The sequence below is a fragment of the Triturus cristatus genome, chromosome 9 (genome assembly GCF_964204655.1).
Source record: "Triturus cristatus chromosome 9, aTriCri1.1, whole genome shotgun sequence".
Classification (NCBI taxonomy): Eukaryota; Metazoa; Chordata; class Amphibia; order Caudata; family Salamandridae; genus Triturus; species Triturus cristatus.
The window spans coordinates 1156667794-1157164034 of NC_140592.1; the positions used below are offsets into that span (position 1 = coordinate 1156667794).

The 496241-nt window shown below is 46.5% G+C and overlaps 1 protein-coding gene across 1 annotated transcript; it reads right to left on the bottom strand.

Annotated features, from left to right (window-relative positions):
* Positions 1–74733: 74733 nt before the first annotated feature.
* Positions 74734–356071, bottom strand: TTC9 (tetratricopeptide repeat domain 9). The gene is made up of 3 exons (XM_085627123.1): positions 355347–356071; positions 171114–171296; positions 74734–76007 (listed from the first exon to the last, which is right to left on the bottom strand). Exons 1-3 carry the CDS (start codon positions 355699–355701, stop codon positions 75928–75930), a joined length of 618 nt encoding a protein of 205 aa, XP_085483249.1. The 5' UTR covers positions 355702–356071; the 3' UTR covers positions 74734–75927.
* Between the last annotated feature and the right edge of the window lie 140170 nt (positions 356072–496241).

Genomic DNA, 496241 nt, shown 5'->3' on the forward strand with positions numbered 1-496241 from the left:
TGACTTTAAATGTATGTCTGGCAATCATGCTATTATGCCATACCAGGTAATTTCCACCAGTGTCCCCCGTCTGCAATGGCCCTTGAAAAATGTATATAACATCTTGATAAAATGTCAAGTATAATGTCTCTTTTGTTACTGGCAAGGCTAATGCTTTGAAACCTTATTTGACCCGGTGTCCATTGGAAAATATAGCTTCCAATTATTCGAATTATTAATGTTAATACCAATCTCCTTGGATCTTAGGAAACATATTTTGAATTCAGAGACCACAGAAAACTCCTCCAGAGTAGATATCAGTGCCGGTAGTGAGGTCTCAGGATAAGTTAGGAGAAACATTATGTCAGCTAACAACACAGCTTTGTGGTGCCTAGATCTTGTCGTTAGGCCCTGAGTATTGGGTGCTTAGTTATATATTTTGTGCTAGGGGCTCCGGAGATAATTGAAATAATCTTGTAGTTTGGCTAATTGATTTGTCTCTCACTAGAGCTTTAGTATACCAGACCATATACCATGAGGTCTATCTGTTCACATTTTCCTTGAAATAATTGTAAAGACATGTCTAATCGAGTTTGTGGGTTCTATCGGCTAGTTTATTAATCATTCATTGCCTAGGTATGAGTTTAGTGTTTGAGATGCAGGCATGGTACGAGCGGGTCTGGAAACGTATTCCAGTCTATACAATCCCAGAAAGGAATGGTGTAAAGATCAGAAAAAAGTAAATGCTTGTTTGGATCTTTACGCAAACAAATGATGGACAGAATGCTGAATAAATCATACATTCACCCCCAGTCAAGAGATCTGGATAAATTCATTGTTCTTTTGCTCAGCATGCCACCCCAGTTTAGACCCAGCCATATACAAATCAGTCTTGACCCTGTGCCTCATGGGAACAGTCCAGACCGAACTGCAAAGCCAGTAGCCAAGTTTTAGGGATGGCTCTGATATGAGATGGCAGACCATTCCAAAGTTTGGCTGTACCAAAAATGATGCTTCTGCCACAACAGTGCGCTTTGTTAATTTTTGGAACGGCTAAAATGTTGGCGTTAGTGGAGCATAGATCTCTATTGGGGATGTACAATTTAAAAGCCGATCTAAGAAATTCTGGTCCAATGTTGTGCAATCCTTTATGTGCAAGGCATATGGCTTTAAATTTTGCATAGCTGCGTATAGGCAGCCAGTGTCGCTTGCGTAGTCCTTGGGAAATAGAAGGATACTTAGGAAGCTTAAGGATAATTATAGCCGCAGCATTTTGAAGTAGCTGCAGCCGTATCATGTGTTTCGCTCGGATGTTTAGGTAGAGACTGTTGCAATAGTCCAATTTAGATAGGTCCATATTAAGGTTGTCATCAATAATGACTCCCAAGTTTTTAGCATTAGTGACAGGAAGGGGGGGTGGGGGTGTGTGGAAGATGCTCCGGCCACCAATTAAGGGAAAAAGCTGGAGAAGGCTTCCCGAAAACAATAATATCTGTTTTACCTGAATTGAGTTTCAGGCAGTGTCTAATCATCCAACTACTGACAGCCTCAATAAAATTCCGACATCTTTGAGGGTCTGATGCGTCATTGTTAGCTACCGAAATGATCAATTGGGTATCTTTAGCATATGACGTTACCTCCCAACTGAAACTTTTAATAAGTGGGGCCAATTTGGCCACATATACATTAAAAAGCGTGGGGCTCAAAGATGATCCTTGGGGGACTGCGCACGGTAAGGAGAAAGGGGTAGATTCATATTTCCCTAAAGATACCGATTGTATTCTATCTTTGAGGAAAGAGGGGAGCAAATCAAGAGCTATACCCTTCACCCAGATTTCTGCTAGGCAGTGGATGAGGGTTTTATGGTCTACCGTATCGAACGCAGCCAATAGGTCCAATAGGATCATTACTGCGGAGCCCCCTTCGCCACTGTGATCCTTACCTCTTCTGTTGCTTTGACCAGGGCAGTTTCCGTGCTGTGTCCTGGTCTAAAGACAAACTGGGTAGTGTCTAAATGATGATTATCCTGAATGTATTTAGATAATTCTATATTCATGACTTTTTCACAGATTTTTGCGGGTGGAGGCAGGCCGGGGAGTCGAGGAAAGTGGAATCCCCTACAGGGGAGTCACAGAAAGCAGAATCATCTATATGGGAGTCATAGAAAGTGGAACCACCCACACAGGAGGCACAGAAAATGGAATCACCTATGGGGGAGGCACAGAACGCAGAATCACCTATAGGGGAGTCAAAGAGCGCAGAATCACCTACAGGGGAGTCGAGGATAGGGGAATCTCCTTCAGTGGAGTCACAGAAAGTGAAGTCACCTATAGGAGAGTCAGAGACAGTGGAATCGCCTATAGGGGAGCCACAGAAAGTGGAGCCTTCTATAGGGGAATCACAGAAAGTGAAATCACCTACAAGGGAGTCACAAAAAGCAATATCATCTATAAAGAGTCACAGAAAGCGGAATCGCCTACAGGGGAGCAACAGAAAGCAGAATTACCTTCAGGGCAGTTGAGGAAAGAAGAATCACCTTCACTGGAGTCACAGAAAGTGAAGTCACTGACAGTGGAGTCACAGAAAGTTGAATCACGTACAGGGGAGTCACAGAAAGCGGAACCATCTATAGGGGAGTCACAGAAAGTGGGATCACCCAAAGGTGAGTCACAGAAAGGGGAATCACGGATAGGGGAGTCATAGAAAGCGGAACCACCTACAGGGGAGCCACAGAAAGCGGAATCACCTTCAGTGCAGTTGAGGAAAGAGGAATAACCTTCACTGGAGTCACAGAAAGTGAAGTCACCGACAGTGGAGTCACAGAAAGTTGAATCACGTACAGAGGAGTCACAGAAAGCGGAATCATCTACAGGGGAGTCACCGAAATCGGAATCACGTACAGGGGAGTCACAGCAAGTGGAATTTCCTACAGGGGAGTCACAGAAAGCAGAATCACCTACAGGGGAGTCACAGAAAGCGCAATCACCTACATGGGGTCACCTACAGGGGATTCACAAAACTGAAATGACCAGACAGCCATTTCATTAGTCAGGAGAGTCATGGACAGTAAAATCACCAGACATGGGAGTCACAGACAGAGGGATCATCAGGCAAGTGCCTCGGCAGACAAGGGGGTCATCTACGATTACAGATTGTGGAATCACAAGATGGCAGTTTCATCAACCAAGGGAGACACAAGCACTGCAAACACCAGTCAGGGGCATCACAGACATGGGAATCACAGACAGAGGGATCCCCAGATAGAGGTTTCCTCAGCCAGGTGAGTCATGGACAGTGCAAACACCAGACAGGGGAGTCACAGACAGTGGAGGGATTTGAAACAAAAAGTAGGAAACATGAGCTAGCTATGGGTGCTGCAGGAGGGGCTTACCAGACAAAGGGGCGCCAGAAAGAACAGGCTCACTTATCACTGTCATCACACAGAGGAGTTATCAGGTGAAGATATCACTGACAAGAGTCACTTGACAGGGAAGAAAAGACAAAAGACTTACTAGAAACGGTAGGCACTAGACAGGGAAAACCAATGCATAGGAGCAACATTGTGGAGGACAGACCCTGCCAGGGCACCACTACGCACACAAGCCACAGACTGGAACAATAATGAAGGGCAGAACCATAAAAAGGAATTAAAGCAGTGGCCTCAAGAGACATCCCCAGACTGGAGGGTCAGAGTCTGAAAATTATCATAGAAAGGAGCACAAATAGTGTCATCATCAGACATAGGAGTCTGTGACTTAGGAAGAGCTTTGTTTATTGTATTGTATTGTAGCATTTGTATAACGCTCACTACTCCTATATAGGGCTCTAAAATGCTTATCCACAAAGGTATCAAGCTACACCATACAAGGTGTCTCTTTGGAAGGGTGTTGTTTTTGTTTCCCGCCAATGGGGAAAGTTGTTATACGTTGTGTGGTGACCACCGAGGTGTGGTTATCTTGTTATGGGACACAGCGCCTGGTAATTTTATGGCTGAGCTTTTGTGAGAGACAGACATGTAATTATAATAAGGACTAACCAGCTACGCCTCAGGGCTGCAGGAGGCTGTGTATCTGTACACCAAAATGGAGCTAAACAGAGAAGGCCCAGTAATCCAGATGGCGACATGCTCCTGGCAGAGATGCTCAAATTAGTAAAAGGATACCAAAAGGGCAAGAATGGAAAGTGGTGACATAAGCCGTAACCATGCACCATTTTATAATTATTTTTCTTTAAAGGAGTGTGGCTGCCTACTCCTAAATAAATGCACCCTATGAAGGAGAAAGGAAGTGGAAGAGCTATCAAGGATGGTAACCTAGAGCATAAACTATACAAACTTTAAAAGACTAGGGCCCACTGTTCTCAAGGCCTGTATCGCCATTGAGTTATGCAAGGCAAGGCAACGCGAGCCCTTAAATCAGATTTACTATGCCAGGCAAAGGCACCTTGGATGGTTGTGCGTGGCATAGTAAATATGGAGGAAGGCAAGGCAGCGGAAGTTGCTGCCTTGCAGTACTTTGTGTTGGTAAGGTATTCCGTGGGTGGAGCGTGAGTGATACCATGCATCCACTTATGGTTTTCGGTGCATTCCCAGATTTACTAAGACTAGTAAACCTGGGAATGCATCGAAATACAATGTCTTCCCAGGTGAGGCATAATGAAGAGCAAATGTGTATTTCTCTTATAAATCTGGCCCTCAGATTCCACCTACTCCAGCCAGGACGAACCAAGCCAAGCTTTGGGCAGGGCTTCACATCCCAAGCCTTTCTTAAGGCTCTGAAAGCTGCCACAGACAGGTAGGCACCAGGGCATTATGAAAAGAAGTAGGGGGACTGACCAAGTAGGGCAGTATGCAAATGATATAGCGCTATAAAAGAAATAAAATAGTGCTATTTAAATTATTTGTGTAAATACTGGGACAGACCAACCCATCTGACATTCTTACAGTGAATTCATCTCTTATATACAGGGACAGATGTGAAGGACATCTAACCTGAGCTTCAATTGGAATTCCATAGAGCATATTATCAAGCCCATTATCGCCGTTTTAGCGGCAGTTTTATGCCCCGTTGTTCTTTCTAGCTTACACAAGGAGACATACTCCTGACCTTTTAGAATTTCCTCCAAGAACAACACCCTCTTTCATTATCAGTAGTCAATTGCATTTCAGGGTTAGAAATGAGATAATGTGGCGAAAGGCGGCTTACCATGCTTCCGTTCTTTCAGCTAGGACAGCAACAGGGAACCCGTCTGATCTCAGTTTGTTCAGTCCCAGCTCTGCTCTGACGTGAGCCTTGTTACATGTTTTTGTGAAGCCTCTGAGAGGTTACCTTGCTTCAGGTAGGAAGGGTGTGTGTTTCCTGTAAGAGTGCCTAGCGCGGGCTAGGCTAGGGAGTATTTATATTATGCAAGCTAGCATGGGCCCCGGTTCTCTTGGTCACCTTTGGCTTGGATTTCTTGCAGTCCATCATCTGCTGATGTCAGCATGGGAACTTTTGCCATTGTGTATATGAATTCTATACATCGCACTGTTCTGTGGGGCGTAGGGATCGACTATAGAAAGGACGTTAGATATTTAATGAAAGGCTTGTTGGAAAGCCTTCATACCTTCCGGCGCCCTTTGACCGGCTGGCTCCAGATGTGCAAGATGCGAGGACGAGAGGGTGTGGGAGGATCTGCGGCCCCAGCACAGAGATAAATTATGTAAGGGAAGGGGTGTGTGAGGAAAGACATCACGCTTTTATCAGACGTCATGTGAGCGCCACAACAAAGCTTGAAACAGACAGGCCCCAAGACCCGTTAAAAAAGCATGAAGGCAGGTTCCTGCAGCAGCGTTTCATCTCGGACTTGAAAGGAAAATGCCCAGCAGAGCTCCTGCGCGCATAACAGGGAAACAAGATGGCGGCCAGTAGGATCAAAGAAAAGCCCGGTAACTGAAAAGGACTGACTGGTGAGGGTACTGAGCGGTTTCTTACCTGGCCAGTGTATCTGAAAGCCTGGTACAGTCGGTGCACGGTTAGTCAGTGGTCAGACCAGTCCTGCCACGTGTCTGACTATGGGTTGGCCCTGCCAGCTTCTCAGAGGTTCCCGACCAGATCAAAACTTGTCTAATACAGACCTGCCAAGTGCCAACTAAAACAATTTTTTTTGTTTTCTTGTGCCAAGAAGTACCTAACAGGCACTTCTGTCTCCTTCCCACTCCCAAAACCCCTTCACCCCCCAAAAAAAATGTTGCTGAGGCTAGTGTCGATGTCCTGGGATGTTTTCACTCTCTTGGATTGTCATCAGCAGCTGGAACTCCACTGTTTACAGTGGGGTTCAGCTCATTTTCACTGCCACCAGTATCGGCTCCTCGCCGGGTGACCATGTGAAGACAGCCGCTATCCTGTGTCACACGGTGGCAGCGTGTCTGCTACATGGACAGAAATCATGCAGACCGGGTCTATGCATGAGGGTGGATTCGAGCCTGTCCTGGATCTTCAGCCAAGAGCACCAATCAGAATGGGACTTGAAGATCCATTGTTATGTCCATGGGCCCTGACGTCACAGACTGCTTATTGCAGTTGGTTGAAAACAACCAAAATTGTGTGAGTGCAAAAGAATATTTGCACAAAGCACGGATTTTCGGTATTAGTAAATCCACATATACAAATCCCAAATTGGTGTAAATAAGTGTCAAGTGTTGGGCACATCACAATGATTGTGTATCGCAGATTAACAAAGGGAGCACACTGAGGTATAGTCTTCTGCTTCGAACTTGAGGTTTACATACTAGAGACAGATATCAGCTGCAGACAAATTAAGTAGCTGAGCTATATTCCTCTGGCTGGGCCTGATACCAACGCATAGGTCTCCACAGCTTTCGGAGATCTGCGTGAGAGCATTCAGCTATGCCAGTGCTGCAAGCCGAGGCCATACAGTTTCAGTTTCAGTTTAAGTTTATTGTATAATTTGTTAAAATTATTACAAAACCCACATGTATAAATAAAAAAAAATATAAAAGTTGACTACCATTAAACATCTAGTCATTGTCACCAAGGCCCATAAAACTTATTAGATGCAATTGTAAAAAATTTGATTCAAGCATGGGACAATTTGTCTCTATAAAATCTAAGTTGTCTATTTCCACAGTTTATTTTCTTTATTGCTTTTTCTTGAGGGTTCCGATGTTACGATCTTCCTGCTCTTGCTGCTTCAAGCGAGTCCTTACTGCCCCCATAAATTTGGTTCCCCTGCATGCCAGGATTATGGAGGATCCTCCCAGCCAACTTGTAACTGCTTGTCTACAAGTGCGAATTTTTAGGACATTAAAACTTTGTTTTAAATACCGTCGTCTCAAATCTAATACAGCTGGGCATACACAAAAGATATGAGCTAGGGATTCGGATTTGTAGCCGCATAAACAACATTTTTCTGTTTGGTAGCTCTGTTTCCAGGAGTGGAGTAGGTCTTTTGACAGGTGATCACCCATCCGATAGTCCATGTAAAATTTCTTTAGGAACCCGCTGAAATGGGAAGATAGGTATGCTTGTGGTATTAATGATTTGTAAGATGCAATAACTGTCCACCCATGCCTACGTTTGGCCAATGAATTTTGATCTTCCAATAAGGATTTCATTTTGGCTGCCTTGTTGGTTAAGCTACTTAGCCCAGCTTTATCCATCCTTAATTCCCATGATGATTCTATGTCGAGTTCTATCAAGCAATTTTGCAAATGCTTTCCCCAGGCCCTCAGGATTTTGTTGTCCGCCTGATGCTTAATTTCTTCCCAGCATAGATGGTCCAGGGATTGCTGATTTGCGGAACGAAATTTATTACAAAGCTTCACAAAGCCGCTCATGCTCCGGAAGATTTGATTTTGCAGGCCAAATTCTTGCCGTATCTGTGATGGAGAGGAAGATTTTGGCAGATTAAAAACGGCTTTATAAATCTTGGTCTGCATTGCGTTTAATAAATCAGCCTCCTTGCCTTGCCAAGTGACCAGTCCGTAGGACAAGGTGGGCAAAATTTGCGCGGCCATGACCTTCAATAAATGATTGTGGTTGGGACAGTCCAGTTTGGATTTCAGTAGCCGATATGCAAAGATTAATGACTGAGCTTTTGCTTTTATTACTGCTTTTTGCTCTTTATGTTTCAGTCCTTGCTCTATTAAAGTACCCAGATATTTATATGAAGGTTGTTCTTCTACCGTTTCACCATTTGCCATCCATTTAAAGTTGAGTTTACTTGATTCCACTAGTCGGACAACCTTCGTTTTTCTTTTGTTTAGTTCCAGCTTTTCCTGTTTTAAATATTCCGCTAATTTGTTGATTGCTCTTTGTAGACCTATTGGTGATTTGCTCAGTACTACTATGTCATCCGCGTATTGTAAAAAGTTGATTGGGTTGTTGGCCAGTTACCAAAACTTTACTAACGTCCGAGAGAAGAAGGTTAAAGAGGCTTGGGGCCAACACGCAGCCTTGCTTTAAACCTTGATACGTCGGAATCTTTGAGGAAATACTGCCACCATTGCCTAGCTTAACCCTTACCCATGTGTTGTTATACAAGGTGACTATTGCAGTTAACATGGAATTCGGGAATCCCCAGGTTATCAACTTTGCCCATAGGCGCTCTCTGCATACCCAGTCGAATGCTGACCTTATATCAATGAAGCAGGCGTATAGTCTCGAACCCTCAGTTAGTGCTTTTTCCATTAAAAGTGACAGACAGGCCAGGTTTGTGATGGTGCCCATTCCTTGCCTGAACCCTGTTTGAAACTTGGGGATAACATTGGTATCTTCTATCCAATCTTGTAACTGAGTTAGGATGCAGGAGGCATAGAGCTTGGCTTCCACGTCTATTAGGGATATCAGCCTGTAGTTGGCGGGGTTGCGACGATCTCCCTGTTTGAAAATGGGGTGAATGATGTTCCCCTGCCAAGAGGCGGGGACTTTGTTTTGAGAATATATATAGTTGAATAGGGGAGTTAAGGACTCTGACCAGAAATCCGGATCCGTTTTAAAGAGCATATTTGGCAGCCCATTTGGGCCTGCAGCTCCTTCTGTCTTCAATCTTTTTATTATTCTACTCAGTTGTTTTTTAGAGGTTAGGGGAGTTTCCGTGATCACGTTTACTTCTTCCTGGTCCTCGTAGTCTTTATTCGCCTGAGTCTCTTTTTTTCTATTTTTCCCGCTTTCCAACTCACTCCCCTGTTGCATTTTGGTACTGCTTGACACTGTGTTTCCATACAGAGATTGCACATGATGGGACCAGCATTCCTCTCCTACCCCTGCTTCCTGATGAAGGCTTGCTCCTTTGTTTAGGTCGTTGATGATTCCCCAAAAATCCCTGCTATTTGGCCGTTTTCCTGCACTCAATAGCTTGTTCCAAATGGATTCCTTGTACGTTCTCTTTGCAACCCTTAACGACTTCCTATACATGCTTCTTGCTTCTTTTAGTTTGCAGTTGTTTGTACTGGTTCCCATTTTTTTTCCATAGGTGACTGCTCGGACCTCCCGTGCAACGCTTCTCTTTTTTTCTCTTAGGTCCTGGTTGAACCATGGCTCCTTCCTTGCCTTAATGCATCCCAAGTTCGCTGATGGTGCTGGGAATTTGTGCAAGCGTACCTGAATTAGTTGCTCCCAGTTCTTTATGCGATCTTCGTCGTGCTGGGTGCTTGAGTTGGACATATGTTGTTTTACTGTGACCAATATACTTTCCAGGCCACCCCCACGCCATTTTAACTTCTTTAAGTTGAACTTCTCGGCATGTTGTAGTAAGGACGGCAGAGTATACAATGCAGTGAGTGGAATATTCATTTTAGTTATTTGAGGGAAATGGTCACTTTCCAAACGCTTGACTATTTGGAATGATTCTATACTAGAAGATAGGACCTTACTTATTATTGTGTAATCAATTATTGAATGGACTTTACCGCTCAAGTAAGTAATGCCTGCCGGAATGTGACCCCTTGTTTTTCCGTTCAGTATTGATAAACCTAAATCTTCCAGGTCGCGTAGTATTTTTTTCATTTTTACTGCCTGATTTTTCCCTAAGAGATTGCTGTTAAAATCTCCTGAAATAAACATCGGGCATTGCGCATAGGATCTCTGTAATACTTTTATCAAAGATGATAAATTTGCATATTTCTCCTTCTGGGTTTTCCTCTCCGGGTGGATATAGGTGTTACACACCAATAGGTGCCATTTCTTATTTCCTGTGGGTGAATGAACGGTAATTTTAATCACTTGTACCCAAGAGAGACCCATATCCAGCTCTTCTGTTACCCAGTCATATTTTTGTGTTACGTATATTGACAGTCCGCCGCGTGGATGCCCAAAGGGTGATAATCTTTCTGCCAAAGTATGGTGTTCTTTGAACCCTACAATTGGCGAGGGGGAGAGTTTCCATGATTCCTGGATCAGGATTACGTCTTGTTGCTGGAAAAAGGTGAGAGTATCGTTTTCAAGGGCCATTTCATGAAAACCATGAACATTCCAGGAACAGAATGAAATCCTTTGCGGCATTAATTTCTTTGGAATTTGTTTTTGCCTTGGCAAACGGATTGAGTTAATATGCGCGGTGTTAGGAATTTTGATTATTCAGGATCCTAGGCAACCATGACCAGTCCGACTGAACTGCTGATTGTTGGCTGATACTTTGATTGCCTTCTAGTGATGTAACACTACGACCTGTTATAATAGTTGTTGGCGTTTGACCTCTGGCTCCACGTAGACAAGTAAATTGTCTTTCCTTCTCACATATTCCTTTTTTTGGGTTGTAAGGTTTTTCTAGTAAGGGGTAGGGGTATCTTGGACGCTTGTGCTGCAACAGGATTATACCCCATACACCAAACTGGGTTCTTGCAGAATAAATCTTGTCGGCCAGGTCCTTTGTAGCCCAAGTTGTTACGGTTTCCTCGATGTCCATGTTGTGGGCACTCGGTTGGAATTCCACGGATATTAGATCTTGGGTAGTGATCTCTTTGAGATCTGCTATTTCCTTAAACAGTTTTAGGAGGTTGCCTCGATTAAGGGTGTCTTGGAGCCCCTTTGTTGGAAAATCAGGCACAAATGTCACCTTGGATTCAAACGCCTCTGAATGGTCAGGAGAGTCTTTAGGATGTTTTAAAGAAGCTGATCTTTGGGGGAGGGCGTCATAAGTTGCCAGATTATTACCACTCCTTGGAGCTGATTGTTGCTCTTGTTCATCCGTCCTCTCCACAGAATTACCGTTGGTTGTTTGTGTTGATCCTTTCTTTAATACCCTTTTCGGAACACGGGGGGAAACCCCATGAGATAGTGTACATTTACGTTTGTTTCCCATAATGGTAACACTCAAGGGGTTTGGCCCGATATTGCTTCGTGGGATTATATCCTCCTCATGTATTACGGTTATTATATTCTCCGATTGTTTTGGGGCTTGCTGCACATTACTAGCTTCCTCTCCCTGTCGGGGATTCTCGCAGGTTGCGCTGGCTTTTCTCGTGTTGCCTACCAAATGCGATGAAGGTGTTGATTGGGAAGGACCTGCATGACCAGGCTCCATTTTGTGGTCATGTTTGACTTGTTGTTTTCCATGACACTTTTTCTTGGGAGCCGGGGGTGATGAACTCTGTTGGTTTCCATATATAGGGGAAGATTTCGATGTTATGCGTTCTTGTGAGGGCGGGCATGCGATTTCTCTAGAACCCTGCCAGCCTTCCCTTAATGAGTTTTCTACAACTCCCTTGGTTGATGGTGCCTGGGCTTCCTTTGTTTCGTCCGGAAATCTTCAACGTTTTTCCACCTTTGGGGTGACTAGTTTGAATATGGGAAAAAGGATTCCATCATCTGTTTGTTGCTTTTTGTTCTTTAATCTGGCCTTCCTTGCCTTTTTCCTTTCCTTCTTGGTTGGTTTTCTCGCAATGGGGCTTTTGTTTGTGAGCTGAATTATATCCCTCTCCTTATCTTCGCTTCCTGAAATTATACCTATTTTTTCTTGCCCTGGGGCTTCTGAAAGGTTGCTTTTAGAGTCACCTGACATGTCGTTGGTGTTTGGGGTTAACATAACTTGCTTGGCGTAGATTTCATTGCCTGGTTTGCTTGATCGAGTTAGTTTAACCTCCTCTAAGATGTCTTTTAGTGTGTCTGGGAGACTGGCTAGTTTTTCAATGATGCTCCCACAACCGCAACTGACTTGGAGTTTTTCGTTCGCAACACGGGACTCTGATTTCTCCCTGTTAATCAAATGGGAAGACAGTGTATCCAATTTCGAATTTATTCCAGAAATGTGGCCTGCTATTAGATTGATGAGGTCTATCTGAACCTCCAATTTGTCAGATTGATAGTTCAGCACTTTTATAGCTTGATCAAGGGTGCCTAGGAGGGTTTGGGCCCATAAACTCGAAGGATTCGACGGCTGATCTTTATACCAATTTTGCGTCTCGTCCGGCTCTGGGACTGGGTCGATCGTGCATACTGACGAGATTGTAATTGGAGCTGTTTGGCTGGGATGATTTTGAAGATTTTGTTCTCTTGGCATAATACCACTGTCATCCAGAGTTAGCCTTTTTTGCTTTTTGTTGCAGGGAGTCGAGATCACTATTCCTGGGCTTATCTGATTGTCATTATTGCCTGGATCTGAATTTGAAACTGGCTCTTGGCAGTCAATATTTTTTGATAATATTTCCATCAATTCCTCAAGTTGATAATCGGAAGTCAAAGCAAAAGAGTTATGCCAAGAGTTAGACTTTTTGGAAGACAAAGTTTGTAATTTGCTTGGCTTTGGGCTATCCTCCTTTGAGCTTTTGGATTCCCTTACAGGCATCAATTCTTTACTTTTCACTGCCAGTGATGGTAGTCTGCTCCGGTTTTCTTGATTTGCATTTACTGACAGATCTTCTATACATTCCTTTATTCCTGTGCTCTTTATTAGTTCCGTCACCTTTAAGGGCGATTTGTTATGATGCACTTGAACTGTCGCTATGGCCTGGTTTGGGTGGTGTGTAAAAGTTAGCTGAGGCTGAGGCTGCAAGGTTTGGGACCCCGTTGCACCGAAATTGTTGCTAATCCCACTCTTGGTACTGGGCGGAAACACCTTGTGTGGAATAATGGGGGTTGGTAATTTGCTAGCCTCAACTGTAGGTGTCGACGAATAAATTGCTGACAGCGGGTCCTTTAGGTAGAAAAATTTGTAAAGACCGGCCTTCCGCCTTGAGGTTGAAGATAGTTCTGGGGTAGGTGCTGAGACTAGTCTCTCTCTGGGGCACTCTTTGGTGCATGGTAAGTCATTCTGCGACAGAGAGTTAGGCTCCATCAGATCTTTTCTACAGTTTAGCTTTCTTTTTGTGTTTTTATTTTCCGTCGTTTGCCGTACTTTTCCTGATCTCATTCCCGGGTTAGGCGGGAGAATCCCCTAGTTGCCTCTACTGCACCCCGCAACTAGAATGTAGGATACGGGCTGATTAATCAGGCCGCAGGTGCTGCCCACGTGACTCCTGGTGACTCCGAATGTCCTCGAGTACCTGAGGGGGGCTATACACTGCTGCCCAAACGCTGTTATCCAACCAGCCTGCTCTGTTTACATTCCCTCCTGACCCCCTGCCAGTTTCCACCTGTGCCACCTGAACTGCCCTAACGTCACCTTGGCAGAGTGACAGCACAAGGCACGGGGCACAAGGCAAGGTAAGGCACAAGGCAGGTGGGGTGGGAGTTTCTTTAGCGGAGAGCAGGTGGGGAGATGCGTGAGCCTTCTTGTCTCAGGGGACGATGACATTTGGGACTACTCTCCTCGGTGTTTTTTTATTTTTTTCCTCCTTAAACCCCTTGCTCAGTACTGTAGAACGCGCAATCAGCGGCCTTCCGTCCCGCGACCGTGACCCCCGCAGCAGCAACGGCAACGGCAACCACCGCTACCAGGCGTGGTGCTGCGGTGCTGCTCCCCCGAACTGGGGGACGAGAAGCAACAGAAGCAACAGGGGCGGCCGTGCAGGTGCAATACGATCCAATACGAGGTCCAGGTCCAGCTCACCTCGGTTCTATCGTAGCTCCGCCGCTCTTCCGCTCTTCCGATCTCTACACTGCTCCGGGGTCGATACCGGTCGATGTTATACAATCTCTGTCTCTGACCCCGTCTTTTGCCCGTCTTTTGCCTCCGCCTCCGCCTCCGCCTCTGCTGGGAACCGCCAAAACTGAGCACTGCTGTTCTCCGGGCCGTCCATACATGAGGCCCTAAGTGCAGACCTACCACAACAAAACATTGGCGGACTAAGCCCCTTAAAATGCCTCTTGCCATTTGTTGCTCACTTTAGGGCCTGTTGCTCTTTTACATTTAACCTGTTCTTCACCTATTACAGAAGTATGGGCCATATGTATCATTCCAAATTACGATCGCAGATGCCGAAATTTGCAGAATTTCAGCGTTTGCGATCGCAATTGGGCTCAGTGGTATGTATTAAAGATTCCTTATTTTGCGATTGCATTTAAGGAATCGCAAATTGCGATTCCTTAAATGCAATGGAAGAAGCACAGAAAAAGTGCAATTTGGCCTTAAGGAATCGCAAATTACCACCACTTTCAAGTTGGTGGTAATTTGCGATTTCTCTGAAAAATTCACTTTTTTGCATTTTTCAAAGTGCAATGTGGTGCACATACATGCCCTTAGGGCATGTATATGTGCCACATGTGCACACATGCACATTTCAGGGGTGCAACAGGGTGTCCTTTTGACACCCTGGCACCCTTGAAATTGCATTCTCAATTTGCAATTCTCTAATTGAGAATTGCAAATTAAGAATGTCTTCCCATTCATTCCTATGGGCCTCTAGGGAATTAATGGGGAGGTATTCCTTAATTGCGAATCGTAATTTGCAATTCGCAATTAAGGAATATGTAGGATTCACAAAATTATTTGCAAATCCTACATACATAGCGTTTTGCGATTCTCAAATAGCGATTTACAAAAAATCGCTAATTGAGAGTCGTAAAACAACATTGTGATACATATGGCCCGATGTTCCACATTTATTTTGCACTGAGCACTGCACTGTCCATACTTATTAAATTGACCAAATCTTTTTTCTTGGTTTGTGCCATCTTTCTGTAAGAGACATTAAGTGTGCTTATACAGCAGATAATTGTGAACATTTGAACACCACAACTGATTTGAAAGTATATGCACCAAGTCAAACCATTGTTTCTCACACATTATAGTGGCCATTTTTTGGAAACACTCCAGCTCTCCCTGACAAAGTCATGGCTCGATCTTGGCATAATAGATATTGTCAGCAAACCTTCTGCTACCTGTAGCATATTGGTGTCACATTATTGACGTACTGGCCATTTTTGGAAATATTCTGTCTACCTCTACAATAACAGTGGTATGAGCTCGAAACAGGTGCTGGTTGTTGCTGGCGCAATGATTGTGAAAATACCTGTTGTTAGATTGACATCCATGATTTTTGGTGAAGGTGATAAATGAACACAAAGCAGAATCTGTCCATGGATGAATGCAAATTCCAGGTGAACATAACTAGCATTTCAGGAGAGCTGTTTGCTTGAGGGAAGAGAGGCTAGTGCTTGTTTGTCACAACTACAGGCCATGAATGTAACTGTACAAAACCTTTATTTTCAAAAACTGGTGAGCTGATGTTTCAGAAAAATTATTGCTTTCCAGCATTATACTTAAACTTAATATTCGAGGGATAATTCATGCAATGTTTTTGATACTTGTTGCTGAATTTGACAATGTGGTGCCAGAGGACACTTACTGCTATGGACACTTTCATGGATTGGTTGAAGGCATTTCATCACCTATCCTGGAAAATGTTTCGATGATATCACTACTGCTTTCTGGGGCTTGAGCATGTAACACTAGTGTTGTTTTGGGATCCAGTGATATTTATGTGAATGTGCAGTAGCATTGCTGTCTACACCATGAGATTGTGAGTTTTGTGTACCTCTTTATATTTCCACGCTGTCCATTCCAAATAGAATCTATCATAACATATGACTGGGAATCTATTTGTAATGGGAAGGGAGAAAAAATGAAATGAAGAAAGATACTACATCCATTTTGATAAAGAAAATAGGGCATGGGAAATTGCATGATAAGATGTTTTAATTTCCTATACTATATATATAGCACAGAAATCCATTTTAGGAAAATCGTGCTGAAAAACACCTTTTTTGCAACCATATTTTGAATAATTGTCTTGTGGTGAGTTAGCCCCAGTAATCATGGTGAGGAGAAGGGTTGCTTGGCACTCTTCAAAATTATCGGCATATGTCATTATCACCTCTTTAGAATCTCTGGCATTTTAGTGTACTTATGTGAAAATTGTGTTATAAAATTCGCTATTTGGCCCTGCTTGTTTCTAATTTTCCAGAGGAGCAGCCCCCTTCCTTTAGAACCTCCCAACGAAAAAGAGTTGGGCTTGTTAGATACGCTGGCACCATGCTTGAGACGTGTATTTACACCCCTCTTTAAAAGGTCACCCAACTCCACTGGAGCGAATTAGCATATTTCCAGATTTGTGAATCATATCCACTGTCCTCAGAGTACTCCAACAGGACTAAGGCTCTGGACACTGGTGTGATAGGTCCAGAGCTTGTTTGCTGTGGTTCTGTTTTCAAAGCCTCCGCAGGCACAGGATGGATTATACCTGGGTGATCATTGAGTTCCTTCTGTAGCCAATGTTTTCATAAATGGAATCCTCAATGTCTCTGAAAACTGTCCAGGTGAGTTGGAACATGAAGGTTTTGTTCACAAGCAGACGGACTATGCACCAGCCTGCTCATCATGCTGATTCCCACCAGAATCTGCCGTGATTCTCTCTCCTCCAGTGGCAGCTGGTCACATTTGAAAGTGGTGCGACGCAAAAGTTGGGGATGAGTGTTGTGTCGCAAGCGAAGAAAGTTTGAAACATTTTGAAAAAAAGAATGCGCAAATTGTGCATTTTTAAGCAAACTTGAGAAAGCAAGAAGGTGAATAAAGCAACTTCATATCTATTAACACAGTATGCAGAACACCTGGCTATGCACAGAGAAGATAAAAACTGTATAGTAGTAGTAAGCTCTCAATAAAACGAAGCAGGACAGAAACATCCTCTCTACTTAAATGAAAACAACATAAATCAAAGCATTACAGAAGACACTCACCCTCTCCTTGGCATATGAAAACAAAATTTTTCGATGAGTCTCTGAGCTGAAAGTAAACCGTTTGGTGAGATAGCAGTGCCGCATTTTGTAACTTGTGTTAAATACTATCCCACAACCCGCAACCATAGTTAAACTCTGTTCCACCACAGTCTTCAACTCATTATTTTAACCTATATTTTTATGAATGTTTTTTGCACTGTCTCTGAAAAACTGCTGCCTTTTGGCTGGGACATACAAGTTGATGCAAACAAAAAAAAACCTGACAGTGGCAGGCTATGTGAGGAAAGATGGTATTAGAAGGCTCGGCTGAGCTCCGAACGAAAGCAGAAGAAACATCCGCTCTCCTTGGCATTTTTAGGTCGAGCCTATACACTGCTTGCGCTGTTAGGCGATCTGTTGTATCTGTTTTGTGGAGTCGGACTCCTCCCATGCTTTGGATTGGCTTTTTTTATGTCATTTAAAAGTTGTAGCCTCCAATTGGCTAATGGTTGGTGCGTGTCCCAGCTTTTTTTTAAAAGTTGACTCCCCTGGAGTATTGCCGGGGAACGAGCAGCGACCTGCATGCAATCCCTGCCTTTCCATTTCCAGCGCAGTGCATGTCTTCGGCATTACTGTCATGTAGCATGCACTTTACAGTGCCCCTGGGGCATTAGCAGGGACCGACTAGAGTATTCCAGTATTAGCACACACTCTATGGTTTCCCAGGGCACAAGCAGGCATCCACTCCGATGTGCCTTTCTTGTTGTGGGTGTGGCGGCCACGTTCAGTCTCCATAAACTCTGAGGTTCTGCCCTCAGCGAGCTCATCTTTGTTTTAGCTCCGTGCATCTTTCGAACCCCTCGCTCCCAGCCATGCCCATGGACTTCTTGACCTGGAACGGGTCGCTCCGCCTCACAAACGTAGACGAGAAACCCAAACACCCGCTGTTCATGCACCGTATGGGCAAAGATTTGACCACCACACAGGTAATATATGTTGGATTACTACTATAGAGAAACCCACGCCCCCTCTCACATGACAACCTCTCCTCAAATAGTGGTTGTGGTGCTCCCCAGGAGTAACTTTCCATCTTGCTTTTCTTTCTGCAGTCTTCTTCTTGGAGAACGTGGCCAGATATGTATAGGAGTGCTTCCTAGCTACGTCAGGGAATGAAGCGTTATATATACATGATTTAATACCAGAGAGATAGTCCCTTTCACGCACCCATTAAGTGCCTTCGTACTTCATTTCCACAGAGCAGCGTCAGCCCAGGGCGCTGGTCTCTATGGTCGTTTTTTGTCAGCTCGGGAGAGGGTGAAGCATCCTTCTCTCGTGGCCGTGGCTGCAGGGAAGAGTGGCTGGCTTGATCTGAAAGCTCAGAAGGCCGTCGGTCAGAAACCCCACAAGAGGAATGCCAGTGACATTAGCTGTAATGCGGGCCTAATCCATTGATTGCGGTGCCACATCAAGGGCCACCGGAATTAAGCAGCAAAAAAGGACAAAGTTATGCAGCAGGGTTGACTAAATTATGCATTAACAAAGGCAAATCATGGTACATAATGCGGCACATTCGGCTGTTGTATCATTTTGTTGTTTCAACACACATTAAGGCTGCCAGGACAAAGATTTCACATTATTATTATCAGTCTGACACCAAAATACCGCAGTCGGGAAACGAAAGGTGACAAGTTAACATTTCCAACGGGGCTGCCACTGCGGAGCTTCTATGTGGTGCTTTTTTAATAACTTTTGATCAATTTGAGCAAAAACCACTTTTTTTAATGAAATCTACAAATTATAAAGGCTTTGTTGGAATCAGTCGAAAGTGTGATGAATCCACAATTACACAGAAAGCGCTGAAGCCACAGAATCACATGGGAGCATATTATCAAGGACGGCGTTAAAATTATCGCCAGTTTAGCGGCTGCTAAAGCGGCGATAATGGGCTTGATAGAAAGAGAATTCCCATAGAAGCCCATAAAAGAAGGAAGGTGCACTCTGTCACGAGTAATGCAAAGACCAACACCTGTAGTAGAAAAAGTTTCTTCTTTATTCGTAGTCTTGTTTAAAAGACAGGCACACAGCCAACGCGTTTCGTTCCCCTGTGCCTTGGGAACTTCGTCAGGGCTCACTACAAGTTACTAGAGTATTCACTAGCACATCAAATGGCAATGACCGATCAGAGTGTAACCATATAAGCACGACATCAGTGCGTACAGTTCTTAATATACATCCAGTGGAACTCCCGTATTCTATTGCTTAAATATAGCAGGAATCAAGTAACGAGAAAGTCCTCATGGCATATCTAAATTCGGCAGTCTGTATGCAACACAGTTCGATAGCTGTTTGATCCTCCACCACACCACACCAGAACATGGGCTTCTATGGGAATTCACAAGGGCATATTATCAAGCCCACTATCGCCGCTTTAGCTAAACCGGCGATAATTTTTAACGCCGTCCTTGATAATATGCCCCATAGTTCCAGTGGCACTAACAATTGCGAATACACTGCAAGATCCTTGCATCATTAGAGAAGCGAACACATGAATGTTTATTTCCCTACACAATTAAAGTTGCTTTTGTTTTCCAAATATGTGTTTAGTCTACTTTGTTTTGATTAAAAAAACTGTGGTGTAGACTTTTTTCCACCACAGTGGATGATTTAATTTTTCTGTGCAGCAGAAGACATCATTACTACGTTACTTTCTGTCACTGTTTTCTAAGTTTAATAGCTGAAGTGTAACACTTGGCAGCTGCCACCCTTTCCCCCTTCTTGCTGTTTTCTGACATGTTTCAAGTGGAAAAGAGGCACGTGATACTTTGTTACTATATCCTGAACACAGATCCCCATTTATCCACATAGTTACAAAGTATCTGTGCCTCATTTTTACTTGAAATGTGTCAGAGAATAACAAGTAGAGAGCAAGATGGCAGCTGACATGTGTTAACCATTCCAGCTGGTGAAGTTGGAAGAAAAGTGGCTGAGGTTACCTCCAGTGATACTCAAAGTACGGCCTGGGGGCTGTTTGTGCCCCTCCTAACCCTCACATGCTCCCTCTGCTAATCAACCGCACTGGGCTGCTCTTTAGTTAAGCGAGCACTAACTTTCAGAAAGATGTTAAATAAAGAGGCAAGTGCTTGTTTACAAGATAACTGACGGAAAAGAAGCAAATCAGGTATCAAGCACCACTGATTAAAGGAACCCTCAGTTTTTAGGTCGAGCCTGGGCAGCTCATGCGCTGCTCTGCAAGGCATGCTGTATTCAGGTTGTGACTTGAAGCTCCGCCCACTCTCCACCCATCTTTTCAATTGGCTCCTGCTATTGTCCTTTCGAAATGGTTGCTTCTGATTCGTTAATAGGCTTGCATGTCCCGCCTTAGTAACTCCTTGTCTGCATTTGTAACCTCCCATGAGGACTGGACTTTTCACTTGTGTTGTTACTCAGTCTGTTTTAGCTACAGCCTGTATTATTTTCTTTAATGTCTTTAATCTAGCTGCTTTTGCTTGCACCACAGTCTCTCTCTAACCCACCCTGTTTTCATAACAGCGCGGCGCCTGATCATGGACGCTGCACTTTATCTTTCAAAAATGTTACCTGCACAGCGCAGCACTTCTGCACGCGCTATGCTGCTTAACAAATGCTTTTATTTTTAAAAGCGCCCATACTGTGCTTTTACTTTAATGGCGGTGGCACTTTTCTTTACACGAGCCGCGTCTTAAAGAAAGGGGCGTGGCCGACATTAAAGTGAAAGCGCGGCATGGGGCACTTTTACAAAAAAAACTCAATTTGTTTGTCAACTTAAACAAATGCATTTGTTTTGTAAAAGCACCCCATACCACACTTTCACTTTAATTGTGGCCGCACACCTTTATTTACATAAGCCGCATCTAAAGAAAGGGGCGTGGCTGCCATTAAAGTCAAAGCGCAGCATGGGATGCTTTACCCCCAAAAACATTTGTTTGTCAACTTAAACAAATGCTTTCACTTTAATGGCGGCCATGCACCTTTCTTTAGACGTGGGTCGTCTAAAGAAAGGGATGTGGCCGCCATTAAAGTGAAAGCGCGGCATAGGGCGCTTTTATAAACGAGCATTTGGAATGCAATAGGCCTCACATTTGCCAGAGTTTAAGCTATTGGCATTGTAAATGACAATAACTTTTATTTATGTTTTAAAAACCAAATCATAAATAATAGGCATTGTCATTTACAATGCCAATAGCTCAAACTCGTGTAAATGCGAGACGCATTTCATTGCAAATGCTTGTTTAAAATGAAAACAATATTTTTCAACGAGGACGAGTCTCTGAGTCTGAGCTGAAAGTAAACGTAAACCTCTTTATGAGAGAAAGCAGTGTGCCAACCCGGCCGTGCCGCCATTTTGTAATTGGCGTAACTTCTACTGAATCAGTAAGTAATGCGTGTATATTTGATTTAAACAGGGGTACGGCACCGGGAAAGCTTCAGTGATGTCACACAATCTACAGTTCAGTTTAGCTGCAGCACGTTGCCACAATGTCTATCACAATTAACATTATGAGCCTTAATTGGCACACTTATGTCACAAAGTGATTCAACATTAAAGGAAAGGTTTGGATTATACCTGTGCGAACGTGGCAGTCAGTCTATCAATCAGACATTAAAAGAAAGTATAAAATTATCAATCAGTCATCAATGAATGCGTTAAAGCCTGGATGCCACAGGTGGTGAAGTTTAAGGGATAATTCCAGGTCATGGGCACAACATTCTAAAAGAATGGGAGCAGCCTTTGTACTTAATATAAGAAGGCCACATGTGTCTATGAATCTTAAAAACATTTAAATGGCTATACAGTGGCATAGCAAGGGGGGGCGGTCCGCCTCAAGCAGCACGAGATTTGGGGGTGGCGGCCTCCCCCACCCACTCTTACCTGTGGCCGTTGCAGCAAATGCAGGATTGCCAGCAACTCCCCGCTCCTACCTGCAGCCGTTGCAAGGGATCGCCAGCATCCCGGCTCTTACATGGGACCGTCACGGGACAGGGGCCCCCATGGGCGGCCAAAGGTCTAGCTGCGCCACTGCTATGCAAGAGTATTAAACTGAAAATACTGTGGGGGGAGGGGTGTTATTTTGCTTTATTTGTGTGTTCTACACAGAAAACAGTTCATATGCAGACGTGTGAAATTCACAGAAAGTGAACTAATGGTATTAGCAGATTTACCCAAGTAGGTTGTAAATATTCACAGGTCCGTTTGGGATATGGATTGATTCCCACCACGACTTGTATGAGGATTCAGGTGCCGACATACACTTCGCTTTCCAAAAATCAAACAATATTGTTTAGCGAACTGGTGATAGCAGCCAACCTGCTAAAAAAGCGACTGTTCATGCCAGGGGGAACAGCATAACGTGAACTGGCTTTGAATTCAGGGACTGAACTGAACCCGCAGGTCCTCATCGACAGAAACAAAACTTATAAATCATAAGACTGCAGATTATTTAGAACTTGAAGTCTGTCTTCTCCAAACAGAAAGGTACATTAAATCAGTCTTCAACTCGTTTTACCATGGCATGGTATCTCCGACTCTGAGTACCTTAGTGCTGCTGCCTTTCCCTTTCAGCTGAAAACTTGATCAGTAAGGAATTTCCGAACTTGGAAAAAACTTGTCTCTACCACTCCCTTGTGCGCAATGCTGTTACTGTCACTGCACACAAAGAGAGCAAGGGATCAAAATGGCCAATCACTGCATAGCTTCATAATAAGGGCATGCAGTGATTGGCCATGTTCGTGGACCTGAGTCTCCCCAAGGCGACGCTGCCTCATATACAAGAACACCCAAGCATAGGTCTACCTGCATGTCCTCCTTAGCCAATCCAGATGTTGCTCCCTTGCTGTTATGTCACCACAACAGGATGAGAGCAGCTCCAGGATTGGCTTGGGCAGCCAAACCCAGTGCTCATTAGGAGTCCGATGGGCTGCGGCTTGTGATCCCCTGGCTCACTAACTGCATGATGGAGAGAGGTCTCTAGTGTCGGGGTGGACAGAGAAAGGCAGTTGTCCAACTCGGCATGCACATTCTTGAAGAGTGGGTGTCATCGACCCAGGTGAGTGTGAGCCTGCATGTATAATGTCTAGTGTCTGCTTCCAACAATTTTTAGACCTACCCCCGCACAGTAAGCCCTCCTCACTCATGGTGCAAGAACTAAGCAACCCGGCCTGCAAAAAAGCACTGGCACAGCTGGAGAAAAAAAGTCTTTATCTCTTTTACATGGAATAAGGGGACTGGGGGGCACAAATATGAGGGGGCAGCATTCTGATGCCCTTATAGAGGAGCCGCTTCTTCTGTCTTCTTAATGGGGGCTATCCGGTGAATGATGTCACAATACATCACAAATCCCAAACTGACATCACCCAACAAACAATATTCCAAAATGCCATTCATTGTGATTGTTAGTGATGCAGGACTGGGCTGACTGATTTTTGTCCTGGATACCAAATGGCCCCTTTAGTGTATAGTAAAGTAACCCAAGCCTAATGAGATTGTAAACAACTAGTGTGCACACATCTATACTGGCAAAGGGTTGTGTGATGACACTTAATATCCTTATAATACATGGAATTCTGCCATTCCTGTATAAAAACAGGTATCCAATGTTGCTTTTTTTTCCTTCTGCTCTATTGTTCTAGATCAAGCTTCTCCAACAAGTAGCTTGTGTGCTACTGGTAGCTCTCCAGGTACCTACAAGTAGCTCTCCTGTGTGTAGCCCAGAGTACTAAATTAGAAGCTTTCGCTAGGTTGAATTAATATCTGTATAATGAAATTCAAAAGAGTGTATTTGAGATCCAAATGTGGATATTTTCAGGACTCATAAGTTCATGATTTGAGAAATATTATAAATTTTATGAAATAAATTTAAAGCTGATATTTGAGTGAAATACCATGCAGCATCAAGAAGACTTCTGATGCATATTATTAGCTTGGTACTAGGTGTATTACAGCTATGGCTGGTATGCATTACCCATGTAGGGGAAACAGCCTTTACTCCGGGGGCTGAGCCACGTGTACCGTTTCCCCGCAAGCTTAACCACGCTTGCTTTAACCACGCATATGCCTTAACTCACATATGCGTGGTTAGAGCAATGCGCGGTCTAGCTGTCAGGATGGGCGGGGAGACTGACAGGACGCATTGGAAAAGGAAACGTCGGAACAGGAAGCTCCGGGTGCGGACAGCTAAGTGGGGCTGGGGACGGGTCAGTTTTAAAGGAATGGGGTCAGTTGCAAGGGCTCAGGGTAGGGGAGGGGGGGGTTGAGATAATTTTTGGAAGGGATTTAGGGCTCAGGAGGGTGGTGGGGGGGTTGGTGCAATTTTTTGAAGGGTTTTAGGGCTCAAAACGAGAGAGGGGGCCGGGATAATATTTGGAAGGATTTTAAGGCTTAGGGCAGGGTCATTTTAAGTCCTGGGGCTGGGTTTGGGGGGGGGGGGTTTAGAGGTGAGGCCCCCACAACGCTAAGGATGCCTGGCCTCCACCTTGGGGGTGCCCAGGAGTGGACGCCTCACAGGGAAAGCCAGGATGGGTTCCACAGCGGTATACGTACAAGCGCCTTGAGACCCTTGTGGGTGAGTAGTGCGCTATACAAGTATCAAATTTACAATTTAGGTTTTAGGGCTCAGGGTGAGGGGGAAGGGTTTTAGCCTTTAGGTCGAGGGAGTAGTTTGGGGTAATTTGTGGAAGGTTTTTTGGGCTCAAGGCGGGGGTTAGGGGTAATTTTAAGCACTGGGGCTGGGTTTGCGGGTGTTTAGGGGTAAGGGTAGGTTTTAGGGCTTAGGGTGAGGGGGGTCGGTGTTAGGGTGAAGGGTTTTAGCCCACAGGGGGGGAGGGGGAGGGGTACTTAGGTTTTAGGCCTCAGGGAAGGAGGATGGGGGAGATAGAATGTTAGGGCTTAGTGGGGAAGGGGTGGGCGAGGTAGTGGCAAATGTAGCCACGTATATCCCCTTACCAATCATGCCTTTACCACAACATTGCATGGTAAAGGCATGCGTGGTTAAGCAGTGCGAGGTTAAGACGCATTTGTGGTTTGGGATGCGTTGTAGAGGCATGCGTGGTTTAGCCAATCGTGCCCCTGTCATACAACCCCCATGTAGAGAGAGGCATTCCAAATTGATGAAGCATTTTTTTACATTAAGATGGCAACTCAGTGTGTGGCACCATGGTGATCACTACTGGTAATCTTCCATGGGTTGGTAGCTAATGTAAACTTGTCTGATATGCTCACTATTACAATTGTAATAACAGTAGCCCGGGATGATATTCTTTGAACATAAGTAGATCTTATTACAGAAAGGTAGGAGACCCTGTTCTAGATGAACAGTGACAAGCAGAAAGAAGATATTTATGGAAACATGTTAATTTTTTTCACTCTTTAGGTAATTATAGAAAAGTAATAATCTTTCGGCAACTTTCTAGTCATTCGTGTTACTGAGTTTTTTCTAAACTGCCTTCTATTAAACTGATTCTAATAACTTTTTGCAGCAAATATCTAATAGCTTTTTTAATGTGTTAAATTGTGCACTACTGATTCTATTATTAGACTTAATGTTTGCAAACATGCTCTCTCTTTCATATGAAAGAGCTATGCACCAAGGATTTAAGTGATTTCTGGGGAAGGTGATGGTGTGACCATGTATTATATGGGATAAAGTACCCCTGCCATACATGGTAAGAATATTTCATGTACCCTTGGAATTCCATAACCTTTTAAAGGTTCCTCATTCCTCTATATGGCCACTAAAGGTCATGTTCCTTTATATGGTCATAGAACTCTTCGGTGACTTGGAATATTCTTATAATGTATGGCAGAGGGTACTTTATCCCATATATAATCTTCCAACAGGGTAGTATTACTCTAGGTATATTAAGTGAGGAAGGAAAAAACTATGGGGTTCTCCCATTATGTAGCATCTGAGTTGGGGCATATATATTAAGAAGCACAGGATTTCCCCAATCGCCTATTAAACATTTATCTTTCTTAATGAATGGGTGGTCTATGGACCTGTTTCTAACGTCACTGCTTTGTACTTGCAGAATTATTCAGACAGTGCAGGTTCTTAAACATTCACATCACAAAATGCCATTTTGGTGCCATCATGAGAATGTTAGAACCAGGTTCGTACGACAGACATTCTTTTAGAAAGGTAAACAACGATTGCGTAAATCCTGTGAGTCATAATATTAATTGATGGAAAAGTTGACTGGAAATATGCTTGAAATGGGCTGAGTATTAGAATAGTTACACATTGTCACAAAGGTTAAACTCAAAAATATTTTGAAATACTTGCATTAAGGTATCAATGCATCTCTGCTGATGTTAAAGGGGTCAGCCACGGTGGAGTAAAACGGTTCTCTTGATCCAGTCATGCATCACTGGCAGCCACCAACAGCATTCTAGAATATTACTTTGTTTGATGATGTCAGCTGGGCTTTTGAGATCTATTGTGACGTCATTCACTGGATGGCCCCTTCAAAGGAAAGGAGTTTTATGAGTGACTTACTACCTTGCACCACTGACCAATCCTCACCATACTTTCTCAAAAATGTTTCTGCTTAACTATTATTTTGCTAACAACTTTGGTGCAGGTTGGTTCTACGGGGCGAAGTTTGGGGCGTACTTAGACACTAACTATTGGAGTTGCTTAGTTTAGCCTACTACTAAAACACTGAACAAAAGCATACAACTAAATCTTTATGAAATGCCAATACATTTTGTGTGCTTGTCTGTTCATTATGACATGAGTTACTTTCCCACGATGTCTCTAAGGACTTATAGTGCCTCGGAATGTGCACATAATGACATAACATGCAACCTCCACAGCTCCGGAAAGTCTTGATTGCCTTCAAATAAAAGGTATTTATTTAGTTCGAATAATGGGTGTCCAGTTATTTGCTGATTTGATGTTAAAAAGTGACAATGTAAAATTTTAGATACCTGCGATTTAGGTGATGATCTATTCTTGTCTCCCTAACAATAATAACAAAAATAACAACCACAAGACACCCTTTTGTCCTCACCGCCTCAGACCCTCCCTCCCCCAGTTTTGCCAACTGATAATGAAGTCCCTCAACCCCAGTCTCCCACTCACCCTCCCTCTCTAGCGACCGCCCCTCCTCCCGACTTCTCAACAGCATACACAGTCACCCTTACTCACTCTCTCCCTAATGATGTACCTCCGCCTACCACTAATCCCTCCCCTTTCCCCACCACTTCCTCCCAACTCCCACTCCCTGAACTCCCTACGGTTCATCTGCCGACACCAATATCATCCTCTCTAAATTGCCTTCCTCCCCATAACCAATTTGCTTCCTCTCCTCACACGCCTCTCACCTCCTTTCCATCTCAGAACATATATCCTGATTCTAGGAATGCCCTCTGCGTCCCCACTGCCATCCCTTCGTCCATCAACCTGATCACTCCCCTCCCCACCTCCTGGCCTCCCTCCTCACCCACTCTCCAGACCGCTTTCCATGGCGAACACGGAACATCCTCTTTTCCCTCCCGACCTCTCACCCACCACCCCTTTCACTCTCATAACCCAGACACTATCTAACATTGAACGCTATCTCTTAACCATGTTGGCGGAACTCACTGGACTCAGAAAAGACCTCAACGCCCTCTCCTCCAGGAGCTTCCTTAATCGCACTAATTTCCCTGGCCCTGACTTACAAAGCACCTCTAACCCTCAACATTTGAACAATACCCCCGCTGCAACTGTACTCATAGGCCCCCCGTCCCTCGAGTCATCCCTCCCCCACTGATCTCCTTGACCTATGTAACCCTTACCTCCCCAACCCCCCTAATATTGACCCTCCCGTCCCCTAATCAAGCATTCCAGTGATCCTGGGGACTAGCAGAATTCCATCCTCCCCCATATCAACAAGACCACTACCACAACGTACTGCTATCCAATCATGCTGTCACCCCATAAACTACCCTTAACCCCTAGCCTGCATGCTGGTTAACTGCCGATTGGCCGTCTGACATGCGACTGAAATTGCTGAAACTATCCTTAGCAAAGCCATTCACATTGCCTTCCTTACTGAAACTTGGCTCAAGGACCACTCTACTTCTATCCTTGACCTTCTCTCCCCTCCTGGTTATTCCACCCTCAGAAAAGATAAACCTGACAGAATAGGAGGTGGTCTAGCTATAATCTTTAAAAATGAACTACAACTCTCTCTTGTTAAGAACTCTGACCATACCACCTTCGAATACCTTGGAGCGGAACTTAAATACAAGGGTTCTCCCCCAATTCGTCCTCATAATATCGACCACCCCCCTGGTGACCCTCTCCCCTTCGCAGAGGAACTATCCGACCTTCTCACCCAATCTTCTCTTTCCAACTCAAAAAACCTCTTCCTTGGTGACTTCAACCTCCACTGGAATGATACTAAGGACCCCACAGTTAACCTCCTCACTAACCTTCTTGAGATTAGAGACCTTAAACAACTTTGTCATTCCCCAACTCACACCAAAGGGGCCACTCTTGACGCCATCATCTCAAACAACAATCTGGCCACCTTATCCAACACCATCCCCATCGACTGGTCTGACCACCACCTCATTCTCTACCACGGCCACACACCCCTCCTCAAAAACCATTAAACACAAGAAACTGACCAGAAACTTTCATCTTAACTCCCCTGGTGAACTGGAGACTAAACTTCAAGCTCAACTGCTGCTCAATCCTTCCTCCTAAAATGCTAACGACCTCACCGAACATTTTAATAAATCGGTTAAAGAGGTCCTTGACCAAATTGCCCCACCCAAGCTAAAAACTCAAAGAAGCATCCCTTCCAAATCCTGGTTCAACCCAGATCTCAACAACGAAAGCTGCTCTCTTAGATTGATTGAAAGAACATAGAGGCAATACCCTTCCCCCTCCAATCTAGCCCTCCTCAGATCCGCTAGGTCCAACTACAAGAAACACATCCTTAACGAAAAGGCTTCTTTCTTCCGTGCCCAACTTGATCAGACCAAAAATAGACCCAGAGAACTGTTCAGCATCGTCAAAAACCAAACATCCACTGCCCCCCAAAGTTGAAGGTCTCAATTGAGAAATGCGAAGAAATTGCAAACTTCTTCTCCGAAAAAATCGCCACAATTGATCAATCCTTCCTCTTAACTCCCCTCTCACCCAACCCTCTATTTTCCATTAACATTTCTCCTGAATCTCCTCACATCTCCCTCCTGAACCTAACCCCAAGAACCGTCAGCAAAAAAATAATGCCTCCTGGCATAATTTCCACCACGTTTCTGAACTTGAAGTCTATAACATCATCACTAAACTAAAACCATCCTCCCACACCAAAGACCCCCTCCCTTCTCACCTGATCAAAGATCTTAAACATTTCATTGCTCCATACTGGACCACTATTATCAACTCCTCTTTGGCCACGGGGTGTGTCACTGTCTCCCTCAAACTCAGACAAATCACTCCCATTCTCAAAAATCCCAAGGCCGATCCTAATGTCCCAAATAATCTCCGCCCTTACTCTAACCTCCCTCTGCGCTCCAAAGCCATTGAAAAATGCGCCCTTCTCCAATTGGATAATCATATCAACTCTTTCAATCTTCTGGAATCACTGCAATTTGGCTTCAGAAAAGGCTGCCGTACAGAAACCGCCATGATTTTCATAGTTGACGACATCCATCACTCCCTCGACAAGGGTGAATCTTGTCTACTCATTGTCCTCGACCTCTCTGCTGCATTTGATACTGTTAACTACTATACCTAACTTAACACTCTTAAAGATCGCTTTGGCCTCAATGGTCTTGTCCTCAAATGGCTCACCTCCTTTTTCAAACACAGAACTCAGCAAATTAATCTTGGACTGCCTTTCTAACCCCACACCTGTTTCCCTTGGTGTTCTCCGAGATTCTATACTCTCGCCCTCTCTCTTCAACCTCTTCATGGAACCCCTCTCCCTCATTCTTAAAAAAGCAGGAATCAATTACCACCTCTATGCCGACGACACACAACTTTACTATAAGATTAAATACTGCTCTGATGTTCTGCACCTCAACAATACACTGACTAAGATCTAAACATGGTTTCACCATAATCATCTCAAACTCAACCCTAAAAAACCCAAAATCATCCTCTTCTCTCCCAAAAATAACCCGCTCCCCATCCAGGACTGAATCCATGACCTTAATGCTCTCAACTGCCTGCTCACCATATCCAACTCAGTTAAATCATTAGGCATCATCATGGACAATAGCCTTACTCTTACTTCCCACATAAAAAATTCACTCTCCGCAATCTCAATAAAATGAAACCCTTCGTTCCTGCTGATGACTTCAAATCAGTGGTCCAAGCACTGGTCCTGTCGAGAATCGACTATGGTAACACTATCCTCGCTGAAACACCTAAAGCCCACTTGGCACCACTCAAAACTGTGCTTAACCTAGCTGCTAGGCTTATCTCTTTCTGCAAACGCTTTGACCACATCTCCCCTACCCTCAAAGCCCTCAATTGGCTGCCCGTCGAAGGCATGCATTACACATAAGGCCCTGCATCAAAACACCCCGCCATACCTCTCTAATAAATTTCACAAAGCTGGCTGTTCCCGACCAACGAGAAGTACCAATGCCCTCATTCTAATTCCGCCCCTGGTACATAAGAAACGCACTCAATCTTACTCCTTCTCCGGTAACGGTCCTAGCATCTGGAATAGCCTCCCAAAAGACCTGCGTTGTAACCCCTCTTACCTCAGCTTAAAAAAGGAACTAAAACTGCATCTCCTCATCAAATATTGGGGTCCTTAATCCTTATCTTGTCCACTGACACTCTCTCAACTTCCCCCCTGTCAGGTTCTCCTCTTCTGACCTCATGTCTTACTCCTTCCCATTCCCCCTCCCTACTTTTCTACCTCTTGCTACTCGCTCTCCTCCCCCACTTATTCCGCTCCCTTCCTTCCTGGACCTTATCCCTACCATCCCCATCCACATTCTCTCACCTCCTAAACTTCTTCCCCTTCCCTTTTATTTTCTCTACCCTCCCACATTAATTATTCACTGATCGAACAAGCTCATGTTAATAGCCCCTGGAGTAATCTTTTTGTTGGTTCTAATGGTTCTGATTGCTTTTGCATTCTACAACTGTTATATTTCCGTTCCGCCTCAAGCTCCTGTAAAGCTCTCTGATACCCCTGGGTCTAGTCAGCGCTGTATAAAACCTGTTAAATAAATAATAATAATAAAATGCATGGCACAACGGAAAGGCCTGTTTTTTAAAAAAAACATCACTAGTAAAACCGCTGCATCAGTGAATTCTTTTTGAAATGTAGCATTTTTATTGCAAGCATATGGCAAACATGTTTAAGTAAAGGCATGGTCTCTTTTTTTCTTTTTATGACACATGCTTGCAACAAAAAAAAAAAAAATAACCATCACATTAGTCTGAGAAAGCTAGATATATTGGCTTTGCCAATGCTTGTTTAACAGTAAAATGAAGGAAAATTGTTAAATTGAAGGCAAATTGAAGATCCTGTTAGCAATAAAAATACTTCTAGCACAATCGTTTTTCTTTTTACTTTTTGGCATGATGTTGCACAAACGCCACTAGGCCAACACATTGGAGTGGATGTGAGATGGACACTTCAGCAGAAAGTACATGCGTCCATTACATTTTACGGTGTCCTCGCAGTAAATTCTGACCGGGCGAACACAACGTTCTTTGCTCCAGACCTCCACAGGAACTGGAAGCTGTGAGAGCAGCTCCTTGATTGGAGGGAGTGGCCTCACTCTGCGCTCCACAGCGCCCTGGAGGCCTGCACTCAGCTATCTTCAGACACCTGCGTTAGAGATGTTTAAAGTGCGCATGTGTGGCTGCCGTCTCAAGATGGCCGGCCAAAAAACGACATGCGCTCTTTAAACATAAGTGCATAGGCAGCCACCCTCCTCCCTGCTGCTGTCACTCAGCAGCGACCCCGCCCCAGTCCTGATGCTTGGCTCGGGCAGGGATGAAAAATAAAATGGTAATAAATTGCCATTTTATTTTTCAGTGGGTTTTGGGGGGATTTTAAGTGGGACGGCGCTCCTCCGCTCCAACCGAGGAGCCAGCTCTGGTGGTCTAGTAGGCCACCTTCTGCTATCAGCAGGATGGATGCACCTTTCAGTGTGCACACCCGTCTTCACCGGAAGTAAAGAGCCATGATTCTTCTGCACTAATGTGCCTTCATGCTGGACTTCAGCAAAACGTTTTGTAATGTTTTCCCATTACTATGTGGGATAAGGGTGGCTTTTTAATGGGGAGTTAGGCTTATTTTTCAAAATTATTTGCTACTACTCTAAACGGCCCTGGTAGTTGCCCTTGCCCAGCTTCAGAGTCAGCAAACATGCCTTCTTTGTGGATGTTGCTAACAATACCGATCCTTTTGAAAACCATTCAGCGCTATTAGCGGATGTCACAAAGCCCACTTGGGTAACCTGGGTCATGCAGTCACCCCTTCTAATTTCCTTTCATGAAATGTTTTTTTCACAACATGCAAAATCGTACTGGGAAAGGAATTGTGGCTACAAAATACAGTACACCTACACTATAGAGTCAGAGCCCGCTGTCTGATGTCTGTGGTTGGTATTGGTTAATTAATGTGATCATCAAGGAGGAGACGGGTTCCGGTCGCATTTTTAATCAGATCTACGTCCAGATGTTGTACTTTATGCTGCAAAACCTCACTTAGCACACTGTACCAATAGACTTGGCCTCCTGGACTGGGCTTCTGAGCCGCAAAAAGTGGAGGGACAGCCGGTGCAATGTTGCAGGTTCAGAATGGAGCCTAGACTTCGATGGGTCTAGTACGGGAGTCTTGAGTTGCATAGGCCTAATTTTGAGTTTCATAGGTCTATTAGAGAGCCTGGAGTTGGACGAGTCTAGTATGGAAGCCTGGAGTTGTATGGGTCTATTGCAGAAGCCTGGAGTTGGTCGGTCCAGCATAGGAGCCCAGTGTTGGATGGGTCTAGTATAGGAGCCTGACTGTGGATGGGTCTAGTATGGGAACCTTTAGTTGGATGGGCCTAGGATGGAAGCCTGGAGTTGGACTGGTCGAGTATAGGAGCCCGGACTTTGACGAGTGTAGTATGGGAACCTTAAGTTTCACAGTTCCAGTATAGAAGACTGGAATTAAAGGAGCCTGAAGGGGAAGGAGGTGGACCCGTCCACATACATGAAATATCCATTTCAACTGCATCCATTTGATAGTAGCGATAGCTGAGGCTTGGCAGGGCAGCTGTACTTCACGTGGAGCATATGCATGCTTGAAGGGCTTCAGTACCCCCGCCCACCCATGTGTACCAAGTGAAGGTACTGGGTGTGGCGAGGCACAACTGTGTTCTACTGCACAGCTGCTCAAAAGCCATCCAGTGCTCGCGGTAAGAGAGTATGACAACGGGCACCCGAAGGGATGTTCTAAGTATGGGCTTACGTCTCGGCTATAATTGGTAACATTAGAGGCAAGCGAAGACCACAGAGCGCCATTTTTACTTGCCAGAACCTGCCACTTAAGTATTCAATTAACATCACCGTTGAAATGTTATTTCCAGAAATAAGGGACTCATTAATGAATGATTCGGTAAAGTATTTTTGCCACTCTGAAGGTGGCTATGCTATTGCTGCTAAACGACCATCACCTATTCTTGCCCAAGTGCTCAGATCTATGAGGGTTGTGGGTTGAGGCTATAACAGACCCACAAAAGCATCTTAAATGTGCGCCCTCTCTTCTGAGATTTCATATTTCCATCTTACCAGTCGCCCTTTTGGCCCTTCTGACTGGGGTTCATACAGCTGGAACAGTGTAAGAAATGGGTAAGCAAACCACTGTGCCACTGGATTCAAGCTACACTGGCTGATGAGGGGTGAAACCCCAAAATAGGTCCTAGGATGCTTGTTTCTGGTCCAGGGAGGACCTGGCTTGGTAGTTCGGGCTGGAATGTTCCCATGAGGCACAAGGTCAAGGCTGATTTGCATATGGCCAGGTCTAAACTAGGGTGGCATGGTGAGCAAAAGAATGATGGATTTAACCCAGATCTCTTGACTGTGTGTGAATGTTTTGATTTGTTCTGCATTCCGTCCATCAATTGTGTGTCTTTTGCTTAGATGTAATATTGGCAAAAGAAGGCGTAGTCTGTCGCATGCTGAAAATTCAACAATGTTGCACTTATATCCCTGATAAAAGTAAGGATTTGCAGGGGTATATAAGTAACAAAACTAACTTGAGCAATGATTTAACAGAACTAAAAGCTGATGGCGCATGGAAGAAAATTGGGAGAGGATTGGATTGCAGCACTGGGGAATAGCTTGGTTGGGAAACTACTAAGCCGATTAATAGCTATTTCAATTGGCGTATTAATATTAGTACTGATATACAGACGCTGTAAATGCAAAGCAGAAAAAAGAGAAAGTAAAGGTCGAAAGAGGAAAAGGACTGAAATAGAATTAGAAGAGAAGAAAAGTACTTATTGCGATGTTGTACTGGACGTGGATGGTGTTAGACCAAAACAAATGAAGATGAGTGAAATCTATCGCGCAAGACAACTTAGTGCGGCCCTCTATCGAGCAGAGATTTGGGACTTGGACCAAACTAAGAGTCTGAAGAAAATAGAGAATAGGTTCATATGTTCAATACTTATGCTGCCCCAAAGTGCTCCACTTACACCAATGCGCTTATACCCATGCTTAAATAATGTAATAAAAGTTGTGACCCTTAAACCATTGATTTACTGGATAATGGCTTGGACAATTAAATCCCTGATTCCCTTTAGACAAGCATTTACAGTCGTGAAAGCCTTGGATAACTCTGGGTCAATACCTTCACTTAAACACATCAAGGCTTGAATGTACATGTGAGGCCTACACAGCCTGGGATAACCCAGAACTGATAACTAAGAAAATGCTAGGCTTTTAAGCGTAACTTTGAATTTAAACTGTTTTTGGATCAAAAAACGACCACATCATGCTAGATCCATCTTCTTAAAGTTCAGATATGGGATCATACCTGTGAATAAATACAGGGAGCAGGTGGAGAGGGTGTTCTGTCTTACCTACCAGCCCTGAGTCTGAAGAGCATTTACTGTGTTTCTGTCCATCCTACCATAAACTGAGAGAGACTTGGATAATTCCTATTTGCCACATTTTGTCTATAGAACACCTCACGGATGCCTCTCTTATATATAGATCTGAAAACATTGAGTGGGTTGTCTTCTCTGTGTCTAGATATTTAATGCATCCTTGGGGAGTAAGATGCTGAAATTGTTTTGTATGTTGGGTTTTTTCTTTAAATCTGCTGTGCGAGATCGTAGTTCTATGATGTCTTAAAATTATTTTAACATATATTGTCATGTTTTAACCTTTTAAGTATTGCTTGATCTGTTTTTATAGATTATATTTTTGATGTAATATTGTATGTGCTTTTATGGTTGTTATTATACTTCCAAATAAAGCTATTTATTGATTTGATTTGAGTAAGATGCAACATTTTAAAAATATGATCAGTATTTTCTTTTTTAGTATAGAAGATGAAATGAACTCATGTATTATTATAATCATAATGCCATTTTAAAGGAAGGATAAATTATGTATTTTATTTTTATTCTAAAGTAAGATGTATGTAATTGTGATTTTATGTGTATATTTTATGGGGTATTACCCAAGAAATAAAAAAGTAAAAAAAACAAATACTGCTTCTGATGCAATGTGTGATGTTTAAAAATCAATGTAGGTTTTGTAGGTTTGTTGGCAATTCTCTTTCTGATCAGGGAACCAGCTTTGACTCAACAAATTCAATCCACAGCTCCCCCAAAAGCAGCAGGAGGGCCCTATTGTCTAAATCCATACTCTTGTCAAGAGGGTTCAGTGCCTGCTGCAGCTCTGACTGATTCTACCCCAGGCCTCCTCGGAGGCAGGCCAGACTCTCACGTTTCTCAGGATAGGGTGATCCAGATTTATTTTTTGGGAGTTTTATATACTGTAAACTTGGCTCAAGGGCATTGTAGCGGTTTACAATACCACCAGAATGTTACAAAAGGACAGATTCATGTTGGTTTGGTGGGGGATTAAGTGAGTTGGACAGAATCACAGGATATTGAGCTGACGCGGGGATTTAAACTTGGTTCCCCAGGTCCAAAGTTGGCAGTTCTGGCTGTAATGCCACACGTTCTCCGATAAAGCTAAACATCATATTCCTACAGAAAAATCACTTTCACAAAACATCTTTCTTTAATACTATATAATACGCTAATTTAATATTATGACCTTCAAACTTGGGGTACTATAGAGAACGTATTAGTACATTTATTACAATTTTTATTGAATATCTATTTTGAGTACATATATCTCCAAAAAGTGTCCTGCATTTACTATATGCACCTGTATTCTTTGACAACAGAACTGCATGTCTGCCAAGCTCCTTGCTTTTAGATGCCTGCAGATGGTCAGGTGCTAGGCACCCATAAGCTCCTATTCACTGTAAGGTCCTTGTTTTCTGCTCAGTATATAGCCTATAGCTGCTGATGTACTTTGAGTGGATGATCCCTGATAAGCACGGCCACGTACCCGCACCAGCCGTCTAGTACATGCATGCTTACTGGTAGGTGATAACATGCTCTGAAGTGCCCACTCACTGGTATGTGTGTCTGACCCAGTGCAGTGTTCCACCACATGTTGCATGTTGTGGAACACTGCACAGAGTGAGAGGCTGCAAACGTCATAAGGGCAGGTAGAGGACATGTGGCTGGGAATGTACAGTGCGGTGACCAGGTGAAGAAGTTACAACAATGCAAGGGCTGTGTACTGCAGAGTGCACCCTGACCAGCTCAGTGGCAAGATGCCCATGGCTACCACAAAGACTTGCCTATGGACTAGTCATGACTTTTGAGGCAAATGACATGCAGGGGAAAGGCCAATGTGCCCCTCCCCAATGGACATTGCTTGCTTATATCATTTAGTACTGTAGATTTCTAATTATTTTTAGGCACTGTACTTGACGAGTATCACTATTACACTGGATTGAAACATAATTCCTCCACAGTAGTGCAAACTGTGTAATATTGTGTTCACTAATCTCAAAGAAACACCTGCAGTGGCAGGTGAGAAGCTAATAGGACTCCTGAGCGTTCATGTATCGGTGGATACTGTGGACAAGGTGGATATTTGTGTGGTGGTGTGGCTATTTATGGCTCCTCCACATTCCGTCACCCATCTGCATTCGCAGTCCCAAACACATTCTCCCACCAATTCACTCTCACTCAGTCAGTACTTGCCCACAATCACCCACATCCACACACCCTCTAACTCAAAACCTTCTTTCCCTGACTGCCTCAACTCCAGACAGTCTCACCCATAACATTGCAAGCACTTTCACTAATAAAAAGCCAGACCTCTTGGCTTTGCAATGTTCAGGTTAGTTTGTGATTATGAACCTACTTAATATGAGATAGCGGTGAGCAATCACCATGTGAGTTCATTTCCATTATAGCATCTATTGTGGGTGAGGATTACGGAGCAGTGGGCTGTTAGTTAATATAGGGCTGGAGCCATGTTAAATGTGGAGGGGTGTTCAGATTCCAGTCTGGAAGCTCGGTCGGCCCCCTGTCCGGCTCCCTTTAATTAAAGTGTTGTGCACTGTCTGCTAGTCTGCCCCTGGAATGCAACTGAAGTCTGGTCAGCATATGAGCTGTTTCGCATGCCCTCCTTTTTAGGTCTAGCTCGAAACACCTTTAGCTCTCTACTACTAGCAATACTCTGAGAGGCAAGCTGCTCAGCTCTCCTTAAGGCCCTGTCTGTTTGAAGTATCTTTCATATTTTAATTTTATGGCAAGGCACGGCGGCCAATATTATGTTGTTGTCCTCACACACAGCAGCAGCTATGTCTTCAATAAAATCACGAGTGTCTGCCCATTCAAACAGTGGTAAATCTGCCTTCACCCACATTCATAAGCCTGGGTTGATTTTGATTGTCGTTCGTAACATACGGCATTTCACTATAGCGTCAACATATGAACATGTCATAGTGCAACATTCGGAGGAGTCTGAATAGTCAGAAACAAGTTCAAGTCCTTCGTTGGCTGCATGTGCGTTCCAGGGGCGCAACGGAGGCCCCCTGCAGCCTTTGTTGTGCAGGGGGACCTCCAGGTCTTCTTGTTTTGTAGGGGGGCCCCTCACCCTCTAAGCCATGCTATTGGCTGCCTTGCAGAATGCCTGCAATGGTATGAGATAAGAAACAGTTAAAGGCTCGGGAAAGCCACTCTGCTTCACCTAGCAGGCCCCTGCAGTGTAGGGGGGCCCAACCGCATTGGTCTTGGGCCCTTTGAGTCCAAGACCAATGCATATCTGTGCGATCTGTGAGACGCCGGGTCCCTAACCACTTTCCGCAGGGAGGGTCCATCATTTTGTGTTATGCCACTGGTGCGTTCCTAAGTCATGAAGCAAATTGGTCAGTTGATTTTTGGTGGGGCAGATCCAATACTCTCCCGCCTTGAATGATCTGGGATCAGTTGCTATTGAACCCTTGGTATCCGTGTTCAAGAAAGAGCACTAAAAATATATTAATCTATGAAGCAAACCCTCCAGGGATCGATTTGCAACAAAAATACAAATTACTCAATTGGAAGTTTTGTAAAAAGTCCACACATTTCTCCAAAGATCCTGCCAAATTCAAATACAATGACACTCTTGGTTTTTGGGCCAAGCACAGACAGCTAAATAAAAAAAGGGCCACCAGGCAGGTGCGGCGTTTATTTACTGATGACGACTTCTGCTGTGTCAAATCCACCCAGAGCCATCTCACCGTTGGAGATCTGCAGAGCCCATGAGGACAAACGAGAAAAGAAGGAAGAGAGGAGACTGTGGCTGCTTGGACATGGACACCCAAGAGTAGATAAGTTTTGTCCAGGCCCAGCTCCTAGGTCTTGCACTTTCTCTGCATCCCTTGTCCCAGTGACTCCTCCGCGCTCTCTTCTCTCAGTAGTTGCCCATCTCTGGTCTGAAAATGGGGTGCCCTAGGGATGGGGGACTGCTGAGGGAAAGGGTTTTTAAAAATACTGGAATTTGGGTCAACTGTCCATATGGCAGGCCCTGGGTGCATAAAAAAAAATCAGACTTTGGTTCCGCGGCCCATGAGGCATGGCATAGGGTGGCTCGGGCGGGGGGTGGGGGCGTGGAGTAGGCGGTGCAATAATAAACAAAACAAAAATGTGAGCCCACTACCTGTGAGACAAGTGGCGGGCCAGAGGAGCAGTTTTAAAATCAGAATTTGGGCTGTCGTCCATGGAACATGCAGTGATCATTGGGCCATAAATGAATGGAGAATCCGGGCCCAAAACTCACAGCACATGTGGTCGGCCATGGGGGGGGGCCTATCAAAAATAATTATGTTGCCCACCGCCTGTGACCCTGTGGGGTATGCAGTGGGCCTTGAGGGGCAATACAAAAAATTGCAATGGAGGCCCACCACCCATGGGACATATTGGGCCAACAGCCACCTGTCACACCCACCCCCAAAGGCACATGAGGAAGGGCCCAAGTCCAACACTACTCTCTCCCACCACGAATCAGCCCCCAGTGACCCCTGTCGCACCCCAGATACCAGCAGCCCCTTTAATTGATTAGACCACCGCCAGACCCCTATGAACCCCATCTCCACCCAAAGTACCAGTGCCCCTTCACCTCAGCACCCTAAAGTAGTTCCCAGTTACCCCACACAAAGCACCAGAGCCCTTTACGTCCTACAACTACCCAAAAGTAAGTTGAGCCTTACTCCAAGCCCAGAACGTCCTCAACCCCTAAAAACCCACCCAAAAGTAAGTAGAGCCCACAGCAAGCCCCCAGTCATCCCAACTTTACTCAAAGTAGCAGAGCACCTTCCACCCCACAACAACTTAAAAGTAAGTTGGGCCTAACCCTAGTTACACCTTCCCCACCCAATGCATCAGTGCCCCCTCTACCACATCACCACCCAAAACGTTGGTTAGGCCTTTAGCAGGCCCCCAGTCACTCTTCTCCTACCCAAATCACTAGTTCCCGTTCCAGTCCCTGACCACCCAATCGTTAGTTGAATCTGCAGTGATGGCCCAATCACTCCCCCACCTAAACCCTAATAACTTCTCCAAACCACCACCGCCCAAAAGTAAATGGGCCCTCAGTGGGCCCTTAGTCACCCCTTTCCTTCCACACCCTAAGGACCAGTGACTCCTCCAACCCATGACCACCTAAAAGTAAGTTGGGCCCGCAGCAGGACCCCATTCACTACTCCCTCACCCAAGGCACCAGTGTCCCTACCCTAATGTTTTGGCGATGCATGGCAGAGAATGGGGCTGTGGGGGCAGTGTTCTTTGAGGTACTGTACCAGGTAAGTAGGAACTATATGAAGAAGGGTTTGGGATTGGAGGCATTGTTTGGTGGGAAGGTATCAGCTCTGTGGTTGTATCATGGCAGGACCACAGGGTGAAGGCAGAGTAGCGGGAAAGGGGGCAGTATAGTGCAACATTTTGGGAATAGCGTGGTAGGCTAGGGGAGGATGTTTTGGGGAAGGGTGGCATGGTAGGGCAAAGTGTGTTGGGGAAATGCCTGCTCATTGATTATTGAGTACCAGCGCAAGGTATGGATGTGGGGGGTAAATTGGCAGGGAAGGGAGTAGTGTTTTAGGTGAAGTGGACAGTGTAGGGTGATAAGGCCACCCTATCCCAACCATACTCGCTGGCTCCCCAGCCTGACAAACAAAATTCCCCCAGAGGCTTAAATGGGGTCACTCACTTTTCAAACCTATATCAACTTCCAAGAAAAGGCTTCATTCTTCATTTCTCTTGATGGTTAGGCCCTCTTAAATGCCTGAATTCATCCAGATTTTTAAGTCAACTGGTTGACATGTATGCACACCCAAAACACCTGTGCCTCACCTACAAGTTAATTGGTTTGTGATCCCACAGGGCAAGCGGTGGACCCTCACTTACCTCTCCCCTCTCAAAGAAGGATATGCCCACGGGACGCAATGTGGGCCCCAAGTCACTCCTTCCCCACCCAAAGGACCACTGCTCCCTCTCTAATGTTTTGATGGCGGGGTTGCAGGGAAAAGTGGTAGGTGGGCCTTGTTTTTGAAAGAAGGGTGGTACGGTAGGACTCAGTGTCTTTGACAAAAAGACAGTGGTTTAGATATAGTGTATCAGGCAAGAGTGTAGAGGCTAGGGTTTTGGTGAGGGTGGCAGGGTTGGAAGCAGTATTTTCAGGGAAGGGGCAGTGTTTCAGGGAAGGGTTGCAGTGTTTTGGTGGAAGAGTGGCAGGGAAAGGGGCTAATGTGTCCTAACTTTTCTGTTCTTTTATAGAGTTCCAGAGGGAATAATCTGTTGGTTCTGGAGCTATTGGGTCCTCTGGTAACTAAACAGTGCTCTTGGTGCTGGACTGACAACAGCTCAGGTCATTCTGGGGTTATGTACAGTTTAGGGGAGATGGTGCATATACCAAGACCCAGAACGTTATTTGGTCTAGTTCCAGATTAAGTGTCACTTCAAGAGTAGCCTAGATGCCCCCATCCAAAGTTTGGGCTGTTGCAATCCTGGACCTCCCTAGCAAGGGTTAAAAGAGGCCCCTTCAATAGGTCCAATCCAACTTCAACTCGTGTTCTAGCGTTCCATTTTTCTTTTTCTTTTCATTTCAAAATAGTTTCCACATTTTGGGTTCTTAACTGAATCAACATTTTATTTAATACTTTGCCAAAATGCATTTCAAGGAGAAATGCTAAATGTTTCTTTTTGGTCCTGTCATGATTTTGGATCCAGGCATTCATGTTTCATCCTTTTACTATTTAAGCTGCATTCCCATAATTTAAGATTGTAAGGTTTCTTTTTTTCCTTCTCAGTTGACTGTTCTGTATTTAGCATGTTGCAGACAGTTCCATATTTTGAATTCTTCGAAGCCAACAGTGTCCTTTGACATTTTATTTCAGTTTTTCTGTCCTTTTATTTGGAGGTTACTTTGGGTCAGACTTTGATTTATGTTAATTTGGATAATGCTTAAACATTTTTACTCTAACGGTTTCACCCCAATCACGTTGGGTTAATTTGGAGCACACTTTACATTTTTAACTCATGTTTCTTTTAAATGTTGTTACCTGACCTTATTCACGCATACCCCCTCCCCCCTCCCCATGGGGTATGTGAATTAACACTGATTATAATATTTATAGACCAGCCTAACAACAGTGCACCAACTGTCTACACAGGGCTAACATTTGCCTAGAGAACCTGACAAATGCACTACCTGACTGCAACAGGTTTGTGTGTATTGCAGTTTTTAAACTCCACTTGTGCTGATTTGTTTTTAAAAGGTTTGAGAAATAGCTTTCTTTACAGTTTACTGTTCCCGTTTTTAAGCTGTATTTGCAACTCCGTCTGAAAAGACTTCATTTTCTATTGAGATTTTCTTAGAAACTGTGTCATCTGTTGAGTTTGTACCCTGAGAGGTCGGAATATCTAGTTATTGTGTCCATCAGGGCATCAATTGATGTCTTCGGTTGTTCAGTTACGATTAGTATGCCGTCTGCGTATGCGGCTAACTTTATTTGGGCGCAATTGATATCCACTCCCTTGATATTGTCGTTTGATTTGATGTCTCTGATAAGGGGTTCCAATGCTAATAAAAATAGGGATGGAGATAATGGACATCCCTGTCTAGTTCCTTCCTGTAAGGTGAAGGGCTCGGAGAGTGAGCCATTCACGACAATGCGGGCTGATGGTTTTGCATAAAGGGCTATAACCATACGTATATATTCCTCCCATAGGTTAAACGACTGCAGGCAGCGTTCTAAGAAGCCCCTGGAAACCCTGTCAAAGGCCTTCTCGGCGTCTAGGGTGATAGCTACTATGGGACCAGCCCTACTGCGGGCATGCTCTATGATGTGGCACAGAAGATGGGTGTTATCATTAGACATACGCGTGCGAAGGAAACCTACCTGGGAATTGCTTATCAGTTTTGGGAGGGCAGAGTTGAGTCTGACCTCTAGGATCTTCGCGTATATTTTGCAGTCTACGTTAATCAGTGAGATAGTTCTATAATTTTTCTGTGAAATTTGGTCCTTCCCTTCCTTCGGGATGACTATAATGTTTGCTTCCGACATGGTGTGTGGTGTGGTCCCTTTAGATGCCGTGTGAATAAAAACTTGTTTCATGGTTGGTTTTAGCTGGTCTAAGAAGGTTTTGTAGAACGAGGCTTTAAACCCATCTGGGCCGGGGGCTTTGTTATCCTTTAGGGATCTGACTGCCATTTCGATCTATGTGTAGCTACTTTCCTTTCCTAGCCTGGTTTTCTCTTCTGCGTTTAATTGCGGAAGGTCGAGTTTTTCTAGGTATTTAGTACAGTCTTCTAGGTTTAGGGCCTGGTCATTTTTATAGAGTTCCTGATAGAATTCTTTGAAGGTCCTAATGTTTGGTATGGGTTTTATTGTTAGAGTCTTTGATGGATGAGATGACAAACTGGTTTTGTTTGTGCTTAAGATAGGAAGCAAGCAATTTCCCTGCTTTGTTAGCTTCACATAAGTTAAGAGCTTTATATCTATTAATCCATAACCCTGCCCTCTCACTTGGGGGCATATTATCAAGGACGGCATTAAAAATTATTGCCGATAATGTGCTTAATAATATGCCCTGGAGAATTCCAATGGAAGTCCATGTTCCGGTGTGAACATGGGCTTCTATTGGAATTCTCCAGGGCATATAATCAAGCCCATTATCACCGCTTTAGCTGCAGTTTTCTGCCCCTAAACCGGCGATAATTTTAACGCCGTCCTTGATAATATGCCCCTTATTATTTTGTTGTATTTATATTACTTGTGTGTTAGAGCAGCAAGGAGCTTGCTATTGTGTGGGGAGGTTGCGTGGGACTGCTCTATCCATTTGATCTCCTGTTCTAGCAGAGTTAACCTCAGGTTGGCACTCTTGTTGATTTTTGCCTTTATACCAATTATTGTAACCCTGACAGTAGCTTTTAGTGCATCCCAGAGTGTGTTAGTGCTAGTCTCCGGAGTGTTGTTGTAGTTAAGGTAGTCTGTTATAGCATCTACGATCTTTTTTTTGTCCGCCGGGTCTGAAAGTACATCACTGTTAAAGCGCCATCTCTTCGGCACTGCCTCATTGTGACATCTGGCCAGTTTTAGGCTAATACACGACACTAACCTTGGGGCTATGTCTGTGTGTTCAATTAATCGTGTATGGGAGCCAGATATGAGGATATAGTCTATCCTGGTTTATGAGTTATGGGGTTAGAGTAAAAGGTGTAGTCACTAGTGTCTGGGTGTTGTAGACGCCACGCATCCTTAAGGTTAAATTTGGAACATATGTTTTGTAAAACAGTATGTGAGCTCGTGGGGTGGTATTGGCAGGTGAATTGTCCATCTGTTATGTGATCTAAAGGGATGTTGAAGTCCCATGCTGCGACCATGAGGTCGTTTTGGGGGAAACCTTCCAGCATGTTGGACACCTCGGACCAAAAAGCTGGGTCATCCGTGTTGGGGCCGTATATGTTGGCTACGTGGATTAGCTCTTCCCCCCTTCTCAGGTGTGTGACCAGGAGCCTGCAGTCGTTATCCTGAGTCTGTGATTCTAGTGAGATGTTGGATCTTTTCGATATTAGGGTAATTACCCCTGTTTCTTTTTAATGGCAGGTGAGTACGCCAATTGTGAGATCCACACAACAGCAAGGAACTCTTCAACATCGTTAAAGAGCTCTCCAACCCCAGCGCCGGAAACAACGACATCACCCCTTCGCAAGACCTCTGCAACTCCCTCGCCTCCTACTTCCACAACAAGATCGCGGACATACACAACAGCTTCAGCACTCAACCGACGCACGCCACAACCGAACAACCGCCCCCCACCACCACCCTCCGCGCCTGGACCCCGATCAGCACCGAAGACACCGTCCGCACGATGAACTCCATCCACTCCGGATCTCCTACCGACCCCTGCCCTCACCACGTCTTCAACAAGGCCGACGCTGTCATCGCACCCCACCTGCGGGACATCATCAACACCTCCTTCAACACCGCTACCTTCCCGGAGAGCTGGAAGCACGCCAAACTCAGCGCTCTACTAAAGAAGCCATCAGCCGACCCCACCGACCTCAAGAACTACCGCCCCATCTCGCTGCTCCCTTTTCCTGCAAAAGTCATCGAGAAGACCGTCAACAAGCAGCTGGCCACCTTCCTCGAGACGAACGGTTCCCTCGACCTCTCGCAGTCTGGCTTCCGGGCCAACCACAGCACCGAGACCGCCCTGATCGCAGCCACCGATGACATCCGAGCACTGCTTGACAACGGAGAAACAGAAGCCCTCATCCTCCTAGACCTCTCCGCGGCCTTCGACACTGTCTGCCACCGTACACTAGTGCAGCGACTCAGCAACGTCGGAATCCAGGAGAAGGCACTGGAGTGGATCATCTCCTTCCTCGCCGGAAGGACACAGAGAGTCCGCCTCCCCCCGTTCAGATCTGAAGCCACCAAAGTCATCTGCGGCGTTCCTCAAGGCTCCTCGCTCAGTCCAACCCTCTTCAACGACTACATGAGCCCCCTCGCAGACATCGCACGCCAGCACAACCTCAACATCATCTCCTACGCCGACGACACCCAGCTGATTCTCTCCCTCACCAACGACCCCGCCACCGCCAGAGCCAACCTTCACGAAGGGATGAAAGAGGTAGCCGAATGGATGAAGAACAGCCGCCTGAAACTGAACTCGGACAAGACGGAAGTCCTCATCCTGGGATCCTCACCCTCCGCCTGGGACGACTCCTGGTGGCCCCCCGCCCTAGGCAGCGCACCCAAACCAACAGACCACGCACGCAACCTGGGCTTCATCCTGGACTCCTCCCTCTCCATGACCAGACAAGTCAACGCTGTCTCCTCGTCGTGCTTCAACATCCTGCGCATGCTACGTAAGATCTTCCGGTGGATCCCCACCGAGACCAGGAAGACGGTCACCCAGGCCCTCGTCACCAGCCGTCTGGACTACGGCAACTCCCTCTACGCCGGAACCACCGCCAAACTCCAGAAGAGACTCCAGCGAATCCAGAACGCCTCAGCACGACTCATCCTGGACATCCCCCGTCGCAGCCACATCTCCGGACACCTGAGAGACCTGCACTGGCTCCCGGTCAACAAGAGAATCACCTTCTGACTCCTCACCCACGCACACAAAGCCCTACACAACCAAGGCCCAGGATACCTCAACAGCCGCCTCAACTTCTACGCTCCCAAACGCCAGCTTCGATCGACCGGCCACGCCCCCGCCGCCGTCCCCCGCATCCGAAGAGCCACCACAGGGGGACGGTCCTTCTCCTACCTCGCCGCCAAGACATGGAACTCCCTCCCGACCCACCTCCGCCTGACCCAGGACCACCTCGCCTTCAGGAAGCAACTCAAGACCTGGCTGTTCGAGCAGTAGCGGACCCCCCTCCCCCAGCGCCTTGAGACCCTCTGGGTGAGTAGTGCGCTATATAAATGCTTTGATTGATTGATTGATTTACCTCTAATGAGTTTGGCATCGTCCCCAGACAACTTAGTTTCCTGCAGTAGGATATTATCTCCTTTAGTTTTGGCTAGGTATTCTAGAATTTTTCGGCGCTAGATTGGGTGGTTAAGACCTTTAATGTTTAGGGACACTATGTTGAGGTCAGTTGCCAGGGTGAGTGTGTTATTGCGGGCCATCAGGTGGGGTGGTGTATGGTGGATATTTCGGTTCTATACCTTAGGGGGACGGAAGTCGTTGCCTGGGCCCGGGAGGACCAGGAGGGGATAAAAAGCCGCCCCCCTCCAACTATGCAAAGATCGAATACATCTTCCGTGTGCCTCGAATACAGTCTAAGCAGCTTTTAAGGGTACATTTGTGTGCCATATCTCACTTGCCGTGCATACAATAAGAAGTGCCCCCCACCATTTTTAGAAGAGAAAGAGAGGGAAAAGAGAAAGGAAACCAGAAGACAGAGAAAACTATTACTAAGAAGCCCCAAGGTGGGTGACCCGTCCCTACAGGTAACATTCTACAACCTCTCGGTTACCTCCCCCCCACACCCACCCCTGCAAACCTCGTATGTAGGAGGTGCGACGGCAGGGTTCATCTTCCCGTCTCTCTGAGATCAATTGTTGAGATAGATCTGTAACATTGAGTCTCCCTATGGGTACATTTGGTGTAGTCAGCTGCGAGGCGCTGGGGGTGAAGTAGACCCTCTGAACATGACTGTATACTGATTTTGTTTCAAACATTGCGTCCCCAGCAGAGTCACATTGTGGAGTGGTAAAAGGATACAAGTGTTAGACCATTGTCCATAGTGGGTTTGTTGTCTACCCTTGTTGTGAGGTTTTTTGGGCATGAGTCTAAAGTTATTTGACACTTTCTTACGCCATTACGTTGTCCGTAGACAATGTCCCCTTGTAACATGATTAAAGGATACGAATATAGGCCTTAGGAATTTCACTTGTCGTGCTGCCAGCATCCTAGGGTGAGTGTTATATTGAGGTAGATAATGAGGTATATGATGAGGTAGATAGATATTGAGGTAGGTATTGGTTAAAGTCCTTGTTAGTTGCAGTTGTTTTTTCTTGGTTATAAGAGATCTCAGCCTGCCCCAGGAGGTACCAGCTTCCCCCCTCAACCCCTGTCAGGGTCGGGAGAGGATCTTCTCTTGATAGAGGCAGTTAGGGCATTCTCAATGTCTTGAACTATTAGGCCATCCAGAAACGTCGCTAGGTCTTTGGGATCATTGAAGTAGTGCTGTCTACTGCCATTGGTTACCCTGAATTTGGTGGGGCCCCCGAAGGAGAACAGCATGTTCTTGCTTCTGAGTTTGTCACGTAGAGCAAGGAATCCCTTCCTGGTGTCCACCGTGGGCTTGGAGTAGTCCTGTGTGAAGATGATCTTATGTCCGTTCCAGATAATCTGGTGGTTTTTCCGTGCATGGTTAAGGATAGCTTCCGTGTATTGGGATCTCAGTGGTTTGCAGATAATTGGTCGGGCATTTTGTCTTGCCATGGGTTTAAAAGTGGGTATTCTGTGCGCTCGATCCATTTCAAACTGGCGGTCAAATTTTACATTGGTGATTCTTGGAATCCAGTCCTCAAGGAAGGCCAGGCAAGAGCCCCACTGGATCTTCCGCGCCCTCTGGGACCCCCAGTATTCGGATGTTCCCACTCCGGTTTCGGTCCTCCAACTCCGCTGTTTGTCTTTGTAGTATTGAGGTGAGTTTTGTTAAGGCCTTCACCTCTTGGTTTGCGTTGTCCTCTATGTTGCTGATTCTTTGCTCGTCCGCTGTTAGCCTGTTATTCACCATGTTTAGGTCAGCTCTGATGGCCGCTATTTCAAGCTGGATCGCATCCGTGGTGTGCTTTGTGGATTTAGCCAAGTCGTGGACATCTACTAGCTTTTTTAGTATCATGTTCAGGGTGCTATTGATGTCCGGCTTCAGTTTGAACGGGGAGTCTGAGGTAACTGGTTCCCCCTTACTCTTTTTAGGTCTCGCCTAGCGAACGTAACACATGTGCTGCTTCGCCTTGGCGAGACTATTGTTGTCGGTTTGGTGCACTAAGGGAAACAAAACATGTGCGCGCCCGGATAGCCGATGTGCACTCGCACACCGTCTCTTTTCTGGCACACGCGCACCGCACAGCATCTCTTTTGCTTGCGGGCTTGTTCTTTCTTCCCCCCTCATGCATCCTTTCAAATGGCCTTGCCTGTACCCTGTCCTCACAAAAGAATCTGGTTACAAATATTAAACACTTCTTAATAATGTCGCCAGGCCGTGAAACAGAACTTGTTTCGTATGGCTTCCTGACTCTCAATAAACATCCCCGTTAATGGCCGGCTTTAAACAAGCATCCAGTGATGGGGGCAGGACAAAAGCTCGCCTTTGTCGCAGCCTTGATTTATCCATTGCTGCTAAGGCGTGAATGAAATGTCAGCATTCATGGCTGCTCTCCCCTCATTAGCGCTTTGATACCTTTCAGACGCTGCAGGTCCAGCCATTGACGAGTGGGCCGCCAGTGAATGCGCTCAATGAGAAGCAATGGATGGAAAACCCACAACAAGAAAGGTTTTCGGGAGCTTCTGCGCTGTCAATTTGATAAATATAATGTGTCACCAATGGCAGCGCTTGAATTGCTGCGCGCCCACACAGAACTCGCGGGACAACAGCTGGCGCTACTTGCTTGCGGAGCGAAGCGCTTTTACTTTAATAGTGGCTGCCAGTAGCGAAGTACCTGCAGGGTGATTTTTTTTACTTTAATTCAAAGTGCGGTGCCCGCTTCAGGGACACCGCGCTCTGTTTATTATTATTATTTTTTTTTAACTTTAAGCCTAGCACCTAGCTGCTGCACGATTTCCTCCCCACCCACCCCAGGGTGGGCGGCCTCCTGCTCCGGAGTGCAGAGATCGCCCGCAGGCATCGCAGCTGACAGGAACTGCAATCCACCCAACCGGCCCCAGAAGGATGCAAGGCTGAGGCATGCAGACTGGACCTTGAACCGCCATCCACGGACACAAGCGACTCCCTGAATCCTCTCCCTATGCGGGTTGGCACCAGAACAGCTTTTATACAGTGTGTGTGCTTTCGCGGCGCTGTAAGAACATGATGAATTTCAGTAGGGGAGTCATCGCGCAGGAGCAGCGTGTGCCAGCGATTACATTCCTCTATCTCCTTGTTGGCACTTTTTTCTATAGTGCCGTTTATAAACTGGATGGCCTTTAGCTGCTTTTACGAAATGTCGGTGCGTAGCCGTCGCTCGTGAAAAGTGCAGAATTGAAGTCAAGCGGACCTGAAATACCTTACAGGGTGCCGGGATTTCACACTTTCCCGGATTCCCGCTCCTCACACTGCCCTCTGGTAAGAACGTCAATTATTATCTGTACGTTTTGAGTGCCCAGCATTGCCACGCCTACCCTGTGCAACCCCCCCATCCACCATTCCTCCATACGTTGTTCCACTCCTGCCGGCCGATGAATCTAGGGGGATGCTGAGGGGGGGGGGGGTGAAGGAGGGCGCATTGCTGTGTTTCTGGCTTCCAGCTGCTATATGGCCTAGTCTTGGCCCCTGTGCAATGCTCGGGAGAGTGAAGCTGCATCGGCTTGTGCAGTCCCCGCGCTTGGCAGGTACACAATCCCGGGCATCTGATAATGCATCTGTACCGAAGCCTTGCACCCCCTCGCCGAGTTCACGTCAGCTCTGAGCAGAAGGACTTGATCTTGAAAACCCCAAGCTTAATGGAAACTTCAAATGCACCTAGGCCAAGCCTCGGGTGCAGCCGCACCCATCCGCTCTGCGGACCTGCACATACTCTCTTCCCAACTGTACCAGCTTCCCACGCTCCGCTCCATGCCCTGTCACCTCTGAAGGCGACCGTCCACTCTGCACCACCACCGCCAGCAACCATCGGCCCTCCCCGTATTTTCCACTGCAATAACACCCCTTCACCCCTCACCTGACAGCACCCGACCCCCTGCCCATGTGTCCCAAGCACTCGTAGGAATTGCAACCAATCCAACCGACCTCAGAAGGATGAAAGTGTAAGGGCATAAATACTGGGCCTCAAATCACCATCCAAGGACTCCAGCAGCTCCCTGAATCCTCTCCCTATGCGTGAGCCCCCACCCACCTGTTTGCAATGCAATAGGTCTCGCATTTACACAAGTTTAAGCTATTGGAATTGTAAATGACACTGCTTTTTATATATGTTTTAAAAACCAAAACATAAATAAATTGCATTGTCATTTATAATACCAATAGCTCAAATTTAAGTAAATGTGAGACCTATTGTATTGCAAATGCTTTTTTAGGTGTTGCTGTAGCCTAGATTCTCTGTCCACCATGTTTGCTTCACGTGGAGTACCTTGGTGTTTCCCCTCCTTTTCCTTCGGTGTTCTTTGCTGCGCCTGGCTCCTGGTTCCTCCCTATATCTCCTGCTGCTATACACCTGGTGGTAGTTTCCCGATGGTCAACGTGGCCACCTCGTGGCTCTCTTACACTTGGTTCGCTCCCGGTGGGCTTCTAGTGGGCTCGTTTGGCAGCTACCCCCTTTGGTGCTATCGTTCTTGCGTGGTGGAGGTGTCCTGGTACCCCGGTGTGTTAGGAGTCACCTCAATCAATCAATCAATCAAAGACATTTATAGAGCGCACTACTTACCCGTAGGGTCTCAAGGCGCTGGGGGGAGGGGGGTGCCGCTACTGCTCGAACAGCCAGGTCTTCAGCTTCTTCCTGAAGGAGAGGTGGTCTTGGGTCAGGCGCAGGTTGGTCGGGAGGGAGTTCCAGGTCTTGGCGGCCAGGTAGGAGAAGGACCTTCCTCCTGTGGTCGCTCTTCGTATGCGGGGGACGGCGGCGAGGGCGTGGTTGGCTGATCGAAGGTGGCGTTTGGGAGCGTAGAAGTTGATTCGGTTGTTGAGGTAGCTCGGGCCTTGGTCGTGTAGGGCTTTGTGTGCGTGGGTGAGGAGGCGGAAGGTGATTCTTTTGTTGACGGGGAGCCAGTGTAGGTCTCTCAGATGTCCGGAGATGTGGCTGGTTCGTGGGATGTCGAGGATGAGTCTGGCTGAGGCGTTCTGGATCCGCTGGAGTCTCTTCTGGAGCTTGGCGGTGGTACCGGCGTAGAGGGCGTTGCCGTAGTCCAGTCGACTTGTGACGAGGGCCTGGGTGACGGTCTTCCTGGTCTCGGTGGGGATCCACCAGAAGATCTTCCGTAGCATGCGTAGGATGTTGAAGCACTCCGAGGAGACGTTGTTGACTTGCCTGGTCATGGAGAGGGAGGAGTCCAGGATGAAGCCTAGGTTGCGTGCGTGGTCTGTCGGTTTGGGTGCGGTGCCCAGGGCGGGAGGCCACCAGGAGTCGTCCCAGGCGGATGGTGAAGAGCCCAGGATGAGGACCTCCGTCTTGTCTGAGTTCAGTTTCAGGCGGCTGGTCGTCATCCACTCTGCTACCTCTTTCATCCCTTCGTGCAGGTTGGCTCTGGCGGCGGCGGGGTCGTTGGTCAGGGAGAGGATCAGCTGGGTGTCGTCGGCGTAGGAGATTATGCTGAGGTTGTGTTGGCGTGCGATAGCCGCGAGGGGGCTCATGTAGACGTTGAAGAGGGTGGGGCTCAGCGAGGATCCTTGCGGGACGCCACAGATGACTTCGGTGGCCTCTGACTTGTACGGTGGTAGGCGGACTCTCTGAGTTCTTCCGTCGAGGAAGGAGACGATCCATTCCAGTGCCTTCTCCTGGATTCCGACGTTGCTGAGGTGCTGTACTAGGGTGCGGTGGCAGACAGTGTCGAATGCCGCGGAGAGGTCTAGAAGGATGAGGGCCGCTGTTTCTCCGTTGTCCATCAGGGCTTGGATGTCATCGGTGGCGGCGATGAGGGCGGTCTCGGTGCTGTGGTTGGCTCGGAAGCCAGACTGTGAGGGGTCGAGGGATCCATTCGTCTCAAGGAAGGCGGCCAGCTGCTTGTTGGCGGTCTTCTCAATGACTTTGGCTGGAAACGGGAGGAGCGAGATGGGGCGGTAATTCTTGAGTTCGGTGGGGTCCGCTGTGGGTTTCTTGAGTAGAGCGCTGAGTTCGGCGTGCTTCCAGCTCTCAGGGAAGGTGGCGGTGTCGAAGGATGTGTTGATGATGTCTCGCAGGTGGGGTGCGATGACAGCGTCGGCCTTGTTGAAGACGTGGTGAGGGCAGGGGTCGGTCGGCGATCCGGAGTGGATGGAGTTCATCGTGCGGATGGTGTCTTCGGTGCTGATTGGAGTCCAGGCGTGGAGGGTGGAGGTGGGGGGTGGTTGTTCGGTCGTGGTGTGCGTTGGTTGGTTGGTGAAGCTGTTGTGTATGTCCGTGATCTTGTTGTGGAAGTATGAGGCGAGGGAGTTGCAGAGGTCTTGCGATGGGGTGATGTCGTTGCTTCCTGCGCTGGGGTTGGAAAGCTCTTTCACGATGTTGAAGAGTTCCTTGCAGTTGTGTGCGTTGTTGTCCAGCCGGTCCTTGAATGCAGTTCTCTTGGCGGCGCGGATCATCTGATGGTGCTTTCGGGTGGCATGCTTGAAGGTGGTCCTGTTGTCCGGTGTTGGTTCTCTTCTCCAGACTTTCTCGAGGGCTCGGCAGTTCTTCTTGGAGCTCTTGAGTTCGTCGGTGAACCATGGGGCTTTCTTGCTGCCGGGTCTGCTGGGCGGGGTCCTCAGTGGGGCGAGTTCGTCCGCGCAGTTGCTGATCCACTTCGTGAGGTTGTCGGCGGCCTGGCTGGGGTTCGCTGAGCTCGGCTGCCCTTTTGTTCCCAAGCAACGTGCGGCAGGTACACTATACTCAGCGCTAGTATGTGCAGTGTTTAGCAAACAGTACTCACTTGGGTTGACACCCTCGGTGCTAGGTCGTCAGTGTGCCTGTGTTTGAAAGGTCATTACTGCGTTCCCTTTAACCGAGAGCTTTTGCGGGCCAGGTAGGATGAAGGCAGGATCAACTGTCCGTGTACGGAGCCCCCCCTCAGCGCCAGAACCTCTTCTACACTCTTCAGTGCTATTGCGGTGCGTGTTAGTTTAGCAACAGCCCCCTGGTTTCCTTGGCTTTTCCGGCATGAGGCATGAGGGTAGCCACTCTTACTCGCTGTTGTTGACTAACCAGGGTCCACGCGATTCGGCGCGACCGCTCGCTGCTGAGACTGAGCGGGGGAGAGAAGTCTAGTGACTAGATCAGTGATTAGTCCAGTGATTAGAGAGAATGTTGGTAGCTCGCTCCCTTCAGGAGGTGTATAGTTGGTGTTTCCCCCCCCCCCTTATTTTTAGCTTGGTGTTGCGTACCCCTTAGCTTCCGGTTTCAGGAGCGCCTTATGTAGACCGGCCTTTTGTCTCTACTGCTGTGTGGCGGGCACCATTTTGAGGGTTCCGTGCAGTGCTGAGCATCAGTTTCGCTTTCGGTTCTGGCTACCCTTCCGCTGAAAACTTTTGAGCCCCGGTCTGAACTCGATTTTCGTTCCCCCGCTTGTCGGCCTCTGATATATTGTGTGCTATGGCATCCCACTGTCTCCAGCAGCTCACGCGACCACCGACAGCACCTAGTAGCAGCGTGGCTGCGCAAGGATCAAGAGTTCTACCGCTGCCATTTTCACCGTTGCATGCACCCTGAATCTAGGCTGGGATAGCTGGGCACGCACTGTGGCACACACGGTGGCTCCACGGCTCTGTCACTGATGCTTCACCCTCACACTGCTGCCTCCCCGTAAGATAGGTCTCAGCACCCTCCTCACCGCCTTCACTTGCATGCACGTTCTTCTGCCGAGAGCAAGCCAGGGAGAGGGATATAGTGTACCTTCTGGCAACAGTTCGTGACCCACATCATGCTTTTTGGCAGCTGGTCGAGGTTGAGTTTACTGACGCATACTCTGGTTTCTCTTTGGATTCGGTTTCGGATCGGCTCTGTAATCACTGGATCGCCATTTTGTGCTCGCGTCTCACTTTTACTCTCCAGGCTTTTTCAACGATTTACACCCCCTCTCGGGCTCTGGTGATCACTCTGATGGCACCTTCATTGGCAGTGGCCCTTCCGTATACGTGTCTATTCCGCTTGCATACCCTTCGGGATTGGTGTTCTTCTCCTCCGATCTGACAGAGCGACGTACTCAGGCAGCCATTAGCTCTGCCGTCCAAGCCACAGGTACAAACTCAACAGAGAGAAATCAGAAATTAAGCCATTAAACATCCACTATACGAGGGAGATCCTGGGAGGATCCAGACTAGCATGGCAAACAGACTACATAAAATTCCTAGGTATCGAATTCGGTAGCAACATGATAGACACCCTGCACCAGAACAAGAAAACATTATTAGGGAAAATAAAGAAGTTTTAGGAATCGTGGTCACCAAAATTCATTACGTGGTGAGGCAGAATCAAGACTGTCAAAATTATGATCACCCCAATGGTCAACTATCTCACAAGCATGCGCCCACTCCTCCTAACTGACGACTTCCACCGCAAACTTGATATCCTCATCTCTAAATTCCTTTGGCGCGGAAAAAAAGCAAGGATCAGTATCAAGAAATTAAGACTAGATAGAACAATGGGAGGGGTGAACTTAGCTGACTTCAGGCTATATCAGCTGGCTTTCCTGGCAAAACAAGGCTCATACTGGATAACACCACCTACCGGATACACCCCGGCCTGGCTAGAGGTGGAGAGGGCAATCCTCAACAAGCTAAGCCCCCTCGCACTGCTAACAACAAATAGACTATACCCACAGCCTTCCAAATCCATTTTTAAAAACACAAAGGGCGCACTGCTTATGGTTGACAAAAAACTGGAAAACAGTATTAAAGGGTCTAGTTTGGGTCTAGTTTAGAATCCCACTGGGCCAATAGCAAGATTAAATACAAAGGCAAAAGACTAATCCTAGACACATGGATCAAGAAGGGAATCCTCTTCCCCTATCAACTAGGAAACACCACATACCCACTCACATTTTCAGACCTCCAAGTGAAGTATAACCTAGCTGACATTAAATTCTACAACTTCCTAAAAATGAGAGCGCCAATCACAAAATCAAAAATATCTACCGTCCAACCTTTAATCTCCCTAATTGTGCCGAACATTAACAAACTGGGGCACCAGGTTTCGCAGATATATAAACTTCTCCTCCCAAAATCTTCCAAACTTAATGACAAAGCCATAGCCTACTGGGGACAATTGCCTCCAGAGTCACCAAATGAGCAGGGATGGCCCTTACTATGGAGATCCGTCTTGCGTAACAAGATCACCCCAGTACTCTCCCAAACCAAATATTGGTTACTACACAAGGCATTCTGGACCCCTGCCCGCTTATTTGCACTAGGGCTCCGAAACAATGAAACATGCTGGAACTTCAATCAGGAGACGGGGGACTTAGCTCACCTTATCTTTCAGTCTACACTACTAAAAGCATTTTGGGACAACATCTTCACCTTCATAATGGGGGGTTTTAAAAGCAAAGTGGACAGAAATTCCTTTAATTTGCCCACGGCCAGTATAAGCACAAAATGGGGAAATTAATCTGACAGAGACCTTTTTGACCTGTTAATAACCTCGGCAGTGAAAATGGTTCTTGCCAACTGGAAAGACACAAGCAAGACGTCATACAAGAGCTGGCTAAACTGGATCATCCATCTCAGAGGGGCTGACAACATAGTTTTACAAAGCTCCCCATGGAAACCGACAGCAAGGACATTATGGAACTCTTTACACTCGTTTCTGGACTCCTATGAGCCTCCATAAATAAAAGAGCTCAGCAAGGAAACATACCCGGGGGCTTTGTTATCGTGCATTCTGTATAACTGTATTCAAGAGATATGTTTCATCGGCACAATCAATGGCTTGTCATGTTTGTATAGTCGCCAATTTCGCCCACCCTTGTGCTATCATGTGAATAGATATGCAATTCAATGCTACAGCTCATCTAACCGTGGTTCCTCCATCTATTCTCTTTTCTCTTTCCTTTCCCCTTTCCTTTGCCTGTCCTGTTTTTGAGCTATGAATGGTCGCCAGGTTAGGCCTGGGTTATCCATTAAGGCGTGCCACCCTCACGCTATGCTAGCACATGAAAAATTTTGCCTTGGATACCCGTGCGTACCCTGATAAACGCTTTCTGTATACCTTGTGAAAACCAATAAAGTATTTTGAGAAAAAAAAAAGAAACTGTGTCATCAATTATTTTAGTTACAAGTACTTTAGCGCTGACTTTGGTGTATTTTTAACACTTTTTTCTTGCTAGCATTTTTTCCTCTTTTGGAGTGTTGGAAGTAACAGTCAATATATATTGTGGAATAGTCCTGTGACAGAACGCCACAATCCCACGGGGGCGTAAACTTGCATAGAGGGGTCATATATGCCACTTAACTGCAATGGACTGCTTTCCTGGATTTAAACTCCCTGACCACCATACCACTTCGAATGGTTTCAGGCTGGTATCTTCTGTTTTTAAACTACATTTGCTTAATTCCAATTAAAAACACTTCTATTTTTAATTGCAACTTTGTTTCAAGCCTTTTTGTTTATTTTCAAGTTCTTTAGATAAACCTTTGTGCGTTTTGAAATCGAGCTTTCTCTGAATATATTTTGACTTAGTTTTTTGTCGGCAATTGCAATGACTTTTTATCTTTTCTGACCCTGTGAAATAATACATTATATTCGGTGGCTGGCCCAGTGACAGTCCACCACACCTCCACAGAGGGCTCAAGCTTGGCAAGAGGGATCTGACAAGTGTGCCACCTGGAGTATCTTGTACATGTTTAGCTTCATGTAGAGCTGGAATTGTCATGACTTTGGAAGGTTGGTGTGAAGAGAAAAGGTGGATTTCAGATCAGGGCTGGATGTGTTGCACGTGGGATGCTGAGAGGTGGCTGAGGCGTTATAATAGAACTCAAATTAGATATTTGTACCATAAATGGAGTCGTTCCTCCTCCTTTTCTGCTGATGGACTTTGCACACCACCTCACTGAGGAACCCCAAGAGTCCCAGGGAGCAGCCAGTCTCCACACTGAAGCAAGATGAGGAAGTTCTTGCACTCAAATGATTAAAGATATTTGGAGTACAAATCCTGGAGTCTTTTATTCTCCTTCCCTGCTCTGGACTTTCCATACTGGCAGGGAACGAATCTATGGTTGGTTCCCACTGTTCAGCACTGGATTGCAGATAAAGAGGGAAAAAAGGGGTATCGTGATTTGTATTTTGCTGTGTTGGGGTGTAAAAGAACTTGACACATCGGTCTGGCACATACATCTTCATTGGTTGTGGTCTTAGATATTAAGTTTCATCAGCTGCTATGTTTCTTGGGGCATTTCTTGACAACTGTAGCCAATGCTTGAAGAAGTGTTCTGCCTTACCCTGGGCTGACTCTGCTTGAGAAGGTGTTATGTCTTATTGCGTGCTCCAGTGGGCCTCTCCGCTGCCTCGTCTCATGCCTGCTGGATCTCCCTGAACTTCACATCATGCTCTGCCTGCTTCTCAAGTTCAAGAACCGATGGACCTGTGAGTGTCCTTCACAGAACATATGGCCTCCTCCCTGCAGCACTACTTCCTGGGTGTCATCGGGTCTTCTTCTGGGTGATGTCCAACTGTTCAGCGGTGGAGTTTGACAAAGTGAATAGCTGACGTCATTAAAACCAGCTCTGTGATATAAAAAAAAAGTAGGGGAAAAGCTATTTAAGTTTATTGTACTGTGTGCTGGCTTTACCATCCTAAAATTACACTCTTGGTACTTATACCCGCTAAAAAATGATAATATGTTTTTGAAACACCATCATTGGATATTGGCACCTTTGCGTTTTGTGACTGCTTCTGACATAAGGAATGTTTCTAGAATTTTGCAGAGTTGGTGTTTACCGGGTGCTTCTTTGAATACAGGTGTCCAAGAGGTTATGTTGCTTGGGTACTTCGTCGAGTGTTTGTGTTGATCACCTACATGCAACTGTTCTTCATTGCACTATTGTTTTTAGATCAGTTTTCATTGTTACTTATCACTAACTTCATTATACAAAATGTCACTGCTCCTCCTTTCTTCCTGCCTTCCCAAGATGAACCTGGTATTAGCTGGGCAAAGTGGAAGAACGTTTTTGGGCACAAGGCAAAAGCTTATGGCACTTAGTTAAGTGCAGAGAGGAAAACTATGGGGCATATTTATAAGAAATGAACGCCGCCATAGTGTCAACGCTACGGCAGCTTTTTTATCGCCTTATCTACAAGTTGCCGCTAACTGCAGTTAGTGGCACTTATCCAGCATAAACGTGAATTTTCAAGATCGCCACTTCTGTTAGCTGGACTTAGCGAAAATGAGATGCAAGTTCCTGTGAAAAAACTGCAGCTAACCACACTTTGCAATATTGACAATTAAATTCCCGTACGTCGATAACCCCCCATAAATGCTGCTAAGTCCAGTTAGAGGCAGATTTTTAAGGCCAAAAAATAGCTGGTCTTAAAATTGGTGCAAACTCTTGGGTCCACATATAAGATGTTTGGGTGCTGGACAGCGCTGTAATAAATATTGCTGCGCTGCCCAGTGCCCAAACAAAAGGTCAGGAATGCGCACTATCATCAATAATATAGGGCGCATTCCTGGACCTCATTCATGAAAAGTGAATTTAAGAATTTAACTTTGAAGTAAGATATATTCTCTTCTATGCCAGGTTTGTTGAGTCTAGATGGAACACAGCAAGTCTCCCGCTGATTCCCTTGAAAATCTGCAGAGGATTCTGAACAATGAAATTAAATGAGGATTTATTGAGCGCGATAGCTACCCTGAGGCGTCCTAGCGCTAGCGGACAGGCGTGTGACGGGAAATTAAGAGATTAATCAGATTTTTTAAAAAGCAGGGTTTTTAACTGTTTACGAAAGGGGAGCAAATTGGGCTCGGTTCTCAGATGAAGGGGCAGGGCGTTCCATAATTTGGCCGAATTATAGGAGAATAATCGACCTCCACATCTGACTCTTATGATCCTGGGGATAGTGACGAGGAAAGAGGAAGTTGATCTGAGGTGTCTGTTTGGTATATAGGGAGTGGCCAGTGGATGATTTATAAGGGCGCCGGTTTTCCAGAAGGCTCGATGGATGATGCATAAGCTCTTAAATTCAATTCTTTGCCTCACTGGAAGCCAGTGGAGATTTTTCAGTCCGGGTTTAATTGAAAGTCGGCGAGGGGTCTGGAGGAGAGTACGGGCTGCGCAGTTTTGGATGACCTGGAGTTTGTGTAAGGTGGCCTGAGGGGCTCCCAGGTAGAGGGCATTCCCAAAATCGAGGCGCGACAAAATCAGACCTTGGATCATGGTCTGTCTTCCCTGGAAGGGTAGAAGAGGGAGGATTTTTCGAATGAGCCTGAGCAGGCCAAAACACGTAGCTGAGAGTTTGGCTGCTTGGCAGCTAAAGTTAAGAGATTTGTCAGCCAAATGCCTAGGCTTTTGATGGAATCCTTGTTTGTGGGGGCGGTTCCAAGGCAGGTGGGCCATAGGTGATCGATGGTAGGACTGGGGGGGTTACCTAGGAGCATTAGCTCGGTCTTGTCTCCGTTCAATTTGAGACAAGATGATGTCATCCATAAATGCACTGCTTCCAGACATTCCCTCATATGATTGGGAGTGGTTTGTGGCTGGTTGAGGGCTACTACTAGCTCAGTGTTGTCTGCATATGTGATTATTTTTATTCCAAAGGGACGCACAATCTCAGCTAGGGGGCTCATGTACACGTTGAAGAGTGTAGGGCTCAAAGAGGAGCCCTGTGGCACTCCACACCCGAGGGGCTTGCTAGGGGAAATGGTTTCACCCTCAAAGACCCTAAATGAACGGCCTGACAAGAAGGATTTGAGCCCGGCCAAGGCATTCTCGGAGATTCCTAGGCTCGCGAGTCTTTGCAGTAAGATGGTGTGATTTACAGTGTCAAAGGCGGCACTTAGGTCAAGGAGGATGATGGCTGCAGATCCTCCTTGGTCCATGATCTTCCTTGCCTCTTCTGTAACTGCAATGAGGGCGGTCTGGGTCCCATACATGGGACGGAATCCCGTCTGGGAGGGATCGAGTAAATGGTTGTTTTCTAGGAATTCAACCAGAGCGCTGTTGACGTGTTTATCAAGGATCTTGCTTAGCCATGGTAGTAAGGAGATTGGCCGGTAGTTCACTGGGTTATCTGGGTCCAGGTTGGATTTTTTAAGAAGAGCTTTCACCATGGCCTGCTTCCAGGGGGGTGGAACAGTCCCGGTGGTCAGTGAGGTATTAAGCAGGTTGAGGGTGTTGGGTAGAATGTGATTGATTACTGTCAGCAAGTTGCATGGGGGTGCTGGGTCGTTGGGGGAGCCGGATTTCACCTGACGCATGATAGTTTCAAGCGAGGTGGGGTCAAGAGGTGGAAGGTTCCTGAGAGTTACTGGGGTACAACATTTCGGCTCACCCTGCTTGGTGGGTGGAATGGGGAGTTGGATGTGGGGAAAGGAGGTGTAGATGGTTTGTATCTTTTGGAAAAAGAAGTCAGCCAGGTTGTTACAGCGGGCTTGTGTATTAAGGGGGTTGGGGGGTTTGTCTGGCAGCTTAAGAAGGGTTTTCGCGATTTTATATAGTTCCTTAGGTTTAGAGGCGGCTGTATTGATTTTGTTTTCAAAGAAGGTTGCCTGTGCGATGTGGATTTCGTTTTTGTATGTTTTTATTGCGGCTCTGTAAGCTGTTTTCGCGGAGGAAGCGTAATCCATTCGCCACTTCCTTTCAAGTTTTTTACAGAGGCGTTTCTTTTCCCGTAAGTCGGGGGAGTACCAGGGGGCCGTTCGAGTGTTACGTTTAGACTCCGTGCATTTTAAGGGGAGCACGGCATCGAGTGAGTTCGAGATCCATTTACTATAGTTTTCATTGGCTAGAGTGGGGTCGGGTGTGTTAGGTGGTGTGTAGGTCTCGAGACTTGTTACCCAATCAGATTGGGAGAGTTTTGACCAGTTGCGTTTCGTGTGGGTAACTGTAGTGGGGGAAGAGTGGGGGGGAGAAGGGAATGAGAAAATGATCTGTCCAGGGCAAAGGGAGAGGGGGATCTACTGAGAGCTCTGTACAATTGCTGAAAATGGGATGCAAAAGATGCCCTTTGGTGTAGGTGGGTTTTTGCACTAGCTGCTTGAGCTGGAGCGCAGAGAGGCTAGTAAACAGTTCTAGAGCGATGTGATCGATAACATCGTCAAGATGGATGTTTAGATCTCCGAGGAGGGTGAAGTTGGATGTATTACAGGCTAGGTTAGCTAAGGTGTAAGGCTGGGAGTGGAGAAATTGACCCACGGGCCCAGGGGGTTGGTAGATAAGTATCCCCGTGAACGTGCTTGTTGGTGAGAAGTCTATGGAAAAGGAGAGGCTTTCGCAGTCAGGTATAGGGTTGGGTAAACTACGGCACCCAAAGGAGTCTTTATAGATGACTGCTAGGCCACCACCTCTTCCTGAAATACGGTCTTCACGTAAGATTTGATAACCTTGGGGTACAGCCTGGATAAGGTCAGGTTCAGAATCGGAGTGAAGCCAAGTCTCGGTTAAGAACCGAATATCTGGTTGGAGTTCTTCTAGAAGCATGGATGTCTCTAAAGTGTGTTTGGGGAGTGACCTGCAGTTAAGGAGGAACATGTTCCGCCGTAAGGTTTTAATAGGTGGATCAGAGAGAGGTAAAAATCCACAGTGTGGGCAGACTGTGTATTTACATGCCGGGTTCCAGGTAGAGAGGAGTCCCGGTACTCTTAGTTTCAGTAGAGTGTTGCGGCTGTAGCTTCTGGTGTGGGTGGGTATCCGGGCAGGGGTTAGCGCCCCAAGCCCCGAACGGCCGCGGACGGGCGCAGACGGGCTTGCCTTTGGCGCGCCTTTGGCGCGCCATCGGCGCGCCCGCTGCGCGCGTCCACTGCGCGTGGTGTATGGCATACAGCTTTTATGCAAGTGAGTGTCAGGAGACTGGATATGACGTTGCGCCCTCCTCCCCTCTAGCCCGGATGTAGTTATAACCACGCCTCCCTCCACATCAATCGGGATGAATTCCCGTGGTGGACCGGGAAGAATGCGGGTGTCGGATGTCCAAGGGTGCAGGGTGCAGGAGTGCGGGTAGGTGGCTCAGTGGAATTCACAACAAATTTTAACAGTTCAGTTTTAAAATTAGTTCGGCGATTTTAAAAACTAGCAACATATGGCGAATGCACAGAGAAGAGTACCGTGAATACTGCTGTGTTAGGATTCTGTCACAGCGCGCGTCCGCTGCGTGTGGTGTATGGCATACAGCTTTTATGCAAGTGAGTGTCAGGAGACCGGATATGACGTTGCGCCCTCCTCCCCTCTAGCCCGGATGTAGTTATGACCGCGCCTCCCTCCACATCAATCGGGATGAATTCCCGTGGTGGACCGGGGAGAATGCGGGTGTCGGGTGTCCTAGGGTGCAGGAGTGCGGGTAGGTGGCTCAGTGGAATTCACAACAAATTTTAACAGTTCATGACAAAAAGAACTTTAATAAACTTCAATTGGATATCCTTGCAGACAAACAGCAAAATATTTTAGGATTGATAGACCTATTCCAGAGTCAGTCACCAGTAACCATGAAGGTGAATGATTATCTGGACGACCTCCATATGAACGTAGCACATAATTCCGTATTCACTCTGGAGTCACTGCGGCCATTCCTTGACAGTACTGCGGGGGCGAAATTGAATCTTGCTCAGATAAAACATATAATGGCGCACGTCAATGAAACATTTCTGAATACCCTTGAATATGTGGACAAGTACATGGGTTCATAGATGTCAGCTGTGTATAAAGACTGTGTAAATAGTTCTGCAGATGCTGAAAGGAGCAAAAGCAACTATACGATTATTTCATCCAGTAGACATTGTGCCCTTCATGAGCAATCCATCTGTGCATTATTGTTTTTACACTACAATCAGCAGGAGGATGTTGAAGTAGATTTCAGGTGCTTAGAATAATTTGATCAAAACAGACAAAATGAACACCTGGCTGCAAACATGCTTTAAATAATATATTGGCATAGTTTTTAATGTTTTGATAGACCTTACAAAAATATATTCCCTGTGTTTGATAGTATGATAAATGAAAATACTTTAGTAAAATAAAGTGCTGCTAAAATGCCACAAATGTCATTTTTGTGCCACTAAAGGTCTAATTTGGTGCTGCAAAATGTGATAATCTATGCTACAATATTCTGAGGGTTCTATTAAGGCTGAATGTGCAATGTCTGCTCAGATTGACAGTGCCCATTTAGGTGGATATAAACCATCACTACATCCTGTTGCAAAAGTGGGAAAGCACCCATCTCTTAACATTGACATGAGGGGCAGTATCACATTTGGGGCCCGATTCACAAAGGGGTGGTGAGGGTAGTGAGTGTGGAGTCTCTGCACTTGGGGCGGAATCTCCACTGCACATATTACAATATAATACAATTAATAACATAGCAAGCTACCCACTCTGCTCCAGCTCCTCTGTCCAACTCCTGTGACTCCTGTCTATGTGTTACCACACGTTGGGCTGGTTACTCTTTTTCCAACCTTACACTTGTGCTTACTGTGTTTAATTCAGCTTTGGGTGTAGTTTAGGGCCAAGTAACTCAATATATATTTACCAGTTCAGACAGTGAATGGATTCTATGTGAATGCATATATTCATCCATCCATGTTCCCACTCACTCACCCATCCATCCATCCACACATTCAGCTCAGCCATCCGTTTGTACCCTAACTTTCCCAAGTTAAAAGTGATGCACTGGTGGCCCAAGGGACTTGTAAATAAGCCCAATAGTCACTTGCCCACTCCACCCTCCACATACTGTTACTCACACCCACCTTTTCACAGTCATTTTTCTCATTCACGCACAGAGCCATCTAGTGTTCCACTCACATAAACTCGCCAGCCAATGAAAAATCATTTTCATTTTAAAAAACAAACATTGGCAATACCAATTGGTACACCTTGGAAAGCTGGTGCCATGGTTAATAAAAAAAAAATTGGCGGCATGTAGCACAAAATTAAAAACGCTGCCACTTAATGTGATTGCCAAAATATTGCAATACAAATATTACATTTAGAAAAACATTCATTCGTGTGGTTGTTTTACTAGTGTTATTTTTGTATAATGCTTTCAGTATTGTTATTGGTGAATGAGGCAAGAATAAGTCACCACCTACAGAAGCACTCAAATAACAGGCAGTCAAACCACAAAGTCACCCTATAACACCAAGTTTGCAAACGGCATGGAAAATACATAACCATCCAAATGGACTCAAAACGTGCAAATTAAATAAATAGCCAGTATTAAGATGTAAGATAACAGAAAAACAGCACACTTTGAAACAGTTTTGTCACAGAAGAGCAAGGAGCTATTTTTTGGCGAATGTGAAAAATCCACACAAACATTGTGCAATCATACATGGTGAGGGGACCCAGTGGGTAAAGAGGCTGACCCATTGCTTCAGGCAGGGTGCTGTGGTGGGCAGGAGCAAAATGTGAATGAGAATTGAACAAGACAATGGACGAAGCCCGCCGACCAAAAGCCCATGTGTAAAACATACAGTGTATGAATTTTTACAAAACCAAAGACAGCTTAAGTTGCCTCACAAGCAGGCCTAAAAAAAGCCTCATCTTTTGGATTTGTCCATGTTTTGTCATTCACACTGTTCTTTTGGTCAGGGCAGTGTGCACACGAGCAATTTAAGACTTTGTCTGAATAATTGTAATTGTATCTATATAGCGCTTCCTGCCCCTGACGAGGCGTCAAAGCGCTTTTCGATGAGAAGCACGCTATTCCAGAACCCAAAAGGAATTAGCGGTGGGTTAGTACAAGGAAATAGGGAAATATGTTAATTTGAGTGGTGGACACGTGGGTGTGTTAGTTGGATCGAATAGGATAATGGAGGGATAGAAGGGGGCAGTAACCTGTATATTTACTTCAGCAATTGTGTAAGGATATATAAAAAAAAAACATGCACGCAGAAGTGAGAGAACACACAGAGCACACCATTTATTTCATTTTGTATATTTCTCAAGACTACAGTCTTGGGAGATAAAAAGAAACATCAGGAGTCAGCTTGTGGTGAGGTAACAAAATAATTTTATTCAATTTGAAGCTGGTGCCATTTCACAATCCTGCTGAAAGCAGACCGGACTGACTCCTCACACTAAACAGCATCTCCAGAGGGCGCCTTCAGATGCTTCTGCAAGTCAAGGGAACCCAGGAAGGCAGCCACCATGGGTAGTGGTACAAGGCTAAAAACGTACACACAATTTTGGTGAAAACCTGAAAATGTGTTCGCACAGCACAAGCGTATCACCCCCACACAGCAAATGCAGGGTGGAAAATGTCACCCGCACATCTCATGACTTTAATGACCACCCAAACAGAGCTGCAATACTTTAACCCCTTGTGTGCGCCCTGTGTGTGGCTGTGTCTATAGGCTGAACAACAGGAAGGGGCTACCTTAAATAAATAGGTGAAGGTATAGATGAGTGCCAGCGTGTAATGGGAAATAACCCCCACCAGTGATGGTTCAGCCGCCGAGCTCGCAACCACGCAACGTAGGCTAGACATGACATACACCCTAAGTTTGTAACTTTCAACACACGTGTTACAGGTAAGAATTCACAGGACGCCATCTTTGAAATTTGAGTGCTTTTTCCTTTCTTGAGAAATGCAGAAATAAAATGCACCTTCATAAGAAGCAGAAACGTGGACTTCTTTCAGGGGGGGAATGGGTAGCAACTTGAATTCAAACTGTGGGCAAAAAGAGCGTGGGGGCTTCTACTGAGGTATAATACTGTGGGGTCTACACCTGGCAACGAACATAGACAATAGTAAGGAGCTGGTGGGTACAGGATACCAGCAGCCATCTTACCTGAGAGTGTCCGTCTGTGGATGTGCACAGTTGTGGAGTACCTGGGGCGATGGGTCTATGGACCAGTGTGGTGCATGTATGCCCATTGTCGGAGGTGTGGTGGAAGCATGCACCTGACTCTGTGCCTGGTAGTAAGAAGACACACTGATACTAACTAATACACTGGATTCAGTGCAATTTGCCCTACATCATGCAGGCCTCTTTGTTGATCACTTCATGACCTTGATGGAGTCTAGCTGGATTTCATTTCTGCTGCAATTAACTCAAATGGTGAAGGCTACTGAAAAACTTGAGGGGTTGTATTTGAAAAGTGAAAGAGACCTTTATGGGTCGACCCTCCTCAGAGCTTTATAGTCCGCCTATTCCTTCTGACACAGGTGAATGTCCTATTACCTACCGGTAATCTTCATTACTCCGGATCCCGTAGTCCTCGACACCTTCATTACAAATGAGATTTACTATCTCACCGACAGAAAAAAAGGAAGAAGGAATGCTGGACCTACCCTCTCCCTCCCACTGGGAGTACATAAGGTGTACCGGTCCCAGCATTCCTCCTGAAATACCAAGCCACAATGAAGGCCGGCAGACAGGGAGGGAGGGAGGGAAGTCATGAAGGTGTCGAGGACTACGGGACCCGGAGTAATGAAGATTACTGGTAAGTAATAGGACATTACCCCCAGGTCTCTACGTCCTCGACACCTTCATTACTAATGAGAAATACCAAAGCAGACACCGGCATTCATTCCAGAAAACACAACAAACCGCCAGGACAGCAAAACAAACCCAGAGATTTATTGGAGACAAAAAAGAAAAAAACATCAGGAGCGAACAGAGCTCAACACCCCCAACGCAAAGCTTCCATCATCCTCCAACAGATTGAGAAGCCGATAATGCCTGATGAAAGTATCAGAAGAGGCCCAGGTGGCAGCTCTACAATTTTCAGAGAGAGGAACACCCAGAACCTCCGCCCAAGAGGCAGCCACCCCCCTTGTAGAACGACCCTGAACCCTCAAAGGAGGAGGTGACCCAGACAGAGAGTAGGCCAAGGAAATGACTTGCTTCAGCCAACGCCCGATCGACACAGAAGAAGCCTAACCCCCACGTGAAGCAGCCCCAAAGGAGACAAAACGGGAGTCCCACTTGCGAAACACCGCCGTGCGAACAAGATAAACATGCAAAGCCCGGCACACATCCAACAAGGACCACCAGGGACCACCAGGACAATCCAAAACAGAGCCCAAGGCAGGCAAGACCAACGCCTGGCACCCGTGAAATTGTGAAGAAACCTACGGCACAAAAGAAGAATCAAGGCGAAGCACCACCCCACTCTCCGGGAAGGACAAGAAAGGTTCACGCGCCACCAAGGCCCCCAACTCCGCAAGATGACGAGCAGAGGTGACGGCCACCAGAAAAACTACTCTGAGAGTAAGAAACTACAAATCCACCGCAGCTAAAGGCTCAAAAGGCGGACCGATCAAAACCCGAAGAACTAAGGGCAAATCCCACAGGGGAAAGGAAGGGCGAGGCACAGGACGAGAAATAGAAAAACTGTGTAGCAGACGAGAAACCAAGTCCTCAACATCCGAATGAGTCCCCCACGGGGAACGAAACGCCCTAACCGCGGCCCACTGGGCACGTAGAGTGGACACAGCCAAACCCTTCTCGAAACCCTCCCACAAAAACCGAAGCACAACCTGCAAGGAACAGCACAAAGGGGACAGGCACAACGCTGAACAACCACGACCGAAATAACCCCAATGCCAATCATAAGATTTGAGGGTAGAAGGCCGCCGGGAACGCTGAAGGGCCACCGCTAAATGTTCCGGGAAAACCGCGCCTCCTCCAACCCTGCCTCTCAACCTCCACACCGACAGCCACAACCGGAGAAGAGACAGGAACGGGGAAGACCTCAGAGGAGATGGGGACAGGGGAAGAAACCAGGGACCCCTCACCGGCAAATGACAAACCGTCAGAAACCAGGACCTCCGAGGACAAAACGGCAGGACCACCACCACCTCCCGATCCTCCTGACACAAACGGGCCAGAAATCGGGGAACCAGAGCCAGAGGAGGAAAGGCATAGAGGAGACGGGATGGCCAAGGAATCGACAGGGCGTCCACCCCCCAGCAACCCTCCTACAGAAACCGGGAGCAGAAGCGAGGAAGCTGTGCATTGTGCCGGGAGGCAAAGAGGTCCAGAAAGGGAAGCCCAAACCTCCCGCACACAAGCCGAAATGCAACCGGGGTGAGAGACAATTCCAGAGAATCCAGAAAGCAACGACTCAGGACATCCGTCACACAGTTGTCCGCTCCCCAAAATGAACCACCGTCAGAGACAGCAGATGGCCCTCCGCCCAACAAAACAGGGGAACAACCACCGCATGCAAAGAGGCCTAACGAACCCCTCCTTGATGATCGAGATAAGCCACCGTCACCAAAATTGTCGGACCGAACCAACACGTTCCGACCGAGCAACAGACCCCGAAAACCCTTTGCAGCCCGGGACACAGCCGTCAGCTCTCACCAGTTGGACGACCGGCGGCTCTCCAGGAGGGACCAACGACCCTGAAGGGAGCGAGACCCCATGGCTGCACCCCACCCCAAGGAGCTGGCATCCGTCGTCAAGACTAGAGAAGGGGAAGACTGCAGAGGCAGACCCAGCGACAGAGGGCCCCTCACCAACCACCACAGAAGAACCGGGAAGACCACAGGAGACACCAGAAGAACTCCCAAATCGCGGGACAGGGGATTCCAGAGAGACAGGAGGTACACCCAAAGGGGACGCAGATGAAAACGCACCCAGGCCACCGTTAAAACAGTCGCCGCCATCAGACCCATAAGACGCAACCAAAGGCGCACCGGAAAGGCACCCCCCACCCTGAAACGCCGAGCAAGGGACACCAATGTCACAACCCGAGGTTCGGGGAGGAACACCCGGTTCAGATCCGAACGGAAGCAGGCCCCAATGAAAACCATGTCCTGAGACGGCGTCAGCTGACACTTGGGGAAGGTGATCAGGAAACCATGGGCCCACAACGCCGAACACACCACCTTCCGGGCCTCCAACAACAGGACCCGAGAGGGAGCATGGACCAACCAGTCGTCCAAGTACGGGTACACCATCACCCCTCGGAAATGAAGCCACACGACCAAAGGAGCCACCACCTTCGTAAAGACTCTCGCCGCCGACCGAAGACCGGAAGGCAACACCATGAACTGACAATGACGCCCCAGAACACAAAACCGCAGAAACCGGCGGGACCGCGGATGGATCGGAACATGGTAATAAGCATCCTGAAGATCCAGGATACACATGAAGTGACCCGGAAGCACCAAAGGAATCACCCTTTGCAAAGTCTCCATGCGAAAAGGAACCCTGGTCACCCACTTGTTCAACACCCTCAGGTCCAAAACCAAGAGGAAAACCCCCGTATTTTTGGGAACCAGAAAGATCAGGGAATAAAAGCCCTCCTTCATCGCCAAAGTAGGAACCTCCTGAACGGCACCCTTCAGAAGAAGATCCACAATCCCCTGAGAGAGATGAGCCCGCTTCAAACGGCATGAAGGCCAGGGAGTCGGCTGAACCCCGGATTTTGGAGGAGGAACCGAAAACTTCAGAGTATAACCCAGGCAAATGATCTCCAACACCCAGGCGTCGGAACAAGACTGAACCCAGGCCATCAGGAAGAAGCGCAGCCGCCCTCCAACCAACAACCCGGGAACCACCGCCAAAGAGACAGGAACGCGGCTTGGCAAGCGGAGGGTACTTAGCCTTATGATCCCGACCCCGGCCAGAAGCAAACCTTCCCCGGCCTCTCACAAACTGTCCACGAGAGGCAGGACGAAAGAAAGACTTGGATGTAGAAGGGACAGGAGCAGAAGAGGAGACCTAAAACGAAGAAGAATGCGTCTTTTCCTTAAACAGTTTATGCAACTTGGCCTCCAATTCCCCCCCAAACAACATAGTACCCTGGAAAAGCAAACGCAAAGCGCACGCCTCCTGTGCAGAATCAGTCAGGGGAAGGAGACCTGGAAGCAGCACACGAAGAAGAAGAAGAAGAGGAAGACCTCTCCCGATGATGCCTCTTCCTCGAATGTTTCCCCATGGCAGCAGATACAAGAAGCACAGCTAAAAACAAAGAAACCCCACAGCACAAAACCGCCATGCGGTACTCACCCCACCGGCCCGCTCATAACGAGCAGCCCACAGCCGGGAACATCGAGGCGCCAGACTCCCGTCCCGCCGTCAAAACCGGAAGGGGAAGGAAGCTGCAGCCAATCCGGGAGCAGCAAACCGGCCGCGCCCCCTAACAAGCCCGGCAGGCCGGAGGGGCGGCCATCGGGCCAGAGGAAAGCCAACGCGGTATCACCACCGCCGCACGGCAGAAACAACCAAGGAGAAGCCCGCGCCACTCCCCCCAAGCCCGGCAGGGAGGGAGAGGCCTCTGTCGAAGGACCGACCAGCAGCCTCCGCGAAAGTAACCAGCAAAAGGCAGGAGCGCCCCTGCTCCTGCCACGTCCATACCACTGTCAGTATGACAGAAAAAAAGAACAGGAGGAATGCTGGGACCGGTACGCCTTATGTACTCCCAGTGGGAGGGGGAGGGTAGGTCCAGCATTCCTTTGTCCTTTTCGGTGAAATAGTAAATCTCATTTGTAATGAAGGTGTCGAGGACGTAGGGACCTGGGGGTAATGGCAGGTTCGGAGATGTCACAGGTAATTTCTTGTTCTGGGTCACAATAAATGAGTTGTTTTGTGTATCTGCTGCTACAAGTCATTCAGGCTCTGTGTGCATTGCTTCTTGCAGGGTGATCAGCCCAGGATACTGGCCAGTCAGTTTCCCATCTTTTTCTAGGCCCCAGAGTGCTAGATCATGTGGTCCATCACTTACTATGTGTCCAAAACCCTTATATCTACTAAGTCAAGGAATTGACACAAAGCCCCCAAAGGTAGAGATTTAGGTAAATAAACTCCAAAATGCATAATTTAACTTATGCAGGAGTGGTGGTTACTACCCTTTGGATATTTACGCACAATCCTGTATTACTCAAACATAAATTACACATATTGTAATGTACAGGTCTATGCATGTGGTACTCATGTACATGGCTGATGTGCAACTATTTTTCTAGCTCTCGCCGAATATATAATGTTTACACTAGGGCTGCTTCTGATTAATACAGTTTTGGTATTTTGCCTATATTTCGGGTATCTTTATCCCATGCACCAAAATTGTGTCTACTGTACAATGCACAACTATCTGTGAACTTACTAAGAACGCCTGTTTTACACACTTTCTGCATCACATATGCCAGGGCCATTTCTGCTCAGATAAGTATAAAAAACTCATACTTGAATGCTTGGCCATATCAAAATAGTTACTGCTTTGTGGGTGGTAAGCTAATATGCATGTATTTTCTCTCAGGTCACACCATTTCGATCCCCATGGGGACACCCACTTCGAATTTAACCTATAATATGCACATCGTAGGCATGACTTGTGTATGTACAACACATAATTTCTACTTATGAATCTCATATAGTACATGTTTAATGACTCTTTCTAGGCACAAGTCTGCCTTAAGTCTTGAGAAAGATTTCGTGAATTCACTTCAGTGTTTTTACTCTTTTTCCACCCAGTGCTTCTGGGCGGTAACACTGACCCAAGGTGTTTTCTCAAATGGTATGGTCTTTGACATTGCATATATAAAATACTGATTACCTATATTTAATTTCTAGGCACCCACAAGAACACTGATCTAATCAACAGGAGTTAATGACACACCGCAAAGCACTTCTTAGGTCATCATCTAAGGGTGACACACAGTGTGCGTCTAAACTCTGGAGCAATGGTAAGAGTTGTCTCAGCATTTATATAGTTTAAGAATCCAAAGCAAGCTAAACACAGTACTAAAAAATAGCCCTCAAGAGTGGCGGAATTCCACCTAGAGCGATAAGTATGGGTGAAATTCCACCGCCCGCAATTACCCAAAATTGTTAAACTCCAGACCGGATAATTCTGTGTCCAGAAACACCAGATCTGTTTTCACTGCTACAGGGAGAGTGGCTACTGGCAGCACAAGCAATCTAGCCAACCCCTTACCACACCACCTACCGCAGCACGGGGGGCAGACAATGTTCCTCTGGGTAGGCTGAAGCCTGTCCTAACACCACATGTCTCAACCACAAGCTCACAGACTGTCCCACAGACACTTTCTGCCTGCTTTGAGCAAAGGTATTACCCATTCTTGTGATTGCGTGGATAAATTCCCCACTCCAAATCCTGCAATCCTTTTATGAATAAATTTCTAGCTCAGGCAAACCTTGCTAAGAGGTTCAGGGTTTTCTTTCAATCACCCTTACTATAGTCATTGACAATCAAAAACGTAGGAGACTCCACATCTGTAGTATTCATTGATGAAATTATTGACTATGATGCTATGGTAGTTTATAATTAACTGTAACGGGTATGCCCAGACGTGGGTCCGGTGCTCATCATGCCAATGGAACCAAGCTATCCTGGCTGAAGAGGGGTAAAACCCCGAAACTGGTCCTAGGATGATTGTTTCCGGTCCAGGGAGGGCCTGGCTTGGCAGTTCGGGCTGCACTGTTCCCATGAGGCACAGGGTCAAGACTGATTTGCATATCGCCAGGTCTAAACTGGGGTGGCATGGTGAGCAAAAGAATGATGGATTTAACCTAGACCTCTTGACTGGGGTTGAATGTTTTGATTTGTTCTGCATTCCGTCCATCAATTTTGTGTCTTTTGCTTTCTCGCCCTGAGTGCGCCAGGTATGCCCAGACGTGGGTCCTGGCCTCACTGTGCCACTGGAATCAGCTATCCTGGCTGAAGAGGGGTGAAACCCTGAAACCGGTCCTAGGATGCTTGTTTCCAGTCCAGGGAGGACCTGGCTTGGCAGTTCGGGCTGGACTGTTCCCATGAGGCACCGGGTCAAGACTGATTTGCATATGGCTGGGTTCAAACTGGAACAGCATGGTGAGCAAAAAACGATGGGTTTAGGCCCAGATCTCTGTACTGGGGTGAATGTTTGACATTGCTCTGCATTCTGTCCATCAACTGTTGTTTTTGCAAGAGCGGATCTACTACAAAAAGAAAATGACACTGCCTAAGATACTACCTAATGCTGGAAATTCTCTGCCCTTATTTTACACCGAATACGTTTGCCATTTACAGAAATATTACCAAACAATTTTATGAGAGCCTTTAGACTGTAAAATTTATATCTTGGTGAAAGCAGGCGCAAATCTTGTAAAAGGTCTACTTCATATATGAAGCATGTGCATTTCTTAAAAAATATCTCACTTTCCCGCTACAAAATTTGAAAAACCTGCAAAGAAAAGCTGCTCCTTGATTAAAGCAACTCCAATGTTCATATGATTGTGTTTCCTATTAATGGGATAAGAGCTGTTCAGCAAAATAACATAAAAAGTGATTTTAGATCTTCAGCAAAAGCCTTCCTGGAATTAACATATGAGCACTGTATATGAATGTTGGGATCCAATCTATAAAAATGTTTCTAACATTTTTTATATATGAATTAAAATGCGATTGTGGCCAAGCATATTTAGGATTGGTGTATCCAAATGACAATAACAAAATTATGTTTTTTGCCGGACTTTGGATAGCAACATTATTTGCATCTTACTTTTCAGAATAGCTTCCACTAAAGTAAATATTTTGAATATTGGTATTTGAGCCATACATTATTGACTTATACCGAATTGTACAAATATAATATAGTACAGAATCTCTTCTTCAAAAACATCAAGCTACTTTGTACTGAATAGAAGGTCCATAGTTAGAAAAAAGATGGAGGTCTTCTCTTTATGGGGTGCTAGAGAAAGTCTTTCTTCTGTGTCTACCATGGGGCATGTCAAGAACAAAGCCAAATTTCTTAACTAATGAAAGCTTTGGCTATCTCATTCACACACGATTTTGAACAAAAGTGCACCTTAGTTTTCTTTCACTCTTAAAAAACTGTTGTTCCCTTAATTTTCCCTTTGGGAAAACCAGCTTTAAATGATTCTGAAACACATGATATATTGGTACTTTCTGCAACAAAATAGCCTTAGGTAATACGATCTATAAATAAGGGGGAGGGGGGGGGGGTGCTAGAACAACAAAAGTTGTGCTCTCTCAGTCCCTATTTAGGAAAAAGTTAGAATAAAAAAATTACCTTTGAAAATGGACCTGGGACCTTGACTCGTGTAAAACATCCAAACATAGAAATTTCTACTTGTGCTCAAAATTGAAAAAGGCATCTTAAAACAAGCAGTGTAAATGACATACAGAATCCACTATTTATAGAGATTTTTTGACATCCACAATCCATGCTGCTTCTTTAAAGAGCAAAACATATAATCTTAAATGATTTAATTTGAAGATTAAGATTTGCAAGAGAGTCAGCATTTACCACTCACTCTGGCTTTTTTGTCCAACTAGAAATTATAAGAAAACAAAACAATTGAACTTGTACATATCGGTCACAAGCTTGTTATTTTATGCAGAAGCCTACGGCATTTGTGTCACCTGGTTCAATTATTTACTTTCTGCATTTCATGTTTCCACCAATGTTGCAGCCCGCACAACTTCACAAGCAAGACTTCTGTCTGAATGACTTGTGATCAGAACTGGTGGTTTGAGGCAATCCAAGCTATTCTCAAGGATATACCTGCATTTGTTGAGTGAAGAAGGGTAATACGAATGGGAGTGGGCGGTAGTAGGGGCATGGCATCACATACTTTATCAAACAACCAGTACAAGTTTAGAACAGGCACAGGTATCGCAGAAGGCAAAAAAGCTTGGCAGTGTGCCAAACATTCTAGTAAAGCTGAAGGTATCATTCTTTCAACAGTTCAACATGTACAAATAGTAAACTCCAAGACAAATACATAATCCCAGGTTCTAGTTACTACCTTCCTTCTCCATCAATAAATAGCCACGGTAGCTCTTCTTACTATTTAAATTTATCTAAAACTATAAACCCTCATCTATAGCGATGTCCAGTGACTACACAATTTATATATTACACAACATCTCAAATGATCCTCTGAAGACACAGGAAGTAGAAATAAAAATTCTGCTAATAAGGCAGCTGTTCCAGATGTGTCCGACACGTTGAGATCTCCTTTAACTCTTGTGAGAAGAACAGTCTGTTTGGCGAGTACAAATGCAATTAAGCCTCCAAAGATCTCTTCTCCACACCACACTGGAGCAAGCAGTCAGCCAATGGCACCTTACGCCAGCATCACAGATCTTCGGTCGCGACGCCTCCTTTCATGGGGTGGTGGAGTCCATCAGTGAGTTTGGTGCTCATATGTTAAAGAAAAAAGGGCAAGGTTCTCTTTGTGCAGGCAAAGCAGCCAGATTGGATCTAAGGTTGTCATGTGAGGTGGATCTGAGACACCCTGGAAAGATCCACCCGATCTAGGCGTCCATACATGAAAGTGTTGTCAGTGCAAATCTGTGCCCTTTCAAGAGGCCTCCTTCTCTCTCTGGGCACACCGACTGAGCTTCATCTCTGCCAACTGGATATACCGGATAACATTGGTATCTACAGGGAAACAAAAAGTGCAAATATTACTAACCATGACACTGCGACAACCTAATTCTCATTTAGAAAAAGATGCTTAACATAGGTTTGGTTCAGTTAGCATAAGAAAAGTGCTTGATTATCATTGAAATCATTGAAAATGAGTTGCAGCTATGGGGCCCTATTATGTAAAGGGCGCATTTTCCCTGTTTGCGCCCGGTGCGACTTAAAACAGGAGCACAGGGCCCAACAGAGAAAGTGCACCCTATTACATGGAATGTGCTGCCCCAAGGACAGCCGCGAACTCGCGCTGCCCCCGGGGCAGCACATTCATGTAAAAAACGAAGCAGCTGCTTTGAAGCCGCTCCGTGTTTTCACAGTGCAGGTGGCAACCCGCCAGCACTTTTAAAGGGGGATAACGATCCCCTTACCGGCAGGTGCAGTCAGTGACTGCACCCGCCTGCAAGGGGATGTCTGAGGAGTCGATAGGACCCTCTTTCCCCCCTCCTGAGGGATGTTCTAAGGGGCACACTGACAGTGTGCCAACTTTCAGGTGGCGCACTATCAGTACACCTTCTGACAGCTTCTTTGCCTCTGCGCTCCCATCTGGAATACGGGGCGGGCACAGAAGCAGAGGGATTCCCTCATTTGCATGGGGCACAACCCGTATAAATGAGGGAACGCCCCCTGAAGATCGCGCTGACGCTTTATGTACACCAGGGGCCACACAAGCATCTGTGGTCCTTTCTGTAATACCAAAGTGCCCCAGGGGTGCGGAAAGTGGGTGCAAACGCCTGTTGAGCCCCGGGGGGCACCTTGTGTTATACGGCTCCTCGTGTCTGTCCCTGCATATTTGAAAGTAACATTTTTCTAGGTTCCTCAGCTGACGGATTGTGTTTTGCGTGAACAAACAAGAATGAGGAGTATACCCAGCAGACAGAACCCAGTCTTCGTGATAGTTGGAAAAAAGAGCACAGGAAAGGGGAAATCTCCTTTCTTAAAAAGACCCCTCACTCACCAACCTAGTTGGTGACATGCTTCATCATTGGGGTCCCACCCGAATAGCCGAATACTATCCGGGTGTGCTGCGACACCTTATTACAGTGGAGCTGGTTATTTTGTTGTGAAGGTGAGTGAAAAGGTGTTAATTAAAAATTGGCCAGATTTAACCCACTAAAAATATTTATTCTGGGGCAACTGGACAATATTAAAAGAGTTGTTAAGATGCCGTACTTGGTTAGATTGACCTTCGGTATCCTCCAGTGAACAAAAAGTGCAAAAAAGAGTGCAGAAAAAACGGTCTACATGTTTCAACCATCAGTTGTTATTACCAGGTTTTCGTCAGGACCAGTGAACGTGAACCGGGAGGTATACACTCGCTAAGGTGTACCCTGCCCTTGGTCACTATGGCCTAACCATGTACTCACGGTTATGTATCCTTTCGTCCCATTGGTTGAAAGGGAAATATCTGTGAAGATAAACACAAGATCACAGACAAGTAATTCAAGTCGCTACAATGAGTTCTCTCTGTGGGATAAGTGCTCTTATATTTCCCAACACATAATGTGCATAGCGTGAGATTACCAGACAGCTCAGAGTGTGCCTCCTCGACTTTGAGGCAGTGAACTGTAGTACTCACGCACACAAATCAGCGACAGATTAGGCCACTAGGACATAGAACATACCCACTAATCATAATCATTATAGAGTGGGTGTCTGCGCACTCCATGTGAAATGAGGAGTGCAAGTGCACCGGTGCAAACACTGGACCCTGGGAGATTATACCGAGGCCCATAGTTAAGTCAACCCCACATACATCACTCATTAGTGGTGGGTATTACACGCTCTCATTCAAATCTGTGAGTGCGCTACTTGACAACATTCATGTCAAAACCGCAAGCGTATTATGTGCAGGAAGAATCGCAAGTGTGTCGTGGGCATAAAATTCGGATTCATGGGAAGGAGAAGAAAGCTTACTAAAAACGCGATGTTAGCGTGCCTCATGGGAGTCGGGGTCATGGTGTTTGGCTCTTTACATGATCTAAACAAAAGTGGGCAAGAAAGAGTCAAATCATCCCTACGAGTATGATTTCAAAAGGAGGGAAGACGGGGACTCCCGCATCTAGCCCGGGTACTTACTATGTGGAGCTGATCACCGACTGCTGCGCCTATCAACAGGACCTGCCGCCACTCCCTGCAGGATCAGTGCCTCGGAGCCGCTGTGCCGGGTAAGTGCAGCCTGCTTCCGGGTTGAGTGATCAGGGGGCGTGGCTAAGCGGTCATGAGACCTGCGTCAACACGTCCGGGAGTTAGTGCGCTGGTATGGCTCGACAACCGGACAATAAAGTTACTAATGTTGAATATGAAACCAATATTGGAGAGCTCCTTAAAGGGCATGGTTTAAACCAAATTGGAAGTAACAAAAGTTGCAGACTCACACAAAATAGGGCATTCAAGTGTAAGAAATGTCTTGGACCGCATGAAAAGGAAAGTGGCTATACTTGTGATCATGGTGTAAACCCGAACAGGCAATCCATCACGCTCACATAGTCACAATACAAACAACCTTATTAAAATTAATGCTTGGCAAGATGTATTTACTCAGGAATATTCCATGTACAACCCCACTAAGGGTCATGTGTAGACAGTTCACTGCCTCAAAGTCGTGGAGGCACACTCTGAGTTGTCTGGTAATCTCACGCTATGCACATTATGTGTTGGGAAATATAAGAGCACTTATCCCACAGAGAGAACTCATTGTAGCGACTTGAATTACTTGTCTGTGATCTTGTGTTTATCTTCACAGATATTTCCCTTTCAACCAATGGGACGAAAGGATACCTAACCGTGAGTACATGGTTAGGCCATAGTGACCAAGCGCAGGGTACACCTTAGCGAGTGTATACCTCCCGGGTCACGTTCACTGGTCCTGACGAAAACCTGGTAATAACAACTGATGGTTGAAACATGTAGACCGTTTTTTCTGCACACTTTTTTGCACTTTTTGTTCACTGGAGGATACCGAAGGTCAATCTAACCAAGTACGGCATCTTAACAACTCTTTTAATATTGTCCAGTTGCCCCAGAATAAATATTTTTAGTGGGTTAAATCTGGCCAATTTTTAATTAACACCTTTTCACTCACCTTCACAACAAAATAATCAGCTCCACTGTAATCAGGTGTCGCAGCACACCCGGATAGCATTCGGCTATTCGGGTGGGACCCCAATGATGAAGCATGTCACCAACTAGGTTGGTGAGTGAGGGGTCTTTTTAAGAAAGGAGATTTGCCCTTTCTTGTGCTCTTTTTTCCAAATACCACGAAGACAGGGTTCTGTCTGCTGGGTATACATCTTTTCTTGTTTGTTCATATGATTTAAAGGGGACTAGGAGTATCCCCTTCTGAATTGCGAAAATTCCCTTTCTCTCTTTTGTGTTTTGGATTGTGTTTTGCAACATTAGAAGTTCATGAGCTAAACGTCCTTGCTATGTCGATGTTTTTTTGACAGTGCAGAAGCACCCCAACGTACTTTCTTATTTTTGCATTAATAAAACGTTCAGTTTCTTCTGTGGAATAACCCATATGGTTTACAGCCAGTGAAAACAATGTGCAAGGATGTTTTGTTTGGAAGCTAAAAGATTGATTTGTTTACAGTGCAAATAACATTTTAATGCTGCCTTTTACGTAATCGTAATGTTGTGCCATGAAAGTTGTGTGTTTTCATTGTATAGAAGTTTATACAAGACTTGCATTTTGAGGCAGAGTCAACCCTCTGCTTCCTTTTCCAGGCACTGGGATCACTTAAGGCGATGCCCATTTTTTCTCTAAAGCTTATGAGATGCTGAGGGTTAGTAAGACATGCTTTCTTAGGCTTTATTTTTGCATTGCACATTTGAAAAGTGCTGCTTTTGTACTTAGAGGAAGTATGGTCTTCAGTATTGGAGCTTGCTATTATTAATTGATTATTTGACAAATATGCAGTGATAACTTAGGTGCACATGCATCAAGCAAACCAAAAGCGATTCCTTAATAGCGAGAAATAAGGAATCGTCATTAAGGAATCGCTTTTGGGTATGCATCAACAGATTCGGTAATTATTAGCGATTCCTTAAAAATCGCTAATTTTACCGATTATACAATAGCGGGGCATGCAAACTCCGAATAGCTATTAGCGAGTTCGGTAATTCCGAATTAGCAAATAGCGAATTCGGTATTAGCGAAATCGCAAATGACCGCGTCGCACCGGGAACGTGCAGATGACATCACCAACCAGGAAATACAGCAGCCCCACCCTCATTGCATCGACAGAGGAGCAAACAGGAGCACTGACTGCAGACTGCCTGTGCAGACTGAAGCCACACCGACTGTTCCATCTGCTAAAAAACACCATCCATGGAGAAGGAAGCCCCATCCAGCGCTGAGGCTGCGCGCAAGCGCAAGTTCTCCGACAGGGAGCTGGAGCACCTAATTGAGGGAGTCTCGAGCAAGCACGATCGCCTCTTCGGCAAGCTGTCCCTCAAGGTGCCTGAGGCGGAGAAGCGCCGCATATGGCTGCGCATCCGCGAGAGGGTGAATGCAGTTGGTGTGACGCCCCGCAGCATCGACGACCTAAAAAAAAGGTGGTACGACCTGCGGAAGCGCGCCAAGGAGAGGATAGCAGAGAGGCTCCGGGACGCAAGCAGAACGGGAGGCGGCCCTTCCACGGTCCAGGCTAACACTGCCCTGGAGGAGCTGGTGGAAGGTACAATTGAGCGGGAAGCCGTCGTGGGAGTGACCCAGATGGACACGTCCGGCGCAGCCACAAGTGCCCAAGGTAAGATGCATGCCTGTTGCCATACCCAGCATAGCGTAAATCCCATTCCAGGCCCCCAGCAGGATCTGAGTGTGCATGCAGCTTTGCAACACACAGCTTTACTCCTAACACTAGTGCATCATGGGAGTTGTAGTCTACTCAGGCAAGTGTGCATGTACAGGGGTAAATGCAATAACCATTCACCAGATCAGTAGAAGCTGGGTATAGACAGTATGTATAGTGGATCACAGAGGGACATGTATGTGTGCAACACTACGTAGGTCTAACTTTTCCACTAACCATGCACTGTTTCACACACAGATGCATCACCTGGGGATTCAGATGACAGCGGCCGGCTGATAATCTCCGAAACACCGGTTGAATCAGACCTTGAGACAGCGCAGGATGCCCTCACATCACCTACACCTGCCACCCCACCAGCACCACCAGCACCAGCAACAACAGCACCAGCAACAACAGCACCAGCAACACCAGCACCACCAGCACCAGCCACACCAGCTGCTGCCACGACAGCCACCAAAGCGCCGCGGCGCAGGTCCCAGGTTGCGCCCTTGGCGGAGATGGAAACACCCACCACACAAACGGGACACGGTCAGCGCGCTATCACACCACCTGATGCACCACCTGTCCGCGCCAGGCTAACACAGCGGCGCAGGTCTCGCCAACGTTCGGTCTCCTCAGGCAACCTTGATCTCCAACACACTCCTGGCATTGAGGAGAGGATGCTGTCTGTCCAGCGCGTGCAGAGCCGCCACATGGCAACCATCAGCACCAACATCGTGCACCTTGTTCGTGAAATGCGAGCCATGACTGCCGCAGTAACGGCCATGGGCACGGCGGTCAGGGACATGAGCACTGTGGTGGCAGAGGGCAATGCTCTCCTCAGGGAAGATGTACAAGAGCTCACCAGTGCCATGAGTGCCAGAAGAGGAGGTACCGACAGCAATTGTTGCATTCCGCTGCCGCTACTAAGGCTATCACGCGCCACAGCAACAGTACCGCAGTGTTGGCACGCCGCACTGTGTCCTTGCAGGTCGACCTTGGGCACTTCGGCGGGGATGTGGCAAAGGCACTGGGGCAGTTGACCACTGCTGTGGAACACATCCAGAGCAGCACATGCAGTGCTGCAGCTTTGGGGGGGGATGACGCTAGTGAGGCTGCCTCGAGTGTGAGCAGTGTGTCTGTGGCAGAGGGCAGCACCAGGCGCCGCAGTTCGCGGGCATCCACGGGGACAGGCCGTGGTGAGGCTTTGGAGACACCTGAGCGGAGGCTTGGGGTACGTGGGAAGCGCCACTAGACAGTTGGACATGCATACAGGACCATGGTGGGGCAACCATGGACATCCACTTATTGAGTATGCACAGGCGTGACTTTAAGGCACCTTTTATTTTACTTTATGCAATTGGAGCATGATTTACATAGCTAGTTTTGTTGCACAAACCTCAGTGCTACTGTGCATTAAACAGTTGCACCCCAAACTAACTTGTAATGTCTCATTCACACATGTTTCAAAAATGATTTTGCATGATGTATGTCCGCCTCCTATGGCCCTCTGCTGTGTTAGGGACGTGTGCCTGTCGTTGTTGGGCGGGTGGTTGGTCATCCCGGTGGTCGTCATCCCTGTCCACCTCTATGGGTATCCCCCTTCTGGTCGCTATGTTGTGCAGCATTGCACATACAGCAATTATCCGGCAGCATGTTTCAGGTTTGTAAAGCAAGGTGCCGCCAGTCTTGTGTAGGATTCTGAAGCGACTCTTCAGAATCCCAAATGTCCTCTCTATGACATTCCTAGTGCTGATGTGTGCAGCGTTGTAGCGATGTTCCTGCGGGGTTGCTGGATTGATGTATGGGGTGAGTATGTATTCACGCAGGGCGTAAGCACTGTCACCTAGAAGATAGAAGCATAGACTTAGCATTGGTGATGTACATACATGTGTGGTGTTGGTGTGGGGAAGCGTATTTTTACGTACCTAGCAGGAGTCCCTCTCCAAATTCTCCGTTGATTAGTCGCCTGTGCATTCCACTGTGGCGGAAGATGTAGGAGTCATGTGTGCTCCCTGGGAATTGTGCCACTAGGTCCGTTATGATGTTATTGGCATCGCACACAACCTGCACGTTGATTGAGTGGTATGACTTGCGGTTCCGGAATATGTACTCATTTGCTGCGGGTGGACATATGGGGATATGCGTGCAGTCGATGCATCCAATCACATGTGGGAATTGTGCCACCTGGTAGAATGCCTGTTTGGTGCGGTCCAACTGCTGTGGGGTTGTGGGGAAGCTGATGTGGGTGTGTAGCATTGTCAGCATGGCATCTAGGAATTTCTTGAAGAAGCGTGACAGTGCGCTTTGCGATACGCCTCCGGCCACCGCAATTACCCCCTGGAAACTCCCTGAGGCCAGTAGGTGCAGGCTGCATAGGACCTGAACGTGCGCAGGGATTGCATTGGTCCGGTGTGTCTGGTGCTGCAGTAATGGTTCCAGGTCTGCAATCAGGCGCATGATCATTGCACGATTGAGGCGATACTTCTCGTACACCTCGTCCTCATTCTGCCCGAGCAAGGTTATGCGCAGTCTGAAAACTCGCTCCTGGACCCTTCTCCTGCGCTGTCCTTCTGCATTGATACGCATCCTCCTTGCAAGCACGTAGAGGGCAGCCATTTTGTGGGAGCCAACAGGGTCTCCTGGGCCACATTTAAGGGTTTTGTGATTGCCTCAATCATTTGCACATGTTGAAATTTTTTTTTTAGCATTTGCGGTTATTTTTTTTAACTTTACCTCCAGGTTTGTGGCGCGCTTCCGGAGGTCGTACCACCTTTTTTTTAGGTCGTCGATGCTGCGGGGCGTCACACCAACTGCATTCACCCTCTCGCGGATGCGCAGCCATATGCGGCGCTTCTCCGCCTCAGGCACCTTGAGGGACAGCTTGCCGAAGAGGCGATCGTGCTTGCTCGAGACTCCCTCAATTAGGTGCTCCAGCTCCCTGTCGGAGAACTTGCGCTTGCGCTTGCGCGCAGCCTCAGCGCTGGATGGGGCTTCCTTCTCCATGGATGGTGTTTTTTAGCAGATGGAACAGTCGGTGTGGCTTCAGTCTGCACAGGCAGTCTGCAGTCAGTGCTCCTGTTTGCTCCTCTGTCGATGCAATGAGGGTGGGGCTGCTGTATTTCCTGGTTGGTGATGTCATCTGCACGTTCCCGGTGCGACGCGGTCATTTGCGATTTCGCTAATACCGAATTCGCTATTTGCTAATTCGGAATTACTGAACTCGCTAATAGCTATTCGGAGTTTGCATGCCCCGCTATTGTATAATCGGTAAAATTTGCGATTTTTAAGGAATCGCTAATAATTACCGAATCTGTTGATGCATACCCAAAAGCGATTCCTTAATGACGATTCCTTATTTCTCGCTATTAAGGAATCGCTTTTGGTTTGCTTGATGCATGTGCACCTAAGTTATCACTGCATATTTGTCAAATAATCAATTAATAATAGCAAGCTCCAATACTGAAGACCATGCTTCCTCTAAGTACAAAAGCAGCACTTTTCAAATGTGCAATGCAAAATGCAAAAATAAAGCCTAAGAAAGCATGTCTTACTAACCCTCACCATCTCATAAGCTTTCGAGAAAAAATGGGCATCGCCTTAAGTGATCCCAGTGCCTGGAAAAGGAAGCAGAGGGTTGACTCTGCCTCAAAATGCAAGTCTTGTATAAACTTCTATACAATGAAAACACACAACTTTCATGGCACAACATTACGATTACGTAAAAGGCAGCATTAAAATGTTATTTGCACTGTAAACAAATCAATCTTTTAGCTTCCAAACAAAACATCCTTGCACATTGTTTTCACTGGCTGTCTCGCTATTAAGGAATCGCTTTTGGTTTGCTTGATGCATGTGCACCTTAGCTCTTGCAAAATAGCGATTTTTGGGATTTTCGTTATTAGCGACTGTTGTTGCATTGGGGTGCGATTCGTTATTTGCTATTGGCACTTTCCGGGAGCTAATAGTGATTTCGGTAACTGCTAAATCGGTATTTAGCGATTCGGTAATTTTGCATTTTGGTTATTAGCGAATCGGTATTTTGGCGGATTTATTTTTTGCGATTCGTTATTTGCTCACGTTTTGGGTTCATGCATTTGAAGTGGGTATTTTTTAATCGGTAACGGGTGATTTTTGCGATTCGGTATTTTACCGACTGGATTTTGGCTTGATGCATGAGGCTGTTAATTTCTTACCAGCACATTGGCACTTTTGCATTTATTGATGAATTTACTTTAGATCCTAACTAAGCTTTTGCTTTCGGTAATCAGAACATTGTTATTTGAACACATTCACAACACTGAGATTAGTTGTACCAGCTTTCTCTAATGGTCACAGTTGAATATTTTAGCTCAAGATTCTCCCTTTCCTGCAAATTAACCCTCCTGAATGTTAATTGATAAAGAGCGTCAACAACACTAATAGTCCGACACATAAAAAGATACAGCTCAGAATCATATCAAAGTCTGAATTGGTTTGCAAGTGTCATTAATACCAGTATCATTAAAAATATTATTATGAACATTACAATGATTATATTAATTAATAAGCTGCGATAAATACTGATACAAATATTGGACTGCATATCCTCTGAAGGATGGCATAAAAAACTGGTTTTCTATAGCCACTAGGATTACAAAAGAAACAGCAGTTGGTTTATTGCATTTTGTAAATTAATAAAATTGAAGTAGCTAATCAAAAAGACCCACATTTTTACTGAATATTATAAATACTAAATTATAGGTATATCATATATAATATTACAGGTATAGATACCTTTTCAAGGTACAATGCATTCAAAATTGGAAAAATACTGCCTTAAATAAGTTTCATGAAATTAAGAGGAAAAATAGGAAACTGGAAGAGAAAAGAGAGAGAGAATAAAACAGACATGTCGGTGAAAAATAAAGAAAGAAGACATTACGAAAAATGAGACATAAAGAAACCAGAATGAAAGAGAGAAATATAGCAGCACTTTTTCTTGATTTGATACACATAATTATTACAACACCATCGTTCATCTGAAAACCGCATTCAGAGACCGCCCCCTAATACTGTGGCTTCATTTATTCACGGCAACTGCTATGTCCATGTTGCAACCATTTTGGACCTCTTTATTCCATAAATTAACAAATGTATTAATGGGTTTTAAATGTATTTGTTATTCTCATTATCTGATATTAAGCAATTCCAAAAATTCTGAATTAAAACACTTAAGCAAATCTGTTGTTTGCTAAATTAAATATGAAGGTTACTCTTAAAATTGGGTATAACTTAATATTCTTACTTTTAATTCCTAGGTCTATGTATGCTCCTGTTATCAATCACATTTTTTAACAACAAGATATCCTCTGTAGAATCAAGTTATATCAAAAAGAAGAATTTAATAAAGAAGTAACTCGCCAATACTGACCCTTTATGTCGAGAAATCTATTTGCACGCACTGTAATTATAAACAATTTTTACAAATACCAAAAGTATGAGACAGTTTACCCCATAGCTAAATCTAGCCCATAACAATAACCGTAACACCAATATTAAATATTAAATGTAAACTCTATCCTAATATTAACTGTTCACAAAGTCTTATGGGTATCCTCACCTAGATCCCGATTTTACCCTTGACCCGATCAACAACAAATACCCATTATAATAATAAAGAAAAAGATATCTGCTTACCACGTTACTTATTCTATACCATTACCACTAAAAATAAAGAAAATATATCTGGCAAACTTGCATAGCTGAGTATTAGTTTCTTAATTATTGTATTGTACTGTAATTGCATCTATATAGCGCTTACTACCCCTGATGAAGTGTTGAAGGGCTCTACATCGGGCAGTACACTGCTCCAGAACCCAAGATTAGTGGTTAGTCCAGCATTATTGGTTGCTTTTAATTATTTGTATTAGTCTTGTGTACTCAAGTAAGTCATTCCATGCAGTCATTGAAGTTTCTTTATGGTTGACCAAGTTAAAAGGGGTTAGTTGTGATCATTAGTGGTGCGTATGTGAGCTCATGCACATTGTGGTGGGAGAAATAGATGAGTTAGAGAAGATTAGGTATTGTTAGGTTGCATAGGTATATAGGTATGACTTTCAGAGGATGGAGGAGAGATTGTAATCTTGTACATGAGTTGCGGCCAAGTTGCAGAAATGCAATAATAGAGAATAAGGCAAACATGCATTTGTCAGAGTAGATTGTGCTCAGTGAGAGGAGGAATGCAGAGGATGAAAGGGAAAGAGCGGGACATTTGAAAAAGAAAAACAGGAGAGGCAACAATCAGAAGTTTTGATTAAAGGTCAGTTTTTCTTGGAGGATTTAAGGAATGTAGAGAATATTTTTGAGGTGACGTGAAGTTTGAGGATGCAAGAATGTAGATCGAAACAACATTGTTTACTTGTGAAGATTGTGCTATATTAGATACTTTTGATAGGCACTAGAAACAGGTAAACATTCTGTCCACTGCTAGGCTAGTGCCAGGCCACTGATACAGCCAGGTCAGTGGATAGTGAAAGTCAGCTCAAGTGACTAATAATGACAAATAATGGCTAGATATGTATGTAGATAAATATCAAGAGCTTTAGGCAGCACTCAGGCGAAGCAGTAAGTTCAAGGTCATAGCAGTGTGAGAACATACATGGTCATCTAATGTACACATTGAAAAGGAAACTCAGCAGAAGCTGCAGCGGATGTCTCCTGGGTTCATCCTCAGGATTGGCTGACAGTATCAATTACAAGAAGAGTGGGATCCATTTGAATGACTCAGCCTTAGTACAAGGTGGGAGGTGAGGACCGCTTCCCGGACAGTGGACTTGTATTGTCTGCATTCCATTGGCTGGACAGTGGGAGATGCAAACACTGGTGTGAGTGTGGGGATGGCGAAAGGGCTCCCATTACAAATTCAATGAAGACTTTTTTGCAATGGCTGCTTATTCGACTTCCTACAGCACTATATAGGAGTGAGGAGGGGTGGGGTCGCAGGGTGAAAGGCCACTTTAGGTGAGCCAAGCCTTTTGTCTACCATGATCACATGTCAGTGCAGAACCCTTACACTTGTGCCTCCGTGGAGGGTGCTCCAGGCTGGAGACTGCCCTGCTGTGAGAGATATCACTGCACAAGGGCTGTGTCTGGAGAGCAGCCTGAAAAAGACATTTGAAGGGAGGAGCATCGCAAACGGGTTCTGAAGCGTGAGGCACTGCTTGATCTGCAGTTTGGGCCAAGTTGAAATTCCCATTTTAAACTGAATGAATCATTTTATGCTGAAATACAAGAAAACTGACACTGTGAAGTAATGCTTTTTTCTTACAAAAACAGGCATACAAATGCAGACAAACATAAGCAGACACACAAAAGACTCTGATATGTTAAAAGCCATGTTATGCTCTTCACAATGGCTTTTTTAATTGCCACTGCCAGGTGACTGCCATGATTCCTGTGTTTGTGCAAATGCAGAGGATATTGTGAATGTGGTTGACAGCAGAGGGCCTGAATGGACCCCAGAGCTGCCCAGGTTTCAGATTGCTATGTGTGACATTTTCATGTTTTCATTGTAATTATGAGTGACATTTCAACGACTATGAGTGACACTTTCCTGCGAGCAAAATTAAGCAATGAAGACGAGGGAATCATATAAATATCAGAAAAGGCACTCCTTCGGGTTTAGCTGCTAATGTTTCAGATTGCTAATGTGTGACATTTTCATAGATTCAGTGGATTTACGAGATTCAGGCAACAAGTAGATGTGTAACACTTAGAGTGGCACTTTCTTGCAACCAAAATCATGGAATGAAGTCAATGGAAATAGACAAATATCAGAAATCACACTCATTTGAGCAACAGGGAAGTCAAACTCTGCAGCAGGTGCTTTTGAAGCTATTATTATTATTATTTAAAAAATCAGCACCCTCCACCCTGTGGGAGCCGGCCTTGTGGCGTGGTCCTGGTTCCCCGCGCTAAGCCGCACGAGGTCCCATGCACCTCGGGGCTCCTCCATTTTGGATTATACGTCACTCCACGTGACCACCTGCGTGACCCCGCTTCACCCGGCCTCTGTCCCAGCGAGGCCTGACATCAAGGCGCCAACCCCTGGCCTGGGGGATACTACGGGAACCCTTCCCACCCCCGGCGGAGGGCAGTATTGATGGGACCCCCAACCGTCCTTCCACACCTAGGTGCGATCGCCCCACAGCTCTCTGGGGCCTGGCGCCTCTCCTGCTGGGCGTCTGGCCGCTCCCTACGCGGCCTCTCCGCCCCCTCCGGGCGCAAGGGTCCGGACATCAAAGGGCTCCCGTCCTATATCTGGGGCGACCCGACGACAGGACAGCAGTTGTATCCTGGAGTCAAGAGCCCTGCTGATCGGATCGCGGCTGACCCTACGGAAGAAGACTCACCTTGAACCCACCCTCTGAGCCCTGCTGACGACGTCGCGGCTCCACCGTGCTTAAAGACCTTCACGAACCTTTGGAGCCCTGCTGACGCTGTCGCGGCCCGACCTTGTTGAACATTACCATCAGAGCCCAGCTGACCTCGTCGCGGCTCGACCGAAGCGGACCTACCACCGGAGCCCTGCTGACTGTGTCGCGGCTCAACCTAAGCGGAACTGCCACCCGAGCCCTGCAGACGCCGTCGCGGCTCCCCACGTCCGAGCCGCTCTGAGACCAGCACTCAAGGTCTGGCGCAGAGCCCTCCCGTACCTGGTTGGTACTAAGACTGTCCCGCTACCCTATCCCTCTAACAGACATTGAGACTCTTATAGGATCCCTCGATCCCACTGTAAATATTGAACGTACTACTGCTGATAAAGATCCAAGTCACGTAACTGATATTGAGTCCTGTGTGGTGGTGTTACTGGGCCTAGTACGATCCTAGGAGAAAGACCTCCCCGAGGGGGCTTCTCAGCGGCGCTCGGCTGTAACTTTGCGGTAGGAAGGTGCCCCGGAATAGTCCCTCCGACTACCCGGTGGTCCTCCCTCCAACACACCCCAACCTCAGCTTCAGGTGCGGCCAAACCACACGTAACAAAGGAATCTCTGTGACAAAAACAGCAACTCACTGAGCTATCCACATACAATACAGTACAATAAAATATGCTTTTTTGAAGGAGGCATATTAACCCTCTACCCTACCTAATGATGAGAGTGAAAACTGCCAGTAGAGAAAATTCTGACCTCTCTACAGCGGGAACAATAATCACATTACTTATCTCTGACTTGGCAAGTCTAACTGTGCTGAGAAATAAAGGGTGCTGCTTCGTAGTGCACTGGCGAGCAGGGATGTTAAACACTTTGCGCTACTAATAAATCAGCAGAACTGCTAGTTTAGACAGAACATAGTGCATTTTCAGCACAGACAGACAACTCTAGTGTGCCCATTTGCAAGGCTCTCTGCCGTGCTGGAGCCCCCTAATCAGTTCCGTAACAAACATTTCAAATGTCAGCAGCAGGAAATTATTAAATTAATATCTGACTTATCTGAATCTCTTTACAGCTGTCAGAACGATCCACCGAGGGGCTGCTGGCTGGCACCGCGGGGCTCTCTAGCCTGTCTCTTCTTCAGAGTCAGACAGCGAGCCCTGCTGCAGTGTCTCATCAAGAAAGCCTATGTACAGACAGGGTCATTGAGGCTTTTTTAACGTTAGGAAGGTAGGTGCCAGTGCAGAAAGCAGTTGGATTAGCGCTCCAGGGGCCTCTTCGATCGCATTGTCTGGGCATTACCCTCTGATCGAGAGAAAGTACGGAAAGTGTGAGAATCCGCCGCCCTTGCCCCTGATAACATTTATATGATTAAAATATTACCCTGCACTGACTTTTCACTACCTGAAGTGGTGCGCTTTGAAAATCACATGCGCACACTAGCAGGTAAAATGAATTTCGACCCTGCTCTGTCAAGCACAGGGTGCCGGTGAGCACCGCACGTTATTCAAATGAGCCCTGCTGAATGGCTCAGCAGGGGCTCAGATCGGGGCTACAGAGGCGGCGCCTTGGCTGCCAGACAGTTCCACTCCTGCTCATTAGCACTCTCAGCCAGTGAGCCTACCTCTCATGAGTACCGGTACTCTCCTGGGCAGTAGAGAAGTGCCGGTACTCAGAGTGATAAATCTAAGAAGTGCCGGTACTCAGTACCGGTGAGTACCGGCCCATTTAAAGCACTGGCTTTAAGTGAATACGACACGTACAAAAAGACGAACTGCACCGGAATGTCAATTTAGGCGACTTTGAGCAGCACGAAGACAACCAAGGCACTGCAGCAGTGAGCACCTTTGAATTTGAAAACATAAGCAGAAACTATTTAAGGTAACAAAAGGAACAACAACAGGGTTTGGTGCAGTGCTTTAAATGGGCCGGTACTCACCGGTACTGAGTACCGGCACTTCTCAGTTTTCTCCCCTAGAGTACCGGCACTTCTCCTTGTGTCAAGAGAGTACCGGTAATCCTAGAGGCAAGCTGGGGTCGGGCTCTGGGGTATGGGATTCCATGCAGCGCAGGTGCTGCTGAATACCTTCAGGGGGAGCGTGTCTGAGGCGCTCTGACAGTCAACAGTGAGTGTATCCAGCGCTAGGTTGCTGCTGCTTTACACTATTTACTGACAGAGTGACAGGAGTAAGGAAATGTGGTGTCATGGACAGCGCTCCCCACATTGGAACTTTTGCGTTGTCAGTTGAGTGTAAGGCTGCAGCGCTGGAATACACTGTCAGAGCGCACAAGGCCTGTGGCCAGCTCATGTGTACAGTGCGCAATTAGTACTTATTTGCAGTTATATATAGCGCACACTTGGCAGGAGGGTATTAAAGCACTTTAAATGAGTAGTGCAAGTTCTGCACGAAAGCATACTTTATTTTGTTTTTATGGCACAGAGAGCTGAAATCCCAGCTTCTGCTCAACATCCTGTTATTCTGGGTGATCTCCCAGTACCATAAAAACAAAAGAAGATGTTTTCATGTAGAACTTCAGCTTCTCAAGTGAAAAGCTTTAATGCCCTCTGGACAAGTTCTCCCAATATAAAACTGCAAAAAACACCAATTACGACGTGCACATATGAAGTAGACCTAAGGACATGGGCTTTTGCATAGAATAAGAAAATGCCACCATTGTCAAATACCTTCCTCGAAGCCACGCCCCCAGACACGCCCCTACGAGGTCCTCAAGACCCATCCCAATAAATTAGGTGAGTACCGGCACTTTTCTTTTTCCATTTAAAGCACTGGTTTAGTGTCTGTTGATACTATAAAGCGCTGTTAAATGGCTCATTCGGTATAAAGCACCCCAGCATGGGAGTCCGCAGTGGTGTGGTTGGGGGGGGCAAAGGGAGGGGTTCCTGGATTTTTCACCAGCCCTTTAATGAGTATGCCCCTGCTCTTTGACATCATGTCAAAAAGTGTAGGAGGATGGAAGACTTTAAAATGATGCCTCTGCCCCCACCTGAAAACAATTCTGCGGACGCCCATGCACCCCAGTACACTTACAGAAGCTACTGCTAACTATGCAACGACCATGTTGCAGAACTCATCTCAGCTGGACACCCCTAATTAATCTAAAAAGCAACCAGGTCCAAACACTGATTAACAAGCGATACACACTGAAATGACTGATAATAAAACATGATAAATAAACAAAGAGTGAACTTGATGGTTTTGGGTGCAAAACACTGACACATGTCACACCGATTCGGTATTTAGAGGGGACGACCCAAACACGTCGCTTCCAAACACCGAATCGTTATGAGTCGTGATCTCAGTTTCGGAGTTGGTAAGCGTTTACCCACTTGTAAAATGGGAATTGTATATTTAAACATGCATTTCTGCAGTCACAAACACCGAATCCGAGTGTTTGTGACCATAAAACCTCTTTGCACATCCAGCCCAAAATCCCATGTTTCTAACACAACAGTAATAGAAGTAATATACATAAATGTGGCAGGAAAATGAATATTAGAAATATTTATGAAAACATTGTGGCCAGCTACACATAGGGTGTGCACTTTCTACTTTTTTCTCAGAATTGGCTCCTTTTTTAATAGTAAGTGCGATCGCAATAAACATAATGTTGATGCTGAAGAAATGAAGTTAACTTCAGTACACCAAAGAAGGCGTACCTGGTGGGAGTCTCTTTAGATTGAAGAAATGGGTTAATGTTCAACCCTCAAAGACAAGCCACTGAGATGATGAGCATCCAGGGGTTGCTGACCTGAGAGACATTGTCCTGTGGAACACACAAACTATATGGTTCCACTGATCTACTGAAGAATAACAACACAATGAAGCTACTCTTGAGTGCCCTCTCCCCTCCCCTGGGGAATCATTAGACAAAAAAGGTATAAAGGAATACTAGAATTAGGGTGGGGGGTCAGAGATAGGGACGAGTACTGAAGTGCCTGGGTGAAGAGTTTTCACTTTTCAGCCAACTGCAGATCCAACAGCCTTGTAAGATATGCGGGGAAGATGGCATGGCTTGGATTAATGGAAGTTAGTTAGATACCATAGCAAAGCTGTTAGAAATTGAGGTTTCTGGTTGGAAGAGTATACACCCTGTCCAAGCAGGAGCCACAATCTTAGTCAGGGTAAGTCAGATACACAACCTAAATTAACCTGTGCTTATACTCTGGTATCTTGGAGTAGCCAGGCTTAATTTAACCTCTTCGCCGCGGCACGAATTCCGCCGCGGCGCTGGGGGGGGTTCAGTGTCAGCGCGGCGCCGCCATGCTCGTGACGGAACCACTCCGTCATGAGCCACGGGCGCGCTGTGCTCATGACGGAGTGGTTCCGTCACGACTCCGCCCACTCGCATTGATCGCCCGCACAGGCGGGGAATCAGTGCCGCGTGGGCGGAGCGGCCGCCAACGGCCGCAGCATGACGGAACCACTCCGTCATGAGCACACGGCACCCGTGACTCATGACGGAGTGGTTCCGTCATGAGCACGGAACGGGTTAAGGAGCAATGTGCAAAGTATTTGTGCAACAGTTGAATTACAGTAACACAGTGAAAACACCACAAGAAAACTCCATGCCAGTTTAGATGAACAGAGAATATTCATCTGAGTAAAACAAGACCAAAACGATAAAAATCCAATAAGTAGAACTTGAGATATGATTTTCTAAAGAATAAACTGCAAGATAGTGCTTAAAAGTCAAAAGCGCTTAGGGGTAAATCCAAAGTTTCAGGCCGACCACGAATGAGGGCACGCCAGCTACAGGTCCCACGTAGGACCCGCTGTAAAAGTACCTTGGATGGAGCCAGCGTCGGCGTTGAAGACTTGATGCGTCGGTTCTGATTCATGTGGTCGGGTCAATGGGTCGAAGTCAGGCTTCGTAGTGGGGTCCCATGTCGTCGTCGAACTCCTTACGATGCAGGAGCTGCGCCGTCGTCCAGCCTCGCAGTCAGGACCTCGGATCAGCACTGCTTCCTTGTCGAGCCTTACAGTCGGGTCCCGCATCGTCGTCGAGCCACGCAGGGATGGCCTCGGATCAGCACTGCTTCAGGGTCGAACGGCACTGCGTCGGTTCCGATTAGTGCAAAGTCCTCACTGTAAGAATTTAGCAGTAAACCAGCTGCGGAACCCACTTTCAAGGCCTGGACTGAATTATCACCTCTTGGAAGGGCAGGACTCACAGTTGGCAGAGTCCAGCATCTAGAGCAAAGTGGAAGGACGTTTTTAATGGCCCTGAGACTTCAAGAACAGGGGGCAAGCCAGCAAGCCCTTGGAGAATCTTGGGTTCAAGGATGTGGGGAGTAGATTCAGTCCTTCTCATTCCCAGGCAAGAAGTAGTAGGCAGAAGGCCAACACAGAAGAGCCGGTAGCAAAGTGGCAGTCCCTCCTACAGCACAGCAGCTCTGCTTCCAGTAAGAATGCCCTTGGTTCCCATAGAGTTCTGATTTGGTGGTGTCAGGGGTCCAGTACTCATACTCAAATGTGACTTTGAAGTGGGTGAGACATCAAAGTGTCCTTTGAAGATCACAAGGTCCCTGCCTCTCCTGCCCTGGCTCCAGACACATTACAGTGGATTTGTGTGGGGACAGGCACAGCTCTATTTAGGTGCAAGTGTCAGCTCCTCCCTCCCAATTTACCTCAGGAAGGCCCATCAGCCTGGTGATGGGCCATCAGGATGCAAATGTCAAACCCCTTCTCCCTTTGTGTGAGTGTCTAGAGGGAATACACAAAGCCCAGCTGTCACCCAACCCAGACGTGTATTCAGAGACAGGCAGAGGTGCAGAATGGTTAAAGTGAGAAAATGCCAACTTTCTAAAAGTGGCACTTTCAGACGTACAATTTAAAATTCAACTGCAAAATAAGTTGTGATTTTTAAGTTGAGTCCTGAGACACCAAACTCCAAATCTCTACATTTTCCGAATTGGAATTTACATTTAAAATATGTTTTAAGGAAATCCCAGTGTTAATCTATGGAAGAGATAGGCCTAGCAATAGTAAAAAATGAATTTAGCAGTTTTTAAATACCAGGAAATGTAAAACTTAAAAGTACACGTCCTACCTTTTAAATACACTGTACCCTGCTCATAATGCTGCTGAGGGCCTACCTTAGGGGCAACTTATATGTAATAAAAGGGAAGGTTTGGGCCTGGCAAGTAGGTTACCTTGCCTGGTCGAAATGGCAGTTTAAACTGCATGCACAGGCTCTGCAATGGCAGGCCTGAGCCATGTTTATTGAAGCTACTCAGTGGCTACATGGATACATGGCTACTGAAGTGGGTGGTACAATCAGTGCTGCAGGCCCACTAGTAGCATTTAACGTATGGACCCTGGGCACACATAGTGCACTTTACTAGGGACTTATAAGTAAATCAAATATGCCAGTTGTGGATAAGCCACTGTTAGCATGCTTTGAGAATAAAGCGTATGCACTTTAGCACTGGTTAGCAGTGGTAAAGTGCCCCGTAATACTAGACCAAACCAAACAAAAATGAGGGCAGAAAAAGAGGAAGGCAAAAAGTTTGGGGTAACCCTGCAGAAACGGCCATTTCCAACACAAGCCAAATAATATGAATGAAAGGATATGTGCAAATTAGGAAGGCATTTAGATAAACAGAGTAGGGTTGCGCTATTAAATATGTTTAGAGCCTTTCTAGCAATTGCACTGATTTTTTAAATTGACTGCTGACATTTTTAGAATAATTATCATTATTCGGTTGCACATGATTTGTAGCCGAATAATGCATAATAAATAACCACATGTAGTAAAATACCAACTATTGCATGTTTGTACTGTTTCCCGGAACCAGGATGGGGCTCTGTATCCACTATCCCCCCCCTGCAAATAAGAGATCCTCTGACAGGGTTGCCTGACTCCTAACATTCCCTATCTAAAAGAGCATAACTTGTTAGACAGGAGAGTGAGGGGCACCTGCCAGTTCTCCTTCTCTCCAAAGAGGGTGTGATGCATACCTTTCCCCTTGGGGCTTTGGAGATATGCCGGATGTGGTTCCCTAAAAGGTGGGGAACACAACAAAAATTCAGTAAGAACTTCTTCACTGTCAGACTGCTGTGAGGTGGCTAGCAGTGGCGGCTGGTGGCATTTGAAAGTGGTAGGGTGTAAAATTTGTGTGGGAGTGCACCGCAGCGAGCGAGTCTGAACAACCTAAGGGGGGTTCGGGGTGGTTCATCCTCCCCCCCGCCCCCCGAGACATTTAAAAAAAAAATAGTGAGCAAACTGGAACATCTTAAGGAATGTGGGGACCCTGGGCCGATCATATTTAGGGGGCCTCCAACCCGGTTAGGAACAGCTTTGAGTATATGGTCGGGAAGTAATTTGAACATAAAAACGCATATGATCAGTTTCCTGTGGGACCTGTCCCATTTAAAGTGCTTCAGCCCACATGGCTTGAGTGCGCTTGGGAAAATGATGCAATGTTGCCCATGGCTCAGAATTGCTTGACAGGCTTGTGACATGACTCTTTTCCCAAAGGCAAACTCCCAAAGCGCGGCTCTCATTTTGAAGAAAACTAGTTTTCTCCCAGCACCTGGGAAACTTTTTCCAACCCCCTTTGCCTCCCCTCGCCCCAGCTGGCATAAACATGGCGGGCACGGCATTCAATGACCTGCTTTTAAATAGGGAATAAGAATATGTATTTCTGAGTTTTGCGTCGATAAATATGTTTTCCCTCGTGAAACGGTTTGGAACATACCGGCACATGCAGATTTTTAATAAGCAAAACACTAACATGTGTCCTAATTTCACTGGTAAAAACTCATAATATGTGCTATGTATCACACTTTATACATTCAGAACCCGGGGTCACTTTTTGCAGTCTGTATAAGTGAAGGAGTCGAGTAATTTGGCGTCCTTAAACTGCTCCTCTCTTAAAAAGAGTACTGTGCTGCACATTAGGAGCGTGGGAGACCTCAAACACGCAAGGGTCCACCCTTCAGAACGCTCGAAGCTCATCTTCTAAAAAAATGAAACCAAGTGGTCTAAGGCGAGCACTCCAGAAACATTGAGGTCTCAGTTAGTCCAGTTGTTTGTTACCCCCTCTCTAAATGCTGGGAGCAGGGGTTTGAAAAATTGGGATAGGAGTGGGCCCTCGGCGTGCCTGAGCAGATCCCTACCCTCCCCGTCGTCACAGAACAGGACTCCCTCAGTAGTCGATACTATTGTAAAAATGCACACATTCAAGTCCTGCACAATACTTACTGTGTGGACTTCTTCTGCTGACTGAGCTCTAAGGGGTTGTATTCTGCTGGTTCCGAAGGGTGCTTTCTCTCACGCGCTCGTTTTTCTGAAGAGGGTCTGTGTTTCCACCTTTTCCTGAGAGAATGTAAGGCTGCCCGGGGGGGGGGGTGTTGCGCAGTGCCCCCCCCCCTAAGAGGGCGGCGCCTTAGTGCCACAGGAAGGCACAGGGGTGGGAGGTCTAGTCCCTGGGTTACACCAGGGGAGACCCCAGCAGATGGCTGGGGGCTGGCATGTATGCTCCGCCCACCCCTCACGGGGCGGGGGTGTGTGAAGCAAGTGGACTGGGGGTCCACGGATGGGAGGGGTGGCCCCTCCCAATAGTTGGTATACACCATCTGGCGTTGCCATAGTGACTCTAGGCTTATCAGACGGGCAGGCGGCATAGGGGCTGGCCTGCCCTGGGATCGCCCGTAAGATAACCCACCATGTTTGCATATTGTTTATGCTAATAAACCTGCAGTAATATTTCTCCACTTACAATAGTGTTGTGTGGTTTATTTATGTACTTATGTGTTTTGTGACAACTGTTGCCGATATTGGCACTAAGGTGCTTTACCGTCGGCCTGTCCGGGTCTGCTCTTTCCTGCCTCCTCAGCAGTGAGCCTTCATGTCTGTGTGCGCCCCTAGCTTGAATCTGAGTCCCGACACTCACCCCTCCTCCTTATTGTGTCTCACTGGAAGGACATTCAAGAAGTGTTTGTTTCTTCACAGCACACGTGTAAAATTCATCTCAGTTTAACGCTTTTATAGCGCTGCTGCGCCATGAGGCGCTGGAGAACCACGTGGGTAAACACAATAAACATATGATACAGTGATACAGACATTCCATTGTGGAATAAATGAATAGCATGGTGAATTCATAGCAGCAGTTAACTACATAGTCCAGGCGTGAGTAACTCATCTTGGTAATGGTGCTTTGCATTCTGGGACTTGAAGTCCAGATTAAACATTGGTACAAATAGGACTGCGCGGCCCAGAAAGCCAAGCCAAAACAAAAAATCTGCACCGGATGTACTACTGTGCGTTGCGTGTGAAAGAATGGCAGGTAGGTCCTCCGACACAAATCGAGCAATAAGTAAGTGAACCAGAACCAATGTGCGCGAGTGCATTCAAAGATGGTGAAAAAACAAGATTCGATATTTTAAGGGAAGGCGGGCCCCTTTATTCAACCGCGTATTTCCCAGTGTGCCGGGGGCCGGTTTTAAAAGCCTAGGGCCGCACCTGGGGCCTCTGTTCATCCAGCCCCCAAACATAGACTGAAGCAGACACTGATTGGAAGGCTTCAAGAGAGGATAGAAATAACGCGTTCAGAGTGGGAGAAAAGAGGAGTAAACGCGAAGGGAGTGTGGTTGGTTTTGTTTGGCGGGGCTGCTTTTCGTTCCCCAGTCTGGCCCTCGGCCTCCGGGCCCCTACCCGAAAACTGACCCCGTGCGCACTATTTCGTGGACGAAGTGTAGGAAGACTAATTTCAAACGAGTCCGGATTTCTCCTATCTTTTTTTGGATAACTCTAGTTTGGTGCCTTCTCCTGTTTATTTTTCCGCGTTTCCCAACCTCTATTTCTCCACACCTTCGGAGGAGCTGTTTTTGAGGATGTCTGTGCGTCTCTGCTCGGGAATTTACCTTTGATTTTTAGTAGCACCACAGTGCAGACTCCCATTTATAATAAACAAGTGAAAAGATGCTAATTGTATTTATATAGTGCTTACTAACCAGTAAGAAGCCATCTTTTACGTGCTAGACAGCGGCGGCTGGCATGCTCGACGGGGTGGTCGCGGCCCGCGGGTGGGCAATAAAACACAATTAATTAAAAATAAAAGAAAACGTACCTGAGTGCCGCCGGGATACCGCACTGCCTCCGTTCGGCCTCTACTGGTGGGTCCGTGTGTTCCTGCTGCAGGAAGCAGCCAGCAGGCAGCTTCCCTCCACTACATAACGCAAGGGAAGCCAATCAGAACGCTGGTAGGCGCAGCAGACTAGCGCCCCAGCCGGGACATTTTCTCTGCATAGAGAAAGACGGAGAGTGGGCGGTCCTGCTCGAGGGCCGGGGGGAGTGGCTTACCCACTGTTGTGGGTACTGACTGTTTGGTCGGCTCAGGGACGACCAAAGAGTCAGTACCCACAACAGTGGGTAAGCCACTCCCCCTGGCCCTCGAGCAGGACCGCCCACCCCCTCCGCCCCAACCAGGCACAGAGGCACTTCTGCTTTCTCGCAATGCGAGAAGGCAGAAACATAAATGGTAGTTTATACCATTTATGAGTGAATGAGTGAAACTTTATTTGCATAATTAATTAAAATGATTATAAAGTTCACATGGTAAATACAATTACAATGAATAAAACTTTTTTTTTTTTTTCGTTTTTTTCATTTAAAAAGAATTAGTACTGGGAATAAATACTCTTTACTTTCAGAAGATGTACTTATACTGTCCAGAGGTTAAGAAAGGATTTTCATAGCTTCTTCGAGGAATTTGACTCCACGGCAAGCTAAGATTATGGAGGAGCCACTGAACCAACATGTGACTGCCTGTCTGCAAGATCGAATGTTTAGCACGTTAAAAATAGGTTTCAATAAAAGTCGTCTCTGGTTTATCAGGGCCGGGCATATACAGAAAAGATGAACCAGGGTTTCTGTATGGTACCCGCAAAGGCGGCATTGTTTCGTCTGATGCGGCGGTTTCCAAGATGGTAATAGATCTTTTGAGACATGCATCCCCATCCGATAAGCTGTAAATACATTTTTAAGGTGTGCATTAAAGTGGGATGCTGGGTAGGGCAATGGTTTTGAAGATGTAAAAGAGTTTATGATGGTCCAACCATGCCGACGTTTTACCAATGTCTCTTTATCCTCCATAAACGATTTCCTTTTTGCCGCCGCATTGGCTAGTTTACTTAACGTAGCCTTATCTGACCCCGATTTCCAGACTGATTCCAACTCCAGCATTTCCACACATTGTTTCAGGTATTGTCCCCAAATATTCGGTTTTTCAGATTCCCCACGTAGTTTTATTTCCTCCCAGCTTAGCCAATCCAGTGTTTCTGAGTGAGCAGATCGAAGTCTATGGCAAAGTTTCACAAAACTGCTCATACTCCGATATTTCTGGTTTTGCAGACCAAATTCAAGCCTGACTTGTGCGGCTGATGCAGATTTTGGCAGATTGAAGACCGCTATATTTTGGTCTGTAAGATGTTTAGAAGATCCGCCTCCTTCCCACACCATGTTACCAAGCCGTAGGATAGAGTCGGCATTATCTGAGCTGCCATCACTTTTAATTGGTGGCTATAATTGGGACAGTCCATTTGACCTTTAATGGATCGATGGGCAAAAATAAGGGATTGTGCCTTTGTTTTTAATGCTGTTTTATGGTCCTTGTGAAGACCTCCTTTTGTAATTATTAGACCCAAATATTTATAATTCTCTTGTTCTTTTATTGTTATCCCTTGTGCCGTCCATTTGTATTTTAATTTCTTCGGATCAACCAACCGGACCACTTTTGTTTTTTCTTTGTTTAATTCCAAACTTTCCTTTTCCAAGTATGATGTTAATTTGTTTATGGCTCTTTGTAAACCGATTGGGGTTTTACTCAACAACACTATGTCATCAGCATATTGTATGTAGTAGATTGGGTTGTTAACCAAGTGGGGGGATGGCTATCTGCTGAATCGATCGCCATTGTAAGATCAGCAAGAAAGAGATTGAAAAGGGTGGGGGCTAAAACACAGCCTTGTTTTGGACCTTGGTGCGTTGGGATATTCCCTGTTGTACTACCTCCATTTCCCAATTTCACCTTTGTCCAAGTGTTTTGGTATAAGGCTTGGATGGCTATTAAAAGCTGGTGTGGCAGCCCCCAACTCTCCAACTTACTCCATAAGCGCTCTCTATTTACTCGGTCGAAGGCAGACTTGATATCAATAAAACAAGCGTACAGTCGAGTACCTTTTCCTACGGCTTCATCTATTAGGATTGACAAACAGGTTAGGTTGGTTATTGTTCCCATTCCTTGCCTAAATCCAGTTTGGAATTTTGGCATGATCTTTTTTTTCTAAGATCCAAGCTTGTAGTTCTGCTAAGATGCAAGAGGCATATAGTTTAGCCTCTACATCTATTAGAGATATCAGTCTATAGTTTGAGGGGTTTCGATGGTCACCGCTCTTAAAGATGGGATGGATGATACTCCCTTTCCAGGAGGCGGGTAACTCTGCGTGTTTGTATATTTGGTTAAACAGTGGTGTTAGAGTCTCCGACCACAGGTCCGGGTCGTGCTTAAAAATTGCGTTTGGCAGCCCGTTGGGTCCTGCTGCCCCCTCTGTCTTTAGTCTTGAGATTATCATCCTTAGTTCGTTTTTGCTGGTTAAACCATCTGATTCTGTTAACCCGTTCTCCATGTGTTCCTGCGCGAATTCCCCTATTTTGTTTTTATTCTCTCCTTTTAATTTCTCCATGTGGGCCTTCTCTACCCCGGAGCTATTGTTGTGACCTGCCTCCGTTTTGCTATATAGAGTTTGCACATGTCTGATCCAGATGTCTGCTCCAACCCCGGCTTCCTGCTGAAGTTTAAACCCTTGATTAAGATCGTTTATGATGCCCCAAAAAATCGGTTGTTCGGATTTTTTCCCGAAATTAGCAACTTATGCCAGATGGATTCTTTCTATGAGTACTTTGCAGCACTCAGTGCCTTCCTGTATGTACTCCTTACTTTCCTCAATTTAGATGTATTTATCGTTAGACCTGATTTTTTTTGACATGCCAGGGCCCGGACCTCCTTAGCCACTTTTCTTTTTTTTGTTCTAAGATCCATATTAAACCACGGCTCCTTTTTGGTGTAAACATTTCTTTGGTTCCCTGAACTTGCTGGGAACTTATGGTGCAAAACCTGAATCGTTTGCTCCCAGTTGGATACTCTGTCCTCCTCCTTTTGGGATCCAAAGTCAGCCATCTGTGCTTTAACTGAGGCCATGATTTTGCCCAGACCCTCCCCACGCCATTTTAGTTTATTCAGGTTAAACTTTGATGCGTGTTGCAATTAAGAGGTCATTGTTGGAGCCATACTTGGTGCAGAATTCAAACTTATAATTTGGGGGAGATGGTCACTTTCCGCTCGGTGTTCTATACCAAATGCTTTAATACTAGGAATTAACTCATCACTTGTTATGGTGTAATCAATTATTGATTGAGCCCTGCCGCATAAATATGTGGCGGCAGCCGGCGTGTCCTCCTTAAAATTCCCGTTTAGAATTGACAAACCATGGTCTTTAAGGCTTGCTGCTAACTGTTTTCCTCCACTGTTTACTTTTATCTTCACCCTCGCCTTGTTTTGGTCAATAAGGACGGTGTTGAAGTCACCGGAGATGACCAATGGATATTGTGAGTGAGTCCTTTGCAGGAACTTGATAAGTGATAACAAGGTCACGTGTTTTTCTTTTTGTGAATGTCTGTCGGGATGGATATAGACATTAAGAATTATCAATTTCCAAGGTTCCATACCCGGTGACTGGTTCCCAGTATTTCTGATCACTTGGACCCACTTCAGCCCCACGTCTATCTCCTCAGATGCCCAGTTGAACTTAAGGGTTACGTATGTCGAAAGACCACCACGAGGGTGGCCATACGTTGAGACTCTATCTGCGTATATTTGATCTTCTTGGAAGCCTGGTATTGATGTTGATACTAATTTCCAGGACTCCTGAATCAAAATGATGTCCGGTCGTTGAAAAAAGGCTTGGGTTTCATGGTCATAGGCCATTTCTCGAAAGCCATGGACATTCCACGAACAGATTAAGACTATGGGCTTCTTTATTACTTTCTGGCGGGGCAACGGAATCCGTGAAGTCTCCGTAGAATTCGAAAAGGGGTTAGGTAGCTTTATTACTCAAGACAGCAGGAATCCAGGACCAATCCAATCTGTCTTTGTGGAGGCGATCAATTGCTTGTGCCTGACGGGCTGCACTAGAGGACTCTGGCGTAAAGGCCCTTGCGCCTCGTAGACAAGTGGACATTTGGCCTTTGCTCTCTTGCCCCTTTGTTTGATCCCTTGTGCTAGATTGTAATGGATATGGGTATCTCGGGCGCTTGTGGCGCATTATAGAAATTCCCCATGTTTCCAATTGAGGTCTTGCAAGATAAATCCTGTCTACCAAGTCTTTTGAGGCCCAGGTTGTAACTGTTTCTTCTATATCCATTTTGTTTGCGTTTTGCTAGAATTCCACAGAATAGAGATCCTGGGAGGTAATACCTTTTAGATCCGATACTTCTTTAAACAAAGTTAACAGGTTACCTCGGTTCAGGATATCCTGGATGGCCCTTGTCGGGTAATCAGGAATAAATGTTAATTTTTGCTCGTATAAATCTGAGTAATTCCTTCCCTCCTTGAATTTTGTGTCTGTTTTGCCAGGAAAAAGGTTACAACCTTGTAACCTAGTGCTGACGGACTTGATCAGTAGTTGTTCTTGCTCATTCTGTTCAGATATTAATGCTTGATTCTGTATAAGGGCTGTATTTTTTGTCTTCAGTCGGGGCGTACTTTGTTCCCTTTGTGAAAAAGAGCATTTACGTTCTTTTTCCAGGATAGTAATCCGCAGGGGGGTCAGCACTGCGTTGTTTGTGACTGCTACTGCTGCGCCACGTTGTTTGTGTATATCCCTTTCAGGAATTGTAAATAATTGTTGCTCATTAGAGTTTTCTATTGCTGGATTTGGAACTTCTTTGTGGATGTTTTTTGTAGCCAAGCTGTTTGTTGCCGGGGTTCGTATCATACTATGCTCTTCATAATCTCTATGTTCACCCCCTTGAGATTGTTTTGCTTCTTTACGTCCCCTCACTTGTACTAAAGAGTGGTGGTTTGTTCTTGTGATTTCTCTGCAGTCATCGTCCGTTGGCAGGTGTAGGCTTTGGTCGGCTCCTGATCTAGGGCATTCTCCCCTTCGTGTGAGTACTGGTTTTAGTTTGTCAGTTGGGTCTGCTAAAAGACCCTCACCACCTGTTGACCCGTTCAAAAGGCTAAAATTATTTCCAGGATGGAGTTTGTTTTTAAATATAGGGAAGATTTTCTCAGGAGCCCCATTAGGTTGTTTCTTCTTCTTAAGCCTTGCCTTTCTCGCTCTTTTCCTTTCTCTCTTTGTTAATTTTTTTCTTGGAGTTAGCTTGGATGATAGATTGAGATTTTTCATTGGCCGAGACAATTTCACCTAGACAGCTTTCCTTTGCTGATTGGTCTAGATCATCTGTTGTTTGTTTACTTATTGAGGCCTTACTCTTGAGTATTTGTGATTTTTCCGGAGAAAGGGTTATTTCTAGCACCTGTCTGTTAGCGCGTGAAAGTTTAACCTCCCCTAGGATGTCCATCAAGATGGCCGGAAGGCTTGTTAGTTTTTCTATTATGCTTCCACAACCACAGTTTTGTATTTGATCACTCCTTCCTGTGGTCAGATCTGGTATCCCCTGAGTTGTAAGGAGCGTGAAAATGGAGTCCAATTTTGGGTTTATACCTGAAATGTGCCCAGCCATTAATGTAATAAGGTCAATCTGGACTTCCATCTTGTTGGATTGGTAATTCAGCACCCTTATTGCTTGCTCTAGGGTGCTTAACAAGGATTGGGTCCATGATGTTGAAGGCTCATGTTTTTCTATATTACTCAGGTCCTTTAGTTCTAAGTCCGACATATTCCCTGATGAAATTGTAATTGGCAATGGAAGACTCGGGAGTTGCTGAATGACCTGCGAAGTTATGCGATCATTTGTGCCTGCTTTTTGTTGGTCTCTACTTGGGTCGAGGCCTCGAGGGGTTGAAGCCAGCATGCCCGGACTCAAGTGCTGATCGCCGAGATCGGGTTTTACTCGTGAAGCTCTCTTGAGTGTCGATGTATTTTGTAATTCTCTCGGAGAGTTCCTCAAATCGAGAGTCGTTTGATAAGAAAAGGGGGTTTAACCATGAGTCCGCTTTTGGCCCTAAAAGGATGGATTGATTTTTGTGGCCTGAGTTTCCCTCATGGACACCCGTATTTCCTTTAATGTGGTCACCAACGTTAACATTGTCGTCGATTTTCACGGCTATGACCTCACTTTTTCTTTGTGTCGGCCTTGGGGCTTTACGAGGCAATTATCCGCAGTGACCCTTACAGCGCTGCTTCCATTAATTTCTTTTGTGGCAGCTGAGATGTTGGGACAATGCACTTGTGCGGTGATCAACCCATGTTTGCCTTGAAGGGAACGCATAGGAATGGTTGGAGAAAGCAGTGGGGCAACGCCCCCATGCCCCAATGGGGGAGCCGCCACTGCTGGCTAGTGAGATAATGTTGGAGTGATCTGCATTTCTGTATTTACAGCTTAAAACAGGCCCTCAATACTCCTGGCAATTTTAACTTTTGTCAACTGGAATTGGTGTCTGGATGAGTAATGCTATACGCAAACTTATTAGTTTGGGTCCATTAGTTTTCTAAATAGGTATTTTCAAACTATGAACGCAACCCACAATGTGGTGGAATTTTCATTGGTGGTTGATGGTCAGTTCATTGTGATGGATCTCGGGAAGATGCCTGACACGTGGTTTGTATTATACATGTTCATGTTTCAAAGCAAACTCAGGAATTATGTGAATATGTACACAGTCTTGCACGAATCCATTGAAAATTTGAACACAACTTGTGTTGACTTATTTTAGTGACCAGTTAGCTCAATTGAAGTTCAATTTCTTTTAGAGAGGAAAAATGAAGCGAACTGGCTATTGTGATCTGGCATTATGTAAACTCAAGTACCTTAAATTCTCTCATACAGGCAGGTAAATATAACCCTATAATGCACAAGAACAGGGAATTCACATAGCTTATCTTTTGGTCTCTAGAAGGTTGAGGAAAAAGACATAACTTCATAAGCTCCATAAGTAAAAAAAAAACAAATTTTAAAAACCTTACTTGAACGCCGTCAACGCCGGTGTCACCTGCCGCATCACGCTCTTCTTTCTTCTGGGCACAGGCTCTCAGACTGCACTGCGGCCAATTCTGATGTTGCATAAAAGCAGCGTCAGGATTTGCCTAGGCGCTGGCAACTTGCACTCCCAGGGAGACTGGAAGTCTGTGCCTGGGGCTGGAGGGATCTTTACTGTGCATGAAGGGTTTGGCCAGCCTGAGACGGCCGGCCAATCCCTCATGCGCAGTGAAGAGAGTGCACTACCACGCCCCCACCAGCAGTCTCATCCCCTGGACCCGCCCCAAGACTCGTCAGAGCTCTGGGGGCGGGTCCAGGGGATTAAACCCGCCCCAAGACTAGTCAGAGCTCTGGGGGCGGGTCCAGGGGATTAAACCCGCCCCAAGACTCGTCAGAGCTCTGGGGGCGGGTCCAGGGGATTAAACCCGCCCTAAGACTCGTCAGAGCTCTGGGGACGGGTCCAGGGGATTAAACCCGCCCTAAAACTCGTCAGAGCTCTGGGGGCTGGTCCAGGGGATTAAACCCGCCCCAAGACTTGTCAGAGCTCTGGGGGCGGGTGCAGGGGATTAAAATAAAATGATAATAAAACGTGTTTGTCATCGTTTTATTTGAGGGTGGTGGCAGGGGGAGCGCCTCTGCTCTAATGGAGGGGCCGCCGCTGGTTAAGTACATGGATAGCAGTGTGTGTGTGTGTGTGTGTTTCTGTGTGTGTCCCTGTGTTTTCTCACGTTTCCGTGACTCATCAATATGCAGTGCCTGTTATCATAAAATGGTTGGGCCCCCCTGCACAATGTGAAGAGGGTCCCTTGTGACGCCCATACTGTAGTATTCTTGTAGATACTAAAGACACGGACACAGCGTCTAGTTGGTCAGCTTCTTTTATTAGCTCCTTCCTCATACAGGGCTAATGGCTAACTGCCGTCCCTAGCCCTCGGCTCCTCCCTTTCGCCCGCCCTGGTCTCCCCACTCAGGCCGGTCCTAGTGCCGAACATGTTGCCGTCATTACATCTCCCCCCTCTGTAAATAAAAAAACATAATATGACCAGCACAGCAGCTGTCTCTTCAAAGTTCCTCAATGAGACGAGACGGTTTTCTGATGATCCGTCTGGGGCGTGCTTGGTGTTCAGGGTTGTCACTCTCGCTCTCGTCGGCCATTTCCATCAATGCCTGACTATGGTGCGGCAGTGTTTCTGGTTCTCTCTTCTCTATTTTTGGGTCAGTCAGTAGTTCCTTAATTGTGGGTCCGCACTTCTTAAAGTACGTCACGTTCCTGGTGAGTCTTTTTCCCTCAGTCTCTGCAGTAATCATGGTTCCTTTTTGTTGTATCACCTTCAGCGGAACTTCATGGTATTTGCTGTCCGTCTTCCGGTGTTGTTCTTGTCGGGCCAGCACCCAGTCTCCTTCTTGTATTTGAGGGGGCGTGGCACGTCGCCGTCCATCTGCATAGTCCTTCATCTTCTCTTTCTTTATCTTGTCTCTGGCTGCCATCTCCTCATGGTCAGAGTCGGAAAGCTGTTCGTCCGCTGCCATCGTCATCATCGGTAGCCTGGTGCGCACTGGGCGTCCCAGCATGAGAGTGGCCGGACATTTGCCTGTGGTGGAGTGAGGCGTGTTTCGGTATGCTCGCAGTACCTCGTTGAGTGCCGTCTGAACGCTCTTTCCGGTGAGTTCTGCTTGCTGAATGGCTTTCTTTATTGTAGCCATGAAGCGTTCAACCATTCCGTTGGCCTGCGGCCACAATGGTGTAATCTTGCGGTGCTTGAAGTTAAGGTGTTGAGCAAAATCAGCAAAGTCGTGGCTGTTGAATGGAGGCCCGTTATCTGACTTCACCACGAGGGGAATGCCCCATGCGGCAAAGATTTCCTCCAGTATGGGTATGGTACTCGATGCTTTCGTTGACGAGCACAGTTGCGCGATGGGGAATCTGGAGTACTCGTCCATGATGACTAGGACATATTGGCCTGATTTTATGGGCCCAAAGAAATCAATGGCAGTGTGTTGCCAGACACCCTCCGGTAGTGGAGACATTTGTAGCGGTGCAGGGGGGTCCGAACGGCTCACCAGTTGACACTGCGGGCAGTCGTTCAGAGTTGTCTCTACCATCATGTCTAGTGTCGGAAACCAGACTCTCTCACGGAGTGCTCTTTTTGTGGCTACGATGCCCCGGTGCCCTTCATGCGCTAAGTTGATGACTCCTTGTCTCAGTTGTCGTGGTATCACTATTCTGGTGTCTCTTAACACAAGGCCGTTTGTTGCTATTGACAGTTCGTCGTGGACATGTTTGAATGCCGCCATTTCTCGGTCGTTTTGTTCATTGTCTTGCGTGTGTCTCCAGCTGTTTGTTTGAATCCGACGTTTCACCTCTTGTAAGGTGTCATCTGTTTGTGTCGCTTCACAAATGGCTTCCAGTGGAACGGCAGGAGGTCTCGCTTGGTCTACTACGAAGTGGATGTATTCATCCGCAATTGATTGTTCTGATCCGTTTGATCTGATGGGGTGCCGGGACATGTAGTCTGCTGGGTTTGCAGCTTTTCCAGGTTTGTGGATGATGGTGTAGGTGTATTCCTGGAGTCGGAGGCCCCATCGCTCTATTCTTGGTGGCATTTTTGCTCGTGGGTTACCAAAAATCGTGGTCAGTGCTTGATGGTCAGTCACTAGTGTAAAGTGTTTCCCAAATATGAAAATATGAAAATGTTCACAGGCCCAGACGACAGCCAGGCTTTCTTTCTCTGGCTGTGAATATGCTCTCTCCGTGTCTGTTAAACTTCTGCTGGCATATGCCACTATGTGTCGCTGATCTTCTTCTCTCTCATATTGTGCTAGGATGGCTCCTAGTCCTACGGGGCTGGCGTCCACTGTTATTTCTGTTTTCTTTTTTGGATTGAAGTATGCCAAGTTTTTGGCCGACTCAACCGTTCTTTTGATTTCTCGGAACGCCCCTTCGCATTGGGTGGACCATTGGAAATGTTGCCCTTGCTTGGTGAGCATCCTCAGCGGGTAGCTTAGCGTGGCGTAGTCGGGTATGTACCTGGAGCAGTAGCTGGCCATGCCTAGGAACGATCGTACGTCTCCCACGTCCTCCGGGCTCGGTGCGTCGTTTAATGCTGCTACCTTTTCTGGGTCTGGTTTCATGCCACTTCCGGAGAATATGTGGCCGAAGAACTTCAGCGTTGGTTTGTGGAATTCACACTTGTCTCTGTTGAGTGTGAGATTGGCGTCCATGAGTGCATGGCAGACCTGATCTAGCGCTTTGTCGTGTTCTTGAGTCGTTGCGCCATATACGAGGATGTCATCACTGTAGTTTAGGACATGTGGAATGTGATGTATTGTTCTCCTGATTGCCTCTTGGAATATTTCCGCTGCTGATGATACTCCGAAGCTCAGTCTTTTGTACCTGAATAGTCCGAGGTGTGTCGAGAATGTCGTGATATATCTTGACCTTTCATGCAGTTCTAGCTGGTGGTACCCTTTGTTGAGGTCTAGTTTTGAAAATGTCTTGGCTCCGTTAAGGGACGTGATCATGTCGCTGATGTGAGGGCCTGGGTGTCTCTCTCTTTCTATCGCCATGTTAGGCGCTCTCATATCCACACATAGTCGTACTCTGTTAGTCTCCCCTTTCTTCGGGACTACCACTACCGGGGAGACCCATGGCGTTGGTCCCTCTGTTCTTTCTATGATCTCTGCTTCCAGTAGATCCTGCAGCTCCTTCTCCACCGCTTCTTGCAGGTGGAACGGTATTTTCCGGTGATGCTGTGCTACCGGTGTGACTTGTTCGTTTATGTGTAGTCTTATTTGGCAGCCTTTCATCTTTCCCAAGCCTTGAAATAGCTTGGGGAATTTTTGGATGATAGTTGGTTTGTCAGCTACTCGGTATAGGATGTCAACCAGTTTCAGTCTTTCTGCAGTGGCCAGGCTCAGGAGGCAGTCGGCCTCAGGCCCCTCGATGACATGGATATAGGCTGATATTGTGCGATCTTGGTACGACAGTTCTGTTGCAAATTTCCCAAGACACGTTAGTGGCTTTTTGGACATCCACGTGTATACTCGTACATGTGCGTTATCCAGCTTGGGAGGTGACCTCATTCGTTGGTATTCTGTCACGGGCAAGTAATTTAGTGAGGCCCCACTGTCTAGCACGAACTTTGTGGGGTGGGTACCAATTCTGATGTCCAATCTCGGGTACTCTTTCAGCCGATCAGGGTCGGCTACACAATAAACATATTCCTTTCTGTCTTGAGCGATGGGTGATGTGGATCGTGATTCTCTTGATGATGACCGTCGAGATTGGTATGTCCTGCAAGAGTGGCAGCTGGATTGTGACGACCCAGTCGATGAGTCTCGTCTATCCTGGACTGCTCTGACATGGTGACGACGGCTTGATGGCTGATGTTGCAGGTGTCTTCCTTGTTGATCACCTTTAGGTATCGCCCCGCACATGCTTTCAAAATGGTTGTCTCTGCCACACTTTCGGCATTGTTGCCCCAGTGCCGGGCACGCGTCGGCATGTGGGAAGTCGTATCCGCATCGGTAGCATTTGAGTTGTCTCTCCGATCGTTCCCTGGTGTGAGTTCTGCCTTTGTGTCCTTTGTTTGACTGGTGGTGATGTTTCTTGGATCGCATTTGTGGTGGTGATCTTCCATGCATTTGCCGAGACTGTATCCTGAATGCTTGTTCCCGTCTTTCACCTTTCCCGGCTTCTATTTTCTTCGCATGTTCATCGGCTTGTTCATCTATTCTCGTCATTTCTACTACCTCTTCCAGCGAGTAGCTTCTCTTGAGCAATTTGCGTCTCAGTGGTTCAGAGAGGCAGCCTTCTATGACCCTCAGCCGAAGGGCGTCTTCAGTTGAAAACTTGTCAAAGTCACAATATCTTGCCAGTCGTCTCAGACGTGTGACGAACGTCTCCATTTGTTCACCTTTCTCTTGCGCGGCCAGATTGAATGTGTACCGCTCGTAGTCCACGTTCCTTTTGTGTAGGAACTTGCCATTTAGTGCTTCGCGAACTTTGTCATAGGTACCAGATGACTCGGCGGGCAGTTCTTTTATAATTCGGCCCACTTCCTTGCCAATCAAGTTCTTGAGGGCAAACAGTTGTTCATCAAGGTCCGTCACTTTGGACGCTTTCATGAAGTCCTCGAAATCTTCTATCCATTCTTGCCATCGCGGGCCCATGCCCCCACCTGATTCAAGAACGAGTGGCTCGGGGCGGCGCAGGAATGAGGCTCCAAACATACTTGCGGGAGCTGGGTCGGGCATTGTTCAACTGTTATTGCTGATTGAACTTAGTTTGTTATCCTTTATACTCGCTAGTGCTTGTTTCTTGGTTTCGTTGCACTCGCCAGTGCTTGTTTGTTACTTCTGTTGTATTTACCAATGCTTGTTTGTTACTTCCATTGCCTTTGTCAATGCTTGTTTGTTTGTTTTGTTGCACTCACCCGTGCTTGTTTGTTATTTCTGTTGCATTTACCAATGTTTGTTGCTTCTGTTGCATTTACTAATGCTTGTTTGGTACTTGTTTGTCTTTACCAATGCTTGTTTGTATCTTCTATTGCATGTATCAATGCTTGTTTGTTGCTTCTATTGTATTTGCTAATGCTTGTTTGTTGCTTTCGTTTCATTTACCAGTGTTTGTTTGCATTTTGATTCATCCGCCTGACTTAAAGATGGCCGCCGGTGGTTCTTAACAAGGGATCGGGCAAATCTCGTGCCTGATTTCAAGATGGCCGCCGCGAGAATCTCGTGTACAGCGAGATTTTGGCTTTTCAGATGACCGGAGACCCGCGCTCGTTCACGCTTGATTTTACTCAATATCACTCACCGGGGCTCCGCTTCTGGACACCGCTACCATGCCTGGTAGGGTTATTTTCTTTATTTCTGGGCACTGTTCACTGTTGCCGCCGGGGTGGGCTCCCGGTAGGCTCTTTCAATATCACCTGTGGTTCTCGGTCAGTCGCCGCCGGGGTGGGCTCCCGGTAGGCTCGTTCCGTCTCGCGCTCCAACCCCACACGCAGGGTGAGCAGTTCTCGGTCAGTCGCCGCCGGGGTGGGCTCCCGGTAGGCTCGTTCCGTCTCGCGCTCCAGCCTCCACACGTGGGGCGAGCTCCTGCTTTGTTGCCGCCGGGGTGGACTCCCGGTGGGCACTTCTGTCGTCGCGCTGTTCCTCGCTTCACGCACACGTGGAAGCTCCTTCGTCGCCAGTTGTAGTATTCTTGTAGATACTAAAGACACGGACACAGCGTCTAGTTGGTCAGCTTCTTTTATTAGCTCCTTCCTCATACAGGGCTAATGGCTAACTGCCGTCCCTAGCCCTCGGCTCCTCCCTTTCGCCCGCCCTGGTCTCCCCACTCAGGCCGGTCCTAGTGCCGAACATGTTGCCGTCATTACACATACCTCACAGATATTCATTTCTCTGGGCGGAACGGGGTCCCTCCGAAGGGTTTACGGGGGCCTGAAGTGTTGGAGGCCCCATGCGCAGCAGCAGTTCAGCTGCAGGGACTTATGTTACGCCCCCATCGATGTGCAGTTTCAATCCTCCTACTCCACTGTGAGAAGGCCCGGTGAGTCGCTCTGAATGCGGAAAGCTTTCAGCGTCAGCAACGTTGCAAGTGAAGTTGACAGGTTTTGCCCCGAGAGTTAGAAAGCTCTCTCTGCCTGCGCTCTTTTGGAAAGAAGTGTCAAACTGTGTTTACTCGTCTGCCTGTTTTTGAACCAGGAGAGGAAGGAAAGAAATACACTGTGCAGTAAAACCTAGCATTTAATGCAGTGTGTGTTTTCCATTCCATACAAGGGTCCATCGTGTTAATGAGTTCATTAGGGTGACGTCAGTGCTCTGCAGCTCCTCAGACTCAGCTTCTCCTTGTGAGTTTGAACATTTCACAAAGCAGCTGCTAAGAGGACCATGTGACTGTGCACAGAGTCATGGTGCGGTCTGTGATGACACAATTTGTGTCTGTCGTGGCAAACAACAGTGAAGGAGAGGATATAACAGCGGGCAGGCAACTCGTCCAAGAAATAGGGTTTCAGGTGCGAGTCTTTTCAGGTGCTTAGCAAAGATTGTACAGCTTAAATAAAGACTTTAAAAAATAAAAGGTGTTTGAGATGTATGCATGAAAATGTGCTGAACAACAGAATGGAAGGTTTATCTGAGATGACAGAGACTGTGTTTCTTGCCCGGGAAGGCTGGGGCGAGGGGGGCACGGGTGAGTTCTCTTGTGAGGCTGTGATCAGCAGTATGCTGAATAAGTCCCTGGTGGACTTTGCATCGACTATTGCTGCGATACTTGGAGGTGGATACAAAGACCTCTGATGTGGTCGAGATCACCTGATCTAGACTGCGTAAAGTACAAAGGGCAGTGCAGGTAAACACATTGAGATTCTGAGGAATGTTCGGATGACTCTGTAGGTCAAAGGTCATTCCACCTTTGCTAAAGTTTAAGCTGTGCAACATTCAAAATAACACGTATTGTCTTCAGTAACAGATAGTCATCTGTGTGAGACTCTGTGGCTGTATGAAGAGTCATCCCCCAGTTTGGCTCGAGAGGTATAACAATGAATACAGGTCAAGCAGGAGGCTGGTTACAGTGCACATTGCTTGAGGAAAGGTATTTTTACAGAATTTGAAAAGGCATGTTTGAGGGGTAGGAGGGAACAGAAACCACCCAAATCTTGGCTGTGGCTTTCTCCCATCATGCTTGTTGAAAAGCACAATGATGAATTAAGCCTGTGCACACACTTAAGCTACTTTGGTTGTAGTTTCATATTTTTGAACTTTAGTTGTAGTTTCATATGTGTGACACTTATTCCCAGGGTTGTTTGCCATCCTTTTGCGCTCCTTGAATAATCTGCAACAGCTTTATATTTTTTTTATTGCAGTTTAGTTTATTGGAACAATGGTCCTTATAAACAACCTACACTATACACAGTTCATCATACAAATAGAGTTCAGCTGTTAATCTTGAAGTAACAAAGCGACTCTTACATATCGTCACACAGCTGACACTACAGCAGAAGATATGAGTATGGATAATATTACAAGAACCTCTAAACCCCTTCTTGTTTAGCTGTCAACCAATTTTCGGTGCAGCTGTAACTGTCTCATTACCTCATGAAAGAGGCAGGTTAATAGCAAGACAATCAGACGCCTTTAAACTGCAGGAGCAGCAGTTAAAGCCATTGCTGATTTCTGTTCAGAAGGTTCAGCAGCATATAATGGCCAAACCAACTCTCAATTTCAAAAGGGCAGAATCAGTGACACATTTTAGAAGAGCTGACATGCCCGGCTTTGTCTCTACTGTGCAGAGAATATGAGTTGACTTTCCCCCTTTACATATTGGGCTTCTTTTTTAACAATCAAACACAGAAAGTTGTTTAGTTGTTGGATCAATTTCAAGAAACACGTTCATCCCTTCAATATTGTACGTTCATCCCTTCAGAGTTGTCAGAAAACCAGTATTTCATAAATAGCCAATGTGGTTTTTTAGGGATGCTATAAGCCAAAGACGAGAGACTGTCCAAGACCTTGCGCATACAAGGTACTTAAATGTAATCATCTGGACTTGTAGGGAAATTCATCCACCTGAATGAGCTCCCTAGGTTCTTTGCCTTTATGTGACTGGAATGGCTACCATATTTTGCCTCTGGTCACTGGGAGGCTGCTGAGCACTTCCCAATTTATGTGGTCTGCCTTAAAAATGATAATAAATGGTTAATCCAATTGGCATCTGACTCTATGATGTAGTCACACTAACATGGTGCATAAAGTGCGCTGGTGCCCTAAGAATCAAATGTCTAATGTGGGCAGTAGTGTCACTGGGGCCAAGCTATACCTGGCTGATGAACCCTAATTAGGGGGGAAACAATCCTGGGCTGCTTGTGTTCTGGTTCAGGCAGGACCTGTTCCCATTGGAGCAGGGTGAAGACTGATTTGCATATAGCTGGGTCCAGACTGAGGTGGTTTAGTGTCCAAATAACAATGGATTGAGATGCAGCCCGAGTAATTACCAGTGGCTGAGACTAACTCAAGTTTTTCATCCATCACTTTGTTGTATACTTTAGTGCATTTTCAAAACAACCAGCAGCCCAGTGTTTACTGGAACTTGTGTTAAAGCAGTAGCTGAAGTGAGTGATTTATCCTACAAAACTGCTGGGTGAGCCCTAGCAGTTTGGAAGCTTTAGGCGGGAAAGGAGGTGTAAATCCAGCACTTGAAGAAAATAGGGACTTTGAAATGTGTGACCTGTGGAGGAACGGGTCATGGTGCCTAGGCTATCCAAGAAGGAAGTTTTAGCAGGGTCTCAACCAGAAGATATCCAGCCTTTAACAGCCTGACTGGCTATGGTTCGCAGCCTCATACGTCTGAGCTCCAAAAAACGTCTGAAGATACAACTCAAAAGTGGGTAAAGGCGGCAAGGCGATTCCCATGATAAAGAACTTCATAGGCATGGATGTCAAGTTTGTCTCACTCAGAGATTTTAGCTGCCAAAACGCACAACTTACAGGGGGTGGGGGGGGGGGGCAATTCGAAGTGTTTGCCTGCCTGGAACCATTGTCTGCCACAGTGTCTTGAATTACCCCAATAGAATATTTTATTTTGAATTTCATCAGAAGTTAAAACTCTTGAAAAGGGGTAGACCATTGGGTTTCATGCAACCAATGTTCCATTGTAGATGGCCTAAAAATGCATCTAGGTCGTGGGTCTAACACATTTAAATAATAATATAGATGCTCTGTATGTATTTTCATGTTGGTTTTTGACATTGAACCATGATTAATTCATATCTCAGGCTCCATTTATCTGCATTTTGTTCTTTTGGCCTTATTTTACTCATTTAATATGTTTTCTTTTTACTAAATTAGTTTGGGAAGTTTGCCAGTTAGTTTTTGTTTTGTGTCCACTTAAATACTTGACACATATTGTCTAATGAAAAGCCTGTTACTTTATGGCACAGATACCCTGGGTAAGCCAGGGCTTTCTCACTGAAAATGCATTTATTTAACAAAGAACTGTATTCCTAACTTTATAGGAGTTCTTATCTTGCCCTTCATAAATTAATAATCAAGGCTCTCAAGAGCCTCTAAAAACCGTAAAAGAAACTTTACTGTGAAGGTCGAGACAGAACACTTCCTTCATAATGGTAGGGGGATGGAATAGCATTTGAAACTTTCGTTCTGCTTGGCGTGGCATTTCAATTTTGCAGAATGCCTTCTGGGCTAGAATCATCTTCTTCAAGTGGGGGTGTAGCATTTCAAGGCGACATGTTTTTTTTGTAGCAGATGTTCAAGGACACAGTTAGCCAGTGGTTGAGATTCTAACTAAACATATGATGCTGCATAACATATACTGTGGTTTCTTGAGGCAGAAGGTGCAATATAATATACAATGTCCTGGTTTAGTGTCTGACTGTTTCGCTACAGCAAGATCCTAATTAAATTAAAAAAGTGTGAATGCCATTTTATATTAATGTGCAATTTTGCAACAAAACCAAGTATGAAAACATGTTATTAGCAAGATTTGGATTTTGCATGGTCTGGCAAAAAGATAAAAGTGCTTGGAAACTTTGAAAATAGACATTGTTGATGTGTCTGCTTTGCTCCTATAGGTGAAAGCCCATATTGTGCTACAGTGGATGTTCACGCTAACAGCGCGGGGTGTTATTCTGGACCATTCTGATTTACAATGAGGCGTTTCCTACTGAGGTAGTTTCATGCCCCAGTGGTCTATTGACCACCACTTGCCTTTGAAACAAAAATAGATGCTTGCATGCACAAGGGCAGCACAGCATTTAAAATATTTTTGTGGCACTCACTATCTATTATTCATATAGTCTATGCACTATAGGTTTAATGTTGCCTTTTATGGCCACAATAAAACCTACACTTTTTGGATCTCAATTCTAGATTGAAATAGTCCGGGAGAAAAGACTTCTTCTCCTGGATACCTCTACGTGAGTACGGCGAAGGCAAAGTTCAACCTAAAGACAATGAGGAGTCTGTGCTCTGTGCCCTGACTCTGTTTGGCATATTATGGTACCTGCTAGAGATGGAAGCATTGATGAGGTTTCTGTGTTAGGAATGTTGATGTGAGTCATCATTAAAAGATGTCTGAAGAAGCATTGTTTGCTGATGGATCTGCAACCGTCTACAAAGCTGACCCCGAGCGGTCTACTGAGAAGTATTCCACATGCCACATACGCCTCATCTGGTGTGTGCAGCATCGCTAGATACTGCCCAGTAAGGCCATGCAGGTATGACACATATAAAGGTTGTTTGAGTTTAATGACTGGTGGGCATGGACTCAGGTGTAGATGATCCATACTGAATGATTTCTTCTAATCATAAGCATTTGCAGGCGAGGGAACATCATTTAAATAATCTGGACCGTCTCTGTGCACCAAGTTAGTAAGTTATGGTGGACTTCTAAGACCTGTTAGGTTCATTTTCATAAGTACATTCAAAGCAAGCATACACATGTGCATTATTTGCTTACTATTCCAAGAGGCTGGGGACAATAAGGTTTGTTTTGGTGGCGTTGTATATTTTTGAGAACTAAGTGGGAGAGGAAGTTAGGGGACAACACATTCAGCTTGGAGAGTCTGGCTGGATTACTGAAGATGTGTACGTCATGGTTAACTTACACATTTTCGGATCACTGCACTTGTGTTCATATAACTCGGGTGCTTATTCAGAACTTGGTAGGCAGGGTCCTCAATCCCAAATGTGACTGATGTCCCGTCTGTCGTGTTACAAGTGCATTATAGTCAATGGTACTTTAAATATGGCAGATGAGGCTTCTGCATATTCTGACAGAGTACCGCGCCTGCCAAACTTTAATTAAGGCTCTAAATGAGCCAAAACATTCAAGGATTACATGTGTATTAAATTAGCGCGACGCGTTATTAATTATCCTTAATAATCTTCATGTAACCTCCGTATAGAACAGACCTGTTACAAACATTCCATATTTCATGTATTTCGTTGGCCATCAGAGATGTTGATTGTTTCAGCCTGGTCGGATGGCGTGAGGAGGCTGCCACCTTGCAGATGATGCGACAGGTCTTTAATTTGCAAGGATCCCCTCCCTTCGGCGTCAGCTGCAAGCCCTGTTTCTGCCTGTACCTGCAGAGTCAAGCACGTCGTCCCTGCAGGGTTCAGGCACTGCGACCTCCGTGCTTCCAAACTAGTTCCCTGGGAAAGAAATTTGTGCCCGCAGCACCTTGAGGCATTACGCAAGTTTACACGCAAAGCACAATACCATATATTTGGCCGGTTGCACCTGGGCCTGCACCTCAGGCTCTCTGGCCCTCCATTGATCTAGACCAGAAAAGTTCAGTAATTACTAGCCTTTTCTCACTTTACTGCTCCTCCTGAGACTAAAGAAAATCAACAGCCCCAAGGCTCATCTTATTCTGAACCTTCCCATGACTACCGTGTATTCTAGATTCTGACCAACCTACCTCAAGTTCTCTTAACAATTCATTTAACTAATGTCATGTGTCCTAACAATAACTAATTTAATTAATACCAATTGCATTAGTATGGATGATATTTTTCCATGTAAAATTATAGCTCAGCATTAGGACCTCATCCTCACTAATACTGATGCCCCACCTATTCTTTGAGTTTTCCCATCATGTAAAACCCTAGTCAGGTGTTTCCTTCTGTATTGATGTCTATCTCACGATCATATCATGGTTGTCTACCTATGACAAAATAGTTCTGTGTCCTACTCTGGTTTTCTGTTAGTAGTGATACCTCTCTGGTTTGTATATCATTATGATCGATTTCCTGATGTCTGGATCCCATTGATCTGTGTTCAATGAATGTGTCGATTTGGAAGATATTCTCCTCAAATCCAACAAATCATCAGTCTCATTGTGACTAAAAGGCAAAAAATTGAATGATGCCTATGAGGGTATGACATCATGCATATATATAAACCCAGAAAAGGTGACTGGAGACAAATACCATAGCATAAAGTCGTAAAGCTGGGTTTAATGTGCGAGCGCATGCAGAGTAAGCACATTAAATCAGCAGAAGGGGTCAGAGAAGGCCATAGCAGTTGTGAAGTAGTCCCAAGCAGTAGAGTGGAGTCAGAAGGACGCATACAAACAGCCAATAGCATTTGGCGAGTGATGAATAATCCAGTGGACTGAGGTAAGAAGTGGTCGAGAAATTTTCAAGTCAATGGCTGAAAGAGGATGGTCGAAGAAAGCCAATGGTTGCAAAAAGAGGACCAAAAGTCCACTCCACGAACATTGTAAACAATAGGTCAATGGCAGGTTTGCTGTCAAATACAGGCACTAATAATTACTTTATAACACTGACCTCCTCTTCTACAATTGCTTCAGATCATATGGCTCAACATCTTTTAAAATGTCTTGTCATAGCAGAAAATCTTAAAATATCTTACAGTAGGAAACCTTACAGAAGTGCTTTTGAAAATCTAAAATCAGAGCTACATCCCAGTCAAAACGATAACGAGATGATTATGGTACGGAGACCCAGCCACCTATATGCAGCTGCAAATGTACATTATGTAGTAACAAGATAAACAAAACATAATTGAGAAAGAAAGTAATCCAAAACAAATTGCTGCCTTCTAGGGTGTCTAGTACTGTATGGAATATATTCACAGTAAAAAGATTGGGATCTGTGGGGTCGCTGCCTGGGTTGTAAGGATCCCCACTGGGAAGGGGGTTGGGTGTCTGGATCCAGAGTGGAAGGAGCGGGGATTAATTAACGTCCGGGAGGGATCTCATTCCGTCCTCGCTATCCCCTTTCACTCTCCAGAGAGATTGTACCAGACGTAGTGAAGATAACCTGCAGGACGGTCTGGGTCAGAGGCTCGTCCACCCCATTTGCTAACATCCCTGGACTGCAGCCCCTATAGCCCCATAGGTTATCAAATGAATGGTGGTGGGGGGATTCAAATTCATCTAGTAGAGTCTGGAAGGGTCTAAGTGTGTCGTTCTCAAAGAGATTGCCAAGAGTTCAGAGACTGGCCCCAACCCAATCTTGCATTCCTTACCTTAAAGGAAGAGGAGAGGGTCCCCTCGTTCTCCGAAAAAAGTTTATGGGATAATGAGTGCCAATGACTTACGAAATACAGGGACCCTGATCACGAGTGGGCTGGTAAATTCCAACCCGTGCGTAAACCACGGCTTACGCACTGGTTGGAATTATGAATTTGGCAGTATTTAACACATCCGATAATTATCAAATGCATTAAAAACCTCATCTGTCATTACATTTTAGCAGGTTAAACCTGGTGAAATTTGAAAGAGGACATTGTAAGTTATTTACCGTACCATGCGAATTGTGGTGTGTTAAACACCAAAATCCACATGTTATTCCCCGCAAACTCATGCTAGGTGATATTTGTTGCAGACGATGAATAATTTACTGTGTGGTATCCTTATTTATCATATGCGATAACACCTTCAGCTTCTAAGCCTTGTTCTTCACAAACCAGCTCAGTGAAGCAAACAACACTTAAGAAAGTATATGAGATATTCCTAACCTCAACATCCAAATCAAATGCTAATGACTGGTGTTCACAGTTGGCTGTATGTTCCCAAAAGATACTAGGAATCAGAGAACAAATATAGTCAAAACCCCAAACTGTTTCCCTTCAGACTCCTAGCCATTTCCACCCTGTAGATGCTGATAATATAGAATGTGTCGCTGCCCACACCAAACCATCAAATAATGCTTAAGACCTTCTAGCCCAAGCCGCTTGGAGCTAAAGCCTCATCACAGGTAAAATCCCACCTCAGTGAATGCATCCAAATGATTAAAATCAGGACACCCTCTGCAATCTCTACCTGCTCCCTTTAGTTTCCCACAAAACTCGATATTTGACCCAAATATATTCAACCTCTACCACTTACATTTCTCATTATTTCACCAAACATGTCATACCACCAGTGTACAGAGGATGCACAAATTCATCTACATCAGCAGCTGACTTCAAACATCTTCCTGACACTGAATGCCCCAAATGAAACTCAAGCTAAACCCCACAAAGATGTAGCTCCTCCAAAATCCCTCTGACCTTCAAAGTTGGACTCACTTTCAATATAGTTACCAATAGTAAGTCGTTTGCAATTTCACAATAAAAATTGTAACACAGACTTTGATATAAGATCCATAACAACATTTGCCAAGCACCAACTACACATTATCAGATATGTCAAACACTTCATTTCAAAAGAAGGCTTCAAAGAAGCTGTGCAATCACTAGTAGTATCACGTTTGGAATATAGGTGCACCCTTCTCATCTCGGCACCGGCACCTAATTGTCAACACCAAACTTAGAACAGTCTACCACATGGTCATCTAAATTAGAGATGAGCAGAACAAGGGTTGTTTAGGAATACAATATCCCTTAAAAATACTAATACCTGCCTCCCGAGCCATTCCTTTAGCTTTGGGGACCTGGAATAGTCTGAACTATCGCATTTACATGCGAGAGAGATGGTTAGTAATTGTTTTGGCAGCGATGACAAGGGCGATGGATGGTGCAAGCTGCAGTGGCCTCCTGGTCAGAGCCCTGGCACTTAATATTTTACAAATTAAGCACTGGTTCCAACCAGACGCTTGCTCCACTAATAGGCATACTACATGCTCCTGCTGACTGATATCAAACACAAAGAGGAATAGACATATCACCCTATTCCTAAAGAGAATTCACTGACTACCCTTACCTTCAAAACAGCTGGCATTAATTACAAGAATTTGACAACAATCCACAACAAGGATTTACTAAATTAACAATCTCTGGGACTGAGAATAATAGGAGAGCCAGATCAACCCTTCAATTAGAAACTCTCTGCATCAAAGAACAACCTACTCTTTCTTGCTTATTCTCCAGCTACGTTCCTAAGATCTGGAGTGAGCTGTCCACAGACGTCAGGCTAGCACAAATGCTAGGGATACAGGGAATTTTACCTTTTCTGCTTTGTCTGCTGTGGATGCTTTGAAATGTTGTCTCACTGGCACAAGCGCATGTTGGTGTGTGGCGGCCTTCTCTGCTGTGCTTTGGGCTTGGAGTCATAGCCGGCTGCTTGACGGAAGCCGTGATACGCGAAGGGTTTTCTGCATTGCAGGCATGGAGTCTGATAGTGTGCTGGTCGACTAGATTACATTTTGGATTGAACAAAATCTAGGCCACAATTTTCTTTGGATAATGATTTATTTTATTTTAGAAATTTAGGGTCCCAGCCCAAGGTGGCTAAAATAGTTCCAGGTAATGGAATGACTTTCTACAATGTAAGCAGGCCCGAAGTGGAGTTGAGTGCATCACAACATTGTTTCCCGCTTGTTGATGTTGTTTGGATTTTTTCTTCTCCATTCACTTCCGATTCGGTTTGCCTGAATTGACTTTTGGCTGATATTAATGTTTTTTTATCTGATTATTTCAGATTTGTTTTCTCTGAGGACTGGATAATTCGAGTACATCTTTGAGAGTCTCATAATCTCCAATGCTCCATCAACCAGGACTTGGGACAATATTTTTAGAGCCACAGCCTTACCTGGAAGTCAAACAAAGATATTCTATTTCAGTTGCAAGATGACCAGTGCTTGATAATGTTTCTACCTTATCCTATAACATCTCAGTTCGCATTAACTATGCCGTTTATATCTTGAACAATACTGGTACTAGCATGTGTTTACTTGTAGGTATGATGTTTCTTGTACCTGCTGTAATGCACCTATACTCTGCCTCAAAGCATGTAACTATTGACTGTATCTACCCTCTCTATATAATGTCTGTCTTCTTTACTGCATGTCAAGCGCTTTGATGTCCTATAGCACAGAGTGCTCGGTAGAGAAAACAGTGAATAAAATTAATAAACAACTGAAAAGGCTTGAGAGTGGTGTGGACCAAATGTCCGGCTCTTAACCAGTATATAGAGAGGGTAGATACAGTTAATAGCTACATGCATTGAGGCAGAGTATAGGTGCATTACAGCAGGTACAAGTTGCTAAATGTCTGGCTCTTGTCCGGTTCGGCTGGTTTGGGCTAAATGTCTGGCGCTTGCTTGGTTCTACAAGTTTGGGCTAAAGGCCTGGCTCTTGCCCAATTCTACTGGTTCGGGCTAAATGTCTGGCTCTTGCCCGGTTATACAGGTTCGGGCTAAATGTCTGGCTCTTGCCTGGTTCTACTCTTACCTGGTTCTACTGGTTTGGGCTAAATGCCTGGCTCTTGTCGGGTTCTACTGGTTCGGGCTAAATGTCGGGCTCTTGCCCGGTTCTACTCTTGCCCAGTTCTACTAGTTTGGGCTAAATGTCTGGCTGTTGCCCGATTCTACTAGTTCGGGCTAAATGTCTGGCTCTTGTCGGGTTCTACTGGTTCGGGCTAAATGTCTTCCTCTTGCCCGTATCTACTCTTGCACGGTTCTACTGGTTCGGGCTAAATGTCTGATTCTTGACTGGTTCTACTGGTTCGGGGTAAATGTCTGGCTCTTGCCCAGTTCTACTGGTTCGGGATAAATGTCTGGCTCTTGTCCGGTTCTACTGGTTCTAATGGTCTGGGCCAAATGTTTGGCTCTTGCCCAGTTCCACTGGTTCAGGCTAAATGCCGGGCTCTTGTCCGGTTCCACTGGTTTGGGCTAAATGTCTGGCTCTTGCCCGGTTCTACTCTTGCCCAGTTCTACTAGTTCGGGCTAAATGTCTGGCTCTTGCCTGGTTCTACTGGTTTGAGCTAAATGTCTGATTCTTGCCTGGTTCTAGTGGTTCGGGCTAAATGTCTGGCACTTGCCCAGTTCTACTGGTTCGGGATAAATGTCTGGCTCTTGTCCGGTTCTACTGGATAGGGCTAAATATCTGGCTCTTGCCTGGTTCTACTGGTCCAGGCTAAAGGCCTGGCTCTTGTCCGGTTCTACTGGTTCAGGCTAAATGTCGGGCTCTTGCCTGGTTCTACTGGTCTGGGCTAAATGTCTGGCTCTTGCCAATTTCTACTGGTTCGGGATAAATGTCTGGCTCTTGTCCGGTTCTACTGGTTCTAATGGATTGGGCTAAATGTCTGGCTCTTGCCCGGTTCTTCTCTTGCCCAGTTCTACTTGTTTGGGCTAAATGTCTGGCTCTAGCCCGGTTCTACTCTTACCTGGTTCTACTGGTTCGGGCTAAATGCCTGGCTCTTGTCCGGTTCTACTGGTTTGGGCTAAATGTCTGGCTCTTGTTGGGTTCTACTGGTTCGGGTTAAATGTCGGGCTCTTGCCCGGTTCTACTCTTGCCCAGTTCTACTAGTTTGGGCTAAATGTCTGGTTGTTGCCCGGTTCTACTGGTTCAGGCTAAATGTCTGGCTATTGCCCGATTCTACTAGTTCGGGCTAAATGTCTGGCTCTTGTCCGGTTCTACTTGTTCGGGCTAAATGTCTGGCTCTTGCCCGGATCTACTCTTGCACGGTTCTACTGGTTCGGGCTAAATGTCTGATTCTTGACTGGTTCTACTGGTTCGGGGTAAATGTCTGGCTCTTGCCCAGTTCTACTGGTTCGGGATAAATGTCTGGCTCTTGTCCGGTTCTACTGGTTCTAATGGTCTGGGCTAAATGTTTGGCTCTTGCCCAGTTCCACTGGTTCAGGCTAAATGCCGGGCTCTTGTCCGGTTCCACTGGTTTGGGCTAAATGTCTGGCTCTTGCCCGGTTCTACTCTTGCCCAGTTCTACTAGTTCGGGCTAAATGTCTGGCTCTTGCCCGGTTCTACTGGTTTGAGCTAGATGTCTGATTCTTGCCTGGTTCTAGTGGTTCGGGCTAAATGTCTGGCACTTGCCTGGTTCTACTGGTCCAGGCTAAAGGCCTGGCTCTTGTCCGGTTCTACTGGTTCAGGCTAAATGTCGGGCTCTTGCCTGGTTCTACTGGTCTGGGCTAAATGTCTGGCTCTTGCCCAGTTCTACTGGTTCGGGATAAATGTCTGGCTCTTGTCCGGTTCTACTGGTTCTAATGGTATGGGCTAAATGTTTGTCTCTTGCCCGTTTCCACTGGTTCAGGCTAAATGCCTGGCTCTTGCCCAATTCCAATGGATTGGGCTAAATGTCTGGCTCTTGCCCGGTTCTTCTCTTGCCCAGTTCTACTTGTTTGGGCTAAATGTCTGGCTCTAGCCCGGTTCTACTCTTACCTGGTTCTACTGGTTTGGGCTAAATGCCTGGCTCTTGTCCGGTTCTACTGGTTTGGGCTAAATGTCTGGCTCTTGCCAGATTCTACTGGTCTGGGCTAAATGTCTGGCTCTTGCTCGGTTCTACTCTCGCCCAGTTTTACTGGTTTGGGCTAAATGTCTGGCTCTTGCCCGGTTCTACTGGTTCAGGCTAAATGTTGGCTCTTGCCTGATTCTACTAGTTTGGGCTAAATGTCTGACTCTTGCCCGGTTCTACTCTTGCAGAGCTCTACTGGTTCAGGCTAAATGTCTGATTCTTGCCTGGTTCTACTGGTTCGGACTAAATGTCTGGCTCTTGCCCGGTTCACTGGTTCGGGATAAATGTCTGGCTCTTGTCTGGTTTTACTGGATTGGGCTAAATGTCTGGCTCTTGCCTAGTTCTACTGGCCCAGGCTAATTGCCTGGCTCTCTTCCGGTTCTACTGGTTCGGGCTAAATGTTGGGCTCCCGCCTGGTTCTACTCGTCTGGGCTAAATGTTTGGCTCTTGCCCGGTTCCACTGGTCCAGGCTAAATGCCTGGCTCTTGCCCGATTCCACTGGTTTGTGCTAAATGTCTGGCTCTAGCCCGGTTCTACTCTTGCCCGGTTCTACTGGTTTGGGCTGAATGTTTGGCTCTTGCCCGATTCTACTGGTTCAGGCTACATGTTGGCTCTTGCCTGAGTCTACTAGTTCGGGCTAAATGTCTGGCTCTTGCCCGGTTCTACTGGTCCGGGCTCAATGTCTGGCTCTTGCCCGGTTCTACACTTACCCGGTTCTACTTGTTTGGGCTAAAAGCCTGGCTCTTGTCCGGTTCTACTGGTTCGGGCTAAAGGTTGGGCTCTTGCCTGGTTCTACTGGTGTGGGCTAAATGTCTGGCTCTTGCCCGGTTCTACTCTTGCCCATTTTTTCGGGTTTGGGCTAAATGTCTGGCTCTTGCCCGGTTCTACTGGTTCAGGTTAAATGTTGGCTCTTGCCTGATTCTACTAGTTTGGGCTAAATGTCTGACTCTTGCCCGGTTCTACTGGTTCGGGCTAAATGTCTGGCTCTTGCCCGGTTCTGCTCGTGCACGGTTCTACTGGTTTGGGCTAAATGTCTGATTCTTGCCTGGTTCTACTAGTTCGGGCTAAATGTCCGGCTCGTGCCTGGTTCTACTGGTCTGGGGTAAATGTCTGGCTGTTGCCCGGTTCTACACTTACCCGGTTCTTCTTGTTCGGGCTAAAAGCCTGGCTCTTGTCCGGTTCTACTGGTTCGGGCTAAAGGTTGGGCTCTTGCCTGGTTCTACTGGTCTGGGCTAAATGTCTGGCTCTTGCCCAGTTCTACTCTTGCCCAGTTCTACTGGTTTGGGCTAAATGTCTGGCTCTTGCCCGGTTCTACTGGTTCAGGCTAAATGTTGGCTCTTGCCTGATTCTACTAGTTCGGGCTAAATGTCCGGCTCTTGCCTGGTTCTACTGGTTTGGGCTAAATGTCTGGCTCTTGCCCGGTTCTACTGGTTCAGGCTAAATGTTGGCTCTTGCCTGATTCTACTAGTTCGGGCTAAATGTCTGGCTCTTGCCTGGTTCTACTGGTTCGAACTAAATGTCTGGCTCTTGCCCGGTTCTACTCTTGCACGGTTCTACTAGTTCGGGCTAAATGTCTGGCTCTTGCCCGGTTCTACTGGTTCGGGCTAAATGTCTGGCTCTTGCCCGGTTCTACTGGTACGGGTTAAATGTCTGGCTCTTGCCCGGTTCTAGAGTCAAGAGTTGAGCCGACTATTGTACACGCTGCCACTTTCACTCCCTAATACTGGTTATGAAAGACAAAAATGCTACTAAATTAACGGTAGCAGGCACTTGTTATGCACTGATATAATCTAGAAGTGTGCTCATCTGCTTGAATATGTTAGAGTTTAAACTGAATTTCAAACGCAGAACATCAAGTCAAAATCTGACCACAATGTGCAGGGAGCTGAGATTCACAGGTTTCCCACTGAACGACTGTTTCCTGAGAGCAAGCTCTGTGATAGCTGTGTGAAATCTTTGATTTGCTAATCAATTTAATTGGATTCATGGCGGCGCTGTGGTCCTTCTAAAATAATTTCATTCTGTAGTCACTGGAAGCCCGTGATGATAAAAAAAACAAGAGTGCCCTGGCATTCTTTAAACTTAACTTTCTACTAGGCAGAACAGCTCACATCCAGTTTAGGTGTGGCCTAGAGATAGCTTTAGCTTTCTTCAGCCTCTTGTTTCCCCAAAATATTACAATAAAGTACATACATGCATATATTTATACATATTGGGGCTTTCGTGAGCTCTCTTCATACAAAGTTCTGTTCAAGCGTCATTCACAATTTACTCCAGGGCACCACAGCATACAGCATGGGACAATGGGTCAGCCCACCCCACTGTGAGTGACGGCATTATATACATGATCACGTGTGCACTGCCCCTGAAAAACAGTGCACCTCAGTGTCAGGACTGGTGTGCCTGGGCTGCTGCTGGCCATCTCCTTCATATATATATCTTTTTTTTTCACAGGCTTCATTTTATTTTTGAATATTGTATATGTTGGAAAAAATAATAACGATAATACAAAAAAACAATCCACGCTTTCCAAGCCAAGATCTATTGGCTTTGCCAATGCTTGTTGGTCCATGCAGTTAGCTGCATTTCATTATGTGTTCCAGTCATTTGATTTTGATTCCCCCTTTTGATGCTAAACACTATTGGTTTTTTTTTCCAGAAAGGCTTCTTATGCACTGTCAGACTGACACCACTTGTGCCCAACTTCATTGGGCCCGGGCAGTGGCGCAACGAAAGTTGAGGGGGCCCCCCTGCAAAGTACACGGAGGGGGCCCCCTCCCCGGGCCACCACCTACCACTTTTGCAGAGGAGGTCCCCTGGAGCTTGAGGGCCCACCCTGCACCGAGGGGGCTGCGGGGGCTTATCTTACGCCACTGTGAAGATGCCAGACATGCCTCTTATTTCAGTTATGGACCTATCTCATTAGAAAAACAAAAGACCTACAACTTCGGGCCATAAGACATTCACTTTAACACCAGGTAAAAAAAAGAACAAATTCATTTTGCACTGACATAGCAACAATAATTAGCCCATAGTAAGATTATTCTATTTTGGCCACAGCCCAAAAATAGAAAAACTTTCTCATATGCCCCGGCAGTGAGATCTGTGGGACTAGCAGGTTTCTGTGCCCGGGGAGGTCTGTGGGGACTGGCAGGTTTCTTTGCCTGGGGAGGTCTTTGGGACTGGCAGGTTTCTGTGCCCAGAGAGGTCTGTGAGACTGGCATGTTTCTGTGCCCGGGGAGGTTTGTGGGACTGGCAGGTATCTGTGCCCAGAGAGGTCTGTGGGACTGGCAGGTTTCTGTGCCCGGGGAGATTTGTGGGACTGGCAGGTATCTGTGCCCAGAGAGGTCTGTGGGACTGGCAGGTTTCTGTGCCCAGAGAGGTCTGTGGGACTGGCAGGTTTCTCTGCCTGGGGAGGTCTGTGGGTCTAGCAGGTTTCTCTGCCTGGGGATGTCTGTGGGGCTGGCAGGTTTCTGTGCTTGGGGAGGTCTGTGGGGCTGGCAGGTTTCTGTGCCCGGGGAGGTCTGTGGGGCTGGCAGGTTTCTGTGCTTGGGGAGGTCTGTGGGACTGGCAGGATTCTGTGCCTGGGGAGGTCTGTGTGGCTGGCAGGTTTCTCTGCCTGTGGAGGTCTGTGGGACTGGCAGGTTACTCTGCCTGGGGAGGTCTGTGGGGCTGGCAAGATTCTGTGCTTGGGGAGGTCTGTGGGGCTGGCAGGTTTCTCTGCCTGGAGTGGTCTGTGGAGATGGCAGATTCTGTGCCTGTGGAGGTCTGTGGGACTGGCAGGTTTCTGTGCTCGGGGAGGTCTCTGGGGCTGGCAGGTTTCTGTGCCCGGGGAGGTCTGTGCCGCCCGGGTGCAAAAAAGAGATCACTATCAAAACAAACTAAAAAGGTATTATGGAGCCAAGGCTTGAACTCTCTCCAGGAAAGGTCCAAACTCTATGCCCTGAGGTGAAATTTGCAGAGAGGGTACTTGGTGATAATCTTATAATCTCTTGGCACGGTAAGGTTAGCTCTAGACTGACAGCATACGACACAGGAAGCACAAGCGGTAGTCAAGTGGGTAGGTTACAGTACTCGGATACAAATCAAGAAAATATAGACTTACAATAAAAAGTTGTCAATTACCGTCCCATACATTTTCCCAAACTTAAAGACATAATGATAATGGCTGAATGAGCATAAAAGGACATGATGGGTTAGTCAGGGGTTGGAAAATGTGGTATATGTATATTTTTTTAAACATGTTTTTATTAGCAGTTGGTTCAAAATTAAGGTACCTGGAAATAGCATGGGCTTCATGGAGCCACGCAGGGTGACCAAAAGGGAGAATGGCGGGCTCCGAATTGAACCCAGTTTGGTTAAGTGAAACCATGGGCATGGTGAGTCTGTTTTCACGTAGGACCCATTGAAGAAGTACAAGAGGCGTTTTGACAGGAAGCATGGTGTCAAACAGAATGGAATGGATGGGCGGTAGGTGAAATGGTGTATGCAAAGAAACCTGTTTGGTCTCCTAAAGGTGAGATGAAGTTCATGGAACCCAAGCAAATTATTGAGGGCAGAAAGAACGGGGATGTTTTGAAAGGGGTAGAGGTGTGGATCATGTCAAGGTTATCGAAAAGCAATGGTAATGGCGACCCGGATGGGAGGAGTGGAATAGGTAGCCAGGTACATGGCGATCGTCATTCGTCTGGTAATGATGGTGCTAGCTATTTGGAAGGTAGCACATGGAAGGCGGCACTCTTAGACTCAGGAAACTACCAGTTTATTTTTTTAGATTGTATTGTGGAATCGTTCTTGTTCCTTGGGGTTCTCCACTCCTTAGAAGAACTCCACATTAGCTATAAATGTACGGTATCTTTTGTACTTTCAATTCAATTCCGTTCGTTTTGCGTGCTTATGTCTTATTTATTTTCCTTTAGTTATTTAGTCACTCTTCTATATTCTATTATTTGAGAAATGTTCCCTGCATTTTTCATCCTTGTTCCCTTCCTCTGATTTACAATTGTTATATGTTGCATTACTGGAGGGGAACATGTGTTGTAACTTACAACCTGTAACTTTAATCCTATAGAGTTCTGGGGGCATCATATGGAACTGTATGGTGTGCTAGGGGGAAACAACCTTTACAACGCAATCATTACATCGCACTACCTTTACAACGCAGTCATTACAATGCATGTCACTACAACGCATGTCATTACAGTGCATGTCACTACAACGCATGCCATTACAACGCAATATAAGGTAAGTAATGGGGGGATAGTAATTTTTACCCCTCCCCTATCCAACACTTACCCTACTGTTGCACTCACTGGAGTGGGAATAGTAATGTTGAACCCTACACTATCCAACACGTTCCCTACTGTTGCACTCACTGTAGTGGGAATAGTAATTTTAACCCCTACACTATCCAACACTTACCCTACTGTTGCCCTAAAAGTAATATGCGTTGTAACGGTTTGCGTTGTAATGGTATGCGGTGTAATGGAATGTGTTGTAAATGTAGTTTCTAAAAATGCGTTGTGATGGCATGCAATTTAAAATCATGCGCTGTAATGGATGATGCAATGTAAAAACTGCATTGTAAAGGCATGCGTTGTGAATGTTTGCATTGTATCGTCATACATTCGTGCTAGGCAGCCACTGAGCAGTTGTATTGTGGCTGGCTCAGAGGTGGCTGGGTTACCTGCCGCACCAGGAGCAGCATCCGCACTGCTCAGCCCACCCTCTCCCTCTGACATTCTTACCAACCAAGCACTTAATAACATTCCAACACATCACACACACAACTGGTTGAGCAGCAGGGATCTGGGAAACAGTGGAGAGGATGCATTGTAACAACACAGGTTACATCTCTTCACCTCTAGAAAACAATTGAAGATAGAAATAAATGTTCAATCAGTCATAACTCTTAAATCACCAAATACAAAAGGACGTAAGATTGGGAGAGGTGGGGGGAGGAGTTGGCCTAATGGCTAGGGTGGTCAACCTCAAATCTGGGGAACTGGGTTCGAGCCTTGGCATTGATGCTGAACATCCTGTGATTCTGGGCAAATCATTTAATCTCCCCGTGCCTAACAAAAATGAATGTGTCCTCATGTAATACAACTGGTGCTATGTAAAGCGATCTGATGCCTGCTACCTTTGGGTCAAGTTTGCGCTATATCAAACTCCGTAAAACAAAAAAGATGAAAATAAACAATCAATCCATCCTATAAATATTCAAACTCATAAATCATCAACACAGGTAAATACAATTTGAACAAATGAGGGAGAGGTAAATACACTGCAGGACCAGGGACTACTCACAGCCCTCTACTGCACACACCTTTGCAAACATACTGTATTAATGGCAGGACCAGGCAACTACTGATGCCCTCTACTGCACACACTAAATCCTTAACCCCTTAGGAAGGACTCAACTAACTTAGGGTACAACACACATGCCCCCAACACCATCCCTTCAACCCGTGAGGGAGGACAATCTCAAATTATAGACTGCCTGACATTAACCCCCTACTGCATACAACTCAAAACATATCACCCCTCCTTCTGCATACCACAACAGGACACGGGGTACATAGCCAATTCACCCCCCTTCTTCATACAACAACAGGAACAGGAGTACATTGCCACTTCACTCCCCTTCTGCATACAACAACAGGACCAGGTGTGACTACTAAAAACACAGACTGAATCATATCCACTTCACCCCCTTCTGCTTACCACAACAGGACTAGGGGTAAGTACTAAAAACAGAGACTCAATCATATCAACTTCACCCTTCTTCTGCATACCACAACAGACCAGGAGTAAGTACTCAACTGCAACAAATACAATAATACACCATGCTGCAAACAACAATACTCTCTGCCGCAATTTCAACATGGCATTCACCAAAAATAGTAACAACTCAAGGAACAATACTCTCTGCTTAAATTTCATCACAAAATCCACCCCTCTGGTGGGCAACCTCTCACCCAAACAAATTGCCACAGTAATCTTTTTTTACATGTAAATGGATGTTATGTTAAACACGTCTTGATACTGACATAGCGTCCGGATTCCATTCTGCAGTGTGGTTTGGGTTCAAATCACGATGCTGCACGCCACATTGAAGTATTTCCAAAAGTCATTGAGAAATTACTTCCACCACTTTGCGTCCACCGCTTTGCTGTTCCATGTTAAAACTAGTGCCATTCCCATGTAAGAACTAGAGCACTAAACCCTGTGCTCTCGGGTCATTCACCTGTCAACTCCTTGACCACATAGTTTTCAGGGAATGCGGCTCATTCACTGCACGTTGCGTCACATTTCCAATCGGGGGCCAAGCATTTACAATACCAATGCTCAGGCCACGCACCAACTATGCAACACCACTTGGTGTTCCTCAGCGCTACCTGGTGCAGCATGATATTGTAACTGTTTTCCATGCATATATCACAGAGAAACCAGCCAGCACAAGCAGTCAGCATTCTAGCCTCCTCCCAGCGCGTTCTCTCTTCCTGTTACATGATGACGTGGCAGGAAGAAGTCAGGAAACCAAAGCGTCAGTGAAATTCGGTCGCACGAGCCGAGGCACGCACCGGTGAGGCGGATAATTTACAAAAGGCAGCACTCAATCTTTAGACGCTTGTGCTATACTCCGCTAGAAAAGGGGAAAGGCACAAATTCTGCAGAAACCGGGGACAGAAGTTTACTTGTTTACACTGCCTGCTGTGCTGCCTCGCCCCATTGAAGAAGCACAGCAGGATTTACTGAGGTGTGAACCAGGGCTGCAGAGCCCGTACATCAAGGCAGAGCCCACCATCAGACGGACCCAGGAGCTCTACAGAGAAAGGCAGTTGCCAGTAGGTAGTTATACTTAGGACCTAGTTTCCATAGGAAAGGTATTTTTGGACTTGCCTATATCTTTGGCACCGTTTGATGAATCTTCACAAAAGTTTCCCAAAAAGTGTCAAGTTGGGTCTTGATGTGCATGGAAATTTGGAAAGTTTCGGGGCGATACGTCAAGCGGGACCGAGAAAAAGGGAGTGTAAAAAAAAGTGTGTTTCCCATGTTAATTCCCATATGGATTTTGAACATGACTACAGTCCAAACTGGTGGACAGAATTACACCAAATTTGGCAGAAAGCTAGCTCTTGATCCAGAAAGAGTGCGACACGGCTCCTCCGCGCTGAAATCGTATTGGCTGACAACAGTTCAATCAGGAAGTGTTGGCAGCCATCTTGGGATTCAGCAGAAGCCGAGTCCCAAAAATAAGTTAGAAAAAAAGAAAAGGGGGCAGGGTAGGAATAGCCTGATCCCCTAGCTATGGTTCAATCCATTTTTGTAAGCTGTTGCCTTGAAATCGTGACGTAGTGGCTAATCTGTGGGAAAAATAAAAAAAAACAATAAAGCGCAGTCTCCCGTGCTTGTTTACTGTATATCCTCAGGGTGGACTGGGTCCCGGGGCATCAAAAAAAAAAAAAAAAAAAAAGGAGGGGCGCATGCGGCCTCCCCTCCTCCTTTTGTTGATTTGAGCCACGGGGACCACCACCTCCCTGTGGCTTTTTTTGTTATTATGGGAGGGGGGCCGCACGTACCCCCTTCCATTGGGCTGATTGAGTCCCAGGGACCACCACCTACCCATGGCTAAAATTAGGGCTTTAAAAGTGGGGACCCTGGGACCACCACCTTCCCAGGGCTAAAGTGGGAGGAGCGCCACGCAACTCCTCTCCCGGGCCATATACGGCCCCAGGCACCACCACCTCCCCAGGGCAGGTCCATGCAAAGTAAAGGAGATGGGCCACGCGGCCCTGCTCCTGGATCCAATTATGGCCCAGGAGACTGCCAGCTGCCAGGGACAGCTCCTGCTATCTCCTGAGGTGCTCACCCATAGAAGATAGCTGTTTGCTGTTGCTTGGCGGGACCTGTGACAGTTCCACCAACTGATAGCAAATACTAACTCCGCTCCCGGCAAGTGGGAGCTGTCAAACTGCTCCTGCTTGCTGGGAACAAAGTTTTTATCTGTTTCCCTGCTCGCTATCATGCGGTCAGGGAAACAAATGAAACAATTGCTCCTGCATGGAAGATGCTGCAAACGTAGCAGCTCCATGTGTGCAGGAGTAATGCTGGCTCCCTCAGAAGGCGGGGAGCCTGCTAGGACCATGGGGTCTTGAGTCTCCCCGTGCAGTCCCCAACGTACACACTGAGTGCCCTGGGTGGGGCCAGGGCATCCAGGGAGACATGGCCGGTCCTGGGAGGATGGGGTCCTGTGGTATGATGCTATGTAGAATTAGAATGTAGAATTTGAAATGTATGATGAGAACATTCTCTTCTTGAGGTTCTGGCAGGGACCGGTACGTCAGTTGCTGTCAGGACATCAGGAGAGTGGGTTTTGCTGCGTTGTGGGTGGTACATGATGGAATAAATCATTGATTCCTTTACTACTTCATCTGTGGCTGTGTGAGTGTCTGTATGGGTGAGTGACCGGTTGTGTGAGTAGCTGTATGGTGAGTGAGTGGGTGTGTGAGTTGCTCTATGGATGAGTGAGTGGTTGGGTGAGTATTTGTATGGATCTGTGAATGGGGACGTGAGTGGTTGTGTTGGTGTATGAGAGGCTGTATTGGGGTGTGGCTCTCTGGATGATGTCATCAGTGATGTCACTGACCATGTCATTAGTGATGGAATATATGAGGTCATAAGCAGTGCATTGTGGTGGCGTAAGTAATAGTTAGCTCAGGTAACTATAACTGCTGAATTTCAATGGTTTTGTATGAGTGAGATCTGTGCCTTACTATAACGTCCCTGTAACCTATGGGTTTTTTCCAGTGAATTCCTATGGTTTCTATAATTCTATTTCCTAACTATAACATCCCTGTAACATTTGGCTTTTTCAGTGAAAACATATACATATTATATATTTCAGCGCCAGGGACCCCATCCCCAGGGCCTGGCCACTAGTCCTTTGTGCCCCCAGGGCACCCAGTTTACATTGGGACCACAAGGGGACTCTCAAGGCCCCTGCGGTCCCTTCCGGCTCGCCGCCTCCTGCGGGAGCCAGCATTGCTTTCAGACACAGGGATCTGCTGAACATGCAGCTCCCTGTGTCTGAAAGCAATTCGTCAGTTTCCTTGCTTGCTTGACAGCAGGCAGAGTAACAGACTAATGCGCCGCTTTCAGCAAGCAAGAGCAATTTCACAGCCTTTGCTTGCTGGAAGCGGAGTGTTTGCTGTGGCTTGGTGGGAGCGGGCAAACAGCTATGTCCCGTGAGTGGGCACCCTGGGACATAGCAGGAGCCGACCCTGGGGGTGGTAGTCCTCGGGGACATTTATGGCTCCAGGAGGGGAGCTGCGCGGCCCCCCTCATGTCATTTAGCAGGGGCTGCCCGGGGCTGAGAACTTTTAAAGTTACTTTGGCCCCAGGTAGGTGGTGGTCCCAGGGGCCCAGGGTGGGGTCCATATGCCCCCCATTACATTTAATATAGCCCCGGTGAGCACAGGTCAGTGGGGGTCCACATGGCCCCCTCAATTCATTTTTGCTATGTGGCCCGGGAGGTGGTGGTCCCAGGGGTCAGGGGGGTCCGATCAGCCTCCACTTTCATTTTCACATAAGCCCCAAGGAGGTGGTTGTCCCCAGGGCATTTATAAACCCTGGGGGGGCGTGCGCCCCCCCTCATTCAATTGCCCACAAGGGGCGTATTACAAAAGACCCACGTGTAAGACTGCCCATCTTCACAGGTGATCCTTGAATATACGCCGGTAAACATGTCCGGGGCAGTCGGTGACTTGTCCAAAAGGAGAGGCAACACTCCCAGACATGTGATTAGCTTCCGCCTCTTCCAGAGGCAGGTCTGTGGGGATTCATCTGCTAGGAGCAAATATGATTTACCGTGTGCTGTCCTTGGTAATGGGCTTGAGTGCTCACTTAACGCCGCATATTCCTGTCGATGAAACCCTGTGAAACCCTGTAAAGTGGATCCGAGCCACAAGGAAAATGGGCTGCGAAGGAAAGGTAGTAGCCTACGTGAAAGATTAGGTTCTCAATAGCTTCATGGGGCAGTCACAAGTCTTATGGAAATGTGCATGAACTTCTGCCGTTATTACCCAGACACAAATTATAAGGCATAACCCGATTAACATACGCTTTGTCACTTTTCAAACTCTTATACACATTCACATTTTTCCAGGTTTTTCATAGGACGTTTGCAATGGGAAAACAACTCAGGAGTGTGGTAAATCCGATGCAGGGGAAAACTCTCATTTCTATTAAGACCCTTGGGGAATGGCGTTACGTTTGTATAACCTGTTTCTCACAATCTGACCTTACTGAAGGAAAATTATGGACTCCAAAAACATAGAAATATGCGATCTACCCCACTCCCCCCCTTTTTTTTCCCTTTTCCCCTCCTCTTGCCTCTTCTCCCCCCATTACCCCTGCAATGTCTTCCCTGGAGAGTGCAAAGGTTTCTGGGCTGCATCTGCAGGCCATATAGTGTTAATAAAGGTTTAACTGTTGGGAAACTTAAACCCAAACACTTGAATTGTGCCTCAGCTGATGATCACCAGATGTAACCTCTCTGGCATGCTGTCAAATATAAGGAGTGTCTGGACATGTTCACAGCGACTCCGGTTTCAATAAATCCACTGTCACGATAATGAGATGTTCTTGATGTTTGTCTGTGTTTAAAAATCTAATAAAACCACAAAACAAGTATGCCATCTACAAACTACAGAATGCAATAGTACTTTAGAGCACAATACCTGGTCTGATGTGTTTATGCCCTTACGGGTTTCTTAACAACCCTTCTTACAGCTAGTAGACTTGGAACTCGTTACATCGACCTTGGAAGGATGAAGAGCTGCGTAGAGTTGCAGGGATTCAAATCTCTGTCTTGGAGGTCACAGAGAGATATTGGCAGCATATGAACTAGTGCAATGGCCAGATCATTGAGTCCGGTATTGAGCATTATTCATTCTTGAGCAAATCATGGCACCGTGTGCTAATGTGATAGTAACAATACCACTCGCTTGTGAACAGGTGCCACATCACAGAAACGTTGCACTGGTAAAAAATTCACTTTTTATGTTGTTAGTGCACAAATAATAGAAGAAAGGGAATTTGGCTCGGTATGAGACGTGGACCATTCGGAGTTAATATAATTTTTTTCCATGTTTCAATAATATGTAACTGAGAAAGTCCAGTTTCTCCATTTTTAGGTCTCGCCTACTGTCGGCTAACCGTCTCATGTTGAAATACATTTTGCATCTAATACATTAGGGCAAGCCCACTTCAAACCACTGGCTTTCTGTGTTCTTCCTCTTCTAGACAATAGCTTGAGACATTGTCATTCACATCTTAAATGAGTTCACAGGCAATTGGCCCTGCGATCTGTTTCTATTGGCTGCTTACGTGTCCTTCCACTTCCAATGGAGTAGTTGGATTCTAGAGCTTAAGGGACTATTTTGTCTCCTGCCTCTACCTAAAGAGATATCTTGCCATTGCTCTCTGTCCTTCTCACCCCCCTGCTCCCTCACTTCCCATTCTCAGGCTCCCTCCAATCATCCCGCCGTCTCCCATTCTCTTCCGCCCCTACTGTATTGCTTTTTTCAATTCATTGTTTACTTTTTTGTGCAGGACTGGCATCTGCTAAGTACTGCCTGGCCGCTTGCTTCAATGACTTTGCACTGCACCCATGGCAGACTTTATTACTCAATTTACCATTCAAAACTATCCTTTAATCATTGTTTACACTGGCATTGGGCATTGTTTACTATACATTTTTTGTTTGAAAATGGTTGGCCATCCCGGAAGTGTAAATTAATAATAATAATAATAAAATAGAGTATAACAAAAAACACATTCCAATATGGCCACCAGTGTGTCAGTACACATGCATAAATGGACATCTTGGAATGCTTTTCTAGGAGAAAAACCCAGTCCAAGATTGCCGCCATGTATGTGCATGCATACACAAGAGTGGTCACATACTGATTGCCATTTTTTAATTTTTTTCGTTATCATTTATTTTTTATTGATCATTCAAAGATGGCTAATGACTATTTTCAGTTACAAAAGTAACAATAAGCAATGTACAAGGCCTAAGCAAACAAGCATTTACAAAGCCAGTACCTCTACCCTTGGCTGCTAACAGTGAAACTAACCGGCTTTCCTAATGCTTGTTTTTAAATTGTGAAAGATAGGACATAGCTTCAGAAAATCAGTTGGTCCAACTTTTATTGTTTATTTAGAAAATTTAGATCAAATCAGTTGGCTACTTTTTTATGTTTATGGTGTTCTGAGATTTATTTCTTTAAGTAGTTATTACACAGGTATAATGACTTATGAGCAAAAAATGTATTTATACGTTTAGTGATTGCTCTCCAACCCATTTGCGTGATTTTCTTCTGTGGTGCAAAAATCTTTATGAAATCACCGGTAGCAGAATTTGCTTCCATCATTCTGTGTTAGACAAACAAAGAAATTGTATAAAACAGTAGTTCTTAACCTGGGTCTGGGGACCCCTGGGGGTCCACGACAACTACTCAGGGACTGCTAAGAAAATTAAATAATGTTAACAGATAAATTAAAGTGTATATAAATACAGAAGTACACTTTAAAAATGGAAAATCTTAAAATGTTCTGGATATGTGAAGAAATTTGAAGATGGAGGTTAAAATTAAGTTGGTGTCCTCAGATTGACTTGTGGGAGCAGTACAAATGCATCAAACAGAATATAATATGGATGATGTGTGGCCTCAATTGACTTGAGAAAGCTCCAACCTTCCCATTAAAATTTGAATTTTGATTTTCTTTAATGCGTGTTTGTGAATTTAATGAAATATTTCATCATATGTGTATTTGTTTGATGAATACTGGTTTCTGTATTTTTGCGCATTGTTTTGCAGGCCACATCATCAAAATTACTTAGGCCGGGGTCCGGATTCCCATAATGATTAGGAGGGGAGGGTCCACAGATTCCAGTAATGATTAAATAGGGCTTCACAGAAGTCAAAAGGTTAAGAACCACTGGTGTAAAATGTACCCTGTTTTTTGCACTGTGCTAATTTTCTGTAATATGATCCGGGCCACAGTGTGGGGAGTATTTGGGGCACTGAATATGGTTGTTTTAATTTGCCATCTTTGTGAATCCCAGACCAACCCAACTTTTGATAACTAGAATGGGTTCCAAGCTACAAACAAAGGGAAAAACTTCTCCAACAACTAATGTCCTGAGGAGAATATTTTTTATTAGGCTGAATACCTAATATTTGGCCAAATATTCAGCTGAAAAAAGAGCAGATGAGTTGTTTTGATGGTGTAGCTTGACAGCGCAGCTGTCGCCAGACAATTAGGTGAACTCCACTAGACAGGGGCTTTGGCTCCGCCCACATGTAGGAAGCAAAGAGTACATGTTTTGATTGGGCAGAAGTTGTGTGCTTCCACAACATAGTACTTACCCTCCACATAGCTGTGATCATTTTGTTTATTGATCGAGCTGCCTGAGCTTGAACTTTAGGAGTCACACACATGACAATGTAATGCTATGAAAGGGTCTTAGATAACTAGATATTTTATGGTATTTTTCTCTGGCAGGAGCACAGATGGGCGAAATAGCAGACATTAGCCTTCAAGGATGTTTGGGCATGGCTTGAAAGTCCAACTACCATCTTTAACCTACATCAAAATTATTCTACACTTCTTTGCTACCGCATATACATACCCATTCCCATGCCATTTTCTTGTAATGCTTCATATTACCATACAACATTCCTTTAAAGCCAGACCTATTGGCATTGCCAATGCCTGCTTTCCACAATTAAACAGCCAAACTTGGCAAAGACAATTCATATATGTAATGCAATCAAAGTTAGTAAAGTATGTTGCAATGCTCGTTTTATGCCGCTTGCATCAAACCCCTTATATGATGTAGTTAAGTCACTGACAACAAAAACAGCATAACATTTGAATACCAATTTCTGAGGCACAGGGATGTATTGTCTGACTAGCCATTTAACAAGTGGCGGTATTAATGTTTTTGCCTGGTAAAGACAAAAGTAGTTGGCAAAGGTTGAGCATCAGAATTTTGGCAAAGACTGTAGATTGGAATTTTGGCCTTACTTCGGATAAATATAATTAAAAAGCCGACCCTTGGTGCAGTCTATCTAACAGGAATGACTTCATGGTTTAACATAAAAAAATAGTCTTTTTAACAAATTCCAAAATTGAAGAAAAAAATACATACTTATTCCTACAAAGATGTTCAATACATATTTTTTTGTATGTGCATTATAGGTCAGCCCACTGTAGGTGTTCAAAGAAACACACATGTGCCATTAATTGGCTACTAAGGCACCCAACAGCCCTCGTTCCCACCACTTACCTTTAACATATATATCTCTGCCGGACAAGGTGTACACCTACCATCACAGAAGATGCTACAATAATTTGATTAAAATCTCCAGTCCCATTCATCCAACACCAAGGACAATAAGCTACAACTCATTGAAGTTGCCGCATTCTCTAAACAAAAGAACATATCTACACATCTGCTATCGCTACTGAAGGCACATCTTCTAAGCCAGATGCAACTCCTGTGTGCGACGGAAAACACAGAACCATTTGTAAAGCCACCACAGAACTAACACGAGGGCTCCAATGCCTGACCACTGGCAGAATGGGACTTTACACATCAGTGGCATAACAAAACTTGAAGGGTCCACCCTGCAAGGTCTATGGAGGACCACCCCCCTACGGACTCAACCAGGAGCCCTAAGGCCAGGGTACTGTACCGAGGGGGCCCCCTGGGTTTGGGACGCCCCCCCCCCCCGCCGCACCACGGGGCCTGTGGGGGCCTCTGTTATGCCACTGATACACATGCTCAGAACATAACTTTGTATTTTCCTTGTAGTTTATTTTATTAATGGATGGGGGGAGCCTCACTATTAGAATTAAATTGGGCCTATTCACAAACTGCGTTTTTTAGTATGTTTAGTAGGACTACTCACGTACTACAAAAAGCTGTTCACATTACCTATGTGTGGAGGTTAATGCCTCCGCCTCTCCTGTCCTTCATATGTAGAGATCTCTTACTTGACTGTGGAGATCTCCGCACCCATATGCCTATGTTTTAGTAGCTAGTGTGGTGTGGGGGTGGGGGAGTCATTGGAAAATGGGGAATTCTTACTACAAAAAGGGAGGGGGGTTAGGAAGGGGTAAGGAGAGGTTAATGATGGGGTTTATGGAGAGAGACAAACACGCACTCACAAAAGCCTAAACCCAATATTATTTACAAACTGTACCCTCTATAGTTAACTCAGACAAAAAGGACCCAAAACCATCATACGTTTTCTTCTGCTCAGACTTGAGTAAGTAGAGCACCACATAGCGGTGTAACTACCACTGGTGAAGAAGGTGCAGTGCCACCAGGGCCCAGATGATCCCTACACCGATAAATTATATATTTTACTACCCCGAACAACATTCAAATGAGCCATTTCCTTGCTTGCACCAGGGCCCATGGCATCCGTGCTCTGCTACTGGCACCACACATTGCAAACCACTAATACTGCAATATATGTGTTATTTTAAGATTTTGTTTTTACAACATGTCTTTTTCAGACTTTTTTTTATCTTTTATTGCATGCACACTAAGCAGCAAGGGGAAGCTAGAGGACTGGGAGTTGGAATCCTTGCTGAGTCACGTTTACTGGATTAAGGCTGGATGAGAGTCATTAAAGCGGATAATGTCAAAACATCTCATTACGTAAATACAGTGATTGCTTTGAGAGTTAGAAGGCTATAAAATGCATTATCTTTTTTATTATTATATTTAACATCTTCCTAATGGACTGCCATAATTATTAGGAGTGCCTGTGACGATGATGTTTACATGTCCTATCAAAGAGTCTGTTAGAAACAGATGTCCTCATGCAGGTCAAGGGAGAGATCTAATTCAGCTTCTCTGCTAAAGAACATCTTGCCTCAAGACAGAGATACATCGAAAGACATTTCAAATGTACACAGTAACTAGGAAAAGGTGTTTAGAAACTGAGAAGGACTGAAGATTTTATGATGCACCCTCTCATCAGCGATAAAGGGCTACTGTGCCATTCAGTGGTTCCGGTAACTTGTTATACATACCAAAAATGGAGGGCATGCTACAGACTAGCCCTCACCCACAGAAGATGAAATGCAAAAGGACACCTACACTTTCAATGGCAAATGTTAGTTTCCCTCAAGGTTTCATTGTTATTTTATTCTTTTACGGGGCAGTGCTTAAGTTGAGCCAGTGGTTTTTGATACTTGGCACAGGCACTTAATTGTCAACACTGACACTTATGACAGTCTGCCACATGGTAGCGCTGCTTGTCTAATGTAAAGATGAGCAAAACAACCCTTTCTTTATTAATTCAGTATGGCTTAAAAATGGCTAATACATTCCTTCCTAGCCAATTGTATAGCTTTGGGGGACTTGAATCGTCTGAATTGTCTGCAATGGTTGGTGCAAGCTGCAGTGGCCTCCTGACGAGGGCTCAGGCACATATTTGTTCACAAATGATGCACTGTATGGCGACAAAGACCCGTTCACATTAAAAAGGCACTCCACTTAGAACAGCAAATGGGTGGGTGAGGACAGTCCCAGGTTTAAAGATCTGCCATGGATAAAGCCATCAAATGATTTGGTAAACACAGCTGAAAACAGATTGCCATCCCACCCAAGATCCACATACTAAATTTCTCCAGTTTTAATGATCCTTTAAAAAGTGGCAATTTGGAAGACAAGCTGAAATTAATTTTAAACTACTTCGATTAACATTTAGCATTAGCTCATTGAATCACAGTGTAGGTAACTCAGGGCTCTGGGTTTTGATATATTAAGGAAAGCGCGTTAGGCCTTGGAAGGGATTTGAAAAGCGCCATATAAATAAACAATACAATACAAGTTCTTTTAAAAATTGAAAGAGCACTAAATGACTCTAGAAACCTAAGGAAAGTGGCGGCATATGTAACTAAGTCTGCCTAATGAGGAAGGGAAACCAGAGAAAGTGCATCATGTGGAATAAGACATTCTGAGGAGTGTGAAAAGGAACTCAAGATGGTGGGATGCGCTTAGCTTGAATTATTTGTTTCTATTTGATATTGCAGTTCATAAAACGCCTTTGCTCCTTGTGGGGTGGGACACTCACACCGTAGCTGTTGAGCATATAGGAGAGTCATGTGAGCCTTTCGGATAAAGATTACATTTTGCTCAATAACATGACCTATTACGACCAAGTGACAAGTTGTTGGCAGCCACCTTAGTAGAATCAGGGTGCAGTGGCTCCCTATCATGCAGGTGTCCCATGGCCACTGCACCAGCTGCACCTTGGATAGCCACACCGCTGAAGAAGGATACAATAGGTCTCTGGTGACAGAGTTGGCTACTGTACCAGCTGCACTTTGGATAGCTACACCCCTGAAGAAGGCTACAATAGGTGTCTGGTGACAGAGAAGGGACCAGGAGAGCCTGTATAGAATGGGCAGGGCACTGCAAAGGGGGCGTCAGGGAGGTGTAACAAGACGTCTGAAAAGGAGACAGACTGCAGCTCCGAACTGTTTTGCAATATCTACAGCTCAATGTCCCCTTCCAGATCGAGGTACCCGAAACCTAGGCCCAAATTCTCCACCAACTGGTTCAAGAGAGAGATGACCAAAATGGAACAAGCAAATGAAAACCTGGAGCTTTGCTGGCACAAAATGCACTCCAAGGTAAGATGTACAGCAAGATACACTGGAGGGACCAACAGGCTTACCTCGCCAAACACACCAAAGAGGCATCACATAAAATAGAAGCGATCTTTTAAGGTGACCAGGAAATGACCATCACAGAACCCTTGAAGTATACACCAACCAACACCAGAAAGATTAAGAGGACTTTCAAGTGTTCTTCAAAACAAAAATAATGAAGATCTTGGATTATCTTTAAAGCAACCTGGACTCAACAACATACCGTACCACAATACCTTCCCTCTCTTGACATCTGCCACTTCAAACCTGCAAAGGTGGACCAGGAGTCGACTCTAACCTACCAAGAATTCCCATTGCAGCCAAGGCCTTTACTCTATTTAAAGTATTTCTCCCTTGCCTTTACTATGTCTGTGGTGCGAGGTACTGCTGTACCTGGCCCCACTAACATATTGCTACCTTTTAAATAAGTGATTATTGTTTCCCTGCAGAAGAACTATACAACGAACTCACAAGATATTAACTGATTTTCAATCTACTGTATCCATTAAAATCTTGGTAAACTGATGAGAAGTCTACTGCTGGAATATGTTGAGAAAACACTGTTTCTACACACACTAAATTTGGGCTTCAGACCAGCGGAAGAAAGAAGAGGCTCTTGAAAACATCAGAGAAGATCTCATTATCACCCAAGACTGAGGATAATAAGCCATCCTGACACTATTCAATCTCTTAGAAACCTCTTACATCATGGACCAGGCTAGTCTACTGAAAGTACAAATCATGAAATGGACTGATGTTTGAAGTGAAAAAACTCCTTCCTACCTGTTAATAGCAAGCAAATCCCCATCATTTCCACAGAATCGACCACACAAACAGTGCCATGTGGGGCACCAGAGGACGCGGCGTCTCACCGCTGCAGTTCAATAAGTATAAGTGTATGTGCACCACTGGCTGTACAAGAGCCTCTTCCAGATGTATGCTGATGATATGGATTCACATCCATTTAAAAATGTAGGACAGCAACATAAACATTGGTGACATTCTAATTCATGTAGATTTGGATGAAAACAAAACCTCTGACTGAATGGAGTAAACAGCGAGATTGGAGAAAGTGGATCTATAAACGCAGCTGTTTGGTGCTCTACTTAAATATATCATTACAAGAAAACAATGGTTCTGTCGGGTATGAGCAAAACAATTACTTTGTTATACAAATGAATCAAGAAAAAAATAAGGAATCAATCAAGAGTTGACCACAAAAATTGTGACGTACAAATGACACACACAATGTAAGAGTGCAAATCGCGGTAAAACCAAATTTGAAGGGTGTAATGTTATTCTTTATATATAAATTACATCATTTATATAAACACCCATAACACTTGTAAGGCGAGGTTAACAAAGTAATAAACTGTAAGGTGAATTAGTGAGTCAGTGTTGGACAGGCCACACGAAGGGCTTGCTCCCTCCCCGCATGACAGGGCCCAAGCCCCGGCCCCCCAGGCGCGACCCACGAGAATCACCCGCATCCCGTCTCCCGATGGAACTCCTGCCCTCGGACCTCCATGTATCACGGGCCCAAGCCACCACCGGCTCCCTCGGCCGGGTCAAGCCGCCATCTTGGGCCCTGCGCCACGAGGCCGCGTGGCCTCCCCCCGACCCTAACCCTGGGCCTGGCCGGCCCCGACATCCCGGCACCACCATCCACCCAGGAGGTGAGCGGACCACTTGGCAGGTCAATGGGAGGACGAAGCGCCAAGGACTCTCCCCCGCCAGGTGACGATCGCCTCCAGCTCCCCCAGGCACCGGCTCCACCCCCCGCTGGGTGTCTGGACACCTTCATCCCGGGCCCTCCGACCTCCAAGTGCGAGGGTCCGGACATCAAAGGGCACCTGCCCTATAACTGGAGCAGCTGCGGAGCAGGAAGGCAGTTGTATCCTGGAGTCGAGAGACACCGAGAGAACTCAGCCTTGACGGACTACTGGCGCTGCCGTAGCCCTATCTTGTGAACTATCGACCTGCCTGCTGGCGCTGCCGCGGCCTTCTGCAACATCCATCCTCGTCGGGACCTGCTGGCGCTGCCACGGCCCGTTGTAACGACCATCTTCACCGGGACCTGCTGGCGCTGCCGCGGACCGTACATCGACCATCTTCACTGGGACCTGCTGGCGCTGCCGCGGCCCGTACCAGCTAGACCACCTAAGCTCGAGGATTGTGAGCTATCCACCATACCACCTCAACTACCAGACTGGTAACCAGACTGTCCCGCTACCCCCTTTTCCCATCTTGAGAGACTTGAATCGAGGGGACCCCTGAGTCCAGACCTCCTTGTACCTTTTCATCGTACCTTAAGAAGTGCTTATAAAGAACGCTAACTCATCTCCTTGTGTGGTATCTGTCTGTGGGGGGGAAGTTATTTGTCTGTACGATCGCTGGAGACGGCTCTCCCCGAGACCTCTCCCCTTGTCCTCGGCCGACCCTCCCGGTCCGTCTAACATTGGTGGCCAGCGGCGCGATCCGAATCAACGCGTAATCGTACAGAGAGTAGCTCACCCCACGACAAAACCACGATGTCAGCTAAAGATAGCGGTGCCACTGAGAAGTTCCAAATAGAAAAGTTGGAAGAGTATAACCACCGCGAACTTAAACAATTCTGCATGGAACTAGGCATTGCTACCACCGGCCTGAGTACCAAAGATGATTTGAAGCGCGCCCTTGAGTCGTGGGCAGAAACTGGGATCACCGGATCCTCCGACCAAAACAGTGTCGCACCAGAGGGGAACGCCACGGCTCCCGAGGAGCGGGGAACGGGCCTCTCGCAGGAGGAGATCCAGGAAAGAGAAAGGACCAGATTACACGAGTTGGAAATGGCACGACTCAAGATGGACGGTGAACTAAAGTTAGCCGAGCAGAAACTAAATCTAGAGCATCTGCGGCTCCGAGAGGAGCGAGAAGAAAAACAGAGACAGAGAGAGCTTGAGGAAAAAAGAATAACACTCGAACACGAACGCAAACTGGCGGAAATAGAACTTCGGAAACAGAATAAAGAAATGGGGGTGCCTGAGCGACCGCACACCCCAGGGGCAGCCGAGAAAAAAGTCCACATCCCCAAGGATGTTGTCCGAGAGTATGTCCGAGAAGACGACATACAGCAGTGGTTCAAAGCCTACGAGATCGCCATGACCTCCCTCCGGATCGACCGGAGTGATTGGGGAGCTGGACTATGGGGGAGGTTCGTCAACGAAGGTCGCGATGCCCTGTTGCAGCTCCCAGATCACCAAATGTCGTCCTACGACCACATGAAGGCTGCCCTCCTCACCCGCTACGGCCTCACACCCGAGATGTACCGCCAGAGGTTCAGAGATTGCACCCGGATCCCGGGTACAACTTGGGTGGAGTACGTAAACTATTTCAGCCGAGCCTTCGAGGGTTGGATCAAGGGGTGCCATGTAACGACCTACGAACAACTCTTTAACCTCATGGTATGGGAACACCTGTCGAACAACTGCTTCGTCGAGCTCAGGCAGCACCTCCTCGACAGTAAATTGACCGACCCCCGGCAGCTCGCCGCTGAAGCTGACCGATGGGAGAGCACCCGAGTGGGCCGGAGAGGACCGCACGAGCAGAACCGAAGCAACCAAGGCCAGCACCGTCCTCGGGGAGGAGGAGGAGGCCAGGGGCGAGGGAGAGACACCCTCCCGGCAACACCCGTGGCCAGCACCCCGCCCCCGGCCGGCCGGGGAAACCCCCCGATGCGTCCAGGGTTCCGAGCCAATGTCACGTGCCACCGATGCCAGCGAGTCGGCCATTACGCCAATGACCCGAGCTGCCCGCAGAACCAAACACCCAAGCCCCGCCAGGTAGCTGCCGCCGCCCTGGGGGAAGAACGACTGTCAGAGGAACAGGAAGAGTATGAGCCGGCCCAGCAAGAGTGGGAACCGGCCGCCATGGTTCTAGCGTGCCTAGGGGGAAAAGACATAGTCCCGCGGGCTCCCCTACCCGCCAACACCAGGAAATACGGTCAGTGGGTGACCATTAATGGGCATCGGGCCGAGGCCTTACGTGACACAGGCGCCAGTGTGACGGCCGTCCGCTGTCACCTGGTGAAACCCGAGCAGATCCTGCCGAACATTCTTTGCCCCGTCCGCTCAGCCGACAATTCCGAAAGTCTGTGTCAAATGGCCTGCGTCCCCTTCGAATGGGGAGGGGTCTCCGGCCTGTTGAAAGTGACGGTCCGGGATGATGCCCCCGTGGACTGCCTCCTGGGGAATGATCTTGAGAGTTCCCCGTGGGCCACCGTCGAGAGAAGAGAGCACCTGGGGATGCTGGGCCTCCCGGACTGGGCCTGCGTAACCACCCGGTCCATGGCAGCCCGTGCCGTTCCCCGACCAGAAGAACCGGAATGGCCAGCACCTCCGCCCCCGGTCGCCCCAGTAGAAGACAACGATGAGGCCAACCCCCCGGAGCCAACGACCGAAGGCGACGCGCAACTCCAGGACGTCCCCGGCCTGGCTCAGTGGCGTCAAGAAGGGGGGCCCACCCAAGAACAGTTCCGCCAGGAGCAAAAGACCTGCCCCTCCCTCGAGGGACTCCACCAACAAGCCAGCGCCCAGAGCGCAGGGGACTCCACCGGAACTCACTGGGTCTACTGGGAGAACGACCTGCTATACAGTGAACAGAGGATCGCAGAGCTAGGGGCCGGTCGAGTACTGGTGGTACCTCTCCGCTTCAGAGACTTCCTGCTCAATCTGGCCCACGATGTCCCCCTGGCTGGACACCTGGGCCAAGACAAAACTTACAGTCGCCTAGTGACCCACTTTTTCTGGCCGAAGATGCGGAACGACGTCCTGAACCACTGCCGGTCCTGCCCCACGTGCCAGGCCAGCGGGAAGAGTGGCCGTAAGCTGAAGGCCCCTCTACAACCCTTCCCGGTGGTCACCACCCCGTTCGAGAGGGTAGGAATAGACATTGTGGGGCCCCTGGACCCCCGCACGGCACAAGGACATAGGTTCATCCTGGTACTGGTGGATCACGCCACCCGCTACCCCGAGGCGGTGCCTCTACGAACGGTAACAGCTCCGGTGGTTGGCCGGGCCCTAATGGGGATCTTCTCCCGGGTGGGCTTCCCCCGAGAAGTCGTCAGCGACCGAGGCACGAACTTCATCTCCAAATACATGAAGTCCCTCTGGCAACAGTGTGGGGTCACCTACCGATTCACGACCCCCTATCACCCCCAAGGGAACGGACTAGTGGAGCGATTCAACCGCACTCTCAAGGGGATGATTGGGGGATTGGAAGAGCCCCTCCGTCGCCAGTGGGATGTACTACTCCCGTGCCTCCTCTTCGCCTACCGAGAAGTTCCCCAGAAGTCCCTCGGTTTTAGCCCTTTCGAACTCCTGTACGGGCACCCTGTGCGAGGGCCCCTCAGCCTAGTCAAAGAAGGTTGGGAGATAGCCCCCCTACAGACCCCTCCAGACGTCTTCAAGTACCTCCTGGCCCTACGTAATCAGACCCGGCGCTTCAGGGAGATGGCCAAGGCGAACCTCGAGGCCAGCCAGGAAGACATGAAGAGATGGTATGATCACAATGCCTCCTCCGTCGAGTTCGAACCTGGACAACAAGTGTGGGTGATGTCCCCCACCGAACCATGTGCCTTACAAGATAAGTGGACGGGGCCCTTCAAGGTGGTCGAGCGCAAAAGCCCCGTCACTTACCTCATCGACATGGGGACCACCCGGAACCCCCTTCGGGTCCTCCACACCAACAGACTCAAACCACACTTTGTGCGCTCAGAACTCAGCCTCCTGATGGCTACAGACAGTGGAGCAGAGGAGGACTCCGAACCCCTCCCGGATCTCCTGAAGACTCAGGAGAACGACGGTTCCGTGGACGGGGTCCGGCTCTCCGATACCCTCACCCCAAAGCAACGCCAGGGCTGCCGGGACCTCCTGCTGCGGTTCGCTTCACTGTTCTCCCTCACTCCCGGGGTCACCCCTTGGTGCTTGCACGACGTGGACACCGGGGACAGTCCCCCTGTCCGGCACCGGGCCTACCGCGTACCAGATCGGGTACGGGCCTGCATACAAGAGGAAGTGGCCAAAATGCTCACGATCGGGGTCATCGAGCCCTCGGACAGTCCCTGGGCCAGTCCAGTTGTATTGGTCCCCAAAGCCGCTGCCCCCGGCACCACACCGGAACTGAGATTCTGCGTCGACTACCGGGGCTTGAACGCTGTCACCCGAACCGACGCTCATCCTATCCCCAGAGCGGATGAATTGATCGACCGGCTGGGGGCCGCCCGCTACCTCAGTATCTTCGACCTAACAGCGGGCTACTGGCAGATCGGTCTCACACCCCGGGCCCAAGAACGATCCGCCTTCTCTACCCCCGATGGCCACTACCACTTCAAGGTCATGCCCTTTGGCATGAAGAACGCCCCCGCTACATTTCAACGTCTTGTGAACCAGGTCTTGGCGGGGCTCGAAGAGTTCAGCGCTGCCTACCTGGACGATATCGCTGTATACAGCCGCCACTGGTCCGACCACCTCCTCCACCTCCAGGAGGTCCTACAGGCCCTCCAGCGGGCCGGCCTCACGATTAAGGCCGGCAAATGCCAAATTGGTCAAGGGTCCGTGACCTACCTGGGGCACCAGGTGGGGAGCGGGCTGGTGGCCCCACTGCAACTGAAGATTGCTGCCATCCAATCCTGGCAGCCCCCCGTCACTCAGACCGAAGTCCGAGCCTTCTTGGGGCTCACCGGCTACTACCGGCGGTTCGTGAGGGACTACGGCAGCATTGTGGGGCCCCTCACGGGTCTCACGTCCAAGAACCAACCAAAGCGGATTACCTGGACCCCCGATTGTCAAGCGGCCTTCGAAAAGCTGAAGGCCGCCCTGTGCACCGCCCCTGTGCTCCAGGCCCCCGATTACAGTCGGGAATTCGTAGTACAGACAGACGCCTCCGACCACGGCATCGGAGCGGTTCTTTCCCAAGTGAACCCCGAGGGTCATGACCAGCCGGTGGCCTTCATCAGCCGACGTCTCCTGGCCCGAGAACAGCGCTGGAGCACCATCGAGAGGGAGGCCTTCGCAGTGGTGTGGGCCCTCAAAAAGCTCCGGCCCTATCTCTTCGGTACCCACTTCCGGGTACAAACCGACCATAGACCCCTGCAGTGGCTGATGCAGATGCGGGGGGAAAACCCAAAACTATTGCGCTGGTCCATCTCCCTGCAGGGAATGGACTTCACCGTGGAGCACCGACCGGGCCAAGACCACGCCAACGCAGATGGCCTGTCCCGCTTCTTCCGCCTCGACGAGGAGAGTCCCCAAGGAGATGGGTGACTCTCCCCGCCTTCAGCTGGGGGGGACGCATGTTGGACAGGCCACACAAAGGGCTTGCTCCCTCCCCGCATGACAGGGCCCAAGCCCCGGCCCCCCAGGCGCGACCCACGAGAATCACCCGCATCCCGTCTCCCGACGGAACTCCTGCCCTCGGACCTCCATGTATCACGGGCCCAAGCCACCACCGGCTCCCTCGGCCGGGTCAAGCCGCCATCTTGGGCCCTGCGCCACGAGGCCGCGTGGCCTCCCCCCGACCCTAACCCTGGGCCTGGCCGGCCCCGACATCCCGGCACCACCATCCACCCAGGAGGTGAGCGGACCACTTGGCAGGTCAATGGGAGGACGAAGCGCCAAGGACTCTCCCCCGCCAGGTGACGATCGCCTCCAGCTCCCCCAGGCACCGGCTCCACCCCCCGCTGGGTGTCTGGACACCTTCATCCCGGGCCCTCCGACCTCCAAGTGCGAGGGTCCGGACATCAAAGGGCACCTGCCCTATAACTGGAGCAGCTGCGGAGCAGGAAGGCAGTTGTATCCTGGAGTCGAGAGACACCGAGAGAACTCAGCCTTGACGGACTACTGGCGCTGCCGTAGCCCTATCTTGTGAACTATCGACCTGCCTGCTGGCGCTGCCGCGGCCTTCTGCAACATCCATCCTCGTCGGGACCTGCTGGCGCTGCCGCGGCCCGTTGTAACGACCATCTTCACCGGGACCTGCTGGCGCTGCCGCGGACCGTACATCGACCATCTTCACTGGGACCTGCTGGCGCTGCCGCGGCCCGTACCAGCTAGACCACCTAAGCTCGAGGATTGTGAGCTATCCACCATACCACCTCAACTACCAGACTGGTAACCAGACTGTCCCGCTACCCCCTTTTCCCATCTTGAGAGACTTGAATCGAGGGGACCCCTGAGTCCAGACCTCCTTGTACCTTTTCATCGTACCTTAAGAAGTGCTTATAAAGAACGCTAACTCATCTCCTTGTGTGGTATCTGTCTGTGGGGGGGAAGTTATTTGTCTGTACGATCGCTGGAGACGGCTCTCCCCGGAGACCTCTCCCCTTGTCCTCGGCCGACCCTCCCGGTCCGTCTAACAGTCAGTGACAAGGTGACATAAGTGACAGAATTGTGCATAGTATATACAGTGATCGAATACAGAAAAACTTTTTATGTACACAATATACAAGAAGAGGGCCAGTATCGAGAAAAATCACAATGACACCGTTTCACGAATAAATCAAAATATGTATAGAAACAGGTCTTGAACTGGTCCTAGCAATTATCGTCGACGTTTCAACCCAGTGTAAGCGACATTAAATCGTCATGTAGGGTCTTCATCAGGACATTAAAATAAACGATGGCAACCTAGCCTATGGTCTAGGATGGCCTAGCGATCCCGACTCACGCTGCAGTACCTCCTTTCCTCCGACTAAGAAAGGAGGTACTGCAGCGTGAGTCGGGATCGCTGGGCATTGACTTCCAGTTTAAATACTCGTACAAAATTCACTTCGGATTGGATCCGACGCTATTCTTTCACCGGACTCGGCCTTCCTTACAGGAAAACGCCGTTTGAGAGACCCCATTGGATGAGGCGCTCTGTCCTTCTACACTTGAACGTTTGATTGCTAGGCCATCCTAGACCATAGGCTAGGTTGCCATCGTATATTTTAATGTCCTGATGAAGACCCTACATGACGATTTAATGTCGCTTACACTGGGTTGAAACGTCGACGATAATTGCTAGGACCAGTTCAAGACCTGTTTCTATACATATTTTGATTTATTCGTGAAACGGTGTCATTGTGATTTTTCTCGATACTGGCCCTCTTCTTGTATATTGTGTACATAAAAAGTTTTTCTGTATTCGATCACTGTATATACTATGCACAATTCTGTCACTTATGTCACCTTGTCACTGACTCACTGATTCACCTTACAGTTTATTACTTTGGTAACCTCGCCTTACAAGTGTTATGGGTGTTTATATAAATGATGTAATTTATATATAAAGAACAACATTACACCCTTCAAATTTGGTTTTACCGCGATTTGCACTCTTACATTGTGTGTGTCATTTGTACGTCACAATTTTTGTGGTCAACTCTTGATTGATTCCTTATTTTTTTCTTGATTCATTTGTATAACAAAGTAATTGTTTTGCTCATACCCGACAGAACCATTGTTTTCTTGTAATAATCATACCCAGGTTCTGAGGGACACAGGGTCACCCCATTGTTTAGACTACTTAAATATATCAGTGTCAAGATTCACAAATATGCTGATGGGGCACAACTGTACTTGAAAGTCTCCTCTGCTTCAGACATCCAACGTCTCAAACACTGCTTGCATATCATCCAGGCCAGTATATCAAGCACAACCTGAAGCTCAACCCAACCAAGACAGAATTCCTGTTATTTGCCTTGTACTCTCGCACATGCATGATCATAATGGCGCACTCCATGGCCTCCCAGACTGGCACCCCTTGAGGCATCCTACATGCTGCAGCAATGCTCATCCAGGGCCTGAAGAAATATGGTCTCATCACCCCCATCCTGATAGAATTCCATTGGTATACTTGCTACCCCGCCCCACCTTCAAACTGGCTGCGTCATTTACAAAGCTATCACAACCAGCAGCCCCACTTATCTTGCAGAAAATCCCACTGCCTTTCTTGCGTCTCCGCACCCCCACAGTGAGAACACCATCAGAATGTAGACTAAGAAATGCAAATAAGAAGAAAAACAAGACAGCAGGTCTTTTCCATCTATGCATCCAGGGTCTGGAACAACATCGCGGTATCCACCAGGACCCCTCCAATGCTGCTCCAACTTAGGAAAGAGTTGAAGATGCACCTCTTTAAAGAACACAACCTCAGAATGTATTAACTATCCATAACTTGTGTGCAATGCTCCGCTGCCTTTTGGCTAGGTTAGCGTTATAGAAATACCATGTACCTACATAGATACAAATGGAGGACTGTCACTGATACCCATGCTTTCCAATGGCCTATGAGTCTGTGACCCCACCAGCAACATCACAGAAAGCATGACATCTAGGAGAGACAGTGCGATCATTTACACTTGCCTTTAACCTTGCAGTCAAGGGAATAAAGCAAACACTGCTCATGGCCATGAAAATCCGTCCACTTCTTCAATCAGCCATTAGGCACATTGGATAAAGACCCTTGTGACAATTTAACTTGACTATTGTGATATATTTTGCAGTGGGATCCCAAAAAAGATTGCCAGCAATTTGCAAGGAGTGCAGAACAAGCCTGCCAGAATGTGCCTCAACCCATAGCAATGCAGTAATGAGAAAGCGTAGCCTTCTGGCACTATGCTGGAGAGGGCACGGATAACATCCGATGGCCTTCTGGAACAAAGGCCCTGGCTACATGCAAAATATGCACCCTACTTTACTGCTGCACGCAGCCTACATTCGACCAACTCCAGTATGATTCACCATAGGCCTTTAAGCAACAGAATTACCCCAAGAGTCCAGGGGATCCAAATTAAATGGCTTAAACCAAAGGGCTGAACCAGACCATGTGCATTTCAGGATAATCCTAACAACAGAGTTGATCCAGTCGTCATGTAAGTGAAGACGGCTAACAGCGGAATTTACTGAGATACATTCAAACGGGTTCAACTCCTCAAATCCATTTTTTATTTTGAATCTTTTTTATTAAAGTTTTCAATACCTGTTTTGCACAGAACATATCAATGAAGTGACATGGTGCCATTTGCACACATATACAACTTAGTTGAGTGGCTTAACACAGTGCTTGACACATTGCTTAAAATGGAGGCGCACTGCACAGATCTAAACGTGCATCAACATACATGTCATAGCCAGCACTTACACCATCCAAAACGAAAAGGATGTATAGGGCGGTCAAAGCTGGACAATGGAGGGGTCAACAGCAGTTATGTCCGTATAGAATCAGGCATTTCTATTATTGCGTAATATAATAACATAAAGAAGAAAGGAAACAGACCTGATTCCCGTTCACCCACCTACCCTACCTTCTACCACTTACAAGCAGTTGGACACATGATTATGCAGGAAAACATGCAGCTCATTGGGCCTGTTGTGGGGCGAACTAAGGGAGGCAGGTTGCCATGTGAGTACTCTGCTGTTAGGTGCCTTCATAAAGCTCTGCTGTGCCGTCGCCCCCACTGTGATCTCTGGGGAGCCATGGTCTGGAGGTGTCTCATTTTGAAAATCGTTCAGGATTGTATCCCAGTTGGCAGCAACGGGATACTTACGCAGTCCTAAATTATCCTCCCTGTGGAGTGCAGTGCTTTCCGCTTGTGCCCATATAATGAGAGATCGTCTCCAAGTCACCAATGATGGGGAATCAGGTGATTTCCAAAGCCTTGTGATGAGGCGTTTACTCGTCAGCATACCCAAGTCAAGAAATTGGGAGGTGACCCTATGCTTTTTGGCTCTATGGTGAAGGCCTAGTATACAAATCTCCCATGTGTGTAATGCAGGGCACCTTGTGCAGGGGGACAGCTGAGTCGTGACGCCTTGCCAATAACAGTGAAGAGATGGGCAGGCTCAGAGCATGTGAAGTAGGTTGGCATCGGACAGATGACAGCAAGGACAGGCTGCATCTGTGCGATGGAAATACCAGTTTATTTTGGCGAGGTGAGGAAGGCCCTGTGTACAATATAGAGTTGTGTAAGTCGGAAACGGGCAATTCGGGGGACATGAACAGGTTGTCCTCGCAGTGGTGAGGCAGAGATAGGAGCTGTGGTGCTGTGTGAATGTGCAGCGAAGCCGCAAACCAGTGTATGAGGCATCTGCTGGGGCCCATGATATGAAGATATTGTAGGGTGAGGTGTGTCAGGGTGCGTGTAACATATCTCACCATATGTTACCCAGTGTAGCAAGCAGTGAGGTGTGTAGAAGAAACTGGCCAGGGGGCAGCCCATCAACTTCTCACATCCATGTGGGTTCTCGGTACTTTGCTGTTCTCATGATCTGTTCTACAACTTAGTACTCTGAAGTGACTGCAAGGTGACCTGTGGAGCTGTGCAAACCTCTGTCTTATAATAAATAGCATTGTTAATGTTTAGAAGTTGACAGGATAAATGCTGAACACTATGAAATATGGGTCCCAATGTGTATGTTGCCCCGGACTACATTGTGCGATATGTACTAGACCACTTTTCAAAAACAATGTATTTTGTATTGTTGCAATGAGTAATCAGTATGCCGTTTTGATGTGTATCAATGTGAAAATGGTAAATAAAGTTAAAAATAAATAAATAAATATTATGGATCTCAATTGATCTGGCATATGGTATGTCAAGCATCAAAGATATATGAGACCTAGACTGGAAGACTTTTTTTTACATTAGAAGTAATTTTTAAATCACTATCTGTTATTTTTTTATCCACAATGTATCCTAATGCATAAGTGTGATAAACTATTGTGTTATTTATTACCTATCGAGCTAAGAAAAATCTGCAACCCTCTGTCCATGCGGATGATGAAAGGAGGCGGTAAACATTCTGCCTCTGTATGGCTAGATACCAATTCTCTGGTGTACTCCAAAAAGAATGCCTTTTAGGACCTAACTCACAACTACTCTGTGTAAGCCGAGAAGGAGTAACACCTCTCTTGGATGCAGAGCAGGCGCCTCACCAGTAGGGTGGAAGTTGCTCTCTCCATCAGGCGTAGGAGTGAGAGGTAGAAAAAGTCACTACATCTGGATCTCCTATCAGGCAACCAGTAAGACAAGGCTATTAGTTTATGGGAGGCCCATTATAACGTTATTCTTCGCATTCCCGGATGGTGTTTAATTTATGGTGACTGCTACGATTGGCCGGGACACATCATCTAACAGCTGACTGTTTGCTGTTCCAGTCTGCCTTCCCAGGAGTGTTTGTATAGCAATGCATGATCGACTCATTTACATCTGAACAATACACAGAACTAACATATTTGAAATATGCACTGTAAACAGAAAGCAATCTTTTTTAGTTTAGTTTGTAATTGCAGCATGATTTTTATAACTTATTGATCAGGACTCAAAATCCAAGCAAGACCCATTGCCTTTGCTAATGCTCATTTACTTTTCTGGCTGACCTCTGTGAGACGTATTAGTTTAGCTCGTTCATGATGCACAGTCTGATTTAGGAATCATAGATGAGGTTTCGGCTGCAGATGGTCTTCACAGGAGGGCTGTGGCAGGTACTTCAGGGTCTTGTCGAGGGAGGCGTACTTGGCTCATGGTGCTGATTTTAAGAAAAGAAGCCCACAGGATGTTGTGTTCTGCAAACGCCATGTGGTAGTGCACCGAAGCATGCCTTGCCTTTGTAAGCCCCTTCAAGAACCGCCTTGAAGATCATGTGGTTGTTGAGGTGGGTTTAAGATTTTGAAAGATTGTGTTTTTGTTTTAGCAAAGATCTTATAAAAGGTAAAAGGTTTGTGAATCAGTCTTAAGAGGCGTGTTAGTTCTTACATTATTTTTAGGTCTTGCCTGAAGGTAGTGTTCAGCTTCATGTTGTTGAAGACCTATTGTGCACAATACCAATACTTAGTTAAAGAGGGCTTTGGGTCAGTCCATTGCCTATCATTTGTTGGATTTGTTGTCAATCTAATGTGTTTGCTTCCTATTCAATGGTGTTCCTTCATCTCTGTGTGTCCATTCCTTTCAGCAAAGCTATTTTCTTTTAACTGGGTCACGTGTATCCTTTCACTGCTCACACCAGAGAACTACCTTTTTTCTTTTTCTTTGGGCACTCAATAGGAGTTCATGTGTTTTCTTTTTCTCTCCCCGTGTACAGCTTCCCCCATCTAATCTCTGCCCCCACACTCTTGCTCTCGGTCCCTGCCAGATCATCCATTTTCGACAGTTTTGACTAAACAGAAGACTTTACCAGGTTTGTGTTCTTATATCTCCTTCCTTCCACATGTTGCATGAAAGCGGAGCCCTCGGTATATATACAGCAATATGTATGCACGGGGAGTGGCTGGAAAGATGACTCACTAATCTGCTTCCTGGGCTGGTGCAGAGCATTTGTTCCATTTCCAAAGTGTGTGGAAATTAAATGGCAAGCATTTTCCACTAAATTCTGACACTTCCTTAGGCAGCTGCTATGTTCTTTTAAGCACCTGCAGCTAGCTGTCTGTGTTGTTTTTATGCGGGATCACATGCAATAGGTGTTTTAAATTCTGTACAGTTTCCTGCATGAAATTTGCCAAAATAAACCATGGCATTTATAAAGACTGAAAATACTGAATTCAATGTTTAGTTTTGTGGCACGTTAAGATGTGTGGTTGCTATGCTACCAGTATTTTGACATATTTTCATTCTACTTTTATTAACAATGTTTTACAAACAAGCACTGGCAGAGCTAATAGCTTTGCACTGCATTATAAAGGCATGGCCTATGACCTACTGGCGTTGTTGTGCTAGCGGCTTCATGTTGGCTGAAGCTGTTCGTTCCTTCAGGAACTGGTTAATGAGGCATGTCTTGTGGTGGTTTTGGATACTGGCTGAGGAGCTGTTGTGAAGACTGTGAAGAATGTACTGGGTTGATGGTTACAATGATCAGTGTGACTGGAGGAGCAAGACTGGTTTGTTTACTGGGTGTTAGAGGTGTTGAGTGAGGGTGTACATTTTTCATGCGGATATTAGGCTTAACTGCATTTAACTGACATGCATACATCATGTGCCTCCTACATCCTCTTGGGCCGGTGGCCAGCAACAGCTTAAAAACTGATTAAGCAGTGTCAATAATTCAAAATAAATAAATACCTCCACACAGTGCAACTCCAAGATAATCTCAGTGGCTACTGGGGCTCAGTAAGGGAGAGGAGAGAAAGGAAGATGGGAACAGGATTAAGCATCTACTCACAAATATTACTAATCTCCCATCCCTCCCACCTGGGGAAGGTACTTCAAGGCGTGCATCTCCCAGGTCAACCGCGCCCGCTAACCCATACCCCTCAGCAATACAATAACGCCACCATCGGCACTTCAAGAACGGTCATGTTTCAAGTTGTTCAGAAATATTTGAGAAAAGAGACATGCCTTCCCTCATGTTCAACTCGATGCTTTGAGGGGAAGCTCACTGAAGCAAGTGGTGAGCTTCATCTCCAAGTCCCGCTTAATGGCCAACACAGCTCTCTTCCTTGCCAGTGTAGATAAGTGCAGGTTGGGGAAGAAAAACAACTGCTGTTCTCCTAGTTTTACCACTTTATGGTTTACGGCTACCTTAAGGATTCGGTCCCTCCACCGCAATCACCACTAGCAGTACAGTGTCCCCTGGGCCACGATTCTGTCTCCTCAAATGTCGGTCAAGTCGGGCGGCCCCCTTCACTACTGCAGCGGCCTCTTCAGGTGAAATCTCCAACAGGTCCGCCCACACTGCTCCAAATTGAGTCTGCAGGGCCTCAGAGGGGGAACCTGCTGGGATGCCAAGAGTTCACAAATAGGCACCTCTCCTCAGATTGTCCAGCCCTATCAGAGCAGATATGGCATTTTCTGTGAAAGACTGCGTCTCACAAAGTTTCGGTTCCATCATCGATCTAGGGCTCTGAAGAGCTTGGACCATATCCTTTACTAATCCCTTTGTGTGCTGTCAGCATCCAGATAGATAAACTTTCCAATTTCTCCCTGATACCTCACACAGTCGTGCCCACCTTCCCTATCTTCTCATCCAAGTCAGTGTGTAGGGCTTGAATGGAGCACGTGAGCGCCTATTCTTTTCCAGATAGCTGCGTTCCATTTGAGGACTCCTCCATTGTGTTGCTCTTATAGGATCATATTGCTACCCTCTTGAAGTAAAAAAAAAATCCTCTTTTCTTTCATTTTTTGCTCCCATGGTTTTCAGCTGCTGAATGTGCTGAAAGTATAACTAGGTCTCAGTGGTACAGTCGGCTGCATGCTGGGTGAAGACCCCAGCTCATTCAACCACAGCAGGACCGTCCACGTCTGCTCTTCATGCAGACCTGTACCCGTCAGACCCAGTCAACCAGCGCCTCCTCAGCACGCTCTCCACCAGTGGGGTCAACTCCTCAGCCTTATGGAGCTACGTCGGTACCAGCCGTCTGCCACAAGACCCTCCTTGCTGCCAGATGGGCCCCAAGTGTCCATGATTGCCACTCGCTGGGATGACCTCAAGGAGACCGCCACCGTCAGCGGACTCCGATGTAATGCTCACCACTGGTTCTAGGCCTGGGGCCAGGGCCGGACAATGGAACCACAGGAGCCCCGGCGAAAATACTCAAACCAGCCCCTCTCCCGTTGTCTGCCTGTGCGGTTGCTCTCTTCCCATCCATCTATTCTCTCCCTCTCCCTCTCCCTCTCCCTCTCCCCTTCTTCCTCTCCCCTTCTATTTACTTTCCCCTTTCCTCCTTCTCTTTCTCTCCCTCTTGAAGCCTCCCGGGAGCTGGGGAAAGTGGCAGAGGCACGCGGAGCGACCCTGGGCTTTCAAAGTCTGGGAATTATCCTGGACACGTCCCTTTCTCTTGACTACCAATACAACAACTAGGCTAATTGCTGTTTTGCTTTCCTGAGATTGCTAAAACCAAAAACAAAAAGGCTGTGTTCCTGGACTGGACTCCCATCTCCAGGTTCTAGTGGCCAACTGGCCTACCGGAAGTCCTTCAATGCAGCCTCATCAGCCGAGCGTATTTCAATATCTACACTTGGTTCAGGATGCTGCAGCCTGTACAATCTCAGGTCGCTCTAGAGGACAACACATTTTACAGGTATTAAGGTTGCGCCAATGGTTACCTGTAGGCAAGGCAGTCATTTTCCAATCTATGATAATGTTACTCAAATTTACCTACCAGCGAATTCCCCAAATTCTCCTGGCATGCCCGACTTGGAGCACTGCATTCCACAGATGTTATCTTCCTTTCTATTTTCAAAATAGGGACAGTAAATCAGGGCAAGAGAGCGCTCTCTTCGCTTGGATCTGATAATTCCCTGAATATTTTAAGGAAATCCTTGAAGACTTGGCTTTAATGAGTAGTTTATTGTGTAGTTGTGGTCAGAATAATAGGCTGTGTTATTCCTACAGCGCTAAGAAGCATCAATGTACTTATGCTTATAAATTTTACGAAACCTAACATAACCGGTGATATAAGTATGCAAACGTAGTGTCATTGATCACTGAGGTGCACCACCAGCATCGATAACCCCTACCAGTGGTTTGGGTAAATCTGCCCTACAAAATATGACATCATAAACAAAATACAACAAAGAAAAAAGGTATGACTTTTTTCATAAATTGAAGTTCTTTTGGTTGGCAAACGAGTGTGTGCGCGTGTGTATGTGCACGTGTGCGTGTGAGCGTGTGTGTGCTAGTCTGTGTGTGTAAATGTGACAATGAATCAATGGCTGAAGAGATTGGTGAGTGAGTGCTTGAATGGGCGGATGAAAAATGAGTGAGTGGATGGATGGTATGTTGTCTGGACGATGGCTCGGGCATTCCTTAGAAGCCATGTTAACTTGATCTGCACTGGACTTCTTGGAGTTCCCTCTTAGAAGTGGGTGCAACAGTAATTCCAATGCCCCATGGAATGAAGGTTTGAAGAGCGGGGGATACCGTCAGCTCTGAGCCGGTGGCTACCACAACCATCCTTACACCCTAACATGCACATAAAAACTCCACCACACCCTTACATGGCGGCAGTTCTGGGACATTACCATCCTCGCCTTTGCCACAGCCTTCTAAGTGAGGCTGAGTGGCGTATGGTGGGACCTTGGGGGTGGGAGACCATAGACTTCCTCTGTCAAGGCCTAACTGATGCCCAAGTGTGCTTTTCCAATGGTGGTGCTGTAAGTGTCTTGCACATATATTCGAGCACATATATTCGAGGACACGGCCGACTTTAGCGCTGGTGGCGCCGAATGCCACAACCTTTTGGCGCAATTCCATCGAGCTCCTTCTCCACGTCCACGAATTCCCTCCCAACTACCCTCTACCAGTGCCCCTCATATCACGGTAGCCTCTCTGACATGCATGTTATTTATTATAGCGCTACTGGTAGTTCACGCACACGCCTTTCTGTAAGCTGCATGGTACACGCTCTTTGCAGCAGGCACATTAACCCTCTGAGTTACTTTATGTTGAGTCAAAACTGCCACTCGGCAAAACTTCAATCTCTCTCCAGCAGGAAAAATAATTACCAGAGTTAAGGATAGGTAAGGAACTCTGCAAAAGTGCTTTAAAAACCTATGTTATTTTTAACACAGCGCCCTCTCTCAGGTACAAGTGCAGTGGCACCGGGCGCACCTGGAAGCAGCCAGTGCACCGTCTTTAAGAGCAGTGAAGTTGTGTAACAAGGAAATGCGTACCCTGATCCTTGCGTGACTGGACGTGTTGAGCAATAGGGCACGCGAAGATTCCAGAGCTGCCTCGCGCCCTCTGATAGCACGCGCGTGCCACGACGCGCCGAATAGCTCAAGGAAAATGATTTGCATTTCTCGGTGATCTGCTCCGTGCACCTCAGAATGCGGCGTAGCTGTCAGGGCCAGTTTTCTTAACCAGGCCTTTCGAATCGAACCGCTCCTGCAAAGGTGAAAACGCGGTGTAGTTAGCAGAGTCGAAAGAATGAGTGACTGTCGGGTAAGTGAACCCACATCTTTAAAGTGCAGACGACTTTGTGAACACCTCCGTAGTGTGGAGTCCACACACCTCGTAAAGGGGCACGAGCCGCAGGAAAATACCGGAAATGATAATCTTCAGGTTTTCAACCTCTGATGGCTGATTATTTCGAACCTTTCTGAATGTGCACAGTCTTCCCAAAATACACCAGGAAACCTGCAGCAGGCCTGTTTTTTGGGGTGTACTCTAGGGGTGTGCGATAAATTCTGCTCTGCAGTTTTATTCACTCTCTGCGTTACAAGACGCAGATTTCCGGCCAAACCCCACAAACCGTAGCGTGGCAGACTTTTTTCTCACACGCGGCTAGCCAATGGTAAATTGGCGAGAGCGAGCGAGAATTGGGGTCCCCTAGTGGAATTTTTGGGACTTAGGAGGGCACCTGGCAGGATTTTCTCAATGCAGGCGGTCGCGACCGTTGGCAGTGAAAAAGCTGCCGCGCGAGTAGAAAATGTTCTTGAGTGGCAGCAAAGAGGTAGCACCTCTGGCACGCCCATGGGTGCCGTTCGTGCTGATTTTGCAGCATGGAACAAGTTCCTGGCGCTAAAAATCAGCGCGAGCATTGCAACGTAACGATTTCCGCCCGTTCACGGACTTCCAAGGAATCTTGCAGAAATGTCATGTAACTCCGCTGAATTCCGCAGAGTGAAACGCAGCGAGTTCCGCTCAACCCAGTCTATACTCGGAAAACTGGTATATAGGCAATGACTCTTTGGAGCACGGGCATAGGTAAATTACATTCTAGTTGTACAATTGCACTGATTTTCTTTTCAGTTTCTCTGCAGGCAAAGAGCCTTCGAAGGACCACCTCTCTCTGCGTACACACAAGTTTTGTGCGTGTTTTGAGCTCATTCCCACTTGACAGGAATACACCTCTACCTATTGCCAGTCAGGGAACTGGCACAATAACAGATTCTGAATACTGACCAACTCTTCACTTTGTAGGTACCCCCAAACTTTCCAGGGCAACCCTTCCCTGAAACGCCTACTCCCGATCCCTAGAGGAGGATAAACTCAGGAACAATATTACATCATCATGCAGTAATATTTGGCAACAGTCAAATGCAATAAAAAAAAAAACACGTTTTTGACAAAGCCAATAGGTCTCGCCTATGCAAGGTCTATTGTGTTTGTCAGTGTTTTGTTTGCCATTTTGCACATCGCATCCACTGTACAACATGGCTTAAAGTGAAGAACCAAAAAGCACTCTGACACAACCAGGGTTGACCGGGTCACTATGCTTTTATTTTTACTTTCAGCAATGCTGCTGTCCAATATGGCTAAAAAAATTGACGCATTGGAGTCATATCAGCGATCTATTGCTCACTAGTAATTAATTCACCGGATAACTTCTCTCCTCTCCGAGGGAAATGGGAGGGGTAGGTGGGAGAGCTAGGGGAGGACGACTGGCAGGAGGCATGCTTGGCCCGAGAGAACTGGCGATTCCCTCACAACTGCGGATGATCAAAATTGCCTTCATGCAACATACCGGTCTTCGCACCAGCTACAGCGGATAAGTCTTGTGGCTCAGGCCACGTGTGTGTGGTGCACACTCCCTGGTGCCAACATTGTTCATGTTGCTTGGCCTTGCCCAGCCTTGTCTCCCTTTTAGAGTGGGGCGAACCACAACATTTGTCAGGTGCTAGGCCGCTCCATTGATTTGGGCCCACGGCACTACTGGGTCTCCTGGAGGAAATTGGAGGACCATGCTCCATAAGAACCTTTATGGGGTTGGGGTACTTAGCGGCCAAATGGGATATTGCCTGCCATTGAAAGCTATTCAAGCCACCTTCACTTGTGGTTTGGAGGAGGAGGGTTGAGTGGTGCGCACGTCAAGAAAAACCAATCTGTGAGGCAAGGGGGTGCACCCAGAAAATATGACAATATATGGGGGAGAGGGTGGTGGGCATACCATGGGCTACCGATGTAATGAAGATTAATGTTTACTATGATTATGCTGTTTTCTGGAACTTGTCCAGGTATTAACATGATAAGAATGTCTATATTGCAGTGGATGATGCTTCATGTTATTAAACTCAATAAAATTTGGTTATTAACCCCTTCCCTGTGGGGGTAATTCCCCCGCGGTGCGGGGGGGGCCGCGGCGCCGCTGTGCTCGTGATGAGCTCAGCTCGTCATGACTCACAGTAGAGCTGTGCTCATGACGAGCTGAGTTCGTCACGACCCCGCCCACTGATTAATTCTCCCGCACAGGCGGGGAATTAATCGCGCGTGGGCGGGCCGCGTCAGTTATGACGAGCTCAGCTCGTCATGAGCACAGCTCCACTGTGACTCATGACGAACTCAGCTCGTCATGAGCACTCAACGGGTTAAAAAAACTCCATTGACAAAGTAAAATAGATCTTGCATAGGTGAGACCTATTGGATTGGTTCTGCCAAGACTTGTTTTATTATGAGAGATGGGGCTGGCCAAGGCCGACAGCGGGTGGAGGAAGGGAGCTGGCAAGTAACACCAAAGGTGGGGCATTAGCAATACAGCTCAGGAGGGCTGGGAATAATGTGCTAGAAAAACAAGGATGAAAGAGCAAGGGCTATGGAGAGAGCAGCAGGCAGAGGGAATGGGAGGAGGGAAGAAATTGTACCTCACATCAGGAGCAGCGGACATGCACCAATTAATTTGAATCAATCTGTGCTTGGTCCCTGCTCCACAGCAATGATCGGAAGCAATGTTTGGCCTGCACTGGCCAATTATGGACGCTGTAAAGAAGAGTGACAAGGAAGCTAACAAATGGTAAGCAATGGGCGGGCTCCTAGCCCTTTTGATATACAATAGTGTCACACAAGTAAGACGCATGCGCTAGTGCATTCACTCGCAGGCTCGACCCTAAAAAGCAGCACAAGAAGGAGGCGGGCTGTTGAGGCCACAAAAACAAAACCATCTTCGTTTCGGCCCATCTCATTCCTGGGACGCCATGCCCCTCCTCATGCAGCTCTAACCAAAAACAGAGAGGGAAGAGGAAGAGCTGTAGAGTAGCACATTTCAAAGAGAAATCTAAAAACTGAAAAAGGTTCTCAGAAAAGAACCCAAAAAGAAGTAATTTATCATTTAACCCAAAGTCGATCACCAAGAAAAGAAATATGGCAAGGTCTGACCTCACCGCAAGGAGAGCATTCATAATGGACGTAATCAAGAAGCTGCAAACTAAAGCCAAACATGTGGAGTCTAAACTGCCCTGAATGGAGGGGACACTGGAGGCTATTCAAAGGAGGCTGGAGACTGCAGGAGGTTTTCAAAACAAGAAGAAAAGACTTCCTCATGGGACAGAATCACTTACAACAATTAAAACGGAGCCATCACACCTTTTTTAGGTTTCACCTAGAATGCGCTGTCGCTACAAGAATTTTTGTTTACAGTTCGCTCAAAGCTTACCACTTGTTAGCTTCAGCATCGCTTTGATTTGTTTCTCTCACGTCTGTCATGGCATGCGGGCATCATGTCCTCTTCTTCTGTTTGGCCATCCCCTGGAGCATGGACCAATTACTTGTGCCAATCCACTGCTACCGTTTTTGGAGATACTTTTTCTGTGTTCAAGCAATCCATATGAGTGCTTGCATTTTCAGACCGTCTCCCCTATACCCGTCCATGTAGCTTCTATTACCTCCCCCTTGCCCCTACCATGTTGCTTCTTTTCCCTCCCATCCCCCTACCCTTTACTCTATGCCACTGCACTCTATGTCACTGAACTCTACTCTGCACCACTCTACTCTATGCCACTACACTTTAAAGCCACCCTACTCAACTCTGGACCACTCAGATGTACGTCACTGCACTCAATGCCACTCTTATCTGCACCACTCTACGCCACATCACTCTACTCTGCACTACTCTACTCTACCCCACTGCACTCTGCAATGCTACACTCTATATCACTGCACTCTATTCAATGCCACTGCACTGTACAGCTCTCTACTCTACACCACTGCATTCTAAGCCACTCTACTCTTTGCTGCATCACTCTACACCACTGCACTGTACACCACTGAACTACTCTGCACCACTCAGCTCTACGGCACTGCACTCAACTCTGCACCACTCTATTATATGTCACTGCAGTCTATGCCACTGCACTCTAGTCTGCAGAACTCTATGGCAGTGCACTGCACTCTATGCCATGCTACTCTATGCCACTGCACTTTATGCCACTCTACTCTGCACCACTCTACTTTATGCCACTGCACTCTGCACCGCTGTACTCTATGCCATTGTACTCTATGCCACTGCAGTCCACTGTGTACCAATCTACTTTAAGCCACTGCACTCTATGGCACTCTACTATGCACCACTCTTATCTACTTCACTCCACTCTGTTCTACTACAATCTACGCCACAGCACCTTATGCCACTGCACTCTACGACATGCCACTCTCCACTACTCAATGCCACTGCACTCTACACCACTTCATGCCACTGCACTCTTCTCCAAATCACTCTACTCTACTCCACTGCACTCTGTGCCACTGCACTCTATGACATTGCATGCTACACCACTCTATGCCACTGCACTTTATGCAACTGGACTCTAAGACATTTTCTTCCGGGGCATCGCTATGGAGGCGACATTTAGATTGTTGTGGGAGATTCCAGGGTCTATAGTGTTGCTGTTTTGTAGGTGAGAGCGGTAGCTTAATAAAGATGTTTTTTGCCTAAAAAAAGAGTGTACAAAATGGGGGAAGCAGTGCAGCAGTACCGTTTCCCAAAGACTGACAGCTCATTGATGTAATGCCTTGCATATTATAGCAATGCGGCTGTATATTGTGTAAATAAAATGATTCACTTATGAATTCCAGGAGTGCGCTGACTTCAGTTCTTTGATAAAGGTTGACGGCCAAAATGCGTTGATGTTGTATCTAGGCATATTTTGATTAATAAACTGCACTTTCCCACTTACACGAGTGCCAGTTCTCCCTTTAGACAGGTGACAGAGATTGGAGATATATATATATATATATATATTCACTGAAAAAACCATAGGTTTCACACATGTTATAGTTAGGAATTAGCATTTAAAAAACCTTGCAAATTCACTGAAAAAACCATAGGTTTCACACATGTTATAGTTAGCGGAAATTTTACTGATAAAAAACCAATTAAATTCCCCCGTTATAGTTAGTGCAGGCAACTATAACTCACGCGACCGCAATCTTCTGCTGATGCTAATACTGTATTTAGACACTTATTTGCCCATGTCTTCTTCCATACATTTTTAGCTATACATATATTACAAATATTTTTTTTTTCATAAAGACACATATGTCATCAGCAGAAGATTGCGGTCGCGTGAGTTATAGTTGCCTGCACTAACTATAACGGGGGAATTTAATTGGTTTTTTATCAGTAAAATTTCCGCTAACTATAACATGTGTGAAACCTATGGTTTTTTCAGTGAATTTGTACGTTTTTTTAAATGCTAAGTTACTTTACGCCATTCGTGGCGTGCGCGCCCACTTAGCGCGCCCACTTAGCGCACAGTAAGCACGCGATGCGCTTCGCGCACCGCGCGCCCACTTTACACAGTTAGTGCCGTGCACGCACGGTGGGCACGCGGTGCGCTACGCGCACCGCGTGCCCACGTTACGCTAGATAGGCCATGTACGCACGATGCGCTTCGCGCACCGTGCGCACATGGAGGACATATGATGCACTTCGTTTTGAAAGGTAATATTTTAATTTTTTGTAATTTTTATAAGCCATGCACAAATGGTGCCCTTCGGGCACCATTTGCACACGGGGTGGAGAGAGTGTGGATAATTTTTTTTTTTATTATTTTTTATTTACATATTATAGTTTATCTCAGGTGTAATAAGCCATGCACAATTGGTGGCCTTCGGCCACCAACTGCACACGGGGTGGGGAGAGTGTGGATAATTTTTTTTTTTTAATAATTTTTTACCGTACGCGTACGGTAAGCGTAATCGGCGAAATTAGCGAAAAAATAAAAATTCCGTTTTTGGCCTTGGGGGATCTTTGGGGACTCCCTCAACATGGCTATGTGTGTGGGAGCTGTCTAAACAGCCCCTTTACATGTTTTTGTGCTTTATATTTTAAACATCTCTCTCAGTGCGAGAGAGAAAATGGCGGCCGCCGCTTCCTGGTTTCGGCCGATTCGAATGTTTACTAAGATCTAAGAGCCAATCAGAATCGCGCTCGCGCACGCCACCGTACGCGTACGGTAAGCGTACCGTAAGCGCACCGTAAGCTGGCTCAGATATATATATTGATTTAAAGGCTATTTTCTCAGAATCTACTGAACAGATTTACACCAAACCTACAAAAGGCACTTCCTTGACCTGAGGACTACCTCTCTGCCAAATTTCTAGTAATTCTGTTCAGCCGTTCGGGCTGTAGCCCTGTCTAAAGGTCCTATGGAAAAATGCATGGGAAAAACGCGTTTTGGGACCCCCCTTTTATCTCAGCCCCCGCTTGACGAATCCCCCCGAGACTTTCAGGGTAGGAGCGGAGCGTAGCGCCCCACCTATTTTGAAAAATTCGCGAGGATTCGTCGACCGGCGCCAAAGTTATTCAAAATAGAATGTTGCGGATTTCCTATGGAAACGTGGTCCTAACTATAACTACCTACTGGCGACCGCCAGTAGGTAATATACACACACACACAAATATATATATATATTTATTCTAAGTTTTGAGCTCAGGTATGTGTCAGACATTGTACTTAAGCATTTGCGAGTATATCATAAATGGAGAGAGTTGAATTCGGTTATTGGGAACGAAGAATGTGCACTTTATAGTTATTCTGTATATATTTATATATTTATGATACAAAGTGCGCGTAGGAACTATGTTCACTGTTGTCCGATATTCAACCTTACGAGGGGTTGTTATAATTGATGTGAAGGACCTTGGAGAGTCAGAGCACATTCTCTTGATGTAAAGCATCTTGAACAATGATTGGCAGTGAACAATGGGGGAGGGGTTGCAATTGCACTATGCACCTTATATAGAGGGCCAAATTAGGGTCACAATAATGCACAGTTGTTATGTGATCAATATAAAGCCCCAACCCTGTGAGTTACAGCAGTGCTATTTGGGGCTATTACAAGGAATGAATCCACTGCAAATTGATATTAAAGCATTGACAATGCTCAAGTAGTATCCGATTGTGCTCCAGCGGATGCAGACACACAGGGTGAGAGAGAGAATTAAGCATGTTTTTTTTAATAGAGGAATTTATTTATTTATTTGCATTTATTCGGGCTCAGGGCTTCAGGATAACACAGTGTGATTTAAAATGAATAGAGTTGTGAGATAACAAGGAGTTGTTATTCGAGTGTCAACTGGTTGTTGAGGTGGATTAAATAAAGAAAATGAAGCAAGGATGGGGATCAAGAAGCGAGCAACACGGAGCGTGAGGATGGGGTTGCGGGTTTGGGTATGAAACAAGAAAAGCAGCATATAAGGGAGAGAGCAAGTGGGGGATGAGCTACACAGAGCGTGGGGGCATAGGGATGGAAACAGCACACCAGGGAGGGAGCTGCAAAACACATGCACTTTAATTGAGGACTTAAAAAAGGAGTTTGTTAAATGTGAGCAGAGGAAGGATACAAGTCAACGACCCAAAAGTAGGGTAAAGAGGCTGTGCTGCAGAGGTGTGACAAACACAAGAAAAGAAAGTCAAGCCATCAAATAAGAAGCAAGGAAATCAGAGTGACAAAAAAGTTAACCAATGGTAAGCAGTGGTTGGGCTCTAAGCCCCTTCAAAGTTTTCAGTACGATGGACCATACCATAAGGTAGATGAGACATAAACATTTATAAATTGCTCACCTGTTGGCTGTCTGCTTCTGGCTTCTTTTAGGTAGTACAGTGCCTTGTCATAGTCGCCAAGATGATAGAACGCTACTCCAGATCGGTAAAGTGCCTTGAAGTTCTCACCTTCTTTTATTAGCACTTTAAGGCAGTATTCTTTCACACGCTCATAATTCACAAGTTCAGCTTGAAGCAGACAGGCTATGAAAGAGACGTAAAAATAAAGAATGTGTGAGCACTTCTGCATACAATCAGGATTAAATAACAAATTGTAAATCGTATAAGGATTTCTTCTGAAATTTACAGTGCAGAAAAAAGTAGATTTGCTCCTAAATCCGTGCATTAAGTTGTATATGACAGATTCATTGAGGTATTTTATGTGTTTTATTATCTGACTCTCTTCATAACAAGAATGTAGGTCAAAGGGATTTGAAAATATGCGTATTCCCTTACACTTTCTACTATATCTAAAGAAATGAACAGTTTTTTCTCAAGTTCTAGTGCTGACCGTACAAGAGGTCTTGCAATGTCAAAGGAGATAGGTGGTGTATGAATGTGCAGTGCATCTGCACTGGAAGCTGATAATCATGTCTGCTTAAATGGTTTCCTTTCTGATGAGCTAGACCACATTTTATAGATCCAATCTTGTTAGGCAGAGAGTTGTGGAATGATTATTTAATTGAAAGCTACGCTTTTTGGATTGCAATGGATAATTAAATATTTTTTCTATTTTCACAATTAAATCCAAAAATTGTGAAAGTTGAATGCTGAACATTTGTGTAAAAAAGGGTGTCGTTTATTTATTGAAACCATGATTAAATTGATTTCTTATACACAATTTGAATATTATGTAAACATAAGCTATACTGCCTAAAGTAGAGGAAGAGTAGAATTTACTTCACAAATGTATTCAAAAGGGCACATCTGTATATGTCATGATGTGATCTTTAAATATGCCATCTTCTTGCTAAGTGCTGTGAGAGATCATATTCATGACAACAGACTGCCAGCGGTAGAGACCTGAGCATTAACAGTAACTACAAAAGCAGAATACAAATCCACGAGAAGCTAGAGTAACAATCAAGAGACGTCCCAAAAGCAATATGCCGATGAATCACACAGTTGAAAAAAAAAGTTGTGAACTTAAGTTGACTTGCAGTTACTGACTTCTCATTTAACAACATTAAAAAGGCAAGACAATTTGCTATTTTTGTCACATGAACACTAGTATGCATATCCACCCTTACAAGCAACAATCTTGTCCTAATTAACATCATGATGGTCGTGCACAACAGAACTGAGAGGTTAAGGTAAACAAGCATTGGCATTGCCCATAGGTCTCGCTTTTGGGACCTTATAAGTATTTAGTTATGCAGCACAATATCGTTGGTGCAACAACATCAACTGTTGCATGGCTAAACACCTATAAGGTACAAGGTTTAGCCATTCAACAGCTGATGGTGTTGCGCAAAAGATATTGTGCTGCAAAACTAAATACTTATAAGGTCCAAAAAAGCGAGACCTATTGGCTATGCCAATGTTTGTTACAATTATGGGTACGTCGTGCCCATCAGACCCCTCCCTCCCCACACACACACACACACACACTTGGACTACTGATGTGCGCAGACTCGGGTGGCTTCGGCACCCTCCACAAAGGACGGTTGTTGAGCCCGCGCTGGGCGGGCACCAGACTTGTTTACACAGATATGAGAGCAGCAGCACCCTCGTGCACACATCTAGAGGAGCGGCGCTCAGTGGTGCACGCTTGGTCACCATCACCCTTTAGATACACTCGTAGCAGGGGCGCAACTAGAGCCAAATTTCGAGGGGGCTAAGAAAAAATTTCGGGTGGGGGGCTGACTCTTCCAGCAGTAGTTAAGAGTGGAGATGCAGGGGCTCTGAGAAGGGGTGAAAAACAGCAAAGCCTCATTCACAAGCAAATGGTCTTTTAAAGACCTGTGAAGTACTTGGGTGCCCAGGAAGCCGTCTCAACCTGGGTTGCCACACACGACGTGAGGGGAGTGGGGCTGAAGCCCTTTGATCCCAATGTGCGTTGCGCGCCTGGCTCGAAGTCATCTGCACTGTCCCTTACTGTTCGTACCCACCCACACCCCTATTTAGACATATTAACGGGCAATATGTTTCTTATGTGCATACTCGTCTACACCCCTCCGGAGGAAGAGCCTCGAAAGCCCCTCGTGGTTTCGAAATGAATCGTTTAAAATACTGCTTCGGATGGTTTTCATTTTTTCCGAGTTTTTTTGCTGTTGAAGTTTTATATAGCGCGAACACGACCCGAAGGTATAACAGCGCTTTACATGGGCACCAGTTGCATTACAGACCCAATCATTTTGAGGCGCGGTGATATTAAATGATTTGTTTAGTTATGATTTGGGTTTCGTTAAGTTTCTTGGGGAAGAGGATGTGGTCCGTCGGCTAAACTGCCGACTTTGGTGCTGGAAACTCAGCCTGGGTTGCCACACACTACGTGAGGGGAGTGGGGCTGAAGCCCTTTGATCCCAATGTGCGTTGCGCGCCTGGCTCGAAGTCATCTGCACTGTCCCTTACTGTTCGTACCCACCCACACCCCTATTTAGACATGTTAACGGCAATATGTTTCTTATGTGCATACTCGTCTACACCCCTCGGAGGAAGAGCCTCGAAAGCCCCTCGTGGTTTTGAAATGAATCGTTTAAAATACTGAAAGCACTGCTTCCGATGGTTTTAATTTTTTCCGAGTTTTTTTGTTGTTGAAGTTTTATATAGCGCGAACGCGACCCGAAGGTATAACAGCGCTTTACATAGGCACCAGTTGCATTACAGACCCATTCATTTTGAGGCGCGGTGATATTAAATGATTTGCTTAGTTATGATTTGCGTTTCGCGGCGCAAAAGTGAAAGCAAATTTGGCGTGTCTGCTCGCGGTGCGAAAGTGAAAGCAAATTTGGCGCGCGCGTTTGGCGGGGGCGGGGGAGCGCATTCCAGGCGGGGGAGCGGACCCTTTGAAGTGCTCCCAAAAAGCGGAGTGCATGGCGGCACCAAGCGCGTGATTGTGCGTGTGCTAGCAATGCAATCTGCTTTTTGGGAGCACTTTGAAATGCCCTTTTACAATAGTCTCACTTTGCGATCGCTTACGCGATAGCAAGGCGAGACCTAAAAATGGCTTGCTATGTGCATTATAACAAACATCAAAAAATCCTAGAATCAAACAGTTCTCTCATTCACACAACAAACAGAACTTCCTGATGGCCCAATCAATGCTGAAGAAAGGCTTGATTGACTTGTCCCTTAGGAAAGCAACATGTTCTCACATTTTTTTTTCTTGTGACAATGGCCTATTCACTGAGAAGGGGTGTGATATTCTAAGCACCCACCCCATTTATTAGAAAGGCTGTTCGCTTTTATGCAGACCATACACCCATTCCTTTTGAGCCTGGACATCTGATTTGAGGAGCTTGCTCAACCGTTTTTTGCACCCAGTTTTGGTTCATTTTGCTGTATGCTGTCTTTGAAATTGTACCTCCCTATATCATCTAACAACACTTTTAGGTCTCGCGACCTGCGTTGCACTGCGCAGCAGTGCTCGCGCAGGCGAGAGTACTTTTGTCCGGGGTTCAGAAATGGACCCTGGAATCACACACGCTCATGCGGGTGCGATTCCTTTTGTGCTACCCCATTGGCCTTTGCGTGCGTCTTTTTATAAAAGACTGCACGCAATTGGCCAAAGGCGGGCGCGTTGCTCCGCCCACGGCCTATTGGTGTCCATTACGTGCTTGGTGCGCGTAATAGACACCAATAGGCCATATTAGTTTCAATTATTGTGCCCAGACACAGGCGCGATGATTGAAAGCACGTCTCGCTGTGGCACGTGCGCACCACTCGCGGGATTGTTCATTTTTTCTATTGTGCCGGGGTGCGAGCGCCGGGCTGTGAATGAGTCCATGCCGGATAGGTGGGGGGGGGGGGGACCCAGGGATCTCCACTAATGTAAATCGATGGAGAAAGCCTCTCATCGCCGCTGGAACGGCGCCGCGCCGGCATCGGCGCATTGATTATTCCAACCCCTAGATTTCTGCTTTATCATCCCTCTCGAGAAAGAGAGAGGCGAGAAGTGAGAGAGAGTGCATGCGGGGGCACGAGCGAGAGACCGCCTCCTCATCTGGCAGTCTCCGGCGCGGTCACCCTGCTCCAGCGCAGCCGTAAGTATCATTGATTTTTCTCTCGTTCAGGATCTTTCGCCTGCACGGCCACGCACTCCGCGCGCGCCCTCCTGCTGGCAGCCGCGGCAGAGAGAGGCTCCTGGACCGAGGGGGCCGGAGAGGTCTGACAGGGGGGCTGAGAGAGAAGGTTAGGGCAGACTGACAGGCAGGAGAGACAGTCTGGCCAGAGAGGGAGACGGTTGAGGAGAGGCGGTTTGAGAGAGAGGTCATAGCTGGTGGATGAGGCTAAAAACTGTCACCAGAGGCGGTCACAGAGGGAGTAGCTGAGATGGTCAGTCTCAAGGGCCATAGACAGCTCGTTGTTAGGAGAGCAGTGGTGGGGTACAGACGGTCACACTGGGGGTCAGTCTGGTGGGGCATAGTAGGTGAACCATCACAGAAAGGGGTTTATCATTGGAGGATTGAGACGTTAGAGGGTAAAGACTGTCGGACGAATGGGGCAGGGACTGTCACACCAGTGGATTTGAGACGGTCGACCGAAGGGTTTGGGCAGATGGGAGGATTGTTTTAGAGACAGAGGATGTTGAGGCGGTAGAAAGGAGAGGGTCAGAGACGGTTGAAAAGAAGGGGTCAGGGATGGAGGGCAGAGAGGGGGCGGGGTTGAGGATAGAGCACACCAGCCCGCTATAAGAATATGATGCATATATCATGCATTATGCATGTGCTCGCACGGCACTGTCCGTCTGTTTGTCCACCCTGGGGAATATCCCTGTACAGAACAATATATGGAAATATACATATTTATGAGCATACACATATGTGTGTGCCGGTGATGAATATTGTCTGTTCGCCTATATATGAGCTCCTTGCAGCTGCTTACTAGCGAAGACAAAGCAAAGGTTCGGATGCTGTCGGTGAAATACATTTTCTCAATGCGAAAAATATGGAGCTATCCATCTATCGATATGCATTTATTTAGGAGTCTATAAAAATGTTCTGTGTGCGGGTATATATGTAGTTATATAAGGGCATACATATACCGATCCTTAAGTAAATATATGTAAATATATATCTGTATACATAAATACGTATTCCCTAATATATAATACATACGTGTTTATATATATATTTTTTATATATGTGTTTATATATATTTCTCATAGCGCTGTGCATGGATACACGTGTAAACACAAACATCCCAATCCCAAGAGGTGCACATGTCCCCCAGGTCTGTTGATGGAGAGGAGAGGGGCGGGGAGTTTTGCTTATGATTCCCTACAATGGTATTGCACCCCATATTAGAGGCCTGTAAATGTTGTGTGGCGGGGGCTTTCAAACTAAGGTGAGTGAAATATGGGAGGGATGGCATGAAAGGTTGAAATTCAAGGTTAACCCATTCTGTTGGACACATAATCTCTGCAGGGACCAGGGGGATTATTTCTGAAGGGTGTGCGCTGGGTTACTCAAGAGCGCCAAGGCGGTTGACACGCATTTCACTGGTGAACATGTTTCTTGGCACCTTAGCAATTAATTTGGAGTGACCCCTCACTTTTCCTCCAATAAGGTGTGCGTCACCTCGACCGAGGGGTGACAGCGCCACGGTCCCAACGATACACTGATGTTATTAGGGCGCGCGACGGTGGCGCAGGCAGTAAATGGTTAGGAGTGCCGAAGGCAAAACCGCCACATTATGTTAATCCGGAAAATGGAGGCAAAATCGAAAAAATACCCTTCTTCCTTCTACTGCAGTACAGACCGAGATAATGGAATTAGCCGCCAATTCGACTTTCCTGCAGCATAGACCGCAAGCATAAAATCATCAAATCCTTTGTCGTACAGTTAGATCAGCACTTGGAAGAGGTGTTGGATTTTTATAACATTCCCTTAGAACAGTTTTCCCCTGGTACCATTAAACAAGCATTTGCAATGCAATGGGTATCGCATTATTGAAGTTTGATCTATTGGCATTGCTAATAATAATGCAACACCAATAGCTCAAACTTTAATAATGCGAGACCTATTGCATTGCAAATGCTTGTTTAAGCTTGCATCCTGCTTTTCTGTGCCAATGTCCATTTCTTCCAGCCAGGGCCCTTATTTAGTTTTTGCCTGCGCTGAGCTTAAGAAAGCTATTGTTTTTAATTTAAACTTTAAAGGGACTCTTTCCTGGCTTCTCCTTGGTTCCTGTGCATGCCACTTAACTTTCTTCCATTTCTATTGGCTGTAGCATATTTTCCTGCATCTACCAATGCTTGTTCCTCGTCTGCTTCTCCTATCAGTTTCCTGCCACCAAAATACTGTTAACATCTGCTTTGGTGGAACTATATTTTCATGAAGTTTAGCCTTTTACTATTGCAGCATATTTATATAACAATTTATCACCCGTAGAGATTAAGCGATTTGCATAGAATCACAGGATATTGTGCCACGCTGCCGAGACTTGAACTGTGATCCCCAGCTCTCAAGTCAGCAACTCTGGCCACTCTGCCACATCCTCTCCACTTCCGTGTTATCTGTCAGGGAGCTCTTTCCTTCTCCCAGACGATGATTGATGACAACAGCTCTTTATTAATTACATAGGCGAAACCGATGCATTACCAGTGCTTATTTATGCTTGCACCCTGCTTTTCTGTGCCAACATCCATTTCTTCCAGCCAGGGCCCTTTTCTTTTTATTTCTAGCCTATTATCCTGTCTTTATTTTACGCCACACCGATTTTTCTGCACCTATTCCCATTCTCTTAAGCCTACACTTGTGATCTTATCTTTAGTAATTGTAGAAAGCAATTTTAAACGGTGTATCCTCGCTGTGATTTTGCCTACTTTAATCTGCAAGAGCAGTCTTTCTAAGATTATTTGTTTCTGTTCCTGTCCCTGTCCTACTGCACATGTTCGCAAATGCTCTCTTGAGTGGCTGTCTCAAAAAGAGAACAAGCATTGGCATAGCCAATAGGTCTCGCCTTTGGGACCTTTTAAGTGTTTAGCAAGAGCTGTTGGCAATGCCAATGTGTTAAAGTTATGTTGTAAAAAAGTGTGGCTGCTGTCTAGCATATCAAAAAATTCTAATAAATAAAAACAATAAAAATGTAAATGGAGAGCCTGACATTGTCCTTCTGGCTTCTGCTTATGTCACAGTTCACTGGTGTACATTAGTGTAAAAATTGGTGGTGCAACAGCGAAATGAAATATTGTCTGTTGAAGCACTCCATTACATTGGATTGTGGCTGTTCTTGCCCAACTCATCCAATTCTGCAACCAGTGGACATATTTTTAGTCGCCCTCATTGTTTGTTTATTTATTTAATTTATGCATTTTAAACTTATGAAACCTGGCATGACTTTTTCGGTGAACCCATGAAGCCTACTGCACCTACCAGGGAGGGAAGAGGACCAAATTATGTGGCAGGGTTGCACAAATTATGCAGCAAGAAAAGGCAAATTATGCAGCATAATTCGGCACATTTTATCTTAGTTTTACTTCAATGTTTGTACACCTGGCAATAGTGTCTGGGAATAGGGTGCACTTTATTAGTTACAATTTAACACCCAAATACAGCAATAAGTAACTTAAAAATGCCAGTCAAATCTAGCGAAAAGCATTCCGGTATAGTTTTTGTAACTTTTCATCCGTTTGAAACATAAAAATGTGTTTTTATTACAATCTGCAGATGATGGATGACGTGGCAAATGCGGCAAATACAAAATTATGTGAAAATCGCCATGGCAGCAGAATTGCATAATTCCAGTGGCCCTGACCTTACCCACTACCATCCTTTTCAAGAGCAGAGTTAAGGAGGCATAGCTGGGGAAGAGGGGAGAGAAAGGCCCTGACGTGAAAGAGGGGTGCAGAGAGGGAACGCAGGGGAAATGAGGGAGGGAGAAAGAAGGAGTAGCATCGTCTGGGTGTCAGAGAGAGGGCTAGTAGACGGGCGACGAGAGAGAACAGTACTCTCCCACTGTGACATGGAGAGCAGGAGTGTGGGGTAGTAGATGGAATGTTAGAGCGAGAGGGAGAATTTGAGAAAGGGATAATTAGTAATAGCGAGACAGAAGAAACAAAAGGGTTAGATTAGATAGAATGAGAGGTCGAGAGGGAGAACAGTATAAAGTCGATGTGATAGAAAGAGGGAGAAAGGGCTAGCAGAGAGGATGGAGAGAGAGAGAGACAAAGAGAGAAAGAGTGTGCGGAGAGGGGTAGATGGGATGGGAGAGAGAGGCATAGATGGTGGACGGCAGGAGCCGCGAGAGAACGAGGACAGAGACTAAAGGGAGGGCACAAAGGAGGACAGAGAAAAAGGGGAGCGGAGAAAAAGAAAAGCAGACTGTTACTGTCAAAGGAAGGAAGGACAGATGGGCTAGCGGAGGGGGAGACAGAGGGCAGAGAGAAAGAGAAGAGGGCAGTGAGTGAAGGCAGGGGGGGTCTGACAGAGGGAGCCTGGCAGACTAGCTGGGAGAGAGGGTGAGAGGGACGGCAGGATGGGAGAGAGAGAGGGTGAGAGGGACGGCAGGATGGGAGAGAGAGAGTGATAGAGATGATAGGATGGGAGAGAGAGGGTGAGAGAGATGGCAGGATGGGAGAGAGAGGGTGAGAGAGATGGCAGGATGGGAGAGAGAGGGTGAGAGAGATGGCAGGGTGGAAGAGAGAGGGTGAGAGAGATAGCAAGATGGGAGAGAGAGGATAAGAGAGATGGCAGGATGGGAGAGAGAGGGTGAGAGAGATGGCAGGATGGGAGAGAGAGGGTGAGAGAGATGGCAGGGTGGAAGAGAGAGGGTGAGAGAGATAGCAAGATGGGAGAGAGAGGGTAAGAGAGATGGCAGGATGGGAGATGGGGTGAGGGAGACGGCAGGATGGGAGAGGGTGTCAGACAGACAGCGATGGAGTGGGAGGAGCTGCTGGCAGACAGGAGCAGGAGAAGCAGTGACGCTGTTACAGACAGAGCGAGGGAAGGAGGGAGAGATTGACAGGAGGGAGAAACGGCCGCGATTACTGACACTTCAGGAGAGAGGGCACGTGAGGAGAGCAGAGAGTGACAATGTCAACAAAGGACGGGTGGGCATGAAGAAAGGAGACGCTTGCAGAGGTGACAGGGAGAGAAGAATAGAGAGACAGCCATTGGGGAAGGGCCAGAGACAGAGGGTACTGGGAGAGAAAGGCGACATTGGCAGGGAGACAGAGCCTTGACGGAAACACAGCTCAGCGACCGCTGCTCTATTTTAGGAAGAGTCTCGCGCTGTCAAATAGACTCAGTCAGCACGAGGCGCGTCTGTGATCGCTGAGCTGGTTTGTGAGATGTTTGTCGCGAGCAAATGTAGCACCTTGATGGTTACTCTGAAATAACAAGCATTGTTATTTCAAAGCAATTTCAAAGCAAAGCAAAGTAACGCGGCTCACTGAGAACATCAAAGAGGAGCAAAGCAAAGCAATTTCAAAGCAAAGCAGAGTAACGCGGCTCACTGAGAACATCAAAGCGGCCGCGAAAGTGATCGCGATCACAATCAAGCACGGCCAGTGACGCGCTTAATGAGCATGAGGAGGAAAGCCATGTGGCGCCTCTGCTCGTAATGCGCGCCCGCACACATGCACTCAAGCTCTAGGCCGGCCATGATAGCATTTTTTGAAGCCCTTACTAAAAGTCTCGCCAGATCAGCGCATGCGCTGGGTAAGGAGAGACCTAAAAAACGGATTATAAAATAAAGAAAAAAGGTGATCTAAATTTGTCCAGGTACACATTCTATATATACATGCTTTAGTGTTCCGTTGCACAAAAGTACGGAAAGCAGTTTTAGGCAAAACCACAGGCAAAGGCAGAGGTCAGAAAGGAATTACTTTGTAGCTGCTCTAAGATTTCCCTGCCTCCATGGACGACAGTGAATTGTGCTAAAGAAGCCAAGTGCATGTTGAGGGCCTTTATCACACCATCTACTTGGCAGGGGTGTGGTTCATGAACATGCTATGCTGTGGTTGCAAAGGAACCCAATCATCTTACCCGTTAAATTGATGAAAATGGAACCCAATTAAGCAAGCCCACAGCAACTTTGTTATTTAGCAATCACTCAGCGTGGCAACGGGCCATGTGTCGTTACCAGAGGCTCTTGTGCCACTTGCTATATAGCCCCTTTAAGACTCAAAGGCCACCTTTATCTGGAATCTGCTGTCCACATGTATAAATAAGACTTAAAATCAAATGGAAAAAAAGGCTTCTGCACTGAAACAAAAGCAGCAAATTTAGTAACTTCATCTTGACAATTCACCTTGCTAATAGACGCCCTAGCCGAAGGCCAAATGAAAGGTGGAGACTGGGCTGTGGCTCAGCCTTTGCATTTCAGTAGCGTGTCTGAAGGGAGAGGGGCTTTCCTTGTGAGCATGCACAATACCAGTGTAAAAACAGATCCAAAATGTAAGAACCCCGAGAAATGTCTGGAGCACCATGAAGGTACATTTCATTGACATCTGCAGTACCCTAAATTAAGAGTCATTACACTACACCGGGTTAAGCTCAGGGTGCAACTCCTTGCACAGTTTTGAGGGTTGCCCTTAGCAGAAGTGCCGTGCATTTAAGGTTACCGTAGCACTAGGTATAAACTAGAGCCTGGTGTGTTTTCATGACTAGCATTTGTCCTTCATGAGTTATAGCCCCTAGCCACACCGTACTAATAGCACAGCACACTGTACATCTCAACAAATACTACACATGAAGATGGTGAAAATACAACGCAGGAAACTATTCTTTGGTTCATGGGCACTATTAAATTCATGCTTTTACTACAGCACAAAAGCTGAAAGAGTGCTATAGACCCATATCACAGCCAAAGTTGAGAATCTTCAGTGTCAATGTGCCACAAACTCCACGTTTCAATATTTTTTGCAACAGAAAATATTGACCTATTTAATTAGATGAATTACATACTTGGCACGGTTCTGTGGTTTGATTGCAGATCTCTTTTTCACATCTGTACACAATCACTGCATAAGCCTCACATGCAAAGCAAAGTAACTTTTAGTGGACATAAACATTCACCCCACGGGCCACCTTAGTGCTGAAGACAATAGAACAAACTAAAATGAACAGCAATTGGGTGGACTAACAAAGTGACAGCATTAACAGAATATGTAAAATATTAAGAGACTTTCATAAGGCACTGATACAAAATTTGAAACGAAGGTTTGTTTTTTGGAAACAAAATTAGAAGGGGGGTAGGGGTCTTCTTGCCAGTGGAGTGGAAGGAACAAATGCACATGGACAAAAAAAATGCTGGAGGTTAAAGAGCCACGGATTCCTAGACACAGCATGCAGTGGGGCACATAAAATCTCCCCATTCACTTTGCCCTCATTATGCATCCGTGCAAATGACCCATTATCAAACTCTTTAAAGAAAAGTTTTGTAACTTCAGCCCAACCCATGTACCAGAGCTTCGCAAACCTACAGATCTTTGGAAAAGAGTATGAGTAAAGCATGGGTTTAGCTTGGTAAGCAGCAGGAAGAACTTTAGGGACTGGACTGTGGTATCGGTTCCAACCAGAAAACAAATTAAAACCTTCAGAAGCTGCCCTTAACTAAAACACAAGAGCCTTGGGGCCTAGCTCAATAAGCTTTATTCCACTAAAGTGGGCCTACAGGGTCTGCACCCTTTGCCCTGCAGCGAGCTTTGATCGACAGCTCTGATTGGGAAAAAAAATTGGAAGGGACATTGCAGCATCTTTAATATATTCTAATCTGGAGACCAGTGTTTTTTTTGGAGTCAGCAGTTTAACCTACCATGGGGAGAAAAGAAATACGTGAAACTGCTCGACTTAAGGACTGTTGTGAAAAATATGTATCCAAATAGTTGAGCGAGTGACTATTTAATCTGGACTGGAGAATGAAGCAGTTTGAGCAATGCATTAGACAGCACCTACTCTATTTTAATTCTGTACCGTTTTCTGCGAACAAAAGGTATCGTGAGTGATATAGTGCATTCAACTACTCATGACGTATGTATAGCAAGTTGAGACTGCACTGGTGGTTAATGCGCCTGTTGCCGAGACGAAGGTCTTGCATGTTTGACACCCAACAGGGGTGAATGGCGGAGTGGCCCATTCTTTTTTTTGCTCTAAAGAATGTTCTTTTTCCAGAAAGCAGCTCATTTCTCTGATCAATAATAGACTGAGTGCCTTTGACTTGGTGAACCTGCTATTGGTCAACATTGAGACTTTAGAATGAAATGCAAACCAAGTTAAAATTATGTAAAAGTATAGTCAATGCAAACATTTAGATCTCTGTATCCGAAGACAAATACGAACTAGAGAAAAGTTCTAGAAATTAAATTATATAAAAAACTGGATTAGTTCACAACAACAAGTTGCGCATAATAAAAACGAGGAGAAAATGTAAAGTACTTCACATCTGCCAGTTTCACGCCCATTCCTTAATCAATGGACAAGCCCTCACTGCTCTGGTGGATACAACATTCGTTAAACCATTGTAAAAGCATGGCTGTATTAAAGTTAGGTGAGGCACGCTCACTTCTTTTCAAGCGCGTTCGCCTCAAATAAAATATTCAAGAAACATCTGTCGGACGCTTTTCTGGGCTGGAGGTTTAAGTGCATCACGCCGTTTCATACAGTGTCAAAACGCAGCTGTCTTCATTCATTCGCTATTTCCACAGCGAATCTTACTGGCATTTATGGTTGCGTGCCAAACAGCACACAAGCCGATCTGGGGGCTTACAGTGGGGGTGTGCCGTGGGGTCATTTAACGTGCGACTTTCCAGGGACGCAAAGAGATGTCACTGCAAACATTTCAGCAGGTGAAAAATGTGTGAAAAGAAGCGACAGTCCACAGCGTCCTTTGCTTCAGTCACCTAAACCACAAATACCGCCACTCCGGCCTGCCTCAGCCCTGCAAAGCATTGAGGAGCCGGGAACACAGCCTCACTTCATTAAATGACATTTTTGGCCCAATCCTGCATTGTGATCGCCTCGGCCATTCCACATGGAAGCAGAGCGGCAGATGCTCACCGGGCCCGCTACCTTGCCAATGTTTCATTCACTGGTCCAGAAAATAAACTGGGCCTTGGAGCGCCCTAAGTACCCCCAGCCTGTTCCCTCCTGCCACAGGGCAAAGTGCTGGCTTGTCTGCAGCTCACTTTTGATGCTCCATTATCATCCCTAGCCACACCCCCGCTGCCCCCTTCCCCTCTTCCCATGCCTGCTGGAATTTGAACTTTAAAATGGATGCTCGCCGGGGTGACAAAGGATGACAAGCTCGCGAAAAGAAAAAAAAAAGCGCGCGCGCACATCACGTGGCAGCAGGGGGAGGGGATAGAGGAGGGGGCCTGCGCGATTCACTTGCGGGAGCGAGCGGCTGGCGCCGCGATAATTGATAACATATGGCACCAGACGCTCGCTACCGCTAGTGAATCTCTAGGCGTGCACGCGTTGCCATTGGAAGCAATGCAATGCGTGCATGTTTTTGCCCTCAAAGCTGTGCCGACGGCTAAAGGTCTTTCCTACACAGCACATGCGTGCTGCGTAGGCGAGACCTAAAAACGACAGAACGCTTGTCACAGAAACCAGGACAATAATTTTGCAAAATTCACAAGGCCTGCCAAGACTAAAGCCATGTTTCCTATTGTCTAGACAACTATCTTTTTTTTCAGTATGCACAACATGCAAGGGTGGTAATTATTACTTTCTGGTACTCCATAATTGCTCCATAATTGCTAACTAGGCTGAACATCACATCCCCAAAGACACTGTTGGTTAATTCAAGTTCATTAAGTTAAATTGAGAAGCGTAACGTGTTTGCTGGAAGAATTATTACATGTGAAGGGTGCAAGGATATACTATTTGTTTGTGTGTCTCAAGTTAGCAGCAAACACATTAAAAATAAAAAAATACAGCCAAACAAGGGTGTAATTAACGCATGTTATATTCACTTCTGTTTCCTCGTCCCATGTCTTATGCAATGAAGTCTCCCTCGAGGCCACAGCCACCCAATCTTGCAAAATTAAAATCTTGGCAACTCCCAGAGGAGGGCACAGAATACCTGCTTGTCACCAGGCGCCTCTGGATATTTTTGTGTCTCCTGTGACAGTGGAGACTCTACGCAGGGGTCTCTGCTTATTCGGGTTTCGTAATCACAGTCTAGACCTTAGATTATCTTTTAAAAGCTACCTCATACTTCTGCCACAAGATATGTGAGTTTCTGGGCTTTGTTAGCCTTCTATCATGTCCTAAAGAAGGGTGCATCCTTATTTTTACTTGTCTTTGCCACCTAATTCTTGGCTATTGTGACTGCATGAAGAACTGACGCAGACTGTTAGTAGATACGGTGTAAGTCCTCCCCTAACTAATGTTCCAAAGATTCAGGGGAAATGAGAAACTGGAAACATATGCACTCTGGGCAAGATGTACGACCATTCCGTATTGCGGGTCGCAAATAGCAATTTCTTGCCACTCACAATTTGTGACTCACAAAATGGAATGTACTGTTGTGTCTCAGACACATTTAGTGATTCCCAATGAGGTCGGAAATGACCTGCCTCATCAATATTCATGAGACAGGTCACAATTTGCGACCCATTAGGATTAGGCTACAACCACAGGGATGGTGGCCTGCTGGGAACAGCACTCCGCCATGTCTGTGTTTGCTTTCTAAATATAGCAACGTTCTTTTTTCAAATGCAGCCCGTTCCTTAGAGGAAAACGGGGTGCATTTAAAAGAAACAAATGAAAAGATGTCTTTTCATTTTTTAAGGGCAGACAGTGCCTGCTCTTCAAAAATATTTTCTCTGCCAAATTCAAAGGGGAAGGGGGTCCCCTGGGGACCCCTTCTCGTTTGCGACTGGCTTACCACCAATTTGAAATTGGTGGTAACTGCAATTGTTTTGCTACTGCAATTGTGGTCGCAAAACAATCATACATCCTCTTGTCACATGCCCTTGGCATGGCCCTTCCTAATAGTGACTTGCAAACTCTATTGTGCAAGTTGGTAATAGGTTACCGACTCGCAAAAATTACTGACTCGTAAAATAGGGTTTGTACATGCTACAACCCTTTTTAGAGGTGGCAAACGGCCCGATTTTCCATTTTATTTTTTATTTTTTTTGTTAACACTATTTTTTTTTTTAACTATTTTTTTTATTTTTTTTCACTGAAAAGCTAAATTTACAGATGGGAAAAGAAGTTGTCAACGCAAGAAGTGTGATCAATAGCAAGCGTACAATTACATCAATGGACCATAAGTAATGGTGCAGACTTTTCAATACTAAACACAGACTCACATCACCATTCCGATTTTCCATTTTCAACCGAAAAAACGGTTGTACATCTGGCTCTCTGTCGGCCAGCAGGGATGCTCATTTTGAGCACTATGCACACGTTGACTTATTTTAGATAGCTATCCAGACGCTGCCTATGAGGCAACTCTTTCTTATGCAGTGGATTAAGCGAAGCTGCTCAACCAGACACTGCCTATGCGGCAGCTCTTCATATACTTATGCAGTGGATTTGCGAAGATGCTCAATCAGACAGTGCCTATGCGACAGCTCTTCATACACCTATGCAGTGGATTATGAGAAGATTCTCAATCAGATACTGTCTATGCTGCAGCTCTTCATACACTTATGCAGTGAATTATGAGAAGATGCTTGGAAGGATGTTGCCTCTGCTGCACTCTTTCTACGCTTATGCAGGGGACTATGCGAAAAAGCTTGGCCTGACGCTGCCTACGCGACACCTCTTTCAAAACACAGAGGATGATGTGCTGCTTTTACAACACCTCTTTGCACGCACATCACGAGGACAATGACAAACATTATGACCTAATGCTGATTGAGCGACACCTCTTCCTATGCACAGGCAGAGACCTTCATTTTCATTACTGCGTCGCTGTCTTTCATGCGTACAGCAGTTGGCATTTTGCAATTTAAATTCTAAAGCAAAAATCTAATGAGGAGGATGGAGGATTTAATGTTCTTACATCTTTTTAATTAACTCGTTTTCTCACTAATTAACTTTTTTTCTTGAAAAATCCCTGTGGATTACTTTTACAACCTAGTCATTAGCGTGTTCTTTCAAGTCAGGCGCGGGGCCAAAACATGATCTAGAAAGGTGCAGGGGCTGCATTTACAATATACTTGGATTTCATGGGAATAAGACTAGCACATAATATAAAGAAATTGCCTACACATTGAATGATTAATCAGCTGCCTGACCCTAAGCTAAAATTTACAACTCCTGGCCACCATACTATGATATTGCAGGACTTTGCCGGTGACAGTGGGTTGGCTTCACTACTTCTCCCTGCTGTTTATTTATAAAGTTTTATATAGCGCGAACATAACCCGTGAGGGTATCAGAGTGCTTTACAGGGGCGAGGAGTGAAAAACAGGTAAAGACACAGGAATAAACACGGATACGATATAAATACAATTGTAGAAGAATAACAAATGGAGGGACAGGACCTCCCTGGGAGATCAGTAGGATAGTAATCACAGTCAACTAATGAGAATATACAGGGTACGATCAATCGACATTATTCCCTAGTATTGTGTTGTTGGGCCCATCATGGCTTACACGGCAAAACTACATGCTACTGTGTGTTAATTCATGTACTTGATCCGATTGGATTCTATGATGTAATCATTATTAATAATGCATATTATATTAACACAAAATATAACCCAGAGAGAGAGTGATTCAACCAGGCAAGGCTGCATAGATGCAACAATAAATCATACAATACCGACCAAAAACATGGAAAGTGGAGCAGAAACTGCAACTGCGCATGTTCTCTTTTAGAGTCTGGCTTGAGAGCGCATCTGTCTGCTAAACCTGTTGTTACCAATTCTTTACAATATACATAAAGTGGGCTATGGCTCGACCCGGAGGAGTACTTCTATCTCATCTTCTACAATTGGCTATTTGATGTATCTTTCTACCTATTATTGAGTACTAGCTGAGCATTGCGTAAGGCACTGTTTTATCATCTCAAAGGTACACTGAATTAACCTATGCTAAATGCTTTCTCATAAATGCATTCTGTACAGAAAGTAACTATTTCGGCTTTATTGTCAACTGCAGAAATGTTTAACCATTTAATCTGGACTCAAAATGAAAGCAGACCAAGTTGTTTTGCCAATACTTGTTTTTTTTTGTCTGCAGCTTGCAAGCAGCCATTTTGTTGCCAGCCAAAACCCTGGCATTGACCTAAGGAAATACATGACCTTTGCGCTACTTAAGGAGGAACAAGTGGAATTTCTTCTACAAAAAACTGAATACAATCGCCTTTTGTGCTAGACCGGAGTAAGGATGTATATTTAGTTTTTGCGCAAGACCCGATTCTGATTTATTTATGTTCATTTGGCTATCTTAAAAGGGCGATCTGACTGCATTCCTGCTGTACAGACAAGAAAACACCAAAAAACAAGGAACCCTAACAAACTGTGGTGAAAAGAGAGACTATTATGATACAGGACAGCAGCAAGGAAGACCACTAGAGGAGGAAGAGAGGGGAACATGCAATGACAGTTCTTACCACCAGATGGCGATCTAGTGGGAGTCCAACAACAGACACAGTTTAAATGGATGGGTTTTCAATGCCTCACTTAAAGCCACTGCTAACATGTCAGACTGTCTGGCGTCTGCAAGCCAATTGGTATTGAAAGAAAACTTGAACAAGCTTTAATGAGGCCATTTCTTTTTGAGTTGGGAGCTAGAACTTTTATACTTGCAGCAACATTTTCTGTGAAATGTAGTGTCGAACCAGCTTGTGACTCCCATTGTAGGAAAACATGTTAAGGGTGACTTGTTTGATTGTTAATGGACTAGTGCATAGCATTAAAATGAGATATACGCTCATTGCCTTCAGATTCTAGCATTAGTTGCCAAATATTTGTAATCACAAATATATCAAGCTTCACTATTGGTATTCTTGCTGAATGGTGAAAATTAAATCACTGCTCTGGGGATTTTCAGCAGTCGACTGGGTAAAAACTAGTACTGTTCTCCTAATTTGTCTTCCCCTGCCTTGCCCCTCTACTTCGCTTTACATGTGTGCACTTTTCTGGCTCAAATACCTGTGGCCCTGATACAAGATAAGGGAAGAAACATAATGATAACAGTACAATGAGTGATGTGTAGTAGAGGGGGTAGAGATAGAGTTGATGTAGAAAGATATGTGAGATAGGGAGAATAGTAAAGTAATCAGAGAAACGTGAGGTCGCCAAAACGAAAGATAAAGGGCCATATGTAGGTAGCATCACATTTACCGATTCATAAATACCGAATTTTGCCGATGTGATGTAGGTAATAATTCGGTAAATTTTACCGAATCGGAAAAATTCGGTAATTATGATTCGGTATTTATCGATTCGGTAATGAGGCATACCTTCCCATTGATTCCTATGGGCCTGGAGGCCCATAGGAATCAATGGTAAGGTATGCCTCATTACCGATTCGGTAAATACCGATTCGGTAATGGGGGGAGCATATTCAAGGGTGGCAGGGTGTCACATTGACACCCTGTTGCACCCCTGAATCTTGCATGTGTGCACATGTGGCGCACATACATGCCCTAAGGGCATGTATGTCTACCACATGGCACTCTTAAATCTGCAAAATATTACTTTTTGCAAGGTATTCGTTATTTATCACCAACCTGTATTTGGTGGTAAATAACGAATTCTTAATACTAATTTTCACTCTTTAGAGTGCTCCCTACATATGATTTCAGGATTCGGTATTTACCGAATCGGTATTTTACCGATTCGGTGATTTACCGAATCCTGAAATTATGCCTCCTACATCTCAAATAGCTAAATACCGGTCGGTAACGGGATATTTACCGAATTTCGGCCGTTACCGACCGGTATTTAGCTACCTACATGAGGCCCAAAGAGAGGTAGAAACAGTGCTTAATTTGGGCCGGAGCTTTCTGGTGCTGAGCACCGGCACTTAATTGGTTTCCAGTGCTCGGCACCGGCACCTAATTGTCAAGACCACACTTAGAGCAGTCTGCCACAAGGTGGCGCTGCTCATGTAATTTAGAGATTAGCAGTATAACAGTGTTTAGGAAAACAATATACATTAAAAAAATTACTAATACCTGCCTCCCCAGCCATTCCTTTAGCTTTGGGGACCTGGAATAATCTGAACTGTCGCATTCACATGCGAGAGAGATGGTCAGTAGTTGTTTTGGCAGTGGTGACAGGGGCGATGGGTGGTGCAAGCTGCAGTGGCCTCCTGGTCAGAGCCCTGGCACTTCATATTTTACAAATTAAGCACTGGGTAGAAAGACTAAGATGTAGGTTGAGAACTAGGTACGATTTTAGAGTGCAGTAGCAGTCGATAGAGATATGGAGAAGGAAACGTGGAGAAAGTACACAAACAAGTGAGGTACAGAGAGAAGTAAGGTAGAAAAGTGTGAATTAGAGGTAAAGGCAGTGTGAGGTAGACAGACTTGCGAAAAAACAAAGAGGTGAGGCAGCGAGAGGTGGGATAGAAAGGATGAAGGTATATTGGGATGTAGAGAGACAGTAAGAGATAGCTTGCCCATTTTGCCCATGCCTTAAAATGTCTCTGCATGAGGGAGGTGGAAATAGGGGTGCATCTATCAATAGTGCAGAAGGTGCAGTAGCACTGAGTCTCAGGAGACTTTAAGGGCCCTCGGCACCCCATGTATAGTGTTCATTTGCTACCAAATCCAGTGGATGGTGCCAAATGTCCTTGATTTCATTAGAGAACATGGTACACTTCCTATGCTACTGGGTGGCAAGCCTGATTCCTTCTGTGCGGCCACTCCACCATCTTGGCATTGGACAAGCTGATGCACAAGCCTGTTAAACCCCTGACCCTGGTCTGAGTCGCTCTCGTGGTGCCAAGACTGCATCCATCCACCACAGGAACAACAGCTACTGCATGTCAGCAGCAGGGCTATCTTTTGTGGCATATCTTCTTACTAGCCCCGTCCGAAGGGATTTTCAATGGCTTCTAGAGCATATCAATAGGGCCCTGGGGCACAGTAATGGATCGGTGCAGAGGCACAAGTGAAGGGATCACGCCTTTCTTTAATGACTTGGTTATTGGTGTTGTCATCTTGTGGGTGGTATTGAAACAGAAAACAACTGTGTTTATACTGAAAAAGTGCCTCCTTTCAAATCCATGCTGTGCTGGTGTATGAGCCAGACTAATGGAAGAGGGTATGTCTTCTTGGCCACAATACTGTTTGTCTTCTGCTAAGGTTCTTGTATTTGTTCGACTTGAAATGTCATTCCTTACTAAGAACGAAGGTGGACAGTGTGAGTAATAGGTCTGGGGGGATGGTAGATTCCACCTGATTTACACACAGCATCAGAAGGGTTCTGGGTGTAAAAAATACAGATCTGAACTTGTATGGCGGGGTGAGCGCAATAGGGTGATATAAGGCAGACCTGATCAGGGTTGCTCATTAGCCTAACTGCTTTGGGCTTCACACTGCGATACAAAAGGTTGGAGCCTGGCCAGGATTTTAGCCATGGCCAATATAGGACTTGCACCGACTGGCGAGTATCGCCTTCGGCAGCCATCAGGAGCCTGAGATAGTCTTAGAGCACTAGGCTCTCTTCAGAATTGCCCACGTTCAGGTCAGTGGGGGGTTGATGAAATCTGCAATTTTGAAAGGATGGACAGGCTTGGTTTGCATAAATGAGGATGGCGAGGCCTTCTCCTTGCCATCCTCCAGGGTGGTGCTCATGCCGCCAACTGCATACATGGCCCTTATCTATTGTTCTTATAGTTGTGTAGGACAAACAAAATGAGCACTCTGCCCTTCTGACTTGGATTACCATGAAGCCAAACAAACGCACACCCCATCAGTACATATTAGACAAAGTTGAGGAGGCTAAACATATGAGTGCAGAACTGTTCGGGAGCGATGGGTGTTTGGACGTCACTGAGCATGATAGATCTTTCCAAGTTCAAAGCAACACATAAAACGCAGAACACTGGAAACAAAAAATGGAGCACACATTTAACAGAGCTCACATGCTCCGTGTACTTAGGTCTCACCACCCTACGACACCAACCATAATGATAAACAATCACATCAACCAACAGACTACAGACTACCTTACTCAGCACAATGGACAAGCATCCATCGCATCTCAGAGGCACCAGGTTGTTGGACTACATGGAGATCAGAACGGCACTCTCCTCTTCATAAAACAATATCCTACTTCATAACAACACATAACACTCTAAATCAACATTCACATAACACACCTCAGCAGGTCTAGTTAAAGGTCTACTGTGGACCGTAGAAAGACCACATAGTCTCATTATAATACATGGGATTCTGTTATCCCTGCCTAAATGGCAGTCTCTGATTTCTTTATAATCAGTGACTTGTGGGGCATCCAGTCGCCAATTATAAAGAAAAGAGGTCAGAACTCGACTATTATAAGTTATAACAGTTGAGTCCTGAGGTCACAATGCCTGCTGCCAGAGCCAGCAGCTTAGGTGAAAGGCAGGTCGGGTCACAGAGCATAACTGAAGCAGCTGATTAAAGCAACAAAAACAGAATATCGCTTTTCTTACTTCTGCTCTATTTTAATAGTTTACAATGAGAAGCAGAGAGAATATGTTTCTTTTTTGCACTCTTTATATAGAGCAAAGCAAGAATCTTTCTGCATGTTTCTACACATTCTGAGCTACTGCAACTTAAAAAAAATGACTTGTATTGAACTGTTTTAATATTTATTTGCAACAAATATCAAAAAAGGTTTTGATGTGTTTAATTTTGCACTAGATGCTTTATTTTTATTCTTCATGTTTGCAAACATGCTCGCTCTTTCACGTGAAAGAGCTACACCGCAAGGTTTTAAGTGGTTTGTGGGAAAGGTGATGGTGTGACCATGTCTTACATGGGGTAAAGTAGTCCCTTCTGCCTTGTTCCTCTATATGGTTTTGGAACGCCTCTGTGACTTGCAATATCCTTATAATGTAATGCAGGGAATTCTTTATCCCTAATATCATAGATATATTTCATGCCAGGCAACGCACGTATCAGCCTTTCCAGATGGTACGTATCCAGTTTGGTAAAGACTGCTGGCAGCACACACTAAACAATTAAAACTACAACACACATACAATTAAATGCCAAATAGCACCATATTATCCACACCCACGCTACTGATGATCCAACTCAATCAGAAAACAGACTCGGGTCTATGATGTAATACTAAAGACTAGAGCATGAAAATTCCCTATCTTCAATAGTGCTACACATACTAACAGCAATATGGTGCCATATAATCCTCTGTAACTTTGTCCGTCAAGGATCGCTGGCCTTACTAGAGCTTCATGGGTGAAAGAGCGATGGACTGGAATGGTGCTTAAAGCAGTCGCCAGGGGCTGAGATCAATTCAAGCATTATAGCCATCACCTTGGTGTTTGCTGCTGTACCTGACATAGTTTTCTCGTGGTTAATCCTTTCATTCACATATTCCACACCTTGACTCCTTACACCTGGCATCACTTTGAGCTTCATAAATATAGTAAAGGCGTGACTTTTTTAACCAAACAAAAAATGCTCAAGACCGTTATCTTCCAAAAAACCAGCAATGATCTGGGAAGTAACTAATCACAGAGATTTAAATAGGGCATTTACTGTCTCCATCAGGCAGGTCTGTTTACAAACTGGTCGCCTGCCAGAACATGAACTTGCCGGTGAAACCAAAGCAAGAACTTTGATTTGTGGACAGAGAATTGAGAGTCACAAGAGAGTATGGAGCATGTGAAGTGCTTTATGTGTGATTTGTCTGCTCGCTTGAGTTTGATGAAGTCAATCACATACGCTGAATCCTCTACTGCATGTTCGCACAGTATTACGGCAGAAGATGTGATAGAGCACAATGGCTGCCAAAGTGGACAGTGGAACTAATCTCCATTTGGCACACAATCCCATTCATTTCAGCTTGATCCTTAACCTGAAATATCTGTAGTCTGTGATCCTGTGCTGAGAGGGACCACAGCTCTCCACCTCTCCTGGTTGTCTCTGGTCCCAGAGCAAAAGTAACCTCAGAGGACTCCCAATGAGGCGATCTCGTTCGGCTGTGGCAGAGAGAGTTTTTCTTTTAGCGATCCACTATTATTTGTCTCTAAGAAGTGTCTGCTTCGTGGAACGGTATAAAATTGTGTGCAAAAATGCAATTACATGATTGTTAACAAGAGTGCCTCATGCCTCCTGTAGTGAAAAGAACTGAAGTTACATCTCTTCAGGGTACACCTCATCCATCACCAAAATGGATTCTCCCGGCTCCCACTGTACCCACAGGCCAACCGCAGAAGAGAGTACTCCATCACCAGTGTCGTCCCACTTGATCTACATGATACACAAACGTCTCCAGATCTCCATAGGTATCAACGATATGTCACTTCCAGACACGCCTGCAGTATACAAATGCTAATGTATACATATATGCATCTGTGCCATATCTGCCACCATGCATTGGATGTGCAGCTTCGACAAATGTTCAAAGCTCCTGCCCACATCATTGACTTGGATTTTTTTTTTTTACAGAGTTTTTATAGGGCAAACTTGACCCGAAGGAGTGCTACCCTAAAGGCTGCTTTGTTCATGGTGATACTTCAGCAGAATCCCTGCCTCCTGAATATTGCACTGCTGTGTGCCTGCTGCCACCTGGATCACTGAACCCACCGTGACTATGTTATTTTGGTGAAAACACACATACGCAGCGCACATCTGCTCCTCTGACTTCAGTGGCACTACGTAGAAGCCTGCAGGCAGGTGCGAAACTCGAATATCTCCAACCAAGTTCGATGTATATGTTGAAATGCCAATAAAGAAAATTTTAAATAAAATAATTTAAAAATAGCTACAACCAAGCACTTATGAATCATAGGATGATAGGGTACAGTGGCAGCAAACACACACATTTTCAAGAGATCACATTAACCAGATCTCCTTGCACACATCCAGCACCACACGGGTATGCCATTAGATGGTTATCGCCCTGCTCACAACACTTGTCAGCCTTCCCGCTACACACATCCAACAGAACAGACTGGACATAATTCCCAGCACACACGCATAACACTGCCCAGTAGCCCATGTGATATATCATTACGGTGTCCACCAGCTCTAGCTATTGCCAGCCAACAATACCCAGTGAACAGCAAATTTCCAGTTACACTTGTAATCTACCTCTCTCCTGGCACCCTCATGTGCACGGCATGGCACCAAAGCCATACAGCTGGCATGAAGCTGCCAACTCAACAGCACCTCTCATGCACCACACCATCACCAGCCTTAGAACAGTTCAGATAACACCGCATCATAGCTGCTGAACTGACTCGCTGGCAATGTGGTCTTGAAAACAATCCACATAGTGTGGGTGGACAGACAGCCGATCACCCAGGAGAATAAAAAACGTCAAAATCCTTCCCCACACCAATCCATGCAGATGATATACTGCAAAAAGGTGCAGCAGGACTAAACTCATTTTACTTTCACATTAACCAACATGAACCGTTTCAAAACTAGACACTTTACACATTTCAACTAACCGCAAACAGCAAAGCAACAATACACACCTGATGGATGGAAAGCACAGAACCGTAGGAAAAGGACACCAACCCAGATTAGAAAAGTGTAACCATGACAAGTGCTGAGAACTTAACATTTGAAAAATCAGATGACAATAATTGAGCGACCAGGGCGACCTGCTAGGAAGAAGGGTAGTTCTAGCATAAACATATCGTAAAAAATGCCGAAAAAACAACAATTACAGGAGCAAAATATGGGCATAAATAAAGGGTTACAGAACATCAAAGGCCTCCACAGATGGGGCACTAAAAAATGTTAAATTGCAGGAGTTCAACTTTCAAGTGGGAAGGAACTTGATGGAGCTTGCCACAGGTAAGGGCCAGCTACTCCCCCCCCCCACACCTCACCACCTGGCCACGAATATCACTCGTTACTTAGCATGCGTTTAGTACGCATGCCATTACAACGCAGTCGTTAGTACGACCGCGTTGTTAGTTCGTATACCTTTACTACGCAATTCGGAACAACGAATTGCAGTAGGGGGCGCTGGATGTTGGAATAGTATAATTTACTATTCCAACTCCAGTCTATGCGGACACTAGGGAAGGTGTTGGATTTTAAATCCAACACCTTCTCCCACTAACACAAGTCGCTGTTCCGACTTGCGTAGTAAAGGTATACGAACTAACAACGCGGTCGTACTAACGTCCGCGTTGTAATGGCATGCGAAGAGTCGCATGCGAAGTAAACGCTGTTTACCCCTGGCCACGAGGCAATATGGCTTCCAAGACGAAAAGCAACAGCAGTCTCGTAGTCAGCTCTTCTGTCTAAGCAGGGAGATGAAGATGAAGGAAAGAAGAGGAAGAAAGAGCAAGAAAAGTAAGACATGGAAATAAGTTAACTAATTCGAGTGCACGCATCAGTCTCTGAATTAGCACCTCATTAACTCATCCATCCAGTCGGGGCCGGCTTTAGGGCAGTGGGACCTGTGCGGCCGCACTGGGCGCTGACCTGGAGGGGGGTACAGAACTCAGGGGGGCGCTGTGTTTAGCAATAACTTACGATTTAAAAGCAGGTGATGCAGAGTTCCTTGTGCATTCAGATTTCGGGCAGCAGTAAAAATGTCAAGATAACGCTTGTGATTAATGTTCCTGCCAGCGATTCTAGAGTTTTGTCTAGTGGCAGTTTTGACTCGCCATAAAGTAGCGCAGAAGGTTAACATGCCTGCTGCACAGAACAGCTCTGTATTTAAAGTGGGTAGCTGAGTGGATTAGTAAAGCCAGCCTTAACCAGGGCTTTAAAACAAATTAAATGTTTGCAAGAGAGGGGTTTTGGAGAGATGAGGGGCCCTTTTGCTGAGTGGTAGTGAGGGAATCTGAGGAGGACATGGGGACTGCTAAAAAAAGATTGTCGCATCGGGTGCCACAGGCGCTAAAGCCGGCCCTGCATCCAGTTACTTGGGCTTTTAAGTTTCACAAGTGAAGGGTCCCATATTTGCAGGGTGGTGCCTGTCAACCTGGAGACACTTACTACTATTTTTGTGGGTGTCTGGTTGGAATCATCAAGGCAACCCGTCCTATAGTGTCTTAGGAAAGTTTCCTTTAATATTGTTTGTGTTTCTGGAGGTTATTAAGTAGATATGATGAATCCACACTATTAAGTAGATATGATGAATCCACACTAGATGTCATCATCGGCGGGGGTCATTGTGATGCTCTGCAGTGATGCTTTTCACAGAGAGCTCCAGCCCACCCTGATCATCGGGCACCTGATGTGCTTGGGCAACAGGTTTCCTGTCCCACAGCTTCTCCAACGAGTGGTTGGAACGGAGTTGAATAGGTATGTGGCTGAGGGGGCTCAAGGATCCTTTGTGAGGAGCATCATAAAACGGGGACTTTGTACTTCAGGACCACAAGCCTATATTTCAAATGTCATGGCGTCCTTCTCCTTCGGAGCCATAGTTAGGCCTCGGAGCGCTACCCATTTGTTTCAGGGTATTGCTAGGGTTATCTTTTCTATTGGCTGAAGAGCTACGTATCTCTATAAAAAACCAAAGGTGAACCAGTGCTGGTCCCTGGAAGAGGCTCTGTCTACTTAGACAATAAACTCAGCTTTAGGGATCAAGTAAATGTGGTAGCCTCATCTGCATCGTATATTCTGAAATCCTGCAAGAAAATGATACAATTTCTGCCCAAAGACTGCCAACAAACAGTTATCACTGCTCTAGCCATGTCCAAACTTGACTATTGCAATAGTCTCTACCTTAATATTCAGGAAGGGCTCATGAACAAACTTCAACTCCTGCAGAATGCAGCTGCCAGATTGCCTACCGACATACCAAAATACGCTTCAATCTCGGCTGAGATCAGAAGGCTTCACTGGCTGTCCGTTAAAAAACGTGTTCAGTTCAAGGCTCTATGTATGGTTCATAAAGCCCTTCAAGGAGCTGGGCCCAATCACCTAGAAATGTTACTTCACTGGTATATACCAAAAAGAGCACTACGCTCTGCAGAAGCAAAATTGGTGTCGATGCCCTTTGTAAAGAAAGCCAACTGGGGTGGCAGAAGCTTTGTGGTCGGTGCGCCAAGGCATGGAATGGCCTCCCGTTGCACCTTAGATGCATGGCAAATCTACTAGCTTTTAGGAAAGCCCTCAAAACTTGGCGTTTTACTAGTTAATCTTCACCTTCATTCTTCTTCGGCTTGGGTCTCTGTAGGACTTCAGTTAGCGCCAGGACACCTTCGGGTAAAAGTTGCGCTCTAGAAATATCAATAACATTAACATTGACATTAACACTGACATACCAATTTCTAACAGAAGCGGAAGGATAGAGCTTCTCAGATGGAGGTAACTTCAGAACTCATCCTGTTGGAGAACAGCCTGCATGCTTTCTTTACCTAACGGCATAACAGCTAGGGCGGTCGAACTTGAATCTGGGGAACCGGGTTTGAGTCTCGGCAATGACGCTGAACATCCTGTGATTCTGGGCAAATCACTTAATCTCCCCGTGCTCAACAAAAATGAATGAGTCCTCATGTAACGCAACTGGTGCTCTGTAAAGCTCTCTGATACCCGATACCTTCGGGTCAAGTTCCCGCTATATAAAACTCCGTAAAAAAACAACGATGCTATTCATTTGGCGTGCTAACAACTAGGATCTGGAGCGCTGTAGTACCAGTATGGGCTATAGTGATCCCTGACTGGAGCCGTCACACTTTTCCTTCAGTAGCAGGTGAGAGACTTTTTGATAAGAATTACAAACAAGGGTAGGAGGTTCAAAGCTTTATATAAGAACTTTTTAGGCAGGTTACAAAATCTCTCGTTAGGGAAATTTAGCAGCAAAGCATACAAGTCATAAGTACAAAGAAGTCAGTACAGTTTTATATGAAATCTGGAATAGATTCGCCTTCTAAGAGCAGGGAAAGGGGGGAGATGCATCTCTAGAAATCTAGGTCCTTTTGTAGGACTTTAGACAAAGACAGTCATACATTCTATATGGCTACAGGGTTCTCATGATATGCACCAATAGACAGAAAGCAATAAGAAACAATTTTCTACAGAATACATTTGAGGGTTGTCTCATGGGAGCGTTACATTGAATGTGCAGACATTCTCACAGTGAGTTCAGAGGTCCAATGGATACATTGTAAGTGCATTGCCTGGGACAAGTGAGCAGTCCTTGGTGTGTAGCATGGGAGCTCTGGGAACAAGTTTCGATACATGAGTGTGAGTCTCGCAATGCTTTATTTGGAACAAATAACGACTACAACAACAACATCTGAGCGACATTAAAGCAAGATGGAGGACATTGTAAACATGACTTAGGTTAGTGAAGGCGCAATTTGAAATGCATTTAATGTGAAGAGAAAACAGCTCTCTCAGGACAGAGGTGTGATGCATTTCTACAATGGACATGAACAATCCATCTTCGAGGAGGTCGCTAATAATAAGGGGATGGGACCTAGTGGTCCTGGTGTCAGCTGTGGAGCCAGAAGTACTGGGTGTTAATAGCTTCCTGTCCCTTTATATTCTGGGTAATGCATGTCATTTCCACGCTAAGATTGGAAGTGCCTAGAACATGACTAACTCCCTGCATTAAGCACTATGCAAGATACTATATGCAAGACATTAGGCACCTCGGTGATCCCCCATGGGCTTAGAGGACTTTGTGAGCAGTTTTGGAAGATCGTCCTGATGAGGGAAGAGAACAGTCTTTCCATAAACAGACTCATCTGAGCCACAGGCCAGCACCTTAGTGCAGATCCCGGACAGTAGTAGGGTCTTCCAGACATAGGGGCAATGAGATCTTACAGCAAAATCCCACAGCCCAGGTGGGCGGGTGTGATTTGGGACAGGTACTGGGAAAATCACAGGGTCACCAGAGGGGTGCATATAGTGGGCTGGAGGAGGAACGCAGACAGGTAGATAAAATATTCTGAACTACAGTCGATGACCTACACTACTACTCGCTGACATGGAGTCTGTCCTTATAATTAATCCCAGTTGGCAGTCACCCCATCAACGAGCCTCATAACCTTCTCCTGGACCTTCTCCCTGTCCTTCACATCTAACATGGGCTTCAATTGGAATTCTCCAGGGCATATTATCAAGCCCATTATGGCCGTTTTAGCGGCAGTTTTCTGCCGCTAAAGCGGCGATAATTTTATAGCCTGTCTTGATAATATGCCCCCTGGTTTGCTCACTGTTTTAGCATTCCTTGCAAAGCTCGTGCGTCTACAGCGAAGGTCATGGTGTTCCTGAGTGCGATAACACAACAATATCAGTTTGTTCTGCCAGATTTACATATCACAGGAAACAGTTGCGAATTAGTAACAGCTCGAAGAGAACAGATTATGTCTTTGTAAATTTAACCTGGCTTGTTTTCTCGTCTGAAAAAGGCTGTCACGCGCTTACTCCAGGGTTTGCCGTGAAGGGTTTCCTGGCGCTCCTGATTTCTGAAAACACTAGAAGCTCCTGGCATGGAGGTTTGTCCAACCCTTTACATGATAAAGTAATGTATCAGCAGCTTTAGGTGAGGTTTGGTTTTAGCCACCTTGTCTTAAGGTGGCTTACACTTGCATATATATGGGCTTTCACCTGTATATATTAACAAGGCACTCATCTCGCACCCCATCTGTCGCACTGCTTCGTGGGGAACATTTCCCAGTCGTCAATCCATATATTACAGGAAGATAAGTACTAAAATCTATGAATTTATATAAGGGAAGGTGTGCATTCTCTATCTTCACATAAATGCTTTCACCTGTATAACAATGGCGTAAACCTCCATATTGAGTCTTTCACCAAATATTAAGGTTACGCAAACCTGCATTTCAGGTGCTCGAACTGTGCCTTACTCCGGCACATTAAACTTCTCAAATTCCACATCGGAAATATTGCATGTCGTGAAACATGCATTATATGTCTGATGCATGTCATACGCCGTGTACAACATCGTCACGACTCACGCCATCTTTGGAGATCTACAAGGCACTTGGATGCTGCATGACAAGCGCTCTCTCAAATTGCTAGAGGTGGGCAAGCCAACACATTAAAATGATTAGCCGAGCCAGAGCTGAGGCAAGGGCCTGGCTTGCCTCGAAGAGCCAGTGCAAGAGCCGAGCCCTCAAAATGTTTCCCTTGTAAATCAAGCAGCAAACATCACGTAAAATATGATAAAGTCTCTTCACATTTCACAAATGTGTTCTTTAACATGCAATAGCTTCGACATTCATATGTCACATTATATCACTTCACTGAGAGGTTCCTATTAAAAGCAATATTTTAAACATGAACTTGGAACCATTCGTACTCCGACCCTGGCGGCAAGTCAGCTGTCCTGTGCACCCTGCATGTGACCAGATGTTTATAGACCGAACTACATTATAGTATTTTAAATCAAACACAATGTGTTTTTGTACAGCTCTATTCTGAACTCCAGTATCTGAAGGTGCTTTCAGATGGGGTAATTAGGAAAAAGGAGGGTCGAGGAAATGAAATATTGCCTAAGATCACACAATTTGGTTAATGGAGGGAGCCAGGGTAAATCCTAGGTTTTCTGGTTTTACTTTCTCCAAATCAGCCCCTAAACGGATATCTATTTGTCTCTTCTTTTTACCCCAAATGTCAATCCTCCGTTTTTAACTTTTTGTACATAGGGTGGAGGATGGCGGCAAGCAGAAGCCACATGTAAGCTCCACTTGTTTTGGCCTTGAGCTTCCACGAGGACCTGACCCAGAGTCCAGTATCTGGCTAGAGCCTGTCTCGAGCTTTCATTGGCTCACCCACCTCTACAAATTGCACAGAATTTTGGCAACATTGAATTGTAAATACAATTAAGGGGATCTTTTCTGATTATCCTGCACTTAAGTCCATAACTCAGTGCTTAATTTGAGTCAGTGGTTTCTGGTGCTCGACACCAGCACTTGTCAACACCGGCACTTATGACAGTCTACCAATTGGTGGCGTTGTGTGTCTAAATTAGAGAAGATCAAAACAACTGTTGTTTATTAATTCAATATACTCGAAAAATGACTAGTTGCTGCTGCCTAAGCCATTCTTATAACTTTTTATGGCCTTTGCGTCGGGTTCCATGCGAGAAAGGAGTGCCCCCGGTATGGACGGCTTAACAGTCGCATTTTATAAAAGCTTCAGCGACCTTCTTATCCCCCATCTTATTACTTTATTTCACGACATTGCCGCTGATGGTTCTATACCTCCTTCCATGTTCGAGGCGCTAATTATTACCCTATTAAAACCCAATAAAGATCCACATAAATGCTCGTCCTACCACCCCCTATCACTTCTCAATGTGGACGCCAAATTATACGCCAAAATTCTTGCGAATCGACTATCCGCGCTTCTCCCTAAACTGATTGGACCTGAGCAAGCCGGGTTTATCCCTGGTCGTACACTCACGCAGAATATTCGTACTGTCTTTGGTGCCCTGCAGCACGTGAGGCCTGAGGTCAAGGCTGTGGCAGTCTTCCTTGAGGCCGAAAAGGCCTTCGATTCAATGGAATGGAAATTTATGAAGGCTGTACTGGCCCGAATGGGTGTTGGTAGAGTGTACCTGCAGCTGATTTCAGCGTTGTATCATGCTCCTATGGCCAGGGTCCGACCGGGCGATGCGGTGTCGGCAAAGTTTCCAATCTCCCGGAGCACCCGTCAGGGGTGCCCGCTGTCTCCGCTGTTGTACGCGGTTGCAGTTGAGCCGCTGCAGCAGGCTTTACGAGAATACCACAGTCACAGAGGTCTCCGCTTCCCCCGATACAATCTTATCACAACTGCATACGCTGATGACACCCTCCTATACGTCAGGGACCCCGAAGTTAATCTGTCCCCGGTAATCCAAGAGGTCCTTCGTTTTGGGGGCCTTTCTGGTTTATCGATTAATTGGGATAAGTCTCTCATATTCCCCCTGACACCTGTGACGCTGCAATTCACGTTAGAATACCCGCTGCAGTGGACTATGGAGTCCATGCGATACCTGGGCATCCAGATCCACTCTGATGCGGACGTGATCTTGAGGGCCAACTACGAGACAGCGATAGGAAAACTCACAGATGACATCGATCGTTGGATACGTCTCCCCCTTTCTTTGACTGGCCGTGTCGCACTGATGAAAATGGTTGTCCTCCCACACCTACTTTTCCTCTTTGTTAATATACCTATAGTCCTCCCGCAGCACATGTTTCGTGACCTCCGCTCATTAATAAAAAAACTAGCGTGGGCGGGTGGGACCCCGAGGGTGGCGTTGGACACACTAATGCTCCCATATTCTTCTGGGGGATTAAATGCGCTGAACCTTTTATTTTATTACAGAGCCTCTCTGGCCTCACATGCATATAGCTGGGTACATGGGCCCCGGGAGCTACCCCATCTTCAAGTGGAGGGGGTTGCAGCTGCCCTGCACTTTCTACCACGTTTTCTCACACAGGCCCCTTTGCGCAGATGTGCCATTCTCGACTCAATCAACTCCGTCGCCCATGCATGGAATGCGCTCCTTGATATGCACGATGGCGCGCAGCTCTATTCCCCCCCGATTGCGGGTTGAGTGGTGCCAATGGTTTGGGCCTAGCTCGGACAGTGGCACCCTTGACTCTCTTTATAAGCTACATATACAGACTATGGGGGATCTATTTTGAGGGGGGGCGGGTGCGCACATGCCAGGAGGTGGCGGGCACTACTGACGAACACACGGCACTGACTAGATTTCATTTTTTTATAACTCGTCATGCCTTACAGGCGGTCCTGGGTGAGGAGTTTCAGGAACCCCTGGACATTCCCCCTCTGACTCTACTTTTATGTGTCCAGAGCCCGAGCAAACTGATCTCCAAATTGTACACCTCAGCCCTCGCCAAGAAGGTACCCCCCCTAAACAAAGCTCAATAGGCGTGGCAATCTGACATTGACACCCCCATCACGGACGATGTCTGGCTCTACTGTTGTACTGTAACTCGCCAAATTTCTATAAATGTCCGACATCGGCTTGCCCATTTTAAGTTCCTGTATAGAGTGTATCATTCCCCCTGTTCCGGTTTGGATCACGAGAAAGTGACAGCTGTGAGCGTTGTGGTGCCCCCCAAGCGGGTTTTTTTCATCTGGCTTGGCTCTGCCCCCCGGTAGCACAATATTGGGCTTCGATCTTTCGTTAACTTAGCGACATCGTAGGATCACCCTTATCCCCGGATCCATTGTTGGCCCTGCTTGGATACACCAAACCTCTTAAGAAGGTAATGCGTAAATTGGTTGCTTTAGGCCTCCTCTTGGCCAAGCGCAGACTGGCGATGAGATGGATGAGAGGACCCCTGCCCATCCTGGCGGAATAGGAGCGAGATATATTATATTGTCATACTCAATCAGAGGTTTACGATGAGATGAGGCCTCCGAGTAGCCGCCCAAAGAGTTTCTGGAGTCTCTTTGCTCAATACTGTGCGCTCTAAATGTCTAACCCTGACACTTCTGATGACTAATTAATGTTAGAGGTTGTTTTCATCCCATGCATGCTGTTGATCCAGATCCCCCTTTTGGCTGTTGTCTTACTGTAAAGTGTCTATGCGGTAGTCAGGCACCCTGCAAAATACTATGTGAAATATCGCCTTCTAACCCCCTGAGTCGCTTCCTCTCAAGACGCTTTTCCTCGCCTGCCTTCTTATTGCCTCCCCCAATTCCCCCCCAATCAGTATTGTTTATTTGATCCATGGATTGTGATACTAGTGATTTGCATTTGTTTTCTGTTGTTTTGTCTATTCTTTTCAGATATGTATTGCTTTTTGTCTTTATTTCTATGTTCTGTATTTGGAAATTCAATAAAAATAAATTACTAAAAAAAAAAAACGTTTTATGGCCTAGAATAGTCTGAATTGTCACACTTGCACGAGTGTGATGGTTAGGAGGTGTGTTTGTAGGGTCACTGGCGGCGCTGGCAGGGGCAATGCGTGGTTCAAGCTGCAGGGGCCTCCTGACGAGGGGCTTGGCACTTATGTTTTTTACTAAATATGCACTTGGCCATATAGATCTTCAAGTCATGTGCACATCAAGAAAGAATATATGGACAGGAACCCATGCCACAGCACCCGGCACTGCAGAATGTGAGGGAATTTCTACATTTATTACACGTGCATGAAGATGGCGCATGCAGGAAGATAGATGCCATTACAGACAAAACAATGTTTCCGTTTGAAATCAGGATCCTGTGTGAGTTTAGGAAAGAAGAGAACAAAACAGAACCCCCCCCCCCCCCCCCCCCCCACCTTCGACTGGCTCATTTTACCTGGAGAACGCACAAGTGACTAAAAGCTGCTCATTTTATATTTTGACTCGGCTTCCGTTTTATACACAAAATAAACACTCTGACAAATGCACAAATAACAGCTCCAACTCCCTGGCTTCCTTCTTCTCACAGAACGGGTAAAAATCACAGGATGCATCTCAGGGAAGAGTGCCAAGATCACAGAGCTGGAGGCAAGCGCTGCCGAGCTCATTAGGGAAGGAACAGCCAGCCGCGTGCCAGACACTCAGTGCAGGTTCTGCGCGCCAACAATGGCTGCACAGAGAGGGCGGTGCAAGGCACAGCCCGGGAAAGGCGGGCATTGATAACACCCTGCTAGCAGAAGAGGGTCAGCCCAAGTTTCGCCCCCTCGCCCCGATGGCCGAGAGCGCTGGCATCGGTGGAATGAGAGACTGGCATTCGGTGCGCATGCGCAGAGCGGCATCGTCTCCCCGAGACTGCAGAGCAGATGAAAGAACAGTATGAATACACGAAAGGGAAACTGGGCAACTTCGATCCATCCGACAACTACTTCCCACCAATTAGCCGTTTTCGTTTGGCATGTGACTGACTGCGCCCAGCCGTACTGGCTTTCTTTTTTAATGCGCGTGGCACTTGAAAGTCATTAGCTCGGCCCTACTGGTCTGCCGGATGTGTGCCGGAGACGCCGCTAACTCTTCGCTAGACCCACTGAAAAGTGATGTCATACAAATTTGAATGACTCGTTCCCAGCTCTACTGGGCTACGCTGTAATGTGTCTAACGTGACTGACTCTACCCCCTGCCCAACCAGCCTTTCTGAGACGTGCTTGCCATTTGATACATTAGCCCGGCCCTATTGGTCTGCCAGGTGTGTGTTTGACGTGTTGCTAACTCCTCTCCAGCCCCACTGAACTGAAGAGGGGTGCCACACATTCAACTGACTCGTCCCCAGCTCTACTAGACTATGCACCAGTGTGACTGACGCTGTCCAAGCCCATTAGCTTTTCAGACGCACCAGCCTGGCTGGTATCCCCCCCACCCCTCCGACCCCCGAAGCTGGTCATCCACGAATTACTTTTTGCCTCCTGAACTGGTGCTACTCGCCTAAGCAGGACTATGTCTGATATGTGACTGACTCTTACCCAGCCTACTGGCTTTTCAGAGGCACTGGCATGTTTGCAAATCTCACTGAGAGGCCAGTCTTTCTTTCACAACTACTTTCCCCCTGCACTCTTTTCTGATCTTAGGTACTCTCGGGAGTGGCACTAAATAGCATATTTTTAAAACTCCTTTTACCTTTTCGTCTGGTAAAACAAAATGCACAGTAGATTCCTAAAAAGTTTTCCAAATTCAACAGACACCAAAAACAGCTGTGTGACACAAAGAGAAGGGGACGCCCTTCTGATGCTGACCTGTCTTACCTTAGGGTGACCAGATCTTGAGAACCAAAAACCGGGACATTTGGGGAAAATAGAAGAAGGACTACAACTTTTCATCCACAGAATGGGGCAGAATGACAGCTGTCATCAACATAGGATAACAGAAGAAGCATTAAGAAAGTAAATACAATGTAATTTCTACAATCAAAATCATACCTATTAATTAAATTGCTTTCTTATAACAGTTTCTAACTAGCAAAGCTTTAGAACACCCAAAAAAAGTGCCTCTCACTGTTTCAGTCAACCCCTTCTAAAAACCGGGACATGAGACAAAATTGCCGAAATCTGCCCGGACAGCTTGTGAAAAACCGGGACTGTCCGGGCAAATCCGGGACATCTGATCACCCTACTGCACCTATGAAATGGCGACATGCCAGCTGTGCAATCAGAAAACCCGGAACCTCATGATTGACGGTTATAATCAACCAATGGCTGACGTCTAAGATAAAGGGCAATTACAATCAATCAAGATCCGAGCTCAAAATATCAACCCCACCAGCATGCCTCTCTATACGGAGTTGGCGAATCCTGTGAGAAAGCTAGCAATGTCTCTACCAAGACTCAACCACTATGGCCCTGTTCACAAAGGTATTTTTAGCTGGAAACACAAGTTTACTGAAAAAAATGTCTCATTTACGCCCACCAGGAATTCACGAAAGGATGCCTAGAAAGCATAAACACATTTGCTACAGCAAGTGTCTCCACAGTATGCGTAGAGGGATCCGCAGTAGTAACTCCAGGCAAGGAGTGGGAAGTGGGTGTTACTAAGTGTGGTTTGCCACAGTGGTGTAACAAAGGCCCCTGCTGTTCCCGCAGTGCGGGGGTGGCGACCTCCCGGGGGCCTCCTCAGCACAGTACCCTGGCCCGAAAGCACCTGAGTGAGTCTGGAGGGGGGCACTTCCATGTACTTTGCAGGGGGCCCCCTCATGTTTCGTTACGCCACTGGTTTGCCATGTTAGATTGTGAACACCCAAAAGGTGTGTGAGGGATTCTCAAACTCCATTCTGAACCCTTCCCAGCATGGAAATGGACGAACATTATCCAGTCTATGGTAACTTCCCTTCCAGGATGGGCAGAGGACGGGACCACCCCCACGTTTGGTGAGGATGTAAGAGAAGGGATTTCTCCATGGGTAAAGACATTTCTTTGCAAGGAGGAAAAAAAACAAGACGTCTTAAGGCATGTTTATAAAATCATTTGCGGCTCGACAAACCTAAATACTTCAAAACAGCTGTTCGACAGCAACATGTAGTTTGTGTACATGAACTAGCTGGTCTAACCCCAACGAAAACGCGCAAGCATGCTCGGTGCACCTGCAACCTAAACTCTCCCCCTTCATTTAAAAAAAATAACAAGTGTGGCCACAAAAGTGAAAGCGGCTCGCTCAGCAAATTCATTAAATAAACAGAAAATTAATTAAATAAACAAGCGCGGTCCCTAAAGTGAAAGAGAACCGCGTTGCAAATAACAAAAAAAGAGTGCTTACTGACTTATGGAGACCGTGGGTGTAACGCCGCAAGTAAACGATCCAGTCCTGATGGGCCGTCCCAAAAGGAGACAGGTTGGTAACAAGGAGGGACTAAGAAGCCTCATTTTCAATCGAAGGACAGCGCTTACCATAGACGATGATGCCAGTCAATGAAAAATAGGGGTGGGGCTTTGACCCCACTTCTAAAACATACCCTAATACAATATGCCTCGCAGAGCGTGCAGCGCATGCACGCTGCAACGCTCGGTCTGCGAGACCTAATAAAATAGTGCGTTCCCTGAGTTGAACTGCACGCTGTATAGAATTATACACAGTGGGAATTGAAGCATGTGGGAGATGTCAGATGGACTCCCAGTGGTACAGCTTGGAAATCTGCACCTAGAGTAGCTTTTCAGTCCCAAAGTACTTTTGGAAATGTTTGTAGGCCTGGGCGGAGTTCGCAGAGTTCTGCTACGGGGAACTCTGTGTGCCGGAAAACTCTGCCACGCTTCGCTAAGTTAAGTCTCACTGCTGATACTGATTTTTAGCACCGGGTGTTTGTCCCACGCTGTAAAATTAGCACGAATGGCACTGTGCACGAGGGCATTGCACCTTTCTGCAGCTCAAGTATATGTTCTACTTGAGCAGCAGCTTCCTCAACGCGAGCGTTAGGTTTCTCAACGTGAGTGGTAGCGACTTGCAGCAACTGCCCGCACTGAGAAATCTCTCCAGGAGGTTGGTCAAGCTTACGACTTTCCTCGCTCGTGCTCACCAACTTAACCCTGGTGAGACACCCAAGAGGAAAAACTCTGCGCCGCTATGCAGTCTTACGGAACTCAGCGCTCTATGAAATGCGGGCAAAACTCTGCATACTCTGAGAGCGGAGCAGAATTTTACGCCCATGGCTAAATGTTTGTGAATTGAAAAAAGAAATAAAAGTACATATTGACAGGTGCATCTGACCTCACTTTTATGTTTTATTTTCCCACAACGGGCCCACACACTTAGTCTTTGGTCACATTGGGTGGGCTGAAGCAGTGCCTGGGCACCGTCCAGTCCACTGCACACGGCCAAAGGCAGTTTACAGCAGGGTTGGCTGCCTGCTGCATGGCTGGGCATTGCAGCCAACTCATGCTGCACACAGTCGAAGTCTTTGCACAGGAGGCTTTGGCACATGCTGTGAGTTAGATGCACGGCCTGGCTGCCTGCAGCGAACACACGTTGTGCATGGCTGAAGTCTCTGTGCAGAGGCGGTTGGCCCCCAGCAGAGTGTTGTGTGCTGGGTGTGTCTGAAAGCCAAAAGTTGCAACCCACCTTCACTGTGCTCAGCCAAAAGTTTGTGGAGTTAGGGTTCGTGCCTGCAGAGGGTTTGGTGCAGAAACCGGCTACGGGCCAGTCCCTGTCGCTGACCACCAAAGGCCATGCATAGTGGGGGTGCGATATATTATCAAACAAAACCCCAACATTAATTTCAAAACACAAAGATTAGAGTGACATTATGGCTAGCCTTGATTAAATCACATTAACATATGTTTAAAAAACTTAGAAATTCATCTAAAAAAAACAAACAATCAAACTACACTCATGGCTACACTGAAAAACCACTGACATTTGCAAGTTATGGTTAGGACAACAATCAATAACACGTACAATAGCCAGGAATATCATAACTTGCGCACTAAATACGTTTAGAACGTCAATCAAGGCACTCCCGAGGTTACATTGGAGTGCTATTATAGGGCTTGGTCCACAGAGGAGGGGATATTGGTAGGTAGTATAGTTATCGAGACATGCATGAAGTTTATTTAGAGTTTTTACTCTGCTCTGCATTGACAATCTATTGCTCGCTTTGGCAAGAAATCCCTCCCTCTATTCAACTTTTCATCCCTACTGGACTTCCTTCCCATATGGGAACCTCTGTTTGTGGTGTTGCTCTAGAATACTGAAATGTCTTAATTTTGGAAAGGGCTGGCTGGAGTCCAAGAGGTAAGATCTAGGTTTTAGAGGGCTGTGTACTGCAAATGTAGGACTTCTTCAAACTTGATTTTCTCACATAAACAGCAAAAACACTTTAGCAGCCAAAAGACAACTCTTACAAAACGTCTACTACTTTTTTAGTGCTGAGAAAATATGTTGGGGGCAGAAAGTGATATTTAGAGGTACCGAGAATCTAGAGCAGACCCTTGGAATCCATGCACTGTATTCCGCCTCTAAGAAGAATACGGTAAAGAAAGAGACAACGACCTCCATGCTTAGGAAGAGAACCCATCCTGCTGAAAGGAAAAGATGTGTAAGTACTCCGACTCCCCCTGCCTGAAGGTTGGCATCTAGTGACTTGCTCCAGAACTGTGGGAGTCATTTCCAGAAATGCCCCAGGGGGCATTGAGATTTAGGACAGCTTATAACAGGCAAGAAGTGTCCTAGAGAAGCTAGCGGGGCTTGGAGCTGAGAGAGGTATTGCCTCCTGGCCAATTGAAGATATCCCACTTGATAGGAGCAATATTAGAAAGATTTGAGAACAAGTTCCCTGCAACTTTTCCAAATGGTGAGTAGGTTCATTCACACTAGCTCAGAAGCAACCAACATGTGAAACTGTTTGGAAAGTAATATTTACTTTAGAGGGAATTTTAAACTTTTCAAAATATCAGGTGACGTTTTGTGGAGAAATATACTGTTTTGGGAGACTTTGGTGGGTGAGGTTTGGTTTACAGAGCTGTTTTCTGAAAAGAGAATACAGCTTTGTTTGGGTACACTAACATCCACGTCCTTATCTCAGCTTTTTATTCTTGCAAATAGTGCTGACTGCTGCATCACATCAAAGGTATGTCTCATCTACCTGAAATGTCAGTTGCTGCCTGCTGCTTTTAATCAAGAGCCATAAATACAGAAAAGGACACACCGAGGGAAAGTTCAACACACATTACATTGCACTGTTTATCAGAGACCTATTTGTACTGCTCAGAGCTGTTCAATCTTTAGGTCTGCAAGGGAAATATCATTTACCGCGCATGTGATACATCGCATGCCATTATTACGTGGTCATTACAATGACCGCGTTGTTACATCGTATGCCATTACGTTACAATGACTTGCTAAAGGGGGCGGAAGGTGTTGGATTTTAAATCCAACACCTTCCTTACTGTTGTACAAACTGGAGTGGGAATAGTAAATAATACTATTCCAACATCCAGCGGCCCCTACAGCAAGTCGTTGTAATGACTAGCGTTGTAATGCTATGCGATGCAACAACGCGGTCATTGTAATGACCACGTTGTAATGGCATGCTTTCTAAAGGCATGCGTTATAACGTGGCCTATTCGTTCTGCAGTCACAGAGGGCTCATGAGATCACCAGCCACCTCAACTATAGCAACACTCTACGCAGGCATCTCCACCCAGCTCCTCAGAAGACTCCAGACCATACAGAATGCTCCAGCAAGACCCATCCTGGAACTTCCCAAATGGTCATACATCATCTACCACCTCAGATACCTCCACTGGCTCCCCATCCAGAAGAGATGCCAGTTCAAGATCCTCATGCACGCCTAGGAAGCCCTCCATGATCAAGGACCTGCCCACATCAACCATCGACTTGAACTTCCACCAACCCTCTAGACACCTGCGTTCCTCCTCTCTCACCCTCACCCAGACCCCCCGTATCCTTAGCAGCCACAGCAGGGGCTGTTCCTTCTGCCACATCGCTGCCTAGACCTAGAACGACCTACCCCTCCACCTCCGTACAACACCCTCCCTGGCAGACTTCAGGAAAAAACTCAAGACCTGATTTTCGACAGAGACCAGGCATCCTCAGCACCCAGAGACCCCTGGGGGTGACAGTGCTGTGCTTTACAAATACAGTTTGATTGAGTGATTAATGAGACAAGCATATTCGAGATCCTGGGATACCCCTTCTTTCTAGGGCCTATCAGATGTTTTTCCTCCCATAAAGATTACTAATTCCAGACATTTAAAGGGCCAGCATTAATAGAGGGGACAGGAATGTGAGAGTAACAAAGAGGGATTAGCGCTATAGGTACTACGGTATAGGTGGAATTGGTGAAACTAGGAAACAGGTAATTTTAGGTAAAAGCAGGTGTGGATGTCTTAGGGTACCAGGTGTAAGCAGGGGTGAATGGGGCACGGGTATGAGTAGTGGTACAGCGGTATGAATAGGAGTATGGGGGCCAGTATGGATAAGAGCAGTTGTACAAAGGTGTAGGCAAGGGAATCAGTGTGCAGACATTGGCTGCGATCAGGCTTTTAAGTGGGCGGATCCTGCCAGGACTCCCTTACGGTAGTAAGAAAAACTCACTTTGAAACAGGTCCCTGCCGGGTTCCATATTCCTGTCCTTAAAATTGCAAGGATACTGTTCATACTCTCCGTAATGCTGTAACACCCCTTAAGGCCTCTGTATCAGCTGTGCAGTAACTGTTTACATTTCACACGTTTTACTTCACCTTGCATCCCCTAACAGTATTTGCTTTTCCCAGAGGATGTGTTTCTGTACTTTTGTTCATGCATCATAGGACTCTTGTATAATAAATACTATAAATGGAGATAATTATTTTGTACTGTCCCTAGACTCGTCCTACACATTGGCCTTAAGCTGGACTTTGGCTGCTCAGCATCCTCCTCTACTGGGAGATGGCCTACCTCTCACTGCCAACACTGTACCCGGAGCCCTGGTTAGTGGAGACCTGAGTCACCTCACTTTTGGAGTGCTTGGTGGCCCATGTCACTGCATACACGCTGTGTTTTCAAAGGTCACCCCCTTCAAAGTTAAGGACTGAGACGAGGAAAAGTAGGATTCAAAATAAAAAAGACTGTATGGTCTTCCCCGGGAAGTGTTGGATGAATGCTCAGGGAAATACAGTGCAACATATGCAACCATTGGTGAAGGGACAGTGTGCCATATTACACAGAATGAGCTGCCCCAGGGTAGCTCTGTACTCGCGCTGCCCTTGGGGCAGCGCATTCAAGTGAAATACAGAGACACTGTTTTAAAGCTGCTCCATGTTTCACAGTGCGGGTGACAACCTTCCTATACTCTCAAGAGGGAAGAGCGGTGCCCTTGCAGGCAGATGTATGGGCATCCGCTCCAGAAGGCTGCCTTTTGTAAAGGCAAGGAAAGTGCGCCACCTTTTTGTGGTGCACTTCCAGTGCACCTCCTAAAGACTCAATACATCCATAATATGGCGCAGGCGCCCAAGGCAAAGTGATTGCCTCATTTGCTTGGGGCCACGCCCCCATGCAAATGAGAAATGCCATCTTATGATAGCACTGGTGCAACTCGTGCACTATCAGTATTACAGAAGGGGCCGCACAAGCATCTGTGGCCCCCACCTCTGTAATGCCATTGTGCCATGAGTATGCACAAAGCAGGCGCACACACCTCCTGCTCCCCGGGGCACATTGTTTAATGGAGATTTAATGTTAAGTACCTTAGCAATTTTCACACAGGTTCTGACAATGAGATGTACATCTTTATTGTCAAATAGTGGTCGATTAGAAGGTAAAAGATGGAAAATTAATATTAGGCACTTTAGCAATTCTTGTTTATTTTTTTGTCAATGATTTGCACTTGCCTCACTCTGATGTTGTGGCCAATCAGAAATTATAGAAACTGACTCAGTGGCCAGATAAGAGTGACAATGGCTAGCTATACATATGCCTTAGAAATGTAACTTGGCATTACATAATGAAAAGTTAACAGAAATGATTACTTGGCTATACTTTGCATGGTAGGATGTTATTAAGAAGGGGATAATTAGCTGTGATTGCTGAAATGTAGGAATCAATCAATTCTATTGCCTTGTACATTTGCACATGTTTTTAATTTTTTTAAAAAATTATTTTTAATAAGTATACTGATGCATAGCAGGACATCACAAACATAGGTCTCCATCATCTCATATACATTCTTAATAGCATGTTGTTCTCTTATTTACCAATGAGTTTAGCTCAAACCTCTACTTATTCGCATAGTAGCAAGTCCACCGTCAGTTGACTTATACATTTCAGTGTCTATTCCCCTCGTCGTACAACAGTTACCTCAATATCAATTTAAATCCCTCTGTATCACGTTTTTATATATCTCAGACTTTGTTGCTAAGGTAATGTCCACTACTTTTAAGTTAATATTAGCGAAATGTTGTATCAGAATGGTACAGTAATCTAGGATGTCTTAATTGATTGCAATGATTTTATTAATCAAACAATAAATGTAAACATATGCAATATATAATACGGCCCCTCGTGGCCTCATGTTTTCTCCCCCCAAAACAATCATAAAATAAATACAGGAGCTTTTGATCAGCCTTATGTAAACTAATAGTCCCAATCACCTCAGACTGTCATACCTTAGGGTAAGCACCTAAAAATGAAATCCACATTCTCCTAACCTTTCACATGTACACGTACATAGAACATACATTGTGCGCATATATCTAAGTAAACAATTACATACATGGGGCATATTCACAAGAAAATGTTGGACCGCAGAACTGTGCCAAATTTGACCCGACATTTTCAAAATGCAGGAATGCGCTGTATTCATAACAATACGGCGCACCCATGTTTCCCCAAGAACGAGCGCAAAAAAGCTGCATAGCGACAGCGCAGGCACGCTGCTGCAATGTTGCAAGGGTGCCTGCGCTGCAGGGATGATTGCTTATGTGCACAAAGGAACACCTTCCTGCACATAAACAATCAATAATTGCGATTTGCACCTGCGGCACACATGGAAAGAGCGAAAAACGAGGAGAAATGAATAATTTCTCCTACTTGCGCCATTCTAATGCCTGGTATTCCATGGCGTTGCTTTTTGGTGGTGCCTCGACCTTGTAAATCAGCGGCAGTGACGAAAAACAATTGGTATTGTGGTGGAATGCCAATAGAATCGCCCATTACACGCCCCTGTGGCTGAAACAGGCATATTTACAAGGTGGCATTAAGCCATGCAAAGTGGCTAAGCGCCACTTTGTAAATACATAATATGGCACTGTGCCACCAGAGCATCAAAAAAAGTGACGCTTCGGTGGCGCTGAGAGCTTGTAAATATGCCCATAGTTTACACACATCCACCCACTCCGCAGGAAATGTATTCTCGAACTACTGTGACCAGGTAAAGACGTAAATCACTTGTGATAATTTACACCACCTGCTTTGTTGACTCAGCCTCACTGTATCGTCTGTCCAGGGCCCTCTGCTCTACGGTACAGGAAATAACAGGACAGTGAGCACTGGTTTAGAAACATTCCGTAAATGGCGTAGGCCCAGTCTCGCGCCCTCCATTCTGATTGACGACCGCATGAAACCAGATGACAATAAACACGGCTAATGAAAACGCTGCAGCCGGGGCACCATCAGCAGAATTAAATAACAATCTGCCTTAAAGCTTGGCTAGTGCGCTCAACAGCACGATCCAATCACAAGATCCGAAGAAGGAAGCCCGAAATACACAATACCGTACAGCAGAGCGTATAACCATGCGTGACTTGGAGGGGCCAAAGCGTGACACCTGCCCAGGGTTCATTTAGGCGCTATGCATCAGGATCCATTAGCTGCTATATTAAGCGATTAGAGACAAATCACAAGGACCACTGTGTGCATCATTTAGCTATCTACCACGGGCGGAGCAAGGATGCCCTGGGCCCTGGTGCAAGCAGGGAAAATGCCCCTTCGACTGCTGTTTGAGGACTAAAATACAACAATTAACAGGGTTCGATGGGCCTCTCAGGGCTCTGGGGCCTGGTGTCACTGTACCTGCTGCACCAATGGTAGCTTTGCCCCTGATATTGACATTTAACATAGTTATTGATACAAAAGGGAACTCGATGTGGTAATACAGGCTTCTCCAATGAGTAGCTTGGGAGCTACTGGTAGCTCTTCAGCTACCTCGATGTAGCTCTCCTGGGTGCAACCCAGTTTACTAAATTAGAAGCTTATGCTTGGTTGAAAGAATATATGTTTATAACATTTTAAAAATGTGTATTTGAGACAGAAATGTGTGCATTTTCAGAACTTATTACTGCTGGCATCTGTGCCTAATGTACAGAAGTGATTATTGCTGACAGTCTTGCACATGGTGGCCACTAATGTAATCTTCTCTGCTGTGGTCACTATTACAACACTAATAATATTAGTAACCCGTTTTCATTTCATTGGACATAAGTAGCTCTTATTACAGAAAAGGTTGGAGACCCCGTGGTACAGAAAAATGCAAAGCCTTCCCACGCAACTACTCCATTTCAAAATACTACTCACCAATAATTAATGATTTTGCCCAGCATGGAAGCGCTGAAATGCCATTATATCAGCAGTCTTTCAACCTCTCAGAGCAATATTGTCTGTGTAAAGCATTTGCAACGTTGCAGTCAGCAGAAAACAACTGTAAACATCTATACTTTAATAAAAGATAGGTCTCCCTGGTCTGCACCCCCTCCCCCCAGCCCCCAGCTATGTTTTAAATCCTGCTTCATGGACCTCAGTTTGAGGTCTATTATCTGCTCGCGCCATAGGGCATCTTGAAACATCACTTCACAACAAGAACCAGCAACGTAGAGTGGTACTGTACATTATGTATTTCCGCGTACTAAGGGGGGGGGGGTTTAAGATTATAGATATCCGATCATGAAAAGAGTTGTAAACTAATTGGGACACTTCAGCTGGGGCTAGTAAAACCATGTGGGAAAAACTGTCACATCTTTAATGCCCCAATACAGTTATTAAAACGTCATAGGTAACTAGTAAAGTTTTGCCAACCTTGGGGAGTACCTTGCATTACATGTGCAGCCTTTCATGTATTTTGGTTCATTTAAGTTAGAAATAATTTTTACTGAACTCTTCAAAGTAGGCACTGTGGCGGCTCCTCCGCTAAGGCGGTGGAGCGTGGCCCCACTACTTTTTAGCAGTGAAATAAAGGGAAAATAAAATAATGACTCAGCGTTATTAGCATATATTTTGTCCTGCTATGGCAGCTTTGCAGGGCGGGTGGCCTGCTCTGACAGCAGGAGTATGGGCAGTGGTGAGCACACTTTGTAAGTGTGCATGAATGTTTGGCCGGTCGTCTCGGGCCGGCCAAAGATCCATGCACACTTTGCATGGTTTCCACCCAGGCTGTATTGCAGCCTAAGTGGAGAACATGCCCAGGCTCCCAATGCCTGTCTTGAGCGTCGAACCACGGTGCTCAGACCAATCACAATGCTGCATGGGGAGCCTGGGTGTGCTTCCTTTTCGAGCCAGAGCGAAGGACTACGGAGGAGGGATGTGGCGAGAAAGCGGCGAGATGGTACGTTTTTTCTTTCTTTTTGTACACCCGCTTCCCCCCGTGTCCCCTCCTGCCCCTCCCACCCCTGATCTGTGCCGGACGCCACTGAGTAGGCAGCACATGGTGCAGTTCTGTGGAAGATAACGCAACAGCAGTATCAAATAATTCTGATAAGTGATCCAGTGAGTACTGATATGCATAATAGTTCACCATGTTTGCACCTTTTTATACCTTTCCCTGCCCCTTGTGCATGTTGTAATATATGTGCCTGAATGTATAAGATTCACATGCAATGCCCTATTACAGCTATGTTCCTGCTCTATGTGTGCAATGTGTGCATCGCGTTACAAAGGGTTAGGAGAAACCTGAAATTCAGCTGATATGCATTACTGCACTTTTTCCTGCCGTGAAACTAGGTTTCCTATAGATAGGACCTTTCCCTACAAATATCCAGAAAAGTCTGACAGGTTGTGCAGCTCTGTCTTTTCCTGATCCACTAGGAGTACCTTAAATGCTCAGATAAATGAGGGGAGTGCACAGCTGTATTGCTACACATCTGCAGAACTGAAATGGACATGACATTTACATGCTACCTTCTTGAACCACACATGCCTTTGAACACTTTCCTCATCTCATTCCATATGTTATCCACAGGTGCATCCCCTTTACATGATTAAGGTTTATACAATTAAGTTGTACAATTAATGCATAATATACAGGCGTGCATTTTAGCCTTTACCAGCTGTAATTCAGACTTACACATCAAAAATATTAGTAAATCGTCTCCGAAGAGGTTACGCTGATTAAGGTTGACTTCTAAAGTGGGAACCCAGATGCTCTGATCAATAATTTTTGTATATAAAAAAAACTTAAAGGCTCCAAGAGTGTGTCGTTTTAAGGGACTGTGGAAAAGAAACATGAATATTTTCTGATGTGAGGGTTCATTTGTGTATCTGTGGCCACTGGGGCTGGCCAGGAATACAAACACCTTCTTGAGTGTAAGCCGCGCAGTCCATGAGTGAGATGGGGAGTCTAGAATAAGGTTTGAGAAGTCACAATTACTAGTCGTAGGTCAATAGTTATATGTATATTTATAGTATTGATGATGCACTACTAATGCCGGAAACAGACCTTACTTCTTGATGCCTTCAAAGACAATACGGATGCGAGATAATACACAGTAAAACAGTAAAACATTTTATAAGATAATTGATGAAGATATATCCAAAGTTCAGAGCTAAGTCAAACATAGAAGCATTCAGCTGATGGGTGATAGTGACAAATGCTTCCCTGGGTGGCTGTTGAGACTGCTCAATGATGCTACCGAATGAGCTTTGTAGCTGGTTTCAAGGAGCTATTTCCGATGCTTTCAAATGTTTCCCTACACTTAGTGCAGGATAAACAACTTGCTAGCATTCGCACAAAGAATTTTCAGTGGAGGCGAGGATTATGCTTTCTCTTTCTTTACTGAAATTTAACAGCAGCCAATGAAAAAAACATTTAAACATTTCACCAAACTACATTTCCCACAGTGCCATGGTGCAACACCACCAATCATAGAGTCTGTGCCCCTATAAGAAGAGTCTCCATGACTACTTTCTCTTTCTTTGAACGAGCATTATCTATTAATGAAACGAATCCATGTTACTGTTTAATACTGTGTTTAGCTTTGTGATAGTATTGATTTATCTTGTGCTTTTTCCTGGACACGGAGCCTGGGGCGATCCGCGGACGCCCCGCGCATACGCATGCTTGTTGTGGATCTCTTCGGCTCTCAGGATAATTGTTTTACCCCAGCTCGCGGCGAGCGCGGTTCACTCGGCCCTCGCGCACCGGCTCGCCTACACTTAGTGCAGGATTCAATGAGCTTTAATGAACTGGAAGTGGTGAGCGAGGTAGTAAGGAGTCAAAGCTGCAAGAGCACCATCAGTTCAACTAATGAGATCATGAAGTAAAGTCAACGAACACTTCTAAAGACAAACTTCACCCTTTGTTTAGGATGCGAACTGTATTAGGGGACTATTGAAATGTATACATAGAGATAATAACACTGGAAACTGGTACCGAAACTATGCCCACTTGGGATAAAGAAAGAAAAATTAAAGGACCTATTTACCGTCAATCATGCAAAGATGTATCCAGAAGCCACTTAAGGCTCAAAGCAAATCACCGTCATGCATATAATCAGATAAACGGACGGATGGCTATAGTTCAATCGCTTTGTATTCAACATGGACAATATTTTGACCTTGAGAAACACTGCCATGTCAAATCAGTTCCCATGCAATTTAAAGTGGATTTTCAAATTCAATTGCAATTAGTTCAGTGACTGATAGAAATCAAAAGAAATGCTGTTGAATGCAGTCTGTTTTCACTTTCTACTACCACATGGTTCACATGTATATTGTTTCTATTATGGTGCCCATCTGTGAGCATCTTGAGTTAGAGTCGAAATGTGTTGGGTCAGTTGTTCCCACTTTTCAATAAATTCTATTTTCACAAGCATCCGGAGCGTGTGAGAAACACTGGACAGGAGCGGTGTTCTGTGGGATGTATGTGGGTATTCTGAATCCGCTCACACACGCCGCCTCGATAGGGCTGGAGGACTTTGGAATGCATGTTTGGTTGAACAGTGTGTGTTTGTACACACACATATATATATATACACACACATATACATATGCACACTCACATATACACATGTTCACCCAAAAATTATTGTGATGCATACTTTCCACGTTATACTTCTTTACTTGAAGACAATAGAATTTTCCACCGTTTACATCAGGAATATTTGTACACTACATTTTGCATTTCACCTCTAGCAAGGTACTAAAACCGGATTAGACCAGCAATGCTTGCAGAAAAGACTTCTTTTTAGGGCATATAGTTGTGATACGAGGGGGCTGTACCATAACATCACAACTAAAATATAATTTACGAAGACTGGAATTCGGGGGGTTTGGAACTTTGCGTAAGGTTTTTGTTGTTGTTTTTGCTTCCAAGCCAATGTTATGAGGTACCGTACTGATTGACATTATACTTAATGATTGACTGGTGGAATAAATCATGATACTGTTATAGTCTTCAAATTGCAATGCAGAAAGAGGCTCATTTCACCTGTGTAAAATATGACATAAAAAGAAATTTTAAAAAACTAAAATACTTCCAGACAGAAATATTATGCCCTAAATATTTTTTACTAAAATATTGCCCCATTGGACTTGGGAATAGAAACCGGACACCTGTTTTCCTCAGCAGGATTTGAATTGCTGGCCTTCAGATCACTGCATGCATGAGGGGAGCTCTCAGCTCACTAAGCCATCCAGCGGCCTTAGAAATTGATGTCATTCTCCATGAATGCCCATGTTGGGCCTTCAGTGCAGATACTCTCCGGTGTCTTTTTCACTGGGCAGTGACCTATGGCAGAGAGAAGGCCTCGAGGCCCCCTGTTTCCTGCATGAGGTATCAGTGAAGGGGTGGAATGGAGCCCTGACACAGGCAGTAACAGGGGCAAGAGGTAAGAGAAGGAGGTCCTGGCATCACTATTCGCTTGTAATATGATATTACAGGCGAGTTGTGCCTCGTTTTCCTTTTTGTAGTTCGATGTTCAAACAGCAAAGGTAAGAAAATAAATGTGTCTCCTGTTGATTGAAAAACGATAAAAGGACACAGAGGAATTCCACCACGAGGCTGAAATACCAACCACTGGGCAGAAACAGGAATCCATCCAAATCTTTTCTTTGCCTCGGGCATGCTGTCAGTGTGATTTTGTTTCTGCATGGTGGTGTTTGGCCTACGTCTACACCTGCCGTTTCTCCTGTTGTGCTGTTTGCAGAGGGAGTTACATGACATTGTAGGGGCTTGCTCACTAACATAAAAGTATCTGCCCGACTGCCTTAAACCTGCTGCCTCCTTAATTTATGCATCTCATTAATCAGGCCTGGAGTCCAAAAGGCTCAGCTGAACAGCACAGACCTTTTTCGATTTCTGAGCTCAAGATAAACAAGGCTTTGTCTTAGCAGCTCACACAGCATAATAGTGTCACTGTGCGCCACCAATACCCTGCTGCTGTTATAGTCCAACATTAAACAAAAGTTGTTACCACCATTATCCAAATCAATCCCACTTGTTTTATATGAACCAGCCACCAGCTCAGGCATTGTTACAATCTTTGTCATGCATGTTCACAAAGAATTCTGCAGCGAGTGCATGCGGCCACCAAGTTATTGTACAGGCTTCAGTCGCCATGTATGATGGAAGGCCGAACTGATATATAGGAATCCCAGAAGAAAGGACGTCATTATTCACTCACTATTAGTGTCATAAAAGAGCATAATTAGCTGGAATGTCTGAACTTCCCTGGCAGCTCAGGTAAGCAATACAAATGCTTTTAAATGTGTGTTGTGTATGTTTATTAAGCCTGGGCAAAGCACTACGCTACGCTCGTGTAGTTTGCGAAGTTTGCGCTACTTCGCACTACGCGAATTGCACGTAGCACAGTGCGAACACGCGTAGCATAGTGTTGCGTAGTGCAGCGGTCATTTTTTGCTTGCTCGCGGTCCTCAACGTCAAGTTGGCGACCGCGAGCAAGCAAAATGACATCCCGGAGAGACTTTTTCCTCGTTCGCGATCAGCAACATCTAGTTGGCGATCACGAGCGTGGAAAATAAACCTCCCGGCGAGATTCTCAACGCGAGGAGGTAAGGTTTCTCATTGCGAGTGGTCGCGTATGCTCGTGACCGCTCGCAATGAGAAACTACCAGTTCGCGTTGAGAAAGCTGCCGCTCGAGTAAAAATCTACTCGAGCAGCAGAAAACTACAGTTCGCACTGTGCAAGATGCCGTTTTCAATGATTGCACAGTGCCGGTTGCTTGTCTGCACTGTGCAATCATTGAAAACGACATCTTGCACAGTGCGAACAGGGTACTACGCAGTTCGCGAAGTGCTACGCGTAGCTCGCGTAGTGCGAAGTTCACTTTGCGTAGCTTCGCGTAGTGCTACTTCGCGAACTACGCCCAGGGTTAGTGTTTATGTGAAAGAGAGTGTCTGTATGTGTGAATGTGAGTGAAAGTGAAGGTCAAAGGAATTGTGATGTCACGTCCACTGCCCCTGGCATTTTGGTGAATTGACGTCCATGCTCATGAGCACCAAAGGACCCAGGAGGGATGGTTTGCTCATGAGACGCTAATACTATAACGGAAAGTATGTTAAGGTAAGCCTAAAGTCCAACACACCTTAAATGCAAACTAGCAGGAAGCGCAGCAAGAGATCAAAGAGAAATATTTCAGCTCATCAGGGCTCTGGATAGAAACAGCCACTTGGAGCAAAGAACTGAAAGTGTGTGGGGAGTTTCAACGCTCCAGGCAAAATAGTATTTCACCCTGCAATGCTCCCCTTACACAGAACAAGGCAATGTTTACCTTTAGGTGTACTTTGGCAGCGCTACCCTCATCTCCCTTTATAGCAGCTTTCATCTTGGCCACGTGCGACGGTTCCCTGAGACAAACGCTCGCCGCTGACACGTGCTGTGCTCTGCAGACTACAAGCCTGAATCTCTGCAAAGTGAACTGTCTTCTCTTCTTCTGACGTCACATACCCGCGTGCCATTAATGCAGTGCAGTGCAACACACCAGATAAAAATTTAATATTGTTAACTCTGCAGGAGTCTTTAAGGAGACCCTTCTCATAGTTGCCTTTGTCGAAGTTGCTGTACATTTTTATTTCGTGTGCGCTGGCAGCACACACACGTGAGACAGCGAGAGTAGTATGAGTGTTGTCTGTATGGAAAATAAAATAAAGTGGAGGTTTGCCATAAGTGCCTATTCTTAGAGACGAGGCCCTGCCCTCTAACTAGCAGCTGTAATGACACACACACATTCTCACCTCCGGCTAAGGTTCAGTCTCCCCAGAGTGTGCACTTTTCTGGTCAGGCCCAGACTAGCCCACTTGGCCACTGACAAACTGTCCCTTATAATTAAATTCCAGCTGATGCCCGCGGCCATGAGATTAGATTTAATGAGGGAGGGCGGCGTGCCAGCAGCACGGGGGTTGAGTGCTGCTGGCGGAGGGCAGGCAGCTGCACAGGCTGCTGGCCCAACCCAAGTGGCCCTCAATCACTGGCTCCTTAAATAGGGTGACCAGATTTTCAAAACAGAAAAACGGGACAGCCATTGACATAGAAATAGGGCTTAATGTTTGCACTGGTCAATACCCTTGTAGGCATAGAGTGACGCATAATATATGCAAAAATGAAGCAGAGAACTCTGGGTAGGTCCCGAGCTTAGGTGGTAGGCAGCTGCTGTATAGACCACCCTGAACACCAGCGACACTCATAATTTGCTCACCTCAAATGTCTGCTTTTCTAGCAAAGTTTTTAAGCATTGGATTAGCACAGTGCCATCCACGCCGAGATAGAACGGGACAAAGTCTTTTGCCCAGTGGCGTAGCAAGGTCAGGTGGTACCCAATGCGGAAAATTTCTGGTCATTCTTGTCACCCCCTCCCCCCGGCTTGATAAAATGGCAAAAAAATGTGTTTAAAACACATATATTTGCCATTTTGTCACCCCCCTCAGTGATGACAATCGGAGCACCGCACCCCCCTTCCTACGCCACTGCTTTTGCCATTTCTACAACCAAGTCTTTAAACATGTGCTTCCTTGAGTCTGCACAAAGCTAAAGAGCTGTAATGGCAGCAAAACAGGTGTCAGGTGGTGTCAGGGGTTGATTTTAATCATTCCAGGTTGGCTTGGATGGTATTTTACCAATCCAAAGCTGTAATACTGTGCCTGGAGTGGTAAAAGGCTTTTGTCATTTTACAGCTCGGCATGGCTAGCACTGTGCTTTGCTTTGAAGTGAGCTTGAAGCAGAGTGTGGGCCTAGCATGAGGCAGGAGGGTGTGAAGCAGTCATAGGCGCTAGATGTATGCCTGAGCAGAAGCAAGTTTTTATAGCGCTTCGAAGCTTGCTTGAGGTGTCTGTCGTGGGTCCAAAGTCTTCATGAGGTAGCGTTCCGAAGCTTCCCTTCCGCACCCTGAGCAGCATGTTACTAGCCGCAGCCTAACCAGCATCATATTACTAGCCACACCCTGGCGTACTGAGCAGCACGTTACTAGTTGCACCCTCAGCATCATCATGTTACTAGCCGCACTCTGAGCAGCATCATGTTACTAGCGAGACGATGGCATAATGAGCAGCACGTTACTAGCCACACCCTGAGCAGAACGTTCTTAGTGGCAACACGCGAAGCATCATGTTACTAGCTGCACCCAGGCAGCATCTTCTTACAAGCCGCATCCTGGCATACTGAAGAGCATGTTACTAGCCGCACCCTAAGAAGCATCATGTTACTAGCCGCACCCTAAGAAGCATCATGTTACTAGCCGCACCCTGGCATACTGCGCAGCATGTTACTAGCCGCAACCTAGCAGCATGATGTTACTAGCCGCACCCTGAGCAGCATGATGTTACTAGCCGCACCCTGGCATACTGCGCAGCATGTTACTAGCCGCACCCTGGCATACTGCGCAGCATGTTACTAGCCGCACCCTGGCATACTGCGCAGCATGTTACTAGCCGCACCCTGGCATACTGAGCAGCATGTTACTAGCCGCACCCTGGCATACTGAGCAGCATGTTACTAGCCGCACCCTGGCATACTGAGCAGCATGTTACTAGCCGCACCCTGGCATACTGCGCAGCATGTTACTAGCCGCAACCTGGCATACTGCGCAGCATGTTACTAGCCGCACCCTGGCATACTGCGCAGCATGTTACTAGCCGCACCCTGGCATACTGCGCAGCATGTTACTAGCCGCACCCTGGCATACTGCGCAGCATGTTACTAGCCGCACCCTGGCATACTGAGCAGCATGTTACTAGCCGCACCCTGGCATACTGAGCAGCATGTTACTAGCCGCACCCTGGCATACTGAGCAGCATGTTACTAGCCGCACCCTGGCATACTGAGCAGCATGTTACTAGCCGCACCCTGGCATACTGAGCAGCATGTTACTAGCCGCACCCTGGCATACTGCGCAGCATGTTACTAGCCGCAACCTGGCATACTGCGCAGCATGTTACTAGCCGCACCCTGGCATACTGCGCAGCATGTTACTAGCCGCACCCTGGCATACTGCGCAGCATGTTACTAGCCGCACCCTGGCATACTGCGCAGCATGTTACTAGCCGCACCCTGGCATACTGCGCAGCATGTTACTAGCCGCACCCTGGCATACTGAGCAGCATGTTACTAGCCGCACCCTGGCATACTGAGCAGCATGTTACTAGCCGCACCCTGGCATACTGAGCAGCATGTTACTAGCCGCACCCTGGCATACTGCGCAGCATGTTACTAGCCGCAACCTGGCATACTGCGCAGCATGTTACTAGCCGCACCCTGGCATACTGCGCAGCATGTTACTAGCCGCACCCTGGCATACTGCGCAGCATGTTACTAGCCGCACCCTGGCATACTGCGCAGCATGTTACTAGCCGCACCCTGGCATACTGAGCAGCATGTTACTAGCCGCACCCTGGCATACTGAGCAGCATGTTACTAGCCGCACCCTGGCATACTGAGCAGCATGTTACTAGCCGCACCCTGGCATACTGAGCAGCATGTTACTAGCCGCACCCTGGCATACTGCGCAGCATGTTACTAGCCGCACCCTGGCATACTGCGCAGCATGTTACTAGCCGCACCCTGGCATACTGCGCAGCATGTTACTAGCCGCACCCTGGCATACTGCGCAGCATGTTACTAGCCGCACCCTGGCATACTGCGCAGCATGTCACTAGCCGCACCCTGGCATACTGAGCAGCATGTTACTAGCCGCACCCTGGCATACTGCGCAGCATGTTACTAGCCGCACCCTGGCATACTGCGCAGCATGTTACTAGCCGCACCCTGGCATACTGCGCAGCACATTCTGAACTACAAATTGATTCTGATTTTTGGGACCATGGAGAGTTCAAATAGAGGGTGCTTTCAGAGGAGGGGGGGGGGCGCCATGGCCCCATCATGCCCCCAAGCCCGAGGTCGCAGCCTACTGTAAGGTGGGGGAGGGGTAAACATTTTGTCGAGGGCTGATTACCGGTTCCGTCGCTGAGGGGAGCCAACTTACTGCCCCTGTCTCTGTGTATCATTATGTACTGACTTTATATATATAAAAAAATAACTGAATAAATGCAGGTTAAACGATGCCTTGGCCATCTGTCGCCACATTGCTCCTCCGAGCATCCCCTGTCCGCTCTGCCTGACAAATGACAGAGTCACACTGACCTGCGAGCAGTACCGTGACAAGGCCTCTCTTGCACTGCACACTTCTGATTGGTGCTTGAACAGTAATTACGGGTGGAGGTGGAGCACCCGCGCACGCGCAACGCACGCGGCACTGAGGGTTAATATTCGCTCAGCGGGCGGGATACTCTATTTACTGGGTCAGAGCAATGTGCGGGGTCGACGCACCGTAGGGCGGGACGACGGGTTAATATCTGAGCTTCTACAGGGTCAGTGGGTTAGGGAAAAAAGTGACGAGCGTTGGACCTGTCCTGCAAGCTTTTTCCGAAAATGCCCGCTATGGAGATTGGCTGACGCCCCCCGCCTACCCCCCCCCCCCCCCCTTCTAAAGTACTTATTTTTCATGGAGTCCGCATCTTGCGAGACAGGCACCCCTCTCTCTTCACATAGGATTTTACAAAGCATTTCCCGTGGCTCCCCATGCCGCCCTACGGATTACGGATTCTCTGATTGGCCCTTTGTTCCTGCAGTCTGCATGTCGGCGATAGTGCGCTTTCCCCGCAGGCCTAGACTGCTCTGGGCTCGATGTGACTTTCGAATCTTGTTTGCATCCAGTAGTTAGAAGACTTACATTGTGATCCCGGCCAGTCAGAGCTGACCGAAAACATTTATCCAGGGACTGATTGAAGGAACGAGGGGAAACAGTTCCCATATCCAAGTCCTGTATCTCCAACAATACGCACTGTAGGGTGTTGCTTGGTTTGAGGTCACCGACTGAGGTTTGCGGGTGCATTGTGACATAATTAACCGGAGGGCCCTTCGATTTGTGCTCAAAGCTCGTGTTTTAGGGAGCGGGACTCTTAACTAACGAGTGGATTAAGGTTTAGTTATCTATATCTGTGGGTGTTTTGTGGGGGCTTCTCCTTGGCCTTGTGGGAACCTCATACCGTCTATTTGGCAAAGACGCAACAGCACACACTTGACCATCACCGGAGAAGTTATCTCACTTAGACATTTGAATAAATAGCGTCCAGGTGTGACGCTATCGGGTTTAAAATAAGCACCGCTGTAAAATAATCTCTAATTAATCAACTCATATAAGCACAGAAATTTTATTCAAATGACTGTTATGCATTTTTTTTTAAAACAGTGGGGCAGATTTACAAGCCCCTTGCGCCACTTTTGCGTCACTTTTAACATGGGAAAAGTGACGCAAAAGTGGCGCAAGCGGTTTGTAAATCTGCCCCAGAGACTTTAGGGTAAAATACGCCCCTGACAACATATTTGCCCCTGATTATTTTTTATTTCATTTTTTTTACCCGCTTACAATTCTTCACCTAGCAGCACATCCCATATGTGCCTGCCCCCCTCCAAGCAGACTTCGGCAGACAGAGAGGCGGAGATGAAGACGGTTTGTTTTTGTAGATTTATATAGCGCGAACTCGGCCTGACGGTATTGGAGCGCTTTACACAAGCACCGGTTACGTTACACAAGGACACATTCAGGCACGGGGAGATTAAGTGATTTGCCCAGAAACACAGGACGTGGACACTGTAGTGTTCGGCACGCGCGAGGCGTTCTAGCCTTCCGCGCTGCCGAGGTGCGCTAGCGCTGACGCGTGACGTCAGACGCTAGCGAGTTAAAATAAAGAGGCGTGGCCTCGACGAGTCAGTCGGAGCCGCGTGTGTAACACAACTATACCGGCTCCCGTGTATTATTTAGCGCGGTCGCGCTGCCATGCTTTCTAGGCCATTAGAAGCATTACACTGGCGACGAGGGGTCAATTGAGCCCTGCTGTGCTATTTTGGGTGCCCCACATTGCACACCTTGTCCTCCCATGGTGCCTGAGCCTATGTGTGCTGCTCCCCTCATGGTGCCCTGGCTGAGCCTACTGTGAGGCCTGGTGGGGAACATTGCAGGTGCCCGGAGGGTCCGTCCTGACTTCGGAGGTGACGCTGGGTATGCCCCGGTGCCCCAATCCACAGCCTGGAAGGGGTATGTCTCGCCCAGGTGATGCCGCACCTGCCCCCACGAGGTGTTTGACGACGGCCGCGCCCTCCCCCTGATCCAGGCCTATGACGGGGGTGATCGTCTCGAACCAGAAGCGCCTGAGGGTCCCGCGGACGACGTCTGGAGGTAGGCGCGCCCACCAGTTGGTGCAGCAGCGCGAGGAAGGCCAACACGCAACGCCCGGAGGGAGTGCACGCCTGGTGGCGTCGACGCAGAGGAGAGGTAGCTAGCTTCCACCGCGTGCTGCGCACGTGCCAAGATGGCGTCGATCCCCGCCATTGAGCCGTTTGTCGTTGATGGTGCCCCGTCATCCCTCGCCCCGCGCTGGAAGGATTGGACAGACCGCCTGCAATTTTACTTCGAAGGGGCTGGCATCGGGAGGGAAAGGCGCAGAGCACTGCTGCTCCACCTAGGAGGCAAAGACATCCACCGCATCTACAAAACTCTCGTGGAAGCCACGCCGAAAACGTACCACACACTGCTGAACGCGCTCAACGCCCACTTTGAGCCCATGGCGAACAGGGACTATGAAAGGTTCATCTTCCGTCAGGCCAAACAAGAGGCAGATGAATCTCTGGATGCGTTCCATGGCCGGCTGAAGGAGCTAGCCAGCACGTGTGGGTTCCGCGACGAACAGGAAGAGATCCGAGGGCAGATCATACAGGGGTGTTACTCGTCTAAGCTTCACGTCACGGTCCTCCAGGAAGAAGGAAAGCCCCTGGCGGACATCCTCACCCTCGGACAGTCGAAGGAGCTATCGCAAGCGAGAGCCTCGCACATGGAGGCAGCCCTACATCGCCCTGTGAAGACGGAGCAAGTGCAAGTGGCGGAAATGGTGAACGTAGTGCGGCCAAAAGGGAGGCAAGCTGGAGGAAAACGACAGCCGGAGGCAAAGAAGAAAGACTGCGGGTACTGTGGCGGCCAACCCCACCGCATGCAAGACTGCCCGGCCGGAGGGAAAAAGTGCGGCGCCTGCGGGTGGATGAACCACTTTGCGGCGGTGTGCCGGTCCACCAAAGCCAAGAAGGAGGCGGCCCATGCGATACGCGAAGAGGCAGACAGTGAAGACATGGACGACGACACCGGAGAGTACCCAGTCCATTATGTGTTTGCAATCCATCAACCACAGAAGAAGAAGCGCAGACTTCCGAAGTGTCGCATACTCGTCCAACAACAAGAGGTAAAGGCGACAATCAACACTGGGGCCTCCATCGAGCTGATGGCCGCCAACGTCTACCACCAACTGCGAGCCAAACCCCCGCTGAGGGAGGCGAAGATCAGGGTGTTCGCATACGGCCAGAAGATGCCCATTCCCCTCATCGGGTGCTTCCAAACAGAGCTACAACATGGCGAGAGGAGCATCAAAACCACCGTCTATGTCACGGAAGAGGGCAGCGGAATGCTGCTGAGCGGGCAATCGGCCGAAGAGTTGAGGTTGATATCGTTTGCCATGGCAGTTCTGGAGGAAGAACTGGACACCATCCTGGAAGAGTTTGGAGAAGTCTTCAAAGGCATCGGATGCCTGAAAGGAAAGGAAGTATCCTTACACATCGACCCGTCGGTCCAGCCAGTGGCGCTGAGGCACCGGCGGATTGCTTTCCACCTGCGGCAGAAGGTGGAGGAGGAGCTAGAGGCCCTGGAGAGACAAGGCATCATCGAAAAGGTCAGTGGGCCAACCCCGTGGGTATCCCCGATCGTCATCGCCAGGAAGCCGAAGCAGCCAGGATAAGTCCGCATCTGTGTGGACATGCGCCTCCCCAATGCTGCGGTCAAAAGAGAGCGACACCTGACGCCCACTATTGATGACATCCTGGGGGAGCTGAACGGGGCCAGGTGGTTTTCAAAGATGGACCTACGGTCAGGCTACCACCAGTTACCACTTCATCCGGACTCGAGGTACATCACTACTTTTTCCACCCATGTGGGCCTCAGACGATATCGGCGCCTAAACTTCGGCATTTCGAGTGCCGCCGAGGTATTCCAAAATACCATCAGAGAGGTGCTCAGTGGGCTCCCCGGCGTGCTCAACGTGAGTGACGACCTGCTCATATACGCGTCAACCATAGAGGAGCACCACCAGCAATTGTGAGGGGTCCTCAAGAGGATTCAGGAGTCAGGCCTGACCCTGCACCGGGAGAAGTGTCAGTTCCTGCAGAATAAGATCAGTTTCTTCGGATATGCCTTCTCGGACCAAGGGGTGGCCCCAGACCCGGATAAGGTGAAGGATGTCCAAGATGCCCCAGCTCCGACGAACATATTGGAGGCCCGGAGTTTCCTGGGCATGGTCAACTTCTGCGGCCGCTTCATTCCGGACCTCTCCAACCTCACTAAACCCCTCAGGGAGCTGACCAAGTCGTCCACCACGTGGCAGTGGGGCCTGGAACAGGAACAGGCGTTCCAAGCGACGAAAGCGGCCCTATCCGCGGACACTACCCTGTCATACTTCGACCCGGCAAAGCCCACCAACGTGGCAGTCGACGCGAGTCCGTTTGGGCTGGGAGCGGTCCTGACACAACGCCAGGACAATGAGAAATGGGCCCCCATCGCCTACGCCAGCCGGTCCCTGACCGAAACAGAGCAGCGGTACTCTCAAATTGAGCGAGAAGCCATCGCCATCCACTGGGCATGCCGGTACTTTCATGTGTACGTGTATGGACATCATTTCACAGTGACAACCGACCACAAGCCGCTCATTCCTCTATTCCAAGGGTCGTCCTCGAAGCCGCCGCCCCGGATTGAAAAATGGATACTCCAACTACAAGGGTACGACTACCGGGTGGAGTACAAACCAGGGGCCACGAACCCAGCGGACTACCTGTCATGACACCCGCGGAAAGCCACGTCAGAGGAGAAGGAGGAGGCCGAGGATACGGAGGAGTATGTCCGGTATGTGACGGAGCGGTCACGACCCCTTCCAATGAGCCTGGCCGCAATAATAGAAGCATCAGAAGTCGATGAATGTGTGAGAGCAGCAGTGGAGGCCGTCAGATCGGGGGATTGGAAGACAATTCAAGCCTCGCTCAACAGACGGACACCCCAAGCCAAGCTGACACTAGAGTCGTTCCTGAGGGTGAAAAGTGAGCTGTCCGTTGACGCCCAAGGATGTCTTCTGCGGGGTCCAAGACTAATCATGCCGGCCAGCCACGCTCAACAAGCAGTGGACCTCGCCCACCGGGGACACCAAGGAGTAGTAAAGACAAAGGGCAGGCTCCGAGCCAAAGTATGGTTCCCAGGCATGGATGCGATGGTGGAACAGACGGTGAGAACCTGCACGGGGTGCCAAGCCGCAGGTCCGCCCACACCCAGTGGCGACCGAAGACAATCCTCGGCGACTGTGGGAGTGCGTGAGTGCCGACTTCGGACATCTCCCCGATGGGCGGTATGCGTTGGTCATCATTGACGACTTCACCAAATACCCAGAGGTCGAAATCGTGGGGAGCCAGACAGCCACGGAGGTGATCGCGAAGTTTGAAAAAACCATCGCCACTCACGGCATATTCGGGGTGGTCAAGACCGACAACGGACCGCCTTTCCAAGGGCAGGAGTTCGCAGAGTATCTCAAGAGCTGGGGGATCACTCACCGCAAGATAACACCACGGTGGCCCCAGGCCAATGGAGAGGTAGAGAGGTTTATGAGGACACTCAATAAAACCATTCGCATCGCCATGGCTGAGGGGTCTCCACTGGAGAGAGCGATCTACAGTTTCCTGCGCAAATACCGTTTGACCCCCCATGTCACGACCGAGGCAGCGCCAGGAACAGCCACCATGGGGAGAATCGTAAGTGACACGATCCCACACCACCCTACTTGGGTTCCGGCACAAGCCACCAACGAAAAGACATTAGCCAACCGGAGGCGCTCGAACGACCACGCCAGCCTGCGAAGAGGAGCGAAGGAGTCCAGGATACAACAGCAGGATCGAGTATACGTGAGGGACCGCTACCCAGGCAGCAAGTTCAGACTTCCTTTTGAACCTCAACCATGGGTGGTCACCCGCCGGACAGGCACGATGGTGACCGCTCAAAGAGGCGCAGAAACAGTCACGCGAGATGTGTCCTTCTTTAAAAAAGTCCACCCAGGAACACCGCCACGTCCCGGGGCCGAGCCCGAGGGGCCGGATCCCGACCAGCCGAGAGGAGATCAGGAAGTGGAGGACGGTCGGAGCGAGGATGGGGGTTCCCAGCCCGTCCCAGCCACCCCAGGGGGTAACCCGCCTGGCAGCTCCCCAGCCCGGGTAGAGCCGAACACCCCAAGGCGCAGAACCCCCGAGGTGGTCCCTTCCAGAGGCGGCCCGTCCCGCTACAACCTGAGGAGGAACCCGGCACCGTCATCCCAGCTGGCGGATTATATGGTGTGACCCGCAAGGACTGGCGGACTGGTAACAGACCCATCGTTTTTGCTTTTATGTTTTGCTTAATGTTTATAAAGGTTGGAAGGAGTGTAGTGTTCGGCACGCGCGAGGCGTTCTAGCCTTCCGCGCTGCCGAGGTGCGCTAGCGCTGACGCGTGACGTCAGACGCTAGCAAGTTAAAATAAAGAGGCGTGGCCTCGACGAGTCAGTCGGAGCCGCGTGTGTAACACAACTATACCGGCTCCCGTGTATTATTTAGCGCGCTCGCGCTGCCATGCTTTCTAGGCCATTAGAAGCATTACAGACACGACCCCGAGGCTCGAACCTTGGTTTCCAGCACCAAAGTCGGCAATCTAGCCGACTGACGACATCCTCTCCCCACGGTCATCTGTACATCCGCTCAGGAGAGAGAGCAGATGTTTGCGCCATCATTAATGCCCCGGCACAGGTGCGGGCAAACACTGCAGGGGTATACAGAGCGACTCTTAGCTAACTGCAAATAGGAGGACGGAGTCAAACATGACTTGAACACTGCATTAGACTCTCCATTGGCAAATCATTCCCAGGGTTCATTCGTGCAAAACACAGCTGAAGGTCTGCATATCATAGGCAGGCATGCAAAGGAACCCGTGAAAGATCCACAATTCCCTAAAAAACTGGAGTTTTTCTGTTAAAAACTCTAATATTCGCAGAGACAGAATACTGCAGCTATGATAGAGGGTGCATCTTCCGAGCTTCTAAAAACAATGTCCGCTGCACCTCGGCGCCCCCCCCCACCACCCCGCCAACGGACATCTGTTTTCTCGATTAATAAAAATAACTGCTAAATCAAACTTTCCCTTGGTTAAAAGGAGTACACCCTATCGGAAAGATGCCAATGCCAATATGCAATCTATTGGTTCCTATGCCCCAGCTAATCAAACAAACATTTAAACAGCATAAAAACTGCCAAATTCAAAATCTGTGAAAATTAAATTATAATAAATGGTAAGAAGGAAAAGTAAAATAAAAATTGGAAGACTGAACCCGTGTTTGTAATCATTTTACAAATTCGGGTGAGGTAGTGCTCCCATTACAGCTCCAGGATGAACGAGCTGTGGCACCAAGAAGTGAAAATATGAAGGGGGGTTTTCACTATAGTCACAACCATATCTAATGTGGTGACGAATGTTTAAATATTCCATATGAATCCATCCAGTTGTGCCAAAGTTTCAGACTGAAGAAGTGGCAGTAGTACAGAACCTGCTTTGTCAATTTAACTGTGGAATATTAATATACATAAATCTATGGATACTTTGTATTCCTTTAAAACAGGATTATAATCAAGCATCTTGGATTATTTGAGGAGGCAAACCACTAGCGCAAATAAATGCACAAATAACATACAATCTTTCCAAACCTCCTCAAAACTCCCTCACCACAGATGCCAGCAGTGCTTCTCTGATCAGACACCTTCTTGAAACAGAAGGTGCCCAAATGAGAGGATACCCGCTGAGAAGGTGTACACTTGTCTTCCAAGGACCACCCAACACACATCCCCTCTGGAACCGCAGGACAACTTTCATTTTCACACCATCATCTCAAAAATGCAGTCCGGTGTCAAAGGCATGCCTGTAGATTATTCCCTGTACAGTTTGTTCCAAGAATCCCTTGAAACAAAAGCAAAGTTAATTTGTGATTTATGGATTCTGCTAGATACTACTGATGTCAATGCAGCTCAGACTGGTTTTCTTTCACCCAAAAGGCCCGACTATGAGATATTATGCGGATAGCAAATGGGCCGGCGACTACGTGTCCTCTCATACAGAGTGTGCCTGAGGTCAGCTGTGAATAGGGGAATGCATCTGCCTGTCTAAGGAGCCACCATTGATCATACAAAGCCCTGCTGTGGCTCTAGTAGCCGGAAACCACAGCAGACTCCATTTTAAGAAGGGGCAGACTCTCACATCGGGCAAAACTGCACATCTTCCCCGCAGATGTCCCAACAATGCTGGCTGTACTGGACAGTGGGAACCTATAGGAGTGTTAAAGTGTTAACCTAGTTAAAAGGGATTGATTGGGGAAACCCACCAGCTATACTGATGCACACATCATGGTTTCTGGATGTCAGTCTAGCTGAATATTATGTTTTAAATATTGTTATAAAAAAGATATTAGGGCTGATTTAGATTTCGGCGGACAGGTTACTCCGTCACAACGGTGATGGATATCCCGTCCGCCAAAATATAAATCCCAGAATATCCTATGGAATTTATATGTAGGCGGGCGAGATATCCTTCATCGCGGTGACAGAGTAATCCGTCCACTGAAATCTAAATTATGCCCATTGTTGCCAGGATATCGACTACCACAATTTTGTGAAGATAAGCATATATAGATAGGTTTAGAATTGCTTCTCTAAATTCTCCATATATGTACCCCTTGACACACCTGGCGGCACGTAGATGTGGAGTTACGAATGGTACGTCTATACTTACCTTCTGTTCTGGTATTCTGATATTCGAGTAGTCGATATTCTGGCAATATTTATGTAGGATAATATTGTTGTAGTCCATATTCTGACACAAACATTCCAGATACTCACCAAATGCTTTTCCCCCCTTTGTGCACAAACTATAGGTAACTCCTAATCAAGTTTAAAATGTTTTACTGGAGAAACAACCAGATCAATTTTCACCCGTTATGGCTGAATACTCGCTCCAAGCAGGTTTGTGAGAGCTTTACCAGTTCTGAGTAATTTATGTTTGAAAATTTTTCATGGAGAACAGTGTGTTAAAAAAACTGGTTAACGCAGGCACCACAAAAGCCTTTAAAAATAGAAAATCACTGAGCAATTTAAAACAGACTTCAAAAGGGTTACCACATGTCTGTTCTTTGAGACTTTTTCACATTTTGTGAACTTTGGTCAGAAAACGCCCAAGTTACCAGCAAGGCATCAATTTCGAATTGCCAATGGAAAGTGAAAAGTAACTTCGCTATGGTGACACCGTACTATGCATTTAATTTTTATAGCCTTGAAGAAAGAGCTGGAAATTCCACATCTGCATGTTGGGCAGACCCCATTGGCTAACATGAAGTATATTTTTGTGTTTTTTTGTAACTAATCTGGTGAGCACTGCGTCTTCTTGGTCAGGTAAGTGCACACGTTGGCTGATCAAAAGAGAGTGCGGAAGAACGCTGTGTTCTTTATTAAATGACCCTAGGTGGATCCAGTTTTTCACTTGTGTCACCTGCATGTGGAGGTGTTATGTCAGTTAGGAGGGATTTACTATATCTACCTTTGTTAACCCTGATGAATGCCCAAGACCATGTAGTAGGCTTGTATTAAGGGCAGAAACATGTCTCTCAGCAAAAAATCTTAGATGTGAGAGTCATAGTGCCCAGAAATATCGCTCTCAGTTCTTTAACCATACACAGGGTACCTAAGAAAAATGGGAATTCCTAAGGGTTACCCTAAGATATTTTTATCTGGATCCCTGTAATTATCCAGAAATTATTTTATCAAGACCTCCCTCATACTCATGAGGTTGAGTCCACCCTGGTAGCATCGTCTTAGGAGGGTGGGGTGTGGAAACATATGATGAAGCATGCCACATTACGTGGGTGAGGTTTCCTCATCCAGAAAAACTGGATCTGGTCTTTTCATCTAGGGTTATTTAATACAGAACACAGAGTTCTTCCGCACTCTCTCTTGATACGCCGCACTCGTTGTGATTAGATGTGTTAAAGTTTTGGAGGATGTACGGTGTCTTTTCTCCTCTTCATCTCCCTTTGTGATCGCATAAGATGGCCGCCCATGCCTCCCATGCAGTGGACTTTAGTTTAATGCTGGTAAGTGGCCCCATCCAAACGACTGATTACCCACAACACACAATGACGTGGATGAAAAGCCTTCATTTCATGTTCCTCTTTGTATTTTGGGCTAAGGCCCAAAAAGCTTGAAAAACATTGCGGTGCCTCATGACACTGTGTGGAAGCTTATAAAGAACACTCTACGCCAGGCACCATGCCAAAATAAATAGCCTTGCCTCAGAGACTGATCAATGCACACCCATTAAGGCAAGGCACTGAGTGCATGGAGACACCACTAAGATGCTCTTTGCATCTCTTTGCTTTTAATGCACCATCATAAATCTCTCGATCTAAATTTACAGGTCTTTTTATATAAAATATTTATAAATAGGTTTCCTAGATATGCAATAATACTGGTTGAAATACATGAACTTCTATGGCGGATAAGTAAAACCTAGTGAATTTAGTTTGCGCGTCTGCATAGCTACTTCACATCATAAGCTTTGTCTAGGCCCTCTTACTACACCCCATGAAAGTTTCTGTTTGGATGCTAATCCTGTTTACACTTCAATCTGGATTACAGCTTGGGTGATAATTGCTCCCCTCATGGGTGTTTGCCTGAAAGATTTACAGCAGGTGGAATTGGGAACCTCCAAAAGGGTGAAAACACATTCAATCAGTTTAGAAAACTAAAAAAAAACCTCACCAGACCACGATGCAGATTCACCAGACCACGATGCAGATTCACCAGACCACGATGCAGATTCACCAGACCATGATGCAGATTCACCAGACCACGATGCAGATTCACCAGACCACGATGCAGATTCACCAGACCGCGATGCAGATTCATCAGACCCCAATGCAGATTCATCAGACCACGATGCAGATTCACCAGACCACGATGCAGATTCACCAGACCACGATGCAGATTCACCAGACCGCGATGCAGATTCATCAGACCCCGATGCAGATTCACCAGACCACGATGCAGATTCACCAGACCACAATGCAGATTCACCAGACCACAATGCAGATTCACCAGACCACGATGCAGATTTTAGAGACAAAACTTTAGCTGAGATAACATCATCTAACGTCTCTTCCAGACAAAAGCAGGATTTCAACATGGCATGCCACAGATGAGGTCCTGACTTCACACCCCTCATTCTACAGACTCCTAGATAGCATATTTCCAAAATATTGGGCTATTCCAAGAACGCAAGCCTTGAAAAAACCCTAGGTTAGTAAACTTCAAAGGGTGAAACACGTTTTGGCTGAGTTCCAAGCTTAAGTACTACAAAGCTGTTAAATTGACACCATTGGGAATACAGTATAAAAAACACTAAGAAGAACAAGCATTGGCAAAGCCAATAGGTCTCATCTTTGATACCTAGCTGCACTCCTTCCACGGAGTGCAGCGTTGCTAAAGTAAAAAACATTTTTTTTTTAATGTTTGTGCACACACATGTGCATGCCTACAAAATGAGGGACCTAGAGGAGCGTAGGGGAACAGCGAAGCAATAAAGTGGAGGGTGGAGTGAATGACAAAGCAACACAGCAGAGTATGAGGGGGGATGCCAAAGCAACAGGAGAGGGGATGCAACAGTGGGAGGACTGAAGGGGGCGGAAAAGCAATGGGAGGGGGAGTGTGTGAGAACAGTACTGCAACACAGGGAAAGTGTGGGGTGAATGGCGAAGCAACACAGGAGTGTGAGAGGGGATGCCAAAGCAACACACGAGGGGATGTGAATGCAGCATTGGAAGGCTGGAGGGGACGAAAGCAACAGGAGGGTGAGGGTAGGGGAACAGCAATGCAACACAGGGAGGGTGGGTGGTGAACAGCAAAGCAACCCAGAAGAGGGTGATGGGGAAAGCCGAAGCAACTGAAGAGGGGATGCAAAAGCAACAGGTGGAGGTTTGGAGGGGATGCAAAGCACAGGAGATGGGCGGGAGAAAAAACATAACAGTGGTTGTGGTAAGCTACATAGAGGGTGCATGTGGCAGAAGCAAAGGTGGCTAGCACAAAGGTGAGCTAAAGAGATGGGGTGGGGGAAGCAGACAGGCAACAGAAAGCAACACAGAGTGCTGGCGAGAGAAATATGTGAGGGAGATGGCTCAAAAACACACACATTCTAATAGAATGGGTCACACAAAAGAAAAAGTAGAGCTTGAATAACAAACAATGGAAGCAGCGATGACAATCTGAGAGACTGTAAAGGGGCAATGCTCCATGGGAAGGACAAACACAAGATTGACAAGCTGGAACACAAATAAGAAGCATGCAAATATGGATGACAAGGAAGGCCAACCAATGGTAAGCAATTAGTGAGCTCAAAGCCCGTCTATGTTCCTGGTAAGTCACATTATGCCTCGCAACAGGCAGTGCATGCACTGTCTAGTAGGACTGTCCTAATAAAAAATTTGCTATAAAACTATTTTCTCTCTCTTTGCTTTACATGCTAGTATGTTGAATTAGCATCTACTTTAAATGCGATTGCCAGATATGCAAACAAATTATTAAGAATGACCTCATACACAATAGTATATACCAATGTCATGAAAGTAATTAATAATGAAACACTAAATCAATGTTTTAAGCGGTATATATTAAAAACATGCAATTAGCTCATTATCCCCCATTCTGAGGACTAAAACTCTGAATAGTCTGGCATTGGCGCACATGCTAATTACTGCAACAAGTGGTATGGCAATTTGTGGGTGCAAAATGACTGCACACAGCTGTGTCGGATTCACCTGATATTGCCCCAGGTCTCTTTTTGCTCTCACAAGACCACTCCTGGTGTCAATGCTCCTCCTTTCACCCATCAAGGAGGGTATCAAGTAGAAGGACTAGCGTTTACTACTCATGAGCATGTCTGAACGCGCACAGCTAGCAACAACTATCAGAGGACAGCCCCACATGCAGAGATTGTTTAGCGGTGCAGGCTCACATACGCCTTTGTGCTAGTAATAAAATAGGTGCAAATGGTATTTGCTCCAATTCCAACTTTAGTGCCACCAGGAAATGAGTGTATATTGTGCTCATTTCTGTTGCACGGGCTAATACCTACAAGGTGCCCCTGGTGGCAACTGCTCTTAGAAATCAGTGCATAATCCATAATAATTGGCACAAAATGTGTGCCCCTGTTATTCCCCATTCATTTGCACTCATCTCTAAATTGACCAAAATGCCTACCAGTTGCAGGTGTATATGTTATTTGCACCACAGTTTTTTGCTCTTGCAACTTACTTGTGTGCAAATATGCCATTAGTGCCAGTGAACATATAGTAATGGTATAGTACTCTCTGCATGCAAACATAAAAGAGTATTTCACAAAGAGGAAGGGACACTTTAGAATCAGAGCCTGACTTGACTACCTGGATTTCCTCAAGCCTCACACCAACCGTCTTGCTGAAGACGTGCCAGGGTTGACAAGAGATCCTATGGGGGATACGGTAGTGATGAGGCGGGGTTAAACTGGGGATATGGCAGCTGTGCGAAGGGGGCATGTGAAGGATATTCCCGGGTAACTAGGGTTCGTGTGGAGGATATGTCAGATATAAGGAAGGGGCCTACTAGAACATATGCCAGGTGCAAGGAAGGGTATTATGGAGAATATGCCAAGTGCCAGAAGGGGTATTGTGAAGAACATCCCAGGTGCATGCCTGAGGGGCCCACTGAGGAGAACACGCAAGATGTGAGGAAGGGTATCTTGGACAGTATGCACAGTGCAAGAAGATGTAGTGTAGAGAATACCCCAGGTGCATGGAAGAGTACTGTGGAGAATGAAGAGTACTGTGGAGAATATGCCAGGTGCAAGGAGGAGTACTGTGGAGAATGAAGAGTACTGTGGAGAATACGCCAGGTGCAAGGAGGAGTACTGTGGAGAATGAAGAGTACTGTGGAGAATACGCCAGGTGCAAGGAGGAGTACTGTGGAGAATGAAGAGTACTGTGGAGAATACGCCAGGTGCAGGGACGAGTACTGTGGAGAATGAAGAGTACTGTGGAGAATACGCCAGGTGCAAGGAGGAGTACTCTGGAGAATGAAGAGTACTGTGGAGAATACGCCAGGTGCAGGGACGAGTACTGTGGAGAATGAAGAGTACTGTGGAGAATATGCCAGGTGCAAGGAGGAGTACTGTGGAGAATGAAGAGTACTGTGGAGAATACGCCAGGTGCAAGGAGGAGTACTGTGGAGAATGAAGAGTACTGTGGAGAATACGCCAGGTGCAAGGAGGAGTACTGTGGAGAATGAAGAGTACTGTGGAGAATACGCCAGGTGCAGGGACGAGTACTGTGGAGAATGAAGAGTACTGTGGAGAATATGCCAGGTGCAAGGAGGAGTAATGTGGAGAATGACGAGTACTATGGAGAATACGCCAGGTGCAAGGAGGAGTACTGTGGAGAATGAAGAGTACTGTGGAGAATTCGCCAGGTGCAGGGACAAGTACTGTGGAGAACGAGGAGTACTGTGGAGAATACGCCAGGTGCAAGGTGGAGTACTGTGGAGAATGAAGAGTACTGTGGAGAATACACCAGGTGCAGGGACGAGTACTGTGGAGAATGAGGAGTACTGTGGAGAATACGCCAGGTGCAAGGAGGAGTACTGTGGAGAATGAAGAGTGCTGTGGAGAATATGCCAGGTGCAGGGACGAGTACTGTGGAGAACGAGGAGTACTGTGGAGAAGATGTCAGGTGCAAGGAGGAGTATTGTGGAGAATATGCCAGGTGCAAGGTGGAGTATTGTGGACAAGATGCCATGTGCAAGGAGGAGTACTGTGGAGAATATGCCAGGTGCGAGGAGGAGTACTGTGGAGAATCTGCCAGGTGCGAGAAGGAGTACTAGGAGAATGAAAAGTACTGTGGAGAATCTGCCAGGTGCAAGGAGGAGTACTGTGGAGAATGAAGAGTACTGTGGAGAACCTGCCAGGTGCAAGGAGGAGTACTGTGGAGAATGAAGAGTACTGTGGAGAATACGCCAGGTGCAGGGATGAGTACTGTGGAGAACGAGGAGTACTGTGGAGAATACGCCAGGTGCAAGGAGGAGTACTGTGGAGAATGAAGAGTACTGTGGAGAATACGCCAGGTGCAGGGACGAGACCTGTGGAGAACGAGGAGTACTGTGGAGAAGATGCCAGGTGCAAGGAGGAGTATTGTGGAGAATATGCCAGGTCCAAGGTGGAGTATTGTGGACAAGATGCCATGTGCAAGGAGGAGTACTGTGGAGAATATGCCAGGTGCGAGGAGGAGTACTGTGGAGAATCTGCCAGGTGCAAGAAGGAGTACTAGGAGAATGAAAAGTACTGTGGAGAATCTGCCAGGTGCAAGGAGGAGTACTGTGGAGAATGAAGAGTACTGTGGAGAACCTGCCATGTGCAAGAAGGAGTACTGTGGAGAATGAAGAGTACTGTGGAGAATATGCCAGGTGCAAGGAGGAGTACTGTGGAGAATGAAGAGTACTGTGGAGAAGATGCCAGGTGCAAAGAGGAGTATTGTGGATAATATGCCAGGTGCAAGGTGGAGTATTGTGGAAAATATGCCAGGTGCAAGGAGGAGTATTGTGGAGAAGATGCCAGGTGCAAGGAGGAGTACTGTGGAGAATATGCCAGGTGCGAGGAGGAGTACTGTGGAGAATGTGCCAGGTGCGAGAAGGAGTACTGTGGAGGATGAAGAGTACTGTGGAGAATACCCCAGGTGCAAGGAGGAGTACTGTGGAGAATATGCCAGGTGCGAGAAGGAGTACTGTGGAGAATGAAGAGTACTGTGGAGAAAATGCCAGGTGCAAGGAGTACTGTGGAGAATATGCCAGGAGCAGGGACGAGCACTGTAGAGAACGAGGAGAACGAGGAGTACTGTGGAGAATATGCCAGGTGTAAGGTGAATTATTGTGGAGAATATGCCAGGTGCAAGGAGGAGTACTGTGGAGAATATGCCAGGTGCAGGGGGGAGTACTGTGAAGAATATGCCAGGTGCAAGGAAGAGTACTGTGGAGAATATGCCATGTGCGCTGAGGAGTACTGTGGAGAATTTGCCAGGTGCAAGGAGGAGTACTCTCGAGAATGAAGAGTACTGTGGAGAATCTGCTAGGTGCAAGGAGGAGTACTGTGGACAACGAGGAGTACTATGGAGAATGTGCCAGGTGCAGGAAGGAGTTCTGTGGAGAATATGCCAGGTGCAAGGAGGAGTATTGTGGAGAATGTGCCAGGTGCAAGGAGGAGTACTGTGGACAATTTGCCAGGTGCAGGGAGGAGTATTGTGGAGAATATGCCAGGTGCAAGGAGGAGTACTGTGGACAATATGCAGGGTATGAAGAGTGGAGTTTTCCAGTTGTGAGGAGAAGGCTTGTGGAAATGTGGCAGGTGTGACAAAGGAGGGGTGTTGTGGAGACACTGACAATTGTGAGGAGACGTTTGTAGAGAATTTGCCAGGTGTGAGAAGGGTTCTTGTTGGATGTGTCAGAACTGAGGAAGCGCTGGTCTAGGATCTGCCAGGCATGACAAGGGTTTTAGAGGGCATGCCAGTGATGATGAGGGCTCATATGCAGGATGCACGGCATAGAAACCACTCTTACAGAGAGGATCCAGGGAATGCGAAAATAAGCTTTGGAGGCAAAACAAATTGAAGAAATTAAATTCAGGATGCGGCAAATGATCCTGTGGGGAATAATCCGTTAGTCAGGACTGATCCAAATGAAGGAATTTTAGAGCGCGAGGAGATCTTGCGAAGAACTAGCCAGGGCTGGAAAAGACTCCTCACAGGAGATGCCGAGTAGTAAATTATTCAGTGAAGGACAGGCTGAAGGCTATAAGGGATCCTATAGATGAAAGGCCCAGTGTTAAGAGGATCATGAGTGGAAGGATCTTTTGGGCACAGGTCCAGGCTTAAAAGAGATTCTGTGGTACAAAGTTCAGGGCGACAAGAAGGAATTGAGTGTATGATATGCCATTGATTAGAAGAGGTCCTGTGACGTACATTCACAGGCTAAAACTAAATCCTATGGAGGAGAAACCTGATGGACCACAAGTGAGATACCTGGGATCAAGAAGCGTCCTCTACAGCCAGGACTGGAATGAAATAGAACTTGTAGAGAGACACACCTGGAGTCATGAAGACAACAGGTTTGGGGAAAGGGAGCTCCGTGGTGGGAAAGGTGGATCTGTGTAGAAGAGGCATAGAGATGGGAGGAATCCTGTAGAAGAAGTGTTCAATGTATATTCAGGGTAGCCAGATCCCGGTGACTTTGTGGGCTTTCACCACATTCCCTTCCCCCAACCTTTTGACTCCAGACCAGTGATTAAATTGAGTCGGTGGTTTCCGGTGCTCGGCACCGGCACTTAATTGTCAACACTGGCACTTGTGAAGTTTGCCACAAAGTGGTGCTATCTGGCTAATTTAGAAATGACCACAACAACAGTCAATTATTAATTTAATATACACCAAAAATGACCAATCCTGACGCCCAAGCCATTCATATATGTTTGGGGGCCTGAAATAGTCTGCATTGTCCCACTTGTAGGAGTCTGATGGTTATTAGTTGTGTTGTTACTATAATTGGCAGCGCAGGCAGCGCACTGTGTGGTGCAAGCTGCAGCGGCCTTCTGACGAGAGCCCTGGAATTATTTTTTTTTACAATTTAAGCACAGCTACAGGCAATCTGGCAGACTGATAGATTCCTTTGCAATAGTAACAGTAACACTGTTGGTAAAATCAGCACATTGTGATTCTTTCAATAAAGCTTTAGGACACAGATTGCAAATTCAATTCTTTGTTGCCATAAAAGCATGTGATCCGGATTAAAAATGTTCAAGAGTCAGTCGCCGGCCCAGCCTAGCGCCCCTCCAGGGTTGACTGTGGGGCTGCAGTCTAGGTAAATCTGCCACAGTTACACCTACGAATGTTGCAAGGTTTGCAGAACTCTGCTGCAGCAAGGACACACACAAATCAAGGCATTCTCCTCAAGTAATCACTCCTTTGAAGGAGACGCCTTAGAGGCCTTTTGATGTTGGAATCCTGTGTGTACCACGCAAAGCAATTTATTTGCAGACACCCTGCCACCTAGCTGATAAAGGCATCTGAGGCGCAGAGATCATTCAAAGTGATAAATCCAACCTGCTCCGCATGCCTAATGCCTACAAAGAGTGGAATGTAAACATCTATACCATTTGCTATCATTCCACCCACAACGTTTTGCTTGTTGTTTTCTCAAATTTGGTTTGCATCTTCCATAGTTTTTGTTGTGGGTGGAGTGCACATCATTACCTCCTTTCGTACAAAGATCTAATCAATATGCATTGCATGTATGGAAATAGAACTGTTTGGTGAGAGGGCTAGAGAGAGGAGGGAGAGGTAGTGGGAGTGTGGGAGAAGCAGGTGTAGTAACGAAGAAATAAAGGTACAGAGGAGGAAGGAGAGAATGGAGTGAGGCCGAGGGGAGAGCCAGACAAAAATGAGAGGAATACTTGATACAGCTTGCCTGTGCACACGTGATAAAGTAGAAGCAGAACAAATACTGCAAATCTAAATCCAAAATTTACAGAAACACAACAATCACAGTAGTCCAATGTTGCGTTTGTTCTTTGTTTAATGCTGTTCAGATGCCCAGTCAACACGTGTTTCGTCAGGGTAATGGACCCACGACTTCTTCAGGGCTAAAAGGGCCGATGGACTGGGAGGGGAATTATCTCTCTGCCGGTTGTACTTCCGTCCCGGCTGGTTGGGGGTGAGTATCTCTCAAGGAAATGAGCATCAGATAGTGAGGTGGTCAGTACCATCAAAGAGTACACTGATAGTGCGTGTGAGGGAGCAGCGAGTACACCGACAGGATCCTCAGAGCAAACGAGTGAAGACCGGACAAAAATGAGAGGAGACTAATAGAGATGGGGAAATACGGGAAAAGAAGAGAGAGGGGTAGAAAGAAGAGTGCTAAAAGGCGCTCTGTACCATACTGAGAGGAGAGAATAGTGAGAAAGACTGAGAAACTTGGTGAAGGATGAAAGAGAGGAGGGAAGAAGAGACATTAGAAAAAAGAAACAAAGCGAGCAATCGAGAGGGAGAGAGACAAAGAGAGGAGAGTTTGTGACACAGTCAGATATGCTGACATTCTCATTAACAGGAAGAGTGGGACTAGAGCTTGGAAGAGAGGCAGAGAGTTGGGTCACTGGGAGAGAGAAAGTGAGACAGGGAGAGTGGACAATAGCGCGATGGAGTGAAAGAAGGAGAGAGAAATAGCAACAGAAAGAGCATGGAAAGAGACAGGGGAAAGAGGGAGCGAGAGAATGTGTGACATCAGATACCCTAAAAGGCCTTGCAAATCTACTGCAGGAATTGTGAATCTGTAAAGATTTAACATTTGTGAATCCATAACTCATTACAGAAGAGTGAGCGAGGAAAGGGTCACCGGGGGCTAATTGCAAGCTAGCCGGACGAGAATCTCCCTGAATTCCACTACATATCTTCGTAAGATTTCTACAGATATGTGACTAGAATTGGAGCTGAGCATTGTGGAATTTCAGAACCGGATATATATAGACGAGTGGTGGTCTGTTTATTGAAAAGTGGCAAAAATAGACCGACACGTTTCGGCTCTAACACAAGAGCCTTACTCAGGGACGGGCCCCACTACTTCGACTGATGAGATCATGAAATAATGAGCACAAAAACTACTAAACACAAACTTCACCCTTATTTTAGTGGTGAAAACTGTAATCAGAGACTATTCGAAATATATACATATAGAAAATAACACTGGAAAGTGGTACAGGAAATATGCACACTAGGGTTAAAGAAAAGGAAGTTTAAGGGAGTCATTTGCCTTCAATCATATACAGATGTATCCAAAAGCCAATTAAGGCTCAAAACCATTAACACTTTGAAAGTCACAACTATGTATGTAGAATTTATTGGTTTGACTGTGTATTGTCATTTAATTCAATTATGCTGTTTTAGATGCTTTTACTTAGTGGGATAAATATTGTGAGGGCGTACAAATCATAATGTACATGTCTGTTGTGCAAAATAAGGATTGTGATCCTAACTTAAACTTGGAAATTCTGTACTTTTTCAGTTTTAATTCACAACCATTTGTCCAATTTAACTTTTGTTTTCAGTGAATTTATACCTTTTTTTTAAAGATATCTTTAAGTGCTATAGCCAAAGCTAATCATAACTTCACTTTAACCTTTGTTTTTTTTCAGTGACTTTTTAGGTAATTTGATCCAATACCACATGCAATGAATCAATGCCAACTATAGACAGCCTGTTGCTGCTATGCACAGCTTCTGGCTCTGCATGGGCAGATTGGTCATGTGAACTGGGCTGTGAACAGCCCTGCGGCCAACCCTCCACTTGCTGTCAAACCATGCTACGCAGGGCCTTTGGCCATTCACAGCATGGGTAACCCTCAATTCTTGATCTTCAGCCAGACCCAGAGCTCAATCCTTCATAGGAGACCACCCCCTTCTGCCCATAGATGTCAGCCATGCCCAGCGACGTTTGCATGCAGGCAGCCAGGCCCTGCATCCAACTTGCAATGTGTGGCCAACCCCTTTAAGCAAGGCTTCTGCCGTGCAACAGCAGAGACTGGCTGCATGGGCCTATCCCACCACGGCAGCCAACTTCAGCTGTGCTCAGCCACAGATAGCGTCTAGGACTGGACTGTGGTGAGGCCCAGCTGTCAACCTGCTGCATGTGGACGACTCCCACGGGTGACTACTGGCCAAGCATAGCTGTGTTGCACTGAATACTTTTTTCATTTTCGTTCAGGAGCTACAAATTCGGCGCCAGATTTGTGAGTCCTTTGGCTGGTCCTGGGTTGCTTGTGTTTCGATTCAGGAAGGACCTGATTTGGCAGTTCGGGCTGGACTGTTCCTATTGGAGCAGGGTCAAGACTGATTTGCATGTAGCTGGGTCCAAACTGAGGTGGCATGGTGTGCAAAATAACTATGGATTGGGATGCGGGCCCGAGATATTACCAATGGCTGAGATTAATTCAAGCATTCCATCCATCACTGTTTTGTAGATTTCCTGTGGCCCAGCAATGTCTGAGGGAAGCAAATAGGTTCCAGGATTTGCGAATCCCCGAGAAAAAATATTCTTGACCTTTTTTATTGCCAGAGGGGTCCTTTTGGGGGCCCTCCTCATGGACCTTGGTGTCAGGGTAGGTTCCGCCTACCCTCTCATGCATTTGGTTTTATTTTTCCCAGCACGGTGCTCAGTGCACTGTTTTGGCAATTGTCATCCCAAACTTTCTGTGACAGCGAGCCAATCGGGGGCAGCAGATTTGCAAATCTGCTGCCAGATTTTAAAATCCACAATAGAGGATGCGAGAAAAAACTCCAGAGTACAATCGTGTGTCTTATGTTTTTTAACTGGATTTGTAAAAACTCAGTGGATTTGCATATTTATTATTTATTATACGAGTGGATTAAATAATTGATGAACTGTGAAAGATCCTCTTTAAACTGTATGTTATGTTATGTTATGTTATTTATTTGTTAAAGCGCAAACAGCTGCCCCAGCAACGGAGCGTCCCGGCGCTGACCTAACCAGTACCTGAGGGGAGGGGGGACCAACAGAGGAATTAGATGACAGAGAAGAGATGGGTTTTGAGTTCCTTTCGGAAAGCGATCAGATTGGTTTGGGTACGGTTGTGCAGAGGTAGGGAGTTCCATAGCTTAGCCCCTAAGACTTTGAAGGAACGTCCACCCTGTCTGCAGAGCTTAGTTCGGGGGACCATCACGAGGTGTTGTCCCAGTGAGCGCAAGTTGCGCTGGGGCGTGTATGGTACCAGAAGCGGGCGCAGGAGTTTAGGACAATCAGAGTTGAGAATTTTAAATGCCATGGTCAGGGTTTTAAAGTGGATCCGAGATTCAATTGGCAGCCAGTGCAAATTACGGATGGTGGCTCTGGCAGAGCACCTACGTGGGAGACCAACCACTGCTCTGGCGGCCGAGTTCTGGATACGTTGCAGTCTTGCTAGTTCAGCTTTGTTTGCCCCCAAGAGTAAGACATTGGCATAATCCAGCCGGGCAAGAATCATAGATTGTATAATGAGTTGGCGGGTTTTGGAGTCAAAGAATCCAAGTATGGGGTTGAGGCTCCTCATGAGACCCACACACGTAGCTGCCACTTTCTTCGTGTGGGACTGAAAGCTAAGTGAGGGGTCGAGCCAGACACCTAGGTTTTTGACGACATCTTTTGGCACGGGGGTGGGGCCAAGCACAGAGGGCCACCAATGATGGTTCCAAAGGGTGGGGTTTTTTCCCAGGAGGAGGACCTCCGTTTTCCCGGCATTTAGCTGCAAGCAGTTGAGTGTCATCCACCTAGCAACTGCTGCGAGGCCATCTCTGAATTTGGTTGCCGAAGGTGATGGACCTTCTGAGAGTGTGATGACCAGCTGTGTGTCGTCAGCGTACAACACCAGCGTAAGTAGGGACTATTCCAGACTGCTGCGATGAGAGCTCTTACCCAACCTGCTCGGCTAAAGCTCCTCTCGAAACTGCATTGCTCAGGGCTCCTACTCAGTCTGCAGTGCCAAGAGCTCCTGCTCACCCTGCACTGCTTAACGTTCCTTTCCCATCTGCAGTGCTGAGGACTCCTACCCAACCTGCACTGCTAAGGATAACTATCCAATCTGCAGTGCTGTGAGCTCCTGCCCTGCTTAGGGCTCCTATTGAGTTTACGGTGCCAATAGCTCCTTTCCATTCTGCACTGCTTAAGGCTCCTATCCAGTCTGCACTGCCTGCTCCTGTGCAACATAACTGCTTAGGGTTACTATCAAGTAGACCTGGGTATAGTTCAGGTTGAGTTCTGCAAGCGGCGGAGTGCGTTAGGTTGCGCCGTTTACACTGATTTTTTAGCACCAGGTGTTAGTCCCGCACTGGAAAATCAGCGCAAACAGACCCATGCACAGTGTAGAAGGGCGCTGCTTCTTTCTGCCACTCGAGTAGATGTTCTACTTCAGCGGCAGCTTCCTCAATGCGAATGGAAGGTTTCTCAATGCAAGCGGTCGCGATCATCAGTGACCGGCCGCGTTGAGAAATCTCGCTGGGTGCTGGTCTAGATTTGGATTTTCCTCCCTCGCACTTTGCAACTTAATGTTTGCAAGCTCATACGAGGAAAAAAACTCTGTGATCCGTGGAGTGCGGAAAACTCCACAAACTCTGCGAACGGAGTGGAGTTCACCACCCAGGCCATCAATCAAGTCTGCAGTGTCGAGAACTCTATCCAACCTGCTCTACTTAAGGCTCTTGACCAGCCTGCACTGCCTAGGGCTCCTACTCAGTCTGCAGTACTGAGAACTCCTACCTAATTTGCACTGCTTAGGGCTCCTACCCAGCCAGTCTGCAATGCTGCAAGCTCCTGTCCTACCTGCACTGCTTAAAACTCCTTTTCAATCAGGAGTGGAGCAAAGTCCTATCCAACCTGCTCCAATTAGGGCTCCTATCAAATCTGCAATGTGACTAGCTCCTGACCAATCCACAATGCTTAGGGCTCCCATCCAGGCTTCAGTGCCAAGAGCCCCTGTCCATGGCACAGTACTGAGGGCTGCTGTCCCCCTCCTACACCTTCCTGTCCAGGATAACGTGCTGAGGGCTCCTGTCCACCCTACTGCAAGCTCCTGTCCAGGATACAGTGCTGAGGGTCCTGTCCAGGATGCAGTGCTGAGGGCTCCTGTCCACCCTACTGCAAGCTCCTGTCCAGGATACAGTGCTGAGGGCTCCTGTCCACCCTACTGCAAGCTCCTGTCCAGGTTACAGTGCTGAGGGCTCCTGTCCACCCTACTGCAAGCTCCTGTCCAGGATACAGTGCTGAGGGCTCCTGTCCACCCTACTGCAAGCTCCTGCTCAGGATACAGTTCTGAGGACTCCTGTCCACCCTACTGCTAGCTTCTGTCCAGGATACAGTGCTGATGGCTCCAGTCCACCCTACTGCAAGCTTCTGTCCAGGAGACAGTGCTGAGGGTTCCTGTTCACCCTACTGCAAGTTTCTGTCCAGGATGCGGTGCTGAGGGCTCCTGTCCACCGTACTGGAAGCTCCTGTTCAGGACGCAGTGCTGAGGGCTCCTGTCCACCCTATTGCAAGCTCCTGTCCAGGGCGCAGTGCTGAGGGCTCCTGTCCACCCTACTGCTAGCTCCTGTACAGGATACAGTGCTGAGGGCTCTTGTCCACCCTACTGAAAACACATGTCAAGGATACAGTACTGAGGGCTCCTATCCACCCTACTACAAGCTCTTGTCCATGTTACAGTACTGAGGCCTCCTGCCCACCCTACTGCAAGCTCCTGTCCAGGATACAGTGCTGAGGGCTCCTGTACACCGTACTACAAACTCATGTCAAGGATACAGTGCTGAGGGCTTTTGTCCACCCTACTGCAAGCTCCTTTCCAGGATACAGTGCTGAGGGTTCTTGTTCACCCTACTGCAATCACATGTCAAGGATACAGTACTGAGGGCTCCTATCCACCCTACTGCAAGCTCCTGTCCAGGTTACAGTGCTGGAAGCTCCTGTCCACCCTACTGCAAGCTCCTGTCCAGGATACAGCATTGAGGGCTCCTGTCCACCCCACTGCAAGATCCTGTCCAGGATAGTACTGAGGGCTCATGTCCATCCTACTGCAAGCTCCTGTCCAGGATACAGTACTGAGGGCTCCTTTCCACCCTACTGCAAGCTCCTGTCCAGGATACAGTGCTGAGGGTTCTGTCCAGGATGCAGTGCTGAGGGCTCCTGCCCACCCTACTGGAAGCTCCTGTCCAGGATACTGTGCTGAGGGTTTCCTGTCCACCCTACTGCTAGCTCCTGTCCAGGACACAGTGCTGAGGGCTCCTGTACACACTACTGCAAGCTCCTGTCCGGGACACAGTGCTGAGGTCTCCTGCCCACCCTACTGCAAGCTCCTGTCCAGGATACAGTGCTGAGGGCTCCTGTACACCCTACTACAAACTCATGTCAAGGATACGGTGCTGAGGGCTCCTGTCCACCCTACAAGCTCCTTTCCAGGATACAGTGCTGAGGGCTCCTGTACACCCTACTACAAACTCATGTCAAGGATACGGTGCTGAGGGCTCCTGTCCACCCTACAAGCTCCTTTCCAGGATACAGTGCTGAGGGCTCCTGTTCACCCTACTGCAAGCTCCTATCCAGAATAGTAGTCAGGGCTCCTGTCCACCCTACTGTAAGCTCCTGTCCAGGACACAGTGATGGAAGCTCATGCCACCTTGACTAGCACATGAACCGCACCATCACATTAGTGCTGACAAAGCTACTCATCGAGCACCCCTTGTCAGCCTCTCAAAATCGTGTTCTTCTGGATTTCTTGTGTACGAACAGATTTAAGCAAACACTGCAAAAAGTGCATTTCAGCAAATTAATTAACTAATTAGCTAAAAATAGAAAGTGTGAATGTATATGTAAAACATAAAGAGAAGTCAGGTGCATCAATTGAATCCTCACAGCTTCACTCAAAGAGTGTCTAAAAATATCAGAGAATAAAATGGAGAAACACTGGAAACAGTACTGCTTGGCATCCTGGAAGTGCCAGGCTCGAGTGCCCCAGCCTGTCTGAAGCTCCCCCACCCCTATATGAAATAAAACAACTTTAATTCGAAAGACGAGTCACTTCTCCCACACAACTAGCAGGGAAATGTGTATTTTACCCAACCAGGCAGGCACTTGAACGACACTATACTACAAGGGGTCTCCAAATGTGCATTACCCCCTTTGTCTGAGATATAAAGGCATTTTGGCAATACCGCTTTGCGGATATTTCTCTTGGCAATGTGTGTGTGTGTGTGTGTGTGTGACACTCTGCAGAGGAGTTTACACAATGATGATACCGGAACAAACGTAATGGGATATCACTTCCTGTGATATCATCGGGTTCAAAGGACACAAAATGTCACTGTGCCTCCCTACCACCACCCAACCCCCTGGTATTTTGGATAAATGATCTTCTCTGAAGCAACAGAGCTGCGGCCTGGAAAAAAATCAATGGCAAAGCCAATAGGCTTGTGCGTAATATGCCAAAGCATGTAAACATGAACAAGCCCTGCTTGCATGTGCTGCATGCACACTTATGGTTTATTGTATTAAAGCCTGCCCTATTGGCTTGGCCAGCTCTAGCGAAAAAAAAGCAAGAAATAATTCCTTTCCAACATAAATGCTTATAGGAGACAAGGAAATGAATTTGACAAATACTGTGATGATTGAATGTATTTTCCTGATGTAAAATAGTCCTTCATGTAGTCCAATGGAAAACATCATGAAAGGTGGAATGATACACCAAACACCCAGTTGAACAGGGGTTTTCAAACTGGAGCCAGGCCACCTAGGGGGTCCTCAAGAGATCCCAAAGGGGGGTGGGGTGCCAGGCTCTGGCCAAAAGAAGCATTATGCTGATAGCAGAGCTTTGATTTCAGAAGAAAAAAATGAGTGGCGGTAAGCCGCTCTGTGATGGGCCATCCCTAACATCTTTTACCATTTAAGAAGGTGTCAAAAGGGAAGGAACTCCAAATAATCTTCAAAATCCCCAACCCATATCTAATAATCCAACGGGGAATGTGTGTACACATTAGTAAGGCCTGCCTGCTCAGAATAGTATGTTTGGCAAGCATGTATTTTATTGCATTTCCATAAAGGCCAACTTGAACAAAAATCTCACTGTGTGAAGAGGGGTTGGGGTCTTGTGAGGCACTTTTTGACCCCACCCTGCCTTCAATACCCCTCCTACAAAAACAAAAAAAGAGCTTGCTGAGGCTGGTGCCGATGTCCTGGGATGTTTTCACACCCCTTAAACGATGTCGGTAGTTCAAAGCCTCGGAAAACGAGCTGGAAATCCACTATTTACAGTGGTTTTCAGCTTTTTAGGTCTCGGGACCATCCGGTCTGCCGAAGGCAGAACCGGAAGTCGAGAGATTTAATGACTTGGAGAAGAGGGGCTTGAACCCACCCCTCTTCTCCCCTGTTCTCCATTGGCTGGCCTCTTGAATGCTGGCCAGCCATTGGAGAAGAGGTCAGTCGTTCCAAACAGGCCCCGTCCTTTTCGGATCGGGGGGCGTGTTTTTTTCAAGAAGTCTCATTCTCTCCTCCAGCCAATGGCTGGAGGAGAGAAAAGACAAACACGCCCCCGAATCCGAAAATGCCGCTGCGTTTCTCCGAGGCATTTCTGCTCTGCCTCGGAGAAAGGCGGTGGTGTCTTCCGGTGCCCTTCGCTGTGTGTGAGCCTGTGTTATCATTAGTCCATCGTCTATGTTAATTCTTGTTTTAATATGTAGAGAGGCCAGGCTCTGCAGGTGGGGAAGGGGAGGGGGGGTGAGGCTCGGCAAAGGGGTAAATTCGCTGCCTCTCCCTTCGACCTCGGTCGCCGGCATAGAGGGGGTTAAACCCTCACCATTATCCGGGAGTGGGCGGGGCTTTAACTGGATTGCAGCAGAGCCCGAGACCAGAGTCCACCCCGCCCCCAATTTATCTCTCACATCAGAGCCCCCTGCTCCCGATCATCTCAGACCCCCAGCAACCCCCACTCCATCCACATCCTAGCGTTCCAGACCTCTCGTCTCAGGCTGCTCGCCCTCAGTCTTTGCAGACCCCCTTACTGTCCGCTACATCCCCTCGCCCCGACAGAACTCCACCGTTTCTTCATGGACCCTTCAAAACAACAGACCCCCATCGTCCTATATCCCTACGAAACTACACAAAGCCTTGTCTCTTCGGACCCCCTCTAACTACCCAGACTCATTCACAACCCTCCCCCACAGTCCTTCCTCACACCCGTCAGACCTCCAGCTCGCTTCAATCCCCTTCAGACTCCTGCCGTATCTTAAAATTCCCCTCCGTACATGAACACCCTCCCCCGCCCCAATGCTACGAGACCCGCTAAAACAAATTCGGCTCCGTTCCAGCCTACCTTCTTACAGCCATCTCCAATCCTCCTCAGCGCTTGGCGCGCTTCTGACGCTACACAAATGGTTAACGTAGATCTCTTCTCAGAAGCCATCAGATCGGTTCCTGTCCCCTCAGCCCCTCCATACCCCCCCCCTGCTCTCTTACAGACTCCTCAGGTTAAGTCTATCTACAAACCCTCTCAGTCTCCTTCAAACCAACTCCGGTCTCACACATTCGCCACCCACAGCGCCACAGATCGCTCAACAACTCTGAATCCACAGACCAGTCACACAATCCTTCTCACCTAAAACGCTTCGGACAGTCTTAACATAGACGCCAGACCCCCGCAAACCATATCCGTCCTCATCCTCTCCCTACCACCCACGCCCCCTGCCCGTCTCACTCTTCAGCGCAATCCAGACCCTTCATACCGTCACTGCTCCCTCTCAGACCCCTCGCCCCACAGTCCTAGGCCCTTTCTACTACAAATCCACCTTCGACCCCTTAGAAGTACTTAAACTCATGCCCTCTTCCACTCTTAATCTGCACCCCCCACACCTCCACAGACACCCCAAGCTCTGCCCCCCCCCCCTTTTCCTCCACACTGCCGGTCGCCCCGGGAACAGGTCATGGACCTGTCGACGGAGGTGGACCGCTTCAACTCCTCGCCGGGAGCCAACCTCAGCACAGCCCGTGAGTATGGGGTCTGTGATACTACCCCCTGCTTTCCCCCTCCACACCGGGCGCTCGCTCTGTATAGGAAATAATTAGGTCTCCCAGTTCTGTAGTAGTTATATTTTAAGTCTAGATGTCTTTAATTTTCTAAATTTATTTTTTGGCCATATTATTCATATTTATATATATTTACTTTGTTTCACAAACGGATACATCATACCCCGTGTATTTCCACACCTTCCAACTCACCCTGTGCCCCCCTGCCCTGTGTCTCATCATATATCGGATCCTTGACACAGTCACTCCATGGGGAGCCCTTATCAGATGGTGAACACAGTTATTTGGAAACCTCTGCAGAGAGCAGGGTTCCAGATAATTCTTTAGAGGCTCTGCTCAGCCCATGATCATCCCACAATGTGAAACGGTGCTAGGACATTGGTCACTGCATCAAAGCTTTGTTTTTTATGGTGTGGTAAGAGGGAGTCAGTGACTCAAAGTCAGCACAAAACCCAACCCCCTCCAAAACCCCACTCCCTTATACAGTAAAAAAAAAAAAAAAGGCAGTTCTGTAAATGTGAACTACTTTAATGTTTATCAAGCTTTAGCGTTACAAGCACCTAACTATATTATCAAAATACACCCAAGGAAACATTAGCATTGTAGTATAAGCAAGCGCACATATAAAGTAATGTAAGAATATGTCAACACTTTTTACTCTCGCCTACTAGGTAGCACATGCTTGTTTTGTCATAGTTTGTGTAAAAAAGAATTTATGAGTGAGTTGTCAACTCCTCGCCAATGTAAAAATAATTTGGGTCTTAAAAAGGACACTTTGTCACCACAATAGTCCATGGCACTGAAGGAAACTACTTTGCGTGTGGATGTGCTTACTGTCGGTTATAATCAGACGTAATCTTAGTTTGTGGGCACAAGTCCTGGCTCCAGTGTTTGGTGTGATAACACGTGGACACGATCTACCAGAACCTGGAAAGGTAGCTTTAGGGTCCCATTGTCTAAAAAAAGTGAACAGAACCTGCCCTCGAGTTAACATATGATTACTCTGTTGGACATTTCCAGTAAAATGTACGCGAAACACCCACTGCGTTTAGTGGAGGACTGGGTAAGCAGTGCCAGAGTTTTACCAAAGGTTCAAGTGGGTTTCCGTAAAAGGAATGCAACAACGGATGGCAGTCTACTCTTAAATCTTCTAGCTGAAGAATACGCCTTCAATATAAAACAGCCCCGCTGTGTCATAAATGGGGTACCCCTTTAGGTCCTCCCCCCAAGATGCAGCATTTTAGCAGTACTCCTAGTGAAAGACCCTCATCTCATATAAGGGTGTCTGTTTCTACAGAACTGTGCCTCGGCACACATTCTTCGTGTAATCATCTTGGAAGCAAGGATCTGTTGTCTGACTCGCTTCGTTGCTTAGAAAGAGTCCTGCCCTCGATATTGGCTCTAATGGAGAAATCTGTGAAGAACTCTGACCACATCCTGGATTCTCTCTTGTCTTTAACTACATTTTTAGGTCTCGGGACCATCCGGTCTGCCGAAGGCAGAACCGGAAGTCGAGAGATTTAATGACTTGGAGAAGAGGGGCTTGAACCCACCCCTCTTCTCCCCTGTTCTCCATTGGCTGGCCTCTTGAATGCTGGCCAGCCATTGGAGAAGAGGTCAGTCATTCCGATCAGGCCCCGTCCTTTTCGCCCCCGAATCCGAAAATGCCGCTGCGTTTCTCCGAGGCATTTCTGCTCTGCCTCGGAGAAAGGCGGCGGTGTCTTCCGGTGCCCTTCGCTGTGTGTGAGCCTGCGTTATCATTAGTCCATCGTCTATGTTAATTCTTGTTTTAATATGTAATATGTGCCTCTAACGTTACGTAACCTAGCCTCCAGAGATCTTTTGTAAGCGCCCATCCAGGCTCCTGGACATCAGACACGATTGAAGTGCCCAGGCCGGCGGCTCATAGCTGTGTTTGTGTTCGTTCTGGTTTTTACCCTGGCGTTAGTCCGTTCTTGAGAGTGGAGGGGTGACTGAGAGATGTGTTGGCATGGTGCCACGATGAACGCTCGCGGATACAGCTCCGCGGGGCGGTGTCTGAAAAGGGCTGACATCTACCTGTGTGCCACGGCCGAGGCCGTAGTGGGCAGTTCCTGAACTCAAAGACGCTTATGCGCCAGGGCAAACAATAAAGACCGACTGGGGACGCTGCGGAGCCCCTGGCAGCACCCAGAAGGCTTTCTGCTCTTTAGGCGGGGGACACTCCACTGAGGCGGTACCGGGTTGTTTTCAACCCGCAGGTACTGTTCTGGGGAATAAAATATCCTCGTTACATTTAATGAAGCAAGTCAATGCCCCTGCATCGGGGTCTGCGGGGTGAAATCTTTCCGGCTGAAGGGACTGTAATTGTATTTGTATAGCGCTTACTACTCCGGATGAGGCGGTGAAGCGCTTTACTCCAGACATCTCCACCGACTAAAAGCTCTTCTCGCGGCACTCAAGTACTGCATGCAACATCTCTAGCGAATAAAAGCACTTCTCGTGCCACTGTCGGGCCCCTGGTTTCCCCCAGCACCCTTTAGCGACTAAAAGCCCTTCTTGTGGCACTCTGCCACCGTGTGAAATTGGCTCCTCACCGGTTGACCATGTGATGGAAGCTGATACCGTGAGTCACAGAGTGGCACTATGTGAGTTGGCAGGCTGCATTTGTAAAACAGTAACAGAACTTAACTGCAATCTTTAAATAAGTCTAGACATATTTAAAAATTACCAGTTTAATCAAACATTCATAAAAAGTTTTGAGGAGGACCGTGATGATTTATTTTTCGACTGAGGGTGTGGGTGCGGCATTAAAAAGTTTGAAGACCAATGCAATAGAAAAAGGTGGGAGAGTAATCACCATATGGGTTGAGCCTAAATCCACTCTGTGTATGTTTTAACGAGCTGGTAACAATACGCCTTGCAAACAGCACAGCAAGATCTTTGTTTTGAACAATTGGACACCTTGAGGGATCCAACACATAATGAGACCAGGAGAGTATAGCCCCGGGGAGCCCATAACAGTTAGCAGGTATGAAGCTTCATCTGACCTTGCAACAAAAAACAAAAAAAAACCTTCACACCTTAAATATTCAGTATTCCGAAATAGTACATGTGCTTCTGTGAATCAAAAAATGAAGAAAATGTTAATTAACAAAGCAATCAGAGCAGCCTGTTTTATTTCAGATAAAATGCATTGTTCTGAATTATTGAATTTTAAATGCACAAGCTTTATGAAAGTGAAAAATAAAGTACAGCCGTATTTAGAACACCTGGGTGCAAACATTCCATATTAGTTTTAGAAGTTCAGTCTAAAATTAAGAAGTTTATTAGGGCGACAGTGTGTGTGCATTTTGTTACAGTGGGAATCAAGATGTGTTGCATCTGTTGTTTATTTGCCCTTTGTTTTGGCAGCTCGAAGCTTTTGAAGGCCCATGTTCTGTAGTTACAATGTATACTCGGTTAATCTATAAAGAAACCTTGACTTTTATAAATGCTCCACTGGCAGCTGCTGACTGTTTTTTTTTTTTTTTTAGAACTGTGATAACTGATCTCTGTATTGATTGATTTGCATGTATTGTGATGTTTCTACATCTCTAGTCGAGGCCAATTTCAAAGTGAATAAAGACCTCAAGAATAAAGAAACCAGCAGGAGCGGCTCCTCCGCTGGAGCGGAGGGGCGTCACTCCACTTAAAATCCCCACCAAAGCGCCAAATATAAAAAATAAAATGATAGTTCATTACCGTTTTATTTTTCATCCTCTCTCTCGAGAAAGGGCGCCAGGACAGGGGCGGGCCGCTGCTGACTGACAGCAGCAGGGAGGAGGGTGGGCTCCCTAATGCACTTTTTGAAGTGTGCATGTCTTTTTGGTCGGCCGCCTAACGATGGCCAGCCACACATGCGCACTTTAAACCGCTCAATCCAGCTGTTTTAAGACTGTTGGGTTGAGAGTAAGTGCAGGCTTCCAGTGCGCTGTGGCACGCCGAGTGAGGCCACTGCCTCCAATCAGGGTGCTGCTCACATGCTGCATGTGAGCAGTGCTAGGATTGGGCAAGGGATTTCCAGCATCTGGTTCGAGTTCCTGCATAGGAGAGGTCCGGAGCGAGGACGTTGCGATAGGTGTTTTATTATTTTTTTTATAATAATTTGCAAGCGTTCCCCCCCCCCCAGTCCTCTCCCAGTCGCCCACTGGAAGCAAGTTCTCATGATGCCAACATCATACTGAGGGGTGGATTCCAACCTGTCTATTGATGAGAGACACACAAGTTAAGACCTTAATGATGGAAAGAGAAAGGTAATCCAGGTGACAAAGTTTACATTCTTTTGCACCCATAATAAAGCTATTCATGAACAGAGCATATCTTGAGTGAGGGAGCACGCCGCATCCAGGAGAGGAAGTCAACAAAGAACCAACACTAGCATGTCCGCGACATTTAAATTGTGAGGTTTAAAGCCCACAACCAGGTCTGATGTACTATTGAATCACCCTAATTCGCTAGACACCATAAAGTAGTTTACTAACCAATTATTTTCAGAAAATAATGGTTGAAATTCATCCTCCCTAATGCTGTGGGATTAATTTAAGGCTACATTGAGGGAACTGCGATTAGTGAGACTGTAAAGAAAATACAATAAAGTAATGATACTCTAAGGAGGCTGTAAAATAAAATCAGTGTTCGAACAAAAACATATCCAATTCAGAATCATCCTAAATATGATAGCAGAATATAGTGGACGAAAGGATGTCAAAAACAGGGGTCTTCTTCATTCGCCAGTCACTTCTCTTGAAAATGTTATTTCCCTGGAAGAGTAGTCATAACTAGATTTTTATCTCTTCCTTTCCAAGATGGTAACCCCTCCAGTGTTTTTGTACCCTGGAGTTCCCAACCCAAGAAGGTGTGAGCCACTTTTCCTGTGATGTCCTTTCCTGCTCACAGAATATATAAGTTGGCAGGATTCCATTTGGAATCTTTTTTCAGTAAGATCTTACACTGGTCTCTTTTCTCAACCCCAATACGGGATGGTTTTGGTATCTCACTTTTTTACCTCTGAATTTACTAACATCTATAATCAGGAATTCCTAATACTGCCAAGGAGTTTTTTTCTGCCCTTTGTGTTTTTTCCTTTTAATTGGAACTGTCTAAAGGAGGCAGTGGACACCTGTCACGAGTATATTTAGTGCAGGACAGTACATAACATAAGATGTGTATTTGTAAAGTGCACATTCACCCCAAAGGGCAGTACCATGGCTACTGCAAAGAATCCCCGTTTCCTCAGGCAATGAAGCAAGAACCTTGAGAGAACTTCATTGCCAGCAGTCTTTGTCAGAAACAAAAGATAAAAGCATCTACACGACAATGGGAGAACTGGATAGAGAAAGGAATAGCATTACTCAAAAACATAGCTGAACCTGATATTCTTTTAATATATTAAGATTCACAAATTAAATACAGATTGGATGCCTATAAGCTCTGTAACTTACAGAAACTAAGGCTGTCATCACCCAAATAGGTCAACTGCCATCACCCTCTTCTAAATCTACTGAAAAACTAGCATGTACTGCCATATAGTTTTAAAGAACTACAAGCTTCACTACCCCAAGACGCTCTAACTAAATGTAAAAATCCAAATTAAACAGAATAATTTAACTGGCTTAAAATCACCTCTCCCAATCAATCAAAAGAACTGACCACAAGTCTGGCTATCCACATATCAGTCCCAAATAACACCAGCGACCAGCATCATCACAAACTAGCTTCTTTACCAAACATAGAGCACGTTGGACTACTACCAGAGTTAATCCATTAGGAATCCTCACAACAGATGCGTTCTGGAATTCTCACACACCTGGGGGAGATGTCTTACACATGATATCCAAGTGCCAACATACACAAACCCTCTTTTCAGAAATCACCTGACACACAAAAGAAATTGTCATCAACTTAATCCCCATGGTGGCCTGTGTTGGCATAAATGCTCTTCAAAAATCATCAAAGTGAGCAACGTCCCTTAGACCTGCTCCTGACCTCAGGGATCAATGGAAGACAATCTATAATATATCAGTACACACCTGGTGGGCGTGGCTCTGCATGTTACCAGAGCTGACAACTCTGTTATCCAATTATCGACCCTTACAAACAGCACTCACTCTCAAAGGAACAAACTAGATCTTTATCTGCAAAAGAAACCACCTGACTAAAAAAACATCCTCAAGTACAACCTGATGGAAGCCATTTTATAATCAATGCCACAGTGTTGGTCCTCTGGTTCTCTGATTACCATATTCCAATGATGAACTCTTTTCAAATATTTTTATGTTCGCTCGGGGAGAAAGTGGAATGTCTTTGTAGCTAGGAGACCAAAGATTTCCGTTTAACGGCAACAAATTGTTTAATCGACGAGTATTGTATAGGCATTAATTGTGTACTTTTTATTTAACAGCACTTATGTTACTTTGTGATTTTTTTTCTCCGATTTTTTGTTTTATTTTCCCGCTGGTGGTCCGGCTTGTGGTCTGTCGACCACAGCCTCTCCAGGGCACTAGTTCTTCTGCTGTGACATGTTTCCTGCCCCCATACATGTCGCTACCAGCCTCTGGGGCTTCCCATCCTGCCATCTTTGGAGAGCCAGAGCGACAAGACTGCTACCACCCAGATCACAGGACTGTCCAATGAGGCATGGACCTTCCAAAAAATGGGACCTCAGTAGATAGCCCAGGCAAATGCAGACATCTTGGGCTCGAGCTGGCCCGCAACACAGAAGTGAGCACTTTCACCACAGCAATAATAAAATCAGTTTCTTTCATTATGTAGCAGAACCCATGCTATGGGCATCCCTCAAACCCATTCCACTCTCCAACTACAGAAAAATGTGCCTTCCAACATCCTGCAGTATTTATGAGCATCAAGAAAAACAAGCTTTTGCAATGCAGTAGGTCATGCATTTACAAGAGTTTGAGCTAGTGGCATTCTAAATGACAATGCCTATTAATGTATCTGTTGTTTTTAAAACAGATAAATAAAAGGCATTCTCATTTTAATGCCAATAGCTTAAACACTCGCAAATGCGAGACCTATTGCACTGCAAAGCGTTCGGCGCCCGTGCTATAAGAATTGTAAAAAAGCTTTAGGAGGGAGCGTGTCAGGCAGGACAGAGCTATTGGAGAAAGTAGAGCTTGGAGGGTCTAATTAAAGCCTACTGAGTAACAACACATGTAACAGGGGGTGTCACCATGGGAGGTTACAAAATGAGACATGGCAGTACTAAGGAGGGACTACTAAACCTATTGACCAATGAACAGCTATAATTTACAGCGGACAATGACACAAGCTAATGAAAAATAGGGCAGAGAGAGGGCGGAGCTTCAAGTCCCTACCTGAATACAACATGCATCACAAAGCAGCGCATTCGCTGCCCAGGCTCGACCTAAAAAGACGGAAAATATGTACACATTGACTAATTAAACCTGTGAAAATCGGAACAGTCTTGCTAAAGATGGGCTACCTGAAGTATTATGACTTATATGGAGGGCTCTTATCTCACCACCCCTCTGTTCCTCCAAATCAAGCAACCCAGCTACAGAATACCAACAATTATTCTTCTCTACTAGGTCTGTGAGATGCTAGGAAGTGCGTTCAGGCGACAGCAAAAGGAGGGTGCTGAAGAGGAAAGAGATGAGGTGTAAGATAGACAGATGGTGGAGATGTGGAGGGTAAAAGGGTTTACATACTGACTGAGCATAACAGGAGTCATTCAGATACCCTGAAGACACCACTCCTTCCACAGGACTCGGTAATGTTTAATTTAAAGACTCAACGAGTTTCAGAAAGGAAGCATTTTTAATATTAATTATTTACAACAAAATCACTGTTGTTACTCATTTATCTCAAACAGCTAAGAACCACTGACAAAGACTGGCTGGTTTTAGGTGTATTTCAGCTGTTGTGCTATATAGCTGGACGCAACAACAGAGTGCTCAGAGAGACACCAAAATACTGGTTGGGTGGCACACTCCGGGAACCACAGAAATGTAGTTTACATGTTTACGCCACACCCTTAATTACACAGGCCACAACACTTTTATGCCGCTCCCCCCCACACTTTTTGCATCCCAATTAAAGCCCTACATGGAGCATTGCTGACCCCACTGTCACACCAAGCTACGCGTCCCCAGACTCACCACAGTGGAGTACAGTAGGAAAAACCCTCGCCTGGGGCATGCTTAACTGTTAAGATTAACTGGCAGGGCAGTTCCTACTCAATGCCAGCAGCGGCGACTCCTCCGGGATGGAGGAGGAGCGGCACCCCCCTGCCCGCAGAGGAAAACCAAAAATAAAATGATAATGAAACAGTCTTATTATCATTTTATTTTTCTTCACGGCAGACGCCGAATCGGGGGCGGGGCCATCATGACGACAGCAGCAGGGAGGAGGAGGCAGAGGAGTGGTGGGCACTGCTGTCAGTGCGCATGTCGGTCTGGCCAGCCGTCTTAGGATTACAGCAAACAAATGATGGACGGAATGCTGACAATGCAAACATTCTCTCCCAGACAAAATATCTAGGTTAAATCCATCGTTCTTTTGCCCACTACGCCACCCCCGTTTGGACCCAGCCATATGCAAATCAGTCTTGACCCTGTGCCTCATGGGAACAGTCCAGACTGAACTGCCAGGCCAGGTCCTCCCTGGACTGGAAACAAGCATCCTGGGACCGGTTTCAGGGTATGTCACCCTTCTTCAGCCAGGCTAGCTTAAATCCAGTGGCACAGTGAGCAAGGGACTCACGTCTGGGCATACCCATCCCACTTAGGGCGAAAAGTGTTACAGCAAACAAATGATGGAGGGAATGCTGACAATGCAAACATTCTCCCACAGTCAAAAGATCTGGGTTAAATCCATTGTTTTTTTGCCCACTACGCCACCCCAGTTTAGACCCAGCCATATGCAAATCAGTCTTGACCCTGTGCCTCATGGTAACAGTCCAGACCGAACTGCCAGGCCAGGTCCTCTCTGGACCGGAAACAAGAATCCTGGGACCGGTTTCAGGGTATGTCACGTGGTTCCCGTGCTCTCCATGCCACTGGAGTCAAGCTATCCTGGCTGATGAGGGCTGAAAGCCCGAAACCGGTCCTAAGATGCTTGTTTCCAGTCCAGGAGGACTTGGCCTGGAAATTCGGGCTGAACTGTTCCCATTGGGCGCAGGGTCAAGACTGATTTCCATTTGGCTGGGTCCAAACTGGAATGGCATGGTGCGCAAAAAAACCATGGATTAAGGCCCAGATCTCTGTACTGGGGTGAATGTATGACATCGTTCTGCATTCTGCCCATCAATTGTTCTTTTGGCAGCCGTCTTAGGACGGCCAAACCGACATGCGCACTGACATCACTCCAACCCAGCTGCATTGCTGGGTGGAGAACAGCAGACACAGGCTACCAGCCCCCGATGGAGCGCAAAACCAGCAAAAACAGGCTACCAGCTCCACCCAATCCTGACGCTGCTCTCATGGGTGTTACCACCATAAGAGCAACGCCTGGATTGGCCGTAGGGCAGCATGTGAGCCTCATCCTGTGGCCTGAGGAGCAGAAGAGCAGCAAGCAGAAGAGCGGTGACCAGCAGATAATTTTTTTTTTGTTTTGTTACTGCCCACCCTCCCCGTGCTGCTCACCACTTTTCCCCGACACCAGCCGCTACTGAATGGCAGCAAGGTTAGACGTGCTATTAACAATACCACAGAGTGTGATGCATACACGGCTGTTCCACTGCCTTACTAGCCCAACCCATGTGGGATGCCACTGGGTTCGCGCCCCTAGGTCGCGGCCTTACTCTGTGTCCATAATACAACAGCTTTCCTGCTGTCACGTGCCTTAGTGTGACTGGTTCAGTTGAAGTGAGTCAAAACCATTACTGCCATTAAGTGTTGAATTATCAAATGAAGACACAGGGCCCCAAAATCAATTCACCTAGAAACAAAGAGTCGGGATTCTGAAATACATTTCTCATAAAAAGAAGCAGAGAGAGCCTGTCCATTAACACGTCACTTCTGCTGGTGGGACTTCCACGTGAACTTCCGCCCCTCCCCGCCCCGAGTCCGAAGTCTCCGTTGGGTTTTCGCTCCTGTCCACGCAGCCTTCCTGCTGACAAGCTGTTCGCGGTTCCAAGAAGCGGCTCTAAGTGCTGCCTGTCGGCCCGCCCGGGCAGCAGTTTGCATTAGCAGCCTAACAGCATTCAGCGAGACATTAAATAGAGACGTAATGTAATTGCACGAAAGAAAAGTCGACTGTAGCAAAACGAGCCGATGCACAGAAAACCACAGCAGCTGCAAGAAAAATATTTGAAAAATCCCATTCAGTCTATGTACAATCGCAATTAAAGGCTGTCGTTTTCGAGATAATTACTGTATAGAACCACTTGTTTTCCAGTTCAATGCAAGGCGTCCTAAAACTCTTTATGGAGGCGACTTCAAATCATCCCAAACCCAAAGGCAGTGAGACGCGCGCTGCATCTTCACAAGGCCAATATTTTCTGAAATATTATTCTACATTTCAAGTTTATTCCATGTTCTGATTGACTGTTGGGTTTAGTTACCTCCAAGTGCATTCATACTGCTCATGGGTCACTGGTGGAATTTCCAGTTGACCACTCACAAATGGTTTCCACTGGATCTTGTTGGAAGATATGAGCTTTTGGATACAGAACTATTCATGTGCAGTTAGAAAAACAAGTGAACTGCTACAGGGTGAATCAAAATACCAACTGAAACCAAAAGGCGCCGGAAAACAAGCACGACCAGTTCGAGGATGTAGCTGGAAGCAAACACAATGGACTGTGTAGCAGTTCAGTAGATGTTCAGAAACTGAGAATCCAGCATTCCAGTACTAACCAGGCTGTACCTTTCTAATGAACATGTCTTAAAATAACAGTTAAAGAGACTATATCGCTGCCCATGCGCTGCCCCCATGCCATGAGAAACAGGAATGAACAGATGTGGTCATATGAGCAGCAAACGCGTTTCGCTCACACTCGAGCTTCATCAGGGCTCACAATATATGCTACTATAAGTGTTGCGTCTATGAGTATCCTCAAAATCTTACATACAACAATGGATGTGTCCTCATGTTTATCTAAAACAGCAACCGTCAAAATGCAGTGGTCACAATATGCATGTCTATCCATACGTTGAAAACAATGTCCCAAAAAACTTGATTTGGAACCCGGGCAACTACATGTGTTCAACTAAAACCGCAGTCACTGAAGTCCGGTGCCGTGTATGACAACTCATTTTCATGTCTCTTTCTTTAAACTGGGGCAGTTTTGTGGACATTGTTTTCAATGTTAAGGATCGGCATACGCATTGTGAACGCTGAATTTTGATGGTTGCTGTTTTAGATTAACATGAGGACACATCCATTGTATTATTTAAGATTTTGAGGTTACTCTTTGATGCAACGCTTATAGTGGAATATATTATGACCCTGATGAAGCACGATTGTGAGCGAAACACATTGGCTGCTTGTATGGCTGCCTGTATTTGAGGAAGTGATGAATAAAGAATGTATTCAAATGAACATGATTTGAACACTCTCCAAAATGTTGTTTGTTGGACTAAATGTTTGATTGCTGCTCTCTGTTTCGCTATAACATTTCTGATGTTAGGTTGTGTGGTAGCCAATTTACAGAGGTGGGCAACAAGAATAGACACATAGGGAAAATTATTGGTTGTGTGGAACATTGGTTCTTATCTGCCAATGTTGTTTATAAGATGAATAGGTGTGACACCTGTTGGTGCCAATGTCATAGTTTGTTAGTCAGTAAGTTTCATATAACATAAAGGGACAATAATTCACAGTACTGTGTTGTTTTAGGTAGAGCTCTGTGAGCGTCACTCTCTAGCTACTTCTCTTTTGGCATGTTTAATAAATAAGCATTGGCTTTGCCAATGCTGGTGTGTTCTGCATCCAGTAATTTTACTATGACAAATAAAGTACAAGTGATGCTTCCCCACGATGAAAGCCTAAAGTCAGCGCTTAATATGAGCTGGTGGTTTCCGGTGCTCGGTACCAGCACTTAACCCCTTCTGTGCCACGCCCTTTCCCCCTCCTGTGCCGGGCGTTACATTAGTGGGCGGGTTTCATGACGAGATAGTCTCGTCATGGGCACAGCGCGACCGTGCTCCATGACGAGACTATCTCGTCATGGGCACAGAAGAGGTTAATTGACAACACCGGTGCTTATGACAGTCTCCCACATTGTGGTACTGTCTGACTAATTTAGAGATGAGAACAACAACAGGTATTTATTAATTCATTAAATATTCAAAATTACTACTACCTGTCACCCAAGCCATCCTTATAGCTTTAGGGGCGTGGAATAGTGTGAACTGTCACACTTGCCGGATTGTGATGGTTAGTAGCTGTGGTGGTGCAGTTATTGGCAGCAGCCGCAGGTTGCAGTGGCCTCTTGACAAGAGCCATGGAACTTAATTTTTGACAAATTAAGCACTGCCTAAAGTGTTGATTTCTTGTAAAGCTTCAGTGAGCGCAAATAGCTGTCTCACTACCAGCAGTTCCAGCTGTCTGTCTGTCGTAGAGAGTATTTTTTTGCAATATTCCAAATACCAAAACTTGGCTCAAGATTCAAAGGCTTTCGTGTCAATCTTAGTTGCCTTGCTCTGATTGGTGTGTTTCCATCCTTTCTATGTTGAACCCACCCACAGGAGCCTCTTGGTTTCAGTCTTGGTAGATTCGTCAATCGCCCTGCTGCAAACAGAGCAGCTGCCCCCTGTGTAGACATAAAGGGACTATTTTCTATTTGTATTTTAACTTCATCAAGATAGCAATAAATGTGGGCTCATAACATTGAAATTGCAAGTTGGACTCGAGTTCACACTGGGCATGGAAGGAAGGAATAATTTAAGCTAAGACAGTCAAGAGGTTCTCATGGGTGTTTGTTCATGCTGACTGGCACTGAGCTGCTGCTAGCCGGTTGAAGGACTCCCTCAACTCTCATCGGCATCCTGGGAAAGGACACAGCATAGAAGGGTGCCAGGCAGGTAGCACCGAGATGTCTCTACCCTCTTCCACAGCAGCAATGCCCAAAACTGGTGCAGCAGCCCCAGACAGCCACTTGCCTGAGTCTCTCCATCTTCTCCATGCACATGGACATAATTTGCATATGAGGGGCCTGCCCAGTACCCTGGGAAAACAAGCATTGGCAATGCCAATCAGTGTTGACTGTGTGTTTACATTGACAATGCTAGTTTTTTCTGGGTTTGAAAACTTTACTCTTTGGATTGCCATTCAGCATCATCGTGGACGACAACCGCATACGCAAGTAGGCCAGGACAGACATCTGCGGCTGAAAAGATATGAAACTGGTAGGCTCACTGAGCCTTTCAGCCAAACTTAGCGGTCAGAGTCCGACAGCTAAGGCAAGACTGAGAAAACAAACCATCAGAAGAGAGAGGATGACTACCAGGAAGCAAACTGAGAAGGTGACAAACGAGTGCAAGAAGAAAATTGTTGGTTTATGGGAAATGGGAAACGGGTAACAAAAGCAAGCTCAGCACGTCAGTAAGGGTAGCATGTGAAAAAACGCAGTCAACACAGACAGGAAACTAAAATTAATAATAATACTGACCTGATGTAAATATTTCCCTTCTACACCTAAATCCACTTTCAAGAACTTGTCCAAAATATGGAGGTAGAACAATACACTGACACAGCCCTCTAGTGCAGTTAAGGTAACCACACCTACTCTGGAAAGAGAGACGACAAACCTCCTGAGAAAACATTTCAGACCTACATTTTATTTTTGGGCATTTTCTACACATGAGCACAACAAGATATACTCTTTAAAATAGACTATTTTGTCTGTACATCATTGGGCTGAAGCCAGTGGCTATACCGGCATTTCAGACACAATAGCTTTGATTTACTAAGGCAAACACTATCTCCCTTACAATACATGCATGTTTCTTAAGTACAATGGCACCAGCTGTTATTCAAAATCTTATCAACCAGTTCATTTGCATCAAACAGTTATCATTTATATTTTCCGTGCATATATCTTCTCCCTTACATACATTTTCTTTTCCTTACTTTTGGCACTTTTTTTCTCCTACATTTAATTCCGTTTTTAATCTATATTATTCTCTAATCGGTCTTCAGTGCTTTAGCTTGCTTTTAACATGTCAGGATTTGTGGTCTCTGTTGTTTAGTTTCTTTCATATAAAGCTGTTGCTAAGCAGTTTTCACAGTAAGGTGTTATACATATAAATAGATTTTGAAATTTACAGCAGTTTCCTTCCCGATGTCCCTTAAGAATGACAACTGGGTAGACTTGGAGCTATCTCGAATTAAATTCAGGAACAGGTTCAGAAACGAATCCAGATGCTGAGCATTCAGAGGCATGATTCCCAAAGGGGTTTCCAGCACACTTGGTGTTTTTCCACAGAGAAAATAATTTCACTAGTAGAAAAAAATGTAATTGCATACAGGTACGGCCTTTCCTATGATGAGGAGCTGTACTGCGCATGCAATTCCAGATTGTAAAGAGATTTCGTTTTGTATAATATAAAATCATAAATAAAGATTTAAAATTTTTGTTTAAAACAAATAAAAAATTCCAGATGGTAAATACTTGCTCAGGAGTCTGCTCGAAACCTACAATTGTCAGAGCTTTCAGGATATACCACTGGGAAGGTTTGTGAGTTTCAAAAGACGTAAATGTACACAGGAGAGTGTTTTTTGTTTCTGGGTTCTCAACATTTATGCTTTACAAATGTGTTAATAACTACATATGGATATAGTAGTCTGTAAAGGACTAGTTTTGTATCAATGAGTGAAATCTCAATGGGGGTTGACCATCTAATCGCGGCAAGCTCAATCTATAAGACAATGTGGATAACTGCTTTGGTGACCACCATCACAACAAAGATAATTTGTTATCATTAGACATGGTTTGAGCTGCTCGTCAATTCTAATGACTCACAAAAACACATAAAAGGTGCAATTTTAAGATGCCCTTTGCCACTGTTTTTGAAAAGGTCTTAACCATTTTGACAAATGCATCAAAATCTAAATAAAAAAAGTCACCAAATATTATTGACACCTCATCTGCCATTCAAATTGGACTGTACTATATATACACCATATATCGAGAATGATGACGAGACACCACTTTTGCAACGCATATATATCAAACGTTGTACAGGAGGGCCTGATAGTGGGAAAGAGAGGGCACAAACAAAAATGGGAGGCCGCTGAAGTAGTAAAAGGTGGATGTTAGTCAAGAAGTGGGGCGGAAAGGAGGGTATATGTTTTCATAAGCGCACAACTACTCAAACCATGTAGCCTCCTCCCACCCCCCACAACAATGAAATATTGTCAAGAGGAATCGCTGCTTCTTGACTAATCTTGATAACTTAATATAATTGGTCGGGACTCAGAGGATAGGCAGAAAAATGCCACTTCGTCTACCTCATCAAAAATCCCCATGTTGCTAGCCATGGTGCTACACCCGGGGTTTTCCACATTTCTGGAAGGGGGTTCTTCGGGATGGGCGGTAATGGGGGGGGAGTGTATAGCAGTAAAAAGAGCAGTAATAAGTGGGGCAAGGAAAACAGGGTTTTGAGTTTAACGGATTTTTGTCCCAATTTACATTTTTGAAATGGCTAGTAAATGTTGTATTATGTCGGTAAATGTTAATGGGATGTTAAACAAACAAAAATATGGAGGGCTCATAAGGTTGCTGGCCTCTTTTACGCCGCAAGTTTTATTTCTTCAAGAGACCCGCCTCAAAACAAACTCTCCTAAGCTTTTTCTCCCCAGAGTTTTTTCAAATGCCTTTTTTGCATCTGCTGGGCTGGCTATGAGAGGAGTAGCTATTTACTTCTGTAGAAGTATGGCATGGGAGTTTGTCCAAGTCCGGAAAGACCCTCATGGAAGATTGCTATGGGTTGTGGTTAAATTAAATGGGACGATATTACATTTTGGGAATTACTATGGTCCAGTTATAGATGATCCCTCAGCTTTAACGAAGGTTAGCGAGCTACTAAGCGGGGCGCCTCAACAGATTATTGTAGGAGGGGATTTCAATTTTATCCAAGACCTGAGAAAAGACACTTCCAACAAAAATAAGAAGCAATTGAAGCCAAAGACTAAAAAAGTCCTAGATGCTATAAAACAGGAGTATCAGTTGATAGATCCTTAACATAAAGCCAACCAGGCAAAACATGAGTATACATGCTGTGGAAATTTAGCTTGCCACTGAACATTATCTGCGCCATCTTGTCTCTCCCCAGCGCCACACACAGAAAACGCATGGCAGCCATTTTAGGCACCCTGGTCTCTCTCCCCGCTCATTGCCGATCGCCAGCGCGTCCCTCGGGCGCTGGGAACATCCCCCGCACGCTGACCACCCCCCCGCTCTCTCATACATGAGCCATAAAACCTCTCCTTCTGCGCGACCCTGCCATGGAACCGCATCCCGTGCCTGACCAACACCTCCTTTCATCCCATACATGGTCACACATCCTCTTGATAACCCCCTTCCTCTGCACCCGATTGTCCGGATCGATCCCAGGCCACCACCTAGCCCTGCGGATGCTGTTTATTGCCCCTACTGTAAAGGAAACACCTCACATCAAAGGGATTACAGTAGATCAAGGCCCCCACCCCCTGAGACCCGACCAGTTGCACACACCCCCGGGAATTGGCAGAATGTCCTGCTGTGTGATAGCCATCTCCTACTGTGGGTGGGGTGGGGACTTCCACTATAGTTATGTGTGGGAGCGGATCCGAGCCAGGGATTCCGAGGATGTTCTTTCATGTATCAAAGCAATCTCAAGAATGTGCCATGTACAATAAACCGATAATAAAACAATAAACCTGTGTATAAGAGACCAGGTCTCAGAGATGCAGTTAGAGCACCTCGTGACGATACCTTGCTGTCTGATCTGATGTGTTCTCCTCCGGAGAGAATAAAAACTTTGTTTTCCTGCCTTCCAGTCTCCGGCGCCTGCCTCTTTGTTGGTTAATTCTCGAATGGTATAAAGGCGATTACCGCCGGGCAATACTTGAAGGTTATCGACTGGCACTGCCGCTACCATTTAACAATTGGCGTCCCAAGCGTGGGGCCCATCAGCGACACGTGGATCCAGTGGGAGAGGTCCTGACGACAAAGTGAACGACTGCAGCGATCGGGAGAGCTCCTGCCTGATAGACCCTCGTCTGGCAGCCGATCATCCGAACTTCACTGGTTCCGAACAGACCTCTCTCGAGTGATCTACGGTCCTGACTGGGAACCATCAGGAGTGCCGCGGCAAACACGGAGAGTAGAGGACGATCGGGCGCTGGAGGCGGAAGACGAGAAACCGGCCATGCGGTCCGGGTAAGGTCGTGTACCACGACGAAATGCGAAACGATTGATTGATTGATTGATTGAAAATACTAGTATTACTTATTTGATTGTTCTCCTTGAGATATTCGCTGTCTACAAACGGGGAAGAGTAGAAATACTCTCCCTCCCTTTGCAGATAGCGAAGGGTAGGTAACGCGGACTTTTGTCCCCCATTGTAATCTGTCGTGCCTATCTTTCTCCCCACTGATTGATTGTCCGAACATTGATTGTTTTGAAGAGTTGTTCCTCTTTGAGGTATTCGCTGCCTACAAACGGGGAAGAGTAGAAATACTCTCTCTCCCTTTGCAGATAGTGAAGGGTAGGTAACGCGGACTTTTGTCCCCCATTGTAATCTGTCGTGCCTATTTTCCTCCCCACTGATTGATTGTCCGAATATTGATTGTTTTGAAGAATAGTGCTTCTTGAGATATTCTCTGTTTGCAAATAACGTAGAATAGAGATATTCTGTCTAGTCTTTGCAGATAGTGAAGGATAGGTAGTGCGGACTTTTGTCCCCCATTGTAATCTGTCATGCCTATCTTCTCCCCACTGATTGGTAGTTGGTTCTGCCCGGACCGCTTATTAGAGGTGAACCATCCGGCTCAACTGGAGGGCACCCCTAATAAGGACATGTTCACTAAATATGGACTAGTCGCTGTAGCCTATAGCAAGCTTTGGCATAAATATACAAAGAAGGACCCCGAGAGTCAGTGGCCACTGATGGGATCCTTTGATGATCATAAAATAGAAACGCTAGAAATAGCTCTAAGTAGTAATAAAACGACGCCTACTATGCTTGACAGTATCGGCATGTGGCGCAAAGAAGCAACGCAACGGAAAAAGAGGGAAGAAGTAAAAGCAGAAAAGGAATTGCGTAAGGCAGCTCACCTTGCCGCTAGAAAGTTAGAGGAAGAGATAAAGGAGAGAAAGGAAACTAAACTAAACCAAGAGTTTGAAACATCAGGCCAGTGCCCTGTTAGGACCCCCTCTACGCTCTACCCTGAGTTACCTTCCAAGCAACGAGCGAATGACGAATTGCTATTAGGTCCCCCGATCATCTACATGCCCCCTCCATATGCTCCCTCCCAACCTATAGTGCAGCACCCGCAACCCCCGAACGCAAGCGAAAGCAGTACCAGGGCCTCGGTCCTCACAGCCTCCGCGCCGGCCGAGCCTCTTGTACTGAACACAACGTTAGCAATAACGTTAGATGACCCTGAGATGAGAAAGAGGGATTCCGCCAGAATGAATCGACTAACAAAGGATGAACGAGCCAAAATCAATAAGGTAGTAAGAACACTAGAACGGAAGGAAAGTGAGGAATATGTAACAGACATGTATAACTCGCATGCCGACAACCACAGACGACACTTTGTCGTACGACTTTGTCATCACACCCTGAATGCCTATGAGGATAGGTACCAAGATCGAGGTCCCGAAGGCTTAGCGACCTTGTATAGGAAGGTAGATATTGGGGAGGGGGGAGAGAGCGATGTAACGGACCTCTTCACTCAAACACTCAAAGTCTTCCGGCATCTTAAAGAACACAGACAGACAACCAAGGCAGAGACCCCCATAGCGACTGAACCCCAGGCAGGAAAAACTGATACCATGATGCCCATCAAAGAAGCCGCTCCCTACTGGGTCCCCCCACGAGGTCAGGGAACACACGATGACATCAACCACCAAGATGCGAAGGGAAGGGTTGTATATAACTGGGTCTATCAGCCATGGGACCGACAAGACATCTTGACCTTTAGAAAAACCCTACCCGACTTAAGAAAGAACCCGACTGCCTTTTATGCAGAACTAGGTACGGCCTTAGGTTCAACAATAATGACCTTAGCGGATATCGATTTGTTCTTCGGGTTATGTCTGCCGGCTGATGTGTGGAAGCAAATCCGGAAAGTCGACCACGCTGAGCCGTTCGGATATACCTGGGTACAACTCGATACCATAGATAAGCAGCGAGAACCTGGGCAAAAACCCCTAAAGGCCATATTGGAACTCCCAGACAAGATTGTACAGAAATTAAAGACCCTAATCCCAGAAAGAAAGGTAGACTGGTCGATAGTGACGGCTTGCCGCCAGAAACCCCAGGAGGATGTGTCTGAATACTTCTCTCGTTTCGAGACAGTGTTTTCCGATTATAGTGGCCAGGACATGACCACTGCAACCGGACATCACCTCTTTGTCCAGAATTATGTGAAGGGTCTGTCACAAGAAGTCTCCCAGAAGCTACAGACCAGCGAAAGTAGTTGGGCAGCCTCCAAACCTGCAGCCATCCTCCAGATGGCCCAATACTACGAACACCAAAAGAATGAGAACGATAGGGCGTCCGAGAGAAAGAAAAAGGAACTGAAGGAAAGGGTAATGATAGCACAGTTGCAAGGGGTGACCATAGGAAGGGAGCCTCCCAAAGGAAATTACCAACCGACTGCCCCTAGAAAGCTACCCTCTAGAGACCATGCACCCACACCCTACGCTGGACGAAGGGACTTAGACGAGAACCAGTGTGCGTTCTGTAGAGGGTTCGGACACTGGAAATCCCAGTGCCCGGTCCTTCTGGAAATGAACAAAAATAGAGACACCAGAGACATAGCCTATGGCCCCAGAAGTAGAGGACAGGGACGAGGGTACACGAACGACGCCACCAACGACAGGCCAGGCAGACCAAACACCTTTGACCGCCCCCGACAGAACCAGTGCCAGCAGTCCGACTACGAAGACACCCATGACTTTGCATAGGACCGCCAGGGGCAAGGGAGGGATCCAGTAGAGCTCTGTGTTGACCAGCAAGGTCCTTACGTCACTGCTAAGGTCTTGGGCACAAAATCTCCATTTTTGGTAGATACTGGGGCGACACGTAGTGCGTTATCTAAACGACTGATTCCTAGGGCACCCTTGTCTGGCTCACACGTAACCTCAATAGGCTTTGATGGAACGCCCTCCACTAACCCCTTGTCCGCGCCGATCTCCTTTGACTTAGAAGATAACACCACTGACACGACATTCCTGCTCTCCTCCAACACCCCTGATGCCATTATGGGCCTCGATTTGCTAAAACATTTCCGAGCCACCATCAGATGTTCCCCAAACGGAGTTCGAGTCATACTGCACGATAATCCAGATCTGTTCAGGCCTTGTCTCACACGACGTATGTTCTCTATAACCGATGCTGACTTGTCCCTACTCGACACGTTACCCTCACACCTATGGGCAAAAACCGACTCGGACGTAGGACGCATGGTGATCGACCCTGTACACATAACTGTCCGACCGGACGCAGTGCTCCCAAAGCTTCCACAGTATCGGATATCGCCCGAAGGCGAGAAGGCATTGGGGGGAATCATCCAGTCCCTAGTCGATGCAGGAGTGGTAGAAGAAGTAGTCAGTAATGTTTGCAACAGCCCTCTCCTACCCATTGTAAAGAAGCAAGGCGAGGGAGATGAGAAAGCATACCGCTTCATTGTTGACTTACGAGAGGTTAACAAAGTAGTCATACCTCAGTACCCCGTGGTCTCAGACATCACCACCATCCTCACCCTGATTCCATCCACTGCCACTACCTTCACCGTTATTGATCTCAAGAACGCATTCTTTTCCATCCCCATCCACCCAGACAGCCGCTACCTTTTTGGCTTCACCTTAAAAGCCCGTTCGTACAGATTCTGTAGGGCACCCCAAGGCTACTCTGAGAGTCCCAGCATTTATAGGCAAGCCCTCAAGAGACAACTAGATGCAGTCCAACTACCAGATGGAGTGGTGTTAATACAGTACGTCGATGACATTCTTTTGGCGGCCGACACCACTCCACTTGCAGTCACAGCCACCATCCACCTCCTCCACTTCCTCGCGGAGAACGGTCACAAGGTCTCCAGGAAGAAGTTGCAATTCTGCCAACCCCAAGTGACATACCTAGGCCACCTCCTATCCAAAGATGGGAGGAAACTTACTCCTGACCGAATTCCGACCATCCTAGAAACCCCTGTCCCCAAAACTCAGAAACAGGTGCGGTCCCTGGTAGGCCTCACCTCCTTCTGTCGACAGTGGTTGCCAAACTTCAGTCTTATTGTAAAACCTCTGCTTTCCCTGCTAGCTAAAGACGCCCCCTTTCCTCTCCCCTGGACACCCGAATGCCAGTCCTCCTTCAAAGAATTGCGGGATGCCCTTTGCTCAGCACCAGTCCTAGGAACCCCAGACTACACCAAACCTTTCTCCCTCTTCACCCACGAAAGGGAGGGATGCGCGTTGTCTGTTCTAACCCAGTCCATAGGTCCCAAGCAATGCCCTTGTGCCTACTTCTCTGCCACTCTTGACCCTGTAGCCAGAGCTTTGCCCGCCTGCCTTCGAGCAGTAGCCGCCGCTGCTGTCTCTATCCGACAAAGTGAGGGGATCCTGCTCTCGAACCCCCTCACTGTGCTAGTACCCCATGCAGTTGACACCCTCCTGAACCAGACCAAGACTCAACACCTGACTAGCGCACGACTGACTGGTTACGAGCTGACTCTGCTTGCACCCCATATCACACTGAAGCGATGCACCACTCTGAATCCAGCCACTCTGCTACCTCTCCCTGACACTGACCCCAATGCGTCCCCTATACATGACTGCGTGACCCTCACCGATGAACAGACCAAGAGTAGGGTTGACCTCCGAGATACTGCCTTGCCGGACCCTGACGGAGAACTGTGGGTAGATGGCTCATGCATCAAGCTCCCCGACGGCACCACCTCAGCTGCCTATGCAGTCACCACGGCCCGAACAGTTGTTGAAACAGCCCGCATCACACAGCGATCCGCACAGGCGGCTGAACTGATTGCTCTCACACGAGCGTGCATCCTAGCAGCAGGGACAACCGCAAACATTTACACCGACAGTCAGTACGCCTTCGGGGTGGTTCACCACTTTGGACTCCTATGGAAGGAGAGGGGATTCCTGACTTCCCATGGCACACCCATCCTACATGGAGATCTAGTCTCTGCCCTGACCGAAGCAGTCCTCCTCCCCGCACGGCTGGCTGTGATCAAATGCCAGGCACACAAGAAGGTGACAGACATTATAGGACAGGGAAATGCTCTGGCTGACATTACTGCCCGAACCACAGCCGAGAATAGGTCCACGACACGCATGTACGTGACCAGGTCACAAACTGAGAAATGGAAGGATGCTAGGGAAACGATTAGGGACATCCAATTAGCCAGCACACCACACGAATTGACTGAATGGGCACGGGTAGGATTGAAAGACGATGAAGGCTGCTGGCAAACTAAAGATACGAACAAATGGTTGCTACCTGACTCATACCTGATTCCCATGCTGACCATGACACACTCCCCCGCACACATAGGGTCTGCCCCCATGATCGAACTCATCTCCAAAGTTTGGCACAACGACAAGATCCCAGACTCAGCCAAACGTCTGGTCCAACAATGCCTGGTATGCCTCCAACACAACCCTGGTAAAGGAACTGCTGTACCCCGGGGAGGGTTTGGGGTTCCTAACCATCCCTTTGAGGTCCTGCAGATGGACTACATCCAGTTAGAAAGGTGCCAGAGCCTGAAGTACGTACTTGTCGTTGTGTGTGCCTTCAGCAAGTGGGTGGAAGCCTACCCAACCCGCGACAACACTGCTATGACTACCGCAAAAGTACTACTGAAGGAATTCTTCCCCCGTTACGGTCTTTGTCGAATTTTATGGAGCGACAACGGCCCCCACTTCGTAGCCGAAGTTATCCAACTCATCTTAAAGGGGTTGGGTGTAAAACAAAAGTTCCATGCGGTCTTCCACCCCCAATCTGCAGGCTTGGTTGAGCGACATAACGCCACATTGAAGCTCAAAATAGCCAAAATAGTTGCCACCACAGGATTGAAATGGCCAGACACTCTCCCGCTAGCATTGCTATCAATGCGTTCCACTCCCACCAAACACCACTTAACCCCCTACGAGGTCGTCTTCGGGCGGCCCATGAACCTTTGGACTGCACCAAAACCGACATCCATTCGCGACGTCCCGGACGTCCTCATGTCTGACTATTTGTACAACCTAACTAAAACGTTGTCTGTTATCCATCAGCAGGTGCTGCAAGCCATTCCCGATGCTTCCAGGGGCCCCGGACACGACATCCAACCCGGAGATTACGTCCTAGTGCGTAATTTCCAGCGTGCAAGGAGTCTGGAGCCCCGGTGGACGGGCCCCCTGCAAGTCTTGATCACCACCCGAACAGCTCTTCGAGTGGAGGGGAAGCGCAACTGGCTGCACGCACATCACTGTAAAAAGGTATCACCGACCCTGACGACAACCGACAACATCACCGGCCAAGGAGAACCCCCGGACAAAGACCGACCATCCCTGAGCTGCTACCAGAATACAGAGACACTTGAGTTAAAGAAACATCCCGATCCCACTGTGCCATCCAAAGAAGGGTATAACCTGCGACGAAAGGAGGGAACTTCGGCTAAGCAGACCACGAACTAAGTTGAGATCTCAGATCGGTAGCCTAATCACCTCAAAGGCTTCCAGGAGAGAAACTAAACAAAGCCAGTGGTCCAGCCTGCTACCGAGTCCCTTGAAGATGATGGAAGCGCCCGACATAAAGGTGATGGAAGCAACCGGACGTCCGAAGATCCACTATCAAAACCCAAAGACTGACAAGATGCACAGCTCAAAGACTATCGCGCTTTTTATTAACCTTCTCTTTTGCCTTCTCCTCATGGTCACCTTCTGGATCATGGAAGAGAGCGCACCCGCTCATAAGACATTGCTGACCACTGTTCAACCTACCACCATGAAAGAACACCATCTGATCTCACTTTCACCCCAACTCCGAGAAAGGCGTAAGGAGTTCTGGAATAAGTCTTTCGTGCAGTTGCTCCACCAACACAATCTTGCCACCAATGCCACTAATTGCTGGATCCGTGGATTGCTACCGCATGCCACTGGACACTCTATCCCTTTCATCCCCTGACCTTTCTCTGTCCATGGCTCCTGCCTCGCTTGGCTAATCCTCCTGCAAGAAAGCTACAAGGACAATGCCACTTCCGGCAAAACGGTGTCATACTTCTACCATGGGTTCTGGCTGAACAAAACTGGAAAAACTTCTGCTCCCTTCTGTCCTCTAAGATCAAACACTTCCTTTCATATGGACATCCCTGCCAAAGAACGAGTTGAAATGCAGGTGTCCAACAACCCAGCCAGACCCACCTTCTCTTACCTCCGGAAGCGAGCGGCCGCCACCTTAACAGTGGCCCTATCCATCGTCAACATCACAGGTCTTGTGTGCCTCGAAGGCCTGGGGACACAGTTGGTGGGCCACAGTTCCTGTCTCATCACCCGAACATTGGACTCAGTTGATCCACCCTCCTTTGTTACCTCCCCAAATATGTACTTCGTCTGTGGTACCAAACCCTACACCTGGCTTCCGAAAGGTTGGGGAGGCACCTGTTACATCGCTTTTATCCTTCCTCCAACATATGTGGCTCCAGCAAACCACCACCGGCAGAAGCGTGCCAAAGACATTGTACAAGCCGACTCCACCGGGGCACAGTTCATGGACGCAGTAAAGGGACTTGTTCCACTTTGGGGTCCGATGGCAAACAGCCGTGCCATCCGGCACTTAACCCAGGCAGTCGAAACAACAATGAACATTACGGCTGGCATCCTCACCAACAACACCGCCGAGCTTCAGGCCGTCCGCCTGGTGGCTCTCCAGAACCGCCTCGTTCTAGATGTGGTTCTGGCTGATTGTGGAGGAGCATGCCGCATCATTGGGTCCAGCTGTTGTACCTACGTACCGGACAACTCACCCTCAGTCAGGCGATCGAACACCTCCACAGACTTTCCTCAGAGGTGCATCAGGAACAAGAAGGATGGTCGCTTGGGAATTGGTTTTGGGACTCAATAAAGAACTGGGGGTGGAGGTTGTTTACGTTTATCCTAATGCCGATTGTGATTCTATGTGGATGTTGCCTGGGGATTCAGTGTCTACCACCTTTATGTTCACTTCTCACGAACTGCATCTGCCCTAAGACTCTGAACTTTGAAGCAGAGCGAATGAAAGCTCTGTACGAGGTAGAAGTACGTGGTATTATGGGGATAGATCCAAACTAAACAAGCTGACGAGATATGTTCAAAGGGAGGACTGTGGAAATTTAGCTTGCCACTGAACATTATCTGCGCCATCTTGTCTCTCCCCAGCGCCACACACAGAAAACGCATGGCAGTCATTTTAGGCACCCTGGTCTCTCTCCCCGCTCATTGCCGATCGCCAGCGCGTCCCTCGGGCGCTGCGAACATCCCCCGCACGCTGACCACCCCCCCCGCTCTCTCATACATGAGCCATAAAACCTCTCCTTCTGTGCGACCCTGCCATGGAACCGCATCCCGTGCCTGACCAACACCTCCTTTCATCCCATACATGGTCACACATCCTCTTGATAACCCCCTTCCTCTGCACCCGATTGTCCGGATCGATCCCAGGCCACCACCTAGCCCTGCGGATGCTGTTTATTGCCCCTACTGTAAAGGAAACACCTCACATCAAAGGGATTACAGTAGATCAAGGCCCCCACCCCCTGAGACCCGACCAGTTGCACACACCCCCGGGAATTGGCAGAATGTCCTGCTGTGTGATAGCCATCTCCTACTGTGGGTGGGGTGGGGACTTCCACTATAGTTATGTGTGGGAGCGGATCTGAGCCAGGGATTCCGAGGATGTTCTTTCATGTATCAAAGCAATCTCAAGAATGTGCCATGTACAATAAACCGATAATAAAACAATAAACCTGTGTATAAGAGACCAGGTCTCAGAGATGCAGTTAGAGCACCTCGTGACGATACCTTGCTGTCTGATCTGATGTGTTCTCCTCCGGAGAGAATAAAAACTTTGTTTTCCTGCCTTCCAGTCTCCGGCGCCTGCCTCTTTGTTGGTTAATTCTCGAATGGTATAAAGGCGATTACCGCCGGGCAATACTTGAAGGTTATCGACTGGAACTGCCGCTACCATTTAACAATGCCACTCCCGTCAATTTCAAACAGCTTCTTGCATCGACTTTTTTTATAACATCTTGGTCTTTGAATTATGTAGATGCAGAAATTGGGGCTAATTCATTCTCCGACCACTCCTATGTAAAACTAGATCTGGAAATTGAAAAGGGAAAGAGGACGAGATCCAGGTGGCAGATGGATCATCTCCTCCCCCTGATACTTCAATGGGTAACAGATTTAAGAGAGTGGATAATGGATTATTTTTAGATCAATGAAGGAACGGCGGAACCATTTTCAGTTTGGGGGGGGTTCAAGGCGGCTGTACATGAGCAAATGATTGCCTTTTAGGCCACTCAGTCCAAAATACTTAACACCAAAATTGCCCGAACTCAAGCAGGCTGTCGACAGTGCCTTGAATCAGAGAAATGCCCCTCCACAGGGAGACGGGGTAGCAGGGAGTCAGCTTGAAAGGGCTAAAGAGGCGCTTATTGAAGAGATAAATAGCTCTCGGACTTTCCAACAACGTGTGTATGAGGAAAGCCAAATAGTTGGTAAATTGTTAGCCGGGTTAACTAAGACTAAACAGGAAGCGGCCTTAATTACCGAGGTCATAGATCCCAAGACTAGAGCTGCGGTAACAGATAGACACAGAATTGCCCACGTTTTCATGAAGCATTAGCAACAGCTCTATGCTACCAAATATAAGGTTAGGCAGGACTCAATTCAGGAATATTTTGAGAGCGTAAATCTTCTGAGGTTATCTAATTCCCTTGTGGAACAGATTCAACTCGAGATATCAGGCACGGAAACTTTGGCAGCTCTGAATTTTATTGCGGGAGCGAAACCTGTGGAAATGATGGACTGCCAATAGAATTTTATAAGGCATTTGGTAAGAAATTGATCCCCTTCTTGACGAAGCTGTTTAATCACATTAAGATGGTTGGTGCAGTCCACTCAAGCTTCAAAGAGGCTATAATTGTAAGCTTTGTGAAAAAGGGTAAAAGTTAGAAGGATGTCAGTTCCTATAGACCGATTAGCCTTCTAAATGCCGATTACAAAATTCTAATGAAAATTTGGGCCCAACGCTTCACCCCCTTAGCACAGGAAGTGATTCATAAAGATCAGTCTGGGTTTCTCGCCGGAAGGTCGATGTCCTCTAATACCGGGTTTTTAATTCAGGCTCTAGACTTTTTTAACAATAACTCTATTCCAGAACTCATTATGATGGTGGATCCCGAAAAGGCGTTTGACCTGGTTAATTGAGATGCACTCTTTTATCGTCTGGGCAAGTTTGGTGTCCCTTTCCAGGCCATAGAAAAGCATGGGAATATTTACCAGGGGTCCCAGGCTCAGGTGGTGATAAATGCAAACCGAGCAGGGATAGAAAATATCAACCGCGGGACCAGACAAGGGTGTCCGCTGTGGCCCTTATTCTTCACCTTCTTTATTGAACCCCTGGCCACAAATATCTGTGACAACTGGGAAATCAGAGCGCCGATACTGGGTATGGCAAAATTTAAGTTGTTCGCAGGTGATAATATTTTATATTTAAGTCCTGAGAGCCTGAATCTAGATCGGGTATTAACAGAATTCAGTCAATTATTGGGGGCTATAAAATAAATCAAAACAAAACAGAGATTTTAACTTTAAATACTGACTGTGATTTTCTTCCCTCAAATCTTAAACTTCAGGCTCAAAAATTGGAACCAATACACTATTTGGGGATATTTGTTTCCAATCAATATGGGCAGCTATTGAAATTGAACTATCAAGCAATGCTAGGCAAAATTAAAATATTGCTTGATAACTGGTCACTTTTACCTCTAACCTTAACAGGCCGTGTAGCCCTCATTAACATGTCCATACTCCATTTACTCGTTTTTCTTTTTGTAAATGTACCCTTAAAAATTAACGCTAGTTACTTTAAAGAGCTAGAATCTATGTTTAGAGAGTTTGTCTGGAGCAAGAAGGCTTCCAGGGTCAAACTTTCAGCACTACAACTAGATATTAATCAGGGTGAGTTAGCACTGCCAAAAATCAGAACATATTTTGAGGTGGCTATTTTAGATCTAACAGCTCGTTTACTGGAATCAAATGGATTATTAGATAACTTTTTTTTTGGACAAAATGGTACAGGAATCTGGTTTGCAAATCCCGATATTTTTTAAAACATTTAAACTCCAAAAGAGGACTAGATATATGACTCTGCAGGATTATGCCTCTAGACTACAGTCCTTTTTCAGGCAAGCGGCTTCTTCTGGATTCCACTACTTAAAATTAGGGGAATGCAAAAGTTTGGGTCTTCAAATCCAATCCAGTCACCTTAGGAGTTGGAAAGATTGTGGTTTAGAAGAGCTGGGCCGCTTTTTTATGCAGAATAAAGTAATCACCTGGCAAGAGGTTCAGAATAGATGCGGTGAACGGAACAAGCCTGGCTTTTTTGAATATTTACAGATTATACATTTTTTAAACAGATATAATCTAGTGGCGACACGACCAAGTTGGTGACGGCTCTATTTCGAGCCAAACTAAGAGGGGTGGGTAATAATTGGTACTCTAAGCTGTGCAATCAAAATGAATATCCTCTGGTTGAGAAATTTCTAGAAAGAGTAACCCAGGAAACCAATTGCACTTTGTCAAGTCAGGAGTGGCAGTCTATATCCCAGTTAGGGAGTAAGGCATTAAGAGCTGCAAATTTTAAAAGAATGGCCTTCTCGTCTCGATGGATGGCATACTATACACCTAAAATTCTTAACAAAAAATATCCTGAAGTGGAGAATAGATGCTTCTGCAGCTTGGCAGAAGGGGCTTGGTTACATATATTCTTCACGTGTCCAAAACTTGAGCCATTCTGGGTTAAGATTTTTTGGCCATAAATCAGGCAATCCAGAAGAGGCTAGATCCAGAGGCCGAGGTAGCCCTTTTTGGCATTACCAGACTGAGGGTAAACTTGACAAAAGCAGAGGTGACTTTTATAGCAATTTGCTCCCTCGTTGCTCGCTTTTTAATTCCCCAGAACTGGAGGTCGGCGGAAATACCTTCATATTCTAAGTGGTTAAATAAAATGAAACGAACTATGAGGTTGGAAGAAGCATATGCTAGGAGAGAAGGCGCTACAAGAAAATTCACTGCTGTTTCAAAATATTTAGCGAACCTTGAAACTATTGTGGAAATAGAAGTCCTATAGATATTTTAAGCAGGATTTAAAAAATCGTACAAGTATTTGAATTCTGGCTTATCCTGTGGAGATATCTTGTTTGGTGAAAAGATAGCCTGTTTTTGGTCATTTCGTGTATTATAGCACTTTAGAACGTTTGCACTTTAGTATGCTAGATTTGCACATGTGTAAAAAGTAGGGACTTTGACCAAAGCACTTCTGAAATTTGAGGATGCTGCCAGATTATTGTTGCAATATCTTCTGCTGTACTTGACTTAATCTGTGCTGGTTCTATGTCGGGTGAAAGGCAATTTATTCCAGGTCTTTCCGGGTATTATAGCACTTTAGCACTTTAGCATGTTAGATTTGCACATGCCTGTTATCGATTGTTCTTGCTATGTCTCATTTGCTCTGCTCAATAATTATATATTTTTTTAATCTCTATGTTGAGCATTGTATGTGCTTCTGCAAGCAAAGAGTTAAAACTGTAAATGTCAAGGATAAAAAAAAAACTACTTACAGTGACTTACTGCGTAAGCAAACTGCATCAGAAATTATGCTCTCAAAAATAGCTCATGTTTTCTGCCGGGTTCATTGTTGTCCTTGAAAGTTCTCTGTTCAGAGGCAAAAACTCATCATAAAAATCCCCTGTGGTGATGCGTGAATACATCCAGCCGATGAGTCACTCGGTTCTCGTTATGTGTGTTTGTTGGTTCACAGCCTGACGCAAATTATGGCCACTTAGTCATGTGGTTTTTCAATGCCTGACCTTCCAAGTTTTTCCTTTCTTTTTTACGCATTTTATATTGCATTTTTACATCTGTATATTAAATATTTTATGCGCTCTTTTGAAATTGTCAGGCACCTTGTACAGTTCTTTGATGAGACTTTTAGCGCACTGAATACCCTCGTACAAACGCACTGAGCATTTCAAGTTGTGTCCTAGATGCAGCTTTAGCTGTCACACCAGCCTCATATAATCAATAAATGAATTAAAAAAACAATACCTACATAGAGTCAGCCCTCTTCTTCTACTGGCCTGTTCATCTGTCATTCACATTGCATCAGCCTATCACAGTGCAGAGTACAGGGCAATGGGTTACTCCACCTCCGCCACTGTTTCTCTTGAACTGTGAGTGACAGCATTTTCCCTGATTACATGTGCACGCCTGCCTAAAAAGAACTGCACTTCAAGACCAGAGGCGGTGGGCCAATGCCTCACGTTGCCAATGTTTACTTCTTTCCGTTCTTTATGGTTTTATAGTTTTTTCCAGTGGCGGCTCTCCCATTGGGGCGTGGGGGCGTTGCCCCACTGCTTTCTCGCGGTGCGAGAAGGCAGAAACATAAATGGTAATAACTACCATCGTATGTTTCTGCCTTCTCGCATCGCGAGAAAGCAGAAGTGCCTGATTGGGGGTGGGCAGTCCTGCTCGAGGGCAGGGGGGGAGTGGTTTGCCCACTGTTGTGCATACTGACTGTTTGGTCGGCCCAGGGCCCACCAAACAGTCAGTATGCACAACAGTGGCAAGCCACTCCCCCCCTGCCCTCGAGCAGGACGGCCCACTCTCCCTTTGTTCTCTATCGAGAAAATGGCCCGCCTGTGGGGCGCTCTCCAATGCGGGTCACCAATCACAACGCTGCCATTGCAGCGTTGTGATTGGCAGAGGGAAGGGAGGGAGGCTGCCTGCCTGCTAGCTGATGACGATCTCGGAACTGAATTCGGGAAAGGCAGGACGGCGGGAGTCGGAAGTCGGACTTTGGACCCATCAAGACAGTGGCGCAGGACGGTAAGTTAAGTTTGATATTATTTGATGTATTTTTTTAATTAAACAAACCCTACCCCCATCCCCTACCCCGAGCCAACCCCATTTCCATCCCCTCTCCCCCACCCGCCCGTGACTGCCAAGTTTACAAGTTTAAGTTTATTATGTTTTGGCTCTCAAAGAGGGCCACATAAAATAAAGACACAATTATACAACAATACTTACAATAAAATCACAGACAAACAGATGAGAAGAAGATACATCATATACACTGGTCTGACAATTGACAGATATTTCTCTATATTTCATTCAATAAATATTTAAAAAACCTTTAAAAAAGTTAAAAACTTTAAAACAGAACATTTCATTTGGAGGACAGTAAAGTGCATGAAAAAAAGTGTTTACATTTAAAATTCCTAATTGTAAACAGATAGGTTTCAACCATTTGTAACGCAATGGGCGTAAAACAGGACAGATAAACAGAACGTGATTACGATCCTGTACAGCATTATGACAAAGATTACATATAGGAGATACACCATACCATTTAGCTAAAAGTGGATTTAGTGGAAGCAAATCTTGTCTTAACAGGTACCAAAACCTACGGACTCTGTGGGGGATATTCCATGTGAGGTATTGTTGTGGCAGCTTTAATGTATATGTGTTTAAAAGAAGTTGCCTTTCCGATTTTCCTTGTTGGGCAATCATATCCAATTTATAACTGAGCTCCCAAGATGCACTTTTTAATTTAGATTTTAGTTCGGAGGGAGTAAGTAGGAACAGAGTACTTACATCCAGCTCTAACAGAATTACTGCTTCTCTAAAGTTTTTTACTAACAGGGAAAACTCATTGAAATTGCCCAGAAGCTCATTTTTTATGGCTTCCCGTAAGGAATCCTTTTTACCTCTAGCTATGCAAGCTACCCACCTTACCAGAGCTATCAGCCCCTGTACCCAACAACTTCTGAGTCCGAACTCCAATCTACATGAGGATACAGAACAAGCTGTATTAATGGAAGTAATTCTTCTTAATATCTTTCCTTCCATTCTATGTAAAAATCCCCAGTGTTTTAACTCTACTAATTCTAACCCATACAATAAAGTTGCAGGGATCTTTGCCCTAAATACCTCCATAAATAGTGTAAGGTGTCTCTTCCCTGTAGCCTTGTACAAGGAGCATAATCCCATACCATGGGCTAATGCTTTACGCGAGTTATGATCTGTATGGAGTTTCTCACTTAAGTTTGCCGATATTATTTTACCCAAAAAGGTGTAGGTTTTTACCACCTCTAGCTTATGTCCGCCTATGGCCCATCCGTAATTTACAGACCTACATTTTTTCTTTCCAAAAATACACATGATTTTACTTTTCGAAGCATTAATCTTCATGAAATTTGCTTCTGCAAATTGATTTAATGCACATAAGCGGTTAGACAAGCCCTTCGGAGTTAAATCTAATATGAGGATATCATCTGCATACATTAGAATTGATACAGGAGATCCTCCAATTATCGGGGCTATCCCACCGCACACTGAAATGGAAGAAGGAAGGTCTGCCGTATAGAGAGAAAACAATATAGGGGCCAATATGCACCCTTGTTTTAGCCCATTAGGTGAGGGGATAGATTGAGACAAACCTCTTTCTCCACCTTGTAATACCTTACACCACGTGTTCGAGTGGAGGGCTTTTACAAGTTCGAGCAAATATAACGGCATCCCTAGAATAGTGAGTTTTCTCCACAGGGTTGGTCGGTCGACCTTATCAAACGCTGTGGAGAAATCAATGAATGCCGCATATATTCCACCACCGCGAACACGTACATATTTATCGACAATCACCTGTAATGCTGTTAAGTTATCAAGTGTACCATGCTCTTTACGAAATCCAGTTTGTTCCAAAGGTAGGATGTCATTCGCTTCCATCCATTCGGAGATTAAAATCAAAAGACATTTTGCAAAAATGTTCCCTATCGAATCTAAAAGAGCAATTAAACGATAGTTCCCAGGGCTATCCCGTGACTGCCACAGTTTACGCCCCACTACTTTAAAAGTACACCAACCGCCACTGGTGTTTTCAGTCATTCTTTTGTGTTTAAAATACGTCTTCAGGTTCCTGCAACCCAAAGCCAATAACATCTTTTTTGCACTAATAAGAATTATATTTTCCTTTGATGTGTATTCCTTCTTAGTGCACCTGCCTGTCAAGAAACATCAGTACTGTTTAATTTAAAAAAAATGTTCATGCAATTGTTACTTATTCATCTTTACATTTTTACAGCAAAAGAAAAAAATAATTGGTTTTCCATTCTGCTTGTGTTTTGTTCAAGACCCTGGGATTGAGCCTCCGAGTCCTGTAATGGCAGCTGCAACATTTTTCTTCATGTTAAAGCCACCAATGACATCGCTCAATCCCACAGGACCGAACAATCAGAACGCGAGTGTTGAAATATTTACCTGTTGGAGTATTTCTGCAACAGATATCTTTACATTTTGAACTTAATTTCTCTAAAACAGCTGTACAGATATACACTAAAATTTCAACAACAAAAATGCTTTCTTGATAAATATCTGGCTTTCTGCCAAATTTGGTGTAATTCTGTTTAGCTGGTTTTTCTGAATCCTTGTCTAATTTTTCCCATAGATATTGTATTATGAGGAAAAAACGGTTTTGGGACACCTCCCTTTTTCTTGGCCGCCATTTGATGAATCACCCCGAAACTTTCCAGAAAGGAGTTAAGGTGGATGAACGTTTTGTGAAGATTCATCAAACAGGGCCAAAGTTATTAGCAAAACAAAAAACACTCTTCCTATGCAAACCCTGACTTACTTCTAACTAAAGTGGCGACCGGGTTTCTTTGTCTTTGTTTGCCCTCAACACAACAAATGAATTATGTTCCCACACTTTATGCATTCTAAGAGAAACTCCCTCCCGCTATGTAAGTTACAGAAGAAAATACACATTCGATATCCTTTTCTTATGATAAAGACACTGGTGCGCAAAAAGAGTGTGTCGAACTGTAGGAGCACACGGCACAGGTGGATGGTGCATCACTCCTGGTCTCCCTCATTTTCATAAATATCTATCTGGCTGGCAGTCCAAAAAATAACAAGTACAAAAGGCATCGAGCAACCAAGTATAGCAGCAATAACAAGAGGTAAAGGCAATAACTCTGAGTGAAATTCTGACACCCACAGTTCCAAGTGTTTCCTGGCCCTGAATGATCAGGTTTGTAAACCATGGACCTGATAATTCCAGGCAAGGAGAAAGAGAAACCTAGTCTAGGCTGCAGGGTAGGGGTGGCAGGCCTCAGCACAGCCCGGAACCCCCGCCAACACCTGCAGCAGTAACTGGGTAGGAGACAACGCTCCCCTGTACAGGCTCAAACCAGCCGGGCCCTCCACACTTCCATCATACCCCGCTGAAGCCCACCGGACCTTTTTCTGACACTTTCCCCTGCACAAAGCAAGCCGAAAAACCTGTGGGTTTTTCCACGCAATTGTGCAAAAGCACATGGGACTAGGTATCAACCGGTTTGAGTGGTTATTCCTCATTCCGGGCAGTAAACAATGGACGTCATTTGGGGGTAGTCAGGGGTCGCAGCTGTGACCTCTAGCTTGCTCCCTGCTACTCCTGGTACTTTCTTTGCGATCCATGGTCTCAAAGGGGGTAAAAGGTTTGCCTCCTATGAGGCCAGAGGTCGCAAAGGAAGTTGCAGGAGTTGCAGGGAGCGGTCACAGCTGCGACCCTTGACTACCCCCAAATGACCTCCATGGAGTAAACTTATACTCAGAGGATTTTGCGGAGCGACAGAACTAGTGCCACATTCACAGTAGGCACCTCTGAATGAAAGGCAGGCATTATCTTAGAAATACCAGAGACATAGAAATATTGCAAATAAATATATGGACAATGCACATCTTTTGCTGCCACGTGGTGTGGCCAGGGTGAAACACATCTTTTATTGCTATAAGTTTCTTCTACGTCTGCAAAATGGATCTTTAAGCGTTTCCTCATGAATGGAGGACCAGATGGCTCATCAGTCTGAGCACCCGTTATTAATTGCTTCGAGGCATCTGGCTGGACCCTGCTGTCTCTTCCCATGAGTGAAACCTTCGCATGTACTTGGGAATGCTCTGAATGGCATTTCCTAATCACTGTAGTCAGTTTCACCATCTGATGCCCTGATTTCTCTGTGTTGTGGGAAGAGTGTTTATAGCACGCATGCTCTGTCTGCAACCTATTGTGGGTGACATCCCAGAGGCCTCTCGGCTTCTAGGCACATGCTGGCAAGAGGAGGAGGGACTTTGTGCCTGTGCATGATTGGAGACCGGCAAAATGACAAACCGACATCAAGGGAAAGCGGTTCTCATTATCACATATTCTCCTAAATTCTGTAAAAGAGTGGTAGCTATCAACTAGGGACGAATGGGGTGACCACAATCGTCCATTACAAACGTCTCAGCTGTGTTGTGTCAAGATCCGTGGCAAAGACTCACGTTCCGCTCTCACAAGTCTGCTGAATGCAATACTGCCATACTATCCTTTCAGTTCCTGTATGCTCTCCCTCTGTTGTCATCTGAGGGGTTATTCTTTCAAACTTGGTTATGTTTTTGTTCCTTTTTGCAAGGCCGTGGAAAGGGGTTATGTGGGGGCTTGTGTTTTTAAAACCTTTGGTGGGAAGAGGCGTTGTAATATTGTTATATTATAGTGGTATGTTCCCACTCCCCCTTTCCCTTTAGAGCATTAGAACATTCCGACAGTTGGGCTGCGAGCTTGCCTTAGAATGTTGGTGCGGCTCAGCTGAGGCAAGACAGCTGATGTGTGGTGGAGCAGTGGAGACGTTCAATAAAGACTTTTTTTCTGGAACCCCCGTTTTGTCTAATTTTTATAAATACTCACAAGTGCTGTGGTCGTTGTAGGAAAAAAGAGCCGGCTGGCCACGCTCTCGGAACCTTGATGCCATCTGGCAAAAGGCTTCACGCATCAGAGAATGCAAAGGCACCACAACACAGAATCCGGAACTGCATTTCTCATGAGGCCACAGAACTCTCAAGATATCTGGAAATGTTGGTGGCCATCTTGAAGATATCAAATGTAAGTTTTTGTGTAGTCCACTGCTTCTTTCCTACTTTGTTGCCCCCAGAGGAGCTCTGTTACCAAGGGTTTGTGAAACCCATGGAGATTGGTTTCCTTTGCAAACGTGATTATATGTTGAAGGTGGATACAAGAAGTAGTCCATGAAATTAAGTCATATTTTGAAAACAAGGTTGGAGTTACTTTACAGTGCAATTCCAGAACTTATCTTGGAGAAGCCTAAACTTCACAGATCAGTTGCGCACTTGGATTCCACAGCTATGCGAGGAAGGTAAAGGATCCATAACACATTTAAAGACTGTTAATATTGAATGATGCATATGTTTTTATCTAGGGCATTGGTATGTGCTTAGGAAAGTGATTCATTCATGTGAGTTCAAACTATATAATCCTAACTAAATTGTTTTATAGAAAAGTTTAAGAATCTTCCTGAATGTATATCCGAACTAAAGAGCATGAACTCAAAAAACAGGAGGTAGCTGCACTTATTAGAGAAAACACTGAGGTTTGATGGCAGCACAAAGTATGCCAATCTCATAGACATTGTTTATGTTTCAGCTGAAATAATGTAAAGTTCCACTCACAGGTAAGAGATCCTGAGGTGTAGAGATATTCTGAATGTATATCACTTGCTACAGCGAGCATGTAGCCTTGAGTATACACACAAAGTAGGTACTTAAGGGGTAAATCTTGATTATAAAAGATTCACTGCGCCCCAAGTAGACGGCAGCGCCAAGCAGAGTCAAGAGTCAGAGTGGCGGGATCCAGAGTCACTGTTTCTCCCTTACTCCATTCCCCTTTCTCGCCCTCATATTGTGAATGGTTGGGGTTGGACAGGTCTTAAAGTGGGAAGAAAAAACTGGGGGGGGGTCTCCCATAGGGAAGTGGCCAATGTAAGTAGGGCGTGGCTTAACACACAAACTAAAAATCTGTGCTTAGCATAGTGCTCCGCCCCACTGCTATTTTGCTGTTTCTGTCATTGCATCCGGATATATAATACACCAAGCGACATTAAACCTTCAAGAAGCCAGGACTATAGGCTTTACCATTGGTTCTTAGTTGCATAAACTCAGTAGGCACCAACTATGGCTTCGTTCTATAGAATTTTAAAAATGCTTCAGTTTTGAGATGATGAAGCTGTGAAAGAACTATAACGAGTCTCTTTGAAATTACATCACAGTCAGTGAAGGGTGGATTTATTTATTTTTTATCTTGGGAGTGAGGGCAGAAATGGAGCACCCGATAGGGATCCATCTCAACACCTAGAACTGCCAGTGCTGAGCACCGGCAGGACCCGGCCCACTTAATGCCCTGGCTGTGGATCTCGAGAAATGCAGACGAGTTTAGCACACTCGTGTGGCCTGGAGTTCAGGCTGGTGTATTCTGACATGTCCACTAGAAGAAATAGTCGTCACCTAATTAAAAATAAAAAACAGATGCAGGGGCCCAAAGTTTTTCTTAGGTGCCAGACCCTCCTCCCCCAGTGCTGCCTAGTACCGGATTCTACCGCATCTTTTTTCTTCCACCTCCTCTCTCTTTATCTCACTCTTGCACAACATTTTGCATTGTGCTTTCTACCTTTGTGCATTTTTCCTATTTTTCTCTTCTTCCTTGTATTTTTTGCCTTTCTCTCTCTTGCTCGGAGTCAAAGTCGGATAATGAAAAGTAAGTCCCCAGGCCCCAAAAAGTAATGACTGTGGCCCCCGCCTGGCACCAATGTAGCAGTGAACATCTCCACCTATCACTGTCGCCCTGCAGTAAGGCCATTATGTGCCCACGGGGTGTCTATTGCAAATTATCATTGCTCTGCGTCTCTGTCGGTTTCAGAAACCAATTAGTACAGACACGGCTGAAATCAAATCACGTTGGGCCTAGAAGCATTTATTTTCTTTTTAAGCGCTGTAACTATTTTTAGCAACTGGCGGAGCATAAAACAAAATCGGGTAAAGTAAAACTGCCTTCGAGTCAGTTCCTGGAGCGATTTACCTTCCAGTTGATGTCCCAAAAACTCTGCCTAGCCAACAATGATAGAGTGAAGTAAATTATAATTTATCAGAAAAAATCTCTACCATAAGGCATGAAACCGTGCGACTTATAGCAAGGTCCCTGTTGCCCTACGTGATAGCGTGTGTGCTTCTCCACTATCGGTGGGGCGTCGTGACCCCCCCCCCCCCCTCTTTACCAGCTACAGCAGGGTAGGGTTATTTATGTGCCTCTTTCATCTCCAACTTGGTAGATAAAAGCTTATAATTATCACTAAATGAAGAAAGAAAGGCTGATGGGAAAGGAGGATGGAAGAGTGGATGAAAGTGAAAGGACGGCTGAGTGGATGAAAGGGTGGATGGATGAGTGATTGAAAGGATGGGTGGGTGAAAGGATGGTTGGATGATTGAGCGAAAGGATTTGTGGATCAAAGGATACAGATGAGTGGATGAAAGAATGGGTGGATGAAAGAATGGAAGGATGAGTGGATGAAAGGGTGGATGGATGAGTGATTGAAAGGATGGGTGGGTGAAAGAATGGTTGGATGATTGAGCGAAAGGATTTGTGGATCAAAGGATACAGATGAGTGGATGAAAGAATGGGTGGATTTAAGAATGGAAGGATGAGTGGTTGAAAGGGTGGAGGGATAATAGAAAAGATTGATTGGTGGGCAAAAGGATGGATATGTCGATGAAAGAGTGAGTGGGTTAAGAGGATGGGTGGGTGGGTGGGTGAAAGGATGGGTGGGTGAAAAGTTAGATGGACGAGTTGATAAAATGATGGATGGATGAGTGGGTAAAAGGAAGGGTAGATGAGTGGGTGAAAAGATGGGTGGATGAGAGGGTAAGATGATGGGTGGATGGGTAGATAAAGGATAAAGGATAATAGAGTAAATGGAAACCAGAGAGGATGGATGGGTGGATGAAAATGTGGCAGAGTAAATGGAAATCTGAGATGAATGGATGGATCCATCGATGAAAGGGTGGCTGAGTAAGTTGAAATCTGAATGGATAGGTGTACGAATGACAGAGTAAATAGAAATCTGATGATGGATGAATGGGTAGGTGGATTGAAAGGATGGCAGATTAAATGTGTATCTGAGAGGATGGATGGATGGCAGAGTAAATGGACATTTGAGAGGATGGATAGGTAGGTGGAAGGATGGCAGAGAAAATGGAAATCAGAGAGGGTGGGTGGATGGGTGAAAGGATAGCAGAATAATTGGTAATTTGAGAGGATGGATGGATGGCAAAGTAAAGGGAAATCAGAGAGGACAGATGAAGAAATGAATGGGCAAAAAGAATTGATGTATGGAAGGCCTTATTGATGAATGGATACGTCAAATGATGGATGTGTAGGAGGATGGATGTTTAAATGATGCAAGTATAGATGATGGATGTCTGCACGGATGGATCGCTGGTATGGCCAATGGATGGATGGAATGGTGAAAGATTGAAGGATGGATGAAAGAATGAATGGATGAGAAAATGTAAAGGTGAAATGGTGGATATCAGCAGGTGGATGGAAGGGTGAAAGATGACCAGATCAATTCTCGGATGGAAGATACAAGGGAGCTCTTCCAGGGAGGTTCGGGCTCACATGCCTCGCGTGCTTGGTGCATCACAGCTTGGGTTCAAAGTCGGGGGTATTTACATTTCCTGGCTAGTCCCCTGCTCTCGGGGCACCCACCTAAGTATGGTAATAATACGAGAGATGCATTGCAAGAATTTAAATTCAGTTCCTGGGCTGTTTCAGGTAGACCCATATATTGCTCATTTTCAGAAGGGTGTGTTCCCACTGTATTAAAGAAAGGTTAATTTATCCCGAATTAAAATAAAGCATTGAAAAGGCAATAGGCCTGGCCTTCTTAACAACATGTTTTGTTGGTTTGCAAGTTTGGGCAAGTGAGTGAACACGAGAATGAGGCGATGACTGGATGAATGGTTAATGAGTGAACTTGTGGCTGAGGGAATGGGTAGGTGAGTGAGTGAGCGGGGGGATGAATGGATGAGCGAGCGCAAGGATGGATGCTGGATTAAAGGAGAGTGGATGGATGAAAGGGACATTGGCAGAGTTTAAGGCCAGGGTTGGCGTGTAAGGGAGAGGTCAGGGAACTGTGTAGTGTCAGTGTGGGATGGTTCATAGGCAGGGTGTGGTAGGGATGGGACACGGTCTAATGGAGATGCATTGTGTGGGTTTAGGGGCAGAATATGGGGATAGATGCATTGTGAAACGTGAAATGCACAGTGTAGGGGCAGTGCGGCACGGTGCACGGGGCCTGAGTGTGTGTGCTCACCAGGATCGTTGGGGGGGTGAGACTTCTCTGCTGCCTTCCTCCGTCCCAGCAGAAGCGCCTGGAGAGCAGGGCCGGACTGGCCGTAGCGGGCACCGGGCAATCCCTCGGTGCGCCGCACGGGTGGAGGCCGGTTTTGGACCCCTGGGGGCCGTTTTTGTTGCAGGGCCGTTTTTGCAGCACAGCTGCAATATCGGCCCTGTTACAAAATCGGCCAAAAACCGGCTCTGGCGAACAGCTCGGCGTCTCCCCGAAGCGCCGGGAGGGCCCGCCAAGCACTTTGTCATGGCCGGTTTTGGTTTCCAATCCGGCCCTGCTGGAGAGGCCCGTTTCCAGGGAAGAGAAGCAGGGTACCTGCGCAAAGGTCCCATGTCTTCATATTTAAAACACACATGAACTGCTTCTGGGTTTACTCGAGTGTAAACCTGGTTGGGATGGGGGCTCTTGACACGCGTTTGTGCTTGTTTCTGGTTCACAGTCTTGTAACAGAGCCTAGGAAGCCTCTTCGTGGCTCCTTTGAGAGCAACCCTGCCTTTGACGGACACTGCGGTTGAAGGCTGATCATCTCTGCGATACTCCTGAGTGTGACCCACCGACATCTGGGGACCCAGTGCAAGGGGCCCCCTCCTCAGCGGGGCCATGTAAAACCTTCACCAGGAGAGGCCATCCGCCCCATATGTTGAGGGAACAGCCCTGCTTGTGCAGTCTACGGGGTACTGCCCCTTCAGCATGCCAGTGTAATGCTGGCACTGTTCTGCACGTCCCTCATCTGTACAGGGCACTGATGTTACACGGGAGTCATGGGCAGCAGAAACTACAGATGTGGCACCTACCTCACTCGAGGTGTCGACGAGAGTGATGCTCTGGGCTCCAGGGATGTGTGGGATGTTCACCCCTCAGCACTGGTCCTCGGGGGCCCCAGGGTGCCACCTCCCACCATGCACAGTGACCGGTGCCGTGCCGGTCACTCCAGACAGGGATGCCTTCAGCTGGGCCCCGAGTAGGATTACTTAGGGGTAACATTTGTGAAACAAAGACAAGAATTTACCTAAATGAAACGGGTCAAGTCCACCCACCCAGGAAATCAAACCTCCAGTGCTACTCTGGTCAGGTGGCTGCATACATACTGCAGTGCCATCAACCACAGCTAAAGGCCTTGACAGTTTACTGCCAGACAAGCAGGAATAGGAACAAGCATTTGCAATGCAATAGGTCTCGCATTTATGCGAGTTTGAGCTATTGACTATGCAAATAACAATGCCTTTTATTTTTGTTTTAGTTTTAAAAACATAAATAAAAGGCATTGTCATTTACAATGCCATTAGCTTAAACTCGGGTTTAAGATTTTCTTTGGGCTCAGAGCACCTTTAAATATTCAGGCATCCACATTTATCATGATTTAGATGACTTAAGAGATGGGAACCTGGGAGGGGCACTGCCTTCACTTCGATCATGCCTACATTTCTGGGGAGACTTTGTCAGAGAAAGCGGAGTTGGATTACCTGCTAACTGTGGTGTTAGTTGTTGTCCCTTGGTGCGTGGCGTGGTCCCCGGCAGTTCGTTCGATCTATGCCCGGACTACAGATCCCAGCAACACTTGCGGCGGAACCGGAAGCCGCAGGTCACTTTGGCGCGCCTGGAGGCGCTTAAATCACAGCAAAGCCGCTGACAGAGCGGGAGACTTTGTCAGAGAAAGCGGAGTTGGATTACCTGCTAACTGTGGTGTTAGTTGTTGTCCCTTGGTGCGTGGCGTGGTCCCCGGCAGTTCGTTCGATCTATGCCCGGACTACAGATCCCAGCAACACTTGCGGCGGAACCGGAAGCCGCAGGTCACTTTGGCGCGCCTGGAGGCGCTTAAATCACAGCAAAGCCGCTGACAGAGCGGGAGACTTTGTCAGAGAAAGCGGAGTTGGATTACCTGCTAACTGTGGTGTTAGTTGTTGTCCCTTGGTGCGTGGCGTGGTCCCCGGCAGTTCGTTCGATCTATGCCCGGACTACAGATCCCAGCAACACTTGCGGCGGAACCGGAAGCCGCAGGTCACTTTGGCGCGCCTGGAGGCGCTTAAATCACAGCAAAGCCACCGCCTCGCGGGTCCGCGCGCGGGGCGGCGCCGGGCTAAGCCCGGGCAAAGGGCGGGCCCTCTGTGGCCCTCAGTAGCCGAAGGAGGCCGGGTCGGGCTCACCCCATTCACCCTTCGATGTTGAGACATTACTTCGCCAGAACTGGTATGTGTGGTCATTACCACTAACTCTGTAGTAATCATCTGGGTGTTGACATAAATTTTATTGTGTCCTGTATTGTTTGCCGGTGAATAGTGATATCTTGACACCGTGAATGAGCAGATGAAAAAGGGTACTCTTGATAGTTATTTTAAGAAACCTAACTGATTCTGCCCGGGAGGCTGCTCTCGCAGAACTTAGGGCTAGACGCCGTTGTTCAATAGAACTTATAAAAAATATGGCAACAGCCTCGCCGTTTCCTGAGGCTGCATGCACGGACAACGAGGTTTCTTCTTTTCAAGATTTTATGCTACCCTTGGGTATTAATGACTCTATTAGGAGCTCCGTTACGTCTATTGTGCACGAACAAAGTACCGATATGGCCTTACCTATTCTTCATTCTCCTATCCCTCTCCCCGATGACTCAAATAATATCTTGGAAGTCCAACATGAGTTATCGCCCCAAGTTACTGAATCGTTACCCACCATTGATATCACACTTAGTCAGACCACACTGACCGGTCCATTGCCCAGGAAAAGAAGGAAGGTAGTCTCTGAGTTACGCAAAAATAAATGTAATAATGTTTTTAAAAGGAATTCTACTGCTACTTGTTCTGGGAAAAATGCTTCCCCCTGCACAGTGAAACAATCTTCCACTAGCAGCATTGCATCTTGCTTGAATCAAGCTGGTACTACTGGGGAGTTACTGGATGAAATTGGCAAATTGATGGAAAAACTTATGCTGCCAATTGTAGAAAGTCTAAAGAATATCGAAAAAAGGTTAGCGAAAGTTGAAACTTTAGTGGGCAATAAGATGGAACAAAACCCGACCCTACCTGACCCTTCACATATACCATCCACAGCCTTGGTTTCTGCTATAGTTTCTCCTAATTTATCCCCAGAAGAACAAGCGTCTCAAACGACTACATCTACAAGTAAGGGAGGGGTTAGCCATTCAGATAGTACCATCACCTCCAAATCATCTTACACAACCACGGCTAGGGATAGGACCAGTGCTGTAAATACCCCAAAGAATGAGGGTCATTTGTTTGTCAAACCGGGGCATAGCGCAGATCCCTCGACTAAACCACGAGGTCCGCTGTCTATTAACTTACCACCAGAGGCAGTCCCCCTGGTAGTTGTGCTTGCAGGGGTTCCTATGATAAAATCGGATGTCGTAGAAGGATACCATCAACTAAAAAATAAAGTCATCCATTGGCTGGACCAAAATCGCCCTCTCCCTTCTTATATTAATGGGGAAATTTTACATGTAAGACGCCTGCCCTGGTTGGGTAACACGCCAAAAACTATAAACGGGGATGTCATCCTCATCAACTTTAGGGACCCAAGAGCTGTTGCTCATATTTTGAATTGGCAAACGATGTATAGGAGATCCTCCATTACAACATGGGAACTTACCTATTTTTTCCCAAGACCAAAATCAGCTGCCACCTCCGTTCTGGGGGATTTATCCAATACTCAACATAATCCTATGATCCCCTTGAGAAATAGATTTGAGGTGTTAGAAAGCTTGGAGGACGTTGATTGACTCAATAATCATGAGTCTATGAGAGCACTACCTGAGGCGCCCGAGAGGAATACAAATATGCATTATAATGAGTCCAGTACTGTATTATTTGCAGCAGAGGTAGAACATACTCATGAGCATTTGGTCGATCTTGCTCTGCCTGCTCCAGATAATGATAGGGTCACTACCCAGGAATCATTGGGCAACCTATTTTCATGGAATATTGCTGGGCTGACCTCCAAAATGGAATCAACAGAGTGGGTGAGCTTTGTCAATAAATTTGACCTTTGCATATTCCAGGAAACTTGGGCCTGTGAAGCATGTTTCATGCAGGGTTATTTGAATTATTTTGTCCCTGCGGTAAAAGGCCCAAGGGGCAGACCTATGGGGGGCCTAGTAGTATGGGCTCGTCAAACTCTAAAACTGGGCATTAAAGCTCTTGACACAAGAAACAAGGATATCCAACTAATCAGATTAGATTTAGATATGCTGGGTAGTGTAGACATTTATAATGTATATGTCCGGAGGAAGAAGAAAGGGAGGTCCGAGGTACTAGAAGATCTTGATAGCCTCATTGACATACACTCGTCGACCAACAATATTATCATTGCGGGCGATTTTAATAGTACATTTGAACCCTTGATAAGCAATGATGATTTGTTTGGAGAGGAGGAGGATCGACTATGGGGCGTGCCTAAATTAGAGTTGCCTCCAATAGTGCGATGGTCTGCTGATACCATTGGTTTAAATGCTTTATGCTATGGAAAAGGGCTAAGAGCACTGAATGGCAGGACTAGTGGAGATAGAAAAGGTGCAAGCACATTTGATAATGGTAGGTACAATAGCAGAATTGATTATGTGTTATGCAGCCTAAAGTTATGGCCATCAATTTGTGACATGTCTGTGGATGGAAGGTTGGAGAGCGACCATAATCCTTTGTGCCTGTCACATAAGTGGTGGCCACACACCGGCTTGCCTGTGGGCCTTCCTGTGCTCGTACCACCCCGGATTGTTCCCACTAATAACATGAGAAGGCTGCGCTGGGAAAAGGTAGCAATCAATCAACAGGCTATTGCTAGTATGAATAGCCATGTTGACCAAGCCATATCAGACCTAGAGGACTGTAGTATATTGAGCAATGGTCTAGACAGGGTCGAAGGAATTCATAATTCCCTTTTTGATATAATCAAGGGATATTTCCTTAAGCCTGTCAAGGACAAAGGTGATAGGGCGCCAAAGCCAGCTAAATGGTACAACGATGAATGCAGGGAGCGCAGACTTGCACTGGGTAATGCTATCAAGGGAGGGCAAACAGCTCTAATCCAAGCTGCCAGGAAAAATTACAAAACTAGTATTGTGAAGGCTAAACGAGCTTGGGATGACCAACACTGGATTGAGCTAAAGGCAGCTAGCGACAGCAGGGATTCTCGACAGTTCTGGCACATTGTTAGGTGGGGAAAATCAGGTGGTCCTGAATCCCCTCAAAACAATGTCCCTTAAACTGAATGGGTAAAGTTTTTTAAAAACCAATATGCTGTTTTTAACACTACCGAACGGCATGAGACAATCCGTGTAGACCTCCCAAAAGAAAACCTTTTTTGTCCTAGTGAAATCATGATGGCTCTGGATGCAGTTGCCTGCGGACGAGCCCCTGGCCTTGATGGTGTGCCAGCGGATCTATTTGTTAACGATAAAGAGCGCTGGTGCTCATATATCCACCATCTTATTAATGCCATTGCCTTGGGCGCATCAGTACCAAAATCCTGGCAGGGTGCAGTAATTATCCCCATCTTCAAAAAAGGAGATCGATCATTGCCAGGTAATTACCGCCCTATAAGCCTTATAGATACTATCCAAAAGGTAGTGGGGCGTGTGATCGTCAATAGGCTCCTGGATTGGGCGGAAGAGACCAATGCCCTTTCATCCTTCCAGGCTGGCTTTCGACGATCCACGAGTACGGTGGATCAGGTCTTTCGTTTCACCATGATTCAATGGAGGACGGTGGCGCTCGGCAAAGGAAGCTTGTATGCGGCCTTTGTCGATCTACGAGCTGCTTTTGATCTGGTCCCTCGACTAAAGTTATGGTCGGTTTTACAGAAGCAGGGCATCCCAAACGATTTGTTATCCATGATAATGAGACTCCATGAATCAAATTATGCAAGAATACAGTGGGGTGGCTTAGGCTCGGTTACCTCAGACTTCCCAGTAGAGAGGGGCGTTAGACAGGGATGTTCGATGGCCCCAGTCCTTTTTACACTTTATATCAATGATGTTGTAGCACGTATGACTTCCGCCCAAGTGGATGCTCCTTTTTTAGATGGTATTAAAATTCCTATTTTAATGTTCGCGGATGACACGCTCATCCTAGCTAAAACGCCAAGTGGATTGCAGTGTGCTTTGTCAATCTTTGACCAATTTTGCAAAGAGTATGGCCTTGAAGTAAACATTACTAAAACTAAGCTGATGACTTTCAATCCTCATCGCAGTTTTAAGACAAAAATTACTTTAAACAATCGTCCGCTGGAGGTAGTGAACAATTTCACCTATTTGGGTATGCATATATCCAATGCGAAGGCCTGGCGGCACCATATTGAAATTGCAACAATCAAACATAGGCAATTGGCAGGCGCAATCAGCTCAGAGCACAGAAAATCCTTCACTAAACCTGTGGAACCTGTTTTACAGGTTTATGAAGCTAAAGCTCTGGGTTCTGTACTTTATGGTGCTGAGCTGTGGGGGTTTGAAAAAATGTCGGCTCTTCAACTCGCAGAGAATATATTTTTTAGGGCCATTACAGGCGTCCCCAAAAGTACCCCGCTCCTGCCCCTTAAGTATGACTTGGGTAGAAGAGCCATCTTAGATATGGCCCGGCTCCGCCCAATATTGTACTGGCGCAGGTTATGGACAACGCCTGCGCTTTCTCACTATGCAGGGGGCTTTCTAGACATCATAAGAACTGACCTTCACCATAAAATAGGTTGGCTAAAAGCGCTTAGGGCATCCTTGCTTGAGCTTGGTTTGAGCACACTCTGGGAAGATCCTGCAGGTGCAACCTTCCCTTCTAAGAGTATGCTCAAGACCATTTATTGGGAGAGGGTTGCCCAGCGGAACTGGTGTAGCTCCAGCGCCGGCAATATGACTAGAGAGTTCCTAGAGGCCAAGATGTACCCCCATCTTGAGCCTTATTGGGATATTATAACCAAGCCAAGAGATAGGAAGCTTCTCTTACAACTAAGAGCTGGAGCACTTCCCCTTAGATCTTTAACAGCAAAATGGGAAGTGGGAACTAGTGCTGTCTGCCCTGCCTGTGGTACAAAAAAGGAAACTATCGGTCATCTTTTGTTTTCTTGTAAAATCTATGCTGCTCCACGGCGTATATGGCTTACTCCAATGTGCAAAAATTTAGGAACTACTAGTGGCACTGTTGCTCTACGCATTATATGCACCAGCACATTGCCTTGGATTTCAATTGCCACTGCAAAGTATCTTGGATGGGCGTGGATGATTAGATTGAGACTGCTAGTCACTTGACTATTCTCTTGAATTGGGGGAGACTGCTAGTCCTTTTACTATTCTCCCCCATGCCAACTTTTAGCACTTTATCGCATGTAATCTGTTTTAAAACTTTTTAATTATTTAAATGTCTTTGTTTTAATAATAAGTATCCACTGTTATTATCGCGGAATACTCAACCCAGGGCTTCAATTATGTCTATCCGTATGTGATTCAAACAACACCGCTGCCAAATGAAATAATGTCTCCCTTATGGATGTAACTTAATCAGAATTTGTCAAAAGTATGTAGTATCGAAATGTATTGAATTTAATAGTTTTTTAATGTATTTAATGAATTGTTATTGTATATTGTACCTTGCTTTTATGAATATCATTCGAATAAAGCATACTTTGACTTGGTTATGCTGCCCCGGCTGTTGTACTCCTCCGTAAACCTACCAGTCTTGATGTCGAGCGGTTGGTTCAGCCCCTTGAACGACCTTTTGCAAGAGCTGGTGTGGGGGGACAGGCGTCCGAGGGTGTCCCTATCAATTTTGCAGCGCCCCATGCTGGAGGGTGGCCTGGGGGTCCCAAATTTCGAGCACTATATGTTGACTGCCCAGCTGCAGTGGTTAGCACAGTGGGTGGAGGGAGTAAATGAGGGAGGTACAGAACACCCATTTAAAATACATTCAATGTAATTATACGCACATGACTTACATGACCCCACACCGGCTTAATGTGACGTTTGGGGGGAAGTGCAACACTGTCCAAGGTGTGCTTATCCAGAGGCTGATTTTAGTCACATGCCTGGGAATGCCAAAGACTGCATCCTTTCTGGGAGGCAGTGTTGGTCAAAATGAAGGAAGTATTGGGGAGGGAGCTGGCTCTCACGATACATGTATGTCTGCTGGGCCTCTTTACCCGACCTCCTAAGCACATAGTTGAGAACTGGTTGCACTAGGTCTTGCTAAGCGCAGGATAGCAAAGGAGTGGAAATCGGCGAGGGGGCCACAGTTCGCAGCAAGAAATAAGAATGTGAATGGATGAGCTGGGGCTGAGGGCAGGATACTGAGCTGGGAGGAGGTTCGGGGAATCAGAAGGAGCAGTATTGCTGGGCAATGAAGAGAGGCTGTGACCGAGTGGGAGAATCCCGTAGGTGCCGGCGGGGAGGAGGATAGGCCTGATCAATATAGTTCATAACCTGATGCCATTGCACGCAGTGTCTCCCCGAGATCCTTTGGAGATGTGAGGGTCTGACCCAGCCGCGGCCCGTGGAGGGAGTTCCGTGGGGCGGAAAGGCGGGGCGGGGGAGGGGCAGGGTGGGGGGTTCTAAAAACCGGAATATGGATAATTGCAGGTAAGTAAACAATAAAATAAATAAAATGAATTTTGTTGCGCGCCCTGCATCGCGATGCAGGGCGCGCAACGAAATTCATTTTATTTATTTTATTGTTTACTTACCTGCAATTATCCATATTCCGGTTTTTAGAACCCCTCACCCCGCCTTTCCGCCCCACGGAAATCCCTCCACGGGCCGCGGCTGGGTCTGACACTTGAGTGGGATGCTTGGGGGCCTCAGCCTACCCTGGGCTGGTTGGCAGAAAGGAAGTCCATGGTGGTGGGCTTTCCCCCTTACACTCCCCGCCCCGGACCTGCTTGCGGGTCATGCCTGCTGCCAATCTCCTGGGATTTTACTGAGGTAACTCGTACGAACTACTCCTCTGCACAAGTTACTTTATGTTTTTTATTATTTGAGTTTTCTTTTCTCTCTTCGTTTTCTTTGAATTTCGTTTCCTCCTTACGATGGCTTGAATTCTACCCATATAATAGATGTAAACTTACTGTAATAGTGGCGCAAGCACTGATGAATGAACCATTACATTGCGATGTAAATAGCCCCACAAAGTGTTCTGATTAATGCAATGGTTATTGGGTGTGGCGATATGCGATTCCTGTATAAGCATTATTATACCAAGAGTAAGGAGGATCGCTGAGGATGCCAGTGGGCTATTGTTGATACTCTTGCATTGCATAACGTGGACTTGTCTGATATTAAGTTCTCCTCTTATGTTTTTTTCCTTTCTGTTTTATGCGTATCCTGTTTGACGATTTGTATAAAATGCCTATAAGAATATATATAAAAAAATACAAGCAGAGCAAATATTTGATATTTGTCCCCGTGGAGGACCAGTCCATGGCCCTTGACTCCTTGCTATTATCTCCTTGCCCGTTGCCAACTGCCCCTAGTACAGCTCCAGAGTGTAGCACTAGGCAGCTTCGAGAACGTAATCCTGGGGCAATTCCTAAAAGCAAACAAGGGTGTCCACCCAATATCGGCAGAAAGGGCAAGTACACTAAAAGTAAGCATAAAGCGCCAAATCAAATTGGGAAATTGAAACAAACCCCTGATGCCCCTGAGCAACCCCTGCAGGTAGCTTTATCGGACAAGCCTGCCCTTCAATCACACTTATCACCAATTAGGATAGCAAGCCAGGACGATGTAGGGGGGCAAAGTGAAGTGGGCCAGGGAGGGACCCCAGATCCATCGTACATACACGATATACGGGATGTAATCAGGTCTTCCCTTCGCCCTGTGGAGGACAGATTACTTAAAATAGAACAACATCTAGTCAGGATTGAACGTAGCCTAGGGGGCTTGACCTTCGCTCCTAATATCATTCACCACCTAGGGGCCCCAAATACATCGGTTAATCCAAGAGCAGAGAAAGTTCTGGTGGCCCCCAAAGCTCCATCAACAGTCCACTCTGAAAGTCAACCCACAACTGCAACCAACATGTCCACTCCAGCCCGCAACCATAGGAAACCCAATCCGCCTAGTATAACTCAACCGAAAGAGGCTGCTAGGTCACCGACACCTAGGTCCCCTATTAGGGCTAACATCCCCAACCTACCACCTGAAACTGCCCCTTATGTTGTAATTCTAGCAGGAGTCCCCGAACTGGCCAAAAACGAAGTTGAGTCACCCACAACCCTAAGGAACAGGGTTGTACACTGGCTCAACAAAAACAGGCCATTACCGTTGCACATTAGCTCCAAAATTCTCATGGTAAGAAGGGTCCCATGGGTAGGCCACCTAGCCAAGAACATAAGGGGGGACTGCATTTTAATTAATTTTAATGACACTAAAACTGTTGAGCATATCTGCCATTGGAGATATACCACCCCAGGATCATGTATCACAGCTCTCCCCTTAACCTACTTTTATCCCCCTGGGCATTTCACGGAACCCTGGATGGTTGTACATAGGAAAGGGAGGGGTCTCCCATTGGGGAGTTGGTCCACACCCCCATTGCCCCTAGATATTATCCCCACGGAAAATCGGTACAGCAGTCTAGAGGCTGTTGATTGACTGGAGGGTAGCAAACTTATTTTAGACATTCCTCCGCCTTCCCCAGACTGTCGTTCACTAGAGTCTATCACATCTTCTGACCACCCGGGCCTGGACCCACTCTCCTCATTAACCATACCTAAGAGGTCGACCATTAATCCTGACCCCCTCCAAAACCATCCTCCAAGTGCTTCTACCCCCAGGGTGATCACTTCTAGTCTTTTTAAGATTGTCTCCTGGAATGTAGCTGGTCTACGTAATAAGCTAGATCTTCCTGACTGGAGTGAATTTATAGAGGAACACGACATATGTATTTTCCAGGAAACTTGGAGTGTCGAACCACTGTACAAGCCGGGGTTCTGTTGTTTCTTTATATCAGCCATCTCATCTGGCCGTGGCCGTCCCTCTGGTGGTCTCATGGTCTGGATTAGGGCAGATCTCAATTTGAAGGTCACTATTGATAGCCGCTCTACGCCAGACATAATGAGACTTATCATCAAAGGTACCCAGAGCTGTTCCTCTTGGGAACTCTTTAATGTCTATTCTCGCGGTACCCAAGGGGGTGCTAAGTCCTCCACTATCACAGCCCTCTCAGAAATACTTTCCACATGCCCCCCTAACTCCTATCTTCTTGTCGCTGGTGACTTTAATTGCTCTTTTGAACCGCTCGCCACAGATGACATATTGGGCATACAAGATGAGGACACCAGATGGGGCATTCCCTTACTTTCTCTCAACACCGTAAAAAGATGGTCCCCGGCCGTAATTCAAATGAACGCCCTAGCATTAGAATTTGGCTTAAGAGCTGCCAATGGGCGTACACCTTCCGATCTAGCGGGCGCTAATACTTTCAATAGGGTTGCCAGCCAAAGTAGAATCGACTACATCCTGATCGACAGGAGGGGATGGAAATTTGTCGTCGACATGATTGTAACACCATCAATCAATAGCGACCATAACCCCCTGTCCCTCAGTATGCGGGAGATTTGGCATAGACAAGATATAACCTCTCACTCTGGAACGCAAATGATGACCAAGATGCTCCAGCCCTCTAATTGCGATAGATTCCTCAAATGGTCTAAATTTGTCCTGTGCAATACAAAACTTGTCACGCTGGAGAATATCCTTATTGACCATACTTCTAGGCTTTCTTCAGTAGCTAAGGACATGCCTAGCCATACCAAAGTCTACGAGGAAACTATGAACTCAATTGGCACTCTGTTCCTTGACCATAGGAAAAAATCTAATCCTAGAGTTAAGCCAGAAAATGAGTGGTTTAACAAAGACTGCAGACTAAATAAAAACAGTCTAATCTCTGCGATTAAATCTAGCAACCCTGGTGAGGTCAGGCAAGCGAGGTTGCTTTACAGGCAAGCACTTACTTCCGCAAAGAAAGACTGGGAGGAACAGCGTTGGGTTTCTCTAAAACTAGCGAGCCACACAAAAAATGGCGAGCTATTTTGGTCTATCTTGAGAAGATCTACCAACCATGCTCAGGCTCAAATCCCTAACTACATCACGGACAGGGATTGGTTCGACCATTTTAGGAACCTGTATGCGGGGGTGGAGGTTGTGGAGGATCCTTCCACCTGCCTGAGGCCCATAGCTGAACTTCCTGACCCTATTCCATTTCCAAGGATTGAGGAGAAAGAGGTTCAAATTGCCATCGATAAGATTGTATCCGCCAAGGCCCCAGGACCAGATGGCATCCCGGGAGACCTTTTTAAAGCCAACACCGAGGGCTGGGCTACGTTTTTTACAATTTTTATTAACAGCTTATTGAAGGGATCATCGGTGCCTGTGTCTTGGAAAGGTGCCGAAGTAATCCCCATTTTTAAGAAGGGCGCCAGGGGAGACCCAGCGAACTACCGCCTCATTAGCCTTATAGACTCTGGCCAGAAATTGGTCGGTAGGGTCCTCCTAGAGAGGATACATTCCTGGGTGGATGAAAAAGGGATCTTGACAAAGTTCCAGGCAGGCTTTAGGGCTTGTACCAGCACAATAGACCAAGCGTTCAGGCTAATGCTTCTCTATTGGAAGGCGGTAACCATCGGCAAGGGCGCCCTATATCTCGTGTTCATTGACCTCAAGACAGCCTTCGACTTGGTCCCTCGTGATCGCTTGTGGTTGATTCTGGAGGAGCTGGGAATTCCTTCCTACATTTTGAAACTTCTTATCCGGATGCACGAAGACAACTTTGCTTGTATCAGATGGGGGACCCAGGGTCAAAAAACCAATAAAATACCGGTGAACAGAGGGATTCGCCAAGGTTGTGTCTTGGCACCAACACTTTTCACATTGTTTGTGAATGGCGTAGTCTCCTATCTGCTTGAAGTTGATGCGGATGTCCCCGCACTGGCGGGTGACAAAGTCCCCGCCCTTCTTTTTGCGGACGACACACTTTTAATTTCAAAAACACCGTCAGGACTACAGAAGCTTTTACAGCGCTTCTCCTTGTTCTGCGAACAGAGAGGTCTTGTCATTAACACTGCCAAAACCAAACTCCTCTATTTTAATCCTTCTAGATCCTCCGGCTCCACCCTGACCCTAGATGGGAAACCATTGGAGCGTGTCAGGGAGTTTGATTACTTGGGGATCAGAATCTCTGACAGGCTCAAATGGCAGCCCCACATAGACAAAATGGCCCTCAATCACAAACGGGTAACTGGAGCCCTGGGAAAGGAATTCCGTGCCTCTACCACTAAACCCATTGCCCCAGTATTAAACATCTACGCTGCAAAGGCGGTGGGTAGTGCTCTCTATGGCGCGGAACTATGGGGCTTCAGTTGTGTAGACACCCTTGTGACCAATGAAAACAAGTTCTTTAGAGAACTTGTATCTCTCCCTAGGGGTACCCCAACCAAACCACTTTTGAGCGACTTCGGTAGGCGCTCAATTAGAGACCTAGCCACCCTTCGCCCTCTGTTATACTGGGCGCGGCTGTGGCGCACCCCTGAGCTTTCCAACTATGCCGATGGGCTCAGGGAGGTTATGAACATGCAAGGAGCTCATAAAATTGAGTGGCTTACAAACATTAAAAAACTTTTGGTCGCAATTGGCCTCACCTCTGACCGGCCTTTGGGGGCACCAATATCCAAGGAGGAAGCCAAACAAGCTTTCTGGGCATGGGTGGATGCCTCGGAACTAAGAGATCCTAACCATGGAAGGTTGACAGAGGCATTTTACCAGCATAAATCTATTTCTCTTTTAGAACCTTACCTCGACTTTATCACCAAGCCCAAGGATAGATCTCTTTTTATTCAGTTCAGATTTGGGACCCTCCCCCTTCGTGACCGTACCAGCAAGTGGAATCCTCCCCATAAGACTCTTCCTGATTGTCCATTCTGCTCTGGCGATATTGAAAATATCCCCCACTTTTTCTTCGCCTGCCCAGCCTATTTATTACCTAGAATGAAATGGCTTAGGCCTGTTTGTTTACTCCTAGGAACAAGGGATCATATTGACGCTCTGAGAATTCTTAAAACTTCTACTAATACTACTATAATTTGCGGGGTCGCCAAATTCCTAGGTTGGGCATGGTTGATGAGACAGAGATTTATTAGCCCTAGTTAAATCCTCTTATTTTTCTTTACTTCCAAAGCTGCCAAATTTAATACATTTTTAGATATTTATTGTATACTACCCAAATGGATTTTCTTACGACATGTTTTAAAATGTATTTGTAATTGTTTTTATGTATTTTGTGCTTTTATGACATCACATGTCGAAATAAAGCTTTGATTGATTGATTGATATTTGACCTGGCCAGACCAGCCACCTTTACAAACATCAAGAAATACCTACCAACATATCTTTTACCATAAAATTCCAGAGAATATTTTAAAATATCAGAACATATGGAACCTATCTACCTGTAATAGGATTAGTGCAAGGACCTTTCTAGGAACAAAATATGTGACATAGACCATGGCCTCCATAATTAGCGTACAGTAAAATACAGGATTTTCTACAACTGCTTGAAATTTAGGGCTCCCACGATGAGCACACAAATCATGCCAGGAGGCTAAAATATAAATGGAAGATTAACAAGAAGTGACTGGTATTTGATTAAGGTAACCGTATCCTCACAGGCAGATCTTATAAGCACTTTGAGGCAGTGAAACTGTGGTCTATATAAGTGAGGACTTATAATCTGTGAAAGAGACTGAATGAAAATATCTACCTCCAATTAGCCAGAGCAAGCAAAACCACCTTCGGTTGGAGAAAAACAATCTGTAGGCAATAGTTTACAGGACAAAAGAATTGGCTAGCAATGCAGAAGTTCCAAAGGGCCACAGGTTTTGGGGCTCACCACCTGCCAGAAACCTTAGCAAAAAATGGAAATATAATATTGCAGTTTTCAGCCCAATATTACTGAAAAAGGGGTAACAATGTCACACTAGCTCTTATTTTTTATAATGTGCAAATCATACTTTTTCCATTTTGCCCCTTTCAAGTAGATTTTCTGTCATGTGTTAGAACTTCCAAGTAGGTTTTCAGTCATCTTATGGCTGAGAATCTTCTTTGAAGTGGCAGGGTGGACTGATCAAAAGTTATACAATTTTCGGAATCATAGGTCAGCAAAGCTAGACAAATATTACTGCTCATACAGCAATATGTTTGCTCAATTATATAAAGTTTGCAACATAGGACAGCAAAAAAAAATTTGCACTCGCTTCAATTACTCAGGCCCCGGGAAGCAGTAGTGACACTTATTAAAAACATAATCAGTACAGATGAGGAGATGCTTCACCAAAGGCATGGCCGTTTTTGGGAATCAAAACCAGTATTATGTCCCTCGAAATCAGCCTTAATTGTTGCTCAAATATCAGCTTTAAATGTATATAAGAAATGCAATAATATTGTCCAAATCATCAGCTAGCCATTTCACCATGAATACAAAATTTTCATTATGAATGCATCCAAAATGTAAAACTGTCCAAAGAGACGCGTGTCTTTTTTAAGGGAAAAAATACTAATTGTTGTCTCAAATACCTTAATTTTGATATTCAATAAATATATTTTTGGTGCTCCAACCATCAGATTGTTAAACTACGGTCATGCCCATTTATTATCAGATACCAGGAATGCCCATCAAATGGCAGGGATTTTTACTACCACCAGGCCATTCTTAGTCTTTTTTTTTTTTAATGGGCACAAAAAGTCTAGCATCTGGATTACTGCGAATGGTTCATAATTATGGTGGTGATGGCTATTCGGCTGCTATGAATGCCAAGGTTACATCAAAGAGAAGTCACTTTAATGACAAAGATAGCAAGAAAATGAACATATTAGGGGATGCCAGAATGTCACCAAGATTTTCCAGAAAAACTGCTATTATGTCGAGTATTTCCAATATGGTGTGAAGTGTGTCTACAACAGTATCTATGACTCAATTCCAAAATACTGGCAGCTCCAGTGCCCCTCAACACACCATCGCTTCAGGCACTGCAGCCAGACTCTTTCTGGACAGAAGTCTCTACAAGGCTAAACAATATAATGGCTCCTATCCTAACCAAATTGTCTTTAATTGAAACTCGGCTGGGGGAATTGGAAGCGCAGAACTGTTTACTACTTGCCCGTATGCCCCCGTTGAATGTTGCTCCTACAATATTACCTAGGAATACTGAATTATCACCATCAATAGAAGCACGAGGGCCGCCTCCATTTTCAATAATGGCATTGACATCGTCTATACTCCCTGGAGGCTCCTCCAATCTCGTAGCAGAGTCCTTAATCCCCCTCCCTAACATGAATGTAACAAGGGTTACTCAGCCTGGCCAAGGGCTAACTGAAGGGGACCTAGCTCGCCAGCAATTACTACCTAGGACGGAAGCTAGAGGAGTTATGCATCAGGCAGGGCTCCTTGAGAACTTCACTGGAATACTGAAGCACCAGCCACAACAAACTCTCCATCTCCCCCCTGCCGCTGCACCACTGGCCCTGGTTTTGGCAAATGTCCCTCCCCTTCGAGAAAATCAAAGCGAAACCACAAGACAATTAATGGACAAAGGTCTTCATTGGTTAATAAGTAATGTCCATATGACCGAGGGGGGGAGGCGGCAACGGGCTAATGAAGTTATTATGGCCAGGAGAGTGGGATGGGTGGGGGGGTTCAAGAAAATCGTATGCTGGCGATTGCGTGGTAATTAATTTTGACAATGCGTACACAAGAGCCTCTCTTTTAGCTAACTCCCATAGCCTTTCTCAAGGGAATTCCCAAATAATACCTTTACCCCTGGAATTCTTTTATAATGGCCAGGGTGTAACCATGGGAGGGGAATACAGGGGCAGACAACTGAAAACGCCCTTTGGAACGAATGAGGGACCCCTTTTAAATCCTGGGATTAGGCTATATAATAGATTTGCACCACTGTCGAACTTGGAGGAATGCGACTGACTACCTACATCACCACCCAAACTACTTAGTAGGGCAACTACTGCGGCCCTTGTAGAGGTTACCCCATTGGGGATTCCACTGATTACACGATCCTCCGAGGCTGTAGTGGCCTCCGAGGAGGCCACTACAGCTGCAAATCTAGCACCCGGGGTTCAGGAACACGAGCACCCCTTACCAACCTGTACGACTGATATTAAGGAAACTAGACCTAATATGATATTGTGGAACGTGGCAGGTTTAGCTTCCAAAATAGCCAATTCCGAATGGACAAATAAGTGGCAATCTATGGAGGTAGCATTTTTTCAAGAGACTTGGGCTAGAACCAATTTTCTTCTCTGGTTTTCGCACCTTCCATTCCCCAGCTGTTCCGTCAGTCTATGGAAGGGCGAAGGGGGGTTTACTTACTCTATTCTCAAATACTTTACCACTTCAAATAAAAGAAGTTGGTTCTAGGCATACTCACTTTCAGATTTTTGAGCTGGGTAGTAGGAAACAGGGCATCTGGACAATTGTTAAGTTTTACAATAATGAGTTTGGGAGGAACTCAAGGCAAGTGGCAGACGCATTAGCATTAGAGATTGAGAAATTGTACCATGGGAAAAATGGGGGTAGTGCAAATCTTGTATGGGTGGGGGATTTTAATGCTCATCTTTGTAAGTTTAATGGCACTAGGGTATGCGGAGTAGAAGACTCCTACAATAACCTCATTTCACACTTCACACATAATGAGTATGGTGAGGTTTTGAATAGTTTGTTATATAAGTGGAACTTGTCCTTAATAAATGTATCAGAAGAGGGAGGGCAAGGGCCCACTTTTAGAAGGGGTACCCTGGAGTCTATTATAGACCATATTTTAGCCTTGGCACATTTACATGGGAAAGTTGTCCATACGAGTACCCGATTCTCTTCTTATAGTGACCACGCCATGTTATCTATTTACCTAAGTATCTTATCTGAACCTAAAGAGTACAATAAGGTTGTAGAAGGTGTAAATTTGTCTAGAAAAAATGGTTATGAGCTGAAGTGGTCACAAGCACAAAGATTAATTTTAGACCCTGAAATTATAGCTCAAATAAAGGAGGAAATATTAGCCTGTCTGGAAGAGAATTCATCACCTTATTTCTTGGTCAGCCAGTTTATTGCTCTTTTGGAAAAAGTAAAACAAGCACTCACACGGGTTAAGTCCACTAATGCTACCGTCAAAATGGGGTGGTTTGATACGGCCTGCACAACAGCAAAAAAAGCCCTTGTTAAAGCTCTAAACACGCATCCTAGAGATTGCTCTGTAATCTGTGCGCTACTCAAAGATTATAAATTAGCGAGGAGGGCAAGGGAAAAAGATCTTAGGGCACAGGCATGGGCAGATCTTGAGGAAGCAGCTATGTCAGGCAGTAGTAAAGATTTCTGGAAAATCGTGAATGCCCCACATTTTAAAGACATCAATGATCCTACATTAGACGTGCACGTAGAGGAAGAGGCATGGATGAGGCACTATGAAGAAATATTTTGTTTAGCAACCTGTCCAACTTCACTGTTATCCTCCCCAGAGATTTTACTACAGGGAGGGTTAACTTTCTCTGTATTAGAGATAAGAAAGGCGTTGGAAGCCTGCACCCCAGGCAAGGCGTCTGGGCCAGATGGAGTTACAATTGACCTCTTTCAGCAGAATTATAATATGTGGGTGCCTTTACTTACAAATATTTTTAATAGCATCCAGATAGTAGGCCCGCCTCTCTCTTGGAACCAGTGTCTAATTGTGCTCATTTTTAAAAAAGGTGACAGGGGATCCCCAAAGAACTATCGTCCCATATCCCTCCTTGACACTACTGCCAAACTTATGGGACGGGTACTCTTGGCCAGATTGGAGGACTGGGCCGAATCGCACAATATTTTTATGACGGCGCAATACGGGTTTCGGAGAGGAATGGGGACGGTTGATCAGTGTTTAAACCTCTCCCTAACTATAGGGAAATACACTAAGGCAAAAGTTGGAAAACTGTACATGGCCTTCATGGACCTCGGCATTTGACTGTGTGTCACACCCGATGTTGTGGTCCATGATGGAGGGCATGGGTATTGATCCACCAATAATTGGTTTCATACGCCAGTTGTACGCCAATGCCACTGCCTGTGTAAGGTATGGCAGGAAGGAGGAATGCACTCGCCTCTTTAAAGTCGAAAAGAGAGCAAGACAGGGTTGTGTTCTTGCCCCGTTCCTTTTTTCAATCTATACGAACAGGGTAGAGTCCGCCCTGTCTGCTCTACCGGTGGATGTGCCTAAATTTGATCGTATCCCCCTTCCGATTTTGGCGTATGCGGACGACGCGGTATTGATGGCCAGATCGGGCTTAGCCCTACAAACGCTAATCACAGCCTACTCCGCCTTTATGGCCTCTCTTGACCTAAAGGTCAATGAATCTAAATCATTTATAATCGTATCTGGAGCCGCAAGAGGTGAGAAACATCCTCATTTCCAGTTGGCAGGCAAGAAAATCGAGACAGTCAACTCCTTTTCATACCTTGGAGTGCTTTTTGATAAAGACCACTCATGGTCTAATTTAGTGGCAGCAAGAGCCCAGGGCATGCAAAGGAATGTTAACGCTGTCAAAAGATTTGCTACGAAGTTGGGAGGCAGCCCACTGGATACAATTAAGAATATATATTCAGCTAAAACAAACTCCGCCGCACTATATGGGGCCAGAGTGTGGGGTATGGCTAATGTTGCACCGCTACAACAAATAGAAGACTCCTTTTTTAAAAACTGTGTGTCCTTACCGCAATCAGCCCCAAATCATATTTTACACTGTGAATTGAGGCTTCCTTATTTAAGCGACAACATAAGACTGGCTCCAGTCTTGTTGTGGCTATCAGTATGGCGGAGGTCTACAGTGGATTTGACACAAACCATTATCAAGGACTGTTGCAAATTAGATTATTATAAAAGAATTGGATGGTTAAATTACGTAGAGGTCCATCTAAAAGCGTTAGGGATGGGAGAATTATTTCAGGACCCTGAGTCCTGCAAAAGGGTTTCAAAGGAAAGAATAACTGATTTATTCATTAAGAGATCAAAGTATGCCCGAAGAGAAAAGAAACGTATTCATCATTCCTCCATTCTTTATGATGTGGTACCACCAAGATCGGGGGAAGGTTTTCAGTATTTATCACGCATAAATAATGCGCAACACAGATTTATCCTTTTGCGTTTCCGCATGAACATGATCCCGCTACTCCTGGGATACCCCCAAAATAAATATAAATTAACAGACCTCTTACCCTGTCCCTGTAACAACTACGCAGTACAGTCAGATCTACATATTGTATTATTTTGCAAGACCTATGCAGAGGAAAGAAAAACATTCATACTCCCAATCCTGAGGTACTACAATTTTAGGCAGTGCCGGATGGCCATGTACTTTTTAAAAACTCTACCGGATCCATTTGTATGCTGTTCAGTTGCCTCATTTTTATGGGCTTGTCTTAGAAAGAGGAAAAAGGTAGGACGACATTTTAGTAGCAACAACTAATTAATTAATTTTAAATTCTGAACAGCTTTTTTCATAAACGTTTTTTATATGAATTTACCCAGATCACTGCAATTGTTTAATTCTTATTTTAAATGTGTATATATGTGTATATATTGTGTTGGAATTTTTTGATAACTTTTGCTTTTATGATCCATTTTAAAGAGATCGAATAAAGCTGTGTGACTGACTGACTGAAGCAGCTGGTGCGGTGCCACTGCACCGGCTACACAAACCCTAGCTATGCCATCCCCTTCTACGCTATGATTACTTGAAGAGAAGAGGGATGCTCCCTGCCAGAAACCAGAAGTCAGCTAGAAAGGGTGCAGCTTCATTTTGGATCACGATAGAGCCCAGGAGAGACTCCTTGAGAATGGGCTTCATTGAAAGCTGTGGCATCAGACAGAAGAGACTCGCTTCACCAGACACTGCTCTTCATATAGGAGAAACTCGCGGCTCACCTAAAGAAAGCATTTTCAAAGACAGAGAGTAAAGCTTGAGCACAGTGCACTGGCAGGACAGGAGGGCACAAATAAATTCAAGGCGGATACTCCAATGTCTAGCATTGAAAAGAAGCAATTAAATTAAACGCGCTGCTGCAGTATCTGAACTTTAGTGTAAACTGCAAAGTTTGATTGGTAGGACATTTGAACTGCAACCATCCTTCACAACATCAAGTCTAAAATCTGCGCGCAGATTACACGGGATTAACGGGGGTGGGGGGGGTACAAGCACAACACTGTTCATCACTAGAAGGGTTTATGCGGACATTCCGCATCACCTGCAGTCCTACTCCGCTGGACCCAGATGTAGGCCTTACTCAGAGGACCCCTTTCACTCAGGGCGCGAGGTAGCAATGGCTCTGTGGAAAAGGATGGATCTCAGAGGAATGGTTAAAGGAAAGTAACAAAGAATAAAAGTGAGCCTCACATTACGAGAAGAAATAAAGAGGGGGGCCAGAGGTAAATATAAACGTAAAGAGGGAGGGTGGCTCTTTTCCCCTCCTCCCACCATGTTACACTCAGACTCGCACCCTCCCCAGATGTTTCTCATCCGCCCACTCCATGTTGCTCTTTCACCTGTTGCTTCTGCTCCCCATCCTGCTATCCATGTGATTCCGTCGCCATCCCTTCGTTGTTGCTTCTACTCCCCATCCTGCTATTCATGTGATTCCGTCGCCATCCCTTCGTTGTTGCTTCTACTCCCCATCCTGCTATCCATGTGATTCCATCACCATCCCTTCGTTGTTGCCCCTACTCCCCATCCTGCTATCCATGTGATTGCATCGCCATCCCTTCATTGTTGCTTCTACTCCCCATCCTGCTATCCATGTGATTCCGTCACCATCCCTCGTTGTTGCTTCTACTCCCCATCCTGCTATCCATGTGATTCCGTCGCCATCCCTTCGTTGTTGCTTCTACTCCCCATCCTGCTATCCATGTGATTCCATCGTCATCCCTTCGGTGTTGCTTCTACTCCCCATCCTGCTATCCATGTGATTCCGTCGCCATCCCTTCGTTGTTGCTTCTACTCCCCATCCTGCTATCCATGTGATTCCATCGCCATCCCTTCGTTGTTGCTTCTACTCCCCATCCTGCTATCCATGTGATTCCGTCGCCATCCCTTCGTTGTTGCTTCTACTCCCCATCCTGCTATCCATGTGATTCCGTCGCCATCCCTTCGTTGTTGCTTCTACTCCCCATCCTGCTATCCATGTGATTCCGTCGCCATCCCTTCGCTGTTGCTTCTACTCCCCATCCTGCTATCCATGTGATTCCATCGCCATCCCTTTGTTGTTGCTTCTACTCCTCATCCTGCTATCCATGTGATTCTGTCACCATGCCCTCGTTGTTGCTTCTACTCCCCATCCTGCTATCCATGTGATTCCATCGCCATCCCTTCGTTGTTGCTTCTACTCCCCATCCTGCTATCCATGTGATTCCGTCACCATGCCCTCATTGTTGCTTCTACTCCCCATCCTGCTATCCATGTGATTCCGCCACCATCCCTTCGTTGTTGCTTCTACTCCCCATCCTGCTATCCATGTAATCCCGTCGCCATCCCTTCGTTGTTGCTTCTACTCCCCATCCTGCTATCCATGTGATTCTATCGCCATCCCTTCATTGTTGCTCCTACTCCCCATCCTGCTATCCATGTGATTCCGTCGCCATCCCTTCGTTGTTCCTTCTACTCCCCATCCTGCTATCCATGTGATTCCATCGCCATCCCTTCGTTGTTGCTTCTACTCCCCATCCTGCTATCCATGTGATTCCATCGCCATCCCTTCGTTGTTGCTTCTACTCCCCATCCTGCTATCCATGTGATTCCGTCACCATGCCCTCATTGTTGCTTCTACTCCCCATCCTGCTATCCATGTGATTCCGCCACCATCCCTTCGTTGTTGCTTCTACTCCCCATCCTGCTATCCATGTAATCCCATCGCCATCCCTTCGTTGTTGCTTCTACTCCCCATCCTGCTATCCATGTGATTCTATCGCCATCCCTTCGTTGTTGCTCCTACTCCCCATCCTGCTATCCATGTGATTCTGTCGCCATCCCTTCGTTGTTGCTCCTACTCCCCATCCTGCTATCCATGTGATTCCGTCGCCATCCCTTCATTGTTGCTTCTACTCCCCATCCTGCTATCCATGTGATTCCGTCGCCTTGCCCTCGTTGTTGCTTTCCTCCACATGCCCTCCTTGTGTCACCTGTTGCTTCTCCTCCCAGAGTTGCTTCCCCACCCAAGAAATCTGTGTTTCTCCCAAACCGCCTCCCCCCAATCACGCCTCAAAATCCCTTTGGTGCATTTTATTTCTTATTATTTGCTGATCTAACTGAGATCAACGCGTAAAAAAGAGGAAAGAAGAAGAGTAATTTTGTAGGTGCACGCCTGCATGGTGCGTGCATCTACAAAACGACTTGGCCCGCCACCTCATAGGGGATGCTGTTGAAGGATTCAAATTAAAATATATGATTAGCATAGCGTCACTAAAATTAGCTTATTTGATTTAGTCCCGTAATAAGGCCCCTCTTCGTCATTATAAGTTAGTACGACGAAAAGGGCCGAAAACAGGACCGCGGCCATCTTGGCCCTTAACTCTCTCATCGTGTAGGAACTACGATCACGTGGTTCTCTGAGCCCATATTTTCCTCATTTAGCACACACCCGTTTAGAAGACAGGTTGAATTGTATTTACGACCGAGAAGCAAGGTCACATCTGCTAAAAGGGAGTACCAAGCAAAATTCCTTCTGAACCTGGGACGAGAAGAGAGTCACCCGGCCGACCTTCTATTCTTAAAGATAGTAACCTTTTTTGTATCGCTGAAACTAGATATAGGATGAGCTCATTAGGAGCGCCTGGACGGGCTGGTACTTTTCCACTTGTAAGGCTTTGTATGTTGCGATGATAATGTATAAAAGTATGAGTTTGTCAAGGAGCCAGCAGTCTTCCTCGGTGCACCTCCTGGGTGAGGATCGATGAGGCTCCTCTATGTAGAGTTTTCTGTCTGGCCAATAAACGCTTGAACCTTCTACGTTGCCAACTGCCCATTATTTGACTTATATTGCGGGCCACCGGTAAGTGTGGCCCTTGGGATGAAATTTTGGTTACAACAGTTGGCGACCACGAAGGGACCCCGTGATAGGGTCTGACCTCCCCCGTAATCGGGTGGTAGGTTCGAGGGCGTCTTAGCCGGGTGAGCGGAGGACGAGCTCGAGGGTTTCGCTCCGCGCTCTCGAGTGGGATGCCCTCTGCTGCTAGTCACCCTTCACCGGGGTCCTACGGGCTCAACCCAAGAAACGGACCGTGTTGGTCGAGAGGAGTTGGCAGCGAAGAACGGACATTCGTACCAGGGTGCACCCGGTGAGTAGAATTTTGATTTGAAGCACTGATTATAAGCAGTGCACGTTTTGATTTTGCAGCACGCGAGGTGGAGCGTGTAGTTGCATTTGAAGCACAGGCTCTAGGGCGGTGCATTGATTTTGAGGCAGGCGCTGGAGAGCGGTGCCACTGTTGGTTTGAAGCCCGAATTATATGGCTGGGCATTGATTTGAAAGTACATGTACATTTGGTACGATTTGATGGGCCCTTTTTTCTGATTTGATAAACCGCGCGCGGAATGTAGCCCGATTGCACCTGGGAGACTCACGACCCGAGCTGGGTAGCCACGAGACATATCCACGGCGAGGCACAGACCTCCTCGGGACAAGCCTCAGTGGTGAACCAGGAAGGCAGTGAGAGGATCTGTGGTGTAGTCGGGGATGTCTATTGTTGGAAACATTATGGATTAGTGTGAGACTGGCTCACTGATGGTGGTGGTAAGGGTTGTAACTCTTGGTTGTGGTTTATGTCATTTGTGTCTGTATTGAACCAATCACCATGCCTTGTTTTAGTAAGTTGAATTGTTTTAGCTGTTGCTGTCGGATAGGTGACTCTCGGCTGGCTGAGAGTCAGCCTGCCCCGCCGGAAGGCAGTCCTAGCCACTATATGTATGTGAAGCATGGAATTACCCCTTTATTGTTCTGTACTCTGTGGCATAAATATACTAAAAGTAACGAAGAATTGCAATGGCCAAAGACTGGCTCGTTTGATGAGAAAAAAATTGCTTTCTTACAGGAACAACTGTTCTCCAGGCGCAGCCGTCAGGCTATATTTGATGCCCTGGGTTCATGGCTGAAAGAATCCAAGCAGCGGCGGATAAGGGAGGAGAAGCAATCCAGGGCTAAGGCTGGACAGAACGTGACTCAGAAGGCCATAGCTTATGATAGGTCTCGAGCAGAAAAGGGAATAGACTGTATGAACCGTGAATTCCGATTGAAGGTAGATAAGAGCTATGTGACTCGACCCAATGCTGAAGATGAGATAGAAGACTTATTGGATATACGGCCACCGCCTCCTTATGTGCCTCAACGGCTGTATCCGGAGGTGGCCGGAGTCTCTGCTCCGGCCACGGCCGCGTCCTTAGGAACCTCGGGGGCCTCAGCCCCTCCAGCTCCCCCCAGTTCCTCTCCTTTGACAGAACTCTCCCGACTGTCCACATCCGTGTCAGAGGTGATTACTATGTTACCAGCGCTGTTAACAGCCGCAGCAGCTGGGACAACACAGCCGCCATCCGGGTCAATGACTTCCCCTTCTGTCCTGCCCTCCTCCTCCGCGAGTACTACGCCAGTAGCAGCTGCCACCACTCCGACACATCCGGTTCCCTTAGCTGAGGGTAAAAGGTTGTTTACTCGTTCGGCTTTGGGAACAGAAGAAAAGGAAACTATTGCTGTACAGGCATCCCAATGGATGCGGCAACCCATTTATTCATTATCAGATATTTGGAGCACCATGAGAGATTACGAGCCGGTAATGCAACAGCATGCATTAGAACATATGGCGAACCGCCTTATATCATTATGGGAACAGGTACACACGGAGGGAAGGGCCCCGGCCATATTATACGATATCGTCACACAAACCCATAGATCCCGCCTTACCCCAGAAGAAGTGTATGGGAATGTGCAGACCTTGGTGGCGTATAGAACCCGTCTGCAGTCGACTAATCCTACGGGGCTATCCCAGTACCCTATGCGGGAAGTACACCCCATCTACCATCCAGAAGTTACGGAAGTGGTAGACGCCCTCGGGGTAGTTACTCGTCCCAGAGTGGAGGCGCGTTTCCAGGAACAATGGGTGTATACCCCCTGGAAACGAAGTGAGGTGTTGTCACTAAAAAGTCAGTTACCAGATCCCAGGAAGAATCCTACAGCGTATTACAAAGAGCTTACTGAAGCGGCTTCCTCCGCAGTAATGACGTTGGCGGACATTGAACTATTCTTTGCTTTATTAGTACCGGTGGACATTTGGCGCCAGGTACACGATCAGGACCATGCAACCGAATTTGGGGGAACTTGGGAACAGCTACGGGAATGGGCTAGAGATCGTAAACCAGGGAATAAGCCCCGGGCGGAAATATTGGCCCTTCCTGATAGGATAATAAATTATATGCATTCGCTGATCCCTCCCCGGAAGGTGGATTGGGATAAGTTGACGGCCTGCAAGCAGAAGAAGGATGAGAGTGTATCAGATTTCTTTACGAGATTTGAGGGAGTTTTCATTGACTTCAGTGGACAGGACCTGGCCACTGAAGGAGGGGTACGTTTGTTTGTGAATCGATTCGTGACCAATCTGCTGCCGGAGGTATCGGCTCGATTACAGGCTGCTGAAAGCACCTGGACAACTACTACCCCATCGACAATATTGAGTATGGCTCAATATTATGAACATCGTGAGAATGAAAGCAAGGACAGGACAGAAAAGAAGTCGAAGGACTTGAAGACTCGAGTATTGTTACAGCAAGTAGAGAGAGGACGGGGAAGAGGGCGAGGGTCGCAGAGTTTTGCTCCAAGAGGGGCGGGTCCGGCACAGACGACAGGACGGACAGACTTGGGCATAAATCAATGTGCCTTCTGTAAGCAGGAGGGGCATTGGCGAGCCCAGTGTCCGTTATTATATGAACAGAACAGTGTTCCGAGAGGTCGGGGAAGGGGACGTTTTGGTGGACAGCGAGGGGGATCTACGAGACAAGAGCATTCGGCGACAGGTGAGACTGGTCAGAATTGTTTTGATCATGGTCAGGGAAAGCAGTATTACAATGATGGTTATATGACAGGCGAGGGATCAGGTTATTCTCAAGCATAGGACAGCCAAAGACAGAGTCTGGGGCAGGTGTCAATTCCAATTGATCAAGCTGGACCTTATGTCCATGCACGATTATTGAACGCATCAGTTAAGTTCCTAGTTGACACAGGGGCCATGAACAGTTCTGTTTCACGTGCCCTAGTCCCGGGGGCTGCTCTGTCTGGCCAGAATAATGTGTCTGTGGGGTTTTCTGGAACTCCGGTGGTAAGCCCCATCTCACAACCGCTTCCCCTTACCCTGGGGTCGGTATCAATAAACTCACCTTTCCTTTTGAACTCCCAGTGTGGAGAGAACCTTTTAGGCATGGACATATTGAAAAGATTGCATGCTCGCATCTATTGTTCCCCGGAGGGGGTTTACTTGACCATAAAAGACCCTTCACCCCTCTCCGCGCAATGCTTATCTAAAACAGAATCTCTACCACCAGAACTGGCGTGCATCCCGAAAACCCTCTGGGCGACTGGAGACACTGATGTGGGCCATTTGCAAATTCCCCCAGTATCGATTACCTTAAAACAGAATGCCCAGTTGCCGAAAATTCCCCAGTATAAAATTGCCCCTGCTGGGGAACGAGCTCTAATGGCTATCATTCATGATTTGATTAAAACCGGAGTAGTGGAAGAAACGGCCTCTAACACGTGTAATAGCCCTATTCTTCCGATTCTTAAACGAGCCCCGGTACAACAGACTCCTGATTATGCTGATACCTATTGATTTGTGATTGACCTACGAGAGATCAATAAGATCGTGGTACCCCAGTACCCTGTGGTACCTGATATTAATGCCATCTTGACGATGATTCCTCCAACCGCACAATTTTTCTCAGTAATAGATTTGAAGAATGCTTTCTTTAGTATCCCTATACATCCAGATAGCCGCTATCTTTTCGGCTTCTCATTAGGGGGCCGTAGCTTCAGATTCTGTCGCGCCCCCAGGGGTATACGGAAAGCCCCAGTATTTATAGTCAGGCACTGAAAAAGATACTAGACACGTTGAGCTTGCCGCCAGGTAATGTATTACTCCAGTATGTTGATGATCTCCTGGTGGCCTCTGATACTGAGGAGGGCTGCCGGACGGCAACAGTGGATTTACTACAGCATCTGGCAAGAAATGGTAACAAGGTGTCACTGTCAAACTTCCAATATTGTCGACCGGAGGTGACCTATCTCGGTCATCTCCTGTCGAAGGAGGGAAGGCGATTGACCTCGGAGCGTATTGCATCCATTACTAACATGTCTGTTCCTCGCACGCAACGTGATGTCCGTGCTTTGCTTGGTATAACCTCTTACTGTCGCCAATGGATCCCTAACTACTCTCTTATCACTAAACCTTTCTTGTATCTAATCACCAAAGATGTGCATGAACCCCTACCCTGGACTGATGAGTGTCAAATGGCTTTTATTTCTTTGAAGGCTGCTTTATGTTCTGCTCCTGTGCTCGGCACCCCAGACTACCGGAAGCCTTTTGTGCTCTACGTGTATGAGGTGGACGGTTGTTCGCTTTCAGTGTTAACACAGGACTTTGGAGGTAAGCAAAGACCCTGTGCATATTTTTCGGCGGTTTTGGACAATGTCGCCAGAGCGCTTCCCAGCTGCCTGAGAGCCACGGCCGCTGTAGCGGTGGCGATCAGGCAATCGGAAGGGCTAGTCCTAAATACGGATCTCACAGTGATGGTACCACACGCTGTGGACGTATTGTTAAACAGGACACAGACGCAGCACTTAACCAGTGCGCGTCTTACGGGGTACGAATTGACCCTGTTTGCACCTCACATAACGATCAAGAGATGCGTCACTCTGAATCCTGCCACGTTCCTACCCCTCCCCTCAGGAGAAAGTGGCCAGGATGTACATGATTGCATATTTCGGACTGAAGAAGAAACAAAGGGCCGGATAGATCTAACAGACACCCCTTTATCTGAACCCCAAGGGTAATTGTATGTTGATGGCTCATGTTTTAGATTGCCCAACGGTACTACGGTTGCGGCTTATGCAATTACTACCTTGCAGACCGTGGTCGAGACGGCCAAAGTACCATATCATTCAGCCCAAGCGGCTGAATTAATTGCACTACTGAGGGCGTGTGAATTGGGTAAGGGATTGAGGCTGAATGTCTACACCGATAGCCAATACGCTTTCGGTGTAGCCCATAGTTTTGGGAAGTTGTGGGCAGAACGAGGGTTTCTTACATCCCATGGTGAAAAGATAAAGAATGGACAATTGGTCGAGCGACTGCTGGCTGCATTACCTTTGCCAGAAGCCCTTGCTATTGTAAAATGTAGTGCCCATAAGGCTATAACTGATGATGTTGGAAGGGGAAATGCTTTTGCAGATAAGCTTGCTAAAGAAACTGCCCAGTCCGACACCCCCTCCATGTTTGTGGTTAGCCAGTGCAGAAGGATGGTAGAAGCAGACATTTTTCGAAACACTGTAGATAGTGTGAAAGAATTGCAGCAGGAGGTCACCCCAGAGGAACTGCAGTATTGGCAGGAGCAGGTGGGGCGGTTAGACGAGAATGGGTGTTGGACGGACCTGTCAGAAAAATGCAGATGGCTACTACCGAATGCATTTGTGAATGCGGTGGTAGCCATGGCACATGGTCCCGCCCACGTCGGGGTTCGAGGCATTTGCGCGATATTGGACCCTGTATGGTGCAACACCAATATCCAAAAAACGGCCAGGAATTTGGTCCAACATTGTATGGTCTGCCTTCAACATAACCCGGGGGGTGGTACTCCTGTTCTGTCAGGTAGTTTTGCTCCACCCACTTTGCCTTTTGAGGTACTCCCAATGGACCATATACAGCTGGAACGGGTTATCAACCTCAAATACGTTCTGGTGGTAGTCTGTACCTTCAGTAAATGGGTAGAAGCGTACCCCACTAGAGAAAACACAGCTATAGCAACTGCGAGAGCCTTAATAAAAGAGTTTTTTCCCCGATATGGGTTACCACGAGTGATCTGGAGTGATAATGGGACACACTTTAATGCTAATTTAGTTCAACATGTATGTAAGGGTTTGTCCATACGACAGAAGTTTCACGCCGCGCGGCACCCTCAATCAGCAGGCCTAGTTGAAAAATATAATGGGATCCTGAAGTTAAAACTAGCTAAACGACAGGACACGACCGGCTTGAAATGGCCCGATCTTCTACCATTGGCCCTGTTGTCTGTAAGAACGACCCCTCATTCTCGGAGTGGGATTTCCCCTTACGAGGTGGTTTTTGGGAGACCTGCCAATGTATGGGGGGTGCCCCGGCCCAAGTCATTCAGGGATATTGAGTATCCTATGTTAGCCGACTACCTTTATGCGTTAACTAAAGATCTCCGTTCTATCCACCAACAGATTTCAGCAGTACTGCAGCCTCTGCCGGAGGGCCCCGGACACAGCATCGAGCCAGGTCAGTGGGTCCTAATTCGGAACTATCAGCGGAAGTCGAGCCTGGAACCCCGCTGGACCCGGCCACATCAAGTGCTTCTGGCCACGAGGACGGCGGTAAAGGTCGAAGGGAAACAGCATTGGATTCATGTTTCCCATTTGAAGCGTGTCCCGCTTCCCTTGCCCGAGGATTGTCAGGACCAGGAGGAAAACGTACGACACAGAGGTGAGCACGACACCGAAGAATCACCCTCCCCCGAAGCCCACGGAGAAGCGGAAGGGCAGGGAGAGAGGGCCATAAGTTCGGGGTCAGCTGTGGCAGATACGGCCCTACCTGGGGACCAAACGCGTGACCAGGAGGGCCACACACCTTGTTCCTTATCTGATCCCACTGTGCCCATCTTGTTCATGAATCCTAAAACCCCTGGTCACACTCGATACCACCTGCGGCCCCGCAAACGGAATGAGATCCCCCGGTCCGGCCTGCAATAAAAGGTGAAGTCTGAGCTAAGGGACCTGGGGATCATATAAACACTGGACTGAACTCGTGGAGGGTGTGGAACTTTAAGTGATAGCCCTGTTCAGAAAGAAGGTAGAGACACTGATAGAAAAAGGGGCCCAGGTAACCTTCCTCTTCGACCAGAGTTGCGTCAAGTGCAGCTCCTACGCGAGAAGTTTTTGCACCCTTGATTTTTTTTATTTTTATTTTTTATGTTTTTACTGTTTGGAATGCTAAGAGTCTGCCTGTGAGGCTCTAACACGGACACAGGAAAGAAGCACCCTCCGGCAGATTGGACTGCTTGTAAACTCTTTTAGTTTCCCGAGTTTAGAACTGGACTTTTAGTGAGAATGTATCCCATTGCTCGTTTTGCCCTTGAAGAAGAACGTCCCATAATCCCTCGCCCTAGATACTCATATTTACCAATGTTTTCAACATGGAGTTTGCGTGCTAAAATTGTGCTTATTTCTATAATAGCTGTGTCATTTCTATTATGTTTAGGAATGTTCATTTATCTAGAATTCCGCCACCCAGTCCATACCCTGGTGTTATCTACCCCCACTCCTAAGAAAGACCATTTTCAGACTTTGGCCCCTCATAAAGAGAGGCATCGCCAGACTTATGTACATAATGCCTTCATAGAAATGTTGCATCAAACCCACAGTTCCACGAATGTTACCGATTGCTGGGTATGTGGCCTCCTCCCTTCAGTAATGCATAAACATGATTTGTTTATCTCAATGCCGTTGTCACATTTAGGGAGCTGTGAAGCTTGGTTTAGATTGTTGTCTATGATATACGAGCATTATACTGTAGACGCACACAGGTTCTCAGAGAAAGATTATGACTTAATATTGGCCTACATAGAGAGGCATCAGGGGTTCACTCCAAATGCAGAAGGTACTGACGGCACTTTAGATCCAACAGCCTGCATGAATGTGTACATGGACCATGAGAATGATACTTGGCTAAGGGATGAGATATTAGATTTTGTATCCTTCAATTTTACCGAATACTTCAGATATTTCCAGGAACGCAATGTCTCGGAAGACAAGATTATACCAGTCCCTGTATTAAATACGTCATCCTCCTTTTGTATCCAGGGTGCCGGCCATTTGTTCGTGGGATTTAGCAGATGCAATTACACTTATCGATTACGGACTTTTAGTAGTCCGCCAATATTGACTCCCCCGAACATATATTTCGTATGTGGGGAAAATGCTTACACCTGGCTTCCCAGGGGATGGTCAGGCAGGTGTTATCTGTCCTTCCTCTATCCTCCTGTTTATATTGCCCCATCAGATTATCACAAATCCCATTCCCTGAACAAAAGAAGTCTGTTATCCACGGGTCCTACCTATATGGGGCCCTATCCTAACTAGTAAGGAAATTAGGAGGCTGTCCAGGGTGGTGGAAGGAGTGGTCAATACCACTGCCGGGATATTGACTAATATCACTGTTGAGCTTCAGGCGACCCGGCTTGTGACCCTTCAAAATCGTCTTGTTCTAGATGTTATATAGGCCGATCGCGGAGGAGCATGCCGGGTGATCGGGAGCTCCTGTTGTGTATATATACCTGACTCCGCCCCTTCGGTTCATTTAGCCATTCAGAAACTCCACCGACTGGCATCAGAAATCCATACGGAGACCGGTACCTGGTCCCTGTCAACCTGATTCTGGGACCTCCTGACTACTTGGGGGTGGAAACTATTCATGGTCCTATTGGGTATAGTGGGTTTCCTTTTTACCTGCTGTATTTGTATCCAGTGCGGTCCTGCTTGTTGTTCTTATTGTGCCACCCAATTTCGCTCTGCAATACCTAAGTCCCCACCTACCCATGCTCAAGCTAATGCCCAGATGACCCAGAAAGAAATTCATGATATTATGCAAATAGATGAGGGCATTTTTGAGGAGTAGTCATTCTTTTTATTTATTTTAGCTACACTATGCTAAAAGGGCCGTTCTGAAGGATTCAAATTAAAATATATGATTAGCATAGCGTCACTAAAATTAGCTTATTTTATTTAGTCCCGTAATAAGGCCCCTCTTCGTCATTATAAGTTAGTACGACGAAAAGGGCCGAAAACAGGACCGCGGCCATCTTGGCCCTTAACTCTCTCATCGTGTAGGAACTACGATCACGTGGTTCTCTGAGCCCATATTTTCCTCATTTAGCACACACCAGTTTAGAAGACAGGCTGAATTGTATTTATGACCGAGAAGCAAGGTCACATCTGCTAAAAGGGAGTACCAAGCAAAATTCCTTCTGAACCTGGGACGAGAAGGGAGTCACCCGGCCGACCTTCTATTCTTAAAGATAGTAACCTTTTTTGTATCGCTGAAACTAGATATAGGATGAGCTCATTAGGAGCGCCTGGACGGGCTGGTACTTTTCCACTTGTAAGGCTTTGTATGTTGCGATGATAATGTATAAAAGTATGAGTTTGTCAAGGAGCCAGCAGTCTTCCTCGGCGCACCTCCTGGGTGAGGATCGATGAGGCTCCTCTATGTAGAGTTTTCTGTCTGGCCAATAAACGCTTGAACCTTCTACGTTGCCAACTGCCCAATATTTGACTTACATTGCGGGCCACCGGTAAGTGTGGCCCTTGGGATGAAATTTTGGTTACAACACTGTACAGCATGGCTAAACAAGCATTGGCATAGCCAATAGGTCTCGCCTTTGGGACCTTATAAGTGTTTAGCCATGCAACAGTTGCATAACTAAATACTTATAAGGTCCCAAAAGCAAGACCTATTGGCTATGCCAAGCGGCCGTGCGGCTGCAAAAGTGAAAGTGATCGCGATCACGATCAAACATCAAAGCGGCCATGCGGCCGCAAAAGTGAAAGTAATCGTGGTAATGCGAGGCGCGCGCGCCCGCGCACATGAACTGTAGCTCTAGGCTGGCCTGGTAGCACTTTTTGGAGCCCTCTCAATAAGTCTCGCCAGACCAGCGCATGCGCTGGGTCAGGCGAGACCTAAAAACATTGACAAAGCCAATGTGTCTCAAAGGTGAGCCCTACTGGCCTTGCCAATTCTTGTTTTTCCAATTGCTAAAACTTTAATATTTCCAAAAAAAGAAAAAAATATATAATAAGTCTTTTAAGGATACATATGGACGTATATCTTATTTATTACACGCTTATACCACAAGTTGCAGCTTTGAAGCATGCTGTAATGTTGGGGCAGCAAGAGGAGAAATGCTGCTTTTCTATTTAGCACTGCAGCGCTCACGGGATTTACTCCCAGGTTGTGCTGGTGTTTGGAAAGCACTGCCCTAATCTCAAACTGAGCTGCTTTGGTGTTAAAGCACAGGAGGTTTTATCATTCTTAAGGAGCCCTGTAAGTTTTATGGCTCTTAAGGAGGACCACTGGAATGGGTTTTGTATTTTCTCTCTCCCTCTATCTCCAGATGTGATTTTGAAGAAGCTCTGAACTCCCACATTGTAGAAGCTGGGAGTAAAATAATTTGTAAAGAGTAATAATTTATTCTCATTTACAAACACTATTGTGTACAGGATCCCAGTTTAAATTTTTATTGATTTTTACACGTAAATACCGATGCAAATCAATGTGTTTCCTTGTCACTACATTTCTAAAAATACCAAAATACTGAATATATGTTTTGTTTTACGCGTCTCTCCTGGATTTTAACCATGATTGCAAAGCACGTGCTGCACAGATTGAATGTATGGCGATTCCATAAAGGGATGACATTTCCTTCATTAGCTGCATACATGCTCTTGTAAGTGTACTACAATCCTAATATTTTCAGATATCCTATTCAGCCGTCTTTCAGAAGTATATTTTTGTATTACTCATGGCTATTTGTAGTGCCAAAACCTGATAGGCAACCGAGAGAGTGTACGTTTATTGGTTAAATGCATGCTGAAATATACTAGTTGCCGTTTAATTTTTTGAGAGAACAAACATAACACGGGTAAATACTGATGAAAGTAGCTAGAAATAAAAGTGGAGATGGGGTGGGAAATACTATAAAGACAAATGCCACAAAAGTTGGAGCCCTAAGTGTAAGGCAAGTGAAAATTGAGCACATTCTAAGACACATCCAAAACAAAAGAAGTTGCTTCCAACTTTGCTTATTGTTATTGTCCATGCACTATTAACACATTATTTTTGCAACTACAACAAACACATCAGAATCACAAAAGCACATTTCTTCAAAGATCGACTAAACAATGCTTGTAATCAACCAAGAAAACTGTTCGAAATTATCAAAACGACAATCCTCTCAACAACCCAAGGACTCCTCATTAGGTCCCAACCCGCAACCTAATTGCAACACATGTGCCTCCCACTTCTTGAAAAAATCTAAAATGATAGAAAAAGAGCTACATACAGCAAATGAACAACTCACATTGTTACCTCCACTTAACCCCCATGCGCCGCAGACTGTACAAACCCCTATCCAACATGTAAGTGTCTTGGAACACTTTCAAAAGCTTTGACGAAAATGACATCCTCAAGTTAGTAACAACACTTAAACCATCAAATCACTTCTGCGATCCTCTTCCAGCCAACATCTTCAGCGAGATCAAAACTTCTCTTATACCCATCTGGACAAAGATAGTGAGTGCATCACTATCGCAAGGAACCCATCCAAACTGCCTAAAAGCAGGACAGGTAACCTCCATTCTAAAAAAACAAGAGCAGACCACATAATCCCAGATAACTACCGTCCAATATCCACTATTCTTTCCCTAGCAAAACTACTGGAGAAATGCATCCATTCCCACCTATGCAACCAAATAGCTCAATTCCACCTTATTGACCAGTACCAATCAGGCTTCCGCCAGAATCATAGCACGGAAACTGCCCTGACACACATTGTCGATGAGACACTCAGAATACTAGATCAAAACGAATCCTGCCTCCTAATCCTCCTAGACCTATCATCAGCCTTCGATACGGTCAAACATAACAGTCTCCAGGACCTACTTGAACACAGAATGGGTTTATCAGGGGCTGTCCTAAAGTGGTTTGCCTCCTTCTTAGAAAACTAATCTCAAAGAATCAAGATTAACCAATCGCTGTCAAAGACCACGCCGGTCACCCTGGGAGTCCCTCAAGGTCCCTCCTTATCACCTACCCTCCTCAATCTATTCATGAAACCCATAACCAAAATTCTGAAACTCTCCAATGTTCGTTACCACATGTATGCGGATGATACCCAACTATATCTAAAAATATAATCTCTGGATGACATCTGCTTACTCAACACAACTTTGTAAAAACCCCACAACTGGCTGACAAAAAAACACCTCAAACTCAATGTGCTCAAAACAGACTTTCTCCTAATCTCCCCACCACAAGGACATGGCGACATAGATAACTGGATGAAACACTTAACAGCCTTCAACTGCACACCACACATCGATTCCACAAGATCACTGGGATAATACTCAACAAGAACCTCACCATGCAGGAACACATCAGCACTGCCACCAGAGGAGCAAACTTTCATATGAACATTCTCAGAAAAATAAAACCCTTCCTCAATGACGACGACCTAAAAACAGCCAAACAAGCTCTAGTGATACCCAGAATAGACTATGGGAACACAACCCTATGTGGCTTGCTTAGATCCAAACTGGCTCCACTAAGCCTCACTCAACGAGGCTGCAAGACTCGCCACCGGCTCCAAAAAGAATAACCACATCACCCCTGATCTAAAGGCACTGAAATGGCTCCCTTATAAGGAAAGATCACAGCTAAACATTGCCTGCATGACATACAAAGCCCTGCACTTCAACACACCAAAGTATCTATCCAATAAACTGGAATTATCAGGCGGTAGCAGAACTATGAGAAGCACCAACACCTTGCTATTGAAACCGTAACAATTTCAGAAAAAGAAAACCTACAACTGCACTTTATCCGGCATAGCACCTAGGATCTGGAATGCCCTGCCCCCAGCAATCAGAGTGAACCCCTCTACCACCGCCTTCAAAAGAGAAGTCAAGGAAGGAGGCGCCGGCTATCTCTCTCTGGCACTCTCGCTTATGGAAACTGCTTAGCCTGGAACGTATGTCAGACATTTTCAGAGATAACTATAAGAATTTTGAATTTAAGTGGGGTCCTTTAGTCACCTTTCTTTCACGAGGATTACCATCGGCTGTATGTCCCTCCACCATTAGGGCCCTTCATCTCTTTCAATTTTGAGTAGAGCTCTAGTATCGTAGGTTAATTCAAATGCATGACTACTGCCGCCACCACGGTAGGGGAGAGGAGTGGGAACCAGAGAGGGTTACTTTCCTTTTTCGTTTGTAATTATATTTTCTCTCGGGGGGGACTGTTAGGTGTGGATTATATGGTCATTTCGTGTGGCGCCTTCCCCTTGGAAGGCTTAGGAGAGATCACCTAGCAGGAAGAAAACGTAACACGTCCAGAATCGTTGTTCGGACTTTAGGCTGGACAGACTGAGCCCCATGCTAGGCTATTATTAGAAGCTGTACCCACCATATTAGTCTCTCTCTGAGAAAGGAGTTTGATTTAGGCTGGGCAACGTATTTTGTCTAAGCATTTGTCTTTCTGCCGGAATATGCAATTCCCCTGCGAGGGAAGTTGTGTTGATATTGTTTCAGATTACTTGCTGGAAAATTCAATAAAAATATATTTGACAAAAAAAAAAAGAAGTCAAACTACTTCTAATAAATAAAACTCTCCCCTGATCCCAGTTCTGGTGCGATTTGGGAACCAACCAGATGCAGCTCACCTACCAGGATCCGCGATGAGCGAGAATGGCTAAGGCACTCCCTAATACCTCCAGACCTACCACGAGTACAGACAACATTTACACTCTCCGGTTAGCTACTCATATCTGTGTTCCTAGTTCTCACTTTTTTTCTTTTAATGCAACATTTGTAAAGCTCTCTGATACCCTCACCGGGTCTAGTTTGCGCTATATAAAACTTTATAAATACAAATAAATAAAAATAGAAGTCACCAAATGATGAGTAATGGGCGGGCTGCAAGCCCCTTGTTGTATACAGTATCTCTCTGAGGCGAGACAGCATACAGCACATGAACTGTTGCAGGTGAGACCTAAACATTAGGAAGACATATATTAAGGCTCAATTTTATGTTCTAAACTTCTGGTAGCCATTGAAGACTTGGCTTTTCAATCCATGGCACTTTTCTCTTTTTGTTTTCCTTTGAATGACCTTAGGAGTAAATTCCACAGTTTCTCTTCGGGGTCAGTCTTCTTTTAGGTTCTGGATTGCAACATATAAGAAGCTCAGAGAAAAAGTGCTTTATAAATTAACATAACTCAAGGAACACACTTCTCTCTACATATGGGGCACTGCAATTATGTGGCAGCGGAGGTCCACATCGTGCAGTAGCATTGACTAAATTAAGCAGCAAGAAAAGGCAAATTATACGGTATAATGCAGCACAGACCTTGGTGGTGCATTATGAAAAGCCAAATCCTTTCCTCCGAGGCTTGGCACACGAACAACCCAGCTTATACAGTACGTAGTCGATCCAGTCATTCTTGACAACACAAAAATCGGAATGCAACATTCCTCTAACAAACTACGTAAGTATAACTCGCTCAATAAGTTACAAGTGAACGTTGATAAAACCAAGGTGATGCTGTGTGGCAAACTAAAGAAGAAGCCAGCCCAGCATTGGCACCCAGGTCACTTAAAGATAGGGTACACTCCGATGTATGAGTACTCAGGAGTATGACCGACCGGTGCCGGCTCATCAACCATCCATAGGAACATGAAGCAAAAAGCCCACAAGCTAATATTTGCTTACGTGCAAGCTTGACTCGCAGCTGTATAGTCCAACTGCAGAAGCAATACTAAGAGTAACTAAAGCCAAGCTAATTCCAACAGTTGCTAATGGCCATCTCGCTTTCCCCTCTGGACTAGCTCAGTCACTTGACAGACTACAATGTACTCCATACAGGCCTATGAGTCGCTTACCACACTACACTTCACCAGCACAGATTCGATTAGAGCCTGGCCTTCTTCGACAGGATTTGGAGTGTGTATCGTCCTGTATCAAATATTATTATCAAGTCTTAAAGGGGAAACCAGACACCCTGAAGTTGGTAATACGAGCAATGTTCAAGCAAGAGAACAACTCACGGCTGAAAAATATGCTTACCGCTGTTAAATACCCAAAACTTGCCCAAGAAAATCACTCTAGCTCAATCTCCTATCCGGCTCAAAAAGCTTTGTTAATGTTAGTACAAACAAGTGCAACTTTTATAGAGGGAGGTAGACTGGACCAACATACAAACTAAGGTAGGCTTTGAATGCATCTGTAGGTCGTATGAAATTAAGCGAAGCAGCCTTATTTAACTACGGCTTTGAGCAGGTCTTGCAGAAATCATATTCTGCGTGCAAGCTTCATGGTCCTGCCCATCAGTGAATACAGACAGTGGCGTAGCAAGTGTGGGGAAGGGGGCGGTCTCCTCTCTTACCGGCGGCCCCCTCAAAGGAAAAGCAGTTACCGCCATGGGCGGAAAAAGGTCTAGCTACGCTACTAAGTACAGAGCAACATGGAGGTGGAGGGCACAGCCTACAGTCAGCAAGGGTTGTCGTTTTGCAACTTCGGAAAAAGAATCGATTACCCATTTACTTAGCTGCTGCCCTGAATTTCTTTCTTTTTTCTTCAAAATACTTGATTGATTTTCACAAGGTCATACAGAAAGGCTGTAACAGGGTAGGCATAGGATATCCAAGGCAAAGTTTTACATATGTAGTCATAAAGTGAGGGTGATGCGCCTTTATGGATAACATGAGTCTAACCCAAGTGATCACTGATGGAAGAAAAAAGGACAGGCCAAAGAAGGGAAAAATGAAAGAAAAAGGAAGCGAAGGGAAGGAAGAGCAACGGGTAGACGAGCTGTAACATAACTTTCCAGCATTCCTATGCATTCCAGTATTTTTATGCATATGTTGGCACCAGGGCACCCGATATTGGCGGACGTTACATAGTATATCAGCCTAGCACAGGTAACAATGAATATTACACTTTTTCTATCTGAACGACGTACCCTCCTTCCAACAGTGTTTTTGAAAGCGGTATTACAACTTGCAGAAGCTCATTAGCACTTTGTTTTACCACCTGTGACACAACAGAATGTGCCCGGTTTTGCAAATTTATAAATATAGTGAGCAATAAAATGAAAGTTTTGCAGACTTAGAAAAAACTCATGAGGGTGGTAACAATAACAGTAATTTATACTATTTTAATTGATTCATTTGTATCTTCTTTTTTTAGATACAATCTTCTTTTATTATGTCGCATGTACCTATTGGAACACTTTTAAATAGTTGAATCAATAACGTTTCACTTATTTACTGTCTGTCAGCCTCTTGTAATCATGAACAAGCATTGGCAAAGCATATAGTTTCACCTATGCAAGACCTATTGGCGCTGTCAATGCTTTTTAAAGAAGTTGCACAGCAGCACGTGCTACTGTGCAACATGACTCAAAGGAACTAAAAACAAGCACTATGGCGTGGCCATCGCCGACCACAGCATAGCGTTTTTTTTATTTACTTTAAGCCATGTTGCACAGCAGCCCGCATTGGTGCGCTACATCTTTAAAAAACATTAACAAAGTCAAATAGCTCTGCGCGAGCTATTTTTGCCTTTGTTAATGTGTTTTAAAAGGGGATATGGCATTTCAGCCCGAACTGCTTTCTGTGGACATGGAGAACCAGGTTCCTGTCTTGGGTTAAGCAGAACATCCTGAGATTCTGGCAAAAAAATATATATGAATCTGTCTTTGTGTAAAGTAAATGGTGCTCATGTAAAGCACGCCAGTACCTTTGGGTCACGTTTGTGCTATATAAATCTTACAAAAATGTAATAAAAATGCAACATGAGGGAGGACGGTGGGAACAATGGCAGTGGGGTGAGTGGGTGATGAAAAGTAAATAAAACCAAGTAATTTAAGGGATCTGTGGCTGAAACAATGGCGGAGGGGTGACAACAACGGGGGGAGGTCAACAAAAAGTAAATAAAAAAGAGTACTTAAAGGGGGCTTGTGGTCAGTGGCAGGACATTGGCCACAGAAAGCAGTACTTGTTCCATGCTCGACGAAGCGACGCAGACTGAAGCCAGAGACGAAGAGGAGGCACCAACCAATAAGAAGCAAGGAAACAAGAGCGATGTGGGACTCAACCAATGGTAAGTAATAAGCGGGCTCTAAAACCCTTTTACCTTTTTTTAAAAAAACATTAGCTTTTGCTGACAGAGCAGTTTAGGCAAAACTTAAACAATATACATACATATATAGGAGCTTTGAGTCAGGCCCTTTCAGACATTCCTTTTTTGGAATGCCATTCATATGTTGGATCAACCCAGAGGAGAGCAGAAGTGGATCACCCCGTTTCAGTCGCTGGCTTTGTTGCGGGTGTTATTCAAATTTATAATAGGTCCGCAGGGCAGCCATTGGTTGCTTGCAGTGTTAGACATTGTGATTGATGGCACAGTGCTTCTTACTATCGGACTCCGCCTTGGAGCAGAACCCAAAGGCCTGAGAGCCCGCCCCTGAAAATAAAGCTGAGTCTGAAAATGACAAAAGTTATGCATCAGCGCTCCTAGTGTTCAGACAACAGTTGCAGGTGGGAGCTGGGAGGCAGTTGTTCAAGTGTCTCTTGCAGAGCTGCAACACTCTCTTGGAGATCATGAAACCATCCTGCTGCCAACATGTAGACTTCAATAGCATCTACAAGCTAAAAACTCACAAAGGGGAAGCAGCACCCGGATACCCTCATGGGTGATTAGCCACGCTCTACAAATCCAGATTGACTGATTGAGCTAAAATGGAAGACAGGGACAGTTGGGTGGAAAATGACAAACACCTACTAAAGCATGAACTAGATCCTTCTTTCATGAGGGGTGCCGGGCAACTCATGGTGTAAAACGGACAACTGTATGGGGGGGGGGGGGGGTTAACCCAATGGACTGGCGGAAAAGAATTCAACCGCGATCGCCTCTTCTGAACCAATGAGTAAACTTGCTGGCCATCTTGAAAAGCCTATTTGACATTGCGGTGCAATGGAGTGACCCAGAGTTACCTCTTGATTTGAACGGTTCCACATAATGCCAATAGTTTTTTGTTTTTTTAAAAACATTTGTAGATTATGAATATAGTGAAATAAACACCTCTGGCACACGATGATTGCCATACTCATAGATGAATATCTGATCCACCCCCATCTCTCCCTTTTCTCTTTCCACCTCTTTCCATCTGCCCTTTCATCTCAAATGACCCACATTCCTCTTATCCCGTATACCAAACATAATATAACATCTTATTGTATAACAAAGTTGAATGATTCACCTCCTGCTCATCCTGTGTACCAAAAGGTCTAACAGTCATGAATATATTTTCTCCTGTGCAAAACCTACTAGAAATATTTTAAAGTAAAACAGGAGATTACAGATGGGCAGGTAACTTGGTAAAACCTTTGTATTAGCATTTGGCTATTTCAGCCGATGGGTCACTGTCATTTTAATTAATGGACAGTTTTTTGCAGCGTGAACATGGTCCGCAGATGTTAAAGCGCCTAATAGTGAAGGCGACAAAAATTACAGGGTGAAGTGGGGCAATCACAGGAGGAAGAATAAAAACAGCGTCTACACAGCAAAGTGTTATTTATCAGAAGGGAATCAGAAGAGAAGAGAAGTACAAACATCTGAGCACACTTAGTGTAACTCTCACAATGACTGTCATTATAAGGGACCCAGGTGGGACAGCTCATCGATGAAGCTTCCGCGAGAAGTTAGGAATTTAGTTGTTGTGACTACAAGAGGCTGAGGAAACAACAACTGGAGGGTAAGACAAGTGGAGAAGAAGGCAAAATCTAGGAAATTGATTCATTTAAAGAAGGAGAGATCGTGTATTTGGAAGAGAAGGTGTTTCCTTCTTAGAGATAGCTAGTGAAGAGGTGGTGCGAAGGCTTAGTGCGAGAGAGAGAGTTCCACACTCCTGCTGCATTGCCAGTGAATGCTTGTTAGTTTCAAGGCTAAAAGCCAAGGTTTGGGGCTGTATTTTGTCTGTGGGAGGGGCTGTACACAGGGGTCGACCCTCAACAGTCCTGAAGTTCTGGGCCAATAGTAACGCGGGTTACATAAAGATGCTCGAAATAAGTATGCATGAAAACCTTATTGGTGCAAGTCCCTAGGTCAGAACCAGTTTCTCACAGTGGCATCCAGCTTGTAACTGCTGGACCCGTCTTGATGGGTACGTGTAGTTCGGTAGCACCAAGGACTGTGGTTAAGGAAGCTGGAGTCCACAGCGTCATGATCACAGTGGTGAACAGAGGAGTGGAACGAGGACCCTTATGACGCCGAAGAGCCATTCCGAAGAGTTGCAATTTAACGAGGCGTGACTCGAGAACTGCTAGTACATGTCTGCAAGAATATGCGACATTTAGAACCAGCAGCCATGATGGCTTGGTTTTCATCACACACAGAAAACTGGCCAACACCCATGACAAAATGGTGAAGATGCAACGTTTTCCTGGAAGATAAACCCATCCCTAGTAGTAACCACAGTCTTCCACAGCCACACTTGCACCACCACCCCAAGAAGCACTAAAAACCAGAGTAGAAAACCCGGGTGACAGCCAGGCAGTGGCATTGAGATAGCAAACACCAGCAAACCACTGATCTGTTGTGCAACTCCGAAAGACAAGCGTCCTACAGAGCACGGACACAATGAACAGGGCCACCAGCTCCCTCTGGTGAAATGCAAGCACTCCGTGTGATTCGCGCCTTCCAAAAATTGACATGAAGACCTACACGGCTAGTGCCCCAGGTAAAGCACACACAGGGAGGGACTGGGAAAGTGATTTTAAGCAGGTAAACAGTTTTCTGAAACACGACAACCGGGCAAGGCCCAGTGCGAAGCATAAAAGTCTGTGTGTTCCATTTGTGTTTGCATGCATGATTATGGTGGGGTCATGGTGTCATATTATGTGCTTATGGTGGGGCATTTTCAGTGTTCATGGTGGGGAATGGTAACTAGGCACTCATGGTGATTTTATGCTATATGCTTGTATGCTCATGGGAGACAAGATGAGGGTGTTTGTGCTCCTGTTGGAAGAATACGTTAGAAGGTCTGTCTGCTCACAGTATGTGCATGTTGAGGGTGTGTGTTTGTGGCAGGCATGGCGAGGGTGTTTGTGGTGAACATGATGGTTGTTTCTGAGTTCATGGTGGAAGACAAGGTGAGGAGGTCTGGGAGCTCACGGTTCCTTATGGTGTAATTGTTTGTGCTTTTGGTCGGGGCATTTTCTCTGTTCATGGTGCAGAATAGTAACTGTGTGCTCATTTGATTTGTTTGGTATATTTGTAGAGCGCAACGATTGCCCGAGGGGGTCTTGGCGCTAGAAACTGTAGATCTGAGCGGTGCTGGAGGGGTATACAGGATGGATCAGTTGTTAAAGAGCCAGGTTTTTACTTTAGCGCCTTTCTGAAGGACAAAAGGGACATGGTGAGTTTATGTGGTTTGTGTGCTCATGGGAGACGTGGCATGGTAAGGTTGCTAATGTGCTCATGTTGTAAGACGCGAGAGGAGGTTTGAACACTCATGGCGGGTGCGTCTTCAGGCTGTGTGCTTGTGGGAAGACATGGTGAAGATGTTTGTGTTTTCACGGTGGAGAACATAGTGAGGAGGTTTCTGGGATCATGCTATGTGCAACTTGAGGATGTGTTAGTGGTATGCATGGTAAGGGTGTTTGTGGGGGGCATGATGAGAATGTTTGTGTGCATCGTGTCAGGGTGTATAATGGCCGTTTGTATGCATCAGTGCTGGAAAGTAGGGGGATCCCGCCGGGTCCTAGTTCCAACAGCTACTTCTGGGCCAGATCTAGGATCTTTGACCCAGAAACATGCTGAATTTGTCCTGGTATCATATTTTGACACTGGCACATAATTCTGCAGTGAGACAACATTGTCTGAATTGCGTTTGGAGCAGTAACGTGCAGCCGACAAGAGGGCATTTTGATTTTAGATTCCATCTGGAACCAAAACAAAGGCCTAATGTAAATGGTCATTAGGCCTCCTTTCATTTTACATATCATCCTGGCTGAGAGCTGTCTGGAGCATTACAACTACATGCCAATACAATGGAAGGAAACAAGGGCACGCAGCTTATTACCACTTCACAAGAGAAACTACTAGAGGCAGGTTTTTAACTTTGTTCAACTCCCCATGCCAAAGATGTGCATGCACTGTGAGAATGCAGGACGTATCAGCCTGCATGAGTAATTACACAAATATTGATTAAAATGGAACTACTCATTTTTTATTTAACTCTTCTATAACACTACTCATCCCAGTGTATGGTGTCAGAGCACTTTACATCACACACAAGGGACAATTAATCTTACAAGTGTGTAAATCAATGTACAGGAAATGTTACATAAAAGAATGAGCGGTATAAGGGGTAGGGGAATCACGTCATCCATACTTGTAGACATTATATGTTAAAAGTAAATGATTGGGAGAAACACAGAGTCAGGATATAAAACATAACACAGTGATTGTAATAACAGTGGTGAAGGGTTTGGTTGAGTTTGAGGAAGGTTGGCGCTCAAGCGTGTGCGACGTTAGTGTCACTGAGATCAAGTGTTTCCGGTGCTACCAGGTCAGGGGGAACACACCCAAGGAAATAACCCCTGCAAATGAGTGGGTCCAGGCCCACATCAACAAATTAGAAATGAAGTCCTGTGCACACGTGTGAGAATTACGTTCTGGGTGTGCCCATCATAGATCAAATAGATATCAGAGATCTCCTGTTATGAAATCACAAAGGTCGACATCAGTTGTGTCATGAGCAAAACTTCTTTATGTATGTGAGTTCAGACCAATACAAAATGAATACAAATCAGCCGACACGTGTTTCGTCACAACGTGTACCAATTGTGACTCATCTGGGCTTTTAGAGGATATGGCAACTGTGAGGAGCCGGGTAACGGCACGGGTGGCCAGATCGCGGCGTAGGGAGGTGTCTAAATCCCAGCGAGAAAACTAACAAGGCGGTAAGCCAAAGCCCGACGTATAAGTTAGGCCTCAACGAGAGTCGGTATGGTTGGGATCTCGGATGCGGGAACGGCTTGTTCTCCCAGATTAAGACGGTGGAGATCATAGTGAGGAGGTTTCTGGGATCATGCTATGTGCAAGTTGAGGATATGTTAGTGGTATGCATGGTAAGGATGTTTGTGGGGGGCATGATGAGGATGTTTGTGTGCATCGTGTCAGGGTGTATAATGGCCGTTTGTATGCATCAGTGCTGGAAAGTAGGGGGATCCCGCCGGGTCCTAGTTCCAACAGCTACTTCTGGGCCAGATCTAGGATCTTTGACCCAGAAACATGCTGAATTTGTCCTGGTATCATATTTTGACACTGGCACATAATTCTGCAGTGAGACAACATTGTCTGAATTGCGTTTGGAGCAGTAACGTGCAGCCGACAAGAGGGCATTTTGATTTTAGATTCCATCTGGAACCAAAACAAAGGCCTAATGTAAATGGTCATTAGGCCTCCTTTCATTTTACATATCATCCTGGCTGAGAGCTGTCTGGAGCATTACAACTACATGCCAATACAATGGAAGGAAACAAGGGCACGCAGCTTATTACCACTTCACAAGAGAAACTACTAGAGGCAGGTTTTTAACTTTGTTCAACTCCCCATGCCAAAGATGTGCATGCACTGTGAGAATGCAGGACGTATCAGCCTGCATGAGTAATTACACAAATATTGATTAAAATGGAACTACTCATTTTTTATTTAACTCTTCTATAACACTACTCATCCCAGTGTATGGTGTCAGAGCACTTTACATCACAAACAAGGGACAATTAATCTTACAAGTGTGTAAATCAATGTACAGGAAATGTTACATAAAAGAATGAGCGGTATAAGGGGTAGGGGAATCACGTCATCCATACTTGTAGACATTATATGTTAAAAGTAAATGATTGGGAGAAACACAGAGTCAGGATATAAAACATAACACAGTGATTGTAATAACAGTGGTGAAGGGTTTGGTTGAGTTTGAGGAAGGTTGGCGCTCAAGCGTGTGCGACGTTAGTGTCACTGAGATCAAGTGTTTCCGGTGCTACCAGGTCAGGGGGAACACACCCAAGGAAATAACCCCTGCAAATGAGTGGGTCCAGGCCCACATCAACAAATTAGAAATGAAGTCCTGTGCACACGTGTGAGAATTACGTTCTGGGTGTGCCCATCATAGATCAAATAGATATCAGAGATCTCCTGTTATGAAATCACAAAGGTCGACATCAGTTGTGTCATGAGCAAAACTTCTTTATGTATGTGAGTTCAGACCAATACAAAATGAATACAAATCAGCCGACACGTGTTTCGTCACAACGTGTACCAATTGTGACTCATCTGGGCTTTTAGAGGATATGGCAACTGTGAGGAGCCGGGTAACGGCACGGGTGGCCAGATCGCGGCGTAGGGAGGTGTCTAAATCCCAGCGAGAAAACTAACAAGGCGGTAAGCCAAAGCCCGACGTATAAGTTAGGCCTCAACGAGAGTCGGTATGGTTGGGATCTCGGATGCGGGAACGGCTTGTTCTCCCAGATTAAGACGGTGGAGATCATAGTGAGGAGGTTTCTGGGATCATGCTATGTGCAAGTTGAGGATATGTTAGTGGTATGCATGGTAAGGATGTTTGTGGGGGGCATGATGAGGATGTTTGTGTGCATCGTGTCAGGGTGTATAATGGCCGTTTGTATGCATCAGTGCTGGAAAGTAGGGGGATCCCGCCGGGTCCTAGTTCCAACAGCTACTTCTGGGCCAGATCTAGGATCTTTGACCCAGAAACATGCTGAATTTGTCCTGGTATCATATTTTGACACTGGCACATAATTCTGCAGTGAGACAACATTGTCTGAATTGCGTTTGGAGCAGTAACGTGCAGCCGACAAGAGGGCATTTTGATTTTAGATTCCATCTGGAACCAAAACAAAGGCCTAATGTAAATGGTCATTAGGCCTCCTTTCATTTTACATATCATCCTGGCTGAGAGCTGTCTGGAGCATTACAACTACATGCCAATACAATGGAAGGAAACAAGGGCACGCAGCTTATTACCACTTCACAAGAGAAACTACTAGAGGCAGGTTTTTAACTTTGTTCAACTCCCCATGCCAAAGATGTGCATGCACTGTGAGAATGCAGGACGTATCAGCCTGCATGAGTAATTACACAAATATTGATTAAAATGGAACTACTCATTTTTTATTTAACTCTTCTATAACACTACTCATCCCAGTGTATGGTGTCAGAGCACTTTACATCACACACAAGGGACAATTAATCTTACAAGTGTGTAAATCAATGTACAGGAAATGTTACATAAAAGAATGAGCGGTATAAGGGGTAGGGGAATCACGTCATCCATACTTGTAGACATTATATGTTAAAAGTAAATGATTGGGAGAAACACAGAGTCAGGATATAAAACATAACACAGTGATTGTAATAACAGTGGTGAAGGGTTTGGTTGAGTTTGAGGAAGGTTGGCGCTCAAGCGTGTGCGACGTTAGTGTCACTGAGATCAAGTGTTTCCGGTGCTACCAGGTCAGGGGGAACACACCCAAGGAAATAACCCCTGCAAATGAGTGGGTCCAGGCCCACATCAACAAATTAGAAATGAAGTCCTGTGCACACGTGTGAGAATTACGTTCTGGGTGTGCCCATCATAGATCAAATAGATATCAGAGATCTCCTGTTATGAAATCACAAAGGTCGACATCAGTTGTGTCATGAGCAAAACTTCTTTATGTATGTGAGTTCAGACCAATACAAAATGAATACAAATCAGCCGACACGTGTTTCGTCACAACGTGTACCAATTGTGACTCATCTGGGCTTTTAGAGGATATGGCAACTGTGAGGAGCCGGGTAACGGCACGGGTGGCCAGATCGCGGCGTAGGGAGGTGTCTAAATCCCAGCGAGAAAACTAACAAGGCGGTAAGCCAAAGCCCGACGTATAAGTTAGGCTTCAACGAGAGTCGGTATGGTTGGGATCTCGGATGCGGGAACGGCTTGTTCTCCCAGATTAAGACGGTGGAGATCATAGTGAGGAGGTTTCTGGGATCATGCTATGTGCAAGTTGAGGATATGTTAGTGGTATGCATGGTAAGGATGTTTGTGGGGGGCATGATGAGGATGTTTGTGTGCATCGTGTCAGGGTGTATAATGGCCGTTTGTATGCATCAGTGCTGGAAAGTAGGGGGATCCCGCCGGGTCCTAGTTCCAACAGCTACTTCTGGGCCAGATCTAGGATCTTTGACCCAGAAACATGCTGAATTTGTCCTGGTATCATATTTTGACACTGGCACATAATTCTGCAGTGAGACAACATTGTCTGAATTGCGTTTGGAGCAGTAACGTGCAGCCGACAAGAGGGCATTTTGATTTTAGATTCCATCTGGAACCAAAACAAAGGCCTAATGTAAATGGTCATTAGGCCTCCTTTCATTTTACATATCATCCTGGCTGAGAGCTGTCTGGAGCATTACAACTACATACCAATACAATGGAAGGAAACAAGGGCACGCAGCTTATTACCACTTCACAAGAGAAACTACTAGAGGCAGGTTTTTAACTTTGTTCAACTCCCCATGCCAAAGATGTGCATGCACTGTGAGAATGCAGGACGTATCAGCCTGCATGAGTAATTACACAAATATTGATTAAAATGGAACTACTCATTTTTTATTTAACTCTTCTATAACACTACTCATCCCAGTGTATGGTGTCAGAGCACTTTACATCACACACAAGGGACAATTAATCTTACAAGTGTGTAAATCAATGTACAGGAAATGTTACATAAAAGAATGAGCGGTATAAGGGGTAGGGGAATCACGTCATCCATACTTGTAGACATTATATGTTAAAAGTAAATGATTGGGAGAAACACAGAGTCAGGATATAAAACATAACACAGTGATTGTAATAACAGTGGTGAAGGGTTTGGTTGAGTTTGAGGAAGGTTGGCGCTCAAGCGTGTGCGACGTTAGTGTCACTGAGATCAAGTGTTTCCGGTGCTACCAGGTCAGGGGGAACACACCCAAGGAAATAACCCCTGCAAATGAGTGGGTCCAGGCCCACATCAACAAATTAGAAATGAAGTCCTGTGCACACGTGTGAGAATTACGTTCTGGGTGTGCCCATCATAGATCAAATAGATATCAGAGATCTCCTGTTATGAAATCACAAAGGTCGACATCAGTTGTGTCATGAGCAAAACTTCTTTATGTATGTGAGTTCAGACCAATACAAAATGAATACAAATCAGCCGACACGTGTTTCGTCACAACGTGTACCAATTGTGACTCATCTGGGCTTTTAGAGGATATGGCAACTGTGAGGAGCCGGGTAACGGCACGGGTGGCCAGATCGCGGCGTAGGGAGGTGTCTAAATCCCAGCGAGAAAACTAACAAGGCGGTAAGCCAAAGCCCGACGTATAAGTTAGGCTTCAACGAGAGTCGGTATGGTTGGGATCTCGGATGCGGGAACGGCTTGTTCTCCCAGATTAAGACGGTGGAGATCATAGTGAGGAGGTTTCTGGGATCATGCTATGTGCAAGTTGAGGATATGTTAGTGGTATGCATGGTAAGGATGTTTGTGGGGGGCATGATGAGGATGTTTGTGTGCATCGTGTCAGGGTGTATAATGGCCGTTTGTATGCATCAGTGCTGGAAAATAGGGGGATCCCGCCGGATCCTAGTTCCGACAGCTACTTCTGGGCCAGATCTAGGATCTTTGACCCAGAAACATGCTGAATTTGTCCTGGTATCATATTTTGACACTGGCACATAATTCTGCAGTGAGACAACATTGTCTGAATTGCGTTTGGAGCAGTAACGTGCAGCCGACAAGAGGGCATTTTGACTTTAGATTCCATCTGGAACCAAAACAAAGGCCTGATGTAAATGGTCATTAGCCCTCCTTTCATTTGACATATCATCCTGGCTGAGAGATGTCTGGAGCCTTACAACTACATGCCAATACAATGGAAGGAAACAAGGGCACGCAGCTTATTACCACTTCACAAGAGAAACTACTAGAGGCAGGTTTTTAACTTTGTTCAACTCCCCATGCCAAAGATGTGCATGCACGGTGAGAATGCAGGACGTATCAGCCTGCATGAGTAATTACACAAATATTGATTAAAATGGAACTACTGATTTTTTATTTAACTCTTCTATAACACTACTCATCCCAGTGTATGGTGTCAGAGCACTTTACATCACACACAAGGGACCATTAATCTTACAAGTGTGTAAATAAATGTACAGGAAATGTTACATAAAAGAATGAGCGGTATAAAGGGTAGGGGAATCACGTCATCCATACTTGTAGACATTATATGTTAGAAGTAAATGATTGGGAGAAACACGGAGTCAGGATCTAAAACATAACACAGTGATTGTAATAACAGTGGTGAAGGGTTTGGTTGAGTTTGAGGAAGGTTGGCGCTCAAGCGTGTGCGACGTTAGTGTCACTGAGATCAAGTGTTTCCGGTGCTGCCAGGTCAGGGGGAACAAACCCAAGGAAATAACCCCTGCAAATGAGTGGGTCAAGGCCCACATAAACAAATTAGAAATGAAGTCCTGTGCACACGTGTGAGAATTACGTTCTGGGTGTGCCCATCATAGATCAAATAGATATCAGAGATCTCCTGTTATGAAATCACAAAGGTCGACATCAGTTGTGTCATGAGCAAAACTTCTTTATGTATGTGAGTTCAGACCAATACAAAATGAATACAAATCAGCCGACACGTGTTTCGTCACAACGTGTACCAATTGTGACTCATCAGGGCTGTTAGAGGATATGGCAACTGTGAGGAGCCGGGTAACGGCATGGGTGGCCAGATCGCGGAGTAGGGAGGTGTCTAAATCCCAGCGAGAAAACTAACAAGGCGGTAAGCCAAAGCCCGACGTATAAGTTAGGCTTCAACGAGAGTCGGTATGGTTGGGATCTCGGATGCGGGAACGGCGTGTTCTCCCAGATTTAGACACCTCCCTACGCCGCGATCTGGCCACCCGTGCCGTTACCCGGCTCCTCACAGTTGCCATTTCCTCTAACAGCCCTGATGAGTCACAATTGGTACACGTTGTGACGAAACACGTGTCGGCTGATTTCTATTAATTTTGTATTGGTCTGAACTCACATACATAAAGAAGTTTTGCTCATGACACAACTGATGTCGACCTTTGTGATTTCATAACAGGAGATCTCTGATATCTATTTGATCTTTGATGGGCACACCCAGAACGTAATTCTCACACGTGTGCACAGGACTTCATTTCTAACAAAGTGATTGTGATAGTCTGTTCTAACAAGACATCACTTCTGGAAGGAGCCCTTCATTGCAGTCCTAGGATAACAAGAGATTCAGAAGAAAAAAAATAAGGACTTAAACTCATGACTTACAGTTTGTATACAGCTCCTCGATGCTGATAAAGAGATCACTGTGCTATATTAGAAGACTTACAGCTTTTGAACTGGCCGTAACAAAATGACCTCAGCGTCAAAAGCAGGAGTCCACTTATCTCTCTAAATAAAATAGCGGTCTGTGACCTGCATCTTATGCAATGCACACGCAGATTGACCCTCTATACTGCTTTATGAGTCAAAACTGTGACTGGACAAAAACTCTCCCAGAGCTGTGTTAAGCACTAGAGTTATCTTATTCGGGATTGCTGGGCAGACAACGATCTCTGCAGCAGGTGCCTTAACCCTATAAGATATTTTAAAGGCAGCCTCTTTGTGGACAATAAAGCAATTTAGAACAGATTTACTGTCACGTCTTTGTTGCCTATTTTTTTGCAGCACATTTTTTTTAAAATTAATTTGGAGTATTTGGAGGAGTATTTATAGAGCGCAGCGTTCGCTCCGGAAGGAGCATCATGGCGCTGAAAATCCTTGAAAACAGGTCACAGAGAGAAAGGGGGAAGACTAGATGGAAGCTTTCGTCCAGTCGTCGGAGAGATTAAAAATCCAAGTTTTGAGAAATTTCCTAAAGGGTTTCTCAAGTGTCTGAAGTCTGAGGTGTCTCGGCATGCTGTTCCAGGCTCTAATAGCCAGGGTGCTAAGGGTTTTTCCGCCTTTGGATTTCAGGTTGAACTTGGTGGAGATCATGAAGTTTTCATGAGAAGATCGGAGGGAACGGCTCGGATTGTAATGTGGAAAACGCTTGGTAAAATAAGAGGGACCTGTTTTGTTAAAGGCTCGGAAGGCAACAATGAGAATCTTAAAAAGTATTCTCTTGTGCAAAGGGAGCCAATGTAAGGTCTTCAGGGCTGAGGAGATTGAGGATTTGCGTGGAAGTTTTAGGACGAGGCGGGCAGCAGTGTGTAGAACGCTTTGAAGTTTAGAGAGAGTAGACTTCTTGGTCCCTGCCAGAAGGCTGTTGCAGTAGTCTACACGTGAGAGTATGAGGGCTACAGTTACTGTCTTTCTAGAATCGAGGGGGAGTAAATCAAAGAATTTTCTCAGGGATTTGATTATGCCGAAGCATTTTCCTGCTACGGACGTGACATGGTGATCGAAAGAAAGGTCAGAGTCAAAAAGGACTCCGAGATTCCGGGCAGAGGTGACGGTCTGGGGGGGAGCAACAGAGTTATCAGGCCACCACAGGGCAGGACAGAAAGAGGCATTCTTTCCAATGGGGAGGATCTCAGTTTCGTTTGAGCTGCACCGAAGGTGGTTAGTGTCCATCCATTGGAATACTGCGGTTAGGCAGTGTTTCAGATTGAGCTCTGCCTTGTTGGAATTGTCGTCAAGGGGGATGATCAACTGAGTATCATCGGCATATGAAGTGACAGTTATGCCGAATGATTCAATCAGGGTGAGCAGAGGGATAAGATAGATGTTAAAGAGGAGGGGGCTTAAGATGGACCCTTGGGGGACTCCGGAGGACACCTTTTTCTCATTGGATAGAAAGGAACCCAAGGTGACAGTTTGGGACCTATCGCTGAGAAAAGATCTAATCCATGATAGGGCTGAGTTGGTGATGCCGATGTCCTTAAGTCTATTGATCAAGATGGAGTGGGATATGGTATCGAAAGCTGCCGTAAGGTCAAGAAGGATCAGAATGGCCTTCTTCCTTTGGTCTTGCAATGTTTTAATGGTGTCGGTCAGTTCGATTAGGGCAGTTTCGGTAGAATGTTTAGACCGGAACCCGGATTGCTGGGAATGGAGTATGTTGTGGGATTCCAGAAAGGTTTTAAGTTCTTTATGGACTAGCTGTTCAGTTATTTTGCCCAGGGCGGGGAGGAGGGTGATAGGGCGGAGGTTGGTGAAGTCCGTTGAGGATTTGTTGGCTTTTTTCATCAGTGGCTTGACCACGCCTTTTTTCCATGAGAGGGGAACAGAACCAGAACTGAGGGACAGCTTGATGATGTCATTGACGATAGGGTTGATCTCATCAATGATGAGATGAAGAATCTTAGGGGGGTAGGGGTCAGAGGGGGATCCAGATTTGCAGGAGAGGATCGCTTCTCTGGTCTGGGCCAGAGTCACCGGAGTGAAGTTTTTGAGACTGTTAACAGTCAGGCAAGGTTGGTCGGGGTCGAGGGATTTGTGAGTTGAAGGGGGAGGGGGGAAGTTTTTTTGAATGGAGGTGATTTTATCGTCAAAGTAATCAGAAATTTTGTCACATAGCTCTTGGGATGGGGGGATTTCGGGTTGGAGAGCTTTGGGGTGGGTGAAAGTCTTCACAATTGAAAATAAGGTTTTTTGCTTTTGGCTGGCTTCTTTAATGGCCTTTACGTAGTATGTTCTCTTGGGCGATTTGATGGTAGAGAGATAGCTTTTCCTCTGGAGAATATAGGTGTTTCGGTCATCATTATCGTAGGATCTACGCCATTTACGTTCCGCTTTCCTGCAGAGTAGATGAGAGGAGGCTAATTCAGGAGTGTACCAGGGAGCTTTGATTTTGGTTTTCTTCAAAATTCTATCCTGATGATTGGATGGGCATCGTTTAGCGATTTCTTGTGAGAGCCAATTGTGAAGGCGGTCTGCATCTCTGTTGATGTTACCGGATAGGGAGGGGACGTTGGTTAGGGAAAAGGGATTGAGAGTGAGATTTTTCTGGACAGTTTTCCAGTTTGTAGAGTGAGCAAGGTGAGGAATGCGTTTATTGCTGGTAGAAGGGTGGCAGCTAGGGATGTGGAAGGGGATCAGGTAATGATCCGTCCATATCTGGGGTAGGGGGGGCAGGGTAGTGATGGAAGGGAAATTGGAGCAGACACCGTCCAAGGTGTGGCCAAGAGAGTGAGTAGGCAACGTGACACTTTGTTGTAGGTTAAAGATTTCAAGTGTCTGAAAAAAGTTGCTGGTTTGAGAGTCGGCGAAGGTCTCAAAGTGTAGATTAAAGTCTCCTAGCAGGGTAAAGTGTGGGTAACGGAGTAAGAAGTGTCCTAGAGCGTCATTCAGGGAGTCGAGAAATTTAGCAGCGTTGCCGGGTGGGCGGTAGATCAGGCCACCGGAGAGGGAAAGGGATTGGCTGAGTTTGATGGAAAAGCCTAATCCCTCTGCGTCAATGAGAGGGTCGAGGCAGAAGGTGTGACAGTTAAAGGTGTTCTTCAGTATAATTGCAACACCTCCTCCTCTACCTTTCTGTCTGTCCTGTCTGTGGAAGGAGTAACCCTGTGGGAGGGCTACGGCTATATCGGGTTGCTGTCTTCAGTGAGCCAGGTTTCAGTGATCATGAGGCAGTCGAGGTCATAGTCAATGATGAGATCGTGAATGTCTTGACTATGTTTACACATCGACCGGGCATTTATCAGGCCACCTGTGAAGAAGGGGCGTTGGTGATTGGGGGGGGTTGGCTGGTCGTGGTCGAGAGTGAGTGACCAGCGGCATTTGATGCAGCTGGTAGGGCCGACTACTTTTGATATGTCAAACTTGCATGAGCAGCCGGAGCTGTCTCGGAGTCGGAGAAAGTCGTTGGGTGCATACCTGATAATAGGAGGTGTTTGGGCAGGGGTTCCTGCGCCTTGCGCGGTCTTGGCGCGGACGGGCGCAGACGGGCTTGCCTTAGGCGCGCCTTAGGCGCGCAGACGGCGCTCCCGCTGCGCTCGTCCGCTGCGCGTCCTATGCATGCACATTTGTAGGGAGAGAAAGGGGGCGTGGCCTCCAAGGGGGCGGAGTCAGCGCGCACGCCGCTGGTGATGGCGGCTGCAGGCAAGGAACTGAGAAGGCGCGAAAAGCCTTTGAAATCAGCTGAGCGCTAAGGTGAGAGCGAGCGCTGAGTTGTGCTTCGTTTTAAAAGACAAGTAAATAGTGACACCACACAGGAGACAGAGTGCAGTGAAATGTACAGTTTTTTAAAAAACAACAGAGTACCTCCAGCCCCGGCTTCCGCCTCAGGACTGGGTCAAGGTTTACTGGTGACCGCTAAGAGTCAGCTGGTTAAGTAGGGCGAAAAAGGGGGCGTGGCCTCCAAGGGGGCGGAGTCAGCGCGCACGCCGCTGGTGATGGCGGCTGCAGGCAAGGAACTGAGAAGGCGTGAAAAGCCTTTGAAATCAGCTGAGCGCTAAGGTGAGAGCGAGCGCTGAGTTGTGCTTCGTTTTAAAAGACAAGTAAATAGTGACACCACATAGGAGACAGAGTGCAGTGAAATGTACAGTTTTTTTAAAAACAACAGAGTACCTCCAGCCCCGGCTTCCGCCTCAGGACTGGGTCAAGGTTTACACTTGGTCAATGTATACGTCGACAGTTACTTAGACACTGCTTTTTAAGCTCTGCCCCTCGGGACCTTCCTCTACCACACCTTAACCCCCAATTTATGGTTTCCTGAAGTCATTTTTTGTAATTTCAGCACTGGTGTAAACATACATATGGTGGGTTTTGAAAATATGTGCCCACAAAAGAGGTGGGTGAGTATGCTCGAGGGGGTGCTTTGTCTGTGAGCGCTGACGTCATGAGTGTGTAATATGGGTGTTTGCTTACAGTGGTTTGGGACGGGTGCCCGTGCATTCCTGGTGTGGCACAGGGAGGGCATGTTTGTGCGTGTGTGTGCGTGCACGCGGTAGAAGTGCTACAGGATGCAGACCAGCACAACAACAGAGGCAGCCAAGGTAATCAGCGTGATCCCGGTAAACAGGATTTAAGGTGGACCGAGGCGCGTGCTGAGCAGGGCGCATCGCTCCTCCGCGCCACATGGGGGGCGGAAGGGGGGGGGGCAGCCCCCTGGGCCAGACAGACTGGCCACCTACCTCTTTGTCACAGCCCGCTCCATGTATGCGCTGGCTCATCATTGTAAGACGTGTCTCAAGTGCCAAAGCTTTTTAACCCCTTAGGGCCCATTTTATTGTTCTATGAAAGGGACACACGATTATATTTACATTATAATACTGCGAGGTTCCATCTGTTGACCCTTTGGCTGCGATATAAGCTACCTCGCTTCATACATTTAAGCTGCAGTAAATGTCAGGTGAGGCAGATGAGCCGGCGGGGCCCCTGCTGCGGAGATCCGCGTGTGACGTAGAGCGTTCGGCTTGACAGACTCGAACTTTGGTGAGCTCAGTAACTCTAGCGCCTCACACCCGGACTGCCCTAGCGCCTGTCATTTAGAAGACAACTCTGTGCAGTTCACATAATTCAATGTGCCTGGCGGGCTTTCTGTAGAGTCTCTCTTAAATGTAGCAGCTCCTTCAAGCAACACTCCAAGCGCTATCCAAACCCCAGCAATCCACAGGTTACATTTGCACAAACCATCAAAGTGTAATAGAGCTCGAGAAACAAAGCGCTTGAATAAAGGTAGATTGTTGAAAGTTGCAGCACTTTAATTGAGCAAGACAAATCGCAGAAGGCAGTGGCCGACAGTACTCGGCTTCGAATCACAGTACAGCGCTGCTTAGCACCGAGAAAGGAAGAAGGCGCTCTGAGGCCAACCTCAGCCTAGTCAGAGATACAATATAGAGAATTAACTCATGCAATAATATATAGGCTGGCCAACCAACAGGTCTGAGCGTGAGCTGTTTTTAACCCTAAAGCGTGCTCACTACAGTGCACAGGTTATAGGAGGACTGTGTTCCTACAAATCACGCCGAAAGAGCAGGATACACAAAATATACTTTTTCAGACTGGGCTGTAGTGCCAGTAAAATCATTTATTCGAATTCCACCATTATCCGGAAACAAATCTTCAATACCACTTTATTCCCACATGTTACACGTACCTGCCTCTAAACTAATTTGCAATATCTAAGTATCTGTGCTGTGTTGCGTTTTCTGCAGTGACCTCAATTTAAACTCTGGTTTGTCTTTCTTCGGTGAAATACAGTACAGTCCTCTATTACATAAGGTGCATAAAAACACACGACATCGCGAATCACGTCACGCTGGACGCTACATGCATGCCTGGAGGACATACATTCAGTACTTGCGGACAGCAGTATCGAACTGGCAGCCACGGCTGGTGGATCTAAAGAACTCAAAAGTACCACCGGAAACAAAGAAAGAACGTAAACAAAAACAGAGGCAGAATGCCCAGTGGGGAAATAGGGAACATATTTAACATACAGCTGCCTCTGACAGGCCAGAGGGGTTGAGACGGAGTCACTCTAAAAACAGGGTGAAGTGAGTTGCATGAGGCGGAAGGGCTGGGGCAGAGTCAGTTAATCCTATTAAGGAGCATATAAAGCGCAGCGACTGTGCCCGAGGCGCTTTCTGGCGCTAATGGCATCAGCAGCCGCATGCTAGACCACTGGCTCTGCCCCGGCTGGACTTGCCTTTCCAATGCACGAGCTTAGCATAAGTGCCCCCCCCCCCCCCCATGATCCAGTCGGCGTCTTTCAGGCAGCACAAAGAGTAGGTGAGGGCTGCTAACCTGCCAGGCTGTTGTAACAGTCCACCTCGATCCGCTCCACCATGTGCCTCTGCTCGGGGGTCAGGGCCCCCGGGGGTTCCCCTTCGGGCTGGGGCAGCAGCAGCCCCAGCCCCTTCAGCTCCAGCAGGGTCCGATGGTACTTGCCAATGGCCTCCCGGAACTTCTTCTCCTTGTAGCATTCGGACCCCTGGCTCTTGAACTCCAGGGCCCTCTGGATGAGCTCGGCGGGGTCCCTGCCACCGTCCCCGCCACCAGGGGCCGGCACCCTGGCGGTGCCCCCTCTGCTAGGGCAGGCTCTGCCCAGGTGGTGCCCATCACCGGCAGCGCACAGGGCAGCCTCCTTCCTCCGCTCCATGCTTCTCTGCCAGTCAGATGCCAAGGGAGGCGGCTGCGCTGCCCATGTCCTTGCCTGGCCCCGGTCCTCGCCGCGGTCCCTGGTCGGCACTGCGTTCCGGCGATCCCTCCCTTCTCTTCACACACTCTGAATGGGCACCGCTTCCTCCTCTGGGGCTCTCTGCCTGGACGCGCCCTCCCCGCACCCCGGCTCCAGCCTCTGTTGTGGTCGAGAATCCGGGAGGAGCGTCCCTCGCCAGCCCCGCCGGCTCCGGCTGAGAGGTGTGGGGTTAAGAAAGCGGAATAAAAGACAACACCGTCTCCAGAGGAATAAAACAATACACACAGACACCACAAACCCACCCTCCTGCAATTTAATGTCAAGTACTAGTAGGGCTCTTAAAGGGACGGTGCGCAGATTTCCCTTCCCTCCATCCGCCTCTGTTTTTTTAACCCTTTCTGACCCCTCGCTGCTTTCCAGGGAACTGCAAGTTAAATGGAAAATGCGCACTACAAATAAATAGTTCCCTAGATGCCGTGTCTGCAGTTTGAAGGTTTTTTCTTTTCCTTTCTATAGCGCGAACTCGACCCGAAGGTATTGAAGCGCTTTACTCGAGCACCGGTTACTCAATGTCACGTGCATTTTCCAGTCGTTCGCTAATATTTTTCTCAGACCCTCAATTCATAATCCACACTTGCTTAATCTATTCTTTATTGTAAGGATCTTTTAACGTACCCTGTACTTTTTGGTTATCTGGCGAGACAGTTCAGTAGTTTCATGTGCCCTCTGCAACGTGTGATCACAGCTTTCCGTCCGGTAGGGCCGACTTAGTGTTTCAGATTTCTAGGGTCGATACGAGCCAATCTATTTTGACACTTTCAGGGGCATAACGCAGGCCCCTGCTGCACAGGGTGCCTCCCCCGACCTTTCGCGGGGGCCCCATCCAGCTGAAAGCTCATGAAAGCAGATGAGATGGGGGGGATTCGGTGGACCCTCATCACTCTCTTGAGGGCCTCCATCACTTTTCTTCAGCCACTGGGCACCAGCAGCACCTCTAATCAGCGCCCGAGACCGGTGGTGCCATATACATTGTCCATACCGTATTTATCATTGTGCCATGACCATCTGTTCACTAACTTCAGTTATATGATGCCAAAATTAGCAATGGCAATATATGTTTAAAAGTGTTTCCATTTCATAGTGAGACAACACTAATAAGAAAACAAAAGAAAGATTTTTTTTAACATAGCATAAAATGTTAAGTTTAGTTAAAAAAAAAAAGACTAGGATTCAGTATGAGGATTGGCAGATTGGTTCATGCTGTTGATTTTCGTTTGGATGTTTGGTCATGAAGTAAAAAACACCCAGCACAACTGGCCTTCGTGGGCAGGACACAGGGAAACCACACGCCCAACTTGAGGGTGGAGGGCAGAAGACAGTAGAAGGAGGGAAGAGGCTGATTTCAGGGCTGGGTGGGTCCAGCACCACGGTGCACCCACCCTGATGGGGCTCACACGTTTCCGAGTTCCCTGTGTGAGTAGCACATTTAGGGGCATCTTCTCAAGGATCTATCGCCGAGTTATCGGCACTTTATCGCAGCCAAAGTCACGATAAATTTATCGCCCCATTCACAAGCTGGTGCTAACAGCCGATAACACCAGTTTACCTGCAATAGCATCCGCAAAAAATATCGCCACAGATGACCCCGCCAACTATCGCTATGAGATGCAGAGAAGGCGTTCCCGAGCAAAAAGCCACGACAACACCTCACCGCAACATTCTCAACGACCAGCCAGATCTGCGATAAGACCACAAAACAGGCGATAGCAGGAAATTAACACCTGGTCTGACCTGGTGCAAAGTCAGACAACCTGCAACAGAAAAGGGAGCCCAGCCCACAGCCACACCTGAAGAACAGGTGCCATGTTCTACTCATCATGCAGCTCGGAGTCCCAACAGGGCCAAAACACCCACCGCAACCACCCCCAGGCCCGCCACTCCCCCCCCGGACCTCCCCCACCCCCACCCCCCAGACCACCACAGAGGCATCGCAGACAAAGATAACAGACCTTCAGGAAACGCACCAGCCTCCCAGACTTAACACCATAGAATGTCATTGGCCACTAAAGACTCAAAAGGACATCCATCCTCCGCATCCTGAACATCATAACCCACAGGCTGAGGGTACCAACACAGCGGACAACCAACATCCAACCTCAGACAAAGCTGCTGGCTGTGTTGCACCTGATGGCCTCTGGGACATTCCAACCAACAACCACCAGAGTGGGAGGAGTCTCACAGCCAGCCCTATCCAAGTTCCTCACAACTGTCCTGGATACCATCATCAGCTTGGTACCCCAGTACCTATACTTCCCCAAACTGCAGGAACAGCTGCAGACCAAGCAAGGCGTCTACGCCATTGCTGGATTTCCGCACGTGTTGGGGGCAATTGACTGCACACATGTCCTACTTGTGCCGCCTGCCGACACTGCACACAATTACCACAACAGAAAGCACACACATTACATCAATGTGCAGGCAATAGTGGACCACCGGGGACTCTCCACCAATGTTGTCGCCAACTACCCAGGCAGTGTGCATGACTCATACATCTTCCGACAGTCCATCATCAACCGGCGCTTCCAGGATGGCACCTACGGAAATGCAGTGCTCGTTGGTAAGTACCAAATGAACACACCACACACATCAACTCCACAATCATGCAAATCACAACCCAGGGAATGCACATGTTACAAACTCACATACAACATGCCAAACAACATGCCCACCCACCATACATGACAGCAGAACGTACTGCGGTAACCTGGGCTAGCTATTTACATGTGCCATGCATGGCACCTCAGCCACACAATAGCAGAATGTGGGGAGAGGTGGGAACCAGGCATGTGCGAAGGAGGCAAGTGACCCATGAATGAGAATGCACACAATGCCAAGTGTGGCGTGGATGTGCTGGACAGACTGCAGTATGCAGACCACAGACATATCCATGTTGACATATACTGCTGGTAGTGGTAGTGTTGTGGACAGCGGATACAACCATGTCACCCCAGCCAGTGGGGAAGATCTTAGAAATGTAGCTTGTTATGTCCCCCCTGTAAGCGTGTGCGGAGTGGGCTGGCCCGGCGTTCGCCAGGCTAGCGTAGGGGTGTGAATAAAAAGCACGTAGCCCTGGGCATGGTTCTTTTCCGCAATGGCCAACCTGTCTGCCAGGGCGGCGCCTCTCACCCCGCCACGAGGCCGACGCCGTGAGTGGTGGTTCCTGCTATCCTGTGCACCTGCTGCACCCCAGGCCGCTGGTCCCCATATGTCGTCTTGCCCGCCCCTGCGCATCCAGGCCTCACTGCTCACCTTCTGACACCAGCGTGTCTCCAAGAGGGCCCACAATGTGCCGGTGCAAGCTCCAAGCCCGAGGCCTGCGACCTTGGCAGCCTCCTCAGACCATCACGGCCTCCTTGACAAGGCCTGCAGTACTCCTTTCTCGTTGTCGTACTCCACCGGCATACACAGCGGACAAGTATGTTACACATTTGGAACAGTCTTGATTACACAATGGCAAAGTACATATTTTATGGCTGAGTTTATGTCACTATACTCCCTTTGATGTGGTGCCACCAACTCTGTGCATAGCATTCTGACCACACCTGTCTGTGGGCCCTTGCTGACTTCTGCGTTCAGCGTACACTGCGGTCGAGTAGGTCACACATTTGGAACTGAGCCTTGATTTATTTATGGCAGAGTTGATATCATTGTACAGGTCTCATCGCAGACTGCATCCGCTTCCAGCTCTGGTGCTACTGACTCTGTACCACGGGAGTCAGGAACACTCTCTGGTTGAACTTTGGTGGCGTCTGAGTCCATGGCCTGGGGGTTGTCTTCATCATCATGTAGCGGATACTGACATGGTGGGAAAAAGGAGAGTGTAGCATTCAACTCCTCCATATTGCCTGTTTCTGCCCTCTGCATCATGCCCTGGATGGACACCTTCCACTGTCCCCCGTAACACTCCGCGACATTCTCCTTGGACATCAACGAGGACCCGCTCAGCTCTCGTGGCCCTATCTCAATGCACCGCAAGTCACCGTCCCTTGGGGGTGTGCCTGTGCCGGCCGCAGTGCATCCGGGGCCACTAACTCTGTGCAGCTCAAGTCATGGACCCTTGCTGTTTGTACTTTGAACTTCTGATTGTCTGATCATTGTTGTAGTTGTTGCCAGCACCAACCAACCCCTGAGGGGTGGCTTACACTACCCAACACCCATCCAGCACAGGCGTCACTGGACGTGTGACCCTGGCAATAAAATTATCTCAGTGTGTCCGTGCGGTCATTACGTATGCATGAGGGCCCTGGGCCATACCACATTACATTGTGCTGTGTACAGCAGGCGCAACCTTGTCGCCTCAGGCAGTGGGGTAGACCTGGGACATGTAGCTGTGTCTGCCCCCCGTGTGAGCGTAAGGGAGTGGACAGGTGTACGGCAGTATGGTGTAGGGGTGTGGTCATACAACATGTGGCTCTGGGCGTGGTTGAGTTTAGGCCTTGCCAAGGAAGTTACTAATGCGTGTGTCTCTGATGTAGTGTCGGCGCCACCAGTCACGCAATATACAGTGTTGCTATGTAGGATGTTCCCGTAGTGTGGGCTCGGCCGAGGGGTACATGAGGGTGCGCAAGCCCGCCCGGGGTCAGGGATCAGACATGCCAACTCTTGTGTGTGTTGCTATTTGCGCAGCATAAGCCAAATGTCTACCCTCAACCTCATGGCGATTTCAGCCAGGCATGAACTCTACATCTGTGGCTGCTCTGTCCTTACGATAGGCCTACACACACGTAGCCGCCCACCTTCAGCGCAGAACATCACTGTGTCATTGTCAGGCATGTGGACATGCGCAGACAAGCATGACAATGGTGTGCTGTAGGGGTGCAAGTGATGTAAATGCGTTGCGCACACTAGTGAATAGGCTCGGGGGAGGGAGGAGCAGCAGTGAGGCTACGTAATACACATTGATGCCGCTCATTTGCAACAAGCAGTACATGTCATACAGAAATCACAAAGTCACACATATCACACGCCAATGAACCAGTGAGCCTGCCAACACATCATGCAGAACCAACTATTGACTCATGTCTCTCTGCACTGTCACAGGCAAGGCCGGACAGGCCTTAGCGGGCACCGGGCAATCCCCCGGTGCGCCGCACGGGTGGGGGCCGGTTTTGGGCCCCTGGGGGCCGTTTTTGTTAGAGGGCCGTTTTTGCAGAATAGCTGCAAAATCGGCCCTGTAACAAAAAAGGCAGAAAACCGGCCCTGGCAAGGAGCTCGGCGGCACCCCCAAGCCCCTGCGGGGAGGGGGGGGGGCGGCCGAGCATTTTGCCAGGCCCGGTTTTGGTTCCCAGTTCGGCCCTGGTCACAGGTGATCAAGGATGTGCACTCTGCGCTTGGATGATGACACCCCTCCGAGCCACGAACACACAGGCCCAGAGGCAGTACAATGCGGCCCACAAATGCACCAGGGGCATCATGGAACGCACATTTGGCGTGTTGAAGTCACGTTTCAGGTGCCTGGATGTCACAGGTGGAAGGCTCCTGTACAGCCCAGACATTGTGTGCAAGATAGTCGTTGCATGCTGTGTGTTGCACAACATATGTGTACGCAGCAATGCCCCATGGATACAAGTGCCAGATGCACCGGACGATGATGATGAGGCAGGTGGACCACACCCCACTGCAGCCGCAGCAGGAATAGCACGTAGGGACATCATCATTGACAATTTCATGAGCACGTCACATTGTGATAGTCCTTAGCAATCATGGGACAGTACAAAATGACCACAGGCACAGCATGTGCAAATAAATGCATTCCCATAACACATTCCCTGTGTGCATGTCACTCATCTGTACAGGCACACCACTCAGAGTGTGAGTGCTACATGTAGTGCTGATAATTTTATGATTTGTTCATGGATGGTGGGTGTGTCACCTCTGTGCAGAGAGGCTGTTTAGGGTGTCACGTATTTGAAATGCTAGTTCTGTGTGTCACAGTTAGTAGGGAATTCCACTCTTCGGCGTTTCACATGAGGAAAAGTGTCCTTCTTGTCGGCATCCATTTTGTGTCAGACTCCATTATTTTTGTGTTGCCATTTCGTGTCAAACACTTCTGCATGACCCTCCTGGTCGTTTCTGCTGATGCTTGCCCAAGCTCCAACTGTCACGTTCGCCCTGCCCTTCCTGCTCCTTGCAGTTAAGCCAATTCCAAAAAGGGAACAGAGAATTGGCCTCTCACTGCCCTCGGACTGGACTCCTGCACGCACCCGTCCTGTTTCACAAGACTTGGTCTCGACACCGTCCCAGAACTTGTTTCTTTCACATATCGTGTTTGTCAAGATCTGTTTGTTCTTTCATGTACATATCCCGTTTTGCAAGATCTGTTGTAACCTTCTGTACCACCTGTTGCAGCACCAGGGGCGCCAAGCTCCATCCAAAGTGGTTTCTTAGGATGGGGAAATGTGTACATAAGGCCTGTAAGCTGCAGAGTGAAGCAGCAGCCTCCTCTGTCTTGTCTCCGACGAGCTTGGGACTCTGTTCCATAGCCCGGGCTATTCGAATAAAACTTTGTTCCTCCTGCAGACGAAGGCTCCTGTGTCTCCTTTTACGATATAAGGAGGGTATGGTAGACTTGGGCGGTTCCCCCGCCACCGAGATCCAGTAAGTGGGTATACCCAGCTCTACAAATAGCACCCGAACAGGGACCCCACGAGCACGAAGGTCAGGCCCGGTGGATGTGAGGAGGTGCACGGAGAGACTCCGACGGAGGTACCCTACCCGAGGGATTCTTGCAGTCCGGTAGCTGAACCACTCGCCCGCTGTTCCTCCCCGCCCGGTCTGGGCCACATGACCGCGTCCTCGCTGGGGTCCCCTAATAGTGATTTCTGGAACAGGACACGGCCCTACGTCTGCAGAAGAGAACTACCCCTGTCAGGTAAGGGTGGGCTGATCACCCACCGAGTCTGTATGATTGCGCTCTTATTGACATTTGCAAAAGCCAAGCCAGAGAGGTGAGTTTTTTAAGGCCCGCTGTTGTTTGCATTATCTGTTTGCGGTCCTTTTCAGTATGCCGGCGAACAGTAAGTTTAAGAAATTATGTTGTTGTATGTGTACGCAGGACTCCCAGCTGGAGGCGGCTTGCCCGCTTCCTCCAGAAGGGACGCCTGGTCACACTATGTACGCAAAACATGGCCCCTTCTGCCATAACGTTTTCCTCCCTTTGTACTAAGTATACCAAACAAGCCGTTCCCGAATTACAATGGCCCCCTTATGGGTCCTTTGATCCACAGGTTCTTGCAAATCTAGAGGAATAGCTATTTAAACGGAATGTTCGTCCCTCGTTGTTTGAGTCTGTCAGGCTGTCAGGCTGTGGAGGAAGGAAATTGAGCAGAGAGCAAAGAAGGAAAAGGCACTAGAAAGGAAACGGGAGCAGATGTCAATGGCTGACCATGCTAGGGAGCACTTACAGGACCGAATGGAAAAATCTGTAGAGATAGCTGATAGGGAACATAGGGCATGGGTGCAGAAGTGCTACCCGGCCCGTGAAGAGAAAGTAAAAGGCTTTATGGAAGGGGGAGAAGAGGGCGATTCCCTGCTTGATACCATGTTGGAAAGTCCTCCTGCTTATGCCCCCATGTACCCTGCGCTGACCCCCCCCTGCCCCGCATGCAGCTGCACCCGCCGCGCTGCACACTCCTGCCCCCACTGCCCCTCCCACTGTTCCCCCCGTCACACCAACCCCCCCCTATTTTGACGGCTATAACACCGACTGCGCACGCTACCCCTGTCCTCGCCGCGGGAATGACAACGAGTCCCCATCCGCCCAATACCTGCACTTTACCCCTGCCCGCCCCTTCCCTTCTTCCCAGTGGTCTACGGTTAAGTAGGATTTATATAGATTATTGAATTCCCCCGACTGGCTTCCTTGCGCTCTGCAGTCAGCTTTTCGTCCCTTCGAGAAGATGACCTGCAAAAGCAACAGTGTGAATGCTGAATAAATAGCGGGAATATTTATCCATTTAAAGAATTATGGTCCACCTTTTCCCAGTGGACGATTATGGAACAGACCACCTGGGCTGAATACATGTGTACCTTGGTTATGCAGAGATTCGAGAATTCATTTATGCACATACCCGCTGGATTGGTGGACCTCAGGTCACAAATAAAAAGAGGCGATGTACAGGGAGAGGGGATGTTTGGTGCTATGTCTGCTTTGATAGCTTACTGTGATATGACCGCTTTCCCGAGCCCCCCTCTAGAGACAGCTATGCCAATAAGAGAGGCGGCCCCTGTCTTTGTTAACGCACTCACCGATGCCCAAAATAATGGGCGAGGGGCTGTCGAAGCACACTGGCGCAGGCTTTGGGTTCATCTTCCTTGGAAAAGGTCAGAAGTGATACAGTTAAAGGGACAATTGCCGGATCCTCGGAAGAATCCGACTGCCTTCTACAAAGTTTCAAGCCAGATAATATCTGCCGGTACCCTTATTCTCGAAGACATAGATTTGCTTTTTGGAACGGTCGTCCCTACTGAGGTCTGGGATAAAATACGAGATACCGACCATGAAGTAGAATTGGGAGGTAAATGGGCTGATCTAGAGGTCATGGAAGGTAATAGAGTGGGAGGGACGAAACCGAACGCCACCATCACAGCCTTGCCTGGAAAAATCATAACATTCATGAAGACGCTGTTGCCAGAAACGGTCATCAATTGGGATAAAATTAACACCTGTAGACAGTGTAGGGATGAGAGTGTGGCGGATTTCTTCACCTGTTTTGAAACTGAATACAAGGGACACAGCTGCCTGGACCCTCGGGTCCCAGGAGCCGGCCCGGTATTCGTTGACAAATTTGTCAGCAATTTGCTCCCTGACATTTCTGCCAGACTCAAGAAGGTTGAGAGTACATGGTCCGCTCAGACTGTGACCGGTATCTTGGCCATGGCCCAATACCATGAGAATAGGGAAAACGAGGATAAGGAGAAAGAGGTCAAGAGAAATAAAGACCTTAAAACGAAAGTACTTCTGAAACAGGCCTATCCTCCCAAAGGCCCTGACGCCCGTGGCAATTTCCGGCCGCTCCCTCAACGGCCACCAAGAGCACGTCAGTCGGCTCCCTCCGGCCCCTCCGGGCCTCTCCAGACAGATCAATGTGCCTATTGTAAGGGTTACGGCCACTGGGTGGATGAGTGTCCTGTTTTGACAGAAAACATACGGACAGGTAAAACACGGCCTCGTGTTCACAGAGATGGGGTGATTGCTAAAGACCAAAGGCAACACCGCCCTAGTGACCGAGAGGGGAGACATAGGGATGACAACGCCATACGACTACGCCCCGCTAACAAGTTTGATGGGTATGAAGCCACACGTACTTATTACAATGACGATTATAAAGAGGTAGACGAGACAAGGTTTTATCAAGCATAGGAAAGCCAGGGAAGGGGTATTTCGAGAGTGCAAATTCCGGTCGACCAGAAGGGCCCGTATGTTCATGTGTCAGTTGCAGGGGATGCTCGGTCTTTCCTTCTGGACACAGGGGCGACTAGGTCTTCTATTGCACATGTATCGGTCCCGGAGGCACCCCTTTCTGGCAATTTGAATGTCTCCGTGGGTTTTGCAGGAACACCCGTGACCACCCCTATTTCTGAACCCCTCCCTCTCGATATCGGCCCGCCCATGTTGACGCTCTCTTGGTCCTTACTATAGGTTGCAGTGAAAACTTATTAGGCATGGATTTACTGAAAGCTCTGTATGCCACTATATCATGTAGTCCCCAAGGCGTGTCTCTAACAATTTCCCCCACCCCGCCTCCTATATGTATCTGTCCGGTCCTCTCCCACCAGAGTTGCAGTCATTACCTTCCTCCCTCTGGGCATCATCAGACACTGATGTGGGGTGTCTCAACATACCCCCTCATGTGGTACGCATTCAGCCAGGCGCCCTTCTCCCCAGCCTCCGGCAGTATCGACTACCCGCGGAAGGAGAAGTCGCCCTTTTAACAATAATATCCGAATTGATGGACAAGGGCGTAGTGGAGGAGACACGTGGTAATATCTGTAACAGTCCCATTATTCCGGTTCTTAAGAAGACCAATGGAGATGCTCTCTTCCCTAAAATATACAGATTTGTGATTGACCTGAGAGCCCTTAACAAAATAACGATCTCCCAATACCCTGTTGTCCCCATTAAAGCCCTCTTGACGTTGGTCCCTTCTGACGCCACACACTTTTCTGTCATAGACCTGAAGAATGCTTTTTTCAGTATTCCTAAACATCCTGACAGCAGACATTTTTTGGGTTTCTCTCTTGGTGGGTAGAGCTTTAGATTTTACCGCGCCCCTCAAGGCTTCACCGAGAGCCCCAGTATCTATAGTCAAGCTCTCAAAAGTCAACTAGATTCCTTGGAACTCCCTGATAATTCCACACTGCTGCAGTATGTTGATGACCTCCTCATTGCTGCAAATTCTGCCCCAACATGTAAAGAGGCTACTCTCTGTTTGTTACGCCACCTTGCCCTCCATAACAACAAGGTCTCTTTAAAAAAGCTTCAGTTTTGTCAAGAGAAGGTGACCTATTTAGGTCATCTCCTCTCGAGGGAAGGCAGCTCACCGCTGATTGTGTAGCCATTATCAATGCTATGGCGGCCCCACGGACACAAAAGCAGGTACGAGCCTTCATAGGCCTAACCTCATACTGCAGACAGTGGATTTCTAATTTTTCGGCCATGGTCAAACCTCTTCTTGCCCTCACCACTAAAGACATATCCGACAGTTCCTTTCCATGGACTAGAGAGCATACGCAGGCCTTCCAGGATTTAAAAAGAGCTCTGTGTACTGCTCCAGTCCTTGGTACTCCTGATTATAACAAACAATTTTTTCTTTTTGTACATGAGACAGACGGCTGTGCATGTGCTGTCTTGACCCAGATGTTCGGAGATCACCATCGGCCATGTGCCTATTTTTCAGCTACCTTAGACCCTGTTGCGAGGGCTCTCCCAGGATGCCTACGGGCGACAGCTGCGGCCGCACTCATGGTCCGGCAGAGTGCGGGGATCGTCATGAACTCCCCCTTAACTCTAATGGCTCCCCATTCTGTGGATACCCTCCTTAATAACACCAAGACACAGTACCTCACTAGCGCACGACTCACAGGGTATGAATTGACACTCTTTTCCAGCCACATTAACATCAAGAGATGCACTGTACTGAATCCCACCACATTACTCCCACTGGATACTCAGGATGCCCGTTTAGATCCACATGACTGTATATTGAGGACAGAGGAGGAGACGAAGGGACGGGTTGACTTACAGGATACCCCGATAGCAGATCCAGAAGGTATACTGTATGTGGACAGATTATGTCTCAGAGGGCCAGATGGTAACACATCAGCCGCCTACGCCCTCACAACATTGGAGCAAGTAGTAGAAACAGCTCAGATTCCACAGTGCTCTGCTCAGGCTGCAGAATTAGTGGCCCTCACTAGAGCCTGTGAGTTAAGCAAAGGAATAACGGTTAATATCTACACTGACAGTTAGTATGCTTTTGGGGTAGCTCACAACTTTGGAAGACTGTGGAGAGAAAGGAATTTCCTTACTTCACATGGGACGAAAATTCAACATGGCCCCCTAATTCACCGACTATTAGACTCCCTGACATTTCCCAGAAAGGTAGTCATTATAAAATGTAAAGCGCATAAGAAAGTGACGGATGATGTTGGAAAAGGCAATGCCTTGGCTGACCAGACAGCCAGACAGACAGCTCTTAAGAAAAAGGAAGGAATGTATGTGGGAGGTCCCGCCAGGTGGGTGGCAGAAGGGGGCATGGTTGAAGACACAGTACAGAGTGTGATTGATATTCAGTCCCATGCTACCCCTGAGGAGCTGAGGATGTGGACGGAGCATTTGGCGGTAAAGGAAATAGATGGTTGTTGGGCCCGTATCACTATGGAGAGACAATGGATGTTGCCTGACAGTCATGTGCTACCGGTAGTTACGATGGCCCATGGCCCTGCTCACATTAGTACAAAAGGGATATGTAAGCTGTTGGAACTCACCTGGTATAACTCAAAGATACAAGCGTATGCTGAGAAGTTGGTCAAAACATGCATGATTTGCCTTATGTACAACCCGGGTAAAGGTACAGTAACTCCTGAAGGAGGATTCTCTCCTCCTACCTTTCCTTTTGAAGCCCTCCAGATGGATTACATCCAGATGGACAGATGTAACAATTTAAAATATGTCCTTGTGGTGGTCTGTACCTTCAGCCGATGGGTGGTGGCCTACCCTGTCAAAGACTGCACCGCTATCACTACCGCCAAAGTACTATTGAAAGAATACTTCCCACGATTTGGTTTGCCCCGTTTGATCTGGAGTGACAACGGGACACACTTTACGGCTCAAATAATTGAGTATGTCTGTTCAGCACTGGGTATGAAACAAAAATTTCATGCAGCCAACCACCCCCAGTCAGCAGGTCTAGTGGAGGTGTACAATGGCATCCTAAAGACTAAAATGGCCAAAATTGTAACCGAGACGGGTGTCACTTGGGTTGATGCTCTACCCCTGGCTCTACTGTCTGTCAGGACAACGGCCCATACCAGGATAGGATTATCTCCCCATGAGATTGTGCTCGGGAGGCCTGCCAATGTCTGGGGTGTCCCTCGCCCTAAGAAACTGTCTGATGTTGAATAACCTGTGTTGACTGATTATCTGTACAGTTTGACTAACACCTTTCGTACTCTTCACCACAAGGTGCATAAGGCCATACCTGATAAAAGCGAGGGCCCAGGACACGTTATCCAACCTGGCGACTGGGTTCTGATTTGCAACTTTCAACGTACTAAGAGCCTCGAGCCCCGCTGGACACAGCCCCGCCAGGTGTTACTGGCCACCCGCACTGCCATGAAAGTTGAAGGTCGGAAGAACTGGATACATGCAACACACTGTAAAAGAGTGCCTCTGCCCCTCCCGTATGACCAGTGGGTGAAAGAAGGACTGCTGGACACAGAGACGAAGATAGTACCCACTTTTTTTCCTTTCAGTGACGCCTGGCTGCATTCCACCTCCACTGAGGAGGAAAGTTTCAGACTACTCAGAGGAATAGCCATTCCTGTGCAGGACTTGTCGGGAGAACAAGAGACGCTGTTTTCAGACCATTCTGTCCCTTCCTCTACTCGTTACAACCTGCGATCCAGGAAAAAGGCTGGCCCTTGACTTTGTCTGGCGCCTATAGGCTGTAGGGCTGTGATCTCTCCGGCTGAGACCGGTGCTGGCATGTCGGACCAGGGTACGTCTTTAGGGCTCTTGGTATCCACACCTAGTGAAGCAACCACCAATTACAGACAGCCGCTAGTGGCCCAGACTTAGTACAATGGCAGCCATACAGAACTCTCGAGTACACAAGACATATGCCAAGTTGCTGCATAGCCGATGTTTTCTGACAACAGTAGTTGCTCTGTTTTGTTCTTTTATACTACTTGTCATCGGATGGATTCTGTTACTCGCCTATCCACCTGTCACGCCTACACCCATCCCTACTCCAGAGGAACATCAGCACTTCATGTTGCCTAGTCATGAATTACCTCGTCGCCGAGAATTCTTTAATAATACCTTTATTCAAATGCTGCATCAACATCAGCTAGTGGTGAATAACTCCGACTGTTGGGTGTGTGGATTACTGCCGCACTCAATGGCATATTCTGTTCCATTTTTTCCTTATCCCTTTTCTATTTCCGGCTCTTGTTTAGCATGGATGATGCTGATCACGGAAGCCTATACCGTGAATGGAAGTACAAATACAGTCGTCGGAGAGTTTAACGAGATCTTCTGGCGGAACAAGATAAATGACACCAATTACCCCTTTTGCCCGACTAGTGAATCGTCTACACGGTTGTCTCCAAGTGAGCTTGAAGAAATGACTGTGTTCAACTCCTCTGCGAGGATTACGTTCTCTAGGTTCCGAGCAAGGCGGCAAGTGCCTAATAAAAGACGGCCCTTCAGTGTTATCGCCGCTCAGGGCCGTGTCTGCATCAAGGGTATGGGTAACAAGCCAGTTGACATCAGTCAATGTAACATTACCAGGTCAATCAATTCCACGTCTCCACCAGCATTGGTTGCATCCCCGAATCCGTATTTTGTTTGTGGCACATCTGCTTACACTTGGCTCCCTGGTAACTGGTCCGGCACCTGCTATCTGGCCTTCCTACTTCCCCCTACCTACACTGCTTCTGAGGACCATCACTTATGGGATCACCGTGTTCCATGCCGCCCGCGTAGAGGAGCCATTTCTGCGGACGACACGGTTGGCCAGGAGGCTGGGGACTTCTTCAAAGGTTTCCTCTCCTTTTGGGGTCCTATGGTTAACAGCAGAGCCATACGCAGTCTGACCAGAGTACTGGAGGCAACTATCATTGAGACTGTTGGGGCATTGGCTAATATCACTGTAGAGCTTCAAGCGGACTGTCTTGTAACACTTCAAAATCGTATGGTCCTTGACATCATCCTTGCTGATCGTGGTGGTGTGTGTAAATTGATTGGCTCCAGCTGCTGTGTGTATATTCCAGATAAAGCACCTACAGTATATGATGCTATCCAACGTCTGCATCACCTTTCCTCTGAAATTCATCAGGATGAAAGCAACTGGTCCCTCACAGGTTGGGTCTGGGGCTTCCTTTCCCAATGGGGATGGAGGGTTCTCATCTTCCTTGCCTTGGGAGTGGCTGTCCTAGTCTCCTGTTGTTTGTGTGTTCAGTGCCTGCCAATGCTCTGTGTAAAGTGTGTCCAGGCTCTTAAGCTTCCACCCTCAAACATTCACGACACCAATATGAAGATGATGCTCCAACAAGAAACAGATGATCTCATGAATATAGACATTTCGTAATGGTTTTGCCACTCAATGGCAAAAGGAGGGTCTGAGGAAAAGTGTCCTTCTTGTCGGCATTCATTTTGTGTCAGACTCCATTATTTTTGTGTTGCCATTTCGTGTCAAACACCTCTGCATGACCCTCCTGGTCGTTTCTGCTGATGCTTGCCCAAGTTCTAACTGTCAAGTCCGCCCTGCCCTTCCTGCTCCTTGCGGTTAAGCCAATTCCAAAAAGGGAACAGAGAATTGGCCTCTCACCGACCTCGGACTGGACTCCTGCACGCACCCGTCCTGTTTCGCAAGACTTGGTCACAACACCGTCCCCGAACTTGTTTCTTTCAAATATCCTGTTTGTCAAGATCTGTTTGTTCTTTCACGTACATATCCCGTTTTGCAAGATCTGTCGTAACCTTCTGTACCACCTGTTGCAGCACCGGGGGCGCCAAGCCCCATTCGAACTGATTTCTTAGGATGGGGAAATGTGTATATAAGGCCTGTAAGCTGCAGAGTGAAGCAGCAGCCTCCTCTGTCTTGTCTCCGACGAGCTTGGGACTCTGCTCCATAGCCCGGGCTATTCGAATAAAGCTTTGTTCCTCCTGCAGACGAAGGCTCCTGTGTCTCCTTTTACAATATAAGGAGGGTATGGTAGACTTGGGCGGTTCCCCCGCCACCGAGACCCAGTAAGTGGGTATACCCGGCTCTACACACATGTGCCCAAAATCATTCCATTTTTGCTGCCATTTGGGACCTACAGGTGACAACAGGGGTCCTTTTGGGGTCAGATATGTACCACCATGATTCAGGGATGCCCCCTGTGACTCAAGTACCACAACATGGGCGGCATGTACGTAAGTGGGAGTCACTGCTCCTACATTCGTACACGCTTTCATAAGTGATTGATCATGGTCATGACACGTTTGTGTGCCGGGGGGTTGCTTGTCCCTCTGCAATGTGAAGGGGTGATGCGGTTTTGCAGTGTGTTCCATGCATGTTTCAGCATTGGCGCAGTTTATATGCAGACTGCATGTCAATGTACATTTGACTGTGAGGAGATGCCTATTTGATGCGGGACAATTGTCATTTGTTCTATTTCACGGATGTGGGTTTGTGCTCGTACATTGTCATCTCACCGTTTTTTTAATCTGCTTTTATGGTGCATTTTCCGGCATTACGCGTGGGAATTGCAGGCCTAGCGCTGGTTGTCGCTGATTTCTGTATCGCGATGGGCCTCATCGCACCATTTTTCGCGTTTGACGCGTTATCGTGAGACTATCGCATGGTGCCGCCAGGTTGTGAATACAACGTTAATACGATTTTATTTTCCCGTGAAAGACTGCGATATGCAAGGTTGCTTTAAGCTAATTTTGCGATGATTATCACACGTTCTTGAGAATATAATTTTCTTTGAATTTTAGGACTTGTAGTCCTGTGTTCATACTCTCAGAAGACAACAACACTCGAGAATTCTTTGAAGCAAGTCCTTACTTTGCTGCTGTGGAGAAATAATTCCTCTGGGCACTGTTCAACAGCTTGGCCTCCTGTCATCTCTCCTAGAAAAAGGTCTGTAAAATGTATGGCTTTTCGCCCAAGATAATTGGCAAAATGGCACTGTTCTATGAGTCATTTCACTATAGCCTTCCATAGGAAGAAATCCGTTCTTGGTATCCTCGGGCAGTCAGTTGTTCCTGGACAGTGTCCGTGAAGGGTCAAGCCCGAGGGTTTCAATACCATTGCACTGTGATTGGACAACCGAGTTACTGACATGGTGCTGACACAAATGTGTGACATCATACAGAGACCCACTATCCACCACAGATAAAATACTGTCAGATTTGGGGTTCGAGTGAGAAAGATCCTTGGGGAAGGGAATAACGGGACGGAGTTGGATGAGATGGCGACTAATGTGGCCAGTGTCGAGGAACAGTATGTGTAAGCTTTATAGTTTAATGACGTGCATCAGACATGTCTGACCAGGGCACACCTGTCCCTTATATTTAAAACCCAACACAAAAAGATGATGGACAGAATGGTAAACACTGGCAAACATTCGCCCTCAGTCACAGATTTGGGTTTAATCCATTGTTTTTTTGCTCATCACGCCACCCCAGTTTGGATCCAGCCATATGCAAATCAGCATTGACCCTGCTCCCCATGGGAATAGTCCAGCCCAAACTGCCAAGCCAGGCCCTCTCTGGATTGGGAAACAAGCATCCTGGGACCGGTTTTGGGTATATCACCCTTTATCAACCAGGCTAGTTTGAAACCGGTGGCGTAGCGAGCACAGGACTCACTTCTGGGAATACCCTTCCCACTTATGGTGAAAATACAACACAAAAAGATGATGGACGGAATGCTGAACATTGTCAGCATTCCACCCATCATTTGTTGACACAGCACTTTCGCCCTAAGTGGGATGGTTATGCCCAGATGTGGGTCCCTTGCTCGCTGTGCCACTGGTTTCAAGCTAGCCTGGCTGATGAGGGGTTATAAACCTCAAAACCGGTCCCAGGATGCTTGTTTCAGATCCAGGAGGAGTCAGTACCCGGCTTGGCACTTCGGGCTGGACTGTTCCCATGAGGAGCAGGGTCAAGACTGATTTAAATATGGCATAGTGAGCACAAGAACGATGGATTTAATTTAGATGTCTTGACTAGGGGAGAATGTTTGATTTATTCGGCATTCCATCCATCATTTGTTGCCGCAGCATATTATATTTAAGACTTAACATGGTTGCTGTCCCACCCAGAAGCCATGCCACCACAGCAGACTACATACACAGGGTGTGGGAATGGCCAATGCCTTCCTAGCAAGCAGAAATAAGAAATGTAAGTTTTTTCAGTCTGCTTTTATTTAGATTTAAAATGACAAACAATGAGCAAATTGTCAGATGTTTACATTCTACTATAGCGCATGTCAGCATATGTAATGAGGAGTGCCTTCTTCAATGTTGTTTATCAGACGGTCATAACGAGGCCATACATCCGCACCCCATCATCTCGGACTTCCCTCCTTGGGGTTCACCTTTCAAATTACCCATATAGTTCTGTATGAGCCTAAACCTCTTGGCCAAATCTACCTCGAAGCTTGGAGCACAGGGGTACCCCAATGTCCTGAATCAAGCCCATAGAACTCTTTCCATTGCTCCTATAGTCTCTCAAATTTATTAGGACAGCCTCTGCTTGTATACCTCACTCTCTCATCAGCCAGTTTTCTTTTGTAGGCACTAAAGGCAACTGCCATAGCTGTGCAATATCCATTTTTGCCCCCACCATGCCCAGGGAGCAGAACTTCAACTATTTCTGGGACAGGCGGTGTTCAATTTGTGCTGGTGTTTTACGGTGCTCGGGACTAGTACTTATTCATAAACACCGGCCGTTGTTAAGCCAATTTACCACATGGTGGTGCTGCCTGTCTATGTTTGAGCAGTGCTTACCCCCTAAAGTGTTTAACGTTCTTAGAAAAAATAATAAACCCAAGGCCATCCTTTCAGCTTGAGATGGCCTGGAATAACCCAAAACATCACACTTGCATTCTGTGATTTGCAGAGGGCAGCGGATAGTGCTACTAGCGATGGTCTCCTGAGAAGCCCCTCAGGCCCTGGCACCAACATTTCAACAAATTAAGCACCGGGGAAACGTCCATGTCTCCTAGGATGCCCAACAGTATAAATTGGGGTATGTGGGTAGTCTGTGTAGTATTGGCCATAGGGTCAGTTTCTGTTTTTATGCTTGTCATTTCTTTCGTTTTAATCGCGCTATGTTTCTGATCATGTCAGATCAGCGACACTAACTCTTACCTGCTGCATGAAAGTCTACTGCTGCTATCCTTAATTTTAAAATTGCGCTGTTCGTGCAGATTGCCTCACCTTTATTCACCCGTCTTCAAGCAGTCAGCCATAGTCCCCGGTCCGCCACAGCTTGTGCTGATTGAACGGAGGGACGATAAGGCTTCACCCCACTTCTGGTGATTAGCTCGGAAGCGCACTCAGCGCTCCAGCCTCTGCACCACTTTCTCCTGGTCTACATGAGGCGGTGCAGGGCGCGGACGCGCAGCGGATAGTCTGTGTAGTATTGGCCATAGGGTCAGTTTCTGTTTTTATGCTTGTCATTTTTTTCGTTTTAATTGCGCTATGTTTCTGATCATGTCATATCAGCGACACTAACTCTAACCTGCTGCATGAAAGTCTACTGCTGCTATCCTTAATTTAAAAATTGCGCCATTCATGTAGATTGCCTCACCTTTATTCACCCGTCTTCAAGCAGTCAGCTGTAGTCCCTGGTCCGCCACGGCTTGTGCCGATTCAGCGGAGGGACGATAAGGCTTCACCCCACTTCCGGTGATTAGCCCAGAAGCGCAGTCAGTGCTCCAGCCTCTGCACCACTTTCTCCTGGTCTACATAAGGTGCAGGGCGTGGACGCGCTGGCGGTGCGCCGAAGGCAAGCCCGTTTGCACCTGTCCATGCCAGACCGCCGCCAGGACACTCTCTTACTCTGCATTCACCCCATGCTCTGGTGAGTGGTCCAGAAATGGCAAGAATACAATACTATAGCCAAGAACTCAAACACCTTAATAAACTTTTTTCAGAACAACTAGCTTCCCAGGGCAATACTGCTATCAGTAATATGAAAGAAAACTCATGCCATAATGAACCAACATCCCCTAGTATATCCCAAACACCATGTAATCTGGCCTACACAAAAATCTTCAAACCACTAAAATCACTAAAAGGGATATATTTTAATGCACGCTCCATTCCAAAGCACACTATGGAAATCTGGAGCCTTATGGCCATGGAGTTACCAGACATCTGCTTTATAACAGAATCCTAGCTACTTGAACACTCCTCCACAGAGGTGGTAGTCGCCTTCCCACCCCAATATAATATAACCAGGGTGGATAGGAAGGGAAAAAGAGGAGGAAGCCTGCTAATCGCCACAACTCCCGGTATGACCATTACCACTTTAGAATCTACTAGTACAGATCAACTAGAAATATGCATTTTTAGAATAGATTATCTTTCTCGTGTTATCTGGAGAAGAGCTCTGGTATATAGACCACCTGGTCCGAAAAATGATTTTACATATCAGCTAGAGAATATTGCTCCACATGTGCCAGCCTCTAACTCTTCTTAATAGGAGACATTAATCACCATGCAGAGATTTTATCTGACCCAGATACCAATCAGCTCCTCACCAATATGAGCTCACTCAGGCTTGTCCAATTGGTGGATAGCCCCACCCACTCTACAAGACATACACTTGACCTAATATTTACTAACTCCCCGGGCATTACGGTGGAACCTCCATCCTCACTATTATGGTCAGACCATGATTTATTGAAATTCACCATCCCAGCCCATAAAATTAAAAGTGAGTTAAAGAACGAACTTAAATGGCGAAGGTCATGGCGGAAAGTCACTCCCATCTCCTTTTCAACCCACTTTAACCTTCCGCCTAAATGCCAAGCAGATAACATTGATCTGGTAGCAATTTCCCTTGAGGGAGCTTTAAACCCAGAATCGCACCTTGGTTCACGGAACAACTGAAGGAAATAAAGCTCTCCTGTAGGACGGCGGAACGGATATGGAGAAAAAACAAAAGCCAGATTGACCGTGAAAAATATAGAAGTATCCACCGCAGCTATTTGGAGAACATCAAACAAACAAAAAAATTGTTTCTCCTAAATCAGATACCAAAAGCAGCAAACTCCAACAAGGAGCTTTACAACATCTTAAAAGAATTCACGTTGCCTCCAGTACAGTCATCTATTTCCACCTCACAGAACTGGGTGGACTCCCTTTCTAAATATTTTGATGACAAAATTAATGCTATTCACACCTCAAGAAGACATTAATATCTCAGGAAATAATCTCTCAGTTTCCACTGGTTCCCCTCCCGTTTTAGAAGAATTCTCTTTATGCAATTTGGAAGATGTGATCAGAGCTATGGAAAAAATTAAATCTGGATCACCTGTGGATCCCATACCACCGTGTTTCCACCCAACCATTGCGCCTGTATTTCTGGATTACCTCACCGACCTATTTATTAGCTCGCTCTCACAGGCTATTGTCCCTAAGATATGGAAGACCACCCGAGTCAGGCCCATCCTAAAAAAATCTACAGCTGACCCTAAACTTCCAATAAACTATCGCCCTATCTCGCTTCTACCCTATTTTGGGAAGATGCTTGAGTTATTGGTCAATAGACAGCTCGTCACTCATATGGAAAGCCATGGTTTACTGGACTCGTCACAGTCCAGTTTTAGGGCCGCCCACAGTACTGAAACAGCACTGGTAGAAGTTACAGATAACATTAGGCTAGCATTGGACAGAGGACAATCATCTATTCTCGTCCTGCTAGACCTATCTGCTGCCTTCGACACCATCTCCCACAGCATTTTAGATCTAAGACTCTGTGAGATTGGTGTCCGAGGGAAAGCCCTTTAAAGGCTGAGGAGCTACTTCACTGATCGAGTCACTACTGTTCAGATTGATGACATTGTTTCCAGCAATAGGACAGTAAGGATGGGAGTGCCTCAAGGCACTATTCTGAGCCCGACACTCTTTAATCTTTACGTAACTCCGCTGGCCAAGGTGATCAGATCCTACGGCTTTGATGTAGTGTCATATGCCGATGATACTCAGGTCCTGATCACTCTTGGCCCAGATCCAACTGACACAAAATCACGTTTGAAAAAATTGTATAACCCATATCGACAGGTGGATGAACCTAAATCCCCTACAACTAAACGGAGGAAAAACTGAAATAGTCCTCTTTGGCAAAGCACATGAACACTGGCCAAATGACTGGTGGCCTCAAACCCTTGGACCTTGCCCAGTGCCAAGACAATTAGTTCGGAACTTAGGGATCCAAATAGACAACCAACTGTCTATGAAAGATCAGGTCAACTACCTAATTGGTTCCTGTTTTGGCATTATGCGAAACCTACGCAAAGTTTTTAAATGGCTCCCGATGGAAGCCAGGAAGGCATTAGTCCAAGGATTGATCATCAACCGTATGGATTACGGAAATGCTTTGCTGTCTTCAATAAATGAAGATCTTCTCACCAGGCTCCAAGTCCTGCAGAATACTGCTGCCAGAATGGTGCTGAATCTCCCTTCGGGATCCCCCTCGGCTCCCAACTTGAGACTTCTTCACTGGCTTCCTGTCAGGAAACGGACCCGTTTCAAGATTCTCTGCCTAACCCATAAGAACATATTCAGTAATGGTCCTAGTTACTGGTAAAAGAGACTCAGTTGGTACCGGCCATGAAGGAGTTTAAGATCCAGGAACAAATTCCTTGTAATACCCATCAAAATGTGTGCCACAAGAAAGGGGGGTGAGACCTTTTTCTTTCCTCGCACCCGCTCTCTGGAATAAACTGCCACTTATGCATTATCTCAGATCATAATTGTTTTCGCAGGGAGCTAAAAACATGGATGTTCTACTCCGAACTGGCTTCTGTCCAAACCAAACTCCTGAGTATTCTGCAAAGCACCATGAGACTTCCGGGTGATATGTGCGCTTAATAAATATTCCTGATTTGGGATGGTACTTTCCAGGGCATCGCTCAGCTACTCGAGTGCCGAGCACCAATAATTCTGAATCCCAGGCCACCCCCACAATGTGTGAAAGAATGAGCCTGCTAGATTACTACAATTAAGCACGAAGGCATTTGGATTTCCCCCTGTTTATATACGTAAGCCCTGACTGTGCATGCAGGTTCTGTGTAGGATTTTGGATTGAATTAAGTTGATTCGCGCTCTGATGAGCACATCCTGGGGGTGCATCAAGCGCGCTCCCGTGGCACATCTTTAAGGGCTCCCACATACTTCCCCCATCATTGTCGTTAAGGTTATTATTCACAATTATTTTATAAATAGAGGGGACTGCGCCCCGCCCCAACGCGTCCTGTAGAACTGGTCTTTGGAGTTCCAAGGAGGACCCATGCCTCCCCCTTGCTCCATCGATTACATTGGCTACCCATGCAGCAGAGAGTGGAGTTCAAAAGCATGTGCATCTGCCATAAAGCATTACATGGACAGGCGCCAACCTATATAAAGGAAAGGCTCGAGCTCCACGAACCCAAACGCGTCTTGCGATCGTCGGGCTCTTTCGTATTGTCTCAACCACGCTTTAAGCTGACGACCAAAGGAGGCAGATCGTTCTCAGTACAGGCCCCCATCAACTGGAATAAGCTGCCAGAGGCTCTTCGTAGAGAGCCCAATCTCCTCCGCTTCCGGAAGGCCTTGAAGACTCTACTCTTCAAGAACGCGTTCCCACTTCATTAACAAATTGCTAGACCCGTTACCTTCTATCTCCTCCATCTTTGTTCTGTACTTGGTCAGTAGCGCTTTGAGACCTGTCGGTGAGTTGGCGCGATACAAAACCCAGATACAAATACAAACATGATACTCGAGCCGAGTTCCCCACTCAGTGGCCTCTGCGCGCAGGGCGTGCTTAGGTCGGTTGTATTTCATGGGGTGTGTGTGTGAGCTCACACTCCTACCGTAGCTGGTCAAAAGCCTTAATGGCCTCTCCCTTCGAGTGAGCCACCCGGTCTAGAGGTGCCAAGGACGGACGCCCCCGCGGGCGCACGCGCACCCCTGCAGTGTACGCACCTTCCTCAGAGGAAACACCCGATAGGGTGCTCCCATCCTCTTCCCAACATGGCTGACTGAACTCTACTATGGAGACAGGGCAGTCTGCAGGGACCGGGAGCCTCTTTCTCCGGGTCCAAGCGATTGAGTATAATGGGGCAGATTTACAAGCCCCTTGCGCCACTTTTGCGTCACTTTTAACATGGAAAAGTGACGCAAAAGTGGCGCAAGGGGCTTGTAAATCTGCCCCAATGTTTCCAGAAAGGCACTGTCACGCGGCGTCACTCCATTCTGATCACAAGCTTATCTGTTAGGGCTTTAACCAGCCATTAATCCCCTGCAATTGGGAATGGAGTCTCAATAATAGCCCCTGATATGTTGAAGAACTATTTCTCCTCCACCCCGCGCTGTATACAGATATGGGGAGCTTTCAGACCGACCGGCGGGGCAGCGCCAACCCAGAGTGGCAGTCTGGTTTCTTTCTGCATTCTCTGGTGTGGAGAATAGTGTATTTGGCATCATATGCAATAGTTGTGGGAGTGTTATTATTTCGAAAATAGCTGCTCATTTCTGGAGGTTTAGCTGCAACTTACGCCATCTGGTGATATCTCCCTGCAATTCTGTCAACAGCCTTTCTAGGTTTTTCCCCCCGGAAGATGTCCAGTTTCACTGGTATGAGGATGTGTAGGTATTTAAAGCCATCAGACTCCACCCTAAAGGAGTGGGGACCTCTTCCTCCTATGATAAGGATGTAGCGCAGTTCACTTTGTATCCAGAGAATCCTCCGAGCTCTTCGAAGAGTCCCTGCAAAGAGTCAGTGCTTAATCTGTGCCAGGGCCCTCGTCAGGAGGTCACCACAGCCTGCACCTCCCCTTGCCTCTGCCAGCGCGGCCAATGACAGTACAAACACACCTCCTAACCATCACACTTCTACAAGTGTGACAATTCAGACTGTTCAAGGCCCCCAAAACTATAAGAATAGCTTGAGCAGCAGGTATGAGGGCCCGGTTTGGATCTCAGCGGATGGGTTATTCCGTCATAATAGTGATGGATATCACGTCCACCAAAATATAAATCCCATAGGATATAATGGCATTTATTATTTCGTCAGACGGGATATCCCTTACCCAGCCGCGGCCCATGGAGGGAGTTCCGTGGGGCAGTAAGGCATTTTGCGATGCAGCGTGCGCTACGAAATTCGTTTTATTTATTTAATTGTTTACTTACCTGTAATTATCCATATTCCGGTTTTTAGAACCCCCCACCCTGCCCCTCCCCCGCCCCACCTTACCGCCCCACGGAACTCCCTCCACGGGCCGCGGCTGCCCTTACCGTTGTAACGAGTAAGCCATCTGCCGAGACCTAGATCAGGCCTTTAGTTGTTTTGAATGTATATTAAATTAATTAACTGTGGTTCTGCTTGTCTATAACTTACACAAACAGCACCACCATGTGGCACCTGTCATAAATGCCAGTGCTGCCAATTAAGTGACCATAGCGAGCAGCGGCTCAAATTAAGCACTGCTAAGCATTGCCCCAGGGTCTGCACATACAGTAGGACACAGTCCACAAAGAAGGATATCTTTTCCTTCCTCTGGACCTCCCCATCCCCAAATCCAATAATGTGTTCACTCGCCTCGAGTCCACATGCCAAGGGCTCTAAGAAATGGAAACTCCATAACGGGCTTGAAACCGACCCCAGAAGTATATTTGAGTTCTTCCACACATTGGGACAAGTCTCAATATAGAAGTCGATGCATTGACCTGGGACTTTGCTGGCGAAGCAGCAGCGTAGCAAGGAGGCCATGGGCCCGGGTGCAAGCAAGGAAAGGGTCCCCCTGACTGCCGTTGGGGTAGCAAATACAGCAATTATCAGGGTTCAGTGGGCCCGGTGCCACTGCACCTGCTGCACCAATGCCCCCCTGGCGAAGAGGACGCATACTGCTGCCATAATGTCTCGGCAACTGGATGTGATTAGATGGATCTCTGCAGGAACAGCTTTCCTTCTCACATTCTCTATAAAGGGAACACGCTTGGATGTGGCACCGGAAAGCTTCTCCCACAAAAATGATCACTCCCCAACAGGAATGTCAATCAATCAACTTTATTGCGTCAGCCTGCCATGGACAGGCCAGGCACTGCAAAATATACACACTTTAGTATTTAATAACATACTTCAATAATTACGACATAACTTTTAAAATAAAAAATGAAAGTTCGGAGTCATGTGAGCAGATAGGGTAAAGGGAGAGGGGCAGTATTTCCTTGCCCCCACCCCTCGGGACCCTCAAAACGGTAAAATGTGGTCACTCTACCCTTCATTCCTGCATCATACCTGACCCCACAGCCCATGTGCTAAAACGGCAATGCTCCCATGTCATATATATGTCATTTCTTCTGTCACAGGTCCCAGCTACTCTTGTATGACTTTGCCTTTAATTGTACCTGAACAGAATTGGTGTTGCAAAACCACATGGATGTTATCTAACAACACTGTAATATCAGAAAGAAAATGATGTGCTATATGTGCATGTTTAATGGAAAATGCAATACATTGTTATAAAAATGTTCATGTCTATGTGTACTTTGGGTCTGCCTAAAATATTTGATGGGTCTCTATTGGCAGAGACCACATCATCATGTTTATGTTTGTGTTAAACCCAAGATACTTACTTTATTGATTTCTAAATGTGGAGATAAAGTCAGTAGGCCTCTCATGTTACATTGAGAAAGACTTGACAAAGGCAACAGGCCTAACCATGCTGATTGTGGCAAGCTTTATGTGTTGCAATCGGCCCGTGTTGGAGCATTGTGGGTTTTTAGGGTTAGAGTGTGTTGGTGCACAAATGATCACCCAGCATGACACTGGTAACAGGAGCAGACTAGATGCACTGGGTCAGTCGCTCCTGTGATATTTCTGCAAGACCCCTCTAGGAGTGGTTTTGAATTGTCGTTCTACTTGAAATCTTGTAAATATTTATAGGTTTCTGCATAGTATTTAGTTGTGTACTCATCCAGTACTTTTTTCGAAGATGCACTGGTTGGGTATATATTTTTATTTTTGTGTGCATTATAAAGTGTTGATTTTCTATCCCACCTCGCCTGCTTGAGCGCGCCTTTACCTGCGTTGACGTCAGTGCTAACAGGGCCACTTGCTCTTAAGTTTGTGAGTCTGGGCTGCAGAGGACCCAGGTCACAAAGGCTAAAAGAGCACAGGGACTCTGACAAATACAATAGGAAGGGGATTAACATTTTGAATGTTCTGACAAATTCAATAAGAAGGGGTTTAATACATATGTCCCCTTCCATGGTCTGGCACCAGGAATTGCTTGGCCTCCCCAGAGGGAGATTTAATGTTCATGTTAAGATTGGAGTCTTCCTAAAACATTTTATGGGTCGCTCTAGGAAAAGACCACATGGTCATGTTGATTTATTTTCATGTTAAATTTAAAACAGTTGTGTGGTTTGCCTTTCCTTATTTCTGCTTGCCAGCCTGCTCACGGCCTACGTTTATTTGTGTGTTTATTAGCATTTTCATATATTTTATAATATATAGTGGTGTTTGCCTTTCATTTGTGTGTATTCACAGGATGGCAATGTTTTTGTTAAGGTTGATAGTGTAACTATATTACATATGTGATATATTTTGTGGCAAACAGTCTGTGAAAAGCAAGGTCGCACCAGCATCCTGCTATCAGACTCTTTGCAGAACATGAAACAGTGGTCCTGCCTATGGGCAAGCAGCAGACTGGAAAAAATAACACGCCGAGCAGGTGTGCAGATGCACCAGTGAGAAAGAGGCCATGTTTTGGCAAGATTTGGTGCTAATGTACACAATAGTGAGGATTGGGAAGTAAGGGAGTTAAGTGAATGGATTCCATTTCCCCGGGCACGAAAGGTTTCATTAATCATGTTGCCAATTTTCACATAATTTACATATAATGCCTTTTTTTACTCACCATTCTTCTTATATCTGCAATTATGATTCATCAAATATATACTGCACTAAAACAAAGCAATAACATGTAAACAAAGCTTTTTAAAAATATAATGTGTGTGCATCCTTCAGAGAAAGGTGTTCCAGTCACTTCCACTTCAAATGCATTCCTGACGGTCAGTGTCACGATTTCATCATCACGCAATGTGCACGGTCTTCAGGTAAGTTGTGGGAGATGGGCTGGCCACAGCCTGTCTGTTTCATGGGCGCAAACGGGAAGGTTGGTTCAGATCTGTGCTTGCCTCAGACCCAAGGGGAACTCACTGGCTGTGTATACAAGGGACTTGTAAAAATGCATCAAGTCGTCCAGCTCGTGGGCTGGATGTTTGAGGCCCCTCAGGGGCCACACACAGGTCCTTTCCTATTATTACTCCCGCAGAGACATCCCTTGTAACATTGGTTTCGTTCCTCAGTTCAGAAAAGAGCATCCTTTTTATCTGAAGGGTTTGTTAGGCTGCACTGGACTAGTAAAAGGGATTCCCCTTCGATTGACTCACAGTACTGGACGGATGATGAATTTAGTTGCTAAGAAATGAAGTATGAATAGAGTTTAGACATTACAAAAGGTTGCTTTTGGCAAAATACTGCACCTCGATCACTGCATCCAATTGCCTTTACATTTGGGTGTCGATTCCGATCCTGTAAAACCCGGGTACGAATGGTCATACGGAGCGTTTTTTCCGTCCGACTCGAACCCGGGAAAAACACCTTACAAACTTGCAAGTACGATTCGCACAGAACTACCATTTCCATATGAGTCGTAAAATACACCGACCGGCCAAAAAATACATACAAATCTGATTCTGGACGGCACATACGCGATGTCCGGACGAAGTCAGGCAGCGTTCTACAGACCAGCAAGTACGATTCGTGCCGACGTCACTCCGCACGCAGCATATTTTACGGGAGCCAAAAACTGCCGGGAAATTGAGGACGACACGAACAAGGACCCCCGGTACGCGACGGACAGCGATGGACCCCAACCTACGCGTCATCCCGGCCCTCATAGCCTACCACCTCGTGTACAGAAACCGCCGCAGACGCCGCAGAAGGTCAGAACAACCCCCAGGGGCAAAGGGGGGGGGGGCTGTGTGCAAGGGGCAGGAAACACAACCCACACCCCACAAATTACTAAAACATCCTGCACATTAATTACCTCCATGGTCTGGTCACTTCGGGGGGCGTGTCCACCAATACCACGTCCCGCCACAACGGAAGTGGACGTGGACGCGTACCCGTCACCACCACAATGGTGGTATGGGACGTCCCCACGCCCCTCAGAGCGTGGGTACGGGCCGTACCACGCCTACCCCTACATCACACCAACAATGGCGGTACGGACCGTACGCACGTCCCAAAGGCATGGATACGGGCCGCACCCCCAAAGTTGGGGTGCCGTAGGGGTACGACCCGTACCCAGGCCATCAGCGCGTGGCTACGGCTCATACCACAACAGTGGACAGATACATAGGGGTGTGTGCCTATCACTCCCAGCAGTGCCCAGACATATGAGGGGTGTGTGCCTATCACTCCCAGCAGTGCCCAGACATATGAGGTGTGTGTGCCTATCACTCTCAGCAGTGCCCAGACATATGAGGGGTGGGTGCCTATCACTCCCAGCAGTGCCCAGACATATGAGGTGTGTGTGCCTATCACTCCCAGCAGTGCCCAGACATATGAGGGGTGGGTGCCTATCACTCCCAGCAGTGCCCAGACATATGAGGGGTGTGTGCCTATCACTCCCAGCAGTGCCCAGACATATGAGGGGTGTGTTCTCATCACTCCCAGCAGTGCCCAGACATATGAGTGGTGTGTGCCTATCACTCCCAGCAGTGCCCAGACATATGAGGGGTGTGTGCCTATCACTCCCAGCAGTGCCCAGACATATGGGGATGTGTGCCTATCACTCCCAGCAGTGCTCAGACATGTGAGGGGTGGGTACAGAGGACACCCAGCAGTGGACAGACACATGGGGGTGGGTGCAGAGGACCCCCAGCAGTGGACAGAGACATGGGGGTGTGTACATCACCCTCCGATGAGCAAAACTCCATGGGTGCATGAAGGCTTCCACAATGTGCGACAATGTGGAGAGTGCCATGACAACACATCACTGACAGCAGTGTGCCACTCCCATGAGGATGGATGTCCTTACCCCACTGCATGACACACCACATGTGGGTGTGATGACAAATTACACATGCATACCCACCCCTTGTGGAAGCTGCACAATACACACACTGAGATCATGCAACAAGACTGTATCCTCATGTCCAACACCACTAAACTAAGAGAGCCTAAGGGAACACACACTGTCACCCACATTCCAGGACTGATAGGAATGTACAGGTGCCGGGGCAGCCAACAAGTTGTAGCCTCCCATGGAAGGAAATGGGTGGAGTACACACAGATGCAATGCCCACAATTGTCAGTCAGGTGCCCAAATACCCTGCAGAACACGTAACACATGTGTGTGAGGCAGGGAGTACACACATGCATAGTGTGTAAAAGGGAAAATGTCCACATGAAGTCATGTCAATATACTCCATACACAAGTACAGTGTCCAGCAAGGATGCCACAAACGATGCAGGTGGAGACATTGCAGAGCATGCATGCCCAAAGTCGAAGGGTTGTGTCACACACCGAGGAAATGTTGACACAGCTCAGCACAACAATTGGGAAACACCCTGCAGGGAAGATGTCAGGTGCCACAGAGGAAGGAACACACCTTGGGACAATGTCACCATGCAGTAAGAGCTAACATGACCTTTGAATATATGCAGACACCCTGTGACGGCATGCAGATACCAGGGTCCACCCCATGCGCAGCACACTACAACATTTCCCAGACACCCAACACATTATCACCACCCCAACTCAGGGAGCAGCAGCTCCAACAGCAATACCAGAAAAGCAATAGTGTGCTAACGAAAAACAAAAAAACACATTCAGCATTTCGAAGAAAATTAGCTACAGTACACTATTCACCAAGCCCATAGGCCACGCCAGATGCGAAGTCCGGGGGGGGGGACACGTTGGGACGCGTCTCCCCTAGCTTGCCTGCACAGTTCACTGTACCATATCATCCCCAGAAGGGGGGGCATCATGTGGGGGGGAAGAACCAGGCACCGCAGGGACAGGAGGAGCACGGGTAGGCGTCGTGGGTGCAGGGACGGACGACTCCACCACAGGGGGTGGGGCAGCGCCAAAGGAGGAGGTCAGTATGGCGCTGCACACGGCCGCAAGCTCTTCCAGTGTCTCCCCTGCACCCGAAGGAACCACAGGCCCCAAGGAGGGGGGGGGGTCGGAGGGATGGGTCGCAGCGCAACTGGGGGAGGGTGTGGACAGGGGGGGAATCAACTACCCTGCCCGGGGAATCCCTCAAACGCTTGCGGGGTGGTGTCACACTGGGGCTGAGGGACAGACTGGCCATGAAGGACTCACTGTCCGACTGCTGGGCAGGAGAGCCAAGGGGAGTGGTATTGGAGGTAGTGGGTCGTGAGGACTACGGACTCCTACTGTGACAGCGTGGCTGCTGTTTTCCCCCCGACCCAGTGGCTGTGCATTCTCCCCCCTGTGTGTGCGTGACAGGAGGTGTGCGCTTGGCCGTCCCTGGTGGTGTGCTGCCTGTGTCTGGTGGGGTGCGTGCATGGAGACGTCTGGGTGTGTATGGGACAGGCATGGGAGTGGGAAGTGCGGATGGTGCCGGGGTGGGGGGGGACGGAGCGCTGCAGCAGACCCACTGCTGCCGTCAGTGACGAGTCCATGGACCTCATCAACATCCGTTGTTCAGACATCGCTGATGATATGCCCTCCATGTACGACACCATCCGTGTCAGCAGTCTGGTGTGGCCATGGAGGACACGCAGCAGCGATGACTGACCAACCTGCAACTGGCGCTGAATGTCCACAGACTCTGCATTGACGGCAGCAGGGGAGACAGGGGCAGGGGGTGTGGTGCCTGGCACGAAGGAGACATGTTTGGTGTACCACAAACTCTCCTCAGAACCCAGAACCCCTTATCCGACTAGCTTAGTGTCCCATTCGTTAGCCGAGGTTGAGCTCGACGGTCCCAATGTATAGACAACCCAGAACAAGTGACTGACAATATTCTCAGGAATGGTGGGAATCAGACATACCTGTTCGTCATTATTCTCAGACCAGTCCACAACAGAATAGACAAAGACACGGTAAAGTTGAATGAGTTCATTCAATGAACCTCGCGTCCTAAGATGCAGTACTGTGGCTAACATGAGCAGACAAATGGTTAAGTGCAGAAGCATCAGCATTGTTGCAATATCATAGACAATGAAAGGAGCAATCATGAGAAAATGACAGTGGAAACAGCAACCTTCCTGTCGCCAGTAAACCAATAGTAGTATAATTCGACTAATAGAAGGTCTCTAGGCTTGAATGGGGGACCCCCCACCGTACAGATCAGCTCAGTGGAATCACATCGCCAGACTCCCCAGCACTGGTGGCCCCGGTGCTGGATCCCTCCCCCACGTCCGTGCCAGTGTCATCCTCGGTTTCCCCCTACGATGCTGTGGGCAAGGTGAAGAGACAGGAAATGATCAGACACCTGTATACATATGACACATGAGTCCATACTATATAGGACACAGCGCATAGCATGAACAGCAACATGAGTAAAATCTACAATACTACAAACATATGTAGGCCCTACACCACACAGTTGGTTTACCCACCATGCCACTGGGAAACAATGGGGAGCATGACACAACAGCAAATTACTTGATATCAATTTATACAGAGGAGCTACTCTCTGGGGACAGTCGAGCACTGCATCACTGGCATGGCACAGTCACCTACACCCGCAACTGTCCCCTGATGCCAGGGACACGGATAATGACACCTGACATGTAACTACCGGCGTTGCACGATGTGACTATGTCATGTGTGTGTCATGTGTTCCCATGAGCTTGCTGTAGTTGTTCCGTGACATGCATCTGCAGTTGCTGCATCCAACATGTGTCTGCGTGTTGATGGGCATGGCACACTATTACGCACACCAGGCCACATGTGGAATCAGACGTAATGGGTGTATGTATGCATCGCACATGGACTTGCGAGACAAGGACATATCTGCGTAGTCTCAATGTATGTGTGATCAGTCTTGACATGTACCCCTTCATGGCAAGGTGTGTGGACTGTCCTATTTCAAGGACATGTGACCTGTGCCTCTAGTGTTCCGCAACCTGTCTGTATGATAAACATGCTTCTTCTGCACATATGTGGATGTCTGTCACTCCTGTAATGCCTGTTCACTTACACTGGCTGTGAGAAAGTGGCTCTGTATATACTGTTCCTTAATAGGTACAGGGTGTACAGAGTCCACAGACCCCAAGGGTTTAACAGAGGTTAAAGTTAGATATAACCTTACTCTCCAAAGTGGTAGCCTGGTCGAGCAGTAAGGCAGTATCAGAGGACGTGTAAAGCACTTGTTGTACACACTCAGTCAGCAAATAGTTCCACACACTCAATAACTGAACTCTAGGCCAATGGTTTGTATATAAAAAAATATATGCTTGTTTTATTTTAGAACCAACACTTGGAATTAAAATATACTTTCTCGACAAGAGATGTTTCATAAAAATACTTTTGTATATGCAATAGACTTTTTAGTAAACAGTTACAAATAGTTGCAGTAGGCAACTCTATTTCTAAACACAATACATTGAGCTCAATGATAAATTCAAATTATATGCAACAGATTACTTTCAGATTACTTTTGTAATTCCAGGCTTGGATCCTAGATACAGTCCTGGGTCAGTTCTTAGAATCAGCTGTTGAAAGTCGATTTTGGTACTGTACTGATTTTTAACTAATATTTAGCTATTTCAAAAGTGAGCACTTAGAAAATATTTCAGAGCAAACAATCAATGATTACCTATGGAAGGAAATATAGGTTACAGGTACAGTAGGTTATCGTTACTTTTGTAATCCAGTACTGGGTGTCTGGGTTCAGTACTGGGACATTTATCCAAAACAGGTAAGTAATTACGTTTTCAGATGTTATACGATTTTTGAGGAATATTTAGAAATTGCAGAAATCAACACTTAGAAGAAATTTCACAGAAAAGCAGTCAATGGTTTCCTATGGGAGAAAATGGGGTTACTGGTAAGTATAGATGCGAGTATTCTTCCGAGCCAGTGCTGGGCACCAAGATCCAGCACTGTGAGCCCACCTGAGAACAGGTGAGTTTTTGCGTTTTTGTCGCTCGGCTGATTTTTAGTGAATATTTGAAGTTTTGAAAAGTCCACACAGACGAAATTTCAAGAAAAAGCCAGTCAATGTTACCCTATGTAGAAAATAGAGTTAGCGGTTTTCAGGTAAGTTCTCGACTGGCAAAGGTGAGGTTCTGGGCATAGACTCAGGGGTCCCCCAAGGTCAGATAGGCACAGTTAGTTCACCCTCAGCGGCTCTAGGGCAGCCGGGTGCAGAGAGAGTTAGGCCCAATGTTAGCCTATGAGGAATAGGGGGGCCTGGTTTGGTGGCTGCTGACTGGCAGGCCACGCGGCTGTGGGAGCTGGGCTCCTGGTCACTCACTCAGGGCAAGTGGGGAAGTAGGCTAGTGTAGAGATTGCACTGCCAGGGCCACTCGGGCGGCTGGGTGCAGGGTGCTTTTGAGCCGTAGGGCGCTCAATGGAAATCAATGGGAATGTTCTGGTTAGAAAAAAGGCTGCAAGCTCGGGGACGAGGATGCTTCAGGTGCCACCACCACTTCGAGAGGTAAGTTGGGTAGTTGTAGGTTAGGTGGGTACCCCGGGATTGGGCACAGGGGGCCGCAGGGCGCCGCAGGGCGCCACGTGCAGGGGTGCCTTTTGGTGTCGGGAAATCTTACCCTCTGATGATCGCGGTTGGGGGGGGGCACCTTGTTCCGAGGCTGCAGGCTTCTTCCGGAATGTCGAGGGTGGTCCTTGGGTGCCGGACTCGGGGTCACAGTCGCTGTGGGGTCGTCCTCAGGGTCTTTGTCCACTCCGGCACTGGCCAGGCTTGGCTGGTGCAGAGTGTGCTGGGTTCGCGGTTCCGGGCTGCTGCCAGGGGTTAGAAATAGGTTTCTGAGTAGAGCCTCTACTCATGGGAGTCCCAGGGGCTTAGAGCCAAAAGGTAGCCAGGTCCTCCAGGGTTGGTGAGGTTGCTGGCCACGAGAGATGCCGCGCTGGTGCAGGTTCGGGAGTCGACAGGCCGGTAGGGCTGGGGCCAAAGCAGTTGGTGTCTTCTTCCCTTTTTAGCAGCTGCAGGGCAGGTCTTTGTTCTTCTTGCTCTTCTTGTAGTCTTTTGAATCTGGAATCTGGGGAAGGAAGGTTCAGGGTGCCCCTAAATACTAGATTTAGGGGTGTTACAGGTAGGTGAAAGCCAGGGACCAATGGGTCCTTGTCCTGGGGTGGGTACACCCCCTATCCTGCCTCTCTCCTGTGGGAGGGGGGCAGTAGCCTAATCCTGATAGGGTAGGGCCTCCCATCTTCACGATGGCGAGAGCCCGGAGATGTGCTTCACCTCGCCTCCCCCACCTGAGGGGTGGGGTGGGCAGGCTGGCACATCCCCTGTCCTTGTATGGGGTTTCCGGCCAAGCTTTCCGCCAGAGTGGGGGGTTGCAGTGGCCTGGGGAAACTCCAAGAGGCGGCATGCCTTTGAAGCTTTCCTTTGCTCATCCTGGGGGAGGAGATTTATCACCTCACCCAGGATGTGCATTGTTGCAGGCCCGGGAGAGCAGGGGCTCTCCCACCCAGGGGTCCAGCAACGTGTCTGCTGTGTGGCAGCCTGGGCAGCCTCAGAGCAGACGTGGATGGTAGGTCAGTTGTAAGGGGGCATCTCTAAGATGCCCTCTGGGGTGCTTGGTACATTAAATCCCACACTGGCATCAGGGTGGGTTTAATGTGCTGAGAAGTTTGATACCAAACTTCCCAGTCTTTAGTGTTGCCATTATGGTGCTGTGGAGCTCGTGTTTGACGAGCTCTCAGCACCATGTACTCTTAAATGGCAGCACTGAACTTACAGTGCCCAGGAATGGACCTGGGTACTGTAGGGGCACAGGGCTCCTGCTCCTGTGCCCACACCATGGGCATAAGGCACCCAGCCAGAGGGGTGGCTGATATATGCCATGGCAGTGTAGGTGATGGGCATGGCACACAGAGATGTGTGTCATGTCGACTCTTCATTTTGTCCTGCACCCAGACACTCAGCCTGCAAAGGCAGTGTGTGTGTGTAAGGGTTTAGGGCCTCTAAGGGTGGCACAAATGAGTGCTGCAGCCCTCAGAGGCCTTCCCTGGTCACAAGGCCCTGGGTACCTAGGGTACCATTTACTAGGGGCTGACATGTGGCCAGGGTTTGCCAATTTGGAGTTTGTGTGGTTTAAGGAAGGAACATAGGCCCTGGGCACCTGGTTGGCAGGAGTCCAGGGTACACTCAGTAAAAGTACATTCAGCAATTTAGCAAAAATTGGGGGCACACCATGCAAGAAAGATGTCACTTTCTCACACTGGCCCACAGCTAGTTTCATGGCATGTCATGTTGACCTTGAGCACCCACGTGTGTAGCTGACTCTTGGTAGGGGTATCACCTGGCTGGCATACGTGTCCTGGATGCATTGCACAGAACAGACTCTGTATGTAGCATATGTGTATTAGCTGTTGAACATGTGCTCAGTTCATTGACATTGGTGTAGTGCTGTACTCAATCTTCGTTATTCCTTCAAAATTTCTGCAGGGCACCGCCTCTCCCCCGACCAATGCCAGACTTGGCTGCCATGAGGGAATGTGACTGTATACGCCGCTACCGCTTCTCCCAACCGTTGATTGACAACTTGACCGCAAGGCTGGCACCACACCTCCAACCGCTACACAGGTATCCTACTACACTGACACCCAAGATGAAGGTGATGGCAGCCCTACATTTCTTTGCCACGGGTACGTTTCAATTGACCATAGCTGATGTAGGTGGCATGTCCCAGGCCATGTTCAGCCATGTCCTGCATGATGTGTTAGAGGCCATGTTGGTACACCTGGATGAATTTATACATTTTCCAACTCGTGAGCAGTTGACAGGTGTCAAGGGTGAGTTCTATGCCCTGGGAGGGATGCCCCATGTTATTGGGGCCATTGACGGGACACATGTGGCTTTGGTACCACCACAGGCACAGGAGGTAGCCTATAGAAACAGAAAACATTACCACTCCATCAATGCCCTTGTGGTATGTCTTGCTAACATGCTGATATCCCATGTCTGTGCCCGTTTTCCAGGATCAGCACACGATGCCTACATCATGAGGCGTAGCAGGGTGCCTGAAATGATGCTGCAGCTGCGCAACGAACGTGCATTTCTTGTTGGTGGGTATACTCTGTTAGTCCTGTATTTAGCGGTATCTTAATATCTTACTGCTTCTCCTGACCCACTTCTGTCCATGATGTTTCCATGTAGGGGACGCTGGCTATCCCAACATGCCATGGCTGATGACGCCTCTCCGCAACCCCAGAACAGCCGCAGAACACCGGTACAACGACACCCATGGGCAGACGAGGCGCGTGATTGAGAGGACGTTTGGACTCCTGAAGAGCAGATTCCGGTGCCCCCACAAGACCGGCGGCGCCCTCCCATATGCCCCGGTGAAGGTCTGCAAAATCTTCCTTGTGTGCTGCATGCTGCACAACATGGCAGTGGAGAAGGCCGTGCCACTCATCCTGGATCCGGATGAGCAAGATCATCCACACGTGGAGGATGAAGGGCTTGGGCACGGGGCAAGTGAGGATGAGGAGGAGGATGAGGATGAGGACATCCGGAGTCAGCTTATCCGCAACTTCTTCTCATGATGGTGAGTCCCTGTGTCTGAGTGTGCACGCTTAGAGCCTTGTGTGGCATGTGTTGCAATGTGTGTGTCGAGCTGACTGTGTGCTAAGTGACTTGGAGGTGTGTTCTGATGTGTCATTCAAGTGATGATGTCATTCCACAAAATTTTTCGGGAACACTAAAATCATTAATAGCATGGTGACAACATCATTCCTGTAGAGTACATGTACATGTCTGCGGATTACTAGCTCTTCGCTGACTTGTTGTGTGTCTGTCCTCCCCAGGTTCCTGCGGCTGTCGTCTGCTCATGTCATCATTGCCCTCCTGCTATTCCTCATGAGTATTGCAACGTGTGCTGGATCAGAGTTACATGCACAGACATGGTGAAAAGTCATTTTAGGTAAGGAGTGCCGCAAGGCGTTTTGTGGGTGGTACGTGTTTGTGATATGTGGGGACTGCTCCTGTGCATGTTGTGTTACCATGCATACATGTCGACTCACCATGGGCCACATGACGTGTTGCATGGCTCCCATGAATTGATAGTCACCCTTCCTGACAGTCATCTGTCATGGATTGTGGATTCTGATGAAGGTATCAATGTGTGTATAACGTCCCTCAGGAACATACGGGATGCTAATGGTGGACATAGTGTGGGACATTCCCATATGAGGCTCAATGGGGAATTGTAGACTCTCCGTGTGCAGCAAGAAGTGTGAGGCTCAACCCCTTCACTTGTGTGCCAGCTCAGTAGGATTTACCACATCTGTGTGTTGAAGGGGGTGTCCAGTGTAGGTCACACATGTTCAGCCAACTGACCTGTGAGTCTGTTCCAATAGATGCATTTCCATTAGTGTGAGGCTGAGTAATAAAGGTGTTCGTCACACTCCAAGGTGCCTCATCTCTGTCAATGCAGGTCTCTTGCCACTTGGCATGCTGCATCTCTGGCATACTTGCTGTAGATAATGCATAGGAGTCCATGTGTAGTTTAGCGACATGCATGCAGTTGCTCATGGATTAGGCTCCATATTGGGCATGAAGTACATGGTCGTGTATGTTTTTTAGCAAGGTCGACCACACAATGGACCATCAACAGCTGCTGAGGGTGTGTCTCCTGTGCGCAGGTCGCCCTTCAGTTTCCTGATCCGGTGTAATGGCTCTTTGGTGATTGTTCATGCATTGTCTCTGGGTGTGCCATGTGACACTGGACACTCCTTACTTGACACACGCGCCTGTTGCAGTTGTCCTTCTGACATCCTAGTCTTTGTGTGCAAAATGGGGCATTTTTCAGGGAGATGGCGCCTGCTGCTGCGGGCCCTGCACAAGCACCCAGTGGCCACACACACAAGATGGTGTGCATCATGTTTGGCTCGCTCACATATGCCATGCTAGTCCACAGCATCTGGACCTCATGCTGCAACGCCCTCTGCATTATGCACATGATCCACAGATAGATCCACTCCAAGTAAAGACAGACCATCCCCCAGGTCCATGACAACATCCGTCTCATATACTGCCCTGCCCTCTACGGAGCAAGTACATCCAAACTCCCAGGAAACTGGTCCACTTCCAGGGGGCATCTGCACACCTCAGCTTCAACACCCTGTGCCCCAGCCACCTCACCGTCCACCATAGATAGCTGCAATGGATCACTGTCTGCTGCAGGATGACCTCCACACTCCCACCCACACTCAGGAGGCAGTCCACAAACCCGACCCCACACCAACCTTGTACGTCTGTCATCCTAGAACCCGTTGGTCCATCTCCGTGCATCCAACCTTGCCCTGGCGACCGTTCTTCACATCCACCGTACTCCAGCATACAGGACATTGTTCTCCCACCTGGCCACACATACCTGGGTACCTCCACATGGGCCATGACCTCTACGCCTTGATGATGATCTCCCAAATAGGTCTGTCCGCACAGTTTAGCAAGCACCCCCTCAGCAGCCAGAGGCCATCACAGATGAGTGTTGTGCTCCAAGCCTACATTGAATGATACCTTGTGACCCATGTGTGTCCTGTATCAGACTCTGATCCCAGGGTATGGATGGCTGCAGTTAGTTCAACACTCAGGCATAGTTAGACTTTTCCACACACATATGTCGTTAAATAATGCCAAATGACAGCAACATCTCATGTGCAGAACAATAAGAATTTATTTTTGGTGGGATGAGTCTTTTGGTAGATGTGCTAAGGTGCTCTACCGGGGGAATAGAATCCAAAGTTCACAGGGGGAGATGGCATCCTTGTCAGTTGGAGTCATCAGAGTCCAGACCACAGTGTTGGTCATCATTGGTCAGACTGTGCCCAGCAAGTCCATGTGGCATAGAATATCATTGGATGAGGTGCTGCTGTTGCGCCAGAAACCCAGGTGCCAGGCCAGGTGACCTGGGAGATGGGGATGGTCCGCTGACTCTCACGGTCTCCGGGGACCCTCAGATGCAGGCCTTGACGATGTTTGGGACGCTCCGTCAGACGAATCCTCCTCCTCCCTCCCTGTGTCTGGTGCTGGTCTACGCCTGGTGGTACAGGGAGGGTTTGCCAGGCTTTGGGCGATCTGACGGAGTGATTGGCTCACGTCCCTGTGCACCGCCAGGAGCTCAGCCAGTCTTGCCTCCATCCGTCCTTGGTGTTGTTGATGACTGGCATGATGCTCGACCTGCATGTTCTTTATCTCATCGAGGGTCCCCTGCATCCCGGAAAGTCTGGACACGACCTGGTCGATGCCTCTGGTGTCACGCCGATATGAGTCCAGGATGTTGCGTATGTGTGACATACCGGGGTCCTGAGCTGGCTGGTCAGGTTCGCGCCTCCGCCTGCCTCCACTCCCACCACCCCTGCCCACACGAGCCTGGCCTGCCGTTGTGGGCACATCGGGTCTACGGGACCCCTGAGGGATGGCATTTGCAGGGTTGTCTGCCTCCTCCTGGGTGCACGCAGAACCTTGTCCCTCCTGGTCAGACTGGCTGTGTTGTTCAGTGCGAGCAGGGCTCCTGGGTGTCTCCTGGGATGTGGCAGGAATGGGGGTGGGGGTTGGCACAGATTTACCTGACGCAAGTGCTTGGACACCAGAGGGGCCAGGTTGGTCGGGGTCATCCACGGAGTGGTGAGAGTCGTCGCTGTCGGTGGGATCGTCTTCACACGGTGCCAGGGACTGTGATTCTTCCCCCCCAGTGTCGACGTTGCCCTGTGTGTGAGAGAGAGACAATGTTAATGCTGTTGTGTCACATGTCCATTGTGGGAGTGTGTAAATCCGTTGCCTGCCCCGGGTGTGTGTGCTTGTGTTGGGGGGGGGTTGTGACCAGGCATGCTGTTGTGTGTAGTGTGAGTTGTCATTGGGTCTCCCAGTTGATGTGTGTGTCCCCTCATGGTGCATGCTGGCATGACAGTGAGTGTAAGTTCCTGTGCTAGATTGCTGTGCTTGTGGAGTTGGTGTTTGAGTGTACAGTGGTCCCAGGAGGGCCTTGTGCTGCATACAGCAGGGCCCAGTGTCAGCTACCTTGTCAGTAGTTTGCCAGTCCCTGTGCATTGTGCATGGGTATGTACCTATGCCATATGGGCTGAGGGCATTGTTGTCTGCGTCTCATTTTCACAATGTGTAGTGTGGGGCCCAACCTCCCAGCCTCCCGGACATCCAGTCTTGTGTTTGTGGTTGTTGTAGCCTTGGACATGGCCTTGCCTTGATTTGTGAAGGGTGCATGGTGACGTTAGTGGCATGAGTGTGGTTTTTGAGTGTGGTTGTGTGCGGTGAGTGCTTGGGGGTAGGTGCGTGCATTTGTTGTAGTTGGGGTGTGGTTGCCATTCCCCCCATGTTACGTGAGTTGTTTGTGTACTCACCAGGCTCTGCGACTCCTTCGACTCCGTGTAATCCCACCGGCGGTAGCATGGCCATCACCTTCTCCTCCCAGGGATGGTAGTGTACGGGTCTGCGGGGCGGCCCACCTCCAGTAATGTTAGTCTGGGCATATTCTTCATTCATTTTCCTCTTGACCGCCCTGCGCAGATCGTACCACCTGGCTTGGCATTCATGCCTGGTCCTTTCCATGGGCGCAACAGCATTCACCTTATCAACAATCCTCTTCCACATGGCAGATTTTTCAGCTATGCTGGTCTGTCTGACCAATGTTCCAAACAGCTGTGGCTCGACTCTGATGACTTCGTTGACAAGGAGGTCCAGCTCCGCCGTTGTGAACTTTGGATTCTTGTCTGTGGGCATGGTGTGGGGTGTGGGTGTGGGTGTGGATGGTTGTGGGTGTGTGGGTGTGAATGTGAGTGTGTGTGTGAATGTGAAGAGGGGGATGTTTGTGGAGGAGGTTGTGTGAAGGTGTGTGAGTGAAGGTGTAGTGGAGGTATGAGTGATGTGGAGTAGTTTCTATGTGGAGTTGTTTCTCAGTGGGGTCTGGCAGCAGTGGGTCTGTTGCAAAGGCTCATGGGTTGTGTGTGTGGGCCCTTTTTATTGGTCGATTTTTGGGTGTGGCTGTGTTTGAATTTTGATGGGTGTGTTTTTTTTTTTTGAAACATTTTTTTATTGTTTTCATAGCATCAACTCAATACAAGCCCCGCTACCTCCCCCTTCAAAAGGAATACTTTACATGCATCGTTGCCATCCAGTATCCAGGAGAATAGTCATCCATCACATGCGGGTCCCCCCCCCGTCCCTCCCGCCCCATGTTAGTGTGCCCCCCTCTGCCTTCCCCTCTCCTGATGTACCCCTCCCCTACAATAAATCATGCACGGGTGCTCAACCTCTTCTAGGGAACCAAGGCTTACCCTCATGCCTAGCTACGTTCATGCTTCCAGTGCTCGCCACTGCTCCCCTCCTCCTCCCCGTTCAACGCCTCCTCCTGCCTGTCAGATGTGTCCCCCGCTCCCCCGGTGTCAGACATCAGCCCCTGAAGTTCCACCACCAGCGCCTCCCACGCTCGGGCCGTCGCCAGCGCCTTCTCGTCATCCCTCCGAAGGGCTAATTGCAACCGGAGCGTACCCTCTGCCCCGCCCATCGCGCAAACGCCGCCCTCCACCGCAAGAAGCTAGGCCCTGCTCGGGACTTCCAGTGCATAGTCAGTTCCCTCTTGGCCATAATCAACCCTAAGTCGTAAAACTTGCTAGTAACCTTCGTCCGGCGGTTGTGGGGAAACCAAAGTAACAAGCAGGCCCCCAGTTCCGGGGCAATAATGCGGTCCGTCACCTGATTCAGGCAATCCATAACCTCTGCCCAATAGTCACCCAACTGGGCGCAGGACCAAAACATGTGACGAAAATCAGCCCCCTCTCCCCCACACTGCGGGCATTGAGAGTGCACACCCCCAAAATATTGCAATATCTTAACCGGCGTTAGATACGCCCTGTGCAACGTAAAAAACTGAACCAGCTGAAACCGGGCATTGCGCGTTCCCTTCCAGGCCCGCCGCACCAGCGTGGCCCATGTAGTCTCGGGGATCGGTTTCTCAAGGTCCAATTCCCACTTACCCCTCAAGGCGGCAAGGGGCTGCAGGCCTTCCGTCGATAGTCTGCGGTAGAGACAAGTAATGGCATTGGTCGTCCCCGCCGCCATCACTACATATTGGCAACCTGCAGCGATCGGCGGCTCCGAGAGCCCCATATTCCAATGTCTCTGAAGGCTCACTACAAGGGCCGCGTGGAGTAAAAAGTCCCCCTGTGGAAGCCCGTAAGAGTCCTGCAAGTCCTGGAAGGGCAGCAGCACCCCCTCTCTGAATAAATCGCCCACCATCTGCACGCCCAGCTCCTCCCAAACGGCCAGCCCAGACCAATCGCCCCCATGCGGGAACGCCGTACACATTCCCAAAGGGATCTCCGGGGCATAGGGGCGAGTTATCGCAGCCCTCCTCTGGCACCTGTTCCAGCACAGCCGGAGGGTACGTTCCTCCAGAGTAAGCTGGGCAAGGTCCAACCGCTGCTGCAAGACTATGAAGGCGAGCACATGCCGTGGAATCAACCTGCCCTGTGGGCCCTCTGGGCCTCTATACTCCCTGGCCACCGCCTGGGTAAGCCATTCGAGTTGGGCTGCCAGATAGTACCATTCAAAGTCCGGGACCGCCAGGCCCCCCTCCGCTCTCGGCCGCCGCAGTGTGGTCAAAGCCACCCGCCTCCTCCCCGAGCCCCAAATGAAGCCCGTAGACAGTGCTCGGAGCCGTGCGAAATACGATGCAGGTATCCATATAGGCAGGGTGCGAAAGAAGTAGAGGAGGCGTGGCTACGCCACCATCTTCAACAGCGCTACCCTCCCGGCACACGAAAGTGGGAGCGTACTCCAGAAACTCATGCTACCACGCAAGCCGCGAATGGCTCTGCCAACATTCCCCTCCAGCAAATCAGGCTGGGTGTGGTAGATACTAACCCCCAAATATCGCAGGCAGCTACTTGATGGGTGTGTTATAAGAGGTGGTTGTGTTTGGGGCCTCTGTTGGCCTGTTTGGATGTGGCAGGTCAGTCATTGAGATGTATTTTGTCGTGTAGACGTGTTTTGTGTTGTTGTGCGAGTCGATTTGACCCTCCTTGTGCTGTTTTACAGTGTCCTGGTTCTGTATGAGTCTTTTTCGCGTAGGTACGATCCGTACATACGCATTGCTGGGTGAGGGTGCTGGGGTACGGTGTTGATGTGCAGTGCGTACATGCGGTGGGGGGGCTGGGGGTACAGTGCGTACGTGCGGTGCTGGGGTACGGTGCGTACATGCGTTGGGGGGCTGGGGGTACAGTGCATACATGCGGTGCTGGGGTACGGTGCGTACATGCGGTGGGGGGCTGGGGGTACAGTGCGTACGTGCGGTGCTGGGGTACGGTGCGTACATGCGTTGGGGGGCTGGGGGTACAGTGCGTACATGCGGTGCTGGGGTACGGTGCGTAAATGCGTTGGGGGGGCTGGGGATACAGTGCGTACATGCGGTGGGGGTACGGTGCGTACATGCGGTGGGGGGGCTGGGGGTACAGTGCGTACATGCGGTGGGGGTATGATGCGTACACGTGCGGCCCTGGGGAACGGTGCGTACATGCAGTGGTACGGCGCGTACATAAGGGGGTGCTGTGTGTACATGGGGGGGGTACGGCACGTACAGTTGCGGGCCTGGGGTGCAGTGCGGACAGGGTGGTGTACGGTGCTGACATATTTGGGGTTGGGGGGCTGTACGGATCGTACACGGGCATGAGTTTACCCGTGTACATGTGTGCTACTGCTTTGGCTCCGTACGGGCCTTTTTACGTGCGATTGTATAATTCGGACGGACGGTCGGGATCGTACTTGCGCGCTCGGACTTGTGTTTTACAATTTGTACGTGAAACTGTCCGGCTCACTTTCGTACACTTTTCCCGACGATATTCGGACATAGCCACTTTCCGACCAACTCTCGTAGACTTTTCCCGACGCTATTCGTAGTTATGTGTCACGGACGAATCGTACTTGCCAGTTTGTACGGTACTTGTACAACTCGTACGTAAAAAAATACGGATACGGGTCGTACGCAAATTATTTTTAACGGATCGGAATCGGCACCTTGGTGTATACTCATTATGATTGTACATGACTCGCACACAGGTATTTATATATAGCCTAGGGGTTTATCGCTGCTAGAGAATTGTAAAGCCTACAAGATAACCCTGATGTGCGGTTGTATATTGATGACAAAAACATTATTGTCAATAACTTGAAAAAACACCTCAATAGGCATGGACGTCGATTCACCAAAATGTTAGGGTTAGGGGGAGTGGGCTAAAGAACGGTGATGGATTAAACCCAGATCAGTTGACTGGGGGTGAGTGCTTGCAATGTTCAACACTCCGTCCATCATTTCCTTTGGTTTTGCTTTGTTCGCCATAAGTTGGCAGGGTATGCTCAGACGTGAGTCCCTTGCTCACTTTGCCACTGGATTCAAGCAAGCCTGGCTGAAGACGGCTGAAATGCCAGAAACCGGTCCTAGGAAGCTTGTTTCCGGTCCAGGGAAGACATGGCTTGGCAGTTCGGGCTGGACTGTTCCCATGATGCACAGGGTCAGACTGATTTGCATATGGACATGTCTGAACTGGGGTGGCAGAGTGGGCTAAAGAACAGTGATGGATTAAACCCAGATCAGTTGACTGGGGGTGAGTGCTTGCAATGTTCAACACTCCGTCCATCATTTCCTTTGGTTTTGCTTTGTTTGCCATAAATTGGCAGGGTATGCTCAGACGTAAGTCCCTTGCTCACTTTGCCACTGGATTCAAGCAAGCCTGGCTGAAGACGGCTGAAATGCCAGAAACCTGTCATAGGAAGCTTGTTTCCGGTCCAGGGAAGACATGGCTTGGCAGTTCGGGCTGGACTGCTCCCATGAGGCACAGGGTCAGACTGATTTGCATATGGCCATGTCTGAACTGGGGTGGCAGAGTGGGCTAAAGAACGGTGATGGATTAAACCCAGATCAGTTGACTGGGGGTGAGTGCTTGCAATGTTCAACACTCCGTCCATCATTTCCTTTGGTTTTGCTTTGTTTGCCATAAGTTGGCAGGGTATGCTCAGACGTGAGTCCCTTGCTCACTTTGCCACTGGATTCAAGCAAGCCTGGCTGAAGACGGCTGAAATGCCAGAAACCGGTCCTAGGAAGCTTGTTTCCGGTCCAGGGAAGACATGGCTTGGCAGTTCGGGCTGGACTGTTCCCATGAGGCACAGGGTCAGACTGATTTGCATATGGCCATGTCTAAACTGGGGTGGCAGAGTGGTCTAAAGAACGGTGATGGATTAAACCCAGATCAGTTGACTGGGGGTGAGTGCTTGCAATGTTCAACACTCCGTCCATCATTTCCTTTGGTTTTGCTTTGTTCGCCATAAGTTGGCAGGGTATGCTCAGACGTGAGTCCCTTGCTCACTTTGCCACTGGATTCAAGCAAGCCTGGCTGAAGACGGCTGAAATGCCAGAAACCGGTCCTAGGAAGCTTGTTTCCGGTCCAGTGAAGACATGGCTTGGCAGTTCGGGCTGGACTGTTCCCATGAGGCACAGGGTCAGACTGATTTGCATATGGCCATGTCTGAACTGGGGTGGCAGAGTGGGCTAAAGAACGGTGATGGATTAAACCCAGATCAGTTGACTGGGGGTGAGTGCTTGCAATGTTCAACACTCCGTCCATCATTTCCTTTGGTTTTGCTTTGTTCGCCATAAGTTGGCAGGTTATGCTCAGACGTGAGTCCCTTGGTCACTTTGCCACTGGATTCAAGCAAGCCTGGCTGAAGACGGCTGAAATGTCAGAAACCGGTCCTAGGAAGCTTGTTTCCGGTCCAGGGAAGACATGGCTTGGCAGTTCGGGCTGGACTGTTCCCATGAGGCACAGGGTCAGACTGATTTGCATATGGCCATGTCTGAACTGGGGTGGCAGAGTGGGCTAAAGAACGGTGATGGATTAAACCCAGATCAGTTGACTGGGGGTGAGTGCTTGCAATGTTCAACACTCCGTCCATCATTTCTTTTGGTTAGGGTTAGGGGAAGTGACATCACATGCCCTGTGACCCACAATGACATCACAGGATGTGATATCATATAACATCATGCCTGGCTCATTACAGAAAGTGATGTTTGTGTCCTTTGACAGGGTGTGATATCACTGAATTAAAACCAAAATCAGTGAACAATTAAACAACAAATTTGATATTAATCAGATAACAAAAAAATTACTAAAGAAGGTCTGTTATAGTCACCAAATCTAAACTAATTAAGACTGCTACCATGATATGTTAGAGATGAATAAATCACATTGCCAGGGGCAGACATCAGTCAGCCTATGCCCAACGACAGCCTCATAGCCAGGCATCGCCCCAGATGTCTATGCACAAACACACCTGGAAGCTTCCCTCGCCAGACATAAGTATTAGCATGGGCTGTATAATGGTGGGCTTCCTTCATGATCCCAGAACAGACACAGCAAAGGCAGCCGCACTGCAAGCTGTCCTCATTACACAAAGCACACACAGAAGGAGCAGCTATAACGCAAGCACTTGTGCTGGAGCCTGCGCCACTTCTAGGCTATCGAGCAGGACTGTCTCGCCTTCCGCCAACCTTAGAAAAGACTTCATTCCACAGGCGTCCTTTGTCAGTCGACTAGAAATAACTGCAGCAAGAAAGATCCTCAAACCTCACAAAGCAGATCTCTCTCTCTTTGTCTCTCTCTCTCTCTCTCTCTCCATCGTTCATACACAGGAGTGATGCATAAATATTCGAACAATCCCACAGTTTTGCTGAAACATGACTTGGTGCTGCCCCTAGTATGAGGGATAATATGTTCACCTGCCGGCAGTGTTGATCAGATACACCAGAGCTTGGCATATTGTTGTCTTAATGTGCCAGCTTACCAGTTTCCACAGTGATTCAGTTAAGCACACATTTCCACTCCAGTATTACAGTGCCCGAGGTATATACACATTTCAGTGCCAGAATCACAATGCCCCATCTGCAAGGAGGTTTTGGGTCTTTCCAGGATCTAACAGGGAGAAACAGAAGTCACTGTGGGGTGTGCCCTGAACTGGACATCAAGGACTGGTTCTGGGGAAAGGGAGCACACAGTCCATGAGTGATGGTAGGGCAATAAGAATCAATTTCACCTTCATCAAGCTCTGATGGGAAGGAACACGTCTGACTAATGGCAGTTGAACTGACCTGGTATCCATAATTAGACCACAGGGGAAGGGGATGGCAGTGTAGCATTCAAGAGGAATGGCAAGGCCCCAGCAGGGGCGTAAATCAGGCCTCCGTAGCCCCCGCATTGCGGGGGGCCCCATGCTCCAGGGGCCCCTTCAGCGGAGCTAGCAAGCACTACACATCCATCAGGTATATTTGGTATTGTAATTAAATGGTAAAGTGCATCGCCGTCGTTCGCTGCACCAGCACCTTGCCGTGGCCTCTTCATATTGGTGCACGGCGCGCAGATGTCTCCGCGGATGCGCATTTTTCACCCTTAGGGTGGGGCTGGTCTGGTGACCATTGACATGTGCATCGCGTAATTGAAAGTGCGCGTCTGGTGAGGCGAGGCATCACAGGGGATATTATTAAAGAGAACCCCTAACCATGGTGTAACATTTTAAATTTGAAGGTTTAAATTCTGAGTTTGTGCTTCTCTAGACCAAGCACTCAAACTATACTGTCTATCAGTATGGATGGCATGTGACTCTTACCCCTTGTAGTCCTCTATCTTATGTAACATTCCTATACACTGATTTACACATTTTGATTGATTGTCTCTGTGGAATGTGTATGTGATGTAGAGTGCTCTGACACCCTACACTGGTATGAGTGGCGCTATAAACCTTATTAAATGCATCTCAGCAAGAGAGTGGTTATGGAGACTTGAGGGGCACTGTTAAAGCGTGGTAGTGAGGGAGTCCGTGGCGGAGGTGGTCATTGGGTGGCGTCAACAAACAAACAAACAAGCCGGCCCGGGGTATACTAATATACGTACTGCTGACAGCAAGTGGAGTGCTCTTCTGCAATGACCAAAGTCATACAACTAAATTGAATTATTTCCTGTCTTGGTGACTCCACTGTTGATTAAGCGTTCGTCTAATATTAGCAGGCATGAGAGCAGCAATGAGCGCCCTGGCTGGCTGTGACCTATGTGCTCCTCAACCTCACTCTCCTGAGCCGTGTCCGATGCCGAGTGTCCTTGCCCACGGACCGGTCAGATTACAAGGGCACTAGGCTAGTTCCCTTCCATTTCTGGTGCTTTGCAGGTATGCTTTAAGATTTTCTTACGAGTTTCTCGTTGCTCAAATGGGTGTCATTTCTGATAATTGTATGTTTCCCTCGTGTTCATTGCTTGATTTTGCTCGCTAGAAAATGTCACTCACAGTCGTTGAAATATCACTCATAATTACACTGAAATTATGAAAATGTCACACATGGCAATCTAAAACCTTGGCAGCTATGCCCGCAGCAGCCCCCGTGTTCCAGCCTCCAGGGACCCCATCAGCGATGTAGCACACACAGGCAGCACTACACTCTCTCGCCGGCGCTGGTTGCACCAGTGAGTTGCTCATAACAGTTCTGCCTCATAAATTAAATGGTGCGTGCCACGTGCGGTGGGTGCAGGTGAGCTGAGCTTCAAGGCCCAGCAGCAAGGGGGCTGAAGGCAATTGCCTTGAGGCCAGAGACCATTCGCATATTTTCATACCTTTGTGAACTGGTTACCGAGGCTTAGGTTTTTTCTGGTTCCAGTACCCACTGAGACCCCACTCTGCCTATTTCTTACATTTGTATTTTACATCTACTGCCCTAGTGTGAGAATGCATTTCATGAAAAGGAATATAAAGTAATGTTGCCAAAAGAAAAATGCCAGCCATGTGTTGTTTAAAGAGCCTGTAAAGGCCTTGCCTTGACACTAAATAGGGTTATAAATAAAGTATGTATGGATTTGTAATGTAACGTTTCTGTCTTTGTTCACTTTAATTATCAGTCCTGGATCATTCAGGCAGCCCTAGAACACAATTAAAAGTGGTTTCTATTTATATTTGTTGTTTGAAGTATGAACAGATAAGTGCTGAAAATACGGTTTTAGGTGACTGCTCATTTTTGTCCCATCTGGGACATCAAAATAATGAGCTGGCAACCCTAATCATAAGACTGGAAGTTTGTTGCAGGATCAGCACATGATGTATTTCCTCCACCCTCCATCCCTGATTAACGCAATATTAGCAATAGTTTAACTTATATCTTAAAATCCTACGCCGCCGTCAATAACATGCTGAGTTACTTCAAGTGTCTGGGAATGCACCCTGCATTCAGACAACTCACTCCTCATTCTCGCCCTTCACTTTTACGCTCACCCTGCACTCACAGCAATCACAATGCACTCACTGATCACCATGCACTCCCGCCATTTACCCGCTCACCCTGCACTCATAGTGATCACTCTGCACTCACAATGCACTTGCATTGTTCACCCTGTACCTCACCCTACAGTCACACGGGCACACTACTCACCCTGCACTCATGTCACACTTCATTCAGCTGTCCCCCTCATTGCACAATCTGCAATCTCACTTAAACAAGTCCATCACTAGCCGTTCATTCTTACGTCCCACTCTGCACTTACATCCGCACCCAAATTCATATAGTCACCTCACTCACCCTGCAGTCACTCCTCTTACCCTACTCTCACACTGTCGCATGGCCCGTCATGCACTGACATGGGCACCCCTACCACCCACAAAGCGCAGAGGGTTAATATGCCTGCTACAAAGAACGTGTACCATGCAGATCACAGAACTGAGTATGAGTAAACTATGTGTAGTGCTATAAAAAAATGAAATGTTTGTCAGAAAGGTGCTATAGAGAGATGAGGTGCATTGTTGGTGAGTGGTAGTGAGGGAATGCATGGAAAAGGAGGAGTGAGGGTGCGCCAAAAAAGACTGTTAGATGCCATCCAGAGACTTTTTGAGGCATGGGCAAAGTGGGCATCAGCCCAGGGCCCCAGACTTTCAAGGGCCCCCTGATAAAACCAGCTCTGTTCTGTAGAGTCTTGCCCTGATGGCATTAAATGATTCTTGAACAGATTGTTTTAAATACAACTTCCCTTTGCTTTTTTTCAATATTGGCGATGTGTGTCTATTACAGACATTTTGTAGATGAATGTTGTGTTTCATGCAACATCATAACATTTGCTTTTGGATCAAATCAAGACCTCACACATATGAGAAATGGGAGAGTGTCACAGATATTATTTGCAATAATATGCTGCTGTGTTACAATATTGAAAACACACATCACTATCCCTGAATATTACATGTAAACACATTTAGAATTTGGACTAGTGTGTCTGTGCACTGTCTGTGACTCGCCCAAAGAGGACATGAAAGAGCTGAAATAGGATCATAAATTCAAGACTGTTCTTACAGGGGTCCCCAAAATATGTTTGGCAGTTGGCCCCTAATATCTTTAAGTGGTAGCCGGGAGGGCCACCCTCCATATGTTTTGCAGGCCCCCCCCCCCCTCAAGTTTCGTTACGCCACTGGGCCCCAGCCTGAATTGGCTCCCAAACCCTACCTGACTGACAATCCTGCAGCACTACTGATATTCCACAATACCAGACCCACACACCGCTCTGCTTGTGCACCTTCACCGTGCTCAGCTGCACCGCTGCTAAAGCTCTGGCAGTGCATCACAAGCAAGGGACTGAAGCACCCATTGTTAAGCCAAAATTAGGACTTGTACAATAAGCTGGGTATCTTCATCCTTCCTAGAAGCTCCCTCAAGATTCCAGGCAGAATCACAGGTTTCTCTGCCACTTTATCCTACCACAGACGACCCCTGCTGTTTTAAGTGCTGTAGCCCACAGCTCCAATAGTGCAGTTCAGGCCTTGTGTGCAGAACGCCTGCCTCTCTTTCCCACACACAGCTCTGCCATATCATCTCTGCTGAATCACCTGATATTCCAGTACCGGAATCGGCACACAGCTCCACTAGTGCAGTTCAGGCCTTGTGTGCAGAACGCCTGCCTCTCCTCTTTCCCACACACAGCTCTGCCATATCATCTCTGCTGAATCCCCTGATATTCCAGTCCCGGAATCGGCACACAGCACTGCTAGTGCAGTTCAGGCCTTGTGTGCAGAACGCCTTCTTCTCCTCTTTCCCACACACAGCTCTGCCATATCATCTCTGCTGAATCCCCTGATATTCCAGTCCCGAAATCGGCACACAGCTCTACTAGTGCAGTTCAGACCTTGTGTGCAGAACGCCTGCCTCTCTTTCCCACACACAGCTCTGCATTATCATCTCTGCTGAATCCCCTGATATTCCAGTCCCGGAATCGGCACACAGCTCCAATAGTGCAGTTCAGGCCTTGTGTGCAGAACGCCTGCCTCTCTTTCCCACACACAGCTCTGCCATATCATCTCTGCTGAATCCCCTGATATTCCAGTCCCGGAATCGGCACACAGCTCCACTAGTGCAGTTCAGGCCTTGTGTGCAGAACGCCTGCCTCTCCTCTTTCCCACACACAGCTCTGCCATATCATCTCTGCTGAATCCCCTGATATTCCAGTCCCGGAATCGGCACACAGCTCCAATAGTGCAGTTCAGGCCTTGTGTGCAGAACGCCTGCCTCTCTTTCCCACACACAGCTCTGGCATATCATCTCTGCTGAATCCCCTGATATTCCAGTCCCGGAATCGGCACACAGCTCCACTAGTGCAGTTCAGGCCTTGTGTGCAGAACGCCTGCCTCTCTTTCCCACACACAGCTCTGCCATATCATCTCTGCTGAATCCCCTGATATTCCAGTCCCGGAATCGGCACACAGCTCCACTAGTGCAGTTCAGGCCTTGTGTGCAGAACGCCTGCCTCTCCTCTTTCCCACACACAGCTCTGCCATATCATCTCTGCTGAATCCCCTGATATTCCAGTCCCGGAATCGGCACACAGCTCCAATAGTGCAGTTCAGGCCTTGTGTGCAGAACGCCTGCCTCTCTTTCCCACACACAGCTCTGCCATATCATCTCTGCTGAATCCCCTGATATTCCAGTCCCGGAATCGGCACACAGCTCCACTAGTGCAGTTCAGGCCTTGTGTGCAGAACGCCTGCCTCTCCTCTTTCCCACACACAGCTCTGCCATATCATCTCTGCTGAATCACCTGATATTCCAGTCCCGGAATCGGCACACAGCTCCACTAGTGCAGTTCAGGCCTTGTGTGCAGAACGCCTGCCTCTCTTTCCCACACACAGCTCTGCATTATCTTCTCTGCTGAATCACCTGATATTCCAGTACCGCAATCGGCACACAGCGGCGCTAGTGCATGTCAACCCAGCCGCTGATACACCAGGCTCAATAATGCCGTCTGTGCATCTGAATCCTGGTTTGCATTATCGGTGTTATTCCATAAAATTCCACCACCTCACAATCTACAGCAGCAGTTACACACAGCAGGCGAAATAATCCACTCAGTTTCGGATTAAGAATGAAATTGTGATGCACAGATTTCGCACCCATTTTAGCAATACATTTATTCACCCGCTATGAAGCCTTACTGACAGCATTTTGTCAATGAAAAGGCAGGACTGTCTCGAGAGGGGTCGTAGCCCGGGTGTTTCGGTGAGCACTGCTAACTTGCTCCAGGTGCGTGGGGAGGTGCCTGGAAAAATCAATAAGAATGACACATAACCTGCGTTTATAAAAAGGAACAGCCAAATGCTTAATCTAAAAATATGTGTTTACGACACAAGTCTGTCCTGGGGACAACAGGGAGTTGGGATACAACATTAAGCTTCCTTATCTTGCTGCATAATATTGTATTGTCATTTATGAAGTGCTATCCATGCGCCTTGCGAGGCCGAAAGAGCTTTCTGGATTGTAGAGAAAAGAACTGCTCTGTATGAACTATTTCTATAGTGTTGTAGGTCCTCGAGAGGGTGTTTGGACAAAATATCGGAAACACAAATATTGTGGGACAGAATATCTTGACGATATATATATCTTCAAGGTATGTAGATCTGGAGTTAAGAATAATACTTTTATACTTACCTATTTGCAATTCAAGTCGGGTCAAAAAGCAATGTTTATTAGCCCATTGGTCTTCAAACAGCATAAAAACAACATGTTATAAATAGCCTAAGGTCAATAGCCTAAGATCATCACAAATCCATCGATAACTCCATTAAAATAGGTAACCTTTGAACAATGAATACAGGACACACGAATATCCATACAATAAGACCTAGTAGCTAGATTCATAGTGTAAACATTATCAGCGCACCCCAATATGAGTAAAATAAAAAGTTAGAAGTTGAAAAGCTTTAGATTATTAAATTAGTGCAAATTAATAAATATCATCCTTTAAAATCGCTGTAGACCCAATACAATTAACACCTATATTCTCAAATTAATTTTTCCATAAAATAACTTTTTGCCGCCTTCATATATCTTCCAATTGCAATATCGAGATTAGGCATATCAGTGAGTAGGTCTACAGCGTGGGCCCGTGACACAGTATCATATTTTTAAAAAATGGGACATAAAAATAATTTCCGCTGGGTTAAAACAGTCACACAATCTACTAATATGTGCGGGATGTCACATTTCGTTCCTAACGTGCATATACAATTGCCATCGGGGTGCATCCTTTCTGCTTTTGTTTTCTCATTTATCAACCAAGGGTTAATGCCAATTCTTAATCTTAAAATTTCGCATCTGAGACAATAATTAGGTAACCTGTCCAGGTATGGGTACCAGGCTTCATTCATACAGGTAGCCCTCATATATTGTACCGATTTTTAATTACTCAGGTACTCCACATCTTGCGAGGCCAAAAGAGCTTTCTGGATTGTAGAGAAAATAACCTCTTTATGAACTACTTATATAGTGTTGTATGTCCTCGAGAGGGTGTTTGGACTAAATATCGGAAACACAAATATTGTGGGACAGAATACCTTGACGATATGTATATCTTCAAGGTATGTCCGGCTCACTTTCGTACACTTTTCCCGACGATATTCGGACATAGCCACTTTCCGACCAACTCTCGTAGACTTTTCCCGACGCTATTCGTAGTTATGTGTCACGGACGAATCGTACTTGCCAGTTTGTACGGTACTTGTACAACTCGTACGTAAAAAAATACGGAGACGGGTCGTACGCAAATTATTTTTAACGGATCGGAATCGGCACCTTGGTGTATACTCATTATGATTGTACATGACTCGCACACAGGTATTTATATATAGCCTAGGGGTTTATCGCTGCTAGAGAATTGTAAAGCCTACAAGATAACCCTGATGTGCGGTTGTATATTGATGACAAAAACATTATTGTCAATAACTTGAAAAAACACCTCAATAGGCATGGACGTCGATTCACCAAAATGTTAGGGTTAGGGGGAGTGGGCTAAAGAACGGTAATGGATTAAACCCAGATCAGTTGACTGGGGGTGAGTGCTTGCAATGTTCAACACTCCGTCCATCATTTCCTTTGGTTTTGCTTTGTTCGCCATAAGTTGGCAGGGTATGCTCAGACGTGAGTCCCTTGCTCACTTTGCCACTGGATTCAAGCAAGCCTGGCTGAAGACGGCTGAAATGCCAGAAACCGGTCCTAGGAAGCTTGTTTCCGGTCCAGGGAAGACATGGCTTGGCAGTTCGGGCTGGACTGTTCCCATGATGCACAGGGTCAGACTGATTTGCATATGGACATGTCTGAACTGGGGTGGCAGAGTGGGCTAAAGAACAGTGATGGATTAAACCCAGATCAGTTGACTGGGGGTGAGTGCTTGCAATGTTCAACACTCCGTCCATCATTTCCTTTGGTTTTGCTTTGTTTGCCATAAGTTGGCAGGGTATGCTCAGACGTGAGTCCCTTGCTCACTTTGCCACTGGATTCAAGCAAGCCTGGCTGAAGACGGCTGAAATGCCAGAAACCTGTCATAGGAAGCTTGTTTCCGGTCCAGGGAAGACATGGCTTGGCAGTTCGGGCTGGACTGCTCCCATGAGGCACAGGGTCAGACTGATTTGCATATGGCCATGTCTGAACTGGGGTGGCAGAGTGGTCTAAAGAACGGTGATGGATTAAACCCAGATCAGTTGACTGGGGGTGAGTGCTTGCAATGTTCAACACTCCGTCCATCATTTCCTTTGGTTTTGCTTTGTTCGCCATAAGTTGGCAGGGTATGCTCAGACGTGAGTCCCTTGCTCACTTTGCCACTGGATTCAAGCAAGCCTGGCTGAAGACGGCTGAAATGCCAGAAACCGGTCCTAGGAAGCTTGTTTCCGGTCCAGTGAAGACATGGCTTGGCAGTTCGGGCTGGACTGTTCCCATGAGGCACAGGGTCAGACTGATTTGCATATGGCCATGTCTGAACTGGGGTGGCAGAGTGGGCTAAAGAACGGTGATGGATTAAACCCAGATCAGTTGACTGGGGGTGAGTGCTTGCAATGTTCAACACTCCGTCCATCATTTCCTTTGGTTTTGCTTTGTTCGCCATAAGTTGGCAGGTTATGCTCAGACGTGAGTCCCTTGGTCACTTTGCCACTGGATTCAAGCAAGCCTGGCTGAAGACGGCTGAAATGCCAGAAACCGGTCCTAGGAAGCTTGTTTCCGGTCCAGGGAAGACATGGCTTGGCAGTTCGGGCTGGACTGTTCCCATGAGGCACAGGGTCAGACTGATTTGCATATGGCCATGTCTGAACTGGGGTGGCAGAGTGGGCTAAAGAACGGTGATGGATTAAACCCAGATCAGTTGACTGGGGGTGAGTGCTTGCAATGTTCAACACTCCGTCCATCATTTCTTTTGGTTAGGGTTAGGGGAAGTGACATCACATGCCCTGTGACCCACAATGACATCACAGGATGTGATATCATATAACATCATGCCTGGCTCATTACAGAAAGTGATGTTTGTGTCCTTTGACAGGGTGTGATATCACTGAATTAAAACCAAAATCAGTGAACAATTAAACAACAAATTTGATATTAATCAGATAACAAAAAAATTACTAAAGAAGGTCTGTTATAGTCACCAAATCTAAACTAATTAAGACTGCTACCATGATATGTTAGAGATGAATAAATCACATTGCCAGGGGCAGACATCAGTCAGCCTATGCCCAACGACAGCCTCATAGCCAGGCATCGCCCCAGATGTCTATGCACAAACACACCTGGAAGCTTCCCTCGCCAGACATAAGTATTAGCATGGGCTGTATAATGGTGGGCTTCCTTCATGATCCCAGAACAGACACAGCAAAGGCAGCCGCACTGCAAGCTGTCCTCATTACACAAAGCACACACAGAAGGAGCAGCTATAACGCAAGCACTTGTGCTGGAGCCTGCGCCACTTCTAGGCTATCGAGCAGGACTGTCCTGCCTTCCGCCAACCTCAGAAAAGACTTCATTCCACAGGCTTCCTTTGTCAGTCGACTAGAAATAACTGCAGCAAGAAAGAGCCTCAAACCTCACAAAGCAGATCTCGCTCTCTTTGTCTCTCTCTCTCTCTCTCTCTCCATCGTTCATACACAGGAGTGATGCATAAATATTCGAACAATATCACAGTGTTGCTGAAACATGACTTGGTGCTGCCCCTAGTATGAGGGATAATATGTTCACCTGCCGGCAGTGCTGATCAGATACACCAGAGCTTGGCTTATTGTTGTCTTAATGTGCCAGCTTACCAGTTTCCACAGTGATTCAGTTAAGCACACATTCCCGCTCCAGTATTACAATGCCCGAGGTATATACACATTTCAGTGCCAGAATCACAATGCCCCAGATGGGCATCTGCAAGGAGGCTTTGGGTCTTTCCAGGATCTAACAGGGAGAAACAGAAGTCACTGTGGGGTGTGCCCTGAACTGGACATCAAGGACTGGTCCTGGGTAAAGGGAGCACACAGTCCATGAGTGATGGTAGGGCAATAAGAATCAATTCCACCTTCATCAAGCTCTGATGGGAAGGAACACGTCTGACTAATGGCAGTTGAACTGACCTGGTATCCATAATCAGACCACAGGGGAAGGGGATGGCAGTGTAGCATTCAAGAGGAATGGCAAGGCCCCAGCAGGGGCGTAACACAGGCCTCCGTAGCACTCGCATTGCGGGGGGTCCCCACGCTCCAGGGGGCCCCTCAGCGGAGCTAGCAAGCACTACACATCCATCAGGTATATTTGGTATTGTAATTAAATGGTAGAGTGCATCGCCGTCGTTCGTTGCACCAGCACCTTGCCGTGGCCTCTTCATATTGGTGCTCGGCGCGCAGATGTCTCCGCGTCCGCGGCTGCGCATTTTTCACCTTTAGGGTGGGGCTGGTCTGGTGACCATTGCCATGCGCATCGCGTAATTGAAAGTGCGCGTCTGGTGAGGCGAGGCATCACAGGGGATAGAGATGACAGAGAGGGACCGCGTGGCCGCAGGCCATCATTTAATTATTTATAGCCTCTGGCTAGCCTTGCGGTCTTGCCCTGTCTTCTGCCGCCCGCAGGGATGCATCGTGGGGCCGGGAATAAAAGTAAAAGTTCATATAGACCCCAGTTCCGTTCTGCGGAGTGGAGACGGAGACTGTGACGATATTGCTCCAGTGCGAGGATGTGGCACCTATCCTGACTGCACTGGCGGTTTCTTTCAGCTCCTGCCTCCGGTAAAGCTTTATATTTTCCAGTCTAGGCTTTTTCCTCGGGGTACTGTTCCCTAGCCTGAGGAAGATTCCCTATGGTCGCCTTCAGATCCATATATAAATATGTATTTATTCCTGAGACTTTTACTCAGATTTTTTACGCGGCTCATGCTCTAGACGTTAACTGTGGATGGCAGCCCTTTGTCAATGAAACCTGATTACACTCAATTAGGAGCCAATACTTTATTAATGACTACAAGTAGCATTCACCTTGTTTGCAAGTATTTTAGTTTTACAAGCATCTGCGGTCTTCCTTTCCTCCATAAATTTTCATACAACAATAAAAATGTCACGATATAAATCGGAATTTTGTCTAGTGGAAGTTTTGGCTGATTATTAAGTAGAGCAGAGAGTTAATATACCTGCTGCGAAGTATGTGTTGAATACAGACCAGGGAGAGCATATAATGTAAATAGGCCAGTGCTTTGTTCGAGACGTCCTTTTTTACTTGCAGTGAGTGTGTAAATTAAAATGCCTGTGAGCTATTAACTGTCATAGAAGAGCTGCATGCAAAGTGCAAGGTATAGATTAGAGTGCTATGATCCCACCCCCCCCCCGTCTTTCATTTTTACAATGTTGCAAAAAGGGTTTATTTTGGTTAAAAAAAAATAAAACAGTTCTTATTATTAAAGAGAACCCCTAACCGCGGTGTAACATTTTAAATTTGACGGTTTAAATTCTGAGTTTGTGCTTCTCTAGACCAAGCACTCAAACTATACTGTCTATCAGTATGGATGGCATGTGCCTCTTACCCCTTGTAGTCCTCTATCTTATGTAACATTCCTATACACTGATTTACACATTTTGATTGATTGTCTCTGTGTAATGTGTGTGTGATGTAGAGTGCTCTGACACCCTACACTGGTATGAGTGGCGCAATAAACCGTATTAAATGCATCTCAGCAAGAGAGTGGTTATGGAGACTTGAGGGGCACTGTTAAAGCGTGGTAGTGAGGGAGTCCGTGGCGGAGGTGGTCATTGGGTGACGTCAACAAACAAACAAACAAGCTGGCCCGGGGTATAATAATATATGTACTGCTGACAGCAAGTGGAGTGCTCTTCTGCAATGACCAAAGTCATACAACTAAATTGAATTATTTCCTGTCTTGGTGACTCCACTGTTGATTAAGCGTGCGTCTAATATTAGCAGGCATGAGAGCAGCAATGAGCACCCTGGCTGGCTGTGACCTATGTGCTCCTCAACCTCACTCTCCTGAGCCTTGCCCGATGCCGAGTGTCCTTGCCCACTGACCGATCAGATTACAAGGGCACTAGGCTAGTTCCCTTCCATTTCTGGTGCTTTGCAGATATGTTTTAAGATATTCTTACGAGTTTCTCGTTGCTCAAATGGATGTCATTTCCGATAATTGTATGTTTCCCTCGTCTTCATTGCTTGATTTTTCTCGCGAGGAAGTGTCACTCATAGTCGTTGAATGTCACTCATAATTACACTGAAATTATGGAAATGTCACACATACTAATATGAAACCTTGGCAACAATGGGTGGTTGCGTCTTGCACACCGTCGCATGGCTACAATAAATCCAAAATTTTAATCATGATGATTGTCACAATCATCATGATTGAAGATCCTACCGATCCTAATTCATATCGTCCCATTACTCTTTTGAATTCGGATTACAAGATCGTCACAAAATTATTGGCTATTCGATTTAATCGAATTTCTTCGGATCTGAGTCATAAAGACCAAAACGGTTTTATTGCCGGTAGACAGCTCATGACTAATACTCATTATCTGGCAGAAGCTTTGGATTATTTTGAGACACGGAGGATCCCTGCACTTATTTTGTTATTTGATGCGGAAAAAGCTTTTGATTTGGTGGTTTGGGAGACACTTTTTATTATTTTGCAGCACTTTCATATTCCACCAAACGTTATTAACTTTATTCGTAATCTTTATACGGGTGCTAAAGCTAATATTATCATTAATTCACATTCGGTTGGATCAGTTTCAGTCAATCGTGGAACTCGTCAGGGCTGTCCCTTATCACCGATTCTTTTTGCTTTTTTTATCGAACCCCTTGCAATAGCGATTCGGAAGTCTGCAGAGATCTCACCCCCGATTCCATTTATGTCGAAGATAAAACTTTATGCGGATGATATTATGTTACTTATCAAATCCGATTTGCAGTCTCAAGTTCAGGCATTTCAGATTTTTGAGCAATTTGAGACTTTTGGGGGTTATCGGATCAATAAAAAAAAGACAGAAATATTGATCTGTGGCAATCACATTCCCGAATTATATCCGGATTTACGTGGCTGTATTAATAATAAACCTAAGAGATATCTGGGGGTGTTTTTTTCATCTTCAGTTAAAGATCTTTTCGGTTTGAATTTTGATCCCCTTCTTCAAAAGGTTCGTTCAATGCTAACTCGCTGGAACAAATTACCATTATCAATTTTGGGTAGAGCCGCCCTGATTAAAATGTCTATATTACCATTATTTAATTTTTTGTTCTCAACGACTCCGTGTTTTCTTCCAGGTTCATATTTTTCGAAAATAGAATCCTTATTTTCAAGCTTTCTGTGGTCACATAAAAAGCCACGTATTGCGATGACTACTCTCTATGATGATTTAGATAATGGTGGCCTTGCACTTCCAAACATTAGAGATTACTATAATGCCTATTTTGCTCAGTACCTGACCCGATTCAAGGTCCCAACTCCGAACCCAAATGCTTATATTAGTTTTTTCTTCGATTTAATTTTTTCAGATAGTCAAATACCTTTCTCTCTTCAAGTACCTAAATCTCCAAAATTGGTCAGGTATAAAATAATAGCATGGTTTTTTAGGAAGCGTTCGGCCATGATTAGCAGATACTCTCTCTCTCTTTTCAATACTTCCTCCTTGCTGACTAATTTACTTTCATCAAGAGGGCAGGGGGTAAGCTCTGATTTAATGAGCTATTGGATCAAGGCCGGCTTTAGCAAAGTGGGCGATTTTTTACAATATTCCAGGTGGATAACTCCGCCCGAGATGCGTTTATTAATCTCAGAAAAAATTTTGTTAGCCGGGTCTTATAATATAATTTATAAACTCCTGCAGCAGTATTCTCCCACTTCCTTTACCCAGACTTCCCCTTTAAATAACGATCTTTTTTTCAACAGCACTTTAATAAGGAAACCTGGAGAGTGGAAACGTTATCTCGCCCAGTCTAAACAAGACGATCTGGGTCTCAAAGCAGTCAAAAAATGGTGGGAACAAGAAAAACATGTTTTATCATTAACGACGTGGCGGACTATTAATAAATTTAATTTTTCCACATTAAGGGGAGCCAACTGGCGCAGAATGTTATTTTTTGGAAAATGGCTCCTGTATTATACCCGGCGGCAATCGCTAAAATGTTTAGTAATTATATACCGATCTGTTTTCGTTGTCGAAACTTCGCCCCAGCTAATTGGACACACGTAATAGTTGAATGTAGTATGGTCAATGTGTTCTGGGAAGACATTTTTGGTTTTATATGCTCTATTTTCCATATCCAGATATCTATAAATGTTAAACTGATGCTTTATGGCTTTGATCCGAATCTTAATCTTTCTGTTTCACTCGCTAAATTGCTTTTCATTTGCATGGCAGTGGCCAGATCATTGCTACTTCAGAACTGGCGTACTAATCAGATTCCATCTTTCCACGAATGGCTACTTAAAATGCGAAGAGTAAAGATTAGTGAGTGTAACTACGCGGCGAGGATTGGAGGGGGGAGAAAATTTGAAAAAATTTGGGGAAATTTTCTTTGAATCCCTTTTCATTTATGGAATTCTAAAATTGTCTCTGTCATTTTAGATGGAAGTTGGTCCGTTGTATGAGAGATGCTTGGTTTCTGTAATTCTGTATTTTCTGTATTGAACTTTAATATTGTATGACACCTTTCAGTTTCAATAACAAAAGTGGAAAAATAAAAATGATTAAAAATTGTGATTTATTGCAGCCACGCGACCATAATCAAAGTTTAGAGCATAATATAGGCCTCCAGTCTAGAAATAACGGGCGGCCGCGTAGTCACCAAAGAAACGTACCTTACAGCATACATAGATAGAGGCCTGTGCATTGTGACAATTTCTGATGTTTTACCTGATTCACTGAAGCGATAGGCCTTTCTCTATAACTTTTGCTTTTTCGTGCTTTGAAAAAACAGAACGTGTAGGGCTGGGATATGTTTAAAGACTTGTATAACCTTGAAAGTTGGGAATGTTATGTGCACTTTCTTACACTTCCGAGACGACTTGTGCCTAATGCATGCCTTTGGTGCCTAGGTGGGCTCTGCGATTGCAATCGCAATTGAAATGTCGCACATCAGCAATCTTAAAAACTTGGCAGCAATGCCGCAGGTATGTGCGCACATTATTTGAAGCGCTTGTTGGCAAATGCAGCCGGCTTACTGGCAGCCGTGCCTCTTTGTATCTTGGGAGTAATTTAAAACAGGTGGGTCTCTTCTGACAGTCATACTAGCTGTTGGTTTTGCTGCGAGATTACTGCACAGCTCCTGCCTCAACCTGAGGATAATGCAGTATGATGCCTGTCCGTGCACGAGTCAGTGTCACACATAGGAGGCTAGGATGGATCAGTGTGTTGTAACTATTCATGTTGGGGCTGCCTCACATCCTGTTGGGTTGGGTCTCAAGTGGACAGTGAGGCCCTGGAGTCCTGGTGCTTTCCTGATTGATTGCTGGCAGGGAGGGGGCCCAGTGTGGGCAAAGGCTGGCAATCTTAGGGGCGCCTCTGCAGCAGGCAACAATCTTGTATTACATAAATGCACATGGGAATGTGCAGATTAAGTATCAGGAGGTGTTTTAAATATTCCTTTTACCCCCACATACAACATGGGAGTTTCCATACTGGTCATGATGTGTACCACAAGCCATGTCATGTGCTTAAACCGTGTTCCCAGCTGCCCTGTGTTATAAAACACTCCTAATAGCTTTTGACAAAACACACTTCCAGCCCGTAGGTTGGCAAAAACCTTTGATTTCTGTTTCCTGGCATGAGGTTTACGTATGTGTTTTTTAATGATGCCTGGCCCCGGGCGTTAGTTTGTATCAAGGTGGTTCTACGTTGCCAGCACTGCGCCCTGTGTATTGCAGTGCAGTTTCTATGCCCTGCAGGTGTGCATCTTCAAGGATGGCGCGGCTTGAAAATGGACCTTTGGCCTCTGTGGAAGGGAAGGACACGCACAGTACATGACCATCTACTATACAACGAGAGGCCATACCGTGGCATTGCATGACTGAGTTCCCTTCCATTTCTGGTGCTTTGCACCATTTCTGGTGTTTTAAGATTTTCTTCGAGTTTCCTCTTGCTCAGATGAGTGTAATTATTGATATTTATATGTTTTGATCGTCTTCATTGCATGATTTTGCTCGCTAGAAAATGTCACTCACAGTCGTTGAAATATCACTCATAATTACACTGAAATTATGAAAATGTCACACATGGCAATCTAAAACCTTGGCAGCTATGCCCGCAGCAGCCCCCGTGTTCCAGCCTCCAGGGACCCCATCAGCGATGTAGCACACACAGGCAGCACTACACTCTCGCGCCGGCGCTGGTTGCACCAGTGAGTTGCTCATAACAGTCCGGCCTCATAAATTAAAAGGTGCGTGCCACGTGCGTTGGGTGCAGGTGAGCTGAGCTTCAAGGCCCAGCAGCAAGGGGGCTGAAGGCAATTGCCTTGAGGCCAGAGACCATTTACATATTTTCATACCTTTGTGAACTGGTTACCGAGGCTTAGGTTTTTTCTGGTTCCAGTACCCACTGAGCCCCCACTCTGCCTATTTCTTACATTTGTATTTTAAATCTACTGCCCTAGTGTGAGAATGCATTTCATGAAAAGGAATATAAAGTAAGGTTGCCAAAAGAAAAATACCAGCCATGTGTTGTTTAAAGAGCCTGTAAAGGCCTTGCCTTGACACTAAATAGGGTTATAAATAAAGTATGTATGGATTTGTAATGTAACTTTTCTGCCTTTGTTCACTTTAATTATCAGTCCTGGATCATTCAGGCAGCCCTAGATCACAATTAAAAGTGTTTTCTATTTATATTTGAAGTATGAACAGATAAGTGCTGAAAATACGGTTTTAGGGGACTGCTCATTTTTGTCCCATCTGGGACATCAAAATAATGAGCTGGCAACCCTAATCATAAGACTGGAAGTTTGTTGCAGGATCAGCACATGATGTATTTCCACCACCCTCGATCCCTGATTAACGCAATATTAGCAATAGTTTAACTTATATCTTAAAACCCTACGTCGCCGTCAATAACATGCTGAGTTATTTGAAGTGTCTGGGAATGCACCCTGCATTCAGACAACTCACTCCCCATTCTCGCCCTTCACTTTCACGCTCACCTGCACTCACAGCAATCACAATGCACTCACTGATCACCATGTACTCCCACCATTCATCCGCTCACCCTGCACTCATAGTGATCACTCTGCACTCACAATGCACTTGCATTGTTAACCCTGTACCTCACCCTACAGTCACACGGGCACACTACTCACCCTGCACTCATGTCACACTTCACTCAGCTGTCCCCCTCACTGCACAATCTGTAATCTCACTTAAACAAGTCCATCACTAACCGTTTATTCTTACGTCCCACTCTGCACTTACATCCGCACCCAAATTCATATGGTCACCTCACTCACCCTGCAGTCACTCCTCTTACCCTACTCTCACACTGTCGCATGGCCCGTCGTGCACTCACATGGGCACCCCTACCACCCACAAAGCGCAGAGGGTTAGTATGCCTGCTAGAAAGAACGTGTACCATGCAGATCACAGAACTGAGTATGAGTAAACTATGTGTAGTGCTATAAAAAAATGAAATGTTTGTCAGAAAGGTGCTATAGAGAGATGAGGTGCATTGTTGGTGAGTGGTAGTGAGGGAATGCATGGAAAAGGAGGAGTGAGGGTGCGCCAAAAAAGACTGTTAGATGCCATCCAGAGACTTTTTGAGGCATGGGCAAAGTAGGCTTCAGCCCAGGGCCCCAGACGTTCAAGGGCCCCCTGATAAAACCAGCTCTGTTCTGTAGAGTCTTGCCCTGATGGCATTAAATGATTCTTGAACAGATTGTTTTAAATACAACTTCCCTTTGCTTTTGTTCAATATTGGCGATGTGTGTCTATTACAGACATGTTGTAGATGAATGTTGTGTTTCATGCAACATCATAACATTTTCTTTTGGATGAAATCAAGACCTCACACATATGAGAAATGGGAGAGTGTCACAGATATTATTTGCAATAATATGCTGCTGTGTTACAATATTGAAAACACACATCACTATCCCTGAATATTATATGTAAACACATTTAGAATTTGGACTAGTGTGTCTGTGCACTGTCTGTGACTCGCCCAAAGAGGACATGAAAGAGCTGAAATAGGATCATAACTTCAAGACTGTTCATACAGGGGTCCCCAAAATATGTTTGGCAGTTGGCCCCTAATATCTTTAAGTGGTAGGTGGTGGGCCAGGCCGCCGGGAGGGCCCCCCTCCATGTGTTTTGCAGCCCCCCCCCCTCAAGTTTCGTTACGCCACTGGGCCCCAGCCTGAATTGGCTCCCAAACCCTACCTGACTGACAATCCTGCAGCACTACTGATATTCCACAATACCAGACCCACACACCGCTCTGCTTGTGCACCTTCACCGTGCTCAGCAGCACCGCTGCTAAAGCTCTGGCAGTGCATCACAAGCAAGTGACTGAAGCACCCATTGTTAAGCCACAATTAGGACTTGTACAATAAGCTGGGTATCTTCATCCTTCCTAGAAGCTCCCTCAAGATTCCAGGCAGAATCACAGGCTTCTCTGCACCTTAATCCTACCACAGACGACCCCTGCTATTTTAAGTGCTGTAGCCCACAGCTCCACTAGTGCAGTTCAGGCCTTGTGTGCAGAACGCCTGCCTCTCTTTCCCACACACAGCTCTGCCATATCATCTCTGCTGAATCCCCTGATATTCCAGTCCCGGAATCGGCACACAGCTCCACTAGTGCAGTTCAGGCCTTGTGTGCAGAACGCCTGCCTCTCCTCTTTCCCACACACAGCTCTGCCATATCATCTCTGCTGAATCACCTGATATTCCAGTCCCGGAATCGGCACACAGCTCCACTAGTGCAGTTCAGGCCTTGTGTGCAGAACGCCTGCCTCTCTTTCCCACACACAGCTCTGCATTATCTTCTCTGCTGAATCACCTGATATTCCAGTACCGCAATCGGCACACAGCGGCGCTAGTGCATGTCAACCCAGCCGCTGATACACCAGGCTCAATAATGCCGTCTGTGCATCTGAATCCTGGTTTGCATTATCGGTGTTATTCCATAAAATTCCACCACCTCACAATCTACAGCAGCAGTTACACACAGCAGGCGAAATAATCCACTCAGTTTCGGATTAAGAATGAAATTGTGATGCACAGATTTCGCACCCATTTTAGCAATACATTTATTCACCCGCTATGAAGCCTTACTGACAGCATTTTGTCAATGAAAAGGCAGGACTGTCTCGAGAGGGGTCGTAGCCCGGGTGTTTCGGTGAGCACTGCTAACTTGCTCCAGGTGCGTGGGGAGGTGCCTGGAAAAATCAATAAGAATGACACATAACCTGCGTTTATAAAAAGGAACAGCCAAATGCTTAATCTAAAAATATGTGTTTACGACACAAGTCTGTCCTGGGGACAACAGGGAGTTGGGATACAACATTAAGCTTCCTTATCTTGCTGCATAATATTGTATTGTCATTTATGAAGTGCTATCCATGCGCCTTGCGAGGCCGAAAGAGCTTTCTGGATTGTAGAGAAAAGAACTGCTCTGTATGAACTATTTCTATAGTGTTGTAGGTCCTCGAGAGGGTGTTTGGACAAAATATCGGAAACACAAATATTGTGGGACAGAATATCTTGACGATATATATATCTTCAAGGTATGCAGATCTGGAGTTAAAAATAATACATTTATACTTACCTATTTGCACTTCAAGTCGGGTCAAAAAGCAATGTTTATTAGCCCATTGGTCTACAAACAGCATACAAACAACATATTATAAATAGCCTAAGATCAATAGCCTAAAATCATCACAAATCCATCGATAACTCCATTAAAATAGGTAACCTATGAGCAATGAATATAGGACACACGAATATCCATACAATAAGACCTAGTAGCTAGATTCATAGTGTAAACATTATCACCCCACCCCACTATGAGTACAATAAAAAGTTAGAAGTTGAAAAGCTTTAGATTATTAAATTAGTGCAAATTAATAAATATCATCCTTTAAAATCGCTGTAGACCCAATACAATTAACACCTATATTCTCAAATTAATTTTTCCATAAAATAACTTTTTGCCGCCTTCATATATCTTCCAATTGCAATATCGAGATTAGGCATATCAGGGAGTAGGTCTACAGCGTGGGCCCGTGACACAGTACCATATTTTAAAAAAATGGGACATAAAAATAATTTCCGCTAGGTTATAACAGTCACACAATCTACTAATATGTGCGGGATGTCACATTTCGTTCCTAACGTGCATATACAATTGCCATCGGGGTGCATCCTTTCTGCTTTTGTTTTCTCATTTATCAACCAAGGGTTAATGCCAATTCTTAATCTTAAAATTTCACATCTGAGACAATAATTAGGTAACCTGTCCAGGTATGGGTACCAGGCTTCATTCATACAGGTAGTCCTCATATATTGTACCGATTTTTTCTTGCTCAGGTACTCCACATCTTGCGAGGCCGAAAGAGCTTTCTGGATTGTAGAGAAAATAACTGCTCTGTATGAACTACTTATATAGTGTTGTATGTCCTCGAGAGGGTGTTTGGACAAAATATCGGAAACACAAATATTGTGGGACCGAATACCTTGACGATATATATATCTTCAAGGTGTGTAGATCTGGAGTTAAGCATAATACATTTATACTTACCTATTTGCACTTACCTTCTCGATATTCTTGTTCTCGATATTTTTGACACAATATTTGTATTTCTGATATTCTGTCACTGATCCCTCGAAAGGTCACTGGAGGCCTCCAACTTTCTGTTTCATGTTTTTGCAGTTGCAAGTAATGAGGGAAACTGGATGGTGTGCATGGGATTTGTAAATGAGGTAGAAGTGTTGGTTGACCTACCTCGCACATGATCAGAAGGTTGCAGAGCAGCATTAGTCTAGACACAGCAGTGCATACAGATGTGAGGAGGGCAATGACACCAGAGGTTGAGTCAATGGCATGGCTTGAGGGGTGGCTAAAAAGAGCAAAATGTCCCTTTCTTTTCTTCAACAGGTAACAACATATAAAAGTGTGTTGTGCCGATGATACTTAACTCCAAGATAGGGGTTCATTGGTTTTAAGTGTTTAAGGGCACATATATATAAAAAGACATTAGCTGTGATGGTGTTGATGGTTGTCAGGGGCTGAAATTGCTTCACAATAATATTACTAAGGTGAAGAAACTCTTCTGGTGACTTCTGTTCGAGGTTTAGAGTTCCAACCATAAATCGAAGGATCTTCAGTTCGCACCAAACTGTAAATAAGTCAAGAACCTCGCTCAGTGATTGAGCGGCCCAGTGCCCTGAACAGCTCATAGAGAACCACTCTTCTCACCTCCTCCCTCTTGCAGACACTCAGTGGGAGGTGTATTGCGACACAAACACAACACAGAGCACAACCAAGACCATTGATGTTTACTGTAGACTCCTATTGCATAAAGTATTCATGCCACTCTAGGTTCACAGTCCCAGTTTTTTCAATATTTCTCATTGCAGCTAGAGAGAATGTCTGGCAAACATAGGCAACACAGCTAAAAACATTTCACTATTGCCACTCAGATCTGGTATGGATCACCACAATCAATGTAATTTAAAGGGTCTCAAATTGCGGTGAACATGGGGAGAACATGAGCTCAAATGCAGTCCTCTTTTGCATTTTATCTCATACTCATTCCATGTCCACAATTAAGTATAAACAACAGTGGCACCTGGGCTAGAAAAGCGGCCATAGTGAGGAACATGTGAGCAGAAAGGACATTTTTTGAAACCACAATTTCTCTGCACATTTTCAATACTCTGCTTATGGCTGCAGGAAGATTTAAATACATATCACGAGACCACAGTTTCTTAACCTGAAGTTTGAGGTGACGATTGGAATTTTGCCATTACAGAAGGTATATAAGGCACAGGTGCTGCAGATCGGCGCTTATAAAATCTCCCTACTTCCACGGACAGAGTAAATCCACAGTCGCACGCACATACACTCATCATACGCTAGGGCCCATTACACTGACATTCATTCTTTTACTCTATCCACACTGAATATAAGAGAGAAACCTAAACCAATCTGCATCTAAAGCGAGGTCAATGCGACCATAAAGAAATTGTCCTGAGTCATGATTTAAAACATAGGAAATACATTTGAAACTCAATAAATGACAAGAAAATGACCACCCGACACTGGAATTCAAAAAAATGGTTGTTTATCTAAATTAGTTCAAATGAAAGTCTATCAATAGCAAAATCATTATTCTCATAGTTACCTATTCTAGCTAAAAGAGTCAGGACAGGTCTCTCAGTAAATCTTGGTTTAGGCCAAAACGGACCATCTTATTTAAAAGAAACACAAAACAACGTTACCACATCGTAATGATTATACAGTGTTAGTCCCCACTAATACCCTTATGTGTATGTATTTATCTAGCCGTCTGCAACACAAAGAAGCATTAGAGCACGTTATTTTAAAGCGTTTGCGCTTTAAACAAATAACAAAATAGCACATTAACCACACATATCCAATTAATTCGCTCACCAATTTAGTTCACGTATTAATAAAGCAACATATATGCATTCCCGCGTGTAATTTTCTCTTCATTAGTAATGTTGGTTAATCAAGACTTCTAACAAAATTAATAATTAGTGATTATAAATTAGTAATTTTAATCATGACATATAACATAAACTGGAGTTTAAATCTCAATAACTTTTCAATAGAAAACCCTGCTCCAGCAATCCCCCCTTTGGTGATATATACCACCACAAAAACCAACCCAAAAAAAAAAAAATGTAGTCCCAATTTTAGGAGAAATCGAAAATGTCTTTTGTGACTCAACATTAAACACCAGATTCTCTTTCATCATCCCTCTTCGACTCCAAATAAACACTCTCCCTCAATCTCATCACTGAAGTACTTTGCATGTCTCAAGATTTCATCAATCTTTTTACTCTGCCAATCAACTGTGTGCTCACGTATTCTTTCACTTATTTCAGGTCTCAAGCCATATACAAATCTGTATACAAAATCACTCAAATCCTTGTCACCCAGGTGTTCATCTCCACTAAACTGTTTAAAAGCCAGTATCAGCCTTTCATAAAAAGCATGAACTGATTCTTTCGCTTCCTGATGTGTTCGATCTATCTTAACCCAGTCTGTCTCTTTCGGGGGTACCTTATTTTTCAGGAACACTATAACCTGCTCGTATTTCTTCATAACCTCTGGGTCTGGTGCTCCCGTTTTCGGATCTCTTGGGTACTCCTTAGCAGGCCAACCTACAACTATTTTACACTCTGCCCACAAGTCTGCTGGAACAATTATATCAAACAGACTATTCAGGTCAATCCACAGCACTTTTGACAATTTCACAAACCTGTCTACCTGCCTATACCACTCGACGGGCTTTTCTCTCAATCGAGGGAAATCATTCGTAAATGACAAAATATCCTGTCTAGTCCATGGGACATGTACATATCCTCCTCCAGGAATCTCTCTCATAGGATAAGCATCCACTGTTTTCTCTTTTTCTCTCATAGGGAAAGCTGAATAAGTCCTGTCCACTGAATCTTCCCTTTTCTTGTACCATCTATCCTTCCACTTTTCCACATCACCCCATTTTCGCAATAAGGCAATCATTTCCTTAATTTGCCCTGTTCTGCCAACACCATTTAGATTCTCAATGTCCTTGTCGGTGAAATCCACCCTGTAAGGTTTCTGCAAAGCTTTCACCTTATCCATGTCAACTCCTTGTTCACTCGCTATTGCTCTTAACCTGTCATGTGTACTTTTAGCCCTCCAGGTGATACTCTTGCACATAAATAACAACTCTCCATCATGATGGTTTTTTAATATCTCTGTAGGAATTGTTCCTGCAATAGGCTCCTCCAATTCTATGCGCAACCTGGCTACATCAATTGCTTGTGAATCTTTATCCTTCTTTTGAAGAACTTTCAACCAATCATTCAAATCTTCAGCTGTTATTTCAGTAGACTTTTTCACTGCACCCACTTGTTCTGCCATCCTCTGTGGTTCCAAAATCGTTCCTCCCAAACAACCAGTATTCAATCCTGAATTAGGCTGCACATCTGATCCTCCACTACATGTGTCATGTCTCGACTGCCTCAAATTATTTTCACCTGTCCTCATTCTTGATTCCTCCAAAGTGCAAGAACCAACCAAACCATTACCTACATAGGGAACTGTCAAACTATTTTCACCCATTCTTTGTTTATCAAAAATAGGCACAACCGGACCAATTGTTGCAGGCACTGTAACAGCTTCAAGATTTTTCGTCAGCTCTCTAATTTTCTCAGTCAGCTCAGATGTGGTTCTGGCTAATTCTCTTGTTTTCTCATCACTGATTCGATTCTCTCTCTCTCGCTCTCTATCTCTCTCCCTTTCCGTGAAAGAGCTACCACTTTTCAGATCAGGTGTCACAACCTCAGTTTTAACAATTCGTAAAGTATCTCTTATCGGAGTAGCAACTGGCGTGCTCTCTTCTGGTTCTGGTCTATATGGAGGTGGTCTCTTGTAAATCATGTCATCCAAGACCTCATCCTCATAATCATTAGGCCCATACCTTCTCACTTCTGTATCAGGCACCTTTTCTGCACCTTTCCTCCCTTCCGCTTCTTCAACAGTTCTCATAGGATATAATCCCTCTGACATACTAGCATCTCGCCATCTCCTCATTCGATCATGATGAGTCTCACGATCATATTTCCTCCCGAACATATACCTATAATTGCCTCCACTCCTCTGCTTTTCTCGCTCATGCACCTCATCTTCCCATTCCACCAACGCCTCGAACTGTGTCGGCCTTGGTCTAGGCTCTAGACACATCATTTTTTCCCGTAAATTTCTCAACACGGCCAGATTAAATGAACCATGTTCCGGGAACGCTAAGACACCATCTTCTTTAGTATACTTAGCCCAGTTATCTAACCATATACAGGTATAATACCCATATTTCGCAACCATGAAGGATTCAGGAGTTCTCGTCGGAGGTAGCAATTCGCCTTCTCTAGTTATTATATTTTTATCCTTGTCAAACCACCTTTTAATTTTACCGAACAAGGATTTCTTTTTCTTTTCCTCCGGTTGATAATACATTTTCGCGTTTACTACAACCCTCTAGTCCTTTCCGCAACTGTACGATCTTTTGTCCAATAACAGCGCGACTCACACCAACGCACCAATCCTGGAGCGTCTACGTCACCCTGTACTTCTTCCAATCCCTGCGCGGCTCACACCAACGCACCAATCCCAGCGCGAGCACTGTACTAATCCACTACCCAATCACAGCGCGGTCTGTATGACGTCAGTAGTCGCTGCAGTCACTTCTGCTCTGTCTCCTGTCACTCGTCTACCCCTCCTTTACAAAGCCTTCTCAGTAGACTTCGTTTCAGATTCTACAAAATCTATTAGTTACAACATATAAACATCTCCATTGTCTGCTTCGCTAACCACAGAATAGTAAAGAAAAGTCTTTCTCACAAGAATCCCGCTTCTCTCTAGAACAGCGCTTGCCTCTGCTCTACCACGGAATTATTACTTTCGTTGACACAGTAGCACATCCCTCTACTCTGCCCTTCTAACATGCATCCATTAACTGTTTCCTCTAGGACTGCTCCAAAGAGTCTCACAATCAACTAAATGCTCATACATTCACGCACTTTCACACCAGAAAATGTAGCACATGCACACAGAATCCTGCCTTTCCCGAGAACAGCGAACAATCTGTCCCACTACAGAATTATAACACGCGTTAACCAAGCTCAGAGAATACCTATTACTACTCCAGCAGTAAGCTTTAACGGCAAACCTTACGGATCCCTGGGACTTAAGACCAGAGTTTCACAGATAACCTTCACTACCATACACACTCCTTTTATACCGAAAATATGTCCCTAATAGTAACACACGATGATGTCACTGATTCCGAACCCAGACAATGTGACGCGCAACTTCAATTGTCACACGTTTTTCCCCGCATACGTACAGGGCCAACAATCCCGTCTTTCCCGAGAGCAGCACTCACTTCCCTCTGCCCTACTACGGAACCGTCACCAGCTCCCCACGTTCCAGAAGCCGTACACACTACATAGAACTCAATACGACGACCTCAACATATAGTATTAGTACATATACCAACATCAATCAATAAATCAATGAATCAAAAGCCTATGTACAAGCAATCTATCAGATCAAGACAATAATCTAAAACCATCATACTGCTACCAGGAAACTGCTGCAGATCGGCGCTTATAAAATTTCCCTACTTCCACGGACAGAGTAAATCCACAGTCGCACGCACATACACTCATCATACGCTAGGGCCCATTACACTGACATTCATTCTATTACTCTATCCACACTGAATATAAGAGAGAAACCTAAACCAATCTGCATCTAAAGCGAGGTCAATGCGACCATAAAGAAATTGTCCTGAGTCATGATTTAAAACATAGGAAATACATTTGAAACTCAATAAATGACAAGAAAATGACCACCCGAGACTGGAATTCAAACAAATGGTTGTTTATCTAAATTAGTTCAAATGAAAGTCAATCAATAGCAAAATCATTATTCTCATAGTTACCTATTCTAGCTAAAAGAGTCAGGACAGGTCTCTCAGTAAAGTCTCCCAAGTCGCCGTCCTCACAATCAGCATCGATCCTCACGAACATAGGTTCAGGAAGAAGTGGCCTTAGACCCTCCCTAGTCTAACATTATTTGTAATAAAACTTGCAAAATAAAAGTAACAAACAAACTCTGAATGTCCGTTGAGCCGTTGAGCAGAGCGAGCAGGAAAGGATGTCGTTTGGCAACATTTAGAAAACCTCCGCTCAGAAAAATCACAAAAATAAAAAACACGGAAGAAGGAAACTCGAGCTGAGAGAACGATACATTTATGAATGCTCTTCCTTGGTACCACAGTGAAGCCACCGCAAGTTATCTCAGTTCATTGTGGCTTTATTCTTTTCCAAGGGCAAATGGAAGCAAAGCCGGAGCTGCTGTCCTCACTTAAACTTTTAATTCAGACAGAGGCTGTGGTCAGGTGACTTCCAACCATGTTCAGCAAAGCCTCTTGTCAAATCTCAGTCACTCGAGTGCAGGCTGTAAATAGCGACCATCTTGGTTTAGGCCAAAACGGACCATCTTAATTAAAGAAACACAAAACAACGTTACCACATCGTAATGATTATACAGTGTTAATCCCCACTAATACCCTTATGTGTATGTATTTATCTAGCCGTCTGCAACACAAAGAAGAATTAGAGCACGTTATTTTAAAGCGTTTGCGCTTTAAACAAATAACAAAATAGCACATTAACCACACATATCCAATTAATTCGCTCACCAATTTAGTTCACGTATTAATAAAGCAACATATATGCATTCCCGCGTGTAATTTTCTCTTCATTAGTAATGTTGGTTAATCAAGACTTCTAACAAAATTAATAATTAGTGATTATAAATTAGTAATTTTAATCATGACATATAACATAAACTGGAGTTTAAATCTCAATAAATTTTCAATAGAAAACCCTGCTCCAGCACAGGCAGATGGGGGAGAGGGCTGGATCAAGAGGTGATCGCAGAGAGCTGCACCAGGGACATATGAGGAATGGGTAGATGGGAAAAGGACTCTCACCAAGCATACATAGGGCTAAATTCAGACTGGCAAAGGGCTGCAAAATGGCAAATACAGGGAAGGCAGCAGCAGAGGCTGTGTGGGGTATTTCACTGGGTAGTAGATTTGCTCCGATTGGAGATAGTGGGCAAAGTTAACTGGTGGGCCTCATTTTGCTTGAAGAGTAGTAACAGTTCTCAACCAACCAGCAGTTACAATAATGACCTTGTGATAAGAAAGGCTGAGTAGGCCAGGCTGGGTTTTGAAGCCATCAGTTGTAGAGTACACAAAGCTAGCTGCAGCATCTCCTCTGTTCCCTCCCTGGCCTCCAAGGATAAAGGTGGTCCTGACACCTTCATCCTGGATGTAGCTGGGTCCAATTCTTTCCATCACACACACCTTTCATGTTCAGACACCTCAGCTCTGTATTACGTCACTTCTCTGTGATCAATGAGGCAACTCTACACGTACCTGAGAATGCAACTGTGCTCTCAGCTGGCTTAGCAGGCGGTTACCCATCCCTGAGGCTTCACCTGTACCAAAGGTGAGGCTAGACAGTTACTGAGACTCATCCGTGAGTTTGGCATTTCTCCAAGACTGAGCCTTGGCAGGGGGACTGTGGATCCCAGAGACAGCATGGAAGTTCTGGGGTATTACATAACTAAACTTCTAAAAGAGATCAGTGCTTCTGCAAGAGGAGGGAAGGCTTTAGAGTGGCCAATATCAGAAGAAAGTAAACAGAATGATTGCCTTTTCTGATGTTGAAAGGGATTGCTCCAGTGGCAAATTGACTCCGTTGCTAGGAGTTAAGCAAAAAATGGTTCCCTGAGCAATGAAAAAATGTATATATCTCTATATTATACAATCAAATTTCCGATTGTAAGTCCATGAAAAATTGATAAGATCCAGTGTAGATCCACAGTCTTTATTTTCATATTCTGTAGTTTCTCAGGAAGACTTGTTTACACACAAATTCCGTTCTCAGATAATACAGCCAACAAGTGTTTCGTCTATGGTAAAATTTCCAAAAGACTTCATCAGGGCTGTAATAAATAGATATAGAATCCAATTACCATCTACACATCTCTCAGTCAAGATTAGGCCTAACCTCCACCGAAAGGGGGGAATAAGAAACGGAAAGCGAGAAATATTTTTTATTTTTTGCTTAACTTTTAGCAATTGTTCGCAATTGTGAATTACCAGCGTGGGGCGGTGGCTGTTTTGAGTTTCCCTTTGCTGCAACTTTCGTGAATTTGGTCTTAGATACTTAAACCATCAAACCTTGCACAGCAGAGACCTCACTACCCACTAGTAGAAAGTACTTTGCTAGGAGTGCTGAATATCCGTGCTTCGTTCCATTCACAGTGCTTGAGTCTTTTGAGCATTGGCTGGTGACTGCTATAGGTCACAGTGAGTACAGCATGGGCAGATTTCTAATGGGAGCTCACAATGTTGCTGAGAATATGGCAAAGGCACACGCTTTATTCCTCACATTATCAGGATTGGTTTTCTTATGGGTATTGTTTTTCTAGGTATCATATTAAGGAAGGTAACAAAAGGTGAAAAGCCGAATGCACCTGGTGTGTTAGAACTGTTGACTTTTAACTCAGCCTCTTCCACATTAGCCCAATGAGCTGCCTCACCGAACTCATGTTCATAAAACGGAAACTTAAAAGTTATAGAGTTGATTTTTTTTAAATACCATCCTCCACACAAAACGTATTTTGATTCCTTTTTATTTAAATAAGGGGTATTTTCCAGACATTCGACCAGCAAATGAAGGAAGGTGCAGGCTTCCGACTTCACATGTGTGACAGACGAGGAAGCAGGAGTATGCACAGGACATGCTTCCAGCCTTCAGCTCTCATCACACACTCTCCCCTTACTATGCCCTTTGGACACTGTCCTTTGAACTGCAAAAAAAACTTGTTCTAGGTTGAACACACAATTTTTCATAAATGTCATGCTCACACATTATATGCTCATGCAGAACTGAGAAAACCTCATGGGTGGAGAAGGTGAGTTTCACCTGCAGGGGAATGGTCCAACTTTAAATGAATGTGTGCTCTACACGCACACCATTCCCAATTAAATGGACCTCAGGAACCATTCCAAGAGAAAATATCAGAAATCAAGGAGTACTTTAACATGAGATTGATGCAAAATTAAAAGACGCTCGAGGGCACTATCTACTGTGTGAAAAAGGCTACAATACACTGAGAACACTGCTGGCACCCTTCTGAAAGACACTGAAAAATGAAGTTTCTCAGCAGATACAAGGGGCCATATGCAGGTAATTCATATTTACCGATTCTTAAATACCGAATTTTACCGATTCGGTATTTATGAATCGGTAAATATAATGTAGGTAAAAAATCAGTAAATTTTACCGATTCGGTAATATTTGGTATTACTGATTCGGTATTAACCGAATCGGTAATAAGGAATACCTTCCTATTCATTCCTATGGGCCTGGAGGCCCATGGGAATGAATGGGAAGCCATTGACTATTACCGATTCGGTAAATACCGATTCGGTAATAGGGGGAGCAGATGCAAGGGTGGCAGGGTGTCACATTGACACCCTGTTGCACCCCTGAATCGTGCATTTGTGCACATGTGGCGCACATACATCTGCCACATGGCATATCTAGAAAAGCACAAAAGTGCTTTTTAACAGGTATTCAGTATTTACCACCAACCTGTAGTTGGTGGTAAATAACGAATCCTTGAAACAAAAAAGCACTCACTTGAGTGCTCCCTACATAGGATTTGAGGATTCGGTAATTTACCGAATCGGTATTTTACCGATTTCTTAAAATACCGATTCGGTAAATTACCGTATCCTTAAAACCTGCCTCCTACATTGGAAAGGGCTAAATACCGGTTGGTAACGGGAAAATTACCGATTTTCGGCCGTTACCGACTGGTATTTAGCTACCTACATATGGCCCAAGGTGTCCTCCTCACAAAAGAGTAGTAAATCTGAATCAGAAGATTTGCTTCTCTGTGCGGGTGCAGATTTAAAACATTTTGGTTTTCAGCCTTTCTGATTGGAACAAGCATGGCAAGCTACACCCAGCGCATTGCTTCCATGTGGATTCCATTCGAAATACAGATTCCTAACTTTTGTTTCCATCCTCTTTGTACAGAGTTCTCTGTAGCGGAGAACTCTGCTCAGTGGGAATGGATTCCCTCTTGCAAATGCACTTTTCTTGTGTTTTTTCCTTTAGAGTGCTCACATTTTTACAGGTCAACAAACTCCTCCCCTGACACCCCATCCAATAGGGGTTGATCAGTTCTCCCTGAGTAAACTTCCATCCATTTCCAGGATGCTAAAAAGTCTGATCATATTAAGAAAATGCCAACACAGTCCATGTTTTTGAGTGTTTCAGACTTTTAAGGCAAACAATGGCCACTCCTTCAGTAGATTTATACGGTTGATATCTCCACACTCATGGCCAAGACCAGTGGCCACTGGTGGTCCTTGCATTACCGACCGTGGGTATTGCTGTGTTTGCTGCCCCTCAATCGCTGCAGGTAAGAGCGGTGTGGGGGTGGACACCGCCCCAAAACTCACGCCGCCTGGGGCATTATAAAAAATTAGAAAAATCTCCTGAAGCCGGTAATTTGTACCCATATCACCTTTTCAGTACATACTTAAACAGTAAATATAATATGAAATCACTTTAAAATGTGTTCCTGCCCTTATGATCCCTGACTAATAACTGAACGAAGACAGAAAGTCCATGTTCAAGGTGAATCGGATGATTTCTTACAAAGTTCTACAAAAGCATCATGTCGTGGCCTTTGCAGAATGTTAAAATGTGAAGAGGTGGCTGATATTTTTCTCGGGGAAAGGTGGAAACATTAGGCTACACATTATTAATAGAGCAGAGTCTCCGAAGGAGTCCCAAAAATGCACTTACCTAAATGTAGTGGGCACTGCCACTGTTCACCTGCTGATTCCATGCCAGCCCAGCTGCACTTTTGAAACTAGCGCGCTCAGGAAAGTTGTATTCAGCAGGGACGTGCAACTTGATGGCTTTCCTCCGTGTGCATGTCCTGGTGATGGGGGGAGGAAGGAAAATTGCCATCTTCTCCTGTCCCTCTCCTAGACCCTCAGTGGCAAATAGGAGGCATGAGGGGCTAGGTGAAAAGTAAGGGGCTAGCAAGCCCCACCCTTTCCCAATACGTATATCCTCTTCATCAACCCCTCATCTCATATATGCTAAAGGGAGTTTATATGTTGCTACCCAAATAACTTGTCTAGTTCCTGCTTTCCATCCTATGTGGTAGCAGCCATCAGGCACTTAACTATACCCCTTCCATTATAATCTAGACAAAGGAAAGAGTGAAATCTGAAACGGCACAATTCTTTGCAATAATGTTAACGAACTATGGTATGGGCTTGTGTTTATAGAAATTTGCAAAGTTAGTAGAGTTTTGGAGGTAGTAGCCAATTCTACTGCAAGTGCCCTTGAAACTATCTTTATCCAATCGGGTGCTCAGAGAACTTCTGTCAACTTAATTTTGGTTGCTTAGCAATCAATCAATCAATCAGTATTTGTTAAGCGTGGCTACCCACCCACTAGGGTAGCAAGGTAATGGGGGGGGGGGGGGAGGTATGAGCCTGCAGGTCCTACTGAGCAGTGAGGTTCAGTCGAAGATCCAGGTCTTCAGATCCTTCCTGAACTGGGTTAGTGCCGGGGATAGCCTGAGGTGGACTGGGGGAAACAACCTTCACAACGCAAGTATTACAACGCATGTCATTACATCCCATGTCGTTGCAACGCAAAAGGTGTGCAGCAGTGGGTACAATGTGTTGGATTTAACGCCAGCACCTTCCCTACTGTTGCACACACTGGAGTTAGAATAGAAAATTATTCTATTCCAACTTCCAGCGCCACCCCTGACAGAAAGTCGGAGTAAAGGTTTGCGTTGCAACGGCATGCGATGTAATGGTATGCGTTGTAATGTCACATATTCGGTGGAGTGGCACGGTGTTCCAGGTTTTGGTGGCGAAGTAGGAGAAGGATCTTCCTCAGGTCCTTTTCTTGCTGTTCCGGGGAATAGTGCCGTGGGCCAGTTGGGCAGAGTGGAGGTGTCTGGTGGGTACGTGGAATGAGAGGCTGGTTCAGGTATGCTGGTCCAGCGGCATGGAGGGTTTTGTGTGAGGATCTTGAACGTGACTCTTTAGCTGACTGGGAGCCAGGTTCTCGCAGGTGTTCAAAGATGTGGCTGCGGCAGGGATGTTGAGGACCAGTCTGGCTGCAGCGTTTTGAACGTTCTGTAGTTTCCTGAGGAGTTTCTGGGTGACGCATGCGAATAGTGCGTTGCCATAGTTGAGTCTGCTGCTGATGAGTGCATGGGTGACCATCTTTCTGGCCTCAGTGGGGATCAATCCGAAGAGTTTTCAGAGCAGACGCAGAGTGTGGAAGCATGTTAAGGAGACTGTGTTGATGTGGCGGTTCATCGTGAGCGCGGAGTCCAGTATGATGCTGAGGTTTTGCGCGTGGTGTGTGGGTGTGTGGGGGGGTTCCTAACCTGGCAGGCCACCAGGAGTCTTCCCAGGTGGAGGACTTTGGTCGAGTCTGAGTTGGGCTCAAGGCAGCTGTCTCTCATTCAGGTAGTGACAACCTTCATCTCATCGTAGAAGTTGTTTTTGGTGATTGTGGGTTCGTTGGTGAAGAAGAAGATCAGCTGGGTGTCGTCGGCGTTGGAGAGAATGTTGAGTCCGTGGTTCCTGACTATTGCCCTGAGCGGGGCCATGCAGACATTGAAGAGGGTGGGGCTCAGGGAGGAGTGTGTCACTTGTTCCACAGTGGGGGCCACGTGTGTTTATTTCACTCTTGATAATTCTCTAGAAAGCCACAAAGAGATTATCAATTTATAAAATAGTTTCAAACACTTGCATACTGTTGATGATGGATTTGAATGGTGGGACCTCTGGTCTGGATTACAGAGTGAATATGAAGACTGAGGCATGAAGATAAGGTTTTCTTTCTCCTCAGTTATGTATTTATCCACGTTTGCATTGCCTCAATAAAGAGTTTTAATAGTGGCAAGGGAACCTTCCCCTACTTACTTTTTAACCCTCCCTAAAGATGAATTTGATCAAGACAGGTTGCAGGCTAAAGAAGATAGTTAAGGACAGGAAGAGTTACTACTTCCAACGTCCTGGACCTCATCAGATTGATTCCTTGAGCTATCGCTAAAGAGCTACTTCTAAGCCCAAAGTGACCACAAGAACTGCCTTTGTAGGCCCCTTTCTTATCCAGATCATGGCGGCAATAACTATTCATTATTTGAGTGCACTGGCTTGAATGTTTGAGAGAAAGGGTTTGGAATACTCTGCTGAGGAGGCTTGTCTTATCTAGCACATTTCAGTCCTTGAGACAATGTTGGTTGAAAGAACTAAGATAGGGACTAAAAGAAGAGATAAGGGAAGAATTGAGGCCACCTCCATGCCTGTGTCTGTCACAGAGTTTGAGGACTGAGTTTCAAAAAGAAAGAGAAGAGTCAATCCTAAGGGGCAGGGTTTCGCACTTTCCTAAAATGTCTGTAGTTCGTGTGCCAGAACCATCTACTGCTTTACAGTTTCCCCACGAAAAAGTGGTACAAGAGGGTCCTTAACAGAAGAACATGTCAGTCTGCTATGTTTATAGTGTTGTGAGGATATTTCTATAAAATATGTCCCTACGTGCTTTCATTTGCTAAGGATAATGGCACTGTGCATAGGTGCAAATAGAGAACATGTTGCAAATAACAAAGACGACCACAGATGGTGGAAGGTACATGTTTGAACTTAGGTACTGCCACTTAAAAAAAACAGCTACATTATATGTGCCTTTCATAAACTATTGCGCAATGGGCGTTTCTGGTTTAATAGCATCTCCAACGTTTCTAGTAATTTTTGGTCTTCCTTGATTCCAGAACCATCATTCCATAAATTAGGCAACTTGTTTCATGTTACTCGGTTCCCATTTTCTTTATTCTGTTTTTTTTTCATTTGTAAAGTAATGGTCTCCAACAGAAGAACAAGTAGCAAATCCTAAACTAGCAGTAGCAAAATTGCTAATTTATCCAAGGTGCCTGAACAACAAGAGTTTGCTGAGGCCATCATTAAACCAACCGCATTAGTCCTACCACTTTATAGAGACTATGACTGTGCTATAAATCTGGAATCATGATCTGTATCCATGGGCTGAATGTTTTTTGTTGAAACCAGCGACAGAGAAACTTTACAGCAATACCTTGACTAAACCTTCATGGTTTGATTACACCTTCAACATCACCCACTGGTGCTTACTTCTTTTTTGGACCTAAGAAGACTCTAGAGCTACGCCCAATGCCTGACTCTTGCTAGGAGTCAGCATCAGCACTTGTTTGTTGACACCAACATTCTTCAGTTCATCTAACTGGCGGTGTCGTAGCCATCAACCAAACACTGCTGAACATATACTGCAGCTTCTGCCCTGCGCAATCAGTCATGCATTGATGCATCCAGTGACATGCTTCAAAATATGTGATACATGTTATTGTTTGATTTGATGGCTTGAATTGGAACTGATAAATCTCGTCCGAGGCACAGCCCTGGTGATTTAGTTACAACTTGCTAACTTGGGGGCGCACAGGCCATTGACCAATCACAGTATGGCTTTTGCAGGACACCAGTACACGCACAAGTATTTATCTTCCTGTTATTCTAGCTTGGCTGTGTCGCTGGCCCTCCTATACACTGGTTGCACATCAATACCGATGAAGACTCTTAGCAGCCTGCCCTGCCTGTGCCTCAGGTCGACCTTACTGAGTCCAAATTGCATTGCTGGTGCTGATAGCTTCTGAATTGAAACTACTGGTCTTGTATACTATAGCGTAGCATTAACCACCAACTGTAGAATGAGTCTCAAGTCAAGGTCTAATGTATGTTTAATACTTTTTTTTATTACTGATTTTAACTTTTTATTTATTAAATAGTCTCTAGTTTTAAATGTTATAAATCATATATCAATTTTTAATTGTATTTGATGAATTTTAATCTGTCTTTTAAGATGAAATACTCGAAATAAAGACTTTCTTGACTTGACTTGAAACACAGTTCCACTTGCTTAAACATTCAAGATGCACTGCACACAAATGGCTGTGACCTCTGGGTAGTTGAACAGTTGCATTGCTTTATGAGCTTGTAGGATTTGTCGAGCACTGTTGTCATTGGCATATGATTTTTTCCATGCTTTCCTTTCCAAGCTGATGCTCAGAATATTCTTGGAAGCAGTGGACTGGAAAAAAGAGGTGAATAAGATCTTATGCACATTTCATAAATAATAGGAGATGTGACATTGCTTACCTTTACCTTCCTCCAGCATATAGCTGGTCAGCCATATTTTGGTGGAAAAGTGTGCTGAAAACTCCACCACTTGCCATCATTTTTTCAAAGAAGCCTGGGGGTGGGGGAGGAGTAAAACTCCAATAACCCCAGCATATAACCTTTGTAAACATGAGATAGAAGTCTTAAATTATTAGCGAAAGAACTATCTAACAAGTAAGACAAACATCTGTACATTTTACAAGGAAGAACTTCAGTATCTTCATTTCAGGCTGACATCCAGCAGACTGTCAATGGATCCATAAAAGAGAACTGTTGGTTGGATTGGCAGTTACATTAATCTGCAAATAAGAAAGATTTTTCATAGCTTTTATAATATCTACAGACTATTGATAAATATGCAAGATACGGATTTGATATCACACAGGCCATAAAAAAGGAAAATCGTAAGAATGGTTTTCCTAGGGGCAAAAGTGGGGACATTCTGCCTTTCACCAGGGCTCCAATTTCAGAAAAACCTGATTGAATACGAAAATGTGTCTAGGACACCGATGCTTTATACTGAGCAGTGGGTGTAATATTGTTGCAGCAGCAAGAGGATGCAGTAGGAAGATGACAGCCTGGAGCCACCTTGTCTTCAATTTTATTCGAACAATAACACCTTGTGAGCAGGGATTTGAACAGAGATGCATTGTGAGCGAACTGGAGTTGCTGGCTGTGAAAGAAGCCTGTCAAGAATGGCAACCTTTGCTTGTAGGATCCTAAATACAATTTGAATCCCTCAAACCTCCAAGTCCCTTTCTCTGTTCAGTGGAGAAACAGCACTAAGCCAGGTGGTCTGACTGCTTTTCCCAGTGTGATTTCATCATAGCACACGTTTGTACAAGACAACATACTCTGGATGACATCATCCCGCTATTGACCCCGAAAACAAAGTGCAGAACCACAAAATAAAATACATTCTGTCCGCATAGTCTGTCTTGCTAAATGTTTGTTTTTAGAAAAGGTCACAAAACCACATGACACGAAATGATCTAGAGACTCTCTCAGGACTTCATTAGTAAGAAAAGAGGATTTGTACTCCTCAGAATAAGCCTTATTTGTTTCAACCAGTGGATTACAATAGGAGGTACTTGCTATGTGTCATAATTTGGCAGCAGCTGGTCACTGAGGAGTTGTAATCCCTTGGATTAGTTCTAAACTCCCTATTGTGGACAACAGTCAGGCAGGCTATGGAACACTATGTTAGATCTGCTGGATATTGGTTCAGTGCAAACACAAGCATCGGAAATTACTCAGGGTTCAAACTAGGGGGTTGTGGTCAGCCTCTACTGTTTCCTGTTTCTTATTGTTAAATTGCTATAGTTCCTGTAAATGCTGAATTTTGGGAGCAGCTACAAGAACAAAGGCTTGTCATTTACGCTCAATTGGAGAGATGGGATCCAACAGGTTGAGCAGTGGTGTGGGCATCTGATGTGAGCGGTTTCATCGCTGCCATGGTGTGCAGCATGATACTGGTGGAAGCCGAACAGGTATGATGATGTAAAGATGACAACTCAAGTGAGAGTGAAACAGTAGTATTAGCAACTTCCAACACAGTGTAAAGTAGGCCAGTGAGGACGGCCGGCAGGAGCGTCTGGTTGCGGTGATCAGCAGCTGTCGTCTAGTCAACATTCTAGAACGCTCAGCTGCTGACAGGGAGGAGGGTGGGGAAGGGTGGCGAGAGGGGACAAAAGGGAGAGGGTACACATGACAGATGAACTGGACTTCAGGCACCAAGGGGCATATTATCAAGCCAGGCGAGAAAATTATCGCCGCTTTAGTGGCAGAAAACTGCAGCTAAAACGGCGATAATGGGCTTGATAATATGCTCTATGGAATTCCAATTGAAGCCCATGTTAGATGTAAAGGACGTCTAACATGGGCTTCAATTGGAATTCCATAGAGCATATTATCAAGCCCATTATCGCCGTTTAGCGGCAGTTTTCTGCCACTAAAGCGGCGATAATTTTATCGCCTGGCTTGATAATATGCCCCCAAGAGCGTTGCATGGAGTGTGGCTGCCATGCTCAATTAGCTATGTGTGAGTGAACCATTGAATGAGTGCAGGAGCAGGGACCTGCACTAAAATGGCAGAAAAGATGCTGGCTTTCCAGAACAAATATCCTACTTCCGGGTTTAACCATCAGCTCCAGCACTTGAAACCTGGCAGCTCTTCACCCAAGCACCAGCAACTTTGTGCTATAGATGGAATTTCCTTTCATTGCTTGCCAAGGTCACACCCCTCCTCCCGCTTTGTTCCTACTCTCTTGTTCTGTCCCTGTGTTTCGTTTCCTGGTTTCTTATAACTCAGTTCCTTATTTGCTCTTCAACTCCAGCCTTTGAGTCACCAGCTAGTTTCAGCCTCTACTAGCCAACAAGGTGGTGATTGTAATGCACATTGTTTTCTTAGTGCAGCTGTGGTTATTGATGTTACATGTTGCGCTGACTAATCTTTTTGCAGATCCTGATTCCTGAGAGGGATTACTCTATGCTCTCCAGTGTCTCTCAATCTCTTCTCTTTCACTCTTCTCATGATTCCCTGGGCCCCAGCATGTTTAGGGAATTAGTTCTTCTTGGTTTCCTGACAGTTTTAGTTGTTTTAGGAAGTTTTATGTTATCCTGTCTTCCTACTACTAAGCAGCTACCAGACATAAGTGCAGATAACAGGTTGTTGGACTTGGCTCTCTCTGTAGGGTCACCCCTTAAACATTTTGCCTTTAATCCTCGTGTTTTTGCTGACTTTGATTTCTCTGGCCTTAGGACTCTGCACACGTTACCTCTGCGAACCAGTACTAAAGTGCTTGTGCTCTCTCCTGTAAACATTGTAAAACTGGCTTACATCCAAGTGGCACATTTAATATACTTAAAAGTCCCCAGGAAAGTAGTACTACATGTACCCAGGGCCTATAAATTAAATGCTAATAGTGGGCCTGCAGCACTGAATGTGCCACCTACTTAGGTAGGAACATGTCCCAGGTCTGCCATTGCAGCCTGCATGCAGTTTTAAACTGCAGATTTGACTTGGCCAAATAAACTTTTTGCCAATCCTAAAACTCAATTTTACATGTAACTCCTCCCTAGGGTAGGCCATAGGCCTAAACCGTCCATAGGGCAGGGTACTTAGTATTTAAAACGTTGGACATGTACTTTCCAGTTTTACGTGTCCTGGTACTGAAAAACTCCCACATTTGTTTTTTGCTACTGTGAGGCCTGCCTGTCCCACAGGATAACTTTAGGTTACATTATTAAATTAAATAGGAGATACATTTTGATTGGGAGGAGTTAGGAATGTTGAGTTTGGTCTCCTAGGAATTGTAATTCAAAACCCCCTTTAAGGTCAAAGTTGGATTTTAAGTCATAATTATGAAAATGCCACTTTTAGAAAGTGGGACAACAACAGGGGTTGGGCCCTTTCTGTTAGTACAGCTGGGCCACCAAAAATCCAACAATTCAAATACTGACTTATCTTATTCACATACTTAATTTCATTCGTGACCACTATACTTAATAAAAGTTATCACCGTTTATTTTTTTACATCAAACATTCTGTCAGTTCAATACTCGTTATTCATACACGGAAGTACAATATGAACATATCATGAATAACACAAAATAAATCCAATCCCACATAAATATGCAGACAACAGTGGATATAAACAATGATTGAACACAGCTGCAATGTATCACAAACATAAAAAAACAAACACACAAGATTCATACACAAATGAATCAGTTCTGAATTTTCATTTTCCCAAATAGTAGCAAAAATATTTTTTTCACATAACAATACAATGAAGTGATTTGCTCCTTGTCAATGGGCAACACATCCTAACCTCTGTAAGGCCACTGTAGCCAGGGTAAATGTACCTTCACTATGTATTCTAATTTTGCCCTGGTCTAAAGTGCCACTAATACACAAGTTGGATGCACAGATGACCGTGAACGTGTTTCGAACCCAATACTTGTTTCAGGGTTCTCCTCAGGAGTCAGAACTGTCATCCACTCTCATCCAGCTAGACTTTTGTACATTATTCTTGAAACGCAAGAGATCTAGGCACAGTGATTCACAACAAATGAATTGGAGTCTAATCCCCATGTACGATGACCTTCTACTTATAGAATCATTCAGAAGTCATCTGGTTTTGTTACAATCTACGAGACGCACGCACACTTTTCCACTTCGTAAACTCCTTCTCATCAATAGGAGACGATCTCTAACATTAGGATTGGGTATGACACCCAATCCATTTGGATGTTTCCAACGAAGAAAATCAGACCCATGTTCAACCACAAACACCTTTCCAATAGTGGATTTAACTTTTCAGTGGGGGTATGGGATCCTTGTTGAGAACCCCATGGGTTGATATCAGGACCTTCCAGAATGTAAACAGCTTTATTGGGAAAACCATCATAGACTTTCTTTTCAATAAGGTTAGATAGTGAACATGAATCTGCGAACACATTCACTACATGGTCAGCTAAAGAACTGTCATTGGTGAGTGCAATTGTTCAGTACCATCCGTAACCTGGAAAACAAATTTTACTTCCTCATCTAGTTCTTCAACTACATTCACTTGCTTATTGTAATGCTTTTTGCATCACACATGCAAATTTCCCCTTTCGCCACACTTGCTACATATCGAGGCCATAGCATGACAATAATCACTGTTTAACAAATGCCCACAGTTTCCTCATCAGGAGCATTTCGCCTTGGCACTGTCTTTCCAGCAGGAGAGTGTCTAGATAAAGCGGGTTCATCTGTTTTCCTGCAGTCTTTCCTTTCACAAACGGATTGATCATTGTTTGCTTGCATTTCCTCTACACAGGTGGCCTGTGTGTATTTTTGCCTTTAACAATATGATTGTGGCTCTTTGCAAGTAATATTACTTTTTTTTTAATTCAAGGCAATTTTAGTGCATCTTAGTATCTGATCACAGATAAGTGAATCACAGAGATGTCCAAATTTGCAGGTGTTAGAGAGACCCCTGAGAAGAGTCACATAACTAGCTATGTTCTCATTTCTCCTTAGAGACAGGGAACTCTTGCTCTGGGATGTGATTGTGGAAAGCATCACTTTGCTCACCTCTCCCATCCTCATTATTAAGATCAAGCAAATTGTCATCAACCTTCCTTCCCTTAATACCTAGATTGTGAAGCACCTTGTATTGATTCTGTAAAGGTGAAAACTTTTCAGCTCCAATAGCAGTTTCATAAGGTTCAAATAGTTTTGTGCACTGTTTCCAAGGTAATGCGGATTCACTGCATTCCTTTGAAAACCGAGGGGGCTCTAACACACTGACAGCAGCCATAGCATAAAAAAGAAGGCAGAACGTGAAAAAGGTAATGCACAACAGGTAGTTCTTTAGAAATGTCTCATTCACTAAATCAAGAAGAAGGTTTATGACTAATGAGCCGCCAAAATAGATTTAGCAAATATGTATAAATACGGATTATGAGATGTGGGATGTTGGGAAAAGTCCTCTGGATGGTAATGAACATACACCCCTGACCTGAATGCCCAGCTGTACTGATGTCTGGATCCCTAGTGATGATTTTTGTTGTCATAGTCAAACACGGATCATGTGTGCACACCATGACATAGACCTGTCTCTCGGATTGTGGACTTGTTGGACCGGGTGTGGCACCCAAAGCATTACACTCATGGGAGAGGAGTTGGCCTAACGTCTAGGGCGGTCGACCTTGAATCTGGGGAACCGGATTCGAGTCTCTGCAATGAAGCTGAACATCCTGTGATTCTGGGCAAATCACTTAATCTCCCCGTGCCTAACAAAAATAAATGTGTCCTCATGTAACGCAACTGTTGCTATGTAAAGCGCTCTGATACCCGATATCGGGTCAAGTTTGCGCTATATAAAACTCCGTCAAAAAATAGTGGTGGAAGGTTACTGCCTTCACCAGGAGCTAAGCAACATGAGCGCAGTGGTGGCAGCATATCGTGTGTGTTTGGTTATAAGTGTGATGGCATGTTGGGTGCGAGTAGGAGCTCTTCCAGAGTAGTTATGCTGCGTTTAAATCTTTATGCATTTCATTTGACGTTTACTGGTGATTTCTATTGACATTACTAGAGTTGTTTAAAACCTGAGATATCATTATGAGTATGTAACAAAACTGTTTTCTGCTGATAAAATTATGTCTGTGTTTCTAAATTTCATTATTTGTTTTTCATTGTACTAGGTTCTTCAGCAACTTTTTTAGCGCCCTTGATATTTGGTTGTTGAAGCATTCTCGTCTTGTTTATTATAATAGGCAGGCTTTGTTTCCTTTTTGAGACTTCTGTCTGTGACCAGGAATGGAGACCAAGGCCTTCTTGGTTTCCAGCTGGGTGAGAGGACATCACCCGGGTTATCCAAGACCACCTGCTTTGGAGCCTGGAGCACCAGTGCCTGCCTGCTTGCCAAGATTAGTATGTCCTGTGAAGAAGAAGGGCGCGCTGGAGAGAGCGAGGTCCAGTGTGGGAGCCCTGCCAAGTGGACTTCCTTTGCGAGGTGTGAGGAAATGGCTGCTGCAACAATCAGGTTTCTGCCTATGTGCAGAATATAGTCGGTGACTCCAGTATGCCAAGGGAGGGCCGCCATGAAGTGAGCCATGTGTCACACTGTGCGGATCGGGCTGGAGCCCTGTGTAGTGCCAAGTTGGTGGCCCTGTATGCCAGGAGAGGGAGGCAGGAAAAATACTGCCATGCGGTAAGTGCCATACCCTTGTGTTGTAGTGGTTTGTGAACCTGTATGTTAGGAGAGCCCGCAGCAAAATATTTCACTGTGTTGAGGTGGGGGTCACCAGTAGCATCAAGAACTGCGACCAGGTCGGCAACCCCCCGCTGGAAAAGTGAGGACACCGTGAAAGCACCTGTGCACCATCACCCAGGTGAGGAACCCGCAACAGGATCATCACAACCGCCCCGTACTGGGAGAAGAACTGGACACTTACCCCATAGGAGGTACTGCAGGTAATCGCTGCTTGCTTTGGGCACGCAACGGTGAGTGAGGGACTCTGCACACGCTGAGTGCAGCCACCAGGGCCACTGCCAGGAGACATACTTGAACTCTGCTATAGCCACTTTAAGCAGCAGAGTATGGGGCACTCCCAGGATCTTCAGACGCTTCATGCCTGATGGTGCTAGTAAGACTGATGTTGGGCCCATCAGCCCAGGGGAAACTTTCTGCTAGTAGCACTGCGACACTGAAGCACTGTTAACTTTAACTTAGAGTCAAGACTCTTGAGACTTGGACAGCTGGTGGGACATAACCTGGATGTTACCAGTGGTGAATGAGGAGCAACCACTATCACTAACACGAGGAGGGAGTGGGACAGGAAATTGCGAAAGAAACACCACAGCCCCGACCTCAAGGGGAATTGTGTGATTGTGTGTGAATATCCTATTTTTCATTTTTGTTGGTATCAGTAGTAAATAAAATACTTCCTTCTTTTCAGAAAAGTGAGTACTTGGCTGGAAATTGTTTTATTGCTGCTGCACGCACTTTGAGTTGCAAGACTATGTTCACTCCCCTTTATCCACATCTCCCCTCCCCCAGAGTAACCCTTGGACTGATCATATCATGCAACCCTGAGAGTCAAGTGCAGAAGGGGTACTTGGCCTTGTTGCGCAGAATCCATAGTAAGTCGAGCCACGGGACCCCAGGAGTAAAAGGCCTCAACCCTACAGTTGGGCCCAGTAGCCCTTGCTTGCACAGAGGCTCTCTGAAAGGGAAAGACATGGAACAATAGCTGGATCAACATTTTAGGGAATATCTGCAAAATTCACAGCTTGTGTGGACCTTCAGGTACTGTGATTTTCTCTATGTAAAGATTAGAGGCCCAAGTCAAACATATGGAATACATGGCACGTTATGCCAATGTCCAATGCTGGGAGTGCACAGACTGGTTAAGGGGACCTCTTCGTTCTATATCATCTAGTTTCCTCCCCCTGAATTTCTCAATCAAATCCTGGTGTGCAAAGCCTACAGACTAGCTACTCGTAGCATATAGAAAAATCTGGAGGTGAAAGGAACTGTGATAACTGAGCTGGGAACAGAGAGAGCAGCTAATACACAACATTAGGCAATGTCACGAGGAGAGAAAATGTTGTGTCCATGCTACACCAGGTTGACTTATCAAAGGTGCAAGGGTTACAGAAGGTTAAGGAGGACCTCCTGATCTGGTTAACTATTAGCCCCATATTTACTTGATATGTTTAAGGAAGCCATTGTGAGAGGGTCACTATTGCCAACCATACGAGAGGCTACTATTGTTGCACTGCTAAAACCAGGTAAATTAGCTTCAAAGTGGACTTCCTACAGACCGTTATCGGTAATAGATACTGGTCCCAAAACTGTACCAAAGAATAACCTATATGCCCGGATTTGTTCTGCCGGATCAGGCATGCTTTGTTCACGGGAGATTTATGTCCCATAATCTCAATGCCTTATTTGGTGCCTTACATGAAGTATGCCCAGATCCTAAAGCAGCAGCGGTACTCTTAGATGCTGAAAAATCATTTGACTCCCTTGAGTGGAGATTCCTATTTGGAGTATAAAACAAATCGTGTCTTGGGAAGGGGATTACGGGATGAATTTTGCTACTGTACACCGCTCCTAGGACCGGAGTGAAGATGAACTCTGTGCTCTTAAGATTTTACGAACTCAAAGGGGGCAGATCAGGATGCTCAATAACCCCATTATCATTTACAGTAGTGCTGGAAACTCTGGCCTATGTCCTTAGGGAGAACTATGACTGCAGTGGGGTTCTTTTTGGAGAGCTTAGGATCCCTCTTGAAGTGATGGACATCCTTAAAGTTGCTAAAACATAAACAATCACAATTCAATGCTAGTGGAAACAATTGTAAAGAAGAATATAGTGCCTTCCATGTGGAAAAATATGATTGCGGCTGGAGTAGAGCAGGGCGCAAGTAGGGGGTACACACAGGTAAAAGGCGTCCACCCACTTTTTTCACAGGATGGATGCCGTCCACTTTGCCAAGAAGCTGGGCTCCACTAAAATATGCTGAATCATTCCGGTGGAATTTTCAGACACCGGGACACATTCAGCGACGGCTGCACGTTGTCTTCTTTCGTTTGGAGCAGCAACGTGGAACCAGCGAGGGGGCTTTGCTATTTTAAATTCCTGCAGTGCACAAAACAAAGGCCAAATTTAAGAGGCCATTAGGCCTCCTTTTGTTTCAGTATCCTGGCTGGTAGCTATCTGAAGCCTCTCACCTAGCTGCAAATGGAACAGAGGGGAAACAAAGGCACACAGCTTGTTGATGCTTCACAGGTACTTAGAAGAGGCATGGTTTCGACTTCGACCAGTCCCTGTATATAAGAGATATGCATTCACTGTAATAATGCCACTTGTGTTGGTCTGCCCCAGTATGTGCATAAATAACAATTTAAATACCACTATTTTGTTTTATTTCTTTTATAGCGCTACTCATCCCAATATAGGATTTCATAGCGCTTTACATCACACGTACACATTCTACATTCACAATAAATCATACATTTGTAAATCAATGAACAGGATGTGTTACATAAGACTGTGAGGGTTACAAGGTGTAGGATCCACACGTCCTTCATAGCTCACAGTGGAATATTAGAGTGATTACAATGTATGAACTGCAAGTAACAAAAGGATCTCTGTGTTAAAAGCAGTGACCCACTTACCTACGTACATACAATAAAAAGCTTTCATCTGCATGTTATATAATGTGCTTTGCACGATACACATTAACCTTTTATGCTACTTTGATTCAAAACTGGTATTACACAACACACAGATCTCTCAAGCAAATGCATTACCTCCAGAGTTACTATTATTATTTCCTGAGATTTACTGGGCACACAAAGATCAAAGGCGCCGCCCCCCCCCCCCCCCCCCCCAGCGCCTTGAGACCCTCACGGGTATATAGCGCGCTTTACAAATGCTTGATTGATTGATTGATTAACCCAATAAGATGTTTTAAAATGCAGACTTTGCAACCATTTAAGCAGAACAGATAAACTGCATGTTTCTCCTTGTTGCTAATTTATTTGTGGCACATTAAAAAAAATGTTTAGGTTGAGGCCCGGCTTTTGTGTAGGGTTAAATCACTTTTGTTGACATAACCCACACACAAAATCTCATTTGTTAAATCTTGTAATACGCTCAAATGTACTCATGATAGACCTGTTGTGTGGTATTAAGATCTGATGTCACTTCTTGTGATGTTACTGCGCCCACTAACATCGTTCAGGAATATGGGCTGTCTATTATCTTGTATGCCAACGACACACAACTGGTCATCTCCATTACACCTGATAAAGGAGCACACTACCTGCCCCCCTTGTCTAGAAAAAGTAGCCAAATGGATGGCAAATTGCTGCCTAAAACTAAATGGGTAAATTACAGAGATTAGTATACTGGGTAATAGACCTGACCCCCAGCAGACCCTTGAATGGCCGGAGTGTCTCTACCTCCCCCATAAAAAGCCTGGGTATGTGGCTTGACAAATCCCTATCTATGAATACATCAGCAACAAAACTTGATGCTACCTATTTTTGCATACTGAGAGCACTACAGAAAATCCTAGACCTCCTGCCTCTCTACTCCATAAGAAAATCCAGGCTAGTATTCCAGTCCATTACACTCTTTCGCCTTGACTAAGGAAATTTCCTATACTTAGGTTCCTCTAAATCCGTAAACAAAAGACTCCAGATCGTTTAAAACATGGCAGCTCGGACGCTACTCAAGGTCCCAAAATATACCTTGCTAAAAATAACTTGGGCTGCCTCCACTGGCTCCCTGTTGAGCAACGGGTAACGTTTAAGGCACTATGTCTAGTCCAGAGGACTTCATACTTCCCCTCTAAGAAGGGCCCTGCTTACACCATAAATCCCTAACAGAGCTCTGAGATCTTCCATTGCCAGACTCCAGAAGGTGCTTCGAATACATAGGACTCATTACGGTGGACTAAATTATGGAACTCATTGCCCTTAGAATTGAGGATGGTAAATAAGGAGACACAATTCAGGAAACAGCTTAAAATATGACTCTTTCCCAATCAACGATCATCTCATCTTATGGTTCCATGATTAGCACAGGTGAAATAATGTGGCTCGGCTAGCACTGGGAAGCCTTCGGGTAGCCATGCACTCTAGAAATCCGCCTAAAATAGATTAGCTTGAAAGCGAAGCAGGAAGCACACTAATGAGTGGCCAAATTGGTACCAATGTAGGGAGAATCTAGTGCCAATCTGGGGGCCCTAACATGATCCTTCTGGCTTGAAGTCCCAACCTGACTTGTAGAGAAGATTGAGTCCAGGAATAAGAGGAGACTCAGCTAAGATACCTCATCGCATTACGAACCTAGAATAGCAATTTCCAAATTGCGAGTGTCTGTGAGTGGAACATTAGGAAATCACAATTCCTAATGTATGAAACTTGGGGCTAGATGTACTAAGCATTTTTGCTGTAGCAAATTGGGCCGTTTGCAACCGCACAAATGGTTTTTGAAATATACAAACGCCAAATTGCAATTCAGTAATTTGTTACCGAATCACAGATTGGGTTTGCGACCCAAAGGAGAATCGCCATTTAGAAGGTGCGCGTTCAGGGCGTCCCTTCCAAATAGGGAACCTCAAAGGTATGTACTAATGTCTTGTGACCAAAATGCGGTGGCAAAACATTCACACTTTACCACCAAATTAAAGTTGCTGGTAACCTATTTGCAAATGAGAAGGGGTCTTTTAGGAAAGCCTTCTCCTTTTGGTGTGTCTTACAAAAAATATAATCATACAGTCTTTCTTTCCTTTCTCAGTCTCTGTACTCCATCAAGATTGTCACATAATTCACTTTCCTTTCTTTTCTCTAACTGTAAAGAGAGAGGAGTTTGTAAACACCAATCCTAATGTTAAACGAATAAGCAGCAATTTGTCAGAAGACATAGCCTGACATTTGAGCCCTCTATCTTTGTAGCGCAGAATGTGACCAGACTAATACAGAATTTAATTTATTTATTACTTGGACTTTCACAACCCAACAAAAATGAGCTGCGTCACGACCCAGTTTGGGAAACACGGCATTAAAGAATGAGCCCACTGTGGCCACAAAGCAAGCCTATAGTGGCCTGTTCCTGCCAGGCCTTCTAGCTTAGCCCGATTGTAGATGGGCCAGTCCTAACCGGACCATTTGTAGTAAGGTATGGCATAGGGAGTAGGGTCGTTCTGCTCATCCCAAGATGTAGTAAGGAGATCGCAGAAACAGTAGGTAAGTTTCACAGTTTTGTTATAGGTCTTCATACACCCACAACCAGGAGCGTCCGGGGTCTGCGAGGAACAACCAGCATCTAACGTTGCGGTGAGCCACGCAGGCACCTTTCCACTCCCCGCGTGTGGAACCCATGCCGAATAATAACCGGGTATCCTCATGCTGGAGCCGCACGAGGATAGGCCCTTTACCTAGGATCACATCATTTGGTCAAGCAGCGAAGCCAGGAATTATCACAGGTTTTCTGGTGTCAAATTATGCAATTCGGCCACTAGATGGTGCTTCTATCCTTCATATCAAAGGTTTATACTTTTTAGTTCTAGGTTGGTGAGGTTAACGGCGTGGGTGTCATGGAAGCGTGGCTCTTTTTGGACCTGTTAGTCCAGGAGGGCTTTGAGATGACCTGAATCGAGTTTTAACTGGCTCGCCCACCTCTACTGTTCATTTGAAAAAGGGTAACCCGACGTGGCTCGTGGTGCCGCGAAGGCAAGCTCGAGGAATATACCTTTACATTTTATTGCAAGCTCTACTCAGTAGGTTTATTTATTTATTTATTTTATTTTATGCGTTTTTATATAGCGCGGACTTTACCCGAAGGTGTCAGAGCGCTTCACATAAGGAGACAAATTACAAGTGAGCATGTTACAAAATCAAACGTTACGTTACATGAGGCAGTGGTGGCCGTTGTGCAAGTATCAGGAGCAAATAAAATACAAGAGGGAGCAAACGATACGTTACAAAGGAAAGGAGACGTCTGCATGTTAAACAAGAGTACAAAGTACAAGTAGAGGTATACTACTGCACTAAATGGCAGACAGTCAACACACAGAAACACACTGGGAAGGCACTTCTATAGGCATGGAGAACAGAATTTCCTATAATGGCAGGACTTCCTTCAGAAAATAGAGGGCGTAAATTAAATTTGGAATTGTCTTTGAAGGAGGAGAGCTTTGAGGTCAGTTTTGAAGGCCTGAGAAGAGGTGGTGGTCCGGAGATGAGGCGGAAGTGAGTTCCAGATTCTCACCGCATTGCCTGAAAAGGATTGGGCCATCGATCTTTCCTTCTTGAAAGTGGGAGGTTCAAGCAATAAATTTTCTGCATTACGTGAAGGTCTGGAGCCTCCGGAGAGTTTCAGTTTATTCGCCCGGTAGCGAGGGGAGGAGGAGTGCAAAGCTTTGTGGGTGATACAGGCAGTCTTGTAGATAGCTCTTGCCTCTATGGGAAGCCAACGGAGGGTGGATAAAATGGGTGTGATGTGGTCGCTTCTTTTGGCCCCATAAATGAAACGAGCTGCTGAATGGAGAACGGACTTTAGGGGGGACAGGTGGGTTTTGGGGAGGCCAGTAAGAAGAGAATTGCAGTAGTCCAATCTGGCGAGAACCAGCGATTGGACCAGGGTTTTAAGGTCGTGCTCCGGGAAGAAGCGACGAATCCCCCAAAGAAGTCGCAGTTGGTATCGAGCAGACTTTGCAATGGAATCGATGTGGAAGTGTAGATTGAGTTTTTTGTCGAGTATGACACCAAGGGATTTTGCGCTCTCGACAATGATGGGTTTATTGTTCAGTAGATTAGTCTGATCCATCCATGATTGCACTGGGGGAGGAGAAAGTGGTGAGGAGAGGAGGAGGAATTCAGTTTTGGAGGGATTCAGGATCAGTTGATGAGTTAACATCCAGTTTTGAATGGAGTCGAGAGTAGAGCTTAGGAAGGAGAGATCATGAGTGGAGGCCACCTTAAGATAGATTTGAGTGTCGTCCGCATATAGATGATAATGGATCCCGGATTTACTCAGGAGATTTCCCAAAGGTTCTAAATAGAGATTGAATAGTGTGGGTGCAAGTATAGAGCCTTGAGGGACACCTTGGCTGACCGCTAAAGGAGATGAAAGGCTGTTCGCTATTTTGATCATTTGGGATCTATCAGAGAGGAAGGAGGCAAACCATTTGAGCACAGTGCCCTCTATGCCCATTCTCTGTTGAAGAGTGTTAAGGAGAGTGTTGTGATTGACTGTGTCAAAGGCTGCAGAAAGGTCAAGAAGAATTAGAAGACAAGACTCCCCTGAATCGAGTATCCGCAGCGCGTCATCAATCACTAGCAGCAGGGTTGTTTCAGTGCTGCAGTTTTGAATGAAGCCGGACTGGAAAGTGTCAAGAAGATCATTGTCCTTGATATGGCGAGAGAGTTGTTTCGCTACACATTTTTCTGTGATTTTCGCAAGAAAGGGTAGGTTAGTGATGGGACGGTAGTTGTTGAGGTCGTTCGCATCAGCGGTGGGTTTTTTAAGCAGAGGGGTGACCTGTCCATTTTTGAAGGAAACAGGAAGGGAGCCTTGACTGATGGAGAGGTTGACCAGAGTGGTCCAATAGGAAAGAGAATGGGTATAGAAGTCTATGGCAATGGCACTAGGGATGGGGTCAAGAGAGTGGTTAGAGGGCTTTGTATCGAGGATGCATTTAAGGAGGGCGTCATCAGAGATGGGGTCAAAGTTTTACCAAATGGTTAAGGATTTGCGCTCCTCTGTAGGGGTAGGATGAATGACCTGATCTACAAGTGATTTCACCTTTTTGTCAAAGAATATAGCGAAATCCGCAGCTTTCTTTGTGGAGTCCTCCAATTTGGAGGTTGGGGGAGAGCTATTAGGGTTCTTGAGGAGGTCGGATAGTTTTTTGGGTCTATTTTTGGCTGAGTCAAGGAGGGATTTGAAGTGCGACGCTTTTCCAAGGAAAATGTGCTTGTGGTACTTGGATCTTGCTGAACGCAGCGTTGCCAAGTTTTCGGTGGGGGGCGCTTGTCTCCATTGTTTCTCAAGGACTCTTAGGTACTTCCTTTCTTCATAGAGGGATTTGTTGAACCAAGGAGCTGAGGGAGTGGATCTTTTCTTTTTGCTTTGGAGAGGAGCGACATTATTGATTTCGACTGCAAGGACTGTAAGGCATTGGGAGGTGAGTTCGTTAACATCTAGGTCCGGGTCAAGCCTTGGAAGTGATAGCAAGACAGACTCACAGAGGGTACTGATGTCAACATTTTTAGTGTCACGGAACCAGGAAGTAGCCCTCTTAGGCTGGCCAAGAGTTATAGAGTGTGATAGGTGAAGAGAGAATGGGATGAGGAGGTGGTCAGACCAGTCTACATGAATAGGGGAAGCGATGGTCAGCAAGCCTGCTTTAGAGATAACAAGGTCCAGGGTTGACCCCTTAGAGTGTGTTGTTTCATTGCAGTGTTGGATAAGATCATTTGCAGAGAGGAAGGTGGCCAGCGCATTCGCATAGGTGTCTTGAGGCGAGCCCCAGTGGACATTGAAGTCACCCACGAAGATCTGATTGTCACTTTGCGAGTATTAGTCACTGATGCAGTCCGTGAGTTCCTCCATAAACGAAGGGCTGCTACCAGGTGGGTGGTAGATAACATGGAATCTGAGAGGTGCGCGGTGGTGCAATTGAAGCTCAAGAGATAGGCATTCAAAAGTGTGGAAGGAGCTGTTGGGAAGAGCCTTAAGTTGAAGGGAGTTTCTAAAGATGACTGCAACACCTCCCCCAACTTTGTCAAGTCTGTCATTTTTAAGTATAGAATAGCCTGTTGGTACAAGGAGATCAAACATAGAATGAGAGGTATCATTGAACCAGGTCTCTGTGAGGAAGAGCATGTCAATATTGTGCAAGTTGATGGTATCGGAGATTTCAAGTTTGTGTTTTATTGCAGATCTGCAGTTGTGGAGCATACAGTGCAGCTCTGTCGAGACTGTTTTGGTGACGGGGGCACTTGGGCTATGAGGGGTGATGGGGATATTGAACTTATATGAGGGCGCTCGGGAGGGTTTAGGTGGATGAGTGTTTCTGACTGAGGAGATGGTCGGAATATTGTAGATAGCAGGGTTATTGGGAAGTGAAAGTGGAGGAAGGGAGGCGTTCGAATGCTTGTGTGAATTTGCAGACGCCAGGCTATGCTTAGCTATTATGGGTTGTGGGGGCGAGGTGCATCTCGTGGGAGGGTGAGTGTTTTCCAAAGGAATTGAGGTGTATGGAAAAGTCGAGATCTTGGAGCTTAAAAGTGAAATGGTAGCTTCAAGTTGGGAGATGGAGGTGATTAGAGAGCCTAGCTTATTTTCCAGAGAGAGGAAGGCAGAGCACGGCATGTTGGGTGACTCCATGGAAGCGGGAGGGGGTGCACTTGGCGATGGCAGGCAGGGAGAGGTGAGGGAATGGGAGCGGAGTAGGGGAACAGGGTTCAGAGGTGGGGAGAGGTTTTGGATGGGAGCAGGAGTAGGTGCACCGGGGGTGGGAGGAGAGTTGTCATTGTTGGCGTTGCAAGAAGGATAGGAGTTAAGGACACAATTAGGGGGCGATAGGAGAGGAGTGAGGCGGTGGGGCGGAAGGAGAGGAGAGGAGTGTGTGGGGTCATAGGGATGAAGGAGGTTTGGGAGGAAGAGAGGGGAGGGGGTTGGAGAGGACCTGGCAGCTAAGTGAGGTGGCTGTGAGGGAGCGGGTATCAGGCAGAGTGGGGTTGATTGGGAGATAGGGAAGTTGAAGAAAGGAAGTGGTTCTGCTATGCCCGAGGGAGGTAAAGGGTTACCAGGGGGGTGAAGAGGGTAGCACAGCAATGCTGGAGGAGTGTGGGGAAGGAGAGAGATGGAATGTATTTGTGGGGAAATCGGGGTACATGGTGAGGGGAGGATGGGGAGGAAAAGCAAAGAGGAGGAGGGAATAAGGGGAACGTAAGGAAAGTTAACTAGGGGAGAAGGCTGGAGGGGAGGTGGTCTAGGGAAGGGGGTGACCGGTAGGGATAGGGGGGAGGAGATGCAAATGGAGTGCCGGGACGGTGCAGAATGGATGAGGAGCGTGTTAGCTAGAGGTAAGGCAGAAGTGAAGAGGGGGGGCATACTGTAAGGGGGGAAGAATAGGAGGGGAGGGCAGAGGGGAGAGAAGAGGGTCGACCTGAGCCTGCCAAGGGGGCAGCCTATTGGAGAGTGGGGGGGGTCAAGGGAGGAGAAAGGGAATAATTGGTGGAGCTAGATGGAGAGTCAAGGGATAGTCCAATCGCAGGGGAGGGGAGTAGGGAAGGGAAGAGGCGGTCAAAGAGAGAGAGACAGGTGTCTTTGGCTTGGATCATAACAGTACCGTTGTTATAGAGTGAGATAGTGAGGGAGCCGTTAAAACCCGCAGAGGGGGACATTTTTAGCTGTTTCCCATGAGGGATAGAGGAGGAGGAGGTGACGTTAAGGGAATTGTAAAAGCTGGTAGACCAAGAGGGTATGTCGTGCGTGAAAAAAATGAGATTGTTTTTGAGCCTCCCATACCGACCATTGGTGGCAGCAGAGGTTAAGTTTTGTTTTTTAATTCCTAGAAGTTAATTGTATTTAATGGTAATACGATGTATTGTATTTCAGTTTATAGCGTTTCACAGCCCTGGCGAAGTTTCCAAACTCTAGCCTCAAAAAACCATTTAGCCGTAGACATTAACCTGTGTTAGCCACTAGATCGCAGGAATAGTCACAAGCAATGAAAGGCAACGCGTACGTTTCAAGAGGCACTGACAGCTTTGGGTTCGAATGTATACACTATGAGCAAATCTCCTCTTTAACTCAAAGAGGGTGGGAACGATTGAGGGTAAAGCATAACCACCACCACTACAAGCAACAACCCAACTCTTCTATAACCAAAACAACAAATGATTTCTCCTGAGTAGAAACTAACTCTGTCATCATATTAGTACTGTGATGTAAAATGCTATAAACGGCTCACAAATGAGTCTAGTCAATCATATTGGGGTCCAAAAGCAATTCATTAACAAATTTGAATTCAAATTATTGGCATTTTGCAATTTTTTAATATATATATATATATATATATATATATATATATATATATATATATATATATATATATATATATATATATATATATATATATATATATATATATATATATATATATGGATTTATATATATATATATATATGGATTTTTTTCTGTAATACTACAAGTAAAGTACATTTTATTGGCCATCTGTGATCAGTTTATACCATTTTACATGACAGTACTACTGTGATGGCTGAGAGATCATTAATTTGTACTCCGGTGGAGTCGTTGCTTGTATGAGCGAATGGCAGCATTCATGGCTGCCTCCTCACTGTTGGCCTCAGTAGCTGTTTCACCTTCTTGTTTTGTTACAGAATATGCTCCATCATGTTTTCCTACCTTGCTGTTGCCCACCACGTGTCTATGCATGATGGTGTGACTGAGTCTTTCCTGATCCTGGGTGCCTAGATGGTGAGAAGGCTTGTTGCATTTTTGTTGCATTTGCAGCGGGTGTTTGTTCCATGCCTGTGCCCCAGGAGGCTGAAGGATTTAGTGCCCTTACGTGCCAGGCGCACCTTAGGGACACATGCATACGCCGCCGAAGTTGATCTAAGTGCTCTTGTCAGAGTATACCAACCGACACGTCTTCTGAGGTAGCTGGCCCCCTTGCCATGAAGAGGCTTAAAGAAAGTTACTATGGCCTTAGACTTTATCCTCTCCCTCACGGGGAGCCAGTGGAGGGCTTTAAGATGAGGTGCCATGTGGGACCTGGGTTTTGGACAGAGAATTGCCCGGGCTGCAGCGTTCTGCACCACCTGAAGTCGTTGTAGGAGAAAAACCGGCAAGCCCAGGTAGAGAATGTTCCCATAGTCTAGTCTGGATGTGATCATATGGCATAGTTGGCATATAAGGAACTGGAACACCACAGTTTGGGTGGCATGGTCCGGGATCCATTCTATACCGACTAGGAATGTAAAAATTCAAAAATTCGGTGGAGCTTGCCTTCCATTAAAAATGCTAATGTCAATGATTATGCAATAAATTGTGTTACAGATCTTTGCATATTTATTAATCATCAACAGCAGCTGCTCTTGAAATCGTTCTTGTGCAAGTTGTTTGTCACCAAGAAAATGGGTGGTATGGAATCTGTGATGCAGTGGCCAGCGTTGATCGCAATGTAGACGACCTTGATCAACTTCAGCATGCACACAGACTGCATGATGCTCATGTTCTACCTAGTCCCTTTCTTTTCTAGAGAATCTGTTATTAATTATTAATACAGACACGTGTCGAAAGCAAAGCCAAGGTTCCGGAAACAGTTAATTGAGAAATCGTTGATATTTAACACATTATTGGATGACCGGCTGTGCCCGATTTGGATTCCTCTTCAGGGCTTGGCAAGCATGTTGGGGAAACATACGTATCATAACAGGACTGTAATATGGGGAGAAGAGGAGCGCATCATATCCAGGCTTCTGTATGAGGACAAGGGTACAGAAATGGCTTGGTTTGTATTGGGGAAGCAGGCTGACTATGGCTTGGGTGGCAAATTGAGTATAATGGGCACACTAGGGCATGCTCAGTACATGGGGAACATAATCCCATAATTGGTCTAAGGAGAAACAACAATCATAGCACAGAGCGCTTATAGCTGCTTATTTACGGTCGCATAAGAGGCCCAAGTAGACAGTTTCATCTGCCTAAGTGATTGTAGGCAGCTGTCTCTCTATAAAGTGGACCAAAAAGAAGTGCACTGTGCACAGAGTCCAGGAAACCCTTATCGGTTTACAGGGGCTTGCTTTAGCAATCCCAGAGTGCTCTATTTTGTGGTAGTGTGGGCCAGCAGTTTTAGGCTTATCAGAGGGGAGTGTTGAGCATTTGTTGTACTCACAGAGTCAATAAATGAGACACTTAATAAAGAAATGCAAGACTAATTTAGAAAAATAACATATATTTTTATATTAATTTAGACACCAAGATCTTCGGGATCAGATAACTGCTTTTCCAGTTAGCAATTTTTGAAAACACAGCGGTCAGATTTGAGGGTGAGCTTCAAACGCAATAATGTTATCCAATGGTAGAAACATACACTGCATAGGTATACTTGCAATTCACTTCCAGGATTGTTCTTCTGAACTTAAGGTAAGTAGGGGCCAAGGTCCATAGAACCATCAGTCATTTCAGTTTACCTGCCCTGGTGTATCCTGGTGCAGAGGTGGTGGTCGCAAGAGTAGCCTCAGACGCTACTGTTAAAGTCAATGGGGAAACGTACCTGTAAGAAAAAAGCTGCAAGTGGTGACTTGGAGACAAGTCTGTCGGAATCCAAAGAGGGGCTCGGTTCCTGAGGACCTCTTGCGCAAGGGTGAACCTTCGGTAGGCTCGGATTGTGGGGCTTGGTTACAGAGGTGTTTTGGCCGGCGAGTCGCTTGCATTGGAGGCTCTCACTTTTCAGGTAGACCTGGAGATGGGGAGAAAAAACAGGACTGCTTGGACACTCTCGGTGCTGGCTTCTGCGATGCTGACATCCCTCATTGGTATGTCTGTCTTGGCAGTGTTAGTGTCCGGGCTGGACACTTAACAAGCCTTGGCTGCTGAAAGGGCTCCGGTACCTCAGGTATTGGTGCTGGAGGGCTCCTGGAGGACCTAGCATCTAGAAACTCACTGGAAAGATGGGACTGACCTTTAGGAACCTTCTCCTCGGTTACTGCTGTGTGGGTAGACCCGGTGGATGCACAGCTGCAGGACGAGTCGGGTCTTTGCAACTGGCGGTACAGTAGCAGGCAGGGTTTGGCGCCAGTTTCGGTGCTGGTCCACAGTTCTTGCGTTTTCGGCTCTTTGTCTTTCTTCTTCTTCTTTAATCAGTTAAATCTAAGTTCCTGGTCATGGGGCCACCTAAATACTGAATTTAGGAGAGTGTAAGGTAGTAGCCAATGAGCTACTAACCTCTAGGGTCACTACATCCCCTATATGACCACTTCCATGGGTAGTGGCCATAACCCCGTCCCAGAGTTGCTAATTCCACCAAAAGCAATATGGTGAAAACCTTTCGCGGAGCACATCCGGTAGCACACTTTAGTGGTGTGACTAGTCTGGTGGTGCAACACACCTACTGCATAGATAATTTCTCCTGGTGCCAAATGGGCCTCAGGGCAGGGGGTTGCATTCCCAGGTCTGGGGGAAGCTGGCATTGTATATCAAAGGCAGCAGGTGCTTGGACGCCCGTGGCCTTGATATGCTGAATCACTAGCCAGCCTTCTGGAGGAGGCATTGTTTCTGACCGCTGAGAGCGCTGGCTCTCACCTACAGGGGTTCAGAAACCTGTCTCTTGTGGCAGGCTGGTTGGTAGATACCAGTGAGCCAGCACACTAAGAGACTGGTAGGTTTTCAGGGGGCTCTTCACCACATGCATGTCATAATAAATCCACTACTGGCATCAGTAAGAATTTATTAAGTTATATCACAATAAGGTAACAGTTGTTCCATTTTTTCATTGAAATTCTGAGTTACGTATCGTACAGATTGAGAGCATTTTTATGTACTTGCTCTTATATAAGAAATAGAATATATGTGGACAGAATGGCGCCAACGCGTGTTTCGGAATTTAAAGAACACATGATGAAAATAGTGCAACCTTCATCAGGGCTCAGTCTGTCTGTACTCTATATATAGTGGCATCTGCCATCCTTTCTGAACTTGATCAAAGCACTAAAGGGAGCTCACATCAGGTCTCAAACCTGGTCTGAAATATGAAAATATACAAAATTAATAATAATGATAAAATATATGATATTGTGAAAGGCTCGGGAAAAGAGTTTATTCGACAACAGACCGGGAAGCTCTAGAGTCCCAAGGATGCTAGTGAGTGTATAGAGCCTTTCTCCCAAAAGAACACTATTGTGATAGATACCATCGTAATAGACATCATTGAGAATACTCTGAGTGGAAAGTGGGACGTGATGTATATCAATTGGGTAAATTAACCCTCTTTATTGTGCATGCTAGGAGTCATTCTGGAAGGGAGAAAAAGGTAAGAAAGAAGATAACTTCTCATATATGTTATAGCCGACTTGTCATGACCCCTTGGGTTCTGCTCTCCCAGCGCACAGCTCCACCACAGCGCTCGCAGACAGTGCCCCTGCCTTTCACCGCTGCAGACTGCGGTCCGGACCCTGTGCCTTGCCCTCGGACTGCTCCTGTTCTTGCCGATCACTCTTGCCTACCATTCTTTCATATTTCCTACTTATTGCCTTATTTCTTTATTAATTCTGTCTTAATTTCTTTATCTCCTACTTATTTTATTTCTTTTCTCTTTTCTCCCTCCCTTTTTCGCTTTCGTTTCCCTCCCTTCTCCCAGCCCCTTCTGCCGTTTTCCCGCCACTGCTTCACCCTCGGCCCCTCCGCTCCCGCCTCCCAACTGTCTCGCCCTCCCCCTACTTAATGCCAGCCGCTGCTCGGCTGTGCAGGGAACGAGTGCAGCGGGCGTGCCAAAGGCACGCCCGTCTGCGCCTGCCCGCGACAAGCGGCAGGAACCCTGACCCGCCAACACTACAGCTCCTTGGCTCTCAATGTCAGCAAGAACAACCTGCCTATGCTGCTGCCACTCCTTCACCTACGCTGAGACCCAGGACCCACTTCCACCCTCCAGCAACAACTCCAACGCACCCCAAACCCTGCAATGCAACCTCCTCAACATCTGCTCCCTCCACAGACATGCCGCAGAAATCTGGGCCTTCCTCGACAGCGCTACCCCTGACGTCGCCACCTTGGGACCCGACATTGTGATCGCCATCCCCGAAGGATACAAAATCACCCGGAAGGACTGCCCCAGGGGAGGCATCGCCATCGCTCACAAGGTCGACCTCCGTCTAAGCACCTACACCCATGAACCCACAGAGCTGATGGGACACCTCCACCTCAAGATACAGACCAACCCATTCACCACCCTCCGAAGGGACCCTCATCTACAGACACCCGGACCAGCACACCCTTCTCTGACTCCATCACTGACATCATCACCCTGCAAAGGTCACCTTCACCGATTAGACCTTGGTTACAACAGCCACGACCCCAACTCCACCTCGGACGGATCACCGCTGCGTCCACTTCACCTTCAAAGCAAACAACCCCCATAGGTGCCCACACCAGCTCCAGCGCATGAATTGGAACAAGGTCTCGGACGACCAGCTCACCGCCTCCCTCAGCAACTCGGGTCCCACCGCCACAGACGACAACCCTACCACCGCCGCCCGCACCTTACACAACAGGATCACAGACTGCACCAACACCATCGCCCCCCTCAGCAAAACGTCCAACCCACATGCCAAGAAAGCCAGCTGGTTCTCCTTCTAACTCAGAGAATCTAGACGAACCTGCATACACCTCGAAAAGCTTTGGAGAAACTCCAAAATCCCAGCAGACCTCAACAACTTCAGAGCGGCAATCACCACCTACCACAAACTCATCAGATACTCAAGGAAAAAGCTCTCCAGGACAGAATCTCCACCCACACTCACAACAGCAAGGAACTCTTCATCATCATCAATGAGTTCGCCCAACCCAACAGTGAGACTACTGACATCCCACTATCCCAGGACCTCGGCGACAGACCCAGCGCCTTCTTCCATCATAAGATCTTCATAAAAAGTGTCATCATGAATGAAAGATGTAAAAAATAATTAACTGTTACTTCTGGGGTGTCCCACATGGGGCAAGGTATGTTGGTTATGTCTGCAGATAAAGAACATATTCAGTATAATTAGAGTCTCAGATGTAGAAGAGTAACTGTGAGGCTTATGCTGTAAGGTACTTGCCGCATAAGAAGTCTAGATGAAGTGCAGCACTAAGTAAAGTCACACAGGGGAATATGGGAATGCTCGTATTCATAGGCTTCAGGAAATGCTTCTTATGTACACAATATGGAATGACCTGTGTAAAATGAATGCATCAGGGTATAAGTCTTAACAAAAGAGTCTAAAACTATGTTTCGAGCCTACATCGGCTAACTTATCAACCTGCAGCATTCAGGAGCATACATAGGGGTAAGTTAAGACCAAAACTGAAGCTAAATACATCTAAAACCTAACCAAATCAAATTCAGGGATATTCCTATGTGCATGAAATGAAATGTGGCATTTATAGAGCGCAAATTGTCGCTCCCATAGGAACCTCCTGGCGCTATACAGATAACAGGAACTTATGTACATATTGTCAAAAAAACACATTTCTATTGTAAAGTATAAATATATCTATTGATGATAAATAAATTATAAACGAACTGGTCTGATCTATGGCTCTTAAACACTAAGCTAAGTGCTTTTGTTTTGATTTAATCAAACAAGCTAGTGTTTGGTGTTCATATGATTCATACTGCAGCTCCTAGGGACCCTCTTTATTACCCATGCCTTGAGTACTATGGGTACCATTTATTAGGCACTTACGGGGGTCCTAAAGTCCTTGCCAATTGGTGAACAATTGAGCATGTCTTTGTTTTAGGGAAAGAGCACTGGCACTGGGGCCTTGGTTAGCAGGAATCCAGTGCACATCAGTTGAAAAACATCAGTATCGGTGGCAAGATGTTGGGGTACCCATGACAAAAAAGGGTAATTTCCTACAGTGATCATCAAGACCTTTTATGATATTGATGGTCCTTTTCCATCCCCTTTTCTTTTCTGACGATTACACTTAGGAACACACAACTGCCCATTGCTTCTGAAGGTGCTCATTTTATCGGGGCAAACAGGCAGTGATTGGAGATTCAATGCCTGCTTTCAGCAATATTGATGCAAGAAAGGATCTTTACCTTTGCTCTTGTTGTGCTGCTGTATCTAAGGACCACTAGCAGACAGTGTTATAACTTTACGCTAGAACGTTCTGTTGTGCGGTAAAGTTGCAGAATAATCTTTTAGTAATGAGGGTTTTATTGGTACATTGGGTAGAAAATTAGAAAAGCATACTCTGACTGTGTGTGTCATTTATAAGGTATATGACTTACTATAATGCGGTGTTAATACACACTTTATAACTAGTCTATCGCATGAGTTATAAGCCTTTGTATAAGAGTCACTATACAGAAATGTAAGTACATTGTTTTAACTGTACCTTCTTGCGGCAAATCTAATGTCCTACATGTTTCTAGGGCCAGTTGGGAAAATCTTGGACTTTAGGACATTATTTGTTAGTTCTTAAGTATTTCTGTCTGATCACTGTCCTTCAAACGACGAGGGTGTTGTCTGCAATAAAGAAAAAGATGTCAGCTTCTGTCTGTTCCCAAAACTAAGATTGTCCGCAGATCCTCTCAGGAGTTCCTCCTCCTGTTTGAATTGTGGGTGAATAGGAAAAGAGTTCACACACACTAATGGCAGATTCCCTTTTGATTTCTAAATACAGTGGCATGTTTTCCTCCAGGTCCATAGTGAACAGTTTGATCACAGTGATACTTGCGCCCTTTGTGGAATGGCTACCATTTCCTCCGCGACCCCCCTATGTTATTTATAATCTGCCAAAGTCTGAACCTTCGATAACAAAAGTTATCGATGGGTTCATAAAGGCACTTTGTATCACCTGTGTGTTTTTTATCATAATATGTTTACTTAAAAGGAGATACATGTTAGGCCACTGTTCTCTGGTATCTACTCTACTCCTACAGAAAACCCAACAGCAATTTTGATGAAGCTTTCTTATTGCCGTTTCCCGCTATGCCTCAAAAATATTTGCAGCTGGAATTTTAAGCGAAGTGTCTTAAAGGAAGAACGGTCTATAGCAGCTTGAGTCCACTGTACCCTTCTTGTAAATAGGTGTTCATGTTTAGACCCCATGCATTTGCAGCCTGCCTGAGGTACACACCGCATTTAGTACTTTGGTCAGGGAAGGATGGATTGCTCTTGTATATCAACAGGGTCCTCATCAGGGCAAGGGCTGTTGTTGGTGGATATCATTACTTTATTTATTAATTTCCTCATTCCTGGCCAGTGGCTTCACAAATCTAATTTTCCTTCTCCTTTGACCCATAAAGAGTTTTAAAATTAGACATCACTGTATAGGAGTACAGACATTTCCATTACTTGTGTTTTTTTTCTTGTCCAGCTAACCGCTACAAAGTTCCATAGTCATTGGCCTTAAAGGCAGTTTCAAGATTCTCCCAGGCTTTTCTACTATGGGCTCGTTGAATAATCACAAAGCCTACTTAAAGCTCCCTTTTTTACTGTATATTATCATCATCCCTAGTACTAGCTTGAATAGTCTTTCACGATTTCATGACAGGACGGGAGGCTAGAATTATGCATTACTTTTTATTGCCCAGCTCCTTGCAGCACTTCAAAGTAATACATCACAAAACTTCAACATTACAGAACATAGAGGGGTCGATTCCGATCCTGGAGAAACCGGGTACGAACCGTCGGTCGGAGCGTTTTCTCCGTCCGACTCGTACCCGGTAAAAACACTATACAAACATGCAAGTACGATTCATACGGAAACACCATTTCCGTACGATTCGTACAAAACACCGACCGACACAAAAACACATACAAATGTGATCCGGGACGGCGCGTACTCGACATGCGGACGGAGTTAGGCAGCTTTTTACGTACCAGCAAGTACGATTCGTACCGACAGCACTCCGGACGGCTATATTTTTACGGCACACAAAAAGTGCCGGTAAAGCTAAGTACGCCACGAAGCGTGAGGAAAAGGGGGCCCGGTACGTGCCGGACACCCCCCCAGCCCCCCCCCGTATGTCCACAACGTCCCCCCAGCCCCCCTGTATGTCCGCGACGTCCCCCCAGCCCCACCCATATGTATGGTGCGGACCCCCACCCCCGTATGTACGGTGCGGACCCCCACCCCCGTATGTACGGTGCAGACCCCCACCCCACCCCCTGTATGTATGGTGCGGACCCCCACCCCCGTATGTACGGTGCGGACCCCCACCCGCGTATGTACGGTGCGGACCCCCACCCCACCCCCCGTATGTACGGTGCGGACCCCCACCCCCATATGTACGGTGCGGACCCCCACCCCCGTATGTACGGTGTGGACCCCCACCCCACCCCCCGTATGTATGCTACGCGCTGGGGGTCCGCGGATCGTACTTGCGCGTTCGGACGTCGGTTTGCCGAGTCGTACGTAAAAACGTCCGGGAAGGTGTCGGACACTTTTTCTGACCCGAGGAAGTGTCGGGGTATATTCCCAATGCGATTCGTATGGTGTTTTTTACATACGAATCGTACTTGCCAGTTTGTACGGGACTTGTACGATTCGTATGCAAAAAAATCCGGATACGATTCGTACGGGGAATATTTCTCCACGATCGGAATCGACCCCAGAATGTCCATAACACATATAAACCCTAACACAGCAGCCATCTTTTAAATGCAAGGTAATAAGGCAAGTCTTCTTCTGTGTAAAATGTTCTTTCATTTTTTTTTGTGTGCATTCCAAATGGATAGAAATAATGAATATTGAATGAAGGGGACACAGAGTTAATTATTTCTGAACATCGTCCTTGCAGAAACAGCAGTATAATTAATCAGTTACGTTGAGTTATCTGAAATCAGAAAGAGTATAAGTTCTCTTTTGTCATGTAACTGAGAAAGGTGTAATATCAAAGCGGTCAAGTTATATGACATTTTTAACAATCCATTGAAAAAAGGTCATATGAAACTTTCAACAATACATTGAATAAAGGTTGTATAAGATTTTCAACAAAACATTGAATAAAGGTTGTATCATAAATTATGCATCTATTGTTCAGTAATTCATGTATTCACCCACGGGAGGGGGAGGGTGGGATAATGTTAGCCTCTGTGTTTTTAATGAAATCCAGATTCTCTTGTCATATTATTAGGAGAATCGCAATTTCATTACAAGTTCGGAGGCTACCATTATGCATGTTCTCTCCTAGCATTTCTTGCATTTTAATTAAACCAGTCTGTATCCCCTTATTGAAGTGGCACTTAATACGATCAGCCAGGTAAGTGGCGTCATATTAATTGCACCTGATAAAATCCGACTCTGCCGAATCTGTATTTATTGGGTGTTTTAAATACCACCCAGTTATGAGTTTTGGAGGAATGACGTGGATTTTGTCACTTCCAACACATGTTCTGCTCATTTTGGCAAGTTTGACATGCCAGTATTAATCACAAAACTCATAATTGCAGTATGTGTTGGAATGACGGGCACTGAGAATCAATTAGGAATTAACTGTTAATAGCCCCAAATGGATCATGATACAGAAAGGTATGTTGGAGAATGTCATGAATGTATGCTGACAAGACTTCGAAGCTTCGTCCATGTCATTTATGACCTGTTAAGTTGCTTGAGGGCTCCTGGCAAAACGTTATCAATGTTATCAGACCCATGAATAACTTACCAGTGAAGTTATGCTTTACGATTGTATCAGTGAACTATTACAGTTAGTCGATATAGCTAATGTTTATTGCACTACGTTCTGGTAGCGCGAGAAGTATGTTTATCAAGCAGGTGTTTGTGCATAAAAATTTCCTTGACCAACTGGTGAGTGATAAAGGAGTTTAGTTTGTTTCTCAAGAAATGGCGGTCTTTCTCCAAGATAAATACACTAACCATGTTAGAATAGCATTATGTCACCCAAGGAGTAATAGGTGAGTGTTGCATGTAAACAGGTGAATCAAGGAGACCATTTAGTTGTCTGGAGCCAGTGGAGAACCAGTCTTGTAGGCACACGCATAGACACTCTGCACTACACCACATAGTACGACTTAGAATACCCCCTTCAGGCTATTAAGGGAAAGGGCTCTGATCTAGTTAAGTCCTCATTGTGTGAGAATGTGGAGTATAGAATAAGGGTTACATGCTTCAAACAGTGCAATGTAAACAGAGTAAGATGAAGCGATAGTATGATTCACTTAATGTTGTGACTGAAATGAGTATATGTGAGAAGCAAGTGACATAGCGTGAAAACAAATGGTAGTGAATACCCCAGACAATTATTGATGACAATAATTAAGGGTTCTGCATTACTGTTGCAGGTAGGAAATGGTGGAATGGGTCATGTGCTGTCAAAGTGAACCAGATACTGGCTGTGCAAAAACTAGCCACTTAGGTGATGGGAATGTTATATTTGGTAACGGTGAAAAACAATTCACAGAGACATGTTCACCCTTGGTAATGGACACCGAGTACATAATATGTTGAGCATAAGATCTGATCATACAGATAGTCATGATTGGCCCAAGTGGATTGAATCGATGTGAACACATGAAAAGTATTTATATAAAGCATCTCATTCTGAGAAAGTATATTTTGATTCCTATTGTTGGTTCCAAAATAAAACAAGCATATATTTTTTATATAGAAACCATTGGCCTAGAGTTCAGTTCTTGAGTGTGTGAGACCATTTGCTGACTAGGTGTGTAAAACAAATGCTTTACACTGTCCTCGGATACTGCCTCACTGCTCGACCAAGCTACCACTTTAGAGAGTAAGGTTATATCTAACTTTAGCCTCTGCCAAACCTCTGGGGACTGTGGGCTCTGTGCACACTGTACCTATTTTGGAACAGTATATACAGAGCCACTTTCTTACAGCAGTGGAATTCAAGAACAGTGTAATGCACCAAAGAGGGAAAAGATGTTGTAGGTGTTTGTCTTTTCATCCCTTCAGTTATTTAGCATTCTGGTGCTATCGCACGTGGGTAAGGACTTTTCCAACTTTATGGGTCTTTGAGGAGCACTAAAAGGGAAATAAGGGTCGTGATGAAGCTTAATCTAATGGTGCTGAGTTAATCCGTGCCTCATTTATTTCAGTACCTATGCGCGATGGGCGTATGAAGAAAATGCTAAAACACGCAATAAAAAGAGCGTGGTATACGCCTCGTGATGAACTTCTTCAAAAGAAGGTGAAACCACCACTAGAAAGATTGGTTTGTGTTACAAAATTTTGGCCAGATACCAATAAATTCAAGCAGATCATTTTAAAGAACTGGCACCTGCTAGAGAACTTGGATTACTCATTCCAGAAACCATTATTTGCCATGACGAAAAATCAGAGTATCGGCCAACAAATTGTAAGGGCAGACATTTTTCCTGCTCGATCAAAAAGCAACTTACGATCTCAATGGCACCTTAAACCGATTGAGGGCCAACTGTTCTGCTTGTGACACTGTAATTGAAGGGTCTGAATTTATACATTATGCCATTAAATGGCGACACTCAGAGTTCTCCATTTGCAAAACCAAAAATGTGGTTTATGCTGTTCTCTGCCCATGTTCTAAGTTATACACAGGCAAGACAAATCAGCAGATCAATCAACGCATTACTCAACATCGCTCAAGAATTAAAAAGAAAGTCTTAACTGCACCCATGGTTGAGCATTTTATTGAGAAACCCCACAGTGAAAAGGAGTTTAAGTGACAGTGTTGTCAGTCTTGAATACAACTAAACGTTTAATGGATATTGACACTGCTTTAATGCAGAAGAAGCCTATACTATAACGCAGTTACCGGCCTCAATGGAAAGACAGAACTCTCAAGAACATATTGGGTGCCAGAATGATCTCTTCTAAACCATGCTGCCATTGGCTGCCCCTTTTAATACTACAATTCCCATGAGAGCTTGCGTAGCGTTGCACGCGATATAGTTCTAATGAGAAATGCCCCCAGCCACCTAATGTGCATCTATGCTGGTCGATGGAAATGGTGTAATTCACTCGAGCTCTAGAAAGTACGTTTTGTCCTGTTGACTCAAGCAGCACGCGCTTGCTCCGTGGTCTGTAGCGAATATGAAATTGACATGTGTAATCCTTTTAGGAAATCGGGACGCCGTAGAATTGAAGTACGTGATGTGCGCGATACTTCCATATGGATTAAGGTACATTTCAATCCTTCTACAATCCATAATGAATAGTTGAGACGTAAATAGAGCCACAATTAGTAATGGTAATTGGCGCCCCTCTTTTGTTTGCTTTGCAGTTAAACATGTGATGAACTTTCGTATTTGTTAAAGCAACGAGCCACACCGCTTTGTTACAAAGTTGACACAGAACCGCTACACGATCACACTGAGAATGCGAACTAATGGTCAAAACGAATTCCCATCAGGTAACTCTTGTCCACTAAGTGCCTGGCCCTGCTGGAGAGTAGGAGAGTTTTTAAATTCACTTGTGTTAATTTTTATATTCATTTACACCCATTTTTTGCATCATTTATTTTGCAGAATTTCCTGAATATTCAATATTAAGAAGCCCTGATGAGAGGCACAGTACTATAAACCTGTGCTTTGAAACGCGTTGGCATTTTCGAACACGGAAGAACCGTGAATTACTATGCTTTACTGTTGAGGGAAATGGACTGAAACTTATCCCCTGTCTGTACGCATAAATTAGTTCCCTGTGTTAGGCATTTCCTTGAATATGATCTAACTGACAGTTTCAAGGTTTGCCTAGATGTTAAATAAAATGGTGTAAAAAACAACGCTTTTTAAAAAAAATGTGTACATAAGTGATGGCACATTTCACTGTTTGTTTATGAATGTATTTTGTGAATTGTCAAATGTTTTGTTTGTATACGTCATCTGAAAATTAAGGGTTTTCTTTTCATGCTCTTGAATTTCGTTAAAAAACATATGAAAATATTCCTAAGTGGAATGGTTAAATAAATAACCTAATCAAACAGAAAAGGCAGTTATTTGATTGATGCCATAAAGCGATAAAGCGCAAGTTTGTATTTGATACTTTCTAAAAGTGGCATTTGCTAATTTATCATTTAAAATCCAACTTCACCATCAATTGTGATTTTAAATAGTGAGTCCTGTGACCCCAAACTTGAATAATCTATCTCTTCACAATTTGGAATTACACTTTACAGAGGTAATGAGGTAATCCCAATGTTACCTTACGGGAGAGATAGGCCCTGTAGTAGTGAAAAACTAAATTGGGAGGTTTTCACTACAGAGACATGTAAAACTTAAAAGTACGTGTCCTGCATTTTAAATGCATTGCACTTTCCCCTGTGGGTTAGACAGAGCCAGGATATTTTGTTGTTACACCTTGGAGACAAGGATTTTTGCAAGGAGAAGGGCATGGTGTTGATGAGGGCTAAGAAGAAAAACTTTGCCTTGATTAAGGAACAGTGGGCAGGTTGCTTTGTTCTGTGGACTGAGGTTGTGCCTCGCAGGGTTTGGCGGGGAGAATATGGAAATGGCACGTTTTTGCAGGAGTTTGGGTTTTGGACGGATCAGTCACTCGGAAATTAGTTTTGAGACAGTTGAATTTTTCAGGGACGATGGTGTGCATCTTTCTAGGATGGGCATGGGCTTATACCTTTTGGAAATCAGAAAGGTGTTGGCCAGGTCTTTAAATGTGCAGAGACACTCAGGTGAGAAACCCAGTGACTAGTTCAGGCAGGGGGCAGAAAATGGGGTAGAGGTCCCCCTCCCCCCCCCCCATTTTCTGGGTGGTGTTTTTAAAAAAAAGTTTGCCAGGGTTGGCAGAAGTTTTTTGGTTACCGTTGAAGTTGGGTTCATGGCCAGGGAAAGGGTAGGCAGGTTATTTTAAGTTCAGTTGAAGAAGTTTGGTGATTTACTGTTTTAGAGAGGCAGGTATATGATGTTGGTTAATAAAAGTGTATAAGTTTACTGCAATGCATTGTAATGTTGCTTATATGGTAATGTCAGGGTGGGGGCATGTTGAGGGGATCGTAGGGTCAGGGCGGGGTCAAGGGTCAGGCATTCGGATGTATTAGCGAGGTTTTAAGTTTTGTAAGGCAGTTGCCAGGGAAGTTCATTGTAATGTGCACCTGTTTCAATAAAGCAGCCTTTTTCACACATCAAAATGGTTCATTGTCTGGTCTGCCCCCCTGCCTGACAGCGGCTTATATACATGAGTTGCAGGCTTCTTCTTTTTTAAGGTACTACAGTATAGTTGTGAAGTCATAATGCCTCCTGTCAGACCCTGCAGCCAAAGAGAAAAGCAGGTCAGTGGGAATAATTACAATTGCAGTTTAAACAACAAAAATTAAAACTGCCTTTCCATATCATCGGATCTCTAAATTAACAGTGATCAGCACAAATGAGATATTTATGGCATTATGTTTATTTGTTGCACGCTCTAGGGCATTAAAATGTCTCTTCATATTTCTACACCTTCTGAGAGGCCTCATTTGTTTTATACTGGGTTATATTAATCTGATTCTGATACCTTTTTCCAACAAATTACTAATTGCTTTTGACGTGCCTAAATTTGCACTGCAGATTCTACTTTTATTCTTCATGTCTACAAACATCCGATGTCTTTCATATGAAAGAGCAACACACCAGGATGTTTGTAAGGGCGATGTTACAGTGTAATCTAATGATTAAAGTACCCCCTGCCATGCATTATAAATTACAAATCCCCTTTCATATAGAAGAACCACGCCTTTGGTGGCTTGCAATATCCTAATAATGTATTGCAATATGTGCTTTATCCGATATATTACAGTCATCTCTTTTTTACAGGTGACTATAGACTTCACAAGTAGTTTGTAGTAGGGAAATTAGAGAAGAGATTTTACACATGGTTTGCAGGCTCCCATGATATCGACAGTGGTATAGTAGCGTGTCTGCTTCCAAATGCCCCTTGCCATAAACACTGGACGAAGAGGCTAGAAGAATATGAAAGCAAATTATAATGAGGAGATTTAAAGGGGCTTCAATTCCAATTGGTTCTGCTGAGTGTAAGATTGTGTATGCCACACAAACAATGTCACTCTGAAGGCATAGAGGGCCGTATTGATCAAATGGTGTTTTGTATAAGACAAAATTGTGAACTGTTAACAAATAACATTTTGAACAGGTTCTCCTGAATGTGTCCTTTCTTAAGGAATCAAAACTATTTTCTAAAGAAATAGGGTCCTTTTTCTTTTTTCATCAAAGCCATATTTGTGTTACATTGTCATGTTATCTAGGTCAAAATACCATAGAATGTGCTTCATGACAGTGCATGACATGCCCCACAATGTTGCATTTTTGCCACGCGGTTCGATCAGCCTTGTGCCACAATTTGGTCCTGTAATGCTGCAGAATTACGAGGACACTGAATATTGCTAACAGCACAATTTCTGTTGGTCTTTTTTTATTAAACTTAATTTGACCCCAGTGTGTCCTTGAATGACACAGTGTCCCAGTGTGGTGATCTGGAATAATTTCCGTTAGCATAAGCTGAAGCCATCTTGGTTGTGGCATCCATTTTGTTTGCTTTGTAATCCTCCCATCCTCTGCTGCTCGTCTTTTTCCCTGCCTGTACTGTATATTTTAGTTGACTTCGTGACTAAGCTAAAAGCAATATGCATGCTAAGAGTTTGTAGCTGCCAGAACACCTGGTCTCAGACTCAACTGTCAATCTCTTACTGCTGCCATAAGCACTCCTGCTCCCCCTCCCACTTTTGCTGACTAAGTGATTTCCCATCTGCCCATGTTTGTCGGTAACTATTCCTGTGTAGGCCTGTACCTTCTATTTGTATCCACATGCTTACCAGTGCAGAAAAAGCTGTATATAAGGCCTGTGTTCTGTGACTTCAATGTACTACCTCAGGCAGCACTTGAGAGTGCTCTGTGGATGTAATCCCACTCATGAGTGATTAATAAACTGGTTATTTGAATTCCAGCTTCAGTGCCAATCTCTATTTTGTTGGTCTGAGAACCCGTGGACAAGATAAGGGTGACCCCTACACCGGTCTTTCCTTTCCTTCACTAGAGAGCAGGCTAAAGAGATTCTCTCCTTACTGTTCTTATGGATGGCGTTTATCTGGTGTAATTGTGCCTGTTGATCCCCTAAGTTAGTTGGATATCATCTGAGTTTTTTGTCCCCTCTAGCAGGTGACCACTGTAAGTAGAAAAAGTCTCTTCTCTTCATTTTCTCCACCAGTGTGCCCCGAAGTAGCTCTTATTATGGGGGCAACACAACAGTAAACTATCCGGGATAACTCTGAAACTCCCCATCCTGTAAAATAATCAATCTGGCCAAAGGGCGTCACACAAGGTATCCAGTGGGCCATTTACAACAGTTTTCACTGCTCCAATGGACATAGGGTCAGCTCTCACCAGCTTAGGGAATCACAGAGCTCCAGTAATGTAACCCCAGTCAGCCACCCCCACCTGAACTGCTGCCTCAACAGGCAGTGGTGCTGGTTACACCGTGGCATTCTACCCCACTCTCTTAGAGCCACACCTTAAGGCAACACTTGACCTAACTCTTCTCCATCGCCCCTTCCACCACCAAATCTTGAGCCCGCTGGGATTGTGATTGTTCGTTCTACAGATCCGTGCACTGATGTCTGTCTTGGGTGTTGAGCCCGAGGATCAGAGCTATTATTGCAAGGTTCACAGTCAGTCTGAAAGGAAGGACTTGCACTGACTGGTCCAGTACAGTGCTGGTAAAACCGGTGTCCCTCAGGTGATTTAACAGGATTCACTGATCAGTGCAGTCAAGAGCTACCTATAGGTTTACCCGGGCCAGTGCAAGGACACAGCCTCCATGAAGTACAGACTTCTTACCGCGATGAGATAAAAGTGCTCATTATACTTCTTCAAGTGCAGGCCAACTTAGGTGCCGATTACGATCCTGGAAAAACCGGGTACGAACCGTCGGTTGGAGCGTTTTCTCCGTCCGACTCGTACCCGGTCATAAAACTTTACAAACATGGAAGTACGATTCGCACGGAAACACCATTTCCGTACGAATCATAAAAAACACCGTCCGACGAAAATATACATACGAATGTGATCCGGGAATGCTGCGACGTGACGTCGGGACGTATTCAGGCAGCGTTTCACGACCCAGGAAGTACGATTCGAACCGACAGCAGTCCGGACGGCAATATTTTTACGCCACCCAAAAAGTGCCGGAAAAGCGAAGTACGCCGCAAAACGACCAGATTAGGGGGCCCGGTACGCGCCGTACCCCCCCCCCAGCCCCCGTGAGTACGCGCCGAACCCCCCCCAGCCCCCATGAGTACGCGCCGAACCCCCCGTGTATGCACACCCCTGTACGTTCGAGTCGTACCCCCACTCGTGTATGTACACCCCTGTACGTTCGAGTCGTACCCCCACCCGTGTATGTACACCCCTGTACGTGTCGAACCCCCGTGTATGTACACCCCTGTACGTTCGAGTCGTACCCCCACCCGTGTATGTACACCCCTGTACGTGTCGAACCCCCGTGTATGTACACCCCTGTACGTTCGAGTCGTACCCCCACCCGTGTATGTACACCCCTGTACGTGTCGAACCCCTGTGTATGTACACCCCTGTACGTGTCGAACCCCCGTGTATGTACACCCCTGTACGTGTCGAACCCCCGTGTATGTACACCCCTGTACGTTCGAGTCGTACCCCCACCCGTGTATGTACACCCCTGTACGTGTCGAACCCCCGTGTATTTACACCCCTGTATGTGTCGAACCCCCGTGTATGTACACCCCTGTACGTTCGACTCGTACCCCCACCCGTGTATGTACGGTGCGTACCCCCAGCACTACGCGCTGGGGGTACGCACCGTACATACACGGGTGGGGGTACGACTCGAACGTACAGGGGTGTACATACACGGGGGTTTGACACGTACAGGGGTGTACATACACGAGTGGGGGTACGACTCGAACGTACAGGGGTGTACATACACGGGGGTTCGACACATACAGGGGTGTACATACACGGGGGTTCGACACATACAGGGGTGTACATACACGGGTGGGGGTACGACTCGAACGTACAGGGGTGTACATACACGGGGGTTCGACACGTACAGGGGTGTACATACACGGGGGTTCGACACGTACAGGGGTGTACATACACGGGTGGGGGTACGACTCGAACGTACAGGGGTGTACATACACGGGGGTTCGACACGTACAGGGGTGTACATACACGGGGGTTCGACACGTACAGGGGTGTACATACACGGGGGTTCGACATGTACAGGGGTGTACTTACACGGGGGGTTCGACGCGTACTCACGGGGGCTGGGGGGGGGGTACGGTGCGTATGCGGGCACATGTCTCCATGGTTGCTATGGGAGTTCGGTGCGGACGGTGTTTTTTCCATACGGTTGTAACGTCGGACGCACGGGATGGATCGTGATTCCGCGGTCGGACTTCACTTTTCACATTTGTACGGTAAATCGTCCGGGGAGGTGTCGGACACATTTTCCGACCCGAGGACGTGTGGGGAATTATTCCCAATGCGACTCGTATGGGCTTTTTACCATGCGAATCGTGATTGCCAGTTTGTACGGCACTTGTGCGATTCGTACGGTAAAAAGACCGAATACGAGTCGGACGGGCAATTTTTTTACCGGATCGTGATCGGCACCCTAGTCTTCCTACCAGAGCCTACTGGTTGGAAATGAAGAAATAGGTCTGACATTGGCTGGGCCAGCTAAATCGAGATTGTTTTATTGTTTTCTTCAGTAGTGGATTGGTAGATGAACTGTAGTGTACTTAAAAGCTAGAGGCACTTTACCATGCTTCAAAGATTTAGACTTCACCACTTTTCACTTCAGGGAATAGTTCTTTTGTAGGACAAGAGTGAGAGAGTGTAAGTAAATGCCTCTTTTTGCATGATCAATCCTAAAGTTTGGACTGATGATTTTGTTTTTTCAAGACCGTGAGTGCACTGAGGCCTGCCAACCAGACCTCAGTGCCAGTGCTCTGACCCTTAAAAGTATAGGTTTGACTGAGTTATACCAAATTAGTATAACTGTACTTACATACAGGTCCCAAGTAAATGGTTCCAGAGGTACCCAAGGCCTTTAAGTTAGTGTCCCGCCAGGACTGCAGCAATTATTGTTCCACCCTGGATGTGGCAGCGTGAAAACATGTCTCCCTGCCTTCCTCTGGAGACTGTCAGAGCAGTTTTAAACTGCTAACTCAACTTTGCCATTTAAACTAATAGCAAAACTGAAGCGTCCATTTTTATGAATTGGTCAGTCACCCCTACAGCAGGCCTATTGAGTCCTAAGGCAGGGTGTTGTATATCAAAAAGAAGGTCATGTATTTTTATATGCCTTAACAATGAAAACCCCAAATTGTCATTTTCAAATAAGCTGTGCCCTCCCCTCAATGGGACTGCTAAAGTTTAAGCTATCAAAATCATTGCATTAACCCCAACCTGATGGCAAAGTCGAATTTAAATATAAGGCAATGCTAGAAAGTTGACTCTGTTGCCCATGTTTTCCAGTGGCGATTTGCAGATGCTGGCCACAAAACAGGCTTCTCATCTCCTGGGGATAGGTGTATGTGACTCCCAGGAGCAGGAACAATAGAGGCCTGCTATTGGCAGAGATGTCTCCTCTCCCTGACAGAAAGCCATACAGGGTGTGAGCTCAAAAGGTGAGCTTCATAGGGGAAGCCACCTTTGAAGGGCAAATGGTGGACAAACACAAGAGGGGCTGCTCGTTTGTTCAGTTAAAGGAGTTTGTGTCGGGCCCAGAGACGGGAGACCAGTTATTCGATCTTTCTGTGGGTAGTATGGTGGGCTACCAAGCTCCATACACAGAGAGAGGGGTCTGCCATCTTGGGAGTGGGCAGAATAGTGCACTCTGTGATAACGTGATGGCACACTTTGCAGAAAGTTGTCAGAATGGGATCTGGTAACTCATTGGTTAGTGACAGCTGTATCCCTTGAGGGTACTTTTTGGGAATAAATATGGCACCCCTGCCACAGAGACCTCAGATCACACCTGGACTGGGGAGAGGCCCTAAGAAGGACTGCCCTGCTTTTCCCTGCACCTGGCAAGATAAGCTGCACCATCTGCTGGACTGCACCTGCTGCTCCTTGGGTTAGCAAAGAGAGGGATGCGCCTGAGGTGCTTGGCTCATGGAAATGTCGCTCCTGAGAGACTGAAAAAGTTAACTCCAAGAGTCAGTTGGCTGACTTCCTGTTCCAGCACAAGTCCACATAGGCTGAAGAAGCCCTTTATGGCTAGTCTGTAGCCACAGTTGCTTGATTGTGTCTGACTGCCAATGAAAAGCCTGGAGGACTAAGTCCCAACAAAAGTTGCACATCAGTCTATTGGACCGGAGAGAGTTGTCTGAGTGCAGTTTTATCACTCAATACGGACACTAGCCTTCGCCAAAGGGTACCGCTGGTTTAGCTGTTACTGAGGACCAGTAGTTCAGTGGGAACCGGGAATTTTGCTTGACCAAAGAGGACTTTAAGAGGCAGCAACTCCTGTAGCCATAGTCACCCCACCTGGACTGTGGACAGATGAGTAGCCCCTGGAAGACCCTTGTTGACCACAGTGCATTTTCAGCATCCTGTATCATTTGCATAGGGACCACTCTATGAAAGCTATGACACTTTGCACATAGAGCCTGGAACTGGACTTGAGACTGCATTGGTGACAAGGTAACTGTCCTACAACTCCTTAGTTAAAAGGGTCGATGTAGCATCATAAAAATGTTAATTCTTCCTAAATTTTTTATTCAAGTGCTGCTCATTGTAATACCTAATGCGTTCTTTCATTGAATAACATTTTCTTTTTTATGGTTTATTTGGAGCCACAAAAGGGCCCGCTCTGCTATGACTCAGCAACAAATTCAATTCTTAAGGGTGGTCTTTTCCATCATCACAAAATCACTACTGGACTTCCCGCTCATCAAGATTGTATCAAGTAATCAAAATCAGTAATGTTCCATGGTCACTTCGGGGCTTTTACCCAGATCTACATAGTAATATAAGATTTTTTTATCCATCCTACTTTAAAAAAGACCAGGTTTAAAGCATTGTCTGTTTTTGGCCTTAATTAGGGAGCTTATTTCGAAGAAGTTGACGATACCGAAACTGATGAATTATGCATCACTCTGACACAATCCTAGTCTCTCTAGCTTCACATATGACATCTTTTTTCATCACTGGTCCAGAAGGCACCTACAAAACACAGGTCAGCTTTCTGACAACACCACACTTAAATACTTCAGTGTTGTCTCCTCTCAATTCTCAGTGCCAACCTCTGGGTCCTTTAAGTATCTACAAATATGGGAGTTCTTTTTTTTTATTACAAACAATTAGCAGCATTATTTCAATTTTGTGCATAGCAATCCTAGATTAATTTTCATCCACTGTCCAGAAAGGCATAATCTGCCGTTTTTATCAGTTTCTGATGGATGATCAACACGATAATCTACAATACCTGGCTGAATACTGAGCTGAACACACTATCCAAGCTCATCCTAGAGAATACATCTCTTGTATTTCTAACTGCCACAAATACCTAGATATATCTAGTTTAAACGTTAGTTATTATAAATATATTCAGAATATTAACTGCTCTCCTAGAAGATTATATAAATGGATTGCAGACCTGATTTTAACTGTTTTCAATGTCTTAACCCAGATGCAGATACTCTTGATATTTTTTATCCCCTGCAGGGCAATTAAGAGTTTTTGGACCCAGGTCTTTTGGTAAATTAGAAAACTGATCAATATTAACATACACGTTTTACCAGCAGCCATCATACTTGGATTGGCTTGGATAGACCTCCCTCATAATGCAGGGCTTGTGATGGTGACTATCTTTTCAGCTAGATTGTTAATAGCCCGCAGATGGCTGGAAAAGAACCCCCAAACCGTTAAGAAATGGCGGTACCAATATTTAGGTCAAGCCTTCGAGACCTCTTGTATATACTTTAGTATATACTTATTATATACTTATATGTGTATGTCCTTTGTGGGCTCTGGAGATCAGCCCAAGGACTTGTCTGCTTCCGCTCAGGGACTTTTCTTTGTTCAACTGCCTCTATTTAACTGTCTTGATAGAAGACGACCAGCAGAGGTCAGTAAAATAACAGAATCACTTTAGCATTCTCTGGATTCCAGTCCAAATAAATTGTCTTCCACGAGCACCCGATGACAATAATATTTTTTTCAAATCTTTTTATTTTTATTGATATGACCACCGAAGACCCTGATTTTATATTAGAAAGAGAGCTTTGAACTTTACCAATTCCCGCTGAAAAGCAATATTTCTCTCCATGTGTTCCTATACCTGGTGTGTCACGCAATTTGGTGCTTACTTTCCCTCCATATTAAAGAACAGTAGATGTTTCAGCACCCAGGCCAATGTGCTGCATAGCTAAATACATATGAGGTCCCAAAGGCGAGACCGATTGCATTGCAAATGCTTGTTCTACATAGTTTGTAAGGAGATGGGAATCTTAGAGACTAATAACCAACATGAGAGGCAGAGACACATTTGGGAAACTGTTAACTTATGGGTAAACGAGATGAAAGAATGTAAAAGGTAAAAAAAACTCAAATAGTATAATTGACTGCTGTATGTGTTTATCTATGTTTTATTGTTTTGTAATTTACAAAAATATTTTTAAAAAAACATGAGCAAGAAATGATGGCAGCAGTATCTAACATTTATTCTAAAAGTGCTCTGGTAATGCTCTTTCTGGTAGAGATACTCTCTAGCTACAGAGTCCCCACTCTTTGAATATTCCCCAGGCATCAGATTGGATCAGAAAACTTTTTAGCAGGTCCTCTGTGCGCTTTGTCTCAGGAAAGGCAGAGTGGCAGGAAGGGGCCGAGTTCCACTTAGATTTCTTGTGTTTTTCCTCGAGTTAACCGACAAGTTTGATCGAGATGAAGATCGACCTCTGGAACGGCTACTATGACTTCTGGATCTGGAACGGGTACGGTACCATACATTCGACTTGCAGCAGTTTTGTAGCGGAGTCTTCTGGTGCTTGGTGATATAGCATTTTACCTTGTTGTGGCATTCAGGTTCACCAACACATAATTACTGGCCTTAGAGTTGTGACTCGACCACAGGCAAGCCTGGTGAGGTTCTGTCACAGACATTTGTTTGTGACAATCATTTTGGCAGGTGGCATTTGCCTTGCACACTATTTTTCGGCGTGCTGTTGCTGCGCTTCTCTGGGGATGGGGAGTTGGGTTTTGTTTATTTGTTATTAGGTCTCTAGGCCTCAAATATATATGTACTCTGATTTCGCTTGCATGGGAGAAGGGGAGCCGAGTTGGGACAGTTGAGCTGTGAAGAGTATTCACTTTTCATGGCAGTGACACATGAGGGGCTTTGGATGATGACATGGAACATACTGGGCATGGGGTCGGCGGCACAAACCCCGGGGACATGAACTGAACAGGTGGTATCACGGGGCAGGACCCTTGAGGATAGTTTGACTAAAGGGCTACCCCTGATTCGATGTTCCCAGAGATATGATCACTCACCTGAGAAGGGATGGAGTGAACACTGAACATAGATAAATTATCTATAAATAGGAAGTTCAGGAGCAGCTATCTGCCCTGAAAATAAAAGTAGGGTAGGGCAATTTCCCCACCTTGTCTTGTTATCCTGGGAGTATACTTTATTTTTCTGCCCTGAAGAAAGTCCCGGACCTTTAGGCCAACCAGGACTGAAACATGTTGGCATTAGGGTCATAGGACCATACATTTCCTGTCTGACCCCCTTAATCTTTGTTTTAATATCCACATCAGATCCAAGATTAAAGGGATACTGGGATCTGACGGCGGATTTTTAATCTCTAAACTCCCCCTGGCCATACTATCCAAGAGCTTCCTGAAACACAGTCGAGCCCATACTGAATTTTAGGCGTCAGGGTGACCCTATGATGAAGCATGACACCACTAGGGTGTGTGAGGGTAATTAATACAAAAGGATGTGCATCCTTCCCCACTCTCTAGCGGCGAACAGCTCATAATTCGGAGCAAGACCTTTCCTTTCCTAGACCATATAGGGTCACTCTTAGTGGTTAGTGGACTCTGGTCATTAAAACGGGGATTACTTGTTGTGAAATAGTCGGCGGCCAAGTGCCACAAGGTCCGCATGTTCCTGAAGTGCAGGGTTCTACAAATTCCATTACCACAGGAAACTCACCTCATTAGACCCGAAGCACAATGACTGCAGAGATGCTGGCGAGGGAGGCATATGCCACAGAATACACCACATTTGCCTGGGGTATACTGATACGGGTTAGGATAGGGGTTCCCTTTGAAGCACTGCGTATCAAGACTGACAGTGAGCGTAGATATGTTCTAGGAGAAGGTAGGCTGGAATATAGACAATTAATGGTAGGCTCAATCCACACCCCGAACCAGAACCGACTGGACTTTCTAGCTAACCTGTCCTTGCAACTGAACTCCTTCAAAGTTGAGAATATGATCCTCGGAGGGAACTTTAACTGTCTGGCAGACGTGAACTTGGACCACTCCTCCCTGCCACAGCCGTTGGCTCCATCTCACAGACTGGCGAGGGGACTTCGAGACTGGATGGGAAGCTGGGGACTTAAAGACATATGGAGGGTACAGCATAGATAGGCAAAGGAATATTCCTTCTACCCCTCTCTGCTATGTCATGTTATTTTATAATAATTTGTACAGCACACAGCTACTCAGAGTGTCCTCGCGCTTAAAGCTTCCATTTCTTTTTGAAAACAGAGAGCTTGCTGGTTAAGCGAAGGTCTCTCCAAAGTTTATTTCAAGTGAGCGTCCCTAGATAAGAGTAGAATCTGGCACCCATTCTAAGTCGATGGATCCAAGGGACTCTTGCCAGGTAAGCAGCTCCTGATTCATGCAAGGCCTTATGCAGCAATACCATGGCCTTAAATTGCACTCTCTTTTTCACAGGAAGAAAATGAAGGGCCTTCTGATGGGTGGTCATGTGAGTCCTAGTGTGGAGTTTGAGTACAAATCTGGCTGCTGAGTTCAGCACCACCTGAAGTCTGATAAGAAGGTGCTCAGGGAGTACGAGGTAAAGGGTATTCCCATAATCCAGCCTGGATAACCTTTTTGCTGGCTGACTCAGACAGGAGAGGTAGGAATCTTTTCAGCATGCAATGAGTGCTGCTCATTTCAGCATGCGAAGAGTGCTGAAACAGGAACAAATCATCGATTGTATATGAGGTTGGAAGGAGAGGTGCTGTCAAATTGGATACCTAGATTCCTTACAGAATTCTGAGGAGGACCTGGCTGTGGCGTTTCCTTAGAAAATTAGGAAGAGCATCTCTAAATATCACAATCTCCGTCTGCACATGAAATTACTTTTGCGCCCATTGATTCTGCTAATGTTGCTAAAGGCGTAAGGTAAATATTGAACTAAGTGGGGCTCCGGGCAGATCCCTGGGGTACACCCACCGTCAAACTTCTAGCTTGCGATGAAAATGGGGGCAGCCATAGTTTTTGACCTCGATTGCTTAAAAAATAGGTAAGCCATTTCAGGGCAGTGTTTCTAATCCCTATTGCCTATAGGCGTTCAGGTAGTTTTAAGAGGGGAACCGTGTCAAAAGCCGCGGTTAAGTCCAACATGATCGGGATGGCCGTGTCACGGGTGCTTCTGACATGCTCAGCTACTTCCAATAGCGCTGTCTTGGTGCTAAAGTAAGGTAGGAAGCCTGAATGACTGGGATGTAATAGTTTGTTTTCTTCCAGGTATTGGGACAGTTGACGATGAACTACTTTCTAAAAACTTTCGGAGAAGGCGGGGAGGAGGGAGATGGGCCTATAGTTTGCTGGCTGTTTCAGGTCAGCTGTAGGTTTTTTCAACAGAGGGAGCACTTTCGCCCTTTTCCAGCATGCAGGGACCATGCCAGTAGCCATTGAGGTATTTAACATATTATTTACTATTGGATTGATAGTTTGGGCAGCCATGGTCAGTAGGTTAATAGGACCTGGGTCTAATGGGGAGCCCGACCTCAGACATTTGATAGCTGTTAGTGGCATTTCGAGGGGCAGCAGGTCAAAACTGGCCAGGATGGAGTTACCGGTGGGAGCGATGGGGTTATCCAGGAGGTCAAAGGGCAACTGGTCAGATTGTACATCGTTAAGAAGATTGGCATGGATGGTAGCGATCTTTTCACCACTCAAATGTCGGTTTATATTCTCTTGGTATGACCTCAGGTCTAAGAAAGGATCTGACAATTTAAAAAATCCCATCTGACTTGTTGCCTGCCTCCTCGATCTTTGTTTAGAAAAAGGCCTTTTTAGCTAGAGACACCATCATGTGATATCTTTTTAATGCTACCTTATAAGTCATTTTATATTCTAGCTTGAAATTACGTCTCCATACCCTTTTAGGTGTTTACAATGTTTTTTACATGATCTAAGGTCCTCATTGAACCACGGGGCCGATGGTTTCAACCTTGCTACTGTTCACCTTGTAACTGGGGCTTGCTCATTGATGGCCCCTAGAATCCAACTATCCAAGCTTGCGGCGACCTTTCCAATTAAGCCAGAAAGAGCCCGTGTTTGTTGCTAATGCTTGCCTCAGGTCACTTTGCTATATTTTGTGGTAGGCTCGTTAAGAGGCCTGGGTACTTTCCTTAGGAAATGCAAAAACAACAGTTGATGGACAGAATGCAGAACAATATCATACATTCACCCCAGTACAGAGATCTGGGCCTAAATCCATCGTTTTTTTGCTCACCATGCCGTTCCAGTTTGAACCCAACCATATGCAAATCAGTCTTGACCCTGTGCCTCATGGGAACAGTCCAGCCCGAACTGCCAAGCCAGATCCTCCCTGGACTGGAAACAAGCATCCTAGGACCGGTTTCGGGGTTTCACCCCTCTTCAGCCAGGATAGCTTGATTCCAGTGGCATGGAGAGTACGGGACGCACGTCTGGGCATTCCCTTCCCACTCGGGGTGACAAATTCAAAAACAACAGTTGATGGACAGAATGCAGAACAATATCATACATTCACCCCAGTACAGAGATCTGGGCCTAAATCCATCGTTTTTCTGCTCGCCATGCTGTTCCAGTTTGAACCCAGCCATATGCAAATCAGTCTCTTGACCCTGTGCCTCAAGGGAACAGTCCTGCCCAAACTGCCAAGCCAGGTCCAAAAATGGACTGGAAACAAGCATCCTAGGACTGGTTTCGGGGTTTCACCCCTCTTCAGCCAGGATAGCTTGATTCCAGTGGCATGGAGAGCACGGGACCCACGTCTGGGCATTCCCTTCCCACTCGGGGTGACAAATGCAAAAACAACAGTTGATGGACAGAATGCAGAACAATATCATACATTCACCCCAGTACAGTGATCTGGGCCTAAATCCATCGATTTTTTGCTCACCATGCCGTCCCAGTTTGAACCCAGCCATATGCAAATCAGTCATGACCCTGTGCCTCATGGGAACAGTCCAGCCCGAACTGCCAAGCCAGGTCCTCCCTGGACTGGAAACAAGCATCCTAGGACCTCTTCAGCCAGGATAGCTTGATTCCAGTGGCATGGAGAGCACGGGACCCACGTCTGGGCATTCCCTTCCCACTCGGGGTGACAAATGCAAAAACAACAGTTGATGGACAGAATGCAGAACAATATCATACATTCACCCCAGTACAGAGATCTGGGCCTAAATCCATTGTTTTTTTGCTAACCATGCTGTTCCAGTTTGAACCCAGCCATATGCAAATCAGTCTTGACCCTGTGCCTCGTGGGAACAGTCCAGCCCGAACTGCCAAGCCAGGTCCTCCCTGGACTGGAAACAAGCATCCTAGGACCGGTTTCGGGGTATCACCCCTCTTCAGCCAGACCTTTGGTTTTGCTTTGTTCGCCCTAATTTCGCAGCGTATGCCCAGACGTGGGTCCCTTGCTCACTTTGCCACTGGATTCAAGATAGCCTCGCTGAGGAGGGTTATGAACCCGAAACCGGTCCCAGGGTGCTTGTTTCGAGACCAGGGAAGACATGGCTTGGCAGTTCAGGCTGAACTGTTCCCATGAGGCACAGGGTCAGACTGATTTGCATATGGCCATGTCTGAACTGGGGTGGCTGAGTGAGCTAAAGATTGATGATGGATTAAACCCAGATCAGTTGACTGGGGGTGAGTGCTTGCTTTGTTCAACACTCTGTCCATCATCCCCTTTGGTTTTGCTTTGTTCGCCCTAAGTTGGCAGGGTATGCCCAGACGTGGGTCCCTTGCTCACTTTGCCAATGGATTCAAGATAGCCTGGCTGAGGATGGTTATGAACCTGAAACCAGTCCCAGGATGCTTGTTTCCGGTCCAGGGAAGACATGGCTTGGCAGTTCGGGCTGGACTGTTCCCATGAGGCACAGGGTCAGACTGATTTGCATATGGCCATGTCTGAACTGGGGTGGCGGAGTGAGCTAAAGAATGATGATGGATTAAACCCAGATCAGTTGACTGGGGGTGAGTGCTTGCATTGTTCAACACTCTGTCCATCATCCCCTTTTGGTTTTGCTTTACTTTCCTTAGGAGGCAGCCTGACACATGTTTGAGGCCACATAAATGAAAGGTGGTCAGACCATACAAGAGAGGATGGGTGCGACACCACCAGATTCACATTTGAAAATACCTGGTCTAGTGTATGGCCTGCTTTGTGCGTAGAACCAAAAACTTGCTGCTTATATGAGAAAGTGCTCATAATATCTAAGAGCATCGAAGACTCAGGCTCCGATGGTTTGTCAAGATGGGCATTAAAATCTCCCAGTGCTATAAAGTAGGCGTACCTCATAGCCCATGGGGCCAAGGAACTTTCTAGCGAGTTCAAGCAGGGCCAAGTGGGCCCGTGCCAGCAACTGATGGGGGCTTAGGGACAGGCAGAAGCCCAGTGCCTCTGCCTTCTCAAGACCCTCCAGAGGAAAGGATGCACTTTCGTATTCCTTTTTTATAAACTGATGCTATCTTGCCCCCTCTACCTATTCCACAGTCCTTCCGCAGGACTCTGTAGTCAGGACGGATTGCTGTATCTAATATGGGATTGGCTGTATCAGAGAGCAACGTTTCTGTGAGGAAAGGGGCATCAAATTTCTCATCATCTCCATACACCCTAGATTTCTCTGCTCTAGCCGACTGTGCTCACGTGTCCAACATACTGAGTACTTCTGCTGCACTATTTCTGATCATTGCCCTCTATTGAATGGCATACACCTGGAGAAGAAGCAACTAGCAGTCTCCCTTTGGTGCCAGTGCCCTAGCACTACTTCTGTGGGCATCAAGAGGAACCTAAAGCGAGAACTGAACGCCCTGGATCTCACCATCCAAAGGCTAGATAAACAGATTGGCCTGGACCAAAATATAGGGGTATGACTGGCGGAGGACAAAGAGCCAATCAGTGTCCTACTGGAGAAGCTCTGGTGCCATGGGTACAAGGAAAATATCGCCCGAGCCCACAAGAGTGATGGCAGGGTGGGACGGCTATTGGCGTGGGTAGTGAGCCCAGAGTGGTGGGGGGCCATGATAAACCAGGTATGCGTGCCAGACGGCTGTCTGGTGTGCTCCCAAGCAGCCATTAACACAACCTTTTGGGACTATTACATGGCACACTATGGTCAGCTGGATATGTGTACTCCATTTTGGCAATTACCTTTTCGGATTAGATGGAAGATGACAATACCACAGCAGAAAAGCAGAACAATGGTAGGAAATCCTCCAAAAAGACTTGAGAGCAAAGAATAAAAAATGATGGTATCAGTCTGAACACAGATTTAAATCAAGTCACTAGACCAGATCAGATGTTCTTAGAAAAGTGCATAATATCAGTTATTGTTAATGCATTCACAATCCTATAAATGACCTCAGCAAAATGAGTTGCATATTGTGTATGTAACTGCCTGTCAATCTCCGAAGCAGTTCTGGTTTTCTATAAATCATAGGTTTCTGCTGCAGAAGTTAAAGGGACTTTATTTTGTAGTAACACTGCGACTAGTTTGTTAATTTCGTTAGAATGCTTGCCCTTCATATCAATTCTAGACTAAGTGACGTCTTTGATTATGTGTTGAGTTGGAGGGTGCAGGGTTCTTTCAAAACACTGCATTGTTTCAGAAGCCTCAGTCACATAAGGTTAGCCAGGTTCCAACCTGCAGCAACTGATATTGGTTAACACTAAATAAGAAACATTATTTAATAACTCATGGTGCGTGGGGATGGACAAAATGGGAGTTGCTGATAGGACAGAATGTAATCCAGGCATCAAAGCATTGCACATTCCATGCAAAGAAATAAAATCACACAGTAGTGAATGACCTAGTGAATTTCCATCGCTAGAAACACTGATAAACACAGGGTCATTTTAATTTAAACACATGTAAAAATAAAAGGAAATTTCCACAAATGGAATACGTGTGAATTAAGCAATTCTTCATACCAGCCCAATAACGTGTACTTTTGACTAGCATGAAAGTGAAAAGTGGTAATAGGCAGAGAATTAACTCCCTGTATTAGCTGTGTAACAGGTGGATTTTTCCTAACTGAAAATGGTTTCTTCCATTTGCTTAATACTAGGGCTGGGCGGACTTTGCGTAGCGCCACTACGCAGAATTTTGAAAAAAATTGTGGAAAACGAGCGCACGTCACGAGTAGGGCTGGGCGGACTTTGCGTAGCGCAACTACGCACAATTTTGAAAAAAATAGTGGAAAACGAGCACACAACCTGAGGGACCGTGTGCCCGGGACTGGGGTCCCTCGTGCTTGGGCAGGCTCCCCGATCTCCCCGGCCTGGCTGCGTTGAGAAGCAGGGACCGGCACCAGGTCTCCTGAGTTTCGGTCAGGGCCTGGGAGCCCACGTCCTGCGGCCTGCTAAGTGTCCATCTGCCCGGGACAAGGGTCCCTGGTGCAGAGTCCTGGAGCCCTGCAAGGGCAGGCGGGAGCCCTACCGCTATGACTCGGCGCGGGCAGATGGGAGTCCTTTCGGTCCCGGCCATCTGGTCGCACCTTTCCCTCGGCCATCTGGTCGCACACAATGCTTTCCAATGGGGTGACCAGATGGCCGGGCTGCCCTGGAAGTCCCGATGGGGGCTCTTTCTCCTCCCCGATCCCAGCCAGAGCTCCAGGAGGTCGGGTGCGTCCGGGCCTAGGTTCCCCTCCATCACTCGGTGCGCACGGTATTACTAGGGGCAGGGTATGCCGGGACGCCCCTCCTAGGGATGGCGGTTCTCAGGTGGGGACCAGGTGGGCTAAGCCCGGACGACACCTCCCCGGCGTCCGGTGCTCCTTCCTCCAGCCCGCGGCGAGGCAAAGGGCCCGGGACGGGCTCCATGGGTCCCCAGGCGTCCGGCCCCCGGGAGCTCCTGCGGGCCTCCCCATGCCTGAGGCCCAGCGTGGGGTCTCCGAGACCCCCGAGCCCTGCAGCACCGGAGCCCTGCGGCCCCCGAGTCCGGCGGGCCCAGGGAGGCTTCGCCTGCGCCTCCGGTCCAGGGAAGGCATGACTTGGCAGTTCGGGCTGGACTGTTCCCATGAGGCACAGGGTCAGACTGATTTGCATATGGCCATGTCTGAACTGGGGTGGCAGAGTGGGCTAAAGAACGGTGATGGAAGAAACCCAGATCTGTTGACTGGGTGTGAGTGTTTGATTGGTTCTGATGCTCCGTCCATCACCACCCCCTTTTGTACCGCTTTGTTCGCCATAAGTTGGCAGGGTATGCTCAGACGTGAGTCCCTTGCTCACTTTGCCACTGGATTCAAGCAAGCCTGGCTGAAGACGGCTGAAATGCCAGAAACTGGTCCTAGGAAGCTTGTTTCCGGTCCAGGGAAGGCATGACTTGGCAGTTCGGGCTGGACTGTTCCCATGAGGCACAGGGTCAGACTGATTTGCATATGGCCATGTCTGAACTGGGGTGGCAGAGTGGGCTAAAGAACGGTGATGGAAGAAACCCAGATCTGTTGACTGGGTGTGAGTGTTTGATTGGTTCTGATGCTCCGTCCATCACCACCCCCTTTTGTACCGCTTTGTTCGCCATAAGTTGGCAGGGTATGCTCAGACGTGAGTCCCTTGCTCACTTTGCCACTGGATTCAAGCAAGCCTGGCTGAAGACGGCTGAAATGCCAGAAACTGGTCCTAGGAAGCTTGTTTCCGGTCCAGGGATGGCATGACTTGGCAGTTCGGGCTGGACTGTTCCCATGAGGCACAGGGTCAGACTGATTTGCATATGGCCATGTCTGAACTGGGGTGGCAGAGTGGGCTAAAGAACGGTGATGGAAGAAACCCAGATCTGTTGACTGGGTGTGAGTGTTTGATTGGTTCTGATGCTCCGTCCATCACCACCCCCTTTTGTACCGCTTTGTTCGCCATAAGTTGGCAGGGTATGCTCAGACGTGAGTCCCTTGCTCACTTTGCCACTGGATTCAAGCAAGCCTGGCTGAAGACGGCTGAAATGCCAGAAACTGGTCCTAGGAAGCTTGTTTCCGGTCCAGGGAAGGCATGACTTGGCAGTTCGGGCTGGACTGTTCCCATGAGGCACAGGGTCAGACTGGTTTGCATATGGCCATGTCTGAACTGGGGTGGCAGAGTGGGCTAAAGAACGGTGATGGAAGAAACCCAGATCTGTTGACTGGGTGTGAGTGTTTGATTGGTTCTGATGCTCCGTCCATCACCACCCCCTTTTGTACCGCTTTGTTCGCCATAAGTTGGCAGGGTATGCTCAGACGTGAGTCCCTTGCTCACTTTGCCACTGGATTCAAGCAAGCCTGGCTGAAGACGGCTGAAATGCCAGAAACTGGTCCTAGGAAGCTTGTTTCCGGTCCAGGGAAGGCATGACTTGGCAGTTCGGGCTGGACTGTTCCCATGAGGCACAGGGTCAGACTGATTTGCATATGGCCATGTCTGAACTGGGGTGGCAGAGTGGGCTAAAGAACGGTGATGGAAGAAACCCAGATCTGTTGACTGGGTGTGAGTGTTTGATTGGTTCTGATGCTCCGTCCATCACCACCCCCTTTTGTACCGCTTTGTTCGCCATAAGTTGGCAGGGTATGCTCAGACGTGAGTCCCTTGCTCACTTTGCCACTGGATTCAAGCAAGCCTGGCTGAAGACGGCTGAAATGCCAGAAACTGGTCCTAGGAAGCTTGTTTCCGGTCCAGGGAAGGCATGACTTGGCAGTTCGGGCTGGACTGTTCCCATGAGGCACAGGGTCAGACTGATTTGCATATGGCCATGTCTGAACTGGGGTGGCAGAGTGGGCTAAAGAACGGTGATGGAAGAAACCCAGATCTGTTGACTGGGTGTGAGTGTTTGATTGGTTCTGATGCTCCGTCCATCACCACCCCCTTTTGTACCGCTTTGTTCGCCATAAGTTGGCAGGGTATGCTCAGACGTGAGTCCCTTGCTCACTTTGCCACTGGATTCAAGCAAGCCTGGCTGAAGACGGCTGAAATGCCAGAAACTGGTCCTAGGAAGCTTGTTTCCGGTCCAGGGAAGGCATGACTTGGCAGTTCGGGCTGGACTGTTCCCATGAGGCACAGGGTCAGACTGATTTGCATATGGCCATGTCTGAACTGGGGTGGCAGAGTGGGCTAAAGAACGGTGATGGAAGAAACCCAGATCTGTTGACTGGGTGTGAGTGTTTGATTGGTTCTGATGCTCCGTCCATCACCACCCCCTTTTGTACCGCTTTGTTCGCCATAAGTTGGCAGGGTATGCTCAGACGTGAGTCCCTTGCTCACTTTGCCACTGGATTCAAGCAAGCCTGGCTGAAGACGGCTGAAATGCCAGAAACTGGTCCTAGGAAGCTTGTTTCCGGTCCAGGGAAGGCATGACTTGGCAGTTCGGGCTGGACTGTTCCCATGAGGCACAGGGTCAGACTGATTTGCATATGGCCATGTCTGAACTGGGGTGGCAGAGTGGGCTAAAGAACGGTGATGGAAGAAACCCAGATCTGTTGACTGGGTGTGAGTGTTTGATTGGTTCTGATGCTCCGTCCATCACCACCCCCTTTTGTACCGCTTTGTTCGCCATAAGTTGGCAGGGTATGCTCAGACGTGAGTCCCTTGCTCACTTTGCCACTGGATTCAAGCAAGCCTGGCTGAAGACGGCTGAAATGCCAGAAACTGGTCCTAGGAAGCTTGTTTCCGGTCCAGGGAAGGCATGACTTGGCAGTTCGGGCTGGACTGTTCCCATGAGGCACAGGGTCAGACTGATTTGCATATGGCCATGTCTGAACTGGGGTGGCAGAGTGGGCTAAAGAACGGTGATGGAAGAAACCCAGATCTGTTGACTGGGTGTGAGTGTTTGATTGGTTCTGATGCTCCGTCCATCACCACCCCCTTTTGTACCGCTTTGTTCGCCATAAGTTGGCAGGGTATGCTCAGACGTGAGTCCCTTGCTCACTTTGCCACTGGATTCAAGCAAGCCTGGCTGAAGACGACTGAAATGCCAGAAACTGGTCCTAGGAAGCTTGTTTCCGGTCCAGGGAAGGCATGACTTGGCAGTTCGGGCTGGACTGTTCCCATGAGGCACAGGGTCAGACTGATTTGCATATGGCCATGTCTGAACTGGGGTGGCAGAGTGGGCTAAAGAACGGTGATGGAAGAAACCCAGATCTGTTGACTGGGTGTGAGTGTTTGATTGGTTCTGATGCTCCGTCCATCACCACCCCCTTTTGTACCGCTTTGTTCGCCATAAGTTGGCAGGGTATGCTCAGACGTGAGTCCCTTGCTCACTTTGCCACTGGATTCAAGCAAGCCTGGCTGAAGACGGCTGAAATGCCAGAAACTGGTCCTAGGAAGCTTGTTTCCGGTCCAGGGAAGGCATGACTTGGCAGTTCGGGCTGGACTGTTCCCATGAGGCACAGGGTCAGACTGATTTGCATATGGCCATGTCTGAACTGGGGTGGCAGAGTGGGCTAAAGAACGGTGATGGAAGAAACCCAGATCTGTTGACTGGGTGTGAGTGTTTGATTGGTTCTGATGCTCCGTCCATCACCACCCCCTTTTGTACCGCTTTGTTCGCCATAAGTTGGCAGGGTATGCTCAGACGTGAGTCCCTTGCTCACTTTGCCACTGGATTCAAGCAAGCCTGGCTGAAGACGGCTGAAATGCCAGAAACTGGTCCTAGGAAGCTTGTTTCCGGTCCAGGGAAGGCATGACTTGGCAGTTCGGGCTGGACTGTTCCCATGAGGCACAGGGTCAGACTGATTTGCATATGGCCATGTCTGAACTGGGGTGGCAGAGTGGGCTAAAGAACGGTGATGGAAGAAACCCAGATCTGTTGACTGGGTGTGAGTGTTTGATTGGTTCTGATGCTCCGTCCATCACCACCCCCTTTTGTACCGCTTTGTTCGCCATAAGTTGGCAGGGTATGCTCAGACGTGAGTCCCTTGCTCACTTTGCCACTGGATTCAAGCAAGCCTGGCTGAAGACGGCTGAAATGCCAGAAACTGGTCCTAGGAAGCTTGTTTCCGGTCCAGGGAAGGCATGACTTGGCAGTTCGGGCTGGACTGTTCCCATGAGGCACAGGGTCAGACTGATTTGCATATGGCCATGTCTGAACTGGGGTGGCAGAGTGGGCTAAAGAACGGTGATGGAAGAAACCCAGATCTGTTGACTGGGTGTGAGTGTTTGATTGGTTCTGATGCTCCGTCCATCACCACCCCCTTTTGTACCGCTTTGTTCGCCATAAGTTGGCAGGGTATGCTCAGACGTGAGTCCCTTGCTCACTTTGCCACTGGATTCAAGCAAGCCTGGCTGAAGACGGCTGAAATGCCAGAAACTGGTCCTAGGAAGCTTGTTTCCGGTCCAGGGAAGGCATGACTTGGCAGTTCGGGCTGGACTGTTCCCATGAGGCACAGGGTCAGACTGATTTGCATATGGCCATGTCTGAACTGGGGTGGCAGAGTGGGCTAAAGAACGGTGATGGAAGAAACCCAGATCTGTTGACTGGGTGTGAGTGTTTGATTGGTTCTGATGCTCCGTCCATCACCACCCCCTTTTGTACCGCTTTGTTCGCCATAAGTTGGCAGGGTATGCTCAGACGTGAGTCCCTTGCTCACTTTGCCACTGGATTCAAGCAAGCCTGGCTGAAGACGGCTGAAATGCCAGAAACTGGTCCTAGGAAGCTTGTTTCCGGTCCAGGGAAGGCATGACTTGGCAGTTCGGGCTGGACTGTTCCCATGAGGCACAGGGTCAGACTGATTTGCATATGGCCATGTCTGAACTGGGGTGGCAGAGTGGGCTAAAGAACGGTGATGGAAGAAACCCAGATCTGTTGACTGGGTGTGAGTGTTTGATTGGTTCTGATGCTCCGTCCATCACCACCCCCTTTTGTACCGCTTTGTTCGCCATAAGTTGGCAGGGTATGCTCAGACGTGAGTCCCTTGCTCACTTTGCCACTGGATTCAAGCAAGCCTGGCTGAAGACGGCTGAAATGCCAGAAACTGGTCCTAGGAAGCTTGTTTCCGGTCCAGGGAAGGCATGACTTGGCAGTTCGGGCTGGACTGTTCCCATGAGGCACAGGGTCAGACTGATTTGCATATGGCCATGTCTGAACTGGGGTGGCAGAGTGGGCTAAAGAACGGTGATGGAAGAAACCCAGATCTGTTGACTGGGTGTGAGTGTTTGATTGGTTCTGATGCTCCGTCCATCACCACCCCCTTTTGTCCAGGCCAGGGAGCGCCAGCTGGGTCCAGGGGCCCGGTATCGGGGGCTCCGGCCCTGGGCCCCGTCCCCCGGCCGGGTCCGTTGTGGCCGGGGAGCCTCACCTTGCTTGGCTGGGTTCAGGAGCTCCTGCCGGGGCCCCGGGGAGTGTGGCCTCCCCACCCCGGGCTCTGTCCTGGGTCCTGTCGCATGGCAGGGTGTCCGGGACGGGGTCCGGCGGGCCCGGGGAGGCTTCCCCTGTGCCCCTGGGCCTGGGAGCACCGGCTGGGTCCAGAGTTGTGGGCTCCGGCCCTGGGCCCCATCCTCCGGCCTGCCGCTCTGCCAAGGGCCCAGGACAGGGGTCTGTCGTCGGTCCTGTGCAGGCCTCCTCTGCTTGTCAAGGTGTCCGCGGGCCCCGGGTCGGAGGGCCCGTCAGGTCCCTCTCACACCTCCATGTCTGGGGACCAGCTGGGGCCCTGGGCCTCCGGTCCCCCATGCCCCGGCGCCCGCTCACTCTTTTGTTGGGGCACAGAGCGACCACATGGCTTCCCTTTCGAGCCCGGCCATCTGGCCGCACCTTTCCCCTCGGCCATCTGGTCACGCCTGTCCCCTCGGCCATCTGGTCGCGCCTATCCCCTCGGTCATCTGGTCGTGCGCTCCAATGGGGTGACCAGATCTTGCCTGGAAGCCTTGGGTACCCTCTGTCACCTCATGTGCATGGATTACAAGAAAGGGAGGTAATTTTCCTCCGGATTACCAGGGAGAGGGTCAGCCAGACCTCCGTGAGGTCAGGCGATTCTGAAAACAGGGGAAGGCAGAACCCGGGCCCGCCCGCCGGGGCCCCCAGGGGCCCGGGTACGCACCTGCCTCTCAGCCCCTTCCTGGTGGTCCTTTCTCTCCGAGTTTGCTCAGTTAGACCTCCGTGAGGTTTGGCGATGCTGAGATGGGGAAGGCAGCACCCGGGCCTAACCGCCGGGTCCCCAGGGGCCCGGGTACGCACCTGCCTCTCAGCCCCTTCCCGATGGTCTTTTTTTTCAGAGTTTGCTCAGTTAGACCTCTGTGAAGTCCGATGATGCTGAAACGGGGAAGGCAGCACCTGGGCCCGCCCGCCGGGGCCCCCAGGGGCCAAGTTACGCACCTGCCTCTCAGCCCCTTCCCGATGATCCTTTTTCTCCGAGTCTGCTTGCCCCGGGAACAGGCAGGGACGCTAAGCCAGCATACCCCCTGCGCAGGGTGGCCTGCCAGGGGATGCCCCAGCGTGGGGTCTCCGAGACCCCCGAGCCCTGCAGCACCGGAGCCCTGCGGCCCCCGAGTCCGGCGGGCCCGGGGAGGCTTCGCCTGCGCCTCCAGGCCAGGGAGCCCCAGCTGGGTTCAGGGGCCCAGTATCGGGGGCTCCGGCCCTGGGCCCCGTCCCCCGGCCGGGTCTGTTGTGGCCGGGGAGCCTCACCTTGCTTGGCTGGGTTCAG

What these genes read in the sequence shown, in the direction of transcription:
- TTC9 (XM_085627123.1), bottom strand. Translation starts at nt 355,701, where the DNA reads ATGGAGCGGAGGAAGGAGGCTGCCCTGTGCGCTGCCGGTGATGGGCAC. An exon ending in CTGTTACAACAGCCTGGCAG is followed by an intron (nt 171,297 to 355,346) that starts GTTAGCAGCCCT and finishes TCTCTTTCATAG; the next exon opens with CCTGTCTGCTTCAAGCTGAA. An exon ending in CAGAAGCAGACAGCCAACAG is followed by an intron (nt 76,008 to 171,113) that starts GTGAGCAATTTA and finishes GTTTCCCTGTAG; the next exon opens with ATACCAATGTTATCCGGTAT.